This window comes from Scyliorhinus torazame, chromosome 3, assembly GCF_047496885.1.
Source record: "Scyliorhinus torazame isolate Kashiwa2021f chromosome 3, sScyTor2.1, whole genome shotgun sequence".
Classification (NCBI taxonomy): domain Eukaryota; kingdom Metazoa; phylum Chordata; class Chondrichthyes; order Carcharhiniformes; family Scyliorhinidae; genus Scyliorhinus; species Scyliorhinus torazame.
Genome location: NC_092709.1, coordinates 97,650,868 through 98,227,583, shown reverse-complemented (window position 1 = coordinate 98,227,583; position 576,716 = coordinate 97,650,868). Strand labels below are relative to the sequence as shown.

General features: G+C 49.2%; 2 protein-coding genes across 13 annotated transcripts; both read left to right on the top strand.

Annotated features, from left to right (window-relative positions):
• The first annotated feature begins 131,632 nt into the window (after window positions 1–131,632).
• Window positions 131,633–432,790, top strand: trim2a (tripartite motif containing 2a). Of its 12 annotated transcripts, none has more exons than XM_072496025.1 (12): window positions 131,633–131,747; window positions 340,633–340,811; window positions 356,090–356,327; window positions 361,539–361,690; window positions 387,984–388,164; window positions 397,280–398,012; window positions 403,289–403,392; window positions 404,251–404,418; window positions 407,747–407,927; window positions 415,412–415,482; window positions 430,096–430,236; window positions 430,445–432,790. In XM_072496025.1, the coding sequence occupies exons 2-12, from the start codon at window positions 340,678–340,680 to the stop codon at window positions 430,595–430,597; spliced, it is 2,256 nt and encodes a 751-aa protein (XP_072352126.1). In that variant the 5' UTR covers window positions 131,633–131,747; window positions 340,633–340,677; the 3' UTR covers window positions 430,598–432,790. The 12 variants fall into 12 exon arrangements, with proteins under 12 accessions (XP_072352126.1, XP_072352128.1, XP_072352120.1 ...); XM_072496027.1 differs by lacking the exon at window positions 131,633–131,747 and adding an exon at window positions 132,026–132,046; XM_072496019.1 differs by lacking the exon at window positions 131,633–131,747 and adding an exon at window positions 132,179–132,329.
• Window positions 432,791–454,173: 21,383 nt separating this feature from the next.
• On the top strand, window positions 454,174–537,443 carry mnd1 (meiotic nuclear divisions 1 homolog (S. cerevisiae)). The gene is made up of 8 exons (XM_072496017.1): window positions 454,174–454,268; window positions 456,109–456,174; window positions 465,197–465,254; window positions 484,616–484,764; window positions 499,190–499,264; window positions 530,069–530,183; window positions 536,188–536,232; window positions 536,333–537,443. Exons 1-8 carry the CDS (start codon window positions 454,176–454,178, stop codon window positions 536,437–536,439), a joined length of 708 nt encoding a protein of 235 aa, XP_072352118.1. The 5' UTR covers window positions 454,174–454,175; the 3' UTR covers window positions 536,440–537,443.
• The last annotated feature ends 39,273 nt before the right edge of the window (window positions 537,444–576,716 follow it).

The window sequence follows — 576,716 nt, the reverse complement described above, 5'->3', positions numbered from 1 at the left end:
TGGTTGTTTAATGAAATAGGCTTGCAATCATTTGTCCACTGTATGCGGGTTAAGACACACTGTGGCTTCGCAACAGAATTGGCAACTCTGGTGGGATATCGACTAGAAGTGACTTTGTTGCTCCGATATCGAATCCCACAAACCTAATATTCCTGGAGATTTAGCCTGAGCCCGAATTAAGATGGCAAATGCCCCACGTTACGGCCAGGATTTCAAGTAAATAGCAGGAAGTGGAAGGTCTATATTGAAAGTTATTTAAAAAATCAGAACCCGCAGGTGCATACTTCGTATTGGACAAATCACTGATTTCAAGATGTGTACTAATTGCATGCACAACTAACGGGGAGGATAAGGTGAATTCTGCTTGTTTGCTTCTAAATTCAGAGAGATTAGGACCAGAACATAGCCCATAAGCCGAACCCGCAGTCCAGTCGACTCCCTGTTGCTCTTTTTAACCTTAGTCTATTTGCTCTGTTTAGGTCACCTTTGCTCATGAGTCGGCAGGTATCTTTATGATACCGCCACGTGGTTCAAGTTCAGGTTATGATTAATAACACAGCACACCGCTTAGTAAGGATTAAAACAACGGTCATTTATTATATACAACAAGCAATATTAATATCCTAATACTACTTTCTATATAATAAACCTATCACTACTGGCCAATACTTAACTTAGGAAGAGCCCACCAGGTCAGGGAAACGAATGGCTTGTCCAATCAAATCTGGCCCGTGGGATTCAAAAGGCTGCTACAAGTCGGTGGCTAGGTGTCTCTACCGGATAGCGATCGTTGAATTCAAACTTACACTTGCCGGTGGCTGGTCTTGCGAAGGTCTCGAGCAGGCGAAGAGGAGAGAGAGCGAGATCTGAACTTGGACCTTCACTTTTATAGGGCCCAGGGGCTTCCCGCCTCCCGGGGCGGCCCTTGACCCTGAGTCCCAAGTGATTGGATTCTGTCCCCAATCTCTGGGGTCGATGTGTCCAATGGTGAGGCGATTCCTCGATCGGGGGGTGGTCGCTCGCCTGTCTTTGTTTCGGCCACTGCAGGCGCCGACAGGTCTGGCCCGGTATTCAATTGCTAATATGTTGCAATTGTTCCTGGGGATAGCCGATTTAACTGTGGATGTCTGAATAGATTGGCTGCAAACAGTCCTGAATGCAACTGTGAATACCTGTGTTGATGGGCTGTTGATAGCCCTGAGTATCGATCTGGGCTACCTTCCCAGAGCCGAATATGCAAAACTGTCTGCAGCTGCCTTCTTGTGTCTTCTTGGCTGCTTTTCCCAGCAGTCTTTCGGGTTAGCCGTTTTAAACTGGGTTTTGGCCAGATTAATCGGAACGCAGCCATTTTACATGGCTACATTCCCGCCTTGTGATCCTAACGCGAAGCGTGAAGGATCACATGAATTTTGTCCTCTTCGTTTCCCAACTGGGGGGGCACCTCCCACATGGCCACTACTTTGACCCTAGCTATGCACAAAAATTTACCTAAACAATTCTTGAGGGCGCTATGTCAGGCAGGGGCATGTGTCTGGAAAAAAATAAACTGGGAACCTCTAATTTTACCTAAGCAATTCTTCAAACTTACAGTCTTATCTCTCTATACAATGATAATTACAACATTTAATATATTCTTTCCTGGCTTGGCAGTCAAGCTCAGGATCATACATTTCCACACATTCTCTTTTTTTTATTTACAGGAAAAATCAAACAAACCGCCAGTGCATGTTTTATTATTCATATGTCGCGGGGGTCTGGGGTCTGGTCATAACCGAATATCGGGGATCGGATCCGATATACCGGGGTTCGAGCGCGGTACGCTCTCCTTTTCCACTTGCGGAGGCGCATGGTCTGTACTGCACAGCTGAGTATAGCCAATGCTAACAGTGCCTCAATGATGTACGATAGAGAGTACCAAGTTATGAACTTGGCACACCAGGATAATGCAGCGTGGTTGGTGACTGGGCCCTCGGTACTACGGGGCAGTGAAGCGTTAACGGCAGGGGGGTTTGGAGTAATGGGGTCCGCGTTCCCGCGCAACCAAAGATCCATAATAAGCATGTTGAGCACGAAGAAAGGAGTCCTCATGGCTGTCTTCTTTCTTTCCTTTTCCTGTTGTTGCTGGTTTCGTCCGGACTTGGAGCTTCTGGAGTTCTGTAAGACAAGCGTAGTGTGTGTAAATACTTCGGTTTAATATCTGGTGTGTTAGTGTGTCTGTCCTTGGGGCCAATTAAACCCTTATAATTGGTCACAGTATGTGACTCTCCCCCCATTTTTTTTCCAAAACAAATGTTTGGACACGGCACACTTCCCAATGGTGGACCAGTGCTAACTTTATCATCCAAATGCTCTAGGATGTAAATAGCATGTGGCAGCAACCCAAAGGTTGCCTAAATAAAATAAAACGTTTTTTGAAAGAAAAGTTCGAATGAGGTGCGTATGGGCCGCGACGGGTACGATTTGGGTGGAGTCCCCGGGTAGAACGGCTACCAATACCGTATCTTCCCTACCCGAGCGTTTTTGACCAACGGGGGGGTCCCCAGGCAGGGCGGGCCTCACGCCGTTTCTCCACTGCCTGAGCGACCAAAGAACGGACAAAAATGTAGTCGTCATGGTGGGGTTACTGTTCTGATTCTACCATCAAATCAGAAGAGTAGCTACGATCAGGTGTCTGAGGCAAGTCCTCAGAGGTTTCTGCAGAATGGGCGTGTGGCGGTGGTGGGTGTCTGAGGTAAGTCCTCAGAGGTATCGGCAGAATGGGCGTGTGGCCGCGGTGGGTGTCAGTGGGAAAAGTTAAAAGTTCAGGTGAATGGGTGTGGGGCGGTGAGAGAATTCTCCTGTAGGACGAACAACATTTAACAAACAGACAGACAACATAAAATATTCTGCAGGTTCCATCAGAAAGGACAACACTTTTCACCAAGTGTCTCCTTTAAATCATCATGTGGACACCTCAGTTCTCGGTCGCTACGGGCTCTGCCTTTTTCTTATCGAGAGCGCCAGTCTGTTGGGCTCTCTGTGGTTTCTTAGGACCATTGCATTCTCTAGCAAAATGTCCCAATTGTCCGCAATTGTAGCACTCTTGCGGCTTGGCTGGGGGGCTGTTCTTTTTCTCGTTTACCCAGGCCGGGTTGTGGAGAGTGGTTCTTGCTGCCTGCACGTCTGCGGCGGCTTGGTTTTCCTCAGGTGTTCTAGTGGCTGATTTACCGTGAGCCACTTGTTCCCAAACGCGGGACAATCTCTTGACCACCCACTTCTCATCATGAGCCTCCTCCGAGGGGTCATAATTGCTACAGGCATTCTGTCCTGCTTCCGTGGCATGGGAGATAAGGGTGCGGGTCCACTTGGCCATATTGTCTGGGGACAAATGGGCACGATCTACGTTGCCGAAAACGGCTTCAAAATGAATCCACAAGTGTCCTGCGAACGCTGTGGGGTGTTCAGACTTTTTCTGTCTGCATTTATTCAGACCGTCTACGGGGTTGCCCCGGTTGTACCCGATCGCATCCAGGATCGCGATATGCATTTCTGCAAGGGTGCCTCCTCCTACATTCTGTGGGTCGGGAAGGGCTGCTACGACCGATGGGTCTAAGCTGAGGACCGTGAGCTTTACCTGCTCTTTCTCATCCAGGCCGTACATGGTCGCCTGGTGTTTGACGGTGGCAAAGAAATGGTGTGGGTCTGAAGCGGGGAGGAACGGTGTGATTTTGGCACACGCGTCCCGTAATTGGGTCACTGTGAGGGGGTGGAATATAAGACCTGCGCCTCGTCTGCTGTGGCGGTGCAGTGGGTTGTTACAGGGTTCATGGGAGCCTGTATTATCTGTTGTGTGGGGGGTGGGGGTGCTTTCCTCCTTTGGGGTTTTCCCTGCGCACATGCTCCCTGAACATATCTCTGCGCTGTCTCTTGCAATTCTTCCCAATCAGAGCCGTCTTCCTGTTCTAAACTTTCCCCAAAGGTTTCTTGAAATCCCTTTTGGACAGAAAGCAGTGCTTTCAAGTCTGCAACCTGCTTTCGGCACTTTGCATGGTCTAAAGTACCCTGCCTTTGTTCCGTTGTTGTGGCGTGGAGCGCTCTCAAGGCTGCCTTGAGATCACTGCATTGTTTCTGGGGCTTCTCTAACTGGTTTTCTGTTTCTTTCTTTAGCAGGACTGCACGCTGCAGGTCCTGATAGGCCTTCTCATACTGTGACTGGAAACTACTCAAGTGCGCCAGACAAGATTGGTGACCCCGTTTGGCGTCAGCCACCTCTTCGTCTTTTGCTGCTAATTTCCCTTTCAATTCCTGGTTCTCTTTCTCAATTTCGCATATATCAGTTTTACTTATCCGATGTATGCCTTCTATTTCCTTGCGGAGCGTCCTGGTGACCTCCTCTGTGCCTCGCAATTGTGCCAGACAGGACACAATTGCTATCGGCTTGCGCGCTTTTGCTAAACTCTTTCTGTGGATCTCACTCAGGTTCTCCCACCAAGTATGCCCTATACTTCCGGGACCTGAGTCTTCGTTATTACAGAAATCCTTCCACACGGGCCATCCTTTGCCCTGCAGAATTTTGCGGATTTCCACTTCCCAAATGGGACACTGTCCCGCTCCTACGCTGCTGACTGGTGCGACAGCAAAATCTTCGGGGTTCATGAGGCGCTGCACCGCTTGCATTGCCTGCATGGCTCTCTCTTATCTGCTCGTTATGTTCGAATTTGGAACAGGGGGCTAAGGTGGTGTGGTAGATGCGGGTACGGCTTGCGCTAATTTCCGAAATACCAACTGCCGATAGTTTTGACGCAACAAAAAAATCTATCAGTTTTGCCTTATAACCCTGTTAGTTACGCATGCATATGCACACTTCTGAATTGTGAATTATTAACCAGAACCGCTTGAACACTTGTGGGTTTTTTTTTGTTTCCAATTGGATTCTAATTCAAAATGTTGGGGTTCTCCCGGAGTGGGTTTCTACTTCTAAGTCGGGTCCCGTCAGGATATCGCCAATTATGTTGCTCTTTTTAACCTTAGTCTATTTGCTCTGTTTAGGTCACCTTTGCTCATGAGTCGGCAGGTATCTTTATGATACCGCCACGTGGTTCAAGTTCAGGTTATGATTAATAACACAGCACACCACTTAGTAAGGATTAAAACAACGGTCATTTATTATAAACAACAAGCAATATTAATATCCTAATACTACTTTCTATATAATAAACCTATCACTACTGGCCAATACTTAACTTAGGAAGAGCCCACCAGGTCAGGGAAACGAATGGCTTGTCCAATCAAATCTGGCCCGTGGGATTCAAAAGGCTGCTACAAGTCGGTGGCTAGGTGTCTCTACCGGATAGCGATCGTTGGATTCAAACTTACACTTGCCGGTGGCTGGTCTTGCGAAGGTCTCGAGCAGGCGAAGAGGAGAGAGAGCGAGATCTGAACTTGGACCTTCACTTTTATAGGGCCCAGGGGTTTCCCGCCTCCCGGGGCGGCCCTTGACCCTGAGTCGCAAGTGATTGGATTCTGTCCCCAATCTCTGGGGTCGATGTGTCCAATGGTGAGGCAATTCCTCGATCGGGGGGGTGGTCGCTCACCTGTCTTTGTTTCGGCCACTGTAGGCGCCGACAGGTCTGGCCCGGTATTCAATTGCTAATATGTTGCAATTGTTCCCGGGGATAGCCGATTTAATTGTGGATGTCTGAATAGATTGGCTGCAAACAGTCCTGAATGCAACTGCAAATACCTGGGTTGATGGGCTGTTGATAGCCCTGAGTATCGATCTGGGCTACCTTCCCAGAGCCGAATATGCAAAACTGTCTGCAGCTGCCTGCTTGTGTCTTCTTGGCTGCTTTTCCCAGCAGTCTTTCGGGTTAGCCGTTTTAAACTGGGTTTTGGCCAGATTAATTGGAACGCAGCCATTTGACATGGCTACACCCCTACCCCTTGTATCCAAAATGTCAGCGCATCGCTCAGAAGTTGGGAAGAGTCCCATGTGGGAGCATAAGATTTGAGAGTATATTAAGAGAAAAGGGCAGAATTTTGCACAGATACAGGTCCCGGAGAGATAAGACAAACCTATTGGGAGGATCTGACAAAAGTGCAGGGAAAGCGAGCAGCCAAATATGAAAAGATGATAGTTGCAGTGAGCTGCTTGGCGCAACTAATAGAAGCCAAGCTGCTCATAAAGATCATCCGCGAGGAATCGGAAACAGCAAAGCAGTTGCAGGCGAAGGAGAAAGAGATTAAACTGTTAAAAGAGAAATGGGAGGAAGATATTCAAAAGCTGGACGAGGAAAAGGAGAAAGAAATAAAGAAACTAAAAGAGGAAAGGGTGGAAGAGGTTAGGAAATTAAAGGCAGGACAGGAGGAGGAGATAAAGAAATTAAAGGAACAACAGCAAGAAAAATTAGAACAGATGAAAACTGATAAAGACAGGGAAATAAATGACCTGAAGCGAATGAACCACACTAACCTGGTACATTTGGGTAGCTTCCAGGTGGCAGCACGGTAGCACAGTGGTTAGTATAGTTGCTTCACAGCTCCAGGGTCCCAGGTTCAATTCCCAGCTTGGGTCACTGTGTGGAGTCTGCACGTTCTCCCCGTGTCTTCGTGGGTTTCCTCCGGGTGCTCCGGTTTCCTTCCATAGTAAAAGGATGTGCAGGTTAGGTAGATTGGCCATGATAAAATTCCCCTTATTGTCCAAAAAGGTTAGGTGGGGTAACTGGGTTATGGGGATAGGGTGGAGGCATGGGCTTAAGTGGGGTGCTCTTTTCAAGGGCCAGTGCAGACTCGAGAGGCCGAATGGCCTCCTTCTGCACTGTAAATTCTGTGAAACCCAATGAAAGAAAGTCTACCAAGACATCCAATGCGCTGTCTTGGTAAGAGATGAAGCTGAACACAAGGTGGACTTCATCATTACCCTTTGTTCAAAACTGTTTAATGTGTACCTTTGGGACAGAGGAGGAAGAGAGGGCAGATTGGGCAGAGTTACAGGAGAACGCCAAAATGTACGTTATGAGAATCAAGAGTTGGGAACCGCCACCATCACCCCCACAGGAAGCCATGCCTACCGAGCTACCACCCTCCCCAGAGCAAACCATACCCATTGCACCCCCAGATCCACCCCACCAAAATCCTAGCCCAGCAGATCTTCACACGATGGGGTCTTCCCCGCAGCATAGAGTTCGAAGAAGAGACAGACTACACCGGGGGACATAATGCAAAATGTCATGGTAATGTTCGGCATTAAACAAAACTTTCACATCGCTTACCATCCACAATCCAGTGGAATCGTAAAGCAAATGAATCGGACACTAAAAGCCATCATTCAAAAAACAGACCAACAAAATAACACCACCTGGGATACAGTGCTTCCTGTTGCCCTCATGATAATCCACAATACAGTTTCCAGCTCTCCTGGATCCCCCCCCCCAACCCCCCCCCCCAACCCCCCCCCCCCCCCCCCCCCCCCCCAACCCCACCCCCCACCCCCAAACAGGCCGACCTGTGAATCATAGAATTTACAGTGCAGAAAGAGGCCATCCAGCCCATCGGGTCAACACCTGCCCCTGAAAGAGCGCCACACTTAAGCCCACACCTCCACCCTATCCCCGTAACCCAGCAACCCCACCTAACATTTGGACACTACGGGAAAATTTAGCGTGACCAATCCACGTGTAGAATATTTGTTATAACTCGATCTCGCCAACCCCGCTCACACAGCCCTCACCCACACAAACTCTGTCCAGCAGATCACTGAAAATATTAAAGCGCCCCAATTAGCTGCGGCTGTCCGACTAAGCGCTAGGAAAAAGCAGAGTAAAGCCTGCTTTGATTAAACAGGTACACACGGTAGAACACACTGTTGGACAGCAAGTAATGATTTCCCTATATAGCCCCAGCTCTTCTTGTCCCCTAAGTTTGCAGGCCCATACACCGTAGCCGATAAAATAAGTCCCTCTGTCTACAAAATCTTGTAATACTAATAGCTTATTGTCACAAGTAGGCTTCAATGAAGTTACTGTGAAAAGCCCCTAGTCGCCGCATTCCGGCACCTGTTCGGGGAGGCCGGTATGAGAATTGAACCCGCGCTGCTGGCCTTGTTGTGCATTACAAGCCAGCTGTTTAGCCCACTGTGCTAAATCAGCCCCTGCTAACAGGAAGGCTGGGTGGTTTCACATCAACCAGCTCAAAGCATATGGAGTCCAAAGCAACCACTTCCACCACCTTGCGGTAGCGATGGGAGAAGATGATACCCCTATCACCACCCCACCACGGGCCAACTCCTAGATCACGAACCCACCACAACCAAAAGCCCTTTCAATGCCCAAAGCGCCCCTACATACATGAACCGACCAGGAGATGCCTAGCGACCTGTGCACCCTGGAAGACTGGCGCGACCTACATGATATCCTTGACTCACCCGTCAGCATAAGTCCTACGAGCCCCCGACATGACAGCCACGGCCTCACCAAACGACACCGGACCATCTTTTTAAAAAAATATATATATTTTATTAAAGTTTTCAAACACAATTTTTCCACCGTACAAATCAACATAAAAGATAACACAATAACTAATAAGTAACATTATTTAGATAAAATAGTGAACTGGCAACGTAACAAAAAATAGTGCTCCCCCCCCCCCCCCCCCCTGGGCTGCTGCTGCTGACGATCTATTTTCCCTTAACGTTCCGCGAGATAGTCAAGGAACGGTTGCCACCACCTAGAGAATCCCTGAACCGATTCTCTCAACGCAAACTTCATCCGTTCCAGTTTTATGAACCCTGCCATGTTGTTTATCCAGGCCTCCACGCCGGGGGGTTTCGCTTCCTTCCACATAAGTAGGATCCTTCGCCGGGCTACCAGGGACGCAAAGGCCACAATATCGGCCTCTTTCGCCTCCTGCACTCCCGGCTCTTCCGCTGCCCCAAATATAGCTAACCCCCAGCCTGGCTTGACCCGGACCTTCACCACCTTTGAGATCACCTTTGCTAGTCCCCTCCAGTACTCATCCAGTGCCGGACACGACCAAAACATGTGTGTGTGGTTCGCCGGGCTTCCCAAGCACCTTCCGCACCTGTCCTCCACTCCGAAGAACCTGCTCAGCCTTGCTCTCGTCATATGTGCTCTGTGTAGAACCTTGAATTGTATCAGGCTAAGCCTGGCGCACGAGGAAGAGGAATTTACCCTACTTAGGGCATCCGCCCACAGATCCTCCTCAATCTCCTCCCCCAGCTCTTCTTCCCATTTTCCCTTCAGCTCCTCTACCAGCGCCTCCCCCTCGTCTCTCATCTCCTGATATATTTCGGACACTTTGCCCTCCCCGACCCATACCCCGGAAATCACTCTATCCTGGATCCCCTGTGTCGGGAGCAGCGGAAATTCCCTCACCTGTTGCCTCGTAAACGCCCTCACTTGCATATATCTAAAGATATTCCCTGGGGGCAACTCATACTTTTCCTCCAGCGCTCCCAGGCTCGCAAACTCCCCGTCAATAAACAAATCTCTCAATCTCCTAATTCCTGCCCGATGCCAGCTCTGGAACCCTCCGGCCATCCTTCCTGGGACAAACCTATGGTTATTCCTGATCGGGGACCACACCAAGGCACCCGTCACCCCCCTATGTCGCCTCCACTGCCCCCAGATCCTTAAGGTTGCCACCACCACTGGGTTCGTGGTATACCTTTTCGGGGAGAGCGGTAGCGGCGCCATCATCAGCGCCTTTAGGCTCGTTCCTTTACAGGACGCCATCTCCAGCCTCTTCCACGCCGCACCCTCTCCCTCCCTCATCCACTTACAAACCATCGCCACATTGGTGGCCCAGTAATAATCGTCCAGATTCGGCAACGCCAGTCCCCCTCTATCCCTGCTGCGCTGCAGGAACCCCCTCTTTACCCTCAGGGTCTTCCCTGCCCACACAAAACTCATAACCCTCCTATCTATTTTCTTAAAAAAGGCCTTAGTAATCAAAATAGGGAGACATTAAAACACAAAAAGAAACCTTGGGAGGACCATCATCTTGACCGCCTGCACTCTGCCCGCCAGTGAGAGCGGCAGCATATCCCACCTCTTGAAATCCTCCTCCATCTGCTCCACCAGCCACTTCAGATTGAGTTTGTGTAGAGTTCCCCAGCTCTTGGCTACCTGAATCCCCAAATATCGGAAGCTCCTTTCCCTCTCCTTAACGGCAGGCCATCTATCCCTCTTCCCTGATCCCCGGGGTGTACTACGAAAAGCTCACTCTTCCCCATATTAAGCCTGTATCCTGAAAAATCTCCAAACTCCCTCAATATCTGCATAACCTCTGTCATCCCCTCCACAGGATCTGCCACATATAGCAGTAGGTCATCTGCGTAGAGTGACACTCGGTGTTCCTCTCCCCCTCTAACCACCCCCCTCCATTTCCTAGAGTCTCTCAACGCTATGGCCAGTGGTTTAATTGCCAGCGCGAACAGTAATGGGGAGAGGGGGCACCCCTGCCTTGTTCCCCTATGTAACCGAAAATACTCCAATCTCTGCCGATTTGTGACTACACTTGCCACTGGGGCCCCATAGAGGAGTTTGACCCAACTGACAAATCCCTCCCCGAACCCAAACCTCCTCAACACCTCCCATAAATACTCCCACTCTACCCTATCGAATGCCTTCTCTGCATCCATCGCTGCCACTATCTCTGCCTCCCCCTCCGCTGGGGGCATCATTATCACCCCCAACAGCCGTCATACGTTGACATTCAATTGTCTTCCCCCTTACAAACCCTGTCTGGTCTTCATGCACCACCCCCGGGACACAATCCTCGATCCTCGTCGCTAGCACTTTTGCCAGCAACTTGGCGTCTACATTCAGGAGTGAGATAGGCCTATATGACCCGCATTGTAGCGGATCTTTATCTCGCTTCAGGATTAATGATATTGTCGCCTCCGACATTGTCGGGGGTAGAGTCCCCCCTTCTCTGGCCTCGTTAAAGGTTCTTGCCAGCAGCGGGGCCAACAAGTCCACATATTTCCTATAAAATTCCACCGGGAACCTGTCTGGTCCTGTGCGGCGGCTCTTAAACGTGATACTGATGCCATCGGAGGAGGGAGAGGCGGAGATAGTGGCAGCTATTGACGCGGAGAAGGCCTTTGACCGAGTAGAGTGGGAGTACCCCTGGGAAGTGCTGCGTAGGTTTGGGTTCGGGTGAGGGTTTATCAGTTGGGTTAAGCTCCTTTGCAGAGCCCCGGTGGCGAGTGTAGTGACGAACCGGCAGAGGTCGGAGTACGTTCGGCTGTACCGAGGTGTTGATCTCCTATTTTCTTTCTCTGTCAGTCTGGCCTCAATAAAAGTTGAGACGGATTCGCACGTAAACAGAAGTTATTTATTTAGCTTGCAAGCTTTATCATCTTACAGAATGTAACAGGACGTCCTGCCTCTTACACTCCAGAAAACGACTGAACTAACAGACAAAGGAATCTCTGCAAAATCAGTTCAAATGGTATCAAGTTTCACATACTCGACGGACATAGGTCAGCCTAGGTCCCTCCTGACCTGTTTAATCCATTCTGATTGGCTCACTTCCAATCCCTTTCTCTGGCCCCTATCAATGCATCCTCACTCTTATAGACACACCTCTTCCTGCTTTTTCCATGCGGTCCCAAATTCCTTTGTCCCTAACTGCAAAAATCAAAGTGGCTTATTTCTACATTACATTAACTAGTATCTCTAAAGTAACTATTTTATATCACATTCGTCATTCCCTCCTTTTATCATTCCATGATAACCGAACTATCCAATCTATAGCTACGGTTCCTCATCTAAAAAGATTCGTCGCTGCATTTCCAATTCCTGTCTTAGCCCCCCTTCATCTGCTTCACCCTCATGGATTTTAACAGTTAAATTTTTTTGGCCGGTGATTGGGGTGGTGATCTGATCCAGTGCACCCCGCATTCTACCCATCACACATTTAAGGATGGCCAGGCCCACAAAGATGCAGCCGATAGCTACCACTAGATACATGGCCATATTTATCAACCAGTCCTTCCATCCCCCAAATCCCCAGTTACCCCAAGAGCCAGGATCCTGCATCCCGTCCAAGTGATCCCGTATGCGATCCATAAATTTAGTGATGTTAGCGGTCAAGTCTTGAACACCCATAATACACTTGCCCTGTACTATGGCGCATACCCCACCCTCACGGGCCAGAAGATAGTCAAGAGCATACCGGTTCTGCATTGCAAACAACCGTAGCTGAGACAACTCCTTAGTTATTGCCCCGAGGGCTCCCAAGGTTTACTACCCGTGTTTTCCTCAGTTTGGCCTTTAACTAACTTAAGTGTATCTCCCGGTAACCTACGTTCTAGCTGTACTTCCCTTCTCATACGCCCCGTCCTCTCTCTAGTCCCTTTCACTTCCTCATAGCCTCTTCCTACGCTCTTCTGACAGCCTGATATTACCTTTCTTGCACCACTCTTAACACATCCAAAATCGAATTTACATGTATTCCAAAAACAAGGCAATGTCCATATAATGTTCCCTTCCCATCGCCGGGACCGGTGCAGCTGCTTCATGACTCCCGCATTCTCCTTAACTTTGATGACCTTCCATGAGTCGATACCATGTCCTCGTAGATGGGGGCAGTGAAGAACATCACCTGTGCACAGGTGATGTATCCTTGTAGATTGGTTGGGGCTACACAGATACATAATATTCCCCTTTTCCATGTCCATCGCCAATAACACGCCAAGCGAAGTGAGGCCAAATATCAGACAGACGATGCGTAGCCACTCCATCATGCTCCACACCTGTAAAATAGCACTGGAGAAGGGAGGCAGGTTAGTATCCGACCTTTTACAGTAGTGGAGATGGACTCAATGTACAGTGATGTAGGTGCACCCAAGCACTTCGCCCCTCCACTTTAACTGCTGTGGGGGTGGCAAGGAGAACTTGGAAGGGCCCGTCCCATCGCGGCTCCGACCCCTTCCTAGTCCAATTTTGACCATTACATAACTACCGGGCTGGACTGAAAGTGAGCTAGGTACTGGGGGCAATGGCTGGTGAGCCGCGCGGACCTGGCCATGGAGTTCCTTGAGCACTTGCGTAAGGGCCAGAACATAGGTGGTCATTTCCTCAGTCATCTGATGAAACTGAACCCGTCTGGGAACCTGCAGGCTCCAAGGAGTTCTAAGAGGCCTGCCATAAAGAATCTCGGCGGGAGAAAGCCGGACCGGTCCCGCAGGTGTAACCCGCAGCTGGAAGAGGGCAACGGGGAGCAACTTAAGCCATGTCAGTCCCGTGTCTGCTCTTAATTTAGCCAATTTAGTTTTGAGGGTCTGATTGTGTCTTTCAACCAACCCGGCCGCCTGCGGTCTGTAAGCACAGTGTAACTGCTGGCGTATGCCCAACTGGGAGCAGAACTCCTTGTTAATTTGTCCAATAAAATGAGGCCCATTATCAGAACTTAACTGAGCTGGTATACCGTACCGGGGAATGATTTCCCTCATCAAGACTTTAACCACAGTAGCAGCTTTACTATAGATAGTCGGATACGCCTCAACCCATCTGCTGAACACATCCACAATGACCAAAACATATTTATAACATTGACACCTTTCCAACTCAATGTAATCCATTTGGAGCGTCTCAAAGGGACCACTGGGCAACGGGGTTTGCCCCTTCCCACAAGGGATACCTTTTCCGGTGTTATATTGCTGACAAATCAAACACCGATTACTGATACTTTGGGCCAACCCCTGCATTTTAGGGTGCCACCAAGTGTCCAGCAACAAATCACTAGTCCCCCGAGCCCCACAATGAGTTGCAAAGTGTACACATTCGATGACCCATAAAGCCAGCACATCAGACATACAAGTCTGATGTGCAGGCGTGGTCCATAAAGAGGAAACAGAATCATATGTACAACCTAACCGTTTCCACATTTGTTTATCACTCTCAGGAGCGTCCTCCTGTAACCTTATGACGTCTTGGATGGTTGGCATTGGCTTGTCAGAAGCAGACACATTCATAGTAGATCGTTTAGTCTGACTTAACATTTTAGGCACCATCACTTGCTGAATTTGCGCGGCTGTGCACGCTGCACGATCTGCTCGTTCATTACCAACGTCAACTGGGGTTGTACCATTCGTGTGGGCAGCGCATTTAATAACGGAAATCTGCGCTGGCAGAAGGAGGGCCTGCAGTAGGTCATTAACTAAACCCCGGTGGGATATTTGACCACACATAATCATGTCAGGTTGTTCTGACGAAATGTCACTCAAATCGCCCCTTATTGTGGTAGTTTCCTGAATCAAGGCTAACCAGTCGTGGCCAGGTGCGTCTTCATGGATAGGGGGACCACTAAGAAAACAGGCTGGATTGATAGTGGTACAGTATTTAAATGTCAGACGTGGATTGTTCAAAAGGTATATCTCATACCTATTCTGACGAGCTGCGGTAAGATGCTGACCATTCGCCCCATATCCCTGGCATGGTACCGGTCATGGACCTGACGTGTAATATGAGGGCTTACCGAAGCTGACTGTGGCCATAAATGTGGTGATATTGTAACAAAATCGGCTGTACCTTCTTTTCCCGTGACTGTGGCTGTAACCTTGACTGGCCATTCGGTCTCAAGTAATGGCCGGTATTTGTCCTCCAACTCCCTGTTTCGTCCAGTTCTGTCATAGGCCAGGGTAACGTGATGCAGTGATAGTGGCTGTTCAATGTCTAACGTCCACCACTGGGGGGTGATAGAAATATAGCACTGTTGTCTCATCCTCCATGATGTAACCGTTACCCCCTCATCTCCGCATTCTAGCTGTAGCTGGAAGATACACAGTAAATCTCGGCCAACAAGTTACAGTCCAATCCAGTAGTCACTACAAACTGATGATCTGCAGACTTATTCTCGTAAGTGACTGTCACAGGTTCAGAAATAGGATACTCACACACCTGTCCTTGGAACCCTGACAATTGCTGCGTGTGGTCGGATAATGGTAATTTAAGTGCTGATTGCACAGAAGACATGGCTGCCCCGTCCTCTTCTTCCAGTAGACCAATGGCCCCTCAGAGGGGGCTGCGGTTGTAGAGCTGTTGATTCGTTCGGTGGGCCATAAAAAAGGGGGTGAGGGTCCCTTTGGGTGGGTTTGGTATCCTCCTCTTCGCTGATCCACCCACCCAAAGTCACTATATTGGGGCTCCTGCTGGTAAACTACCATTTCTGCCGCTTGTTGGGGTCGTAGATCATCCTTTTTCATTACATACTCAGTCTTAACCTTTGTAACTGAGCCTCCTTCTGGGCCTACACCCTCCTTCCAGTAAAATCTGACTGCCCTTGCCATCTGGGAAGGGTCGTTCTCCGTCCAATTCATGTTATTACATTTCACAGCAGTAACCACAGAAGGTGGTAGGCAATGCATTAACATAGCACAGTATTGAGGGGAATTCTGACCATTTTGATACAACAAATCGCCTGACTGCCCCCGGTAGATTTCATTAAAACGCCCCAGAAATTCCTCTGGGTCTTCATTCTTCTTAGGTTTTAGGTCTAAGATAACAGAAAGATTTATGGGCCTTTGAAATGTGCTATTCAATGCATTTAAGATCTGTGTCCTTCTATCGTCGTCTAACGCATAGGCCTGCTGGAGTGCGGCATGACTAGCATAATTCAGGTGGTTAAGACAAGTGCGGTACTCTGCTGGGGTTAAAATCTGCTGAACTAGGGCCCAGAGGTCCCTTGAATCAGCTTGATAAATTGAGATAGTAGTTCTCAATGAATCCACAAAGGCAGCAGGAGATTTTTTTCTATCTGGGATTGTAGTCATAATAGCCATCATCTCACTGGGTGTCCATGGGAAGTAAACGTCTATTGTGGGGTTTGCCGCCGCCGTCCCTGGATCGGGGTTTCTCATCTTCCTAATCGGTAACTGTCTCTGAATGTCACCAGGGGGCACTCTAGGTATTTCCCCTGGTTGTTCCAAGACTTCAACGTCTCTCCCTGTCACTAGGGGGAGTTCTTTCTCTTCAACCGAAGTTGTTTCAGCTTTCTTTGTTCCCAACTCTTGTGATTTCTCCTTAGTTTGGGGAGACTGAGGTGATATGCTTAATTGTTTCTGGTGAGCTTCAAGCCCCTCTCTTGCTGTCCGAGATCTTGTCCTAGAGCTAACTGGGCTTGTGGGACAAAGTTCCTTTTGCTCTTTCGGTTGTGAAGTTGGTAAAACAGGACCCACACTATCACCCAAAAGGGCTTGAGTTTCTGGCATATTTGAAATCTGGGGAGCAATGACTGGGTATATTATTGTACTCTGGTGGTTCTGGAATGAGCGCAGACCATGCTATGGGTGCAGACGGAACTTTTACTGACTTTTCCAAATTATTGAATTTTTCTTCTTCTGTCAATTCAAGGCCAGCCATTAAACTACGTAGCTCATCTCTTGTGTGACCCGTGTCCTTCCTCTACTTGCGCTTTTTTTAAAAACTTAAAAATGTTTGAAAATTCAAATTGGATTACTGCAACTTGCAAGCTCAGCTCTGATCTCAACTCAGAACTAAATTTACAATTTGCTTAACACAAACTTGTACAACATTTACAACTTAATTATTTCTTTATCTTAACAATTTTTCTTTTAACAAGTTTTTTTCTTTTACATACACATAAGTATTAGCAAAATCAACTATAATTTCCAGATTTACACTTTTTAAAATGGTGTCCATGATCTTCTTTAAGTTTCTATTAATCTCCAGATAAAGTGAGATAAACCTTATTTCAAGTAAGTAAAACTTAAGATTCTGGCAATTTCAATCAATTGCTTTCGAAAATAATAACTTTTATCAAAGAGGTGGAGAAACCCACTGGTTTCCTTTAATTAATTCAAAACGTAACTTTGCTGGAGTTCACTGACTCAAAGGAAAGGTATCCGATTACACTGCAGACTGTTATCTCAAGGCCTGAGTGAGAAGCACTGTCTGTTTTCAACTCCGCCTGCTGCTGTTAACCCTTTGAGAGACTTCTGCTTCAACCTCACAATCTCAACTAGACCTCGGAACTTTACAGTCCAAGGAGACAATTTTAGCTTAATCAACTATATATTTAAAACACTCACACATAGAGTTGAACCATCTTCAGATTTAAAAACAGTTATACTGGACTGAACCCCCATTTATTTAAGTCACATCAGCCTCTGAACCCCGATAATAGACTGAACCTTTATTATTTAAAGTCACATCAGCCTCTGAACCCCAATAATAGACTGAACCTTTATTATTTAAAGTCACATCAGCCTCTGAACCCCAATAATAGACTGAACCTTTATTATTTAAAGTCACATCAGCCTCTGAACCCCAATAATAGACTGAACCTTTATTATTTAAAGTCACATCAGCCTCTGAACCCCAATAATAGACTGAACCTTTATTATTTAAAGTCACATCAGCCCAAAACCCTAACCCAAGCCGAAACAACAATATGAAATCCCATCAATTAAAGTGCTAATCCCCAGACTGACCTGTGATTTCGTCGAGGCGGTCTTTCTGTGCCAACCGCGAGTGACCAGACTAATCAGACAATAGGAAGAGGGGAACAATCAATGCTGGTCGTTTTCCATTTCTACATTGAGGGCCCTTTGTTCCCGTCCTCCTGTTCATAATCAGTCTAATTCTGATTTCGCAGTTGGAACAGGATCGCCCAGAGAAATCCCGGTTTTCGGCACCAAATGTTGATCTCCTATTTTCTTTCTCTGTCAGTCTGGCCTCAATAAAAGTTGAGACGGATTCGCACGTAAACAGAAGTTATTTATTTAGCTTGCAAGCTTTATCATCTTACAGAATGTAACAGGACGTCCTGCCTCTTACACTCCAGAAAACGACTGAACTAACAGACAAAGGAATCTCTGCAAAATCAGTTCAAATGGTATCAAGTTTCACATACTCGACGGACATAGGTCAGCCTAGGTCCCTCCTGACCTGTTTAATCCATTCTGATTGGCTCACTTCCAATCCCTTTCTCTGGCCCCTATCAATGCATCCTCACTCTTATAGACACACCTCTTCCTGCTTTTTCCATGCGGTCCCAAATTCCTTTGTCCCTAACTGCAAAAATCAAAGTGGCTTATTTCTACATTACATTAACTAGTATCTCTAAAGTAACTATTTTATATCACATTCGTCAGGGACGAGGCAGGGGTGCCCCCTGTCCCCCCTGTTGTTTGCATTGGCGATCGAACCCTTGGCCATGTCATTGAGGGAGTCTAGGAAATGGAGGGGGGTGGTCCGAGGGGGAGAAGAGCATCGGGTGTCGCTTTATGCGGATGACCTGTTGCTGTATGTGGCGGATTCAGTGGAGGGGATGGTGGAGGTCATGCAGACTCTCAGGGAGTTTGGGGATTTTTCGGGCTATAAGCTCAATGTAGGGAAGAGTGAGCTTTTTGTAATACAGGCAGGGAACCAAGAAAGGGGGATAGGGGATCTACCGCTGAGGAGGGTGGAGGGGAGCTTTCGATACCTGGGGATCCAGATAGCCAGGAGTTGGGGGGCCCTACATAAACTGAATCTGACGAGGTTGGTGGAGCAGATGGAGGAGGACTTCAAAAGATGGGACATGTTACCGCTCTCGCTAGCGGGTAGAGTGCAGTCGGTCAAAATGGTGGTCCTTCCGAGGTTTCTTTTTGTGCTTCAGTGCCTTCCCATCGTGATCACCAAGGCCTTTTTTAAGAGAGTAGGCAGGAGTATTATGGGGTTTGTGTGGGCGAATAGGACCCCGAGGGTAAGGAGAGGGTTTCTGGAACGCAGTAGGGACAGAGGAGGGTTGGCGCTGCCAAACCTAGGGAGCTACTACTGGGCAGCAAATGTGGCGATGATCCGCAAGTGGGTGATGGAGGGAGAGGGGGCGGCATGGAAGAGGGTGGAGATGGCGTCCTGTAAAGGAACGAGCCTGGGGGCGTTGGTGACGGCACCGCTGCCGCTCTCGCCGACAAGGTACACCACGAGCCCGGTGGTGGCGGCAACGCTAAGGATCTGGGGCCAGTGGAGACGGCACAGGGGTGCAATGGGAGCCTCGGTGTGGTCCCCGATCAGGGGTAACCACCGGTTTGTCCTGGGGAGGATGGATGGGGGGTTTCAGAGCTGGCATCGGGCGGGGATTAGAAGAATGGGGGACCTGTTCATTGATGGGACGTTTGCGAGCCTAAGGGCACTGGAGGAGAAGTTTGAGATACCCCCGGGAAATGCTTTTAGATACATGCAGGTGAGGGCGTTTGTGAGGTGACAGGTGAGGGAATTCCCGTTGCTCCGGCACAAGAAATTCAAGATAGGGTGATCTCGGGTGTATGGGTCGGGGAGGGCAAGGTGTCGGCAATATACCAGGAGATGAAAGAAGAGGGGGAAGCGCTGGTAGAGGAGCTGAAGGGTAAATGGGAGGAGGAGCTGGGGAGGAGATTGAGGAGGGGTTATGGGCTGATGCCCTAGGTAGGGTTAATTCCTCCTCCTCGTGTGCCAGGCTTAGCCTGATACAGTTTAAGGTGGTTCACAGAGCGCACTTGACGGGGGCGAGGTTGAATAGGTTCTTTGGGGTAGAGGACAGATGTGGAAGGTGCTCAGGGAGCCCGGCGAACCATGTCCATATGTTTTGGTCATGCCCGGCACTGGAGGGGTTCTGGAGAGGAGTGGCGGGAGCAATATCTCAGGTGATGAAAGTCCGGGTCAAGCCAAGCTGGGGGCTAGCAATATTTGGAGTAGTGGACGAGCCGGGAGTGCAGGAGGCGAAAGAGGCCGGCATTCTGGCCTTTGCGTCCCTAGTAGCCCGGCGAAGGATCTTGCTAATGTGGAAAGAGGTGAAGCCCCCCAGCATGGAGGCCTGGATAAACGACATGGCTGGGTTCATTAAGCTGGAGAGGATAACGTTTGCCTTGAGAGGGTCTGCGCAGGGGTTCTACATGCGGTGGCAACCGTTCCTAGACTATCTCGCGGAGCGTCAGAGGAAGGTCGGTCAGCAGCAGCAACCCGGTGGGGGGGGGGGAACGTCCTGTTTGGGGGGTGTTGGGGGAGGGGGGAAGGGGGGCTGGCCTGGGGGGGTGGATGAGCAAGAGAAAACATGAAGGATTTAGGAAACTGGGATGTGCGGGAGAGAGCCAGTGTACAAAGCTATGTAACATATCGTTACCATGTATATATCTTGCTCTGTGCGATTTCTTGCTATTTTGTTACGGGGGGGGGGGGGGGGGGGGTTATTGTTTGTAAGGGTGAAAAATTGTGTTAAAAAACTTTAATAAATATATATTTTTTTAAAAAAACATTCACTCCCGAGTCATCCTCTTCCTGGACAAGGGATTGTTCCCGGTGACTTGTTAGGATAGCAGATGAGGACACAGACCTTGCAGCTACCGCTACAAACCCCACTGTATAGTGTAATGAACAGGCACGTGTTTGGAAACCCAGTGACAAAACAAGGATGGGGCACGGTGCAACACGTGATTCTGCGGATGGGTCTCTCTTGGGTGCGTGACAAAATGTTATGTGGAGTGCTGAAAATTGAGGTGTCCAGATGATGTGATTTGGCCTACTTATGAACAAATGCAAGGTACCAGAATTTCTGATGGAACCCGCCGTACAGCCACCACAATCTGTGGCCTGCATGCTACATTTTAATATCATAGAGGCGGTGTACTAAATTCTAAACTCTTAAAGGCGGTCTGCTAAATTTTACTCTTCATACCGGTTCTATCTTCTACCCACATTTAACTTCTTCACCATGGCTATTCCTTCCTGGTTTTACTGTACTTTCTTTGAGGACTGGGTGGAGCCCGCTTCCCTGTTGTTAGTCCAGAAAAATGGAATGAATAATTCCTGTCTGCGAAAACATGCCTTTCTTTCTCTCCACAAATTCCTCGCAAATCTACATTACGCATAGTGTAAATGTCCCCACACTGTTCCTCGCAAATCTATATTAATTAGAGTGTCAATGTCAATTCCGGCATTCCTCACCTTCCTGATCTGCCAAAGCTCCCTAGAGCAATGCAATATGTCTCTTCACAGCTCCTGACTTACCATCGGGTCTACACCACCTATCTGGAAGGGCTTCTTAATCACCCACATCACACCGTGCCGTAATCTCCCCACACATCAGGTTGGTTGTGGGATGAAAAACGTATTATTCTACTGTGCCATATGACACATGCCACAGACCAGGGCCACGCCACTTGTGTTTTTTCTGTTTCTCTTCCTTTCTTCTTCAGTCACAAATGACCGACTCCACCTGTTATTTACACCCAAGGCCCATTGTGATTGCTGCTAAAAATAAAACAGGCGGCCCTGATTTTTCGGCCTGTTAAAATCTAATTGCTCCCAGGACAAAACAAATATATATAAAAAACAGACCGCCCTAATTTGCCGGTCAGTTAAAAATAAGGTCGTTTTACAAGCCTCGACCAGTGCTTGGTTGTGATTTTTCCAACAAAAAAAGTTAAAGACAGTATAAAGCAGACATTAAGCAAAGATAACAACAGAAATTATGCTTGTTCTCCTCAGGACACCAACAAAATGCAACCTGGAATCTACCTCATATTCATCATCATCGGAATCAACACTCAGGACATCCAAAACAATATGAACTTTTTATACCCTGGATACCTCTGGTTTGCCCCACCTGACACGAGGGAATGTGAGGATGGTGTACTATGGATACACCCCAATTAAAGTATAATGTTTGGGTGCAATAATCAGGGGCTTATTTACAAAAAGCTAAAGGGTAGTTCAGATGAGTGCTATCTGAGTGTCACTATAGCAGGGGATTGGTGGGGATTTTCAAACAATTGGGTCTCCTGAAATTGGATGTCTTGCTAATAGCCCTCAAAAAGGATTGATAGAAGGGAATTTTGCCCTATATGAAATCAGGACAGGACCAAAGCCAACACTAGACACATCCCACTCCATTTGGCCTGAAGCCACCCCGGACCACAAAACGGATTAATACTAAAACACATAGGGAAAATACTGTATGACAACTTTCACCACGATATTGGTACCTGTGGTGGTGGATATAGCTGGGACCCAACTGCCAGAGTGGTGCTCTCCCCAATTCAAAAGACTGTACCTCCACTTGACTCGTAAACCATTAGGATGGAAGGTAGGAATGGATGAGAGACAGGAAAGAGTCAAGAGGGGATTAATAAATAACGCAGCCACAGCATACAGGGCAGGGGTATCAACGATCAACTCCCTTGATTTGGCAAATCTGGATAACAAACTCCTGACCCGACAGGCACTAAATTCCATCAATGAGGACAATTAGCAGGGTGCTGAAGGGGAACTGACCGGGAAAGCAGCCAGCAACCACATAGTAGCTGTATTGGAGGGACATGCTCGGATCATCAATCAAATTATCCAGGAAAAATTGGCAGATAATGACCAGACACAGAGCCGGACTCTCTGTAGTGCATATGGACAGTGTGTGATAGAGCAGCTAAGTGAAAATCTAGAGCAGATACACAGGGTACAGGTTCCATCTTGGATTAGTGATGAGCAGCTGGAACATTTATTCACAGGGAACAAACACCCCAATTATCTGGCTTTCAGATGTGTCGGTTGACCAAAGTGTGGTTCAACGATGATCATAGAGGGACTCCAGGGAAAGCTCTAGGGATGATATTAGGGCTTTCCATAATCACTGACCACCGGGTTGGACTGAGGGTTTTTGAAGTAGACAATATAGGGACCATTCATTCGGATATTTAGATAGGGCATGACGACACTCGACCGTACGCAGTAGAGAAAGAAGGGAGGTTCATAGGCACTACTCTGGACAGATGTCAGCAAACTGACAAAATAACTGTACCCAGTTTACTTGAATGAGCATTGTTATAACCTGCCTGTTTACCATTGGCTGGGGACTAATGACAATCCCACAATCCTGTGGAAGTATGAGCTTCCCCAATGAGGAGGGGGCGGAGAAATCATTAGCAGACTCCCTGTATAAATAAAGCTGGCCAGTTTGGAACCAGCAGGAAGGATTGCTGCTTGCTGCTGCTGTTGTGTGTATATAAATGTTATTTCTTTGTATCCTTGAAACTCGTGCTGGATTCTTCATGGCCCTCACAAAGAGCATGCACTATGTGGCTTCAGAACAAACACTAATTTAAATTGCACCATAGAAGCTCGCAGCCTGGACACAGACATAACTTGGGTAGCTTACAGGGGAGCAGGAGAATATTGCCTGACCACCTCCCTGAAACAATATCAGTATGGCACAACACATTGCGACATTACAAACCACAGATTCTGCATTAAACCTGACATACAGCCAGGGTCAACCTCATCCAAATAATCAACATAAGAGGCAAAGGGTGGATGTAAATGCCACTGATGAGGTCCGACAGAACCTGGGGGAATATGAGGAATACGATATAGATCTAAAACCCCTACCAGAAGAATTATACCGGATTCGGCTAAAATTGGCTACTGCACACAAAGCATTTACCAAAGTAATCCAACAAACTCGGCAAGTAAAAAGGCAAATCAAAGAATTTAAAGCCACCACTTGGTGAGATGATTTTTGGAACTGGAGCTCAAACATACAAATACCCCCATTGGTTCACCTCATATCGCACCTGGCTGTAATCCTGATCCTGTTCACTTTAATATATCTCATCCTCACAGTGCAATTCCGCAGATGGAAAGCAAAGGTTACACAGCAACAGAATATGGGACCCATCCTTGCCGGACGGTCCCCTCTAATTATGTAGAAATAAAGAAACCTTCAGGACTCCTATTTTGCACTAATGTATAAATACTATGCATGTACCTCAGACCCATGAATGTATGATGCCATCTGTAATGTATTTCATAGATACCTTTTCATTTGTGTGTATGTAATTTTTTTAATTTTAGTATTAGTAGAATTGTAAATACGCTATTGAACATATTGTGTAAATGTACTAGACTTTGCTTGACTGATGAGTGACAGGGGTGGCTGGGCAGGTATTAGTCCTGAGTCTGTGATCCACCACGCTTCGCGTTCAGGATCAAGAGGAGGGATATGTGGCCATCTAAGATGGTGTCATGCAAGGGATGCTGGGAGAAGTGGCCAAGTTCGAGGACTTGCAGTTGCAGGCTACAGATCAAATAAACGCTATAGCTGCAGCCCAGACTCCAGCAATATACAGAAAAAAGGCCATCCCAGGAACAATAGAACTGTCCTGTCAATCACACTTATTTACCAGACACAGCAGCACTTAAACTCCTTATTTGGAAGGGCCTACATGCTTCCAACACTTGTAGACATGGCCACTGAGTGCCCACCTCAAAGTCGATGTGGCAGCCCCTAATTGGACTTGATCCATCAGGGTGATCGAGCCCATATCATTTGATTGACGATGACCCAGAGATCGCCCACAAAAGGGCGTGAAATCCAAGCAGGTTAAAAGGTGCTGCACCACCTTAGAATCACTCTGTACAGCAGCAACCAAACAACGGTGACATTCACTGGCCGACAAGGGAGACCATCACCCAATCAACAGAAGGAAGACCAGAGCCAGGAACAGACAAGACCAAGGACCAAAATCGAGGACTGCAAGACTTAGGATAACAGATAAAGGCCAATATCTGTCCGGTACTTGTCAGTCACTCTGAAAGTTAAGTTAAGGTCTTGTATGAACTTGCTCTGTAGTATAACTTATGTTGTGTGTGATTGTATAACCTTAACATTGAGTGCATGTGAATAAATATTGATTGTTTAATGAAACAGACTTGCAGTCATTTGTCCACCGTTTACGGGTTAAGACACACTGTGGTTTAGCAACACTGCTTCTTAAAAATTGGCTTCACAGCCATCAGCAAAGGGGCATCAAATGATGACATGCCACCTAAATGGATTGTTTGCTCTTGTGTCCATCCTCTCCCATAGATAGAAGAATGTCAACATCACAAATGTTCCCTGACAGACATTATTGAACTAACTGAACAGAAACCATTTTAAGGTCATAAACAAAATGTTCACCAGCAGTCCACCTTGCTCCTTCCCTTGTGCTGGTGTCACCATCTTCATTTCCCTGAAGCTTGTTCTCCCTCACTATTGATCACCCTTATTCAAGTTTTAAAATCAATTTCTTCAAAGTATTATGTAGACCAACTTAAATTTTTTGCTGATATAATATGCAATGTGTAGAATAAGAATTCTTATGGTTATGTATTTAATCAATTTACTTTTCAGTTTTTAATTAATTCTTGATCTAGTTTGTATTAAGACCATAAGACATAGGAGCAGAATTAGGCCACTTGGCCCATCGAGTCTGCTCCGTCATTCAATCATGGCTGATATTTTCTCATCCCCATTCTCCTGCCTTCTCCCCATAACCCCAGATCCCCTTATTAATCAAGAACCTATTTATCTCTCTCTTAAAGAGACTCAGTGATTTGGCCTCCACAGCCTTCTGCGGCAATTGTTCCACAGATTCACCACCCTCTGGTTGAAGAAATTCCTCCTCATCTCTGTTTTAAAGGATCGTCCCTTTAATCTGAGATTGTGTCCTCTAGATTTTCCTACAAGTGGAAACATCCTCTCCACGTCCACTCTATCCAGGCCTCACAGTATCTTGTACGTTTCAATAAGATCCCCTTTCATCCTTCTAAACTCCCAACGAGGACAGACCCAGAGTCCTCAAACGTTCCTCATACGACAAGTTCTTCATTCCAGGGATCATTCTTGTGAACCTCCTCTGGACCCTTTCGAAGGACAGCACATCCTTCCTTAGATATGGGGCCCAAAACTGCTCACAATACTCCAAATGGGGTCTGACCAGAGCCTTATACAGCCTCAGAAGTACATCCCTGGTCTTGTATTCTAGCCCTCTTGACATGAATGCTAACATTGCATTTGCCTTCTTAACTACCGACTGAACCTGCACATTAACCTTAAGAGAATCGTGAACAAGGACTCCCAAGTCCCTTTGTGCTTCTGCTTTCCGAAGCATTTCCACATTTAGAATCTGAGGTTCTGTTGTATTGCTACAAGTCAGACTTTCTTAATGCTAACATTGCATTTGCCTTTTTAACTGCCGACTGAACCTGCACATTAACCTTTATGTTAAATATTTACAAACGGATTTAACCCTGCACACTTATTACGCTGTGATGATAGCATATCAATGTTTTTTTCAGCTCACAGATTCAGAGCGAGAAACAAGGGGCTGTTTAGCACTGGGCTAAATCGCTGGCTTTGAAAGCAGACCAAGGCAGGACAGCAGCACGGTTCAATTCCCGTAACAGCCTCCCCGAACAGGTGCCGCCGGAATGTGGTGACCAGGGGCTTTTCACAGTAACTTCATTGAAGCCGACTTGTGACAATAAGCGATTTTCATTTCATTTCAAGGGAGAGTGAGAAGGAGCATGAAACAGAGTGCACAAAGGCGTGAGAATGAAAGAGCGAGAAAGAGAGAGGGAGACAGATTGAGAGAGCAAGACTCAAGGCCTCAGCCTCTGTGAACAGAACGTCTTGCTCACAGCCTGAACCTCTGTGACCGCTCCCTCATGGTCTCTGTTTCTGTGATGGCTCCACTCACAGACTCAGCGTCTGTCACCACTCGACTCAGGGCCACGGCCTCTGTGACGGTGCCGCTCGCATCCTCCGCTTGCATTCAAGCACTACTCACAACATTGGGGCACATTTCAACGGAAAATACCAATGCCCAGATTTGGGCACGTTTAGCAGGGTGTTTCTCGCTGGCTGCTGCTCCAGGAACCATCCCTCTATTCAATCACACTTTTCCGTGTTTTTTTGGCTTCATTGTGTTTCTTTCTAACGAGGACATACTTGAGTCATTTCCTGCAGCAAGCCCAGCAGGAAAGGCTTCTCACAGATCAAGGCGCCATTTTGTGTGGGGGCCCCTATCTTTCCCCAGCCTTTCACCGCCCCGCTTCCCCCCCCCCCCCATTTTTCCGACCTCCCTCCACCCACCAATGATCCCTGGCAATGCAACATGGCACCTGGGCACCCAGTCTAGTCTCCCAGGCACTGGCACCCTAGCAGTATCCCCTGCAAGCCTTTCAGTGCCTGGGTGCTAGATGGGGTGCCACCCTGTTGTGTCCCTGGCTTCCCAGGGGTCACTAATGGCTTGGGACCCTCCCCCCCCCCCCAGGTGCCTTTATGACTAGTCCACATTTGTGAAAACCAGTATGGAATCCCAAGCACGACCGTTCGGTCCCGGGTGCCGGCAGAATCCCACCAAATGGCTCATTTAAATATGCAGATCTGGATCACGCCCAGTGAGAGTGTGATCCAAATCACGACGTCCCACGAGATTTTGTTCAATCTCGAGAGGCATTTTAAGCATCACAACACCAAGTCGGGCGCAAGGAGGCCGTTAAATCCTGCCCTTGACCTCAGAGTCCATTCTGCCCACAGAATCGCCTTGTGTAAGGCCATAGAGATTGAAGAGAGGAACAGAAAAGGATGTGTATGATAGTTATTAGGTGGATCACACAATTGAGAATCAGCCTGGACATAGAATGTTCAGAGTGGAAGCGAGATAACAAATAAGAGAAACAAAAAGTCTCTGGGTGTAGACTGCCAGCTGGCATAATCAAGGAATAAGAAAAGCTTCAGTGTGTACATCAGAAGTGACAGGGTGGTAAAAGTAGGAGTGGGCCTGATTATGGACCTGAAAGGGAATTTAGGCAGGCAGCATGGCTGAGGTATTGAATGAGTAACAAGGCATTTATCTTTACCACAGAACTCGATGTCCAAGTCACGGAAAAAGGAGGTAGTCGAGACAATGGTGGGTTAAAAAATTACAGTGAGGTATTGGTTAGGCAAGCTGTACTTATAACTGCTAAGTTACCAGGATCAGATGAGACACATTTAAGGATAGTGAGTTTATATTAACTACAGAGGAGGAACAGAGCACAGCAGGAGAACAGCAGTTGTTACAGAGATAAGGAGGGTTGAGGGACTGGATGAAGTTGCTGAGATCAGGAGTGTTGTAGGGGTCGACAAGGTTACAGAGATATGGTCATAGAGCTGGAAGAGATTGCAGAGATCAGGACTGTTGTAGGGGTAGACAAGGATACAGAGATAGAGATGGTGGTCAGGGCTAAGACATTTTCACAAATAGGGAAACGTATGGATAGCAGGAGGCCGCAGGCATAGGGAGGGCTGTGGGACTGGAACTTTGACAGAGAGAGGGAAGGTTGGAGGGGCTGTATGATGTTCAAAGGTTAGGCTGGGCTGTAACACATGTAGGAGATTTCAAAGATAGGAAGCGTTGCAGGGTTGGGAGGAAGCTACAGAGATAGAGAGCATTCTAGGGGCTGGACGATGTTACAGAGACAGGGAGAGTATATGGTTGGGAGAAGGTTCAGACATGGAGTGATAGTAAGAGACTCAGGATAGTTACTGGGATGAGAGGGTTTTATGGATGTTGGGGATTTCAGACAAAGAGGAGAATTTGTAGGCAATTGAGATGCAGCAATAGAGCGTATTTATGTAGGCTGGAGAAAATTACAGCACTGCGTTGTGGAGGCAGAAAGGATTTTGCAGAAGATAGAGAAGGGTTAGGGTTAGGATTAGGGTTAGGAGGGACTGGAGGAGGTTACAGAGTTGATGAGGAATGCTGGCTCTGTATGATGTTACAGTGAGGGGAGGGTCACAAAAGATGAAGATAGGGACAGTTGAAGATTTTGGAGACTTAGCAAGACATGGTGATTGCGACATAAGGCAGCTTGTTCAGGCTTGACAGAGGGAGGGGAGACTTCCGGGTGCGGCTATGCAGAGCTAGGTCGCATATTCGGTAGCTCCCGCTTGGAACAGACTTTTGGGCTATTTTACAGGGCCCCCACGGCATTTGTTTGACATTTCCCGGTGTGGCAGGAAGACTGCAACATTCCCCTGTCAGTGTCCCCCTGAAATGTTATGTCTTTTGGCTACCAGACCCGGCAGAAACAGTAAAAGATTTGGCTGCAACAGGATAAATAGGGCCTCTTCCAGCATGCAGGCGGGGGAAGGGCAAGCTTAAAGCTGCAAACTGACCTGAGGGCCTTTATCAAAGTTGAATTCTAACAGCAGAGGGAACAACTGTGAAAAGATCTCACCAAGGCCACTGAAGAAGCGGGGACGAGGCTTCCGGTGGTGGCCATGGAGGAGTAGCTCACGCATTCGGCAGCTCCCGTCTGGAACGGACTCTTAGACCTTTTTTCAGGAGTTTCCACAGACATTTTGGGGCAGATTGGTGAAGCGAACACTGCCAAAAGGATTCCCTCTCGAGACTTCCGGTTGCGGCTATGCGGAGCTAAGTCGCACATTCGGCGGCTCCCGTAAAAATGGACTTTTGGGCTCTTTTCTGGCCCCCAAGGGCACTTTTCCGACGTTTCCCGGTGTGGGAAGGAGTTAATAATAGTTCCCCGTCAGTATATGGCTTTAACTAGGAGCGGGGTGACAGAGGGAGGGGCGCACGTTTTCTGACAGAAGGAGGAGTGCAAGTTTTGAGAATCGGGAGGACATTCAGAACACCCACACCGCCACATGCCATTACTCCATTTTTCATCAGAGGACCCAGCTGCACTTCCTTGCTAGTCAAGACTGGGATGTGATTGGATATATTTAATTGTGGTGTTGAACCATCAAGGTGAGGCTTTGCCCAATCCACTGTTAAGTGGTAATCTGATTGTGAAGGTCATTGGTCTCGATACACTCAATGGCCGGCTCTGACTGATTCTCCCCCAAATAGCTACTCTTTACAAGGAAGCAGACACATGGCAAATGCCTGACACATTATGACACTCATGTCTTACACAGACTCCTCCATTCATCCTGAGAGGTATGCACCTCCACTTGAAATGCTGTCAACAGCACACACATTTCTCATTGCTGCTTTGCAAGATACTTTCTCGTTGTTGAAAACTGAGACTCAGGGAGGCATTCTCTGTCCCGCGCATGCCCCCGCCAGCAGCAGGATTCTCCGTCTCGCCAGCCAATGGGGTTTCACATTGTGGGCAGCACCACAACGTTGGGAAATTCCAAGGCGTGGGTGCACTGCCGGCGCAATGGAGAATCCTGACAGCAGAGAATCCCGTTTCTGGATCCAGTTGAACTTGGTGTTATGGGTCAGGGTTTAGAGAATCCCAAAGTGTATCATGGAGTTCACCTGACCCACAACTTTTAATAGATTGTGGTATGGGGAGCACACGGCTCACTCTACAGGTGTGGTACAGCAGACATGGACCAGTGGTTTGTAAAACAAAACAATGTTTATTCTATGAACTCAAGTTAACCTTTCCAAAACAAACAGTGAACATCTTAGCAACCAGTAAATCAAATACACCCCCCAAAGAATACAACACTAAGTAATCTGTATGCTGTCCTTTTAACATCCAAAAGACTTAACAAACCTCCAAACAGGAGCACATCAGGGTTTACATTCAAGACTGAAAACATTTATACTTCTTCTGAATTCACCAAATGATTAAGATAGTCTTTGGATGGCAGACTTCAGATGCAGCTCCCTGAAAAGCACAGACACACCCAAGCTCTTCTCAAACTGAAACTAAAAAAAAAAGCAGAAGTGGAGCTCAGCTCCACCCACACTCTGACATCACTCCAGTAACATGAGCAGCTCCATTTCTTAAAGGTACATTTCTTAAACACCCATTTCTTAAAGGGTACTCTCACGTGACACCTCCCACCCCCACCCCAAGGAAAATAAAAACCCCATCAACTTCAAGATGGTTTCATTTTTCACCTTTTCACCATCCTTTAAGAAATGCACACAGAAAATATACTTTTTGTTTAAAAAAAAACAACACACACAAACAGGTGTAATAATATAGTCCATTTTTTCCCCCATTCTTCCTCCAACTGAAATTCGTCTCGATTGACAGTCGCTTTGAACAAGAAGTTCTCTGCACGTTCCTTCCATTTCTCTATGCCTCGGCATTTCTCTTTAAAGTCAGATAATTTAGTTCAATCTGATCATAGAGTCCCTTGTAATTCTTCAACACAGGAGCATTGTGGTTATCACAGTTTTCAGGCAGTCAAATACCTGTTGAAAGTTCGCTGTCCATTGAAATTTTCGCCGTTTCTTCAGCAAGTCCATCAGTGGAGCAATCATGCTATAAAACTTTTTCACAAATGTTCAATCAGATCCACTCATGCCAAGAAATCGCATTAGTTCCCTTTGTCGAGGGTATCGAAAACTCCACAAGGAAAGTGACTTGGGCTTTTCCAAGTTCACTTTTGGCTAGGTTTATCACCAAACCCGCCTCCTGAAGTCGATCGAATAACTCCATCAGATGTTTTAAATGGTCTTTCCATGTCTGGCTGTAAATGACTAGATCGTCGATGTATACCGCACAATTGGGTAATCCTGAAACAACTTTGTTAGTTAACCGTTGAAATGTGGCTGGTGCATTTTTCATGCCAAATGGCATAACATATATACAATCTGGAGTCACAAAAGCTGAAATCTCCTTCGCCCTTTCGGATAAAGGTACCTGCCAGTAACCTTTAAGTAAATCCAATTTGGAAATAAAAGCAGACTGTTCCACTTTCTCAATGCAATCCTCCAAACATGGGATAGGATAATAGTCCGTTCTTGTAACTGCATTAACCTTTCTATAGTCCATACACAACCGTTGGCTACCGTCTGGTTTAGGTACCATTACTATGGGTGAGCTCCATTGGCTGCAACCCACTTCAATTATGCCATTTTTAAGCATACTCTCAATCTCTTTGTTAACCTGTGCCAATTTTAAAGGGTTAAGTCTGTATGGATGTTGTTTGATTGGAACAGCATTTCCCACATCTACATCATATATAGCCATTTTAGTACTTCCCAATTTATCTCTACAAACTTGCCTACATGATATCAATAACTCTTTCAGGTCAGTTAGTTTTTCCTCTGGAAGATAACTCAACAATTTATCCCAATTTTTAAGAACATCCTCATTTTCCAATTTAATTTGAGGTATGTCAAATTCACAGTCACCTGGATTTGGTTTGTCACTTTGAGTTAAAACCTCCTCCTTTTTCCCTCCTTCCCTTTCAAAGTACCTTTTAAGCATATTCACATGACACACTCGGTGAGTCTTCCTTCTATCTGGTGTTTTTACCACATAATTCATCTAACTTCATTTCCTTTCAATCTGATAAGGTCCACAAAACCTTGCTTTTACAGGTTCACCTACCATTGGTAACAATACTAAAACTTTATCTCCACTGCCAAAACTACGAACTTTGGATTTCTTGTCCGCGACCCGTTTCATCACATTTTGTGCAACTTTCATATGTTGTCTACCCAATTCACCTGCTCTATTTAATCGTTCCCTAAAATTTGACACGTAATCCAATAATGTAAGTTCTGATTTCTCTCTCACCAATTTTTCCTTAATCAATTTAAGTGGTCCTCTTACCTCATGACCAAAAATTAGTTCAAAAGTGTCATGATATCCACATCAGCATATCATGGTGCAATCACACACACACTGATGGACAGGTAGTTGGACCAACCAGCACACACATAACATCGCAGCCAATCACCAGTGAGAGCACACGCACTATAAAACAGGGAACACCACAGTTCCCGCTCATTCTACCAGGAGATAGCTCAGAGCACAGAGCTCACAGCATGCCACTCAGACATAGACCATGTGCTGAGTGCCTCACCAAGATAGTGATAGGGCTGGGTCCACAGGTTAGCTGGTGAAGCACGAACCTAAGCCAGCAGTTAGTAGTTGTCATTGTTTAAGACAATAAAACAGAGTTGCACCATCTACAGCCGTGTTGGATCATTTGTGCATCGGAAAACCCAACACGACAAAAAGGACTAAATTTGGTTGACTCATTCGGTGCATCCCTAATTGCAAACAGTACGAATGGAATTCCTTTATCCCAATTCTCTGGATAATCTTGACAATCGTGATCGCGCAGTTGACTCATGGTCTCAGCTGTCGGGAACCCGGCGTGACAGCTGCGGACTGTGTCCAGCGCCGCCAACAGTGGAGCAGGAGCCGTGTTCTCTTGTGAGTGGGGGGGGGGAGGGGGGAGTAGACCACCCTGGATGGGCTGACACCATTGGCTGGAGGTTCTGCGAGAGAATGAACACCTGGTCAGTGGGAGGGATGGGTCATTCTGTATGGCTTTAACAACTCATTTGACAGGACTCTGGGTGGGGTCCGGTGGATCCTTACCTCTCTGGCGTGCGCTGACCTCTGCGTTGGTGAATGCTTTGCCCTCGGCACACCCATAACCTCTAGGGCCAATTCCTCAAATGAGGTGAGGATTCTGGGCCCACTCGATGGTTATGGGATAACTTCTCCTGTGGGGACACAGAGAGGCCATCGTTAGCTGCACATGTGGGCAGCACGGTAGCCTTGTGGATAGCACAATTGCTTCACAGCTCCAGGGTCCCAGGTCGATTCCGGCTTGGGTCACTGTCTGTGCGGAGTCTGCACGTCCTCCCCGTGTGTGCGTGGGTTTCCTCTGGGTGCTCCGGTTTCCTCCCACAGTCCAAAGATGTGCAGCTTAGGTGGATTGGCCATGCTAAATTGCCCTTAGTGTCCAAAATTGCCCTTAGTGTTGGGTGGGGTTGCTGGGTTATGGGGATAGGGTGGAGGTGTTGACCTTGGGTGGGGTGCTCTTTCCAAGAGCCGGTGCAGACTCGATGGGCCGAATGGCCTCCTTCTGCACTGTAAATTCTATGATGTGGTTCACTGTGAGGGGAGGAAGAATTGGGGAGGGGAAGGAACAGTTGCAGGGATAGAAGGATTGGGGGGAAGGAAGGGTTGGGGGGTATCACATGGGGTGGGAATGTTTTGGGCAGAGTGTTCATCCCAGGCAGCACTGGCTGCCCTATGACTCACCGTCTGGCACCCTCGGAGGAACAGGACATCACTCCTAGCCTCCACTGCATCTAACAGCCTCCCCAGGTCTGCATCTCCAAACCTTGGGGCTGGATGTCTCAGCACCATGACTGTGAGCTGATTGGGGTTGGCTGTGTGAATGATGTTGAAGAGCTGCTCGACGTTGTTAGCGGGGGGCTGACGAATGGGGGGCTAACGAACGCGGTCCCGGCGAATCAGCTGGCGCGCCGTGATTTGCAGCGTGAAACCAGTGGGGTTTCAAGCGGATCGATTAACGTTACATTGCGGAGACGGCCTCGCCGTGTCGGGCGCCGGGAAATTGCATCAATTGGCGCTCGCTACTAGATTTAGAAATCTTTCCAGTGAATCACAACCTAAGTGTCATTTTGGCCGCGTTTGGCGGGGGGTCCCGCTGACTTTTTTCGGTGAGATCCAGATTGGTTTTTATCCACAGTTGGGATGCAATTTAACAGCCGCGTCACGCTTGAGTGCAAGCGCGACCCGGCCGTTTGATCACGGTAGAGGCTAAAATCAGGAAACACACTGGCCGCCGATTGGTTCGCTGTCTAACCGTCCCGTCCCCATTGGTGGGAACTGAATCCCACGGCGGTGCGGTGAGAAACCAATTGAGACAAATCTCAATCTCAATAATGGGAAGGAGCCCTATTGAACTGCCTTCGATGATCTAACTGGCTCCCCAGCAAGCGGTCAAATGGGCACCTTTTAGTACATCTTTTTGAAATTGTGAAGCTTGCGCAATGGCTACTGAGGGGAACCGAGGAGGTGAGTAGCCATCTTGGGATTTGGGCAATCAGGCCGGGGGCACCTGTGCTCGGGGGGGGGGGGGGGGGGGGGGGGGGGGGGGGTGGTGGGGGGGTGTTGTGTGCATATCCAATAAAGAGGCAACTCCAGCTGCAGCTTGTCCGCCCCACCGAACACCTGTATGACAGCCCGTCCGTGGAATTGTGAAGGTCACTGTAACCCCCACTGACCGTGGTGGCCACTGGCTGCACAGCTGAAGGACGTCGCCAATGGGGAATTAATAATATTTATTATTGTCGCAAGTAGACATACATTAACAGTGCAAGAAGTTACTGTGAAACGCTCCTCGTCACCACACTCCGGCGCCTGTTTGGGTACACAGAGAGAATTCAGAATGTCCAAATTACCTAACAGCACATTTTACGGAACCTGGGACCCTGCCGCTGTGAAGCAACAGTGCTAACCACTGTGCTATCGTGCCGCCCTAATGTAATGTAATGTCAACTAATGTGGCCGTAGGGGCCGCACGGTAGCATTGTGGATAGCACAATTGCTTCACAGCTCCAGGGTCCCAGGTTTGATTCCGGCTTGGGTCACTGTCTGTGCGGAGTCTGCACATCCTCCCCGTGTGTGCGTGGGTTTCCTCCGGGTGCTCCGGTTTCCTCCCACAGTCCAAAGATGTGCAGGTTAGATGGATTGGCTATGATAAATTGCCCTTAGTGTCCAAAATTGCCCTTAGTGTTGAGTGGGGTTACTGGGTTATGGGGATAGGGTGGAGGTGTTGACCTTGGGTGGGGTGCTCTTTCCAAGAGCCGGTGCAGACTCGATGGGCCAAATGGCCTCCTTCTGCACTGTAAAATTCTATGATAATCTATGATCTTCAATTGGCTAAGTGGGATTTGTGTTCAGGACCTGCCTTGACAATTTTCCATTTCGTTACACTGATGCCAGAGTTGTAGCTGTACTGGAACAGCTTGGCTAGGGACATGGTAAATTCCACTGCACAAGTCTTCATTACTACTGGCGGAATATTATCAAACCAATATCCTTTGCAAAAACCTGTGCCTTCAACTGCTTCACTCTACCTAACAGCATTGAGGCTGTACCTATATAGATGCACTGCAGTGATTCAAGAAGGCAGCTCACTGCTACCTTCTCAAAGGGCAATAAGTGATTGGCAATGAATGCTGGCCTAGCCTGTGCAGCCATATCCTATGAATGAATAATATAGAAGTATTGGTCTCCTTATTTACAGAAGGTCATAAATGTGTCAGAAGCCGTTCAGAGAAAGTTCACCAGATTAAAACTTGGATTGTGTGGGTTATATTATGAGGAAAGATTGGACAGTTTAGATTTTCTTTTAGAAAATATTTTATTGAGGCATTTATAATTTTAACAATTTTAAACATAAAATTACAACAAAAACAATAACACAACAATATAACCATCAAACCCCCGGAGTACAAAGTACAACCCCCAGCCAACATGGCTTACACAAACAATGCCACCTTCCCCAACCATCCCTCTGTTAGTTCTGCTATCCTTACTCGTCTCTCCAATGCCTCCCCTTCACCCCCCCCCCCCCCCGCTCCCTTCCCCCCTGCTGACAGCTTAGTTTTTCTCGAAGAAGTCGATGAACGGCTGCCACCTCCGAGCAAACCCCTGCAACGAACCCCTCAAGGCAAATTAAATTTTTTCCAGTCTGAGGAACCCCCGCCATGTCGTTAACCCACACCCCTGACTTCGGGGGCTCCGAGTCTCTCCAACCTAGTAAGATCCAGGGAGGCAAAGGCCAGGACGTTGGCCTCTCTCACCACCTGGGCTCCCGGGTCTTCCGATACACCAAAGATCGCCACCTCTGCACTCGGCACCACCCTCATTTTTAAGATCTCTGACATGACGTCTGCAAACCCCTGCCAGAAATCCCTTAGCCTCGGACATGGTGCGCAGGATCCCCCCCCCCCCCCCCCCCCCACAGCACCCGCACCTATATCCTCCACTTCCTCAAAGGACCTGCTCATCCGGATCACAGTCATGTGTGCCCTGTAGACCACCTTAAACTGTATCAGGCTGAGCCTGGCGCACAACGAGGATGCATTAACTCTCCTTAGGGCCTCCTCCCATAACCCGGCCTCCAACTCCTCGTCCAGCTCTTCCCACTTTCTTTTCACCTCCCCTGTCAGGGCTCCCTCCCACTCCAGGATCTCCTTCTATATCTCTAAGACCTTCCCCTCCCCTACTCCTATTCTCGACACCACCTTATCCTGTAGACCCTGGGGCGACAAGTGCGGGAAGTTCGAAACCTGAGGCAGTCTGCACAAAATCCCTCACCTGCAGATACTGGAACCCATTCCCCTCCTCCTCCAGCTCCTCCAGGCTTGGAAAACCCTCATCAATAAAAAGATCCCCAAATCTTTCGATCCCAACCCGCTGCCACCTCCGAAACCACCCGTCCACCACAAGAGCCAGTGCCCCCTCTCCCCTCCAGCACCTTTTTTACCTGCGAGGTACTACCCGCCCAAACAAATCCCGAGATCTCTGCATTCACTTTTTTGAAGAACGCCTTGGGCGTAAAAATTGGGAGGCTCTGAGAAACAAGCAAAAATCTCGGGAGGACCGTCATCTTAACTGTCTGAACCCGACCCGCCAATGACAACGGGAGCGCATCCCACCTCCGAAAGTCCCCCTCATCTGATCTACCAACCGACCCACATTCAGCTTATGCAGCTGCTCCCACTCCCGCGCCACATGGATACCCAAATACCGAAATCTCCCTCCCACTACCTTGAACGGCATCTCACCCAATTTCTTCTCCTGCCCCCCTCGCTTGGATCGCAAAGACCTCACTCTTACCCATACTCACCCCCACCCTCAACCCCCACTACCCTCACAGCTACACCACCCTCACCCCACCCTCCCCCCACACAACCCTCACCCTAACTCCCACACCACCCTCACACCGCCCTCACCCCACCCACACGCTCACCCTCACCAGCCCCACTCTCCTCCCCCCCATCCCCTTCGCCCCTCCACTTCCCTTCGGCCCGCAGTATAATCATGCATCTTGTCTTGTATCTTGCAGGACCTGCTGGAGATGTGGCGGGCCTACCTGGTGTCCCCTGCCCCCCCAGCCACAGCTGGGGTGCCCTCTGGAGGACCCAGGACACCCCAGAGCTTGGGTTAGAGGATGACAGTGATTTCCTGTCACAGTTGTCTCCAACACTCTCTACCATCCCAGAGACACTCACCTCGGTTGGGCACTTTAGTGAAGAGGCTCCTGGGACAATATCTGGTGCACACCACACAGCTGATCCGGTAGAGCAGGTGGAGGTAGGAACTCCCGAGAGGGCGGACAGTTGGAGGGCGGGCCGACCCGAGGAACTAGTTGCCACCCAGACAGGTTTTGGGCTTCTGGAAGAGACAGTCCCATCGATTGTAGAGATGCAGACGCAGAGCCAGGGTCTACATGAGGGGTTGACGGCGAGCATCCAGCACCTGCAGATGCAGTTGAAGGAGTCCAATCACATGCAGCAGCAGGAGGTGGTGCTGACCATGCATGCCACCCAGGCTAACACCGCACAGATGGAGGCATTGGGGCCGAGGCTTTTAGCTATTGATCAGCATGCCCAAAGCCTGGGGCATTCTGTGCAGGCGTTGGCCAAGGCCCAATCACAGCAGGCTATGGCTGGGAACATCAGTGGCATTGCCCAGGCGCTGGCTAACGTGGCGCAGACACAGAGGGAGGTGGCGCAGCCTCAGGCGGAGATGGTCCACTCCCTGTGCTCCATAGCCACAAGCATGCAAAACCTGGTCGAGACCAGAGCAGGCCTTCAGGACTGGCAATGTTAAACGTCAGGGGAGCCTCAGGGGATAGTTCCGCTTGAACCCATGGAGTAGCCCGGGGGCCATCGGGCACCCTGAGGGAGGAGTAGGTGATGGGGCCTGAGTGGCGACTCTCGCATGGGAGATGCTGGAACACCGCAGCACCTCAGACCCGCCCACCCCCCACCACCACCACCACCACCACCCCCCTCCCTCACGCATCTGGTGGGCAGTGGGCAGAATAGGGTGGCACCACACCACCCAGGACACCCGAGCAGCAGCCAGGCCCATCCAGGCCGGGTTGCCCCAGAAGATGCCCGCCAAGGGGGACCAAAGTCGCAGGGCAGGGTCACAGCAGGCTGCCTCCATTCCTACTGTACTGTCTGGGAATTCATCTAGACATAGCATTGGGGCCTGAAATGCCAGAAAAGTAGGCCCCAGTTAAGTTGGCATGGGTGCAGGGCACAGTTCAGTTATAGGGACAAGGGCACAAACCTGTATATATTTGTTCACAATAAACACCTGTTATCACTGTTCGAGCCTGCCTCGGTGGCTCTGTGTGAGGGGTGGGCTGGTCTGGGCTGGCCAGGGTACATGGTGAAATGGGCAGACGTTGGCAGGGGGGATCCTTGTGGACGGCCCTTGCTCCCCCCCCCCCCCCCCCCCCCCCCCATGACTGTTCCCACCACCCTAGGGATCCGATGGGACTGTGTGATGGAATGGCCAGTTCGCATGCAGGGGTCACCCAGGTGGACAGGAGTCAGACGTCGCCATGCGATGTGGAGCACCAGAGCTCATCACAGAGCAGGTTGTCATCACCCTCCATCCCATGGACCAGACCCGCTGTCTAATATGCCAATTCTAATATTTACTTGAATGAGTTATGCTTTAAAAAATATATATCTGCTTTATTAATCAATTTAAAGTTTGCCACCAGAGGGCAACATGTTCAGTTTTATTGCTATTTTCACATGGGTTTCACTGATGACCTGGTGATGTACAGTGCAATGGGGCTGCTGTGAATGTTAGTGTGTCTGCTCCCTGTGAGGTAGATGTGTATAAAAGCTCAGGAGACCCGAGAAGGTAAGTCCAAATGACAGTTTATTTTCAGTTAAAGGAAAAGCCCGCAACGCCACACGCAGCACAAAGATCCCAACCGGGGCTACCGATCACGCCAGTCCCAATCCAGGCCGTCTTTTACGAGGTGATTTCTATGAGCCCTAGCTGATGGGCCTCTCCCCATTAACGGGGGAGCTCGTATTCCACGAGCTCCATAGGGAGATCAATTGGATCATCCCTGTGGGTCTCGTGAGGGTTATTACAGTATGACATTGTAGTGGATGATGTACAGCAGCCATTCCACATAGGGCAGTTCAGAAAGTACCTGTCACCTGTGTTTTAGCTGGCAAAGGATAGACATTGAGATAGAAAGAAGGGTCTTAATTACAGTTCCGCCATCTATTGGTTAAGAAAATGAGCAGGAAAGATCACTTAAAGCAGGCTGCAAGTTACACATCAATACATTTTTCATTTAAGGTTCAAACCACGTCCAACTCTTGTCATTTTAATTTGAATGAGTAACCTCTTTATCACTGTAACCCCCTCCAGTCCTATAATGCTTTGAGAACTCCCTGTTCTTCTGACTCTGTTGTGTTATGGGTTCATTTGGTATCTTACTGATGAGACTTTGAGACTTTTATCTTTAAACATGAACCACTTATTGGCAATCCTTAACTGTGTACGTATCATAGTTACTGCCATACATCTCGCTGCTCCCATGTAGGTTACTTCGAGGCTGTTCTCTGAGTCTATTACCACGTGACTCTATACATCATACATGGACGGTACTATTCTTCAGTCCCATGTTAACTCTTGCTCCGCCGTGCACCTTTACATGACAAGGGCATGCAGGCACACATAACATTCTAGTCTCTGGTGCCTTCCCAATCCTCTCACCCCTCTATTAGAGGCTTTACTTTCAGCTGTTTAGGCCCCTACTCTAGATTTCATTCCCTAAACCTCTCTGTCTTACCAGCTATCTCTCCTCCTTTAAGAATCTCCTTAGAACACAACCCTTTGGCCAAACCTATCCTAACACCTCATTTGTTGGCTCAGGCTCCATTTTGTGCCTAATTTTATGCTTCTGCAAAGTGCCTTGGGACTTATTCCCATGTTGATGCCATTGAGTTGAGTCTAAATTGTGGCTGACTGACCAGTGGAGCTGCCCACCATTCTGGTCATTTGAATCAGATAGTTGCAGGTTCAAACTTAATCTAGAGATCTGAGCTTGTAATGTAGATGGACACTTCCGCACAGTATTGCAGGAGCCCTACACTGTCAGAAATGCTCTGGGCAGGGCAGCATTGTGGTGCAGTGGTTAGCACTGCTGCCTCACGGCGCCAAGGTCCCAGGTTCAATCCCGGCTCTGAGTCACTGTCCGTGTGGAGTTTGCACATTTTCCCCGTGTTTGCTTGGGTTTCGCCCCACAACCCAAAGATGTGCAGGCTAGGTGGATTGGCCACGCTAAAATGCCCCTTAATTGGAAAAAATGAATTGGGTAGTCTAAATTTATTTTTAAAAAGAAATACCCTGGGTTGGATTCTCGTAGCCCAATGGCAAAATCGTAATCGGTGATCAGGCGAAGAATGGATTGTGACTCGGGGCAGGCGCAGGTTTGACGCTGGTCCTCCATTCCCCGCCCATTCCAAACCGGAGTCATTGTGCTGTGCATCAAGCGCCATTTCAACACCATTGGCGCTTCATCGGCCAGCCCACCCGCAATGCTTCGCCCCCGATGGACCAAGTTCCCGATGGCGCAGGCCACGTGTGGTCCCAGCGGTCGGGAACTCAGCATGTCGGCTGCAGACAGTGTCCAGCCGCCGCCACACTTGTCCAGGATCCGTGCCGCTGGGCCTTCTGTTAGGGCTGGGGATTGATGGGGGCTGGCCGGGGGTGGGCTGTAAAGTCGCAGTTGGTGGGTTAGGGTTCGAGCATGGCCGGTGCCATGTTTTACGGCCCGACCGGTGCAGGTCGTCAGCCCTGCACATGCGCGGCCCAAGACCCAGCCATTCTCTGACCATTTTCGATGTGATCCACAGGAATTTCATGCTGTGCCTGTGCTATCCCCTCACTGGTACGGGAATCGGTGAGGGGTTCGTGCCGATTTTCCTGTTGTGAAGCTCCCGCAGATTCTCTGTTCGTGCTGGTTCTTAGCCTCAGAAATGGAGAATCCAGCCCCCTATATTTCAAGTGAGACTTTAAGCCAAGGCCCCATCTGGCTTTTCACTACTACTGGAAGAAGAGCAAAACAGTTTTGCCAGTATCCTGGCCATGAGTGCAGAGATCAAAAAATAATTTCTTATCCATTGATTATTTTAATAACCTGCAATGTGACATGCATGTGGTTCATCCAGCTGGGGATGATTGTTCCCTTGTCCTGATTGGACTAGGAATTAACCAGTATTTGTGTAATAGGTCGGCCTCTATAGTAGCCGACAGAAAGGAGTAAGGACCCGGTAATGTGTAATTGGCCCTATGTATGTGCAGCTTTAAAGCTGAATAAATGTCTCCCTGTGACCTCGCCGAACTCCCCTTGGCGTTACTATAATTCTGATGAATATGTAAATTGGGGGGCATGCATCCACTGCTGCTGAGCCAGGCTCACTCTTGACAGCATTCACCTGAAAAACATATAGATTGGAAAGAGCAAATTTTACAGGTATCCAAGTGTGATCACCAAGTATGATTAGTAGTGTTATAGGAGCTTTGCATTAATAGGAGTGCTTAAAATTACAAAGGGTTGAGATAGTGTTAATTTAAAAAAATATATATTTTATTCTCCTTTTTCACATTTTCACCCAAATTTACACCCAACAATAAACAATAATCAGTAACGAATGCAATGTCAATCCCCATATCCATAACAACAACCCCATCCTCCCACCAAACCCCAAACATTAGTCCGCATGTTAACATAAACAAATGACAAAAAGGAATCAGGGATCACCCATAGTCACCATTAACACATACGGTCCCCCTCCCCTCAACCCTCCCGGCCCCCAACCCCCCTAATGTTTGATATGATCCAATTCTTGAAAGTGCACAATGAATAACGCCCATGAATTGTAGAACCCCTCCATCCTTCCCCTCAGTTCAAATTTGACCTTTTCAAGCGTCAGGAATTCCAGCAGGTCCCCCCGCCACGCCAGGGCACAGGGTGGAGAGGTTGATCTCCACCCTAACAGGATCTGCCATTGGGCGATCAACGAGGCGAAGGCTACAACATCTGCCCCCGTGCCCGTTTCCAACCCCGGCTGGCCGACACCCCGAATATGGCCTCCCAAGGGCCCGGGTCCAATTTCACGTGCACCACTTTACAGATTACCCTAAACACCTCCTTCCAGTAATGCTCCAGCTTTGGACAGGACCAAAACATATGAACGTGATTAGCGGGGCCCTCCCCGCAACGTTCACACACTTCTTCTACCCCCTCAAACAGCCGGCACATCATCGCCCTTGTAAGGTGTGCTCTATACACCACCTTCAGCTGTAAAAGCCCCAACCTCGCGCACGAGGTGGAGGAATTCACCCTCCGGAGCACCTCACACCAGAACCCCTCCTCCATACCCTCTCCCAACTCTTCCTCCCACTTTGCCTTGATCCCTTCTCGCGGCGCCTTCTCCTCCTCCAAAATAGCTCCGTAAACCGCTGACCCTACCCCCTTCTCCAGTCCCCCTGTCGTCAGCACCTCCTCCAGCAATGTGGAAGCCGGCTCTACTGGGAAGCTCTGTATCTCCTTTCTGGCAAAGTCTCAAACCTGCTTGTATCTAAATATTTCCCCCTGCTCCAGCCCATACTTTGCTCCCAGCTCCTTCAATCCCGCAAAACAACCACCAAGAAATAAATCTTTTAGTGTCCTAATTCCTTTCACCTCTCATCTCCGAAAATTTCCATCCCACTACCCTGACTCAAATCTATGGTTCCCCCGAATCGACACTTCCCTTGACCCTGCCCCCAAACTGAAGTGCTGTCGAAACTGCCTCCAAATTCTCAATGAAGCTATTACCACCGGATTCCCTGAGTATCTCCTCGGGGCCGTCGGGAGCGGCGCTGTCGCTAGAGCCTTCAATCCTGACCCCCCCTACCCAAACTCTCCTCCATTCTGACCCATTGGGAGAGATAGGGTGAATTAAGCGAAACTGTTTCCAATGGCTGAATGATTGACATAGCGTAAGCAGGTAAGGTGCAGTGATATGGGGTGAATTTTAGGCAGGAATTCCAACGAAAGGTCAGAAGACAAGTGGTGAGGATGACACAAGGAGTCCCCAGAGGGATATATACAGGTTACGTGAGTGGGCAAAATCTTGGCAGATGGAATATAATGTAGGAAAATGTGAAGTTATACACTTTCGTAGGAAGGATAAAGGAGCTCAATATTACCCACACTTAGGGCGTGATTTACCGGCCGCGTCCTGCAGGAATTGGGATGGGCGTGGTCGGTAGATCCCGCAAGAGGCCACTTCCGGGATTACCAATGGTCGTTATGTTCAACGAGATCTAATGAGATCTAATGAGATCTCACGAGACATCACGATCTGGATCCCGCCCACAATGGGTGGGATCCAGATTTGTAAAGTTAAGTGAGCTTAACAGCTCACGTAACTATGCTGATGCCAGATCTAAATGGCACCCAGGATCTATCGGCCTCGCCGAGGAGATCCCAGCCGACCGCACTTGGGGGTGTCTTCCAGGCGATCAGAGACCACAGGGTGCTGGGCTCTGGGCAGGTTGGAACCCTGGAACTGCTGATGCCACCCAGGCACCATGGCACTGCCAGCCTGACACCCTAGAAGTGTCACCTGGGCTCCCTGGCAGTGCCAGGTTGGCACATGGTGGCACTACCAAGGAGGTCAGGTGGCATTGCCGGATTGGCAGAGGCACTGCCAGGGTGCAGGACTGGCAGTGCCATGGTGCCCAGGTGGCATTTTGCCCACATCAGGGATCAGGCCGGGTGTGCCCTGCAGGTATGAGGTGGACTGAATGACCCCCCCCACCCCCACCCCCCCCCAGCAGGTGAGTTGGACATGAGGGGGGCGGGGGTCCAGTGGTCATGTCAGGGGGTTGAGAGATCGGAGCGCCATTTAAAAATGCGCCCCGATCTCTTCCAACATTTAGGAGCCCTGTTCGATAGAGGGGTCATTCCACCGCTACAAGCGCTGGGAACAACACCGCTATTCCCGCCCAGAACGGAACTCTGTTGTGGTTTGTTAGCTCGCGCCCTTAGTCATTGTTTGGGGTTTGGGGAGTTTGTCCCCAGACGAGCCATTTTTTCAGCAGTGGCAAGCTGAATGTGCCGGCAAGACCTGATCCTCAGAGAGCGGAGCACCATTTTGAAAGGGGGCCCCAATCTCTGAGTGAGCTTGAGGGCCCCCCATACCTCCCACCCATGGACATGCTCCCCCCCCCGCCCCCCCTCAGACATGGCCATCACCCCCCTCAACAGCCAAGTTAGCACATCCTATTATGGGGTCGCTGAGGGCCCACCACCTTTCAGCAACCCCCCCCCACTTCACCCCCCGCAATCTTCATAACCCTCCTTCAACCCTCACAACCTTCATATACCCACCTCGCGGGCATGGCTCCGACCCTTGGCGGTGCCAACCTGGCACCCAGCACTACCATCCTTGCTTCCGGGCATTGCCCATAGCACCCTGCTAGGGCCGATCTGACATGCTGGCAGTATCAGGTTGGCACTACCAGAGTTCCTAGGTGCCAGGGGGACTGCCAGGGCAATGCCCTGCCTTGTCCCCGACCACATGGGATATTCCACTGGCCTCCAAGACCCACGGAGTGGCCGCCACGCCTCGTCTCCGCTTGTGGTGACCAGTACTAATCGGAGCCTGGGTGAGGCTTCACTGGTGCAGCCGGTGACTCCCGGAAGTTGCAAGAATGCAACCTCAGGTAGGATGTGCATATTTAAATGAGCCGTATGGATCATTTAAACATGCTTATCTGGATCACGCCCAGAGAGGGCATGATCTAGGTCGCGTCAGGTGGCTTAGATCGGGTGACTATCTTGCGGTTTTATGCCCGGCACAAAACCTAATTTGGGCCTCTTCCACGATGCACCCGACGCAAGGAGATCAGCGCTGGGCGCAATGCGGTGGCAAAATCATGACTTACATTTCCAAAAGTTTGGTGTTTTAGTCCAAATATCTAATCAGACTCCTCACGGTCAGAAAAATAATCAACAAATGGTGAAACCTGAATAATAATTCAGCACAAAATGGCACAATTCTTCCATGATCCCCCTAATGAGTTCAAAGGCGGTTGGGATTAAGGGGGTGAGGGGTATAGAATTCGGCAGGAGCACAAAAATCATTTCATGTCAGCATGAATTTACCGCAGCATCTTTCGCTGGTGCCCATCAGCAAACCTGCTGGAGGTTGGTGCAAAACTAATTTGCATCTCGCTAATGAAGAGCAGATGATGACCTGACCACACTCTTGCCCCCATGCCCGATTTTCCATGATACCAGTGGGAAAATACACCAGCCCAAAACACATCTGGAACACTGTGGTGTGCAGATGTTGGGACTCATCTGAGCAGTACCTGGAGCTGCCTCTGGAGTTGAGGATGGAGGTCGCCAGCAATCCTGGGCCCAGATGGCCACAGCAGTGGGTAGGAGGAGCATCTATCAGGTGGATAGTCCAAATTCGGTGTCATTGAGGAGGTTCATCTTCCAACAACAGAATGTTCCTGGAGATTCATCTTCTTCTTCAGAAGCTCCATCTTCTGGCCTCAGAATGCTCCCGGAGATCCATTTTCATTTTCAGGCGAAGAAGAGCCACTTTCATTCTTCAGTCATGGGTCAGTGATGTCGAATGCCTTTTCAATATACCACCCAGATACTTCAATGGACTACCCACCATCATACCTGCCCCATCACAGAATACCAGCGCAAAACACTCAGTTGCATAATTAATGAGGTCGGCACTGAAAGATATGGCAGGGTTTCCCGCTGGCCACTAGGCAGGAAACACACCATGTTCCTGCCCTCACCATGGGACTTTGTCCCAGTTGTGAGAATTCCACCCAGTACCTTTGAAATGCGAAGGACAATTATGTGTGGACGATAAATGCTCGCCCAGCCATTGATGCCCACATCCCATGAAAACAAATGCAAGGAGAGGAGTTAATAATAATAATCTTTTATTGTCACAAGTATGAATTTACTGTGAAAAGCCCCTGTCGCCACATTCTGGCACCTGGTCGGGTAAGCTGGAATTGAACCCGCCCTGCTGGCCTTGTTCTGCAGCACAAACCAGCTGTCTAGTCCACTGAGCTAATAAGGATTCATGAAGAAAGTGTCATGATATACACCAGTATATCATGGTGCAGATACACACACTGATGGACACACAGCGGGACCAATCAACACACACAACACCGCAGCCAATCACCAGTTAGAGCACACGCACTATAAAGACAGGGGCCATCAGAGTTTCCGCTTATTCGAGCTGCAGCCTCCTAGTAGGACAGAGCTCACAGCCTGCAGCACAGATCTTCACCATGTGCTGAGTGCATAGACTGGTTAGGACAAGGCATAGGTCTTTAGTTCAATCTAATATTGTGTTAACCCACAGTGAAAGTATGTTAAACAGTTTCTGATTTAATAAAATAGTGTTGCACTATTTTAAGTGTTGGTGACCTGTATGTGTTCCACGGATCCAGAGCACCCAACACATCATGATACCAGGAGTTGAGGGATATTAGAATTTCTTGGACCTAACTGCAAGTGATCTGCCTTCCACCAGCATACCGTCATCCTGCAAAATGGACAGCATCTGCCCGCCGTCGCCGCTCCGCATTGCCGGTAACCTAGGGGCCAACTGGAAGATATTCAAACAACGCTTCCAACTCTACCTTGAAGCCACAGACCGGGAGGATGCCTCGGACACCAGGAAGATCGCTCTCTTCCTATCCACTGCCGGGGACCATGCCATCCACATTTTCAATTCTCTCACCTTTGCGGATGATGAAGATAAAACAAAGTTCAAGACGGTCCTCCTCAAGTTGACACTCACTGCAGCATAGAAGTGAATGAAAGTTTCGAGCGCTATGTATTCCAACAGCGTTTGCAGGGTAAGGATGAACCCTTCCAGTCCTTTCTCCCCCATCTCCGCATCCTTGCGCAGTCCTGTAGCTATGGGCCCACCTCCGACTCGATGATACGCGACCAGATCATTTTCAGAGTTCAGTCGGACCCCCTACACCAGAAGCTCCTCGGGGTAAAGCAGCTCACCCTAGCGACCGCCATCGAGACCTGCGTGCTACACGAACACGCCACAAGTCGGGATTCCCACATCCAAGCGGCTGAAACGGCACGGCAAGGTCCCCACAAGGAGGAACGGGCCCACGCAATCGAGCAACTCCAGGGCCTCAGCCTGGATGAGGGCGGCCATTTCACGTGCTTTTCGCGGACTCCCGCGCTTGTGCGCACCAAACAAGGGGACGGCGACGTCGGCGAACGTAATGCGCAGGCGCGCACCACGTATGACCGCACCGCGCATGCGCGGTGGCGCAGCGAACGTACTGACGCTCAGACGTATGGCAACTGTGGCTCCGCCCATTCAAAGTGGCAATGCCCTGCCAAATCCCGACAATGCCTGAGATGTGGCAAACCTGGACACTATGCTGCCTAATGCGGAGCAGCTCAGCCTGCCAACTCACATCGCTCCGGCCAGCCTCGCAGGAATGTCTGGGCCATTCAACTATGGTCACCGAGTCCGATGTGGACCTACTACCCGATATTGACACCAACGACCTGAAGTCACCCTTTCGAGTTGGTATCGTTACAAAAAACAGGGTATCCCCGAAACAAAGAATCCAGCCTCTATCAGTATACAGCATCGATCCAGACGATGAGTGGTGTGCCACCCTGACGGTCAACCGGTCCCAAATACAATTCCGCCTGGACACTGGTGACTCCGCCAATCTCATTGCGCGGTCTGACCTCCAAAGCCTTTGTGTCAAATCAGCCATCCTTCCATCAGCCTGCCAGCTATTAGGTTACAATGGCAATGCCATTGATACCAGCAGCTCGTGCCAACTTGAAGGGACGCACAGGTCACGCAAAGCCATCCTTCCCTTTGAAATCGTGGGCTCCACGAAAGCCTCCCTGCTTGGCGCTCAGGCATGCAAGCTGTTGAACCTAGTTCAGAGAGTTCACTCTCTCTCTCCTGATGACACATCTGCCTTTCAGGACACCGACTTCAGGGCGCAACTCGACACCATTATCAACCAGCACCACGACGTCTTCGAGGGCATGGGCACGCTCCCGTACACCTACAAGATTTTATTAAAACAGAATGCCACGCCTGTGATGTGCGCACCTCGCAGGGTCCCAGCACCCCTTAAGGACCACCTCAAGCAGCAGCTGCAGGACCTCCAGAACCAAGGAGTGATTTCCAAAGTCACGGAACCAACCGACTGGGTCAGTTCCATGGTATGTGTAAAAAAAGCCTTCCGGCGAATTGAGAATTTGCATTGATCCCAAGGATCTAAATCGCAATATCATGAGGGAGCATTATCCAATTCCCAAGCGCGAAGAGCTCACATGTGAGATGGCTCGCGCCAAGCTCTTCACCAAATTCGACGCCGCAAAAGGATTCTGGCAAATCCAGCTTGATAAATCCAGCAGGAAACTTTGCACATTTAATACCCCCTTTGGCAGGTATTGTTACAACAGGTTGCCGTTTGGGATCATATCTGCTTCAGAAGTGTTCCATAGGATTATGGAACAAATGATGGAAAGCATTGAAGGTGTTCGCATCTATGTCGACAACATAATTATTTGGTCCACCACCCCGCAGGAGCATGTTAGTTGCCTCCAGCGCGTATTCAAACGTATCCGTGAGCGTGGCCTCCGCCTCAACAGGGCCAAATGCACTTTTGGTCAGACAGAACTCAAGTTCCTCGGGGACCACATCCGGGTGTGCAGCCGGTTGCGGACAAGGGAGCTGCTATCACAGCTATGAAAACACCAGAGGACAAGAAGGCGGTCCTCCGATTTCTGGGCATGGTAATTTTTTTAGGGAAGTTCATCCCTAACCTCGCCTCTCATACCATGACTCTCAGGGGCCTGGTCCGGAAGACGACAGACTTCCAATGGCTCCCTGCCCACGAGCGCGAATGGAGAGAACTCAAAACAAAACTGACCATGGCCCCGGTCTTAGCTTTCTTTGATCCAGCAAAGGAGACCAAAATTTCGAGCGATGCCAGCCAATCCGGCATTGGGGCAGTGCTCCTTCAACGTGATGAGGCCTCATCATGGGCCCCCGTTGCATATGCGTCACGCGCCATGACCCCCACGGAGCAGCGCTACGCACAGATAGAAAAGGAGTGCCTGGGCCTTCTGACCGGTGTGGTTAAGTTTCACGATTATGTCTACGGACTTCTTCAATTCACCGTCGAGACCGACCATCGCCCGCTGGTCAATATAATACAGAAAGACTTGAACGACATGACGCCTCGCCTCCAGCGTATTCTGCTCAAGCTCTGGCGATACGACATCCAGCTGGTATACACCCCAGGCAAAGACCTCATCATTGCTGACGCTCTCTCCAGGGCAGTCAACATTCCATGTGACCCAGCGGGATTTGTCTGCCAGGTTGATGCCCATGTGGCAATCGCGGCCTCCAATCTACCTGCCATGGATGAACGCCTCATCCAAATTCGCCGCGAGACAGCGGCTGACCCCTTGCTACAGCGTGTCATGTGCCACCTAACGGACGGGTGGCTCAAGGGCCAATGCCCTCAGTTCTATAATATCAGAGATGCTCTGGCGGTAGTAGATGAGGTTCTTCTAAAACTGGACCGCATTGTCATCCCGCATAGCATGCGCCAACTTGTCCTGGAACAACTACACGAGGGCCACCTTGGCGTGGAAAAGTGCCGCCGATGGGCCCGAGAGGCAGTGTACTGGCCCGGCATTAATGAGGACATAGCCAACACAGTGCTCAACTGCCCCACTTGTCAGCACTTCCAGCCGGCCCAACCACGTGAGACCCTGCAGCCCCATGAGTTGGTCACGTCACCATGGACCAAGGTGGGCATCGACCTGTTCCACGCGTTGGGTAGAGACTATGTCCTGATCGTGGACTACTTTTCGAATTACCCGGAGGTGATACGGTTGCACAACATCACCTCGTCCGCAGTCATTCGGGCCTGTAAGGAAACATTTGCACGACACGGCATCCCGCTCACGGTTATGTCGGACAATGGCCCCTGCTTCGCCAGCCAGGAATGGTCCAACTTTGCCAGGCGGTACAATTTTGCCCATGTGACATCCAGTCCCCTGTACCCCCAATCCAACAGCAAAGCGGAGAAGGGAGTAAATATAGTCAATCGGCTCCTCTGCATGGCTGCCGATTCTGGGTCCGATTTCTACCTCGTCTTGCTGGCCTATCGCTCCGCCCCACTGTCCACTGGCCTGTTGCCAGCCCAGTTGCTCATGGGTCGCACCCTGAGGACGATAGTGCCGTCCATTCATGTCCCAGACCTCGACCACGTTCCGGTCCTTCGCCGGATGCAGCTGTCTCGTGCACAGCACAAGGCGGCTCATGACTCCCGTGCAGCTGATCTCCCTGCTCTGGCTCCAGATGACAACGTCCGCATCTATCTTCTGGATGGTGGCTGGTCTGCGACCGCTGTTGTCCTTCGGCAGGTGGCCCCCTGCTCGTTCCTGGTTCGACTACCGGATTGCTCCATTCGGCGCCGCAATAGACGCGCCCTTCGTCTCGTTCCACGCTCGCTACGTGATCCTCCTCTGTCGCCTCGCCCTCCTACCGACCCTCCCACAGACTATGCAGAAATCCCTGTCACTCTGCATCCCCCTGACTCTGACGCAGTCCAGCCCGCTCCTGAACCGGCGGCTCTCGACCCACCCTTGAGGCGGTCAACCAGAATTCATCGCCCACCTCAGAAACTTAATTTATAAACTTTGCGGACTTATAGACTCTCTGAATTGTTTTGTTGCTTTGTTTGATCGTTTACCTGGTTTGTATATAGTGTTGATCTCGTTATTCTTGTTGCATACTGCTTCTCTGCACCAGGCACCTTCCCATGCAAATAGCTTAGTTCTCATGTACGTAGTCCTGTAAATATGTCTTTGCACCCCACACGTAGTTAGGAACATTCTCACCATACACTATTTATTGCCACACATATACATTCTTTTATAAAAGGGGGGATGTCATAATATACACCAGTCATGGTGCAGATACACACACACTGATGGACACACAGCGGGACCAATCAACACACACAACACCGCAGCCAATCACCAGTTAGAGCACACGCACTATAAAGACAGGGGGCATGAGAGTTCCCGTTCATTCTAGCTGTAGCCTCCTAGTAGGACAGAGCTCACAGCCTGCAGCACAGATCTTCACCATGTGCTGAGTGCATAGACTGGTTAGGACAAGGCATAGGTCTTTAGTTCAATCTAATATCGTGTTAACCCACAGTGAAAGTATGTTCAACAGTTTCTGATTCAATAAAATAGTGTTGCACTATTTTAAGTGTTGGTGACCTGCATGTGTTCCACGGATCCAGAGCAGCCAACACATCAGAAAGGACTCCAGGTGTAGTTTTAGGTGGAAGTGATGGTCATATGCAAAGTGTGGCGTGCAGAAGATGTTTCATGCTTATCAAGACTTTTCAAGCTGCAAGAAAGGTCCTTTATCAGTTATGTCTCCTGTTTATGAGAGTGAAGCTCCCTCTGCTGTTTTGAATGATTCTTACATTTTCCGTAGACTGCGGTTGAAATACATCAGTGCACTATCCAAGGACGGAGATTTTCCTTTTGTTTATGTTGATTTGATTTTTTTTCCTTAAATGGGATGTGGGTGTCGCTGGCAAGGCCAGCATTTATTGTCCATCCCTAATTGCCCTTGAGAGACGCTAAGAGTCACCTGGAGGCCAGACCAGGCAGATTTCATTCCCTAAAGGGCATTGGTGAACCAAATGGGTTTTTACATTAATTGGTGATCGGCACCACGATCACCATTACTGAAACTAGCTTTCAATTCCAGGTTATTGATGAGGTGAATTTAAATTCCACCAGTTGCCATGATCAGATTTGAACTCATGTCCTTGGAGCATTAGCCTGGCTTCTGGATTACTAGCTTGGTTACATTACCACTCACACCACCATCTCCTTCTCACCCAGGGGGTATATAACCCAGGGGTGAGGAGGATACAGGTTTAGACTGTGTGTCACTCTCTGACCAGTGTTTTGCAGCCAGATATTGAACTCATTTAAACAACATCAGTAGAGAACTTCTGTTTCTTCCACAGGTTATATTATTGCTGTATCTAGGAAGCATGCAGACTCAGAGTGGCCCCAGTTGCACTGAAGAACGTAACTGATTCTGTAATTATAAGTCAATAAATAATTTTAGAAGCATTTGCATTGTGCTCACACTTATCGGATCTTTGCAACTTAATGTGTCATTGCCGATGGGCGCTCTAACATTGTTCCAAATTAAAATTCTAATGGGGGGGTTTCTGTCCCCCCGATTCTGCGGGATCAACCAGACTCACTTTGTGAATGCACTCCAGGGTTTCCCTTTGTTTGGGAGTCATCCAAGATGGCCATGGTCACCGTACTCACCATGAGGCCAGGCTCTGGGCTGGCCGCCCCCTCACTCGTACCTCCTGGCACTAGCTTTCCCGCTAGTGTGGTGGCCCCCCCCTCCTTGGTTCGGTCTCGGCCTACCCTTCGCCCGCTACTTTTCTTCCCCCTCTTCCTCCTCCTCCTCCTCTCCTGCGCTCTGCTGCACTCATCCCCTCCTTTCTGTATTTTAGCTCTCAAGTTCAGAGCGAGGGGGTACAGTCCCCCTAATTGTCTTTTAGTGTTAGTCTCTCCGGGTGACCATTTTATCGTTGCTCCTGATGCTGCCTTCCCTGCCCGTTCTCTCAGACAAATTCGTCTGCACCCACAGGGGCTGTAAAGTCGTGTTCCCTGCCCTGGAAAGTGACCCATAATTTGGCTAGGTACAGTGTCCCAAACTTCAACCCACGTTTGAACACAGCCGCTTTTGCTCTGTTAAATTCCGCCCGGCGCTTGGCCAGGTCTGCCCCAATGTCCTGGCATATCATAATCTGGTGTCCCTCCCAGTTGCAGGCCTTTGCTGGCCCAGAGCAGGATTCTTTCCCGGTTTTGGTACCAGTGCATCTTGCCGATTATTGCCCTCAGCTGTTCCCTGGTCCTGGGTTTCAGCCAGAGTGACCCATGGGCTCACTGGCGGGTTGGGAAGCTGTCCCTTCCTTCCAGGTTTCCCAGCATCTGGGCCATGTAGTCTGTGGGGTTCCTGCCTTTGGTTTCCTCCGGCCACTAGCCTCAGATTGTGGCGCCGCAACCGGTTCTCCTGGTCTCCTTTCTTCCCCTTTAGGTTCACCTATGTTGCCACCAACCTCACCACCTCCATCTCCAGGGCAACAATCTCTTCAATGGTGTTGCCCTGGACCTCTAGTTGCCTCTCAGCCTTGTCCAGAGCCACCTACATGGCGGCCAGTGCTTCCGTGACCTCCACCTTCACCGCTGCCTTTATGTAGACCTCAATGTCCTCTTTGAGCTCCCTTAGCTCGCTGGTGAGGAACTTCTTCCAGCTCCGTGTGTGGCTTGTTGTTCCCTCGCTTTCGGGGGTGCCTGAGTTTCTTCACCTCGTGGGTTTGCCTTCCTGTTTGCTCACTTCTCCTAGCTTCTGCTGATTTTAGCCTCTTTTCGGCCTGTGGAGCTGCTGGTGTTGGGCATTGCTCTTCATATTTCAATTGGAGAGGGTGAAGGGTTGCTTTTTTCCTGGTTCTGGCTTTTTTGACTAAAAGTGCCTCATTTTGAATTCTTCGGAGGAGAGCCACCTTCCGTGCGCCCGCTCAGCACATCCCCTTCACTGGAAATCACTGAACATGCTCAAGACAGAAATCTATAGATACTAATGACATTAAGGGATATGAGGAAAGCGGGGTAAAATGGCATAGGTAGATGATCAACCATGATGTGTTTGAATGGTGGGGCATGGCTCGATTGGCCGAATGGCCTACTCCTTATGTTCCTGTTTTCCAAAAGATATGTGATAGAATGGAATAGAAGGTTATTATGAAGTGTTGAGATGACGTAAAGTTGGAAGTAGCCCCTATGGAGCACAATCATGGTCATGATGGGCCAAACAGCCTATTACTGCTATAGATACTTCATAATTCTATGAAATGTCTCATTGGCTCAATGACGGCTTGAAATAGTCCTGTCTGGACCTTTCCAGGATTGAATTATCTTCCTGTAAATCCCCAATCTTGAATGAGCATCAAGAAGGTATTAACATGGCTAACCTAACCAGGGGTTCCCAGGCATCAGTGGTTGCTCTCATCCTCTATATGTTGCTCAGGATTAAGATGAAATCTAGGTCAACCCTAAGAGACTTGTGACCTCTTTAGCATGTGGTGCCTAGTGATTGAGAATGGTTTAAGTCTTAGTGTCACTGTGTGTGTCGCTGTGTGTGGAATGCACTAAAAGCACTTAATGGTCAGAAAAAGCCTTCAGCTCAGCCAATCTTAATATTTTCACCGGTCTTGTGCAATTAGGGCTTTCCCTTTGGCTGATGGTTAATATTTTATTCACAATTCCTAGGACATAGGTCAGGATGTGACATGCTTTATCAGTCAGACTTTGACAGTTGACCGGGCACTTGGAGAGTTATCACTTGGGTCACTATCTGCAGCTACATGTGAGGTGAGTGTCTACGTTCCACTTTCTGTTTGCTTTTGTTGCTTTTGTTGCTCAGATTGACTCTTGAAGATTGATTTCTCTTCAAGCACCCTGCTACAGGTCCTTGTAATGTTTGCTGGATCATTACCTCTAGTGGGGTAATTAGCTCTGCTAGGAACATTTTAACCACTGAGGTGAGAGCTGAAAAATAAGGTACGGAGGCAGATTACTGCCATCCTCTGAGATACTGTTTCCATTAAGTTTTTAGACTAATTGCTTGCAATATTGGTTTTCTCTAGATATTGGGGCCTTAATGATCTGCCTGCACTCTTCCTGCTCCAACCATGTATATCCAATGCTTTAGGGATGTATGCACTGCTTAACAATATATTAGGTAACTGTCAAAGTATCAAACCACGACAATAACAGGCAGCAAGCTGACTAGAATGTGAAGAAGAGAAAGTGAATAAGTAGGAAACAGATTAATAATAATAATCTTTATTAGTGTCGCAAGTAGGCTTACATGAACATTGCAATTAAGTTACTGTGAAAAGCCCCTAGTCGCCACACTCCGGCGCCTGTTCGGGGACACAGAGGGAGAATTCAGAATGTCCAAATTACCTAGCAGCACGTCTTTCGGGACTTGTGGGAACAAACTGGAGCATCCGGAGGAAACCCACGCAGACACGGGGAGAAGGTGCAGACTCCGCACAGACAGTGACCCAAGCGGGAATCGAACCTGGCATCCTGGTGCTGTGAAGCCACAGATCTAACCACCGTACTGCCCGGAGAGCAAATAGGCAAAGGGAAGGTTCGAATCAATGAATGAGAGATGAAATGAGTTACATGTTTGGGGATTTCCGATCAATTTTCTGTGGAAGGTCTGGGTATGATTTGTATTGAAGTGTTAAATTGAGTTGACAGAGTAAATTCATGCTGCAGCAGGAGGCAGCAGGGAGGATGAGGTGTATACTAAAACCAGCTACGTGGGTCTATGGAGAGTTGCCGGTCTTCATATCAAAGAGGGGAAACAGGCAGGCCCATTGTGTCAAAATTGGCCGTTTTGAAAGCAACTATGAATAGTTGACAGATGCTCCATTCAGAGGGCTAGTGGCATCATCGATTGTTAACACAACCATTGGTCAGGGAAAGGATTGAAGTTCAAACCTTCAAATTCTTGTCCAGAAAGAGAGACAGATGTTTTGATTCTGCTTATAAATTCTACTGGAATAGCTAAGCGACAGAGGAGTCAGCTTTCAATAATGAGCCAACCAGACTCCGAGCGTGCCTTGGTCTGATCAATGGAAAGGTTCACTCAAATAAGATTGGCTTTGAAATTTGCAAACATCATGGCATTTTGGGGGAGGGTTAGTAGTGGTGTTGCATCTCTGCTTGAAATGACAGCAGGAGATTGGGAGAACCGAATGGGCTTTCAGGGCCAGTATTATTCAATGCCCCAATAAGAACAGTGTGGTGGGTTTTATCATGTTGTTTGTTGTGAAGAAGTGGAATTAAAAGGGAAGGTGAAACTTCCGGTAAAGTCTTGATTTCTGCAAAATAAAGCAACAAACTTTTTCTGCAATACTTTGTCAACATGTAAATTGATGATGTAGTTCATGTGGAAAAGATGTCATTACATTATAAAAATGTCACTTCACATGATGCCTCGATGTTCTGAACACTTAGCCTCATAACCTAACCTAACCCATATCCCTGGGCACTAAGGGACGATTTAGCACAGCCAATCCACTTAACCCATTGAGGTCAGGTCGATTGGCTTTGCAACATCACCCCTTCTTTGAACTGTGGGAGAAAACCAGAGTACCTGGATGATGCGACCATCAATTCACACAAGACGGAGAGTTGAAGTGAACAGAGGTTTTAATCAGCTAGAACTGTGCCTGCCTGCGACTGCTCTGTACTGAGTGCCGCCTACAGGCTGCAGCTCTATATACCTCCCCCAAGGGGGCAGAGCCCACAAGGGCATCAACATAATACAATACAATGTAATGCAATTACAATGGTGAATGGTAGCAGTAATACATTCACCACATTCACCCCCTGTTAAAACTTGAAGTCCAGCGGAGGTGAAGTGGGCTCACAGATCGAGTCTGTCCAGCGCCTTGATCGTTCTCTGCGATCGCCTGAGCTCTGGTATCGCTGCAGGCATGGGTGTTGAACTCGTTGTTGCAAGCACAGGTGTTGGGCTTGTTGACTCCGGGAGCGTCTCTTCTGGAGCTTCATCACTCTAGGTTGGCGATGGGGTGAGGGGGGTTGTAGGCCATGTAGGAGCGGGGGCGGTATTCGGTGTAGGGTGGGGGGGGTAGGTGATGGTCGCAGGGGAACCGGTGGGTGCCAGATCCCGGAGGGAGATTATATCTTGTCGGCCGTCGTGGTGCGCCACGTAGGCATACTGGGGGTTGGCGTGAAGGAGCTGGACCCTCTCAACCAGGGGGTCGGACTTATGGCTCCTCACGTGCTTTCAGAGGAGGACAGGCCCCGGTGTTGTCAGCCAGGACGGAAGCGAGACCCCGGAGGTGGATACCCTGGGTAAAACAAATAGGCGGTCATGAGGGGTCTCCTTCGTGGCTGTGCAGAGGAGTGAACAATGGAGTGGAGCGCGTCGGGGAGGACCTCCTGCCAGCGGGAAACTGGAAGACACCGAGACCGTAGGGCCAGAAGGACGGCCTTCCTTACCGTCGCATTCTCCCTCTCCACCTGTCCGTTTCCCCAGGGGTTTGTAGCTGGTAGTCCTGCTCGAGGCAATGCCCTTACCGAGCAGGTACTGACGCATCTCATCGCTCATAAACGAGGAGCCCCGGTCACTGTGGATGTAAGTGGGGAAACTGAACAGGATGAAGATACTATGCAGGGCCTTAATGACAGTGGCTGCGGTCATGTCGGGGCATGGGGTGGCAAAAGGGAACGGGAATATTCATCAACGACATTAGGAAAATACGCGTTGCAATCAGTAGAGGGGAGGGGCCCTTTGAAATTGATGCTGAGGCACTCAAAGGGCCGGGATGCCTTCACCAGGTGGGCCTTGTCCGGACGATAGAAGTGCCACTTACACTCCGCGCAGACTTCGCAGTCCCTGGTCATGGCCCTGACCTCCTCGGTGGAGTAGGGCAGGTTGTGGGCCTTGATGAAGTGGAGAAGCTGGGTGACCCCCGGGTGGCAGAGGTCGTTGTGGATGGCCCGGAGTCGGTCATCTTGCGCGCTTGCGCATGTGCCGCGGGACAGGGCATCGGGGGGCCTTGTTGAGCTTCCCTGGACGATACACAATATCGTAATTATAGGTGGAGAGTTCGATCCTCCACCTCAAGATTTTATCATTCTTGATCATGCCCCGCTGTGTATTGTCGAACATGAAGGTTACCGACCGTTGGTCGGTGACGAGGGTGAACCTCCTACCAGCCAGGTAGTGCCTCGAATGCCGCACAACTTCCACAATGGCTTGAGCTTCTTTTTCGACTGAGGAGTGTCGAATCTCAGAGGCGTTGAGGGTACGGGAAAAAAAGGCTATGGGCCAGCCTGCCTGATTAATTGTAGCGGCCAGGGCGACATCTGACGCGTCGCTCTCCACCTGGAAGGGGATGGACTCATCCACCGTGGCTTTGGTAATGTATGCCTTGATGCGGCTGAAGGCCAGGCGGGCCTCAGTCGTCAGGGGGAAGATGGTGGCTTGGATAAGTGGGCGGGCTTTGTCCGCATAGTTGGAGACCCACTGGGCATAATATGAAAAGAACCCGAGGGGGAGGGGGAGTTGCAGGAGGGGGCGCATGCGGTCGGGGTCGGGCCCTAGGACTCCGTTTTCCACGACATAGCCGAGGATGGCCAGTCGGGTTGTGCGGAAAACGCATTTCTCCTTGTTGTAGGTGAGATTGAGGGCTTGGGCGGTTTGAAGAAACTTCTGAAGGTTGGCGTCGTGGTCCTGCTGATCATGGCCGCAGACGGTGACGTTGTCCAAGTTCGGAAATGTGGCCCGCAGTCCGTACTGGTCCACCATTCGGTCATCGTTCTTTGAACGTACGAGACGCCGTTGGTGACGCCGAAGGTAGGGTTAAAGGTGGCTGTCCCCATGGGCAGCACAAGGCTGATGACGCGTCCGAAGGGGGCGGTACCAGCAGGCGTGCAGCCACACTGCGGGGTCGGCGGACCTGTGAGTCTGAAAGTCGGGCCTGTGATTTAGGAGCTTTGGATCTGGCCAGGCAAACTTTGGCAAAGTGTCCTTTCTTGCCGCAGTCGCTACAGGTCATGTTCCGAGCCGGGCAACGCTGCCTGAGATGCTGGTTCTGGCCGCAGAAATAGCAGGGCAGGCCCCCAGGTTGGGCAGGCAGCCGCGCGGCACAGGCCTGGGGCACCCTCTGGTCGGGTGTCCACGAGGGGATCGCGTGGTCGGAGGGGAAAGCGTTGAGGCTCTGGAAAGCTACCTCTAAGGAGGTGGATAGTTTTACCGTCTCGTCTAGGTCGAGGGCGCCCTTTTCGAGCAGGCGCTGTCTGACGTAGTTGGATCGTACTCCAGCCACTTCGGTGACCCGGATGGCGAGTTCCATGTGCTGCGAGGCTGTGACGTCCTTGTAGTTGCAGTTTCGAGCGAGTACCTTCAGATCGCGTACGTATTTCTCCAGTGATTCCCTGGGGAGTTGACGACGAGTGGTGAGGACATGCCGCGCGAACACTTTGTTCACCGGCCTCACGTCAGCCTTTTCAGGATCGCGACCGCGTCTGCGTACGTGGTCGCTTCCTCGATCTGCACGGAGATTCTGTGGCTCACCCGGGCGTGGAGGAGGCTCAGTTTCTGTTCCTCGGTGACGGTGGGCGAGGAGGAGGCGGCGAGGTTGGCCTCAAAACAGCGGAGCCAGTGCGAAAAAATCCCTTTGGCTTCAGCTGCCTGTGGTTCGAGTTCCAGTCGATCTGGTTTGAGGGCTGCTTCCATAGCGATATTGTAGCTGATTAAATTGATGCGACCATCAATTCACACGAGATGGAGAGTTGAAGTGAACAGTGGTTTTAATCAGCTAGAACTGTGCTTGCCTGCGACTGCTCTATACTGAGTGCTGCCTACAGGCTGCAGCTCTATATACCTCCCCTGAGGGGGCGGAGGCACAGGCAGAGTACAATACAATGTAATGCAATTACAATGGTGAATGGTAGCAGCAATACATTCACCACACTGGATAAAACCCACGCAGACATGGGAAGAATGTACAGACTCCACACAGACAGTGACCCAAGGCCAGAATTGAACCCGGGTCCCTGGCGCTGTGAGGCAGCAGTGCTAACCACTGTGTCACCCTGCTGCCCTCTGTATGTTTTATGCTAACTTCAACATACAACAGCACAAAATATTCTGCTCTTTAGTGACTTTCCAGAGTCTCGCTATAAAAGTAAAGTTAATATCAGTTTGTAACCTTCCTGAAGCTACTCAGTGGCAATGGTGAGTATTACTGCGACAAAAGATTAGAGAGTTACACAATAATGGAGAGTTAAGAGGTCTTTGACTGCTGGACAAAGTTCTCAAAAGACAAATCAACCACAAAGAAATTGTAAAGCTCTAAAGAAATAGCATGCTGGGAATACTGTTGTCACTGGGTTACACTGTGAGGTTGGCTGTGAGTGTCCTATTGTTCCATTATGCTTTCAACTGAATGGCTAGCTCTTGGATTTAGCAACTAATATCAGCTGCTATTCACTTCAGGGCATAAGGTTCAAATTGAGGCCAAAGGTCAAAGTTGAATGTCTTCTTTTAATTGTTTCTTCTCAAGGTTCTGGTTGGTTCCCATAATGTTTGTGAGTCTCAGTTTAAACCTGTCATGAGCATAAAAACACTTCACATCCAACAGGAGTAGCAGCCTAAGAATCTTACAGCGAAGAACAGGAAATAAAATGTGGTAATACACATGGATTGTGGAACGTGTGTTACATATAAGTCTGTGTGTTTGTTTATGTATGTATATAGATGTGTGTGTATGTGCACTTGTTTCTAATTACTTTGTGAGGACGTAGTACCAGAAATGCAGCAACATTAGGATTATAGATGTGTGGAGACTTGTTAAGAGATTCTGCAATTCATCAGCAGATCCCAAACAATGAAGCTGAAGGGATTTTATGATACAACCTTTGTTTCTTAGTATTGACTGTCATGGTTGAATTTTGCAGCAAAACTAACCAGTGAACCTATACTGTTATTAAAGTGTCAACCAGATAGCCACTTCTAGCAATCACACATGTGTAGTTAAATGCAGAAATAAGAAAATTACTGTCTGAGTTACCCTATTCCTTCAGAAGCTGCGCTACATCAAAATCTTGCTGAGAGACATGGCATTGAAATACATGGACCAGCGTGAAGTTAGATATACTTAGATACTTACGTGTATTTAGAAATCCACTAAACAAGCCAGAGAAAGTTAGGACTTGTCTACTGCAATGTAGGTAACATTTAAACACTGTGATAAGTCCTATCTAATTACGTATTAATCTAATTAATAATCTAATTAATTATTTATTTTACTGCCAAGCAACCTCTCAGACACTGAGAACTAACTTTTGCAAGTGTGAAGTCTCATTCATTCAGACTTTAATTATTGTTGAAAGTTTATGCAAAAGTTAAAAAATTTACAACCATTTAAAATGTTTTTTTCCATTTATTTTTTCTCTATCTCGGCGGGATCCTCCATTCTGCCGGCAGTGCACCCACGCCCACGAGTTTCCCGACGGCGTTGGGTGGCCACAATGGGAAACCCCATTGGCCGGCTGCGGGAACGGAGAATCCTGCTGCCGGCGGGGAACAAAATAAAGAGAGGGAAAGAAACAATGTGATAAAGAGATATAGGGAGGGATTCTCTGGTCCGTTAGCCACGTTACCCGGGGGGGGCAGTGACGGGGAACGTGGCTAGCAGATCGGAGAATCCCACTCTATATCTCTTTATCGCATTGTTTCTGCTATGCTAAATTGTCCCTTAATGTCCAAAACAAATGTGCAGTTTAGATTAAGGGGTTAATGGGATAGGGTGGGGGAGTGAGCTTGAGTGAAGTACTCTTTCAGAGGGTTGATGCAGACTTAAAAAAAAAACATTTTATTAGGATATTTGTAGTTTTTATAGTAGTAACGATAACAGCAATATAAACATAGCACATAAATCCCTATCACGTTCTTTGCATCCCCAACAATAAAACAATAACCTAACCCCCACCCTAGATTTTTGTTTCTGCTGACGTTTTAATTTTCCCCGAGAAAGTCGAGGAACGGCTGCCACCTCCGGACGAACCCTAACATTGACCCTCTTAGGGCGAACTTTATTTTCTCGAGACTGAGAAACCCAGCCATGTCACTAACCCAGGTCTCTAATTTCGGGGGCTTCGAGTCCATCCACATTAACAGAATCCGTCTCCAGGTACCAGGGAGTCAAAGGCCAAAACGTCAGCCTCTCTCGCCCCCTGGACTCCCGGCTCTTCCCACACTCCAAAGATCGCCACCTCTGGACTCTGCACCACCTGTGTTTTAAGTACCGTGGACATAGCCTTAGCAAAACCCTGCCAAAACCCTCTAAGCTTCAGGCATGCCCAAAACATGTGGACATGATTTGCTGGACCTTCCGCGCACCTGTCCTCTACCCCAAAAAACTTGCTCATCCGGGCCACCGTTCATGTGTGCCCAGTGGACTAACTTATTTGTACCAGGCTAAGCCTGGCACATGATGAGGATGTGTTAATCTTGCTTAAGGCATCCGCCCACAGACCCGCCTCTATCTCTCCCCCTAGCTCATCTTCCCACTTGCCCTTTAGTTCCTCTATCTGAGTTTCCTCTGACTCCATAAGCTCTTCGTAGGTTTCTGATACCTTCCCCTCTCCCCCCCCATGTTCTGGAAACTACCCTGTCCTGTATCCCCTGTGGTGGCAGGAGCGGGACGTCGGAACCTGCCTTCTCAGAAAATCCCGTATCTGCAGATATCGAAACGCATTCCCTGCTGGCAGTTCAAATTTCTCTTCCAAATCCTTCAAGCTTGGGAAGCTCCCGTCTATAAAGAGATCTCCCATCCTCTCAATTCTTACTCTCTGCCATCTCTGAAACCCTCCATCCAGCCTTCCCGGCACAAACCGATGGTTGTTGTAAATCGGGGCCCAGACCGATGCTCCCTCCGCTCTCCTATATTTCCTCCACTGCCCCTCAGAGCTGCCACTACCACTGGGCTTGTGGAGTACAGGGCCGGCGAGAACGGCAGAGGTGCCGTTATCAGTGCCCCCAAACTTGTATTCTTACACGATGCCGCCTCTACTCGCTCCCACACCGATCCCCACCCCCCTCCCCCATTACCCACTTCCTAATCATGGCTATATTAGTCGCCCAGTAGTAGTTACAAATGTTCGACAGCGACAACCCACCCTCCCCTCGACTGCGCTCCAGCAACACTTTCTTCACTCGTGGGGTTTTACCCGCCCACACAAAGCTCGAAATCACCTTATTTCCCCGTTTAAAAAAGGCCCTCAGGATAAAGATGGGGAGACACTGAAAGATAAACAGAAATCTGGGGAGGTCCATCATTTTCACGGTCTGTACCCTCCCCGCCAGTAATAGCGGAAGCATGTCCCATTTCATTTGCTCTACAAGCCGGGACAAGTTTATCTTGTGCAATGTCTCCCATTCCCGGGCCACCTGATTCCCAGATAGCGAAAGCTCCTTCCTACCATTCTAAACGGCAGCTCTCCCAGTCTTCTCTCCTGCCCCTCGCCTGGATCACGAACATCTCGCTGTTCCCCATATTCAATTTATACCCCGAAAACATGCCAAATTCCCATAAGATCCGCATAATCTCTCCCATCCTCTCTAACAGGTCCGAAATGTACAGGAGCAGGTCATCCGGGTAAAGCAAGACCCTATGCTCCATCCCCGCCCCTCCGGACCAGCCCTTTCCAGTTCCTGGAAGCTCTTAATGCCATAGCCAATGGCTCTATGGCCAGAGCAAACAACAGTGTGGAGAGGGGACACCTTGCCTTGTCCCTTGGTGCAGTTTAAAATAGCCCAACGTCAGCCGATTCGTTCGGACGCATGCTACTGGTGCCTGTTACAGCAACCGCACCCAATCAATGAAGCTTTGTCCAAACCCGAACCTTCCCAGCACCTCCCATAAATAATTCCACTCCACCCGATCAAAGGCCTTCTCTACATCCTTCGCAACCACCACCTCCCCCCCTCTGAGGGCATCATGAAAACATTTAAGAGCCTTCTAACATTGGCCGTGAGTTGCCTGCCCTTTACAAATCCTGTCTGGTCTCCCCTATCACCTCCAGAACACAGTCCTCTATCCTTGTGGCCAGTATCTTAGCCAGCAGTTTGGCGTCCACATTCAATAGGGAGATCGGCCTGTATGACTGTGGTGGTATGTATTAGGGGTCATGTGGGACTGTGAAGCCGTGATGCTATTGGCTGACAGATCCCGGGTCCTGGTTGGCTGCTGACTCCTGGCTCCGCCCTAAAGGCGGAGTATAAGAACCCGAGCTTCTCCCCGCCGCTTCATTCTGTTGCTGAACTGCTGGGGACAAGTCTCGCTTAATAAAGCCTGAATCGACTTCATCACTTCTCGTCTCTCTCGTAAGTCATTGTGCGCTACAATTTATTAAGCGAGCTTAAAAGACTATGGAGCTCCGGATCGCCCCGGAATGCCTGCGGATCAGCCCCCACGCAGCGAACTCGGCAGCAGTATTTAAGCACTGGCAAGCATGTTTTGAAGGCTACCTCCGAACGGCCCCCGGCCGGATCACAGAAGACCAGAAAATGCAGGTCCTGCATTCGAGGGTAAGCCCGGAAATTTACCCTCTCATAGAAGACGCAGAGGATTTCCCGACGGCACTCGCATTACTGAAGGGCATCTACGTTTGCCCCGTGAACCAGGTCTACGCACGCTACCAACTCGCAACGAGACGGCAAAGTCCCGGAGAATCGCTAGAAGAATTCTACGCCGCGCTGCTAATTTTGGGACGGGGCTGCAGCTGCCCGCCGGTGAACGCGATCGAACACACGGACATGCTAATTCGCGATGCTTTTGTGGCAGGTATGAACTCTCCCCAAATCCGCCAAAGACTTTTAGAAAGAGAGTCGCTAGGACTCTCAGAGGCACGGGCCCTTGCAGCTTCCCTAGATGTGGCCTCGCAAAACGCCCGCGCCTACGGCCCCGACCGCGCGGCAGCCCCTTGGGCTCCGTGGACCCCCGTCGCGACAAACCCCCCCCCTTGCAGGCTTGCGCGGTTAAAGCGCCAGACCATCCCGGGGGGGCCCGCTGCTATTTCTGCGGGCAAGCGAAACACCCCCGGCAGCGCTGCCCGGCCCGCGCAGCTATTTGTAAAAGCTGCGGCAAGAAGGGCCATTACGCGGCAGTGTGCCGGTCCCGGGGGGTCGCCGCAATCCCCGGAGAAGAACGAGCCCAGCATATCCCAAACGCTCCCCAACCCCCCCCAGCGCCCCATGTGCCGCCATTTTGGGTCCCGGGCACCACGAGGGGAGGATGGGCGCCGCCATCTTGGACCCCCCAGCCACGTGCGATTCATGGGGGCGGCCATTTTGTCCACCCACGACCACGTGCGATCCATGGGGGCGGCCATTTTGTCCACCCCCGGCCGCGTGCGATTCATGGACGCCACCATCTTGGTTGACAACAAAGGACCCCAGCATCGACGGCTCCATGGGGTCCAAAGAAGACGCCGCGACACTACTACCACGACTGGCTTCGGTGACTCTGGATCAATCACAGCCCCGGACGCTCCAGACGACGACAACAACGGTGCTGATCAACGGACACGAGACACCATGCCTGATCGACTCCGGGAGCACTGAAAGTTTTATTCACCCAGACACGGTAAGACGCTGTTTTCTGACCATCCATCCAAGCACGCAAAAGATTTCCCTAGCTGCAGGATCCCACTCCGTAGAGATCAAAGGGTTCTGCATCGCGAACCTAACGGTGCAAGGGAGGGAGTTTAAGAACTACAGGCTCTACGTCCTTCCCCAACTCTGCGCGCCCACATTACTGGGATTAGATTTCCAGTGTAACCTGCAGAGCCTAACATTTCAATTCGGCGGCCCAATACCCCCACTCACTATCTGCGGCCTCGCAACTCTCAAGGTTGAACCGTCGTCCCTGTTTGCAAACCTCACCCCGGATTGCAAACCCGTCGCCACTAGGAGCAGACGGTACAGCGCCCAGGACCGGATATTTATTCGGTCTGAAGTCCAGCGGTTGCTGAAGGAAGGCATAATCCAGTCCAGCAATAGTCCCTGGAGAGCCCAGGTGGTAGTAGTAAAGACCGGGGAGAAGCAAAGGATGGTCGTAGACTATAGTCAGACCATCAACAGGTACACACAGCTAGATGCGTACCCTCTCCCCCGCATATCCGACACGGTAAATCGGATTGCCCAGTATAAGGTTTTCTCCACCGTGGACCTCAAGTCCGCCTACCACCAGCTCCCCATCCGCCCAGGTGACCGCAAGTACACAACCTTCGAGGCAGACGGGCGTCTATACCACTTCCTAAGGGTCCCATTTGGTGTCACAAATGGGGTCTCGGTCTTCCAACGGGAGATGGACCGAATGGTTGACCAGCACGGGTTGCAGGCCACGTTCCCGTATCTCGACAACGTAACCATCTGCGGCCACGATCGGCAGGACCACGACGCCAACCTCCAAAAATTCCTCCAGACCGCTAACGCCCTGAACCTCACATACAACGAGGAAAAGTGCGTTTTTAGCACAAACCGGTTGGCCATCCTGGGATACGTAGTGCTCAATGGGATAATAGGCCCCGACCCCGAACGCATGCGCCCCCTTATGGAATTTCCCCTCCCCCACTGCTCCAAAGCCCTGAAACGTTGCCTGGGTTTCTTTTCATATTACGCCCAGTGGGTCCACCAGTATGCAGACAAGGCCCGCCCGCTAATACAGCCCACTACCTTCCCCCTGTCGACAGAGGCTCGCCAGGCCTTCAGCCGCATCAAAGCGGATATCGCAAAGGCCACGATGCGCGCCATCGACGAGTCCCTCCCCTTCCAGGTCGAGAGCGACGCATCCGATGTAGCTCTGGCGGCCACCCTTAACCAAGCGGGCAGACCCGTGGCCTTTTTCTCCCGGACCCTCCACACCTCAGAAATCCGCCACTCCTCAGTGGAAAAGGAAGCCCAAGCCATAGTGGAAGCTGTGCGACATTGGAGGCATTACCTGGCTGGCAGGAGATTCACTCTCCTCACCGACCAACAGTCGGTAGCCTTCATGTTCGATAATGCACAGCGGGGCAAAATTAAAATTGACAAGATCTTAAGGTGGAGGATCGAGCTCTCCACCTTCAACTATGAGATCTTGTACCGTCCCGGAAAGCTGAACGAGCCGTCCGATGCCCTATCCCGCGGCACATGTGCCAACGCACAAATAGACCGCCTCCAAGCCCTCCACGAGGACCTCTGCCACCCGGGGGTCACTCGATTCTACCATTTCGTAAAGTCCCGCAGCCTCCCCTACTCTGTGGAGGAGGTCCGTACAGTCACCAGGAACTGCCACATCTGCGCAGAGTGAAAACCGCACTTTTTCAGGCCGGATAGAGCGCACCTGATCAAGGCTTCCCGTCCCTTTGAACGCCTCAGTTTGGATTTCAAAGGGCCCCTCCCCTCCACTGACCGCAACGCATACTTCCTGAACGTGGTGGACGAGTACTCTCGTTTCCCCTTCGCCATCCCCTGCCCCGACATGACAGCGGCCACAGTCATTAAAGCCCTTGGCACCATATTCACACTGTTCGGTTGCCCCGCGTATATCCATAGCGACAGGGGGTCCTCCTTCATGAGTGATGAGCTGCGCCAGTTCCTGCTCAGCAAGGGCATAGCCTCGAGCAGGACGACCAGCTACAACCCCCGGGGGAACGGGCAAGTAGAGAGGGAGAACGGCACAGTCTGGAAGATCGTCCTCCTGGCCCTACGGTCTAGGGATCTCCCAGTTTCCCGGTGGCAGGAGGCCCTCCCGGATGCTCTCCACTCCATCCATTCGCTGCTGTGTACCACCACTAACCAAACACCTCATGAGCGCCTCCTTGTCTTCCCCAGGAAGTCCTCCTCTGGAACGTCGCTGCCGACCTGGCTGGCGGCCCCAGGACCCATCTTGCTCCGGAAACATGTGCGGGCGCACAAATTGGACGCGTTGGTCGAGAGGGTTCACCTTCTCCACGCGAACCCGCAGTACGCCTACGTGGCTTACCCCGACGGCCAACAGGACACGGTCTCCCTGCGGGACCTGGCGCCCGTCGGCAACACACACACCCCCCCGACACCGATCATCCCCTCCCTGCCACCGGCGCACCCCGCGACCGGCCCCTTCCCGGGGGAATCGGTCCTCCTCCCGTGCCCGCCCAGGAGTAAAACAGGAACAAACACCGAAACGCTCCCGGAGATGACAACGCCTGAACAAGCACCTGCACCACCACCGGGGCTGAGGCGATCAATGAGGAAGACCAGACCGCCCGCTCGACCCGTGGCATCCGCGTGACACCAAGAATGTTGTTGTATTGTAACAAAAAAAATGTTTTTCTTGCTAATATTGTAAATAGTTTCACGAACTTGTACATAGCCCAGTGTAGGGCTAAAACTGTAGTAACATGTCCGAAATTTTCCTTCCAGGGCCAGCCTTGTAAGCCCCTACCACCATGCGAACCACCACCCCGCCGGGTTCCTTTTTAACAAGGGGTGAATGTGGTGGTATGTATTAGGGGTCATGTGGGACTGTGAAGCCGTGATGCTATTGGCTGACAGATCCCGGGTCCTGGTTGGCTGCTGACTCCTGGCTCCGCCCTGAAGGCAGAGTATAAGAACCCGAGCTTCTCCCCGCCGCTTCATTCTGTTGCTGAACTGCTGGGGACAAGTCTCGCTTAATAAAGCCTGAATCGACTTCATCACTTCTCGTCTCTCTCGTAAGTCATTGTGCGCTACAATGACCCGCATTGCTCAGGGTCCATCTCCTGCTTCAGAATCAATGAGATTGAGGCCTGCGGCATTGTTGGCGAAAGGACTCCACTCTCCCTTGCCTCATTAAATGGCCTCACCAGCAGTGGGGCCAATATCTCCCAGAACTTCTTGTAGAATTCCACCGGGTAGCAGTCCGGCCCCGGGACCTTGCCCAACTGCATGACCTCCAGCCCCTTCATTATTTCCTCAATTTCAATTGGGGCTCCCAGCCCTTCCGCCAGTTCTTCTCTCCATCCTTGGGAACCTCAGCTGACCCAAGAACTGCCTTATCCCCTCCACCCCAGCGGGGGTTCCGACTCATATAACTTGCTACAAAAGTCTTTAAACACCTCATTCACCCCCACTGGGTCCAGGACCGCATTCCCACCTCTGTTCTTTATTCTCCCTATCTCCCTGGCCACCTCCCTTTTCCTCAGTTGGTGTGCTAGCATTCGACTGGCCTTTTCCCCATACTCATACACTGCTCCCCTTGCCTTCCTCAGTTGTTCCACTGCCTTCCCTGTAGATAACAGCCCAACTCCATCTGTGACCTCCGTCGCTCCTTCAGTAGCCCTGCATCCGGGGCTTCTGAATATCTCCTATCCACCTGGAGTATCTCCCCAACCAACCTATCTCTCTCTGCTCGTTCCACCTTTTCTCTATGGGCCCGCATCAAAATTAACTCCCCTCTAACCACTGCCTTCAGAGCTTCCCACACTGTTGCTTCCGAGAAGTGTGATGCAGACTTGATGGGCCAAATAACCTCCTTCTGCACTGTAGGGATTCTATGATTCTATGATACATGCTCCAAAAGCCTCTAAACATCTGCTGCCTTGCTGTCAGTCAGTACGACCAGCTGATCTGATGTTCTAATTACAAACTTGAACCATGCAGTGCGATCAATGTATTCGCTTCTCAGTCATCAGAGAAGATGTATTTGGCTGCAGGAGGGGCTCAGCACTCACATTACTTAAAGGATCTACCATCAATTTGTGGGTGAGGTACTTTTGAGGTATTGTTCATCAGGCTAAGTTTGTGGAAATACTGTGCTGTATTTTTGAAAGTTGTGGTAGTCACCACTGTTTGTATAATACTTGTATTAGAGGTAATACGGTAAGGCTCCTGTACTACAGGTACGGGGGTAGATCCCTGCCTGCTGGTTCCACCCAGTAGGCGGAGTATAAATGTGTGTGCACACCGAGCTGCTACCATTTCTGGCAGCAGCTGCAGGAGGCAACACATCTCTGCTTAATAAAGCCTTGATTACTCTCTACTCTCGTCACCTAGTAATTAATAGTGCATCAAAGGTTTGTTTTGGGAATGGCTGCTGATAATCATGGAGGACAGAGGAATAGAGGCTGTGATTCCAGTGTCTCTGTCTGTAGCATGACCATGAGATGGTGCAGAGGCTGCAGAGTGGGGGGAGGATGAGGGATCCCTACAGAAGGTCCCTTCTACTAAGGATTTTTTGGGACCATTTGCCTACCTACACCTGACTCAGCAGCAGAGCCTGAGGAGGTTCAGGTCTAAAAAAAGAAGTGGTCACTGAAGTGTGCCAATCTGCACTTCCCACCTGGGTGGAGACATTTTGGCCAATTGCTGTGAAGGGCATCATTGCCCTAAGCCTTTTTGCATCCAGGTCCTTCCAAGTGAGAGTGGTGACATCTCCAATATCCCCCAGGTGGCGCAGTAGCATGCTGATAATGTTACTAGGCCATAAGTTCAGAGGCTTGGACTAATGACCCACAGACATGGGTTCAAATCCCATCACGGCCCCAGGGGAAAGCATATTTAGTAATTAAATTAATCTGTAATGAAAAGCTAGCCTTAGTAATGGTCCCAGCAATTCAGTATCCCTTGCCATGCAAATGTTGTTTTCAAGGAATATGTGGGATTTCCAAGGGAATCTTGTTATCAGGCCACCGGCTCAAAATGGCGGCCCAATAGCGATGTCCCGTGGCTGGCCACACCCCCTGCATTACAAAACAGCCTCCCACCCCCCACACCATCCCCACCACATTGCAATTCAGTTTCCCACCCCCGGATTTTCTTGGTTTCCCCCTTTCCCCCAAGTACGCAGCCGGGTTTACGAAAAGTGAGAGGACACGTGGCCCATGCCTTCGGAAAGTCGGCCCCTTCAGGGGTGCAGCATCGGGGGAGGTCCTCAGGTGATGTTCTGAGGCTATCCTGACAGCGTGAGGCGTACTCCTCGAGTACGCCGTTTTTGAGGGGGCGGAGCATCGGAAAAACGGAGCCACCCCAGATTTCGGCGTAAAAATGGATTCTCCGGCTGATCGCCGAACGCGATCCTGCCCTAGGAATCCTGCAACGAGCAACTCACCTCCTGACTCCTCAAAGCCTGCCCACCATCTGCAAGGTACAAGTCTGGAGTGTGACGGAATACTCTCATCTTCTCTGGGTGAGTGCAGCTATAACATCAATCAAGTAGTTCAACACCATCCAGAACATCTGGGAAGATCTGGAACCTATTTATTCCACATGAGGAAAGTACATCATGTTCTCGCTTAGGAGTGTTATGGGCGAGGCATTTTCAGAACCCCAAAATGTATCATGGAGTTCAACCCTTTAATGTATTTGTTGCTTTTCCTAGCACACGGCCTTTTTCCCTAGGTGTGGGATTACAATTATGGACACGTGGGTTTTTAAACACAAAACACTGTTTATTCCATGAACTCAACTTAACATCTTAAATAAACATTGGATTTCTTAACACCCCTTACTTCAAAGATAACTCAGAAAATATTGCAACAGTAAATAATTCCTTAAAATGTTCCTTCAAACTTCCAAGAGACTTAACACCTTTAAACAAAATCACATCAGGTTAAAGGTTTTACTATTATGAGTTTAAATCACACAAATGATCCAGAGATGGTCTTTTATGGCAGACATCACAGCAAATCCAGCTCACTGCAAAACACAGACACTCACAAGCTCTTTTCAAAACTGCGAAACACAGACACACACCAGCGGCGACATTCTCCGACCCCCCGCCGGTTGGCGGGCCCCCCCGCTCGATTCTCCGGCCCGGATGGGCCGAAGTCCCGCCGATAAATTGCCTGTCCCGCCGGCGTAAATTAAATCACCTACCTTACTGGCGGGACAAGGCGGCGTGGGCGGGCTCCGGGGTCCTGGGGGGGGGGGCGCGGGGTGATCTGACCCCGGGGGGTGCCCCCACGGTGGCCTGGCCCGCGATCGGGGCCCACCGATCCGCGGGCGGGCCTGTGCCGTGGGGGCACTCTTTCCCTTCCGCCTCCGCCACGATCTCCACCATGGCGGAGGTGGAAGAGACTCCCTCCACTGCGCATGCGTGGGAAACTGTCAGCGGCCGCTGACGCTCCCGCGCATGTGCCGCCCGGAGATGTCATTTCTGCGCCAGCTGGCGGGGCAACAAAGGCCGTTTCCGCCAGCTGGCGGGGCGGAAATTCCTCCAGCGTCGGCCTAGCCCCTCAATGTTGGGGCTCGGCCCCCAAAGATGCGGAGCATTCCGCACCTTTGGGGCGGCGCGATGCCCGTCTGATTGGCGCCGTTTTGGGCGCCAGTCGGCGCACACCGTGCCGTTTCCGGAGAATTTCGCCCCAGCTCTTTTCAAAACTGAAACTAAAAAATCTGCAAAACGAAACTGCAAAGTGGCTGACCTGCCCTCAGCCCCACCCACTCTCTGACATCACTGTTTTCTTAAAGGTACATTGCTTAAACATCCATGTCTTAAAAGTACTCTCACATGACAGGAGGGACGAGCGGGATGAAAGGGTACAGAGTTTCACTAAGAGAATAGGATTCCCAATGGTGCAGGGCACCATTGGCTGCATGCACCTGTGTCTACCAGATCGCCATGACAACTGGAAGAGGTACAAGAACTGTATGGGATTCCATTTCACAAACATGACGTTGGGGTGCGACCATGCCACGATGACTATGTTGGTGAATGCCTGCTACCCTGGCAGCAACCACAGTGCACTCATTCTGTGCTAGTCAACCCTATCCATTGTTTTCGAGTCTCCTAGAGGAACCAAGGTTACCTCCTCTATAGAGGGCTGATGACGTCCAACTCCCAACCCCCTCCCCCTCAAGCAGACTGCATCACTTCAGTATGAGAATCAGCAGTCGGGACAGGCTGACTGAGAGAGCAGCTGCAAGGACATTGGTGGAGTGGCAGTAGTGGAAGCATAAATGCTGTCATCCTGGGAGAAGACAGAATGTTCATTCTCCAAGGAGACAGTGCCATTCCTACAGGCCCTCCACAATCAAAGTCGGCCAGATTACTGGGCTTCTGTGAGAATCTGTACACCCTCCGAACATTGGGATCCACAGGCACCATGGCAGCAGTTTGAGTCAGCGTGGTAGCAAGCATGGATCCCATTGGCTCCACCCCAGCGTCCACTGTAGTACTGTGATTTTGGTGGCTTCTCTCTGTGCAACAATTCAAGTTGAGACAGTGGGCATTAGACACCTGATCATGTTTATGTTTGCTAGTGCTGCCCCTGTGGAAAGGATGAGCTCCAAGCTCTGCGCGATGCCCTGTGTCACATAGGAGCTGGCCTCCTCCATGTTCCTGGACAGTGACAGAATGCTGCCTAGCTGGCCAGCCACTGCAATAAGTACCTCAGTGTTCAGCATTTGTCACGTTGAAATCATTATCTGAGTCCCTGAGCAGAACTCAGGTGCTTCTTCACTGAAGTGGCACATGACTATCTTTTCCCCCTGATATGGCTGCAGCCCAGTCATGCCGATTAGCTCACTATGTGCAGATCCCAACGCTGTCCGTCCAAGCTACGGGCAGTGCCAGTATCTGAGCTGGTGGCTGCGAGTGTCAGATCAAGTGGTGGGGCTTCCAAAAAAAAAACATAATCTTTATTGTCACAAGTAAATTGCCCCTTAATAATATTATTTCTGAAGCAGGAGACAGTGGGGTGTGGGTTCAAGACTGGCATCAATGGATAGCTTGTGTGACTGAGCTGGAGGATCTGAAGGTTAAGCCTGAGTGCCAGCGAATACTCCCAGGTGATTGGTGGGCATGTGATACTTGAACAGTATGAGAGACAGTTGGTTGGGTGAGTAAGAGATGAGACGTGAAGATGCATTCACTAACCTTGAGGTCATTGAATTTTTTGCTGCCTGGTCCTGGGGGCCACACTCAAGTGATTGACCTTCCCTTCCACCATTCCCTTTTGAGGGTCTTGCTTTGAGGATGTGCTGGGCCCCCACAGATACTTGGCCTCTTCTGTCCCTCTCGAATTCTAATGCATCTGTGAACCTGCGGTCCCTCGCCCTGGCCTGGTGTGCCATATTGCAGATTCAGAGTTGCCCCCATATCTATCAGCAACAGCCCTCTGTTTTCCAGTGCAGTTTGCCTTTTAGAGGAATAGACTGTTTTTAGGAGCTGGAGTCCAGCTGCAACACTTGGAACCTCACACGTTCTTGGGCCCCCTGTTGAGTATGCAGCCAGTCAGGAGAGGGAGATGTGCAGGACCACATGCTCCAACCATTTAAAAGAAGAGGTAGCACTAAATTTATATGCTGCCTAACTATATGACAATAGGGCATGTCTCAAATCATGGTCTTTGCACCCAGAACATAATAATAATAATCTTTATTAGTGTCACGAGTAGGCTTACATTAACACTGCAATGAAGTTATTGTGAAAACCCCCTAGTCATCACACTCCAGTGCCTGCTCGAATTCAGTATGTCCAATTCACCTACCAAGCACATCTTTTGGGATTTGTGGGAGAAAACCACAGCATTCAGAGGAAACCTACGCAGACACGGGGAGAACGTGCAGACTCCGCACAGACAGTGGCCCAAGCCCGGGATCGAACTGTGAAGCAACAGTACTAACCACTGTGACACCGTGTCACCCTCGTGCAAATCAATTTTTTATCCTGTATGTATCAGTAAGGATTCTTGAATCTGCTTGGTTAAGGAGAGGCACACTTGCTTGCCCTGTTCATATATCCCCTCTAGAGGGCACCATGCTTTTTCACACACTAATTTACAGGAGGTTTTGGTGCAAAATCCCGTAAAACATCCTTGGCCAAGTGTAAGCATAATGAACAGCTGGTGCATTAGTTTAGTGCTGGAAATTTGGGCCATTTTTGTCTTGTTAGTGGGACAACTAAATTAAACTCAATATGAAACTGAAACCTCATTCTTCATAATCCCTAGAGCTCTTCAGTACCATCTATTCAAATAGAATTTTAATAAGGATTATTGCCTTCTGGGAATCCACATGAAATATAAATAGCCTTTTAGCAATGTCAGAGATATTTAAAATATCTTATTATAGAACAGACTGCAAGCAAGGTTAAAACAAGCCTCAGATTGTAAGTTTGAAGGAAATAATGCAGGAGAATACACCGCTCTGACCACCTGGTCCATCTGGTTTGACCCAAAGATTGAAAAATGTTAGACATCATTCAGTTCCTCAGAAGTTACAGTAACTTTTTCCACCACATATTAACCTGTAGCCACTTAAAATGGCCAACTCCCGATTCAAAATGGCGAACGGCAAAGGTTGATGGGAAAGTCAGCAAACAGGACAAAGACGAGCAGCTGCAGGTTGGCTGTGTATTTACCTCTGGAAAGGCCAGACAAGATCGATACCAGCAACCATCAGAATAAGAAAACAACAGCCATCTGCATACTAATGAGCAATCCCCGGGAACAATAAGCAACATTTAGACACACAAAGCAAAACCAGACTCTTCGGCGCCAGCAGAAGCCTACACAAAAGGAGGTGAACGAGCACCTCAAGACCGCCCATCGATCAGGGAACCGCTCCAGCATTGGAGAAAATCGAACCAAGCGATTGGGACAAAGTCCAATCACTTGGAACCAGGTACAGGGTCCGCCCCGAAAGGCGCCCCTGGGAACTATAAGAATTGAGTCCCAAGTTCAAATCGCTCTCTTCTCCAGCTCTTCATTCTTCAGCAGCTCCTCTTCAGCTCTTCGTCCGGCCCGGGTCACCCAGCAACAACGAACCAACCTTGACCGTGACCAGGAGCAGTGAAGATCGAATCTGTAAGTCTTACTTCAACACTCGCTACGAGATAGGCGCTCCTAGCTACCAATCTGCACCAACTTAGAATCCCGCAGGCTCAGAACCCGAACGAAAGGCCATTTGTTTCCCTGACCTGGTGGGCCAGTTCCAAGTTAAGTATAGGCCTGTTAGTTGTAGAAGTAGCTTAGACGTAGAATTTGTGCATGAGTAGCGATTATTGTGTATCATAAATGTGCTTTAATAAATCTTACTAATCGGTGTATTGGGTTATTGATCATTACTCGGACTTGAACCACGTGGCGGTATCAGAAAGATACCTGGCGACTCAAGAGCAAAGGTGATAAAACAGAGCAATTGAACTAAGGCAAAGTTAGCAACATATTATTTGGCGACATCCTGACGGGACCCGGTCTGGAAGTGGAAAACCACTCCGGGAGAACCCAAGAATTTGAAATAGAGATCCAATTGGAAACAGAAAACCACAAGTGTTCAAGTACTTCTGATCAATACTCATAATTCGGAAGTATGTGTATGCATGCGTAACTAACAGGGCGATAAGGTAAAACTGATAGATTTTTTGTTGCGACAAAACTGTCGGAAGTTTGTATATCGGAAAGCAGCGAAAGCCGTACCCGTATGTACAGCACCGCCTTAATACCCTGTCCCAAATTTGAAGAGCAGCATTCGGATAGGAAAGATGGCAATGCAGGCAATGCAGCGCCTCATGAACCCAGAGGAATTTGCGGTCGCAGTGACCAGGAGCAGTAGACTGGGACAATGTCTCATTTGGGAGGAAGAGATCAGGAAATATCTCAAAGGGAAAGGATGGCCCCTTTGGAATGAATTCTGTGACAACGAGGAATCAGGTCCCGGGAGTATAGGACATACTTGGTGGGAGAACCTGAGAGAGATCCACAAAAAGAGCTTAGGGAAAGCTCGCAAGCCGATGGCAATCGTGTCCTGCTTGGCACAATTGCGAGGCACAGAGGAGGTTGTCAGGACGCTCAGGAAAGAAGTAGAGGGCATACATCGAATGAGTAAGGTCGATGTAAGCGAGGTAGAAAAGGAGAATTTAGAATTGAGAAGGAAATTGGCAGCAAAAGATGGAGAGGTGGATGATGCCAAAAGGGCTCACCAGTCCTGTCTGGCGCACTTCAGCAGCTTCCAGTCTCAATATGAAAAGGCCTATCAGGACACGCAACGTGCAGTCCTGGTACGTGAAGAAATGGAAAAGCAGGTAGAAGCATTACAGAGACAGTGTAGCGATCTAAAGGCAGCATTAAGAGCACACCATGCTGCCACCACAGAGCAAGGACAAAGCACGTTAGATCACGCAAAGTGCCAGAAGCAGATTGCAGAGCTGCAATCGCTGCTTTCAGTTCAGAAAGGTTTCCAGGAAACCTTTGGAGAAGAATTAGATCAGGATGACGGCCCTGATTGGGAAGAATTGAATGAAACAGCGCAGAGATATGTTCAGGGAACATGTGCGCAGGGAAAGCCACAAAAAAGGAAAGCGCCCCAACAAACACACAGCAGATAGTTCAAGCTCCAATGAACCCAGTAACCACCCACCACACAGCCACATCGGACGATGCGGAATTTCTATACTCCACCCCCTTAACAGTGATCCACTTTGCAGCAGTCTTTGGAGACTTAGACCGTGCCCATTTGTCCCCAGACAACATGGCCAAATGGACCCGCACCCTTATCTCCCATGCCACAGAAACAGGACAGAAAGCCTGCGCGAGTTATGATCCCTCAGAGGAGGCCCATAATGAGAAGACCATAAGACCATAAGACATAGGAGCGGAAGTAAGGCCATTCGGCCCATCGAGTCCACTCCACCATTCAATCATGGCTGATTTCAACTCCATTTACCCGCTCTCTCTCCATAGCCCTTAATTCCTCGAGAAATCAAGAATTTATCAACTTCTGTCTTAAAGACACTCAACGTCCCGGCCTCCACCGCCCTCTGTGGCAATGAATTCCACAGACCCACCACTCTTTGGCTGAAGAAATTTCTCCTCATCTCTGTTCTAAAGTGACTCCCTTTTATTCTAAGGCTGTGCCCCCGGGTCCTAGTCTCCCCTGCTAATGGAAACAACTTCCCTACATCCACCCTATCTAAGCCATTCATTATCTTGTAAATTTCTATTAGAAGTGGGTAGTGAAAAGATTGTCCCGCGCTTGGGAGCAATCTATACAAAACAAACCCGCAGTCAAGAATCCCGAGGAAAAGCAGGCCGGAGCAGATATGCAGGCAGTAAAAACACACCAGAACCCCGCATGGGTGAATGAGGGAAAGAACAGCCCCCCCACCTAAGTCACAGGAGTGTTACAACTGCGGACAGTTGGGACACTTCGCAAGAGAGTGCAATGCACCTAAAAAGCCACAGAGAGCCCAGCAGACGGGCACTCTGAGTAAGAAAAAGACAGAGCCCATTCATAACGTTAGCGCCCGTTCAGATCAGACGGACTTGACCGGAACGGACTGACGGTGTACGGGCTCCCCCAGTTGGGTCTGCGACACCCTTTGGGATAGGTCCGGACGACCGGTAGTTGCAGCGAAAATTCGGGGCTAGCCCATCGAATTTCTCTGGGGCACAGGAGGGTCCCGCACCACAATAAATTCCTCCACCCTGTTTCCAAAAGACACGTGGCCCACTACAGCCACTATCACCCTCAGCGGCTTTACAGGCCACTCACAGCGGGGACACATCACAGCCCCTGTACCCATTCAAATCGGTAACATCACCACCAAGCACCCCGTGGTTTTAGTTGACCTGCCCCACACAGCAGAAAAACATTCTGGGAATCGATTTCATGAATTCCCATAATCTTTCATTCGATCCAGTCAACCAGTGTGTCTGGAAGATATCAAAATCCGCAAGAGCCCCGCAACGCTCAACATAGGAGAGTAACACGAACAAATTTAGCGCAGTAGGCAAATTTTGGTTCAACCCGACCACGCTTAGTACGGACAAGCAGGTTAGGGCAGTTCTGCAAAAGAACAGGGCAGCATTCGCGACCCACAAGCACGACTGTGGACGGATGACTGGCTCCGTACAAATAACAGGACCTGACCCTAGACCCCAGAAACAGTACGGATTTCCCCAAGAGGCAGAGGGAGAAATCTCCAAGGTAATAGAAAGCTTATTAGAGCAGGGCGCACTTAGATCAGTAGCCTCCACTAATAATGCCCCGATTTGGCCAGTGAGAAAGCCTGATGGATCATGGCGACTGACCATCGATTACCGGGAACTCAACAAAATCACCCCCGCAGCAGCCCCCACAGTAGCAACAAGTCCCGAGACCATGCTCAAGCAGGGACTCAATTCCCGATTCTTTACGGTTTTGGATGTCAGTAATGGATTCTGGTCCATTCCATTGGCAAAGGCGTGCCAGTACAAATTTGCCTTCACCTTTAAAGCACAGCAGTACACGTGGACATGCCTGCCACAAGGATTCCACAACTCCCCCTCCATTTTCCACCGACAGCTGGCAAATGGTTTAGCCCAATTCTCTCACCCCGAATGTCTGGTTCAGTATGTAGACAACCTACCAATGCAGACAGACACCAAGGAAGAGCACATTGAGCTTCTGTCCGAACTCCTGGAACTCTTACCTTACACTCAATCGGTTGTAAAGTCAACCCAAAAAAGGCCCAGATTTTGGAAGATAAAGTGATATATTTGGGAACAATTATCACACATGGTAAACGCGAGATCGAGCATAAAAGGATTGACTCGATTGCTAAATTGCCCCTTCCCCAGAACGTTTCAGCCCCCCCGGTCGTTTTTAGGACTGGTTGGATACTGCCGAAACTACATTGACGGTTTCGCCAGCAAGGCAGCGCCCCTCTCAGACCTCCTAAAGAAAGGAGCCCCCTGGGAATGGCTTCCGCAGCATACGGATGCTGTGGACTCTTTAAAACAGGCACTCATAGCAGCCCCCGCACTACAAGTTCCAGACCCGCTTTCCCCTTACGCCATAGAGGTAGCGACCACAGACCGCACCCTTTTGGCCGTGCTCCTCCAGGAACGGCACGACCAGTTAAGGCCCATAGCTTACGCCTCCAGAATTTTAGATGCTGTGGTGCAGGGATTTTCAGCCTGTGAGAGGCACCTGCTCGCAGTATTTTGGGCAGTGCAGTATTTTTCATACATTACCGGACTGAACCCCATTACAATTCTCACCGAACACACCCCCACCCAACTTTTACTGGACGGACGACTCAAGGACGGTACAGTAAGCCAGATTAGAGCAGCCAGATGGACCCTTCTCTTGCAGGGACGGGACATCACTGTTAAAAGGACAAAGACTCACACCTTTTTAGCAGACAACTTACAGTACTCCGGAACCCCCCATGAATGTGAAATTATCTCGCCACACCACAACACAGGTCCCTTTATCGCGAAAACACCCCCCAGAAAGATAGGTAGATCAAACCAGAGCCCCCAGCACACAGACACGTGTGAGCCCATAAAGATCCATGTGGATAGATCTTCCACAGTCTTGGATGGGAAGCGCATAACAGGTTGCGATATATATGTTGAGGACGCGCAGGGACGCGCCCTTGAAGAAATATTGTTAAAACTTCCAGGCCACTTAGGCGCGCAGGCAGCAGAGCTCGCGGCCATCGCGTATATAGTGGAACACCCAGATTCCTTCCCCAGCCCAGCAGACATAAACTCGGACAGCCTCTATGTCTGCAACAGCCTCACGGAATTCCTGCCCCTGTGGAAAGCAAGAGGATTTGTTTCCGCAGACGGAAGACCCCTCCCCTCAGCCCCATTGCTCTGTCACATTTTAGAGCGAGCCCAGAACAGGACTTTTGGGATAATCAAAGTCCGCAGTCACCATCGTTCCTCCCCCCCATGAAATGTGAAAGCCGACGCACTGGCTAAAGCAGGTTCCAGGCATGGATACTTTTGGACACCCCCCGAAAGCGCTCCAGTGAGTGCAGTTCAGGTCTCACAGACAAAGATCGAGGATCTAGTGGAGGCCCAGAAGCAGGACAGCAATCTCAGGGAGATTGTGAAAGGAAACTATCCAGCTCCCTATGAGAGGTTCAAAAATGCACTGACCACACATGACGGTGTGGTGTTAAAAGACACCCTTTATGTGGTTCCTGAACTGGACCGGAATCAACTGATTTGTTTGTTCCATGACGGTCATGGACATCAGGGAATCGATCCCACTACAGCCCATCTCAAGCAGCTTTGTTGGTGGCTGAATTTAAAGGAAGATGTAAACCATTACATCGAGAATTGTCTTATCTGTGCCCAGAATAATCCGGACAGATATGCCAAAAAGGCTCAACTCAGCCACACCCGACCCGTTAATCGCCCCTGGACTAACCTCCAGATTGATTTTATAGGACCATTGCCCCCTTGCAGGAATGGCTATAAATATGTACTTGTGGTAATTGACACATTTACGAAATGGGTGGAAGCATTCCCAGCCCGCACAAGCACTGCAAAAACCACAGCCAAGATTTTGACCCACCACATCTTTACAAGATGGGGACTCCCCCGCAGCATTGAATCAGACCAAGGTTCCCATTTTACGGGACGTGTCATGCAGAACGACCTCACGATATTTGGCATCACCCAAAAATTCCACATAGCATACCACCCACAGTCGAGTGGTATCGTGGAGCGCATGAATCAGACCCTAAAATCCACCCTCAGAAAAATGGTCCAGCAAAACAACACCACTTGGGGCTCAGTCCTCCCTTTTGCGCTGATGTTTTTGAGAAACATAATTTCTACTTCCATAGGTTACACCCCACACACTCTCATGACCGGATGCCCCATGAAAGGCACAGAATATTTGTTAGGTTTGGACTTGACCAGCCCCGAAGTGACGGCCCTCACACACGAGAAAACAGTAGAGCAATTAGTTGAAAATGTTAAAACGGCTCAGCTAGCAGCCGCAGTAAAATTGGGCACCAGAAAGAAACAGAGCAAGGCTTGTTTCGACAAGACAGTGCATGCGACTGAGTACAGTATAGGACAGCAAGTTATACTCTCTGTATATAACCCCAGCACATTCCTGTCCTCAAAATACTCAGGTCCGTATTCCATTGCGGACAAAGTAAGCCCTTCCGTTTATAAAATAAAGTACCCCAATGGTAAGACTGTTCCCCGGGAACAATAAGCAACATTTAGACACACAAAGCAAAACCAGGCTCTTCGGCGCCAGCAGAAGCCTACACAAAAGGAGGTGAACGAGCACCTCAAGACCGCCCATCGATCAGGAAACCGCTCCAGCATTGGAGAAAATCGAACCAAGCGATTGGGACAAATTCCAATCACTTGGGACCAGGTACAGAAAGGCGGGAAGCCCCTGGGTACTATAAGAATTGAGCCCCAAGTTCAAATCGCTCTCTTCTCCAACTCTTCACTCTTCAGCAGCTCCTCTTCAGCTCTTCGTCCTGCCCGGGTCACCCAGCAACAACGAACCAACATTGACCGTGACCAGGAGCAGCGAAGATCGAACCTGTAAGTCTTACTTCAACGCTCGCTACGAGATAGGCGCTCCTAGCTACCAATCTGTACCAACTTAGAATCCCGCAGGCTCAGAACCCGAATGAAAGGCCATTTGTTTCCCTGACCTGGTGGGCCAGTTCCAAGTTAAGGCCTGTTAGTTGTAGAAGTAGCTTAGACGTAGAATTTGTGCATGAGGATAACTCTGTGGATAGGATGTACAATGATATTTCTACCAAGCAGATGTGGTGCCTGCACAACAACGTACAGAATACTTCATGTACTTTGACTCAGGAATAAATGCCCAAACATCCAACACCAGGCGGAAAATGTGGTGTTCTTTGTGGTTCAGATCCTAGGATGGTTGGAATAGTGTTCCCAAAGACCACAACTAGTATTAAACAAAGCTAAAGATTTATTTACACTACTTAATTGAATTCGACCTCTTACTTCTATATAATAAACAATTGACAATAAATGTACAATTTACACTCATCTACCGCTAATCTCTACACTAATACAATAACTATGATTTGCTCTCATTCACACTAGCTTTCCTACAGTCTTTCTCCTAGCCTTCTCAACACTCTCCCAGAAGGCCTAGCATCGATGCTTTATATAGTTCTGCATCTAGCTCCGTCTGGTGGTTAATTTGGACATAACATTAACCCTTACAGTTCTGCACATTTCTCATAATGTCACAGAAAACAGGGTTGGTGAAGTCCACTAGTGCCCGCTGCTCAATCTTTCTTGTCGGAGTGAGGCCTGATCAATTTTGAGGCCTGGGCCTCAATTATATGTCTTGTGTTAGCTGTGGACACCAAGTGGGTTCAAGAGGGAGTGGCAGCTCAAGTGGCTTACAGCGGGAGCCTGAGGTGTGGAAGTGACCTTGGGGCAGGTGTCTGGGTGTATGGCACTGGCCTAAAGTTTTTCTTTGTTGACCTTCTGAGCTGATCCAAGAAAACATTTCCTGAATTTGTTCCTGAGAGGCCCCCACCATTTAAGGATCTTTGGTTGTGCTCCTCACCACATGGTGCGAATGAGTTGAGAATGGGCAGCATGGTAGCACAGTGGATAGCACTGTTGCTTCACAGCTCCAGGGTCCGAGGTTCGATTCCCGGCTTGGGTCGCTGTCTGTGTGGAGTCTGCACGTACTCCCTGTGTCTGCGTGGGTTTCCTACGGGTGCTCCAGTTTCCTCCCACAAGTCCCGAAAGATGTGCTGTTAGGTAATTTGGACATTCTGAATTCTCGCTCTGTGTACCCGAACAGGTGGCGGAATGTGGTGACTAGGGGCAGTAACTTCATTGCAGTGTTAATGTAAGCCTACTTATGACAGAAAAGATTATTATTATTAGATACGGAAAGAGATGATTGGAAACAATAGTGTTGGCATTTCCCTATCCTACAACGAACAGTGTAAATATTGATATTTTCCTCACCATTGGTATTTTTAAAAAAATTTCATGGGATGTAGATATGACTAGTCAAGCTGACATTTGTTGCCTATTACTAATGACTCGAACCTCCTGTTGTTCTCCGCACACTAATGCTGTAAGTGACCTCTAATCACAATTAATAGAATAATTGCCATTTTAATTATAACAAGTAATTCAAGTATTACTGTTTTCCTCACACTGATTCAAGTAAGAAGATATTAGGACGTATGCCAAAATGTTTGGTCAAAGAATGTTTTACAGAGGCTCTGAAAGGGGGGAGACAGATTTAGAGGCAGAGACTTTTAGGGAATGAATTCTAGAGCATTGGAATACCTGTGCCCAGACATAACCAAGGAATGGATGAGGATTTCAGCCGCAGATGAGCTGAAGAAGGGGTGGAGGTGAAGGTAGGTGCTCTTGGTTGACGGCGAGGATCAACTCAGGGTCAAAGAGGACAATAAGGTTACAAATAGTCTGCTTCAGCCTCAGACAGTAGTTAAGGAGCAGGTTTAGAGTTGGCGGCTCAGTAAACAATGTAGTAGGAGATTGAAGACAATGTGGAAAAAGCTGAGTGACAAATCAGAGGCAGTGGACGGGTTGAGTGAGATGATGGGGAAAGATGTTTGTCGATGTGGTCAGTGTACATGTGGAATTTAACATAAGGCTTGATTTTATTAGGCGATATAGTCCCTGCATTCCCCTCCCCCCAGCTAAACATTTGGTAGGGAAGCCCTCCCATGATCCTGATGACTTCCCTGCAGCAATTTAACGCTATGAACAGCATTAATGCATTAATTCTGTCCTATTCTTGGACGGAAGTCCCGTCTTAAAGAGCTGTCAGCCAATCAGTTGGCTGGCAGCTCTGGAGGCTCAGCAGAGCCAGCCAGGAACAGTGGCCACTGCTGGAATTACAAGCAGTACAACATGCCGAGGAGCCAGATAAACACATGAGGCTGGATTCTCCATTATTGAGACTATGGGTTGGATTCTCCAAAAATGGGGCTATGTCCCCACGCCAGCATCGAAATTCTGGTGTTTCCATCTGGATTTTCCTAAGGAAGTCCAGAGTGATTCTCCTCCCTGCAACGGGGCTGGCAGGGCCCCGGAGTGCTTCTCGCAGCTCTGGCTGCGGATATGGGGCCCTGCACTTCCGCATGGCGACGGCCTGTGGAGGTCGCCCCGGGATCGCGCGCGCCCGCAGATCGGTGCTGCCCAATCGCTTGCCTGGCTGTCCATGAGGCCCCCACTGGTGAAGGACCCCTCCGCCCCCCACCAGGGCGGCCACAGACTGAGTCCGCAGCTGCCACCCGAGGTTCCCGACGACCGATAAGTGGTTAGAATCACGCAGTCGGGAACTCGGCCAGTTACCCTCTGTTAATGGCCCCCTACCCACGCTGAGTAGACCGCCCGGGCGCGATTTGCGGGCGATTCCCTGGGGACTGGAAGCGCTTCTGCAGCGCTGGCCACGATTCCCGCGCGTACACCCATTCTCCGCCCCCACGCCAACACGATTTTGGCGCGGAGGCTCGGAGAATCCAGCCCCATGTCCCCACGCCGGCATGAAAAGGTGGAGTTTTACTCCTGAGAACCCTGGATCGAGGGACACGAATTCCCAATCCTGCAGGGAACGAGCAGGGAGCCGGAGTAAATCTTGCAGCTTTTGCTGCAGATACGGGACCCCGCACCTCCGGATCAGAGGCCGCGCATGGGCACGGCGGCGGTCTCCAGCAGCCGGGCCGTGCTCCATGGCGTACTCGGACCGTGGAACTGGACCCGAAAATTGAGACCCCCGATCGGCCGCGCGCCCGACCCTCAAAGCCCGCACAATCATTCCCCGGCCACCTATGAGGACCACCCTGGTCTCCGATCGGCCCGCCCCCGACCAGGGCGGCCGCAGATTGAGTCCGCAGCTGCCACACAAGTATCCCGACCGGCAATACCAGCTTAGTTCCACACCATCGGGAACTCCACCAGTTGGGGGTGGAGGATGTCAGAGTGGGCCTCTCGCAATGGCCTCCGGCGGCGCTGGTTTCTCCCCGGTGATGCCGCTTTTCGGTGCCCGGAGAATTGCCAAACTGGTGGCAGTCCCGATTATGCTGTCAGACTGGTTTCTCAGCCCCGGCTGTGATTTCGGCGTTGGGGTGCGGAGAATCCAGCCCAGTGTTAGGGTCTCACCAAGGCCTGTCCACCTGACCCAGCAAGGGAGGCTGGGAGGGCTGGGTACATGAGGCCAGCGGGAGGATTAAAGGGCGAGAAAGCTTTGGGGAGGGGAGGGTGTCTCCAATGGGCCTCTGGGCATGCAAAGGAAGACTTCCCCCACCAATGTGCCTGAAACCAACCTGTGCAGCTAAAGCTGCCAGACTTCTGCCATGATGTGGGTCTCCCCAAACTGTGGGTAAAACACCAGCGGTTGCAGGATGAGGTCCTTAAGTGATCACCCTCAATTGGTTCAAGGATGAGCACCTCAGTAAAATTTCAGACAGGTTGAGGCTGGGTGGGTAGGTTGGAAAGGCCACTTGCTGGATTTTAACCTCTGCCCACCTTCCCACCCCTCATCCCCCCCACAACCTGTCGTCAAACCGTGTGTAGTGATCTGTGTATATCAATATACATGACCAATATATGTAATGCTAATACAGGCAATTGAACACTAGAGAGCTCACTATCAGGATCCGCTCTTTCTCAGAGAGTGTGTTTCAGGAGTGCAGAGAGAACAGACATAGTAAAGCTAGAGAGAGAAGAAGTTATTAGTTTTCAAAGCATTGTATTGCATAATTTTTAATTAGTTATCTCTACAATTGTTTCTTTATTTCACTAGTTGAGTATTAAGTAAAAAGAACTCACAATATTTATTTATATTACTCAATAAATTAGTTTATCATTACAAGACGACTACTGCTCATTTCAACAACTCGGCTGGTTCAAAAGTGTAATAAATGTATTACATAAGGTAATATAACATGGTACCAGGGTATTTTAGGCTTTTAAAAAAGACTAGTAAAGAAATTTGAACAGAAAAGAAGAAAAATTGGAATCAACTATTCGACTGGAGAAGTCATCACAACTTCGGAATACTCGACAAAAACAGTATCGATGGACCAAGTGCAAGCTCCAAGACACCTAAAGACCACTGGTAATCTGAATTTAAACGGGAAGTTGTTTAAACAACAATTTCAACTCCATCTGGATGCTAGTGATTTAAACGTTGTGTCTGATGCAAGATGAATCGCTTTGCTTCTGTCCCTAGCAGGACAGCAAGCAATTGAAATATATAATTCGTTTAATTTTGCTGCTACTGAAGATTAGTCGAAGTTTGAACAAATTGTCGCGAAGTTTGATGACCATTGCAAGATGCAAACTAATTAAATTTTAGAATGATTCAGGTTTCATAAGCGTGTTCAAAAAGTTGGTGAACCGGTAAATAATTTCAGTACAGATCTCAAACTCTTAGCTCACACAAGGAACTATGCAGATCTTCATGATTCTCTTCTAAGAGATCAAATTGTTTATGGAATTACTGATGATACTGTGCGAGAAGCTTTAATTGGGCAAAATGATTTAACGTTGAAAACCACGATCTAGAAATGTATCTCCAGTGAACAGACTAAAAGTCAGTATTTAGAATTTTATCCCAAGGAAAAAGGCGCGAAAGTATTCCACGAGGTAGAAAAAATAAAAGTGGTGTCGCAGGCAGCACTGAAAACTGTTCGGAACGGAAGCTACCCAGCGCACGCCTTCTCAAGCTCGGGACATGCGCACTACGCACAAAAATGCGAGACGTCGCAAAAGAGGTCTGCGCATGCGCGAACGTCAAAAATACGTCACGCCGACAACATGATGACATGTCATAGGTGTGGCAACGCCCACTTAAAGGGACACTGCTCTGCTTTTGGAAAACGCTGCCTGGGATGTTTCAAGGTAAACCATTATGCTTCTCAGTATCAATCGTCTGCAAATTATCCTCCTCCTGCACATAAAAAGAATTACAATGTGAGAGCTGTTGACAAAGATGAACAAATCAACACTCAACAAGATTTCACACAAGATGATGAATACTTTCTGCGTTGGAGTAGTTGAGGCATCTACACAGACAACTCTGCAAGCAAACAAACTGAATCTCCAAGCAACACAAAAAGTTCGACATGAAAATAAAAAGAATCTTCAAGCAACAAAAGATCAAGAAGTCAACGTCGTCAGCAACGAATGGATGACTACTATACGTATTAATAATGTTCCAATCTCATTCAAATTAGACACTGATGCTTCAGCGAATCTTCTTAATTCCAAAGATCTGTCTATGATTAAAAGTCACCATGACATAATTCCTCCAGAGTGTTCTTTAAAAGATTATAATGCCAATCCAATTTTCCCACATGGATCGTGTTAGTTAAGTGCCACCAATCGGGACATTCACAAACAAATCAGATTCGAGATCGTGGATGACAATCGTTCTTCACCATTGTGTGCTCAAGCTTGTAAGGATTTGCAGCTCATTCAGAGAATTTTCCTCAATACTTGTGGATCAGCTACACTTACAGAAGACATCCAGCGACTTTTACAGGAATACCCTGATGTATTTCAAGGCATGGCTGCACTACTATAAGATACTTTTGAAAAATGATGCCAAGCATGTGATACATCCACCCAGACGTGTACCTGCTCCTCTCAGAGACAGATTGAAGGCTGAACTAACAAGATTGCAATCACAAGGAATAATATCAAAGGTAATACAACCAACTGACTGGGTTAGCTCCCTAGTCTGTGTCAAAAAACCAACATTACAATCTGTATGGGTCCAAAAGATCTCAATCGTAACATTAGAAGAGAAAAAAACCCATTACCAAAGCGTGGGGAAATCACATCAGAAATGGCCAATGCCAGAATGTTTACCAAACTTGATGCTTCGCAAGGTTTTTGGCAGATGCAGCTTGATGACTCCAGCAAGCTCCTCTGTACCTTCAACACACCTTTCGGAAGGTATTGTTTCAACAGAATGCCCTTTGGAATTATTTCTGCTTCAGAAATTTTTCATCATACAATGGAACAAATGACGGGAAATCTAGAAGGTGTTTGTGTTTATGTCGATGATAAAATCATACTGTGGAGTGAGAATGAAACATGAGTCATAGCCACAGAAACCCAGAATTCAACAACTTCAAATGATTAGCTCTACCCCACCTCGACCCATATAGGGTTAGGGAGATAGGGTTGAAGTGAGGACTTAAGTGGGTTGGTACAGACTCGATGGGCCGAATGGCCTCCTTCTGCACTGTATGTTCTATTTTCTATATGTATTGCGTAAGGCAACATAACACCGTGCAGAAGCATAAAGTGCAGAACATATGTTTTGGGAAATTGTCGCTGAGGGGTTTCAGGTAGATGGGAAATAGAGGGGAGTTAAGGATGGAAGAAAGATGAACTCACAATTGGCTCAGTTGGCTGAATGGCTGGATCAGATTGGTGGCAACTGCACAGTTTTTGATCCCCATTCTGGCAGGAGTGGATGTTGGGCCTGTCTCCTTAGCCTACCCGTGGTGGAGGTCATGTCGCTGTGGGTCAGAACAACTCCTTACACAACCTGTGGTGGGAGTCATAATGCTGTGGGTCAGACCTACCTCTTTAACCTACCCAGAGTGTAGAATGTGGCGCAGTGGGTAAGACCTACCCCCTTACCCTACCCAGAGCGGAGATTGTGGCACTGTGGGTCAGACCTACCTCCTTCCCGTGCCCATGGTAGAGGTTGTGGTGCGATATATCAAACCTACCTCCTTGCCCTGCCTGTGGTGGAGATCGTGGCGCTGTAGGTCAGATCTGCTTCCTTGCCCTACCCGTTATGGGTGTCATGACACTGTGAGTCAGACCTGCCTTTGGGCCTGAAACTGAAGAAGGAGAAGAAGAAGAATTTTGATCTGATGGTCGGACAGGATTCAAAGTTTAATCTCACCAGTTTGCTCCTCCTGTTGTAGCAAGATTATTTCAATTTTGAGGTATTTATTAAAAAGCATACTTGCCCAAAAGGATTGTTCCACAAAGAGATAGTGTTGAACATTATTCACGGGTGCGGTGTATACCTTATGTCATGATATACATCAACACACACAACACCGCAGCCAATCACCAGTTAGAGCACACTCACTATAAAGACAGGGGGCATCAGATTTCCCGCTCATTCGGGATGCAGCCTCCTACAAGGACAGAGCTTACAGCTTACAGCACAGGTCCTCACCATGTGCTGAGTGCATAGACTGGTTCGGACAGGCATAGGTCTTTAGTTTAATCTAACATCGTGTTAACCCACAGTGAAAGTATGTTCAACAGTTTCTACCTTAATAAAATAGTGTTGTACTATTTTAAGTGTTGGTGGCCTGTATGTGTTCCACGGATCCAGAGCACCCAACACATCACCTTACATCAGTGATTTGTAAATAATTAATCAGGGCACAGAGCCTGCAATGACATTTCTGTCACATAACTAAGGATAAACCATGCTTTACAGCTTTATGTGCATTGTGGTTATTATGTAAAAGAAACAATCTCTCCGCAGAATCTGAATTTTATCCATTAGGCTACTGAGGTTCAGAAAATACATTTTTTTTAAATAAACAATTTTATTGAAGCATTTTGGCATAGTAAACAGCAACAGTACAGAACAGTGTGCACAGAACAATCAACATAGTGCAAAAACCAGCTCCCATCCCACAAGGACCCGCCTAACTAACCCCCTAATTTACGTTGCCCTAAACCCGCCCCCCTCTGCTGACGATTAATTTTCCGCGAAGAAGTCGATAAATGGTTGCCACCTCCAGGCGAACCCTGACAGTGACCCTCTCAGGGCGAACTTAATTTTCTCCAGACCGAGGAAGCTCATCATGTCCGATAGCCAGGCTTACGACTTTGGGGGCTTTGAGTCCCTTCATGCCAGCAGTATTTGTCGCCGGGCTACCAGGGAAGCAAACGCCAGAACGACGGCCTCGCTCTCCTCCTGGACTCCTGGGTCCTCCGAAAGTCCCAAAATTGCCACCTCTGGACTCAGCACCACCCTTGTTTTCAGTACCCGGGACATAACGTCCACAAATCCCTGCCAGTACCCCCTGAGTTTTGGAGATGCCCAGAACATGTGGACATGGTTCGCTGGTCCTCCCGCACATCTGGCGCACCTGTCCTCCAGTCCAAAGAATTTACTCATCCGGGCCACTGTCATGTGGGCCCGGTGGACGACCTTGAATTGAACCAGGCTGAGCCTAGCGCATGTTGCAGTCGCGTTAACCCTGCTCAACGCCTCCGCCCATAAACCCTCTTCTATCTCACCATCGATTTCCTCTTCCCACTTAAGCTTCAGCTCCTCGGTCAGCGTCTCCACTGCCCCCATAAGTTCTTCATATATATCCGAGACCCTCCCCTCCCCCACCCATCCACTGGACACTACCCTGTCCTGGATTCCCCTAAGTGTCAGGCGTGGGAAGGATGGAATCTGTCTGCGTAGAAAGTCCCGCACCTGCAAGTACCTGAAATCATTCCCTCTCGCCAGCCCAAATTTCTCCTCTACAGCCCTCATGCTCAGGAAGCTGCTTTCTAAGAACAGATCCCCCATCCTCTCAATCCCAGCCCTCCACCATGCTCGGAACCCACCGTCCATATTCCCCAGGGCAAACCAGTGATTGTCGCAAATTGGGAACCAAACCGATGCCCTCACTTCCCTCACATGCCTCCTCCATTGGCCCCATATCCGCAAAGTCGCCACCACTATCGGGCTGGTGGAGTACCGTGCCGGCGGGAGGGCAGGGGCACCGTAACCAGGGCTGCCAAACTGGTGCCCCTGCACGAAGCGGCCTCCATCCGCCCCCAAACCGACCCCGCACCCACCATCCACTTCCTTATCATAACTATGTTGGCCGTCCAGTAGTAATTACTAAAGTTTGGCAGCGCCAGCCCCCCTTCCCCCCGGTTCCTCCCGAGCATCACCCTCTTCACCCGCGGGGACTTTATCCCGCCCACACAAATCCCATAATCATTTTATTGACCTTCTTAAAAAAGGACCGCGGAATGAAAATGGGGAGACACTGGAATACGAACAGGAATCTCGGGAGGATCGTCATTTTAATCGCCTGCACTCTCCCCGCTAATGTCAGTGGGAGCGCATCCCACCTCCGGAACTCGACCCTCATTTGCTCCACCAACCGGGATAAGTTCAACTTGGGCAACCGACCCCAGTCCCACGCTGTCATGATATCCACATTAACATATCATGGTGCAATCACACACACACGCTGATGAACAGGTAGTTGGACCAACCAACACACACACAACATCGCAGCCTTCTCCCTGTCTGTGGCTTCTAGGAAGAGTTGGAAGCGCTGTTTAAACAGCTTCCAGTTGACGCCAAGATTTCCAGTGATCCGGAGCGGCTGCGGCAGGCTGATGGTATCCATGGCGCGGGTTTCTGAAGAGGTGCAGGTAGGTCTCACAGTCGCTGGCGAGTTTCCAGGCCTGGTAGCATGTCGTGTTGGGTGTTCCGATACACAAACGAACCAACACGGTTGTAGATGGTACAACTCTGTTTTATTGTTCGGTACAATAATAACTGTTAACTTATGGCTGTGGTTCGTACTTCACCAGCTAACCTGTGGACCCAGCCTTTGCACTATCTTGGTGGGGCACTCAGCACATGGTGTATGTCTGAGTGGCACACTATGAGCTCTGTGCTCTGAGCTATCTCCTGGTAGAATGAGCGGGAACTGTGGTGTTCCCTGTTTTATAGGGCTTCAAGCAGCAGCTGCAAGACCTCCAGGATCAGGGCGTCATTTCTAAGGTCACTGAACCCACCGACTGGGTTAGTTCCATGGTCTGTGTCAAAAAACCGTCAGCGGAACTTCGCATTTCCATCGACCCCAAAGATTTGAACACTAACATCATGAGGGAACACTACCCTATACCTAAACGAGAAGAGCTCATCAGCGAAATGGCTCACGCCAAGCTTTTCACGAAGCTGGATGCCTCCAAGGGGTGTTGGCAAATACAGCTGGACGCGTCCACTCGAAGGTTGTGCACATTTAACACCCCGTTCGGTCACTACTGTTACAACCGGATGCCCTTTGGCATCATCTCCGCCTCGGAAGTGTTCTACCACATAATGGAGCAAATGATGGAGGGCATCGAGGGGGTGCAAGTGTACGTTAATGATATCATTATTTGTCCACAACTCCTCAGGGGCACATCGATCGCCTCAAGCGGGTGTTCCACAGGATCCACGAGCATGGTCTCCGACTCAATAGAGCCAAGAAAGCACAACAGCGCCTATACTTCCTCAGGAAACTAAGGAAATTCGGCATTTCCACATTAACCCTTACCAACTTTTACAGATGCACCATAGAAAGCATCCTATCGGGCTGCATCACTGCCTGGTATGGCAACTGCTCAGCCCAGGACCGCAAGAAACTTCAGAGAGTCGTGAACACCGCCCAGTCCATCACACGAACCTGCCTCCCATCCATTGACTCCATCTACTCCTCCCGCTGCCTGGGGAAAGCGGACAGCATAATCAAAGATCCTTCCCACCCGGCTTACTCACTCTTCCAACTTCTTCCATCGGGCAGGAGATACAGAAGTCTGAGAACATGCACAAACAGACTCAAAAACAGCTTCTTCCCCACTGTCACCAGACTCCTAAATGACCCTCTTCTGGACTGACCTCATTAACACTACGTCCTGTATGCTTCATCCGATGCCAGTACTTATGTAGTTACATTGTATATGTTGTGTTGCCCTATTATGTATTTTCTTTTATTCCCTTTTCTTCTCATGTACTTAATGATCTGTTGAGCTGCTCGCAGAAAAATACTTTTCACTGTACCTCGGTACACGTGACAATAAGCAAATCCAATCCAATCCAAATGCTCGTTCGGTCAAGCAGAAATAAAGTTCCTTGGCGACCATATTTCGCAGTTCGGTGTGCGGCCAGATGCAGACAAGGTGGCGGCGATCAACGCCGTGAAGACCCCGGAGGACCAGAAAGCGGTCCTCCGCTTCCTAGGGATGGTCAATTTCCTTGAGAAGTTTATCCCCAACCTTGCATCACACACCACAGCTCTCCGCAATCTTGTCAAAAAAACTACGGACTTTCAGTGGCTCCCCGCTCATGAGCAAGAGTGGCGTGAGCTCAGAGCGCAACTCACCAAGGCCCCGGTACTGGCATTTTTCGACTCCGCCAAGGAGACCAAGATCTCCACCGACGCGAGCCAGGCTGGCATTGGGGCAGTACTCCTCCAGCGAGACGAATCCTCCTCCTGGGCCCCAGTCGCATATGCCTCTAGACCCATGACGCCTACTGAGCAATGATACGCTCAAATTGAAAAATAATGCCTGGGCCTCCTCGCAGGGATTGACAAATTCCATGATTACGTGTATGGACTCCCCAAATTCACGGTCGAGACAGACCACAGGCCATTGGTTCACATCATCCAAAAAGACCTCAATGATATGACGCCATGGCTACAACGTATCCTCCTCAAACTCCGCTGCTACGATTTCGACCTGGTCTACACCCCGGGCAAAGAGCTCATTGTGGCCGACGCACTCTCTAGATCCATCACCACGCCGTGTGAGCAGTCGGACTTTGTCTGTCAGATAGACGCTCACGTGAAGTTTTGTGCATCCAACTTTCCGGCCACTGATGAAAGGGTCGTGGAAATTCGTCAGGAGACGGCCAGGGGTCCTTTACTCTAGCGGGTAATGCAACATCTCACGGATGGTTGGCAAAAGGGGCAGTGCCTCCAGTTTTATAATATAAAGGATGATCTAGTGGTAGTGGACGGCATACTAATGAAGCTGGACAGGATAGTAATCCCACAGAGCATGCGAGAGCTGGTCCTCGGCTAAATCCACGAGGGTCACCTGGGGGTCGAAAAGTGTCGCCGTCGAGCCCGAGAGGCAGCATATTGGCCAGGCATCAGTCAGGATATCGCCAACATGGTCCTCAGTTGCCCAACGTGTCAAAGGTTCCAGCCGGCTCAGCCCAAAGAGACTCTACAGCCGCATGAACTGGTGTCCTCCCTGTGGTCCAAATTTGGTATTGACCTCTTTCATGCAAAGGGCCGAGACAATGTCCTCCTCGTGGACTACTTTTCCAACTACCCCGAGGTGGTCAGACTGACTGACCTCACATCAACAACAGTTATCAAGGCATGCAAAGAGACCTTTGCCCGTCATGGCATTCCACTTACAGTTATGACTGATAATGGCCCTTGTTTCTTCAGCCAGGAGTGGACGGACTTTGCCCAGCTGCACGTCACTTCAAGCTCCCACTACCCCCAGTCGAATGGGAAGGCTGAAAAGGGGGTCCACATTGTTAAAAGACAGTTATGCAAAGCTGCTGACTCGGGTTTGGATTTTAACCTGGCGCTGTTAGCCTATCGGGCGACTCCTTTGTCCGCTGGCCTGTCCCCTGCACAGCTGCTGATGAACCGCACACTACGGACGACAGTGCCGGCTATCCACATCCCAGAACTTGACAATTTTCCAGTCCTGCAGAGGATGCAACAGCCTCGGGCTCAATGCAAGAAGGCGTACGACGCCCACGCCACAGATCTCCCTGCTCTGGCTCCTGCTGACCGGGTTCGTGTTCAGCTACCTGACGGTGGCTGGTTTGCCACGGCTGTGGTGGTTAAGCAAGTGGCCCCGAGATCGTTCCTCATTCGCATGCATGATGGCTCCTTTCTTCGGCGTAATAGGCGGGCACTGCAGCTACTTCCACGCCCACCACCTGAATGTGATGTCCCGCCTCGCATGCTGGTTCCCCAGGACGCAGGCCACCGATTTGCCAGTTCTTTTACCAATCTCTACATTGGAGGCAGTTCCGCCCGTTCAAGTGCAGCCGGCCCCTGACCCACCCTTGAGGTGGTCAACCAGAACTCGTCGCCCGCCACAGAGACTGAATTTATAGACTGAATGTTGCATTACCTTGTGATCCGTTTACACATCTGTACATATTGTTTTGTTCTAATTTGTTATCTGCCCTTTATCTGCACTAGACACCTTCCCATGTGAATATGTTAACATACTTTGTATATAGTCAGGCTCCTGTACACACACACACTCACTATTTATTGACTCACACACATTTTTATTAAGAAGAAAAAAGAAATAGGGGGAGATGTCATAATATACACACAGATATATGGTGGTGCACAGACAGGCAGTGATTGACACACAGGATGACCAGTGAACACACAGAACACAGCAGCCAATCACCAGACAGGACACGATCACTATAAAGCCAGAGGGCACTAGTTTTGCTGCTCTCTTGGGATCCAGCCTCTGAGACAGTCAGAGCCCATGAGCAGCAAATAGAACATACACCATGTGGTAGTAAGATAGTCTGGTCAGGTTAGCCTCAGGTCTCCAGTCAAGTCAGCATAGTGTCAACCCACAGTTAAAGTATGTATGATAGTTAAGAGTACAATAAAATCGAGTTGCATTTCTTCAAGTGTTGGAAGCCTGTCTCTCTCACTGCTGCAGCAAACGCAGTCCTCGCAGATCCGGCATACCCAACACATCACACAGTTCAACATGGAAGGGATTAATGGATGTGAGATGAGATGAAGAATTTTATTTACACCTTGACCTGACAAATATTACTCAATGTCTTCAGAGAAGTCACTGAGCTGTGGGAGAGAGGCATTTGTGTATGTTAGTGTGACTATTTCAAGATCAATTTTGCAGCCTCATCAGAGATTGGATTATGGAACATTGTCAACCTTTGGAAATTGGAACTTTGGCCATCGAGTTTGGAAACAAACAATGATAAAATGTTAACTCATGCCTACCATCATGTGATGGATATAGAATCTTAGAATCATTGAATCTTACAGCACAGACACAGAACATTCAACCCATCAATTCTGGGTCTGTGTTTTGAGAAAGCGTACCCTTTTATTCCCACAGTCCAATTTTTTGTCATCATGTGAAAATTAATCCTCTTTAAGTACATATCCAATTTATTTATGAAAGTTATTATGGGGTGTGCTTTCAACAACCTTTCTGGTAGATCTCTTTCTCCCACGCTCTCTCTCTCTGTAAAAAAATGTCTCTTAATTTAAATTCTCATTCCTTTGCCAAATACCAACTGACTTGTTAGAGCAAACAGTTTCTCCCTACTTGCTGTATCAAAACCCCTCACCATTTTTAACACCCTTATCTGGTCTCCTCATAGCCTTCCCTGCTATAGTCAGAACAATCCCAGCTTTTCTATTACTCCTACCACCACGTCACCATTTTTCACCGGACTCTCTAACCTTGCCTTACATAGTGGCACACTACTGCTGTCACCACTAATTCAACAAATGACCACCTTTTCTGGAAATACTCCTTCCAAACTACATATCTCCTTATCTCTCACCATTAAAGATTGACATGGTCCTGTATTCCTTGAGATCTTAATCTCCTATCTACTCCACCTTGTACGCATGAGTAAACCATACCCCACAAATCTTTAAAAAGATCTGGCACCTGTTTATCCACCAACCTCGGAACAGGCTGTAAACTCTGTTTCGCCACGTCACTGGGACAATGGTTTTTCTCCCCACATTAATAAACTCCACTGGTTTATCCTGTTTTACCAAGTTTGTCTTTCCAGTATTTTTCTTGAGCCACTGCGACTTCACATGTCCAACTTTATTACAATGAAAACGCTCAAGTTTCCTTTGCTGGGGAATCTAGAATACGAGTACAATCTCAAGATAAGGGACTAATCATTTAGGACTGAGATTAGAAGACATTTTGCGGACGGCATGGTGGCACAATGGTTAGCACTGCTGCTTCACACGCCAGGGACCCAGGTTCGATTCCAACCTCGGGTGACTGTGTGGAGTTTGTACTTTCTCCCTGTGTCTGCATAGGTTTCCTCCGAGTACTCCGGTTTCCTCCCACAGTCCAAAGATCTGCCAGTTACGTGGATTGGCCTTGCTAAATTGGCCCTAGGCGGGGTTAGGGCAATCGTGTGGGGTTTGGGCATAGAGAGGGTGCTGTTTCAGAGGGCTGGTGCAGACTTGATGGGCCGAATGGTCTCCTTTTGCACTGTAGGATATGATTAAATGAATACATTTAACAAATTTTCCCATTTGCATGATCAAAATTTTCTTTTTTTTTTAATAAACATTTTATTGAGGTACTTTTGGTATTGTGACAACAACACAATAAACAATGTACATGAAACTATAAACATAGTGCAAAAGCCATCTCCCTTCCTTACAGGTCCCACCTTTATTAACCTCCTACTATAAGCTAAACTAACCCCCCCCCCGCTTCTGCTGACGATTAATTTTCCGCGAAGAAGTCGACGAATGGTTGGCACCTCCAGGCGAACCCTAACAGTGACCCTCTCAAGGCGAACTTGATTTTCTCCAAACAGAGAAAGCTAGCCATGTCCGATAGCCAGGTCTCCGACTTCAGGGGCTTTGAGTCTCTCCAAGCTAATAGTATCCGTCCCGGGCCTTCCAACACCCCAAAAATCACCACCTCTAGACTCAGTGCCACCCTTGTTTTTAACACCGTTGACATGACATCTGCAAACCCCTGCCAACGTCCCCTAAGCTTTGGACATGCCCAGAACATGTGGACATGGTCCGCTGGTCCTCCCGCACATTTTGAACACCTGTCTTCCACCCCAAAGAATCTGCTCATCCGGGCCACTGTCATATGAGCCCGATGAACGACCATAAATTGTATCAGGCTGAGCCTGGCACATGTTGCGAACGCGTTGACTCTACTCAACGCGTCTGCCCACAGACCATCCTCTATCTCTCCTCCCAGCTCCTCCTCCCACTTGTGCTTCAGCTCCTCGGTCTGCGTCTCCTCTGACCCCATAAGTTCCTTGTAAATGTCGGAGTCGCTCCCCTCCCCCACCCACCCTCTGGAAACTACCCTGTCCTGAATCCCCCTTAGCGGTAGTAGCGGGAAGGTTGACACCTGTTTATGTAGGAAGTCCCGCACCTGCAGATACCTGAATTCATTTCCCCTCGCCAACCCAAACTTCTCCTCCAGCGCCCTCATACTCGGAAAGCTCCCCTCTATAAACAAATCCCTTATCCTCTCAATCCCTGCTCTCCGCCATATCCGGAACCCCCCATCCATAATCCCCACGGCAAACCGGTGATTATTACAGATGCTTTTCTGCATCCTTTGCGATCACTACCTCCACCTCCCTACCTTCCGGGGGCATCATGATCGCATTTAGCAACCTTCTTACATTGGCCACCAACTGCCTGCCCTTAACAAACCCCGTCTGGTCCTCCCCAAAAACGTCCGGAACACAATCCTCAATCCTGGAGGACAAAATTTTAGCCAGCAATTTAGCATCCACATTCAACAGGGATATCGGCCTGTAGGACCCACACAGCTCCGGGTTCTTGTCCCGCTTCAGAATCAGCAAAATCGTGGCCTGTGACATCGTCGGGGGCAGCACCCGTCTTTCCCTTGCCTCATTGAACATCCTCATCAACACCGTCCCCGATATCCCAGAGAATTTTTTATAGACCTCCACTGGGTACCCGTCCGGCCCCAGGGCTTTACCCCACTGCATGGCCTTCAGACCCTCCACTATCTCTTCCAACCCGATTGGGGCCCCCAGCCCTTCTACCAGCTCCCCATCCACCTTTGGGAAATTCAGCCCCTCGAAGAAGTGCCTCATCCCCTCCGGCCCCGTAGGGCGTTCCTACCTACAGCCTACTGTAGAAATCCCTAAACGCCTTATTCACCTCTGCTGAATCTCCAACCAGGTTCCCATCTCCATCATTTACTTTCCCTAAATCCCTGGCTGCCTCCCTCTTTCTAAGCTGCTGTGCAAGCATTCTGCTGGCCTTCTCTCTATGCTCATAGATCGCCCACCTCGCCTTTCTCAGCTGCTCCACCGCCCTCCCTGTGGTTAACAAGCCGAACTCCGCCTGTAGCCTCTGCCGTTCCCTTAAAAGCCCTGCCTCTGGGGTCTCCGCATACGTCCTATCGATCTGTAGTATCTCCTTTACCAGTCCATCTGTCTCTGCCCTGTCCACCTTCTCCCTATGGGCCCGTATCGAGATCAGCTCCCCTCTGACCACCGCCTTCAGTGCTTCCCAGACCACCGCTGCTGAAATTTCCCCCGTGTCGTTGACCTGCAGGTAGTTCTGAATACATTTCCTCAGTCGCTCGCACACCCCTTCGTCAGTCAAAAGTCCCACATCTAACCTCCAGTGCGGGCGCTGGTTACTGTCCTTACTAACCTGTAGGTCAACCCAGTGCGGAGCATGGTCTGAGATTGTGATCGCCGAGTACCCCGTGTTCACCACCCGACAGTAAGGCCTTGCTCAAAATAAAGGAATCAATCCGGGAGTACACTTTATGCACGTATGAGTAGAAGGAGAACTCCTTCATCCTCGGCTGCCCAAATCTCCATGGGTCCACCCCCCCATCTGCTCCATGAACCCTTTTAGTTCCTTTGCCATTGCTGGCACCCTGCCCGTTTTCGAGCTTGACCGGTCCAAGCCGGGTCAATAATTGTGTTGAAGTCCCCTCCTATGACCAACCTGTGAGTCCAGGTCCGGTATCTTCCCCAGCATCCTCTTTATAAACTCCACATCATCCCAATTTGGCGCATACACATTTACTAATACCACCTGCACCCCCTCCAGTTTCCCACTGACCATAATGTACCGACCTCCCACATGCAAAACTATTCTACCCGCCTCAAACACCACCCGTGTATTGATCAGGATCACAACCCCTCTAGTCTTTAAGTCTAGTCCCGAGTGAAAGACCTGACTGACCCAGCCTTTCCTCAATCTAATCTGGTCAGTTACTCTAAGGTGCGTCTCCTGCAACATTACTATGTCCGCCTTCAGTCCCTTAAGATACGCGAACACACGTGCCCTCGTCCCTCCCTCGTCAGCAGAACATTTACCCCCTCCTGCCCCTAGTAACAACACTCTGTAACCCAACCCCTTTAATAAACCGAACATATGCACCCCCCCATACTGCGCTTCCATGAGCTAGCGCACCCAGCTAGCTTGGTAGCCCCATCCCTGGTGCCGGATAGTCTCCCACCTGTTGTTCCCTCCCCCCTGCTCATACAAACATACCCCAACATCAAACAATCCCCACACAATTGCCTGACAGAAAAACACCAAGATCTACACACCTCCATCCCCCAACAGTGCAAATGAAAACCTTAACTCACTCAGCTCTACTGCTGGTCCCAAATCAATGCAAAAGGCATTACAAACAGCTTCCACAAAATGAAAAATGAGAAACTTTTTTTTTAAAGAACAGAAAAAAAACAAGAACGTTGCAGTAAAGTTCAAAAATTCTCAGTCCACCACCAGTCCTTTCCTTTTCGCGAAGTCCAGCGTTTCCTCAGGCAACTCGAAATAAAAGTGCTGTTCCTCGTGCGTGACCAAGAGACGGGCCGGATACAACAGTCCGAACTTCACCTTTTTCTTAAAAAGGACCGACCTAATCTGGTTGAAGCCTGCTCTTCTCCTGGCCACCTCCACACTCAGGTCTTGATAGACCCGCAGGATACTATTGTCCCACTTACAGCTCCGTGTTTGCTTGGCCCACAGTAGAATGCGCTCCTTATCCAAGTACCTGTGGAATCTCACCACCATTGCCCTTGGGGTTTCCCATTCGTGGCTTCCTCGCTAGTGCTCTGTGAGCCCTGTCCACCTCCAAGGGCCGGGAGAATGCTTCTCAAACATGTCTGCGATGTATGCCCCAGCGTCCGCTCCTTCGGACCCCTCCGGGAGCCCAACGATTCTCAAGTTCTGCCGGCGGGACCTATTCTCTAGGTCCTCCACCTTCTCCAGGAGCTTCTTCTGCTGGTCTCCCAGCATCCCCACCTCCATCTCCACCGCAGTTTGATGTTCCTCCTGCTCAGCCAGCGCCTTCTCTACCTTCTGGATCGCCTGATCTTGGGCGTCCAATCTAAGCTCCAGCCGCTCAATTGACTCTTTTATTGGGTCCAAGCAGTCCCGTTTCTGCTTAGCAAAGCCTTCCTGAATAACTTGCATCAGCTGCTCCGTTGACCGCTGGGTTGACAAACCAGAGGTCCGGTCCTCCGCCATGCTGTCTCCCGCTGCAGCTTCAGCCCAAGCCTTCTCGGTCTTTCTGTTTCTGCGTTTACGAACACTTCTAGTCCTCCTCTCCATGCACCGATGTGGGAATTCAGTACACAATTGCCTCTGTCATCAGTTTTACAGTTCAAGTCCGGTAGAAAATCGGGAGAAAAGGTCCAAAAGTCCGACCCGGGCGAGAGCCACCAAATGTGCGACTTACTCCTTCATAGCCGCCACCGGAAGTCATCGCATGGTCAAAACTTTCTAAAGTCTTACAGTTTCAAGGACTCTTTTGTATATTGTACTCAATTTATTCAGGTTTCTAAGGCTGCTGCATTTATTTAATCTACTTTCCTCCCTGTTTCATCAAATATTGAATTATATCAGTCAGAATTTCTGTGGGCTCTAATAGTTTCTATTAGAAAGGATAGTTTCTATCCTTTGCGCAAGTGGATATTTGCTTATCGTAACATTACGTTGGTCTGACAGCACAAGTTGCTTTGTCTTTGAAGGCTAGGATGATTGATCTGGAGGGTTCCAACTAAGTGGGAAACAGGCGGTAGGGGGGATCAGCTCTCCGTTTTATACCCCACCCAACATTGCTATCTATTGGAAAGTCAGACTGGACATAAAGTGGAGTGCGAATCCACTGTTGCCCTTTTCCACTCAGCAGCATCAGTTTACATAGACTTGCAGGAGCTTTCTTTGACTATTTCTTAAGTCATTCAATCTCATTGTCACGGTTTCTTTACTTGCCCTGTTTTTGACAGTATTCCTCCCTACTTCCTCTTCTCTTCAACGCATTGACTCCCTGTTGTCTGCAGTTCCGAGGTGAGAAAGTGGAACGTTGGCAAGCTATTCAACTGGAGGAGATCTCACACTGAACTCAAGCCTATCTGAACCCAATTTCCAGCCAGAATCACTGAGAGTTTAGTAGTTGATTTCTCCATCCCTAACCCATTGGATGAACCCCGAACACCAATGCAGATTAATTTAAAAGGCATGCTGGATGGGTCTGGAATACCATGCCTGAGAGTTCTGTGGAGGTAGATTCAATCGTGGTTTTCTGGGGGGAATTGGCTTATTTTTGAAGATAAAAGATTTGCAAAGCTGTGGGGATAAAGTAATAAAGAGGGACCAGTGCTGCTGCCATGATTCCTGTTTATTTTTCAATGCCTGCTGATTTTCCTGCCAAAAGGCATTTTTTAGAGAGATTGAAGGGATGATTACCTCGTTCATACGGGGAGGGAAGGTGGCCAGAATTAAAAAGGTGCTGCTGCAGAGAGGAAGGCAGGCGGGGGGTTTGGGCCTTCCGAACCTGATGTATTATTACTGGGTGGCGAATGTGGAGAAGGTACGGAGCTGGGTCAGAGGGGTTGACACCCAATGGGTCAGAATGGAGGAGAGTTTGGGTAGGGGGTCGGGATTGAAGGCGCTAGCGACAGCGCCGCTCCCGACGGCCCCGGGGAGATACTCAGGGAGTCCGGTAGTAATAGCTTCATTGAGAATTTGGAGGCAGTTTCGACAGCACTGCAGTTTGGGGGCAGGGTCAAGGGAAGTGTCGATTCGGGGGAACCATAGATTTGAGCCAGGGACGTGGGATGGAAATTTGCGGAGGTGGGCGAATAAAGGAATTAGGACACTAAAAGATTTATTTCTTGGGGGTCGGTTTGCAGGATTGAAGGAGCTGGGAGCGAAGTATGGGCTGGAGCAGGGGGAAATATTTAGATACATGCAGGTTCGACACTTTGCCAGAAAGGAGATACAGAACTTCCCAGTAGAGCCGGCTTCCACATTGCTGGAGGAGGTGCTGACGACAGGGGGACTGGAGAAGGGGGTATTATCGGTGGTTTACGGAGCTATTTTGGAGGAGGAGAAAGCGCCGTGAGAAGGGATCAAAGCAAAGTGGGAGGTGGGTATGGAGGAGGGGTTCTGGTGTGAGTTGCTCCAGAGGGTGATTGCCTCCACCTCGTGCGCGAGGTTGGAGCTGATACAGCTGAAGGGGGTGTATAGAGCACATCTCACGTGGGCGAGGATGAGCCGATTCTTTGAGGGGGTAGAAATGTGTGTGAACGTTGCGGGGGAGGGGGGCCGCAAACCACGTTCATATGTTTAGGTCCTGTCCAAAGCTAGAAGATTACTGGAAGGAGGTGTTTAGGGTAATTTCTAAAGTGGAGCACGTGAAACTGGGCCCGGGCCCTCGGGAGGCCATATTCGGGGTGTCGGACTAGCCGGGGTTGGAAACGGGCGCGGAGGCAGATGTTGTAGCCTTTGCCTCGTTGATCGCCCGGGTGTTAGGTGGAGATCAACCGCTGCACCCTGTGCCCTGGTGTGGCGGGGGGACCTGCTGGAATTCTTGACGCTTGAAAAGGTCAAATTTGAACTGAGGGGAAGGATGGAGGGGTCCTACAATTCATGGGCGTTATTCATTATGCACTTACAAGAATTGGATCACATCGAACATTAGGGGGGGGGGGGTGCTAGGATGGTTGGAGGGAGGGGGGCGGTGTGTGTTAATGGTGACTATGGGCGATTCCTGAATCCTTTTTGTCATTTGTTTACGTTAACATGTGGGCTAATGTTTGGGGGTTTGGTGGGAGGATGGGATCGTTGTTATTGATATGGGGATTGACATTGCATTTGTTACTGATTATTGTTTATTATTGGGTGTAAATTTGGGAGAAAATGTGAAAAAGGAGGAGAATAAAAAAATATTGTTTTTAAGAAAGAGGGAACAGTGGAGATGCTCTCAGGGAGAACAGCAAGGACCCGACCCCTCTGTCTTTGAATCTGTGATTCAGCACAGGAGCTGAAACAAGAGCCAGCAATTTCCTTCAAGCTACTCTCCATCATGATAACTTTGCCAGAGATATAACAGAAGTTCTATTTCACTGATCGGACAGGATTTCTCCTGCACATCAGCTGAAATTACAGTCGGAAGAATGGCACCAGCTCACGGGAAAGTCCCTACATCTGTGGCTGAGTTCATAATGTTTCAAAAACAATTTTGCACAGAGTTTGTGCCTTTAAGATACAGTGGGCTGTGTCGCTGAACCACTGTAACATTCGGGGCCTAATATTTGCACTGGTGCGTGAAACATTCGCTCCATGCAGAACTTTTATTGTGGACAATGTCATCACTGTGCATGGGATGCCTTATCTGTAACGATGCAGGAGATGTGGCAGATGATAGTCAAATAACCATAGAAGCCCTACAGTGCATAAGGAGGTGATTCGGCCCATCCAGTTTGCACTGACCCTCTGGAAGAGCAGCCTAAACTCGATCCACTCCCCCGCCCTATCCCCGTAACCCCATCTAACTTTTAGACACTGAGGGGCTGTTTAGCATGACTGGTCCACCTAACCTGCACATCTTTGGACTGTGGGAGGAAATCGGTGTCAACACTTAATGCTGAATTCTCCGATTTTGCGGCTATGTCCAGAGGAAGCGTCTGGTCTTACGACCAAAAAGTCAGCGTCTCCCCCCCCCCCCCCCCCCCCCCCCCACCCCGCAACGATGCTCCGCCCGGTTGGGGCCTAGCAGTCACGCCACGTAAAGCCCCCAGCTTTACCTCCAGATACAGAGGCAGAATGGCTGGGTCCTTGGCTGCGCATGTGCACGGTGGCAACCTGCGGCGGCCACGCTGTACAACATGGCGCTGGTCGCCCACAGATCAGGCCTACCAGATAGTGCCCCCCGTAACCCCCCTCGCCACCCCCGGACCACCCTCCCACCAGCCCCCCCAGCCCCCGCCGAAGCCCCCCCTGCCAAAGGAACGGATCCCCCCTCGACTGTGGCAGTGCTGGACACAGTCCGTAGCCGCCACGCCAGGTTCACGAAAGTTGGGAGGACATGTGTCCCATGCTGTCGAGAAATCGGCCCATCGGAAGCAGAGCATCACGGAGGCCCTGGAGAATACAAGGTTGGGCCCGCTAATGATATGCAAATGGTGTTTACTGTATGTGCTTTCCAGAACGCATTGGTGTCACTGTTGAGGAGACACAGAATTGTCATTTGTCATCAAATCGACGCCCACTGCGATTTTAGTTTTGAAACCTATTCTTTTTTTTAAAAAATATTTTATTGAAAATTTTAGGTCAACCAACACAGTACATTGTGCATCCTTTACACAATATTATAACAACACAAATAACAATGACCTATTTTATAAACAGAAAATGAATAAATAATAAATAACAAACATGAAAACTAACCCTAATTGGCAACTGCCTTATCACAAGTAACACTCTCCAAAAATATAATTTAACAGTCCAATATATAATTATCTGTAGCAACGACCTATACATATTATACAGTATGTATTAACAACCCTGAGAGTCCTTCTGGTTCCTCCTCCCCCCCCTCCCCCCCTCCCCCCCCCCTCCCCCCCGATCCTGGGCTGCTGCTGCTGCCTTCTTTTTTCCATTCCATCTATCTTTCTGCGAGGTATTCGACGAACGGTTGCCACCGCCTGGTGAACCCTTGAGCCGACCCCCTTAGAACGAACTTAATCCGCTCTAGCTTTATAAACCCTGCCATGTCATTTATCCAGGTCTCCACCCCCGGGGGCTTGGCTTCTTTCCACATTAGCAATATCCTGCGCCGGGCTACTAGGGACGCAAAGGCCAAAACATCGGCCTCTCTCGCCTCCTGCACTCCCGGCTCTTGTGCAACCCCAAATATAGCCAACCCCCAGCTTGGTTCGACCCGGACCCCCACTACTTTTGAAAGCACCTATGTCACCCCCATCCAAAACCCCTGTAGTGCCGGGCATGACCAAAACATATGGGTATGATTCGCTGGGCTTCTCGAGCACCTCGCACACCTATCCTCCACCCCAAAAAATTTACTGAGCCGTGCTCCAGTCATATGCGCCCTGTGTAATACCTTAAACTGAATCAGGCTTAGCCTGGCACACGAGGACGACAAGTTTACCCTGCTTAGGGCATCTGCCCACCGCCCCTCCTCGATCTCCTCCCCCAGCTCTTCTTCCCATTTCCCTTTTAGTTCATCTACCATAGTCTCCCCTTCGTCCCTCATTTCCCTATATATATCTGACACCTTACCATCCCCCACCCATGTCTTTGAGATCACTCTGTCCTGCACCTCTTGTGTCGGGAGCTGCGGGAATTCCCTCACCTGCTGCCTCGCAAAAGCCCTCAGTTGCATATACCTGAATGCATTCCCTTGGGGCAACCCATATTTCTCGGTCAGCGCTCCCAGACTCGCGAACTTCCCATCCACAAACAGATCTTTCAGTTGCGTTATTCCTGCTCTTTGCCACATTCCATATCCCCCATCCATTCCCCCCGGGGCAAACCTATGGTTGTTTCTTATCGGGGACCCCCCCAAGGCGCCAGTCTTTCCCCTATGCCGTCTCCACTGTCCCCAAATCTTCAGTGTAGCCACCACCACCGGGCTTGTGGTGTAGTTCCTCGGTGAGAACGGCAATGGGGCTGTCACCATAGCCTGTAGGATAGTCCCCCTACAGGACGCCCTCTCTAATCTCTTCCACGCCGCTCCCTCCTCCTCTCCCATCCACTTACTCACCATTGAAATATTAGCGGCCCAATAATACTCACTTAGACTCGGTAGTGCCAGCCCCCCCTATCCCTGCTACGCTGTAAGAATCCCTTCCTCACTCTCGGGGTCTTCCCGGCCCACACAAAACCCATGATGCTCTTTTCAATCCTTTTAAAAAAAGCCTTCGTGATCACCACCGGGAGGCACTGAAACACAAAGAGGAATCTCGGGAGGACCACCATCTTAACCGCCTGCACCCTCCCTGCCAGTGACAGGGATACCATATCCCATCTCTTGAAATCCTCCTCCATTTGTTCCACCAACCGCGTTAAATTTAACCTATGCAATGTGCCCCAATTCTTGGCTATCTGGATCCCCAGGTAACGAAAGTCCCTTGTTACCTTCCTCAACGGTAGGTCCTCTATTTCTCTACTCTGCTCCCCTGGATGCACCACAAACAACTCACTTTTCCCCATGTTCAATTTATACCCTGAAAAATCCCCAAACTCCCCAAGTATCCGCATTATTTCTGGCATCCCCTCCGCCGGGTCTGCCACATATAGTAACAAATCGTCCGCATACAAAGATACCCGGTGTTCTTCTCCCCCTCTAAGTACTCCCCTCCACTTCTTGGAACCCCTCAACGCAATCGCCAGGGGCTCAATCGCCAGTGCAAACAATAATGGGGACAGAGGGCATCCCTGCCTTGTCCCTCTATGGAGCCGAAAATATGCAGATCCCCGTCCATTCGTGACCACGCTCGCCATCGGGGCCCTATACAACAGCTGCACCCATCTAACATACCCCTCTCCAAAACCAAATCTCCTCAACACCTCCCACAAATAATCCCACTCCACTCTATCAAATGCTTTCTCGGCATCCATCGCCACTACTATCTCCGTTTCCCCCTCTGGTGGGGGCATCATCATTACCCCTAACAGCCTCTGTATATTCGTGTTCAGCTGTCTCCCCTTCACAAACCCAGTTTGGTCCTCGTGGACCACCCCCGGGACACATTCCTCTATTCTCATTGCCATTACCTTGGCCAGGACCTTGGCATCTACATTTAGGAGGGAAATAGGTCTATAGGACCCGCATTGTAGCGGGTCCTTTTCCTTCTTTAAGAGAAGCGATATCGTTGCTTCAGACATAGTCGGGGGCAGTTGTCCCCTTTCCTTTGCCTCATTAAAGGTCCTCGTCAGTACCGGGGCGAGCAAGTCCACATATTTTCTATAGAATTCGACTGGGAATCCATCCGGTCCCGGGGCCTTTCCCACCTGCATGCTCCTAATTCCTTTCACCACTTCTTCTACCTCGATCTGTGCTCCCAGTCCCACCCTTTCCTGCTCTTCCACCTTGGGAAATTCCAGCCGATCCAGAAAGCCCATCATTCTCTCCCTCCCATCCGGGGGTTGAGCTTCGTATAATTTTTTATAAAATGTCTTGAACACTCCATTCACTCTCTCCGCTCCCCGCTCCATCTCTCCTTCCTCATCCCTCACTCCCCCTATTTCCCTCGCTGCTCCCCTTTTCCTCAATTGGTGTGCCAGCAACCTGCTCGCCTTCTCCCCATATTCGTACTGTACACCCTGTGCCTTCCTCCATTGTGCCTCTGCAGTGCCCGTAGTCAGCAAGCCAAATTCTACATGTAGCCTTTGCCTTTCCCTGTACAGTCCCTCCTCCGGTGCTTCCGCATATTGTCTGTCCACCCTCAAAAGTTCTTGCAGCAACCGCTCCCGTTCCTTACTCTCCTGCTTCCCTTTATGTGCCCTTATTGATATCAGCTCCCCTCTAACCACCGCCTTCAGCGCCTCCCAGACCACTCCCACTTGGACCTCCCCATTATCATTGAGTTCCAAGTACTTTTCAATGCACCCCCTCACCCTTAGACACACCCCCTCATCTGCCATTAGTCCCATGTCCATTCTCCAGGGTGGGCGCCCTCCTGTTTCCTCCCCTATCTCCAAGTCTACCCAGTGTGGAGCGTGATCCAAAATGGCTATAGCCGTATACTCCGTTCCCCTCACCTTCGGGATCAACGCCCTTCCCAGCACAAAAAAGTCTATTCGCGAGTAGACTTTATGGACATAGGAGAAAAACGAGAACTCCTTACTCCTAGGTCTGCTAAATCTCCACGGGTCTACACCTCCCATCTGCTCCATAAAATCTTTAAGTACCTTGGCTGCTGCCGGCCTCCTTCCAGTCCTGGACTTCGACCTATCCAGCCCTGGTTCCAACACCGTATTAAAATCTCCCCCCATTATCAGCTTTCCCATCTCTAGGTCCGGAATGCGTCCTAGCATCCGCCTCATAAAATTGGCATCATCCCAGTTCGGGGCATATACGTTTACCAAAACCACCGTCTCCCCCTGTAGTTTGCCACTCACCATCACGTATCTGCCCCCTTTATCCGCCACTATAGTCTTTGCCTCGAACATTACCCGCTTCCCCACTAATATAGCCACCCCCCTGTTATTCGTATCTAGCCCCGAATGGAACACCTGCCCCACCCATCCTTTGCGTAGCCTAACCTGGTCTATCAGTTTCAGGTGCGTTTCCTGTAACATAACCACATCTGCCTTAAGTTTCTTAAGGTTTGCGAGTACCCGTGCCCTCTTTATCGGCCCGTTCAGCCCTCTCACGTTCCACGTGATCAGCCGGGTTGGGGGGGCTTCCTACCTCCCCCTTGTCGATTAGCCATCCCCTTTTTCCAGCTCCTCACCCGGTTCCCACGCAGCTGTATCTCCCCCAGGCGGTGCCCCCCCGCCCATCCCCTCCCATACCAGCTCCCCCCTCTCCCCAGCAGCAGGATCCCAGTAATTCCCCCCTCCCACCCCCCCCGCTAGATCCCCCACTAGCGTAATTACTCCCCCCATGTTGCTCCCAGAAGTCAGCAAACTCTGGCCGACCTCGGCTTCCCCCCGTGACCTCGGCTCGCACCGTGCGACGCCCCCTCCTTCCTGCTTCTCTATTCCCGCCATGAGTATCATAGCGCGGGAACCAAGCCCGCGCTTCTCCCTTGGCCCCGCCCCCAATGGCCAACGCCCCATCTCCTCCACCTCCCCTCCTCCCCCCATCACCACCTGTGGAAGAGAGAAAAGTTACCACATCGCATGAATAGTACATAAAACTCCTCTTTCCCCCCTTTTTAACCACCCTCTTCGCCCCCCACATTCGCCCCACCACTTTGTTCAAACGTTCTTTTTAATAACCCGCTCATTCCAGTTTTTCTTCCACAATAAAAGTCCACGCTTCATCCGCCGTCTCAAAGTAGTGGTGCCTCCCTCGATATGTGACCCACAGTCTTGCCGGTTGCAGCATTCCAAATTTTATCTTCTTTTTATGAAGCACCGCCTTGGCCCGATTAAAGCTCGCCCTCCTTCTCGCCACCTCCGCACTCCAGTCTTGATAAACGCGGATCACCGCGTTCTCCCATTTACTGCTCCGAGTTTTCTTCGCCCATCTAAGGACCATTTCTCTATCCTTAAAACAGAGGAATCTCACCACTATGGCTCTGGGAATTTCTCCTGCTCTCGGTCCTCGCGCCATCACTCGGTATGCTCCCTCCACCTCCAACGGACCCGCCGGGGCCTCCGCTCCCATTAACGAGTGCAGCATCGTGCTCACATATGCCCCGACGTCCGCTCCCTCCGCACCTTCAGGAAGACCAAGAATCCTCAGGTTGTTCCTCCTTGCGTTGTTCTCCAGTGCCTCCAACCTTTCCACACATCGTTTCTGATGTGCCTCATGCATATCCGTCTTCACCACCAGGCCCTGTATGTCATCCTCATTCTCGGCTGCCTTTGCCTTCACGACCCGAAGCTCCCGCTCCTGGGTCTTTTGTTCCTCCTTTAGCCCTTCGATCGCCTGTAGTATCGGGGCCAACAGCTCTTTCTTCATTTCCTTTTTGAGCTCTTCCACACAGCATTTCAAGAACTCTTGTTGTTCAGGGCCCCATGTTAAACTGCCACCTTCCGACGCCATCTTGGTTTTTGCTTGCCTTCCTTGCCGCTGTTCTAAAGGATCCACTGCAATCCGGCCACTTTCTCCTCCTTTTTTCATCCGTATCCAGGGGAGATTCCCTTCTGGTTTACCGCACAGTGTTTTTAGCCGTCAAAATTGCCGTTGGGGCTCCTATCAAGAGCCCAAAAGTCCGTTTCACCGGGAGCTGCCGAAACGTGCGACTCAGCTGGTCATCGCCGCACCCGGAAGTGTTTTGAAACCTATTCGCCGTCAAATCGCATTTCACGATTTCAACGTCAGCCAATGGAGACTCCCACCCTTGGAAATTTATAATAATAATAGTAAGTGTCACAAGCAGGCTGACATTATCACTGCAATGAAGTTACTGTGAAAATCCCCTAGTCGCCAACTCCGACGCAGTTCAGGTACACTGAGGTAGAATTCAGGATGCCCAATTCACCTAACAAGCACATCTTTCGGGACTTGTGGGAGGAATCAGGAGCACCCAGAGGAAACCCATGCAGACTTAGGGAGAACGTGCAGCGTCAACACAGACAGTGACCCAAGCCGGGAATCGAACCTGGGACCCTGGAGCTGTGAAGCAACAGTGCTAACCACTGTGCTACCGTGCAAATGCATGGGTTACAGTATCTTTGACTGCAGTAGTCGTGTTTTTAAAATAATCTTGCTTTGCAAGACTAGAAAGCTTTTAGGAGCCAGAGGTGAAATTGACCATCTGGGCTAATGCACTGTTGTTAGACTAGGGGGAGTCCCTGGGGAGTTAATGCATTTTCAGCCTGGGGAGTTAATTTGTTTTCTGCTTGGGGAGTTGATGTCATTGCTGAGTGGAGCTACCGTATTCAGACATTTTGAGAAAGCTTTTGAGTTGAGCTCTGATCTGGGTAACACTGTGTCCACATGTGTCTTTTGCTCTCACAGTAGGATAGTTTTTAAAAACATGAATAGTATTCAAAGCAGTGCAGACTTATCTGAGGACATGGGGTAAGCTGAAATAAACCAGTCAAAACAGCTTTTCGAAGACATCTAGCCAGTCTACAGGGGTTCTAACAGGAGCCAAATCTATTTTGGAAAGCAAGTATTACTCTGTTCCATGGGGATGTAAGATAGATTGAGTGCTGTGTGTTTTTTTTCTTTCTTGGTGTCTAATTGGGAATAGAAGTAGTATTTAAGGGTATTCTATTTACTGTGTTTAGTAGTAATGTTTAAGGGGTAATTGTAAGCTATATTCCGATGTGAGGTTAAAGAGTACAAAACTGTGTTAATAATAACGTTTTGTTTTAAAATGCCAATTCCCTATTTCTTTGTGCAATGTTTCTGAAGCAAAGTATTTTTTCCTAACAGTCTTATGAAATAAAATAAGTGCCAGAAGCCTACAGATGAAAATTTAGAAATCTAAGTAAAAAAACAGGTCAGAAAGAATTAAACATAATACTTTCGATAGATGGCTATAAAACATTAAAAATAGACCAAAAGTATGATGCTCTTAGGGAAAAGATTATTTTGGAGGAATTTAAAGATTTAGTGAGAACTCATGTGGAAGAACAAAGAGTTAAAACTGCTAGACTGGCAGCAGAAATGGCAGATGATTTTGAATTAGTTCACAAAGCAAAGTCTGGTTTTTGACATCAATTTCATTCTGTGAAGGATAGAAACTGGGGAAATGAGAAACTCACAGGTGGTCAATGCAAAGGAGGTTTATTTGGTGATGTTAAGGAGAGTTTGCACAGAGTAAAAGGAAAAACTATGATAGTGGAAGAGAGATAAGAAAAATTAAGGGTGGGATTCGTGGACTTCCACGACAGCAAAACTGGCACTGCACCTGGACCAATTCAGCTACTGTTAAGGGGTTAGCACCAGCGCCATGTGGAACACAATCGATTCCAATGAGAAATGGTTCTGGGTTCGCTGGATTCATGATTGACACTCAGGAGGCTGACAAGCTGCAACCGCATATACACACTTCACTCCCCACACATACCATCCCAGCCAACAAGATGACAGACATGTTAGCAAGGTGCCTACCCTCATGCCCAACTTGGTCCGCCGGCCTACATGAAGGCCCTGGTTTGCACTGTGGGCTCTGCCCCCGCATGTTCCCCCTCCTCCTCTCTGCACCCCTGGCCCTGTCGGTGGCCAGAACCATGGGGACCTCTGGCACTGGTGCCCATCCCTGCTGCCAGGGGTACCGTCGGCTAGCACTGCCCTTGCCAGTGGTATGTTCCCCCTGTCGGGGGAACTGTGGACGTTGAAATTGGGCAGGCCGCGTGATGCCCCGCCTGTGGGTGGTGGCCAGTTGGAGGGCGGTGATATGGCAAAGGGTGGGGTGCAGGGGTGGGTGCACACATACGGCCGGTGTCACTCTGCAGAACCAAGGCCAAGGTGGGTCGTCAGTGGGGTGCACAGCAAGGTGGCTGCATTGCAGGCCACGGCAATGTCAGTCCATGCCAGGGCCGCCCCAGTCCCATGGGGGGTCACCCTGGTTGCACAACCCATTCCCCATCACTGTGCCCCCCCCCCCCCCCCCAGCTCTGGCAGGGTCCCCCACCCCCAGCCTACCCAGCCAGTGTCAGGACTGGCAGCCCATAGTGTTGCCTCTCTCTGTCCTACCTTCCCTCTCTCTCCCTCATCAACCATGCCGGCAGTTTCACGATTTTTAAAAGCTCAAATGAACCTCACCGTCGGGCATTTGCCCCAGTGTCGGTGGAGAATCATGGAGGCTCCGGAGAATACCAGGTCCGGCACGCTAATGATATGCCAACGACATTTACTGCATGTGTGTTCTGGAAAGCATTGATGCCGCTGTCTGGGTGGCGGAGAATTGGGATATCGGGTGAAAATGGTGCCCACCACGATTTTGGTGCGCAATTGATTCTCCGCCCAAATGCGTTCCCCATGCCAGCGTCGGCCGATGGAGAACCCCGCCATAAGTGTTTCATTGTAATAAAGTTGGACTCATGAAGTCGCAGTGTTGGTGGCTTAAGAAAAGTACTGGGAAGACAAACTTGGTAAAACAGGATAATCCAATGAGGTTTATTAAAGTGGGAAGATAACCTTTGTCCCAGTGAAGGGGTGTAACAGAGAGTACAGCCTGTTCAGAGGTTGGTGGACAAACAGGTGCCAGGGCTTTCGAAGGATGTTGTTTGTGAGGGTAAGTTTTACTCGTGTGTATAAGATGGAGTAGATAAGGAGATTAAAATCTTAAGGAATACAGGAGCAAGTCAATCTTTTATGATGAGAGATAAGGATATATATAGTTTGGAAAGAGAATTGCCAGATAAATTGGTAAAATGTGGAATTCGTGGTGAGATCAGTAATGTGCCACTATGTAAGGTAAGGTTAGCGTGTCCAGTGAAAAAGTGGTGAAGTGGTGGTAGGAGTAATAGAAAAATTACCTGTGCCAGGAAAACAATTTATCCTGGGTGATGATATAGCTGGATCACAGGCGGGAGTGATGCCTACTGTGGTTGAAAAGCCAGTGGAAAATCAGACAACTGAGGTGAACCAAGAAGTATATCTTGGAGTGTTTTTTGATTGTGTGGTGACAATACCACAAAGCCACAGATTGAGACAGGAGGAAGAGAACTTGAGGAGTATCCATATGGAGGCTGAGGTCTTTCAAAATCAAATAAAATATTAGTGTTTCGGTCAAGTATCCTAGCCACTGTTGAGGTCTGGTCTGGGATAGTAATAATATAATATTAGCCGACAGTGAGTTGTGATGTTGCAAGTATGCTTGTTCCACTTACTCTAAGCAAAACACAGTGGTCTCACATAAAGGGGAGTCTATCACAGTTCTTCTCTCATTGCCTTTCTGTCACAGCTCTGTGACACTCATCCCACAGCCAACACGTTTCATTTCCCACTGGTTGATGCTAAAGATACGTGCTGTACCCTAGTCTCACGACATTATCATCCTCTGTTCCAACAATGTTTTCATTCTGAGTGCAGCCATCCTTACTGCAAAGTCACACTGGTTGCCTTAAGACTGGGAATTAATACACAAACACCTGCTCATGGAGTTTCATATAGCACAGGAGGAGACCATTTAGCCAATACCACTGTGCTGGCTGTAGTAATAGAGCTGTCCAATTAGGCCCTCTCCTCCATTCTTTCCCCTAGGCCCAGCAACATTTCTGTTTTTTACCCTATGTATACAATTCCTTTCGAAATTTAACATTGAACCTGCTTCTGTATTGAACCATAATGAATGAGTCATTTGTCTCATGCACCACAGCACTGCTGCTGTCTGTGCAACCATACACATGATAGTAACTCTATAGAGAGGAGGAAATAACAGGGAGGAAACCAGGAAAATATTGATTTTCTAAATGTTCTTGTATTGCTTCCTAGAAAATGTGAATGGGATTGTATTTTTGGAATGTTTGACAGGATTTGTTCCAAAGCTGCATGTATCAATGGTAGGAACCTCAAAGTGTCCTCACTCATTTCAGTTAGGCTTTCTGCACTACTAAGCCAGACTGTCATGGGGGGGTGGTGAAGTTAATTTAGTTTATATGGTGGATCTGTGCTGGGTTCACAGTAAGTAGGATCAGTAAGTTTACAGATGACCGGGTGGTTAACAATGAGGTTGAGTGTCGGTTTACAGGAAGATATGGATGGTCAAATGGGCAGATACGTGACAGATGGAGGTTAACCCTGGAAAGTGTGAGGTGATACACTTTGGGAGGAGTAATTTGACAAGGAAGCATTCAATGAACAGTATGACACTAAGAAGTTCTGAGGGACAAAGAGACCTAGACGTGTTTGTCCATAGATCACTGAAGGTAGGAGGGCAGGTTAATAAGGTGATGAAAAAGGCATATGGGACACTTGCTTTTAACAATCGAGGCATGGATTACAAAAACAGGGAGGGCATGTTGGAGTTGTATAGAACTTTGGTGAGGCACAGCTAGAGTACTGTGTGCAGTTCTGGTCGCCACATTATAGGAAAGATGTGATTGCACTGGAGGGAGTGCAGAGGAGATTCACCAGGATATTGCCTAGGATGGAACATTTCAGTTATGAAGAGTGGTTGGATAGGCTGGGATTGTTTTGGTTGGAGCAGAAAAGAATAACAGGTGACCTCATCGAGGTATACAAGATTATGAGGGGCAAGGACAGGTCTATAGAAAGCATCTGTTCCCCTTAGTTGAAGGGTTAGTCACAATGGGACACAAGATCAAGGTGAGGGGCAGGAGGTTTAGGTGGCGATTTGAGGAAAAGCTTTTTTACCCAGAGAGTGGTGATGGTCTGGAATGCACTGCCTGGGAAGGTGGTAGAGGCAGGTTGCCTCACATCCTTTAAAAAATACCTGGATGAGCACTTGGCACATGCTGACATTCAAGGCTATGGGCGAAGTGGCAGCAAAAGGGATTAGGTAGGTAGGTCAAGTGTTTTCCATATGTCAGTGCAGACTCGATGGGTCAAAGAATCTCTGGACTATATTATTTCTGTGAATGCAATTGAAGGAGTGTTTTTTTTGTCTGTCCACATGGTTGTCCTCATTATTAATTGAATGGAATCACATTTATGTCAATCTGGGTCAGTTGTATCAGGTACACACGGCTCTGCTTGGTCCAGTTTAATAGCGAGAGGTTCCATTCTTATCTGCCTGTTCATAGCCAGAGTATCACTTGTAATGCCTTCTCTTCCTGCTTCTGCACTATTACCTCAGGTATCCTCCAAGGATCTATCCTGGCCCTCACTTTGTTCTCAACTACATGTTGCCCCATGGCAACATCATCCAAAAGCACAGCATAGGTTTCCACAAGCATGTTGGAAACACCCAGCTCTGCCTCACCACTACCTCTTTCCACTCCTCCACTATCTCTAAATTATCAGACTGCTTATCCGATATCCAGTACTGGAAGAGCACCACTTTCTTCCAATTAAGTAGGGTAAGACTAAGCCATCATTTTCGGTCCCCACTTCAAACACTGTTACCTAGCTACCCACTCTATCTCTCTCCATGCCAACAGTCTGAGGTTGAACCAAGCTGTTTGCCACCGTGGTGTCATATTTGATCGCAAGATGAGCTCATATCTACACCATTAATTACTAAGATCGCCTACTTCTACCTCTGCAATATCGCCTCATTTTGTTGTTACCTCAGCTCAGAAGATGCTGAAACCCTTATTCATGCCTTTACTACCTCCAGACTTGACTATTCCCCGGCAGACCTTGCTGGTTTCCCACATTCTATCCTTTCTAACTTTGAAGTCATCCAAAACGTTGTTGCCTGTGTCCTTACTCGCACCAAGTCCCATTCCTCTATCACCCCTGTGCTCACTGACTTACACTGGCTGCCAGTCAAGCAATGTCTTGATTTAAAATGCTTATCCTTCTTTTCAAAACGCTCCGTAGCCTTGTCTCTCCCTATCTCTGTAATCCTCTCCAATCTGATAACCCTCAGAGATATCCGTGCTGATCTAATTTTGGGGTGCGATTTATTGGCCTTGTCGTGCCCGACTTGGTGATGCAACGAGGCCATTGAATCTTGTGAGAGATTTGCGATGCTCTAGACGTTTCGCCAGTGCAGGAAAGGATATAAGTGCCGTCTGGATGGAGCGTTCTCTGTTGAGGCCTAAAATAACGTCAAAGTGCAGTTGCATAGCGCAGTGTTTTCGGCGGAGCAGGTGCTGAGAAACACCCCACTCAATGCGCCTGTTTTTGTCCCTGATGCACAATCAATACTCTTGAGACAAAGAGGAGTCGTATCTAATCGGCTTTAATCAGCTAGAACTGTACCCAGCAGTGATGATACAGAAAGTGAAGGCTGCTGGGACGGCATCGGTTCTTATACCCCGCTTCTCAGGGCGGGGCTATGTACATTAGCCAATGGTAGACCCCTCGGTCTAGCCAATGGTCATTCACCTCTCAGGTACTGCAATACCTGGTATTACCACATTCACCCCCTGTTAAAAAGAACCCAGCGGGGTGATGGCCAGCTATTACTGTCGCCTTGTGTATGGTAGGACCAGGTATGGAGGTACCATGATGTCGAGGGTAACGGAAGAAGAGTCTATGGTGCAGCAATCAGACGATCGGGTGGCCTGGTCGTCCTTCTGGAGCGTCTGAGTTTCGGCGACGATCCTGGTGGGGGCCCCGGCGGTTGTGACTCCGGGAACATGGTGTCTTCCTCCCAGGCAGCTTCGTCACCCCTAGGCGGCGCTGTTGAGGCAAAAAGTGGGCAGGGGGAGGGGCGCCTGTAGGGGGCGGCGGTGCCTGTTCGGCGCTGGGTAGGGGCTCCGGCGGCAATACTGACCCTCTGGTCAGGTGCTGCGGTGGGGGGGGGGGGCAATGGTGCGGGCGCGCGTGGGGCTCCGGCGGGCGCCAGGTCCCAAAGGGAGACCGTGTCTTGGCGGCCGTCGGGGAACGCTACGTAGGCGTACTGGGGGTTGGCATGCAACAGGTGGACCCTCTCGACCAACGGGTCCGACTTGTGCGCCCTCACATGTTTCCGCAGCAGGACGGGTCCGGGTGTCGATAGCCAGGTGGGGAAAACAAGGAGATGTTCGTGAGGTGTCTGGTTTGTGGTAGTACCGCAATGGAGCGACCGAATGGAGTGAAGGGCCACTGGGAGGACTTCTTGCCAGCGGGAGACTGGGAGATTCCTGGACCGAAGGGCCAGCAGGATGGTCTTCCAGACCGTTCCGTTCTCCCTTTCTACCTGCCCGTTTCCCCGGGGGTTGTAACTGGTCGTCCTGCTCGAGGCGATGCCCTTGCTGAGCAGGAACTGACGCAGTTCATCGCTCATAAAAGAGGACCCCCTATCACTGTGAATGTATGCGGGGAAACCGAACAGTGTAAAAGTACTTTGGAGGGCCTTGATGACGGTGGTCGTGGTCATGTCCGGGCAGGGGATGGCGAATGGGAAGCGGGAGTACTCGTCAATCACGTTAAGGAAGTACGTGTTGCGGTCGGTGGAGGGGAGGGGGCCTTTGAAGTCCATGCTGAGGCGTTCAAAGGGATGGGAAGCCTTTGCCAGGTGCGCTCTCTTTGGCCGGTAGAAGTGCAGTTTGCACTCCGCGCAGATTTGGCAGTCCCTGGTGGCTGTCCTGACCTCCTCGATGGAGTAAGGCAGGTTTCGGGTCTTAACGAAATGGAAGAACCGAGTGACCCCCGGGTGGCAGAGGTCCTCGTGGAGGGCTCGGAGGTGGTCTACTTGTGTGGTGGCACAAGTGCCGCGGGACAGGGCATCAGGAGGCTCGTTCAGCTTCCCCGGACGGTACAAGATCTCGTAATTGTAGGTGGAGAGTTCGATCCTCCACCGCAAGATCTTGTCGTTCTTAATCTTGCCCTGCTGCGCATTATCGAACATGAAGGCCACCGACCGTTGGTCCGTGAGGAGAGTGAATCTCCTGCCGGCCAGGTAATGCCTCCAGTGTCGCACAGCTTCTACAATGGCCTGGGCCTCCTTTTCAACCGAGGAGTGGTGAATTTCGGAAGCATGGAGAGTGCGGGAGAAGAAAGCCACGGGCCTGCCCGCTTGGTTGAGGGTGGCCGCCAGAGCTACGTCGGACGCGTCGCTCTCGACCTGGAAGGGGAGGGACTCGTCGATGGCGCGCATCGTGGCTTTTGCGATGTCCGCTTTGATGCGGTAGAAGGCCTGGCGGGCCTCCGTCGACAGGGGGAAGGTTGTGGACTGGATCAGTGGTCGAGCCTTGTCTGCGTAATTAGGGACCCATAATGCATAATAGCTAAAGAAGCCGAGGCAGCGCTTTAGGGCCTTGGGGCAGTGAGGGAGGGGGAACTCTAGGGTTCCGGGTCGGTGTTCAGGGTCGGTGCCTATGACTCCATTTCGCACTACGTAGCCTAGGATGGCTAGACGGTCGGTGCTAAACACGCATTTCTCCTTATTGTAGGTCAGATTAAGGATTTTCGCGGTCTGGAGAAAGTTTCAGAGGTTGGTGTCGTGGTCCTGCTGGTCGTGGCCGCAGATGGTGACGTTATCGAGATACGGGAACGTTGCGCGTAAGCCGTACCGGTCAACCATTCGGTCCATCTCACGCTGGAAGACCGAGACCCCGTTCGTGACACCGAAGGGAACCCTTAAAAAGTGGTAGAGCCGCCCATCTGCTTCGAAGGCAGTGTACTGGCGGTCCCCATGACGGAGGGGTAGCTGGTGGTAGGCGGACTCGAGATCCACTGTGGAGAAGACCTTGTATTGCGCAATCTTGTTTACCAGGTGGGCTATACGGGAGAGAGGGTACGCGTCCAGCTGCATAAACCGGTTGATGGTCTGGCTATAGTCGATGACCATCCTATGTTTCTCCCCGGTCTTTAGCACCACTACTTGAGCCCTCCAGGGGCTGTTGCTTGCTTCGATAACCCCTTCCTTCAGCAGCCTTTGGACCTCGGACCTGATGAAGGTCCGGTCCTGGGCACTGTACCGTCTGCTCCTGGTGGCGACGGGTTTGCAATCCGGGGTGAGGTTCGCGAACAGGGAAGGCGGGTCGACCTTAAGGGTCGCGAGGCCGCAAACAGTAAGGGGGGGGGTATAGGGCCTCCAAATTTAAAAGTCAGGTTTTGTAGGGGGCACTGGAAATCCAGCCCGAGAAGGGTGGCTGCGCAGAGGTGCGGCAGCACGTACAGGCGGAAATTGAGAATTCCCTGCATTGGACGGTGAGGTTCGCGAGGCAGAACCCCTTTATCTGCACCGCGTGTGACCCGGAGGCCAGGGAGATCCTTTGTTTGACGGGATGGGTGACCAGAGAACAGCGCCTTAACGTGTCGGGGTGGACAAAGCTTTCCGTGCTCCCGGAGTCGATCAGGCAGGACGTCATGTGGCCGTTGATGGCGATCATTGTGGTGGCCTTCGCTAGCGTCCGGGGCCGACTCTGATCCAGGGTAACGGAGGCCAGCTGCAGCAAGGAGGAGTTCTGGTCGGGCAGCGCGTAGTCAGCCGTGCTGGGGGCTTGAGGCCCCATCCAAGATGGCACTGGCCATGGGTCGTACATGGAGTCCGGGGACGGGGATTCCGAAGATGGCGGCGGTGAGGGACAAAATGGCGGCGCCCACCCATCCAGCGTGGTTGCCGGGGGGCAAAATAGCTGCGGCCGCGGGTCGCCCGCTGCCTGGAGAGACGAAGGCTGCGGTGGGCTTTGGACGGCCGGGACCTGCAAAAAGGACTGCGATGGGCCTTGGGCTGGCGGGACCTGAAAAAAGGACTGCGGTGGGCCTTGGGCTGCCGGGACCTGAAAGAACGGATGCGGTGGGCCTTGAACAGCCGGGACCTGGAAGAAAGGCTGTTGATAGTCGCTGGAGACCGCGGCCACAGCGCGGGCCAGGCAGACCGTGGCATAGTGGCCTTCCTTGCCGCACCCTTTGCAGGTGACGGTGCATGCAAGGCAGCGCGCGCGCGGGTGATTCGCCTGGCCGCAGAAGAAGCAGTGTTGGGCGGCGGCGTTAACGGGCCGTCTTGCCGTGCAGGCCTGCGGAGTTAGCGGGTAAGTCTGCTGGGTTAGCGGGTAAGTCTGAGGGGCTGCCGCAGCGGAGTGCCACGCAGCCCAGGGGGGCGCCATGCGCGCGGGGGCATAAGCGAGTGCGTTCTTGTACGCAACGACCATGGACCCTGCCAGGGCCTGTGCCTCAGTGAGACCCAGTGTGTCCATCTCGAGGAGCCTTCAGTGGATGTCGGGGGAAGCCATACCTGCCACGAAAGCGTCCCGAATTAAAAGTTCCGTGTGCTCGTTCCCGTCACTGCTGGGCAGCCGCAGTTTTGGCCCAGCACTATCAGTGACTAGTAGAAGTCTTCGAGTGTCTCATCTGGGCTCTGCCGTCTCGTTGCCAGCAGGTGACGGGCGTAGACCTGGTTCAGTGGATGGATGTAATGTCCTTCTAGCAGCTCCATAGCTGCAGCATAGTTCGCCGCCCCTTAGATCAGGGGGTAGATCGCCCTGCTGACCTGCGAGCGTAGGAGGTGTATCTTCTGCCTTTCCGTGGGGGTGTCAGCAGCCGTTTCGAGGTAGCTCTCAAAACACGCCATCCAATGCTTAAAAATAGCAGCGGAGTTTCCCGCGTGGGGGCTGAGCTAAAGGCACGCCGGCTTGATGCGGAGATCCATCCTTCAAAAGTGATTAAATTGATGCACAATCAATACTCTCGAGACAAAGGGGAGTCATATCTAATCGGCTTTAATCAGCTAGAACTGTACCCAGCAGCGATGATACAGAAAGTGAAGGCTGCTGGGACGGCATCGGTTCTTATACCCCGCCTCTCAGGGCGGGGCTATGTACATTATCCAATGGTAGACTCCTCGGTCGAGCCAATGGTCATTCACCTCTCAGGTACTGCAATACCTGGTATTACCACAGTCCCGTTGAATCGCGCCCCTGGCCTCTTAAGTAGTTCTGATTTTAATCGCTCCATCATTCATGACCATGCCTTCAGCTGCCTCGGCATTACATTTTGGAATTCTCTCCCTCCACCTCGCTTCTTCCCTTTCTTTTCTTGCGATGCTTCATAAAATTGAATTCTTTGACAAGGCTTTTGCTTCTCTGCCTTAATAATGCCTTACGTGGCTCAATCTTTCATTTTGCTTTTAACAGTCCTGTGATGTGACTCGGAACGATTAATTACCTTAAAGCGGCCTTATAAATATAGTTTGTTGTTGTGTTCCACACATAGAACCACACCTTGTCGTAAACCATTGGTGCATAACCCCTGATTTCCCACTTGTGAACATGGCCCCTGTGCACCTGCAGTAACCTCCCATGTGCCTGTAATATCCTGCATGGGAATTACGGGGCGGGAATAATTATCTCCCCCCCGTGGTCCTCACGGAGTACGAGCTCCCCGCTGAGGGGCAGGAAACTCAATTTAGCATTGTATAAAAGGTCAGCTAATAAAGCACTAACCAGAGAGAGAGACCTAGTAGGGATCTGCCGGGTAGTGTTTACACTATATTATAAATAAATCAAAGTTCTTTATTTTCCTCACTGTGGATTCCCCTGTCCTTGATGTGCCCATCAGCTCCCCGGTGGGAGCAGAAAGTCAGGGAATCAGGCCTCTAATGTATCATATGGTGCTGATTTGAACAAACTAACCTGCATTTATAAGCCATGTTCTTCGTTCCCAAGATATGCCAAAATGCTTCACAGCTCATGAATTGCTTCGGCATGTAGTCACTATTGTAATGTTGGCAAACACAGCACTTAGTTTGTGCACGTCAAGGATCCACAATTAACAATGAGATAAATTACAAGAATCTGTTTTTGTGACATTGGTTGAGGGATGAATGTTGGACAAGACATAGAGAAAGCTCCCCTGCTCTTCTTCAAATAATGCTCTGGGATCTTTCACATCAACCTGAACAAATAGGGGCCTTAGATAAATGTTTGATTTAAAAGACAGATTTTTGATTAATACAGATATATTACTCTCTTAATTACCATTTTAATTAATTAATCCATTCTTGGAGCAGTATCTTACAAATATTTATTGCGAACCTAATGTCTCTTGAGAAGATTTGTGCCATTAACACATTATCTCCAAACTACACTACGTGAGCATCAGTCAAACTCTGATGTGTTCATGTGCAGGCCCTATGCCCATTATTTAAAGGGGAATTGACCCATTTATTTTAAAAGAGTGGACTAGATGATTGCGTTAAAGAAACTTAAATATCTGCGGCCTATTTCTTTACATGTGCAAAATAGGATTTGTGCAGAGACGATTATTTTGCTGAGGGTAAACATTCTGTTTCCTTTTGTTGACGACCCTTTGACCAATCATGATCAAGAAAAGTGATAGCGTGGCCTGATTCTAGACTTTATTCCAACATCGTTCTGAAACTGTTTGGCTGGAGGTGTCGGGGCATAGAATATGGGGCCGGAGGGAAAGCCCTCTGATTTTCTCCTTTGGAAAGCGAATAGAGTGTCTCGGCTGGGAAAAGAGTAAACTTCAAACTAAAATTTAAAAAAAAGATGGAAGAAAAATAGCAAACAAGTGGGAAAAAACGTAAGAGACAAGCACAGGCAAAATGTTTATTTTCTTGTATCTTTTATGCAACTGTGTGCTTTAGGGGTTTCATTTACCATTATTCCTGATATTTAAATATATTTTACTGTAATCAGTATTACATGGAAACTGAAAAATGAACAATATCACTTCGCCCAGAAACAAAGAGGTTTCTCAGAACCTGTCCTGCAATTTCTATAAATCTTGCCATGGACTTCTATACATCTTATCAGTCCTCTCTACGAGCAAAAGGAATAGGATAGCATTGTGTTGATGGGTATCAGAATGAGAGGCTGGGAGAAAGGGTAGAGGTGAGGGATATACTCAAATCTAGGGGGTAGCTATTTCGAACTGATGGCAAAAGGATGTGAAAAGCTCTCAGTTGTGTGAAAAACAAATGCTTTTCGTTTGCTTTTGACCTGAGACATCATTCAGGGGCGAAATTCTCCGTAATCGGCGCGATGTCCGCCGACCGGCGCCAAAAACGGCGCAAATCAGTCCGGCATCGCGCCGCCCCAAAGGTGCGGAATCCTCCGCATCTTGACTGGCCGAGCTCTAACCTTGAGCTAGGCCCGAGTCGGACTGATTTCCGCCCCGCCAGCTGGCGGGAAAGGCCTTTGGTGCCCCGCCAGGTGTCACGGAAATGACATTGCAGGGCGGCGCATGCGCAGGAGCGTCAGCGGCCACTCACGGCATCCCCGCACTTGCGCAGTGGAGGGGGTCTCTTCCGCCTCCACCATGGTGGAGACCTTGGCAAAGGCGGAAGGAAAAGAGTGCCCCCACGTCAGAGGCCCGCCCACGGATCGGTGGGCCCCGATCGCGGGCCAGGCCACCGTGGGGACACCCCCCCGGGGCCAGTTCGCCCCACCCCCCCCCCACGACCCCGGAGCCCGCCGGCGCCGCCTTGTCCCGCCGGTAAGGTAGGTGGTTCAATCCACACCGGCGGGACAGGCATTCTAGCAGCGGGACTTCGGCCCATCCGGACCGGAGAATCGCCAGGGGTGGGCCCGCCAACCGGCGCGTCGCGATTTGTGCCGAATCTCCGGTGCCGGAGAATTCGGCAACCGGCGGGGGCGGGATTCACGCCAGCCCCCGGCGATTCTCTGACCCGTACTGTAAAGTAGGCACCAAACTTAGACGTTAGTTCAATACGTTTTATTGAACTTCTGGAGCAGTGCACACAGCTGGCTGTGGGTTGACACTCTACTGATCTAAGTGTGCTAACTATAACTAACTAGACCAGACTAGCTCTGAGCCACGTGTAGAAGGTGCTGACTGATATATACACCCGGACTGTCACTACAGTTGTCACCAGTGGAAAGAGGCAGAGTGCTGATGCCTCGTGTGTTTTATAGTGAGAAACCACCCTTTAGTGTTCTGCCTCGTGATTGGTTGTGTTCTGTCCTGTGTGTTGATTGGCTGTACTGGGTGTCTGTCACTGCCTGTCTGTATCTCATTATGTGCATGAGTGCATATCATGACATCCCCCCTTTTAAAAAAAAAATTGTCGGTTGCTTAGAGCATATGCGACTGTATGTACATGTATAACTATTTACATCAAATGGCGAGTGAATGAATATGTACATGAAAGGTGTCTAGCGTGCATATACAGAACAATATTTACAAGATAAATGTCTATAAGTCCAATCTTTGGGGCTGGCGTCGGATCCTTGTCGACTGCCTGAGAGGTGGAGGTGGGGACGACGGAGCCTTGACAGGCGGGATTGCTGCCAGATTGGTGGCCTCGTGGTGCGAGGTATCCGGAGGAGGCATAACAACACCTGGAATTGTGAGATTTGGTGGTGGGCAGGCAAGTTTGCGTAGTGCCCTTCTGTTGCGCCTGACAATGGAGCCATCAGCCATATGAACTACAAACGATCTGGGAGCAGCCTGTCGAACAACAACTGCTGGAGCTGACCAGCCTCCATCAGGTAGCTTGATCCGAACAGCATCCTCCGGAGATAGCACATGCAAATCGGTAGCATGAGCATCGGACGTCAACTTTTGCCGGTTCCGGAGTTGCTGCACCTTTTACAGCACTGGGAGGTGATCCAGGTCTGGTACGTGTATGGCCGGAACAGTCGTCCGCAGGTCTCTATTCATGAGGAGTTGTGCCGGAGACATACCGGTGGACAGAGGGGTTGCCCTGTACGCCAACAGCGCAAGGTTGAAGTCAGAAGCAGAGTCCGCAGCCTTGCAGAGCAGTTGCTTCACTATATGGACCCCTTTCTCGACCTTCCCGTTGGACTGCGGGTAGTGTGGGCTTGAGGTAATGTGGTTGAATTGGTACGACTTGGCAAAATTGGACCACTCTTGGCTGTGGAAGCAGGGACCATTGTCACTCATGACAGTGAGTGGAATACCATGCCTGGCAAATGTCTCCTTGCAGGCCTTGATGACTGTCCTTGATGTGAGGTCTGGCAGCTTCACAACTTCCGGGTAATTTGAGAAGTAATCTATGATGAGCACATAGTCACGCCCATTGGCGTGAAAAAGGTCGATTCCCACCTTGGACCACGGAGAGGTCACGATCTCGTGTTGCTGGAGTGTTTCTTTCGCCTGAGCAGGCTGGAAACGCTGGCAGGTCGCACAATTGAGGACCATGTTGGATATGTCCTGGTTGATTCCAGGCCAATAGACAGCCTGCTGGGCCCTGCGCCTACACTTTTCGACACCTAGGTGTCCCTCGTGGATTTGTTTGAGCACTAAGCTCTGCAGACTGTGAGGAATAACGATACGATCTAGCTTGAGGAGGATCCCCTCGATGACTGTCAGGTCGTCCTTGACATTAAAGAACTGAGGGCATTGCCCTTTTTGCCAACCATTTGCGAGGTGGTGCATTACAGGCTGCAGAAGAGGGCCCTTGGCAGTCTCTTCTCGAATGTTGATCACTCTTTCATCTGAGGCCGGGAGGTTGCTGGCACACAGCTGCACCTGCGCCTCAATCTGGCGGATGAAGTCAACCTGTTCACAGGGCGAGGTGATGGAGCGGGACAGGGCAGCCGCAATTATTAGCTCCTTGCCTGGTGTGTATACTAACTCAAAATCGTACCTGCGGAGTCGAAGGAGAATGTACTGAAGCCTGGGCGTCATGTCATTCAAGTCCTTATGAATGATATGGACCAAGGGTCTGTGGTCAGTCTCCACTGTAAATGTTGGTAGACCGTAGACGTAGTCATGGAACTTTACAATGCTGGTTAGGAGGCCCAGGCACTCTTTTTCTATCTGAGCATACCTCTGTTCAGTAGGAGTCATGGCCCTTGATGCATAAGCCACTGGAGCCCAGGACGAGGAGTCATCCTTCTGGAGGAGCACCGCACCTGGTTTGCGTCCGTGGAGAATTATGTCTCCCTGTCCGGGTCAAAAAACGCTAGTACCGGAGCAGTGGTGAGCTCTGCCTTTAGTTCGAGCCACTCTGCTTGATGTGTGGGTAGCCACTGGAATGCAGTGGACTTCTTCGCCAGATGCCTGAGAGCTGTGGTGTGTGATGCCAGGTTGGGAATCAACTTTCCCAAGACGTTTACCATACCGAGGAAGCGTAGTACCGCCTTCTTGTCTTCCGGGGTCTTCATGGCGTTAATGGCCTTGACTTTGTCCGAATCTGGTTGCACACCCTGCTGGGATATCTGGTCGCCCAAGAACTTGATGGATGACATGCCAAAGGAGCTCTTGGCCTTGTTCAACTTGAGGCCGTTTGCATGGACACGTCAAAAGACTTGTTTGAGACGAGATATGTGTTCCTCGGGGGTCGTGGACCATATGATTACATCATCTACGTAGACACGCACACCCTCAATGCCCTCCATCATCTGCTCCATGATCCTGTGGAAGATATCAGAGGCTGAAACAATGCCGAACGGCATACGGTTAGAACAGTACCTGCCAAATGGTGTGGTGAACGTGCAGAGCTTCCTGCTGGACTCGTCCAGTTGTATCTGCCAGAAACCACGCGATGCATCTAGCTTCGTGAAGAATTTGGCGTGTGCCATCTCACTGGTCAGTTCCTCCCGCTTCGGGATCGGGTAGTGTTCCCGCATTATGTTCCGGTTAAGATCTTTGGGATCTATGCATATCCGCAACTCTCCTGAGGTCTTTTTCGCTCAGACCATCGAGCTGACCCAGTCAGTCGGTTCCGTCACTTTAGAGATTATGCCCTGGTCTTGGAGCTCCTGTAGCTGCGCCTTTAAACGTTCCTTCAGAGGAGCCGGCACCTGGCGTGGTGCATGGATTACAGGCGTGGCATCAGGCCTGAGTAAGATCTTGCAGCAGTATGGCAGAGTGCCCATTCCACTAAACACATCCGGGTATTGCGCCAGGATGTCATCAATGTTAGTCTGAAGATCCACATTGGAAGAAGACATGGCATGGACTCGCTGTACGTGGTTGAGTAGCTGGCATGCGTGGGCACCAAGCAGGGATGCCTTGTCAGGCTTGATGATTTCGAATCGCAGTGTGGCATTGATGGTCTTGTTGGAGACAAACAGGTGACAAGATCCTAATGCAGTTATGACATTGCCATTATAATCAAGGAGCTGGCAGGCTGGCGGAAGAATTTTGTGTTGCTTTTTAATGCGGTAAAAATCAGCTCGAGAGATGAGATTGGCTGAAGCACCAGTGTCCAGCTTGAACTGGATGCTGCATTGATTAATCTGTATGACAGCACGCCATTCGTCCGCAGAATCCACATTGAGGATAGATAGGCGCCTTGCTGAACTTGAGGAGGCATATTCACATGTAGTGATGATGCCCACACGATAAGGGGACTCCAGGCAGTCGTGCTCTGGATCCGTAGTGCTACCAGGATCAGAATCCAGTAGACCTTGCTGTACACATCGAACGCGTTTGCGTTGGAATTGGGATCGCTGACCCTTGACCGGCGGTGCAGACCTGCACAAGGCTGCATAATGTCCAGGCTTCCCGCAATTTAAACATCGCCTGCCTTTTGCAGGGCATTGCCGCTTTAAGTGGGCGGTTCCGCAGTTCGGGCACGTCATGACGTTGACGTCGTTACGCTCAGTGCGTCGTCGCACATGCACATTGCGGTCAGCCGACGTTCGCACTTGCGCAGTTTGGTCTTCGGCCGCTTTGTTCTCCCGTTCGTGTTGCGCGTGCATGGGGCCCCGAGAAAAGTGCGCAAAATGGCCGCCTTCATCGATACTGAGGCGCTGCATCCGGGTGATGGCCTGTACACTGTCTGCCTCGTGGGAGGCAAGTTGTTCCTGTTCTGCCAATTTGAAACGGGAGTACTGATTTCTCGCCTGTTCATGCATTTTACACGTCTCGATTGCGACTGGCAGGGTCATGTGCTTAATTTTGAGGATTGCTCCCGCAAAGAGTCGGAGTGGACCCCAAACACGATCTGATCCCTGATGATGGAATCAGCGGGGTCACCATAGTTGCAGGACTGCGCTACTATACAGAGATGAGTTATAAAGGATTGGAAAGGTTCATCCTTACCCTGAAAGCATTGCTGGAAGACATAGCGCTCGAAGCTCTCGTTCGTTTCGACTTCACAGTGACTGTCGAATTTAGCTAAAACGGTCTAATATTTGGTCTTGTCCTCGCCGTCGGCAAAAGTGAGCGAGTTGAAAATTTGAATGGCCTGGTCCCCCGCAGTTGATAGGAGCAAAGTGATTTTTCTGGCATCGGACGCATCCTCGAGGCCCAAGGCCTCAATGTAGAGAAGGAACCTCTGCTTGAAGACCCGCCAGTTGGCGTCGAGATTGCCGGAGATCCGTAGCTGTGGAGGGGCCTGGAGCTTCTCCACGCCGCTGGAAGGCACTCGCTGGTCATCACTGAATCACTCGAGGTAAACCACTTAGATAAAGTAGACTACTGGTACCATGTCGTGTTATTCACCCTGGGGTAACACGGACAGCAACTGGATGCAGTTGTACTGTAAAGTAGACAACAAACTTAGACGTTAGTTCAATACGTTTTATTGAACTTCTGGAGCAGTGCACACTGCTTGCTGTGGGTTGACACTCTACTAATCTAAGTGTGCTAACTATAACTAACTAGACCAGACTAGCTCTGAGCCACATGTAGAAGGTGCTAACTGATATATACACCCTGACTGTCACTACAGTTGTCACCAGTGGAAAGAGGCAGAGTGCTGATGCCTCATGTGTTTTATAGTCGGAAACCCCCCTCTAGTGTTCTGCCTGGTGATTGGTTGTGAACTGTCCTGTGTGTTGATTGGCTGTACTGGGTGTCTGTCACTGCCTGTCTGAATCTCATTATGTGCATGAGTGCATATCATGACAATTGGTTTCCATCTTACCAGGACTAAACCCTTTTTTTTAAAAATCAACAACTTAATTGTGGAATAAGACAAAATGCTTTTTTTTCATGAATTTGTAATGGAAAGATTTTCCTGTTTGGCAGAACTGAAATCTTTACTATAGGATTCCTAATGCTTGTCAGGTCAGGAATGTTACCTTCTGTTGATAGATGTTTTTCCTCATTACAGAGATTTACAGCAGTTTACTGGGAGTTAAACATGCTGCAAATACCATAGTGATGCAGTATACAATATCTTACAATATTGCAATGGGAGCATTTTGAATGCTATTCTGCAACCTATCCAATTCTTGGTGCCAAACATATTTTGTATGCAAGGTCAGTCATTCTTGGAGAGAGAAATCATCGATATAATTATGTACTGTTTGCCCGATGTACATCGTCTGTGACCCCGAGAGCTTTTTTCTTCAACCTATGATGTTTAGAATTCAGATCAGAGGTAGCTACATAGCGATGTTATCCCTACTCTTTGTTAAACTAAGCAGGTACATTTCCCACATTATCCTTCTTTAAAGGAAAAGAAAATGCTCTTGTAGGAAGGCCTTTTCTGCTAAATGGATACACGTATAATTGCCATGGAAACAGCCTAACGGAGAAGCAACTAGCTCCCATAGTTTCTATGACAACTGCTTTGAAGAGACAGGTTCTTCAGCAGGAAATGAGGCGAATATTAATAAGTCATTTTTTTAAGCTATGTTATTGCGGCATTATCCATCCTTGGTTGTGTAAGCCCTTCTGCACATAAACAGTTGTGTTGGAGGACAGTCAATTACCAGGCCCTTATTGGAAATGGGCCAAGCCAACCGACTTGCAAATGTCAGACATTAGTAAGTGATTTTCATCAATATAAAAATGAACTGCCGATCTCTGCTTGATGCCAGTTTGCATGTTGCAATATTTATTCAATAGTTAGAGATGTAGTTAAAGATGTAAGAGGTTATTCATGAAGGTCCTGCCTTCTCAACCTTGCTCCTAGCTGAGGTGTGGTGATCCTCAGGTTTAATTACCACCAGTCAGCTCTTCCCCTCAAAGGGCAAAGCGGCCTATGGTCATCTGGGACTATGGTGACTTAAAAAAACAGATGTATTGGCACACGTTGAATTGATTTGACTTCTTGCTTCACCAGGTAACCACCTTATATCTTCTTTACGAATGTAGGTAATTCCATTTTCATTATCTCTGCCCCCTCCCTCTTTCAAGAAGCATCAAGACGCAGATAATAAAGCTGGCAGCTGCTCCTCGATACACATGGGGACCGAGCATATGGAAAACAGTAGATTACAGGAAGCAGCTTTGTTATGCTCTCGTGCTGAAAGCCAGATTTACAACCCTCTCTCTCTTTCCTTTTTTTCCTTTTGTAATAGCTTTTGCTGGAACAATGCACAACTTTCACTAGTACATTTCTAAATGTAAGTACACTGGACTATATTGTGCATTCAGACTGAAAATGCTTTTGGGGGGTGGGATCCCGCGCAGTTCGGTTTGGCCAGGCAGATATTTTGCAGTGAGATCATGGAAAAATAGATTGGCAAATGAGCTGTGAACGGGTTATGTAGAATGTGGTGGGCGACTAGAAATGTGCAGTATTCTTATAAAGTTGAAAACTGACAGAAGGCAACTGGATTTTAAGTGTTTCTGAGAGTCTGGGCCACTCTTTAATGCTACAAACACAGTTGGTATTTGAACCATGCTGTCCTTCTTCACCGATCAGTAGGAGACTGCAGAGCGCTGAGAGGAATGAAGCAGTCAGGTCTGACAAAGATCATTACAGCAGAAAGGAGTTAACAAAACAAAGGGGTGGTGTCAGCTAATATTAGAAAATTAAGATTTTATTGAGGGAAAAAAAGGTCTTTCAGCCAGTGTGTGGCTTTTAGTTTGGCTAGCACAGTACAACAATAAAGATGATTGGTAAGACGTGATTTGAATAAGTGATCAGCAGCTCTCTGCTTTGCTCAGAGAAAGGGATGCAGAGGAGGCTGCGGATAGACAGAGGCTTGGTCCATGCTGGTTAGAGGATGGGGTTAGTAGGTGCTTCCATTTTTATTGCGTTACTTTTCCTGACGAGAGACACCTTTCAGTCGCGCTAATGACTGAGATGCTGCTGCCCTGTGTCACATAGGGTCAAACAGCCGTGAGCAAAAGCGCTTACATCAAAGCAGATCCAGATCATCATTTAAAATCTGTCACAACAGATGGGTGAGGTTTGTGCATTGCTGTATAATCCATACTGATAGCACACGGTTAGTGCTGATGCTCATTTCCTTCATGTTCATTGATGTTTGTTTGGAAATATTGTCATGCAATACAATGGTAAGAGGCTTTACATAAAGCTGAGCAAATTACGCTTAATGAAATGATATTAGATGCTACGGCACAGACTATCTGAAATGTGAGATCTTTTTCTTTACTAAATTAACTGGCATATTCCTGTTGTACAGTCTTTGCATAGTAAAATGTTTTTATTGTAAAATAATGTTATTGAAACTGGATCGTTTTTATCATAGTTTGTGAAAATTTTACCAATCTTAGAAAAATGATTTGATGACGTCTACCTTCAATCTTGAAGCTCTTTAGATGATTTTTACTCTGTCTCTAGTATCATGATATATGTAATATATAGTCGTATATTTTACTCCTTTATCTTCCGAAACATTTTATTTAACTAATGCTCTCAAATTTGAGATTATAAAATCTCAATCGTTGCTGTGTTACAAAACTGATGTTGCATTATGGCAAATTGGTCAGCCCGGTGCAGTTTCCATCTTTCTCCGGTTATTTGGGAATTGGTCAGCCGGGTGCAGTTTCCATCTTTCTCCAGTATTTTTGTAAGATTATTGGGCATTCAAAGTGCCTTGATTTTGATCGCCCTGTTGGTCTCTCTCAGCTTAGCTTTCTGGTGGCTGAAGATGGGCAGGTGCGAACCGCTTCCAAGCTTCCACCTGAATTGGCCATTGGAAGATGTGCAAGAGTGGACTGATGATGTTTCCTGGTCTCTGCATTCTCTGTGGGTAGTCCTGTAGTGTAGAGAACCAAATTGCATCCAACCTTTCAAACCTGGAGCCCGCTATTCAATGCTGATGTGCTATAATCCATAAAGATGTAGGATTTCAGTGCAAAGCATTCTGAGCTTGATTGTGACACTCTGGTAACAGTTATTTATTTTCCTTCAAATTTTCCCCTTCCCTCAGTGTTGTTACCTGTAACTGTGCGGAGTCTGCACGTTCTCCCTGTGTCTGCGTGGGTTTCCTCCGGGTGCTCCGGCTTCCTCCCACAGTCCAAAAGATGTGCAGGGGTAGGTGGATTGACCATGCTAAATTGCCCTTAGGTTAGGTGGGGTTACGGGTTATGAGGATAGTGTGGAGGTGTGGGCTTAAGTGGGGTGCTCTTTCCAAGAGCTGGTGCAGACTCGGTGGGCCGAATGGCCTCCTTCTGCAGTGTACATTCTATGATCTATGAACCATGTCTCTTCCTCTTCAAGTAGGAAGATAGAATTATTTTCTGGTGGGGTTGCAAGTATCTGAAATGATATGGTTTTTTTTTTCATATTTTACCTCATGAGGTGAAAAAAAAACTGTGCATGTGCAAACCTGCTGATTACCCAATTATTTTTTTTCTGTGCTCCTGATTAATATGGTGGTACATTGTACTGTCTGGTTCAGCATTAGTTCAGCCACGTCAGAAGGGGAAACTGAATATTTGGAAATGACTGGTACTGATCTGAACTGGAGTTACATTTTAAGTTTATAAGACTAGTTCGGGCCAGTACCAGGAAATTCCAGGTTTTACTGATCTTTGACTGGGTAACGCATTCTCTGACTGGCAACTCCTCTGAGCGTGTTGTCGATTAGACTGTTTGGTCAGCTGACAATGGCAATCGTCCCCTGGTTAGTTACGATCCCATCAGTATTTCCTTCCCTTTATTAAGGAGGGCCACCTCACCACCACACGGGCCTCTCTCTAGTGGTCTAATTGGGGAGGTGATGGCGTGGTCGTTCTGTCACTCGACTAGTAAACCACAGACCCAGAATAATGCTCTGGAGCTCTAGGTTCAAATCCCGCAACTGTAGATGGTGAAATTTGAATTCAATAAAAAAAATCTGGAATTAAAAGTCTAATGATGACCATGAAACCATTGTCGATTGGCGCAAAAAAACATCTGGTTCTCTCATGTCCTTTAGGGAAGGAAATCTGCCATCCTTACCCGGTCTGGCCTACATGTGACTCCACACCAATAGCAATGTGGTTGACTCTTAACTGTCCCCCCAAGGGCAATTAGGGAAGGTCAATAAGTGCTGGCCCAGCCTGCGTCGCCCACATAAGATTCATTGTTTGGCTCTCCAATGGCACCCACTCACGTTTTTCAGCTGCCTCATTGAAGTGAACTTTTATGAAATGTGAAGGAAAAGATGACAATTGACTGACACAGACGGTGCAGAAGTTAGGTCATGTCATTTCTCTTCTACCATCTGGTACCGCACAAACTAAATTTCAGTCCTGCGCCTAATCTCCTGTCCAATCAGCATCTCAAACTCTCCACCACCAAACCATCTATTTCCATCCCCATGTCCTCTTGAATCTGTTATTTTTTTAATACCTTCAAATGTTACACTTTTTCTGCCAATTTCCCCCCTTCCTTCTTTCCTGCAGTAATTGAACTCCTCGCTGAAGCATGAGGCTTGGCCACAGCTCGACTTTGGCAGCTGGGTTGAAAGTCTGCTCACTCTCTGATGGCTCATAAAGGTCACAAGTAAAATTAGGCAGTAGGATTATGTATCTTCCACCCAATTCCCAGTGCTTGAAAGGTCACACCGCACCAAACTGCTCATAATTCAGCCCTAATCAGACTTAGTGCAAAATCATGTATGGAGACCAGAGATAGTCTACGCCAATAAAATACCCTGTGAGGATGAATTGATCAGGATAATCTAGATGGAACTCTTGTAGTGCAGCCAACCTGTGTTACACCTGACTATGCAGGCAGTGCTAAGGAGGATCACTAACCCCACAGAGCAGGGAAACCATACGTTTCACAAACACTTGTGGGCTGGCTATTAGGTCAAGGACAATGAGCATCTGAGAGGAGGGAGTGCAAGAGATCAAGGGTGAAGAGGTGATCGAGAGGAGTGCGATTGCAGGGAACAGTAGATGATGGTCGAAGGAGCAGATGGTGGTCGGCGGGGGGGGGGAGGGGGGCTGTCGGGTGTTGGTCGGCCATAAAGTCTGATCTCAGGAGAGGTGAGTTTGCTGGTAGCTTGTTGGGTCGAGAGGAAACACTCCCCACAGTATTGGATTCAGCCCACCTTGCCTCCTATCACCTGCTGAGTTTCCCGAGGTCAGGGAAACTGCCCGACAGGAGTTAAAAAGACAATCATTGTTCCACTGGAGACCGGCCGCTTCGGCCTCCTGTGGGATGATTGTGATTCTGCCCCTCATCACATCTTGGGTCAAAGTGTTTTTTTTCCTCCTGTTTTAGATTTTTAACCACCCTCCCAAATTAAACTTACCCGTTTTGAGGATTACAAAAATACTGAATAAATTCATAAAATAAGGCAGGATAAAGAGATTTATTTTTAAAAACATTGGATCAAACCAATATTTCTAGTAGCATTTTTCTATTAACAATTACTTTGAAGAAATACCCCCCCCCCCCCCCCCCCCCCCCGGCCCATCTCCCTACAGCAATGTAATCTTTCACCCAAGTTAGCTTCGCTGCTCAATCTGACTTGAAAGATGGTCTCTGTGGGTTTGTCATTTTTCAGATATCCTGGTATAGGTCCATGAAAACCATTTGTACAGACACACACTGGGAAAGAGGGCAGCAGCTCATTCCTTTGTGGTGATATTGGGGTTTAGGTAACTGTTAATGATTTGTCTATTGGATTCTCTGATGATGCCAAACATACTGCTGCAGCCTGTTTTGATCGAGTGGATCAGGGTCACTGTGTTGTTTTGCAGGATCAAGTGAACCAGTCATTTTCTTTTTTCAAACAACTTCCTCTTTGTCTTGACACAGGACTTAATCTCTGCATGCCCCCATTACCCTTTTTTACTTTGTTGGTTTGCACCTGGGAGTAGTCAGCAACATAAATTTAGGGTCAAAAAAGACATGTGTCAAAATACAGCTGTGATGAACGGTTACTGTAATACTGTACCCTTGTCATCATGTAAGGTGATGTCCCCTTTAAGACCGGGCTTGGAACCCTGGGGGACTCCGCCTCCAGCTCCGCCCATCTGGGAGCTGTATATAAGGGGCTGCCTTGTGGGCGGCACCTTTTCGCACACGTCTCGGCACCAGGCTAGTTCTTAGCTTATTAAAGCCTTCTTTACCGTTTACACTCTTAGCGTTGTTATTGAGGGTACAACAATTTAATAAGCAAAACTACATCAGGATGGACGCAGGCCTAAAACCAGAGAAACTCAACCTGGAAGCACGGACACCGGAGACAAAGGAAATTTTTTAATACTGGCTCCGATGCTTCGAGGCCTACCTGGACTCCTCAGAGACTCCCATCCAGGGGCCACGCAAGCTGCGCCTACTCCACGCCCGGGTAAGTCACAGAACCTCCGCCACGCTCGAAAAGGCGACGACTTATGAAGAGGCGTTCGAGTTACTCCGCAAGCAGTGCGTCAAACACATCAACGAGGTGCACGCCAGGCATCTACTCTCTACCTGCCGGCAGCGTCGGGGGAATCGCTAGACGAATTCGTCGAAAAACTCACTGCGCTTGCCAGGGACTGTGACCATCAGGATGTGACAGGGGAAACCCATATGAACTTGCACATCAGAGACGCTTTCGTGTCCGGCATCCGCTCGACCTACATCCGGCAGTGGCTACTCGAAAACGGGGCAAAAAGACCTCCAGGACACGCTAACATTCGCCTCCTCGCTGGAGGTGGCCCGACATAATTTGGTTACGTACCCCGCGGACTCTGCGAGCCCCCCTCGGACTTCCTTAGACTCAGCCACATTACAGGCCTGCACCGCGCGGCGACCCGCTCATCATGGGGGCACACTGTGCTACTTCTGCAGGCAGGGCCAGCATCCACGCCCACGCTGCCCAGCCCGCTCCACGATCTGCAGCGACTGCGGGAAGAAAGGGTATTTTGCAAGGGTCTGCCTGGCCAGGCCCAGGGGCCAGAAGAACAAAGAACAGCCGGCCCGAAAATCAGGCTCTCAGGCCTGCAAGCCTCGCAATGTGGCTGCGCACCGACCCGACATGCCCCCTTCTGTTGCGTCATCAGCCTCATGCGAATCATGGGAGCGGCCATCTTGTCGGCGGCCATCTTCTCGACCCGACACGTGCAACCGACGGCGGTGGCCGTTTTACGAGTCCGAATCGGCTGAGGACTCGGACTACCCGCGAGTGGGAGCGATCACCCTCGACCAACTCGGCCAAAACATCTGCAAAACTCGATGATGAAGGTTCAAGTCAACAGGCGCGACACTGCATGCCTCTTCGACTCGGGGAGCACGGAGAGCTTTCTCCATCCAGAAACGGAAGTCTACCTCCAGGGTCTCGCTTCCACCTTGGCTGACGGCTCCGGGACCTGTTCTTCTCCGGAGGCGCACGAGGAGCCATAAAACGGCCCCCCTGGTCGAGAAGGTCCAATTACAACAGACCAACCCCAGTTACACCTACGTCGAGTACCCCGACGGCAGGCAAGATACGATTTCCCTCCGGGACCTGGCACCCGCTGGTTCCCCCACTACTGACGCCCCTTCCAGCACCTCTCCCCTGCAGGACCCGGCACCCCCTACAACACACCCCCTCCCGGCCCCACTCCCCGTTGGTGAGCACCTACCACGCGCCCCCTAGCGCCCCCCCCTCTACACACCCCGCTGGCACTGGCACCGCTACCCCCGGCCCCACCTATTCCCCCTGCGCCCCGTTCCCCTACCCCGACTCGGACCAAGGCTCCGACCGCCGTGCTCCCGGACGTACCCTCAACTAAGACGTCCATGTCCGCCGCACCACCACCCGAGCTGAGGAGGTCGATAAGGACGATCTTGCCACTGAGACGAATGGACTTATGATGGCACTTCACCCCCGCCGGACTCTTTTTAAACACGGGGTGAATGTGATGAACGGTTACTGTAATACTGTACCCTTGTCATCATGTAAGATGATGTCCCCTTTAAGACCGGGCTTGGAACCCTGGGGGACTCCGCCTCTGGCTCCGCCCATCTGGGAGCCGTATATAAGGGGCCGCCTTGTGGGCGGCACCTCTGTTCACACACGTCTCGGCACCAGGCTAGTTCTTAGCTTATTAAAGCCTTCTTTACCGTTTACATTCTAAGCGTCGTTAATGAGGATACAGCAACAGCTTTTTGAGTTGAGTTACTGGTGTGATATGGCCAATTTAAGAAATGCAAAGCTCAAGCCTATGGTTGAATTCTAGGCTTGATCTCCTGAACATGTTGGACGAACTGATCACGTTAGAGACAAGGGTGGGAAAATTACAATTGGCATCAACTGCTCTGAGATAAAGAAGGAGAACAAAATCAACGATTCAGTGCCTGCAAAGTGCACATGGAGGAACATTAGGTGATGACAGGATTGAACCTAATTGAACCTAGGATATCACGCACGACTCAACGGCCATGCTGTACTGGAAAAGCAGCTTGCCGTAGTGCTGCGTGGCCAATGAAGCCAGGAGACCCCGCTCCCGGGATCTACCCGCTCGCCACGCCTCGCGAGATCCAATGCGATCTCACGAGACATTGCGATGTAAATCCTGGCCATTGTGGGCGGGATCACCTTTTGGCAAATCTGCATATTAGAGCGAGGCAGTTAGCTTCACTCTAATGTGTAGATTCCCAAGGTACCTGAGGATTGAGGATTCATCCCCTTCGCCTCAGAGATCTCGGGTGAGCGCCATTCAGTACTGGCCCCCACAAACGGGGGCCAGACGAAACGGCACCTGGGGTTGGGAGGTCCCCAGGTACATGGCCTTTGGACAGGGTGTTGCCCTGGCAGTGTCAGCTTGGCACCCTGCAAGCCAGTGCGCAATTGGACTGGGGGTGGGTGTTGGAGGGGGCAAGGGGTGCAGTAATGCGCTCTGGCTGGGGGGAGATCGGGGATTGTTATGCCCAATTGGCAAATGGGTTAAACCTGGTTGAGCGCCCTGTCAACCACGAGCGGTGGGGTGGAACCCTCGGTTAAGGAGGAAAGCAGACATGTCAGAAGCACCAATTTCGAAGGTGGCATCATCAGAACAGATGTGGCGGAGATGGAAAAACTGGGAGAATGGGATGGAGTCCTCAAAATAGCAGGGTATGAGGAGCTGTGGCCAAGGTAGCTGTGGGAATCGGTGGGTTTGTAATGAATATTGGTGGTCAATCCATCACTGGAAATGGAGACAGGAAGAGAGGGGAAGTGCCGGAACATGTGACGGTGAGAGAAGGGCGGAAATTAGAAACAAAATCGATTCCAGTTCCAGACAAGAGCAAGATGCAGCACCAATACAGTCATTGATGTAACGGTAAAAGAGCTGTGGGAGAGGGCCTGAGTAGGACTGGAACAAGAAGTGTTCCACATAACCAACAAAAGGTCAAAGGCAAAACTGGGGTATACACGCGTTTTATTTGCAGGAAGTGAGACAAGGTAAAGGAGAAATTATTTAGTGACAGAACAAGTTAAGCCAGGCAGAGGCGAGTGGTGGTGGATAGGGAATATTTAGTCCTCTGCTCAGTGAAGAGCCCTGACACCCTATTGGTGGGGGATTGAGATGTGGAGGGATTGGATGTCCATAGTGAAGAGGAGGCAGTTAGGGCCAGGAAAAAGAAAGTTGTTGATGTGATGTAGGGCATCAGAGGAATCATGAATGTAGGTGGGAAGAGACTGGACAAAGGGAAACAGGATGGAGTGAAGATAGGAAAAATTAGTTCAGTGCGGCAGGAACTGGCTGATATGATGGATCTACCAGGTCAGTACAGTTAGTGGATGTTGGGAAGGAGATAGAAGCAGGCTTTATAGGCTTGGGGAACTACAGTGTTGGGGACTGTGAGGGAAGATCTCCAGAGGCAATGAGGTCAGTAACAGTCCTGGAACTAATGAAACAATGGCTTGATGCCCAGTGGTGGGGTCATGGTCCAGGGAGAGGTAGGAGGAAGAGTCTGAGAGTTTGCACGCAGCCTCTGTGGGGTAAAGGTCAGTTCGTCAGATAACAACAGCCCCACTCTTGTCAGCAGGTTTGATCATAAGGTCTGGGTTGGTCCTAAGAGAACGGAATCCTGCAAGTTCAGAAGGCAACAGATTAGAGAGGGTGAGAGGGACAGGGAAATTGAGACAGCCGATGTTGCACCGACAGTTCTCAATGAAAAGATCAAGAGCAGGGAGGAGGCCAGGAGGCTCCAGGTAGAAGGAGAATGCTGCAGGTGGGTGAATAGATCCATTGAACAGGGGAAAGGTTGCTGTCCAAAGAAGTGAGCAAGGAAACATAAATAAATAAAGAATGTTGGAATGAATGGAGAGGCAGAGAATTAAAACTTGAGTATTAGAGTATGAGAGTATATTGAGTATTACCATGTAGAAATGGATCCCATGCTTTCAGACAATATTGTTCCCATTTTACTGGGAAAAGTACAGGTGTCTTATAAAGGAAGCAATTTTGGAATGCCAAGTAAAACTACGGGAAGGGTAGCACAGTGGCACAGTGGCTAGCCCTGCTGCCTCATGGCACCAGGGACCCGGGTTCGATCCCAGCCCCGGGTCACTGTCCATGTGGAGATTGCACTTTCTCTCCATGTCTGCATGGGTTTCACCCCCACAACCCAAAGATGTACAGGGTAGGTGGATTGGCCACGCTAAATTGCCCCTTAATTGGAAAAAAAAGAATTGGGCACTTTAATTTTTTTTTAACTATGGGAAAAATGTCCGTGTGAAACGCAATTATGCCGTAAGTCATGGGTACAAATTTATCAAATTTGGCACTTGAGTATAGTACATACTATTTAGAAAATATTTGATAAGATCCCCAGCAGCGGACTTGTGATTGAATTTAAGGAAATTCCAATAACTTCAAAAAGTAGAAGATGCTGGATACACTCAGCTGGTCTGGCAGCTTCTATGGGGCGAGAAACAGAGTTAGTGTTTCAAGTCGGTATGACCGTTCGACAGAAGTTGATTTGTTCATTAAACTGTCATAGATTGAAACTTAATCACAGTTTTCCTTGTAAATGTGAAAATTATTTTTGTTCATGGTAAACAGCAAAGTGTATTATTACAATCTCTTTTCAAAAAGAGACTTAGATATAAGGTGGATGATTACTAAGAAAATTGTTCTCGCCAAAGACATTAAACAACAATAACATTTTTAATTTTGAAAAAAGAATATTTCACACCAATTTTGTTGGAAAGTTGTTGATCATTGTTTGCCTGACCAGAAAAAATTTAAAATTGGAGGGCACAATTTACTGGTCTCGTCGCCCCCGACTTGGTGTCGCGACGAGGCTGTTGAATCTCGCGAGAGGGCTCTCACGTGATTCACGACGTTCGAGACGTCTTGCAAGATTCAACCAAAATTGGTACGACGTCACGATCTGGATCTCGCCCACGCTGCGGAGGGGATTGCCATGTGTGTGGGGATGACATTGCCCATGGGTAGGGGGATACCTGGGGGATTCTGAAGCTCACTTTGCGATCGGGGCTCCCTTTCAAAATGGTGGCTAATCTCTGAGGAGCCCGTCTCACTAGCGAGTTCAGCTCCTCAGTGATTAAAACATTTCTAAGTGTGGGCTCAACCTGGAAGAAACTCCCCGAGGCCTAAAGAAATGATTGTGGACGCGATTTAACTAAAAAAAAATCCAGAGTTCATTTTGGGAGGAATCGAGAGCATCGGGAACGACCCCACTATCTAGTGGCAGTCTGTTCTTTTTTCAACGCCTCACTTAGCTGCATATCATGCACTGAGGAACTCCACCCCCGATGCGACCCCTGGACCCACTCATTGCCCCAACTGACCTGTTGTGGGGTCCTTGAGCCACTCCGCACCCAATCACATATGGGGAGGGCATCCCAGGCACTGCCAGCCTGACACCCTGGCAATGTCCCTGCCAGTCTGGGAGTGCCATCTGGGCACCCTGGCAGTGCCAGGGTGGCACCTGTGGCCACTGCCAGGGTGCCAGGCTGTTAGTGCAAAGATGGCACCAGCAGTGACAGGGTGCCACCCTGCCTAGAGGCTGACAATCCGGGGGCCTCCGATTGTCAGGGTGACCCCCCTATTCCCTCCAAGTGCTGTTCTGCCTGGTCGCCATTTGTGAGGATCAGTGCTGAACGGCGCCTGGCCAGAGTTTCCTCGGTGAGGCTGATTGATGCCGGGAAGCCGTTTGATCTGGCAGTAGCATAGCTTAGTGAGCTTTTAAGGTCTTGTGGCTATGCGAGTCTGGGTTCGCGGCATCTCATGAGATCTGGTTGGATCTCGCGAGGCGGAATGACCATCAGGAATCCCGGGTGAGTAGGGGCAGCACGGTAGCATTGTGGATGGCACAATTGCTTCACAGCTCCAGGGTCCCAGGTTCAATTCCGACTTGGGTCACTGTCTGTCCGGAGTCTGCACATCCTCCCTGTGTGTGCGTGGGATTCCTCCGGGTGCTCCGGTTTCCTCCCACAGTCCAAAGATGTGCAGGTTAGGTGGATTGGCCATGATAAATTGCCCTTAGTGTCCAAAATTGCCCTTGGTGTTGGGTGGGGTTACTGAGTTATGGGAACTGGGTGGAGGTGTTGACCTTGGGTAGGGTGCTCTTTCCAAGAGCCGGTGCAGACTCGATGGGCAGAATGGCATCCTTCTGCACTGTAAATTCTATGAAATCGGTGGGAAACACACTGCCAAACCTTCCCAAAATGACACTTGGAAATGTTTTGGTTAAATCTTGCCTATGTATCAAATACAGGCAGCAAGTTAGGTTTTTGAATCAGAATTCAGTAAGGCAATCAGGCAATAGGATGCAAGGAGGTTGCAGTGTTGGAGAGAATAATCAGAAATAATTTTAGTTGAGATTTGCCTCACCTGTGACTGTGGGGAAGCAGAGCGTTTTCCTTATTTTGTATCATTACACAAAGAAAGGTTTTATTGATTGAACTACTTTACAGGCAGATATAGGTCAGTGTTATCAACTCTTGTAACAATGCAAGATGCTCAATGGGCTCACAGGAGTCTTTGCCAACGCTGAAACATATCTACGGCCAAACTGAATTTGTAAGAAAACTGCCTGGTGGCAAATGTCACTACAAATAACATATGTGAAGATAAATTCAAGTAGGTGGACTGACAAATTCTCAATGTTAGCATGAACACACTCGGCATGTTGGGGCTATTTCCAGTAGACAAAACATGTAGGGCAGGGTAGGACATGATCAATTTTGGTTCTAATTATAATTCTCTCGGATTTCAACCTCAGAGTGTGGATTGGAGTCACTGTAGACCAGACTAGGTAGAGGTGGGACCTTCCTTTTCCTGAACAGCAAGAGAACCAGTTAAGTTTTTACAACAACCAAACAGTTTATATTGCACCGAAAGAATAGATTTTTAGTGTATCTAATTTTACAACTTACCATGCTGGGATTTGAACTCCTGACCTAGGAAAAGTGTAAGCCATTCAACCACTCAAACCTGTTCAGACAATGCATGTTTTCTATTATCTGACTCGGTTCTGTATCTCATGATACCCTTACCTATCAAAAGTCTACCAATCTCAGTTTTAAAATTTTCAATTGACCCAGCACCCACAGACATTTGGGGAGGCTGGGGGGGGGGGGCGGGGGGGGGCTATGGGTAGGAATGCTTGTCTTCGCCATGCTCCTTGCGGAATACGAGTTCCGCTGCTAGGAGCGGGCTATCCCAATTATCTAGGGTATATAAGGTCGGCAAGTAAGGCACCAACCACAGAGATACTCGGTAGAGTCCACCGGGGAGTGTAAATATACTGGGCTGGATTCTCCGTCGCGCCACTTTTCAGCCTCGACCCGCCGGCGGGATTCTCCGTTATGCCGGCCGGTCAATGGGTTTCTCATTGTGGGGCAGCCCCACACCGTCGGGAACCCCTGGGCGGCGGCAAAACAGAGAATCCCGCCCACTGTTTGTAAATAAAACCTTGTTCTTATTTATACTCGGCTGGACCCCGCGTCCTTATTTAACACCACTTTTCATTTTCAAATGCTTCCTGATTCACTCCTAAAGGGCCTAGCTATAATTAAATTATATAATTAGCTTTTTCTTTGAAAATATTTTCATTGAAGTTTTCAATTTATAAAACACAGAATAAACAAATCCATACAAATGAAATACCATTTACAAAACCATTTGAAAAGAAAACGGCAGCCATAACTTCCCCCCCCCCCCACCCCCCCGCCGATCCACTGACTCTGACCAGTTCCGAAACATAAAAGGTAAAGGTAATCACCTCCCGCCATCCAGGGCCAGGACCCACCTAAGACAACCACTAACCCCGTCGCTAAGATGAGACCGTGGCAAATGCGGAAGGAAAAGAGTGCCCCCACGGTACAGGCCCGCCCGCAGATCGGTGGGCCCCGATCGTGGGCCAGGCCATCGTGGGGGCACCCCCCGGGGCCAGATCGCCCCGCGCCCCCCCCCACCCCCAGGACCCCGGAGCCCGCCCGCGCCGCCTTGTCCCGCCGGTAAGGTAGGTGGTTTAATCCACGCCGGCGGGACAGGCATTCTAGCAGCGGGACTTCGGCCCATCCGGGCCGGAGAATCGCCGGGGGGGAGCCCGCTAACCGGCGCGGCGCGATTCCCGCCCCTGCCGAATCTCCGGTGCCGGAGAATTCGGCTACTGGCGGGGGCGGGATTCACGCCAGCCCCCGGCGATTCTCCGACCCGGCGGGGGGGTCGGAGAATCTCGCCCCACATTCCAGCTCCACCCACACAATGACATCACTGCAGCCATTTGATAAAACACACTTTTCTTAAAGGGTCTTTCACATGACACTACCCTCAGTCATCAGGCGCCAGTCAGTCTAAAAATTGAGGCTGGGCAGGAAAATGCCATTAAAGTGGCCACTTAAGGGCCTTCGTTGGGCAAGGGCAGGTTTCACAGCCAAAGCCCTCCCCTCCCAACCATAAAATCATGTCCAGATCAGGGCAGGCGGCATCTTGGCGGGGATGCAGTTCATGCTATTTTACACCCCCCACTGCTCCAGAACTTACCAGGTTCTGAGGGAGGGGGCTTAAAATCCTTGCTCTGGGATTCCAGGAACAGCCAAGGTTTTGGGGTCTCAAGTCAGGGAGGGTAAGGGTGGCCTGGAGTGTGTGGGGTGTTAGTGCAGAGGCTGGGGTGGTAGGGGGAGTAGGCAAGTCCTGCAGTTACCTGACCTTAAATGGTGGGCAACCGATATTAAAAAGGGGCTGATGATGATGCCCCCCCCCCCTTTTCCCACCTGAGGCCTGAATCTGATTTACATTTGGGCTTCCCCCATAGCCAGGAATTCCTCCACCCAGGCTGAAATTAAGGTTGGGTGTGAAACGGCCCTTGAGTGTTCAATGTGGGGGGGGGGGGGGGGATCCCACCATGGCAGATAGTGAAGTTGGACTGGAATTAAAAGTCTAATAATGATCATGAAACCATTGCCAATATTTATAAAAACTCATTTGGTTTACTACTACCCTTTAAGGAAGGAAACCTGCTGTCCTTACCTGGCCTGGCCTAGATGTGACTCTAGACCCACAGCAATGTGGTTGACTCTTGGATGCGCTCTGAGATAGGTAGCACAGTGATTAGCACTGTTGCTTCACAGCGCTAGGGTCCCAGGTTCGATTCCTGGCTTGGGTCACTGTCTGTGCGGAGTCTGCACGTTCTCCCTGTATCTGTGTAGCTTTCCTCCGGGTGCTCCGGTTTCATCCCACAAGTCCCGGAAGACTTGCTGTTAGGTGAATTGGACATCCTGAATTCTCCCTCTGTGTACCCGAACAGGCGCCGGAATGTGGCAGTTAGGGGCTTTTCATGGTTACGTCATTGCAGGGTTCATGTAAGCCCACTTGTGACAATAAAGATTATTAATTTAAAAAGTGGCCTAGCAAGCCACTCAGTTATCATAATCACTGGAAAGTCTGTAAAGAATGAAATTGGACAGAGCTAGGCACTGGAAACAACAACGGCAAACTCAGCCCCGTTGAGCCTGCAAAGTCCCCCTGACTAACATCTGGGAGCTTATAACAAAATTGGGAGAACTGTCTCATAGACTAGTCAAGCAACAGCCTGACATAGTCATATGCACAGCATCATACATTACAGACAATCTCAGACACCAGCATCACTACCCATGGATATCCTGTCCCACCAGCAGGACAAACCCAGCAGAGGTGGCTGCACAGTAGTATTCAGTTAGAAGGAGTTGCCCTGAGAATGCTCAACATCAATTCCAAACTCTCATGATTGGGAGAATGAGAGAGACCATGCAGAGCAGGACAAGTTTCTAGAAGAAGGACGAGAGGGAGGGAGAAGGGCACTCAGCTGAAGGCCATATGCATTGAGAGTTTTTAGGAAGCAATGCTCTCACTTCAATGAGGACAACACATGAGATGATTTTGCTACACAAGAGGTTGTGACTGTAATTTGCTAATTGCTGTAGACAAATCCTCAATCTGAAAGTAGAGTAAGTACCAGGGTTCCCTTGGTCTTTTAGTTTTCATATATCTGAATCAATCCAGGTTGCTACTGGAGATATAAGTACACTCTATGATGGGGTGGGAATTAGAGGGGGGGGGGGGGTATTAGAGGGAAAATTGACTTCTTACACTGGGATTAGAGGAAAGAAAATTTACTGACATTGGGGGTAGGGTGGGGTGTGAGAAATTAGTGGGGAGAATGCCTCTGCACACAGAGGACGTGGAGGTTCATGGGAAAAGGTTCTCCTCTATCCGAGGAAGTGGAATGATTAGAGGGGAGAACACCTCCTCATATTGGAGTGGTGTCTCCTTATATTGGGGTGGTGGAGTTGGAGGGAGCGTTGCTCCCCCACACTGGGTTGGTGGAGTTGGGGTTGGGGGGGGGCGGTGGTGTCTTCTCACACTGGGATGGGGATTTGGGGTTAGGAGGCGAGTGTCTCCTCACACTGGGGTGGGGAAATCTGGGGTTGGGGGTGAGTGTCTCCTCACACTAAGGTGGGGGATTTGGGGCTAGGGGATTTTTGAGTGTGTCCTCACACTGGGGTGGGGGATTTGGGGCTAGGGGAGTTTTGAGTGTGTCCTCACACTGGGGTGGGGGATTTGGGGCTAGGGGATTTGAGTATCTCCTCACACTGGGGTGTGGATTTAGGGTTGGGGGGGGCGATTGCCTCCTCACACGGAGGTGGGGGATTTAGGGTTGGGGGGGGCGATTGCCTCCTCACACTGGGGTGGGGGAATTTAGGGTTGGGGGGAGCGATTGTCTCCGCACACTGGGGTGGGGGATTTAGGGTTGGGGGGGGCGATTGCCTCCTCACACGGAGGTGGGGGATTTAGGGTTGGGGGGGCGATTGCCTCCTCACACTGAGGTGGGGGATTTAGGGTTGGGGGGGGCGATTGCCTCCTCACACAGAGGTGGGGGATTTAGGGTTGGGGGGACGATTGTCTCCGCAGACTGGGGTGGGGGATTTAGGGTTGGGGGGAGCGATTGTCTCCTCAGACTGGGGTGGGGGATTTAGGGTTGGGGGGGCGATTGTCTCGTCACACTGGGGTGGGGGATTTAGGGTTGGGGGGAGCGATTGTCTCCTCACACTGGGGTGGGGGATTTAGAGTTGGGGGGGCAATTGTCTCCTCACACTAGGATGGGGAAATGTAGGGGCGGGAGCAAAGGTGAGGGGTTTGCTTCATCAATGTTTATATTATTTGGTTCACTGTTGTAATTTGTGTACTATTTGTATTTATTGGGTATAAAATGATAAGAGTTTAATAAATATATTTTCAAAACAAAGGAAATTGTCTCCTTACACAGGGATGTTAGTGGGGAGAGTGTACCTGTGAACTGGAGGACAGACTAGAGGTGAATTGTGCCCTATGAGAAGGAATGGACCCTCTGGGAGGGAAGGAGACTTTTGGCAGCTTGTAAGGGAGTGATAGTTTGCTCACTATGGTAAACATTGATGCACTCAAATTTCACTGATCTTTCCTGTTTTGAAGGATTATCAATTGGGAAATTAAAGCAGTGTTTGGACTGATCCCGAATGCACCATTTCTAGTGTACAGCATTTACCTCGGTAACATATTTCCAAATCCTCCCTGAAATGGTGCCTGGCAGTGGAGAAGGGGGTTGCCTGTGCCATTGATTTGCATTTTTAAAAAAGTAACTACTATGCAAGTGGAAAAAAAACAATATTAAAAAATAAAATATTTCACAAAATGCATCTCTCCCACTCAAACAGACTGCATGCAAACAAATCTTTCAATTGCCAATGGACTTACTTGGTTTCCAGGTAATTGCTGCTTAGCACCATTGCCAATGCAGTTTTTACCTCGCAAAAATATCTGATTTCGGTCATCATAACACAGCTGCATTTTATAATGATGAAGAAATTATCACAAATTACGAAAGAATATGAAGAGTAGATTGTCCTCATTGTGGGTTTGGCACCCACTTCACTTGTTACAATGTCCCTCAGTGTACTGACATATATTCATGGCAAGCTCTAGACATTATTAGCACCCTCTATAGGTCGTCTGCCTCAGAGAGAAAAACCCCAGTGCTGCTGCAGCAAGTGAAATACACAAGGCAGCCATTTTGTCTCTGTAACAATGTGGTTCAATGTAATGCTTGAGACCACAGGGGCGTCATTCTCCGACCCCCCAGCGGGTCGGAGAATGGCCGTTGGCAGCCGTGAATCCTGCCCCCGCCGGTTGCCGAAGTCTCCGAAGGGAGAAAAGTCGGCGGGGCGTTAATGGCGCCGCTGACGTCGGAGAATGGCACGGGTCTGCGCAAGGCAGCCGATTTTGGGCCTGCCGATATTCTCCCTTCCGGATGGGCCGAAGTCCCGTCGACGTGATGACCGTTCACGTCGACGTAAATCAAACCTCCTTTTCATCGGCGTGAACCTGTGCTCCAGGTTCACGCCGACCAGCGTGGAGGTGAGTGACGGCCTGGGGGGTTGGCCGCTGGGCAGGCGATGGCGTGGCCGCAGTCTGAATGTGTGGGGAGAGGTGTGTCTCGGGTTGTGTGTGTGTGTGTGCGGCGGGGGGGTGGTTAGAGTGGGCTGGGCTCCAGGGGAGTGCCGGGAGGGGGGTCCGTGCCGGGGAGGAGGATGGGGGGTCCGTGCCGGGGAGGAGGTTGGGGTCCGTGCCGGGGAGGAGGATGGGGGGGTCAGTGCCGGGGAGGAGGATGGGGGGGTCCGTGCCGGGGAGGGGGATGGGGGGTCCGTGCCGGGGAGGGGGATGGGGGGTCCGTGCCGGGGAGGGGGATGGGGGGGGGTCCGTGCCGGGGAGGAGGATGGGGGGGTCCGTGCCGGGGAGGGGGATGGGGGGTCTGGGCCGGGGAGGGGGATGGGGGGGTCTGTGCCGGGGGGGAGGTTGGGGTCCGTGCCGGGGAGGGGGATGGGGGGGTCCGTGCCGGGGAGGATGTTGGGGGGGGGTCCGTGCCGGGGAGGGGGATGGGGGGTCCGTGCCGGGGAGGAGGTTGGGGTCCATGCCGGGGAGGGGGATGGGGGGTCCGTGCCGGGGAGGAGGTTGGGGTCCGTGCCGGGAGGGGGATGGGGGGGGTCCGTGCCGGGGAGGGGGGGGTGCGAGGGCAAGTGAGTTGGTCCACCTGGCCAGGTGCCAGCCTCCAACAGTTGGACCCATGCGGTCCATGCCACCTGGCTGGGGGGAGGAGGGGGTATGGGCAATGATGACATGTCGTCGTTCCCCCCCCCCACCCCCTCCCAACCAGGCCGTCATGTTTTCCGATCATCCAGCGATGTTGGCCGCCGTGGCGGCAGCCGCTAATGTCCATGTTGCCCTGGATGAGGAGGAGGAGCGTGCCAGAGAGGCGGCGCAGGCTGCCGCAGAGGGGCAGGCGGCAGCCGCCCAGGCTGGAGGGACACCTGACCGACAGGACGAGGAGGGGGAGGAGGACGTCGCGGCCCCACGGCAACGGAGGCACCCAAGGGCGCCCCGTGTGTACCGGCCCCGGCAGTCATGCCAGGACCTCACGGACCGGGAATGCAGGAGGAGACTCCGGATGAGGCGGGAAACATCTGCCACCTGCTGGCACACCTGTCACTGGCTGGGGACACCCTCTCCCCGTGTCCGTCAAGGTTACGGTGTCCCTGAACGTTTATGCAACGGGGTCATTCCAGGCACCGAGTGGGAACCTGTCCGGCATATCGCAGACATCGGTGCATCGGTGCATCCGGGCAGTGATAGATGCCCTATATGCCATGGCGCACCGCTACATCCGCTTCCCTGTGGACCGGGCCAGCCAAGATGCCCGGGCCGTGGGCTTCTCTGCCGTGGCCGGGTTCCCCATGGTCCAGGGCGCGATTGATGGGATGCACGTCGCCGTGCGGCCACCTGCAGATAACAGGGCCATGTTCACCAATAGGAAGGGGACCTATTCGATGAACGTACAGGTGGTCTGCGACCACCGCATGATGATCCTGCAAGTCTGCGCCCGTTACCCAGGCAGTGTACACGACTCATACGTGTTGTCGCGGTCATCCATCCCCAGCATGTACGAGGGACGCCATCCCCGGCTGAGGGGCTGGTTGCTGGGCGACAGGGGCTACCCATTGCGATCGTGGCTGATGACGCCTATACGGAGGCCACGCAATGAGGTGGAGAACCGCTACAATGATGCCCATGTAGCGACAAGGGGAGTGATAGAGAGGTGCTTTGGCGTGCTAAAGATGCGTTTCAGGTGCCTGGACCTCTCTGGGGGCGCCCTCCAGTATCGGTCAGATAGGGTCGGCCGCATCATTGTGGTATGCTGCGTCCTGCACAACATAGCCCAGCAGAGGGGCGATGTGCCGCAGGCAGGGGAGGGCGGAGTGGAGGAGCAGCAGGAAGAGGCGCAGTCCTCCCCAGATGAGGGGGATGGGGGTAATGGTCAGGGCAGATGGGGTAGACACAGGCGGGTGGCTGTCCACCGTTACCGGCTGGCCCAGTGGGCACGGGACAGACTGATAGCCGCCCGCTTCACTGACTAGATGGGCGTGGGAATCGGGTAGTATGGCCACAGACCGCACACCATGGCAACAGCCGACCACCCACACCCCCCACCCATCCACCCACCCAGCACCCTCACCGCCCTTCCCAACCCCACCCACCCCACCCGCATGCACACCACCCCCCCCCATTGCCGATCCACCTGCGGCACAACGGGCCGGGCTCACACAGTTGCGGGTGGACGCGTGTCTATTGCAGGCCATGGAGGATGATGACAACCCGCCCTGCGGTGAGCTCCTGGCTCCACATTGTTGGACTATGTCTGACCCATGGCCACAGTACCACCATCCACCCGGACCATCCCTGCATGCGGCTGTGACATTGCAGCGCACGGTCCCGTCCTCTGCCCGGGGGGATGTTGATGGCGGCCCAGGGGGAAGGGGGCAGACTCACTTGGGGCTGACACCCCCGCACGCTTTGGACAGAGCACAAAGGCAGCTTCTGTAGGTGTAACATTGACTTTAATAACCAAACGAGTTCATGCACGTGCCCTAGCCCCTAAAACTCATCTGTGCCCTGCACCCATGCCAACTTACTCAGTGTCTAATTGTTTGGCCTTACGGGCCCTTTGACTACGTCTACGTGGTTCCCCAGACGGTACAGCAGAACTGGAGGTGGACTCCTGTGATTCCTGCCCTCTGACACTGGATCCCGTTGGCGGCCGTTTCCTGGGGCGTCCTGGCCTAGATGGGCCAGGCTGCGGCCCGGGCGACTGGGATGGCGAGCTGCCAGCCTGTCCTGCCCGTTGCCCACCCGATGCACCTGGGACGGAAGGGGGGGAGTCCGAGGTGTCGCGGTGTTCCGGGACCTCCCCTACAGGGGGAGCCGGGACGGACCACACCACCTCCTTCTCCCTCGGGGTGCCCGATGGCCCCCAGGCCTCTACATGGGTGGGGGATGCGAACGGACTGGCCATCCGACGCCCCCCCGACATCTGGCGCTGCCAGTCCTGGAGGCCCGTGCTGGTATCGACAGGGGTCTGCAGGTTTGCAGCCATGGAGCCCAGGGGGTTGGCAAACCCTGTCTGTGACAGTGCGACGCCAGCTCGCACATGGCCACTGGCGCCGATGCCCTCAGTGATGGCCTGCAGAGACTGGGCCATGGCCTGCAGAGACTGGGCCATGACCTGCTGAGACTGGGCTATGGTGTTGAGCGCCTCTGCCATCTGGCGCTGGCACTGGCTCATGGCCTCCTGTGAGAGGGCAGCCATGTCCTGGGCCACAGATGCCGGCTGCACGGAAAGCCCCAGGGCTCGCAAACCGTTCCCCACGTCTGACACCGTCGCACCCATTGCCTCCACCGCGGACGTCACCCGTGCGGTGTCGGCCTGGGTGGCACGCATGACCGGCACCACTTCCAGCTCCTGGACGCAGGTGGACTCCTCCACCTGCGACTGCAGCCGCCGCAAGTCGGCCGTCACCCTCTTCTCTCGTCCCAGGTTCGGTGGTTGCATCGGATCTATGTGTGGGTGTGGAAACTCCAGGAACCCGGGATCCATCTGGGCGACAGATGGTCGCTTGGGCTGGGCTGCACTCCGACCGCCCGGCCCCTCTGCTGCTCCTACCTCCACCTGCTGTACCGGGACGGCTGTGTTGTGCGCACCAGTGAGTGTACCAGACGCCTCATCACTAAAGTGCCCAACCGAGGTGAGTGTTTCTGCGATGGTGGAGGGTGTTGGTGACAGCAGTGGCGTTGTGTCGTGCTCTTCGTCCCACTCTGAGTCCATGCCACTTTGGGGTGGGGGTTCGTCTCCACCCATCCACTCTGAGTCACTGTCCGGTATTTCGTCTTCCTAGGTAGTGCTGTGCCGGGTAGGGGTGTCCTGGGCAGTGCTGTCCCGGGTAGTGGTGTCCTAGGTAGTGGTGTCCTGGGTAGTGGTGTCCTGGGTAGTGGTGTCCTGGGTAGTGGTGTCCTGGCTCGGATGTGACGGGGGCCTGTGGCTGCCCCCCTCGTTGCTGGGTGGTCGCTCCCGCACGTGATGGGGGTGTCATCTCCCTGTTGCTCCAGGTCTCTCCGTCTCCCGTGGTGTGCGAGGGGCATCCTGAGGGCGTCGCATGCCGGAGGGTGCGGGTCTCTCCGTCTCCCGTGATCTCCGAGGGGCATCCTGCGGGCGTCGCATGCTGGAGGGTCCGGGTCTCTCTGTCTCCCGTGGCCTCCGAGGGGCATCCTGCGGGCGTCGCATGCTGGAGGGTCCGGGTCTCTCTGTCTCCCGCGGCCTCCGAGGGGCATCCTGCGGGCGTCGCATGCTGGAGGGTTCGGGTCTCTCCGTCTCCTGTGGTCTCCGAGGGGCATCCTGCGGGCGTCGCATGCTGGAGGGTCCGGGTCTCTCCGTCTCCCGTGGTCTCCGAGGGGCATCCTGCGGGCGTCGCATGCTGGAGGGTGCGGGTCTCTCCGTCTCCCGTGGTCTCCGAGGGGCATCCTGCGGGCGGTCTGCATCTGCGGGGATGGGTGCCTGGACGTTTGGTCCTGCGATACACAATGAAGCATGCATGGTTAGACACGCAGACAGTGATATGGGGGAGGGGGATATAGGGGAGGGGGGATATGGGGACGGGCTGTCGGTGGCTCACTTGCTAGTACGCCCCCGACCTCTGCATCAGCAACCTCCCGGTCCTCAGGTCCGCCAGCCAGTTCCAGGGCCCTTTCCTCGTGTTCGGTCAGTGGCCTCTCATCAGCGGGGCCTCCTCCAGTCCTCACATGCTCCCTATTGTTGTGTGCGCGCTTCTCCTGTGGGGGTGGGGGGGGAGGGGGGATGGGTGGGGGTGGTGGCAGGGGTAAAAGGCAACACTGTTAGGCAGGTATATGAATGCACGCCATCGGTTGCGCGTGCATTGCAGAGGTTAAGGTTAGGGCTGGATTCACTTGGGGATATGGGGGAGGGGGGGATATGGGGGAGGGGGGGATATGGGGAGGGGGGATATGGGGGAGGGGGGATATGGGGGAGGGGGGATATGGGGAGGGGGGATATGGGGAGGGGGATATGGGGGAGGGGGGGATATGGGGGAGGGGGATATGGGGGATATGGGGGAGGGGGGGATATGGGGAGGGGGGATATGGGGGAGGCTCACCCTGCCTGCTCTGACGAGGTCGTTCATCTTCTTGTGGCACTGGGTGCCTGTCCGTGGTGTCAGGGCCACAGCGGTGACGGCCTCTGCCACTTCCCTCCACAGACGCCGGCTGTGGCGTGAGGCAACTCTGCGGCTGTGCCCGGGATACAGGGCGTCCCTCCTCTGCTCCACTGCGTCCAGGAGCGCCTCCACATCCTGTGACTCGAACCTCGGGGCTGAGCGGCGGCCAGCCATCCAGTCGGGTGTTGCGGTCGGTTGTTGCGGTCGGGTGGGGGGGAGCAGCGCGGCCTTATGAGCCGTCACGCTGTGCGGTGCGTATGACGCTGCACGGCGTGAACCACGTGCGCAAGCGCGGATCCCGTCACGTCGCTGCTAGCCCATTTCGGGCCGGAGACTTTCGACCCATTTTTCCAACGTGACGCAAGTCGGATTTGCGCCGTTTTTTGCGCCGATCGGCGGACTTTGCGCCGATAACGGAGAATTTCGCCCCTGCTTCTTCGAGGCACTGCACTCACAAATTTAAAGGCTTGTTAGTTAAGGATTTATTACTGCCTGTAATCTGGCAAACTGCAATCTAATTTTGTGGGCCTGAGTAGAGAGAGCCCACAAGGTATGATCCGCAAATCCATGTGGAAAGGGTCTTATTGAGTGACACCTCACCCTCTATCCCCAGCCCTGCTGATCAAAGGATGTCTTCAGAAATCTGGCATATATTCTATTTGAAGGTGTGTGGGCTGACCCACATTCTCTACTTTCTTCTTCAAGAGGAAACAATATCCAAAGGCAAAGCTGCCTCAACTCAATCCCTCGGAGTACCTGCTGAAAATCATTAGCCTGGCACCTCAGAAACACTGTCATTGTAGGACAAGTATTAAGCTGTTGTTGGAAGGGCATACGTGTCAGCTTCGCCCACCAGGGAGTCGTATATAAGGTGACACCCTGTAGGCGGCACTCAGTAAGCACACGTCTCTGTAGCTAGCTAGTTCTCTGCTTATTAAAGCCTTCATTTACCATTCCACACTCTCGTGTGGTTATTGAGGGCACTACAATTTAACAAGCAGAGAACGTTAGGATGGACGCCGGTCTCAAGCCAAAAAAGCTCAACCTGGAAGCACGGACACCGGAGGCCAAATAAATTTTTAAGTACTGGCTCCGCTGCTTCGAGGCCTACCTGGAATCCTCGGAAACTCCTGTCCTAGGGCCTCGCAAGCTGCGCCTACTCCACGCCTGAGTGAGCCATAGAATCTCCGCCATGATCGAGAAGGCTACGACGAGGCGATCGAGATCCTGCAAAAGCGTTTTGTCAAACCCATAAATGAGGTACATTAACGGCACCTGCTCTTTACCTGCCTGCAGCGCTCAGGGGAAACGCTGGACGAGTACGTGGAAAAGCTCACCGCGCTCGCCAGGAACTGTAATCATCAGGACGTGACGGCGGAAGTCCACATGAACCTGCACATCCGAGACGCGTTCTTGTCCGGCATCCGTTCCACCTATATCAGGCAACGACTCCTCGAAAATGGAGCTAAAGACCTTCAGGACACGGTAACGCTCGCCACCTCACTGGAAGTGGCCCGCCACAACCTAGTACCCCGCGGACCCTGCGATCCCCCTCGGACTTCCCCAGACTCGGCCACGCTACGGGCCTGCGCCACGCGGCGACCCGCCCAGACCGGGGGCACACAGTGCTATTTCTGTGGGCAGGGCCATCATCCACGTCAACGCTGCCCAGTCCGCTCCGCCATCTGCAGCGACTGCGGAAAGAAAGGGCATTTCGCGAGGGTCTGCCTGGCCAGCCCCAAGGCCCAGAAACAGAAAACTTACCAGGCCCGAAAATTGAGCTCACATGCCCGCAGGCCCCACAACGTGGCTGCGCACCGGCTGGACGTGCCCCTTTCTGACGCTTCCTCGGCCTTGTGCGAGTCATGGGGGCGGCCATCTTGGCGGCGGCCATCTTCTAGACCCGACACGTGCGTCCGACGGCGGTGGCCATTTTGTGAATCCGACTCAGCTGAGGACTCGGACTACCCGCAATTGGGAGCGATCACCCTCGACAAATCGCGGCCAAAGCACCTGAGGAACTCCATGATGCAAGTCCAGATCAACGGGCGCGATACACCCTGCCTCTACGACTCCAGGAACATGGAGAGCTTTGTCCACCCAGAAACGGTAAGGCGCTGCTCCTTGCGCACCTATCCTGCTTCCCAAACCATAGTCCTCGCCTCCGGGTACCACTCGGTCCAAATCAAGGGATATTGTATTGCGAATCTCGCGATCTAGGGCGCCGAATACGCTCGTTTCAAGCTCGATATCCTCCCTCATCTCTGCGCCGCCCCTGCTGCTCGGTCTGGATTTCCAATGCAGCCACCGAAGCCTGACCCTGAAGTTCGGCAGACCCTTGCCCCCCCCTCACGGTATGCAGCCTTGCAACACTGAAAGTTGCACCCCCCTCACTATTCGCGAACCTCACCCCCGACTGTAAGCCCGTCGCCACCAGGAGCCGGCGGTAGTGCCCAAGATATGACTTTTATCAAGTCAGAGGTCCAGCGTTTACTGAAAGAGGGGGTCATCGAGGCTAGCAACAGCCCCTGGAGAGCACAAGTGGTGGTAGTACGGTGCGGGGAACAGAAACGGATGGTCGTGGACTACAGCCAGACCATAAACCGCTTCACGCAGCTCGATGCGTACTCCCTTCCCCGCATAGCAGAGATGGTCAATCGGATCGCTCAATACCACGTATTCTCCACTGTCGACCTAAAATCCGCCTACCACCAGCTCCCTATACGACCGAAAGACCACCGCTATACTGCTTTCGAAGCAGCCAGCCGGCTTTTTCACTTCCTCAGAATCCCCTTCGGCGTCACAAATGGGGTCTCCGTCTTCCAGAGGGCGATGGACCAAATGGCGGACCAGAACGGCCTGCAGGCTACTAATCAGCAGGACCATGACGCAAACCTTAAAAGGTTCCTCCAGACCGCCCGGGCTCTCAACCTGACCTACAACAAGGAAAAATGCATTTTCCACACAACCCGACTAGCCATCCTCAGCTACATTGTGGAAAACGGGGTCTAGGTCCCTCCCCCGACCGCATGTGCCCCCTTCAGGAACTCCCCCTCCCCCGTAACCTCAAGGCCCTCAAACGGTGCTTGGGGCCTTTCTCCTATTACGCCCAGTGGGTCCCCAGATATGTGGACAAGCCCGCCCACTCATAAAGACCACGACATTTCCCCTGACGGCTGAGGCCCAGTCGGCCTTCAGTCGCAACAAGGCCGACATCATCAAGGCCGCTATGCACGCGGTGGATGAAACTATCCCTTTCCAGGTAGAGAGCGATGCGTCAGACATCGCCCTGGCTGCTACCCTCAACCAGGCAGGCAGGCCTGTAGCATTCTTCTCCCAGACCCTCACCGCCTCCGAGATTTGGCACTCTGCAGTCGAAAAGGAGGCACAAGCCATTGTGGAGGCTATGCGGCACTGGAGGCACTACCTCACTGGTAGGAGGTTCACCCTCGTTACCGACCAACGGTCGGTAGCCTTCATGTTTGATAACGCACAACGGGGCAAAATTAAAAATGATAAAATCTTGAGGTGGAGGATCGAACTCTCCACCTACGTGTACGATATTAAGTATCGTCCAGGGGAGCTCAACGAGCCCCCAGATGCCCTGTCCCACGGCACGTGCGCCAACGTGCAGGAGGACCGCCTGCGGGCTATCCACAATGACGTCTGTCACCCGGGGGTTACCCGGCTCGCCCACTTTATCAAGTCCCCAACCTACCTTACTCAACCAAGGAGGTCAAGGCCATGACCAGGGCTTGCCAGATCTGCACAGAGTGCAAACCGCACTTCTACCGGCCAGACAAGGCTCGCCTTGTAAAGGCATCGGGGCCCTTTGAGCGACTAAGCGTGGACTTCAAAGGCCCCCTCCCGTCCATCAACCGCAATACCTGTGGTGATGTGCATCACTGTAAATACACAAGGGGTTAATGTAAATACACGTAGACTAGATAGATACTAGAGGGAGCACCAGAAACATGACACACAGACATTCAACCAATAGGTCAGTAAGATAGGACACGACCAATGGCAGTCACGATACACACAGAGGTGACACTACCACAGGAGGGCATTACACTAACCCATATAAAAGGACACAGCACACATGATCTTCCTCTTTCCAGTGGAGTCACTTAGTGAGTACACAGGGCTGATTGATCACATCGCACCCACCACGTGGATTGTAGCAGACTGGTTCGTCAGTCTGAGTAGCTATTGCAGGTTAACAGGAGTGTCGAATCCAAGTAGGAGAATTGTTAATAGTTTAATAAATGTTTTAAAGCTATCTCCAAGTCTGAACCTTCCTTTGTCAGAGTGCACATCAAGGAAGCAATTTATGCTATGTCAAGAGCATAACAAAACATGGTACCAGTGAGTGAACTGTTTAAATCCATATAGTTACAACTCAGCAGACAGTGATAACCAGCAACAGCACCCAGGCAAGATGATGTTCGAGATTCCGGTTCCACAGCAGCTCAGGTACCAAGGCAATCTCAGTGCAAACTGGCGTGCGTAAAGGCAGAGATTTGAGATCTACCTGGTAGCGTCTGACCTAGATGGCGTGGCGGATGCAGAGAAAATAAAGCTTCTACTCACCATCGTGGGTCCAAGAGTATCTGAAATCTTCCAGACCTTCAAGTACTCAAAGCAGCATCAAGGAGCCAAAACTGACTCAGGTGAAACAGACCAGACTCCAGACAGGGAGACTCGACAAGCCAAAGCTGATTCAAGTAAGCCGGACATGACTCCAGACGGGGAGCGCCGCGAACTCAGTGACGGCACGCTCAAGGAGACAGCAGATGCCACAAAGCACGCTGACACGAGTAACTGTGTGAAGGACTCGTATTATCCACAGAGGGTGGTGCTTGAGCGCAGCAAACACGACAACAAAACCAACCAACACAAAAACCACATCAAAGACAATAACAAGATGCGTACCAAAGGCAACAACGTCGACAGCAAGCACAACAAAAACAACAACAATGGAACTACGACTGGTACGACATGGTCCAACTCTGCAAATGAGGGACACTGTTACTGCTCAGCTCAGTACAATGACATACCATGGCAGGACGATGCATCTTACCAATTCACGTTTGCTAACTCTACAAACAGGCAACCCAGCTTTCAAGATAGATGCCATCAAGAATTGCTACCATAAGCATAAAAAAAAGAAACAGACTCCAAATCAGTCAATGAAGTGATTTGAACACTTGAACACCTCCTGGTGACCAAACACCAGGACACTGACGACATTCACAAGGAAATGGCAACGTCACCATTGACACTTCTATACCAGACCATATAAATTCATGAACTATTGGACTCACAACTTTTATTTTGTATTGTCTTATCCTCAAAGTCATCGCAACTATGATTTGGTCTTGTATAATATTGTATAGTCATCACAGTCATCATAACTTGTACATAGCATCACTCATCTACCTGTTTTTGTTCAATTTTCTTTAACACTGTACAGAAAATATGTAACACGAAAAAAGGGGGGATGTGGTGGTATGCATCACAGTAAATACACAATGGGTTAATGTAAATACACATAAACAAGATAGACACTAGAGGGAGCACCAGAGACATGACACACAGACATTCAACCAATAGGTCAGTAAGATAGGACACGACCAATGCACAGTCACGATACACACAGAGGCGACAATACCACAGGAGGGCATTACACTAACCCATATAAAAGGACACAGCACACATGATCTTCCTCTTTCCAGTGGGGACACTTAGTGAGTACACAGGGTTGATTGAACACATCACACCCACCACGTGAATTGTAGCAGACTGGTTCGTCAGTCTGAGTAGCTATAGCAGGATTAACAGGAAAGTCGAATCCAAGTAGGAGAATTGTTAATAGTTTAATAAACGTGTTAAAGCTATCTCCAAGTCTGAACCTTCCTTTGTCAGAGGAAGCAGTTTATGCTATGTCAAGAGCATAACAAAACAATACCTACCTCCTAACCGTCATCGAAGGGTTCTCCCTCTTCACCATTCCCTGTCCCAACATGACCTTGGCCACCATGATAAAGGCACTGCACAGCATCTTCATCCTGTTTGGTTTCCCCGCTTATATCCACAGCGACCGGGGTACATTGTTCATGAGCGATGAGCTGCGTCAGTATCTGCTCAGCAAGGGCATGGCCTCGAGCAGAACGACCAGTTATAACCCGCGGAGAAACGGGCAGGTGGAGAGGGAGAACGCAACAGTTTGGAAGACTGTCCTTCTGGCCCTACGGTCGAGAAGTCTCCCAATCACCCGCTGGCAGGAGGCCCTACCCGAGGCCCTCCACTCCATTAGGTCGCTCCTCTGCACGGCCACGAATGATACCCCTCACAACCGCTTGTTTAAGTGCACCTCTGGGATCTCGCTTCCACCTTGGCTGACGACTCCGGGACCTGTTCTTCTCCGGAGGCACGCGAGGAGCCATAAAACGGATCTCCTGGTCGAAAGGTCCGACTGCTACATGCGAACCCCCGATAAGCCTACCCCGATATGCCCCCCCCCCTCGTGGTTTCCCTACGGGACCTGGCACCCGCTGGTTCCCCCACTGATGCCCCACCCTGGGCCCCCACTCTGTCGGTAGACACCGACCGTGCCCTCCCCCTAGCACCTCCCCCTCCACACTCCCCGCCGGCACCGGCACCGCTACCCCCAGCCCCAGCTATTCCTCCAGCCATTCCCCCTGCCCCCCGACCCAGACAAAAGCTCCGACCACTGTGCTCCCGGATGTACCCTCACCAAAGACATCCGTGCCCGCCGCACCACCACCTGAGCTGAGAAGGTCGATGAGGACGATCATGTCGCCGAAAAGAATAGACATGTAACTCCACTTCACCCCTGACGGACTTTGTGTTTTTTTTTAAACAGAGGGTGAATGTGATGAATGGTTACTGTACCCTTAACACCATGTAGGTGATGCCCCTTTAAGACCGGGTTTGGAACCCTGGGGTCTCCGCCTCCGGCTCTGCCCACCAGGGAGCCATATACAATGTGACGCCCTGTCGGCGGCACTCAGTGAGTACTCATCTCTGTAGCTGGCTAGTTCTCTGCTTATTAAAGCCTTCATTTACCATTCCACACTCTCGTGTCGTTATTGAGGGTACTACACACTGATAGGATGTTTGCAGAATAATGTGGAGTAAGGTGGAGGAATGCCTGTGAAGGATTAACATACTTATCTTTAAATGGCAGCCCTGAATGTTGCCGAGGAGGAGTCTCCACAGGAGACTGCAATGGATTTGTTGCCAACAGGATTCATGCAATAACCTCATATTTGAGGTTTCTCTTTTGAAGTGTGACTGTGGTTGTTCTACAGTTCAGTTCAAACACTGCTTAAAGCAATCAAGTAGGTCCACAACGAAGATTGAGTGCCAGTGTGCAGGGGTTGCAAGCCATTTAGTATCCCTGTGGTAAACCTTTTCACAGTAACTTCATTGCAATGTTAATGTAAGCCTACTTGTGACAATAAAGATTATATTACATTACATGGATAGATTGGAGGTATGGGCTTAAACAGGGTGTACTTTCCAAGGGCCGGTGCAGACTCGATGGGCCGAATGGCCTCCTTCTGCACTGTAAATTCTATGAAATAAAACCCCATTGGTTCCCCTCGCCCGACCAGAGCCATAAAATTAAAATAATATCTGGTAAAAAATAACACTTCAAAGCAATTTAAAGTTCTTACAGATTCTTTAAAATACTTTGAGAAATTTTAAAGAAGCTTTAAAAGACTTTCTGGATACTTTACACAAAATTGCAAAAAAACAAGAATAATTAAAGACAATTTTATACAATAAATATCAAAAAACATAATTAATGGGTCCCGTGACCTTCAAGTATGTCTGACCGCAGACAGTTTCTGACGTATAATTTCCTGTGATTTTCTCTGCTGTTGGCAATGGCTAGGTGGTGCCTGAAAGACATGTGGTCCCATATCAAACCCCATCCACCTGTTGTTATTTAGGTCCTCCAGTGCCAGGATACAGCAAGCAAGATGTCCACTCCTAACAGGGCCGGAAGAAAAAGCACCTGGAGAGTTGTTATGGCGGAGACCTGATTCCATCTGATTTTCTTCTTTTTTGGTCAAAAATGAAAGGCCAAATAGATAAAAATCAAAACTTATATAGTCCTCATGTGTAATCAGCTGATGGGTTGGACTGACCAAAGTATTAGTGACCTGAGGGCATTTAAAAAAGACAAACACTTTTTTGTAAGATTGGGGCAGGAGCCAAGGAGAGGATATGCAGACATATTCAACTAAATAAGAGTCAGAATTGAGCGTGGTTTATAATCATCTGGATTCTGGGACTGGATTAAAACGTTGACAATGCAAGAGTATTTATTATTTCCATAATAATTACAACCCATGAAGTTCTGAGAATACTTTATTTAGCTGTGGATTTTAGCTTTTTGGTACCAGTGACTGTTTTGGTGAATATTGATGATCTGAAATAATATTCACACTGAGATTAATGACTGTAAAAATGCAGCAATTGTTAATCGACAATTGATTTGATTTGACAATAAATCAAATCAAATCAAATCAATCATTGGTTACTGGTAGATGCTGCAGTTAGTATTTGCTGTGTTTCTGTTTTGTTGCATAGATGATAATATTATTGATTATTGGCTACCATAATGGCTCAGTTTGTATATGCATTAAATAGTATAGAACAGCATCATGTAGGTGAGGCTGGTCCATGTTTCCTTGAGCTAAGGAGGGGATAGTCAGCCAGGACTCATGGTCCTCCCCACAGCCAAATAATTGACTGTATGCTTGGCTGAGAGTCCAGGCAACCATTACACTTATTGAAAAAGCTGCGCCCCAGGGAAAACATTGCTTGATTGACAGCTCTGACTCTCTGATCTCTGCTGTCAATTTCACAATGTTTGCTTACACAACATTAAGTGGTTTCAAGGCCGTGTGTTTTTGTAATTGGTAAGGTCTGAATGTTTGACAATTTTATTAGATACAACTAGTGGAAAATTATGAGTACATTACATTTTTAAAGTTTTCTTTACACATTGTACTGTCGCTATAGGATTCGTCGGTTCCAAACAGTGTATAACAGATCAATGGAGACGAAAGTCCATAGCTTGGCGTTTGAGGTGGGAGGAGTGGGGGAGATGGTATGAGGTGTCATGCGGGTTGGGCGAGTGGAAGGGCATGAGGTGGCATGGATGGGGAGTGTTTGGAAGGTAAGAGGGTGTGAGGACTAAAGGCTGGACAGCCTTTGTCTTTTATTTTAATTCGGGCAAAGTTCCCGCAGCACTGAGGTGGTCCTTTTAAACAGCCCACCTTTCCGGCACATTCTGCAGAGGCGGAGAGGCTGAATTTGCCTGACCCCCCCTTGCTACCCAATTCGAAGATGAAAACCCAGGCCATAGTAACCATTTCACAAAAAAACGGCTCTGATGTTGCTGTAGCTTCAGTTAAAATATTTTAATAAACTATTCCGAATCAGGTTTTGCTGTGTGCTGAACAGCAGGAAGCTTGACAATCACAAAACAAGTCAGAGTAGCGAGCATTCTGGCTTTACTTATGGTTCCCGTGCACATATCCCGGTATCTCAGAGATCACATAAGTGATCCTACTAATTCAGGAAGCACACAATCCATCTTAGATGCCTTGACCTAAAGGGCAGGAACAATCAAATTTGCCTCCTCTGAGATCAGAAATGGTATTTGCAAACACGTGGTCCGAATCCATCCTCAAATTGCAAATATTGGACTTGGAAATGTAGAGATCGGAGTAGACCCATTTAACCCCCTGAGCCTGATTTACCATTCCATTACGGTTGTATGTAACTGAACCCCATTTACATACCTTTGGGCCATACCTCTTCATACTGTTGTCTCATTAAAAAAAAACATTTGTCCCAGTCTTGAAAATTTCAATTAACCCAGCATCCACAATCTTTTTGGGTGTGACTTCCAGATTTTCATCTTTTGTGTCAAAAAGTGCTTTCGAATCTCACTAAATGTTTTATTTTTAAGATAACAAAGCCTCATTGAGATAAAACACATAAAGCTTTACAAGCTACATTACTGGGGGTGGGTGCAGGGGATTCAGTTCCTTTGTATGAAGTAATAATGGCTCTCTTTAATTTAATAATTTTCAGGGCAGTCCATGGCGCAGTGGTTCACACTGCTGCCTCACGGCGTCGAGGACCCTGGTTAAATCCCGGCCCCGGGTCACTCTCCGTGTACAGTTTGCACATTCTCCCTGTGTCTGCATGGGTCTCACCCCCACAAACCCAAAGATGTGCAAGATAGGTGGATTGACCACACGCAACTGTCCCTGAAATGGAAAAAAAAGAATTGGGTGCTTTAACTTTATAAAAATAACATTTGTAAGCAAAATCTTGGAATCCATGTTTGAAAGTAACATTGGTAAGTAGATGCAGACAACTGGAAGTTGCCCTCCAAGCCACTCACCAGTCTGCTTTGGAACAATATATCGCCGTTCTTTCACTGTCACTGGATCAAAATCCTGGAATCCTCTGCTAATGGCACTGTGGGCGACCCACAGCACTGTAGGCATAGCTGAAGAGCAGCTGTTTAAGAAGGTGGCTAACCACCACCTTCTCAAGGTCATAGGGGTGAGGGACAAATGGTGGAGCCTTATCAACAAAGTTCACATACCACAAAAGAATAAAAAGAAGCAATTAAGCCATGCATGGTTTAAACATTAATGACCAACATGGATTTGTTAAAGGCAGGTTTTAATAAGGGCAGAGGGAGTCCACACCGAGTAGGAATAAAGAACTTTGGTTTATTTACAGTTATATACAACTCCCAGTAGATCCCTATCGGGTCTGTCCACAGTCTGTGCCGTACTGGCCAACCTTTTATACACAGCTGCATGGAGTTCCCCCGCCCCTCAGCAGGGGAAGTTCATACTCCGCGAGAACCATGGGAAGATAATCATTCCCACCCATAGGTCCCATTCAGGCTATGACACAGGTCATATCTGACAAATTTAACTGAGTTTTTTAAATAAGGAATGGCTGGACAGATAACTGCAAAATGCAGTAGCTCCAGTTTATATGGATTGTCTGAAAACGTTTGTAAAACATTTCGCAAGAGGTTTGCAAGAAAACAGGTGATGGCATAAGAGGAAAGTAGCAGCATAGATAGAAAATTGATTGATGGACAGAAAATAAAGGGCGTCATTCTCCGACCCCCCAGAGGGTGGGAGAATGGCCGTTGGCCGCCGTGAATCCCGCCCCCGCCCCCGCCGAAGTCTCCGAAGGGAGAAAAGTCGGCGGGGCGTTAATGGCGCCGCTGCCGCGGAGAATGTCACGGGTCTGCGCAAGGCAGCCGATTTTCGGCCTGCCGATATTCTCCCTTCCGGATGGGCCGAAGTCCCGTCGATGTGATGACCGTTCACGTCGACGTGAATCAAACCTCCTTTTCATCGGCGTGACCCGGTGCTCCAGGCTCACGCCGACCAGCGTGGAGGTGAGTGACGGCCTGGGGGGTTGGCTCTGGGCAGGAAATGGCGTGGCCGCAGACTGATTGCGTGAGGAGAGGTGTGTCTCGGCTTGTGTGTGTGTGTGTGTGTGCGGCGGGGGGGGGGTGGTTAGAGTAGGCTGGGCTCTAGGGGAGTGCCGGGAGGGGGTCCGTGCCGGGGTGGAGGTTGGGGGGGGGGTCCGTGCCGGGATGGAGGTTGGGGGTTGGGGGGGGTCCGTGCTGGGGTGGAGGTTGGGGGTTGGGGGGGGTCCGTGCTGGGGTGGAGGTTGGGGGTTGGGGGGGGTCCGTGCTGGGGTGGACGTTGGGGGGGTCCGTGCCGGGGTGGAGGTTGGGGGGGGTCCGTGCTGGGGTGGAGGTTGGGGGTTGGGGGGGGTCCGTGCTGGGGTGAAGGTTGGGGGGGGGGTCCGTGCCGGGTGGAGGTTGGGGGGGGTCCGTGCTGGGGTGGAGGTTGGGGGTTGGGGGGGGTCCGTGCTGGGGTGGAGGTTGGGGAGGGGGTCCATGCCGGGGTGGAGGTTGGGGGGGGGGGTCCGTGCTGGGGTGGAGGTTGGGGGGGGGGTCCGTGATGGGAGGGCAAGTGAGTTGGTCCACCTGGCCAGGTGCCAGCCTCCAACAGTTGGACCCATGCGGTCCATGCCACCTGGCTGGGGGGAGGAGGGGATATGGGCAATGATGACATGTCGTCGTTCCCCTCCCCCCCACCAGGCCGTCATGTTTTCAGATCATCCAGCAATGTTGGCCGCCGTGGTGGCAGCCGCTCATGTCTATGTTGCCCTGGATGAGGAGGAGGAGGAGCGTGCCAGAGAGGCGGCGCTGGCTGCCGCAGAGGGGCAGGCGGCAGCCGCCCAGGCTGGAGGGACACCTGACCGACAGGACGAGGAGGGGGAGGAGGACGTCGCAGCCCCACGGCAACGGAGGCACCCGAGGGCGCCCCGTGTGTACCGGCCCCGGCAGTCATACCAGGACCTCACGGACCGGGAATGCAGGAGGAGACTCCGGATGAGGCGGGAAACCGTGGCACACATCTGCCACCTGCTGGCACACCTGTCACCGCGTGGCACTGGCGGGGGACACCCTCTCCCCGTGTCCGTCAAGGTTACGGTGGCCCTGAACTTTTATGCGACGGGGTCATTCCAGGCACCGAGTGGGGACCTGTCCGTCATATCGCAGACATCGGTGCACCGGTGCATCCGGGCAGTGACAGATGCCCTTTATGCCATGGCGCACCGCTACATCCGCTTCCCCGTGGACCGGGCCAGCCAAGATGCCCGGGCCGTGGGCTTCTCTGCCGTGGCCGGGTTCCCCATGGTCCAGGGCGCGATCGATGGGATGCACGTCGCCGTGCGGCCACCTGCAGATAACAGGGCCGTGTTCACTAATAGGAAGGGGACCTATTCGATGAACGTACAGGTGGTCTGCGACCACCGCATGATGATCCTGCGGCCGTCTGCGCCCGTCACCCAGGCAGTGTACACGACTCATTTGTGTTGTCGCGGTCATCCATCCCCGGCACGTACGAGGGACGCCATCCCCGGCTGAGGGGCTGGTTGCTGGGCGACAGGGGCTACCCATTGCGATCGTGGCTGATGACGCCTATACGGAGGCCACGCAATGAGACGGAGAACCGCTACAATGATGCCCATGTAGCGACAAGGGGAGTGATCGAGAGGTGCTTTGGCGTGCTGAAGATGCGTTTCAGGTGCCTGGACCTCTCTGGGGGCGCCCTCCAGTATCGGTCAGATAGGGTCGGCCGCATCATTGTGGTGTGCTGCGTCCTGCACAACATAGCCCAGCAGAGGGGCGATGTGCCGCAGGCAGAGGAGGGCGGAGTGGAGGAGCAGCAGGAAGAGGCACAGTCCTCCCCAGATGAGGGGGATGGGGGCAATGGTCAGGGCAGACGGGGTAGACCCAGGCGGGTGGCTGTCCACCGTTACCGGCTGGCCCAGCGGGCACAGGACAGACTGATAGACGCCCGCTTCACTGACTAGATGGGCGTGGGAATCGGGTAGTATGGCCACAGACCGCACACCATGGCAACAGCTGACCACCCACACCCCCCACCCATCCACCCACCCAGCACCCTCACCCCCCTCCCCAACCCCACCCACCCCACCCGCATGCACACCACCCCCCCCCCCCCCCCCCCCTTGCCGATCCACCGGCGGCACAACGGGCCGGGCTCACACAGTTGCGGGTGGACGCGTGTCTATCGCAGGCCATGGAGGATGATGACAACCCGCCCTGCGATGAGCTCCTGGCTCTACATCGTTGGACTATGTCTGACCCATGGCCACAGTACCACCATCCACCCGGACCATCCCTGCATGCGGCTGTGACACTGCAGCACACGGTCCCGTCCTCTGCCCGGGGGATGTTGATGGCGGCCCAGGGGGAAGGGGGCAGACTCACCTGGGGCTGAGGTAAGACCACCCCTCACACACACACTTGCGCTCAACGTACATGACACGCCCGCACGCTTTGGACAGAGCACAAAGGCAGCTTCGGTGGGTGTAACATTGACTTTAATAACCAAAGGAGTTCATGCACGTGCCCTAGCCCCTAAAACTCATCTGTGCCCTGCACCCGTGCCAACTTACTCAGTGTCTAATTGTTTGGCCTTACGGGCCCTTTGACTACGTCTACGTGGTTCCCCAGACGGTACAGCAGAACTGGAGGTGGACTCCTGTGATTCCTGCCCTCTGACACTGGATCCCTTTGGCGGCCGTTTCCTGGGGCGTCCTGGCCTAGATGGGCCAGGCTGCGGCCCGGGCGACTGGGATGGCGAGCTGCCAGCCTGTCCTGCCCGTTGCCCACCCGATGCACCTGGGACGGAAGGGGGGGAGTCCTAGGTGTCGCGGTGTACCGGGACCTCCCCTACAGAGGGAGCCGGGACGGACCACACCACCTCCTCCTCCCTCGGGGTGCCCGATGGCCCCCAGGCCTCTACATGGGTGGGGGATGCGAACGGACTGGCCATCCGACGCCCCCCCCGACATCTGGCGCTGCCAGTCCTGGAGGCCCGTGCTGGTATCGACAGGGGTCTGCAGGTTTGCAGCCATGGAGCCCAGGGGGTTGGCAAACCCTGTCTGTGACAGTGCGACGCCGGCTCGCACATGGCCACTGGCGCCGATGCCCTCAGTGATGGCCTGCTGAGACTGGGCCATGGCCTGCAGAGACTGGGCCATGGCCTGCTGAGACTGGGCCATGGCCTGCTGAGACTGGGCCATGGCCTGCAGAGACTGGGCTATGGCGTTGAGCGCCTCTGCCATCTGGCGCTGGCACTGGCTCATGGCCTCCTGTGAGAGGGCAGCCATTTCCTGGGCCACAGACGCCGCCTGCACGGAAGGCCCCAGGCCTCGCAAACCGTTCCCCATGTCTGACACCGTCGCAACCATTGCCTCCATCGCGGACGCCACCCGTGCGGTGTCAGCCTGGGTGGCACGCATGACCGGGACTACTCCCAGCTCCTGGACGCGGGTGGACTCCTGCACCTGCGACCGCAGCCGCCGCAAGCCGCCCGTCACCCTCTTCGCTCGTCTCCGGGTCGGTGGTTGCATCGGATCTATGTGTGGGTGTGGTAACTCCAGGAACCCGGGATCCATCTGGGCGGCAGATGTTCGCTTGGCCTGGGCTGCCCTCCGACCGCCCGGTCCCTCTGCTGCTCCTACCTCCACCTGCTGTACCGGGACGGCTGTGTTGTGCGCACCAGTGAGTGTACCAGACGCCTCATCACTAAAGTGCCCAACCGTGGTGAGTGTTTCTGCGATGGTGGAGGGTGTTGGTGACAGCAGTGGCGTTGTGTCGTGCTCTTCGTCCCACTCTGAGTCCATGGCACTTTGGGGTGGGGGTTCGTCTCCACCCATCCACTCTGAGTCACTGTCCGGTATTTCGTCTTCCTGGGTAGTGCTGTCCCGGGTAGTGCTGTCCCGGGTAGGGGTGTCCTGGGTAGTGGTGTCCTGGGTAGTGGTGTCCTGGGTAGTGGTGTCCTGGGTAGTGGTGTCCTGGCTCGGATGTGACGGGGGCCTGTGGCTGCCCCCCTCATCGCTGGGTGGTCGCTCCCGCACGTGACGGGGGTGACGTCTCCCTGTTGCTCCAGGTCTCTCCGTCTCCCGTGGTGTGCGAGGGGCATCCTGCGGGCGTCGCATGCTGGAGGGTCCAGGTCTCTCCATCTCTCGTGGTCTCCGAGGGGCATCCTGCGGGCGTCGCATGCTGGAGGGTCCGGGTCTCTCCGTCTCCCGTGGTCTCCGAGGGGCATCCTGCGGGCGTCGCATGCTGGAGGGTGCGGGTCTCTCCGTCTCCCGTGGTCTCCGAGGGGCATCCTGCGGGCGTCGCATGCTGGAGGGTGCGGGTCTCTCCGTCTCCCGTGGTCTCCGAGGGGCATCCTGCGGGCGTCGCATGCTGGAGGGTTCGGGTCTCTCCGTCTCCTGTGGTCTCCGAGGGGCATCCTGCGGGCGGTGTGCATCTGCGGGGATGGGTGCCTGGACGTTTGGTCCTGCGATACACAATGAAGCATGCATGGTTAGACATCAGGCAGTGATCAGGTGATACGGGGGAGGGGGATATAGGGGAGGGGGGATATGGGGACGGGCTGTCGGTGGCTCACTTGCTGGTGGGCCCCCGACCTCTGCATCAGCAACCTCCCGGTCCTCAGGTCCGCCAGCCAGTTCCAGGGCCCTTTCCTCGTGTTCGGTCAGTGGCCTCTCATCAGCGGGCCCTCCTCCAGTCCTCACATGCTCCCTATTGTTGTGTGCGCGCTTCTCCTGTGGGGGGGGGTGGTGGCAGGGGTAAAAGGCAACAGTGTTAGGCAGGTATATGAATGCACGCCATCGGTTGCGCGTGCATTGCAGAGGTTAAGGTTAGGGCTGGATTCACTTGGGGATATGGGGGATATGGGGGAGGGGGGATATGGGGGAGGGGGGATATGGGGGATATGGGGGAGGGGGATATGGGGAGGGGGATGTGGGGGATATGGGGGAGGGGGGATATGGGGGATATGGGGGAGGGGGGATATGGGGGAGGGGGGATGTGGGGGATATGGGGAGGGGGGATATGGGGGATATGGGGGAGGGGGGATATGGGGGATATGGGGGAGGGGGGATATGGGGGAGGGGGGGATAAAGGGGAGGCTCACCCTGCCTGCTCTGACGAGGTTGTTCACCTTCTTGTGGCACTGGGTGCCTGTCCGTGGTGTCAGGGCCACAGCGGTGACGGCCTCTGCCACTTCCCTCCACAGACGCCGGCTGTGGCGTGGGGCAACTCTGCGGCCGTGCCCGGGATACAGGGCGTCCCTCCTCTGCTCCACCGCGTCCAGGAGCACATCCACATCGCGTGACTCGAACCTCGGGGCTGAGCGACGGCCAGCCATCCAGTCGGGTGTTGCGGTCGGGTGTTGCGGTCGGGTGGGGGGGAGCTGCGCGGCCTTATGAGCCGTCGCGCCGTGCAGCGCGTATGACGCTGCACGGCGTGAACTACTGCGCCAGTGCGGATCCCGTTACGTCGCTGCTAGCCCATTTCGGGCCGGAGACTATCGACCCATTTTTATGACGTGACGCAAGTGGGATTTGCGCCTTTTTTGCGCCGATCGGCGGACTTTCCGCCGATAACGAGAATTTCGCCCAAAGTATTTTTAAAATAAATTTAGAGTACCTAATTCTCTTTTTTTTCCAATTAAGGGGCAATTTAGCATGGCCCCTAAGTCGTGCGTGACGAGGCCGTTAAATTGTGACCATGATCTTGACATTTCTGGCACAACAAACTAAGAGTTTGGTTACAATAATTTAGGGCAGGTCTGCAGAATGGACAGACTTATGCAATTTAATGCAGATAAATGTGGAGGAATACATTTTGGGAGGGAAATCATGGAATGGGAACATGCACATAACATAAAAATGCTGTAGTGTGCGAATAAGAAGAGAAAGCTAGGAAATTAAATCCATAATTTTCCGAAAGTGGAAAACTATATCCTATGATTGGAAACTAAGTGATTACTAGATATCAATTCAAATTGATGGCTATGACTGTGAGCAAAGAGATGAGGAGAAATTTCTTTACGTAGAGTTTTTGCCAGCATGGATGCTTTGCCATGGGAAACAGTTAAGGCAGCGGCCATTGCATGTTGCCTCCTACAAAGAGAAACTGGATAAATATTTGAAGACGAGGGAGATGCCAGTTAGGGGAGAGCACGAGGCAATGGCATTAGTTTTGGATTGCTTGAGGAAAAAGGCAGTACAGACACAAAGGCCCGAATTGTCCCCTTCTGAGGTGCAAGCTTTTATTGTTGGAAAATGGGGGGCACGGGCCCTTGGTTTACTCGTTTGAAGTATTTTCGTTTGAAGTGAGAACTGCCACTGAATTCACTGGCTCTGTTTCTGGCTGCTGTACGGCAGCTGCCGAGAATGTAAATGAGAGAGAGGGTTCCCTGTGGCCGGGAGCGCCCAATACCAGCCTTTTCCCATTGACCTGCTTTGAATTCTGCTGGCTGCAAATGCAAGATAAACCAGTATGAACAATCATTTATAAATGACCATCAAGAGAGCTGTATCAAGCTGTGCCTTGGTGTATAAATCCCAGGATCTGTAAGGGTGAATTCTAATGCCTTTGATATGCTATGCAGAGGAGCATAGATGCTGTGGAAGGGCTTTTTGTCAGTTCCCTCTGGACTGCCAGTGTCTCACAAATCCATTTCTTTAAAATTTGATCAGGAGACCAAGGCAAAATAAATATCGAATGAGTAAATCTTCACAGTCCCGTAATTCCCAAGGCATCTATAATTGAAGTGGTTGTACAGGTGCAGACAGCCTGTCTTGGGTTTGCAGACGGCATGCTAATTTAGTTGAAGTAGAATGTGGAAAAATCAATTTGTCATTCCTGATGCTAGTTTCACACAGGTGATACACCCACACTTTATTGCAAGCCCTCTTCCTGTTATTTGTGAACATGGGCAAAATTCTCCACCCCGTGACGCCACAAAAGCGAACGGCGATTGGGCTGAGAATTGGGCACCTGGCTAAAATCAAGTCCTCTTCTGGTGCCAAATTGGGTGCAATGCTCCGGTCCCTCACTGGTGGCAGTAACGAGCTGATGCTCTGCGCTGGTTGTGGTATTTGCATTCATTTAAATGTGATAAGCAGGTTTGGCCCACTCAGGCTGCCATTGCTGCAGTATTTGTTTCAAATGCACCCATTTAGGACACGTTACAGGACCCTTGCTGCTCACTGTGTCCTGTAAATATTCACAGAGACTCTGGTCATTTGGGAACCAACCCAGGCCACACCTCTGGAAACCCTCATACCCCAGTTAACACATAAACGGGATGGGCGCAGCCAAGCTCAATCAGTGGCACATGAATTGCTGTCACTCCTCAATGCACTCATCAGGAGCACAGCCCCACTGCAGGGGAAGCCGGGGAATAACAGAGCTCACCCCAAACAAAGGACACATGCACCGTGGCGTTTGACACCCTACCTAGCACACTATCCCTCTCAGGACAGAGGCCTCACCAGTGACACAATCAACTAGCCCTCTCCACATTACCATCAGCTATCTCCAAGCCTTGCCTGTCCACAGTGTTCCTGTTCCCATCCATCCTATGGATCCAATGGTGGCTTTGTAACTTTTAAAATGTTTTGTCATTTATAAACTGTAAGGGCTATAAATGGTAGTAACATAGAACATAGAACATAGAACATTACAGCGCAGTACAGGCCCTTCAGCCCTCGATGTTGCGCCGACCTGTGAAACCACTCTAAAACCCATCTATACTATTCCCTTATCGCCCATATATCTATCCAATGACCATTTGAATGCCCTTAGTGTTGGCGAGTCCACTACTGTTGCAGGCAGGGCATTCCATGCCCTTACTACTCTCTGAGTAAAGAACCTACCTCTGACATCTGTCTTATATCTATCTCCTCTCAATTTAAAGCTATGTCCCCATCACCATCCAAGGAAAAAGGCTCTCATTTTCCACCCTATCCAATCCTCTGGTCATCTTGTATGCCTCAATTAAGTCACTTCTTAACCTTCTTCTCTCTAACGAAAACAACCTCAAGTCCCTCAGCCTTTCCTCATAAGATCTTCCTTCCATAACAAGCAACATTCTGGTAAATCTCCTCTGCACCCTTTCCAATGCTTCCACATCCTTCCTATAATGCGGCAACCAGAATTGCACGCAATACTCCAAATGCGGCCGCACCAGAGTTTTGTACAGCTGCAACATGGCCTCATGGCTCCGAAACTCAATCCCTCTAAAAACTAACACACCGTACGCCTTCTTTAAAAAAAAAAAATGTTTTATTGAAGTTTTCACAAAATATCAACAACAAAATGAAAAAGGAACCCAATAGGAACCCCCCCCCCCCCCCATCCCTACTCCACTCCAGGATCACACTTTTCACCCTCGGAGTCCCTCACGCCCACACAAACCCTGTTATGCTCCTGTTGACCCGCCTAAAGAAGGCCTTCGGGATAAGAATGGGGAGGCATTGGAACAGGAACAAAAACCTTGGGAGCACCGTCATCTTAACTGACTGCACCCTACCCGCCAGGGACAGTGGCAACGCGTCCCACCTCTTAAACTCCTCCTCCATTTGCTCCACCAGCCTCGTGACATTAAGTCTATGCAGGGCCCCCCAGCTCCTGGCCACCTGGACCCCCAAATACCTGAAGCTCCTCTCCGCCCTTTTTAGTGGGAGCTCGCCAATCCCCCTCTCCTGGTCCCCTGGGTGAACCACGAACAACTCGCTCTTCCCCATGTTGAGCTTGTATCCTGAGAAATCCCCGAACTCTCTGAGGATCCTCATTACCTCCGGCATTCCCCCCACCGGGTCCGCCACATATAGCAGCAAGTCGTCCGCATAGAGCAACTCCCTATGCTCCTCCCCACCCCGCACCAACCCCTTCCAGTTCCTCGACTCCCTCAGTGCCATAGCCAGGGGTTCAATCGCCAGTGCGAAGAGCAGGGGGGACAGGGGACACCCCTGCCTCATCCCTCGATGCAACCGAAAGTACTCAGACCTCCTCTTGTCCGTGGCCACACTCGCCATCGGGACCTCGTACAACAGCCTAACCCACCTGACAAACCCCTCCCCAAACCCGAACCTCTTCAGCACCTCCCACAATTACCCCCACTCTACCCTATCGAAGGTCTTCTCAGTGTCCATCGCCACCACTATCTCCGCCTCCCCCTCCCTCACCGGCATCATAATAACGTTCAGGAGCCTCCGCACATTCACGTTCAACTGCCTCCCCTTCACGAATCCCGTCTGGTCTTCATGGATCACCTGCGGCACCCAGTCCTCAATCCTCGTGGCTAAGACCATCGCCAGCACCTTGGCATCTACGTTTAACAACAAAATCGGCCTGTAAGACCCACACTGCAGGGGATCCTTGTCCCGCTTCAGGATCAAGGAGATCAGTGCCCAGGACATCGTTGGGGGCAAAGCCCCCTCCTCCCTTGCCTCATTGAAGATCCTAACCAGCAACGGGCCCAACAGGTCCAAATATTTTTTGTAGAATTCGACCGGGAAACAGTCCGGCCCCGGTACCTTTCCCGCCTGCATGCTCCCTATCCCTTTGGCCAGCTCCTCCAGCCCAATCGGGGCCCCTAATCCCACCACCAGTCCCTCCTCCACCTTCAGGAACCTCAATTGGTACAAAAAGTGGCCCATCCCTCCCTCCTCCAGTGGGGGCTCAGATCGATACAGTTCCTCATAAAAGTCCCTGAAGACCCCATTGATGCCAACCCCACTCCGCACCACACTCCCTCCCCTATCCTTAACCTCCCTGATCTCCCTAGCTGCGTCCCGCTTCTGAAGCTGATGCGCCAGCATCCGACTTGCCTTTTCCCCATATTCATAAATCGCCCCCTGGGTCTTCCTCCACTGCGCCTTTGCCTTCCTCGTGGTCAACAGGTCGAATTCGGCCTGGAGGCTACGCCTCTCCCTCAACAGTCCCTCCGCAGGCATCTCCACATACCTCCTGTCTACCCTCACCATCTCCCCCACCAGCCTCTCTCTCTCTCTCTCTGCTCTCTCCTCTCCTTGTGGGCCCGAATGGAGATCAGCTCTCCTCTAACTACCGACTTCAGCCCCTCCCAGACCATCCCCACTCGGACCTCCCCATTATCGTTGGCCTCTAGGTATCTCTCTATGCTTCCCGGACCCGCTCACTCACCTTCTCGTCCGCCATCAGCCCCACCTCCAAGCGCCACAACGGGCGCTGGTCCCTCTCCTCCCCCAGCTCTAGGTCCACCCAATGCGGGGCGTGATCCGAAATGGCTATCGCCGAGTACTCGGTATCCTCTACTCTCACTATCAGCGCCCTGCTCATAATAAAAAAGTCGAACCAGGAATAGGCCTTATGAACATGTGAGAAGAATGAAAATTCCCTAGCCCCCGGCCTTGCAAATCTCCAAGGGTCCACCCCTCCCATCTGGTCCATAAACCCCCTCAGCACTTTAGCTGCCGCCGGCTTCCTACCCGTCCTAGACCTGGAGCGGTCCAGTGCCGGGTCCAACACCGTGTTAAAGTCCCCCCCCACCCCATTATCAGGCCCCCCACTTCCAAGTCCGGGATCCGACCCAACAGGCGATGCATAAAACCCACATCGTCCCAGTTTGGGGCATACACATTGACCAGTACCACCCTCTCCCCTTGCAGCTTACCACTTACCATTACGTACCTGCTGCCATTGTCCGTCACAATGCTCGACGCCTCGATCGACACCCTCTTTCCCACCAAGATCGCCACCGCCCCGATTTTTGGCATCTAGCCCCGAGTGAAACACCTGACCTACCCACCCTTTCCTCAATCTTACCTGGTCTGCCACCTTCAGGTGTGTCTCCTGGAGCATGACCACATCCGCCTTCAGCCCCCTTACGTTCCAGGTTATCAGCCGGATCAGGGGGCTACCCGCCCCTCTCCCCCGCCGACTAGCCATAACCCCTCCTCGGCCAGCCACGTGCCCGCACCCCACACCCGGCCCGTTCCCCACGGCGTCAGACCCCCTTCCCAACCCCCTCTACTCGCTCCAGCTCCCCCTTGATAATACCAGCAGCAACCCGGTCCACCCCCCCCCCCCCCCCCCCCACCCCCCACCCCCCAGCTAGGAACACTCCTAGCTGCTTTCCTCCTCCCCATTGCACTCCCGCAAGACAGCTGACTCCTGATGACCCCGGCCGCTACCCGCCTCTCCTTCGACTCCTCCCATTGTGGGACATCCCCTCCTCCTCCATTACCCATCAGCAGGCTCTCATCCTCCCCCTTCCATCCCAAGCGCGGGAAACAACCCTCGCTTCCCTGCCCCGGCCCCGCCCCCTACTGCCTTCAGCGCGGGAAAAAGCCCACGCTTTCCACCTGCCCGGCCCCGCCACCTCTGACGCAGCTCCTTTTACAGGCCCAGTCCCCACACCTCCGATTCGGGCCTCCCCCTCCCCCAGGCCCCTTCCCCCCTACTGGCCATCCACCCGCACTCCATTTACTTGCCCCCCTCCAAGAGCCCACCCGACAGACCCAAGCAAAACAGTGCCCAACCCGCCCTAACCACCCACACCGAATCAAAAAGAAACAAGAGCAAAGAACCCCCCCACAAAGTGTAACACACCAACAGCAATCCCCGACCACCCATCCCGACCCTCAGTTTGTGTCCAGCTTCTCGGCCTGAACAAAGGCCCACGCCTCCTCAGGGGACTCAAAATAATGGTGCCGGTCCTTGTAGGTGACCCACAGTCGCGCCGGCTGCAGCATGCCAAACTTCACCCCCTTCCTGTGCAGCACCGCCTTCGCCCGGTTGTACCCGGCCCTCTTCTTCGCCACCTCCGCGCTCCAGTCCTGATATATTCAAACCTCCCTGTTCTCCCACCTGCTGCTTCTCTCTTTCTTGGCCCACCTGAGTACGCACTCCCAATCAGCGAACTGATGAAACTGCAGCATCACCGCCCGCGGCGGCTCGTTAGCCTTGGGCCTCCTCGCCAGCACTCTATGGGCCTCTTCCAGCTCCAGGGGCCCCTGGAAGGACCCCGCTCCCATCAGCGAGTTTAACATGGTGGCCACATAGGTCCCCATGTCCGATCCCTCCTGCCCCTCCGGGAGGCCCAGGATCCACAGATTCTTCCCCCTCAACCGATTCTCCATCTCCTCGCACCGTTCCTACCATTTCTTGTGGAGCACCTCGTGCGCCGCCACCTTTACCGCTAGGCCCAAGATCACGTCCTCATTATTGGAGATCTTTGGTCGGACCTCGCGGATCGCCACCCCCTGGGCCATCTGGGTCTCCAGCAGCTTATCGATAGAAGCCTTCATTGGCTCCAGCAGGTCCGCTTTGAGCTCCCTGAAGCGGCGCTGGATAACCTCCTGCTGCTCCTGCGCCCACTGCATCCACGCTGCCTGGTCCCCGCCCGCCGCCATCGTGCTTTTCTTCCCTCGCACTTTTGTTGGGTTCACCGCCACTTTTTTAGTCGCCCCGCTCCTGGTCCAAGCCAGACACTATCGGGGGAATGTTGCAGTCTTCTTCCCACACCGGGAAATGTTGTAAAAATATCGTTGGGGGCCCTGAAAAGAGCCCAAAAGTCCGTCCCAAGCGGGAGCTGCCGAACGTGCGACTTAGCTCTGCATAGCTGCAACCGGAAGTCCCCCCACCGTACGCCTTCTTAACAACCCTCTCAACCTGGGTGGCAACTTTCAGGGATCTATGCACATGGACACCGAGGTCTCTCTGCTTATCCACACTGCCAAGAATCTTACCATTAGCCCAGTACTCTGTCTTCCTGTTATTCCTTCCAAAATGAATCACCTCACACTTTTCTGCATTAACCTCCATTTGCCACCTCTCAGCCCAGCGCTGCAGCTTATCTATGTCCCTCTGTAACATCCTTCCGCACTGTCCACAACTCCACCGACTTTAGTGTCATCTGCAAATTAACTCACCCATCCTTCTACGCCATCCTCCACGTCATTTATAAAAATGACAAACAGCAAGGACAAGGAAAGAAGGGCCATAGGGAATTAGATTTAATGTAATATCAAGCATCTTCCAAAGGTTTAATTTAAAGGGGTAAGTCATGGCAGGAGATATCAAAGCCTTGATTTGCTGCTCTTGATCCATGTGGGAAGCCGGGAACATTTCCAGTGCCTGGGACCAGTATGTGTGTCGGAAGTATCTCCAGTTACAGCTCCTGGAAGCTCGAGTTTCAGACTTGGAGCGGTGGCTGGAGACACAGTGGAACATCTGCAGGGCGGAGAGTGTTGTGGACAGCACATATATCGCAGGTTCAGACTCCACAGGCAGGAAGGGGAGAGCTAGGCAAGCAATGCAGGAATCTCCTCTGGCCATTCCCCTGCAAAACAAAAATGTTGCTTTGGATACTGTTGAGGGGAATAACTTCTCAGGGAAAGCAGCAATAGCCAAATTTGTTGCACTACGGTTGGTTCTGCTGCAGAGGGGAGGAGTAAAAGGTGGGGCAATAGTTATAGGGGATTAATAATAATAATCTTTTATTGCCACAAATCGGTTTACATTAACACTGCAATGAAGTTACTGTGAAAAACCCCTAGTCGGCACATTCTGGCGCCTGTTTGGGTACACAGAGGGAGAATTCAGAGGGCGGGATTCTCCTGCAATTGGCGGGGCGGCCCGTACCAGCGCCAAGAGCGGTGCGAACCACTCCGGCGTCGGGCCGCCCGGAAGTTGCAGAATCCTCCACACTTCTGGGGGCTAGGCCAGCACTGGAGCGGTTGGCACCGCGCCAACCGGTGCCGAAGGGCCGCCGCCGGCCGGCATGAGTTGGCGCATGCGCGGGACTGCCAGCGTGCTCTGGCGCATGCGCAGAACCGCCCGTGTGTTTCCTGCGAATGCGCAGCGGGTTTCTTCTCGCTGGTTTAGCACAGGGCTAAATTGCTGGCTTTTAAAGCAGACATTGGCAGGCCAGCAGCGCAGGTTCAATTCCCGTACCAGCCTCCCCGAGCAGGTGCCGGAATGTGGCGACTCGGGGCGATTCACAGTAACTTCATTTGAAGCCTACTTGTGACAATAAGCGATTTTCATTTCATTTTATTTTTCATTTCATTACTAGAATGGTTGGTGAGGGTTTAAACTACAATGACAGGGGGATGGGGACTTATGCAAGGAATCAGAGGAGGATGATACAAGGACGAAACAAAAGACAGAAAGGGGAATATGAAAAGTGATAGGAAGAGAAATCAAGGGCCAGATTCAAACAGAGCCAGAGTAAAAAATGTTGGGAGCGAGAGAAATAATGTTAAAAAGACAAACTTAAAAGTTTTGTGCCTTAACGTGCGGAGCATTCGCAATAAAGCAGATGAACTCATCGTGCAAATAGACGTAAATGGGTACGATATCATTGTGATTACGGAGACATGGCTGCAGGGTGACCAGGGATGGGAACTGAATGTCCAGGGGTATTCAGTATTTAGGAAGGATAGGCAAAAAAGAAAGGTTGGTGGAGTGGCACTGCTGGTTAAAGAGGAAATTAACGGGGCAGCACGGTGGCGCAGTGGTTAGCACTGCCACCTCACGGCGCCAAGGACCCGGGTTCGATCCCGGCTCCGAGTCACTACCCATGAGGAGTTTGCACATTTTCCCCGTGTCTATGTGGGTCTCACCCCAACATGCGCAGAGTCCACACAGACAGTGACCCAAGCTGGGATTAAAACCCGGAGTATCTGGCGATGTGAAGCAACAGTGCTAACCACTGTGTTACCGTGCTGCCCAATATGGCAACATAGCGGACAATAGGGGACAAAGAACTGGCTGAGCAACTAAACACATACTTTGGTTCTGTCTTCACAAATAAGGATACAAATCAAATCCCAGAAACCTTGGGACACGCAGCATTTAGTGAGAGGGAGAAACTTTTATTTTTAGTGTACCCAATTATTTTTTCCAATTAAGGGGCAATTTAACTTGGCCAATCCACTTATCCTGCACATCTTTGGGTTGTGGGGGTGAAACCCACACAGACATGTGTAAGCTCCACGCAGACATGTGTAAAAGAATATGCAAACTCCACACAGATAGTGACCGGGATCGAACCCGGGTCCTCGCCGCCGTAGGCAGCAGTGCTAACCACTGCACCACCATACCACCCTAGTGAGAGGAGGGACTGAAGGAGATCAATATTAGTAGAGAAATGGTGTTGGGGAAATTGTTGCAATTCAAGGCTGATAAATTCCCAGGGCCTGATCATCTACATCCCAAAATACTTAAGGAAGTGGCTCTAGAAATAATGGATGTATTGGTGGTCATCTTCCAGGATTTTATGGACTCTGGAAGAGTTCCTGCAGATTGGGGGTAGCTAATGTAACTTCACAATTTAAAAAGAGAGGTAGAGAGAATTATAGGGATTATAGAGCAGTAAGCCTGACTTCGGTAGTGAGTAAAATTCTAGAATCAATTATCAAAGATTTTATAGCAGAGCACCTCGAAAACAGTGGCAGAATCAGATAGAGTCAACATAGATTTATGAAAGGGAAATAACTTACGATTGTGTCTGTTCCTTGTCTGTTTAATTGTTTGGTTAAAAACTGTATTCTGTGGCAAACTGATTTAAAATGGTTTCCCTTCTTGCATGGAGCAATCTTGTGCTGATACAGCAAAACATCTGACAGTGTCTCTTTTAAGACTCCCATGACAATGCAATCGCTAATTAATTTGTCTTTCAGGGCACTGTATTCACAATGCTTTGCTATTCAATCCTTAGTAAAGAATTCTATGCTCTCTCCTGATCTTTGGATGCTTCTATTAATTTTTGCACACACTATATGGTGTTTTTTTAAAAGAGTAAAGTATCACAGGCTTTAATACTTACATCATACGATGCTGTGTCTTCATTTATACCCTGCCTGACCATTACATCCACTGCACTGCTGCCTGTGGTACGTAGTAAGGTACTGACCTGCTCCATGCTCGTCTTTTCTGCTAGTTCCAATGTTATTCTGTACCTGGTGAACTTGTATGCCAGTTCTGCCACTTCTCAGCTTGATCTAGGTCTTCCATGTTTCCAAAGCGTTCTTGTAAAGGTAGGACTTTGCCCATCTCTTCTTTTTTACTGTTGCTCCATCTGGAGTACAGTTGAAGATTTTCCAATGGTGTCCTTGTCATGCAGTTGTTTCCCTCGTTGTTCATAAATTTCATAGAATATACAGTGCAGAAGGAGGCCATTCGGCCCATAAAGTCTGCACCGGCCCTTGGAAAGAGCACCCTACCTACGCCCACACCTCCACCCTATCCCTGTAACCCAGTAACCCCACCTAACCTCCCTTCCAGTCTCTGGACTGTTCACTGATTGCACCTTTCATTTTGTTTAACTGTTGCCACCATCTGTTATTATTGGTTTTCCAGCCGTCCTGTCACTGCCAAGCTCAGTCTTATCCAATTTAAGGTGGTGCATGGAGCCCACATGACATTGTCCAGGATGAGTCGGTTCTTTCCGGGGGTGGAGGATAGGTGTGGGTGGTGTGCGGTGGGGCGGCGAACCATGTACATATGCTTTGATCATGTCTGAGGTTGAGGGACTTTTGCAAGGGATTTTCAGGCGGACTTTGAAACATTTTGAGTGTAGAGATAGCTCCGAGTCCAGAGGTGGCGGTATTTGGCGTGTTGGAGGATCCAGGAGTACAGGTGGGGAGATCGGCCGACGTCTTGGCCTCTGTCTCCCTGATAGCCCGGAGATGGATTATACTTCTTTGGCGGGACTCAGAGCCGCCAAAGGTGGGGGTATGGGTGAGAGATTTGGCAGAGTTGCTGCATTTGGAAAAAATTAAGTTTGCCATTCGAGGGGTGTAGGAGGGGTTCACCTTGAGGTGGAAGCTGTTTATCAATTTTTTTAAAGAGTATTGAGTTGCAGGGAAGGGTTGTTAAGCTGGAAAAAGGAGGCGGGTAACGGGGTGGCAGCGAGATGAGTGGGGCTGTTGCTGGGGAAGATGCGGGGAGAGCGGTTTTCTTACCTGTTGCCATGGTTGGCTTTTGTATTTCTGTTGATTGTATATGTTTAAAATGTCTTAAAAACAATATTAGTTTTCCTCTGGTAAGTTGTAGACATGGGGCGGGATTCTCTGACGCCCCGCCGGGTCGGAGAATCACCGGGGGGCTGGCGTAATCCTGCCCCCGCCGGTTGCCGAATTCTCCAGCGCCGGGGATTTGGCAGGAGTGGGAATCGCGCCGCACCGGTCACGAGCTCACCACCCCCGGCGACTCTCCGGCCCGCGATGGGCTGAAGTCCCGCTGCTGGAATGCCTAGTCCCGCCGGCGAGGATCAAACCATCTCTCTTCCCGGCGGGATTAGGCAGCGCGGGCGGGCTCCAGGGTCCTGGGGGGGGGGGGGGGGTCGCAGGACGATCTGGCCCCGGGGGTGCCCCCACGGTGGCCTGGCCCGCGATCAGGGCTCACCAATCCGTGGGCGGGCCTGTGCCATGGGGGCACTCTTTTCCCTCCGCTTCGGCCACAGTCTTCACCATGGCCGACGCGGAAGAGACACCCCCCCTGCGCATGCGCAGGGATGACGTCAGCAGCCGCTGACACTCCCGCGCATGCGTGGACTTCCACTGCCCGGCGAAGTCCTTTCAGCCCCGGCTGGCGTGGCTCCAAAGCCTTTCCCGCTGGCGTGCGGCGTGCCAACCACTCCGGTGCGGGGCTAGCCCCTCAAGGTGAGGGCTTGGCCCCTAAAGGTGCGGAGAAATCCGCACCTTTGAGGCGGCCCAACGCCAGAGTGGTTCACACCACTCCATCCCGCCTGGAACCCCCCGCCCCGCCGGGTAAGGGAGAATCCTGCCCCAGGTCAAATGGCCATACTGGTCGCAAATTTATCCGGCCTGATTCATAACCGGATAGAAATGACATGCACCTGGTGAGCGCCACTTCACTCGTGATCCCGAGGTATGTTTGCCTACCTTTCGTAGCGCTGTGTTCACGGTTGCTCTGTCCAAACTGTGGAGTGGGGATTCAGGAGTGGGAAGTGTGTCAGGGCCAAGGCTTACCATGTGAGACCAGTGGGAAGGTGGGAGGGTTATTGAAAGGGGTGGAGGGTAAAAGCTTGACTGAGGGGAGAAATGAGTGGGGAAGAGAGCGCAGAGACACATGGCTGGGGAGAGTGGGGGATTTAGTCGGGTCCAAAGAGCATAGTCAGTCCTAGGGTCTAAGCTGGCCTGGTAGTAATACCTCAGCAGCTCCATTTTCCGAGCTGATCCAATGACAGTACAAAAACAAGCTCTGAAAAATATTGCCAGAGGAGGGCTGACAGGCTTTTGGGGGGAGTCAAGTACTGTACTTGTGGATCGTTTGAAGAGGTACCCTACTTTTTTGCTTTTGCAAATGGAGAGTAAGGCACAGCTCAGATATGTTTGAAACAGTCAAATGCCAATTCAGGCAAAGTGATATCTTAACTAATGTTGTGCATTCTTGCAAGAATATAAACCCGAGTGGGGCCATTGTAGAATTGGCTTCCGAAGACCCCTTGTCTCTCTGGTGGGAAATCCCGAATGTCAGGAGGAGCAAACTGAAAAGGGGCCATGGGCATCAGCCTCATGACCTAAGACCTCAACACATTGAAGCTGGCAGATTAAGATTTTGAAGGCTGCCTCCCCCAAAAAAACTCTCACAACATGAGTGCAAGTTGGGGCTGCTGTGTAATTTAAAGGGAACAGTCTAACAGTGCCCCGAATGAGGCTTCTCTCACCTGGCTTGGCCCCCAGTCAGATCCAAGCTCTGTGTCAAAGCCCCAACATGCTTTTGTCATTTGGTGAGGAATTGTTGGAGGTTAGGTCCCCTACCAGTGATTGAGATGGCTGTGATAGCATTCCCAGAGACTAAGTAGGGATGTAAGGCTGGAAGGCTACTACACAAGATAGGAGCTCATAGTGTTAGAGGTAATATTGTAACATGGATGGTGGATTGACTGATTAACAGGAAGCAGCGAGTGGTGATAAGGGGGACTTTCTCAGGCTGGAGGGCAGTAACCAGTAGAGTGCCACAGGGATCAGTGCTGGGACCACAATATATATTAATGATTTTGAGGAAGGTACAGTGCACTGTGACCATAATTGTGAATGATACAAAGGTGGGAGGGAAGGCAGGGTGTAAGGAGGATGTAAATAGTTTACAGAAAGATATTGACAGGTTAAGTGAGTGGGCAGAAAACCGGCAAATAGAATTCAAGGTGGGAAAATGTGAGATTGTTCATTTCGGAAGAAAGAATGAGAAGGCAGATTATTACTTAGAATGGAGAGACTGCAGAAAGGGACTTGCGGGTGCTTGTTCATGAAATCCAGGAAGCTAGGATACAGGTGCAGAAGGTACTAGGGAAGGCAAATGGAATGCTGGCTTTTAATTCAAGAGGTGCTGCTGCAACTGTACAAGGTACTAGTGAGGCCACATTTAGAATACTGTGTACAGTTTGGTCTCCTTACTTAAGGAAAGATATATTATCATTGGAGGCAGTACAGAAGAGGATCTTGGGCATGGAGGGACTGCCATATGAGGAAAGCTTGGACAGGTTGTGTTTATACTCCTTTGGAGTTCAGAACAATGAGAGGTGATATGTTTAAAACATATCAGAGGCGGGATTCTCCGTGAATCGGCACGATCGCCCGAACCCGGCGCCAAAAACGGCATGAATCACTCCGGCGTCGGGCCCCCCGAAAGGTCGCAAATTCTCCGGCCCGGAATGGGCTAGTAACGGCATGATGCCATTCGCGACAGCGTCACCCGTCACGGACGTGCGGCGTCACTGCACAAATAACATCCCCCCCCCGGGAATCTGGCTAAATGGCCGCCCGCCGCGCTGCGCCAAGTGAGACTCCCCCCCGCTGCCTGCACCCCTTCACCCATATCCCCCCTTTCCCCATATCCCCCTTCCCCCATATCCCCCCCTTCCCCATATCCCCCTCCCTCATATCCTGCTTCCCCCATATCCCCCCTTCCCCATATCCCCCTCCCTCATATCCCGCTTCCCCCATATCCCCCCTTCCCCCATATCACCCTTCCCCCATATCCCCCCTTTCCCCATATCCCCCTTCCCCCATATCCCTCCTTCCCCCATATCCCCCCATATCCCCCCTTCCCCCATATCCCCCTTCCCCCATATCCCTCCTTCCCCCATATCCCCCCATATCCCCCTTCCCCCATATCCCCCTTCCCCCATATCCCCCCATATCCCCCCTTCCCCCATATCCCCCCTTCCCCATATCCCCCTCCCTCATATCCCGCTTCCCCCATATCCCCCCTTCCCCATATCCCCCTCCCTCATATCCCGCTTCCCCCATATCCCCCCTTCCCCCATATCACCCCTTCCCCCATATGGTGAAAGGGGGATAGGGGGTAAGGAGGGATATGGGGGAAGGGGGGATGTCGGGGAAGGGGGATATGGGGGAAGGGGTGATGTGGGGGAAGGGGGGATATGGGGAAAGGGGGATATGGGGAAAGGGGGATATGGGGGAAGGGGGGATTTGGGGGGATATGGGGGAAGGGGATATGTGGAAGGGGGATAAGGGGGAAGGTGGGATATGGGGAAGGGGATATGGGGGAAGGGGATAGGGAGAAGGGGATATGCGGGAAGGGAAGGGGGGGATATGGGGAAGGGGATATCGGGGAAGGGGGATATGGGGAAGGGGGATATGGGGGAAGGGGACGTATGGGGGAATGGGGATATGGGGGCATATGGGGAAGGGGTTTATGGGGGAAGGGGGATATGGGGGAAGGGGGGACATGGGGGAATGGGGATATGGGGGCATAAGGGGAAGGGGTTTATGGGGGATATGCAGGCCATCGCTGAGGGCATCGGCGCCATTGCCCAGATGCTGGCCGGCGTCGCCCAGACACAGACAGGGATGGCCAACTCCCTGAGCTCCATGGCTGCAAACTTGCAGACTCTTGCTGATACCAGGGTGGGCCTCCAGGACTGGCAGCGCCAGGTGTCGGGGGGGGGTCGGGTGCTCGGTCCGTTCGCATCCCCGACCCATGTAGAGGCCCGGGGGCCATCGGGCACCCCGTGGGAGGACGAGGTGCTGGGGCTCGTTCCGGGTCCCCCTGTAGGGAAGGTCCCGGAACACCGCGACACCTTGGATTCCCCCGGAGGTCCACCTCCAGTTCTGCTGTACCGTCTGGGGAACCACCTAGACGTAATCATAGGGCTCATAAGGCCAAATAATTAGACACTGAGTAAGTTGGCACGGGTGCAGGGCACAGATTAGTTCTGGGGCTAGGGCATGTGTATGAACTATTGATGCACGATCAATCACTACTGAAGCGAGATTGTAGTCCAATTGAAGGCTTTAATGAACAAGTAGTTACCCCAGCAGCTCCGGTACAGAATGACTGCTGTGGGTGAAACACAGATTCTTATGCTCCGCCTGCTGGGCGGAACCAGCAGGCAGGTTCTACCACTCATACTACAGTGTAAGGTACATCCCACCTAGGTACCGCGATACCCCTAATATAGCCTACCACAACTATTTGTTATTAAAATCACTTTCACGCCTACAGAAGCTGCCTTTGTGCTCTGTCCGATGCGTGTGGTGTGAGGTGAGCGCCAGTGGGTGATAGAACGTTGGCCTCAGGTGAGTGTGCCCCCCCTCCCCCCGAATCGCCCTCGCCAACCCCCCGGGCAGACAACAGGACCGTGCGCTGCAGTGTCACGGCCGCATGCAGGGATGGTCCGGGTGGAGGGTGGTACTGTGGCCATGGGTCAGACATTGTCTAACGATGTAGAGCCCAGAGCTCATCGCAGGGCGGGTTGTCAGCATCCTCCATGGCCGCTTCCACCGGTGTGGTGTGAGCCCGGCCGGTTGTGCCGCAGGTGGATGTGCAATGGAGGGGTGGTGTACATGCGGGTGGGGTGTGGGTGGTTGGTGTTGGGTCGGCGGCGTGAGGGTGGTTGGTGTTGGGTGGGTGGGGTGAGGGTGGTTGGTGTTGGGTGGGTGGGGTGAGGGTGGTTGGTGTTGAGTGGGTGGGGTGAGGGTGGTTGGTATTTGGTGGGTGGGGTAAGGGTGGTAGGCTGGTGTCGTGGTGTGCAGTCTGTGCCCATACTCGGCGATTCCTGCGCCCCCCTCGTCCGTGAACCGGGCGGCTATCAGCCTGTCCCGTGCCCGCTGGTCCAGCCGGAAATGGTGGGCAGCCTCTCGTCTATGTCCAGCCCGTCTGTCCTGACCACTGCCCCCATCCTCCTCATCTGGGGAGGTCTGCGCCTCGTCTTGTTGTTCCTCTCCTTCCCCCTCCTCTGTCTGCTGCACATCGCCCCTCTGCTGGGCTATGATGTGCAGGACGCAGCACACCACAATGATACGGCCGACCCTGTCTGACGGGTACTGGAGGGCCCCCCCAGAGCAGTCCAGGCACCTGAAGCGCATCTTTAGCAGCCTAAAGCACCTCTCTATCACATCCCTGGTCGCTGCATGGGCATTGTTGTAGCGGTTCTCCGCGTCGGTCTGTGGCCTCCGTATAGGCGTTATCAGCCTCGACCGCAACAGGTAACCCCTGTCGCCCAGCAACCAGCCCCCAGCCGGGGAGGGGGGGGGGGGGGGGGTCGTCCCTCGAACATGGTGGGGATGAAAGATTGCGCCAATATGAATGGGTCATGTACACTGCCCGGGTACCGGGCGCAGGATCATCACGCGGTGGTCACAGACCACCTGAATGGTCATGGAATAGGTCCCCTTCCTAATCGTGAACACGGCCCTGTTATCCGCAGGTGGCTGCACGGCGACGTGCATCCTATCGATCGCCCCCTGGACTATGGGCATCCTGGCCGTCGCAGCAAAGCCCGCTGCCCCGGCATCCTGGCTGGCCCAGTCCACAGGGAACTGGATGAAGCGGTCCGCAATGGCATATAAGGCGTCTGTAACTGCACGGGTGCACCGGGGCACCGATGCCTCCGAGATGCCGGACAGGTCCCCACTCGGCGCCTGGAATGACCCCGTGGGATAGATGATCAGGGCCACCGTAACCTTGATGGCCACGGGGAGAGGCTGTCCTACCCCAGTGCCACGCGGTGCCAGGTGTGCCATTAGGTGGCAGATGTGTGCCACGGTAACCCGGCTCATCCGGAGTCTTCTCCTGCATGCCCGGTCCGTGAGGTCCTGGAACGACGAGTGGGGCTGGTACACACGGGGCCTCATCGGGCGTCTCCGTCGCCGTGGCACCACCACCACTTCCTCCTCCTCCTCTTCCTGTTGTGCGGGCGGCCCTCCAGCCTGGGCAGCTGCCACCTGCCACCCTGCAGCACGTTACTCTGCGGCAGCCTCCGCCGCCTCCCTGGCACGATCCTGCTCCAGCTCCCCCAGGGCAACAAGTAGGAGTGCGGCTCCCGCCATGGCGGCCAACATCGCTGGGTGATGACCACACATAACGGCCTGCAGGGGGTGGGGGGGATAGACGACGTGTCACCATTGCCCCCCCGCAGCCAGGTGCCATGGGATGCATGGTCGCGACTGTTGCCAGCTGGCACATGGCCAGGCGGACACCCCCACCCTCCACGGCACGCACCTTCCCCAACCCCCCCCCACCCTCCTCCCCAGCACGCAACCTCCCCAACCCCCCCCTCTCCACCCCATCGAGGAACCTCTCCATCACTCCCCCTCCCCGGCTACCCCATCCCCAACACCCCCCCCACCCCTCCTTCCCGGCACGCACCCTCTCCCCCAGCCTCGCACCAGCCCCTCCCCCCTCTCCCGCCGCCCCTCCCCCAGCCGCTCCCTCACCCAGTCCCCCTGCCCCCTCCCTCCCCTGCAGCCCCTCCCTCCCCTCAGCCCCTCCCTCCCAGGCCCTCCCGCCCCCCAGCCCATCCCTCCGCCCAGCCCCTCCCGCCCCCCAGCCCCTCCCTCCCCTGCCCCTCCCCCTGCCCCTCCCCCATGCCCCTCCCTCCCCCTTACCTCCCCCTGTGGCCCCTCCCTCCCCAGCACCTCCCTCCCCCAGCCCCTCCCTCCCCCACAGCCCCTCCCCCCAACCCCTCCTCCGCAGCCCTTCCCTCCTTCCCAGCCTATCCCTCCCCCCCCAGCCTATCCCTCCCCCAGCCCCTCCCTCCCGCCAGCACTTACCTCCCCCCCCAGCCCCTCCCTCCCCCCCAGCCCCTGCCCCTCCGGCACGCACACTCCAACGACTCCTGCGAACCCGCCCCACCACCTCCCGCAATGCCGTAACTTCTCCGGCGGCAAACATCGCTGGGTGATGACCAAACATAATGGCCTGCAGGGGGTGGGAGGGATAGATGACATGTCACCATCGCCCATTTCCCCCCCCCGCCCCCCCCCCCTCCCCCCGCCGCAGCCATGTGCCATGGGCTGCATGGTCGCGACTGTTGCCAGCTAGCACACAGCCAGGCAGAAACCAACCACCCCCCCCGGCATGCACCCTCCCCAATCCCCCCCCTCTCCACCCCGGCACACACCCGCCCCAGCAGCCCCCCCTTCCCCGTCATGCATCCTCCTCAACAACCCCCACTCCTCCTCCCAGGCACGCACCCTCCTCAACCACCCCCCACCCCCCCCTCCCCGGCACGCACCCTCCCCAACGCCCCCCGCCCCCCTCCACACCGGCACTCACCCTCCCCAACCAACCCCCCCTCCTCCTCCCTGGCACGCTCCCTCCCCAACCCCAGTCCCCCCCTCGTCCTCCCCGGCACGCACCCTCCCCAACCGCCCCCCCCTCCTCCCCGGCACGCACCCTCCCCGCCCCCCCCCCCCCCCCCTCTAAGCCCTGGCACGCACCCTCCCCAACACCTCCCCTCCCCGGCACGCACCCTCCCCAACCACCCCGCTCTGCTCCCCGGCATGCACCCTCTCCAACCCCCCCCCCCCCTTCGCCCCGGCACGCACCCTCCACAACCCCCCCCCACTCCCCGGCACACACCCTCCCCAACCCCCCCCGCCTCTCCTCCCTGGCATGCACCCTCTCCAACCCCCCCCCACCTCTGCTCCCCGGCACGCACCCTCTCCATCACCAACCCTCTCCAACCCTCCCCCCCTCCCAGCCACATGCAGGAGAGCCTCATGGAAGGAGCAGGCACACTACCTTCAGCTTGGCAATCAGGCAACCATGGAGGAGAAGACAATCATCACCAGGGGCCAGTGGGGCCCCCTCAAGATCCAGAAGCTGAGGCTGAGAGACCTATTGAGCAGAGGCTTTTGGCAAGACCAAGGGTGTATGGAGGACACCTCACATGCCTCAATGTTGCAGCGACAGGAGGCTATCTGTGATGAACGGTTACTGCCTTATCATCATGTAAGGTGATGTCCCCTTTAAGACCAGGCTTGGAACCCTGGGGACTCCGCCTCTGGTTCCGCCCATCTGGGGGCCATACATAAAGGCCTGCCTCATGGTCTGTATAGCAGTCAGCTCTCGTCCAAATCTGTAGCATAGTTATTAGCCTAATAAAGCCTTCTTTACAGTTTAATCTCTAAGCATCATTATTGAGGGTACCTCAATTTATTAGGCTAAACTAGATTCAGGATGGACGCAGGCCTAAAACCAGAGAAGCTCAATCTGGAAGCACGAACGCCGGAGGCAAAGGAAATTTTTAAATACTGGCTGCGGTGCTTCGAGGCCTACCTGGACTCCGCAGAGACTCCCATCCTGGGGCCACGCAAGCTGCGTCTACTCCACGCCCGGGTGAGTCACAGAATCTCCGCCATGCTCGAAAAGGCGACGATTTATGAGGAAGCGATTGAGTTGCTCCGCAAGCGGTTTGTCAAACCCGTCAATGAGGTGCACGCCCGGCATCTGCTCTCTACCTGCCGGCAACGCTCGGGGGAATCGCTCGACGATTTTGTTGAGAAACTCACCGCGCTGGCCAGGGACTGTGACCATCAGGATGTGACAGGGGAAGTCCATATGAACCTGCACATCAGAGATTCTTTCGTGTCCGGCATCCGCTCGACCTACATCCGGCAGCGACTGCTCGAAAATGGGGCAAAAGACCTCCAGGAGACGCTAACGCTCGCCTCCTCGCTGGAGGTGGCCCGACATAACTTGGGTACGTACCCCGTGGACTCTGCCAGCCCCACCCGGACTTCCTCAGACTCGCCCGTATTACAGGCCTGCGCCATGCGGCGACCCGCTCACCATGGGGGCACACCTTGCTACTTCTGTGGGCAGGGCCAGCACCCACGCCCACGCTGCCCAGCCCGCTCCGCGATCTGCAGCGACTGCGGGAAGAAAGGGCACTTTGCGAGGGTCTGCCTGGCCAGACCCAGGGGCCAGAAAAACAAAGAACAGCCGGCCCGAAAATCAGGCTCTCAGGCCCGCAGGCCTCGCAATGCTGCTGCGCACCGACCCGACACGTCCTCTTCTGATGCGTCATCAGCCTCGTGCGAATCATGGGAGCGGCCATCTGGTCGGCGGCCATCTTCTCGACCCGACACGTGCGACCAACGGCAGCGGCCATTTTACGACTCCGACTACCCGCGACTGGGTGCGATCACCCTCGATCAAACTCGGCCAAAACACCTGCAGAAGTCCATGATGCAGGTCCAGGTCAACAGGCACGACACTGCATGCCTCTTCGACTCCGGGAGCACGGAGAGCTTTATCCACTCCGAAACGGTAAGGCGCTGCTCCCTACGCACCCATCCCACATCCCAAACCATAGCCCACGCATCTGGATCCCACTCGGTACAAATCACGGGGTACTGTATTGCGGATCTCTCGATCCAGGGTGCCAAATACACCCGTTTCAAATTTTATATCCTCCCTCACCTCTGTGCCCCCCTGCTGCTCGGACTGGATTTCCAGTGCAGCCACCGAAGCCTGACACTGAAGTTCGGCGGACCCTTGCCCCCCCTCACAGTGTGTTGCCTTGCGACACTGAAAGTCGCACCCCCTTCGCTATTCGCTAACCTCACTCCCGACTGTAAGCCCGTCGCCACCAGGAGCCGGCGCTACAGTGCCCAAGATATGGCTTTTATCAAGTCAGAGGTCCAGCGTTTACTGGGAGAGGAGGTCATCGAGGCTAGCAACAGCCCTTGGAGAGCGCAAGTGGTGGTAGTCCGGTCCGGGGAGAAGAAACGGATGGTCGTGGATTATAGCCAGACCATAAACCGATTCACGCAGCTTGATGCGTACCCCCTTCCTCGCATCGTGGAAATGGTAAATCGGATCGCCCAATACCGAGTCTTTTCCACGGTCGACCTCAAATCTGCCTACCACCAGCTCCCCATCCGACCAAAAGACCGCCTCTATACTGCCTTCGAAGCAGCCGGCCGGCTCTTCCACTTCCTCAGTGTCCCCTTTGGTGTCACAAATGGGGTCTCCGTCTTTCAAAGGGCGATGGACCAAATGGTGGACCAGTACGGTTTGCGGGCTACATACCCGTACTTGGACAATGTCACCATCTGCGGACATGATCAGCATGACCATGACGCTAACCTCAAAAAGTTTCTCCAGACCGCCCGAGCCCTTAACCTGACCTATAACGAGGGCAAATGCATTTTCCACACCACCCGGCTGGCCATCCTCGGCTATGTCGTGGAAGACGGGGTCCTAGGTCCGGACCCCGACCGCATGCGCCCCCTTAAGGAACTCCCTCTCCCCCGCAGCCTCAAGGCCCTCAAACGGTGCTTGGGGCTTTTCTCCTATTACGCCCAGTGGGTCCCCAAGTATGCGGACAAAGCCCGCCCACTCCTAAAGACCACCACTTTTCCCCTCTCGGCTGAGGCTCAATTGGCCTTCAACCGCATCAAGGCCGACATCATCAAGGCCGCCATGCACGCGGTGGACGAAACCATCCCTTTCCAGGTAGAGAGCGATGCATCAGACATCGCCCTGGCTGCTACCCTCAATCAAGGAGGCAGACCAGTAGCGTTCTTCTCCCGAACCCTCACCGCCTCCGAGATTCGACACTCTGCAGTCGAAAAGGAGGCACAAGCCATTGTGGAGGCTGTGCGGTGCTGGAGACACTACCTCGCCGGTAGGAGGTTTACCCTCGTCACCGACCAACAGTCGGTCGCCTATATGTTCGATAACACGCAATGGGGCAAAATAAAAAACGATAAAATTTTGAGGTGGAGGATCGAACTCTCCACCTACTCGTACGATATCAAGTATCGTCCAGGGGAGCTCAACGAGCCCCCAGATGCCCTGTCCCGCGGCACATGCGCCAACGCGCAGGAGGACCGCCTGCAAGCCATCCACAATGACCTCTGCCACCCGGGGGTTACCCGGCTCGTCCATTTCATCAAGTCCCGCAACCTACCTTACTCAACCAAGGAGGTCAAGGCTATGGTCAGGGCCTGCCAGGTCTGTGCGGAGTGCAAACCGCACTTCTATCGGCCAGACAAGGTTCGGCTCGTGAAGGCCTCGGGCCCCTTTGAGCGACTGAGCGTGGACTTCAAGGGGCCCCTCCCGTCCACCAACCGTTATGCCTATTTCCTCACCGTGATCGATGAGTTCTCCCGTTTCCCATTCGCCATTCCCTGCACCGACATGACCTCAGCCACGGTGATTAAGGCACTGCACAGCATCTTCACCCTGTTCGGTTTCCCTGCTTATATCCACAGCGACCGGGGTACATCGTTCATGAGCGATGAACTGCGTCGGTATCTGCTCAGCAAAGGCATCGCCTCGAGCAGAACGACCAGCTATAACCCACGGGGAAACGGGCAGGTGGAGAGGGAGAACGCGACCGTGTGGAAGGCTGTCCTTCTGGCCGTGCGGTCGAGAAATCTCCCAACCACCCGCTGGCAGGAGGTCCTACCCGATGCCCTACACTCCATTAGGTCACTCCTCTGCACGGCCACAAATGAGACCCCTCATGAGCGATTATTTCTCTTCCCCAGGAAGTCTACCTCCGGGGTCTCGCTTCCACCTTGGCTGACGGCTCCGGGACCTGTTCTTCTCCGGAGGCACGCGAGGAGCCATAAAACGGACCCCCTAGTTGAAAAGGTCCGACTGCTCCACGCCAACCCCAGTTACGCCGACGTGGAGTACTCCGACGGCAGGCAAGATACGGTTTCCCTCCGGGATCTGGCGCCCGCTGGATCCTCCACCACAGACGCCCCTTCCCGCGCCGCTCCCCTGCAGGACCCGTCGCCCCCTACAACACACCCCCTTCCGGCCCTACCACCCGTTGGTGAGCTCCTACCGTGCGCCCCCCCTTTACACACCCCGCCGGCGCCGGCTCCGCTACCCCCGGCCCTGCCTTGTTCCTCTGCCCCGACCCGGACCGAAGCTCCGACCGCTGTGCTCCCGGATGTGCCCTCAACCGGGACGTCCGTGCCCGCCGCACCACCGCCCGAACTGAGGAGATCGAGGAGGACGATCCGGCCGCCGAGACGGATGGACCTATGATGGCACTTCACCCCCGCCGGACTCCTTTTTAAACAGGGGGTGAATGTGATGAACGGTTACTGCCTTATCATCATGTAAGGTGATGTCCCCTTTAAGACCAGGCTTGGAACCCTGGGGACTCCGCCTCTGGCTCCGCCCATCTGGGAGCCATACATAAAGGCCTGCCTCATGGTCTGTATAGCAGTCAGCTCTCGTCCAAATCTGTAGCATAGTTATTAGCCTAATAAAGCCTTCTTTACAGTTTAATCTCTAAGCATCATTATTGAGGGTACCTCACTATCCCTTTCCAGTGCCTCCAAAAGTGACAACCACTCTGGCCTTCATCACGAGTGGCTCGTTCCAGGGCTCCACCGGGGACATCTGCAGAATCTCTCATGTACCTGCTCACAAATGCATTCACAAGGTTACGGATGCTCTATTTAGCAATATCCAGTTCTCTCAAGATGAAGCCAGCCAGGCTGCCAGAGCAGTGGAATTTGCAGCTATCTCCGGATTCCTATCCACTGCATTCGTGTTTTTAAGAGCCCACGGGAACAGCCATTATAATCTACCAACAGGAAAGGATTCCATTCTCTCACTGTGCAGCTGCTCTGCAACCATCAGAAGCAGATAATGCAAGTCTGTGCATGATATCCTGAGAGGTCACATGACTCTTGCACCTTGAGTCACTCGCAGGTCACTCTCAAGGACAGTTAGGGATGGACAATAAATGCTGGCCTAACCAGCGACTTCCACATTCTATGAACAAATGAACAGAAAAAGATGCCACAGATCTTCGCGAGCCCTCAGTGCATCCGGGATTGGCTCCTCTGAGACAAAAGCTACACACAAAGGACAAGGTTGATGCTGCCCCTTCGTTAACCACGAAGCGCCTCAGAGAAGAGCTATAATGCTGTTCATTCTGCAACACGCTCATTGCTTCGGCAGAACATTGGCATCTTGAAGTTGCATTTCTGACCTCTGGGCAGGTCAGGAGGCATGCATGAGTACTTTCCCCAACCTGGTGCTCCATAGGGCGGGCTGGGGGGGGAGTGCTTCCAGAGGGAGAGATGGAGCAGCTACACATTTCCTCTGATGTTGAGGGCGTTAAGAGGGCTGAGCTCAATGAGGGTGAGGAATCTGAGGTTCCAGAGGAGGAGGCCAAGACCATAACAAGCGTGTGATGTGGCACGTATGCACGTGACATGCTTATATTCACCAGGTTCCAGGAGGATGATGATGACGAGCTGATATGCAAATAGGAATCAGGAGCAGGAGTAGGCCATTCGGCCCCTCGAGTCTTCTCTGCATTGAATAAGATCATGGCTGATCTAATTTTAACCTCAACTTCACATTCCTGTTTACCCCTGATAATCTTTCATCTGCTTGCTTATCAAGGATCTATCTAGCTCTGCCATAACAAGTTTCCTCATGTCGGTCTTAAATAGCCGATCCCTTATTTTTAAACAATGAGCCCTAGTTCTAGATTCTTTCACAAGAGGAAGTATCCTTCCCACATCTGCCCTGTCAATACCCCTCAGGTTCTTGTATATTTCAATTAAATCACCTCTTACTCTTCTAAACTCGAGTGGATACAAGCCTAGCCTGACCAGCATTTCCTCATAAGACAACTCGCCCATTCCAGGTATTAATCTAGTAAACCTTCCCTGAAATATTTCCAACATTTTCCCTTAAATAAGGGGACCAATATTGTACACAATACCCCAGATGCGGTCTCATCAATGCCCTGAAAAACTGAAGCATTACCTCCCTACTCTTGTATTCAATTCCGCTTGCAATAAATGATATTTTATTAGCTTTCCTAATTTCTTGCTGCGCCTGCATACTAACCTTTTGCAATTCATGCACTAGGACATCCAGATCCTTCTGGATCCCAGAGCTCTACAATCTCTCACCATTTAGATAATAAGCTTATTTTCCAATCTTCCTGCCGAAATGGACAACCTCACATTTTCCCACATTATACTCCATTTGGCAGATGTTTGCCCGCTCACTTATCCGATCTATTTCCTTTTGCAGCCTCCTTATGCCCTCTTCACAACTTACTTTCTTCCCTATCATCAGCAAATTTAGCAACCATACGATCAGTCCCTTCATTCAAATAATTAGGGGCTGGTTTAGCTCACTGGGCTAAATCGCTGGCTTTGAAAGCAGACCAAGGCAGGCCAGCAGCACGGTTCAATTCCCGTACCACCCTCCCTGAACAGGCGCCGGAATGTGGCGACTAGTGGCTTTTCACAGTAACTTCATTGAAGCCTACTCGTGACAATAAGCGATTTTCATTTCATTCATTCATTTCATTTCATTTCAAATCATTTATATAAATTGTAAAGAGTTGAGGCCCAACACTGATCCCTGTTCAACACCACTCGTCACATCCTGTCAACAAGAAAAAGACCCATTTATGCCTACTCTCCGTTTTTGTTAGCTGGCCATGTTCTATCCATGTTGTCATAGGAGTGTCCCTTTAAGAAATGTTTTGTCTTATCACATGGCTTCAGTGATGTCTTTGTGTGGGTGGAGCTGGGCTGTGGCTGTGGGTTTTTACTTTTGTTTTTGATTGGGCTTGTTTTGGTGGCTCTGAGTTTTTTGCTTTTATTTTCACTTCTGGCTGCTGTATTCAGCCAGACAAGTATCTTGGAGTGTTTATCTGCATTTTAAAAGCTGTTTCCAGATTACTTGATAACTTGAAAATAAATAATTGCTTTCTGGAAGGAATTTAAACCTGCTGTTTTGAAAAGGAAACAAGAGTGTAGACCAGGTCTTGAGTGCTGTGTGCTGGGCCACACCTTTGAAAAGGGTTTTCTGGTTTATGGGATATTGTTATTAAATTGGAACAGCTTAAGGGGGAAATTTATTAAGGGTTATACATAGAGTACTGCAACTGACTGGGGTATTTATGTTGGTAGTTGATAAAAATGCTTACTGTGTGTGTTTATAAAAATATTAACTAAATTTGTAGAATAAACTTTCATTGAAAGTGCTTCAGGCCTCTGTTGAATAACACCTCAAAGGCAGGCCTTTGTGCTCATCGTAACCAAAATCAATAAACAGTTGTAGGTCAGGTGAACTCCATGATACACTTTGGAGTTTTCTAAACTCTGGCCCATAACAATGTCAATAGGTTAGCCCCTGCACTATGTGCTTTTACATTCCGCAGTGACCTTTGATTACTGTTAGGCAGCCGTACATCACTCCCACAAGTGACTCCTTGCCATTATCAGTCTTCATCTCTACCCAAACCGCTTCTATATCCTGGTTTCCTGAACTTAGGTCATCCCTCTCTATTGTGCAAATATTGTATTTAATTAACAGAACCACCCCTCTATCTTTTCCGAACTTGCTATCCTTCCTAAAAGTCAGATACCCTTCAATATTCAGTCCCGATCTATGCCATCCTGCAGCCATGTCTCTGTAATGGCTATTAGACCGTACTTATTCATCTCTATTTGCACTATCAGTTCATCTGTTTTGTTTTGAATGCTATGTGTATTTTGTTTAAGTTTTGCATTAAGTTTTGTCCTTTTATTATTTTTGTAACCTTATTGTTGATTTATCCTTAGACGTGTACTCTCTGTTCCTTCCTGTCACGGTCTGTTTATCATTTCCCATATTAATACCTTCCTCTGTTCCCTTGTCTCTACTCTTTGATATACCAGATCTGCCCCCACTATTTAATTAAAAACCTTCCCTACTTCCCTCCTAGCCCCTTTACTCCCCGAGCATCTTTCACCCGTGCGCTCCATGCTGGGTCCCCCTTAACCCCTTGGTTGTGATCCTAACCTGGTCAACACAACACATCCATCTCTCAGGACTGGCAATCTTGCCTCACAATGTCCTCATCCTTGGAAGGTACAGCGATCTCAGGAGCATGGGTCTTTCTGTAATGGGATAATAATTGCAAAAGTGCATTTTGTGAGCAGAGTTGAGACAGTGTAGCCTCTTCAAGCATCTTGCCAGCATTCCACTGCCTAAAGCAGCCTGGAAGAGGCTGCAATCCTCAGTGGCAATATGCCTGCAGTGTAGCAAGATACCTCTAGGAGGACAATCATCACTCAGTGGTTCTCGCCTTCCTGTACCAGCCTCCCCGGACAGGCGCCGGAATGTGGCGACTCGGGGCTTTTCACAGTAACTTCATTGAAGCCTACTTGTGACAATAAGCGATTTTCATTTCATTTTCATTTCATTTTCATTCATTTCATTTCATTTTCATGTCTGAGGTTGATTCTGAAACCATACTGCAGTATCGCCGAACAGCCAAATGCACAGGCAAAACAAGTATTCAGGCCTCCTCATTAGACTCATTCCACAGCATTCGACATTTCTTCATGTGAGGCTGAACTTCAGCTCATCTTTTAGTGGACCGCGAAAGCTTCACGAGCAGCAAAGTCTGATATCTGTCAAGCGCTCAGGACCATGCCTCTGTCTGGAGTCTCCCAGTGTCCCATGCTGTCTAGCCGTGGTATTTGTGGGCCCAAAAGGCAATACTGACACCCCATTTGGATCTTAAGGATTTCAACTGTTGAAATAAAGATCACACAGGTGTCTCAGAGACTCACATTGATCCCAGTTGAAACTTCCAAATTGTTGTCTGGCGGGACTGGTGCAGGTCGTCAACTGTGCGTATGCGCGGCCCAGGACCCGGCCATTCTCTGGCTGATTTCTGCGCAATCTGCGGGTGTTTCACGTGGCGACGGTGCTAGCCCCTCACCAGAACCGGAATCGGTGAGGGGTTTGCACGGGTTTCCAGTTGTAAAACACCACAGGTCCCACGTTGGCGGCGGCATTAGCTGCAGAAACGGAAAATTCCGCCCATAATAATTACAGAATGAGACAGTTCTTATGTACAGTTTACATGTTCCCCTTTCATCGGCCATGCCACCACCATTTCTCCCCTCCTCCCCCCCTCCTCCCACTGTTGTTAATCGGCTCCAACTTGGGCCCTTTTCTGCCATGGGTGTTGTAGTCTTTCTTCCATTTTGTAGTTGTTGCTGTTGCCTCTATGGCTTTGTTAGAGGGGGCTTTCTGCACCCCCCCTCGCTCTTTTCCCCTGACCCCTCCTGATATTTCCCAGGGCTCCTTCCATGTTGCCCCCCCCCCTTGTTCCTATTGTTCTGTGTGATCCTGTCTGCCCTCATGGGTCCCCCACACCCCTCCCTTCCAATCCACTATTGGCCTTGAACAGGTCTTGAAACAGATTGTTGAAGAGCCCCCACGCTTTATGGAAGCCCTCGTCCGACCCTCAGCTGGTGTATTTGATCTTTTCCAGGTGGAGAAATTCCGACACATCTGCCAGCTGTGGGTGGCGCTGCTGATTGCCAGCCAAGCAGGATTCTCCGGCGTGCAGTTAAGGGAGCAAAGCAAGGGCATCAGCCCTCTTCCCCATAGGTAGTTCTAGCTGGTCCGACACCCTGAAGACTGCCACTCTTGCGCATGGCTCCACCCTAAACCCGACAACCTTGGACATCGTCTCGAAGAAGGTTGTCCAAATTCGACAAGTCTGGGGCAGGCCCAGAACACGTGGACATGGTTTGCCAGGTCTCCCTGGCACCGTTCACATTTCCGGGAAGAACCTGTTCATTCGGGTTCTGGTTAGGTGCGCTCTGTGCACCACTTTAAACTGTATGAGGCTTAGCCTTGTGCAGGAGGAGGTGGAGTTTGTCCTACTTAGTGCTTCACTCCAGAATCCCCATCCTACTTCCGTCCCTACTTCGTCCTCCCATTTCTGTCTTGGTCCGTCGAATGGTGCTCTCGCCCTCTCTAAAAGTTGTCCGTACATGTCCATCATAGTTCCCATTCTCCAGACTGTCCCAGTCCAGCAGGTCCTCCAGCATTGTGTTTCTCGGGGCCCTAGGGTACCTCATCAGCTCCTTGCAGAGAAAGTTTTCAATTTGTAAATGTCGGAGCTCCTGTGCATTCGGTAGCTCCAGTCTTTCTGTTAGCTCGTCTTTGTTTGCGAGTCTGTCCCCTATGTAAAAGTCCCTGATCGCTAGCGTCCCCCTGTCCTGTCTCCACTTCTTAAAAGTGGCGTCTAGCATGGCTGGTGGGTATTTGCGGTTACCGCAGATGGGGGGCCATGGTGGACATCTCGGTTAAGCCGAAATGTTGTCTCATCTGGTTCCACGTTTTTAACGTAGCTACCACCATTGGGCTGGGCGTGTGCTTTGCCGGGGGGAATGGGAGCGCTGCCATGACGCAGAGTGTCGTTCCCTTACAGGAGGACTCCTCCAGCTCACCCATTCCATACTCTGTTCCCTTACCCATCCTCTCACTCTCTCGGCTGTGGCTGCCCAGTGGTAGTATTGCAAGTTCAGAAGAGCCAGGCGCCCATGTTTCTTCTCTTCTGCAGTGTAGTCTTGGGGATTCTTGGATTCTTCCCCCACACAAACGCCATGATCATTTTGCCTATTCCTTGGAAAAAGGCCTTGAAAATGAAGATTAGTATGGATCTAAACAGGAATAGGAACCTTGGCAGTACGCTCATCTTTATCGTCTGCACCCTCCCTGCGAGGGAGAGCGGGAGTGCATCTCATCTCTGTTGGTCCATTTTAACTTCTTCCGCCAGACTGGCCAGATTCCACTTGTGGATCCGTGTCCAGTCATGGGCTATCTGGATCCCCAATTTGCTTTGGGCTAGTTTGAATGGTAGACCCTCCAGCTCCGTCCCGCCCCCATTCGGATTCACCGGGTCGATTGACCATCTCAGAACTGGAAGACATAGACTAGCGTGACACTAGCCAGACTTTCTGGCTCAGTGTTGCATCCTCCCATGTCCAAGTCAGACATCTGGGGCCTCTGCACACAATTTCTAGATTGTAATTTTAATCATCTAGAAGGAATCACGCAACTCATCATCTATCAGCAAGATTCAAGCTCTAAATCATAGCAATTGGAAGGTGAGGACTACTACATAGAAACATACTTAGAAAATAGAAGCAGGAGGAGGCCATTTGGCCCTTCGAACCTGTTCCACCATTCATTATGATCATGGCTAATCATCAAGTTTAATACCCTGATCCCACCTTCCTCCAAGAGCTATATCTAGTTCCTTCTTGAAATTACACGTTTTAGCCTCAACTACTTTCTGTGGCAGTGAATTCCACAGATTCACCACTCTCTGGGTGAAGAATGTTCTCCTCACCTCAGTCCTAAAAGTAAGAAGTCTTACAACACCAGGTTAAAGTCCAACAGGTTTGGTTAGAGTCACTAGCTTTCGGAGCTCTGCTCCTTCATCAGGTGAGTGAGCTGCGCTCCGAAAACTAGTGATTCGAAACAAACCTGGTGGACTTTAACCTGGTGTTGTAAGGCTTCTTACTGTGCTCACCGTAGTCCAACACCAGGATCTCCACATCAGTCCTAAAAGATTTACCGCTTATCCTCAAACTATGACCACTAAGGCCCATCGGTGGCCTCGCCCTTTCCTACCTCTGTAAACGACTTTAGTTCTGCAAGCCTCTGAGATCTCCTTGCACATCCTTTTGTGCAAATTGCCTTAATTTCTCTCATTAGTAGTTGTGCCTTCAGTGACCAAGGCCCTCAGCTATGGAATTCCCTCCTTAAAGCAACTCAGTCACCCTCTCCTCCTTCATGCTGGTCCTTCAAACCTATCTTTTTTGACAAGCCTTTGTCACCTCTGAGTATTCTTACCATGGCTTAGTGCTGAGCATTGGACCATAAGACAACAAGATGTAGGAACAGAAGTAGGCCATTTGTTCTTGTTTCATAACAGTCCTGTGAAGCACATTGGGGTTTTGTGCTCTGTTAAATGTAAGGTGCTCTGTTAAGGACAGCACGGTGACGCAGTGGTTAGCACTGCTGTCTCACGGCGCTGAGGTCCCAGGTTCGATCCCGGCTCTGGGTCAATGTCCGTGTGGAATTTGCACATTCTCCCCGGCTTGCGTGGGTTTCGCCCCCACAACCCAAAGATGTGCAAGGTAGGTGGATTGAATACACTAAATTGCCCCTTAATTGGAAAAAATGAATTCTCTAAATTCATGAAAAAAAAATGTGCCAGATAAATAAAAGCTTATTATTGCTCTGATAAATGAAGAGAGCTGCTAGCCTGAAATTCTTCAATAGCTGCAGCTATAACTCATTCTCTGTCAGAACCTCAGAAGCGTAGAACTCGTAACCTCCCTTCCAATTACTAACTACAGGCTTTTAAATCCCACGATTGACGTCATCCAACCACTATTTTCTTGTTTGTCTCCTCTTCTCTCCACTTGGTATCCCTTGTTCTATGGTCCATGGCCCTCCACCTACATTTTTCAATGTGTCATTCTGGCTCAGGGTCGGAGACGCAATCTTCTGGGCAAAATGTTCAAACTGAGTTGGTTGGCAATCTTCTGTCTGGATGAATAATCAATGCTGAACATTAATATGTGAAGCTAGCTCCACAGTCTTCCCCACTGAGCATCACTCCATTAACTGTACGAATGTTAGCGGTTCATCTCCTGTTTTAGATGGAGACTAAGATGAGGTCCCTGATGTGTTGGCTGTTCTGGATCACATACAGGTCACCAACACTTGAAATAGTGCAACACTATTTTATTGAATGATTAACTATTTAAACATACTCAAACAGTGGGTTAATATGATACTAGCTTGAACTAAAGACCTTTGCCTTGTCCTAACCAGTCGATGCACTCAGCACATGGTGAATATCTGTGTTGCAGGTTGTGAGCTCTGTGCTCCTAGCTAGCTGCTACTCGAATGAGCGGGAACTCTGATGCCCCCTGTCTTTATAGTGCGTGTGCTCTCACTGGTAATTGGCTGCGGTGTTGTGTATGTTGATTGGTCCCACTGTGTGTCCATCAGTGTGTGTCGGCACCATGATATACTGGTGTATATTATGACGGTCCCCGGTGTATACTCCACCCCCCCCGGGTCCCTCTCCCCCCCTCTCCCCCCCTCTCCCCCCTCTCCCCCCTCTCTCCCCCCCTCTCTCTCCCCCCTCTCTCTCCCCACCCTCTTCCCCCTCCTCTCCCCACCCTCCTCTCCCCACCCTCTTCCTTCCCCCTTCTCGCCCCACCCTCTTCCCCCCTCCTCTCCCCACCCTCTTCCCCCCCTCCTCTCCCCACCCTTTTCCCCCCCTCCTCTCCCCACCCTCTTCCCCCCTCCTCTCCCCACCCTCTTCTCCCCCTCCTCTCCCCACCCTCTTCTCCCCCTCCTCTCCCCACCCTCTTCTCCCCCTCCTCTCCCCACCCTCTTCCCCCCTCCTCTCCCCACCCTCTTCCCCCCCACCCTCTTCCCCCCTCCTCTCCCCACCCTCTTCCCCCCTCCTCTCCCCACCCTCTTCCCCCCTCCTCTCCCCACCCTCTTCCCCCCTCCTCTCCCCACCCTCTTCCTCCCCCTCCTCTCCCCCCCTCCTCTCCCCCCTCCTCTCCCCACCCTCTCCCCCCTCCTCTCCCCCTCCTCTCCCCCCTCCTCTTCCCCCCTCCTCTCCCCCCCTCCTCTCCCCCCTCCTCTCCCCCCCTCCTCTCCCCCCCTCCTCTCCCCCCTCCTCTCCCCCTCCTCTCCCCACCCTCTCCCCTCCCCACCCTCTCCCCCATCCTCTCCCCACCCTCTCCCCTCCCCACCCTCTCCCCCATCCTCTCCCCCCTCCTCTCCCCACCCTCTCCCCCCTCCTCTTCCCCCCCTCCTCTCTCCCCCCTCCTCTCTCCCCCCTCCTCTCTCCCCCCTCCTCTCTCCCCCCTCCTCTCTCCCCCCTCCTCTCTCCCCCCTCCTCTCTCCCCCCTCCTCCTCCTCTCCCCCCCTCCTCCTCCTCTCCCCCCCTCCTCCTCCTCTCCCCCCCGCTTTCCCCCCCTCCTCTCCCCCCTCCTCTCCCCCCCTCCTCTCCCCCCCTCTTACCCCCTCCTCTCCCCACCCTCTTCTCCCCCCTTCCTCTCCCCACCCTCTTCTCCCCCCCCTCTCCCCACCCTCTCCCCCCCTCTTCCCACCCTCTTCCCCCCTCCTCTCCCCTCCCTCTTCCCTCCCCTCCTCTCCCCACCCTCTTCCCCCCCTCCTCTCCCCACCCTCTTCCCCCCTCCTCTCCCCTCCCTCTTCCCCCCCCCCCTCCTCTCCCACATCCCCAGAAAAAACAGATATTTTGGAAAATGGCACTAGAACAAAGAGCAGGGGGTTGTGCTTTATGTCTGGTGCATTGAGCGCTGCACTGCTGCCTACGGCGCTCAGGTGTATACTCACCCCCCCCCCCCGGGGTCCCTCTCCCCCCCCCCCTCCCCCCCTACCCCCTCTCCCCCCTCCTCTCTCCCCCCCTCCTCTCTCCCCCCCTCCTCTCTCCCCTCTCCCCCTCCTCTCCCCCCTCCTCTCTCCCCCCCTCCTCTCTCCCCCCCTCCTCTCTCCCCTCTCCCCCTCCTCTCCCCCCCTCCTCTTCCCCCCTCCTCACCCCACCCTCTTCCCCCCTCCTCTCCCCACCCTATTCCCACCCTTCCTCTCCCCACCCTCTTCTCCCCCCCCTCTCCCCACCCTCTTCCCCCCCCTCTCCCCACCCTCTCCCCCCCTCTTCCCACCCTCTTCCCCCCTCCTCTCCCCTCCCTCTTCCCTCCCCTCCTCTCCCCACCCTCTTCCCCCCCTCCTCTCCCCACCCTCTTCCCCCCTCCTCTCCCCTCCCTCTTCCCCCCCCCCCCCTCCTCTCCCACATCCCCAGAAAAAACAGATATTTTGGAAAATGGCACTAGAACAAAGAGCAGGGGTTGTGCTTTATGTCTGGTGCATTGAGCGCTGCACTGCTGCCTACGGCGCTCAGGTGTATACTCACCCCCCCCCCCCCGGGGTCCCTCTCCCCCCCCCTCCCCCCCTACCCCCTCTCCCCCCTCCTCTCTCCCCCCCTCCTCTCTCCCCTCTCCCCCTCCTCTCCCCCCTCCTCTCTCCCCCCCTCCTCTCTCCCCCCCTCCTCTCTCCCCTCTCCCCCTCCTCTCCCCCCCTCCTCTTCCCCCCTCCTCACCCCACCCTCTTCCCCCCTCCTCTCCCCACCCTCTTCCCCCCCCCCCTCCTCTCCCCACCCTCTTCCCCCCCCCCCTCCTCTCCCCACATCCCCAGGAAAAAACAGATATTTTGGAAAATGGCACTAGAACAAAGAGCAGGGGGTTGTGCTTTATGTCTGGTGCATTGAGCGCTGCACTGCTGCCTACGGCGCTCAGGTGTATACTCCCCCCCCCCCCGGGGTCCCTCTCCCCCCCTCCCCCCCGGGGTCCCTCTCCCCCCCTCCCCCCCCTCTCCCCCCCTCCTCTCTCCCCCCCTCCTCTCTCCCCCCTCCTCTCTCCCCCCCTCCTCTCTCCCCCCCTCCTCTCTCCCCCCCTCCTCTCTCCCCCCCTCCTCTCTCCCCCCTCCTCTCTCCCCCCTCCTCTCTCCCCCTCCTCTCCCCCTCCCCCTCCTCTCTCCCTCTCCTTTCCCCCCTCCTCTCCCCACCCTCTCCCCACCCTCTCCCCCTCCTCTCCCCACCCTCTTCCCCCCCTCCTCTCCCAACCCTCTTCCCCCCTCCTCTCCCCACCCTCTTCCCCCCCCCCTCTTCCCCCCCTCCTCTCCCCACCCTCTTCCCCTCCCTCCTCTCCCCACCCTCTTCCCCCCCTCCTCTCCCCACCCTCTTCCCCCCCTCTTCCCCCCCTCCTCTCCCCCCTCTCCCCCCCTCCCCCTCCCCCTCCTCTCTCCCCCCTCCTCTCCCCCCTCCTCTCCCCCCCCTCCTCTCCCCCCCTCCTCTCCCCCCCTCCTCTCCCCCCCTCCTCTCCCCCCCCTCCTCTCCCCCCCTCCTCTCCCCCCCTCCTCTCCCCCCCTCCTCTCCCCCCTCTCCCCCTCCTCTCCCCCCTCCTGTCCTCACCCTCTCCCCCCCTCCTCTCCCCACCCTCTTCCCCCCCTCCTCTCCCCACCCTCTTCCCCCCTCCTCTCCCCCCTCTTCCCCCTCCTACCCCCTCCCCCTCCCCTCCTCTCCCCCCTCCCCTCCTCTCCCCCCCTCTCTCCCCCCCTCCTCTCCCCTCGCCTCCCCCCTCCTCTCCCCACCCTCTTCCCCCCTCCTCTCCCCACCCTCTTCCCCCCTCCTCTCCCCCCTCCTCCCCCCTCCCCTCCCCCTCCCCACCCCCTCCCCGCCCCTCTCCCCCCTCCTCTCCCCCCCCTCCTCTCCCCCCCCTCCTCTCCCCCCTCTCCCCCCCTCTCCCCCTCCTCTCCCCCCTCTCCCCCTCTCCTCTCCCCCTTCCTCTCCCCCCTCCTCTCCCCCTCCTCTTCCCCCCTCCTCTTCCCCCCCTCCTCTTCCCCCCCCTCCCCTTCCCCCCCTCCTCTTCCCCCCCTCTCCCCCCCTCTTCCTCTCCCCCCTCTTCCTCTCCCCCCCTCTTCCTCTCCCCCCCTTCCCCCCCTCCTCTCCCTCCTCTCCCCACCCTCTCCCCCCCTCCTCTTCCCCCCCTCCTCTTCCCCCCCTCCTCTTCCCCCCCTCCTCTTCCCCCCCTCCTCTTCCCCCCCTCCTCTTCCCCTCCTCCTCTTCCCCTCCTCCTCTTCCCCACCCTCTCCCCACCCTCTTCCCCCCCTCCTCTCCCCACCCTCCTCTCCCCACCCTCCTCTCCCCACCCTCTTCCCCCCCTCCTCTCCCCACCCTCTTCCCCCCTCCTCTCCCCACCCTCTTCCCCCCCCTCCTCTCCCCACCCTCTTCCCCCCCCTCCTCTCCCCACCCTCTTCCCCCCCCTCCTCTCCCCACCCTCCTCTCCCCACCCTCTTCCCCCCCTCCTCTCCCCACCCTCTTCCCCCCTCCTCTCCCCACGCTCTTCCCCCCCTCCTCTCCCCACCCTCTTCCCCCCCTTCCTCTCCCCACCCTTTCCCCCCCTCCTCTCCCCCCCCTCTTCCCCCCCTCCTCTCCCCCTCCTCTTCCCCCCCTCCTCTCCCCCTCCTCTTCCCCCCCCTCCTCTCCCCCTCCCCCCTCCTCTTCCCTCCCCCCCTCCTCTCCCCACATCCCCAGGAAAAAACAGATATTTTGGAAAATGGCACTCGAACAAAGAGCAGGGGGTTGTGCTTTATGTCTGGTGCATTGAGCGCTGCACTGCTGCCTACGGCGCTCAGGATCCAGGTTTGACCCCGGCCCTGGGTCACTGACCGTGTGGAGTTTGTACATTCTCCCCGTGTCTGCGTGGGTCTCACCCCCACAACCCAAAGATGAGCAGGTTTGGTGGATTGGCCACGATAAATTGCCCCTTTTAAAAAAAAACTCTGGTGAATGTTAAATGGACACGACATGGGTAGGTTTCCATACAGCTGTCTCAGACCCTCGTAGAGGTTGACAATATCCAAAATGAATCAATTTTTCGAGGTTGCATAATGACAAGACTGCCCAGGCGAGTTGCAATCATTGATTGAAAGGCTAATTTTAAAAACCTTATTAAATGCTAATCGTCTCTAAATGGATGCATTATTTTTGAAACTCACATTTTGGCTTGGTTTTATGTTGCTCGCTGCACAATTAAACTGAAGAGACAAGAAAGGAATAATGGAGCGTACATGAGGCCAGAATGAGAGTGGATTAGCAATTAACAACAACAACAAAAACACTATTATCTGATCAAAGCTGTATGAGGAACCATTGAAAGGAAGCCGGGATTAGCATGAGAATAGGCAGGCAGTGGTGAGGTGCACTCATGCTTCCATGAGTAGCCGACACAACTGATAATTCCACAAGCTCATTAAATTTTAATGAGTGCTTTAACCCTCAATTGGCAATAAGCAGCTGGGCTTTCACCTGGTGCCACGGCTAAGCACCTGCCTTCTTTCGACGATTTTATTTAAGGAGCCTCCACCCAAGCTGGGAATCAAACCTGGGACCCTGGCACTGTGAAGCAAGAGTGCTAACCACTGTGCTACCATGCCGTTAATTGGGAATGTTATAGGAGAGACTGAGTAGACTGGGACAATACTCATTGGGATTTAGAAGAATTAGGGGGATCATATTTTTTGTGAGGGCCACGAAGATCAGCAACTTCCTTGCTGCACACTCCTTCCTGCTGTTTCCAAACTGGCCAGCTTTATTTATACTTGGAGTTTACTAATGATTTCTCCGCCCCCCTCATTGGGGAAGCTCATACTCCCATAGGATTGTGGGATTGTCATTAGTCCCCAGCCAATGGTAAGCAGGCAGGTTATAACATCCCTCCCCACCCCCCCCCCCCCCCAAAGTCCAAGGAATCCACCGAAGACCCTGGCGAAGGAGGGCGTCGGACTCGTTTTGCCGCAGGCCGGACACCATTTGCACGCGACGCTGGATCAGGCTGCGTGTAACGAGACGGAGACCGGCGCTTCCGTGATTTGAATTTGGGGCAGCACGGTAGCATTGTGGATAGCACAATTGCTTCACAGCTCCAGGGTCCCAGGTTCGATTCCGGCTTGGGTCACTGTCTGTGCGGAGTCTGCACATCCTCCCCGTGTGTGCGTGGGTTTCCTCCGGGTGCTCCGGTTTCCTCCCACAGTCCAAAGATGTGCAGGTTAGGTGGATTGGCCATGATAAATTGCCCTTAGTGTCCAAAATTGCCCTTAGTATTGGGTGGGGTTGCTGGGTTATGGGGATAGGGTGGAGGTGTTGACCTTGGGTAGGGTGCTCTTTCCAAGAGCCGGTGCGGACTCGCTGGGCCGAATGGCCTCCTTCTGCACTGTAAATTCTATGATAATCTATGATGAACGACGCAACGGTTGTACATCCACGGTCTGTGGACCCGAGGATTCCCCCTCTGATGCATCCTGTGTCTCCACCTCGGAGTCAGAGTCTGCTGCCTCCGTCATGTCAGCGTCTCTATCTCCATTCGGTTCTGTAATGACCTGCGCAGGCTTCGAGTGAGGCACCAGTGGAAGATTGTGAGGACTACCTTCCCTTGTCTCTGGTCTCTGCGGCTGTAGAAATGAGCTCCGGGGGCGGGGAATCTTTTGAGGGGATAGTCTTCTGGACCGAACGTGGTCTACATGTTTGCGCTGGAGACGACCCTGGGCTTGCACCTGGTAAAATATAGGGCCCGTTTGACGAAAGATTACACCAGGAACCCACTGGGCACCACCAGCAAAATTCCGAACGAATACTGGGTCACCAGGCACAAACTGCCGAATCGGCCGATGCCGAGAAAATCCCTGTCCCTGCTGTTCTTGTGTGCGGCATACTTTTGCGCCAATGTCCGGGAAAACTATACTAAGGCGGGTGCGAAGTCTCCGGCCCATTAGGAGTTCTGCAGGAGCTACCCCAGTCACCGCATGGGGGGTGGTCCTGTACGTAAACAAAAAGCGAGCCAGTCTCGTGTCCATTGATCCGGAAGACTGCTTCTTTAGGCCTCTTTTGAATGTCTGCACTGCGCGCTCTGCCAACCTATTTGAAGCCGGGTGGTAAGGGGCAGTGCGGATATGGCGTATCCCGTTCATCTTCGTGAACCTCGCAAACTCCTCACTCGTGAATGGAGTGCCGTTATCCGTGACCAGCACCTCGGGGAGACCATGCATACTAAACGACAAACGCATCTTTTCAATTGTTGCGCCGGACGTTGTCCCCTGCATCTTATGCACCTCTAGCCATTTAGACTGGGCGTCAATTAATAGAAGGAACATGGATCCTTGAAAAGGGCCTGCGAAATCTGCATGCAAGCGTGCCCAAGGCCGCCCTGGCCATTCCCAGTGATGTAGGGGTGCGGCCAGCGGAAGCTTCTGATGCTCCTGGCAAATGCAGCAGTTTTGGGCCACCTTCTCAATATCGGTGTCGAGGCCTGGCCACCAGACATAACTCCGGGCCAACATTTTCATTTTGGTCACACCTGGATGTCCATTGTGCAAGTCTGTTAGTATCAGCTCCTGGCCTTTTTCCGGGACAATCACACGCGTCCGCCACAAGAGGATGCCGTCTTCCACGCTGAATTCTGACAGCTTGGAGGAACTCGCCTGGGAGCTGTCTATGCTGCCCACCATACAGGACTATGTGCCGAACCTTTGACAGGACTGGCTCCATCTGGGTCCACTCACGGATCTGTGATGCCGTGACAGGCAAGGTGTCCATAAAATTTAGGGTTGCAACCACCTCACCGGTCGTGGGGGTCAACATGGGGCCGGTCGATAAAGGCAATCGACTCAGTGCGTCGGCATTTGCTATCTGCGTACCTGGTTTGTGCTCCAGAGAATACTCGTATGCAGCAAGCAACAAAGCCCAGCGCTGGATCAGTGCGGAAGCAATGGGTGGTATTGGCTTATCCTCTCGGAAAAGTCCCAGCAGAGGCTTATGATCAGTCATGATAATGAAGTGGCAACGGTTAGACAAGGTCTAACCATAGTCACAGTACTCCGCAATCCTGCGTAGCCTGGATAGAAAATCGGCAAGGGATTCTCCAGGGGTCCTCTCAGCAGTATTAAACTGGTAACGCTGGACTATCGTGGACGGGGTTGGGTTAAAATGTTGCCCCACTATATTCACAAGTTCATCAAACATTTTGGTGTCTGGCGCAGCTGGGTACGTAAGGCTCCTAATCAGCCCAAACGTATGTAGGCCGCAGGCGGTGAGCAATATGACCACCTGGCGCTCGTTTTCGGTGATATTGTTTGCCGGAAATAATAACGCATCCGTTGTGTGTACTGGTTCCAGCTTTCCAGCGCAGCATCAAAAACATCCAAACGTCCGTACAGAGGCATGGTATAATAGAAAACAACTTCCAACCTGTATCCAACAAAAATCCAGGGAGGTGGCTTCAGCAGTGTAGACAGCTATTCACTTTAACCCTCGTCGCCAGTTTTGTGAGGGCCACGAAGAATCCAGCACGAGTTTTAAGGATATAAAGTAATAACATTTATTTACAATAACATATATATATAACAGCAGCAGCAACTTCCCTTGCTGCACACTCCTTCCTGCTGTTTCCAAACTGGCCAGCTTTATTTATACTTGGAGTTTACTAATGGTTTCTCCTCCCCCCTCATTGGGGAAGCTCACACTCCCACAGGATTGTGGGATTGTCATTAGTGCCCAGTCAATGGTAAGCAGGCAGGTTATAACAATATTGCAACATATAAAATTATGAAAGGAATAGATAAGATTGAAGCAGAGAGGTTGTTTCCACTGGCGGGTGAAACTGGAACTAGGGGGCATAGCCCCAAAATAAGCGGGAGCAGATTTAGGACTGAGTTGAGGAGGAACTTCTTCACCCAAAGGGTTGTGAATCTGTGGAATTCCTGCTCAGTGAAGCAGTTGAAGCTACCTTGTTGAATGTTTATAAGGCAAAGGTAGATAGATTTTTGAACAGTACAGAAATTAAGGGTTATGGTGAGCGGGTGGGTAAGTGGAGCTGAGTCCACAAAAGGATCAGCTAGTTCTTATGTTCTTTAATGTTCAACTAATGTTCACCCAAATTCCCCTTTACTTCCCAGAAAAGGAGACTTGTGTGGGAGAGGAGGGAGGTGAAGTTAATCAACACATTTCAGAAATACTGGATAAAAGTACCAAAGTCTGGAATGACAATCAGTCAGCAAGCACATGAAAGATGGGTTGATTCTTCAGGACTCCTTACTAAAGCCCAGGCGCTAGAGCTGTGTTTTCTACTTTACAGATTGCTGACTTCTCTCTTTATCTCTTTCCAACTATCCGTTGGCTGCTCTGTATAAGAAAATGAAATGGGTACTTTTGAGCTTAATTTGATAGAAAACTCTTGGAACTGAGACATTTCCAAAAGTCTGTTTGTTATTTGTCTGTGTCAAGAGCACAACCATCTAGGCATTACAAAATTCAAAGGGCTCAACAGCCTCACATTCAAAACTGACATTTTTAAAAGGAATATTCTAGAATGGAGGCTGACAAGGAAATTATTGCACACCTATGCACGTTATGCAAAAAAAGTGGACCATCACACTTATGGCAAAGAGACTGATAATTTTTGTTCAGTTGAATTTATGTCTAAAGGAAAAGTTGTTCAAAAGAAAAAAAGCTTGTGCGATACAACTGGTGAAAAATCTAACAAATTTACTTTCAATGGGAAAATCCTATTATTTTTAGCCAGCATGGGATAATGGCCACTTGTTCACCACACTGCACAAAGCACACCAGCATCTTGAGCTGGCGGGCATTGTCTCATTGACTGTGGATTGCCTTTTGATGCCCTTTTTAATTGAAATGAGATGTTAAAACAAAGGACAACTTTTCCAGCTGCAGCTGTTAGCTGTATTAAAGCTTACGGTGCATCAGACTTGGGAGCTGGGGTGAGGGAGGGACTTACTGCTGACAATGAATAAAGCCCGTTGGTCTGCACTGATCTCGCTGATATTGTGGACCAACCTCAGTAGAGCCTCTGGGTGGAACCTCAGCATCGCTATTGATGTGGGTCGAGTGAGACACAAATATCTTACCCACTGTGCTGTGGTAGGTAACATTTATTTATGCAGAGCAATGTGTCTCTGAACAGTGTGGGATAAATATGCAAATTTCTGTTTCTATGCCCTTCTGGCATGCTGACATTCAGCATCTCCGTCTTTGTTCCAGACCCATTTAGGAAGGAAGCTAAACACAATCTACTGATAATTAAAGAGGCAGTGTCTTTGTGAAAACATATACTGGAAACCTTGGGGAGAGGGAGAGCGACCTGAGTCGTTTTCGTCACAACCACATCCCTCACAATGACATGAATCATGTCTTGCTTTTGCGAGCAATCGGAGAAAGGATTTTCAAACAGCTTTTCAAGAAGATAGTGCTCCTTTAAAGGGATGTTTATTCTCCACTGGGAGCACCCCATCATGTTTTTTTTATAAGGGGAAAGTTATTGTGAGTGCCTTGCCTCACTTAAGATAGGGCTACTGTTTATATATTATTTATTTTAATGGCGCAGAAAAAGAGCCAATGCTTTAACACCCTGGCTAAGCCACCACTAAACAATTTTATTAATTGTGTTGTGTGTAGACGTTTACAAGCCATTGATGTCAAAGGTCATTGTAGTACATGAATGCTTTGAGTGCTCTTTTCTCTGATCCTGACCTAGTGCTTGCCTCATCCTGCACCTCCACTAATGTGATATTGTGGGGAAGGATGGGGAAAATATCTAACTTCATGTGTGTTTTGGTGGTTGCTCCACTTCTAATCAGTGCGACATTCAGGTCCGAATATTAACTTGTCCTGCTGCAGAAACGGGGTTGGAGGTACCACCACAAAACGTGTACAATCCCATGGGGCCCCAGTCGGAAGATCTAAGCGGATGCAGATTAAGTAGGTAGCGTTTATTATCATTAGGTAGTAAAATGGAGGGGCCCAAAACCGGACCACACAATGCAAATGCGGCTCTTTATCCATGCTGACCACTTTAATTTTCCAATTTCTGTGGAGGAAAACAATTTGGAGAATTTAAATTCCTGCAAATATCTTACCCTCGGCTAATTTCAGTCAGTGTACAATGTGATTCCAATTCAACCAAAGATCGAATTCATGCTGCACACAATGGCCACATCACAGTCACGGGATTTTGCCATAATCTTATCCCAGTGTTCCTGCCTGCTTTATCTGAAAAGAGGTGGAGACACTAGGAGGAGATTGTATTCTTTCTTCAAAAAGAGAGTGTAATTAGGATCTCAGTTCACAGTTGGGTCCTCACTTTTGAATTTCTTTTAAAGAGGTTGCTTTGTGACAACAGCAACACAATCCCTGCAACACCCCCCCCGCCCCCCCCCCAACCCCCGGCCTTTCCCACATTTTCCTGCTGTTAGTATTTGGATTTCAATGCAGCCTCTCAGCATTTTCATAGTGGCACCCTTCAGGGGCTGGAAAGAATTTCCTCAACTTGATTAGAGCCCCACTGTTACACAGGGTGTTGTAGAAATCAAGGAGCGAATTGTTTGGCTTTCATCCTATAAGTTACAATCAGTATTTGCAGACTGGGGGCCGGTTTAGCTCAGTTGACTAGACAGCTGGTTTATGCTGCAGAGGTCAGCAGTGCGGGTTCAATTCCCGTACCGGCTGAGGTTATTCCTGAAGGCCACGCCTGAGGTGTGGTGATCCTCAGGTCAAATCACCACCAGTCAGTTCTCCCCCTCAAAGGGGAAAGTAGCCTATAGTCACCGGGAACTATTGCGACTTTACATTTGCCTTTATTTGCAGGCACGTGATTGTGATCAGGTGACTGCCCATTTACACCACTGTAAAAGATGAGTTCATTACACTTGGATGCAGATTTCTAATTCGGATCCTTTGCTGTTTTTCTGACTGCTTGAGGATCTTCCTTCAGGGCCAGAGCAGCATAAGAGCCATGCCACAAATTTATATTCCCCTTTTGCGAATTTGCGATGTCATAGAATTAGTTTCTCAATTAATGACTCTTGCTTAAGGGAGTTCAGTTCTTAGACCAATTAAAGGAACTGGAAGTATTCTCCCTAGAACAGAAAAAGTTAAGGGGAGATTTAAGTAAGATGATCAACATTATGGGCGGGATTTGTATTCACACCGGTGGGATATTCCAGTCCCCCAGCGGGAAATCCCGTTGACGAACGGGGGACCCGAAAATCCCGCTGGCGGGCTGTGTCCACTGCTGAAAAACATGTGGTGGGTTGTTTGATAAGTTCCGCCCTATAAATCTTTTTTAAAAATATATATTTATTCAAATTTTTCAACAAAATTTCAACGAAACCCCCCCCCAACAAGAAGGAAAAAAACAAGAACACAACAAGCAGAAATTATACATTGGATTTCCCCCATATACAATAACCCCCCATATAATATTTAAAATCACAAATAGGGAGAAAAAAAAACCTTCACCCAAACGCCACCCCAAAAGAACCCCCCCCCCCCCACTGCCCCTGGCTGCTGCTGACCTCCTCCTAATGCTCCGCGAGACAGTCTAGGAACGGTTGCCACCACCTGAGGAATCCTTGCACAGACCCTCGCAAGGCAAACTTTATCCTCTCCAGCTTGATGAACCCTGCCATGTCATTGATCCAAGCTTCCACACTCGGGGGCTTCGCATCTTTCCATAGTAGCAAAAACCTCCGCCGGGCTACCAGGGACGCAAAGGCCAGAATACAGGCCTCTTTCGCCTCCTGCACTCCCGGCTCATCCGATACCCCAAATAATGCTAATCCCCAGCTCGGCTTGACCCGGGCTTTCACCACCTTGGACATAGTCCTCGCAAAACCCCTCCAAAACCCATCCAGCACCGGGCACGACCAGAACATATGGACGTGATTAGCTGGGCTCCCCGAGCACCTCCCACATCTGTCCTCCACCCCAACGAACCCACTCAACCTCGCCCCTGTCATATGCACTCTGTGAGTAACTTTGAACTGTATTAGGCTGAGCCTTGCACAAGAGGAGGCAGAATGAACCCTACTCAGGGCATCAGCCCACAGACCCTCATCTATCTCCTCCCCAAGCTCCTCCTCCCACTTGCCCTTTAACTCCTCCACCGAGGCCTCCTCCTCTTCCTTCAGCTCCTAGTAAATCGCCGAAACCTTGCCTTCTCCAACCCATACACCCGAAATCACCCTGTCCTGAATCCAATGTGCCGGAAGCAGCGGGAATTCCCTCACCTGCCGCCTCATAAACGCCCTCACTGGCATGTACCTGAAAGCGTTTCCCGGGGGTTGCCCAAACTTCTCCTCCAGCGCCCCGAGGCTCGCAAACGTCCCATCGATGAACAGGTACCCCATTCTTCTAATCACTGCCCGATGCCAGCTCCGAAATCCCCCATCCATCCTTCGCGGGACGAACCGATGGTTCTCCCGAATCGGGGACCAAACAGAGGCTCCCACCTCGCCCCTGTGTCGCCTCCACTGCCCCCAGATCTTCAGCGTCGCCGCCACCACTGGAGTCGTGGTGTACCTTGTCGGCGAGAGCGGCAGCGGTGCCATCACCAGCGCCCTCAGGCTCGTGCCCAGGGCGTCATCTCTAGCCTCTTCCACGCCGCCCCCTCTCCCTCCATTACCCACTTACGGATTATCGCCACATTGGCTGCCCAGTAATAGCCACACACATTCGGCAGCGCCAGCCCCCCCTATCAACTGCTACACTCCAGAAACACTCTCTTCACCCTCAGGGTCTTATTCGCCCACACAAATCCCATGATGCTCCTACTTACCCGTTTGAAAAAGGCCTTGGGGATCAAAATGGGAAGGGACTGGAACACAAAGAGAAACCTCGGGAGGACCATCATTTTGACCGACTGCACCCTACCCGCTAGTGAGAGTGGCAGTATATCCCATCTTTTAAAATCCTCCTCCATCTGCTCCACCAACCGCGTCAAATTGAGCTTGTGCAGGGCCCCCCAACTCCTAGCTACTTGGATCCCGAGGTACCGAAAGCTCCTTTCCGCCCTCTTCAGCGGTAGCTCGTCTATCCCCCTTCCCTAGTCCCCTGAATGCACCACAAAGAGCTCACTCTTCCCTACGTTGAGTTTATACCCCGAAAAGTCCCCAAACTCCCTCAGGAGCCACATGACTTCAGCCATCCCCTCCACTGGATCCGCAACATACAACAACAGGTCATTGGCATACAACAACACCCGGTGTTCCTCTCCCCCCCCCCCCCCCCACCCCCCCGGACCAATCCCCTCCATTTCCCTCAGTGCCATGGCCAGCGGCTCAATTGCCAGTGCAAACAGCAAGGGGGATAAGGGGCACCCCTGCCTCATCCCACGGTACAGCCGAAAGTACTCCGACCTCCGCCGGTTCGTAGCCACACTCGCCACCGGGGCTCTATATAGCAGCCTGACCCAACTGATGAACCCCTCCCCGAACCCAACCCTCCGCAACACTTCCCAAAGATACTCCCACTCCACTCGATCAAAGGCCTTCTCCGCGTCCATAGCTGCCACTACCTCCGCTTCCCCCTCCACCGAGGGCATCATAATCACATTGAGGAGCCTCCGCACATTTGTATTTAGCTGCCTACCCTTCACAAATCCCGTCTGGTCCTCATGAATCACCCCAGGGACACAGTCCTCAATTCTCGTAGCCAGCACCTTCACCAGCAACTTAGCGTCAACATTGAGGAGCGAGATCGGTCTAAACGACCCACATTGCAATGGATCCTTGTCCCGCTTCAAGATCAAAGAAATCAGCGCCCTGGACATTGTCGGTGGCAAGGTCCCCCCTCCCTCGCCTGATTAAAAGTCCTCACTAGCAACGGGCCCAGCAGGTCCACATATTTCCTGTAGAGTTCAACCGGGAACCCATCCGGCCCCGGGGCCTTCCACGCCTGCATGCTCCCCAATCCTTTAACCAGCTCCTCCAGCCCAATCGGCGCCCCTAAACCAGCCACCTCCTCCTCCTCCACCCTCGGGAACCTCAGCTGACCCTATAAATCTTTTTTGACCACCTGGGAATTATGGGAGGAGAGGCTGCAGAAGGAAAGTAGAGTATAGGTAGAAGATCAGCCATGATCTTATCGGATAGGAGAGCACGCTGGAGGGGCAGAATGGCCTTCTCCTTCCATATCTTCAGATGTATTTCAATAGAGTAAATAAAGAGGAAGTGTTTTATTGTAATGGCGGGTCAGTAACAAGAGGGCATAGATTCAAGATAAATAAGGATCATGGGGAAGATGAGGAGATTGAACAGGATTTTCTCTTCCCCAGAGTAAGTGCCAGGAAAATGTCATTTTCCCTACTGGCCACAATAGCAGGTTTTTGTGCCGGATTGTCTGCCTCCTGCCTCATTACATATTCATCAAAAGGAAACATGCCGTATCACCAGCGGGCAGCCTGTGATTCACCTGCCCCACCATAACATCAGTGCTTTATTGCACTGAGCGCCATATTTAAACTGCACCCGCACATACATCTTCCAAGGCCTGAAACCCAAGATTTCTGCAAGATTGCCCACAAGGGGAAGAAACATTCAGCCCCAAAGTTAACCGATGTCTCATTGGAACATCTGCTTGGCACAGCTGAGGTCCGCCAAGACCTTCTGTACCCCCGGCATGGCCCAAGGAGGACCACAAAGATAACTGACGTGGCTTGGGAGGAGGTATTTGTGGCAGTGAGTGTCAGCTCCATCCAGAAGAGATTGGTCATACAGTGTAGAAACCATATGAATGAACCCATCCACACAGTCAGGGTAAGTCAACCGTCTCATAACTAGCTCATCCTCCAGACTGCAAGACTGTGAGTGCAATGTGATGTTTTGTATTTTGATGCCACACACTAAATATCTCTACTCTCTTTCATTGGCTCCTCTGCCAAGCACACTTGGGCCACCAAGAGCTGCCCCTCATCCCCATCCCCTTGACACCTCAGATGATGAACCTGGGGATGAAGACCTATCACAGTGTCCACCACACACTCCACCAGGACACACACCTCCATGGGTCACGGATCTAGTGTAGTCTCGGGGTTACAATCTGGTGGACGCCAGTCTGAGGCAGGGCATCCGAGGTCGTCAGCACTCAGAGGACTGCTGGAGGCCACGATTCTGCTGAGTCTGAGTCAGATGGCAAGCCTGCGGACTTGATCTTAAGGCAGACGTTGGAGCTGCCGTGAAAGACAATGGAATATCCGGCAAAGTTATCAGATGCACTCCACAAATTGCAGTGTATGATGGAGGAGCCGGCATGCCATGGCATTGACAGGAGGGCGGCTGCCATGAAGACCTTTGTCCAGAATTTAAGTCCAGGAACAGGACCCCATCATTGTAGGCATTAATGGAATTTATCAGTGGCTATATGAGAGGGGGTCAGGGGACCTTGATCTCCCTCCCTGTGCCCCTTCACCTCAAGGATCAGCTGGTCAGCTAGGGGCCCTCAGGCACCCATAGGGATGGGGACCAGCAGCCGGACGCCTGGGGCCATCTACCTAGATGACTCTGGGTGTGTCCAGCCGATTCCAATCCCCTTTGCCTCTGACCTCAGCAACTCCAGCTCTACAGACTGAGAAGGGTGAACCTGCCTCACAGCAGGTCTGCCAAAGCAAACCGCAACCCTCCAAGTCTCTGCTGTCCAGAGGACCACTAAAGTCAACACAGACAACAGTGCGTAGAAGTCAGCAGGCTCCATCCACCTCCACTGTGAATGTCGAGAAAGCATTAAGACATAACAGCAGTATAAGGAAGATCAAGAAATAGTAGAAGCAACAGTAGCAAGTGTGTTCACCACATGTATAATACTTTCCACCTATGTAAATAAAATTGCACACATTAAACATCTCTTCTTGTGTATACCTCCGCTGCAGGTTGAGTTGTGTGGTGGTCTATCAGGGGTTACACCATGTTCCCTCCCCCCATTTATCACTGATCTCGAATCATATGCCTCAGCTCCCTGTTGTGTGAAGGCATCTCATCACAGTAAGTGTCCCATCTCAGTCCCCCTCCAAGTAAAAAATGCTTGTGCGAGACAGCTTGTTGACCAACGTTGTGGGTATAAGTGATGTTAATTTCTGGTTGTGTAGAATGGAGGTTCATGTAATCCCCAACTCATCTGCATTGTGGTAGGTTAGGGTGCACTGTACAAGGAGAGATGTAGATGTGCAAGGAGAAGAATAATCTTTTCTTTATCTCCATGTACTGTCTGTCATCCCTGAGGGGCTACAATCTAAAAGGTCATACTCAGAGGTCATACGCACACCTGTCCGCTTTGTGATAATCTGGGCAACATTAAATGCAGCCTCCATTTTCTTCATGTTCTCCTCTTTGTTGGATTGTTGACATAAAAACATGAGTTATCAGCAGTCTCCAAAGGTTCTTTTTCTGTTTCTGACTAGAGAGTGACTATTAGTCAATGCAATCGTGACCATGGCTATGAACACACTCAGTGTCACAGTTTCCTACCCCCATCCCCTACCCTGCCCCACCTCAGTAAACCCACTGCCATGAGATGGACCTGGTCAGGTGCTTGGATGGCTATCATTTATTCATAGAACATAGAACATACAGTGCAGAAGGAGGCCATTCGGCCCATCGAGTCTGCACCAACACACCTAAGCCCTCACTTCCACCCTATCCCCGTAACCCAATAACCCGATCTAATCTATTTGGACACTAAGGGCAATTTATCATGGCCAATCCACCTAACCTGCACGTCTTTGGACTGTGGGAGGAAACCGGAGCACCCAGAGTAAACCCACGCAGACACGGGGAGAACGTGCAGACTCCGCACAGACAGTGACCCAGCGGGGAATCAAACCTGGGACCCTGGCGCTGTGAAGCCACATTGCTATCCACTTGTGCTACCATGCTGCCCAATATACCAGCTTACACATTACTCATTCAGCGGACTGAAGAACTACATCCTTTGCAATACATGAAGGCAGATGCTCTGTGAGGACATGAGATTCTCTTTGAGGGCCTCAGATTCCACCCTCTGAACCTGGAGGCTATGAGATTCTGAGGTGTTTCCAAAGGCTTCCCCTGCTTGTACAAGTGCCCACTTGTTTTTGCAGTCTCTCCCACATAGGGGAATAACCATGATTGTTGTAAAGTGTTGCTGCACAGAGGTCGATAATTTGAACTATTTGGAATTAATCTCACAAGAATGCACTTTTACATTGATGGTTTATTATTGTCACTGTTATAACAATGATGCTCCCATCATGTCTCAGCTGTGTAATTCTTCTCATTTGGGAATACAGATTCCAGATGGGTGCCCCTTCTGTTGGCTTCCCAGTGCGATGAGGCACTCCTCCCAGAAGCACTAACAGCTCTCCCTGGCAGCGTTGTTTTTAGTTTCATTTTACACTCCTCCATTGCATCAGGTTCCAAGATGGTCCTCAAGCTTTATTATCAGACCAGCTTCAACCCTCCCTGTACGACCTTGGAAGTCCCTCCCATCGCCCAGCAACAGCATAACGTCCAGGCTTTCCTCCCTCCTAGCACTCTCAGTCCTCCCCCTGTAATACTTGATCCCATTTTAATTGTGATTGATATTCCTGTGTTACCCCCGAGTCATTAAGGTGGATGTTCCTGTGACCCATATAGACCTCACCCCTCCCCATCCTGAGGCCTACTGTAGCATGAGACCAACGAGTGCCCATCCCTACACTGCCTGTTCCCAATCTACAGGCAGCAGATGCCTCCCCTGACTGACTGTGACACCTGCAGCTGACCATGCCCTCTGTGCAATAGACTGGGCACTACTGACAGTGGACGACATGCCCCCAGCCCTCACCCCCCGGACTGGGACAGTCTTTTCAAGCTCAAATAATCAGCAGTCTTGCCGTTCTGACTGGGATTCCCTTGGGACTGCTGTCCTTGACTCTCTTTACTATCTGGCCACAACATTTCTTTGCCCTAATCTTCCAAAGTGGTATTTGCAGAATGCATGCAAAGTTCTGGTACATCACACACCAATTTGGAGAGGGTGTTAGCACACTTGGAGAGAGCGTCTTCCTGACCAAGTGGTTTATGTAGAATTCTTGAAGTCTGGGCAAAGTCTTCAGTAACTACTACACTGCTGCCTGTAGACTTGAGAAAGAACTCTGCAAACCACCAAACTCTTCAATCAGCAACTAATTGGAAAGTGAATGATGATTCCTTTAAATAACACTGTTGCGGTCCTTCTTGTTGCTGAAAACATATTTAGCTGTGTGAGGTTGTGAAAGAAAGTCAGTTGTATAGCTGAGCTCCATAATCGTAGACTGGCATCAAAACAGCATTACATGCTAATCGCGAAGTGCCTACTCTGCATATTGCTGGCAGACGCTTCCATGCTGCTCAATTTTCCTACCCGAACTGCTAATTTATCATCTTTATTGTCACAAGTAGACTTACATTAACACTGCAATGAAGTTACTGTGAATGCCCCCAGTCACCACATTCCGGCGCCAGTTCGGGTACACAGAGGAAGAATTCAGAATGTCCAAATTACCTAACAGCACGTCTTTTGGGACTTGTGGGAGGAAACTGGAGCACCCAGAGGAAACCCACACAGACACAGGGAGAACATGCAGACTCCACACAGTCAGTGACCCAAGCCGGGAATCGAACCTGGGACTCTGGAGCTGTGAAGCAACAGTGCTACCAACTGTGCTACCGTGCTGCATAGCGATTGCAACTTCTAAAGCCTTCTATAGGTTTAAATTGCTTTCTATTAACAACCTTTTTTAGGTAACTTTGCTTCTTAACTCACACACTAGTCTGTCTCTAATGGTGTTGTTCAAGGCATCTCCAGATTCACAGTATTCAGCTAATTTATTCAAAGTCGTGCAATTGATTCATCCTCTTGTTGGATACGTTTATGGAACCTGAGCCTCTCGGCGATGACCAATGGTTTAGGTGAGAAGTGACGCTGCAATATCAATATCTCCACAATCTCATCATTGGTTTACAAGCCTGTTTTTTTGGGCTTCACCAGACTTCGCAGGAGGATGAATGTGCACCCCCCCCCCACCCCCTCCCCATTGTACTCAGAAAAGTTGGGGCGACAATATCTGCTACAATTTTGTTCGTTTGGACAAAATGATTTAATATTTCAGAATATGAACTCCACTGCTCAGTGTTCTCATCATACAGTCCCATGACACCAACATTTCCCGACATTTTTATTCTGGAAAAGGCTTGCATAAGGATGTGCCATGAGGTTTTTGGCACGACCTTGCTTTTCTTTTCAGACAAGGTACCCCTGAGCTCAGCCTGTTTCCTTCCGGGTTTTGGAACACTCCCACCTCTAAACTATTGTCGCAGGGTACTTGCTACTGACAGTACTTCCTGTGCTGTTCCAGATCTTTCCGGGCAGAGCATGTGGCAATCTTCTTTTTGATGTTGCTTCCTCCGAAATCTAGGTTTAAATTTTGGTTCCTTCTATGGCTGTTCCCGATACTTGGCACCTCTCCATCTCCAGATTTGGTGCAGCAAGATATTTAGCTTCTTAATCCTTTTCAGATGTCTGCACACGGATTGACAATTTTTCTATTTTTTATTTACTTCTCCGGGAGTCTGCCAGCATCTGTCCACCTCGGTGCCAGTTTTCTATGTGTTATTTTTTAAAGGGTAGGTTTGCAGACCCCAAAGGTACAGAAACAAAGAGGTTTATTGGAAATGTGTTTACTCTACATTCTGTAAAGATAGACTGCCCGTTTGCCCACGCAAACGGCCGATGATGTCATCAATACATGATGTGATCAGACTCTTAAAGTGACCTTGTTCCAACTAGGAACACACATGAATACACAACAGTCTAAACTTACAAATGATGAAAGGCAAGTTAGACTGCAGTGTCCATAGAAACCATACCTCAGCATGAAACAACTGTCTTCAAAAGGGGAAAAGAATAACATTTGAGGAAAATGCTGCACAGTTCTCTAATTTTACTTTGTGGATATGCTTCCAACTATCTTTGGTATTCCAAGGCTGTAAGGCATGAAGTAGGAAAGTATTGTTACATGATGCACCCCGCTCAGTTGGCTGCACAGTTTGTTTGTGATGCAGAGCGAGGCCAACAGCACGGGTTCAATTCCCATACCGGCTGAGATTATTCATGAAGGCCTCGCCTTCTCAACCTTGCCCCTTTCCTGACGTGTGGCGATTCACAGGTTAAATCACCACCAGTTAGCTCTCCCCCTCAAAGGAGAAAGCAGTCTATGGTCATCTGGGACTATGGCGCCTTTACTTTACTCCAAATTAACCATTTGCAAGTTCTTGTATTTAACGCGCTAATCATACAACAACTGTTCGCTCTGTAAAGCCTGCTTCTGACATTCAGGTCAATGATGAAAATATATAATCAGGTTATTTCAGCAAATGGGATTCTAAATGTTCAATGTGGAAAATTGATTGTAACATTTACTTGAAGGACATTTTTGGTAAAAATCAATAGAAAGGTATTTTTCTTGAAATATTTGAGAAAAAATCAATTACCCAAAGTGCAAACTCAAAATGACGATTCTGGGATTCAACATCCCCAATAAATGAGCCAAAGCCTGCAGAAGAAGTAGGAGAGAGGATAGGTTAACTGAAAGGATAGGAACATCTAACAAAATCTCTAACAGAAGTTGGGCTAGTTTCTCAGTATGCCAATTTTTCACCTTGAATAACACTGAGAATGACATAGGCAGAAGCAGGCATTTGGCCTAACAGGTCTCTGCCAGTGTTCCTGCTCCAAAAGAGCCTCCATCTTAATGTTTACATCTAACAATATCAGCGTAGCTTTCTATTTCTTCCTCGCTCATTTGTTTATCTTGATTCCCTTTAAATTAATCTAATCTATTTGACTCAACTTCTTGTAGCAGTGACGTGGAGATGCCGGTGTTGGACTGGGGTGAGCACAGTAAGAAGTCTTACAACACCAGGTTAAAGTCCAACAGGTTTGTTTCAAATCATTAACTTTCAGATTACTGCTCCTTCCGAAAGCTAGTGATTTGAAACAAACCTGTTGGACTTTAACCTGGTGTTGTAAGACTTCTTACTGTTCTTATAGCAGGTTTCACATTCTAATTCTCCAGAATTTTCAATTGAACTTATTGGTGGATATCTTACATTTGCTCTCTCCAGATGTTACTGCAGCGAGTTCTTTTGAATCTTTGAAAGTCTGGTGGAGTGATGAAGAATGACACCGCAAGCTACTTGTCCAGAGAGTATCCTGAATAAAGTAGCAATGTGACACTGAGAAAACCAATAAAAAGTGACTTTTGGTCTTTTTATTAAATGGGTGTAAAGGTACTTACAGTTGCCCAACAGAAATAATGTTTTTTTTTCATAAATTTAGAGTACCCAATTCATTTTTTCCAATTAAGGGGCAATTTAACATGGCCAATCCACCTAACCTGCACATCTTTGGGTTGTGGGGACGAAACCGACGCAAACACGGGGAAAATGTGCAAACTCCACACGGACAGTGACCCAGAGCCCGGATCGAACCTTAGACCTCGGCGCCTTGAGGCAGTAGGGCTAACCCACTGCGCCAGTCACTGCTGCCCCACATCAGAAATAATGTTGATGTAAACAGAAGTGTGATCACGGTAGCACAGTGGTTAGCACTGTTGCTTCACAGCGCCAGGGTCCCGGGTTCAATTCCTGCTTGGGTCACTGTCTGTGCGGAGTCTGCACGTTCTCCCCGTGTCTACGTGGGTTTCCTCTGGGTGCTCCAGTTTCCTCCCACAAGTCCCGAAAGACGTGCTGTTAGATGAATTGGACACTCTGAATTCTCCCTCTGTGTACCCATAGTGTGGCAACTAGGGGCTTTTCACAGTAACTTCATTGCAGTATTAATGTAAGCCTACTTGTGACAATAAAAAAGATTATTGTTATTATTATTATTTAACTTGGACTGTGAAATAAAGAAGGATATCAATATAATAAGATCTGAGATTAGGCGTGAGAGTAGGAATTGTTTCTCTAAAAAAGGCTTCTGGCAAATCCAATTAATGCTTTGTTGATTAATTTCTTTGTAAAATAATGAGTCAAGAATTGTTGAATGTGGTTAAAGTAAATATAGATAGAGGTTACCAAGTTAAAAAGTAAACCTTTTCTTAAGAGGCTTGGCTGAGGCCTGTGGCTCAAAACATGTCCAAGGTTGAAAAGAAAATGGAGTTGAATTTTCCTGGGTGTTTTCTCAGCTACCAGAATCTCAACAGAAACCTTGTTATGTTGGCAGAGAGGGAGAGGCCTAGAGTAAATCCCACCTTCAATATTAATCAGAAAGTAGGGATGCCGTTACGTTCTAGTACGTTGCAATGACTGAGTCAGTGCACCAAAGAACATCTAGTTCAGGGGCAGCAAGATGGCACAGTGGTTAGCATTGCTGCCTCACGGCGCCGAGGTCCCAGGTTCGATCCCGGCTCTGGGTCACTGTCCGTGTGGAGTTTGCACATTCTCCCCGTGTTTGCGTGGGTTTCGCCCCCACAACTCAAAGATGCGCAGGGTAGGTCAATTGGCCATGCTAACTTGGAAAAAATGAATTGGGTACTCTAAATTTTTTTTAAAAGAACATCTAGTTCGTGACTGGTTAAGATTTACAATAACGTGGGTAGAAAACAATACTAATACTACTAACGAACTGTGAACTGTTAACAACTGGAATACGAGAGCTAATACTAAACACGACTATCCATGACGACTCCTCACCCAGACACCCCGAGGTTGCAGTGTCACGTGATGTGGTTCTACTGCCACCTGCTGGTTGGAGGTCTAACATATTAACACACAGAATTGCTTATGCATATCATCATAGATACCAAGTGTGTTATAAATGCCTGTAATTGTAGGATGGAGTGAGGCCCACGGGAAGGAATAGTTGCAGTCTTGAGGGGTTGAAAAGAGAATAAATTAGGCAACTGTGCAATGTGTCTTGATTATGGAGAGTTCTTGAACTGCTGAATTTGGAAATTTTATACCACTGAAAGCAATGTGGCTGTAGCAGCTACTGTAATTCTGACAGTAACTGTATTTTTTCACTGTTTGGGTATGTGGTGGCTTCTTTTCACCCTAGCTACTATTTCCCTCAACTTGGTAATTAAACCACAGTTATTTTTGAAATGGTGATAACTTATTTTTGTAAACACCGAGGCATTTATTCCTTGTTTCCCTGTACACCAATTATTTTAAAATATTTTTATTCAATTTTCGGATATTCTAACATTTTAAACACACAATACAACAAAGAAAAAACAACACAAACCCCCCCAAACCCCCAGCCCCTGTAACCTCAACCAAACACCCACGTTTGCCCCCTCTTAACAGCTGATGGTAACCAGCTCCTTGAAATGTAGCACAAACAAACCAGGGGCGTCATTCTCCGACCGCCCCGCCGGGTCGGAGAATGGCCGTTGGCCGCCATGAATCCCGCCCCCGCCCCCGCCGAAGTCTCCGGTACTGGAGATTGGGCGGGGGCGGGAATCGGGCCGTGCCGGTTGGCGGGACCCCCCACTCAATTCTCCGGCCTGGATGGGCTGAAGTCCCGCCCAGAAACTGCCTGTCCCGCCGGCGTAAATTAAACCTGGTATTTACCGGCGGGACCAGGCGGCGTGGGCGGGCTTCAGAGTCCTGGGGGGGGCGCGGGGCGATCTAACCCCGGGGGGTGCCCCCACAGTGGCCTGGCCCGCGATCGGGGCCCACCGATCCGCGGGCGGGCCTGTGCCGTGGGGGCACTCTTGCCCTTCCGCCTCCGCCACGGTCTCCACCATGGCGGAGGCGGAAGTGACTCTCCCCACTGCACATGCGCGGGAAACTGTCAGCGGCCACTGACGCTCCCGCGCATGCGCCGGGAAACTGTCAGCGGCAGCTCACGCTCCCGCGCCGCATTTTCGCGCCAGCTGGCGGGGCAACAAACGCCATTTCCGCCAGCTGGCGGGGCGGAAATCCCTCCGGCGTCGGCCTAGCCCCTCAATGTTGGGGCTCGGCCCCCAAAGATGCGGAGCCCGTCTGATTGGCGCCGATTTGGATGCCAGTCGGCGGACAACGCGCCGTTGGGGGAGAATTTTGCCCCCCATCTCTTACGTAACCCCTCACTTTCCCCCTTCAAAGCAAATTTCATCTTTTCCAGATACAAAAACTCCATTAGATCCCCCAGCCACACCGAGGCACAGGGCAGAGAAGCTGGCCTCCACCCTAACTGGACCCGCCTGTGAGCGATCAACGAGGCAAAGGCTAAAACATCCGCCCCACTCCTGTCTGCAGCTCCGGCAAGTCCGTCACCCCAAATATGCCCCCCCCAGGGGGCTGGGCCCCAAATCCATGTGCAAGATCACCAAAATAGTGCTGAAGAACGACCTCCAAAATTACTCCAGCTTAGGGCAGGACCAGAACATAGGCACATGATGGACTGGGCCCCGCCCACATCATTGACAAATATCCTCCACCTCCTCAAACAGCCGGCTCATCCTCGACTTTGTCAGGTGCGCTATATGTACTACCTTTAGCTGCATCACCTCCAGCCTCACGCACAAGGTTGAAGCATCCACCCTCCACAGCACTTCACACTACAACACCTCCTCCAGCGCCATCCCCAACTCCTCCTCCCACTTGGCCTTAAGCCCCCTCCAGAGATGCTATATCCTTCTCCAAAATCCTCCCATAGATTGCCGAAAAGACCCTCCCCCCCCCCACACCAGCCAATCACCAACAGAAGCTCTTCCAACAATGAAGAGGGCGATGCCACGGCAAAAGTCGGAAAAACAATTTTCGTGAAATCCCGCACTTATGTACACATTTTTTGGTGGATAAACTTAGTATACCCAATTCATTTTCTCCAATTAAGGGGCAATTTAGCGTGGCCAATCCACCTCACCTGCACATCTTTGGGTTGTGGGGCCGAAACCCACGCAAACACGGGGAGAATGTGCAAACTCCACACGGACAGTGACCCAGAGCCGGGATCAAACCTGGGACCTCGGCGCCGTGAGGCAACAATACTAATCACTGTGCCACCGTGCTGCCCTTCATCTGCGTACACATGAAATCCTCCTCCCGCAGGATCTCAAACTTCTCCCCCAACTCTTCCAAACTTGCAAACCGCTCCTCTAGAAATAGGTCCTTCATTTTCATCATCCCTCGCTCCTCCCATCCCTGAAACCGAGCATCCATCTTCAGTGGCTCAAATCCATGGTTCCCTCAGATCGGCATCAACTTCGACCCCACCCCGACCTAAGGTGCTGCCAAAATTGCCTCAATATTTTCAATGTGGTTACCACCACCGGACTCCCCAAATACTTTCCTGAGGCAAACGGGAGCGGTGCCGATGCCAGCACCCGCAACCCCTATCCTTATAAGAGCCTGCCTCCATCCTCACACACTAAGCCTCCGGATCCCTGCTCCAGCCCCGCACCTTCTCTGTGTCCGCCTTGTGCACCTGCTCCAGTGCCACCACCAACTCCCCTGCCCCATTCCGAACCTGAATAATCTCTCTCACAGCTGCCTGATGATTATCTCATCCCTTATTACCACCTTCAACGATTCCCATACCACTGACCGCGAAACCTCCCCGTTCCTATTGAACCCCACACAATCCTCAATCACCTTTCCCAGCATTGCACAAAAATTTGGGTCTGCCAACAGCCCCACATCCAGTCTCTATGCAGGCCCCTGTACCGGCCCCTTCTCTAGGACACAACCACCCAATGTGTAGCATGGTTCCAGATAACAATCGCCGAGTATTCTGCTTACCTCACCCCGGCCAACAGCGCCTTCCCCATAATAAAAAAGTAAATCCTTGAATACACATTGTGAACTGGCAAAAAGAAGGAATACTCCCTGAATGCGAGGAAGCTCTCGCTCTCTTCACTGGTCCCCCAGCCCTCATATGTTCCACGTTACCAAACGGATCGGGGGTCTCTCAACCCCCCCTGCCCCTCCAGTCACTCATAACCACTACTTCTGGCCCTGCCCAACAGGCAGGACTCAGCCCGACCCTCTAGTCACCCCATCAGGCACCTCCCCCTCCCCCTCCCCTTCCCAGAAACTCCCAGCCAATTCTCAGGCCCATCAAAACCTGTTCATACGGGTTCCAATGACCGTCGGTGCTCTTCCCACCTCGCTCCCATTCACTAGCCAACTTACATTTGCTAGCAAGGTGGCCCCTGCCAGAACCCCCTCCCCCAATATCAAAAAGAAAATTAACACAAAGGCCCCCCACCTTCCAAATCCCCAATACCATAATCCCTCAAACCAAGAGGAAACAAATCCCAACAAATTACCCCAAACTCCCAAACCCCTCCCCTCCCAAATACAACCTAAAAAGATAAAAACCAACAAAGTCCAAACTCAATTCAGTCCCAGGCCTTCAGCTTTCACGAACACCTCCACCTCCTCGGCTTTCTTAAAGTAGTAGTCTCTGAAGTTATATGTGACCTTCAGCTTCGCCGGGTAGACCACCCCAAACCTCACGTTGCTTTTATACAATGCCGCCTTCACCTCACCAAAGGCCACCCGCCTTATTGCCAGCTCCACCGTGAGATCCTGGTATATACGAATACAACCGCCTTCCCACCTCATCTCTCGATTCAGCTTCACCCATCTCAACACCTTTTCCTTTACCTGGTCGAAAGCAGACTATATCAGCTCTTGGTGGTTCATTCGCCTTTGTTTTCGGCCAGAGTGACCAAGGCGCCCTGCCCAGCTCGTAGAGGGAAAGGTCCTCCTCGTCACCCAACAACTTGGTGAACATCTCCGCAAAGTACTCCGTCAGCCTCCGGCTCTCCAGCCCCTCAGCAAGTCCCAACATCCTCAGATTTTGCCTTTGTGACCTGTTCTCCAGGTCCTCCACTTTGGCTCTCAGCCCTTTGTTACTCTCCATCACTCTCCGCAGCTCCCCACCCATCGAGGTGAACTGGTCGCTGTACTGCGACAATGCCTCCTCCACCCCCTTCAACACGTCTCCTTGCTCCCCCACCTCCATCGACGTATTTGCAAAACCTCCTATATCGGGGCAAGAGTCTCATCCACCCACTGCTTGAGCGAGGCTATCATCTCCTTTCGATGCCTGTCCAAGTGCTTGGAAAACAGCTGCATAAACAACCCCGCCATCACTTTGGCCAGTTTATCCACTGCAATGGGTGCAGCCCCACCCGGTAAGCTCGCTCCCGTCAACTTTCCTCCCACTGAACTCCCCACCGAGCGCGCTGACGGACTATTGCTCGCACCCTTTCTTCCTGGATACCTTTCCTGGGATTTCAACATCCTTTGGTTGCCACAATCAGTCAGATAAAATTCGCCCCAAAATCTGGGTGAAAAGGGCCAAAAAACGAAAGTTCTAGCAGGAGCCACCCAATGTGTGACCTCCACCAACACATCGCCACTAGAAGTCTTTCCTGGACACCAATATTAAGTATATTTTTAGATGGAGAAACGTGGAAGAAATTTTCCTTGTGAGGCAAAATGGATTGTATAGACTCTGAAATGGAACAAGCTGTACAATGTCGATGGTCCAAAAGGCCTCTCCCATCCTATAATGTTTTATTACATATGCAGTTTTATGAAGAATTGTGAATGTCAAGCATTATTTCGAAATATCTAACACGTATGGAAAGCATTGTGGAGCACAGTAAATTCGTTTTTTAAATTTCACTACAATAATCAGATCATTGAATGGGATAATAATCTCGATTCACACAGTAAAAAGATATAATTTATTTCGACCAGAGATGTACAGAATCCTCCTACAAGAGGATTTGTCTGCTTTTTTTCACAGCAGACAATTCATTAGTGAGAATACTGAGAGGGCACTTTGTGTTTGTTTAGCTGGACTGAATCTGTGACTAAGCAGCTGGCAGGCTTCCCACTGAACAATGGCATCTCCTCTGTTCAGCAGTTCACAATGGTTTATTAGCTTATCCAGCATATCCCAGTTGTTTTCACCGAGTTTGCTTTGAAAGTCCAAAGGAACAAAGCATCCAGTAACAGCCGAATTGTTCAGCGACACCATCTGCTACGGATAGAATTGAAGCTTTGGTAAGTGAAGCACAGCCCTGTTCCATTTGATTGAACTACGGAGGGATTTTAACTCCTTCTGCCTGGTGGAAACTAGACATGACTTGGCGCTAGCTTTCTCCCACCGTCTTACTTCTACTGACTTCAAAGGGGCTGAGGCACTTACCTCACTCAGGCAGGAGCCTTGTGAATACATTCAAGTTGGATTTCAATAATGTAAGATAGAACTCCAGAACCATTTTGTGGCCTATTGAGCAGAAGTTTTCACGGTGGACACTCCAACCAGCTGGATCTGTCAACCAAAAAGCTGAGGTCCTCAAAGGTATGTGGATAAAATATTTTGGCCAGGGGAGCAGGAATGGTGGAAAGATCTTGCAGCATGAAAGCTTTGTGTAGTGGCAGCCTTTGCCTCAATAAGAGGAGCCATCTTTGATCCAGTTGTTGTCTGCAGGACATTGTGCAGGAGGGGACTCAATTCTGTGGCAGCCTGGCTTGTGAAATGGGCGTAGCCCAGGTCTCTTTTACCAGCTTGGTTGCAGACTCTGAGATAGTGGCAGATGTGGTCCAAATACCTTGGGGGGTGGGGGGATCATTCCATCTGCATTTGTTGGCTCATCACAAACTCCCAATCTCAATACTACAGCATGTTCAGAGCCCCTAAGGAATACCTCCTTTTGTAAAGTCAAAGCCATCAGAAACTAAGGATAATGATCAAACTTATTGTTGGGGTGAAAGCTTTTGTCCCCCAGGGTGGTCGTTAAAACTTTGCTAAAACCTTGCTCGAGGTGTATAATTTGGAAGCCTAAACTTTAACATTATGTTTTAACATTTAATTGCTGGTCGAATGGCCTCATTAACCTTGCACACATCATGCTTCATCATATTGGGTGTTCTATAATTGTTCACGTGACCTCAGCTGGGGTGGCAGTAACATCTACTGTAATCCTGACAATGGCCATATGCTTGCCTCATTGTCTCGGATTTGGTAATGACAAAACTGTTAACATTTGTTATCACTTTTTCACTGAACTTCGCAGCAACTTCGGGACCTGAATTCCCTGTTTGTTCACGGTGGTGGGATTCTCCGGTCATGTTGCAGTGAATGGAGTTCTGGCTGAGTGCCAAGTTCTCCATTCTCACTGGCAGCGATGGCGGGAGAACTCAGATTGGAGAATCCTGGCCTGGGAGTCCTCACATGCACAGCATAATGCAGAAATCAAGAAAATACTGTTGATGATTCCAGAGGGTGTGCTAATGGGGTTCCTCCTAGTGTGCAATCCCTAAATCAGTGAATTGATGAAAACTTCCATTAATGCTGCTAGTCTCAATGTAAACACCCTTGTAAAAGTTACAACTTGTTCGCTGAGTTATTAATGATGTACTAATTTCATAACTACTTATGAAACAACCTCACTGGCTCTGAAAGCTAATTTTATATTTGTACAATAACAAATGCGTTTATAATGATTTAAAATTCTGCATTTTAAAATTATTATTGAACAGTTTCTCTTGATGTTTTAGTTCCTATCCTAATCCAATCATGATTCATATATTTCACTGTCACTACAGGAGTTCCTCTGCAACTAGTGTCCTAGGCCCAAAATTATTCAGCTGCTCTCTCATTGAGCTTCCCCTATCGTCGGGTCAGAAATGGGATGTTCACTGATGATTGCACAATGTTCAGTGTCATTTGCAACGTCTCCAGTGTTTTACAGTCCATGCCCACTTCCAGCAAGGCCTGGATAATAACATGGATGTAGTGGATTGCTCGAGTTCAAGAAATTGATTCACCATCACCTTTTCAAGGATAGTAAGGAAAGGGCAACACATGCTGGCCTAGCCAGCGATGCCCACATCCCAAGAATAAACAAATAAAAAATCTAGGAATTACACAAATGGTTCCCAAGTAACTGGCCAGTAACTTCTGTTCAGTTCACTACCAGGATGTGTTCAGGAGATGCCACGGGAGACTCCTATTAATCCTTTATTTTGTCTCATATTGAATTATTTCCAACATTTAAAAATAAGTGACAATAACAACAACTAGCTTTTATACGGCACCTTTAACACAGTAAAATATCTCAAGATGCTTCTCTGGAGCATTCTGACACTGAGACACTGAAGGAGATATGAAAATAGGTAGGTCAAATAAGGTAATATTAAGGAGTGTCTTAAAGGAGATTCGAACGGTTGTGATGTGGAGAGATGTAGGGAGGGAATTCCAGAATTTAGAGCAGCTGCAGATATGTCCACGAATGGTTAAGCAATCCATGCTCACTGACCTCTCTTGGCCCCCAGTCTAGTAACACATAGATTTACATTTCTAATCCCTCTTTTCAAATCCTTTAATGGTCTCACTCCTCCTTTTCTCTGTAACCTCCTGCAGCCCTACAGCCCACCGAGACATCTGCACTCCTCCAATCCAATTTCGGATGGGTGTACAGGACTTGGTGTGAGTTAGGATGTGGGAAGCAGAAATTGGGATTAGCTCAGTTTGCAGAACGTGCAAGGTGGAAGGCCATCCAGGAAAGCATTGGATAAGGGTTTCATCCGCAGGCTAGCTGAGGTAGCGGTGGAGATGAGACATATTATGGAGCTAGAAATAGGTAGACTTGGTGGTGGTAAGGATATGGAATTGGAGGCTCAGCTCAGGGTCAAGTTGAACAGCAAGGTTGTGAACAATCCGATTCCGCATCAGACAGTGACCAGGTAAAGGAAGGAGTCGGTAGCTGGGGAATGGAATTTGTGGCAAGAGCTGGAGACAATGGCTTCCGTATTCCCAGGCTTCAAAGAAATTTTATACTCATCCAATATTGAATGTTGGACACGCAGCGTGACAAACCAGAGGCAGTAATATGTATCGAACAAGGATAGTGGTGTGTTTTAAACAATAAATAAGCTCGACACAGATTCCTGTGGCTTCTATTATGCTTGTAACATTGGCTTCCCTCTTTCCCATTATTCTTTCACCTTTTCTCCCTGAAAGTGAATTTCAATGGGTGATTGTCCCCTTCTGACACTACATTTTTAATGTGTTGGCAGGCTGTCTGATCATGAGAGAAGCACCACAGCCGAGCCTTTCTTATCTCTCGACTTGATTATTCAAGTCCCACTCCAGGACTTGAGCACAAAAGTCAAGGCTGCCACTCAAGTGCATTACCATGCCAAGGGAGTGCTGCACTGTTGAAAGCATCATCCTTCAATGGAGGCATTAAACTGAGACTCTGCCTGCCCCTGCAGGTGAATGTAAAATATCCCATGGTAATATTTTGAAGAAGATAAGGGAAATCTTGGTCAATATTTATTCCGCGTTCAATATAACAAAAACAACGGGAGGATTCTCTGTTCCCCGATGCCGATTTCGTAATCGCCGATTGGTCGGAGAATCCCTTTTGACTCCGAAATCGAGGGCGCTGCCTTTTTGACGCAGGTTTTGTATGCTCTGCCCCCTCCAAAATGGCATCATCGTTGGGATGGCATTAGGGCGTCACCTGAAGGCTCTCCCCCGATGCTCCACCCCCGATGGGTTGAGTTCCCGACCGCACGATTGACGTGTGGTCTCCGCGGTCGGGAACCCGGCATGGCGGCTGCGGACTGTGTCCAGTGCCGCCACAGTTGGGCGGGAGCCATGCTGCTGGCCGGGGGCGGGGGGAGGGGGGCTTCCATGAGGGCTGGTGGAGGGGGTGGCCAGAGGGGGCACTTTCTGGCAGGTTGGGACTGCGCACGCTGGTGCCATATTTTATAGCGCGACCACTGCAGGTCGTCGCCGTTTGCATGCGTGGCCACGGACCTGGCCGTTCTCCAGCCATTTATATCGCTGGAGCTGGGAGTTTTACGCGGTGTGGCTGCTAGACCCTCACCGGTCGCAGGATTGGTGAGTGGGCGCCATCGATTTTTTTCATGGAAAACGCCACAGATCCTGGGCACTTCGGCTCAAAATTGGAGAATCCAGCCCAACTTACCTGGTTGTTATCACTTTACTGTTTGTGGGAGGATTGCTGTGCACAAATTTGCAACAATAAAACAATGACTACATTTCAAAAGTACTTCATTAGCTTGCGGTGAACCTGCACTACAGGTTCACCTGGGCCCCTGCATGCCAGCTCCGCCCAGGAGCTGGGTTATAAATATGCGTGGCCTTCAGCTCGCAGCCATTTCGTCAGCTGCTGTAGGAGGCCACACTTCAGATACTAATAAAGCCTCAGTTTGAATTCAACTTCGTCTCCAGCCAAATTGATCGTGCCTCAATTTATTAGTATCTGATTCAGAAGATGGACCTCCGGATTAAACCAGATCGACTGCAGCTTGATCCACACACAAGCGACGCCAGAAAGGACTTTCAGCACTGGCTAGCTTGTTTTGAAGCGTATATCAACGCGGCGCCGACCCCTATTCCAGAGGCTCAGAAGATTCAAATATTGTACTCCAGACTCAACTCTAAAATCTCCCCGCTGATCCAGGATGCGCCCAATTACGCTGACTCTATGACTCGACTCAAAGAGAGTTATAAGCAGAAGACGAACACGCTCTTCGCCAGACACGCGCTCGCAACGCGTACTCAACTACCTGGTGAGTCAATCGAGGACTTCTGGAGGGCCCTAATCCCACTAGTTCGGGACTGTGACTGCCAGGACGTTACAGCTAAGGAGCACTCAGATCTCCTTATGAAGGACACTTTTGTAACTGGGATTGGGTCCGATGTTATGTATAATCTCATAGAATTATCTCATAGAATTTACAGTGCAGAAGGAGGCCATTCGGTCCATCGAGTCTGCACCGGCTCTTGGAAAGAGCACCCCACCCAAGGTCAACACCTCCACCCTATCCCCATAACCCAGTAACCCCACCCAACACCAAGGGCAATTTTGGACACTTAAGGGCAATTTATCATGGCCAATCCACCTAACCTGCACATCTTTGGACTGTGGGAGGAAACCGGAGCACCCGGAGGAACCCCACGCACACACGGGGAGGATGTGCAGACTCCGCACAGACAGTGACTCAAGCCGGAATCGAACCTGGGACCCTGGAGCTGTGAAGCAAGTGTGCTATCCACAATGCTACCGTGCTGCCCTGGTTCCACGGTTATCAGGCAGCGACTCCTAGAAGGGGCCACGCGCGACCTCGCAGTGACTAAAACACTAGCGTTTTCCATGACGGTCGCCCTGCGCAATGTACAGTCCTACACCCCCAACCGCGTGGCCCACTCCTCCTACGCTTCATGGGCCCCACAGGCAGCCTCCCCAGTGGGGGCGCTACCCACCCAGTACGCCTGCGCTACGCGTCAGCCGGTGATCTCCGGGGGGCCCCGAGGCTATTTTTGCGGTCAACAAAGACACCCCCGCCAACGCTGCCTGGCCCGCGCTGCCCTTTGTAAGACCTGAGGGAAGAAGGGCCACTACACAGCGGAGTGCCAGGCCTGCTCAGCGGCAACGGTCGCCCCCACCCCTCCCGGTCACGGACAATGGGCGCCGCTATCCTCCCCTCCTCCCCAGGCCATGTGCGAGCAATGGGTGCCGCCATCTTCTCCCCCACACAACATGTGTGTTTCATGGGCGCCGCCATCTTGCTCCACCCCCGCAATGTGCGTTCCATGGGCGCCGCCATTTTGTGACCCCCCAGGACCTCCAGGCGCCGCCATCATGTCCACTCTGCAGCACACGGAGACCAATGGCGTTTCAGGACCCCGACGCAGCAGCCGCCTCGCTACCCGACGATCAACCACGACTCGCATCCATGGTAATCGACCAGTCCAGACCACACACTCTGACCAACGCATCCACCAGCGTGAAAGTCTACGGCCACGTGACCTGCCTACTGGACTCCGGGAGCACCGAGAGCTTTGTACATCCAAATACGGTAAGGCGCTGCTCCCTTAAGGTACACCATAGCAATCAAAATATCTCCCTGGCCTCCGGATCCCATCGCGTAGCGATCCGGGGGTACTGTACGGTCACGCTCACAGTCCAAGGCATAGAGTTCCATGGTTTTCGCCTCTACGTCCTCCCTAACCTCTGCGCTGCACTTATCCTTGGCCTGGATTTTCAGTGCAACCTCCAGAGCCTGACCCTTAAATTCGGCGGACCCTTACCACCCCTCACTGTGTGCGGCCGCGTGACCTTAAAGGTTGATCCTCCTTCCCTCTTTGCCAATCTAACTCCAGATTGCAAACCCGTCGCCACCAGGAGCAGACGGTACAGCGCCCAGGACAGGACCTTCATCAGGTCCGAGGTCCAGCGGCTGCTTCAGGAGGGAGTCATCGAGGCCAGCAACAGCCCCTGGAGAGCTCAAGTGGTAGTGGTTAAGTCTGGGGAGAAAAATCGAATGGTCGTGGACTACAGCCAGACCATCAACAGGTACACGCAGCTCGACGCGTACCCCCTCCCACGCATATCTGACATGGTTAACCAGATTGCACAATACCGGGTCTTCTCAACGGTGGACCTGAAATCCTCTTACCACCAGCTCCCATCCGTAAATCGGACCGGCCATACACCGCCTTCGAGGCAGACGGCCGGCTATATCACTTCCTTAGGGTCTCTTTCGGCGTCACCAATGGGGTTTCGGTCTTCCAAAGTGAGATGGACCGAATGGTCGACTGGTACGGCTTGCGGGCCACGTTTCCTTACCTAGACAATGTGACCATCTGCGGCCATGATCAGCAGGACCACGACGCCAACCTCGCTAAATTTCTCCGCACCGCCACTCTCCTCAACCTCACGTACAACAAGGAGAAGTGTGTGTTCCGTACAAACCGCTTAGCCATCCTCGGCTACGTGGTCCAGAACGGAGTTCTGGGGTCCGATCCCGACTGCATGCGCCCCCTCATGGAGCTTTCCCTCCACACTGCCCCAAGGCCCTCAAACGCTGCCTGGGGTTCTTCTCTTATTATGCTCAGTGGGTCCCAAACTATGCGGACAAGGCCCACTCATACAGTCCACTAATTTCTCCCTGACGGCAGAGGCCCAAAAGGCCTTCGCCCGGATCAGAGCTGATATTGCCAAGGCCACAATGCACGCTGTAGACGAAACACTTCCTTTCCAAGTAGAAAGCGACGCATCGGACGTCGCCCTTGCCGCCACCCTCAACCAGGCAGGCAGGCCCGTGGCATTCTTTACCCGCACCCTCCATGTCTCTGAAATTCGGCACTCATCCGTCGAAAAGGAGGCCCAGGCTATTGTTGAGGCTGTGCGACATTGGAGGCATTACCTGGCCGACAGGAGATTCACTCTCCTCACTGACCAACGGTCGGTTGCCTTCATGTTCAACAACACGCAGCGGGGCAAGATCAAAAATGACAAAATCTTGTGGTGGAGAATCTCGACCTATAACTACGAGATTAAGTATCGCCCTAGCAAACTCAACGAGCCCCCAGATGCCCTATCCTGAGGTACATGTGCCAGCGCACAGGTAGACCAACTCCAGACCCTGCACGACAACCTTTGTCACCCAGGGGTCACTCAGTTGTACCACTTCATTAAGGCACAGAATTTGCCCTACTCTGTCGAGGAAGTAAGGACGATCACCAAGGACTGCCAGGTCTGTGCGGAGTGCAAACCGCACTTCTACCGGCTGGACCACACACACCTGGTGAAGGCCTCCCGCCCCTTTGAACGCCTCAGTGTGGATTTCAAAGGCCCCCTCCCCTCCTCTGACCGACACACGTATTTCCTCAGTGTGATCGATGAATACTCCCATTTTCCCTTCGCCATCCCATGCCCCGACATGATGTCTGCCACCGTCATTCAAGCCCTTAATTCTATCTTCACTCAGTTCGGCTTCCCCGCCTACATCCACAGTGACAGGGAATCCTCATTCATGAGTGATGAGCTACGCCAGTTCCTGCTCAGCTGGGGTATCGCCTCCAGCAGAACGACGAGCTACAACCCCCGGGGAAATGGACAGGTAGAAAGGGAGAATGGGACGGTATGGAGGGCCGTCCAGCTGGCCCTACGGTTCAGAAATCTCTCGGCCTCCCGAGGTCCTCCCTGATGCACTACATTCCATTCGCTCATTACTTTGCACTCTACTAACAGTACACCGCATGAATGCCTTTTTGCCTTCCCCAGGAAGTCCACATCCGGGGTATCATTCCCAACTTGGCTCACAGCTCCGGGAACCCTGCTTCTCCGTAAACATGTGCGGCTCCACAAAGCGGACCCGTTGGTGGAAAGGGTGCACCTGCTTCACGCAAACCCACAGTACGCCTACGTGGCGTTCCCTGACGGCCGCCAGGATACTGTCTCCCTCAGGGACCTGGCACGAGCAGGTTCCACCCCCACACCACCCCCGTCGCCCCCCTCCCTTCCCCCACCGCCCCCATCACCCACCCTAGGACCGTCTGTCCTCCCCCTGCCCACCTCCGTTGATGAAGAGGATTTTGGCACGCTCCCAGAGTCAACTTTGACCACGACAGCACCAACATCGCCGGCTCCACTTCGTCGATCCCAGAGGACGATCAAGGTGCCGGACCGGCTGAACCTCTGACCGGCCCACCGGATGACTAGAGATATATTTTTTTTCACTGTTCTGTAAATATTAAAGATTGCGAATTGTATATAGTTATCCACCACCCCCGCCGGACTCAATTTTAACAGGGGGCGAATGTGGTAAACCACTGTGTTCCTATATTCAGGGTTGTACGGTAGAACCTGCACTACAGGTTCACCTGGGCCCCTGCATGCCAGCTCTGCCCAGGAGCCGGGTTATAAATATGTGTGGCCTTCAGCTAGCAGCCATTTCGTCAGCTGCTGTAGGAGGCAACACTTCAGATACTAATAAAGCCTCAGTTTGAATTCAACTTGGCCACCAGCGAAATTGATCGGGCCTCATAGCTAAAGGGTGTTTTGGGGTCTGTTGTAATCCTGAAAAGTGCTATATAAATGCAGTCTTTGTTTTCTTTCATTCCAGTGCACTCCTGGCCAGCCTCCCACATTCTATCCTCCATAAACTCAAGGTCATCCAAAGCTCTGCTGCCTGTGTCCTTGTTCACCCCGTGCTTGCTCCTGGGCAAACAACCTCACAATTTAAAAATTCTCTTCTTTGGTTTCAAATCCCTTCATAGCCTCCCTCGTCATCTCTGTCATCTCCTCCAGCCTCACAGTCCTCTGAGATATCTGCACTCACCAAATTCTGGCCTCTTGAGCATCATTGACTGCCTTTAGCTGCCCGGATCCTAGAATCCCCTCCCTAACCCGTTCCACCTCTCTAAACCTCTTTCCTCCTAAAACCCCTTTGACCAACCTTTTTGTCGCCTGCCCTAATATCGCTTTATGTGGCTCGCCTCTGTGTCGCATTCTGCTTTATAATTCTCGTGTTCAGTGGATAATGATTATGTGAAAGGCACGTTATAAATATGAGTTGTTTTGTTGTTGAGTCTCATCCCGCCCTCGCTGCTCTTTCTCACCAGAGGTCACTGGTTAATGGTCAAGAGCGGGAAGCCGGGGTAATTCACCTCTCTCTGACCCAGATTAACGGAGACGAGAGATCTTTTTGTATCAATATAGCTCTGCTAGTCATTCATTGCCTCAATCATAATAATAGTAGTGAACTAGCTCTTAATATGTGGCCAGAGCCGCCCTACAGTAAATCCTGAATAGAGGAGAATAGTATTGGCCATCTGTCCATCTTCATGCAATAACAGCAGCTTTATTAAAAGCATGTGGTGGTGTTCTCGCAGAGATGTGTTCTTGGAATCGGTATCACCCTTTCATTATTCCTGTTTACACAAAGATTGTCAAGGTCCAGCCTTAATAACAAACTGCGAGATCATAAATTCTGCGCGGTATTAACCGTTGGTCATTATTAATGACGTTACATCAATCTCGATCCCCCCACCCGGGCGTAGTCTTGGGCGCAGCGGATTATCGCTAACATTGCTCGGAAATGGCTGACTGAAACAGGGGGATTGGCGCAGGATGAAGCCGCTGCCCGTCCACCACCTCCTCCTCCCGGGCTGTGCATTGCTCCATATCGTGTGGTGCAGGAAACCCGGGGAACACCCCGTTGAGAAGGCAGCTCACAATCACCTCCCCCCCCTCCCTCTTCCTGAGAGCTGGCTGTGAGGATTCAGATTTCTTTATTGCTGACGCGCAGGGGTTTTATGTATTGATGTATTTTGGGAAGTTTTGCTGTGCGATGTTATTGCTCCAGCCTCGGCCCGGCCGCTGAGCTGCTGCCGGGTGGTGTGTGAAGTGGACTGCCGCCCGCGGGCTCTGCCGTCGCCGCTCAGGCTCCACCTCCTCTGCCCACAACACCAGCTGGGAGGCAGCGACAGGGCAGAGCTCGAGCGGCCCCAGTCATTGGCTGAGTGCAGCCCGGCTGGGCGAGCGAGTGTCGGCCTCCCCGGCTCTGCCTGCCCGTGCAGCCTCTCACTCTGGGCTCAGCGCTCTGACATCTGCGCCGCCTGATGGAAAGTCTCTGAGTACCCGAGCACAAGGAGGGGTTCCCACCCACTGAAGACTATCGTTGCGCTGTGTAGTACATGGGGAGAAAAAAAACAATCATGCTGGACCTGTGAGTAAAGGAGCATTTTGCTGATGGCTGAGATGCTGGTGGAGCTTTAATTTCACATTCGGTTTTGGCGCTGGATGAATGCTGACTATGTCGTGCTGAGCACATTTCTAATCTGACCCTTCAACAAAAACCGGGTTGCCTGCTGTATCTTTTTTTGATTTAAAAAAAAAAGTTTCAGCGACGCCTGGTATGAATAAAAAACCAGCAATTTAACCATGAGAACAGGTCAGGTACAGTGCTCAATGTACAATTAAACAAACCATTGCCCCATTATCTTGGCAATATAATTTGTCATTATTTGCTGACGACTTGTTTTCATGTTTAATAATGTTTATCTTTTATTTTTTTTACTGTTGACATCACGGAACTGTTATATAAATTTGCTATTTTAGCTAATCTAAATTTATCATTTAGAATAACTGGACGTTTTCGCTAAAATATGCTAACATTAGAGCCAATTCTAATTGCCAGCTATTCAGACTTTTCTGTCAAGAGCTGGAGATGCTGAGAGGCTGTTTTCCTAAAAGAGTCTAGAACACAGGGTCATAGTCTAGGATAGTTTAGGACTGAAAGGAAGAGAAATTGGATCACTGAGGTTGTGAACCTTTGGCATTTTTTCTACAACAGGGGGCTGCAGATGATCAGATGATAAGTATATTAAACAGTAATCTTATTGAATAGCAGGAGGGCGCACGAAGGGCTGGTGGCATAGCTGTCTCACAGCGCCAGGGACCTTGGGTGACTGTCGGTGTAGAGTTTGCACGTTCTCCTCGTGCCTGCGTGGATTTCCTCAGGAAGCTCCGGTTTCTTCCCACAGTCCAAAGATGTGCAGGTTAGATTACAGGGATGGGGTGGGGTAGTGGACCTGGGTAGAGTGCTCTTTCAGAGGTTTGGTGCAGACCTGATGGGCCAAATGGCCTCCTTCAGTACTGTAGGGATTCTATGATTCTACGAATGGCATGCTCCTGTTTCTTACATTGTAGCCACAGCTATGATAAATGGTACATGGTATCTGTTAATTGGTGCATACTGGAGACGACTCCATTGTTCACCTTCACTGAACCCATCTGGAAACTTTTTCACAAAGTTTCTTAAGCCCCCAATGGTCTGATTCTTTGGATGCAAGTAAGAAAACTACACAATGATCTGATATGATGATGCAATCTGTACACGCTCACCTCCCAGCTTTGTGATTGAGAAGCTATTGTTACTGGAATGATTTTAGGCTGCCTCTAGAGAAATATAAATGATTGAGTCCCAAATTATGTATTTATCTGCTGTAGTTGGGAGGGAGTGAATTAGTTTAATGCTAAACTTGAAGCTAGCTTGTTTGTATGTATGTAAAATGTTTAGAAATGCAGTTGCAACAGTTACATTTTCAACAATCCATACATTTTTGCAGTGAGTCAAAGGGGTCAATATTCAAACCACCTTATTTAAACGCATGAACATTTTATAACCAATGTATGAATACAGTGAAGTCCTGCAGCATTCCCATTGTCCGAGCAGTAGTTGGGAGCTTGGAATGTTGGAACAGTATTTGCTATGTGTTCCATGAGACAAGTGTCGAGCATGATTTGTGCATAGGTTTGAATAATTGAATGTTCTGAATGGTAAGGTATTGACCAAAATGCAAATAGATATGGAGACCTTCAAAAAGGGAATGGTTTGGTTACAGACAGGACAGATTCCCAGGAGGGGGAATGGAAGGGCTAATGGTCCCCAGATGACTAAAGAAGCTGAGCTTAAGATGAGACAGAAAAAGGAGGTTAATGGCAATTGTAATGTTCATAATACAGTGGAGAACCAAGTTGAATATAGAATGTACAGAAGAGATCTATAAAAGGGAATAGAGAAGCTATGAGAATAGATTAACAGCTAGCATAAAGAGGAATCCAAGAGTCTTTTCAAACACAAATAATAACAGAGTGGGGCTGAATAGGGACCTAAAAGGAGATCATCTTGTGGAGTAGAGGGCAGAGCATAGGTTTTGATTTTTTTAAATGTTAAAGGTATATAGGGAACAGGTGGGGTGGTGGATTTGAGACCAGGAAGAGATCAGCCATGATCTGATTGAATGGTGGAGAAGGCTCCAAGGGCTGATTGCCTACTTCTGCTTCCTATGTTCCAATGTATGTCCTAACCTCTCCAATCTATCTACATAACTGAAGTTCCTCATCCCCGAACAGGCTCCGGAATGTGGTAACTAGGGGCTTTTCACAGTAACATCATTGAAGCCTACTTGTGAAAATAAGCAATTATTATTATTATGTTATTATATATTATTATAGAGATGTTCCATCTCTCTTTACTAGAGAAGAGGATGCTGCTAATGTATTTTTCAAATTAAATTTAGAGTACCCAATTATTTTTTTCCAATTAAGGGGCAATTTAGCGTACCCAATTCACCTACCCTGCACATCTTTGGGTTGTGGGGGTGAGACCAACGCAGACATGGGGAGAAAGTGCAAACTCCATGCGGACAGTGACCCGGGGCCGGGATCGAAACTGGGTCCTCGGTGCCGTGATGCCACAGTGCTAACCACTGTGCCGGGATGCTGCCAAAGTAGCAGTAAAGGAGGAGGCAATAGTGAACTTGGATAGGATAAGAATAGATAAAGAAGAGGTACTTAAAGGAGCGGCAGTCCACAAAGCAGAAAAGTCACCCGGTCTGCATGGAATGCATCTGAGGGAAGCAAGGGTGGAAATTATGGACACTCTGGCCACAATCCTCCTTGAATATAGGGGTGATGCCAGAGGTCCGGAAAGCTGCAAATGTTACATCACTGTCTCAGAAAAGGAGAGATCAGTAAATCTGGTGATTACAGGTCAGACAGTCTAAGATCAGTGGTGGGGAAACATTTGGAGATGGTATTCTAAGCCAAAATTAATTGGCATTTGGAAAAGTATGAGCTAAAAATTAGGAAGTCAGCATGGATTTATTAGAGGCAAATCGTGTTTGGGTAACTTGAATGAGTTCTTTTAAAAAGTAACAGTCTCCAAATGAACAATTCACTTAATGCCATTCTCCCATCTTCCCATTCTTTTTCAGATAACAACCTAATTTCCTTTTAAATGCTTCAGTTGCACCTGCCTCCACCACTCTCTCAGCCAGTGCATTCCAGACCTTTACCGCTCATTTCTGTGGGAAAAAATGTGCTCATATCCCTTTTGCTTCTTTTACCAATTACTTTAAATCTGTGCTTCTCATTCTCGTGTGGAATAGTTTCTCCCCATCTACGCTCTGAAGATGTCTCATGATTTTGAATAACTATCAAATCTCCTCTCAGCCTTCTCTACTCCAAGGGCGGCACGGTGGAACAGTTGTCAGCACTGCTTCCTTACAGCTCCAGGGACCTGGGTTTCATTCCGACCTTGGATGACTGTGTGGAATTTGCAATTTCTCCCCATGTCTGCATGGGTTTCCTCCAGGTGCTCCGGTTTCCTCCCACAGTCCAAAGATGTGCAGGTTAGGTGGATTGGCCATAATAAAATTGCACCCCCCCCAAAAAAAAAATTAGCTGGGGTTACAGGGATTGGAGCGGGGGATTGGGTCTAGGTAGGGTGCTGTATCGGAGCAAGGGCCAGTGCAGACTCGATGGCCCCCTTCTGCACTGTAGGAATCCTATGATTCTGTGAAACTAGTCCTAACCTCTCCAATCTATCTACATAACTGAAGTTCCTCTCTCTGCAACCATTCTTTTAAATCTTTGCGGCTCGCTACCTGATGCTTTCATATCCTTCCTAAAATATGGCACTCAGTACTCTAGCTGAGGCTGAAGTAGTGTCTTATACGTTACGAAGGAAACATGGAAGAGGATAGTAACAGATTTTAGGAGGATATAGGCAGATTTCTGAAATGGGCAGACACAGAGCAACTGAAATCTAAATGTAGCAAAGTGTGAAGGATGAGGAGAAGCAATATGAAATAAATGATATAATTTTAAGGAAGATGCAGGAACATAGAAATCTGGGGGTTTATGTATACTGTGGCAGGAAAAAAGACTAATATAATATCCTTAGCTTTAATAATAGAAGAATAGACTACAAAATCAAGGAAATTCGTCCATGTGGAGTTTGTGCATTCTCCCCATGTCTGCATGGGTTTCGGCCCCACAATTCAAAAAGATGTGCAGGCTAGGTGGATTGGCCACGCTAAATTGCCCCTTAATAGCAAAAAAGAATTGGATATTCTAAATTTATTTAAGAAAGCAAGGAAATTATATCACTTTTATCAAGCACTGTTTAACACTCAGGTGGAGTATTGTGTACAGCACAATGCTGGACATCACACTTTGGGAAGAATGTCATGGCCATGGAGAGGATTTATGAGACTGGACAATAGATTTACTGGAATGGTACCGGAGATTTCAGTTATGTAGAAATTGGGAGAAGCTGGGCTTGTTTTTGTTAGAGCAAAGAAGGTTAAGAAGAGATCCTGAATGCACTGCCCGAAAGGTTGCTATGTGCAGATTGACTATTAATATTCAAAAGGCAGTTAGATGAAAACTTGAGTAGAAAAGACATACCGGACTGTGGGGAATTGCTAGGGGAGCAGGATTAATTGGATAGCTTTACCAAAGAACAGGCGCAGGCATGATGGATTGAATGGCCTCCTTCCATGCTGGTTTTATTTTATATTCTATGATATACCAAAAGTGGCTCAATGAGAACAATACCATGATTTGTAATGAGACAAGATTGTTTAATGATCTCATAGTTAGGGATCCTCTCGGAAGGAGCGATCACAATATGGTGGAATTTAAAATACAGATGGAGGGTGAGAAGGTAAAATCAAACACTGGTATTCTGTGCTGAAACAAAGGAGATTACAATGGGATGCGAGAAGAGCTGGCTAAGGTAGAATGGGAGCAAAGACTTTATGGTGAAACAGTTGAGGAACAGTGGAGAACCTTCCAAGCGATTTTTCACAGTGCTCAGCCAAATTTTTACCCCAACAAAATGGAAGGACGGTAGAAAGAGGGAAAATCGACCGTGGATATCTAAGGAAATAAGGGAGAGTATCAAATTGAAGGAAAAAGCATACAGAGTGGCAAAAATTAGTGGGAGACTAGAGGATTGGTAAATCTTTAGAGGGCAACAGAAAGCTACTAAAAATGCTACAAAGAAGAGTAAGATAGATTATGAGAGTAAACTTGCTCAGAATATAAAAACAGATAGTAAAAGTTTCTACAAATATATAAAACAAAAAAGAGTGGCTAAGGCAAATATTGGTCCTTTAGAGGCTGAGATTTAATAATGGGAGATGAGGAAATGGCTGAGGAACTGAACAGGTTTTTGGGGTCAGTCTTCACAGTGCAAGACACAAATAACATGCCAGTGACTGATAGAAATGAGGCTATGACAGGTGAGGACCTTGAGACGATTGTTATCACTAAGGAGGTAGTGATGGGCAAGCTAATGGGGGCTAAAGGTAGACAAGTCTCCTGGCCCTGATGGAATGCATCCCAGGGTACTAAAAGAGATGGCTAGGGAAATTGCAAATGCACTCGCGATAATTTACCAAAATTCACTAGATTCTGGGGTGGTCTGGGGTAGGCAGGAAGCGGGTAATTATAGGAAAGTTAGATTAACTTTGGTAGTAGGGAAGATGCTGGAATCTATCATCAAGGAAGAAATAGCGAGGTATCTGGATGGAAATTGTCCCATTGGACAGATGCAGCATGGGTTCATAAAGGGCAGGTCGTGCCTAACTAATTTGGTGGAATTTTTTGAGAACATTACCAGTGCAGTAGATAAAGGGGAGCCAATGGATGTGGTATATGGATTTCAAGAAAGTTTTTGACAAGGTGCCACACAAAAGGTTGCTCCATAAGATAAAGATGCATGGCATTAAGGGGCAGCACGGTAGCATGGTGGTTAGCACAATTGCTTCACAGCTCCAGGGTCCCAGGTTCGATTCCGGCTTGGGTCACTGTCTGTGCGGAGTTTGCACGTTCTCCCCGTGTGTGCGTGGGTTTCCTCCGGGTTCTCCGGTTTCCTCCCACAGTCCAAAGATGTGCGGGTTAGGTGGATTGGCCATGCTAAATTGCCCATAGTGTCCAAAATTGCCCGTAGGGTGGGGTTACTGGGTTATGGGCATTAGGTGGGGTTACTGGGTTATGGGGATAGGGTGGAGGTTTGGACCTTCGGTAGGGTGCTCTTTCCAAGAGCCGGTGCAGACTCGATGGGCCGAATGGCCTCCTTCTGCACTGTAAATTCTATGTCTATGTCTATTAAGGGTAAAGTAGTAGCACGGATAGAGGATTGGTTAATTAATATATAGCAAAGAGTGGTATTAATGGGTGTTTCTCTGGTTGGCAATCGGTAGCTAGTGGTGTCCCTCAGGGATCAGTGTTGGGCCCACAATTGTTCACAATTTACATAGATGATTTGGAATTGGGGACCAAGTGCAATGTGTCCAAGTTTGCAGATGACACTAAGATGAGTGGTAAAGCAAAAAGTGTAGAGGATACTGGAAGTCTGCAGAGGGATTTAGATAATTTAAGTGAATGGGCTAGGGTCTGGCAGATGGAATACAATGTTGACAAATGTGAGGTTATCCATTTTGGTAGGAATAACAGCAAAAGGGATTATTATTTAAATGATAAAATATTAAAACATTCTGCTGTGCAGAGGGACCTGGGTGTCCTAGTGCATGAGTCGCAAAAAGTTGGTTTACAGGTGCAGCAGGTGGTTAAGAAGGCGAATGGAGTTTTGTCCTTCATTGCTAGAGGAGTTTAAGACTACGGAGATTATGCTGCAACTGTATAAGCTATTAGTGAGGCCACACCTGGAGTATTGTGTTCAGTTTTGGCCTCCTTACCTGAGAAAGGATGTACTGGTGCTGGAGGGTGTGCAGAGGAGATTCACTAGGTTAATCCCAGAGTTGAGGGGGTTGGATTAGGAGGAGAGGTTGAGTAGACTGGGACTGTACTCGTTGGAATTTAGAAGGATGCGGGGAGATCTTATAGAAACATAAAATTATGAAGGGACTAGATAGGATAGATGCGGGCAGGTTGTTTCCACTGGCGGGTGAAAGCAGAACTAGGGGGCATAGCCTCAAAATAAGGGGAAGTAAATTTAGGACTGAGTTTAGGAGGAATGTCTTCTCCCAAAGGGTTGTGAATCTATGGAATTCTCTGCCCAGTGAAGCAGTTGAGGCTCCTTCATTAAATGTTTTCAAGATAAAAATAGATAGTTTTTTGAAGAATAAAGGAATAAAGGGTTATGATGTTCAGGTGGGAAAGTGGAGCTGAGTCCACAAAAGATCAGCCATGATCTCATTGAATGGCTAGTTCTTATGTTCTTATTTGGAGGAACAAATGCAAAAGACAGACTTGCATTTATATGGTCCTTTTTTACAATATCAACTCATTTGTACAGTTTTTGCAGAACACTGTACCTTGCTTTGAAAATTCTTGTGATTAATCCAGTTATTTCTCGCTGGCACTGTAGTTTAATGGGCATTCTTCAGTGACCTTTTTTAACCACAGAAATTTCAAATAGATTTCATTATACCCAATTCAGTAGATCAATGCAAGATTGTCATGGGCAGGACAAGCGATATTGTGTTCTGTCTATTCCTCCTGTATCCGCAGGCTATCTTGGGAATGCTGCTCTGCTCATCCCTCTTTGGCTGAGCAGATTCCTTAGAGCCAGCATGGCTTCCTTTTTTGAGTCTTGTAAAGGCCCTAAAGATATAAAGGTGCAAAGACAATCAATCCCAAAGGATCCTCTCTGGTTAATCCATTAGCATCTTGGACATTGGACCCAACTCTGGTTAGGGACTGGTTTAGCACAGTGGGCTAAACAGCTGGCTTGTAAAGCAGGACAAGGCCAGCAGCGCGGGTTCAATTCCCGTATCGGCCTCCCTGAACAGGCGCCGGAATGTGGCGACTAGGGGCTTTCCACAGTAACTTCATTTGAAGCCTACTTGTGACAATAAGCGATTTTCATTTCATTTTCATTTCACCCCCTGCAACTGGCATTAGAGGTCTGTGCCTGAATTTTTAATTGGCAACACAAAGTAGACATTCCATGTTGTGCCTATAGATGCAGGGATCACCCACTCCAAACTTAGTGACCCATCGCCAAGATTACAGCTGGGACAAACAGTCTGGATAGTTGGTGGAATGCAGGCCCACCCCATCGCACCTCTGGCAGGTGCAGCAAGAATTGAGGATTTTGAGAGTATTTCCATTATGGATTCCAAAACAAACCGGGACAACCAACAGTATCCTAAGGAATATGTCACTGAATGAATGATCAGGGCAAATAAAGAAAAAGGATATTCCAGATTAGTATAGATCCTTACTAAATTTGAAAATCGGAAAGCAAGAGATTATAATGTAGACTGATTACAATGCAATAGAAAACCATTGTTTTAATATTATAGTGATAAGTAAAGGGCGGGATTCACCCACCAACCGGCTGCGTGTTTTTCGGCGGTGGCCTGCCAGCAGGATTTTCTGGTCCCGCTATTGTCAACGGAATTTCCCGTTGACTGCACCCTCGTCACCGGGAAACCCATGTGCCGTCGGTGGGACTGGAACATCTCACTGGTGTGAACAGCCAATAAATTCCACCCAATATCTAGTTGTACAAAATGACTGCTCAGACCCACATTTGTCAGTGTAGCAACTGTAGTGTCGTGTGACTCTAAGGTATAAATATAAATGCCGGAAATACTCAGCAGGTCAGGCTGCATCTGGGGAAAGAAAAACATGAGTTAATGACCTGGATTTTCACCAAGTCGGGTTGACTCGGGAGCCCTTTAAAAATAGCTATGAAGGCTTCTCAACTTGCACTCATCAGGACAGGTTGCAAGATAAATCAACAAAAAGGGAACAGCGGTTGAGATGTGAGTGCTGATTAGTTAGCAAGTGGATTCTGGTAGAGGTATTACCATGGAGAATGCAGCAGAGAACTATTAACTGTCAAGCTTTTGTTCAAATTCAAAACATGCAAGTCAACTCTGGTCAAGTCATTGCCATGAGGAATGAACCAGGGAATGGCTGTCCCCCCAGCTTTTTTTTTAGGTGGAAAAGGGTGCAATGTGTGGATATGCTCCTTCTGTCACTAAAGAACAGGGTCCTGTGTATGAATATATTATGGCTTCTAGCATGCATAATTGAGCCACACTAAATGCTTGACTGATGATCTTAAATTAGTTTTCAGTGTAATACTTAACGCAATTAAGATTGTTTAGCAACTGTTGTCCAATCGTGGAATTACATCTAATGTTGGACACTATGTTTTGAGTTTTGCAAGCAGGTTCTGGATGGGACAGTCAATACTTTGCGTGCTGCGAACAGTCAAAGAGACATGCTGTTTGATATGATTCACTGGTCATTGGGACATACAGTCTACCTACCTGGGATCACACTGGCACTTAAATTCAGCCTAAGAGTCCAGACAGCTATTAGAACAGGGGAACACCTTCTCCCACAGAGGAAATATTGTTTGATTGACAGCTCAGATTCTGTGACCTCTGAGGTTAATTCCATAATTTATTTTGCCCAAGTTAAATGATTTCAAAGGTTTGTGGTTTTTAGGAGCTGTTTTTTTAATTAGCCAAGAGGGTGGGTGGGGAGTAGCGGATAGCCTGGATGGGGCATGGGTACTGTTTGGAGGATAAAGGATGTGTGAGGGGTGAGATATGGAGGGCCTTTAAAAAAAATCTAGGACAATATCCAAAGCACCAAGGCGGGGCTTGTAAACAGCCCACCTCCATACCTGGCAATTCCTGTGGCTGCCTTTGCACATCTTCCCAGGTCGGCTGGATTGACTCCAGCTTGTAACTACCCCCTAACAATGGAGAACCACAGATTTGCGGACTCTTTCTCCTGAGGTGGGTGGGCCAAGCCGGGAATTTTCCTGACTCCCTCTACTCGCTTCCAGGATGAAAACCCAGGCTACCACTTCAGGTTGAACATCTGAACTAGTGACTCTCTTCCTTGGAGGAGGGTAGCAAACAGAGGCCGAGCTTTGGCGGTGGAAATTCAGAAGGAGATCAACTGTCTGCACTAGACTCGGTAATTCAAAGCTTGGACCAGGCTAATTTGCCGTATTCTAAGTCATGGCTGATAATCGATGAACCAGCCTAGCTCATAAATGATACTTTTAAGTGAAGACCTCTCTGTGTGTTCAGATTCTTACCGCTGGGCCTTAGGGAACTCACTTGCAGGGTTACTAAATAGGCAGAGTAATCCTGGTTGATAAAGCAGGGGAAACTAACCATTGTACTGTTGTAGCTGGTTGAATTTCACAGTAGCTCTTTGCACACTTCAGCAATCTGAAGGCTTAGACACCCCTGCCAGTGCATTGGTTTCTGAACATACTTGAGTGGATTGTCCTCATGGGGCATGTGTACACACTCCACATTGGGGCGAACATGAATTCTTCATGTCTCGATTTCTTTGGTTTGAAGAGTATTAAACGTGGTGATAAGGATCCCTGCATTTGCCAGATACTGGATCCAATAATGCAATGAGAGTTCTCAAATAACAAATATGAACAGATATTCACAGGTTCACATCACTGTCTAGTCACATGGTCCATGTATTGGAATATCTTGCTCCTTTGTGTACATACTGTGAAAGCGCAATGTATTCAGGGGAAGGTAATGTGGTCAATATTTCATCTGAACAACAGTCTAGCCTGAATGTTTGTTTCAATGAAAGGCTTTCTCAGCTCTCCACTCTTGTTGCAAAAATTGTCCACGCAGCATTGCCAATGTTAAAAATCCATTTTCTTGGTTTCTGTTTTTTAAAAAGCAATTTTTTTCCTGCACAGCATTAAGATCTCCATTTTGTTGTAATCTTTTCATGAGTTCTTTGTTCGCACAGAGCTGGCTTGTTGTGACCTTGTAGTAATTGTATAACAAGGAAAACAAATCACACAGACCCGAATAAAAGGTTTATGCTGCCCTGGGAGGGCCTTTGTTCATGCCGAAACATTGTGCCCTGGTTCAAAGTGGCACAAGTGACTTCCCAGGTAATTTAGTTGAGCTTTGAATGTTTGGAAACTGGTACATACTCTGAGTGGTGGTGGTGTCAGCAGTTGGATAAGGGTGGCGAGGAGGAGACTGTTAACACAGCAATGCCTTGTTCAGCAGTTTACAAAATGTAGTGCGACAAACCAGCCTTTTGTGCCACTGTGGTTCAGCTATGAGAAGCTCTGGCATACTAATTATATAAAATTTTGAATTATTTTAAACAAAAACTAACTGAACATGGAAGTGTGAGCTGGTGTTTGTGTCCAGGTAGGTCGGTCACTCCGAGAAAGAAGATGAATAATTTCCTCCTCCTTGTGGTATGTGTGCCACATCTTTAAACCTCTGCTGGAAGTGGCAGCGATATGGACGGTTGCATCTTTTATACTGCATTCCAGGAGTAAAATGGCCCCTGTCTGTGCTGCTTTCTGTGCCAGTAAAGAGCCAAAAGTAGGACATTTGTCTTTGTGTGTACCCGTGTTTGTAGCAGAACTCGCAGCAATTCACCACTGACTTCAGAGCACCAATCCAGCAGATTTAAACTGACGGACTTGTGCCTTCTGCTGTGGATGGATGAGTTTCAGGATCATAATAGCAAAAAGGCTAATGTCTGAAAATAGGACAGGCTGCACTCATTATGGAGTGTAGTGTCTAAGGTAGTTCCTGCTAGATAAGCAGTGTAACCCTTGTATAAATAGTACCTATCACTTACACCAATACTGTGCAAACCCCTCATTATAGAATCCCTACAGTACAGAAGGAGGCCATTTGTGTACTGTGGGAGGAATCCAGAGCATCCGGAGGAAACCCACGCAGACACGGGAAGACTGTGCAAACTCTACACAGACTGTCACCCAAGATCAGAATCAAACCCGGGTCCCTGGCACTGTGAGGCAGCAGTGCTAATGTATAGATATTGGCGCAAAATCTCGCAATAGTCAAAAAACTAGAATCTCGCTGGTGAGATCTTGGCCAGAAATCTTTGGTCGTTGCGATTTCGTATTCCCGCCGGTGGCACACCCACGCCCGCAGGTTTCCCAGCAGCATGGGGTGGTTACAATGGGAAATCCCTTTGACAAGCGGTGGGAAGATAGAATCCCGCAGCCAGCGAATGGCACATGTCGAAGAAACACGTGGCTGGGTGTGGTGAATATTATTGCTAACCATTGTATTACATTACATTGTATTGTATTACGTTGATGCCCTTGTGGGCTGTGCCTATGGCTCCGCCCCCTCGTGGGAGGTATATAGATCTGGAACCTGTAGGCAGCACTCAGTACAGAGCAGGCACAGGCAGGCACAGTTCTAGCTGATTAAAACCACTGTTCACTTCAACTCTCCGTCTCGTGTGAATTGATGGTCGCATCAATTTAATCAGCTAAAATATCGCTATGGAAGCAGCCCTCAAACCTGATCGACTGGAACTCGATCCACAGGCAGCTGAAGCCAAAGGAATTTTTTCGCACTGGCTCCGCTGTTTTGAGGCCAACCTCGCCGCCTCCTCCTCGCCCACCGTCACCGAGGAACAGAAACTGAGTCTCCTCCACGCCCGGGTGAGCCACAGAATCTCCGTGCAGATCGAGGAAGCGACCACGTACGCAGACGCGGTCGCGATCCTGAAAAGGCAGTACGTGAGGCCGGTGAACGAAGTATTCGTGCGGCATCTCCTCACCACTCACCGCCAACGCCCCGGGGAATCGCTGGAGAAATACCTACGCGATCTGAAGGTACTCGCTCGAAACTGCAACTACAAGGACGTCACGGCCTTGCAGCATATGGAACTCGCCATCCGGGACACCTACGTGGCTGGAGTCCGGTCCAACTACATCAGACAGCGCTTGCTCGAAAAGGGCGCCCTCGACCTAGAAGAGACGGTAAAACTATCCACCTCCTTAGAAGTAGCTTTTCAGAGCCTCAACGCTTTCCCCTCCGACCACGCGATCCCCTCGTGGACACCCGACCAGAGGGTGCCCCAGGCCTGTGCCGCGCAGCTGCCCGCCCAACCCGGGGGGCTGCCCTGCTATTTCTGCGGCCAGCACCAGCACCTCGGGCAGCGCTGCCCGGCTCGGAACGCGGCCTGTAGCAACTGTGGCAAGAAAGGACACTGTGCCAAAGTCTGCCTGGCCAGATCCAAAGCTCCTAAATCACAGGCCCGACTTTCAGACTCACAGGCCCGCAGACCCCGCAGTGTGGCTGAGTGCCTGCTGGTACCGCCCCCTTCAGATGCGTCATCAGCCTCGTGCTGTCCGTGGGGGCAGCCATCTTTAACCCTGCCCGACACGTGCGACTCATGGGGGCCGCCATGTTGGCCGCCATCTTCAACACCGCCCGACACGTGTGACCGTCGGGGGCCGCCATCTTGGCCGCCCCATCTTCAATGCCACCTGACACGTGTGACCGTCGGGGGCCGCCATCTTGGCCGCCCCATCTTCAATGCCACCTGACACGTGCGACCGACGGTGGCAGCCATCTTGGGACCACCCCACCACCTCCGACCACGCCGCCTACCCGCAGCTCGGCGCAGTCACCCTCGACCAGTCATGGCCCAAGCACCTCAGGAACTCGATGATGACCATCCGGATCAATGGGCACGAAACGCCCTGCCTGTTTGACTCTGGGAGCACGGAGAGCTTCGTACATCCAGACACGGTAAGGCGCTGTTCTCTCCAAATTTCCCCCGCATTCCAAACAATCTCCCTCGCTTCCGGATCGCACTCAGTGCAGATCCGGGGGTACACCGTCGCGAACCTCACGATACAGGGCGCCGAGTACGCCAATTTTAACGGTATGTCCTCCCCGATCTCTGCGCTCCTCTCCTGTTGGGACTGGACTTCCAGTGCAACCTCAGGGGCCTGACCCTGAAGATCGGCGGGTCCCTACCCCGTCTCACCGTATGTAGCCTCGCGAACCTTAAGGTCGCCCCTCCCCGCTCTTCGCGAACCTCACCACCGACTGTAAACCCGTCGGCACCAGGAGCAGGCGGTACAGTGCTCAGGAGTGGGTGGAGTCCGGTAGCAAGTCAGAGGTCCAGCGGCCTTTGAGGGAGGGGGTCATCGAGGCCAGTAATAGCTCCTGGAGAGCCCAAGTGGTGGTCGTCAAGACCGGGGAAAAGAACCGGATAGTTGTAGACTACAGCCAAACCATAAACCGGTACACGCAACTCGATGCGTACCCCCTTCCCCGGATAGCGGACATGGTGAATCAGATTGCACACTACCGGGGGCTCTCCACGGTGGATCTGAAGTCCGCATAGCACCAGCTTCCAATCCGCCCGGAAGATCGCCACTACACGGCCTTTGAGGCAGACGGCCGCCTCTTCCACTTCCTCCGGGTCCCCTTCGGCGTCACCAACATGGTCTTCCAAAGAACGATGGACCGAATGGTGGACCAGTACATGCTGCGGGCCACATTTCCGTACTTGGACAATGCCACCATCTGTGGCCATGATCAGCAGGACCACTAAGCCAGCCTTCAGACCGCCCAAGCCCTCAATCTCACCTATAACAAGAAGAAATGCGTTTTCCGCACAAACCGACTGGCCATCCTCGGCTATGTCGTGGAAAACGGAGTCCTCGGGCCCGACCCCGACCGCATGCGCCCCCTCCTGCAACTCACCCTCCCCCACTGTCCCAAGACCCTGAAAAGATGCCTTGGGTTCTTTTTGTATTATGCCCAGTGGGTCCCCAACTATGCGGACAAAGCCCGCCCGCTTATCAAAGCCACCATCTTTCCCCTGACGACTGAGGCCTGCCTGGCCTTCAGACACATTACCAAAGCCCGATGCACATGGTGGACGAGTCCATCCCCTTCCAGGTGGAGAGCAACGCGTCAGAGGTCGCCCTGGCCGCTACCCTTAACCAGGCAGGCAGGCCCGTAGCCTTTTTTCCCGTACCCTCAACGCCTCCGAGATTCAACACTCCTCAGTCGAAAAAGAAGCTCAAGCCATTGTGGAAGTTGTGCGGCATTCGAGGCACTACCTGGCTGGTAGGAGGTTCACCCTCGTCACCGACCAACGATCGGTAGCCTTTATGTTCAACAATACATAGCTGGGCAAGATCAAGAATAATAAAATCTTTAGGTGGAGGATCGAACTCTCCACCTGTAACTATGATATTGTGTATCGTCCAGGGAAGCTCAATGAGCCCCCAGATGCCCTATCCCGCGGCACATGTGCCAGCCCGCAAGATAACCGACTCCGGGCCATCCACAATAACCTCTGTCACCCGGGGGTCACCCGGCTTCTCCATTTCATCAAGGCCAGCAACCTGCCCTACTCCACCGAGGAGGTCAGAGCCATGACCAGGGACTGCGAAGTCTGCGCGGAGTGTAAGCCGCACTTATCAACCAGAAGGTGAAGGCATCCCGGCCCTTTGAGCGCCTCAGCATCAATTTCAAAGGGCCCCTCCCCTCTACTGACCGCAACGTGTATTTTCTTAACATCATTAACGAGCACTCCCGTTCCCCTTTGCCATCCCATGCCCCGACATGACCGCGGCCACTGTCATTAAGGCCCTGCATAGTATCTTCATCCTGTTCAGTTTCCCCACTTACATCCACAGTGACCGGGGCTCCTCGTTTATGAGCGACAAGCTGCGTCAGTACCTGCTCGGTAAGGGCATTGCCTCGAGCAGGACTACCAGCTACAAACCCCTAGGGAAACGGACAGGTAGAGAGGGAGAACGTGACAGTATGGAAGGCCGTCATTCTGGCCCTATGGTCTAGGAGTCTCCCAGTTTCCCGCTGGCAGGAGGTCATCCCCAACGTGCTCAACTCCATTAGGTCACTCCTTTGAACAGCCACGAACGATCCCCTTATGACTGCCTAGTTGTCTTCCCCAGGAAGTTCACCTCCGGGGTCTCGCTTCCGTCCTGGCTGACGACACCGGGGTCTGTCCTCCTCTGAAGGCACGTGAGGAGCCATAAGTCTGACCCTCTGGTTGAGAGGGTCCAACTCCTTCATGCCAACCCCCAGTATGCCTACGTGGCGCACCACGACGGCTGACAAGATACAGTCTCCCTCCGGGACCTGGCACCCTGCGACCATCACCTACCCCCCCCACCCTACACCGAACACCGCCCACGCCCCTACATGGCATACACCCCCTCTCCCCATCGCCGACCTACAGGGATGAAGCTCCAGAAGGCACACTCCCGAAGTCAACGAGCTCAACACCTGTGCTCGCAACAACGAGTTCAACACCCATGACCGCAGCGAAACCAGAGCTCAGGCAATCGCAGCGAACGATCAAGGCGCCGGACAGACTCGATCTGTGATCCCACTTCACCCCCCGCTGGACTTCAATTTTTAACAGGGGGTGAATGTGGTGAATGTATTACTGCTACCATTCACCACTGTATTACATTACATTATATTGTATTATGTTGACGCCCTTGTGGGCTCCGCCTATGGCCCCGCCCCCTTGGGGGAGGTATATAGATCTGGAACCTGTAGGCGGCACTCAGTACAGAGCAGTCGCAGGCAATAACAGTTCTAGCTGATTAAAACCTCTGTTCACTTCAACTCTCCGTCTCGTGTGAATTGATGGTCGCATCACTGGGGGACCGGAGAATGCCCCTCTTGTTGTGCATTTGTCCCCGCCCGCACCATTGATGTAGCGTGGGGGCAGGATTAATGGTGGGCAGCACAGTAACATAATGGTTAGCACAGTTGCTTCACAGCTCCAGGGTCCCGGGTTGATTCCCGGCTGGGTCACTGTCTGTGCGGAGTCTGCACGTTCTTCCCGTGTCTGCGTGGGTTTCTTCCGGGTGCTCTGGTTTCCTCCCACTGTCCAAAGATGTGCGGGTTCGGTAGATTGGCCATGCTAAATTGTCCTTAGTGTCCAAAAAAGGTTAAGTGGGGGTTACTGGGTTACGGGGATAGGGTAGATACATGGGCTTGAATAGGGTGCTCTTTGTAGGGTTGGTGCAGACTCATTGGGCCGAATGGTCTCCTTCTGCACTGTAAATTCTATGATTCTAATGTGTAATTATAGGGCTTCCCTGCCATATTGCCCTCCACATTAGGATCTCTCCCCAGTAGGTTTTCAAAAGTGGACTCCACGCAAAGGGAACCTGCCGGAAGCGGACTGGTTAAGTACAGCCCCAGAGGAGAGGGACATGCCCTGGTGTTGCCCCGGCACTACCCCCAGTGTCCTCTGGGAATTCCATGGGGGAGGGGTTCCCTCTGTCCATTGGGGGGAATTCCTCTTTTTATCACTGGCGATTCGAGTGCCGTTAAAAAGGGTGCCTTGATATTAGGAATCCCGATGTTGCTGGCTTATTCCTATCCCGCCTCGTCAGCGTGGCGGTGTGAGCCATATCTCCTCCATTTTGTTTGTTCCGAGTGCTGCACAAGGGGCTGGTTTAGCACACTGGGCTAAATCGCTGGCTTTGAAAACAGACCAAGGCAGGCCAGCAGCACGGTTCAATTCCCGTACCAGCCTCCCCGAACAGGCGTCGGAATGTGGCGACTAGGGGCTTTTCACAGTAACTTCATTGAAGCCTACTTGTGACAATAAGCGATTTTCATTTCATTTCAATATGGCGAGAAAAGCTGTCTGGGCGTCGGGTGAGGTGTACGTTACTTTCCTCGGGCGAAATTCTCCCCAAAGGGCACAATGTCCGCCGACTGGCGCCCAAATCGGCGCCAATCAGACGGGCATCGCGCCGCCTCAAAGGTGCGGAATGCTCCGCATCTTTGGGGGCCGAGCCCCAATATTGAGGGGCTAGGCTGGCGCCGGAGGGATTTCCGCCCCGCCAGCTGGCGGAAACGGCCTTTGTTGCCCCGCCAGCTGGCGCGGAAATGACATGTCGGGGCGGCGCATGCGCGGGAGCGTCAGCAGCCGCTGACAGTTTCCCGCGCATGCGCAGTGGGGAGAGTCTCTTCCGCCTCCGCCATGGTGGAGACCGTTGCGGAGGCGGAAGGGAAAGAGTGCCCCCACGGCACAGGCCCGCCCGCGGATCGGTGGGCCCCGATCGTGGGCCAGGCCACTGTGGGGGCACCCCCCGGGGTCAGATCGCCCCGCGCCCCCCCCAGGACCCCGGAGCCCGCCCACGCCGCCTTGTCCCGCCGGTAAATAGGTACTCTAATTTACGCCGGCGGGACAGGCAATTTATCGGCGGGACTTCGGTCCATCCGGGCCGGAGAATCGAGCGGGGGGGGGGGGCCCGCCAACCGGCGTAGCCCGATTCCCGCCGAATATCCGGTACCGGAGACTTCGGCAACCGGCGGGGGCGGGATTCACGGCGGCCAACGGCCATTCTCCGACCCGCTGGGGGGTCGGAGAATGACGCCCCTCATCTGAGCCAGCACTTAGATGAAAAAAGGGAAATTCTGCCCAATACGGCTGTGAATAACTAAAGAAAAGAGGGAAAGAAAATGATTTTAAAGGGAAAAAGAACAGTCAAAGATCAGCGTTCCTAAAAGGTTTTTTGACGGAAGAAAGCAGATGACATGGTGGGTGCTAAAGAAGGGGGCTCAGAGGGCAGGATCATATTTACTGGGAAAGGTTTGTTGGGGCTGAAACAGAGAAATCAGGGAATAAAGATTAGTTGGCTTTAGACAGTGCTCTAAGTGATAAATAGAAGAAGATATGGGGATGGGTAGGGGCAAGGCATTGAGAGATTTGAAGGCAAGGAAGAAAATCTCTGAAACCCAATTCTCTGGTACATAGTGAGGTTGAAAATCTTCAACTTCTCCATCATAACTCAGGGGGTGTGAGTGCAGCAGAAGAGCCAGAATGATAGGTGGCTATCTGCTAGGTATGACCTGTGCTGGGCTTTGTAAAGAAGCTGGAACTTTCATCAGCCCCTTAAGGCCAGTGATGTCGAGGGGTTGCGTCTCCGCCAACTTGCGATCCCCAGGACCTTGACCTCACAGGGACTTTGATGAGGCATTTTCAGCCTCCTCCAAGCTAGTTGAGAGGTTTGCCTTGTCCCTCCTGGACCTCTGAAGATATAAGCCTAAATAAAATATATTTTTGTTTAATGAGGTCCTTTTACAAAAAGGACAGCAACAGGCTCAATCTACTGTTACTGAAGAAGGAAGGGGTGGATCGCTGGCATTATCCCCCTGGCCTGTGCATCAAGGTTTTATTTTGTAGCATCCCGTGTGTCTGAGAAGTCCATAGTGGCACAGATTTCTGCTCTCAATTTTAAGTGGACCTCCCTCTGACCCCACAAAGAATCGCAGTCAGTGGAAGAGGTTGTGTGCTGCCTCAGGGAATCGCTAGGCAAATTACAACAGAAGCTTATAGCATGCTTCAGGTAGTCAAGTGAGTGTGCAATCCCCATGCTAACCATACACTACAAATATTAACTTAACATTTAATACTGACCACTTGCGTGCTATTTAATACACAGTCTAGTATGTCGCTGACATTCCATCTGTATTTTGTAACAACTAAATGATTATTACTGTTTAATTGTCAATGATGCCACTACTATAAACCCTTGGAACGATTTCCCTCAGCAGTTACTATGCATCGTTGTCAAGATTGGAAAGCTCTCTGACAGATGCCATATCACCCACAAAATAAATAATTTCAGCAATAGCGCTATCATTTTGCTTGTATGTTCTTCATATTTTGCTGCTCTTATTGGCACTAAGACACTAAATATATTGGAAAAACATTGACTGTCGGGGGGCTATGAGATTTCCTGACCTTTCTCTCTGTCTTTCCCCATCATTGTCACATTGTGCTCATGACTTGAAATAACTGTGTAGTATGGAACAACAGTTCAGCAGTGAGTTGGAAGAGACACTGCAGTATACATGCAGTGCTCTCAGAAACCACGAGCAAACTACAGTACAGGGTTGGGCACTCCGAAGACATGTATTTTAAAACATTTTCTGGGTCAGTGATAATATAGTATGTCACTAAAGGCCTATCTTCCAGTGCTGTCATTGATATAAAGGGCGTCATTCTCCGACCCCCCGCCGGGTCGGAGAATGGCCGTTGGCCGCCGTGAATCCTGCCCCCGCCGAAGTCTCCGGTACCGGAGATTGGGCGGGGGCGAGAATCGGGCCGCGCCGGTTGGCGGGACCCCCCGCTCAATTCTCCGGCCCGCATGGGCCGAAGTCCCGCCCAGAAATTGCCTGTCCCGCCGGCGTAAATCAAAGCTGGTATTTACCGGCGGGACCAGGCGGCGTGGGCGGGCTCCAGGGTCCTTGGGGGGGGGGGGGGCGCGGGGCAATCTGACCCCGGGGGGTGCCCCCACGGTGGCCTGGCCTGCAATCGGAGCCCACTGATCCGCGGGCGGGCCTGTGCCGTGGGGGCACTCTTTCCCATCCGCCACGGCCTCCACCATGGCGGAGGCGGAAGAGACTCCCCCCACTGCGCATGTGCGGGAAACTGTCGGGGGCCGCTGACGCTCCCGCGCATGTGCCGTATTTCCGCGCCAGCTGGCGGGGCAACAAATGCCATTTCCGCCAGCAGGCGGGGCGGAAATCCCTCCGGCGTCAGCCTAGCCCCTCAATGTTGGGGCTCGGCCCCCAAAGATGCGGAGTATTCCGCACCTTTGGGCCGGCGCGATGCCCGTCTGATTGGCGCCGTTTTTGGCGCCAGTCGGCGGACATCGCGCCGTTGGGGGAGAATTTCGCCCAAGTTTTCGGAAGAGCTTATTATTGTTTTGTTCATGTTCTTTGGTGCTGCACATTTGAGTCTTAAGATATCATTTTTAGGGGCAGCACGGTGGCGCAGTGGTTAGCACTGCTGCTTCACGGCGCTGAGGTACCAGGTTCGATCCCGGCTCTGGGTCACTGTCCGTGTGCAGTTTGCACATTCTCCCCATGTTTGCTTGGGTTTCGCCCCCACAACCCGAAAAGATGTTCAGGGTGGATGGATTGGCCATGCTAAATTGCTCCTTAATTGGAAAAAATGAATTGGGCATTCTAAATTTAAAAAAAAAGTTTAAAAAAAAGATGTCGGGTGGGATTCTCCCGGATCTGCGCGATGGCCTGACGCCGGCGTAGAAAACGGCGCAAACCACTCCGGCATTGGACCGACCGGAAGTTGTGGAATTCTCTGCACTTCCGGGGGCTAGGCCGGCGCCTTGGGGTTGGCGCCGCACCAGCCGGCAGCGAAGGGACTGCGCAAGGTAGCGCATGCGCAGAACCTCTGCGTGGTTCAGCGCATGCGCAGACCGTCCGGCGTATTCTAGCACAGGCGCAGGGGGGGGGTGTCTCCTCCGCGCCGGCCATGGCAGAGCCCTGAGCGGAAGGAAGGAGTGCCCCCACGGCACAGGCCCGCCCGCAGATCATTGGCCCCGATCGTGGGCCAGGCCACCGTGGCCACCGCCCCCCCCCCCCTCCCCCTGGCCTGGGGTCGGATCACCCCACGCCCCCCCCCCCCCCCCCACCCCGAGGACCGCGCCAGAGAATACGACAACCGGCGGCGGGGCGGGATTCGCGCCCCGGGGATTCTCCGACCCGGCGGGGGGGGGGTCGGAGAATCCCGCCTGTCATTTTCATCTTGACAATGTGGCAGTAAGCTGGTAGACTTGATCTGTTTGTTCGAGAACCTGCCCTATTTTTTTCCATTGAAACGGATGGAACTGGAATCAGGCCGATTCTAAATCGGCCAGCCGCTGTACTCCTCCCATCACTGCTTCAACAATGGTGAGAATCCCTCCCCTCGGTGTTAAACCAGCAGTAAAATCTCCTCCTCCAGCTTCATCACTTTGAGCCGTTTACTAACCATAATCCTCTGAGTAAGCGAGTCCATGTGCAGAAAGGAATAGACTTCAAATATCCAGTTCAGAGTAAGAACCCACTTTTTTAAGGACGAGCTGCAGTTTTATTTTTAAATATCAATGGTATCCCATCCGCATGTCCACGTGTGCAAATGATTACATGTGACTTTACAATTCACATGTTGTAGGCACTACACTGTTGGTGCGTGTGCTAATCGTTCAGGTATAATGGTGTCTGCCAAAACCCAGTTAAAGTAAACATCCATGTTTCCCACGGAGAGCTTCCAGTCTCTCTGCTTTTCCCTGCTGCTCTTCTTGGTTTCATTCCTCCTTTTCTTTCAAGCCCAGTTATCTTTGTCTGTTGGTTTCCAGCCCTCCCCCGTGTACTGTCGGTAATAATAACCCTCACACTCTAGTTGGAAATAATTGAGCCTCAATAACATAAGGTAAATTTTCCAGTTGCTTGCTGCTGGCACAGAGACTTGCATTTTCTGCTCAGGTTTTTGGGATCTTCACCGGTTTACCTTCACCCTCTATCAAACCTACCTGAGGCTTGTTGCCAGTGAGGTAGCTCATTGGCCCAAATTGATGCTCCTATTGATGGTGAGCCAGCTCTGCAGACCTGATTGGTTTCCATAGCTCACTGGAAATACATTGATGAGGCATGAGGCTCAACGTTGGTCAAATCCCAGGCCACCAACTTTGCTCCCAAGTGCTCCAACTATTCTGTATCACAAAATTAATTTCTAACCCAATAGATGGCCATGAGTCATGGACCGTGAAACAACAAATGAAGGGGCCGGGGTCCAGTGGGCTGGGGGGGGAAGGGGCCGGGGTCCAGTGGGGGGGAATCGGCACGGAGGAAATGTCATGTACATTGTAACCAGCATATTTATCCTTATCGAATGTATAGTATCGTGTATAAAATGTAAAAATTAAATAAAAACATTTTAAAAAAAAATTGGGCTAGATATTCCAGATAGAGTAGTGGAGAGAAAAACATTGGAATCATTCAAGAAGCACCTAAATATTAGGAAAGGGCAACTAGGTTTCCAGGGAAGTTCGAGTCTGATGGCTTCCTTTAGCTACGCTTATTGTTCTAGGAGTGAGGAAAGTAAAAAAGAGAGAAACAGAAATTCGTGAGAACAAGGAAGGAAATGGGGGGAAAAGGACAAAAAGCAGAAAGTTAAAATGGGAGAATAATTTGAAGGGTCTGGAGGGGAGAATATTCAAAAACCACGGGTCAAATCTTTTCAAACTGTGCAATAAATGATTTCTTTGGCTGCAATGATTCATATTGGGAAATAGGTAAATAAATTAACTAATATTGTATGTTGCTCCATGTCTGTACTTTTTCAAACGGACGATGATTCAATGTGATGGAAAGGTTTACATTTGGGAATTAATTGTAAACTGTGTATTCAGTCCAGGAGAACCCTGCCAGACAAATTCAATTTGAATTGGTACATTGAGTTGTAGCTAGACGTTTCATAGTTAATCTAATCAGCAAATAGCTGTCCATCAAAAATGCCAACATTTATTCATAAAGTCAAATGAAATGGTATGCTACCTCAGAAATCAGGACCAGTAAAATAATGCTATAATGGAGGTTCTCCATTAAATTAATTAATTTTCCGATCTGCTTATTTGCTTTCTTCAATATTTCCAGCCTGTATTTTAGTTAGACGACCGTAACAAAGCCTGACTGGACTTGATCCCAATGCAGTACTTGAGAGGATAGTTGGCTCCATCAAAATCAATCATGGTTGAGGAAGAACCATGATGCAGCTTTCTAATCAGCACATCAAATGGGACTGAAGAACTGATTTCCAGAGAGGAGACTAATCTATGATTCTGTGATTCTAGTCCAGATGACTAACATAAATAGTTTCGTCAAATTACTGTAAAATTACATGGGTAAACTTTTTTTTCTTTGTAATCCAAAATTTTTACACTTCAAATTTTAGTTAATTTTCACTGAGTGAAAGAGATAGAAGAAATAAGAAATATGTATGCGTCTTCATATTGTTTGAAATTCAGTAATGTAATTTAATGCTGTGAAAATGTGAAAGATTAATGCATCAGTTAATTCATGTATCTTATCAAATTCAATGAATTTTAACAAGAAACTATTGGGCGGGATTCTCCGATCGCCGACGCCGAAATTACGTTTGGCGATCAGCCGGAGAAACATGATGTCACCTGAGGCCCTCCCTCGATGCTCCACACCCGATGGGTCAAGTCTCCGATGGCGTCGGTCGCATGTCCCCTCACTTTTTGGGGACCTCGCATGGCTCTGCGGACTGTGTCCAGCGCCGCCAGTCGGGGGGGGGACCGTTCCGCTGGCAGGGGGGGCTTTGGCGGGGGCTGAGCGTCTGGTGGGGGGTGGCAAGGAGGTTACAGGGGGCAGTTTTTGGCAGGCCGGGTCCACTCGCGGGCGGCGCCATGTTGTACGGCGAGGCCTATGCAGACACGGGAAGAACGTGAAACTCCACACAGACAGTGACCCAAGCCGGGAATCGAACCCGTGACCCTGGCGCTGAGAAGCATCAGTGCTAACCATTATGCTACCGTGCCTCCCATTACATTTTCCCAACAGCGGATCTCAGGCTAACAGGTCTGTAGTTCTCCGTTGTGTCTCTCCTTTCTTAAATAGTGGGATTATATTTGCCACCTTCCAATCTGCAGGAACCGTTCCAGAGTCTATAGATTTTGAAAGATGACCCCCTATTGCAACACGTTTTGAACACGTTGGGATGCAGTCAACACTGGCTTGTATTGTGGAAGGCAAAAATAGACGTTTCGAGAATCTTTCACTGTTACAGTTTCCTCACTCTAAAGTGGCACAGTGTTGGGCCCCGATCTTTGGTCTTGTGTCCTTCGGGATGTGAAGTATTTACTTTCATCAGATGTCTCTTCATAGTCATCATTCGTAATCTCCTCATCTGAGCTGTTGATGACCTTTTGAGTTAAATTTTGACAATAGGCATGTTTAAGAATTATCGGTGGATAAAGGATGAGATAGATGGTGTCTTCTGTGTTCCTGGGGAAAAACTTAATAGTCTATTAAATTTGTCTAATGCACTGTAAATTCTATGATAATCGATGATAATCATATGGAATATCCTATTAAGGGGCATCTTGACAAATACATGAATAGGATGGAAATAGAGCGATATGGACCCCGGAAGTGTAGAAGATTTTAGTTTAAACGGGCAGCATGGTCGGCGCAGGCTTGGAGGGCCGAAGGGCCTGTTGCTGTGCTGTACCTTTCTTTGTTCTTTGTTCTTCGACACAAGCTCAAATTTGTGAATGGTGAGTCGGGAATGCAGAAAATGAGAAGTTGCCACAATATTTTAAATTGTTGACTTCAATCATTCATATACTGAGTTTTTTACTACTGTAAGACTTTTTCAGTAAACCAAATGCTAAAAATTATTTATTTGTACTGTAACAGCTTCCAGACTTGAACACATAATCAAGGCTGGCACTTCAATATAGCATGTAAGTATAGCAGTGTTTCATTGTCAAAGATGCTGTCCTTTGGATGAAATGGCGAATTGAGGTCTTGTCGCAGGTGGACGAAAAGTTCCTGAGGTGTTATTCACAGCAGAACAGGAGAGTTCTCCACCTGTCCTGACCAAACCTATTCCTCACCCAACATTACTGAAGCATTGGGCGAAATTCTCCATTTGGAAGACTATTGCACGTGATTGCTCTCAACTGAGAAAGCGATTCCAAATCCTTCGCCATACAAATTTATGCATGGCGAGGATTGCGAAGGATCCCTAGGAAATTCTGCTATTGGGCCAATGCGAGTGGACTATTGCACCTGATTGTGCTCAAATGAGGAAGCAATTCCTAATCCTTCACCATTCAAATTTTGAGTGGGCGGCCAGATAGCGAAGTCCCGCGGCTGGCCACCCGCCCTCCCCGCTGCGCAAATCAGCTCCCCCGAGACCCCCTTAAATAAAGGCCCCCCCCCCACAGAGACTCCCTAAATAAAAGGGCCCCCAACAGAGACACCTCAGAAAAGAGACCCCTGTCAGGAAGCCACCCCCCAAAAAAGAGACCCCTGTCAGGAAACATCACTATCTGGAAGTTAGAGAGAAGTCCAGACAGAAGCAGTGAAAAACATTTCTACTTTAACACTCACCTGGGCACACATCTGCTGGGTCAGACACAGGAAGCACCATGTGTCAGTTCCTGGAAAGAAAAAAACCAGGCAGCTATGTTTAAACGTCCTCAGATCAGTGTTCAGATTGGAGTCCAGTTACTAGTGGGGTACCACACGGATCTGTTTTGGGGCCACTGCTGTTTGTAATTTTTATAAATGACCTGGAGGAGGGCGTAAAAGGATGGGTGAGTAAATTTGCAGATGACAGTAAAGTCGGTGGAGTTGTGGACAGTGCGGACGGATGTTACAAGTTACAGAGGGACATAGATAAGCTGCAGCGCTGGGCTGAGAGGTGGCAAATGGAGTTTAATGCAGAAAAGTGTGAGGTGATTCATTTTGGAAGGAATAACAGGAAGACAGAGTACTGGGTTAATGGTAAGATTCTTGGCAGTGTGGATGAGCAGCGAGATCTCGGTGTTCATGCACATAGATCCCTGAAAGTTGCCACTCAGGTTGAGAGGGTTGTTAAGAAGGCGTACGGTGTGTTAGCTTTTATTGGTAGAGGGATTGAGTTTCGGAACCATGAGGTCATGTTGCAGCTGTACAAAACTCTGGTGCGGCCGCATTTGGAGTATTGCATGCAATTCTGGTCGCCGTATTATAGGAAGGATGTGGAAGCATTGGAAAGGGTGCAGAGGAGATTTACCAGAATGTTGCCTGGTATGGAGGGAAGATCTTATGAGGAAAGGCTGAGGGACTTGAGGCTGTTTTCATTAGAGAGAAGAAGGTTAAGAGCTGACTTAATTGAGGCATACAAGATGATCAGAGGATTGGATAGGGTGGACAGTGAGAGCCTTGTATGGTAATGTCTAGCACGAGGGGACATAGCTTTAAATTGAGGGGAGATAGATATAAGACAGATGTCAGAGGTAGGTTCTTTACTCAGAGAGTAGTAAGGGCGTGGAATGCCCTGCCTGCAACAGTAGTGGACTCGCCAAGACTAAGGGCATTCAAATGGTCATTGGATAGACATATGGACGATGGGCTTTAGAGTGGTTTCACAGGTCGGCGCAACATCGAGGGCCGAAGGGCCTGTACTGCGCTGTAATGTTCTATGTTCTATGATCTATTGCAATGTTATAAACATCAAGCTTTGATTGACAGGTCGTGGACCACTTCAATGTTAATTGCTGTCAATTTCCAACTGACCTCTTCAAAATCACTCTCGCATGAAGGGAGGTGATTGGAAAGCATTTGGTGAGGCGATGGTATAGTGGTATTGATGCTGAACTAGTAATCCAGAGACCCAGGATAATGATCTGTTGACCTGGGTTCGAATCCCACCGCTGCATGTGATGGAATTTAAACTCAATAAAATATCTGGAATTAAAAGATGACCATGAAACCATTGTCGATTGTCATCAAAACTCATCTGGTTCACTAAGGTCCTTTTAGGGAAGGAAATCTGCCATCCGTACCTGGTCTGGCCTACATGTGACTCCAGACCCACAGCAATGTGATTTACTCTTAAACCATCCTTTGAAATGGCCTAGAAGCCACTCAGTTGTATTCAACCGCTATGAAAACACAAAAATGGAATGAAACTGGGCGGACCACCGGGCATCGTACCAGGCACCGGAAACAAAATGGCAGACCCAGCCCTGCTGACCCTGCAGAGCCCTCTTTACTAACATCTGGGGCTTTGTGCCAAAGTTGGGAGAGCTGTCTCACAGGCTAGTTAAACAACAGACTGATGTGGTCATACTCATAGAATCATACCTTACAGACAATGTCCCAGACACAGCTATCACCATTCCTGGCTATGTCCTGTCTCATTGGTAGGACAGACCCAACAGAGGCATTGGCAGTGGTATACAGTCAGGCAAGAGTTTCCCTGGGAGTCCTCAACGTCAACTCTCACCCATGAAGTCTCATGGCTTCAGGTTAAACATGGGCAAGGAAACCGCCTGCTTATTACCACATACCGGCCACCATCAACTGATGAATCATTACTCTTCCATGTTGAACACCACTTGGAGGAAGCACTGAAGGCTGCAAGGGCGCAGAATATGCTCTGGGTGGGGGACTTCAACGTCCATCACCAAGAGTGACTGGGTAGTACCACCACAGACCGAGCTGGCCGGGTCCTGAAGGACATAGCTGCTGGACTGGGACTGCAGCAGGTGGAGAGGGAACCAACAAGAGTGGAAAACATACTTGACTTGATCCTCACCAGCCTGCCTGCTGCAGCTACATCTGTCCATGACAGCATCGGCAGGAGTGACCACCGCACAGTCCTGGTGGAGACAAAGTCCTGTCTTCATATTGAGGATGCCCTCCATTGTGCTGTGTGGTACATCCACATGCTAAATGAGATAGACTTCGAACAGATCTAGCAACTCAAGACTGGGCATCCATGAGGCGGTGTGGGCCATCAGCAGCAGCAGAATTGTATTCACCCCAATCTGCAACCTCATGGCCCAGCATATCCCCCACTCTACCATTACCACCAAGCCAGGGGATCAACCCTGGTTCAATGAAGGGTGCAGGACAGCTTGCCAGGAGGAACATCAGGCAGACCAAAAAATGAGGTATCAACCTGGTGAAGCTACACCACAGGACTACCTGTGTGCCAAACAGCATAAACAGCAAGTAATAGACAGAGCTAAGCGATTCCACAACAAACGCATCAGATCTAAGCCCTGCAGTCCTGCCACATCCAGCCATGAATGGTGGTGGACTATTAAACAACTCACTAGAGGAGGAGGCTCCACAAATATCACCGTCCTCAATGATGGAGGAGCCCAGCACATATGTGCAAAAGACAAGGCTGAGGCGTTATCGGAAAATCAGATCTGGAAGACTTCACAAATGTTGCTGCAGCATGTGAACACATTTGCCTCCATGACTAATAGTAGCAAAGATGTTAAGAACATAAGAACTAGGAACAGGAGTAGGCCATCTGGCCCCTCGAGCCTGCTCTGCCATTTAATGAGATCATGGCTGATCTTTGTGGACTCAGCTCCACTCTCCGGCCCGTACACCATAATCCCCGAATCCCTTTATTCTTTAGAAAGGCATCTATCTTTTTCTTAAAAACGTTTAAAGAAGGAGCCTCAACTGCTTCACTGGGCAAGGAATTCCAGAGATTCACAACCCTTTGGGTGAAGAAGTTCCTCCTACACTCCGTCCTAAATCTACCTCCCCTTATTTTGAGGCTATGCCCCCTAGTTCTGCTTTCCCCGACCAGTGGAAACAACCTGCCCGCATCTATCCTATCTATTCCCTTCATAATTTTATATGTTTCAATAAGATCCCCCCCGCATCCTTCTAAACTCCAATGAGTACAGTCCCAGTCTACTCAACCTCTCGTCATAATCTAATCCCCTCAACTCTGGGATCAACCTAGTGAATCTCCTCTGCACTCCCTCCAGTGCCAATATGTCCTTTCTCAGGTAAGGAGACCAAAACTGAACACAATACTCCAGATGCGGCCTCACCAACACCCTATACAATTGCAGCATAACCTCCCTAGTCTTGAACTCCATCCCTCTAGCAATGAAAGACAACACTCGATTAGCCTTCTTAATCACCTGTTGCACCTGCACACCAACTTTTTGCGACTCGTGCACCAGCACACCCAGGTCCCTCTGCACAGCCGCATGTTTTAACATCTTACCGTTTAAATAATAATCCATTCTGCTGTTATTCCTCCCAAAATGGATAGCCTCACACTTGGCAACATTGAATTCCATCTGCCAGACCCTAGCCCATTCACCTAACCTATCCAAATCCTTCTGCAGACTTCCGGTATCCCCTGCACTTTTTGCTTTACCACTCATCTTAGTGTCGTCTGCAAACTTTGACACATTGCACTTGGTCCCCAACTTCAAAATATAACCTGTTGGTTATAAATAAGTGAAGTTTTTATCTTCACGCAATTTTTGCACACATTTTCCACTCACTCACCATCATGAAGTATAACAGCCGAGAAAGGAAGGCAATGAAATGGATTCGACTGGATTCCTGACTATAGAACCTTGATTACAAATTTCCTCATTCTTTCCTGGATCTCGGCTATCTAATCCTTGAATTAATTCCGCTGCATGGCAATGACAATGGAGAATGGAGACGTGGAACTTGACCAATTAACCTGCTTTTCTGTTGCTGTGCTGTCATCCCAAAATATAACCTGATGAGGAGTGGTGATACTGACTGTATTGGCACCTGGGAGGCTGTGGATGGCCCGGTTGGTGGGAGGAAGCATCTCCATCTCAGCCTCCCATCACTGAACTAAATTGGACCTTGGGCTTTCATCAGGAATCTTCTGGGAGCTGCTGCTTCCTTCAACAGTGGCTCCTTTTATTTGTGAGTCATGAAGAATGAAGTCTAATCAGGACAAGAAGACTCAGAAGATGTGCTGGTCTTCTCACCTAGAACATTAAAGCAATTAGTCACTGTAATATTGTGTGGTAAGTGACTGCTTGGATGTTTCACTGTTTGAGATAATTTGATCTCACAGTTTGAAGTTGTTGATTCACTTTCTGCAATTTCCGGCATTTCCTATCACACTGGAAATGGAAGTATTTGTGAACAGTGACAGCTCCAGGTATCCTAACATCTTTTTGTTGCGGTTAATGACCATTGTGGTGCAAAGAAAATATGTGTGACTCTTTGTAGCACCATCGATCACACACGAGGCGAGACGTAGAGAACTTCAATCGAGGCTTGATTGAGCAGACTTGTTCAGACTTGTTCCCCAGCAGCTCAGTCCCAGAATGCAGCTGCGGGGAGCAAACCGGGTTCTTATACCCCGCCTATCTGGGTGGAGCCCAGTAGGCGGCAGATCCAATCGGGACCCAACATCTGTCCTCCAATAGCTCCTCGGCATTCATGGTGTACCGTATTACCCCTAATACATACCACCACATTCTCCCCTTGTTAAAAAGGAACCCGGCGGGGTGGTGGGTGGTGGGTGGTAGGGGTTTACAGGGTCGGTGCCTTAACCATTGAGCTATATACAACCATGCCGCTTTTACTGGGCCACTGAATTATTCACATTTTACCCGATTAGCAGCGTTAACTATTTACAACAATGCCGCTTTACTGGGCCACTGAATTATTCACATTTGACCCGATTAGCAGCGTTAACTATTTACAACAATGCCGCTTTACTGGGCCACTGAATTACATACATCTTAAGTCGACTCGATGAGTCGAGATGGTGCTCTGGTCGCCCTCTCCGATCGTCGCAGCCAGGGTGGTGGTGGTGGTGGTGGTGGTGCTGGCTCGGGTCTGGTCGACTCTGGGAGCATCGCGCTGTCCCTCTCTGTTTCCTTACTCCTGGGCGGGCCTGGGAGGAGAACCGATTCCCCCGGGAAGAGGGTGGCTATGGGGTACACCGGCGGGAGTGAGGGGGTGGTGATTGGTGTTGGGGGGGGTGTGGAGAGCTCCGGCGGGCGCCAGGTCCCGCAGAGACACCGTGTCCTGTCGGCCGTCTGGGTACGCCACGTAGGCGTACTGCGGGTTGGCGTGGAGTAGGTGTACCTTTTCCACCAGTGGGTCTGATTTGTGCGCCCGCACATGTTTCCGGAGTAGGATGGGTCCCGGGGCAGCCAGCCAGGTCGGAAGTAACGTTCCAAAAGAGGACTTCCTAGGGAAGACAAGGAGGCGCTCGTGAGGCGTTTGGTTCGTGGTGGTGCACAGCAGGGACCGGATAGAATGAAGGGCATCCGGGAGTACTTCCTGCCAGCGGGAAGTTGGGAGACTCCTAGACCGTAGGGCCAGTAGGACGGTCTTCCAGACCGTTCCGTTCTCCCTCTCTACCTGCCTGTTCCCCGGGGGTTGTAGCTGGTCGTCCTGCTCGAGGCTATGCCCTTGCTGAGCAGGAATTGACGCAGCTCGTCACTCATGAAGGAGGACCCCCCTATCGCTATGGATGTAGGCGGGGAAACCGAACAGGGTAAAGATGGTGCAGAGGGCTTTAATGACCGTGGCCGCGGTCATGTTGGGGCAGGAGATGGCGAAGGGGAAACGGGAGTATTCGTCAACGACGTTAAGAAAGTACGTGTTGCGATCGGTGGAGGGGAGGGGGCCTTTGAAATCCAGACTGAGGCGTGCAAAGGGACGGGAAGCCTTTATCAGGTGCGCACCATCCGGCCTGAAAAAATGCGGTTTGCATTCTGCGCAGATTTGGCAGATCCTGGTGACTGTTCGGACCTCCTCGACGGAGTACGGGAGGTTGCGGGCCTTTATAAAGTGGTAGAAGCGAGTGAACCCCGGGTGGCAGAGGTCCTCGTGGAGGGCTTGGAGGCGGTCTATTTGTGCGTTGGCACATGTGCCGCGAGATAGGGCATCGGACGGCTCGTTCAGCTTTCCGGGACGGTACAAGATCTCATAGTTGTAGGTGGAGAGTTCGATCCTCCACCGCAGGATCTTGTCGTTCTTTATCTTACCCCGCTGTGCATTATCGAACATGAAGGCTACCGACCGTTGGTCAGTGAGGAGAGTGAATCTCCTACCGGCCAGGTAATGCCTCCAATGTCGCACAGCTTCCACTATGCCTTGGGCCTCCTTTTCTACTGAGGAGTGGCGAATTTCTGAAGCGTGGAGGGTCCGGGAGAAAAAGGCCACGGGTCTGCCCGCTTGGTTGAGAGTGGCCGCCAGAGCTACATCGGATGCGTCGCTCTCGATTTGGAAGGGGAGGGACTCGTCGATGGCGCGCATCGTGGCCTTTGCGATATCCGCTTTGATGCGGCTGAAGGCCTGGCGGGCCTCTGTCGACAGGGGAAAAGTAGTGGACTGGATTAGTGGGCGGGCCTTGTCTGCGTACTGGGGGACCCACTGGGCGTAATAAGAAAAGAAGCCCAGGCAGCGTTTCAGGGCTTTGGCACAGTGGGGAAGAGGGAACTCCATGAGGGGGCGCAAGCGTTCAGGGTCGGGGCCTATCACTCCATTACGCACTACGTAGCCCAAGATGGCTAGTCGGTCGGTGCTAAACACGCATTTTTCCTCGTTGTAGGTGAGGTTGAGGGCGTTAGCGGTCTGGAGGAATTTGCGGAGGTTGGCGTCGTGGTCCTGCTGGTCATGGCCGCAGATGGTGACGTTGTCGAGGTACGGGAACGTGGCCCGTAAACCGTGCTGGTCAACCATTCGGCCCATCTCCCGTTGGAAGACCGAGACTCCGTTCGTGACGCCGAATGGAACCCTTAAGAAATGGTATAGCCGCCCGTCTGCTTCGAAGGCAGTGTACTTGCGGTCACCGGGGCGAATGGGGAGCTGGTGGTAGGCGGACTTAAGGTCCACAGTGGAGAAGACCTTGTACTGTGCAATCCGATTGACCATGTCGGATATGCGGGGAAGAGGGACGCATCTAGCTGCGTGTACCTGTTGATGGTCTGACTGTAGTCTACGACCATCCTCTGCTTCTCCCCTGTCTTCACTGCTACCACCTGAGCTCTCCAGGGACTATTGCTGGCCTGGATTATGCCTTCCTTCAGCAGCCGCTGGACTTCGGACCTGATAAACGTCCGGTCCTGGATGCTGTACCGTCTGCTCCTATTGGTGACGGGTTTGCAATCTGGGGTGAGGTTCGCAAACAAGGAGGGCGGTTCGACCTTGAGTGTCGCGAGGCCGCAGGTAGTCAGTGGGGGTATAGGGCCGCCAAATTTAAATGTTAAGCTCTGGAGGTTGCATTGGAAGTCCAACCCCAGGAGAGTGGGAGCGCAGAGATGGGGGAGGACATACAGCCGGTAATTTTTGAACTCTCTCCCCTGCACCGTTAGGTTTGCGATGCAGAACCCTTTGATTGCAACGGAGTGGGACCCCGCCGCCAGGAAAATGTTTTGGGTGCTTGGCCGAATTACAAGGGAACACCGTCTTACCGTGTCCGGATGAATAAAACTCTCCGTGCTCCCTGAGTCGATCAAACACGGCGTCTCGTGCCCGTTCACCAGCACCTTTGTCGTTGTCGTCTGGAGCGTCCGGGGCCACGACTGGTCGAGGGTCACCGATGCCAAACGTGGTTGGTGCATCAGATCGTTGTCTTCAGGCAGTATGGAGCCGTCCACGCTGGGGTCCTTGCCTGTCAGCCAAGATGGCGGCGTCCATGGACCGCACGCTGCCGGGGGTGGACAAAATGGCCGCTCCCATGGGTCGCACGTGGCCAGGGGTGGACAAAATGGCCACTCCCATGGATTGCACGCGGCCCATGGGTAGGAAGATGGCGGCGCCCGTCCCCCCCTCGTGGTATCCGGGGTCCAAAATGGCGGCACCCGTTGGCCGCCCATGGGTCACTGGGGGGGTTGAGCCCGTGGTCCCGATTCTTCCCCGGAGATAGCGGCGACTCCACGGGACTGGCACACCGCTGTGTAGTGCCCTTTTTTGCCGCAGCTTTTGCAGGTGGCCGAGCGGGCCGGGCAGCGCTGGCGGGGGTGTTTCGGCTGCCCGCAAAAGTAGCAGCGGGGCCCCCCGGGTGGTCTGGGATTCTGGCCGCGCACACTTGCGGAGTGATGGGGGGTGCCGGGGGGTCGGTCGCGGCGGGGGTCCACGGAGCCCAAGGGGCTGTAGTGCGGTCGGGGGCATTGGCGCGGGGGTTTTGGGAGGCCACGTCGAGGGAGGCTGCAAGGGCCCGTGCCTCTGTGAGTCCGAGAGAGTCTTTCTCTAAAAGTCTCTGGCGAATTTGCGACGATGCCAAACCTGCTACGTAAGCGTCTCTGATCAGGAGGTCCGTATGTTCATTCGCCGTTACCGCTGGGCTGTCGCAGTTTCTTCCCAGGATCATCAGCGCATTGAAGAATTCGTCCAGCGATTCCCCGGGGATTTGTTGTCTCGTCGCGAGCTGGTAGCGTGCGTAGACCTGGTTGACGGGCCTGATTGCCGCTGGGAATTCTTCCGCGTCCTCGATGAGTGCGTAGATTTCGGGACTCACTCTGGAATGCAGGACCTGCATCTTCTGGTCTTCCGTTGGTCTGCCGTGGGCCGTTCGGAGGTACCCCTCAAAGCACGCCAGCCAGTGTTTAAACGCGGATGTTGCGTTTGCTGCGTGGGGGCTGATTAACAGGCACTCCGGGGGCGAGCCGGAGCTCCATTTTCCTTTTTTTTAAAGTCTGCTCAATAAATTGTAGCACCATCGATCACACACGAGGTGAGACGTAAAGAACTTCAATCGAGGCTTTATTGAGCAGACTTGTTCAGACTTGTTCCCCAGCAGCTCAGTCCCAGAATGCAGCTGCGGGGAGCAAACCGGGTTCTTATACCCCGTCTATCTGGGTGGGACCCAGCATCTGTCCTCCAATAGCTCCTCGGCATTCATGGTGTACCGTATTACCCCTAATACATACCACCACACTATTGTGTACTCCTTTTACTGTGCAAGTAATTCAACTTTGACGAGGTGCAGGAACATTTTGTGGCACAATTTTGCTACCTGCATAACTTGTCACAGCATTGATTAGATTCCTGTTGGTGCAGTAAATCTGGGTAATTTACATTCGTATCTACATTTAGATAAAAGAAATGGATCGCATATGCACCATTAAACAGCTTGGTGGTACATGCAGTGCCTAAAGCTGTAAAACTGCCCAAGGTGCTTTGATGCCTAGCAGCTTGAAAATTCGCCCCCACATCCTCGGATGTGAAATCATATTATAGCTGTTCATTACCACGAAATGCATAACATATTTCAGGACTTGTTTAAAGCAGATTAGTGGGTTAATTAGAAGCTAACATCACTGTGTGGTATGAAGAACGAGGAGTTTCTGTAGTCACTGTACTCTTTGATACATTTAAGGAAGAATCTACTTCAATGTGCCAAATAACCTACTGAACATGCAATAAAATTCACGATTCTAACAAAACAATGGGAATTGAACAAAAATCTTGAAATTATTGCACTAATATCTTTATTATAATAGCCGGCAAAGGAATTTTATATCAATACATTCATTACCCCATCACAAAGCATGATTTCACCTCCTTAGATTTAGAATCAAGATCCTAAGCAATGTTCACAATGCTCAGTGCAATAAAGGTAGGTGGTTTAATGTCACATTGCAACTAGAGACAAAACATTTTCGATGGTGAGGGGATTTTAACCTAACCACTCTACAGAAACTGGCTTTGTGGACAGTTAAAATGCTCTGCGTTACTTGTTGGATCCTAAGATGTTTGATTTTGACCTGCGCTCTTGAGCAGGTGCATGAGGCTGGAAGCTGACGGGGTCCTTCTATAAATGAACTATGTTCATTGGCCTGATCATCAACCAGATGCTGAGACATTCTAACTCAAGGCTGCAGCATTCCTGCTGGATTGAAAAGCATCAAGACGTGAAGAGACAGGTAAGTTTTTTTTTCCTTTCCTGTGTGAGACCAGGAGGAGTGGACATGCTGCTCCAGGCACTGCAAGGAATGTTTAGGCTGCCCATGTCTTGGATGCTCCCATTGTTTCTTCAGCACTATCCCTGAACTCCCTTTTTCCCAGACTACCTGTAGGCCAGGACACCACCATGAGATTACACATGCTTCCCGCCCACTTTCTTCTCTGAGCAGGATCCTTCTCGAAATATACTTTAGGTGGGTGCCTTCATCACCTGCTGAAACAGGTTATAGGGTGGGAGTGCACAGTGGCATGGAACTTAAGTTTAGTGGTTGGAATTTCCATGGCCTTGAACTGTGGAAAACTGACTCCCACTGGGAGTTAAAATCAACCTCATAAATCACTCTCCTGTAAAACTCTTGAGTCCATTCTGTTAGCTTCACTCTCCAAGTGAATGGTTCAACGAGCTGAAGAGGGAACGTCTGCCAAGAGGCTATTTCTATCTACAGTTTGTGGAAGTCCTGATCGGGCACAACCCTCTCTACCTTCTATAGCATTTTCCTGAATATGAGGTAATGTATTACTAATTGGCACCACTGAACTGACTAAGCAGCCTAGCTATTTAATGTTTTGGATTCCAAATAACTCTCAATCTCCCCAAGGGGCTCCAGGGTTAGCATCACAACACAGCTGGGCCTGAGTACGTCGTGTCCCGTGATTCATCTGCACAGAGGTGTCGCCCTGACTTGTCTTTTGTGTGCTGTCCAGCTCCACATAATCAGTAAGCTGTAAGTTTAGTTAGACGTGAACTACTCTGTATTTAGGGGCTCATCAAGACTGTCCCCTGCCGTATATTCTGAAGTGAGTCTTGTCACTTTAACAGCAAGTTAACTCAGACTCAGCCTCACATAGTCCACAAAGACTCAACTTGGTTCAAATCTTCCAGCAGTGATGAGTTTAAAAAAAACTTCCAACTTCATACTCTTTGGAAAAATCTGAAAAGTAGAAGCACCTCTCAAATGGTTCTATTTGAAATTACTATGAATACGAAAGAAGCTGAAATACCACTGCTTGCTTTATTTTTCTACGGCACATGGTTTTTAAAAAGTCTTCCAGGAATAGGTAAGGTATCTTTTAATACACGATTAAGTAAATTAATAAGATCTTAACATTTCCTTCTCTGCCTTAAATATAATTTACCACAAATATGCATTTAAATATGAACAAGAAACTATCCACATGTACAAGTTTATACATGCACATACATACTGTGCATCCCTATATCAATTCCTGCCTTGTGATAACTCAGACAATATTAGCTGTTCGGTATGTTGGGAAATGCACTTAAGATATGTCAAAACTACGTTTGGAACAAGAGGAAGATTTTTCTCTGCTATCAAAATTGGAAACCTCTGTATGAAATGCCAATTTAATTACACATAGAACACAGAGGAAATCTTTACTCTGGGTTCGCACTAATGTGCTTGGAATAAGAAGGAATTGATCCAATTGCAATTCCTTTGAATGAAAGTCTCTCTTCAATTTGTGGGAGACGTGCCTGAGCTTACACAAGGTGTGATTAATGATTTGGTGATGTGAGATGAGTCGATCCTTCAAGGCCTGTCCCATTATATTGGCAGATTTATGCTCCAGTCAATTCTACAGCAGGTATTAAAACAGAAATTGGTCAAAAAGTGAATGCAAGAGAAATTCAGCTTCCACCTAAAACGGGTGCCTACTTCAAATGCCATCACCAAAATGCGGGCAGGAAAGAGACATCATGCTGCAGCTCCTGGGCCAGGGGTAGGAAACCCACCAGCTCCCACAATAAGCTGATGGCAGGTGGGGCTTGGGGAGGACAGCAATCCTGTAGGGGCGGGGAGGGGGGTTGGTGGCGGTGGTGAAAGTGTGGGGTGGGGTGGAGGGGATGAGGAGCCTCAAGTGCAGCAGCAAAACACAGGGGCCGGGATTCTCCGATCCCACGCCGGGTTGGAGAAGCGCCAGGGGGGTGGCGCGAGAATCGTGCCACGCCGCACCGACGCAGGGCTGCCGATTTTCTGGCGACCGGAGAATCAGCGCCAATCGTGGCCGCGGGGTCGCCGCCATGCTGGTCACCCCCCCCCCCCCCCCAAGCGATTCTCTGTGCCTTGACGGGCCAAGTGCCCGCCGAGTTCGGCTGAGTCCCGCCGGCGTGGGTTACGTATGGTCCTACCCGGCAGGACCTTGGATATCTGGCTGCAGGGGCCGTCCTGGTGGGGGGCGCGGGGTCCGACTCCGAGGGGGGGGGGGGGGCTCCACGGTGGCCAGGCGCGCGATCGGGGCCTACCGATCGGCCGGCTGGCGAATTCCGGGGGGGGGGGGCTATGTTCCTCCGCGTGGGCCCCTGTAGGGCTCCGCCATATTGCCCGGGCCATTTCAGAGAATCCCGACCACGAGCTTCTTTGTGGCCCTGAGGAACATGAGTTTTACCAAATTGAGACTAGGCAGAAAATGAGCCTTTTAAGGATGCTGGTTATCTTGCTCAATACCTGGAACTAGGTGGATAATTTACAGGACAGGCTGCCCATTTGGAACTGAATTCTGTATTTATGGATCCCAGTTGCTGAAAGCCTTTTTCATGTTGGGTGCCTGGAATCATCTGAGAAAGTGTGGTGCCTGGCACACCTTTGGATGAGTACAGACAGAGTGGAATCCAATATTAAATTTGGCAGCTTAAAGCCCATTTTACTTCCACAAAGAAGGCAGCCAGAAATTGAATTTATCCCGTGTATTTGAAATTCCTGACTGTGACTCTTGTGTTACTTCCTTGCGTTTCAGAGATAAGTGCACTAACTACAAAAACATAAGTAATCCGTGGAACACACTCCCCAACTCACAGCTTGACAAATTTCCCCCGCTTTTCACCCTCCCCACCCCTGCTGCGACGGACAACTCCTCAAACGTGGCTACGAACAGTCCCCATCGTGCCTCAAAGCCCTCCGCTGAACCCCTCAGTTCAAACTTAATTTTCTCAAACCGGAGGAAGTCGTATAGGTTCCCCAGACAGGCTGCCACCCCCGGCAGCGTATTCGACCGCCATTCCAGTAAAATTCTTTGCTGGGACATCAGAGAGGCGAAGGTCAAGACATCGGTCTTCCTCCCCTCCATCATCTCCGGCTTTTCCTATATCCCAAGAATTACCACCATAGGGTCTGGCCTGTTCTCCTCCCCCACAATCTATGCTAACGCCCCGAACACTCCCGCCCAGTATCTCTCTAGCTTCTACCTACAGTTTCGCCAAACTTGATCTGCCATCGATAGAGAGCTGCCTTGCCCTGTTGAACCCAGCATGCCTTTTTGCCAGCTCCGCCCCTATGTCCTGGTATATCAGACCTTGTTTCCCTCCCATTAACAGTTCCATTTCTCCCTAGCCCATCGCAGGATCCTTTTCTTCTCCACTAATTTGTGGAGCCTTACAATCACCGTCCGCGGCAGCTCCACCGCTCTTGGCTTCTGCCTTAGAGACCTGTGCGCTCTGTCCACTTCTGGGGCCTTGTCCGGCACCCCACCGCCACCAGCCCTGTCAGCATCCTTGAGACGTATCTCATGGCACTCCTGCCTTCCACACCTTCGGGCAGGCCAACAAAACGCAGGTTCTGCCTTTTAGACCTGTTCTCCTGCTCATCCACCTTTGCCCTTCACAACTTGTAAAGGTCCCCCAGAAGCCCTACCTCTGTCTCCAGTGCCACCACCCGATCACTGTGGTCCGACATCACCCGTTCCATCTCCCTGATCTGCGATCCCTGTGCCTCGCAACCTTTTCCGTTAAGCCTTCCAGGGATGCAACTGCTCCTTTCATGGCCTTTGGTCTTCCTGCATCTCCTTTCTTTGTTGCCGAAACTCCTCTCGAATAAAAGTCATCAACTACCCCTTCCCCCTTTGCCATCTTTCCAATTGCTGCTGCACCATGGGTCTCTTCCAGTTCCTTGGCCAGGTCATTCACCTTCTTTTGCCGGGTCTTGACATGCCACCCCCCAGGGGGAATTTCTCCTCTACTCCTTCAACTACACTTTCCCGTCAAAATTCTCCTGTTTTCGGGTAAATAGAGCTCAATTCTGTGCGTCACTCCATTGTCACCACTGGAAGTCGAGAAGTGCCACTAACATTTTTATGATAGCGCAAGTCACTGTCTTCTAATGTTACTGTAGATGCTAGCCAATTGTCTCTGGCAGTAAAGGGATAATATTATTCTACTGGCCCTGTGTCTTTGATGTAAACTTTAAACCAGCAGAAACAAAACATCTCTGATCTCTGTTTTCATAACACTTTTTAATGTGAACTGACTTGAGCCCAGAATTGTATCCAAACTGGAAATTGGCACAAAGGTCAGTGGTACAAGTGAATGATGCAAGATTTCTTCTGTAATGGAAAATGCCACGTTGTTCTGAGCCAAACTAAAGAACATTTTTGGTTCTGCCTTACTAAATTAACCCAATTGCGAGTGCCTCGACTTTCCGACTGGAATTCTTTTCATTCTTCTCGATGGGCACAAATGTCAGTGTTTGACATCTTTATCAACAACTTAACATGCACATCCAAATTACAATCATCAAGAAATTAATAAATTCAACCTGGGCTGCAAACACTCACTTTCATCAAAGGTAATCCCACAAGTGACTAGAGCTTTTCTGCAATTATGCTCTGTGTCAGTAAATAGAGGAACTACTTGTTCATTTATAACATCAGTTATTTTCAGTTTACTAAAGCCTCATTTATAATTTGCCAGATTTTGCTTCTTTCAGATTTCCTCAGGGCTACATATAATTCAGTGAACAATAACAAAGGCTGTGGCTTTGTGTAGTGTGTACTTAGTGGACAAAATCAAAGATAATCAGTGCTTGTGAGGATGTTTTCCTCTGTTACCTGCAGTGATAAGTGGCAAAACACGAACTGATTCAAATTGGATTTGCTTTGTTGTTGGGAGAAAGGGAGACTGTTTTAAATTTGTTCTTATTTTCACTGTTCAGATCAATTCAGAAATTGCTCAGTTACAATGGGTGGGATTCTTCGGCTGCACCCCCCCCCCCCCCGGTGACCGGAAATTCCTGCCTGGGGTCAACGGACTTTTACATGGTCCCCGTCCCATCCGTAGCGATCTTGTAGCGGGCGCGGCCAAAGAATCCAGCCTTTCTTCAACAGAAATATTGGAATTCAAGATGTGTGCTATTCGGAAAAAGGGAGGTGGTGGCGTATTGTCGCTGGACGAGTAATCCATAGACCCAGGGGAATGATCTGTGGACCCGGGTTTGAATCCCACCATGGCAAGTGCTGGAATTTAAATGCAATAAGATATCTGGAATTAAAGTCTAATGATGACCAGGAAACCATTGTTAATGTCGTAAAAATCCATCTGGTTCACTAATGTCCTTCAGGGGAGGAAATCTGCCGTCCTTACCCGACTGGCCTATATTGACTCCAAACCGGGAATTTAGCATGGCCTATCCACCTACCTTGCACATCTTTTTGGGTTGTGGGGGTGAGACACGGGGAGAATGTGCAAACTCCACATGGACAGTGACCCGGGGCAGGGATTGAACTCAGGTCCTCAGCGCTGTGAGGCAGCAGTGCTAACCACTGCGCCTCCACACTGCCCAACTGAGACATTTTTGAATGCAGTTGAACAAGTTCATAACTAACTTCACGACACCATTTTCAATCATAAAGAATCCAACATTGTTTAGATGAGCTCAAGTCCAAAACCTGGGCTTTGACAAAGTTCTCAAACCAAATTCAAATTCTGGTCCAATATTACCTAACTCTGATAATATGAAATTGCTCACTTTGGTGCAGCCATCAACCAATTATTAAGACTTCTTAAAGAAAGCAACATCAGGGGCAGTACGGCTGTGCAATGGTTAACACTGCGGTCTCATGGCTCCGAGGTCCCAGGTTCAATCCCGGCCTCGGGTCACTGTCCGTGTGGAGTTTCACATTATTCCCATGTCTGCATGGGTCTCACCCCACAACTCAAAAGATGTGAAGGGTATGTGGATTGGCCCCTTAGTGTCCAACGGTTAGGTTCTTTCAAGGGCCAGTGTAGATTCGATGGGCTGAATGGCCTCCTTCTGCACTTTAAATTCTATGTGGGTTGGCCACACTAAATTGCCCAATGATTGGAAAAATTTAAAAAAGAAAGATGGAAGAATGAGTAAGGTGGTAAAAGACATGTCAGAGAATTGAAGAATTCATGATGTTGCATTGTCGGATTGGAATTTAAAAATGAACATTGGCGCATAATTATGAGTGACAGAACTACTCAAGTAGGAACTCAAGCACAGAGCCTTCTGAATTCTGAACATTCCATTGCAGAAGCTCTGCTCCATAGTAAATTAGCAACAGTGATGCATTGCCATCCTTGGTGAAATCAGCTGGGGATTCCACTTTAGATCAAAAGTGAATGGCCCTATGTTGAAAGGTACATATGTGAATCAGAAGACCCCATTTAGCTATTCTATACTGGCGAATGGCCTTCTAACATCCACCATCTACAGTGACACACTTTTGTTTTGGATTTGGGTGTCAATCCAATGATTTGCTAGGCCATTTCAGAGGGCAGTTAAGAATCACATGTAGGCCAGAGCAGGATAGGTTTTTCTTCCCTAAAGGACAGAGCCAGGTGGTGACTGAACTAGGTGGGTTTTTATATCAATCAACAATGGTTTCATGGTCACCTCTCGACTTTAAATTCCACATTTTTATTGCATTCAAATTTGAACCCAAGTCCCCAGAGCATTGCCTCAGGGTCTCTGGATTATTAATCCAATGATTATACCACGAGACCACTACCTCCCCTTCGGAAATCTTCAAGGAGAGTTGCTGCAAGCTGAAGACTGTTACACTAGAAGAAAGCACAGTCTTCCTGAGCAGAGGGATAGAAATCATTTGATTCTACAAATTACCACTAGGTAAAGGCATGATGAGAAGCGTTTGCACTATTTTAATAACATCCTGTAGGATTTTCTCTTGTCTCAGTATTGTATCGTATGGTACATTTTCAGAGTCTTTGGCTGCCAGCCTGCCATTCTTAATTTTCTGATGCATATTGTGGTCTGGTGTAGATTCCAAAAACCTATCCTTGGAACTTCAGTCTCGCAAAATTGTTCCGTTTTTCATGAAGCACGTGTTTTTAAAATTTTTTATTCTTTCTTTCTGCCAGCCAAAATACTGGCTTTGAGGCCACTGTCAATAATTGCGCAGTGGAATTACATTATAGTCATGCAGGGTAATATCACTCAGATTTTTCTTCTTGCCTGGGGAGGTTCCTAAGGTGCACAGCTAATTCAGAAATGTATACAGTGGGGAATACAAACACAAATCTGCATTCTAGTTTTAACTGCAATAATATCTTCGTTGACGCAAAGTAGTGTGACACTTACCATTTAAATTGAATTTATTGGAACCTACTTGCGACTGGTTTGACAATGTGAGTCTACAGTTATTCTACCATCTTTGCACCGACGCTGTGCACATATTGGGCAGAGTTCTCCCATGTCCCCGCCAGTAGGATCAATGGCAGGCAGGCTGGCAGGGGAGGAGGGCATGGAATTATGTGAGAGGCTCAAATATCAGTATCACCCTGGCATGAATTTACAGCAGAATTTTCCGATGTTGCCTGCCATGGTGCACCGGCTGGATGCCAACATAAAACTGATTTGCATCCTGATAATTGGATGTAAATGAAGACTAGAATCTTGCCCTCCTGCCTGATTTTCTGTTAAGCAAATGGGAAAACACGCCAGTGCAGAACACGTTTGGATTAACGTGGCGTGCAAAGATTGGGGCTTACCTAAAAGAGGGCCTGGGGCTGCCTTGAGGGGTAAGAATGGATTCCACCAGCACCCCTGGACCAGGAGTATCACAGCAGTAGGTGGGGGAAGCATCTTTCAGGTGGATCTTCCAGCTTCAGTGTCTTTGAGGAGGTCCGTCTTCCGACATCAGATTATTCTTTCTTCAGGAGGTCCATCTTCTTTATTTAATGCTGGGTCAGTGGTCAGTGATGTCCAGCGCCTTTTCAACACGGAATCCGGGTATGACAGTCTGATGTGTGCCATCAAGCCCACCCTGATACGGCAGATAGCAAAATCCCCCAGGTGCATAAACGCGGGGACGGAAGATATGGCGTGGTTTCCTGATGGCATCCGCAGCGGTGAACACTCCTTGCTCCCTCCACTACCACAGGACAGAGTCCCGGATAAGAGAATTTTGCCCATTGTGTCACATTAACACAAACTGGGCTGTAACTGAGCCATTCTTGATATTAGTGGATGACCGATAAATTACTGTAATTTTTATTTTTGACGAGCGTGCTGTTCGCAAAACATGACTTTGTTGTATAATTTTCTCCTTTCCCCATGATTAAAAAATAGGTGTTTTCGACTATAGCAAGTCGAGTGGCACGGTAGCACAGTGATTAGCACAGTTGCTTCAAAATTCCAGGGTCCCAGGTTCAATTCACGGCAATGTCTGTGCGGAGTCTGCACGTTCTCCCCGTGTCTGCGTGAGTTTCCTCCGGGTGCTCTGGTTCCCTCCCACAGACCGAAGATGTGCAGGTTAGGTGGATTGGCCATGCTAAATTGCTCTTAGGTTAGGTGGGGTTACTGGGCTACGCGGATGTGTGGGCTTAAGTGGGGTGCTCTTTCCAAGAGCCAGTGCAGACTCAATGGGCCGAATGGCCTCCTTCTGCACTGTAAATTCTATGATTTCATGACTCCTCCAGAATCTTGCTTGTTACAGAGAGAAAAAATCCTTCTGCAAAGACAGATCAAATTACGCTCAGAGAAGATGAATGTTTTTTAAACAATCATCATATCTGAGGTTAATTTCTGAATTTGAAAACTCTTTTGGTGGTCTGGCCTTATTATCGGACTTCCTCGTATTTTCAAGCTTTTCTATTTTTTTGTGGTGGCTACAAAGAAAGAGTGAAATTATTTTGATAACTTTCTTAAATAGTAGAGAAAAACATTCTTACACTTAGTCACAACTAGCACACACCACTAGATACAATTACCATTCCTAAAATACACCCTGTGTGCTGAAAATTGCAGCACTTGTGATGACCACATTCGCATAGAAGATGTTCATACCCTTCCTGTCTATTTTATGCATTCTGCTGTAATGTGCTGCTTTTAAAATGTCTCCAACCTATCAGCGGATGACTGATAATCTTTCACTCTCACTTGTTATTGTAACATTTAATATAAGCAACCAGATTCTAAATCAAACCATACAGTTTGTGTGCTAGGTTTATTCAGCACGCATTAACAACAGTTTGCCTTTGCTTAAGATTGAATGCCTTTGGAAAGTAAACAGGTTTGTAGGCTTTATTCTGATTCCCTGAGCCTCAGGACATGATTCAGTGGCCTTGTTGCGCTCGAGCGTGAGCAGTGTGGACTCTCCCATGGTGCTTTTGGGCTGAGATCCTCCCATAGTGCATTCAGGCTGATGGGAGAGGGGGGGGTCGGGAAACGCTTTAATTGACATCCGATTTCTTGCTACACTGGGGAGTCCCGGCGAGCGGAGCTCCCTACTGTACAAGATGAGACTCTCGGCTGTGCATTTCCCATTGAGGATCCTTATATAACGCGAGTCGCGTTGAATAACCAGATGTTTCTCGGCACTGCCAGGAAACACACAGCTAAACGTGCTCACTATGGGACTTTGTTTCCATTTGGTTGAATCGAGCCCATTGTCCTTTCACCTTTGAGCTCTTGGTTTGAATTGCTGCTGGTCATAAGGGTACAACGTGAAATGTGTTTTGGAAGTCTTAATTCAGTTTCTATAGTTTGTACAATTTGCATCAGAATTGCACTCTTCTGAGATTGGGAGATGAAGCTTGCTGCATTATAATTATCCAGTATCAACTGTAGTCCATAGTGTGCCTGAAAGTATTCCATAGTTTTGTCAGATGCAAATTAAGGACAAGTTTCATTCTCCGATTTTCAGTCCACTTTCAGAATGCAGACAGGTGTTTAGCCTCTCTTCTGCTGGAACCGGATCTAAGCATTAATTCATAGATTCTTGTTGAAGGATGCCAATTGGCATGGTTTAACGGATTACACAAGCACTGTCCGAGCCCAGAACCTTCTCAAAATTCAAAATAAATATCCATTAGATAGATATGGCCTTCTGTTTAAATGAAACGTGGAAACCCAAGCTGTTGCCTATAATTTGGAGAACATTGCAAACTGGGTGAAGGGAAGGATCTCTTAAGTCTCGGGACTCATTAAAAAAAAAATTTAGAGTACCCAATTCTTTTTTTTTTCCAATTAAAGAGCAATTTAGTGTGGCCAATCCACCTAGCCTGCATTGCCGGGATTCTGCGAAATGGAGGCAGAGTGTCCGTGTGTCGTCTGCGCCATCGAAACGCGATGGCGCGAAATGGGCGTGGGCACTACTGATTCTGGCCCCCATAGGGGGCCAGCACGGCGCTGGAGCGGTTCACGCCGCTCCAGCCTCCTGCCCGGCGCCAACTGGGTGCCACGCCAACCCACGCATGCGCAGTGGTGCCACGCCAACCCACGCATGTGCAGTGGTGCCACGCCAACCCACGCATGCGCAGTGGTGCCACGCCAACCCACGCATGCGCAGTGGTGCCACGCCAACCCACGCATGCGCAGTGGTGCCACGCCAACCCACGCATGCGCAGTGGTGCCACGCCAACCCACGCATGCGCAGTGGTGCCACGCCAACCCACGCATGCGCAGTGGTGCCACGCCAACCCACGCATGCGCAGTGGTGCCACGCCAACCCACGCATGCGCAGTGGTGCCGCGGGACTTTCACAATGAGCCGGCCCCGACGCAACATGGCGAGGGGGTTCAGGGGCCGGTCGCATAACAAAAAAGGGGCCGGGGCTGGAGAGGTCGGCCCGCTGATCGCGTGCCGGCGGCGTGGTGCGGTTGCGGCGATTCTCCGGCCCGGCGCGGAGCTCGGAGAATCCTTCCCCATATCTTTGGCTTGTGGGGGTGAAACCCACACAGACATGGGGAGAATGTGCAAACTCCACACGGACAGTGACCCGGGGCTGGGATCGAACCGGATTCTTGGCGACCAGAGGTAAGCAGTGCTAACTACTGCCCATCATGCCACCGTACAGCTCGGGGCTCATTTGTTTGAAATTTGGTCTCCTGTGTATATCTCAGTTTATTTGTAGGTGATTTAGATTATGGTTAATATAGAAATATCATCCTATCAGTATTTTAATTGTAGAAAAGGCTGGTAAATGTCTCTTATTGTGGCTTCACAATCATAACAATATTGAAATGGGTGTAATAATGTGAAATGTAAATAAATCTTTAGACTTATAGCTTTCATGTACTTTTATGGTCACATTTGTAATCTATCAGATGTATGACCTCAGGAGCATGTGTTATAGACCCATTCTCTTCATCCTATCCTGCCTTTGAAGTATGTGTAAATGGGAGTGAGTTCTAAATAGATTATATAGATTCCAAATTAATGATAGAATCAGAAATGGCAACGGTCTTCGAAAATAGAAGAAATGGAAAGGCAGTTTATTTATTTTAAATGTTGTTAATTGTTCAAAGCACTCACATTTGATATAGTTTGTTGCGTTATAGCTCACAGTCTGCCTTCAGCATAATCTGCAGTTTAGACTCGGGAAGGACACTTTCTTGTTGTTCTCTCACAAGTGCCATTTGGCAAGGATATTGCCTGTTTTTTGATACCAACTGATTGATATCCTTGTGAGCTGAGCAGCTCAAAGAAAGCCTTGATTTCAGATATGCCTGAGCCTCACTGTAGTTTCAATGTTCCAATTGTTTGGGGTGATAGTGACCGGGTTCCTTTTGCCATTAAAATGTCAGTACCACAGTACAGAAAGTACCAATTCACTACAAACAAAACCCAGAAACTGAAAACATCTCAATCACGGTCTTTGCTCACTAATTCTTGAGACTGCATTCAATGCCTCATTTTTACTCGTTTTTTAAGCCTTATGGGCAGAGACTCTTAAATCCCCATAGTTACTTTGAGTTGTATATTGTGATTAGAAAATGCACATTGTAAATAATGTTCCTTGCTACATGTGTGCGTGGTGTATGATTATACATGCACATAAAAAGGAGCACGAGGTGAATAAAATGGTCGCTCTGCATGATATTTAAATGTTCTATCCGATGGATGCAGTTGTATAAATCCAGACCATTGTCCTGCACAAAGAACTAAGTGTCATTCACCTTCAGGATAATGGCTGCTTGTTCAGTGCTGCCACTGGGCCCTTTTTTTTGCAAACGCAAATTGGTTATTTCTGCGGTGCTGGTAAACAAATCAACACTTATTCATCATGTAAAGAGATGGAGCTGATTTTTAAAATACATTTAGAGTACCCAATCCTTTTTTTTCCAATTAAGGTTCAATTTAAAATGGCCGAGCCACCTACCCTGCACATCTGGGTTGTGGGGGTGAGACCCACGCATATGTGTGGAGAATGTGCAAAGCTCACACGGACTGTGACCCTGGGCCGAGGTTGAACCCGGGTCCTCAGCGCCGTGAGGCAGCTGAGGACTGCACCACTGTGCTGCCCTTCCAGCTGATTTTTATATAAGTTTAATTTAAATTTAAGACAAGAAGAAACTACCACTGATACTTGGCACGGAGAACAATGTTTGAACCAAGTATATTTACCGTTATGTACACAAAAAGAGAAGGGAATATGCACAAAAAACAAAACAACAACAACAACACAAAAAAAGTTAGAATAAAAGAACTGGTAGGGTATTATGTGCTAGCTCAACAACAGCAGCTCTGTACAATTGCCAATATTGTTTTTAGCACATAGGTATCTTCTTGGGGGGGGGGGGGGGGGGGGCGGGGTTACATATACATTTGGGCACCGGGGAAACAATTACAGAACAATTACAGAATGGATCTGGTGTCGGTGTTATCGCTTGCTTCTCCCAGACAGTTTTCGCTGCCGTTGTCGTCTCGCGATCACCTCCGCTTCAGCCGTTTGTTCCGTCTTTCGCCCAGATTTTCCTTGTTCTCTGCTCCTGTAGATGCCAAGTTTGTTATTGTTTCCCATGCCCTCCTTCCAGCTGTCATTCCCTTGCCTCCCCCCCCCCCCCACCTCACTGGTTCCCCTCTATTGTAACCCCCCCCCCCCGTTCCCCCCTCCGGTCTATCCCTCCCTTCCCCGCCTTGGCTACTTTCCCCTGTTTCTTGGCTACCTGACTATTCTTCCGCTTGTTCGTTGGCCACAAACAGGTCCCGGAACAGTTGGGTGAATGGCTCCCACGTTCTGTGGAAGCCGTCGTCTGACCCTCGGATGGCGAATTTGATTTTCTCCATTTGGAGAGATTCTGAGAGGTCGGACAGCCAGTCTGCAGCTTTGGGCGGTACTGCTGACCGCCAGCCGAACAGGATTCTACGGCAGGTGATCAGGGAGGCAAAGACAAGGGCGTCCGCCCTCCTCCCCAGGAATAGATCTGGCTGGTCTGAAACCCCGAAGACCGCCACTTTCGGGCATGGCTCCACCCTCATCCCCACCACTTTGGACATTGCCTCGAAGAAGGCTGTCCAGTACCCTGCAAGTATGGGGCAAGACCAGAACATGTGGGCGTGGTTGGCCGAGCCTTCTTGGCACCGTTCACATCTATCCTCCACCTCCGGGAAGAACCTACTCATACGGGTTCGAGTTAAGTGGGCTCTATGTACCACTTTTAGTTGCGTCAGGCTGAGCCTTGGTACGTGGAGGTGGAGTTGACCCTATGCAGTGCTTCGCTCCAGGTCTTCAATCCCCAGGTCTTCCTCCCATTTCTTTCTTGTTGCGTCCAGTACGGTGTCGGCCCTTTCTACCAGTCGGTCATACATGTCACTACAGTTCCCTTTATCTAGGATGTTGACGTCTACTAACGTTTCCAGTAATGTCTGTCGTGGCGGTTGTGGATACGTCCTTGTCTCCTTTCGTAGGAAGTTTTTGAGTTGCTGGTACCTTAGCCCTTTCCTCCTGGCTAGCTGGAATTTCTCTGTCAATTCGTTCATTGTTGCGATCCTGCCGTCCGTGTATAGGTCCCTGACTGTCAGTGTCCCTCCGTCCTGTCCCCACTTTTTAAAGGTGGCGTCAGTTAGCGCTGGTGTGAACCTATGGTTGTTGCAGATGGGAGCTTTGTCCGACATTTTGGGCAGGTCAAATTGCTGCCTTATTTGGTTCCAGGACTGGAGGGTGGCTCTCACCACCGGGCTGCTGGAGTGTTTTTTGGGTGGGGATGGGAGTGCCGCCGTGGCGAGGGCCCAGATGGAGGTCCCCTTGCAGGAGGCCTCTTCCGCGCGCATCCACTTGGCTTCTGGCTCCTTGATCCATCCCCTTATTCGCTCGGCTGTCGCCGCCCAGTGGTAGAATTGTTGGTTTGGGAAGGCTAGCCCCCCCCGGATTTTGCTTTTTGTTAATTCTTTGGGATCCTAGCATTCTCCCCCCCCCTCCCCCAACTCCCCATACAGACGCCATGATTAGTTTGTCTAGTGCTTTGAAAAAGGCCTTGGGGATGTAGATTGGGATGGATCTAAATAGGAAGAGGTATCTGGGCAGCATGTTCCTTTTGATTGTCTGTACTCTCCCCGCGAGGGAGAGTGGGAGTGTGTTCCATCTTTGCAGGTCCTTTTTTACTTCCTCCGTCAGACTGGTGAGGTTCCATTTGTGGATTTCTTTTCAGTCATGGGCTATTTGGATCCCCAAGTAGCAGAATTTGTGTCGGGCTTGTTTAAACAGCAGTCTCGTTAGTGCTGCCCCCCCCACTCCTTGTGGGTGTACCGGGAAGATCTCGCTTTTGCTCATGTCGAGTTTGTAGCCCGAGAAGGCGCCAAACTCTTTCAGGAGCGCGATGATTCCGTCCATGCTGCTTTGTGTGTGCGAAATGTAGAGGAGCAGGTCATCTGCATAGAGTGAGACTCTGTGCTCTCTGCCGCCCTTTGGATCCCCCTCCAGCTTTTTGCTGCTCTGAGCGCTATTGCTAATGGCTCGATCGCGAGAGCGAACAGCAGCGGGGACAGTGGACATCCTTGTCTGGTGCCCCTGTGCAGCTGGAAGTATCGGGAGTTTGTGTTGTTGGTCCGTACGCTCGCCATGGGAGCGTTGTATAGGAGCTTTACCCAGGAGGTGAACCCTGTTCCAAGCCCGAAACGCTCCAGTACCTCTGAGGTATTTCCATTCGACCCTGTCGAAGGCCTTTTCTGCGTCCAGGGAGACGATCACCTCTGGTATTCTCTCCTCGGATGGGGTCATTATCACGTTTAGCAGGCGCCTGATGTTCGAGGTTAGCTGTCTACCTTTGGCGAAACCCGTCTGGTCCTCTGCGACCACCTCTGGTACGCAGTCTTCTAGCCTTTTGGCTGGGATTTTGGCCAGTATTTTGACATCTGCATTCAGCAGTGAGATGGGTCTGTATGACCCACATTCCGTTGGGTCTTTGTCTTTCTTAGGTATCAGCGAGATTGAGGTCTGTGCTAGCGTAGGTGGCAGTGTGCCCCTCGCTAGCGAGTCTGTGAACATCTCCTGCAGGTGCGGGGCCAGTGCTGTCACAAATGTTTTGTAGAAGTCCGCCGGGAACCCATCTGGTCCCGGCGCCATCCCCGCCTGCATGGAGCTAATGCTGTCCATGATCTCTCCCAGTTCTAGTGGTGCTTCCAGGCCCCGTTTTCTGCCCTCCCCCATGACTGGCATGATGGACAACAATGTTTGACAGTTATCATGCAAACACAACTGAAACATATCCTTGTATTTAAATACCATTGCCTGATTTTACAATCAGTACACAGTAATAATGGCAGCCATCCAATTTCTAGTATAACTGTAAATGTGCTTTCAAATACAAGATACAATGTTGTTGGTCCACCATTTTATAATTTTATTTAAAACTAGCGATTTTGACTGCGACACTTAGGTGGTCGATTATTAACTCAATTTCAAAATATTAGTTCCAAGGTTACAATTGTTAACAAGAGCCAGCATTTTTTGGTCAGTAGGGAAGAAATAACGCTTGTTGTTCATCTTGCAGACATCTGTCCATATCTATCTTGTCTGGTTTTAGAACCAAGACTTTCAGTGACCAGGCACACGATCCAGTGTGGCACCCTCTACACTACAGGGTATCAGGTCAAGAAACCGTGTGGTTCTTCAATCAATCGGGACTGAATAACCCTCACTGAGCTCCACAGAGACCAAACCAGCAAGTATAAAGTAGGAAATATAAATTAGATTTAGATTATGTTCAGGAAGTGAAAGATCAGAAAAAATACGATGAAAGAGACAGAAAAAGTTTTTTAAAATTATGTAAAAAAAAACAACAACACAGTTTTCTCCTGGGGCAATTGGATTCCACACTAAAAAAAACATTTTTTTTTCAGGGCTAGAGGGGTTGTTCAGTTACAGGTATCACACCATACTTTCTACTGACTGCATCAGCCCTAATTGTTTCAACTATCTTTAGTATGGAACTATATGGCAAGTATCCTAAGTTCACACCATTGCATTATTTCAATGCCAAGTCTATCAACCAGGTCAGCCTGTGGAGAAGGAAGGCATCTCTGACTGCAGTTTCTAGATTTCGGAGGTTAACTGCACAAGTGTGATGTCAGAGTTTCCCATCCAATTTGCCCCATAATAACAATGAGCACTGATATCCTCACCATTATTATTATAGCAAACTCTGGGTCATGTAATTTACCCTGAGCAATATAATGTATGATCTTTTGTCTCTTTAGTTAAATCATAATACAGATATTCCTCAGCATTCCTTGTTTCCTAAAACCAGCGTGCTAAACAAAAAGGGAATAAATGGAAATTACTTTCCTGTAAGAAAGCATGTAATAGCGTGGGTTAAGTTCTTGAATATAATCATTTGAAATGATCTATGATCTGTAATTTTCACATTAAAATCTTAACGGCTGCCTTGAACTTAACTAGCCCACTATTTACTAACTTACTACTGACCACCCACTTGCCACCCCCTCACCACTGCCCTCTCTTGACCTCACTTCCTCCTGCTCTTTAATTCCCACATGCCATCCCTCTGTAAAACTCCTGCTTGCTTTCCCCTCACCTCTCCTCAACTGAGCTCTTGCTTACATGGAGGGTTTTGAGAACAGTGCCGAGTAAGGCAAAGATCAGGAAGCAGCGTCAGGGGGTTGAGAGAGGGAAGAGGCGAGAGGATGGACAGTGGGAGGAAATTATGGGGTGGGGAGAGAATGAGGGCATCAGAAGAGAGAAACATTGAGAGGAACGGTGAGTGGGAGGGAATGAGAGGGGCAGGAATGGAGAGTGAATTCTGCGCTCTCAACATTATTCTGAACCCCATGCTAGCTGTCTAGCCAACTGAGCTCCCAAGAAGGTGGTAATTTGTTTAAAATTAATGCATTGGGTTTGAATATTAATCTTCACACAAGTCTAATGTTGGTTGACAGTAGGAGATATTAAATCAGAATTAACAAACAAAATGGTGAACTTTGGTAACTGACAACATAAATACAATCATTTAAAATGTTCTATGATAGTTAATGCGGTTAATGCTGGGGCAACACTCACAGGTTAGAATTCTTCCTTATCCATACCAGTGCATGGGTCATTTCTTCAATGATGTTAAGTTGGACATAACACTTGATTGCAAGGCCATGCAGCACAGGACGATAATTTTGCAAACTTTGTTTATGGACACCACAAGCTTTCAATGCACAGAATCAGTGAAACTATCAATATTTCACAGGTTTTCTGCCTGATCGTAAATGGACTCTGCTGACTTATCGGGCTGATGGAGGGAGCACAAAGCTTGGTACCAAGTCATATCTGCATGATATCTCACTTTATCCTGCTTTAGTAAACAAGACACATAATGTAAGGTCAGGTTGAGGGAGATCTGTACCGACCGTTGATATTTCACTAATTCTGCTTAAATAAACAATCTATTGTGCCTTGACCGATCTCATTTAGTATTTGGCTACAATTTTCCTAATATAACTTTGTTCATTATGAACTTTATGCTACTACTGTACAGATTACATTTGTCTAATTACAATGCTGTGATCCACCCCCAAATTATTGTCTGACTTAATGAAACTTCATGGCCGGGATTCTCCGAGCCCGCGACGAGTCGGAGAATCGGCGGGGGCGTGGGAAATTCCCACCACGCCGCGCCAACGGCGAGCTGATGATTCTCCGGTGACTGGAGAATCGGCGCCAATCGCGCCCACGCAGTCGCCGCGGCACCATCGGGGGCCACTGAAATAAGCCCCTGTGGCGATTCTCTGCGGGCGACGGGCTGAACTCCCACTGAGTCCTGCCATCGTGGTTCAAACCTGGTACCACAAGCTGATGTCCTGGTTGGGGGGGGGGGGGCCTCCACAGAGTCCAGGCCCGCGATCGGAGGCTTCCGATCGGCGGGCGGCCGCGATCTGGAGTGGGCCTTCCTCCTTCCGCGCGAGCCCGCTGTTAGGTCCCCGGCATGTTGCTCTGCACGGCGCGGAGACGGCAACCACGCACATGCGCGGACCCGCGCCGGCCGTGCACGGTGCCTTTTGGCGGCGAAGCAGTGCGCAGCACTCCGGCGCCGTGCTAGCCCCCTAAAACATGGTGAATTGCTGGGCCAGGAGGCCCGTTGACGCCGCTGTACACCACCCCGGTGTTAACGCCGACGTCAACATTTGGCCAGGATTTCGGAGAATCCCGGCCCATATTACCGTTGAATTGATATGGTTGCTGGCAGCACCCTAATTGTTTCCAATGTAATTTTGCACTCAATGTCACTTTGTTGATAAAATTAATGATAGTTAAAGTATATAATTTGGGCACTGTGGTTCACAGAATGAACTCTCGGCTGCATTGAATGGTATCAATTTCATCAGTGTGCACAGATAGCTCCACTGATGACACATGTATTCCTTGCATTTGTAAGTATTCATAAAGATTGTTTTGTATTTCATATTTGCACCATCAAAATTTCAAAGTCATGGGGCAGGATTCTCCGTTAGCCAATGCCGAAATAGGGAAAAGTGCTGATTTGACGCCAAATCGCAATGCCCCAGCACCTTGACAGTGGCGTCAATGCGTTCCGGAACGCAAGTACATTAGACACTGTTTGCATATCAGGCCAGTTTCAGGATTTTTAGAAGCACAAGTGAACCACGCCATTGGGAACTTGGCCCATCGGAGGCAGAGAACCGTGGAGGCCCCGGGGAATACTGGATCGGGCCCCTAATGAATGAAATGAATGAATGAAATGAATGAAAATCGCTTATTGTCACAAGTAGGCTTCAAATGAAGTTACTGTGAAAAGCCACTAGTCGCCACATTCCGGCGCCTGTTCGGGGAGGCTGTTACGGGAATCGAACCGTGCTGCTGGCCTGCCTTGGTCTGCTTTCAATGCACAGGGCTAAATCGCTGGCTTTGAAAGCAGACCAAGGCAAGCCAGCAGCACGGTTCGATTCTCGTAACAGCCTCCCTGAACAGGCGCTGGAATGTGGCGACGAGGGACTTTTCACAGTAACTTCATTTGAAGCCTACTTGTGACAATAAGCGATTTTCATTAATTTCATTCATTCATTTCATTCATTAGCGTGCCCGATCCAGTATTCCCCGGGGCCTCCACGGTTCTCTGCCTCCGATGGGCCAAGTTCCCAATGGCGTGGTTCACTTGTGCTTCTAAAAATCCTGAAACTGGCCTGGCAGCTGCTGAGGGAGAGAGAGGGGCTGCGGAAAGTGTAAACATCGCCAGAGTTTGCTGACAGTTGTGCCGCTGGCCAGGGGGCTTCTGCTAGGGTCAGGGGGTGTAGTAGGAGGTGGCCAGGCGGTTGGCTGTGGGGTCGGGGTGAACGGACACAGAACACCATTGCCGCAGTCGGCAAGGCAGCCATGCAGCTGCGCACACTGCTAACAGCCCACTTTGAACTTAGGGCCACGGGTCGTATAGGTGCCACTCAGGGCACCCACCTCAGGTGCCCTCTGGCCCCAGCTGACCTACCAGCTGTATGGGTGTGCTCCAGCATAACCAGTGCCATCTTGTTGGCATGTGTACATTCCGGGGGATTGTAATGTGTATTGCGGCTGCAGCTTGTCAGCCTCCCGAGTGTCAATCACGGACTGGCAAATCCCGCACCGTTTTTCATTGGAATTGATTGTGTTCCACGTGGCACCGGTGCTAGCCCCTTAATAGTAGCAGAATCGATCCAGGTTCGGCGGCAGTTTTTCTGTTGTGAAAGTCTACGAATTCTGCATTGGCATCAACAGAAATGGAAAATCCCGCCCCTCATTGTTGACTTCAATTTTGATGCTTTCCCAGCCATTAAGCATTCTGTGTCTCTGAGGGTAGACAAGTGGCTCCCAGGCTCCTGTAAATGTTGCACGAGAGCTAACTGCTGACAGGGGTATGTATCAGAGACCTGGAACAACTCGCTGACATTTACCTCTCCCTCTTGGGCTTGGTAGCCTGACTGCAATTAGGAACTCAACACGTTAAGGGCTATGGAATTAATACATTTCTTAAAGTTTTGATGTTGCAAGAAGTGTCGAATCCCTGAAATATGACAAAAGCACATTACTCATGAAATGTTGTGGAGTTGAAAGTATGATCTGTCTAATTCTCCTTTTGTTCATGCAATTCAAATAAAAATATTGTGACACTTGAAAAGTTAACATTTAGTTCATGTAAACATCTCTCGCAAAGATTGAAGTTGCTGTGAACTTTGGTTACTTTTTTTATAGTACTCCTTTTGCAATTTGTAAGAATAATAATTACAGACACAGAAATCTGATCTTTTCCAGTGGTAATTGCAAGGGGGTAGGAATTATGTCAAGTTTAGATGAACATGTTACAGTCAAAGCGAACAGCTGGTAAGAGCCTTTCTTTGTAGTTACTGCAGATGGCTGAACTGCTAGAGAGAGATCATGGGAAACACTGCAATTTAATGTGGAAAGCGTGAAAGATAACTTAATTACTATTCTCCTTGATTATTTCTGTGGAAGATAACTGCTTTCATTGAGAAAGTGAGACAGGGTTGTACAGCTGTCATGAATTTTGGTCCAATTTTAAAATGGCCGCCACCTTCATTGACAATTTGGAAAATGTCAAAAGAGGAAAATGAATCATGCAGCATTTTTGTCACAAGCTAAAATGATCTGTTAGAACATGAGAACATATGAAATAAGAAAGGGGAACTGGAGATGGCCATCGGGCCCTTCGAGCCTGCTCTGTCTTTCTACAAGATCATGGCTGATTCTCCACCTCAACGCCATCCTCATACACTCCTTCCATATCCCTTAATTTCCTCAGTACCCAAAAATCTATTGACCTGTGTCTTCAATATATTCCATGACAGAGCATCCACAGCTCTCTGTGGCACCACAATTTGAAAGATTCACAAGAAATTCTCCTTATCTCATCCGAAATGGCTAAGCCTTTACCCTAAGGCAGTGCCCCCCCCCCCCCCCCCATGTTCTAGTCTCCCCAGCCTGGGAAAACACTTTTTCAGCATCTGTTCTGTTAAGCCTCCTAACTGTCATAATATACACCAGTATATCATGGTGCAGATACACACACACTGATGGACACACAGCGGGACCAATCAACACACACAACACCGCAGCCAATCACCAGTTAGGGCACACTCACTGTAAAGACAGAGGACATCAGAGTTCCCGCTCATTCGGGATGCAGCCTCCTACAAGGACAGAGTTTACAGTTTACAGCACAGATCCTCACCATGTGCTGAGTGCATAGACTGGTTCGGACAGGCAAAGGTCTTTAGAGTAATCTAACATTGTGTGAACCCACAGTGAAAGTATGTTCAACAGTTTCTAACATAATAAAATAGTGTTGCACTATTTTAAGTGCTGGTGGCCTGTATGTGTTCCACGAATCCAGAGCACCTAACACATCACTAACTAGATCATCCCTTATTTTCCTAAACTCAAGGGAATCTAGGCCTAGTTTTCTCAACCTCTTCTGACAGGACAATGCCCTCATAAAAGGAACTGATCCTGTGAACCTTCGTTGCACTGTCTTGTATGTCTTTCCTCAGTTAAGAAGACCAAGACTGCACACACAACTCCAGGTTTGGTCTCACCAATGTCCTGCATAATTGTAGTAAGACTTCTTCACTCTTGTATTCCAAAAAAGCTAACATACCATTTGCTTTCCTCGATAGATGGTTTATTGAAAAATCATCATGATGGCAGTTGCCAAATTGTGATGACAATACTAATGAAATATGTAATTATAAATCATAACTTATGGACAATCATTAAACTAAACAAGGTATAAAAAGGATTGCACAATTATGAATTCTTCTGTACACTAATAATTATAATACATTGCAAAATGCAGGTCGCCTTAATTTACATAATAAAAATGAAATGTTTGCACTCTGCATTTTGTACTGATGTCCACAGATAATTTGTTGTCAGGTTGAATTCATTAAATTCTCCATCATTTAAAAACTATTTCTGAGTGTTATAAAGTGGGGGTTGGACTGTCTTGTCGTCCAATTTTTCTATGTCTTATTTGTGGAATAGTGGGGGCGATTCTCCGATATTGAGGCCAAGTGTTCGCGCCGTCGTGAACGCCGCCGCGTTTCACGACGGCGCAAACAGGGCCCGGACACGACCTATTCTGGCCCCCACAGGGGGCCAGCACGGTGCTGGAGCGGTTCATGCCGCTCCAGCGTCCTAGCGCCGCGCCAACCCACGCATGCGCAGTTGGTGCCGCGCCATCCTGCGCATGCGCGGGGAACGTCTTACGCACGCCGGCCCCTCACCAACATGGAGCCGGTGTTCTGGGGCCGCGCGCGGAAGGAGGTAGGCCCGGGGGGGGGAGAGGCCAGCCCGCCAATCGGTGGGCCCCGATCGCGGGCCAGACCCCATCGGAGGCCATCCCGGCGAAGGAGCCCCCCCCCCCACATGCTGCCCCCTCAGCGTTCCCGCAGAGTTCCCGCCGGCAGCGACCAGGGGTGGACGGCGCCAGCGGGAACCTTTCGTGCCGTAGCGGCCGCTCGGCCCATCCGGCTGGAGAATTGTCGCTCGCCGGTTCTCCGAGCGGCCCAGTGCGAAACGCGCGCCGCTGGTTTCCAGGGGGGTGGGAGAATTGCGTGCGGGGGTCGGGTGGCGTGACACGATTCGGGCGGCGCCCCGGCGATTCTCCCTCCCGGCGTTGGGGGGGGGGGAGAATAGTGCCCCGCGTGCGGGGGCCGCGGCGGCATGGTGCGATTCGCACGCCGTCCCGGCGATTCCCCCACCCGGCGTGGGGGGGAGAATAGCGCCCAGTACCTTTTCACCTTAGTTCCACCACACATTTATAAGAGATAGTGGCTATGGGAGGTGGAATTCAGGAGTTTTCTAGCAGAGCCCAGACAGAGCTTTATCAGCTTTTCAACAAGGGAATACTTATTGAGTTGTTTGATTGTGTCATGTTACCTCGGAACAGTTTCAATGCTTGCTTCTGAGCTCTGTCAAACTTCTTAATATACACTTTGGTAAGTCCAGTGTACCAAACAGGGATTGTGTATTCAACCACGGATCTTGCATAACTATCAAACACAGTAAATACGTGTTTTAATGTAGCATCCTAGTAGTTTAATGTACGGTTTTTGTGCAGTCTCAGCATCGTCAAATTGATGAGAGGAGGATCAGGACAGTTGCCGATGAAATACAATTCCATAGCTAGGCACTTTTAGGGGTTCAGTCTCATGTGATTTGTGGTTGCCCATTCACGCAACAAAGTGACTGCCCAATGCATGTGAGATGCAGCAGGCATGGTGATATCAAAACAGGCATGGTTTATTTTTAAAACATTTTTCCAATTAAGGGGCAATTTAGTGTGGCCAATCCACCTACCCTGCACGTCTTTTGGTTCTGGGGGTGAGACCCACGCAGATACGGGGAGAATGTACAAACTCCTCAGGGACAGTGACCCGGGGCCGGGATCGAACCCGGATCCTCAGTGGCGTGAGGCAGCAGTGCTAACCACTGTGCCACCGTGCCGCCCTTAAAACAGGCATTGTTTATGATGGGCAAGAATATATCTGGGCCTAATTTGGTTCCTTGTGGGACCCCAACATGTTATCCACCTAGAAGTACTCGATAAAAACATCGTTATCAATTGTTGAGAAAGTACGAGACCCAGTGTGCAGATCACGGCTATATTGCGGGTAATTGTTGATCGCAATGTTATGATGTGGGCAGCATGGTAGCACAGTGGTTAGCTCAGTTGCGTCACAGCTCCGGATCCCAGGTTCGATTCCCGGCTTGGGTCACTGAGCAGAGTCTGCACGTTCTCTCCGTGTCTGTATGGGTTTCCTCCGGGTGCTCTGGTTTCCTCCCACAGTCCAAAGATGTGTAGGTTAGGTGGATGGGCGTGATAAATTGCCCTTAGTGTCCAAAAAAAAAGGTTGAGTGGGGTTACTGGGTTACAGGGATAGGGTGGAGGTGTGGGCTTAAGTAGGATGCTCTTTCCAAGGGCCGGTCCAGACTTAATGGGCCAAATGACTTCCTTCTGCACTATAAACTCGATGATTCTATGATCTACATAGAAATCATAGAATCCCTGCAGTGCAGAAGGAGGCCATTCGACCCATCGACTCTACACCGACCCTTTGAACAAGCACTTCATCCATATACCACTCCCGTCCACCCAGTCCTACACCCGCAAGCCCTAACCTGAACACCCCTGGACACTAAGGGGCAATTTATCATGGCCAATCCACTTAACCCATACATCTTTGGGAGGAAACTGGAGCACCTGGAGGAATCCCAGGCAGACACAGGGAAAACGAACAAACTCCACACATTCACCCAAGGTTGGAATTGAACCCGGGTCCCTGGCGCTGTGAAGCAGCAGTGCTACCCACTGTGCCACCATGCTGCCCCATGGTCAAACACTTAGCCAAAATCAGTTATTACTGCTGTAGTTGATGCTTTCTTTATTGTCAGCCTTAACATACAGTTGATTGAGAAGATCCATGAGGCAATGGACCGTGGATGATCCCCTTCTATCACCAAACTGCTGATGGCCAAAATGTTTCACCATATTTTTCATTGTTCACTTTGCAATGAAACTTTCAGATAATTTGGCAAAATGATCGGTGAGAGAAATGGAGTGCATTTTTCCACAGTAGCTGGGGTTGACTTTGGCACAGGGTGGCAATTGCACCTTTCCATGATCAGGGAATCATCCAATGTGATATGATTGTTGAGAATATGTGAATTCTCTTATCAGTCGCACGGGCTGCCATCAGGTCCTCCCGTTTGTGATGTTTATGTCTTTCAGTTTGTGGTAAACCTTTCATAGTTGCATTATTGGGAAACATTTTGGGGATGGCATAGAAGCTGATAATTTGTTCATAGAGAGAGAGATAGGATAGCATGAGGAATAGATTCAAAATGGCCATTGATACGATTGGCGATACCCAGATGGTTATCGCTGTTAACATTGGGTGCATTCACCAGGATTAGATGAGGGATGCCAGACATCATCAAACATATCCCTCTATACAATCAAGCATTGGATTCGCTCACAGTAATGGTCCCGTTTCACGTTTATAATTGTGTAGTTTACCTCGTTTCACCAATGTCTGTACAGACTGGTGTTTTCATGGTGATAGCCAGGTTGCCATTTGCAAATCCTCAATTTGATACAAATTCCTAATTGTTTGCTGCAAATTATCTTTGTGATTCATATACAAGGACACCAAAATCCCTCTGAATACCTATATTTAGCAGTTTCTTGCTATTTCGATAAAATCTGCTTTTTAATTCTTCCAACTAATGTGGATCATTCACACTTCCCCATATTATACTCCATCTGCCACCTTCTGCTCATTCATTTAATCTCTTTCTATTTAAACATAGAACATAGAAAATACAGCACAGAACAGGCCCTTCGGCCCACGATGTTGTGCCGAACCTTTGTCCTAGATTAATCATAGATTATCATTGAATTTACAGTGCAGAAGGAGGCCATTCGGCCCTTTGAGTCTGCACCGGCTCTTGGAAAGAGCACCATACCCAAACTCAACACCTCCACCCAACACCAAGGGCAATTTGGACATTAAGGGCAATTTATCATTGGCCAATTCACCTAACCCGCACATCTTTGGACTGTGGGAGGAAACCGGAGCACCCGGAGGAAACCCACGCAGACATGGGGAGGACGTGCAGACTCCGCACAGACAATGACCCAAGCCGGAATCGAACCTGGGACCATGGAGCTGTGAAGCAATTGCGTTATCCACAATGCTACCGTGCTGCCCTTAAGAACAAATAAATCTACACTCTATCATTTTACCGTCATCCATGTACCTATCCAATAGCTGCTTGAAGGTCCCTAATGTTTCCGACTCAACTACTTCCACAGGCAGTGCATTCCATGCCCCCACTACTCTCTGGGTAAAGAACCTACCTCTGATATCCCTCCTATATCTTCCACCTTTCACCTTAAATTTATGTCCCCTTGTAATGGTGTGTTCCACCCGGGGAAAAAGTCTCTGACTGTCTACTCTATCTATTCCCCTGATCATCTTATTTCTTTGTAATCTCTTTGTGTCGTCCTCACTGCTTACTTTCCCACCTTCCATGGTATTGTAAGGAAACATGAATATAATATACTTGGTACCCCAGGGGAGGTCTTACACTTTTGGAGGCCCTGCGCACTCCATCTTTGCGGGGGCCCCAATTCACGCCCCCAATGGTGTTGAGCCCCACCCTCAATGCTATTGAACCCCACCCCATTGATGTTAAGCCCTGCCCAATGATGTAAAGCCCCACCCCGAATGACATCAATGCCCATTGGCCCCGCCCATCTTCAGCTCATACGTTGCAAGGCACACAAACCCAAAATCTCGCCCTTACTGTCCAGCCGGTTGCAGCCAAATCCAGCCCTCTCATTCTCAGCCCTGCTGTCTGGCTGGCCTCTGGCTCTGGTCAAGTCACCCCCCCCCCCCCCCCCCCCCGCCCGCAGGTCGCTACTCCACGGTTTCCCGAAATATTATGTTGGTGCTTGCCGAGCCTCTTCGCACCCCCTGACTGCTGCTCCGCTTTCGCTCTGGTGGCCAGGCCTCGAGCCTTGACCATCGATGACCATGTGGGCTCCTGGCTGGCTGCCTGGCTGCTGCTGCTGGCTAACTGGCTTGACCTCTACTCTCTCTTGCCCTCCCCACTGCTGCGCTGCTCACCTCTAGGCTCTCGCCTGGATGACCGGGCCTCGAGTCGAGTCTCGACGACTGAGCGTGCTCCTGGCTGGTTACCTGACTGCTGCTGCTGGCATCTGGATTGGTGGCCTCTGTTCTTTTTGGCTGATTGCCCAGCTGCCTCCTCAGCCCTGGCATGGAGGTCAAAGCGTCACCCCACTACCCCCCTCGACGGCTGTTGGCCAGTGCCGCCTCCTTGCTGCGCTGAAGGCTTTTCAGCAGATGTGGACTTACACTGCTGGGGGCACACACAACCACCTCTCAGTATGCTCCCCCCCCCCCCCCCCCACCACATTTGCCAGGGTCTCGCCCAGCAGTGCTGTGTTTCAGTGTAAGTCCACCTCTGGGTCTCCCGCCCCCCCACCTCACCCCCAACCTCTCTCCCCCGCCCCCAAATATAAGTCTTTTGGCAGGATATTTTGGATATTGGGGTTTCCCACCCCGCGACTAAGGAGCTGGCAGGAAACTCATCCCCGCCGATACCAGCTGCCCCACAGCCATTTAACGTTCTGCAGGACATTAGTTGATTAAGAATAGGACATTCGCCCCATTTGAGGAGCAGGCCCCACTTTAGAGAGCTGCCAGGCAATTGGATGATTGGCAGTTCAGTAGTCCCAGTAGCGCCGGGTTCGAGTAATGACCTTTGCTGGGACTACAGCCAGTCCCCGAAGAAGAGGCACTAATGAAGATCGGAATGGAATAGATCTGATTTATCAAAAGGGCCTGGCTGGCAGGCCTGAGCGAGAAGAGTGAGGCGAGTTGGGCGGGGGAACAAGTGAGAAGTCTATAGGGTATGATTTGGGGGGGGGGGGGGGGGGGGAAGGAAATCCGATGAACACAGGGGGACCCTCAAAAGAAGTGCCTCTTATTTCTCAACACCAGTTTGCGCAGTTAAAGCTGGCACGTTACTCGCTTGACATGGGCCTCCCTCTGCCGCAGATAAAATGGTGGCGGGCAGCTTGAGGTACTAAAGTGGCCATTGATTGGTTATTTAAGGGCCTCAAGAAGCCCAAGGGTGCCTGCGCCTCCAAAGACCCTTGTAAAATGAGAGGCATGGTGGGAAGGCTGTGCACTACATTTAATGAGCACCCTTCCTTCAAATCCACTGGTGAAAAAGCATAAAAGTCAGTCCAATTATGTTGATTGTAAATATCTGTGGCCCAAACAATGATCCTATGGCACTACATCTTGCATCCTGGAAATGACCTATTTATTCCTCCTCAAACAGAACTAAATTATTCACAAACTCAATATAAAATTCATCATATTATGATCATATCTTACCCAGAGGATCCGTTATAATGAGATTAGGAGTGAACCCTGTCTCAATACTGAATACTGGCCGCAATCGAACTAAATGAGGACAAAGCGGCTTGAGCCACGTGTTTCCCGGCGCTCGTAGCGGCGAGAAAACCAACGCTAACAAACGACACTCACGTTAGATAATGCCCTCAGCAAGGAATGCCCGGCCGAGGCCGCACATTGCCCATTTAGTGCACTGAGGACCTCCGCTTGCCAGCACTCATCAGTGAAACCAGAGGTCTCTGGAGCCCCTGAAGTGATCCCCAAGCACTCTCCCCCCAAGCCCCAACGTACTATGGGAAGGTCCCCGACCCCTCCAGAACCCCTGGCAGAAAATGCCAGCATTCCACCTTTGCAGTGCCAGTCTGGCACCCTGGCAGTGCTCCTGCCAACTGACATTGCCAGGGTGTCACCAGCAGTGCCAGAGTACCACCCTGCCAAAAGGGTATGCACCTGGGGGCCTCCAATGCCCTTGGCGACCCCCACATGTGCCATTCCATCTGATCCCCATTTGTGGAGACCAGTATTAAATAGCACTCACCTCAGGTCTCCAAGGCGAAGGAGATGGATCCCAATGTATCAAGTACCTCGGTAACCTGCATATTAAAGTGAGACTAGCTGTCTTGCTTTAACATTTAGATTTGCTAAAAAGTGATCCCGCCTACAATGGGCGTGATTTACATCGCAACGGCCCACGAGGCATTGCGAGCCGGATAGATCCCGCGAGCGAGGTCTCCCAGTTTCTATTGGCCATGTTGCTCTGTGGTGAGCTGCCGTTCGGGCACAACATGGCTGTAAAATCGCGGCCACTAAATCTAAAATAACCTGTTATCTAGCTATTGACCGGGTGCTCCGGTTTCCTCTCACAAGTCCTGAAAGACGTGCTTTTTGGATAATTTTGACATTCTGAATTCTCCCTAAGTGTACCCGAACAGGCGCCGGAATAAGAACAGAAGAACTAGGAGCAGGAGTAGGCCATCTGGCCCCTCGAGCTTGCTCCGCCATTCAATGAGATCATGGCTGATCTTTTGTGGACTCAGCTCCACTTTCCGTCCCGAACACCATAATCCTTAATCCCTTTATTCTTCAAAAAACTATCTATCTTTATCTTAAAAACATTTAATGAAGGAGCCTCAACTGCTTCACTGGGCAAGGAATTCACAATCCTTTGGGCGAAGAAGTTCCTCCTAAACTCAGCCCTAAATCTACTTCCCCTTATTTTGAGGCTATGCCCCCTAGTTCTGCTTTCACCCGCCAGTGGAAACAACCTGCCCACATTTATCCTATCTATTCCCTTCATAATCTTATATGTTTCTATAAGATTCCCCCGCATCCTTCTGAATTCCAACGAGTACAGTCCCAGTCTACTCAACCTATCCTCGTAATCCAACCCCTACAGCTCTGGGATTAACCTAGTGAATCTCCTCTGCACACCCTCCAGCACCAGTATGTCCTTTTTCAGGTAAGGAGACCAAAACTGAACACAATACTCGCAAGTATGGCCTCACTAACACCTTATACAATTGCAGCATAACCTCCCTAGTCTTAAACTCCATCCCTCTAACAATGAAGGACAAAACTCCATTTGCCTTCTTAATCACCTGTTGCACCTGTAAACCAACGTTTTGCGACTCATGCACTAGCACACCCAGGTCTCTCTGCATGGCAGCATGTTTTAATATTTTATCGTTTAAATAATAATCCCTTTTGCTGTTATTCCTACCAAAACGGATAACCTCACATTTGTCAACATTGTATTCCATCTGCCAGATTCTAGCCCATTCACTTAACCTATCCAAATCCCTCTGCAGACTTCCGGTATCCTCTGCACTTTTTGCTTTGCCACTCATCTTAGTGTTGTCTGCAAACTTGGACACATTGCACCTGGTCCCCAACTCCAAATCATCTATGTAAATTGTGAATAATTGTGAGCCCAACACTGATCCCTGAGGGACACCACTAGCTACTGATTGCCAACCAGAGAAACACCCATTAATCCCCACACTTTGCTTTCTATTAATTAACCAATCCTCTATCCATGCTACTACTTTACCTTCAATGCCATGCATCTTTATCTTTTGCAGCAACCTTTTGTGTGGCACCTTGTCAAAAGCTTTCTGGAAATCCAGATATACCACATCCATTGGCTCCCCGTTATCTACCGCACTGGTAATGTCCTCAAAAAATTCCACTAAATTTGTTAGGCACGAGCTGCCCTTTATGAACCCATGCTGCGTCTGCCCAATGGGACAAGTTCCATCCAGATACCTCGCTATTTCTTCCTTGATGATATATTCCAGCATCTTCCCTACTACCGAAGTTAAGCTAACTGGCCTATAATTACCCGCTTTCTGCCTACCTCCTTTTTTAAACAGTGGTGTCACGTTTGCTAATTTCCAATCCGTGAATGTGGTGACTGGGGACCTTTCACAGTCACTTCATTGCAGTGTTAATGTAAGCCAACTTGTGACAATAAAGATTATTATTATTATTATTATTATTGGCCTGTTCTCAACTGATCATTGAGTTATTATAACACAGAAAGAGATCATTTGGCCCATTGAGTCCTCTTTGTAGAGGAATGTAGTCAATTCAAGTCCCCTCTCTATTCTCATAGCCCTGCGAGTTTATCTCCCTCAAATACCAGAGCAAATTCCTTTGCTTTCCACACACTTTTAGGCTGCGTGTTCCAGGTTATTACCACTCACAGCATAAAAGATGTTCTTCCACACATGTCCCCTGTATTTCTTGCCCAGAACCATAAATCAGTGTTCCTTAATCCTTGTACCAGCAGCTCATGGGAACAATTTTTCATTGTCAACCTTGTCTAAACCTGTCATACTCTTGTACTCCTCCATCGATCTCACCTGAATCTCCTTTGTTCCAAGGAGAACCCTAACTTCTCCAAAATAACCTTGTAGATAATTCCCTCACCCCTAGAACCATTGTGGTAAATCCCCTCTGCAGCCCCTAAAGGACCTTAACATCTTTCCTAAACTGTGGTGACAGAACTGGGCTGTTGACTTAGAAACTCCTTGTACTCATTGTCCAAGCTACTTTTGTCAATTTGGTTTGCCCTATCGAAATGAGGGATTGAAGTCCCTCAATTACTCTATTACTCTTGTTATATGGGCGGCACGGTGGCTCAGTGGTTAGCATTCCTGCCTTACGGCACCGAGGTCCCAGGTTCGATCCTGGCTCTGGGTCACTGTCCGTGTGGAGTTTGCACATTCTCCCCGTGTTTGCGTGGGTTTCGCCCCCACAGTCCAAAGATGTGCAGGTTAGGTGGATTGGCCTCGCTAAATTGCCCCTTAATTGGAAAAATGAATTCGGTACTTTAAATTTATTAAAAAAACTCTTGTTGCATCCTGCTCTAATTCCCTGATTCATATTCAGTTGTTAGGAAGCCTATAGACTCCCCCAAGTGTTTTCAAACCTTTGTTATTTCTTAGTTCCACCCATTGCACTGTCCTATGTTCTATGTTCTATTACTGATTCTACATCCTGCTTTTCTAAGCCAAATTTGTTTCTCATCAGTGCCTTTGTCTCAAATTTTGTTATCGAAACTACCCCATCTCTTTTTCCATTTTGCCTATCTTTTCTAACTGTGTTGTACCGTGAAATATTTAGTTCCCAACTTTGATCATTCTGCAACCACATCTCAGTATTGGCTGCTATATCGAACCCATTTAGCTCCTCTGTATGCGTCTCCTCCACCCCCATTAATTCTTTGTAGATGTCCGAGATGCTCCCCTCCCCCACCCATCCCCTAGACACTACCCTATCTTTAATCCCTCTTTGTGCGCAGAAAGTCCCGCACCTATAGATATCTGAAATCATTCCCTGCTGTCAGCCCAAACTTCTCCTCCTGCGCCCTTAAGCTAGGAAAGCTCCCTTCCAGAAACAGGTACCCCATCTTCTCAATCCCCACCTTTTGCCATACCCGAAATCCCTCATCTAAGCTCCCCGGAGTGAACCGATGATTGTTGCATATTGGGGACCATACCGACGCCCTCACTGCACCAACATACCTCCTCCACTGACCCCAGATCCTCAGGGCCGCCACCACCACGGGACTGGTGGAATATCTCGCCGGCGAGAACGGCAATGGTGCTGTTATCAACGCCCCTAACCTGGTGCCCTTGCATGAGGTTGCTTCCATCCGCTCCCAAGCCTCCCCGCCCCCACCACCCACTTCCTTATCATCGCAATATTGGCCGCCCAGTAATAATTACTAAATTTTGGCAGGGAAGCTCCCCCTCCCCCCGATTCCTCTCAAGCATCACCTTTTTCATCCGTGGGGACTTACCCGCCCAAACAAAGCCCAAAATAATTTTGTTGATCCTCTTAAAAAAAGACCGCGGTATGAAAATCGGGAGGCATTGGAACACAAATAAAAATCTCGGCAATATCGTCATCTAAACCGACTGCACCCTCCCCGTCAGTGATAGCGGGAGCGCATCCCATCTCCGAAACTCACCCCTCATCTGCTCAACCAGCCGGGACAAGTTCAACTTGTGTAATCGGCCCCAGTCGCACGCCACTTGTATCCCCAGATATCTAAAGCAGTCCCTCACTAACCTGAATGGTAGCTCCCCCAGCCGACCTTCCTGGCCTCTTGCCTGGACTACATACATCTCACTCTTCGTCATATTCAGTTTGTATCCCGAAAACCGGCCAAATTCCCCCAGAATCATCATAATCTCCCTAGAAGCTCTCAGAGCAATTGCCAGTGGCTCTATAGCCAGCGCAAACAGTAGTGGGGAGAGGGGACATCCCTGTCTTGTCCCCCGGTACCACCTAAATTAGTCTGAGGTCGTCTTGTTTGTCCTCACACTAGCTTCCGGAGCCTGGTACAGCAGCCTGACCCAGTCGATAAAGCCCCTACCAAACTCAAACAGTCTCAACACCTCACATAAATAGTCCCACTCTACCCGGTCAAACGCCTTCTCTGCATGCATGGCCACAACTACCTCTATTTCCCTACCCTCCAGGGGCATCATAATCACGTTAAGCAACCTTCTAATATTGGCCACCAACTGCCTACCCTTGACAAATCCGGTTGGCCCTCCATAATCACCTCCGGCACACAATCTTCAATCCTGGAGGCCAACACCTTGGCCAGCAACTTAGCGTCCACATTGAGCAGCGAGATAGGTCTGTAGGACCCACACAGCTCCGGCTTTTTGTCCCGCTTCAATATTAACGAAATGGTGGCCTGTGACATCGTTGGGGGCAGCACCCCTCTATCCCTCGCCTCGTTAAAAACCTTAACCAGCAACGGCCCTAATATCCCCGAAGATTTCTTGCAAAATTCTACCGAGAACCCATCTGGCCCCGGAGCTTTGCCCGACTGCATCGCCTTCAAGCCCTCAGAAATTTCTTCGGCCCTAATCGGAGCCCCCAACTAACCCACCAGCTCCCTGCCCACCTTTGGGAAAGTCAGCCCGTCCAAAAAGCGTTTCGTCCCCGAGGGGGGCTCCGAGCGGTAAAGGCCACTATAAAAGTCCATGATAGCCCTATTTAGCCCGGCCGAATCCCCTACCAGGTTCCCAACCCCGTCGACCACCTTATCGATTCCCCTGGCCGCCTCCCTCTTCCTCAACTGCTGAGCCAGCATTCTGCTGGCCTTCTCCCCATATTCATACAGCGGCCCCCTCACTTTCTAAGCTGCTCCACTGCCTTGCCCGTGGACAGTACCCCAAACTCCGCCTGCAGCCTCCGACGCTCCCTTAACAGTTCCACCCCTGGGGTCACTGCATACCTCCCATCTATCCATAGGATCTCCTTGATCAGTCGGTCCGTCTCTGCCCTATCCGTCCTGTCTCTATGAGCTCGGATTGAAATCAACTCCCCTCTCACCACTGCCTTCAGCGCCTCCCAGACACTCTGTGTACATGCGAGTAGAAAGAAAACTCCCTAGCCGTCGGCTGTCTAAACCTCCATGGGTCGATACCCCCATCTGCTCCATGAACCCTATCAACACCTTTGCCATCGCTGACACCTTTCCCGTTCTCGAGCACGACCGGCCTAGGCCGGGGTCGATAACCGTATTAAAATCCCCTCCCATCACCAGCTTGTGTGAGTCCAGATCCGGTATCTTCCCCAGCACACTCTTGATGAATTCAACATCGGCCCAGTTCGGCGCATAGACATTAACCAATACCACCTTCCTCCCCTCCATCTTACCGCTCACCATGACATAATGGCTCCCCCCGTCCGAAACAATACTGCCCTGCCTGAAATTGCACCCGCTTATTAATTAAAATCGCCACCCCTCTCGTCTTAGTATCCAGCCCCGATTGGAAGACCTGACTGACCCAACCCTTCCTCAGCCTAACTTGATCCCCCACTTTCAGGTGCGTCTCTTGCAGCATCACCACGTCCGCCTTTAGAGCGCTCAGGTGCGCGAACACACAGGCCCTCTTGACAGGCCCATTCAGCCCTCTAACATTCCAGGTGATCAGCCTGGTTGGGGGGCACTGCGCCCCCCCCCCGGACGATCAGCCATCCCCCTTTCTGGGCCCGCCCCCCGCCCATGCGTCGCACCGCCAACTGCCCGCCTCCAGGCAGCCCCCGACCTCCTCTCCATCCCCAGACCCAAGTCCCTCCCTCGTCAGCAGAATAGTTCCCCCCCTCCCCCCCAGCAACATCACTCTATAGCCCAACCCCTGCCCTGTATTGAACCAGTATACACCCCCCATTGTGCTTCCGTGGACTAGCTCGCCCAGCTAGCCTAGTGGCCCTCGCCTCCGGCGCCACATAGTCTCCCACCTATTGTTCCCTACTCCCCTCCCCCCCCACCCCACCCATCGAAATCACTTCCCTCATCAAAGCAAGACTGAACAATCTCCTAATTACCAAAGGAGACAGCCCAAGACAGACAGAGAACCCAACAGCACACCCCTCAAAAGCACCCACCAACCACCCCCATCAAAACACCCCAAAAAAAACAACAACGACCGAATATCTTTTACTCCCCCGTCTTCACCCAAACTTCAAAGACAAACAAAAAAAGATAGCGATGAGGACTGTCAGAGGATACAGCAAGATTTAGATTGTTTGGAGACTTGGGCGGAGAGATGGCAGATGGCGTTTAATCCGGACAAATGTGAAGTAATGCATTTTGGAAGGTCTAATGCAGGTAGGGAATATACAGTGAATGGTAGAACCCTCAAGAGTATTGAAAGTCAGAGAGATCTAGGTGTACAGGTCCACAGGTCACTGAAAGGGGCAACACAGGTGGAGAAGGTAGTCAAGAAGGCATATGGCATGCTTGCCTTCATTGGCCGGGGCGTTGAGTATAAGAATTGGCAAGTCATGTTGCAGCTGTATAGAACCTTAGTTAGGCCACACTTGTTCAATTAGTGTTCAATTCTGGTCGCCACACTACCAGAAGGATGTGGAGGCTTTAGAGAGGGTGCAGAAGAGATTTACCAGAATGTTGCCTGGTATGAAGGGCATTAGCTATGAGGAGCGGTTGAATAAACTCGGTTTGTTCTCACTGGAACGACGAGGTTGAGGGGTGACCTGATAGAGGTCTACAAAATTATGAGGGGCATAGAGAGTGGATAGTCAGAGGCTTTTCCCCAGGGTAGAGGGGTCAATTACTAGGGGGCATAGGTTTAAGGTGCGAGGCGCAAGGTTTAGAGTAGATGTACGAGGCAAGTTTTTTTACACAGAGGGTAGTGGGTGCCTGGAACTCGCTACCGGAGGAGGTGGTGGAAGCAGGGACGATAATGACATTTAAGGGGCATCTTGACAAATACATGAATAGGATGGGAATAGAGGGATACGGACCCAGGAAGTGTAGAAGATTGTAGATTAGTCAGGGAGCATGGTCGGCACAGGCTTGGAGGGCCGAAGGGCCTGTTCCTGTGCTGTACTTTTCTTTGTTCTTTGTTCAGGACAACAATCAAACCACATATACATCGTTCAAAAAAGAAAAAAGAGAAAGACGCTGCCGCTTAAGTCCGAAAAAGTCCTCAGTTCTGCGCCAGACCCTTCTTCTTGGCAAAGTCCATCGCCTCTTCGGGCCATTCAAAGTAGTGGTGCTGGCCTTCATGGGTGACCCAGAGGTGCGCCGGGTAGAGGAGCCCAAATTTCACTTTCCTCTTAAACAGGATCGCCTTCACTTGCCTGAAGCCTGCCCTCCTTCTGGCCACCCCCACACTCAGGTCCTGATAGACACTCAGTATACTATTGTCCCACTTGCAGCTCCCGGTACGTTTGGCCCACTGGAGAACACACTCTTTATCCAGAATCTGTGGAAACGCACCACCATCGCCCTTGGGGGGTCCCCGGCTGGGGCTTCCTCGGCTTCACCCTGTACGCCCTGTCCACCTCCAGCGGCCGGAGAAAAGCCCCCTCCCCCAGAAGCTTCTGGAACATATTTACCACAAAAATGTCCGCATCAGCCCCCTCAGCCCCTTCGGGGAGACTGACTATTCTCAAATTCTGTTGGCGGGCATTGTTCTCCAGCTCTTCCACTTTTTCTAACAGCCTCTTCTGCTGATCCTTCAGCATCCCCACCTCCAGCTCGTCCTGGTCCGCCAGCGCTTTCTCCAGCTTCTGGGTTGTCCGATCCTGGGCATCCAGCCTACGTTCCATCCGATCAATCGACTCCTTTATTGGGTCGAGACAATCTTGTTTTTGTCTGGCGAAGCCCTCTTGAAGGTCCTGCATCAGCTCCTCCATCGATGGCTGGGCCGTCGCAGCAGGGGTCCGAACCTCGGCCATGTTAACTTCAGCAGCCACTTCTATCCAGTCCTTGCTTATCTTTCTGTTTCTTCCCTTACGGTCCCTTGGGGTTCTCCGTTCCATGCACCACAGTGTGGATCCAGTACTTAAATGTCCGCACTTTCCAAATCAAGACTCAAAACCATGAAAAAGTCAGGGAAAAAGTTCCAAAAGCCCAGCCAGAGCGGGAGCCACCAAGTATGCGACCTACTCCCTCATAGCTGCCACCGGAAGTCTAATTTTAACTTCTTACTATTTTCCCAGATGTGGCCTTAGTCGCTAATGCCCTTACTGTGTTCTTTCAAATAGTGATTTAGGAACTCAGGGGCGAAATTCTCCGGTATCGGCGCGATGTCCGCCACCAAAAATGGCGCTAATCAGTCCGGCATCGCGCCGCCCCAAAGGTGCGGAATCCTCCGCATCTTGGGGGGCCGAGCCCTAACCTTGAGGGGCTAGGCCCGCGCCGGACTGATTTCCGCCCCGCCAGCTGGCGGAAAAGGCCTTTGGTGCCCCGCCAGCTGGCGCGGAAATGACATTGCCGGGCGGCGGCGGGAGCGTTAGCGGCCGCTCAAGACATCCCCGCGCACGTGCTGTGGAGGGAGTCTCTTCCGCCTCCGCCATGGTGGAGACTGTGGCGAAGGCAGAAGGAAAAGAGTGCCCCCATGGCACAGGCCCATCCGCGGATCGGTGGGCCTCGATCGCGGGCCAGGCCACCGTGGGTGCACCCCCCGGGGCCAGATCGCCCCGCGCCCCCCCCCCCCCCCCCCCAGGACCCCGGAGCCCGCACGCGCCGCTTTGTCCCGCCGGTAAGTGAGGTGGTTTAATCCATGCCGGCGGGACAGGCATTCTAGCAGCGGTACTTCGGCCCATCCGGCACTGGAGATTCGGTGGGGGCGGGAATCGCGCTGCGACGGTTGGCGGGCCCCCCCCCCGCGATTCACCGGCCCGGATGGGCCAAAGTCCCGCTGCTAGAATGCCTGTCCCGCCGGCGTGGATTAAACCACCTCCCTTACCGGCGGGACATGGCGGCGCGGGCGGGCTCCGGGGTCCTGGAGGGGGCGCGGGGCGATCAGGCCCCGGGGGGTGCCCCCACGGTGACCTGGTTCGCGATCGGGCCCCACCGATCCGCGGGCGGGCCTGTGCCGTGGGGGCACTCTTTTCCTTCTGCCTTCGCCACGGTCTCCACCATGGCGGGGACGGAAGAGACTCCCTCCACAGCACATGCGTGGGGTTGCTGTGAGCGGCCACTAAAGCTCCCGCGCATTCGCCGACCGGCAATGTCATTTCCGCGCCAGCTGGCGGGGCACCAAAGGCCTTTTCCGCCAGCTGGCGGGGCGGAAATCAGTCCGGCGCGGGCCTAGCCCCTCAAGGTTAGGGCTCGGCCCCCCAAGATGCGGAGGACTCTGCACCTTTGGGGCGGCGCGATGCCGGACTGATTTGCGCCGTTTTTGGCGCCGGTCGGCGGACAGCGCGCCGATACCAGAGAATTTCGCCCCAGAACTTCATTTGAGATGGCAGGAATGTCGGTTAATATCTCATCTGGAAGACAGCTCCTCTGACAGTGCAGCATTCCCTCAGTACTAGATTGAAATGTCAGCATAGATTACGAGTTCAAGTCTTTGGAGTGGGGCTTGAACAAGGAACCTTCCGACTCTAGCCAGGGTGCTGCCACTGAATCATGGCTGACAATGTACTGATTTTGAGCACCAACGTACTCTGCCACTGCTCCACTACTTCAAAGATTTTGATGTGTTCAACTGTAAAGGTTTTGTTGACATGGAATCTCATAATGAATGCTTGACTGAGCACCATACCTGACTGATAGATTCAGCTCAGCAGGTGTTGTTGATTAAGCTGTCAAGGGAACTGTGAGCTTTGTTTTGATTGACAGTTTTATGAGCTCCTCAGAAGATTGTTTGTTGAAGAGGTTTATGAATGCCTGTTTATATATTTTGACAATTTTATGACCAATAAATACGATTTCATTTTTCTTTCTCTGGCCCTCTGGTCCTGCCACAGCACACCCCCGCCTGTTGGTTTCCCGGCAGCATGGGGTGGCTTCAATGGGAATTCTCATTGACAGCGGCAGGAACAAAGAATCCAGCGAATGGCATGCCATCGAGAAATACGCAGCTGGGAGGCAACACTGCTTTGTCTCCTAGTATCCTCTTTGTAATGGCGTACAGTGCTGGTCTGTGTCTGACGTTCTTTGGTTAATCCAAAGGGAGTATTCCTCCCTTATGGGAGTTTCTCCTCTTAATCTGGGTGGACAGTGTGCAGTTGCAGGTCCCAATTTGGTCTGTTGGATTGTGGGGAGTTTTCCTTGTTGTGTCAGGGAGTGGGGGGGGGGGGGGGATTAGCCTTCTCCCAGAACTCCCAGTTGATGGGTGGCTTGCCGATACTTCTTCTTCTCCTCGGTGGTGGGATCCCCTCAGTTTCTCCTCAGTTAAGACTTTTATAGAATTGATAGGGCTAGTGAGGAGTGGGGACAGTTGGATGTTGAGTCTTGGCATGTACTCGATATCCTGGGGGTACTGACTCCTATGTATAAGTGTATATATCCTGACGATAATCTAAATCTATTGTGTGAATATTTGCTGGTCCTCTCTCATAAATACATGGAATGCTTTTTACAAAATTTAGAGTACCCAATTCATTTTTTGCAATTAAGGGGCAATTTAGTGTGACCACTCCACCTACCCTGCACATCTTTGGGTTGTGGGGGCAAAACCCACGCAAACACGGGGCGAATGTACAAACTCCACACGGACAGTGACTCAGGGCCAGGATCGACCCTGGACCTCGGCACCAGGAGGCAGCTGTGCTAATCACTGCGCCACCGTGCTGCCCCCATAAATATGTGGAATGATGATCGTTCTGTACTGTGCCTTAGTTTGGGTTTTGGTTGTGTTTTGTGGCATATGTAAAATATCCTTTTCGTTCTGGTGTTCTTGGGAATTTTTTTTTCTCTGTAGTTTTTATTTTTGTTATTGTGGGGTTAACGAATCCGTGATTGGCTCTTGCAAGGGTACAGATATCCGAGAGGAGGCCGTTACACCATGTTATTGGTCCTCTGGTGATGTTGGAATTGAGGGAGATATGTTCTGGTGCGTGTCCGAACATGACACAAAGATCTTATCCTGAATTCACATGGTCAATGCGAGCAATCGCCTGGGAAGGTGTGTGCCATTTTACCAAGTTTTCATGGCCTTATCCTTCTCTCCCTTCTTCTCTGGTAATGCATAGAGAGGCGCTGAGGAGAGTATAGTGATTGTATTGAGCTGACTGCATTGTTGTTCTTCTGTCCTCCTCTGTATGTACGTTGAGGCAATTTTGTATGCTGTACCATTCCTGTGGGACGTTTTGTGTTATTTGATAAAATGGAAAAACTTCAAAAAAAATACTTGAAAAAATCAATTCAATAATGATGTTTTTTTTTTGCCCTTCAGCTTTTCACAGTTCCAGATCGTATTTTAGAGAGTAATCCACTACATCAGAAAATTTAATCAATTTGGGCATAATCCCAGATATAACAACCACTTTGTCACTTGGAGATTAGTTGTTTCCTGTACCATCTGTGTAAATAGATAAGTATATCTGTATATAAGCAGACTTTCATAGCTGTATTTTAATATTCACAAAGCCAGCATCCAAAATAGAAAGTTCATATTTATACCTGCCACCACCCCCCCCTTTTTTAAAGTCTTTCTTCTGTAATGAACCGTTCCCGAGTAAAAAGAGCATGATGTTGCCATTTTTTAAGCCTCTGCCTATCGCACTCTTGCGATAGGATTTCTGTGCAAGTAACAAAGGATAATACTCTCCTTCATTACAATTTTATTTTATTTTCCTCCTTGTGGGGAAGATATTGCTATCCCCCAGCTCCCCACCAAGCACACTGCTGAGTTCAAAGCCAAGGGTCAATTTCAAGTGTGAAAAGCACTTGCAATCCCAAGTTGCAGACCTTTTAAAAGCAATTTAGAGTACTCAAATTATTTTTTTCCAATGAAGGGGCAATTCAGCATGGCCAATCCACCTACCATGCACATCTTTGGGTTGTGGGGGTGAAACCCACGCAGACACGAGGAGAATGTGCAAACTCCACACGGACAGTGACCCGGGGCCGGGATTCGAACCCTGGTCCTCAGCGCCGTAGGCAGCAATGCTAACCACTGTGCCACCGTGCTGCCTCCAAGTTTCAGACCTAAGCCATTTTATCTCCTGTACCTCATTTTAATGCCACTGATTGATTCATTTGTGAAATGAGCATAGAGAAATCATCAAGAGACAGAACTCCAGGTAAAGATGCGCAGGTTAGGTGGATTGGCCATGATATATTGCCCTTAGTGTCCAAAATTGCCCTCAGTGTTGGGTGGGGTTACTGGGTTATGGGGATAGGGTGGAGGTGTTGACCTTGGGTAGGGTGCTCTTTCCAAGAGCTGGTGAATACTCGATGGGCCGAATGGCCTTCTTCCGCACTGTAAATTCTATGAAATGGCGGTGCTGGGGTTTTCGGAAGGTCCCAGGGTAGGAAAGGAGAGAGGGGAGCAGGGGTGGGGATTGTGAATCAGGGGAGGCTACAACTTTACTTGTGGATCCCGGGGGAGTGGCTAATCTGATAACTGGCAGTTTTCCACTGATATTGGAAGTTGCACTCATCGTTAGAATCACAATACAGCAAGAGTACTGGATCTCGCCAGTATCCGGAGAGAAATTTCAAGCTCTTTATCTATCACTTCCTTTTTTGTAGAAAGACATATTTATATATATTTTTTGAATTATTGCTAAATTTGTAACTCCATCCGCCTGGATAAAAATAGCCAGGTCTGTTCTCTGTCAACTTTGGATTTGTCTTGCTTCCCCAGTGATTGATGCAAATCGGGCCGCCACATCTAGATCCATCCTGTTCTCCAAATTGTAAGAGGAAATGTTTGTTTTCAAATATTAAAGCAGCAAACTAAAGGAATTAGTATCAATATATTCAGCATTTACAAAAAAAAATTTCAATAAAACATATTTTAAAAAAAATATATATTCAGCATTTACATGCTAATATTACACTATAGTGGAAAGACCTGCTTCTGCTATGAATTCATATTACTGTAAAAATAGTTAAGTTATTTTTTTAAAGTCTGATTCAAGCTGAAAAATGAAGAGCATGAATAACGTGTTAATCATTCAAGGGTTATGGGCTTTGCTGGCTAGGCCAGCATTTATTGCCAATCCCTAATGTTATAACCCACACAGGTCTTATGGGTGAGAATGATTAACTACCCCATGGACCTTGCAGCACACGAGCACCCCTGAAAATGGGGCGAGGGACCTCTAAGAATGTCTGTCTATGCATAAATAGTCGGATGGGAAGTCACTGACGAAGGAAGACCCAGTAGGGAAATACCGCAGCTATACATAATGGTACTTGTAAATTAAGTAAATTTTTGTTCCTACAAAACTTGTTGCAGACTCTTCGTGGCCTTACAAAACTGGCGATGAGGAGAAAAAACTGGATAGCTACTGATGCTGCTGAACCACCTCCCAGTCTCTATCCAATACAGATTGGAAATTTTCTTTCATTGTGCTCTTTTCGGACGTTTGGATGTGTTTGATGCCGCCCTGGAAGATTGGAATCCGTATGCACAGAGGATGCATAACTTTTTCCGGGCCAACAATATCACAGAGACTGACCGCCAGGTAGTCATATTGATCACTGTTTGTGGTGCGTACACATTCAGAGTGATAAGGAGCCTTGCATACCCAGCAGCCCCAGACACTAAAACTTATGTTGAGTTTGTAGCCTTAATAGACCAGTACTTTAATCTGACCCCGTCTGTCAAAACACAGTGGTACTGTTTTAACACCACGGAAAGGATCCCAGGTGAGTCCATCGTGGATTTTTGTTGTGGTCACGGAAAATTGCGAAATTCTGAGATTACAGCACGATCCTATCTGAATTGCTGCGCAACCACCTGTTTTGCGGCATTAACAAGGCGAATCTCAGAAGAAACTGCTAGCCTAACATTTCCCGACCCTGCAGCAAGACATTCAGATTGTGGCTGTCCTGGGAAAGTGCGGAGTGAGGGGTGCAGTAGATACAGGGGATGGAGGTGAATGGCCTGGAATGTGCCCCCTCCCGCTGAGGGGCCCCCCTCCAAACCAGCACCCTGCCCTAGGCCGAGCAGCATACAGGCCCGACACGTTGGCCAAAGGAAGAGCCATGCCAGCGAGAGACATCCCCGGAATCCGTAGACAGGGAGCCTGGTTGTTATGGGACTTATAGTCACTGGCCCCGATGTGAGTGCAGGCTGCATGCGACCCAACGGTCCAGACCCCCCGGTAAAGGTAGATATCAGCCCAAGGTCTGGACTTTCGATTTGGATGAACCGGAAGAGGAGGGTTACTGACCCATTACGATCCTGCCAAGCCTTTGCTCGTCACATGCAATGCTTCCACGTACGGGATTGGGGCCATTCTGTCTCACCAGATGGAGAACGGAGGGGAACATCCGATTGCTTTTGCTCCCTACATTGGCCGCAGCAGAACAAAAGTATGCACAGATCTAGACGGAAGGCCTGATGGTGGTCTTTGTGATAAATTTTCATCAATATGGCTACGACTGCCACTATTATTAAGCATCATAAACCTTTGCTCGGACTTTTCAAGGAGAATAAGGCGATTCCACACATTGCCTACAGGCGATCCAGCGCTTGGATCTGTTATTAGCCACCTATCAATATTCTTTTAAACATAGGCCGGGGACTCAAATCACGAATGTCGACGCACTTAGCCATATGCCTTTACCGAGCTGCCCCTCATCAACTCTCATGAAGGTCGAGGTAGTCGCAACTTTGAATTTCATGGACTCCTTGCCTGTCATGGCACCCCGGATCCGTGAATGAACCCAGGCAGATCCGATTCCATCAAAAATTCGGCATGTGGTGCTATACAGCGGACAGCGATGAGTTACCGGCATTTTCGTCCAAGCTGTCCGGGTTCAGCTGGAAAATGGTATCCGCGTATCGTCATCCCGGACAGAGATCAGGAGTTGATCTTGAAGGACCTCCAAAACGGACATCCAGACCTGTCCAAGATGAAAATGCTGACACAAAGTTATGTATGCTGGCCAGATTTTGACTCAGTCATTGGGAAAATGGTCCAACGATACTCTGTTTGCCAAGAGCATCATGGAATCATAGAATTTACAGTGCAGAAGGAGGCCATTCGGCTCATCGAGTCTTGCAAAGAGCACCCTACCCAAGGTCAACACCTCCACCCTATCCCCATAACCCAGTAACCCCACCCAACACTAAGGGCAATTTTGGACACTAAGTGCAATTTATTATGGCCAATCCACCTAACGTGGCTCCCACCCGGCTGCACCCCTGCATCATTGGGAATGGCCTTGGCCTTGGACGCCTGCTGACTTTGCCGGTCCGTTTCAAAGATCCATGTTCCTCTTGTTGAATGACGCCCAATCGAAGAGGCTGGAGGTGCACAGGACGGCAGCAACCACATCCCGGACACAGCATCCCTGAAGTACTTGTCACAAATAATTGGCACTCAGTGAGGAGTTGGCCAGGTTTCTGAAGGCAAATGGGGTTTGGCATATTTGTACCGTCCCATAGCACCCGGCTTCTAATGGCCTGCGGAGACTGCGGTCCAAATGTTTAAGTGGGGCAGTAAGAAAATGTCTTCTGGGTCGATGGACACTAGGCTGGCTCATTTCTTGTTTTGCTACAAGACTCCACTGCATGCAGCAACAGCAGTGGTCTCCGCTGAATTGCTGATGGGTGGAGACTTTGTACCCGCCTTAGTATGATTTTGCCAGACATTGGCGCAAAAGTGTGCCATAACCAGGAGCATTGCCCCATTCAACATCGACCGTCCAGGCACTTTGTACAAGATGACTCGGTGTTTATTTGAAACTTTGCTGACAGCGCCCAGTGGGTCTCCAGCATTATCCTCCACCAAACAAGGTTGGTTTCTTACCAGATGCAAGCCCAAGGTCGGATCATGCAAAAACATCTTGATCACATTTGGTCTAGGCGACCACTTCGTCGAGAACTTCCTCATCCTCGGTAACTTCTCAAACCACATTTTCTCGCTGATCAGGCTATGGCGGAGCCCCAAGGGAGTCAAGATGCCGGAATAACTGAGGTTGCGACTCAGACTCAGAGATGGGAATGCAGGAAGCCTCCGATGGAGAGCTTGTGGAAACGCAGCCTCAGGAATTGCAGCCACCGAGATGTTGGAGTCGGAAACGGCATTCACCTTTGAGATACACACCACCCGACCTGGCACCTCGGGTGCACGACGCCCAGCCGGACATCAAGAAAGTCTGCCTCCTTCACCACGGTCTCCGGAGGATTCTTTGGACTTTGGCCGGGGAGGGCGGTTATAACCCGCATGGGTCTTACGGGGTGCGAATGAGTAACTACTCCGTGTCCTTGCAGAATACAGGCTTCCCCCAATAAGGGACAGGGAACCTCTAACAATGTCTGGCTATGTATAAATAGAGTTGGCCAGTAAGGCACCGACAAAGGAAGACCCAGTAGGGAACTACTGAGCTGTACATAATAGTTGTTGTAAATAAACTACGTTTTTTGTTCCCACAAAACTCAGTGTGGACTCTTCTTGGCCTTATAAAACCTAATTGCCTTGAGAAGGTGGTGATGAGCTACCTTCTTGAACCTTTGCAGTCCATATGGTGTAGATACACCCACAGTGTTGTTAGGGAGGGAGTTCCAGGATTTTGATCCAGTGACAGTGAAGGAACAAAATGGGCAGGATTCTCCATTGGCTGATGCCGAACTCACGAAACGTGATTGGGCAGAGTATAGGTTCCAGTGCCAAAATCGCAGCAGGCACCGATTTGACGCAAAATCGCAATTCTCCATCACCTCGACAGCAGCGTCAATGCGGTCTGGAACGCAGGTACTGTAAACACCATTTGCATGACATTAGCGGGCCTGACCTGGTATTCTCCGGGGCCTCCGCAATGCTCCACCACCGATGGGCCGAGTTCCTGACGGCACGGTTCACATCTGGGGCGAAATTCTCCCCCAACGGCGTGATGTCCGCTGACTGGCACCAAAAACGGCGCCAATCAGACGGGCATCGCGCCGCCCCAAAGGTGCGGAATGCTCCGCATCTTTGGGGGCCGAGCCCCAACATTGAGGGGCTAGGCCGGCGCCGGAGGGATTTCCGCCCCGCCAGCTGGCGGAAATGGCGTTTGTTGCCCCGCCAGCTGGCGGAAATGGCGTTTGGCGCAAATGCGGCGCATGCGCGGGAGCGTCAGCGGCCGCCGACAGTTTCCCGCGCATGCGCAGTGGGGAGAGTCTCTTCTGCCTCCGCCATGGTGGAGGCCGTGGCGGAAGGGAAAGAGTGCACCCACGGAACAGGCCCGCCCGTGGATCGGTGGGCCCCGATCGCGGGCCAGGCCACCGTGGGGGCACCCCCCGGGGTCAGATCGCCCCGCGCCCCCCCCCCCCCAGGACCCCGGAGCCCGCCCACGCCACCTGGTCCCGCCGGTAAATACCAGCTTTGATTTACGCCGGCGGGACAGGCAATTTCTGGGCGGGACTTCGGCCATCTGGGCCGGAGAATTGAGCGGGGGGTCCCGCCAACCGGCGCAGCCCGATTCCCGCCCCCGCCCAATCTCCGGTACCGGAGACTTCGGCGGGGGCGGGGGCGGGATTCACGGCGGCCAACGGCCATTCTCCGACCCGGCGGGGAGTCGGAGAATGACACCTCTGGTTTTAAACAACAACACCTCCTCCACAATAGTTCTCAATGCCGGAGTCCCGCAAGGCTGCGTACTTAGCCTCCTACTATACTCCCTGTACACACACGACTGCGTGGCAAAATTTGGTTCCAACTCCATCTACAAGTTTGCTGATGATACGACCATAGTGGGCCGGATCTCGAACAACGACGAGTCAGAATACAGGAGGGAGATAGCGAACCTAGTGGAGTGGTGCAGCGACAACAATCTATCCCTCGATGCCAGCAAAACTAAAGAGCTGGTCATTGACTTCAGGAAGCAAAGTACTGTACACACCCCTGTCAGCATCAACGGGGCCGAGGTGAAGATGGTTAGCAGTTTCAAATTCCTAGGGGTGCACATCTCCAAAAATCTGTCCTGGTCCACCCACTTCGACGCAACCACCAAGAAAGCACAACGGCGCCTATACTTCCTCAGGAAACTAAGGACATTCGGCATGTCCACATTGGCTCTTACCAACCTTTACAGATGCACCATAGAAAACATCCTATCTGGCTGCATCACAGCCTGGTATGGCAACTGCTCGGCCCAAGAAACTTCAGAGAGTCGTGAACACAGCCCAGTCCATCACACAAACATGCCTCCCATCCATTGACTCCATCTACACCTCCCGCTGCCTGGGGAAAGCGGGCAGCATAATCAAAGACCCCTCCCACCCGCCTAACTCACTCTTCCAACTTCTTCCATCGGGCAGGAGATACCAAAGTCTGAGAACACGCACGAACAGACTCAGAAACAGCTTCTTCCCCACTGAAACCAGACTCCTAAACGGCCCTCTTATGGACTGACCTCATTAACACTACACCCCTGTATGCTTCACCTGATGCCGGTGTTTATGTAGTTACATTGTGTACCTTTTGTTACCCTATTATATATTTTATTTCCTTTTCTTTTCATGTACTTAATGATCTGTTGAGCTGCTCGCAGAAAAATACTTTTCACTGTACCTCGGTACATGTGACAATAAACAAATCCAAATCCAAAAGATCTGGGGTGAAATTCTCCTACCCGCCCCGCCACATTTCTGCCCCGACCGGCTGGCGGGAGTCTCCGTAACACCGGCCGGTCAATGGGGTTTCCCATTGTGGGGCAGCCCCACGCCGTCGGGAAACCCCCGGGCGCCGGCAAAACGGAGACTCCCGCCGGCGGAGAATGACGCCCATGAAACTCGCATCGTGGCTGCTGAGGGAGAGAGAGGGGTTACGGAAAGTGTCCAACGCCGCCATAGTTTGCTGACCGGTGTGCCAGTGGGCGGGGGCCTTCTGCCAGGGCCGGGGGGTGAGTAGTGGGGGGGTGACTAAGAGGTGGGCTGTGGGGTCGGGATGGATGGGCACGGAACACCATTGCCGTAGCCGGCAAGGCAGCCATGCAGCTGCGCACACCGCTAACAGACCGCTGTGAACTTAGGGCCATAGGTCGTATGGGTGTCCCCCCAGGCAACCCCCATAGGTGCCCACTGGCCCCAGCTGACCCATCAGCCGTATGGACGCGCTCCAGCACAACCAGTGCCAACTTGCAGAGTGGGATTAGTGTGTGTGGGGAGTGTAATGTGTATGTGCGGTTGCAGCTTGTCAGCCTCCCGAGTGTCAATCACGGACCAGGCAAACCCCGCACCGTTTTTCATTGGTATCGATTGTGTTCCACGTGCCGCCGGTGCTAGCCCCTTCACAGTTGCTGAATCGTTCCAGGTTTGGTGCCCGTTTTGCTGTTGTGAATTCTGCCCCAGCGTCAACACTCCGCCTCAGAAACGGAGAATCCAGCCCAATATATTTCAAATTCAGGATGGAGTGGGACTTGGAGGGGAGCTTCCAGGTGATGGTTCCCATGTATCTGCTGCCCTTGTCGTTCTAGATGGTAGTTGTCCTGGGTTTGGAAGATGTTGTCGAATGAGCCTCTGAGTTACTGCAGGGCATTTTGTAGATGGTACACACTTTGGGGAGTCAGGTGGTGAGTTACTCGCCGCAGGATTCGTAGTCTCTGACCTGCTCTTGTAGCCACCGTATTTATATGGCTCGTCCAGTTCAGTTTCTGGCCAATGGTAACCCCTTGGATGTTGATACTTGGGGATTCAGCAGTGGTAATGCCATTGAATGTCGAGGGATGATGGGTTAGTGTGGTGGCTCGAGACATACACTGGAGGCTTCCTGTAATAAACAAAATGGTTTATTGATGAAAGACAAAGGCAGTTAGATATCAGGCACAGAACACTATCCAACAGGTCTTTGCACTTCAGGTCCCTGGTCCACACTGCCCAGGGTCCTGCTCCCAGGGCCACGCGCAAACAGCCGATTGGCTGGCGTTTGCGCGCTCCCGCGCGATTGGCACTAAAATGGACACGTGGTCCGTGGAGCCCATCCCGTTAAAGGGGTCACGCTACCACAGGTAGATTCTCTCTTGCTAGAGGTGGTCATTGCCTGGCACGAGTATTACTTGCCACTTGTCAGCCTAAGCCTGGATATTGTCCATGTTTTGCTTCATTTGGGCATAGATTCCTTCTGTCAGAGGAGTCACGAACGGTGCTGAACATAGTGCAATCATCAACGAACATCCCCACTTCTGACCTTATGATGGAAAGAAGGTCATTGATGAAGCAGCTGAAGATGGTTGGGTTTAAGACACCACCCTGAGGAACCCCTGCAGGCATGTACTGGAGCTGAGATAACTGATCTCCAACAACCACAACCAACTTCCTTTCTGCTAGGTATGACTCCAACCAGTGGATCGTTTTCCTCTTGATTCCCATCAACTCCAGATATGTTTGGGCTCCTTGATACCATACTTTGTCATATACTGCCTTGATGTTGTGAAATACATAATAAACTATTTCTTAGTGAAGGACGTGAGTCTGCAGAGATCAAATGATGGAGGTAGCTAGAACAAGAATGCGCTTTCTGTAAACTACAATAACACCCAAGGGCAGGTGGGGAGGTAAGTATGCAAATGAAGGATTGAAAATACTCATTTTCTATTGGTCCATTTACCCTCTTTTCTATTGGCTAGAATTACTGTCCTTTCGTTGGTTTGAAATAAAAGTTTAACTGTGATATTATTGGTGTGTTGACATGCAAATGAAGGATTTGACTGCAACTGTAAACCTATTGGTTGAAAAAGCTGTTTCTGTTTCTCTGGACTCAGACAGAGCAATGCAGTGTGCTCCACTGAGTTACTCTTCTTGTGCACAAGTCAATAAAGATTGATCAAAGAGTACTCCCATGTATACCTTGCAGTCATTCCAACAGTAATTGGATGTTCCACCAAGATGACTAATCCCCGGAGTGCTCGGATATGGGTCATAGCGTAGTGCCTCACTCGTCAACAACTAGTGCACCTGCCTGCATTTTCCTCCATTGCCACGCCAGAGCAATGTTGCCATTCTTAACGTGACTGTGGGGTATAGAAAGTACTTACCGAGGAAAAGGGATGAAAAATCACTGGTGCGATCCAACAGCCATACTGCGCTGGAAAAGAAAACTAAATGAAACGGCACTCTTGGAGGTCTCCCAGGGGATTGGAGGCCCCAGCTGCATACCCTTTGGACAGAGTGGTGCCCTGGCACTGCTGATGCTGTGTGGCACCCTGGCAGTGTCAGCCTGACATCCTGGCAGTGCCACCTGGATGCAAGCCTGGCACTGCCAAGGTGCCTGGGTGGCTTTGCCAGCGACTATGGGTGGTGCCAGGTTGGCACTGCCAGGGTGGCAAGCTGGCATTTTTTGTGCATGTGCCCTGTGTGGGGGGGTGGCGGGGGGGGGGGGGGGGGGGTGGGGGGTGGAACCCTCCCATAGGTGCATTTGGGCTAGAGGGGAGGTAGGGGATCACTTTGGGGGCCTTGGAGATCGGGACGCCATTTTTAAATGGCATCCCAATTTCTCGCACAGCTCCCCACTGTAAAAAACGGGGCTATATGCGGCCTCAGCCGCTCGTCCCCGGTTAATGCCCCTTGTACAATGCGAGTCGCGTTGACTAGCCATGTGTTTCTTGGCACTGTGAATGCTGGGAAACACGCGGCTAAACTCGCTTGCTATGGGACTTTGTTCCCAACTGGGTAAATCGCGCCCCAAGTCTGTTGATCAGTGTTCATGTGTACCACCCAGTGGCTGGTTACAGTGCACCAAAGGTAGAGGCCGGAGAACAAATGGTCTCAATCAGAGGATATCCAGAAGCTTTAAAAAGCCCACAGGTTTACAAAAATGTGTATTACACAATTTAAGGTCCAACAGAGCACAATTAGTTGCTCTTAATAAACCCACAAACTCTGTGAAATGCACGCAATAGCCACACACTCATCCCCTCATCTTAAAGGTAGTTGTTAAAAAAGGCATTAAAAAGCCACAATAAATCCCTTCGAAATGGTAAATAGAGATGTAATTCCAGGAATATAAACATGAAAAATGCATTCTTAATGTGTTGTAATTGTTGATTTGTTGCTACACATATTTGGGAGGCCTAATAGGAATCCTAATGGAGATTTCCATAATCCATAGCGGTCTATCACTTTGCATTAATTTGAAGTGGGTCCAATTTTAATTTTGAAAATTGCCTGAGTGTAACCAGTACCAGATGGGAGTCTGGTATTGATTTTGAATGGTATGCATATTTTGGAAATAATTAAAAATAAAGAATGGAACACTGGATAGAGTCACTTGTCTTTCCGAACGAATCAGTATTGTCTGGTGATGTGGCCTCACAGCGAAGCCTTTCCCAACAAGCATGGAAGTTGCCCTGGCAACAGTCTGTCGGAGCTGAGCCACAAAGATCAGAGACTGTTCTATGTGACTGATAGACCACAGGGAATGCAAACAGTTTTGATGTGCACAGTAACTAGTGGTAGGGGCAGGAAGAAGAATTTTAACAGAGGATATGAAGTTGTGTGATGAAGGGAAATGAAAGAATGATGGATCCGAGCAGTGCGTTGGAGGCTTTCAATGGTATCAATCGAAGGAGTTGTAAAGCAGCTGAAGTCTGTTCTTTTTATGTTTGAGGGGGAATTAGAGAGAAAGGATTGGAACGGAGTGGAATCCTTTTGTCAGATATTGTGGGGGAGGGTGCAATACAGAGAGGAGGTATGGTAACGTGAGAGAGAAAATATATTGACCCACCACAGGCAGACATCTCAATAATTTTGTGCTTATTCAAATTGTTAATTATTGAAGCATCATAAAAATGACAATCCTACCAGAGACTTGTCCGAATGAACCAATGTTGTGGTAATTTTACATAATATACATGAGTGCAAGTTCAATGCCAGTTCTTTCTCCACAGCTGCCACATTAACACTTTTTCCTCTTGATCCGTTAAACAGGAATTTCAATCCAGGAAGGAGACATGCGAATGTGTGTACTCTATTTTATTATTAACAGTTTTACAAGAATTCACATTGACAGATTTGTTTGTCATGGGGGTGTATATTTTCAAATATTATTGAGAAGAACCCTTATTTCAAAGTGTTTACACAGACATTTTGGCTTCACAAAACCAGTCATACCAGCAAGAAAACCAAAAGGAAATAATCCTATTGAATGACAGAGCAGGCTCGAGGGGCCCAATGGCCTACTTCTGCTGCATATGTAGATAAATCTAAAAAAATAAAGGAGGGAATATTCTGAAAGAAAACATTAGTTTCAGAAATGGGGCGGGGGGCCACGGTAGGATGGAGTGGCGTGAACCACTCCGGCATCGGGCCGCAATCCGCACCTTTAGGGGCCAAGCCCTCACCTTTAGGGGCCAGGCCTGCGCCGGAGTGGTTGCCATCCCGCCGGCTGGCGTGGAAGGCCTTTGGCGCCATGCTGAAGGGACTCCGCCGGCCAGCGGAAGTCCGCGCATACGCGGGAGCATCAGCAGCTGCTGACATCATCCCCGCGCATGCGCGGGGGGGGGGGTCACCTCCGCGTTGGCCATCGCGGAGACCTACATGGCTGACGCGGAGTGGAAAGAGTGCCCCCCACGGCACAGGCCCGCCCGTGGATCGGTGGGCCCCGATCGCGGGCCAGGCCACCATGGGGGCACCCCCCGAGGCCAGATTGCCCTGCGCCCCCCCCCCCCCCCAGGACCCCGGAGCCCGCTCGCGCCGCCTGGTCCCGCCGGTAAGGGAGGTGGTTTAATTCACGCCGGCAGGACCGTCATTACAGCAGTGTGACTTCGGCCCATCGCGGGCCGGAGAATTGCCAGGGAGGGGGGGGCCCACCTACCGGCACGGCATGATTCCCGCCCCCGCCGAATCTCCGGTGCCGGAGCATTCGTCAGCCGGCAGCGGTGGGATTCACGCCGCCCCCCCGGCGCCGGGTCGGAGAATCCCGCCCCAGGTTTGAATAAACTGTGTAGAAATCAAAGAGCTAGCTCTAAAAGTTAAAGTTCATCATAATATTAATAGTCACATTTGGTTATCACAAAGATTTCTTAAAGAGACGAACAGACTTAGAATAGATGTCAAAATTCAACTGCGTTTGCAGGTTGGTAGTGAGGTGCTTTAACTAGAAACATAGGGCGGTACGGTGGTGCATTGCTGCCTCATGGCACTGAGGACCCGGGTTCGATCCCGCCCCCGGATCACTGTCTGTATGGAATTTGCACCTTCCCCCATGTCTGCGTGGGTCTCACCCCACAACGCAAACATGTGCAGAGTAGGTGGATAGGCCATGCTAAATTGCCCCTTAATTGGAAAAAAATGTTTTTAAAAATAATTTAAACATTTTTTTTAAAAAAAATATCTGCGTGGGTCTCTCCCCCACAACCCAAAAAGATGTGCAGGGTAGGTGAATTGGCTATGCTAAATTGCCCCTTAATTGGAAAAAAAAAAGAATTGGGTACACTAAAATTTAAAAAACACAGAAAAATTAGAATACAAAATAGGATAGGCATTGTGGAAGAGTGGTTTGGCACATTGAGCTGTTCATAATACAAGCCGATTAGGATTTAAAATAGGTCACAATAGCACATTATCCATTAAAAGCAATGGATAATCTTGTCTGTTTGTGGCAGCCGTAAAACAAATAATAAAAATAGCACAACCCTGTTGTTCACTTGAACTCATTGCTTTGTGAGATATTTACTTAGATATTCAGTTGTAGATTGCCAGAATTACCACAGCAACTATGCCCGTAAGGGCTTCACTTGCTCATCCCACAATAGTATCCCACTGATCTAATTCAGTGACTGTGGGCCTTTAAGAATGCTGATTGATGATTTACAGCAAAGCAGCAAATCTCATCGCAACTGACTGCTGCATCCCGATCCCAGCGTCCTTTGCGCGATTTGCTGCAGTCTCCGAGCACTGAGCAAGAAATAGGCACTAAATAAAGATTGATTTTGTTTAAATTCTGCTGGGTCGTCCCCAGCCAGTGAAACACTACTCGTCACTGACCTATAAATGTTGCTGCTATAGCAGATAATAGGGTCGCCACTTTTCTGTTTCCATTGTTTTTCCCCCCTTCTCTGTTCTCTACATGGAGCATCATTACGTGCAGCAAGACATGTCTTTGCTCTAAGAATGGCAGTACTATGGTAGGATTATACTTCAGATAGTAAACTGCATGTTATTGCCTGAAAAAGATTAAATTCCACAATGGCTAGAAGCAAGATCCTCAGACTAACAGCTATCTAAAAGAGGACAGTTACAAGTCTTACCAAATTGTTGATGAATGCAGAGTATTGATCTCTTCCTTGAATGACAGGCGTTTCTGTGAGATTATGGTTAGGTTTGAACTACTATTGGTGAATCAATCAATCACAGCTGGCTACCCAGCACAGTTCCTGCATATTATTTTGCACGGAGGGAGGCCAGAAAGAGGTAGCTGGGAATGGAGAGCAGCTCGGTGTGTTTCTATATCTGGTTCTGAATCAGCTTCTGAAGCAATTTATTTGTCTTGTAATATTCGGAAATAGATTTGTTTTACTTTACGTCTCAAGTGTTAAATGTGACCCTCATTGTGGTTATTTAATTTCTTCACCACATAATACTCAATATGCTGCCAATTCCTATACTTCAGCGCAGCCTCAGTAATAATTCCTTACTAAACCCCTTCCATTGGTATGGATAGTCTTTAGCAGATAATTCCAAATCAGCGTGAGACTGGAGGCAGATGCACATGTTGGCTACTTTCACTTTCTAGTTGCCAGTGTCAAGAGGCTGATGAAGGGCCAGCAGGTGAAATACGATCACAATGAATTTAATATCACCTACATTTAAAAAAAATCCAGAAACTCTTTTAAATGCTGGCTTCCATAGAAAGCAACAAAATCCTTGCATTAAAAAGAACTGTAATAAGAACATAATAATGTGAAAATAATTTATTAACTTGATTACAAAATATCACTGAACAAAATATCAAGATGCATTGGAAGGAATTGAAATATAAAAGTATTAGGCTCCTCCCCCCCAAAAGAGGCAGAAGAATATTTTCCTTCACCTTCTAATTCTAGCAAAAAGAAGAAGCAAGCAGGAAATGATTTTATAATCATGGCTAAGATTGGGGAGTGGGAGAAAATACAGCAATTAGCCCCTTTGAGGCACAAAATATTTGTTGGACTATTTTGGTTCAATGGCCAGAGTTGGAAGTAAGTGGTGCAAAACAGGACAGCACAGTTAACTTCCACTCTCAAACTACCCAAAGAAGAAAGAAAGTAATTGCATGTATATAGAGTTTGTCAGAACCGTAGGCCACCACAAAGTTCTTCACAGTCAATTAAGTATTTTTTAAAAGTTGTGATGTCAAGAAATTTATCAGCCGATGTGCGCGCAGCGAGGTCCCACGGACATAAATGAGATAAATATCCAGGAGGTGTTGCTTGAGGAATAAATGTTGACCAGGGATCAGTAGGACCCTTCTATCGTTCTTCAAAAAGTATAAAGTTTACATCCACCTGAAGTTGCAAACAGGACCTTTGGTTTATTGCATTGCCTGAAAGATGGCATCTCTGGTAGTGTAGCATTACTTAAGGCAGGGGTTCCAAAATGTGGGTTATGACCCCCAGTAAAGTTGTGGGATGTGATTTTGGGGCTGCGAGTTCTGAGGCAGATCTTGTCAGATTTATGTGGGTTAATGTGTATAAACCTCTGCAACTACATTCACAATTGAACAAAAGAAATGGGCAGGATTCTGCGGGAATCGGCGGGGCGGGCAGCTCCGGCGCGAAGGAGTGGCGTGAACCACTCTGGCGTCGGGCCGCCCCGAAGGGGCAGAATCCTCCGCACCTTCAGGGGCGAGGCAGGCGCCGGAGTGGTTTGCGGAAGGGGCTTGGCACTACACCAACCGGCGCCGAAGGTCTTCCGCCGGCTGGCGCGAGTTGGCGCATGCGTGGGAGCGTCAGCGTGTGCTGGCATCATACCAGCGCATGCGCGGGGGGGGGTTCATCTCCGTGTCGGCCATCACGGAGGCTGACCGCAGCCGACGTGGAGGAATAGAATGCCACCATGGCACAGGCCCACTCGCGGATCGGTTGGCCCCTCCCGGGGCCAGATCCCCCCCCCTCCCCCCGAAGACCCCGGAGGCTGCCTGCAGAGCCAGGTCCCGCCGGTAAGTACCTACTCTAATTTACGCCGGCGGGACCGGCTGTAAATGGGCGGCCACCCGGCCCATCGCGGGCCGGAGAATCGCCGGGGGTCGCTGCCAGCGGCCGCCATCCGGCGGGCCGCGATTCCTGCTCCCGCTATATCCCCAGCGCCGGAGAATTCGGCAGCCGGCGGGGGCGGGATTCACGCCGCCCCCCCCACCGATTCTCCGACCCGGCGGGGGGCTCGGAGAATCCCACCCCGTGTCCTTTTGAAGAACATGGGGCGCAATTCTCCCATCGGGAGTCTAAGTGCCGACGCCGGAGTGAAAACCGGAGTGTTTCACTCCGGCGTCGGAGCCCGCGCCCAGCCCCCTATTCTTCCGCCCCCCGGGGGGCTAGGAGCGGCGTCACGTCATTTACGCAGTTGCGCGGTTGCCGTCCTCCCCGAGGCTGCGCTGCAAAAAGATGTCGGATGGATCTTGCGGGTGGCGGAGGAAAGGAGGTCTTCTTTCAGAAAGGCCGGCCCGCCGATCGGTGGGCACCGATCACGGGCCAGACACCATTTGAGGCAATCTCCCGGTGCAGGAACCCACCTCCCCCCCCCACAGGCCGCCCCCCCCCCCCCTGCGTTCCCGCCGGCAGCGACCTCGGGCGAGATTCTCTGACCCCCCGCAGGGTCGGAGAATCGCCGGGGGCTGGCGTGAATCCCGCCCCCGCTGGTTGCCGAATTCTCCAGCACCAGATATTCGGCGGGGGCGGGAATTGCGTCGCGCCAGCTGGCGGGACTCCCCCCCCCCCCCCCCCCCCCCCCCCCCCCCCGCCCCCGCGATTCTCCGGCCCGGATGGGCCGAAGTCCCACCGCTAAAATGCCTGTCCCGCCGGCGTAGATTAAATCACCTACCTTACCGGCGGGACAAGGCGGCGCGGGCGGGCTCTGGGGTCCTGGGTGGGGCGCGGGGCGATCTGGCCCCGGGGGGTGCCCCCACGGTGGCCTGGCCCGCGATCGGGGCCCACCCATCCGCGGGAGGGCCAGTGCCGTGGGGGCACTCTTTTCCATGGTGGAGACCGTGGCGAAGGCGGAAGAGAATCCCTCCACTGCGCCTGCGCGGGAATGCCGTCAGCGGCCGCTACGCTCCCGCGCATGCGCCGCCCGGAGATGTCATTTCCGCGCCAGCTGGCGGGGCACCAAAGGCCTTTTCCGCCAGCTGGCGGGGCAGAAATCCGTCCGGCACCGACCTAGCTCCTTAAGGTTGGGGCTCGGCCCCCAAAGATGCGAAGCATTCCGCACCTTTGGGGCGGCGCGATGCCCGACTGATTTGCGCCATTTTGGGTGCCAGTCGGCGGACATCGCGCCGATACCGGAGAATTTCGCCCCAGGTGTGGGCGGCGCCGGCGGGAACCCGTCTTGTTGGGCAGGCCGCTCTGCCCATCCGGGCCGGAGAATCGCTGCTCACCCGCTGCAAACGGCAAGCGGCGATTCTCCGAGCGGCCAGCCGTAATTCTCGCCGCACGGGTTTGTGGGGGTGGGAGAATCGCGTGCGGGTGTCGGGGCGGCGTGGCGGGACACGCGCGGTGCCCTGGCGATTCTCCCACCCGGCGTGGGGGAGAATTCCACCCAGAATTCTTTTGAACAGCAGAATTGACAGAAATTAATGTGTGCAGAATAATTTATTCTATCACTGAGCAGAACCGCTACTGAATTCCTGTACCATACATGAGAGCTCCGGGCCGAAGTTGAAGCAAGTCTCTTTTTGATAAAATAAAAGTAGAGAATTCTGGAAATGGCAGCAGGTCAGGTTGCATCTGTAGAGATAGGAACAAAGTTAACATTTCAAGTCAATAACCTTTCTCAAGTTCAAGGGAAAGTTAAAGAATCCCGACAGTGCAGAAGAAGGCCATTTGGCCCATCGAGTCTGAGCTGACCCTCTGAAAGAGCACCCTAACCTAGGCCCACTTCCCTGCCCTATTCCCGTAACCCGGTCTAAACTTGTGACACTAAGGGGCAATTTAGCATGACCAATCCACCTCATCTGCGAATCCTTGAACTGTCCGGAGAAAACCCATCCAGACAGGCGGAGAATGCGCAAAGTCCACAATCGCCTAAGGTCGGAATTGAACCCGGGTCATGGCGCTGTGAGGAAGCAGTGCTAACCACTGTGCCGCCCCATGTTAAAGGATGTTGAAGGTTTTGGAAAGGGGTGGGTCCGACAAGAACAAAAGGAATGTCTGTTATACAGGGTCAATGGAAATGGTGAAAGGACAAGAAATTAAACAAATGATGTGCCTAGAGCAGGTGTGCTACTGCCCAAAAGCGAAAATAAGAGAAACAAAATGAAGGTATAAAATTATTGAACCCAATGTTGAATCCAGAATGTTGTAAAGTGCCTCATTGAAAGATGAGATGCTGTTCCTCAAGCTTGCGTTCAGCTTCACTAGAATAGTACAGCAGGCCAAGGACAGAGATGTCAATGTGAGAGCATGGTGTAGACTTAAAATGACAGGCCACTGGAAGCTAGGGGTTATTCTTTTAAAAAAAAAAAAAATTTGAGTACACAATTTAGCGTGACCAATCCACCTACCCTGCACATCTTTGGGTTGTGGGGGTGAAACCCACTCAAACACAGGGAGAATGTGCAAACTCCACACGGACAGTGACCCAGAGCCGGGATCGAACCTGGGACCTCGGCGCCGTGAGGCAACAGGGCTAACCCACTGCGCCACCGTGCTGCCTTGCTAGGGGATATTCTTGTAGACTGAACAAAGTTGTTGCACAACAGTCATCCAATTTGCTTTTGTCTCCACAATGTTCAGGAGACCGTATTGTGAATAGCAAATACAGCAGACTAAGTTGAAAGAATTATTTTGCTTCTTCTGGAAGAGGTGTTTGGGACCATGGATGGTTAGAAGAGAAGAGGTAACAAGGCAGGTGTTACATCTATATTTACATGGAAAGATGCTAGGCAACACGGTGGCACAGTAGTTAGCACTGCTGCCTCTCAGTGCCAAGGACCCGGGTTCAATCCCTGCCCCGGCTGTCCGTGTGGAGTTTGCACATTCTTCCCGTGTCTGCGTGTGTCTCACCCCCACAACCCCCCAAAAAATGTGCAGAGTAGGCCAGGCTAAATTACCCCTGAATTGGAAAAAAATGAATTGGGTACTCTAAATTTTTTTTAAAATACGGAAAGATGCTGTGGGAATGGGATGTTGGTGGTGATTGAGGACTGGAAGAGGGTACCATGGAGAGGATGGTCCCTGGAATGCTGAAAGATGAGTGGAGGAGCAGGTGTTGGTGGTGGCATCTTGCTGGAGGTGGTGGAAATGGCAGAAAATGATCAGTGTGAATATGGTGGCTGATGAGATGGAAAGTGTGAGGAAGGAGAACCCTATTGTGATTCTGAGATGGAGGGGAAGGGATGAGAACAGAAGTACGGGAAATTTGATAGACACCGCCAAGGGCCCTATTAATCACACTGCAGTGACCAGGGGATAGAATCCTCAGTTGAGGAAAAAAGAAAACATATCAGAAGACTTGTTGTAGAAGATTGTGCCATTCTAACAGGTGCAACGGAGATGGAGCAACTGCAAGAATGGAATGGAGTTCTTACAGTGTGAGGAATCATAGTTGAGGGAGTCAGTGGACTAATAATGAATATTCATTGATACATCATCACCAGAAATGAAATGGAGACAGAGAAGTTAAGGAAGGGAAGAGTTGAGATGGACCATGTGACACTGAAGAGGGGTGGAAACTGGAAGCAAAGTTGACAACATTGATGTTTCATATAATATTGGAGCTATCAAAGGACAACCCGGTGTCTAACCTAATAAACAAACTCATTGGGCCAAATGATCTTTTATTCTCCAGTCTTATATAGACTTAAATGAAACTGTGTCATATTCTATACGATTCAGAATAATAGCTTACTATTTGCTACATACAGTGTTAAATTCAGCATTAAATTCTGATGGCATATCACTCAGTTTCTCGGATATTTATATCACTTTTAACAGCACTTTGGTGAGCTGCTAGTTGTGATCGACTGACAACTGTGACTCACTTACTTTCTCTCTCCTTGGTTAATCTATTACACACTGTGGCATGTCAGACAATTGTCTCAAAAAATCCATTAACATCGTTATAAATTTTATCTGTTGGATAGAAGATTTAATTTGGCTTGAAGTTGTGACAAGATTTGTAAACAAACGAACTAAGCTGCAAATTAACTTGGTTTTGTTTTTGAGTTAATTTCTATTGTATTCTTATCCCTTTCTTTCAGTGTGCTGGGTGAGGGCAAACTGGACCCATATGTCAGTGCATTAGGATGGCCAGTGACGGCTCGAACATTACCAGTCCTGTGGTACGCCAGATTGACAAACAGTTTCTGATCTGCAGCATCTGCCTGGATCGTTACAAAATTCCTAAAGTCCTTCCTTGTCTACACACCTTTTGTGAGAGGTAGGTAACCTCCTTCCTAACTTAGCCAAAACAGTTCCTTAAAGGCTCTGCTTCTTTACATTTTGCATTACACTGAAACAATTCAAGAGAGTAATGGGCTGTTTTGAAACTGCAGTGTCCCTTTTTGTAGGTGAATATTATTTGTGTAAAAATGATCAAAATCAGTCCATTTAGGCATTTGCTTTCTATGATTGTTGCTTGTGGAGTCTTTACTGAGGCAATAGCACAAAACATCTTTACTGGATCAATTAACTAGATGAATGTAAAGCAGTGTTCAGGGTAATGAAAGCTTCCTCTTCATTTCATGAATGAACCTTGTGACCCTTGAATCTCTTGTTTCCTCCATTTAACTGGTTCAATACAAGGTGTTGGGTATCTGTCTGGAGTCTGAGTTCCAGGAAAAAAGGATGTGACTAAACATATCCTTTTTCACATTTCTGCTAACATCAACATGGATTTATTGATAACGAAGACTGGGTCAATTTCTTGTGAGTACTTCATTCACAAGAAGAGATTTTATTTAACAGCATGCGTTCCAGTGATCTGTACAATGTTCACTGGCTTTCTCAATGCTAAAGCTCCTCAACACCATCAAAATGTTAATATCTTTGCTGAACTGTGAATTGCAGAGTTGTTGCTGGTGATGCTCCTCTAGCAGTCTTGTATCCACCCCAGTGACAGACTGTTGCTGAAAGACTGGAATAAAGACACCTTGTAGAATTGCCATAAGATTTAATGAGTTGCATTATAATTTGCATTTATTATAAAGCTGTATTTTATTTCAAAAGGCCAAGTTTTCAAATCTGGACATTGTCAAAATGATAAAGTGTAGCTCAGAAATGCTTTTAATAATATTATTGAAATATGGTGGTGCTTGATGACAGGATTATTGCCTTCTCAGTTAAATAAAATGGACTCCCTGTTGCCACGATCTATTCCATAGTCTTATAGCAATATGTTTTCAAGGCCAATGTTAGACTGAATATTTCAGGAACAATTAGAGGTTTAACCAAAAATTGTGCTTCTGGAACGGGCAGAATGGCCTCTTTCTGCACTGTAGGGATTCTATGAGAAGTGTGAGTGACCTATAACTACAATGACTGCAGCAAGGGAACAAAACCGGGTCTTGCAACAAATTGAGAGGTGACTTTACAGAGATGCATAAGATCATAAATAATGTAGGAAAGGTAAAAATGGAAAGCACTGCAAAGTAAACTGTAGCAGGAAGACAAGTGTGAACTACTGAAAGGCAAATTGGGATCTGGGGCGAAATTCTCCCCCAACGGCGCGATGTCCGCCGACTGGCGACCAAATCGGTGCCAATCAGATGGGCATCGCGCCGCCCCAAAGGGACGGAATGCTCCGCATCTTTGGGGGCCGAACCCCAACATTGAGGGGCTAGGCCGGCGCCGGAGGGGTTTCCGCCCCGCCAGCTGGCGGAAATGGCGTTTGTTGCCTGCCAGCTGGCGGAAATGGCGTTTGTTGCCCCGCCAGCTGGCGCGGAAATGCGGCGCATGCGCGGGAGCGTCAGCGGCCGCTGAAAGTTTCCCGCGCATGCGCAGTGGAGGGAGTCTCTTCCGCCACGCCGCCTTGTCCCGCCGTTCAAAAGGTGGTTTCATCCACGCCGGCGGAACTTCGGCCCACCCGGGCCGGAGAATCCAGCGGGGGGGCCCGCCAACCGACGCGGCCCGATTCCCGCCCCCGCCGAATATCCGGTACTGGAGACATCAGCAACCGACGGTGGCGGGATTCACGGCAGCCCCCGGTGATTCTCCAACCCGGCGGGGGGTCGGAGAATGACGCCCCTGTTTCAGCACAAGCAGCAATGACTGTTAGCTGAATAAATGATATTACATTTGAGAGTGATAGATTATTGCTAGCCAAGGTTTTTAAGGTGTATGGATCAGGATAAGAACAGATCAGACAGGATCTCATTGAATGGCGGGTGGGACAGTTTCAGGAGCTGAATGGCCTCATCCCATTCCTATCTTCAGCTTGTAAAATGTGTGTACTTCCTGTCTGCCTCTTTAGAAAACCACCTGAAAAATGGACCTGCACTTCACACAACAGTGAAGTACGGATAGTGTTACTCACCTAGAGACCCTGCTTATTATTAATAATAATATTTATTATTGTCACAAGTAGGCTTACATTAACACAGCAATGAGGTTACTGTGAAAATCCCCTAGTCGCCACATTCCGGCGCCTGTTCGGGGACACCGAGGGAGAATTCAGAATGTCTAATTCACCTAACAGCACGTCTTTCAGGACTTGTGGGAGGAAACTCACCTGAGATTCATGATCTCATAGTTAGGGATCCTGTCGGAAGGAGCGATCACAATATGGTGGAATTTAAAATACAGATGGAGGGTGAGAAGGTAAAATCAAGCACTAGTGTTTTGTGCTTTATCAAAGGAGATTACAATGGGATGAGAGAAGAACTAGCTAAGGTAGACTGGGAGCAAAGACTTTATAGTGAAACAGTTGAGAAACAGTGGAGAACCTTCCAAATGATTTTTCATAGTGCTCAGCAAAGGTTTATACCAACAAAAAGGAAGGGCGGTAAAAAGAGGGAAAATCGACCGTGGATATCTAAGGAAATAAGGGAGAGTATCAAATTGAAGGAAAAAACATACAAAGTAGCAAAGATCAGTGGGAGACTAGGGGACTGGGAAATCTTTAGGGGGCAACAGAAAGCTACTAAAAAAGCCACAAAGAAGAGTAAGATAGATTATGAGAGTAAACTTGCTCAGAATATAAAAACAGATCGTAAAAGCTTGTACAAATACATAAAACAAAAAAAGAGTGGCGAAGGTAAATATTGGTCCTTTAGAGGATGAGAAGGGAGATTTAGTAATGGGAGATGAGGAAATGGCTGAGGAACTGAACAGGTTTTTTGGGTCGGTCTTCACAGTGGAAGACACAAAAACATGCCAGTGACTGATGGAAATGAGGCTATGACAGGTGAGGACCTTGAGAGGATTGTTATCACCAAGGAGTAGTGATGGGCAAGCTAATGGGGCTAAAGGTAGACAAGTCTCCTGGACCTGATGGAATGCATCCCAGAGTGCTAAAAGAGATGGCTAGGGAAATTGCAAATGCACTAGTGATAATTTACCAAAATTCACTAGACTCTGGGGTGGTCCCAGCGGATTGGAAATTAGCAAACGTGACACCACTGTTTAAAAAAGGAGGTAGGCAGAAAGCGGGTAATTATAGGCCAGTGAGCTTAACTTCGGTAGTAGGGAAGATGCTGGAATCTATCATCAAGGAAGAAATAGCGAGGCATCTGGATGGAAATTGTCCCATTGGACAGACGCAGCATGGGTTCATAAAGGGCAGGTCGTGCCTAACTAATTTAGTGGAATTTTTTGAGGACATTAACAGTGCGGTAGATAACGGGGAGCCAATGGATGTGGTATATCTGGATTTCCAGAAAGCATTTGACAAGGTGCCACACAAAAGGATGTTGCATAAGATAAAGATGCATGGCATTAAGGGGAAAGTAGTAGCATGGATAGAGGATTGGTTAATTAATAGAAAGCAAAGAGTGGGGATTAATGGGTGTTTCTCTGGTTGGCAATCGGTAGCTAGTGGTGTCCCTCCGGGATCAGTGTTGGGCCCACGATTGTTCACAATTTATATAGATGATTTGGAGTTGGGGACCAAGGGCAATGTGTCCAAGTTTGCAGACAACACTAAGATGAGTGGTAAAGCAAAAAGGGCAGAGGATACTGGAAGTCTGCAGAGGGATTTGGATAGGTTAAGTGAATGGGCTAGAATCTGGCAGATGGAATACAATGTTGACAAATGTGAGGTTATCCATTTTGGTAGGAATAACAGCAAAAGGGATTATTTAAATGATAAAATATTAAAACATGCTGCCATGCAGAGAGACCTGGGTGTGCTAGTGCATGAGTCGCAAAAAGTTGTTTTTTAGGTGCAACAGGTGATTAAGAAGGCAAATGGAATTTTGTCCTTCATTGCTAGAGGGATGGAGTTTAAGACTAGGGAGGTTCTGCTGCAATTGTATAAGGTGTTAGTGAGGCCACACCTGGAGTATTGTGTTCAGTTTTGGTCTCCTTACTTGAGAAAGGACGTATTGGCACTGGAGGGTGTGCAGAGGAGATTCACTAGGTTAATCCCAGAGCTGAAGGGGTTGGATTACGAGGAGAGGTTGAGTAGACTGGGACTGTACTCGTTGGAATTTAGAAGGATGAGGGGGGATCTTATAGAAACATATAAGATTATGAAGGGAATAGATAGGATAGATGCGGGCAGGTTGTTTCCACTGGCGGGTGAAAGCAGAACTAGGGGGCATAGCCTCAAAATAAGGGGAAGTAGATTTAGGACTGAGTTTAGGAGGAACTTCTTCACCCAAAGGGGAATTCCTTGCCCACTGAAGCAGTAGAGGCTCCTTCATTCAATGTTTTTCAGATAAAGATAGATAGTTTTTTGAAGAATAAAGGGATTAAGGGTTATGGTGTTCGGGCCGGAAAGTGGAGCTGAGTCCACAAAAGATCAGCCATGATCTCATTGAATGGTGGAGCAGGCTCGAGGGGCCAGATGGCCTACTCCTGCTCCTAGTTCTTATGTTCTAAACCGGAGCACCCGGAGGAAACCCACACAGACACGGGGACAACTTGCAGACTCCGCACAGACAGTGACCCAAGCCAGGAATCCAACCCGGGGCCCCAACGCTGTGAAGCAACAGTGCTAACCACTGTGCTACCTGTAGATAATTAAAAAAATTATATATATATTTTATTCAAGATTTTTGGCCAAACAGAACAGTACGTAGTGTTTCTTTTACACAACAATAAAGCAATATAAATACCCGTGGCCAGTTTTAAACAAATAAATAAATAATATATAAACAAAAACAAAAACAGAACTGAATGGCAACTGCCTTGTCCAAAATAAATACTCTCCAAAAATACAATCCAACAATCCAATATACAATTACATATACCAAATACCTATACATATTATACATATACAATAACATCTCTGAGAGTCCGTTCGATTCCTCCCCCCCCCCCACTGCTTCCCCCACCCCCCCTCCCCACTGGGTTGCTGCTGTTGTCTACTTCTTTTCCATTCCCTCTATCTTCCTGTGAGGTAATCGACGAACGGTTGCCACCGCCTGGTGAACCCCTGAGCCGAACCCCTTAACACAAACTTAATCCGTTCTAACTTTAGAAACCCTGCCATGTCGTTTATCCAGGTCTCCACACCCGGGGTTTGGCTTCCTTCCACATTAACAATATCCTGCGCCGGGCTACTAGGGACGCAAAGGCCAACACGTCAGCCTCTCTCGCCTCCTGCACTCCCGGCTCTTCTGCAACCCCAAATATAGCCAACCCCCAGCTTGGTTCGACCCGGACCCCCACCACCTTCAAAAGCACCTTTGCCACCCCCACCCAGAACCCCTGTAGTGCCGGGCATAACCAGAACATGTGGGTGTGGTTCACTGGGCCTCTCGAGCATCTCGCACACCTATCCTCTACCCCAAAAAATTTACTGAGCCGTGCTCCAGTCATATGCACCCTGTGTAACACCTTAAATTGTATCAGGCTTAGCCTGGCACACGGGGACGATGAGTTTACCCTACGTAGGGCATAGCCCACAGCCCCTCCTCAATCTCCTCCCCCAGCTCCCCTTCCTACTTCCCTTTCAGCTCATCCACCATGATCTCCCCCCTCGGCCCTCATTTCCCTGTATATGTCCGACACCTTACCATCCCCCACCCATGTCTCTGAGATCACTCTATCCTGCACCTCCTGCATCGGGAGCTGCGGGAATTCCCTCACCTGTTGCCTCGCGAAAGCCCTCAATTGCATGTACCGAAATGCATTCCCTTGGGGCAACCCATATTTTTCCGTCAGCGCTCCCAGACTCGCAAACGTCCCATCTACGAACAGATCTCTCAGTTGTACTACCCCAGCTCTTTGCCATGCTCCAAATCCCCCATCCATTCTCCCCGGAACGAACCTATGATTGTTTCTTATCGGGGACTGCACCGAAGCTCCCGTCCTTCCCCTATGCCGTCTCCACTGCCCCCAAATTTTCAATGTAGCCACCACCACCGGGCTTGTGGTGTATTTCTTTGGTGAGAACGGCAACGGCGCCGTCACCATTGCTTGTAGGCTAGTCCCCCTGCAGGACGCCCTCTCCAATCTCTTCCACGCCGCTCCCTCCCCCTCTCCCATCCACTTACACACCATTGAAACATTGGCGGCCCAGTAGTACTCACCTAGGCTCGGTAATGCCAGCCCCCCCCTGTCCCTACTACGCTGCAAGAATCCCCTCCTCACTCTCGGGGTCTTCCCAGCCCACACAAAACTCATAATACTCTTCTCGATTCTTTTGAAAAAAGCCTTCGTGATCACCACCGGGAGGCACTGAAACACAAAAAGGAATCTCGGGAGGACCACCATTTTAACCGCCTGCACCCTACCTGCCAATGACAGGGACACCGTGTCCCATCTCTTAAAGTCCTCCTCCATCTGTTCCACCAACCGCGTTAAGTTAAGCCTGTGTAATGTACCCCAATTCTTGGCTATCTGGATCCCGAAGTACCGGAAGTCCCTTGTTACCTTCCTCAACGGTAAATCCTCTATCTCTCTGCTCTGCTCCCCTGGATGCACCACAAACAACTCACTTTTCCCCATGTTCAGTTTGTACCCTGAAAAATCCCCAAACTCCCCAAGTATCCGCATTATCTCTGGCATCCCCTCCGCCAGGTCCGCCATATATAGCAACAAATCATCCGCATACAGAGATATGTTCTTCTCCCCCCCTAAGCACTCCCCTCCACTTCCTGGAACCCCTCAATGCTATGGCCAGGGGTTCAATCGCCAGTGCAAACAATAACGGGGACAGAGGACACCCCTGCCTCGTCCCTCTATGGAGCCGAAAATAGTCAGACCCCCGTCCATTCGTGACCACGCTCGCCATCGGGGCCCTATACAGCAACTGTACCCACCTGATATACCCATCCCCAAAACCAAATCTCCTCAGCACCTCCCACAAATAATCCCACTCCACTCTATCGAATGCTTTCTCGGCATCCATCGCCACCACTATCTCCGCTTCCCCCTCTGGTGGGGGCATCATCATTACCCCTAGCAGCCTCCGTATATTTGTATTCAGCTGTCTCCCCTTCACAAACCCAATTTGGTCCTCATGAACCACCCCCGGGACACAATGCTCTATCCTCATTGCCATTACCTTGGCCAGAATCTTAGCGTCCACATTCAGGAGGGAAATGGGCCTGTAGGACCCGCATTGCAGCGGGTCTTTTTCCTTCTTTAGGAGGAGTGATATCGTTGCCTCTGACATAGGTCGGGGGCAACTGCCCCCTTTCCCTCGCCTCATTAAAGGTTTTCATCAGTAGCGGGGCCAGCAAGTCCATATATTTCCTATAGAATTCAACTGGGAATCCGTCTGGTCCCGGGGCCTTCCCTGCCTGCATACTCCCAATCCCTTTCACCACCTTCTCCGTCTCAATCTGTGCTCCCAGTCCCACCCTCTCCTGCTCCTCCACCTTGGGAAATTCCGGCTGATCCAGAAAGCACATCATTCTCTCCTTCCCATCCGGGGGCTGAGCTTCATATAATCTTTCGTAAAATGCCTTGAACACTCCATTCACTCTCTCCTCTCCCCGCTCCATCTCTCCCTCCTCATCTCTCACCCCCCCCTATCTCACTCGCTGCTCCCCTTTTCCTCAGATGGTGGGCCAGCAACCTGCTCGCCTTCTCCCCATATTCGTACTGTACACCCTGTGCCTTCCTCCATTGTGCCTATGCATTACCCGTAGTCAACAAGTCAAATTCTACATGTAGCCTTTGCCTTTCCCTGTATAGTCCCTCCTCCGGTGCGTCCGTGTATTGTCTGTCCACCCTCAGCAGTTCTTTCAACAACCGCTCCCTTTCCCTACCCTCCTGCTTTCCTTTATGTGCCCTAATAGATATCAGCTCCCCTCTAACCACTGCCTTCAGCGCCTCCCAGACCACTCCCACCTGTACCTCCCCATTATCATTGAGTTCCAAGTACCTTTCAATACACCCCCTCACCCTTTAGCACACCCCCTCATCTGCCAATAATCCCATGTCCATTCTCCAGGGTGGACGCTGTTGTTTTTCTTCCCCTATCTCCAGGTCCACCCAATGTGGAGCATGATCCGAAATGGCTATAGCCGTGTACTCCGTCCCCGTCACCTTTGGGATCAGTGCCCTTCCCAGAACAAAAAAGTCTATCCGTGAATAAACTTTGTGGACATTGGAGAAAAACGAAAACTCCTTACTCCTAGGTCTACTAAATCTCCAGGGGTCTACTCCTCCCATCTGCTCCATAAAGTCCTTAAGCACCCTAGCTGCAGCCGGCCTCCTTCCGGTCCTGGACCTCGATCTGTCCAGCCCTGGGTCCAGCACCGTATTAAAATCTCCACCCATTATCAACTTCCCCACTTCTAGGTCCGGGATTCGTCCTAACATACGCCTCATAAAGTTGGCATCATCCCAGTTCGGGGCATACACGTTCACTAATACCACCGCCTCCCCTTGCAATTTACCACTCACCATCACGTATCTGCCCCCACTATCCGCCACTATAGTCTTTGCCTCAAACTTTACCTGCTTCCCCACTAGTATGGCCACCCCCCTGTTTTTTGCGCCTAGCCCCGAATGAAACACCTCCCCGACCCATCCTTTGCGTAGTCTGACCTGGTCTATCAGCTTCAGATGCGTCTCCTGAAGCATAACCACATCTGCCTTAAGTTTCTTTAGGTGTGCGAGTACCCGTGCCCTCTTAATCGGCCCATTCAGCCCTCTCACATTCCACGTGATCAACTGGGTTGGGGGGCTCTTTACCCCCCCCCCCCCTTGACGACTAGCCATCTCCTTTTCCAATCCAGCTCCTCACCCGGTTCCCACATAGCCGTATCTCCCCCAAGCGGCGCCCCCCCGCCCCGACCACCCCCCCCCCCATACCAGCTCCCCCTTCTCCCCAGCAGCAGCAACCCAGTTACACCCCCCCCCCGCTAGATCCCAAACTAGCGTAATTGCACCCCCCATGTTGCTCCCAGAAGTCAGCAAACTCTGGCCGACCTCGGCTTCCCCCCGTGACCTCGGCTCACACTGTGCAAGGCCCCCTCCTTCCTGCTTCCCTGTTCCCGCCGTGATTACCATAGCGCGGGAACAAAGCCCGCGCTTCCCTTTTGGCCCCGCCCCCAATGGCCAGCGTCCTGTAGATAATTTCTAAGGGCTCAGATAATTTTTGTATATATGTAGCTAAAAGGTTAACATTGTATGTAATTCTTAATATGATGTGATAACTTATCACCACTGTTTCCTCTAATTTTCCTTCACTGTGTATGACCCAAGTGTATGTGCTCATCTTAAAACTAATAATAATAATAGCTTATTGTCACAAGTAGGCTTCAATGAAGTTACTGTGAAAAGCCCCAAATGCTGCTTGTGTGTGATCTGTTTGTCTGCATTGTGGCACATCCCACAGCTGAGAAGGAATGTTGGATATTACCACAGCTTATATTTCTACAGCTCACTTCACAGGAGCATTAGAAAACGACAAATGACACTGAGCCATATAACGAGTTATGAGGTCAGATAACCAAAGGTTTGGTCAAAGGCAGGTCTTAAGAAGTGTAAGAACGTGAGTTCGAGAGAGGGAAAGGAATTCAAAGCTTGGGGCCTAGTCATCTGAAGGCATGGCCACCAAACATTGTGGAAGCACAGTGCCAGAATTAGAGGAGTGCAGATCTCTCAGAGGGTTATGGGGCTGCAGGAGATTACAGAGATAGGGAGGGGCAAAGTCATGGAGGGATTTGAAAACAAGGATGAGAATTTTAAAATCACGACATTGCTTGGCCAGGTACCCCAATGTAGGTCAGCAAGCACAGGGTGACAGGAGAACGGGACTTGCTAACATGGGCAGAGTTTTGAATGACCTCATGTTTACAGAGGGTAGACTGCAGGAAACCAGACAGGAGTGCATTGGAGTAATAGTGCTTAGTGGTAACAAAGGCATGATTGAGGATTCAACAGGAGATGAACTGATACGGGTGAAGTGGAGCAATGTTATGGAGCTGGAATAGGTGGTCTTAGTGATGGCATGAGTAGGAGGTCAGATGATAATTGGGGATCAAATATTATACCAAGATTGCAAACAAATGGGTTTAATTTCAGACTGTTGCCAGAATGAGGGATGAAGTCACATTACTTGAATTAACAAAGGAAAATGATTTCAAAAATATTATTAGCAGGGCAACTGTTTCACAATAATAAAGTTAAATTCCTATTTTTGTTGCCAAGGATTCTGGAGATTTTACTAATTTGGGTTTACACTCAAATATATTTTGCTGTTTTATTAACTTCCCCTGATCTTGTGGTAATTGAATGTATCAAATGTCAGTTTTACTGCACAGAATTATGGAGGTTTATTAGTGTTTTTGACAATGGATTTGACTGTGATTCAGTCAATTTTTCCACTAACACTGTACACTTGTAATTAGTCATTAGTCATATATTCCCTACGCATTCATTTTATTATTATTTAAACCTGAAGAATAATAGATTAATTTGTTGGAAGAAATATTGGGACTTTACGATATTGTACTCGGATTTAATTTTATCGAGTACAGGCTGCCTCAAGAGGCCCTGCTCCAGGATCTGCCGTTTGGTAAATTGCACAAAGCTAAAAATTGATTTAAAAACAACAAGGCAATTAACAAAAGAGGGACTTATGCACTGATTTGCAATTGATTAAATTTATTATCTACAGTAGTATCAGTAAAGCTAATTTTGACTGAGCAGGATTGCATTAGCAGGCTAAAAGCACATTGACATCTTTTTGCTTCAAACTGGTGTTATTACATTTTACAAGGCAATCTGAAATGAAATGCTGTTATATTTTATTTCTATTTAATTTTAACTGCCAAGAACGCAGAACAATTGCCTCTGCTTTGAACTCTTGTACGCTAGGGATCAAAGAACTTTGTGCTACATGAGCCAGGAAGAAACAATTCCTAATTGTGAGTAGGGATCAGCAGAGATCTAAATTCCAAACTCAAACTAGGTCAGTTCACATTGCGTCAGCTAATCCTTGAATCCTGTCATCAGAGTACTGTTGGGCATTTTTATAGTCAAGGACAGTCTCAAGATATCGATCAGTGATTAGCTTTTTGTTTCTTTTAAACAACTCAATCAAGAGTCGAATATTTGAAATGAATGTTTTCTGTAATGTTCAGTTTGATAAATACTCTACTGAACTCATCAATTGACCTTTTTCCATTTAGTGGAGGAGTACGATCTGCAGGATGGTCACTCTGGCTGCCTGCCTCTCCTGTCCATTCCAGGTTGACCCAGAAGAGGGTGTCCATCAGTACTTTTGAGGCATTCTGCCACCTGTGGGCACTGCAAGAAATTTCTAATAGACGCTCAGAATAACATAAGTTTTCTGTTTCTTCCATGTTTCAATTTTTAACAATTAATTACACCTTCCTAAAACACGGGGGCACACTAGGGGAGGCGGTGGAGTAGTGGTATTACTGCACTAGTAATCCAGAGAACAAGGGTAATGATCAGGGGACCTGGGTTCGAATCCTTAAATGACAGGTGGTGGTACTTAAACTCAGTACAATATCTGGAATTTAAAGTCTAATGATGACCACGAATCCATTGTCGTAAAAAAGCATCTCGTCCACAAATGCCCTTTAGGGAAGGAAATACCCTCCTTACTTTGACAAAGGATCATCTGGACTCGGAACGTTAGCTCTTTTCTCTCCGTACAGATGCTGCCAGACCTGCTGAGATTTTCCAGCATTTTCCCGTTGGTTTCAGATTCCAGCATCAGCAGTAATTTGCTTTTGCCCTCCTTACATGGTCTGGCCTACATGTGACTCCAGACCCACAGCAATGTGGTTGACTCTTAACTGCCTCTGAAATGGCCTAGTAAGCCACTCAATTGTATTTAACCGCTACGAAAACACAAAAAAGGAATGAAACTGGAAGGACCAAACGGCATTGACCCAGGCACCAGAAACAACAACGGCAAACCCAGCCCTGTCAACCCTGCAAAGTCCTCCTCACTAACATCTGGGAGATTGTGCCAAAGTTAGGAGAGTTGTCTCACAGATAGTCAATCAACAGCCTGACATAGTCATACTCACAGAATCATACCTTACAGACAATGTCCCAGGCACCACTATCCCCATTCCTGGGCATGTCCTGTCTCACAGGACAGAGGTGGTAGCACAGTAGTATACAGTCGGGAGGGACTTTCCCTGGGAACCCTCAACATTGACTCTCGATCCCATGAAGTCTCATGGCTTCAGGTTAAATGTGGACAAAGAAACCTCCTGTTGATTACCACGTGCCTGCCATCATCAGCTGATGAATTAGTACTCCATGTTGAACATCACTTGGAGCAAACACAAGAGGGTGGCAAGGGCACAGAATATACTCTGGGTGGGGGACTTAGTGTCCATTGCCAAGAGTGGCTGGGTAGTACTACCACAGACAGAGCTGGCCAGGTCCTAAAGGACATAGCTGCTAGGCAGGGGCTGCAGCAGGTGGTGAGGGAACCCAAAAGAGGGAAAAACATACTTGACCTCATCCTCACCAACCTGCCTGCTACAGATGCATCTGTCCATGACAGTATCAATAGAAGTAACCACCGCACAGTCCTAGTGGAGTCAAAGTCCGTCTTCACATTGAGGATACCCTCCATCATGTTGTGTGGCACTATCACCCTGCTAAATGGGATAGACTTTGAACAGATCTAGCAACTCTACTGCGCATCCACAAGGTGCTGTAGGTCATCAGCTGCAGAATTGTGCTCAACCACAATCTGCAACCTCGTGGCCTGGCATATCCCCCACTCTACCAATACCACCAATGAAGCAGTGCAGGAGAGCGTTCCAGGAGCAACATCAGGCATACCGAAAAATGACACGTCAACCTGGGTGAAGCTACAACACATGACTTGTGTCACAAAAAATGACTTGTGTGCTAAACAGCAAGTAATAGGCAGACACAAAAACAGAAAATACTGGACCATCTCAGCAGGTCAGACAGCATCTGTGGAGAGAGAAGGGAGCTAACATTTCAAGTCAGGATGACTCTTTGTCAAAGCAATAGACAGTTTGTCAAAGCAATAGGCAGGCTAAGCGATTCCACAATGAAAACATTAGATCTAAGCTCTGCAGTCCTGCCACATCCAGCCATGAATGGTGATGGACAATTAAATAACTCATTGGGGAGAGGTTTCCACAAATATCCCCATCCTCAATGATGGAGGAGCCCAGCACATCTGTGCAAAAGTCAAGGCTGAAGCATTCGCAACAATCTTCAGCCAGAAGTGCCAAGTGGATGACCCATTTCGGTCTCCTCCGGGGGTCCCAAGCATCATAGATGCCAGTCTTCAGCCAATACAATTCACTCTACATGATATCAAGAAATGGCTGAAGGCACTAGATACTGCAAAGACCAGGGGCTCTGACACTCTTCCGTCAATAATACTGAAGACTTGTTTCCAGAACTTACCGCACCCCTAGCCAAACTGTTCCAGTACAGCTACAACACTGGCATCTACCCAGCAATGTGGAAAATTGCCAGGTGTATCCTATACACAAGAAACAGGACAAATCCAACCCAGCCAATTACCACCTTATCAGTCTACTACCCATCAGCAAAGTGATGGAAGGAGTCATCAACAGTGCTATCAGGTGGCACTTATGCAGCAATACCCTGCTCACAGACACTCAGTTTGCATTCCGCCAGGGTCATTCAGCTCTTGACCTCATTTCAGCTTTGGTTCAAACATGGACAGAAGAGCGGAATGCCATAGGAGAGGTGAGAGTGACTTCCCTTGACATCACGGCAGCACTTGACTGAGTATGGCATCAAGGAGCCCTAGCAAAACTGGAGTCAATGGGAACCAGGGGGGAACCTCTCTGCTGGTTGGAGTCATACCTGGCACAAAAGAAAGTGGTTGTGGTACTTGGAGGACAGTATCCAGGCTTGGGCTGACAACTGGCAAGTTCCATTCATGCTTTACAAGTACCAGCAATGATTATCAGGACTGTAACGGAACACTCTCCACTTGCTTGGATGAATGAAGCTCCACACCGTCCAGGACAAAGCAGCGTGCTTGATTGCTACCCCTCCCACAAACATTCAAACCCTCCACCACTGAGGAACAGTGGCAGCTGTGTGTACCATCTAGAAGATGCACTGCAGGAACCCACCAATGTTCATTAGGCAGCATCTTCCAAACTCATGACCACTACGATCTAGAAGGACAAGAGCAGGTTCCCCTCCAAGTCACTCACCACCCCGATTTGTAGATATATCACAGTTCCTTCACTGTCGCTGGGGCAAAGATCCTGCAACTCCCTCATGAACAGCACTGTGGGTGTACCTACACCTCCGCGACTGCAGCGGTTCAAGAGGGCAGATCACCACCACCTTCTGAAGGGCAACTAGGGATGGGCAAGAAATGCTGGCCTAACCACGTCCCCTAAATTAATTTTTAAAAACATGCAAATTTATGTCTCTCTCGATGACATTGGAGAAACCCATAGATCAGTTGCATGGTTGATTGTCAATATGCTGATTAGTTTTATTCTAAGCTTGTGTGTGTTAAATTAGACCACATTTTAGACTGTTGTATTATTGGTGCTCCTTAAAAAGAGTACTTGTATTGCTGATTATCTGTCAGGTGACACTGGATAATTCAATTAAAATAGGCCATTTAGTTATGTGTCTTGGAGCCAGCTGTTGCATATAATTCTTTCCAGGGAAAATGGACTTTGCTCACAGTTGTCACTATCTGCAGATTTGAGAAAGGAGCAAAGATTTTTGATAAATATCTATTAGTAGCAGAAAGCTACTGGTCAGGTTAAAATTGATGATCAAGTTATTATAAAATAAAAGGAATGTTACTGGTTTAAACTGGTTCTTCATAAGATCTTCCTTGTGCCTGGCTTTTCTTGTTTATTACGATTAGTGGTTGAATGTGTATGATTATACTTGGGATCCCATAATTGGTTTAATTGCAAAACTATTATCATTATTTGAAGAATTAATTTTGAGTAAGAGTGAGTTGACATTCCAATGTAGCTTTCTGTGTCAATGTAATGTGTTTTTAGTATCTTTATAATTTTGAAAGTGAAGTTCCTCTCCAATGTCAATATTAATTTTAAAAATTCTATTAAGGGAGTCAAATGACTTTTGATTGTTTCTCTTCCTTATCAGGTGCCTGCAAAACTACATTCCAGCCTACAGTTTAACTCTTTCCTGCCCAATCTGCCGTCAGACTTCTATCTTGCCTGAAAAGGGAGTTTCTGCATTACAGAATAACTTCTTCATTACAAACCTAATGGATGTTCTTCAGCGGACTCCAGACAACAACTGTGAGGACTCCTCCATTCTGGAGACCGTCACAGCAGTAGCAGCAGGGAAACCCCTTTCCTGCCCAAATCATGATGGAAATGTAAGTTAGTTTTGGCATTTAAGTGTGATTCGACTCTGCTACAACTTTAATCAGTTGGAGGGTTCTTTATTATCCTTGTCGGTCTTGGTGATCATAATTGGATTTTACAAATAAGTTCCACCCACTGCAAGTTGAGTGGATTGTTCAATAAATTATACTAGATTAGTACGTTTGCTTCACTTCTCTGTCGAGATCACTTACTTTAGAACTTGCAATACCTTATTCCCACTGTACTCAAACAACATTTTTAAAAATCAAGCATGTGAGGCTATAAATCATGTTACGACTATGAAGCATATTGTCAGAGAATTGTCCCATACTTTCCTCACTGTCTAGTTTTCCCTGAAAAGGCTATTTCATTTCCAAAATATCCTTATTTCCGATATTTAGATGTAGCGAGAATCAAACACAAACTTTCCCCTGTTCTCCCCAGCTGCCCATGCGCACTTTCTTTTCGCAGAGATTTCCAGACCGTGATTAGGTGTTGTAATCTTGGCCTCTGTTCTTTACCCCTTTGACTTGGTGGAATTTTATAGCACTCGTGTTTATCCCCATGGCGTAAACAACCCGCATCATGCTGAATACCCTATCTTGATCGCAGAAGTTAATCGCACCCTGAACGTGAGAAGGAGAATTAGCAGAGCAGTTTATTTCCATTTGCTTGGTTCCATTCTTATAGAATCATAGAATCCCTAAGGAGGCCATTCAGCCCATCAAGTCTGCACCGACCCTCCAAAGGAGCACTCCACCCATGTCCACTAACTGTCCACTCTGCCCTGTCCTCATAACCCCGTAACCTAACCTACACATCCCTGGATGCCAAGGAGCAATTGATCATGACCAATTCAGCTAACCTGGACATCTTTGGACTGTGGGAGGAAGCCCACACAGACTCTGGGAGAACGTACAAACTCCACACAGACCGTCACCCAAGGCTGGAATTAAGCTGTGGCCCTGGCGCTTCGCGGCAGCAGTGCTAACCTCTGTGCCCACAATATCTATATTGTTGTAACCGTAGTATCACTACTTTCTTCATTCTTTCATGGGATGTGGACGTCACTGGCAAGGCCAACATTTGTTGCCCACCCTGAATTACCTTTGAACTGAATGGCTTGCTATACCATTGCAAGAGGGCAGTTAAGAGTCAAGCATATTGCTGTGGCTCTGGAGTCCCATGTAGGCCAGACCAGATAAAGATGACCGATTTCCTTACCTTAAGAGCATGAGTGAATCAGATGAGTTTTTACAACAATTGATGCTAGTTTCATGGCCTCCATTAGTGAGACTAGCTTTTAATTTCAGATTTATTAATTGAATTCAAATTCCACCAGCTGCCAATGCCCATGCCCTCAGAGCATTAACTTGGGCCTCTGATTACTAGTCCAGTAATATTACCACTACATCACCAACTCCCCTGAAATGCCTTACAATGCCTTCTCTTCCTGCTCTGTTACCTTTGGCAATCTCAAGAAATTATTTTTATTCTGCTCCTATTCTTGTTTATGCGCGGTGCCTTGGTGACATCACCTGAAAACACAATGTAATTTTTCACAGCTATATGACACCCAGCTCGACCTCACCAGCACCTCTCTAGTCTTTTCCACTGTTGCTAAATTATTAGACTGTTTCTTTAACATCCAGTACTGAATGAGCAGAAATTTAATCCAATTAAATATTGGGATGATTAAAGCCTTTGTTTGGTCCCTATTACTAGCTCTTCCCTAGTTATCGATTCCTTCCTGTTCCCTGCCTGAGGCAAAACCAGCCTTGGTGTCATATTTCCCGTCAAGAGGAGCTTCCAACTGCACATTCTCACTGTTGCGGAGACCGCCACTATTTCCACCTCTGTACATACGAGCATAACAAATTGGGTGCAGTAGTAGACCATTCAGCCCTGAAGCCTGCTCCACCATTTTGATAAGATCATGGTTGGTTTGATTAAGGCCTCTGCTTTCCTGTCTATTCCCTATACCTGCTGGTTCCCCTGTCAGGCAAGAATCTATCAAACCCAGCCTTAAAAATATTCAATAATGACCCAGTCTCCACTGCTCATTATGAAGAGAATTCCTCTCATTTTTCTAAACTCCAATAGATACAGGCCCAAACTGTCAAAAGTTTCTTCTTCATAAATAACTCCTTCATTGGGAATCAGTAAAGTGAACCTTCTCTGCACTACTTCCAATGTAACTCAATATTTCCTTGAGTAAGGAGACCAAACCTTTCCGTGGTACTCGAGACGTGGCTGCCCTGTGCAACTGTAGTAAAACTTCCCTACTTTTATATTCTGTTTCCCTTGCAATAAATTCTGACATTATATTTGCCTTCTAATTATTTGCTGTACCTGCATAATGTGCTTCATGTACCAGGACATCTAGATCCTGTACTGCAGAGTTCTGCAATCTCTCGCCTATTAAAATATTATGCTGCTTTTCTTTTCTTCCTGCTAAAATGGACAAGTTCACATTTTCCCACATTATTATTCCAGATGCCAAACTTTTGCCCACTCACTTAACGTGTCTATATCCCTTTGCAGACTCCTGGGGCGAGATTCTCCGACCCCCCCACCGGGTCGGAAAATCCCCGGGGGGGGTGGCGTGAATCCTGCTGCTTATCTTTTAAGTATTCAGATAATTTAGTAACCATACATTCAACCCCTTCATCCAAGTCATTGAAAGATTGTAAATAGTTGAGGCCCCAGCATTGATCCTCGTGGCACTCCACTCCACTGGTTACATCGTGCCAACCCAAAAAAGTCCAATTTATCCCTACTCTCTATTTTACATAGGTTTACATAGAATTTACAATGCAGAAGGAGGCCATTCGGCCCATCGAGTCTGCACCGGCTCTTGGAAAGAGCACCTACCCAAGGTCAATGCCTCCACCCTATCCCCATAACCCAGAAACCCCATCCAACACCAAGGGCAATTTTGGACACTTAAGGGCAATTTATCATGGCCAATCCACCTAACCTGCACATCTTTGGACTGTGGGAGGAAACCGGAGCACCCGGAGGAAACCCATGCACACACTGGGAGGATGTGCAGACTCCGCACAGACAGTGACCCAAGCCAGAATCGAACCTGGGACCCTGGAGCTGTGAAGGAGCAACATTTTCTATGTTGCCCGAACGCCATGTGCTCATATTTTGTTCAGTAACCTTGTGCAATGCCTTCTGGAAATCAAATTCCACCACATCCACAGGTTCACCTTTATCTGTGTTGCTTGTACTTCCACAAAGAAATCTAGTAGGTTAGGCAAACATAATGGGCTGGATTCTCCGGTCGCATTCGGCGAACGGACGGAGAATCCGTGTTCATGATCAAATCGGGGGGGGGGGGGTGCTTTCCCAATGCTCCGCCCCCTCCAAAGCGGTGTTCTCGGAGTACACCGCCCCACCTATCGACGGCCTCCGGACAATGCCTGAGGACCGCCTCGCGATACTCCGTCCTCGACCGGCCGAGTTCCCGAAGTTGTGGGTCACGTGTGGTCTCATCCGTCGGGAACTCGGCGTGGCGGCTGCGGACTCAGTCCAGCGTCGCCACAGTCAGGGGAGGGCCGATCCGGGGTCAGGGGCGGACATTATTCCGGGCTGGGCCCACTGGGCGTGCGAGCTGGCCGAAAAAGGGGGACTACTTCGCGGGCCGCCACCGTCTGCATGCCCAGCCACGGACCCAGCAATTCTCCGGGCGTATCGGCAGCTAGTACCGGGTGCTCTACACTGCCATCCTGCTAGCCCTCAGCAAAACGGGGAATCGGAATATGGCGAATCGGTGGCCGCTTTGCGCCAGTTTTTCTGGCGTAAAACACCACCATTCCCACACCGGCATGGGGCATAGCCCCAGAATCAGAGAATCCAGCCCATTGTCTCTTGCACAAAACCGTGTCGACTCTGCCTGTTGCTATGCTATAACCTCCTTAATAATAGACTATAGCATTTTTCAAAGGCAGATGTAAGTTCCTGTTTTCTGTATTCCTTGTTTCCCTGAATAGAGGAGCTACAAATTGGAAGGGACCTTTCAAGAATATAGGGAATTTTGGAAAATTAAAAACTATGCATCTGTCATGTCTGAAGCCACTTATCTTAAGCCCAAGGATGAAGTCCATGTGAAACTGGGGATTTCTGAGCCTTTCACCTCAATGTCCTTGCCCTGGTGATCGTAATTGGTTTAAGTTCCTCCCTCCCTTACACCTCCTGGTTCATAATTATTTATATGTGTGGGCCTTCTACAATTCAGACAAACACAAAAGATCGACACTGGCTCTAGGTTAACCTGCCTTGATTTTGAAATTCTCATCCATGGTTTCAAATTTCTCCATGGTCTTGTCCTTCCCTATCTCTGTAATCTCCAGCCGCATAAACCGTTTGAGATATCTGTACTCATCTAATTCTAGTTTTTTTCCACACAATGAATAACCTTGTAGAGAGTTGAAAACCTTGAAGCCACTTAAAGGTCTTTCTGATTGGATGATTTAAATGGCCTACAATGGTCTTTTACACCCATAATTAACAGGGAATAATATGCCTTATTGAAAAATCCTCTCCCCTTTCTCAAAAATATTTAATGCATTTTTTTCACTGTGCCTCGACCTTTGACTTGCTACCTACACAGTGACTGTTTCTGTCTGAAATCGGACAGAGACTCGATCACTTTACATTCAACTGAGGAAGGAGCAGTGCTCCGAAAGCTAGTGATTTGAAACAAACCTGTTGGACTTTAACCTGGTGTTGTAAGACTTCTTACTTTACTCACCATGAGAGAAATTATCTTTGATTAATTTACATTTATTAGAAACTTCTTGTCACTTGTGATTGGTGGGTGGGATAAGAGAACAGAAATGCAGGCAGGTGATATTGTTGGTAAACAGATAAAGGAAAATGGTGAGATTTATTCTTGGCTCCATTGTAGCTCCAAGGAACTTGTGGTTCCTTTTCATAACGATATGGACCATTGGGTATTTATCTTTCCTTAGATCAATAATGGGTGTTACAATGTCAAACAATTATTTTGCCTAACAATGGTTAATCTATTAAGGTGATTCTAGAAATATACAATTTTTGTTTGAGTTTCCAGCAGGAGTTTGAAGGGACTGTGAATGTAGACATTCTTAAGTTAGTGACCAAATATGTATGTTTGCAACAAAATCAAGTGCTTTGGAAAGTGTACAATAATCATTGTTTTCTCCTCCAATTCTATTACTGTCTTTCTCCAGGTGATGGAGTTTTACTGCCAATCCTGTGAGACAGCAATGTGTCATGAATGTACAGAAGGTGAACATGCCGAGCACCCAACTGTTCCCCTCAAAGATGTGGTAGAGCAACACAAAGCTTCCCTGCAGACTCAACTGGAGGCTGTCAAACAGAGGTAATTGTACTAAAACCATTAAATGCTGGATAAACTCAGCAGGTCTGGCAGCATCTGTGGAGAAAGAAACCGAATCCGAGCTGTTGTTTCTCCCTCCACAGATGTTGCCAGACCTGCTGAAATTATCCAACATTTTCTGTTTATATTTCAGATTTCTACGATCCGCAGTATTTTGCTTTTATTAGAGATAATTGTACTATGGGTGTGCAACAACAACCTGCCTAATTTGATTACTGCGATATTAGGGTAGGATGTGGTAAGTGTTGACTAGGCTTGTGAGCCAGTTGGGGTTAACAAATTCCTTTAACACGAGCTCAGGTTATCTAAGATAAGTTTGTAAATCTTGCTACTTGCCATGCACAGGAGAAGATTTTGGAACGCTAAAAAACAGCACCTGACACAGGAGGAGATACTCCCAGACATGGGGGAGGAGAGAGAAGAAATTAGGGCTGTGGCGTGGGCCAGCTCCTGTTGGGGCAGCACGGTAGTACAGTGGCTAGCACTGTGGCTTCACAGCGCCAGGGTCCCAGGTTCGATTCCCCACTGGGTCACTGTCTGTGAGGAGTCTGCACGTTCTCCCCGTGTCTGCGTGGGTTTCCTCCGGGTGCTCCGGTTTCCTCCCACAATCCAAAGATGTGCAGGTTAGGTGGATTGGCCATGCTAAATTGCCCTTAGTGTCCAAAAAGGTTAGGAGGGGTTATTGGGTTACGGGGTTAGGGTGGAAATGAGGTCTTAAGTGGGTCAGTGGAGACTCGATGGGCCGAATGGCCTCCTTCTGCACTATGTTCTATGGATGCATTGATAAGCAAAACCCCAATATTAGAGGCCTTTTTACAACAGTTGTAGTTGGTGGAGCAGCCTCTCGCCACTAGTTCGCTGGGGCTGGGATCTTCGGAACTAAAGATGGGCCCTTGGCCCAAACTAATCACCGGACGGTTTTATTCCCCTTCCCTCTTACGAGGTCCGACTCTCTCCAGTTTTCAATCTCGTGTTGAGGTGCTCTCATTTTCCCTGATCTGCCTCAGCAATGCTGTTGTACATTTGTCCCTTTTAGCTCCCCATAGAACCTTACTCTAGTAATGTATGCAAGGAATTGATGCAATGCAATGTAGAGCAGGAAATGGAGAGGCAGCAGGTATGAGAGAGAACACTCCGTCAACTGAGCACTTGGGATGCTTATTTGGTCCCGATGCGGCTTCTGGTATAAATATTCTCTATTCTAGTTTGTTTGATATAACTGAAGTGTTCACAGAGAAAGAAATGCCCCTCGGATACATGAGTGGAAATGATGCCTTTTCTTATTTGTGTGTTGTCCTCAATCCCCATCATGTGTGATAAATGATACTAAGTTGCTGCAATTCACAAAGCTGGGAATTTTGTAGCGGAAATCAATTGAATTTCACTTAACGTTCAGTGCTGACAAACACGCCCTCTCCTGGAATTATGAAGGGAAACTGAATGAAATAAACAGAGAACTGCTGCATCACGGCGCTGAGGACCCGGGGTCGGGATCGAACTCTGTCTGTGGAGTTTGCACATTCTTCCCGAGTCTGGGTGGGTCTCACCCCTACAGCCCAAAAAAGATGCGCAGTGTAGGTGAATTGGCCGCACTAAATTTGCCCTTGATTGTGAAAAAAATAATTGAGTACGCTAAATGTATTAATAAATAAATAAACAGAAATGTTGAACATGCTCAGCACCTGAAATATATATATTTTTAAATTTAAAGTACCCAATTATTTTTTCCAATTAGGGGGCAATTTAGCGTGGCCAATCCATCTACCTTGCATATCTTTGGGTTATGGGGGTGAGACCCACGCAGACACTGGGAGAATGTGCAAACTCCACATGGACGGTAAACCGGGGCCAGGATCGAACCCGGGCCCTCAGCGCCGTGAGGCAGCAGTGCTAACCACTGCGTCATTGTGCCACCCCAGCACCTGAAATAAATGTTTGGTGGTCGAATACCTGAAGCAGTAACCAGTCTTTCTTTATCCAGTGCTCAATTGTTTCCTCCATTTCCATTGGCTGTGTGTATTGTCCACAAGGCAGGTTTAGGCTAGAATCAATTACCAAGGAAGGCGAGAGAAATGCCTTCATTGTAATTGTACATTTCAATCTCAAACTGGTTCCAAAATTTCCAAGTCCAGATTGGCACTCAATTGGAGACCTATTACCTCATCGTGGCTGGGATTCTCCGAGCCTCCACGCTGAAATGGGGCTCGGAGCGGAGAATGGGGCCTCAGACCGGCAAACCGGTCGGACGCCAGGACGTGCTTCTCTGGCGACCGGAGAATCGGCGGCAGTCGCGCGCGCGGTCAGCGGCCATTGAAAGAGGCCCCCACGGTGATTCTCTGCGGTCGACTGGCCGTGTTCCCGCCGGCGTGGTTCATGTATGGTTCCACCCAGCGGGAGCTCGGCGTCGCGGCTGCGGTGGCCGTCCAGGTGGGGGGCAGGGGGGGGTCAGTCTCCATGACGGCCAGGCCCACGATCGGAGGCCACCGATCGGCGGGCGCGCGCGATCTGAGGGGGGCCAACCTTCTTCCGCACCGGCCCGTATGTGGCTCCGCCATGTTGCGCGACACCGGCGCGGAAACGGCCCCACCGAGGGCTCGAGGCCAGCAGTGCAGGGCCGCATACGGCTGCTGGAGCAGCGCGGAGCACTCCAGCGGCCTGCTGGCCCCCTGTGGACTACAGAATCGCTGGGCCAAGAGGCCCGTTGACGCCGGCATGAAACACTCCGGTGTTTACGCCGGCGTCAACACTTAGCTGCGTTTGGAGAGAATCCCGGCCCATGTTCCTGACTTAATGCTGCCAATGGTGTTGAAACAAGAGATCAATATGTTCCATTGTTAAACATGACCAAATTCATTCAGTTGTCAATTCTTAAACATGGTCTCAATTGTAGTTCACAGGAACATTGGGTGGGATTCTCCGACCCCCCCCCGCCGGGTCGGAGAATCGCCGGGGGGGGGGGGGGGTGTGGCGGGGGTGGTGTGAATCCCGCCCCTGCCGGTTGCCGAATTCCCCGGCACCGGATATTTGACAGGGGTGGGAATCGCGCTGCGCCCGTTGGCGGGCCCCCCCCGGCAATTCTCCGGCCCGCGATGGGCCGAAGTCCCGCTGCTGGAATGCCTGCCCCGCCGGCGAGAATCAAACCACCTCTCTTACCGGCGGGACAAGGCGGCGCGGGCGGGCTCCGGGGTCCTGGGGTGCCCCCACGGTGGCCTGGCCCGCGATCGGGGCCCACCGATCCGCGGGCGGGCCTGTGCCCTGGGGGCACTCTTTTCCTTCCGCCTTCGCCATGGTCTTCACTATGGCGGAGGCGGAAGAGACCCCCTCCACTGCGCATGCGTGGGGATGCCGTGAGCGGCCACTGACGCTCCCGTGCATGCGCCGCACGGCAAAGTCATTTCTGCGCCAGCTGGCGGGGCACCAAAGGCCTTTCCCGCCAGCTGGCGGGGCGGAAATCAGTCCAGCGTGGGCCTAGCCCCTCAAGGTGAGGGCTCGGCCCCTCAAGATGCGGAGAATTCCGCACCTTTGGGGCGGTGCGATGCCGGACTGATTCACGCTGTTTTTGGCGCCGGTCGGCAGACATCGCGCCGATTGCGGAGAATCCCGCCCATTGTGTTCTCTGCTGTGAACAAAGAATGGACTGTTTATAAGGGCAGTTGATATGGGAGAATAGTGTACATGGTTGCCCCTTTACAGTTAAACAATGAATAGAAATGTGAAATGAAGGTTTTAGTGGCTATGGCATTGCCTGCTTTTGTATGCATATGTCTTTTGTGGATACAACTGAATTCAGTACTGGCTGGAGTGTTTATTTGTTGATAGAATTTTGAAGAAGTAGAAAGTTTGCTGATTGTCTACCCTTCAGCAATAATTCATTCAGTTTTGCTAGTTTACACTCTCACATTTCTGATGGGATAGAGATAAAAGATGGGCATTGCATAGAAGTTACAGTACAAGCTCAGGCCGTTCATCCCAACTGATCTGTGCTGGTATTTAAGTTTCACATCAGTTTCCTCCCACAGTACTTCATCTAACCCTAACCCTATTGGGCAATGAGTTTGAGACTCCCACCATCCTTTGGTGAAGAGGTTTTTCTTCACATCCCCTTAAACCGTAAGTCTATACTCCCTGGTCATTCCTCCCTCCACCGGTGACTGTCCTATTTTTATGGTCCCTGGTTTCAGATACCATCATAAAGTAAACACCTTAGGGCAGCATGGTGGCACGCAGTGGTTAGCACTGCGGCCTCATGGTGCCGAGGTCCCAGGTTCGATCCTGGCTCTGGGTCATTGTCATGTGGAATTTGCACATTCTAGCGTGTTTGCGTGGGTCTCACCCCAACAACCTAAAAGATGTGCAGGGTGGGTGGATTGGCCACGCTAGATTGCCCCTTAATTGAATATTCTAAATTTTTAAAAAAGTAAACCCCTTTTCTATCTACCCCATCAACCCCCTTCATGCTTTTATAGATCTCCACTAAGTCACTCCTCAGCCGTTTCCTTTTATAGAGTAAAGAGCTCCAGTTTATTCAAGTGATTTCCTTATAACTATAACCTCTTGGTTCTGGCATCACCTTGTTAAATCTTTTATTTTCCTTCTTCAGTGTTTCAATATTGTTTTTTTGTAATATGCTGACCAGAACTGTACAGAATGCTGTTGGATGAAGGGACAGATGTATTGGAGCCAATTTTCCTGACGTTACAAAAATAGGTAGAAAGCAAGCTGTGAGGAGCATTGAAAGAGATATAGATAGGTTATGTGAGTGGCAAAAGTTTGGCAGATGGAATATAGTGTGGGAAAATGTGAAGTTGCCCACTTTAGCAGGAATATTAGAAAAGCAAAATGTTTAAATGGAGAGAGATTACAGAATGCTATGATACAAAAGCATTCTTTTGAACAGGTAGACGAGGGTAGAGCAGTTGATGTGGTGTATATGGATTTCAGCAAAGCATTTGATAAGGTTCCCCACGGTAGGCTATTGCAAAAAATACGGAGGCTGGGGATTGAGGGTGATTTAGAGATGTGGATCAGAAATTGGCTAGCTGAAAGAAGACAGAGGGTGGTGGTTGATGGGAAATGTTCAGAATGGAGTACAGTCACAAGTGGAGTACCACAAGGATCTGTTCTGGGGCCGTTGCTGTTTGTCATATTTATCAATGACCTAGAGGAAGGCGCAGAAGGGTGGGTGAGTAAATTTGCAGACGATACTAAAGTCGGTGGTGTTGTCGATAGTGTGGAAGGATGTAGCAGGTTACAGAGGGATATAGATGAGCTGCAGAGCTGGGCTGAGAAGTGGCAAATGGAGTTTAATGTAGAGAAGTGTGAGGTGATTCACTTTGGAAGGAATAACAGGAATGCGGAATATTTGGCTAATGGTAAAGTTCTTGAAAGTGTGGATGAGCAGAGGGATCTAGGTGTCCATGTACATAGATCCCTGAAAGTTGCCACCCAGGTTGATAGGGTTGTGAAGAAGGCCTATGGAGTGTTGGCCTTTATTGGTAGAGGGATTGAGTTCCGGAGTTGGGAGGTCATGTTGCAGCTGTACAGAACTCTGGTACGGCCGCATTTGGAGTATTGCGTACAGTTCTGGTCACTGCATTATAGGAAGGACGTGGAGGCTTTGGAGTGGGTGCAGAGGAGATTTACCAGGATGTTGCCTGGTATGGAGGGAAAATCTTATGAGGAAAGGCTGATGGACTTGAGGTTGTTTTCGTTGGAGAGAAGAAGGTTAAGAGGAGACTTAATAGAGGCATACAAAATGATCAGGGGGTTGGATAGGGTGGACAGTGAGAGCCTTCTCCCGCGGATGGATATGGCTGGCACGAGGGGACATAACTTTAAACTGAGGGGTAATAGATATAGGACAGAGGTCAGAGGTAGGTTCTTTACGCAAAGAGTAGTGAGGCCGTGGAATGCCCTACCTGCTACAGTAGTGAACTCGCCAACATTGAGGGCATTTAAAAGTTTATTGGATAAACATATGGATGATAATGGCATAGTGTAGGTTAGATGGCTTTTGTTTCGGTGCAACATCGTGGGCCGAAGGGCCTGTACTGCGCTGTATTGTTCTATGTTCTATGTTCTATAAAAGAAATTGGGTGTCATTGTACGTGAGTCACAAATTAGTACAATAAAATAATTAGGAATATGAAAGTGGGAAGGTTTGTTATACCTGTACCGGGCATTGGTGAGGCTACATCTGGAGTTTAGGGTACAGTTCTGGTGTCCTTCTAGAGAGATATATTTATATTGGAAGTTGGTCAGAGAAAGTTCACTAGGCTGATTCCTGACATGAAGGTGTTGCCTTATGAGGGCAGGTTGGACCTGTAATTGATGGAATTCAGAAGAATGAGAGATTTATTTCCATCCATCCAAACTGGGTTTTAACCCTATTCTAATGTCTGGACTGTATTTTAACTTCCTACATCATAAAATGTATTTGCATTTAGTGATGATCAATTTATGAATTGCTCTGACAGCAGTGGATTATATTGATGTAATTTATTTTAATTAGTCTGGTTCATCGTCTGAACAAATTTGAATGACACACTTGATGCTATATCTACTGTAATTAAAATATTCAACCCTGGCAGTTTGATAGATGACATGAGTCTCACTCAGCAGAAAGTAGTGATAATCCTATTGGATATATTGATTTTGCTTTTTAACTGAAATGGAAAAAAGGGTTGATAAGTAATTGCCCTTTTTGGGCCTGGCACTGTCACTATATTATAAATGTTACCCTTAAGGGCTGGATTTTTCTCGTGGGAGCACATTTTGCAAGTCAAGCAATTTTGAGGCCAACGAACTGAACTTCGAACTGATGTGAGACTATGTCTGGGGTTTTTGTCTTTTCCCACAGTGTAGTTAGCGAGCTGCAAATCGGTGTCAGATGAGTGTCAGCTGAGGTAGGCTGGAGATGAGGCCTCCCTGTGTTTTCGGCAGTCACAGCAGCCCGGCTCCTAACATTGTTGTTTAAAGGCTGCCTACACTTGATCTCTCACCTCCCGCCCCCATGCACTTCCCTGAATGAGGCTCCATGCTATATAAAAGTCTCGGGAATTATGGACCAGTTAGTCCAGCATCTGTTAGATCAATAATTAAGGATAGGTTACTGAACACCCCTCTGAGAGAGCAGGCCTGGATCTGTAAAAGGTAGGCCAGGCATGACAGATCTGATTGAATTTTCTTTTTTGAAAAGATGATTAAAGTAGGGAACAAGGAAATGTCTGTGGATATTGTTGCTAACCTTTGGTTGGCTCTTAATTCGTAATTTGCTCTGTTTGTTTAACCTTTGCTCTAGAGTCGCCAGGTATCTTTATGATACCGCCACGAGGTCGAAGTAATGATCAATAACTCAACACACCAATTAGTAAGATTCAAATCAAAACACATTTATTATGCACAGTAAATCACTACTCATGCATAAACTCTACTTTCTAGGCTATTTCTATCACTAAAAGGCCTATACTTGGCTTCGGACTGGCCCACCAGGTCAGGGGAACAAATGGCCTTTCGTTCAGGTCCTGAGTCTGCAGGATTCAAAAGCTGGTATGGACTAGTAGCTAGGAGTGCCTATCTCGTAGCGAGCGTTGACTTGAGACTTACTTGCTTGGAGGCAGCTTGGGCAGTTCACTCTCAAGGGTTGATTTGCTGAGTGACCCTGCCAAGAAGGACGATTTGAACTTGGGGGCTTTACTTTATAGTCCCCAGGGGCTTCCCGCCCTTCGGCGCGGACCCCGTACCTGGTTCCAAGTGATTGGACTACTTTCCGATCACTTGGATCGATTTCTCCAATGCTGGAGCGGTTCCAGGTGTCCGTTGGCCTTCCTTTGTCTTGGCTCTTGCTGGCGCCGAGGAGTCTGGCTTGGCTTTGTTTACCTTTACTGTTGCCATTGTGCCTGGGGATCGCACATTATTATGTAGATGGCTGCTACATTACTATGCAGATGGCTGCTGGTTTCGGTGCTGTCTGGTTGTTTTGCAGGTTCCAATATACATGATCTCTGTATTTGCTAGTCTTTGCCTGTGTTGGCTGAATTTCCCTTCAGCCTTTGCGGTTCTCCATTTTAAGTCGGGAAGTGCCAACTCAGGTGGCTACACCCCCTCCTTCTGATCCTAACACGAAGCGTGAAGGATCACATAACTGCATTGTCTTCATTCCCTGACCCGGCGAGCACTCTTCTATGGCCTCTACACTGACCATAACTATGCAAGAAAAATTTTAACTAACAATTTCTAAGTGCCGCTATGTCAAAACAGGGACATGCATTACAAAATAAAAAAACTGTACCTCTAACTGTCCTCAATAAACTACACTCACTCAAACATTCAATCATACTAACTTCCTAAACAATACAAACAAAATCACGGCAGCATTATCACATTTTTCCTGGCTTGGCAGTCAAGCTCAGGATTGTACAATCGCTCATGAAACACATTTCTTTATTCACAAAAGGAACGCAAACGAATGTCCTTCATTATAGATCGCGGGGGTCGGGGGTCTGGTCATAACCAAAAATAGGGGATCTTATTCTATATACCGGGGTGCGAGCACGGTAGGCTCTCCTTCTCCATTTCCTCATGCGGATAGTCTGCACGATGCTGCAGAGTATCGGCAACACGAATAGGGATTCTATTAAATAGGACAGGGAATACCAGGTTATAAACCTGTCACACCAAGATGGTGTGGTGTCGCTTGTGACTGGGCTCTGGGTGCTATGGGGAAGTGAATCATTAACAGCGGGGGGGGGGGGTTGGGGTCAGGGGGTTCGCGTTCGCACGCAACCAAATGTTCATTAGGGTGATGAGCAACATGGAGGATGTCCTCATGGTTCTTTTTCCTTCTCTTCTCTTCGCTGGAGCTTCTGGAGTTCTGTGGGATCAAGCAGATCTATCTTGGTTTAATATCTCGTCTGTTAGTATGTCTGTCCTTTTGTGCCAATTCTACCTTTACAATTTGTCACCATGTGTGACTCCCTCATTTTTTTTTTTTTTAACCGAATATTCAGGACAAGACACACTTTAAAAATACTGAACCAGTGCGAGCCGTCTCGCAGGCTGTGCGATTTACCATCCAAATGTTTGAGGATGTAAATAGCATAGGGATGGCAACTTGAGGGTCGCCTGAAACAAACAACTTTTTGAACCAAAAAGTGCCGAAATGAGGTGCATATGGGCCGCGACGGGTAAGATTTGGATGGAATCCCCGGGTAGGACGGCGACCAATGCCGTGTCTCTCCTACCCGAGCGTAGCTGACCAGAGGGGGGGTTCCCAGGCAGGGCGGGTCCCAAGCCGTTTCTCCACTGCCTGAGCAACCGACAAGAATGGGCAAAAATGTAGTCATCGTGAGGGGTTGCCGTACTGGTTTTACCTTTAAACCTGAAGGACAGTTATGAACGGTTTGTTTTTCTGTCGACAGACGAGTTCCTCTGAACTGGCGTCTGGGACAAACTAGTTTCTCTGACTGCCAGTGGGCGTCAGAAGGGTGGCGGCGTGGGGCCGGGATTTTTTTTTTCCGATCTTACAAACAACATTTAACAATACCACTACAAACAACGTTAAACATGCTGCAGGTTCCATCAGAAAGGACACCGTTTTCTCCCAAGCGGTTCCTTTTTAAAACATCATCTGGACACCTCAGTTATCGGTTGCGAACAGGGTCGCAAAGGGGTTCTCGCTTTGGGAGTCAGACTCAAAGTCGTCATCTTCTCCCGGGTGCCATACTCTGGAATGTATCAGGGCTGATAGGGCTGCATGGTGCGATTTGGGGTCCATCTTGTTGTTCCGGGCGAGCCTGTATGAGTTGTCGCGGTGCCAAAAGGTGGCGTCTAGTTCTGTGGGGACGGAATCGGGGTCGTAATCGTAGGGCGGTGGTCTTTGGTGGGGCATATTGAGGAATGTGATAAGGAAGGGATCACTCGAATTGTGGTCAGATTCGCTGGGTGTGGGTCCTGTTGCCTGGGGATCGTAGGGAGGCGTGCTGTGGCTGTTGTCAGTGCCACAGTCGCTGTCGCTACTGCTGCAGTCTGTGGGCGTTCCGGGGAGGAGTCTAGAGGTCGGGGGTGGAGTCGAAGGTGAGTCCGTGGATGTGGTGGGTGTGTTGGGGGGGTAGGGATACGTTGGCTGTGGGCGGGGTGTGGTCTGCTGCGTCGAGCATGACGTGGTGTGCATGGTTGGACTGTGGGCCATATGCCTTAAGCTGGTTAATATGGAACCATGCAGTCTTTCCGTTGGGGTACTTAATTTTATACATGGAGGGGCTTACTTTGTCCGCAATGGAGTACGGACCCGAGTACTTCGGTGACAGGAATGTGCTGGGGTTGTATATGGTGCGCATGACTTGCTGTCCTACACTGAACTCAGTCGCATGCACTGTCTTATCGAAACAGGCCTTGCTCTGTTTCTTTCGTGTGTCTAATCGTACCGCGGCTGCTAGCTGAGCCGTTTTAACATTTTCGATTAATTGCTTTACTGCGTTCTCGTGTGTGAGGGCCGTCACTTCGGGGCTGGTCAAGTCCAAGCCTAATAAAAATTCTGTGCCTTTCATGCGGCGTCCGGTCATGAGTGTGTGGGGTGTAACCTGTGGATGTTGAGACAGTATTTATCAAAAACATCAGTGCAAAAGGGAGGACTGAATCCCAAGTGGTGTTGTTCTGTTGGACCATTTTTCTGAGGGTTGATTTTAGGGTCCCATTCATGTGCTCCACGATACCACTTGACTGGGGCTGGCATGCGATGTGGAATTTTTGGGTAATGCCAAATATCGTGAGGACGTTCTTCATGACATGTCCCGTAAAATGGGAACCTTGGGCGGATTCAGTGCTGCGGGGGAGTCCTCATCTCGTAAAGATGTGGTGGGTTAAGATCTTGGCTGTGGTCTTTGCCGTGTTCGTTCTGGATGGGAATGCCTCTACCCATTTTGTAAACTTGTCTATCACAACAAGTACATACTTATAACCATTCCTGCACGGGGGCAATGGTCCTATGAAATCAAATCTGGAGGTTAGTCCAGGGGCCATTAACGGGGCGGGTGTGACTAAGTTGAGCTTTCTTTGCGTACCTGTCCGGATTGTTCTGGGCACAGATAAGGCAATTCTCAACGTAGTATGTTACGTCTTCTTTTAAACTTGGCCACCACCAGAGCTGCCTGAGGTGGGCTGTAGTGGAATCAATTCCCTGATGGGGAGGAACGGTGGTGACTGCGAACTTCAACAATTCCAAATGTCCTGTTCTGTGCTTTTTCTAAAATGTGGCGGAGCAATGGGGCTGAAGGGAAGGGTTTTCCGTCTGCGGAAACAAATCCTCTTGCTTTACACGCGTAGGAATTCTGTAAGGCTGTTGCAGACATAGAGGCTGTCTGAGTATATGTCTGCTGGGCTGGGGAAGGAATCTGGGTGATCCACAATGTACGCCACGGCTGCTAGTTCTGCCGCCTGCGCACCTAAGTGGCCTGGTAGCTTTAGTGATATTTCTTCTAGGGCGCGTCCCTGCGCGTCCTCAACATATATGCCGCATCCTGTAATGTGCTTCCCTTCTAATACTGTGGAAGAACCTTCCACATACATTCTTAAAGGTTCACACGTGTCTGTGTGCTGGGGGCTCTGGGGTGAACTACCTATCTTACTGGGGGTTGTTTTTGCAATAAAGGGGCCTGTGTTGTGGTGCGGTGAGATGATTTCACATTCATTGGGGGGGGGGGTGCCTGGGTACTGAAGGTTATTGGCTAAGAAAGTGTGGGTCTTGGTCCTTATTACAGTGATATCCCGTCCCTGCAAAAGAAGGGTCTATCTAGCTGCTCTAGTCTGACTAACTGTACCATCCTTGAGTCGTCCGTCAAGTAAAAGTTGGGTGGGGGTGTGTTCTGTGAGGATTGTGATGGGATTTAGTCCGGTTATGTAAGAAAAATACTGAACTGCCCAGAAAACTGCGAGCAGGTGCCTTTCACAGGCCGAAAATCCCTGCTCCACAGGACCTAAAGGTCTGGAGGCATAAGCCACGGGTCTTAACTGTTCGTGCCGTTCCTGGAGGAGCATGGCCGAAAGGGTGCGGTCGGTGCTAGCTATCTCTATAGTGTAAGGGGAATGTGGGTCTGGAACTTGTAGTGCGGGGGCTGCAATGAGGGCTCTTTTCAAAGCATCCACAGCATCCGTATGCTGCAGAAGCCATTCCCAAGGGGTTCATTTCTTGAGGAGTTCCGAGAGGGATGCTGCCTTGCTGGCGAAACCGTCAATATTGTTTCTGCAGTAGCCAACCAGTCCTAAAAACGACCGGAGGGCTGAAACATTCAGGGGAAGGGGCAATTTGGCAATCGAGTCAATTCTTTTGTGCTCGATCTCGCGTTTACCGTTCGTGATAATTGTACCCAAATATATCACTTTGTTTTCCAAAATCTGGGCCTTTTTGGGGTTTACTTTGCAGCCAATTTTCTGTAGGAGTTCCAGGAGTTCGGCCAGAAGTTCGATGTGCTCTGCCTCGGTGTCTGTCTGCATTGATAGGTCGTCCACATACTGGACCAGATATTTGGGGCGAGAAAATTTCGATAGTCCATTTGCCAGCTGTCGGTGGAAAATGGAGGGGGAGTTGTGGAATCCTTGTGGAAGGCATGTCCACGTGGACTGCTGATTTTAAAAAGTGAAGGCAAATTTGTATTGGCATGCTTTTTCCAATGGAATGGATCAGAATCTATTACTGACGTCCAAAACCGTAAAGTATTGTGAGTTGAGTCCCTGTTTGAGCATGGTCTCGGGGCCTGTGGCTACCGTGGGGGCTGCTGCGGGGCTGACTTTGTTGAGTTCCCGGTAATCGATGGTCAGTCGCCATGATCCATCGGGCTTTCTCACTGGCCAAATCAGGGCATTATTAGTGGAGGCTACTGATCTGAGTACGCCCTGCTCTAATAGGCTGTCGATAACTTTTGCGATTTCTCCCTCTGCCTCTTGGGGAAATCCGTATTGCTTTGGGGGTCTAGGGTCAGGTCCTGTGATTTGAACGGAACCAGTCATCCGGCCACAGTCGTGTTTGTGGGTCGCGAATGCTGCTTCTGCAGAAGTGCCCTAACCTGCCTGTCCGTGCTAATTGTGGTCGGGTCAAACCAAAATTCGCCGACTGCACTAATCTTATTGGCATATTCGCCTATTGTGAGCGTTGCGGGGGCTCTTGCGGATTTTGCCATTTTCCAAACACATTGGTTGACTGGATCAAAGGATAGGTTGTGGGAATTCATAAAATCTATGCCTAAAATGTGTTCTGCTGTGTGGGGTAGATCGACTAAAACTATGGGGTGCTTGATGGTGATGTTACCGATTTGAATGGGTACAGGGGCTGTGATGTGTCCCTGCTGTGAGTGGCCTGTAAAGCCGCTGAGGGTGATGGTGGCTGTAGTGGGCCACGTGTCTTTTTGAAACAGGGTAGAGGAATTTATTGTGGTGCGGGATTCTCCTGTGTCCCAGAGAAATCTGATGGGCTGGCCCCGTATCTTTGTTGCAACTACTGGTCGGCCGGACCTATCCTAAATTGTGTCGCAGACCCAAGTGGGGGAGCCCGAACACCGTCAGTCCATTCCGTTCAGGTCCGTCTGGTCTGAACGGGTGCCTATACTATGTATGGGCTCTGTCCTATTATTCAGAGTGCCTGCCTGCTGGCTTTCGTGGGGCATTGCATTCTCTTGCAAAGTGTCCTAACTGTCCACAGTTGTAACACTTCTGTGGCTTTTGTGGCGGGCTGTTCCTGCCTTCATTTACCCATGCGGGGTTCTGGTGTGCCTTAACTGTGTGTATGTCTGCGTCTGCCTGCTGTTCTTCGGGATTTTTGTTTGTGGGTTTGTTTTGAACAGATTGCGCCCAGGCGCGGGACAATCTTTTTACAACCCATTTCTCATTATGAACCTCCTCTGAGGGATCATAATTGGCACAAGCTTTTTGTCCTGTTTCTGTGGCATGGGAGATAAGGGCGCGGGTCCATTTGGCCATGTTGTCTGGGGACAAATGGGCGCGGTCTAAGTCTCCAAAAACTGCGAAATGGATCCACAACCGTCCAGCAAACGCTGTGGGGTGCTCGGTTTTCTTTTGCCTGCACTTATTGACGCCTTCTACGGGGTCACCCCTGTTATACCCGATCGCGTCTAGGATCGCGGTATGCATCTCTGCAAGGGTGCCTCCTCCTACGTTCTGTGGGTCGGGAAGGGCTGCTACGACTGAAGGGTCTAAACTCAAAACTGTGAGCATTACTTGCTCTCGCTCATCCAGGCCGTACAGGGTAGCCTGCTGTTTTACTCTGGCAAAGAAGTGGTGGGGGTCTGAGGTGGGGAGGAACGGTTTGATTTTATCGCACGCGTCCCGTAATTGGGTCACTGTTAAGGGGGTGGTGTACAGAAATTCCGTGTCGTCCGATGTGGCTGTGCGGTGGGTGGTGACTGGGTTCATTGGAGCCTGAACTATCTGCTCTGTGGGGGGTTGGGGCGCTTTTCTCTTCTGGGGCTTTCCCTGCGCACATGTTCCCTGAACATATCTCTGCGCTGTTGCACTCCATTCTTCCCAATCAGGGCCGTCCTCCTCATCTAACTGGGATTCAAAGGCTTCCTGGAATCCTTTTTGAACTGAAAGCAGAGATTGCAGTTCTGCAATCTGCTTCCGGCACTTTGCGTGATCTAGTGAGCTTTGTCTTTGCTCCGTGGTGGTAGTATGGAGTGCTCTTAATGCTGCCTTCAGGTTGCTACACTGCCTTTGCAATGCCTCTACCTGTTTCTCTGATTCTTCTCTTACCAGGACTGCACGTTGCGTGTCCTGATAGGCCTTTTCATACTGGGTCTGGAAGCTGCTTAGGTGCGCCAGACGAGACTGGTGTGCCAGCTTGGCATCATTCCCCTCTCCTTCCTTTGCTGCTAACTTCCTTCTTAATTCTAGGTTCTCTTTCTCTATCTCACTTACATCGACCTTGCTCAATCGATGTACTCCTTCTATCTCTTTACGGAGCATCCGAACGACCTCCTCTGTGCCTCGCAATTGTGCCATTCAGGACACAATTGCCATCGGCTTGCGAGCTTTTCCCAAGCTTTTCTTCTGGATTTCGCTCGGGTTCTCCCACCAAGTATGTCCTATACTCCCGGGACCTGTTTCCTCATTTTCACAGAATTCGCTCCAAAGGTGCCATCCTTTCCCTTTGAGGTACTTTCTGATTTCCTCTTCCCAAACGGGACACTGTCCTACTCTGCTGCTGGTCGCTGCGACCACGAATCCTTTGGGGTTCATGAGGCGTTGCATTGCCATCTTTCCTCTCTAAATACTTCTCTTAAAATTTGGAACAAGGGGTATTAAGGCGGTGCTGTAATTACGGGTACGGCTTTCGCTATTTTCCGGAATACAAACTCCCGACAGTTTTGTCGCAACAAAAATCTATCAGTTTACCTAATCGCCCTGTTAGTTACGCATGCATTAACATACTTCCGAATTATGAGGATTGATCAGAACTGCTTGAACACATGTGGTTTTTCTGTTCCCAATTGGATTTCTAATTCAAATTTCGGGTTCTCCCGGAGTGGTTAAGCCACTTCTAGATCGGATCCCACCAGAGTCGCCAGTAATATGTTGCTAACTTTTGGTTGGCTCTTAATTCATAATTTGCTCTGTTTGTTTAACCTTTGCTCTAGAGACGCCAGGTATCTTTATGATACCGCCACGAGGTTCAAGTTCAAGTACTGATTAATAACTCAGCACACCAATGAGTAAGATTCAAATCAAAACACATTTATTTTACACAGTAAATCACTACTCATGCATAAACTCTACTTTCTTTCCCGGTGTGGGAAGTAGGCTGCAACATTCCCCCGACAGTGTCCCCCAGGAATGGTATGTCTCTTGGATGCCAGACACGGCAGAAACAGTAAAAGATTTGGCTGCAACTGCAGGATAAACAGGGCCTCTTCCAGCATGCAGGCGGGGGAAGGGCAAGCTTAAAGCTGCAAGCTGACCTGAGGGCCTGTATCAAAGGTGAATTCTAGCAGCAGAGGGAACAACTGTGAAAAGATCTCATCAAGGCCACTGAAGGGACTTCCGGTTGCGGTGATGCCTAGCTAGCCGCACGTTTCGGCGGCTCCAGCTCCGACGGACCTTCGGGCTCTTTTAAGAGCCCCAACGGGGAATTTTTCGACGACGCAACCCGGTGTGGGGTGTGTGAGAAGGGAGTCCCCCCCCCCAAACGAAGGAGGAAAAAACCGGCGGCGGCGGCTGCAGCGCGAGGAATCGTCGACCAAAGGGTCAGAAAGAGAGAAGTACAAGATGGCGGCGGAGAAAGCGCAGGCGACGTGGGGGCCTGAGCAGGATGAAATTGTGAGACGGTGCGTGGAGCTGCTGAAGAGGGAGGTGCTGACACCGATGCTACAGGCAATTGAGGGGCTCAAGGAGACACTAAAGACCCAGGAGACAGAGCTCCGCGTGGTGGAGCAGAAGGTGACAGATATTGAGGACGAGATCCTGGGCCTGGCGGTTAAGACTCAGACGCACGAGGCACTTCATAAAAAGTGTACTGAAAGGATCGAGGCCCTAGAAAACGGAGCGCGAAGGAAGAACCTTCGGATACTGGGTCTCCCTGAGGGTGTGGAAGGAGTGGACTGTGGAGCCTATGCAAGTACGATGCTGAGCTCACTGATGGGTGCTGAGGCCCCTACGGGCCCCTTGGAGGTGGAGTGGGCAAATCTGATTCCGGCGAGAAGACCAAAAGCGGGAGAACCACCCAGGGCGATAATCGTGCGATTTTACTGCCTTAAGGACAGAGAAGAGGTCCTGAGATGGGCTAAAAAGGTGCGGAGTAGCAGATGGGAGAATGCAGTGGTAAGGATCTACCAGGATTGGAGTGCGGAGCTGGCGAGAAGAAGGGCGAGCTTCAACCGAGCCAAAGAGGTGTTGCATAAAAGGAAGGTGAAGTTCGGGATGCTGCAGCCGGCAAGTCTATGGGTCACGTATCAGGAGAGACACCATTATTTCAAGACGGCGGAGGAAGCATGGACCTTCATCAAAGAAGAGAAATTGGATCGGAACTGAGGGACTGATGCTGCAGGAAATGTTATTGTTAATGTTATGGTTGAAGTTAATTGAGAAGTAAATTGGGAAGGGGGGAGACATTGGGGAAATGTGGGCGCCGGTGAGGGGGGAAAGACGGGACATAGTTGGAGAATGGGGAAGGGGAGGGGGAGGGGAAAGGGAGCTGCGCCATAAGAGGCGGGTCAGGTAAAGGGATGTTCCTGCGCCAGAAAGAATAAGGCGGGAAGACAGGCGCAAGGCGGATGGGAGTTCCCCACACCGGGGGGGGTCGAGGAGTGAGCAGGAGTAGCCGGGGTCAGTTGAAGTCAGCTGACTTACGGAAGTAATATGGGGGGAGCAATCACGCTAGAAAGAGATCTAGCGGGCGGGGGGGGGGACAACTGGGTTGCTGCTGCGGAAATCCAAAAGGAAATGGCTAAAGAGTGGGTGGACGGGGATGGAATGCGACGCTGGGGGAGCGAGCGGGAGCGCGGAGGCGGGATATGGGACTGGCCTAGAGAAGGTAATGGCTAGTCGACACGGGAGGGGGGCAGGTAGCCCCCTAGTGAGGCTGATCACGTGGAACGTGAGAGGCCTGAACGGACCGATAAAAAGGGCCCGAGTGCTCGCGCATTTGAAAGGACTAAGGGCAGACGTGGTTATGCTCCAAGAGACGCACCTAAAGGTGGCGGACCAAGTTAGGTTAAGGAAAGGATGGGTAGGACAGGTGTTCCACTCAGGACTGGACGCAAAGAATAGAGGGGTGGCCATTTTGGTGGGGAAACGGGTAGCATTTGAAGCAAAGAACATCGTAGCAGATAGCGGAGGTAGATATGTAATGGTGAGTGGCAGGCTGGAGGGAATGGAGGTCGTGTTGGTTAATGTGTATGCCCCAAACTGGGATGATGCGGGATTTATGAGACGGATGCTGGGGCGTATACCGGACCTGGAGGTAGGAAACTTGATATTAGGAGGGGACTTTAATACGGTGCTGGACCCGGGGCTAGATAGATCCAGCTCAAGGACCGGAAGAAGGCCGGCAGCGGCCAAGGTACTTAAGGGGTTTATGGACCAAATGGGGGGAGTGGATCCATGGCGATTTCTTAGACCTAGGGCTAGGGAGTTTTCCTTCTTCTCCCATGTCCATAAAGTGTACTCCCGGATAGATTTTTTTGTTTTGGGAAGGTCGTTGATCTCTAGGGTGGAAGAAGCTGAATACTCAACCATAGCGGTTTCAGATCATGCCCCACACTGTGTGGACCTGGAATTAGGAGAGGAAAGGGAGCAGAGAACACTCTGGCGATTAGATGTGGGACTGATGGCGGATGAGGGAGTGTGTGCAAGAGTGCGGGGGTGTATTCAGAGATACCTGGAGGTCAATGACGACGGCGAGGTCCCTGTGGGAGTGGTATGGAAAGCACTAAAAGCGGTGGTCAGAGGAGAGCTGATCTCCATTGGGGCCCACAAAAGGAAAACAGAGGCCAAGGAAAGGGAAAGATTACTGGGGGAGATTTTAAGGGTGGAGAGGGAATTTGCAGAGACCCCGGAGGAGGAATTGTACAGGGAGAGGAGACGACTCCAGACGGAATTTGACCTTCTGACCACCAGAAAGGCGGAGGTACTGTGGAGGAAGGCACAGGGGAGGAGGTATGAATATGGGGAAAAGGCTAGTCGCCTGTTGGCTCATTAATTGCGAAAGAGGGCAGCAGCGAGGGAGATAGGAGGAATTAGAGACGAAAGGGGAGACACTAAGCGAAGGGCAGGAAAGATAAATGAGGTGTTCAAGACCTTCTATGAGGAACTGTATAGGTCTCAACCCCCAGAGGGAGAGGACGGGATGCGGCAGTTCCTGGACCAATTGAGGTTCCCAAAAGTGGAGGAGCGGGGGGTGGTAGGCCTGGGGGCACCGATTGGGGTGGACGAGGTTATTAAGGGACTGGGAAGCATGCAAGCAGGGAAGGCCCCGGGACCAGACGGGTTCCCGGTGGAATATTACAGAAAATATGTGGACTTGTTGGCCCCGTTGATGGTGAGGACGTTCAACGAGGCCAGGGAAGGGGGGACTCTACCCCCGACGATGTCGGAGGCGACGATATCGTTAATTTTGAAGAGGGATAAAGATCCGTTGCAGTGCGGGTCTTATAGACCCATTTCATTATTGAACGTGGACGCCAAATTGTTGGCAAAGGTACTGGCATCGAGGATAGAGGACTGTGTCCCGGGGGTGGTGCACGAAGACCAGACAGGGTTCGTAAAAGGGAGACAACTGAATGTTAATGTGCGACGACTATTAGGGGTGATAATGATGCCCCCAGTGGAGGGGGAGGCAGAGATAGTAGCGGCAATGGACGCAGAGAAGGCATTTGAAAGGGTGGAGTGGGAGTATTTATGGGAAGTGTTAAAGAGGTTTGGGTTTGGGAACGGGTTTATTAGCTGGGTTAGACTTCTTTATGGGGCTCCAACGGCAAGCATAGTTACAGGTCGACATAGATCGGAGTATTTCCGACTATATAGTATTTCCACCGGGAACCCGTCTGGTCCCGGGGCCTTCCCCGCTGTCTCCATTGTTGTTCGCGTTGGCAATTGAACCTCTGGCCATGGCGTTGAGAGACTCCAGGAAATGGAGAGGGGTGATTAGAGGGGGAGAAGAACACCGAGTCTCGTTATACGCGGATGACCTATTGTTATACGTGTCGGACCCAGCGGGGGGGATGATAGAGGTTATGCGAATTTTGAGGGGGTTCGGGGATTTCTCGGGGTATAGGCTAAACATGGGGAAGAGTGAATTATTTGTGATACATCCAGGGGACCAGAGTAGAGAGATAGAAGGCTTGCCTCTAAGGAAAGTGGAAAGAAACTTCCGATACCTGGGGATTCAGATCGCTAGGAGCTGGGGAACCTTGCACAGACTTAATCTGACACGCTTGGTAGAACAAATGGAGGAGGACTTCAAGAGGTGGGACATGCAGCCTCTATCGCTGGCGGGCAGGGTGCAAGCAATTAAGATGATGGTTCTCCCGAGGTTCTTATTCGTATTTCAATGTCTCCCTATACTAATCACCAAGACCTTTTTTTAATAAAATAGACAGGAGCATCACGAGCTTCGTGTGGGCAGGGAAAGTTCCGAGAGTAAGGAGGGGGTTCCTTCAGCGTAGTAGGGACAGAGGAGGATTGGCACTACCGAACTTGGGCGATTACTATTGGGCCGCCAATGTGGCAATGATACGTAAATGGATGATGGAGGGTGAGGGAGCGGCGTGGAAAAGACTGGAGAGAAAGTCCTGTAAAGGGACGAGTTTAGAGGCGCTGGTGACGGCGCCGCTACCGATCTCACCTAAAAAGTACACCACGAACCCGGTAGTGGCAGCAACATTGAATATCTGGGGACAGTGGAGGCGACAGAGAGGGGTGCAGGGAGCCCTGGTGGGGTCCCCAATCAGGAACAACCATAGGTTCGCCCCAGGAAGAATGGATGGAGGATTTCAGAGCTGGTACCAGTTGGGATTAGGAGGGTGGGAGATTTATTTATAGATGGGACTTTTGCGAGCTTGGGAGCATTGGAGGAAAAGTATAAGTTGCCCCGGGGAAATTTCTTGAGATATATGCAGGTGAGGGCGTTTACTAGACAACAGGGGAGGGAATTTCCATTGCTCCCGACACAGGGGATACAGGACAGGGTGCTTTCAGGGGTGTGGGTCGGAGAGGGCAAGGTGTCAGAGATTTACCGAGAGATGAGGGAAGAGGGGGAGGAGTCGGTGGGCGAACTAAAAGGAAAGTGGGAAGAAGAACTAGGGGAGGAGATAGAGGAGGGTATGTGGGCTAATGCCCTAAGCAGGGTAAATTCCTCTTCCTCATGTGCCAGGCTTAGCCTGATTCAATTTAAGGTGCTACATAGAGCACACATAACGGGAGCAAGATTGAGCAGGTTCTTTGGAGTGGAGGACAAATGTGGGAGGTGTGGCGGGAGCCCGGCAAACCACGCACATATGTTTTGGGTGTGCCCGGCACTGGAAGGGTATTGGAAGGGAGTGACGGGAGTGATTTCGCGGGTGGTGAAGGCCCGGGTCAAACCAGGCTGGGGGTTAGCTCTATTTGGAGTTGCGGAAGAGCCGGGAGTGCAGGAGGCGAAAGAGGCCGACGTTGTGGCCTTTGCGTCCCTAGTAGCCCGGCCCAGGATCCTACTCATGTAGAAGGAGGTGAAACCCCCCGGACTGGAGGCCTGGGTAAATGATATGGCGGGGTTCATTAAACTGGAGCAGATAAAGTTTGCCCTGAGAGGATCAGCTCAAGGGTTCACCAGGCGGTGGCAGCCATTTCTCGACTACCTAAGGGAACGTTAGAGGGAAGACAGATGACCAGCAGCAGCAACCCAGGGGGAAGGGGGGAGGGGTTAGTTTAGTTTGGTCAAAGATAATGGGGTTTTGTTACTTGTGTATTGTTAAAAATTTCTGTATTATTGTTGCGTTTGCTTTGTAAGAGGGGAAAAATTGTTGTTTGGGAAAAAAAATTTCAATAAAACATATTTTTTTTTTAAAAAAAAGAAAAACAAATGGCCTTTCGTTCAGGTCCTGAGTCTGCAGGATTCAAAAGCTGGTATGGACTTGTAGCTAGGAGCGCCTATCTCGTAGCGAGCGTTGACTTGAGACTTACTTGCTTGGAGGCAGCTTAGGCAGTTCACTCTCAAGGGTTGATTTGCTGCTGAGTGACCCTGCCAAGAAGGACGATTTGAACTTGGGGGCTTTACTTTATAGTCCCCAGGGGCTTCCCACCCTTCGGGGCGGACCCCGTACCTGGTTCCAAGTGATTGGACTACTTTCCGATCACTTGGATCGATTTCTCCAATGCTGGAGCGGTCCTAAGTGTCTGTTGGCCTTCCTTTGTCTTGGCTCCTGCTGGCGCCGAGGAGTCTGGCTTGGCTTTGTTTACCTTTACTGTTGACATTGTGCCTGGGGATCGCACATTACTATGTAGATGGCTGCTACATTTCTATGCAGATGGCTGCTGGTTTCGGTGCTGTCTGGTTGTTTTGCAGGTTCCAACATAGATGATTTCTGTATTTGCTAGTCTTTGCCTGTGTTGGCTGAATTTCTCTTCATTCCATTTTAAGACGGGAAGTGGCCAACTCAGGTGGCTACAATGTTATTTATATGGATTTCTGGCATTTGATCCAGTCCCTCCTCCGAGATGTTAGCTAACATTGAAGCTATGGAATTGAAGACAATTTCTTAACCTGGTTAGGATTTTGACTGCAAGGAAGGAAACATTAGGATTAATGAGTATGTACTTTAATTGGCAGTACATGATTACTGATGTCCCACAAAAATCCATGTTGGAGTTGCAATTATTCACCAGTTTATTAATTTTGTGATTGGATAAAAAGCCACATAAAATTTGCTGATGACAGATGGGAGGCATTATAAAAAGGATAGATGAAGCATAACATTGCAAAATGATAATGGATTATGTCAGCCGGCTGCGACCAGCTTTCAGAACGCCGGCCTTTGTGCGCGTGCGCGTCCCCTCAGCAGTGCGCAGGCCCGGAGCCCAGCGGGGCAGAATGCCTCCTGTCATCAGCGCACTGACCCAGGAGCATTTTGTTTTTCATCACTGGCGTCTTCCTGCCTGAAGCGGTGGCAGAGAGCAGGACATGTGCCTCGTACACTGATCTCCTGTGTTCTGGGCACGAGAAAGATTCCTCCATTTTGCAGCTGCCATCAGCACCTCCAGTGAACAACCCATGAAAACAGGAACAAAGCAGCATAAAGATGAATATTTAAAAAAAAATTTTTAGAGTACCCAATTTTTTTTTCCAATTAAGGGGCAATTTAGCGTGGCCAATCCACCTACCCTTCACATCTTTGGGTTGTGGGGGTGAAACTCACGCAAACACGGGGAGAATGTGCAAACTCCACACGGACAGTGACCCAGAGCCGGGATTGAACCTGGGACCTTGGCGCTGCGAGGCACAGTGCTAACCATTGTGCCACCGTGCTGCCTTATAAAGATGAATACTTGAGATGTGGGTTATTAATTGTGCCACTGCAAATCACGATTCAAAGTTCACGTGTGTTATATCCAGGAAAGCACTGGAAAATGAAAGTTTAAAACTCTCAACTTCAAAGGCATTTGACGACTAAGTATGGCGAGTTCAAGGACAAACCTCTTTTTTTTTTTTCAACGGATGCAGTGAGATCTTAAATCATCAGCTGAAGTCATTATCAGAAATGGAGCATTGAATAGTAAAGCAAGGGAGATCGTGAGAACCAAGCAGGCTCACCTGTCACAGTAAGTGAAATTGGTGGGTCATGAAGGTTGGCTGGCGTGGGTTACTAAGGATGGCTGTTTGGTAATGATGGGTCCCGGGCAAAAACGTTTGAAAAATACTGGATTATGTGAATGGAGAAAACCGTGGAAAATGGAATTTAGTGTGGGCAGAGGTGAGGTTCTTCATTTTGGACCAGAAAAGGATCGAACAGAGTACGATCTACATGGTAAAAAGCCAGAAACTGTGGAGGTCCAAGTACATAAGAGTATTAAAATGTCATTAACGGTACAAAAATAATCAAAAATACTAATGGAATGCTGACCTTATTATCTAGAGGAAAGCCCACAGTGAGTTAGAAGTCATGCTTAGCTGTACAAAAACTTAGCTATACTACACGTGGAATACTGTGAGCTGTTCTGGACATCGCATGTATTGGTTTTTATTAGGACCTATATACACCTGAATATTGTTGAAAAGAGAGACATGTCTTCCACTCATCAGGACAAGCTCAAGAATGCCATTTCTGATCACAACAGTAACATTGTAGTATAAAGACTATCGATTGGTTGGCAAGTCAACTCTGGTTAAGGCATTGCCATGGGGAAAGCAATGACGAACTATAGGCTCCCCAAGCTCCTGGGTAATTCAAGAAAGGTGCATAGGCCTTGGCCAATCAATGTCGACTTGCCACCCAATCAGCATTCTTCTCCTGTATTATAAATTGTTATGCAGTTGCAAGAAGTTGTTGTCCAACTTACTCTTTGATACCAGTGAGCATTTTTTTCCAATTCGATCAGGGGTGGAATCCCCCCCCCCCCCCCCCACCACACCGGGTGGGAGAATCGCCCGGGGGCCATGCGAGTCCTGCCACGCTGACCCGACGCCCGCACACTATTCTGCCACCCCCCAAACTGGCGCGGTGAGAATCACGGCTGGCCGCTGGGAGACTGGGAGAATCGCCGCTTGCCGTTGGTAACGGGTGAGCGGCGAGTCTCCAGCCCGGATGGGAAGAGCGACCTGCCCAACACGGCAGGTTCCCACCGGCGCCGTCCACACCTGGTCGCTGCCGGCGGGAACAGCGCAGGAACGCTGGGGGGCCGCCTGTGGGGAGGGGGAGGAGGGGGGTTCCTGCACCGGGGGGGGGCTCAAAAGGGGTCCGGCCCGCGATCGGTGCCCATCAATCGGCAGGCCGGCTTCTCTGAAGGAGGACCTCCTTTCCTCCGCTGCCCCGCAAGATCCATCCGACATCTTCTTGCGGGGCGGCCGCGGGGAGGACGGCAACCGCGCATGCGTGGGTGATGTCATTTACGCGGCGCCGGTCGCGTCATTTATGCGGCGCCGCTTTTACACGGCGCCCAGGCCTGGCGCGCACAAATGACGCGGCGCCGCTCCTAGCCCCCCGGGGGCGGGAGAATAGGGGGCTGGGAGCGGGCTCCGACGCCGGAGTGAAACACTCCGGTTTTCACTCCGGTGTCGGGACTTAGTCTCCCGATGGGAGAATTGCGCCCATGAGGTGGGTTTCTCCTTCCCCCTGCACCTGTCTTCTGGTGCAGCACGGCCCCGCCGGCTGCGGGATCCTCCAATCGGCCAATGGGGTTCCCCATTGTGGGAATTCCCACACTGGCGAGAAATCCGCATCATGAGTGCGCTGCCGGCGAAACGGGAGGATCCCGCCAACTGAAAATCCAGCCCTTGATTTCAAAACTTTTATTAGGTAGATTGTCAAAAAATTGACTGTACAGAGTAACAATTATAATTCCAAGCATACTCACTTTATTGAACTTCAGATACCTTTTTGAGTAAGAAAAACAATAATCCATGCATTACTATCCCATTTTAGTGCATGCATTAACTTGGTCAGCCCCTGATTCCAGCTGTCGTAGAGCTTTGAGTAAATTAATTTCCCTGTCTAGGCTGCAACGGCCCTGCCCAGACCTATTGCTGCTGACGAGGCGGGTGGGTTGAGATGAATAGATCATCCAAAATAATATAATTAGGATGTTTGTCAGAAGCTGGTCTAGATCTTTTTTTTGGGGGGGGGGGGGGGGGGGGGACGGCGACGGGGGGGGGGGGGCAGTACTGATAATGAATTTAACTGACATTTTCACACCCATTCCTCTGTCCCAGCAGCTGCAGTATTGTTTCTTTGTGGGCGGATTTTAAAAAGACCCAAAATGTGACAAACATTGCAAGCAAGAATCCACTGCGTTCAACATCAATTATGCTGAAAACCACATTTCTGACCTTGTCTTTGGCTTATTTCATTTTATGATATAAAATATTTATTTGATTTCTCTTATGACTAGCATCTTTTGAACTGTACATGTTTGCAGCACAGATGAAGGCTGTTCAGCTTTCTGTGTCTGTTATCCACCTTATCTCCTCACTGAGGTACACGAAGGATTTTCCCTCATTATGTATGCAGTCTGTGAACAAAGCCTCCTCAAAAGGATCCTTGTGTTCTAAACTGTGATAGAACTCTTTAACATTAGATCTCCTCATTCCCCCCGACTCTATCTTTCCTCAGTAATTACATTCTCAGTTTGCCTGAAGCCAATCCAAATCTGTTAGAACTACAATGTCGTACCCTCCATAGTTTGTGGTTGTAATTTTCTAAATCTGCTTTGAATGCTTTTAGAGTTCACAAACATGCCATTCAATCCTGACTACCTTTTTGTCAATGTTTAACTCGTCCTCCTTCTGACTGTTTCTTTGTAACTTTCCTATTTATTTCTCTTGGTTTCTTTTTCTAACCTCCATCTCCTCCCTCCTTTTTCATTCTTTTCTGTTTTCTGTTGTTTTCTTGCTGCTCCCTGCCATAATTTACAGTGTCTCACATTAGTTACTCTTCCAGTGAGGATGACGGACCCACTCTATTGCCTGCAACTCGAAGGTTGCTAATGGCTCACAATTCATTCTGTTAAAAATTTACAAAAGAAAACTGGCGAGCAAAGTCATGAAAAGAATTCACAGAAATAACATTTTGTCTTTTCACAGGTTGCCCGAGTTGGACTCCGCTCTTAGTTTCCTGTCTGAAATCTTGCAGGATTTGACCAATGAGAAAGTAAGCATTGAAGAAGAAATCCATGCTACTTTTGATGAGCTCCAGAAGACTTTAAATGTACGAAAGAGTGTTCTGCTAATGGAACTAGAGGTTACATATGGAGTTAAACAAAAAGTAAGAGAATTTTAGTTTTTACCAAATTAATGTTTGAGTGACTATACAACTGCTTAAGTAGATTAATTAATTCATAATTAGTATTTCTCATTCCTGGTTTATATGAAGTAAAATAACTGTACGAAGGTGAGTATGGTTATGGTGGTCTGATTGACTATGTAAAAAAAAATTTTTAATAGTTTTATTCTCCATTTTCACATTTTCTTCAAAATTTACACCCTACCAACAAACAGTAAACAGTAACGAATACAATGTCACTCCCCTTATTAACAACAACGATCCCCCCCCCCCCCCCCCAAACAACAGCCCGCATGACAATATAAGCATCAAATAAAACAAAACCTCCCAAGAAAAAAAAAAGGAATCAGGAATCGCCTATGGTCAGGGCAGCACGGTGGCACAGTGGGCTAGCACTGCTGCCTCATGGCGCCGAGGTCCCAGATTCGATCCCGGCTCTGGGTCACTGTCCGTGTGAAGTTGGCGCATTCCCCCTGTGTTTGCGTGGGTTTCGCCCTCACAACCCAAAGATGTGCAGAGTAGGTGAATTTGCCATACTAAATTGCCCCTTAATTGGGAAAAAAAATGAATTGGGTACTCTAAAATGTATTTGAAAAAAGGAATCGCCTATGGTCACCATTGACATATATAGTCCACCCCCCCCCCCCCCCCCCCAATATTCAATGCCATCCAATTCCTGAAAGCGTACTGTGAATGACACCCATGAATTGTAGAACCCTACCCCATCACACACCGATTTCTCCCCTCCACTTCCTCTTGTAAACTCCTCCCCCAACCTCTGTTCCTTCCCCCAACTTTTCACCCCGGCTAGACTCACCGAAACCTGTTCTACCAGCCCCTCCCCCCACCTCATTCCCATTCACTGGCCGGCTTAAACCGGCCAGCGTGAAGGCCCGGGTATCCTTCCCCCATGGCCGGTCCCAGGTAAACCAAGAAATCCCCTTTAGCACACAACCCCATCATACACACCCAAGCCCCAAAGAACCATCATTGCAAATGAAAGTCCCAACTCTTCCCTTGTCCAAATATACAGCGTCCACTCATTTAGTACATGCACCAACACTCAGTGAAAATATAAAGTTACATGAGGCTACATCGGTACAAGACCCGCTCTCAGTACCATTTCTCAATTCAGCCACAGTCCTGCCTTTGCAAACCCCTCCGCCGCTTCTGCCGTCCCAAAATAAAAGTCCTTGGATTGTAGGTCACCCTCAACTTAGCTGGACACACTATGCCGCACTGCACCTTGCTGATGTACAGTGCCTTCTTCACCCGGATGAAGGTTGCCCGCCTCCTCGCCAGCTCCACCGTAAAGTCCTGATATATGCATACACTAGCTCCAGCTCACTGCACCACCCGCTTCTGCTTTGCCCAGCATAGGACCTTCTCCTTCACGCTGTGCCTACGGAAACAAACCGTTTCTACTCTTGGCGGCTCACTCGCCTTTGGTATAGGCCTCTGCGACCTATGAGCCCGATCCAGTTCATATCGAGAGGGATTGTCCCCCCTCCCCCAATAGCTCCGATCGTGGCAAAATACTTGGTCGGTCTCGGGCCTTCCACCCCTTCGTGCAGACCCACAATCCTCAGATTCTGCCGCCTGGATCTGTTTTCCAGGTGTTCCATTTTGGTTCGCAGACCCTTGTTGGTCTCTATCACCCTCCACAGCTCCTTCCCCATCGAGGTGAGTTGATCACTGTGCTGCGATAATGCCTCTTCCACTTCCTTCAGTGTCTCACCTTGCTCCCGCACCTCTGCTGCGCTTGATACCGCCGCCCTCACCGGGGCAATCGCCTCCTCCACCAGCACTTTCACTAATGCCCCCATCTCCTTCTTCATCGCTTCCATGTGCTTTGTGAACTGTTTTTCAAGTTCCACGGCATTACCTTGGCCATTTCTTCTGCCGTGAGCAATGCGGCCTCGCCTGCTGCCTCAGCCTCCGCTTTCCTTACAGTTCCCTCGCTGACTTTTCCACTCGCCGGTGGACGTTCATTAACCCCCTTTTTCATGTTTTTTTTCCAAACTTGGACATTTCCCCTCACTGTGCCTTCTTATAACTTTTTCAGCCTCCGTTTATCTGGGACTGGGCATTAAAACCCCAAAAATTCTATTCCCCAGCGGGAGCCCTCCAGTGTGCGGCTGCCTCCCGCCCACCATCACCGGAAATCCCCGACTATGTAAAATTAGCACAATTATCACTTGGTACAATGGCAACTTTTGCAGAAAGCAGCATGTTTCAGTAGCACCGGGATAGTTGTTATGCAGAGGACGTAGCAAGAACAAAGGACATGCCCTGATTAATCATGGCAGTTAAGAGTATAAAGAATAGCTGGCTTGCAAATTGAGAATATTTGATAACAAAGCCTCTAACCTTTTGTTTATTTGGAATTGTTAGCTTGCTCTCTCAATCTCTCTTCCCCCTCCTTCTTTTCTAAATTTGTTTCATCCTTGCTGGAGTATGTTTTCTGAGGTGCAGTCACTCTCTATTTCCAATTCATGATTACTCATCGGGAGTCTACACATTAAATATCAACATGCTGTACAACTACAGAGAGTGCCATGACTGAGCCAAACCTTGCTCTTGGCCAAAGTTATTTCAATTAAAGGGGACAGACACTCTGCCACCATCCTGGCTGAGATCAGCTAACATTGTACAGATTGGGAATTGAATCTAGCTCAGCTCTTTGCAGGAGGCTCAGATTTTTGTAGTTTCCATGAACATTCAAAATAGGGAAAAAGATTTAACTATTCTGGTGCAGACTTAACAAAAATACAGTTAAATTCTACTTCATTAGTCTCCACTTGGAATGGAAATATATTGGTCCAGAAAATATATTCAAGAAAGGGTAAGGTTCTTCACATTAATGAAAGACTTGAGGGTTGAATAGAAATTGAATGTCAATTTAAATGATTTGTGATGTTCTATTGCTTTTGTTGTTATGCCAATGTTTTAACCTCACTGTCTTGTTCAAGGTTCCAAATGCTGGGCTGCATTATTAGGGGCTGGTTTAGCACAGGGCTAAATCGCAGGCCAGCAGCACGGTTCAATTCCCGTACCAGCCTCCCGAACAGGCGCCGCAATGTGGCGACTAGGGGCTTTTCACAGTAACTTCATTTGAAGCCTACTTGTGACAATAAGCGATTTTCATTTCATTTCACTGTACTTTGGATTGCAAATGTTTTTAACGGGACATTAATAAGGAGTTTTATAAGTGTACAGATTGTTTTATTTGGAACTGAAATCAACATGGTATGGAGACGGACAGTTTTCCATGAGTCATGTTCAATCAAAATGTATTTCCCCCTTTATGATTTCTGTCATTAATCCAGCACTTGAGGAAAGCATGTGATGTTGTAACAGCTTACAGAACCAGCTCGGGTCATCGTAATAATTTTTTAAGAGAAAACAAATTGACCTAGATGTTGACTTTTGCCACCACTCCCATGATTGTACCTTGCGATGGGAGAACAAGAATACCTAACTTAACATTGCAAGTATGAATAATTAGGCACAAGATAGGACAGCTTTGTCTGCGTGAAATACATAATTTAGCAGTTGTCGAACTACAGTTTTGGGGGAGGTTTTCTAATATTGACCTACTGCTGAGGATTCCCTCCACTAACTTACAAAAAGCTGTTTGTTATTCAAATAGAAACATAAACATAATCAATTGTATATAGTGCTGTCTCAGATGTCCATTAATCTGACCTCTTTGCCTTCTTCGAGTCCCTGTGGGAAAATCTATGCAATAATTCATGAAACCAGAGTTTTTAGTGACGATTAATAGTCAGCAACTTTTATGTATTTAAAAGAGCACCCTACCCAGGCTCACTCTCCTGCCCTATCCCCGTAACCTCCTCTAACCTGTTGACACGAAGGGGCAATTTTAGCATGGCCAAGCCACCTAACATGCACAACTTTGGACTGTGGGAGGAAACCAGAGCACCCGGAGGAAACACACGCAAACAGTGGGAGAATATGCAAACTCCATACAGTCCATAAGACGTAGGAGCAGAATTAGTCCATTCAGCCCATCGAGTCGCTCCACCATTCAATCATGGATTTGGTTTAATAAATTTAGAGCACCCAATTCTTTTTTCCAATTAAGGGGTAATTTAGCATGGCCAATCCACCTAACCTCATCTTTGGGTTTGTGGGGGTGAAACCCACACAGACACAGGGAGAATGTGCAAAGTCCACATGGGCAGTGACCCAGGCAGGGATTCGAACCCGAGTCCTCAGTGCTATAGACAGCAGTGCTAACCACTGTGCCGCCCAGTCCCCATTTAATCATGGATGATGTGTTTCTCATTCCCATTCTCCTGCCTTCTCGCCATAACCCCTCATCCCCCTATTAATCAAGACCCTATCTATCTCTGTCTTAAAAGCACTCAGTGACTTGGCCTCCACAGCCTTCTGCGGCAGTGAGTTCCGCAGATTCACCAGCCTGCGCATATCAATTTTAAAGGATGATCCCTTCAGACTGAAGCTGTGCCCACAGGTTCTAGTATTTCCTACTAATGCAAACGTCCTCTCCACATCCACTCTATCCAGGCCTCTCAATATCCTGTAAGTTTCAATAAGATCCCCCCTCATCCTTCTAAACTCCAAAGAGTACAGTCCCAGAGTTCTTGTCCGCTCCTCATATGACGAGCAGTCCCCCAAGGTCAGAATCAAAGCCCTGACCTGGGCGCTGTGAGTCAGCAATGCTAACTACTGTCCCACCGTGCTGCACTGATGAAACAAAACTTGGAAATGTAAAGGTTAGTAGCAAACCTCAGGAGGAAATGGACAAATGAAATGTAATGCAGAGAAGTGTGAATCCTAAAATGAGACAGCATTGAAGGAGGACATTAGATCCATCAAGCTTGTTCCAGCTCTTTACTAGCCCTATCCAATTGGTTCCACTCATTAACTTTCCCCATAGCCATATAATTTTTCCCCTGTAAATGGAATGATGCATTTTGGTATCAAGAATAAGAAATAAACATAGAAATATTCGTAGAAAATATAAGCAGGAGGAGGCCATTTGGCCCTTCGAAATTGCTCCACCATTCATTATGATCATGGCTGATTATTAAGTTCAATACCCTGATCCTGCCTTCATCGACATATCCCTTGATCCCTTTAGCCCCAAGAGTTGCATCAATATATATTTTTTTTAAATAAAAAAATTTGAGTATCCAATTCTTTTTTTCTAATTAAGGGGCAGTTTACCAAGGCCAATCCACCTACCCTGCACATCTTTGGCTTGTGGCAGTGAGATCCATGCCGACATGGGAAGAATATGCAAACTCCATATGGACAGTGACCTGGGGCCGGGATCGAACCTGGGTCCTCGGCGCCATGAGGCAGCAGTGCTAACCACTGTGCCACCGTGCCACCCCTTCAAGGGAGAAAACTGCAGGGAAAGATCATTAGTTAGACAGCTGGCAAAAGTACAGTGGATCATAAGGCTTCCTTCTGTGCTGTATCATTATATGATTTGGTGATTTGTATCTTGGGAGTCTTGCAGGAATCCATCTTTGGCCCACATACATTTTGCCTTGGAGATGTTCATCCAATTCCATGAAATTGGATTTTCGCATTGGGCTCAGGAAAACGGAGGTTGGGCCATTTCTCAACTGAGGAAACAGCCTGTCATAACATGCCGCATTTCCATCATCTGCAGACGTTTGGGTTTCCTGGTTCCTGAGGCAACATTTGAAGAGTGTTGGTGCCAAGGCGTACTGGTTAGACAGCCTACCTCTGTTTGCTAAGACACCAGCCCAGCTTTCAAAACTGGCCTCTAGTTCTACCACACTCGCTCATCCTCCATGTCTGTCATGTATCCTCTGGAGCCATGATAAAGCACATTTTTAGAAATGGACATGAAAATGTACACCTCTAGTAAATCTAGTAGAACTATTTCTCAAAAACACAACCATTCACATTGGGGACAGAACCATACACCCGATTGGGGAAAAAACTGAAATCTCCACTGGCTATTCGGTTGTAAGTATGAAAGTAAATATTTTTTAATATAAATTTAAGAGTACCCAATTATTTTTTCCAATTAAGGGGCAATTTTGCGTGATCAATCAACCTACCCTGCACATCGTTGGGCTGTGGGGGTGAGACCCACGTAGACACTGGGAGAATATGCAAACTCCACATGGTCAGTGACCCGGATTGAACCTGGGTCCTCAGCGCCGTGAGATAGCAGTGTTAACCACTGCGCCACCTAGCTGCCCTTATAAAAATATATTTGATCCGTAACTACATCAACATCAGATAGTCCTTTCATAATCTCTTAAAATGTCAATCATACTGTGTACATAATCCGCTGCATGAAATGTGGACTGTCAACTTTTGAAATTCAGCCGTAACCTCCATAATGGACTCTGGTGTCAAAAAACCATTCGCACGTGTGCAATGGAATCCATTGAAACTGGAAAACAGATTGATAAGTTGTTTTTTCTAAATTACACCAGATGACCTGTCAATAAAAAGAAGTCCAGGAGCAGGTGGCTACTTTTCTTTAGGTGAAAGCTGCAAACCTTTTTCTCGGGTGATTTAAAGTCCCGTGGGCATTAATCTCTTCAAATCATGGCACTAAGTGCTCAAGCACTGTTTTCTTCAGTTTGTTTTTTTAATAAACATTTTACTGAGGTATTTTTGGTATTGTAACAACAACAAAATAAAGAATGTACATGAAACTACAAACATAGTGCAAAAGCCGTCTCCTTTCCTTACAGGTCCCACCTTTATTAACCCCCTACTCTAAGCTAAACTAACCCCACCCCCTTCTGACGATTAATTTTCCTGAAGAAGTCGACGAACGGTTGTCACCTTCGGACGAACCCTAACAGTGACCCTCTCAAGGCGAACTTGTATTTCTCCAAACAGAGAAAGCTAGCCATGTCCAATAGCCAGGTCTCCGACTTCGGGGGTTGAGTCCCTCCAAGCTAATAGTATCCGTCTCCGGGCTACCAGGGAAGCAAAGGCTAGAACGTCTGCCTCTTTCTCTTCCTGACACCCTGAAAATCGCCACCTCTGGACTCAGCGCCACCCTTGTATTTAACACCGTGGACATGACATCTGCTATCCCCTGCCAAAATCCCCTAAGCTTCAGACATGTCCAGAACATGTGCACATTTTGCACACCTGTCTTCCACCCCAAAGAATCTGTTTGGTTTTCTTCAGTTTTGAATGAATAATATCACTTCTCAATAAGAAAATGACTCTCATGCATCTCAACATTTCCACTGTAGGTGCATTCCTGAAAAGTGCAACTTAAAATGTTTAAATATTAATCAAATCAGATTTTCCCATTTCCGGTACAGTATCTTGATTCCAGCTCTCTGAAAGCTGGTGATGTCAAAATTGGACTTTTTAAACGCTTTCATCTCCTGACTTTCCCTTCCTGACAACAGCTTTGGTCTAACTGTACAACTGGGAAATTCCTTGGAGCTGCTTCCACTGCACCAACACATTATTGAAACTCTCATAATTTGATATTTCACCCAGGATCTATTAGTCTAAACACCTTCAATTAACCTGTGGTTTCTGGGCTGCTTTATTTGACCCAGTCAATGCTAAATGCTGGTGTTCGTTGACCAGGCTCCTTATTATTGATCAATACTCCAATTTGCAATATAAACCTACTTGTAAGAAAGCATTCAATGCTTCTGAGACTAAATCCATTGATCAACTTTGGCCCAGACTTGAGTATGTTTATCTGGCCATGATGGGCTGGTCCTGTTGGGCTTCTTGCATTCAGTTACTCAAAGCATTTCTGTGCAATTCGGCTCCAGGTTGTGCCCTGGGCCACAGAGCTTCCAGATGAAATGAGACGCCAGCGTTTTGCATTAATATAAGGTTGGCAACCGAACACAGCCCCTCCCCTCACAGGCTGACCCACCAATGGGGAATTTTCTCTAATCTCTTCCCCTTCTGCAGCCTTTGACTAATGAGTCTGGGGTGCTCTGGCCTTCTGAAGCTCAGTCTCTCCCAAGACTCTTTGAGGACTTGTCCGACTCCTCTCCTTGCGCCCGTCTCATGACGTGCTGCTCCCTCCTTGACCATCTCTCCATACCCCTACATGAACTCCAGTTTCTCCAATGACCATAAACACTCTCCTGAACTTACTACTGCTCCAATCACCGATTTCTTCACTCCTGAGCTAATTTTCCTCCAATCACAGCTGCATTTTTCCCCACTCTCCAGCCAGTTGCATTTTTACTTTTTGAGTTTGATGCTAAGTTCTCCTATGTGAGCTTGCTGTTTACACAATACACAGTATTTGGGTGGCACTGTGGTTAGCACTGTTACTTCTCAGTGCCAGGGACCTGGATTCGATTCCTGGCTTGGGTCACTGTCTGTGCAGAGTCTGCACGTTCTTCCCGTGTCTGTGTGGATTTCCTCCGGGTGCTCTGGTTTCCTCCCACAGTCCAAAGATGTGCAGGTTAGGTGGATTGGCCATGTTAAATTGCCCTTAGTGTCCAAAAAAGTTAGATGGGGTTGCTGGGTTAAGTAGGGTGTTCTTTCCAAGGGCCAGTGCAGACTTGATGGGCTAGGCCTCCTTCTGCACTGTAGATTCTATGATGATAGTCCAGGTTGCTGAACGGCTGCATTCCTGGACACCTGAGAGGGAACATTGTGGTGTTATATAAAAATGTTCTTTAAGTCAACAGTATGAATAACACATTCACACTTATAATGCCAATAAAATAGGCTATAATTAGTTTGAAGCATGACACAAAATCTCATCTTTATAATCTTGCCTTAATGGAAGATGGAATGGTGCTTGGGTAATATGTTAGTGTTTTGATGTTCTCAAATTTTAGTTTTATGTGAATCCAGATTTATAATTATCTTTGCCAGTTGTATTGCCTCCTTAGTTCTGAACAACACTTTTTCTCACCTAATTGATCCATTAACTATTAATTAGCCATCATGCTTTGCCTGAATGTTTTGGTGGAGGGAGTTGAAAGCTCTTGTTTTGTAGGTTGTACTCTACTTCACTGAAAGGAATGTAACTTGTTGAGATTTTTGAGCAGATCTTTACATTCTGAAATAAAAGATATGTATAAATATTTCAATTTTTTTGTTACAGGTTCTCCAAGCACAACTGGATGCATTACTGCAGGGTCAAGAAAGCATCAGGAGTAGTTGCAACTTCACTGAACAAGCCCTAAACCATGGGACCGAAACAGAAGTCCTTTTGGTGAAGAAGCAAATGGGCGATAGGTTGAATGAACTAGCTGTTCAAGAATTTCCTTTACAGCCTCACGAAAATGATCAGCTGGAGTTTGTGGTGGAAACCGAAGGGCTGAAGAAGTCCATTCATAATTTAGGTACCATAATCACCACAAATGCAGTGGCTTATGAGACTGTCGCGACAGGCGAGGGTTTGAGACAGTGTGTGATTGGCCATCCTACATCTGTTACTATAACAACAAAGGACAAAGATGGAGAACTTGTGAAAACTGGAAATGCGTGCCTTAGCGCTGAAATTGCATCTCCTGATGGTAGTGTGGTCGATGGGGAGATACTTGACAATAAGAACGGTACCTATGACTTCCTCTATACCATTCAGAAAGAGCAGAAAGAGGGTGACTTTACACTCACACTCAGACTTTATGATCAGCATATTAAAGGAAGTCCATTTAAGTTGAGGGTTGTCAAGCCCACTGATCTCTCGCCAACATCGGATGGAGTCAAAAGACGTGTGAAGTCACCTGGCAGTGGACATGTTAAACAGAAGGCTGTGAAACGGCCAGCTAGCATGTATAGCACTGGAAAAAGAAAAGAGAATCCAATTGAAGATGACTTGATCTTTAGAGTTGGTATGTGGATTTATTTTCAAAACTTTTTCTCTTTGATCTCTGCACCATTTTCCCTGCCCCTCCACAGTGCAGCCTCATGACAGCGTTGAACAGCACCAGTTTGCAATCAGCCAATATACCCGAGGCGTCTCCCTGAGACTTGGTTGAAAGGGGGGCCTTGGGCCTCATCTGCATGAATACAGCATGCTGTAGACACCGGTCAGATGTCCTGGTGCAGCTTGCTGCCCGGGCCCGAGGGAATTGTACCAAGCTGTCCTATAGGTAGCTCTTGACACTATGGAAACTAATTACTTTTATTGAGTATTTTTTGAAGACCCAGAACACCAAGCGGTACATGCAAGGTGCATAGTCCCTCGTGTAAATTAACAGTTTCGTTTCCGGGTCCTGCAACAGACATTAAACCCTGGTTTACATTTCCAAAGTGCCTTGTGGCTGCCCTGTACACTCAGCTGTCAATGTGGCTGTCAGTGCATTTCCAATAGGAGAGACCAAGCTCAAGAGTTTGTAATCTGAAATGGGTTCCCCAGCTGTTTTTAACTCTAAAATGCAGACACAATGGGAAGAATTTCATGGACCCCACAACCACCTCCTCTCTCCTTACCAACGCTGGCTTATTTGCAGGTGGGGGGAGCGCATTGTGAAATTCAGTGCATGGCTACCCAGCGCTTTCCAGCCCAGTCCTTGAGTTGGCCCACATAATAGGGTGGATGGGTATGGTTTCAGCCAGCCCACCCACCCTTCAGCATACTGACCATTTAACTGACCAATTAATGGGCAGTTAAGGGCCTCATTCTGCCTCCGCTGCCATAAATGACATGAGGAAGGGTTGGGAAAGAGTTACCTGGAGGAGACGTCCTGGCACCTGGCAGGTAACCCAGCCACCTGGACTCTCACTCCTTGCTTCAGAGAAAGTGCCAATCCCCCTCACTATACTGTCCCCTACTACCACCACATTCTTATGTACTCATCTCACTTGAATGGCTTCTTTTATCACAGTGCCATCACCGGTCAGCACATCCACCTGACAGCCCCACTCTCATCCAAACAACGAGTTACCTGGGTGCATTTCATAGAATTTACAATGCAGAAGGAGGCCATTCGGCCCATCGAGCCTGCACTGGCTCTTGGAAAGAGCACCCTACCCAAGCCCACACCTCCAGCCTATCCCCTTAACCCAGTAACCCCACCCAACACTGAGGACAATTTTGGACACTAAGGGCAATTTAGCATGGTCAATCCACCTAACCTGCACATCTTTGGACTGTGGGAGGAAACCGGAGCACCCGGAGGAAACCCACGCAGACACTGGGAGGATGTGCAGACTCCGCACAGACAGTGACCCAAGCCGGGAATCGAACCTGGGACCCTGGAGCTGTGAAGCGATTTATTTTTCAAGAGGCGATCATACCCCTTAGGATAGAATTGTCTGGTTTGGAAAGTGAGCAGAGACATGAGGGTGTGATTAAAGCTGAGGCAGGTAAGGGAATCCAGAGGGCAGGTGTGTCAGCCACTGCAATTGTCCAACAGGTTTAAGGTTTGTTCAGCTTGTTTGGATCTGGGAACTATACATTCAGGGGTATGTGATTGTTCATAAGGACAGGCAGAAAGAAAAGAATAGTGGGGCAGCTTCATCAGTATGGGATGGAATAAGTACGATAGCAAGAATTAAGTACCATAGCAAGAAATAATCTTGGATCAGAAGATGTAGAATCCAAATGGGTGGAGGTAAAAAATAACAAAGGGAAGACACTGGTGGGAGTAGTCTATAAGCCCCCTAACAGTAGCTATACTGCAGGATGGGAAATAAATCAGGAGATAATAAGGGAATGTAAAAAAGGTAGTACTTTAATCATGGGTGACTTTACTCTTCATGTGGATTGAGAAAATCAAATTGGCAGAGGTAGCCATGAGGAAGAATTCATAGTGTATTTGCTATAGTTTCCTAGAACAATATGTTGTGGATCCAACCAGGATTCAGGCTATTTTGGATCTGGTAATGTATAATGGGGTAGGTTTAATACGCAATCTCAGAGTGAAAGATCCCCAAGGAAACAGTGATCATAACGTGGTAGAATTCAGCATTCAATATGAAAGTAAGAAACTTGGGTCAGAAACAACTGTGTTGCACTTAAATAAGGGTAATTATAAAGGAATGAGGGTAGAATTGGATGGAGTGGACTGGGAAAGTTAGTTGATCAGCAATGGCAGATGTCTATGAAAATAGTTCAGGATTCACAGAAAAGACAGTGAGGAAGAAGGATTTTAGGAAGGAAAGAAATCAACCATGAAGTTGAGGATAGTATTAAACTAAAGGAAAAACGTATAATATGGCATTAATGGTAAACTGGGAGGATTGGGAAAGATTTAAAAACCAACAAAAGATGACAAAAAAGGGAGAAAATAAACTATGGCAAATAAGATAAAAACGGACAGCAAGAGCTTCTTTAAATATATTAGAAGGAAGAGAGAGGCCGAAGTGAACATAGACCCCTTAGATAATGAGACTGGGGAAATAATAATGGGGAACCAGGAAATGGTAGAGGAGTTAAACTTACACCTTGTGTCAGTCTTCACAATGGAAGACACAAATAACATTCCAAAAATTCTAAATAATCAAGGGGCAGAAGTGGGGGAGGAAATAAATACAATAACAATCACGAGGGAAAATGTACTAGGGAAACTAATGGGGCTAAAGGCCTATAAGTCACCTGGACCAGGTGAGTCCAGTCCTGGGTTGCATCCCAGGATATTAAAGGAAATAGCTACAGAGATAGTGGGTGCACTGGTAGTAATCTTTCAAGAATCCTTAAATTCTGGAAAATTCCCAGAGGATTGGATAACTGCCAATGTAACACCCTTATCAAAAAGGGAGGGAGACAAAGAAACAGGTAACTATAGGCTAGTTAGCTTAACTTGTATCTCTGGGAAAATATTAAAGTCCATTCTAAAGGATGTAATAACAGAGCAGTAGAAATGCATAATGCGATCAAGCAGAGTCAGCATGGCTCCATGAAGGGAAATCATGCCTGCCAACTTTATTAGAATTCTTTGAGGCGGTACGAGTAGGATAGATAAAGAGGGACCAGTAGACGTAATCTACATGGATTTTGAAATGCGCTTGATAAGGTACCGCACAAAAGGCTACTTAATAAAATAAGAGCCCATGGTGTTGGGGGCAGTATGGATATTAGCATGGATAGAAGATTGGCTGAATGATAGAAGATAGAGAGTTGGAATAAGATGGGCATGTTCAGGATGGCAACCTGTAGTTAATGGAGTGTCACAGGGATCAGTGCTGGGGCCACAATTATTTGCAATATATATGAATGACTTGGACGAGGGAAATTAATGTACTATTGCCAAGTTTGTGGATGACACAAAAATGTGGGAAGGCAAGTAATGAGGATGATATAAAGGACACGATTCAACGGGACAAAAACAGAGTCCTGTTTCGGGTGCATTGAGCGGGGTATTTCTTGTCACCTGCAGCGCTGATAAAGACCAACTCGTGAATCGGGGCGTCATTTTTAAAGGCCACCCGATCTTTCGGCCCCACCGCAGCCTCCAGACCCCCCCCCCCCCCCCCCCCCCCCCTCCCCACTGCACCCAACTTGCCTCTTATGGGATTCTTGAGCACCGCTCTCACCCCATCTCTTATGGGCATGGCACCCTGACAGTACCCTGCCAGCCTGGCAGTGCCACCTGGGCACCCTGGTAGTGTCAGGGTGGCACTATGAGGGTGAACAGGTGGCGGTGCCAGGCTGGCAGTGCTAAAGTGCATGGGTAACAGTGAGAATGCCAGGGTACCAGCTGCCCAGAGGCCGACCACCCGGGGGTCTCCAATGGACTGGGAGACCGCCCGAGGTGCCGTTATGCCTGGTCCACGTTTGTGTGGATTAGCACTGAATGGTGCCCTGGCGAGACCTCCAAGATGAGGCCGTTAGGTCCTGGGTCCTAGGAGAATCTGATGCAGCCATATTTAAATGAGCCGAATGTCTCATTGGGAGAGATCCAGATCATGACATATCACAAGATTACATTGAATCTCGTGAGACGATTCAAGCGTCTTGTATCGAGAGAGAGAGAGGCCTTGTTGTGTCACCAAGTTGGTCCCTTTATCGAAGAAAATATATACTGACATTGGCGGCAGTCCAGAGAAGGATCACTAGGCTGATCCGTGGTATGGAGGGATTTTCTTTGAGGAGCGGTTGAGTAGGTTGGGCCTGTACTCATTGGAGTTTAGAAAAATGCGAGGCAACCTTATTGAGACATGTAGGATTCTCATGGGGCTTGGCAAGCTAGATGCTGAGAGGTTGTTTCCCCTTCTGGGAGAGTCCAGGACCAGGGAGCATAATCTGAGTAAGGGGTCACCCATTTAAGACCGAGATGAGGAGGAATTTTTCTGAGGGCAGTGAATCTGTGGAATTCTTTACCCGCGGAGAGCTGTAGAGGTTGGGTCGTTAGGTATGCTCAAGGCTGAGATAGACCGATTAAAAATCAGTAAGGGAATAAAGGGTTATGGGGATAAGGCAAGAAAGTGGAGTTAAGGATTATTATGTTCAACCATGATCTCATTGAATGGCTAGCAGGGTCCATGGGCCGAATGGCCTACTTCTACATCTCTTGGAGCCTAAATCTGCTTCTATTCCGTCAGTTCTTATTCTTACAGATGCGAGCAAAGTACGCATTCTGACCAAATCCCAAGATATTGTTTTGTTCTGCTACATATCTAGAGATTGCCACTTTGGCTATGATCTGACTGTTTTAAAAAAAATTTTAAAAAAATCTGTGCAATGCAATGTTAAGTTTAAGTTGAATAAATCTCTCTTCTAACAAGTAGCTATGGTTACAACCAGTATAACATAATACAAGAAATACCAGTATAATTCATGAAAGCAGATTTGAGTCAATATTTTAAAATCAGTTAAAATCAGTCATAGTGTATCAAATATAGCCCCTGAAGCTTCAGTGGGAATTTTCCTTTGGAGTTGTTCATGCCTGCTTTGGTAAGTTCCATCAAAGGAAATTTGGATGTAAATTTTCATTGTGCTGTTGGCAAAGTGGGAGCTGCTCCAAGGAGTTTTTCTGAACGTGTATTGCTCTCTGTACAGCTGTAGGAAGTAATAAATGTGGAAACACTAACTGTGTTTCTCTGATTTATTTGACTGTTTTTCTCCCATAAGCATTCTGGTAGAAATGATGCTGACTTAATATGTTCACACCTTTGCCTTTCCAAATAAAGGTGTGCACACTTAGCAAGTTTGATTTTATTGCAGGAACTAAAGGAAGGAATAAAGGAGAATTCACTAATTTGCAGGGAGTGGCAACGTCCACCAGTGGAAAGATCATGATTGCAGACAGTAACAATCAATGTGTACAGGTGAGGGTATATTGCAAAAAAAATCCATACCTGTATTAAGTGACCTGCCCCACTCTTGTGTTGCTGTTATGACTAGGGGATTTTCACAGTACCTTCAATGCAGTGTTAACGTAAGCCTACTTGTGACATTAATAAAGAGTATTATTATTATTCAATAGTTGCATCAATATCTTTTTCTGAACTGCTAAATGACTTTCATAACCTTTCCTGTACAACATTCTCAGTAATTGCACCTTGCATCTCCATACATTCTTCGCTCTCTCCAGGCACCTACTTGAACCGCTGCAGTCCATGTGGTGTAGGTACACCCACAGTGCTGTTAGGAAGGGAGTTCCAGGGTTTTGACCCAACGACAGTTGAGGAACTGCGATATATATCCAAGTCCGGATGGTGTGTAGTTTGGAGTGGTAGTGTTCCAATACAACTGCTTGGTAGATTGCTGCTGTGCACTTTGAATATGCGAGACCATCCATAGTCTCTCCTAGTGAAAGTCATCTGCCTTTCACTAGTCATATGCAATCACTGGAATAGTCCTGTGGAGGAGCAATAGGCCAGGCAAAGGCATCCCCAAGACGGTGCTAAGGGGAAACACAGGGTGAATAGACCAGGTTTGCATGTATTATTCAGTGTTGTTAGATAACGTTGTTTTGACATTTGTATTATTTCATAATTTTGGCCAAAGTTACTAGTCCACAGGATTACTAATCTAATGACGGTGGCACAGACTAACATTCTGCATTCTTCAAGCAGCCTGACTGATTCTACTTAAATAATTATTTCTTGTCATGCTTTGTCATTCATAAACATTTTGATTCATAACTTCAACATTATACAAGATGTAATAAACTTGTGTTCTAGATTTTCTCAAATGACGGACAATTTAAAAACCGGTTTGGTGTTCGCGGCCGATCTCCTGGGCAGTTGCAGCGTCCAACAGGAGTAGCTGTACACCCGAATGGTGACATCATTATAGCCGATTATGATAACAAGTGGGTGAGCATTTTTTCACCGGATGGGAAATTCAAGGTGAGCAGGTAGTCTTTGTAGTAAGCCAATGAATTAACTGAGTTTATGTGCAAGCTTACATTTAAATATGGTCAACATTTTTGTCAAAAATTCTTGTTCGTTGTTCATTAATCTACACTTTAAAAAAAGCAATGAATCTCACTGAACCCATCAATCAATGCAATTCCTGTACGAACTGTATACAATGTTTTTTTAAAATCAGGGGCGTCATTCTCCGACCCCCCGCCGGGTCGGAGAATGGCCGTTGGCCGCCGTGAATCCCGCCCCCGCCGAAGTCTCCGCTCCCGGTTGGCGGGACCCCCCGTTGGATTCTCCGGCCCGAATGGGCCGAAGTCCCGCCCAGGAATTGCCTGTCCCACCGACGTAAATCAAACCTGGTATTTACCGGCGGGACCAGGCGGCGTGGGCGGGCTCCGGGGTCCTGGGGGGGGGGCGCGGGGCGATCTGACCCCGGGGGGTGCCCCCACGGTGGCCTGGCCCGCGATCGGGGCCCACCGATCCGCGGGCGGGCCTGTGCCGTGGGGGCACTCTTTCCCTTCCGCCTCCGCCACGGCCTCCACCATGGCGGAAGAGACTCTCCCCACTGCGCATGCGCGGGAAGCTGACAGCGGCCGCTGACGCTCCCACGCATGCGCTGGGAAACTGACAGCGGCCGCTGACGCTCCTGCGCATGCGCCGCATTTCCGCGCCAGCTGGCGGGGAAACAAACGCCATTTCCGCCAGCTGGCGTCGGCCTAGCCCCTCAATGTTGGGGCTAGGCCGCCAAAGATGCGGAGCCTTCCGCACCTTTGGGCCGGCCTGATGCCCGTCTGATTGGCGCCGGCTTTAGCGCCAGTCGGCGGACATTCCGCCGTTGGGGGAGAATTTCGCCCCAGAGTTACAAAGCCAGAGCTCAGTGTGGACAGGGACAAACCCCCTAAACCAGCTTCTTGCCTGCTACAAAAATCAATTTACATTGAATCCAATTCATGGTCCAAACAGGAGAGACATACCACATCCAGGCATTACACCTGACTTTTTGCTCATCTTAACCAAAAGGCCGAAAAGCGATCAATGTTATCGTAACTTCATTGTCAGATTGCTGCCTTACTTGGAATTTTCCACACCCCTACTCTGTTCTGCGGTTCCAGGGACACCCAAGGGAGAGGTCAGGTGCCCTTTGGGATTTTTAAAAGTAGGCATGCATGTGTGTAAAAAGTGGATATAACCACAGGGAGCTGCCAAGGTAACTACCAAACTAATTGGAGCTGTTAAGGCATTTAAATCTCCAGGCCTTAATGTTCAAAACAACATTCTAGAATTTGAAAAAATAATCAGTTTGCTTTTTCACTGTTGACATAAGCCTGAGGGTTATAATTATAGGATTTGTGCTGCATGACTGATTTTACAACATGTCAATATCACGCTGGGTGCCTGTCAGTTTACAGCTTGATTGACAGTTCCAGATGGTTATAAAGACTTTTTAGGCTATGAATACCAATGTTTGTTTTTATAAGGAGTTAAGGACTTGATGAATTTTTAAAATAAATAAATTTTGCGTACACAATTCTTTTTTTTTTTCCAATTAAGGGGTAATTTAGCATGGCCAATTCACCTACCCTGCACATCTAAGCACTTGAATGAAATGCTGTTTTTGTAAGGGATTATGTATTTGAAGGAATTTCAATGTATTTAATGGGTTTTCAAGATTGTTTGTATGTGAAAATAAAGCTTGCAATAGACACTTCGAACATTATTTGATTTAATCTTAGCATGGGTCCTGAGGTCTGCCCATGGTGGATACTGGGTGAGTGGGCATGAAGGGTGTAATAGCAAAGGGTGATGGGTTGGCATGAGGGTTGGGTAGAGGGCCATAGGATGGCATAGGGGCTATAAGGGGCCTTGGGATGTGGGTAGGGAAACATACATTAATGAAGGGCCATGGAGTTGGGTAGAGGGGAATGGGTTGTCATAGATGTGGCATTGGGAGTGCGTGGAGATAGGATTGAGGATGGCAGGGATGTCTTTTGTATTGTTTTTTTTACAGCTTGGACCAAGTCCCAGAGAACCGAGGCCTGCCTTTCGTACACCCTATCTAAGTTCCCAGCAGCCCCTGTGGCTGCCTCTGATCTGTTTCCAGGGGCAGCGCACCCAACTGCCATTAATTCTCACTTCCCACCCCACTCCCGAATGAGAATTAATCAATTTGGGGACTAACCTTCTCACGAGTTGGGTTTAAAGAGCCGGGAATTGTCCCGACTCTGCGCTCCTGATTCAGAAGTGAAAATTCAGGCCTTCGTCTTCTGATAATCCATGATTTTAATTTGGATTTATTGTATTTGGAAGAAAAATCTTTTCTGCACAATTCCCCAATCGAGATTCTGAACTGGTGAACCTTTTACAACTTCCTGGGGCGGGATTCTCCGGCTGCGTCCGCCTGGCGACCAGAGAATCCCGCCCGAGGTCAATGGACTTCTCCAATGTCCGTGACTTGCCCGAGACATTCTTGCAGCAGCCGGGGCGGAAGAATCCAGCCAATGGTCTTAAAACTGTTTTTTCCAACCATTGTTTTCCTCCATTTTCCCTCCCCGTTTTAAAAAAGAAATAAAGGTAAGTTACTCTGAGATCAGCCGGGGCTCTTGTCTCGGAGTCAGAAGGTTCTAGTTGAAGTACCACTCCAGAGATTTTAGCTCAAAAATCTAGGCTGACACCCCAGTGTAGTATTGAGAGAGATCTGCACTATCAACTTTTGCATGAGATATTAAACCAAGAGCTTGTATGTATGCTCTCTCAGGTGGATGTCAAAGATCATGGTGGAACTATTTTGAAGATGGAGGGAAGTTATCTCTGGTGTGCTGGCCAAAATCTATCCCTTAATCAACATCACAATAAAGAGTTTATTTGGTTATTATTCCCTTGCTGTCTATTGAAACTTGCTGTGCACAAATTAACTGCCCATTCCCTCCATTACAACAATGACTAACTTCCAAGAGTACTTCATTGGTGATGAAACACGGTTGCCTAAGACACTATATAATTTCAGCATTTAGCAACTTTTTATGCAGCAAGTTGTGGAATGCACAATTTCAAAAGGTGGTGGAAGCATATTCGATAGAAACCTTTAAGTGCTTGAAAAAGAGAAATTTGCAAAGTAATTTGATAGTTCTTTCAAAGAGCTGACATGGGCAGAGTGGGCTGAATGGCTCCATTTTGAACTGTGATGCTTTGATTCGAATATGAACATAAAATACTTTCCCCACATAATATGCTTAAAACGAGGAGGGGGGGAATGGAGACTAAAAAACGTAAAACTACTTTTAAAATGATTGCATTCTATTCTCTCTGACAGACCAAGCTAGGCTCTGGGAAACTTTTGGGACCAAAGGGTGTAGCAGTGGATCGGAATGGTCATATAATTGTGGTGGACAACAAGGCTTGCTGCGTCTTTATTTTCCAGCCTAATGGGAAGCTGGTGACAAAATTTGGTAATCGAGGAAACAGTGACAAGCAGTTTGCAGGTACACTTGATGGTAATACTTGAACCCCCTTTCTTGCCTCTTCTGCACACATTGCATGAAGACTTAGCATGGTCAAATCTTGTTGCATAAATTAAACGCATGCTTGTTCTTGTCCTGAACACGATGATAACTGCATGATTCCTGCCAAATGTACTTGATCAATTGTCATCTATATAAGAAAAATAAATCCAAAAAAGATACGTTAACTTAAAGCTTGCCAAAAATTCAGAAAATTGTGTCCTGGAGCGCAAATCACGGGGAAAATAGGTGAAACAGGCTCCTATTTAATGAATCTACTTATATTTTGTGTCTTATTTTAAAATGAATTTGGCAAAGAGTAAAATCTTTTTTTTCTTAGAAACCTGTTATGACCTTCTAGAAGGAGGTTGTGCTTCCTATCAAGGAACTTTCCATTTCTGTAACTAGTGCATGCCTCTATATTACTGCTGAAATTGCAAACGTTCGACATGGGAAACTCTGGAAATGATAATGGCATCTGTATGCGCTGTGCCATCAGTTCAGTAATCTCTTAAAGAGTGTAAAGTGTCCAGATGGTGGAATGGAATTTTTCCTTCTATTTCATGTGGTGGCCCCGTTTGGCATCTTTATTTTTATAACAGCAATCGGCATCTTAAGTGGTGTTGCATTTTACCAACAAGTGCTTAAATTTATTACAGATCCATCTATTTTAATATTTTTACTCTTTTAAAAAAAAAAAAAACTGCCTCCATAATCGTTTCTTTAAAAAAAAATTTAGAGTACCCAATTCTTTTTTTTTCCAATTAAGGGACAATTTAGCATGGCCAATCCATATCTTTGGGTTGTGGGGGTGAGACCCACACAGACACGTGGAGAATGTGCAAACTCCACACAGACAGTGACCCGGGGCTGGGATCGAACCCTGGTCCTCAGTGCCGTGAGGCAGCAATGCTAGCCACCGTGCCACCTTCCCGCCCTTCCAATATCATTACTAACACAATCCTCTACCGTCCTATGTCTGGATCTCTCTCTCTTTTCATTGTCTGAATGTTTCCCATGTGCTTTGTACATATTTATGCGTCGATGTTGTGGTGTCAATAGCTGATATGATTGTTTGTTTTTGGATATTAAATTACAAGGTGCATACCATGATTCAGGGGGGCATTCTCCAACCAGTTACCAAATGCTCAATTATTCTCGACACTCCCTCCCAACAAAAAATCTTACGAGCATTTCCTTTTGTAAAGATTCTAATATTAATCGCTGGGAACTTTCAGCAATTGAACTTTTAATTTCAAATATTGACCTGAAACCATACATTGCTAATTCATGGTATGTTTTTTTTACTTGATGATGACAGTTGCCTGAACTTTTTTTCTGCACTTTTCAACAGTTGCCTAGTTACTCTGTTTGGTACTAGATGATGTCAAACCTCCTGAATAAGTACGTTGTGATTGCTGGGGAAGAACCTAGTGATCATATAGCAGAGGGCTATTAAGAATAACTGATACCTCTCGGAAGAGAATTGAGCAGCAATCCTAGGATCAGTGTCAGTTAAGCTTGAGCTTTGGTTTGGTTTGTTAATATGAACATTGGCTTAATTTAGGTTTTTGCTTTCCAAGTGCACAGAGGGGTGACTTTTTCTTCACTTCCCTTTCCCAAAAATGGTTTCATTATTTAGGTTTGGTTTGAAGGTTAAGCTATCAGGAGAGCGAAGTACTTGCTGCCTGATTTATGACAGTATTTGAATAACTTCTAGAGAGGAAAATTAATTTGATCCACGTAATACCACAGGATCTAATACTCTTCAAAGAATCTGTAGAATCCCTACAGTGCAGGAGGCCATTTGGCCTATCGGGTCCGCACCGACCCTCTGAAAGAGCACCCTACCCAGGCCCTTATCCCCGCACAATTATCATGGCCAATCCAGCTAACTTGCACATCTGTGGACTGTGGTAGGAAACCGGAGCACCCAGTGGAAAGCCACGCACATACTGGAAGAATGTCCAAACTCCACAGTCAACCAAGGCTGGACTCAAACTCTGGTTCCTTGCACTGTGAGGCAGCAGTGCTAACCGCTGTGCCACTGTGCTGCCCAACTAATTCTGACATTTTGCTGTTTCCTTTTTAAAAAAAATTTTTAAGGCATTGATACAAACAACAAATACAAGTAAGAGCAGAAGCAAAATTGTACAACGTCATAAATAAGATGCCCCCCACCCCTCACTCCTTCCCCTCCTCCCGTCCTGCCTTCCCCATTTTAGCCCCCTTATAAAAGAAGCCGCCTCCATCTGACCCCTCCCCCAATACCCATTTCCTAACCATAGCAATGTTAACAGTGTAGTAGTAATTCATTATATTCGGCAACACCAACCCTCCACTTCATTGTCCACATTCCAAAAACGTCCTCTTGACTCGTGGGATCTTCCCTGTCCACACAAACCCCGAGATCAACGCATTGACCTTTTTAAAAACTGAGTTCGGAACGAAGAAAGGGAAGTTCTGAAATACAAACAATAACCTTGGCAGCACCGTCATCTTCACTGTCTGCACCCATCCTGCCAACGGCTGTGGCAGCACACCCCCTTCTTAAAATCCCCCCCATCTGCTCCACCAACCAAGCCAAGTTCAACTTATGCAACTGCGCCCAGCCCCACGCCACCTGAATGCCCAAGTACCTAAAACCCGTCCCCACCACCTTGAACGGCAGCTCCCCAACCTCCTCTCCTGCCCCCTGTTTTTAATTGGGAACATCTCGCTCTTTCCCATGTTTAACTTGTATTCCGAAAACTGGCCAAAGTTCTCCAAAACTCCCTTAATGCTGCCAATGTCCCCCAATGGGTCCGAAATATATATACAAGTCGTCTGCATACAGCCAAACTCTGTGCTCGACCACCACCCCCACAATCCCTTTCCAACTCCTCAACGCTCTAAGTGCCATTGCCAATGGCTCTATCACCAAGGCAAAAAGCAACGGGAAGAGCCGGAGCCCCTGCCTTGTCCAACGGTGCAACCCGAAATATCCCAAATTCACTTGGTTTGTGTGCACACCCGCTACTGGTGCCTTTTACAGCAACCGGACCCAATCCACAAACCCCTGCCCAAACCCAAACCGTCTCAACACCTCCCACAAATATTCCCACTCCACCCAGTTGAAAGCTTTCTCTGCATCCACCACCACTTCCTTGCCTTCCGGGGCATCATAATCATATGAAGTAACCTCGCCACATTTGCCGACAACTGTCTCCCCTTCACAAACCCTGTTTGATCCTCACTTATCACCCCCAGGACGATGTCCTTGATTCGCGAAGCCAACACCTTCACCAGCAACTTGGCATCCACATTTAACAATTATAATCGGACGGGAGGGTCCATACTGCTCTGGATCCTCATCATTCTTCAGTATCAGGGAGATGGATGCCTGCGATCATGTTGGGGGGAGCTACCCCCTCTCCCTAGACTCCGTTATATGCCCTCACCAGCAGCGGCCCCAGATCTCCCCCCCCCCCCCCCAAAAAGTTTTTATATAAAACTCCTAGAACATGCCATTCACCACCACCGGGTCCAGTACCACCCTTTCCGTCCCGCCCTTCACTCCTCCAATCTCCCTCGCTTCCTCCTGTTTCCTAAGTTGGTGGGCCAGCATCCTACTCGCCTTTTCCCTGTACTCCTACAATGTCCCCCTGTCCTTTCGGAATTGCCCTACTGCCTTCCCCGCAGACACCAGCCCAAACTCCATCTGGAGCCTCTGCCTCTCCTTCAAAATCTGAGCCTCCTATCCATCCTCAGAATCTCTTCCACCAACCTTGCCATCTTTGCTCGTCCCATCTTTTCCCCGTGGCCCAAATGGAAATAAATAAACTGCCCCCACCCCACAACCACTGCCTTGAGTGCTTCCCACAGCATGGCGGCTTTGACCTCCCCCATATCACTTGAGGTCCACATATCCCCGGATGGCAGCCCTCACCCGCTCGCACACCTCATCTGCCAACCCCACATCCAGCCACCACTGCGGGTGCTGCCCCCCCGGTCCACTTGCAAATCCACGCAGTGCGTAGTCTGAAACCACCGAATACTCCGAGTCAACCGCCTTCAGACTCCTCAGGTGCACAAACACACATGACCGTTTGACCGACCCATTCAGCTCCCTCGCGTTCCACATGACCAGCCTGATTGGGGGGCTCCCGCCCCCTTCCCCTGTCGATCAACCATATCCCTTTTTGGGCCAGTCCGTGGCCCATGAAACGCAATCCTCCAGGCCCACCCTCGGATGTCCACCGTCATCGCTCCCTTTCCCGCTGCTCCACAACAACGACGCCCTTGTCAGCAGCTCCCCTCCCCTGCACCAACCACCTGACTGCCCCCACTGTGCTCCCGTTAACTAGCCTGCCCAGCTAGCCTGGCAGTTCCCGCCCAAAGCCTCCTGGCCCCCACTTATTCCCCCCCCCCCTCGTTCGCACACCCTCAAGAAACAAAGAAATAAAGAAACAGAAAAAAGGTGCACTCGCCCTTAATGCTCCTCAAGTACACCGCCACCAGCCCAACAAAACATTTCAAAGGAGAAAAGGCTCTCCAACAACCACCAAAAGAAACCATATCCTTAAAAGTTCAATGTCCTCCTTTTCCTGCCAGTCCATTGTCCTTCAAAAATTCCATCACCTCCTCTGGCGTACCAAAATAATATTCCCGATTCTGTAAAGTCACCCAGAGGCGGGCCGGGTACAGCAGCCTAAACTTCACCCCCTTCTTGAAGTGGGCAACCTTGACCTGGTTAAACCCTGCTTCCTCTATGCCAATTCTGTGTCCAAGTCCTGGTACACCCAGAGCTCATTCCCTTCCAAGGTGTACCTCCTCGCCTGCCTCGCCCATTGCAGAATTTTCTCCTTGTCCAGGAAATGGTGCAACTGCACCACCATCGCCCTCAACGGCTCGCCCGCCTGTGGCCTCCTCATTAGCTCCCTGTGCGCTCGGTCGACCTCCAGAGGCCGGTCAAAGGCCTCCTCCCCCATCAACATTTCCAACATCTTTGCCACATATGTGCTGGCATCCGCTCCTTCAATGCCTTTGGGCATCCGCAAGTTTTGTCTTCTGAAGCAGTTCTCCAGATCCTCCACCTTCTCCTTCAGCCGCTTTTGGGTCTCCCGCATCACTCCCATCTAGGCCACCAATGAGGTTAGCTGCCCCTTGTGCTCCCCCATCGCCTCCTCCACTTTCTGGATCGCCTGGCCCTGGGACTCCAGTTTCTGCTCCACACGGTCAATCCCTGCTTAAAGCGCTCTACCGCCCTGACTAGGTCCTCCTGGGCTTCTCTTCTCTGCTGGCTGAACTTTTAATTTAAGAAGTCCACCAGCTGCTTCGTTGACCACTGGGCAGGCAGGACAGGCTCTTTAGCCTCCGCCATCTTGACCTGTGGCGCATGTAGATTCTCCTGCTCCACCAGCTCCCTTCTTCTTGACCCACTTCTAGTCCGTAGATCAATCCACCAGCCACACCAGAGGAGTTACACTTTCTCCTGGTTATCCTACACCTTTTTCCATTCAAGCGTCCAACCAAGGTACGGGAAAAGGTCCAATAAAAATCCACCTTGAGCGAGAGCTACCAAATGTGTGACCACTCACTCCATGGCCGCCACCGGAAGTCCCAGTTTCCTCAAGATATTACCAGATTTACCAATTTTTGTGTCCAATTGTCAACCATTTCTTGGAAACTGCACAGAGGTTTCAACCCCATGGCGGTGATAACATTAGACCTTTCACTGATTGTGAAACTTTATTAAAAAAAACAAATGTTCACCTCACATTTGTAATTTTTCAATTCCTTTGATGTTGCAGTTGCCCTTTTTGCACAAGGTACATCTATTCTGCAGAGCTCTTGACAGGCTTGCTATTTCCCAGTCAGCAGATACAGTCATTGGGATGCTAAATGCCTGTTCAATAATTCATGAGCTAAAAAGGTTTCATGAAATGTAGAAGAGAAAGGTGTCGGGCAGAAACTATACCAATCCACGTCAATGATACAGGCAAAAGCTGAAGAGAAAAGTTACTTGTTTATGGACTTCTTTTGGAAGTGCTACTTGCTCTTTCCAACCAACTGACGCGTCCTACTTTTCTTTCATTAATCCAAGTAGATGGACCTGGGTTACCAACTGACACTGTTCGAGGTCTTTGTAGAACTGCAGAAATTACCTTCACAGAACAAAACTATCCGGCATTTAGTGTCCATACCAGCTTTGCTAGAATAATGCAAAAATAATCTCAATCCTTTGGTTTTTCCCCTCTGGGCCACATATTTATTTTTACGTGTCTCAAATATTTATCCACTACCCCTTTTTGATTCAGCAATAGGTAAGGATTTAAATTTCTTTCCCAAATAAAGGGGCCATTCATTTTGGAATTGAGTTTGTTTAAATGCAAATTGTTGGAAATGCAGCTTTAGATGCTCCATGCAGATTTTATAGAATAGGACACTCCAGGTCCAAGATCATTTTAGCTTTCATCTGGTTATCAATGATTTGCCGACACCTATAGGGGACGATTCTCCGAGCCCCGCGCCAGCCGGAGAATCGCTGCAACCGCGCCCCGACGCCGGCGCGCGATTCTCAGAGGTGCGGAGAATCGACGCCATTTGCGCCGGCACATTTGGCGCGGCGCCGGCCCCTGGAATCGGTGGGGCCGCCGATTCTCCGGCCCGTATGGGCCGAGCGGCCACGCGGATATGACCGGTCCCGCCAGCGCCGTTCACCCCTGGTTGCTGCCGGCGGTCAGGGGGCGGCCTGTGGGGGGGGGGGCTCCTTCACCGGGGGATGGGGGGGGGGCCTCTGATGGGGTCTGGCCTGCGATGGGGCCCACCGATCGGCAGGCTGGCCTCTTTTCCCCCCCCCCCCACCCCCCCCGCCCCAGGCCTACTTCCCTGTGCGGCTAGCCCCTGAACACCGACGCCATGTTGAGTCGGGGCCAGGGGGGGCTCCTTCACCGGGGGGGGGGGGGGGGCCTCTGATGGGGTCTGGCCTGCGATTGGGGCCCACCGATCAGCAGGCCGGCCCCTTTCCCCCCCCCCCCCCCCGGCCTACTTCCCTGTGCGGCTAGCCCCTGAACACCGACGCCATGTTGAGTCGGGGCCGGGGGGGGGCTCCTTCACCGGGGGGGGGGCCTCTGATGGGGTCTGTCCTGCGATTGGGGCCCACCGATCAGCAGGCCGGCCTCTTCCCCCCCCCCCCCCCCCCCCCCGGGAAAGGAGGCTGGAGCGGCATGAACCGCTCCAGCGCCGTGCTGGCCCCCTGTGAGGGACAAAATAGGTCATACCCGGGCCCGGTTCGCGCCGTCGTGAAACGTGACCGCGTTCACGATGGCGCGAACACTTGGGCTCCATTTGGGAGAGTGTTTCAAACAATGTAATATGTGGTTCGTGTAGGAATACATTTTGTGTTCAGAAGTCAAACCCATTGTTCAATGTTTTCAAAGAAAGTTGTTCTTAAAAACATATTGACATTATGTTAATTTTCTGCCTTTCTGTTTCAGGTCCTCATTTTGCAGCAGTCAACAACAATAATGAAATCATTGTTACTGATTTTCATAATCATTCCGTTAAGGTATTGAAAACTTTACATGTCGGTAATCTATTGGACAAACCTTTTATTTAGGATAATCAAATGCAGCAAGCTGTAGGATAACCAAAGGTAGGAAGTTGAACATGCTCTTCTCTAGGGAAGGGGCTGTACTGGACCTGGTATTGGGGAATGAGCCTGGCCAGGTGGTAGAAGTTTCAGTAGGGGAGCATTTCGGGAACAGTGACCACAATTCAGTAAGTTTTAAAGTGCTGGTGGACAAGGATAAGAGTGGTCCTCGGGTGAATGTGCTAAATTGGGGGAAGGCTAATTATAACAATATTAGGTGGGAACTGAAGAACCTAGGTTGGGGGCGGATGTTTGAGGGTAAATCAACATCTGACATGTGGGAGGCTTTCAAGTGTCAGTTGAAAGGAATTCAGGACCGGCATGTTCCTGTGAGGAAGAAGGATAAATACGGCAATTTTCGGAAACCTTGGAATACGAGAGATATTGTAGGCCTCGTCAAAAAGAAAAAGGAGGCATTTTTCAGGGCTAAAAGGCTGGGAACAGACTAAGTCGGTGTGGAATATAAGGAAAGCAGGAAGGAACTTAAGCAAGGAGTCAGGAGGGCTAGAAGGGGTCACGAAAAGTCATTGGCAAATAGGGTTAAGGAAAATCCCAAGGCTTTTTGCACGTACATAAAAAGCAAGAGGGTAGCCAGGGAAAGGGTTGGCCCACTGAAGGATTGGCAAGGGAATCTGTGTGGAGCCAGAGGAAATGGGTGAGGTACTAAATGAATACTTTGCATCAGTATTCACCAAAGAGCTGTTTAAAGAGCTAAATCGCTGGCTTTGAAAGCAGGCCAGCAGCACGGTTCAATTCCCGTATCAGCCTCCCCGAACAGGCGCCAGAATGTGGCGACTAGGGGCTTTTCACAGTAACTTCATTTGAAGCCTACTTGTGACTAGCGATTTTCATTTAATTTAATTTCATTTCAAGGGAAGGAATTGGTAGATGTTGAGTCTGGAGAAGGGTGTCTAGATAGCCTGGGTCACATTGAGATCCAAAAAGACGAGGTGTTGGGCGTCTTGAAAAATATTTTTTTTTAAAATATATATTTTATTCAGAATTTTTTGGCCAAACAAAACAATACAAAGGTTTTCCTTTTTACAACAAGAAAACAGTATAAATAACAGTGGCCGTTTTAACAAATAAATAAATAACACATAAACTAAATGGCAACTGCCATATCAAAAATAATAACACTCCAAAAATAAAATCAAGCAATCCAATAAACATAACCTGGTACAAATATCTATACACAAACATCCCTGAGGACCCGCCCGGGCCCCCCCCCCCCCCCCCCCCCCCCGGGTTGCTGCTGCTACCTTCCCATTTCCTTTATCGTTCTGCGAGGTAGTCAATGAACGGTTGCCACCGCCTGGTGAACCCTTGAGCCGAACCCCTTAGTGCGAACTTTTAGTTTTATAAACCCTGCCATGTCATTTATCCAGGTCTCCACGCCCGGGGGTTTGGCTTCCTTCCACATAAGCAATATCCTTCGCCGGGCTACTCGGGACGCAAAGGCCAAGACATCAGCCTCTTTCGCCTCCTGCACTCCCGGCTCTTCTACAACCCCAAATATAGCCAACCCCCAGCCTGGCTCGACCCGGACCCCCACCACCTTCGAAAGCACCTTTGTCACCCCCACCCAGAACCCCTGCAGTGCCGGACATGACCAAAACATGTGGGTGTGGTTTGCTGGGCTTCTCGAGCATCTCCCACACCTATCCTCTACCCCGAAAAATTTACTGAGCCTTGCTCCGGTCATATGCGCCCTGTGTAAAACCTTGAATTGTATCAGGCTTAGCCTGGCGCACGAGGACGACGAGTTTACCCTACGTAGGGCATCAGCCCACAGCCCCTCCTCAATCTCTTCCCCCAGCTCTTCTTCCCATTTCCCCTTCAGCTCATCCACCATGATCTCCCCCTTGTCCCTCATTTCCCTGTATATATCCGACACCCTACCATCCCCCACCCATGTCCCTGAGATCACTCTATCTTGAATCTCCTGCATCGGGAGCTGCGGGAATTCCCTCACCTGCTGACTCGCAAAAGCCCTCAGTTGCATGTATCGAAATTCATTCCCTTGGGGCAACCCATATTTTTCCGTCAGCGCTCCCAGACTCGCAAACGTCCCGTCTATGAACAGATCTCTCAGTTGCACAGCCCCAGCTCTCTGCCATGCTCCAAATCCCCCATCCATTCTCCCTGGGACAAACCTATGGTTATTTCTTATCGGGGACCGCACCGAGGCTCCCGTCCTTCACCTATGTCGTCTCCACTGCCCCCAAATTTTTAGTGTTGCCACCACCACTGGACTTGTGGTGTATTTCTTTGGGGAGAACGGCAACGGCGCCGTCACCATTGCTTGTAGGCTGGTTCCCTTGCAGGATGCCATCTCCAATCTCTTCCACGCCTCTCCCTCCCCTTCTCCCATCCACTTACACACCATTGAGATATTGGCGGCCCAGTAGTATTCACTTAGGCTCGGTAGTGCCAGCCCCCCCCTATCCCTGCTACGCTGCAAGAACCCCCTCCTCACTCTCAGGGTCTTCCCGGCCCACACAAAACTCATGACACTTTTCTCAATTCGCTTGAAAAAAGCCTTCGTAACCATCACCGGAAGGCACTGAAATACAAAGAGGAATCTCGGGAGGACTACCATTTTGACCGCCTGCACCCTACCCACCAGTGACAGGGGCACCATGTCCCATCTATTAAAATCCTCCTCCATCTGTTCCATCAATCGTGTTAGATTAAGCCTATGTAAGGTTCCCCAACTCCTGGCTCTCTGAATCCCTAAGTACCGGAAATCTCTTGTTACCTTCCTCAGCGGTAAGTCATCTATTCCCCAGCTCTGCTCCCCCGGATGCACCACAAACAACTCACTCTTACCCATATTCAATTTGTACCCCGAAAATTCCCCAAACTCCCTGAGTGTCTGCATTATCTCAGGCATCCCCTCCACTGGGTCCGCAACATACAGCAATAAATCATCTGCATACAAGGATACCCAGTGTTCTTCTCCTCCCCTGAGTACTCCCCTCCACTTCCTGGAGCCCCTCAGTGCTATGGCCAGGGGCTCAATCGCCAATGCAAACAGTAACGGAGACAGGGGACACCCCTGCCTCGTCCCTCTATGAAGACGGAGGTAATCAGACCTCTGTCTGTTCGTGACCACGCTCGCCACCGGGGCCCTATACAGCAGCTGTACCCATCCGATATACCCTTCTCCAAAACCAAATCTCCTCAGCACCTCCCACAGATAATCCCACTCCACTCTGTCGAATGCTTTCTCGGCGTCCATCGCCACCACTATCGCCGCCTCCCCCTCTGGTGGGGGCATCATCATTACCCCTAGCAACCTCCGTATGTTCGTGTTCAGCTGTCTCCCCTTAACGAACCCAGTTTGATCCTCGTGGACCACCCCCGGGACACAGTCCTCTATCCTCGTCGCCATCACCTTGGCCAGGAGCTTAGCATCTACATTTAAAAGGGAAATGGGCCTGTAGGACCCACACTGCAGCGGGTCTTTTTCCTTCTTCAAAAGGAGCGATATCGTTGCCTCCGACATAGTCGGGGGCAACTGCCCCCTTTCCCTGGCCTCATTAAAGGTTCTCGTCAAAAGCGGGGCCAGTAGGTCCATATACTTCCTATAAAATTCCACCGGGAATCCGTCCGGTCCCGGGGCCTTCCCCGCCTGCATGCCCCCAATCCCTTTTACCACCTCCTCCATCTCAATCTGTGCTCCCAGTCCCGCCCTCTCCTGCTCCTCTACCTTATGGAATTCCAGCTGATCCAAGAAACACATCATTCCCTCCTTCCCTTCCGGGGGCTGAGCCTTATATAACCCCTCATAAAATGCCTTGAACACCCCGCTCACTCTCTCCGCTCCCCGTTCCATCTCTCCCTCCTCATCTCTCACCCCACCTATCTCCCTCGCTGCTCCCGTCTTCCTCAATTGGTGGGCCAATAGCCGACTCGCCTTCTCTCCATACTCATACTGTACACCCTGTGCCCTCCTCCACTGTGCCTCTGCCTTACCCGTGGTCAGCAGGTCAAATTCCACATGTAGCCTTTGTCTTTCCCTGTACAGCCCCTCCTCCGGTGCCTCCGCATATTGCCTGTCCACCCTCAAAAGTTCTTTCAGCAATCGCTCCCTTTCTTTACCCTCTTGCTTCCCTTTATGTGCCCTTATGAATATCAGTTCCCCTCTAACCACCGCCTTCAACGCCTCCCAGACCACTCCCACCTGAACCTCTCCATTGTCATTAAGCTCCAAGTACGTTTCGATGCACCCCCTCACCCTTAAACATACCCCCTCATCCGCCAATAAGCCCATATCCATTCTCCAGAGTGGGTGCTGTTCTTTTTCCTCTCCTACCTCCAGGTCTACCCAATGTGGAGCGTGGTCCGAAACAGCTATGGCCGTATATTCCGTCCCTGTCACCTTCGGAATCAGTGCCCTTCCCAAGACAAAAAAGTCTATCCGTGAGTATACTTTGTGGACATAGGAGAAAAATGAGAACTCCTTACTCCTAGGCCTACTAAATCTCCAGGGGTCTACCCCTCCCATCTGCTTCATGAAGTCCTTGAGCACCCTGGCCGCTGCCGGCCTCCTCCCGGTCCTGGACCTCGACCGGTCCAGCCCTGGATCAAGCACCGTATTGAAGTCTCCCCCCATTACCAACTTTCCCGCCTCCAGGTCCGGGATACGTCCCAACATACGCCTCTTAAAATTTGCATCATCCCAGTTCTGGGCGTATACGTTCACCAGAACCACCGCCTCCCCTTGCAATCTGCCACTCACCATCACGTATCTACCCCCACTATCCGCCACTATGGTCTTTGCCTCAAACAGTACCCGTTTCCCCACTAAGATAGCCACCCCCCTGTTCTTCGCATCTAAACCCGAATGAAACACCTGCCCCACCCATCCTTTACGTAGTCTGACCTGGTCTATCAGTTTCAGATGCGTCTCCTGCAACATAACCACATCTGCCTTTAATTTCTTTAGGTGTGCGAGTACCCGTGCCCTTTTAATCGGCCCGTTCAGCCCTCTCACGTTCCACGTGATCAGCCGGGTTGGGGGGCTCTTTACCCCCCCCCCCCTTGTCGACTAGCCATCCCCTTTTTTACCCCAGCTCCTCACCCGGTTCCCACGTACCCGTGTATCCCCCCGACGACACCCTCCCGCCTCGACCACCCGTCCCATAACAGCTCCCCCTTCTCCTTAGCAGCAGCAACCCAGTTAACCCCCCCCCCCTCCGCTAGATCCCCCTGTAGCGTAGTTGCACCCCCCATGTTGCTCCCAGAAGTCAGCGAACTCTGGCTGACCTCGGCTTCCCCCCTTGTCCTCGGCCCCCACTGTGCGAGGCCCCCTCCTTCCTGCGTCCCTGTTCCCGCCATAATTACCATAGCGCGGGAACAAAGCCCACGTTGCCCACCCGGCCCCGCCCCTAATGGCCGGCGCCCACAGTTCCTCATCCTCTTTCCCCCCCCCCCCCCCCAACATGGGGGAGAGAGAAAAGTTACAGGATCGCAAGATTAACAAATTGAAAAATCATCCCCCCCCTTTTTCCTCGCCCCACATAATCACCCCACCACTTTGTCCCAAAAGTTCTTTCTCTCGCCAGACTATTCCAGCTTCTCGTCCACAATGAATGTCCACGCCTCTTCTGCCGTCTCAAAGTAGTGGTGCTTCCCTTGGTGTGTGACCCACAATCTCGCCGGTTGCAACATTCCAAACTGGATCTTCTTTTTGTGAAGCACCGCCTTAGCCCGATTAAAACTTGCCCTCCTTCTCGCCACCTCCGCACTCCAATCCTGGTATACGCGGATCACCGCGTTCTCCCACCTACAGCTCCGAGTTTTCTTCGCCCATCTGAGTACCGTCTCTCTGTCATTGTAGCGGAGAAACCTCACCACTATAGCTCGAGGTATTTCTCCAGCCTTCGGTCTTCGCGCCAAAACTCAATAAGCTCCCTCCAACTCCAAAGGGCCCGTCGGGGCCTCCGATCCCATTAGCGAGTGAAGCATCGTGCTCACATATGCCCCGACGTCCGCCCCTTCTGCGCCTTCGGGAAGACTCAGAACTCTTAGATTCTTCCTCCTCGAGTTATTCTCCAGTACTTCCAACCTTCCCACACACCTTTTGTGCTGTGCCTCGAGCGTCTCTGTCTTCACCACCAGACCCTGTATTTCGTCTTCATTTTCAGCAGCCTTTGCCTTCACGACCCGAAGCTCCAGCTCTTGGGTCTTCTGCTCCTCCTTTAGCCCTTCAATCGCCTGTAATATCGGGGCCAACAGCTCCTTCTTCAACTCCTTTTTCAGCTCTTCCACACAGCGCCGCAGGAACTCTTGTTGGTCCGGGCCCCATAACAAACGGCCACCTTCCGACGCCATCTTGCTTTGAGCTTGCCTTCCTTGCCGCTGCTCCAGAGGATCCTCCGCAATCCGGCCGCTATCCTCTCCCTTATCCATACGTGTCCGGGGGGATTCCCTTCTGGTTTACCGCAGTGTTTTTGGCCGTTTAAATTGCCGTTGGGGCTCCTATTAAGAGCCCAAAAGTCCGTTCCAACGGGAGCTGCCGAAACGTGCGACTTAGCTGGTCATCGCCGCACCCAGAAGTCCGTCTTGAAAAATATTAAGGTAGATAAGTCCCCAGGGCCTGATGGGATCTACCCCAGAATACTGAAGGAGGCTAGAGAGGAAATTGCTGAGGCCTTGACAGAAATCGTTGGATCCTCACTGTCTTCAGGTGATGTCCCAGAGGACTGGAGAATAGCCAATGTTGTTCCTCTGTTTCAGAAGGGTAGCAAGGATAATCCAGGGAACTACAGGCCGGTGAGCCTTACTTCAGTGGTATGGAAATTACTGGAGAGAATTCTTCGAGACAGTATCTACTCCCATTTGGAAGCAAATTGACGTATTAGTGAGAGGCAGCATGGTTTTGTGAAGGGGAGGTCGTGTCTCACTAACTTGATAGAGTTTTTCGAGGAGGTCACAAAGATGATTGATGCAGGTAGGGCAGTGGGTGTTGTCTATATGGACTTCAGTAAGGCCTTTGACAAGGTCCCTCATGGTAGACTAGTACAAAAGGTGAAGTCACACGGGATCAGGGGTGAGCTGGCAAGGTGGATACAGAACTGGCTAGGTCATAGAAGGCAGAGAGTAGCAATGGAAGGATGCTTTTCTAATTGGAGGGCTGTGACTAGTGGTGTTCCGCAGGGATCAGTGCTGGGACCTTTGCTGTTTGTAGTATATATAAATGATTTTGAGGAAATGTAACTGGTCTGATTAGTAAGTTTGCAGACGACACAAAGGTTGGTGGAATTGCGGATAGCGATGAGGACTGTCAGAGGATACAGCAGGATTTAGATTGTTTGGAGACTTGGGCGGAGAGATGGCAGATGGAGTTTAATCTGGACAAATGTGAGGTAATGCATTTTGGAAGGTCTAATGCAGGTAGGGAATATACAGTGAATGGTAGAACCCTCAAGATTATTGAAATTCAGGGAGGTCTATGTGTACAGATCCATAGGTCACTGAAAGGGGCAACACAGGTGGAGAAGGTAGTCAAGAAGGCATACGGCATGCTTGCCTTCATTGGTCGGGGCATTGAGTATAAGAATTGGCAAGTCATGTTGCAGCTGTATAGAAGCTTAGTTAGGCCACACTTGGAGTACAGTGTTCAATTCTGGTCGCCACACTACCAGAAGGATGTGGAGGCTTTAGAGAGGGTGCAGAAGAGATTTACCAGAATGTTGCCTGGTATGGAGGGCATTAGCTATGAGGAGCGGTTGAATGAACTCGGTTTGTTCTCACTGGAACGACGGAGGTTGAGGGGCGACCTGATAGAGGTCTACAAAATTATGAGGGGCATAGACAGAGTGGATAATCAGAGGCTTTTCCCCAGGGTAGAGGGGTCAATTATTAGAGGGCATAGGTTTAAGGTGCGAGGGGCAAGGTTTTTTACACAGAGGGTAATGGATGCCTGGAACTCGCTACCGGAGGAGGTGGCGGAAGCAGGGACGATAGTGACATTTAAGGGGCACCTTGACAAATGCATGAATAGGATGGGAATAGAGGGATACGGACCCAGGAAGTGTAGAAGATTGTAGTTTAGTCGGGCAGCATGGTCGGCACGGGCTTGGCGGGCCGAAGGGCCTGTTCCTGTGCTGTATTTTTCTTTGTTCTTTGTATTCCAGTTTTTTTACAAAGTGAAGATTTCATTGGGTTGAAGGGTGAGCATTGGTCTGAACTGGAAATTGGCTGTTTTGGGGCTAAATTAACCTTCTGAGAATTTTTATGCAGATTGAGGTGATGGATATGCTAACTTTTTAAAAAATAAATGCTTTATTAAAGTTTTTCCAATCAGCGTTTTTACATAACAAAAATAGAAATACAGATGGTAATAAAAAATAACAATAAGCATGGTCCAATGCTTACAATAAAACTAATTACAAAACAGAATTTTTTTTTTTAAACAGAACAAGGTGGGTTTTGTCTCCATCCCCAACTCACATTATATCAACAGTACCCCCCCCCCCCTCCCCCCGGATGCTGCTGCTGACACTTACTGCTCCCCTAGAAAGTCAAGGAAAGGTTGCCACCGCCGGGAGAACCCCATCAAGGATCCTCTCAAGGCAACCTTTATTCGCTCCAGGCTGAGGAACCCCACTAATCCAGGTCTCCACACTCGGGGGTTTCGAGTCCCTCCTCATTAACAGAATCCGTCTCCGGGCTACCAGGGAGGCAAAGGCCAGTACCTCGGCCTCTTTCGCTTCCTGCACTCCCGGATCCTCCGACACCCCAAATATCGCTACCGTTGGACTCGCCTTCACCCGAGCATCCAAAGCCCTAGACATCACCCTGGTAAACCCCTGCCAGAATCCTTTAAGCGCCGGGCATGCCCAAAACATATGGGCATGATTCGCCGGACTCCCTGCGCACCTCAGGCACCTGACCTCCACCCCAAAAAACCTACTCATTCTTGCCGCCATTATATGCGCCCGATGCACCACCTTAAACTGGATTAAGCCGAGCCTGGCACATGATGAGGAGGAGTTCACCCTGCCCAGGGCATCGGCCCACAGGCCCTCATCCAGCTCCTCCTCCCACTTATCCTTCAACTCCCCCACTGAGGCTTTCTCTACCTCCTGCAGCTCCTGATATATGTCTGACACCTTCCCCTCCCTTACCAAGATGCCAGACACCACCCTATCCTGGATCCTGCATGGGGGCAGCAGCGGGAATGTCCCCACCTGTTTTTTAAGGAAGCCCCGAACCTGAAGGTACCTGAACGCATTCCCCGGGGGCAGGCCGAACCTATCCTCCAGTGCCTGCATGCTGGGGAAAGCCCCGTCTATAAACAGGTCCCCCGATATGCTAAAATTTTGAACCTCAGTCACACCTTAATCCCAACATACCTTAATCCCAATTTCAATGCACATCTATTTTAGTTTTAAATTTCTATTTCTCATATTAACCATCTTCAGACGCTGAGAGATTTCTAACTTGTACTGCGTTAAAGGGCAATGTAACTGTGCACCCACAGATACCAGGAAAGAATAAGGACGGTCCTCATTTATTACACATGGGATTCTTACAGTTAACAGAAAGAAAGGGGAAGCATTTAATTTCACCATTAAGGGCTTGTTTGAATCCTGCATCCCAAGATGAAAGGACAATGTGTTGTCCAATTTGCTTATCCTATCCCCTTCCAGCTTAATTCTTAGCCAATTTAGATTTAGGGCACAGCTTCCTGTGTCTTGTTTTGTCGCTTAGATATGTTGTATTTTAATCATTGGGGATAGTACCACTGTACTTGTCTTCTGTCATGTGTTGTGACTTATTTATGGGGAGGTTGGAGTTTACACATTCTCCCCGTGTCTGCGTGGGTCTCGCCCCCACAACCCAAGGATGTGCAGGTTAGGTGGATTTGCCATGCTAAATTACCCCTTAATTGGAAAAAAATAATTGGGTACTCTAAATTTATGGGGAGGTTACATTTAAGTGTATCTTCAGTAATTGACTGTTGTATCTATAATGCGGCAATATTACAGTTCAGGGTGAGATGAGAGGTGGGATTCTCGGGTTCCCCCAGCCACGTGTTTTACGGCGACGCGTTGTTCGCAGGGTGCCAGAAAACCCGCAGGCGGGGGTGCACTGCTGGCAGGCAAAGAGAATCCCAAACACTGGAGTACTCTGCTTGATATTTTTAGCATGCAATAATCATGGGTATCAATTTATCATGCATTCACGACGAGATCTTCCGGCTGTTCACGCCAACGGAATCTTCTGGTCCCGCCAACCGTGTATCCCCACGGGGGTTTCCTGGTGGTGTGGGGTGGATTCAATGGGAAATCACATTGACAGGGATGGGACCAGAAGATCTGGCCAACGGCGGGCCGCCTCCAACCGCCAAGAAACACGCCGTGGGAGGCCAGGGAATCTCGCCCAGAGTATCAGATTTTCAGCTCTAATTCGGCAAGCCAGTGTCACACACTGGTAATGCAACAAAGCTTTTATTATATACCACATTTAACAAAACATATCTCAAGGCGCTACTTGTATAACTCAATTTGACTCTGAAATACAAGAGACAATGGGGCATATGACCAAAATCATGGCCAAAAGAGTACATTTTAAAGAGCATCTTTAAAAAGGAGAGCGGGAGAGAGATGGAAAAGTTTAGGGAGGGATTCCAGAACTTGGGCATAGGCAACTGAAAGCATGGCAACCAATAGCAAAGTGACTAAAATTGGGGTTGCTCTTGACCAGAAGTAGTAGAGCACAGATATCTAGGAGGGTTGTGGGACTGGAGAGATTAGAAATAGGGAGGGACGAGGCCAGAAATGGATTTGATAATGAGTATTCTAAAATAGTGGCATTACTTAATTGGGAGCCGATAAATGACTGCGAGCACTGAGGTGATGGGTGAATGGGATTCAGGCCTAAATTTTCACGTAGATGGAGAGGGTCCTCATCTTAGTTGAAATGGCAGTGGAAGCCCAAATCCAGAAGTTCCACCCCTGAACCCCACCCCCATCATTTCCGTGCTGGGAAGGGTGGGTGAGGGGGAATGGGAAAGGGGTAGGTTGCACTTTGCATATCCCTGGTTCACAAAGGCAACTGTGCATGTTAAAGTGAAGCTGTCTTCAATCAGATACATTTTTTACAAATGGGGTGTTCAAAATTTAGCATGTGCATTTTAGACCTATGTGGATAATGTCTAACGTTAGTAGAATCTTGGGAGAGGTAGGGTACCCGTTTGGAGAGGTATGGCACCTTTTTGGATATTGTCCTGTGACATTTTTGGGAGAGGTGAGGTGTCCTTTGTGGGAGGTAAAATGCCCTTTGGGATGTTATAAGTGGACATGAATATGTGTAAAGTATGAATAAAATCACTGGATTGTCAAGCTCATTGGAGCTGTCAAGGCATTTAAATCTCCTGCTTTTTAAATATTTTAAAGAAAATTACAGTGTTTTTAAAAAAAAAATAGTACTTGCTATTTCACTCTCATTATAGGATTACTGCTGCATGACTGATTTCACAGCCTATCATTATCAAAGTGGAGTGCCTGTCAGTTCACAATCTGATTGACAGCTCCAAGTGCTTATAAAGTCTTTGAAGTGGAACTATGAATACAAATGCTTGTTGTCAGAAGGGATTAAGTGGTTAAAGGAATTTAAATGCAGTAATTCATTTTTCAATCAATTAGTTTTTTTTAATTTAAATTGTGAATTCATCAATAGCTAGTTAGAACTTTGGCGCTATTCAGCAGCCTTGTTGCATCCGGCTTGGTGTTGGGAGGAAGCCATTAAATCTCGCGAGACGCCTCATACGAGATTCGCGACATTCAAAATGTCTTGTGATCTGGATCTCACTGGGCGAGATCCAGGTGAGCATATTTAAATGATCCATTGGGCTCATTTAAATATCCGTTCGTCTGATTCACGCGGGGCCTGGGATTCACCGGCATCCCCCAGTGAGGCCTTAACCGGGTGCTTGTTGGTACTGGTTTACAAAGTCGTGAACCAGTTGTGATGGCACCTGGGGCAGGGGTCTCGCTGGGGAGGTGAGGCCCCCGGTTGTTCGGGGGGGGGGGGGGTGGCTTTGGCCATTAGAGGTGGGGTGAGGAAGGGGCAGCTTGAAGACCCAGGAAGAGGTACATTGGGTGAAGTGGTTATGGTGACTATTATACATATGAATTCATTACAGATTTGGTTTTTTTGTTAAATGAGGTTAGAATCACAAACCTTCTGAATGTGTGTGTGACAAAGTTCCCAAGGATTTTCTCTAGTTTTGAAAGCTCAATGATATGTCAGGCAAGCATTTAAAGTTTTATTTTATAAATTTAGAGTACCCAATTCTTTTTTTCCAATTAAGGGGCAATTTAGCGTGGCCAATCCATCTACGTTGCACATCTTTGGGTTGTGGGGGTGAGACCCACGCAGACATGGGGAGAATGTGCAACCTCCACACAGACTGTGACCCGGGCTGGGATCGAACCCAGGTTCTCGGCGCCGTGAGGCAACATTGCTAACCACTGTGCCACCCTAGGCAAGCATTTAAAGTTATTAATAATTCAACTTAGCTGATCTGTTCAAATATTGAAGATCCTGGATTTTCTGTTCCTGTTTTGATCTGTTCATCGTTGACTATAAGCTCCTTATGCCAGGTTTATTTTGGTCGAGTTGCAATAGGTTCATTCCAGTAATTTTGAATAGTCTGGCATCTGCTCTTCTGGCCTTATGTTGTCTGTCGTATCATGGTGCTGACACTTGTCTGATATTGAGGGGAAATTAAATACTTGTATATTGGCATTGCATTAAAAGAAGTTTATATTCTTCCATTGCAGCAGCATATTGCAAAACAATGCTATTGAGAGTAAAAATTGCATTTTATGCACATTTACATTTTGTTAGTGCAATACTTAAATCATGGTTAAAGTTACATATACTTGAGTTAATACTTACTTATAGTGAAATATATTTTTGGGAGCGGAATCCAAGGAAATAATTACCGTTTTTGTTGTTATGGTTTTGAACTGCATTTGTCTTTCAGTGACTAGTTCACTGCATGAATTAAGGATTTGTGTGCATAGACAAAAAAAATGCTACACAGGATTTTAACTATTTAATTCAACACCAAGGGCATGATTTTTTTCTTTGGAGGTGGGATTCAGGAGCAGGACCAATTCCATATTGAGTTCCCGCCTCCATTTCCAGTGTGCCGTAAAGTGTGATTTGAGAGGGGCCTGCTGCCCACTTTGACCGGTAAGTGGAGGTGGGACACCAGGGCAATTGACCACAATCTGGCCCGAATCAGAAGCCAATGCTATGGCTGCCATCTGTATGTGATCTTAAAACGAGGATCTTCATCTTCCAATAGCTGGGAACAGGAATAGTTTAGGGAAAGTTGGTTAGTAAAATTATATTACTGCTCAGTAAATAATCTCTTGTCCAAGTTGTCACTTTTTTTTTGCATTAAATAAAACTTCCAGCTCTGTGCCCCTGTTGACGCCAGGTGGCAGCTGGTCAGCTTCAGAGAGATCAGAACAGCCGCCTCCCCATGAAAAACCTTGGAGATCAGACGGTGACTTTTTAATGGGCTCCCTAATGAATTCAGTCTGCACTTTACTTGCTCACTCGTCCCACCCATTCCCAAACTCTATCCTTGTCCTCAGGAAAGTCATCAGAGGTGGAAATGGAGGCAGTAGACTTGCAGGCATGGCATTATTTTTGCCCATCTGGCTCCACTGTGTCCTGGGGCGCGATTCTCCGACCCCCCACTGGGTCGGAGAATCGCTGGGGGCCAACGTGAACCCCGCCCCCGCCGTGTCCTGAATTCTCCGCCACCAGAGATTCGGCGGGAATCGCGCCACGCCGGTCGGCGGAAATCGCGCCGGTCGGCGGGCACACCCCTGGCGACTCTCCGGTCCACGATGGCCGAAATACCGCCGGTGTCAACCCACGCCAGCCGGCGTGGATTGAACCACCTTTCGAACGGCGGGACAAGGCGGCGGGGTCGGGCTCCGGGGTCCTGGGGGGGGGCGCGGGGTGATCTGGCCCTGGGGGGGGGGGGGGGGGGGGGGGGGGGTGGCCTGGCCCGCGATCGGGGCTCACCGATCCGCGGGCGGGCCTGTGCTGTGGGGGCACTCTTTTCCTTCCGCCTTCGCCATGGTCTTCACTATGGCGGAGGCGGAAGAGACCCCCTCCACTGCGCATGTGCAGGGATGCCGTGAGCAGCCGCTGACGCTCCCGCGCATGCGTCGCACGGCAAAGTAATTTCCGCGCCAGCTGGCGGGGCGCCAAAGGCCTTTCCCGCCAGCCAGCGGGGCGGAAATCAGTCCGGCGCGGGCCTAGGCCCTCCAGGTGAGGGCTCGGCCCCTCAAGATGCGGAGAACTCCGCACCTTTGGGGCGGCGCAATGCCGGACTGATTCGCGCCGGTCGGTGGACATCGCGCTGATTGCGGAGAATCCCGCCCCTGATTCGGAATGAGAAATCCCTACCGTAGCTTAAAAGCTTTCAAGATTAACGGTATACTTTTTAATATGTGCAACATACTCACATTTTATGCATAGGTGTTTAACACAGATGGCGAGTTTGTATTAAAATTTGGATCGAATGGAGAAGGAAATGGCCAGTTTAATGCTCCAACAGGAGTGGCAGTGGATTCCAATGGAAATATTATAGTTGCTGACTGGGGAAACAGTCGCATACAGGTAATAAAAAATATAGTTTTAATAACAAAAAAAGTTTATTTTTCAGCTAATTGATGCTAGGTAAATGATTGGTAAATGCAGAGATTGAACAAATATTATTATAAGTATTAATAACAATTTTCTGTAACTTTGGGTATATAGAAAAATTAAATTGATCTTTACTCGTAAGTTTTAGTTTCAATTCTGGTTTATTTCTATTTTAATACAGGTGTTTGATGGAAGTGGATCATTCCTCTCTTATATTAACACTTCAGCTGATCCTCTGTATGGTCCTCAAGGTTTGGCATTGACCTCGGATGGTCATGTGGTAGTAGCTGACTCTGGAAATCACTGCTTTAAAGTTTATCGCTATTTGCAGTAACAGTTGATCTTTGGATCTGCAAAACTAATTGGAGAACTGGATACAGATGAGTTCTTGTGTTAACTCACTTCAGTTTACCTTTAGGATGGGAGTCGCCTGTTTGAAGATTGTTTTTATTTGGCGCCCTCGTCCTGTCCCAGTTTATTTAAGTAAACTATACATGTGGAAGAATATGTGCAGCTTTATACTCAAGGATTTCCTCTACCCTCCCTAGCGCTGTGTGTTCCACCTTCACAGGAATTAAACAGTGTTATCATAAAACTAATAAATTAAATAGACAATTGCACATCTGGACCTGCAGATACAAATAATGGAGCATGTAGCTAGCTGCTCATGAATTTAGGAATAAAACGTACGTGCATATTATTAAACAGAAACTGCATTCATTCTGTATTGAAGAGCTTTCACATCAAATATCCAGATATATATGTGTGTGTGTGTCTGTATATCTTGAGTAGTGGTTGCAAATGAGTAAATGGCAGAAAGCAGGAGAAAGAGGTGTTCTGGGTGACCTTCATAAGTAAATTCAGCACTTGATTTTATGCTTATGGATGCCTCTCTGAATCATAAATTGAATGACTGCCGCTGCCCTTGTTCACTGTTACATTTTTATTTTTTATAACCTATAAATATATTCTCTCTAACTAGGTCTTGCAATTAAACCGACTTATTTTAGTACAGAGGGTAAATCGTTGGAAGTCTGTAGTGAATGCATTAAGTAATTTCCTTACACTGACAGTTGCATCACATTAATGCGGACATTCCATTATATACCCCAACTAGCTATCATTATACTAATTCCAGAATAATGCCACGTGTTTTGCACCAGGGTGTAACAGTACTGTGCAATTCTACAGCAAATTCATGAGGGAATTGACAGCCAACTATATATTGTGCTTGAGATCTTTTAGAATAATGGCATCAAATATAGGTATCTGGTTGTTTAATCAAGATTCCCAGTTTTAACCAAAGTCCATGATGCATGCTATGTGCCACTCTGTTAGCTGTGCAATCTGTCATTCTTGATATAAAACAAAAAGTTTGAAAGAAATAAAACATTAATATTAGCCTTGAGTTATTTAATGTGTCCTAAATTAAACCGGACAGCAGTATAATTCTGCAGAGCAAAAGGATACAAAGTGAAAGTACATGTACACATTTATTAAGATAAATTTCTACTGCCGCTATTTATTGAATTTGCTAGGTTTGGTGTATGATTTGCTAGTTCTTCCTACAGTTTACTCAGGTAATTAGTTTGCATCTATTTATCATTATTCTAATTTGTGCTAAGATTGGATAATTGGAAAAAATTTGTCAATCTTTTGAAGTGCACTAAAATATTGAAAGTTGAGAGCTGATTTACATTCAACATAAATATAGTCTCTTTTATCTGTGGCTGCTGTTTTAGGGCTATTTAATTGCTGTTGTGCACATTTTTTTTCATGAGGGGATGGGGAGTGCAGGAGGGTGAGGAGAAATGAAAGTTTAATGTAAATGGTTAGTATTGTGTGTAGATTAGTAAAGTAACCCTTTATTTGGACCAGTAAGTAATAATGCTCTCCTGAGCAGGGGATAAAGAACAAAGTGCTGCACTAGGCTGTAAATTTAACATTATTTTGTCTGTAAAAATGCTGATCAAAACTATTTATATTTTATCTTAATGTATTAACAAATGCCTTTGTTGCCAAATGTTTGGGAAATTGTTTGGGAAAATATGTTCAAAACAATATAAAGTGATGCTGAAGGTGGTCTGTTGAATAGCTGAAGCTTGGATGTGGTGTGTATAAATGTAAGTCCTCTTTTGCTCCTCTTTTGTTATACTTCAAAGAATGGAGTTGGCGACTCCTTCCTCCCGCTCCCTTCCCCCACATATCACTGAAGTTCGCATGGCGTGTAACAGCATGGCCTTAACAGGTGTACTCTTCTTCTTCTTCTTCTGTCAGAAATCATACAAAAAAATGAGTTTCCACAAGAAAAGTTTGGGGATTATGTGTGTGAAACAAAACTGGAATTCAGTTTATCAACTTGGGCATTTTTTTCGTTGTAAATTCCATGTTGAATGCTTCTGCTAATATTTGAGGAATAATTTATGCATTATTTGAATGTTACAAACATTCCATCATTGTGATTCAGTTGAAAATAACTTGTTTTGTGTACAGCACATGGGGAAGAATAAAAATGTCATGTACTCAAGATGTCCATATTCTGTGATTTTTTAAAAATACCTATTACATGTTTCCAAAATAAAAAGTTTGACTTCAGGTGTGCTCCTATCCTGACATTCACATAATACCTTTCACCTACAAGACATTCTAAAGTACTTCAGATACAAAGAAGTCCTTTTGAAACATAGGGCTGGATTATAATGTTCCTGATGGGGTCCTGCCCACCAGTGAAAAACCAGGTTCACTTTTGTGGGGGAGGCCCAACCAAATTAAGTACTGGTCAGGCATTCAATTGGTGAATACTGAGCCTGCCTCAGGATTTACGACTCTGACGGTGGAAATCCCACCTGCTAAGTGGTGGCCTTTCCTGTTAATCCTCTCAAGGACTTCATCAGAGAACCTTGACTCCGGTAAGTCAGGGTAGGATGGGGCTGCAGGAGTGCAAGAGATGGGGTGGGGGAGGGAAGGGCTTTCAGTGGCTCAGCCTCTTCCCAAATTTGGGGGTCTCCAGCACAGAATGCCTGACAACGAGGGAATCTGTTTTCTGCTGCTCCCCCTTCCAGGTCAGATCTGCCAGCAGTATTTGGGTGTGACAGGAAAGCCATGCTCATTTCATTCCTTGAGCAATCACTTAATTTCAGTCAGTTCAGGGATAAATGGTGCCTATTGGCTCACTAATGAGCCTAGTTGACATCCTGCTGCATGCGGGCAAGTTTTCCACATCAGCTCTTCCCCTCATATGACGTAACTGGGACATTTTCCCACTTCCTGGAGACTGATGCATGGCCCTTCCTGCGATTTGGACCCAACTGCTATGTTTCTCGTTGTGATGGGCTAGATTTAATTCTGGCTACAGTCACTGTTGTTTGATGACAAATCTGTCTACCATTTTGCACACAGCAAGGAGATAATAAACCAGATAATCCAATCCAAGAACAAAATCCTGCTGATGCTGGAAGTATGAAATAAAAATGAAAAATGCTGGAAAATAATCTGAAAAGAGAGGAAGACATTTCCGTCAATAATCTTTCATCCAAACCCCTTTCTGCCTATTTCCACCTGGACAATATTACTGAAATTTTCTCTGCTCATCTGCCACTGCGACTCTCATCCATGCCTTTGTTTCCTCTGGAGTGGACTATCCCAACGCACTCCTGCCTGATGTCCCATATTCTAGCCTCCAGATTTGAGATCACCCAAAGCCCTGCTGTCCATGTCGCAACCGTGCTTACTGGCCTACATTGGCTCGTTCCCAGTAATTGTCCCATTTTGGGTGCGTTTAGTGGGGTGTTTCTTGACGCCTGCAGCGCTGAAAACCCCGCTATCAAACGGGACTCTTTTTGGGCCTCTATGCGGAACACCCCGCCAAGGCCGCACTTACCCTAATTTTGTGCCAGGGACCCGGGTTTGATTCCCGGCTTGGGTCACTGTCTGTGCGGAGTCTGCACGTTCTCCCTGTGTCTGCGTGGGTTTCCTCCGGCTGCTCCGATTTCCTCCCACAAGTCCTGAAAGACATGCCGTTAGGTGAATTGGACATTCTGAATTTTCCCTCCGTGTACCCGAACAGGTGTCTGAGTGTGTGGCTATTGCAGTGTTAACGTAAGCCTACTTGTGACACTAATAAAGATTATTATTCTTGCACTGATGAGCTACCGCGGCCTCCAGACACCCCCCCCCCCCCCCCCCAATGACCCAATTTACCTGTTAGAGGAGGTCCTCAAGCCCCCCCACCTCAACTCACTTAAATATGCAACTCTGGATCCCGCCCAGTGAGGGCAAGATCCAGATCACATCTCGAGCGTCATAGATCCCTCGAGAGGCCTCTCGCGAGATTTAACAGTCGGACATGACAAAGCAGTTCGATTGGGCCCAACGTCTTTATTTTAAAATTCTCATCCTTGTTTTCCAATGTCTCCATGGTCTCGCCCCTCCCTATCTCAGTAATCCCTTCTGTGAGATTTCTGTGCTCCTTTAATTCTGATCTCTTGTGCATTCCCAAATTTAATTGCTCCACCATTGGTAGTCGTACCTTTTAATGACTTAGGTTCCTAGCTCTGCAATTCCCTCCCTACATCTCTCCACCTCTCAAACTCACTTTCCTCCTTAAGATCTACCTCTGACCAAACTTTTGATCATCTGACCTCGTATATCCTTATATGGCTCAGTGTCACACTTTTGTTTTATAATGTTCTTGTGAAGTGCTTTGGGATGTTGCATTACGTTAAAGGTGCTTTATAAATATCAGTTTTTTATATTTTGCGCAATACACTATTTGGTCAGATCAAGTTTCCTTTTTGTGTTTCAAAAAGACCATTTCCTTATCATGTTTGAACAAGATAAAGATAGATAGTTTTTTGAAGAATAAAGGAATAAAGGGTTATGGTGTTCGGGCGGGAAAGTGGAGATGAGTCCACAATTAGTAATGATGCTCTTTCGAGTCGCCAGGTATCAAATGATACCATCACAAGGCTTTACCGGATATCGATCAAAGGACCACACAACCAGTTAGTCAGTTCAAGTTCAAAGATGGTTTATTTACACACAAGGATTACTTCGACATGCAACACAAAACACTACAAGTTAAACTGCACCTAACAACAACTACAATAACCTACACTTAACTTCAGGCAACCGGCTCTATGCAGATGGACAAGGCCTTGTCGGATCTTGCGTGGCTGGGTGGAAGAAGAGGCTGTTTCTGCTGGGCTCATCCATCTGGTAGCAATTGTTGGTCTTGAACTTGTCTGTCTGGTCGTTATGCTGCACTTGGGTTGGCATAGGCAGGACCCAAGAGAGACCGAGCACATGGCTGTGCCTCTTATCCCTCCGGGATTTCACGCTCTTTGGGGCAAAACTTGGACATAATAATTCAACAGGCTTTGATCACTGCCTTCGATTTTGGCCAATAAAGGGGCGGGTACCTTGATGGCTGGGCGTGTCCTTAGCGGTCATTGACCTTGGCTGTTTGGGCTCCCTGAGTAAAGGGAGTGGCGCCGATTAATCTGTATCTGTATCAGTTACCTGAGTACAGTCCTTTTGTTCTGGGGAAATGGGCCATTAGAATGCAAATGAGTGGGGGTTTCGATCGGGTCTGGCTATCTGAGTTGCAAATATACACACAAGCTCTGAGTCTGTCTGAGTCCTGGGTTGGCCATAATGCCCATGGTCCTTTGCAGGTGGCCATCTGAGATGGCTACATCCCGTCCTCTTGATCCTGAACGCGAAGCGTGGTGGATCACACTGTTGATCCCTTATCCATTCCTGGTGCGCCGGTTACCATTGGTCAAGGACAGGTACAACACTACTCTGTCCTATGTTTTTTGGAGCATTTACCTAACATTTTTATAAACACATCATACATTCACAATTTCTAACATCACTATTAAACATTTCACTGTTACACATTTAACTTAATCGCACAAGAGGACATCTAACTATCACTATCTAAGCTACTCTCATGCTGCTGGCAAATATCAAAAGAACTTATGTACAATACAAAATTTCAAAACAGCAGCATCACATTTCTACTTAATCTATCAAAGTTACAGAGGTATACGGTCTTTATTGTTATCAGCGATTACAGTGTTGAGTTGGGTGAATTCCAAAGAAGGGGACTCGGAGTGTATATATCGGGGAGCGGGAGGCTCTTTTTCGCCATTTGTGGAGTAGTAAGTATCTGGATGACACTGCAGATTATTGCAATTACCAGAAGGGCCTCTACTGTGTATGAAAGGGGGTACAGTGGAGACAGTTAGTGAGAACAGACACAGGGTTGATTCAATATTACACCCACCACGTGGATTGCAGCAACTGGTTAGTCAGTCTGGGTAGCTATAGTAGGATTAGCAGTAGTGTCGAACCCGAGAAATAGAAGTGTAAATAGTTTAATAAACATGTTGAAGTTATCTCCACGTCTGAACCTTCCTTTGTCAAGTGCACCACCAGGAAGCTGCTTATGTTACACCTGCAATATACCAAATCAAACCGGTGTAGGCAAAAGAAAGGAGAGCATCCTACTTCATTTGAAGGTCCCCTTTGGGTCCATTTTAAAGCAGTATTTGGAGATTTGAACTGCGCACACTTAAATGAGGACGACACAACGAAATGGGCCCCCACCTTAGTCTCCCACACAGGTCAAAAGGCTTGTGTGAATTACGACCCCGCAGATGCCACACACAATGAAGTTTGGGTTTTAAAGTGACTCTCCAGAGCTTGGGAACAATCCCTACATAGGAAGGCAGATCAGGAGAAGGCAGAGGTGAACAGTGAACAATCAGGACCCAGCATGGGTAAATGAGGGCAGACATGAAGGACAGCACCCCAGAGTACAGGCACCACGAGGTTGCTATAATTGTGGACACATGGGACATTATGCCCGCGAATGCCGACAAAACCCCCCGACCCAGCAATGCCACCAACAACCAGGCCCCCCACCTAGGAACAATGTTAGGCCCATACATAGTATTAGCACCTGTTCAGATAATTCAGCAATCAACACCACAGATTGACGGTGTTCGGACTCCCCAACTTGGGTCTGCGACACACTCTGGGACTAATCAGGCAGACCAGTAGTCACAGGCACAGTCCGGGGACATCCAGTAGAGTTTCTTTGGGACACAGGAGGGTCCCGCACCACTTTAAACTCCTCCACAATGTTTCAGCGCGACAAATGGACCACCACAGACGCCATCACCCTTAGTGGATTTACCGGACATGTACAGCAGGGATATGTTACAGCCCCCGTAGATATTCAGATAGGAACCATAAGCACCAGACACCCCGTTGCTTTAGTCGACTTGCCCCAAACAGCCGAGCACATTTGAGGAATCAATTTTATGAGCTCCCATAACCTTTCCTTTGACCCCGTGAATAGATGTGTATGGAAAATGGCCAAAACAGCGAGAGCCTCTGCTACGCTCAGAATAGCGGACTACGAGCATAGGATTTGCTCAGTAGGAGACTATTGGTTTGGTCCGCAAACAATTAGTACAGACCAGACAATTAGAGAGGTCCTCAGAAAACACAACACAAACACGATTGTGGGAAGATCCCTGGCATTGTCACAATTTTGGGTACCGATCCCAAGCCCCAGAAGCAGTACACTTTCCCACAGCAAGCCGAGGGTGAGATTTCAAAAGTCATCAATAGCTTATTAGATCAAGGAGTAATTCGGCCGGTGGCCTCAACAATGCCTCAATTTGGCCCGTGAAAAAACCCAATGGTTCTTGGCGACTGACAATCGACTACCGAGAGCTCAACAAGGTCACCCCTTTAGCAGCCCCCACCGTTGCCACGAGTCCCGAGACCATGCTCAAGCAGGGAGTACAGGCAAAGTACTACACAGTGCTGGACATCAGCAATGGCTTTTGGTCCATCCCGCTCGACAAGTCCTGTCAATATAAGTTTGCGTTCACATTTCAAGGGCAACAGTATACGTGGACATGCCTCCCACAAGGTTTCCGCAACTCCCCCTCCATTTTCCCCACCGACAATTGGCCAACGGACTTTCCACATTTTCCCGACCCGAATGCCTTATACAGTATGTGAACGACTTATTCCTACAGACGGACACAAAGGAAGAGCATGTAAAGCTTCTTTCGGAATTACAGAGTCTTTTACAATCAATTGGATGCAAGGTCAACCCCCAAAAAGCCCAGATCCTAAAAGAAAAGGTCCTTTATTTAGGCACCATTATCACCCACAGGAAGAGAGAGAGCGAATTGAGTCCATTGTTAAATTGCCCCTGCCCCACAATGTCACTGCACTCCGGTCATTCTTAGGATTAGTTGGATATTGTAGGAACCATATAGATGGTTTTGCCACAAAAGCAGCCCCACTCTCAGAGCTCCTTAAAAAGAAAGCCCCATGGGAATGGCTTCCTCAGCACACAGACGCCATCGATGAATTAAAACGTGCCCTAGGCACAGCTCCCGCTTTGCAAGTTCCAGACCCACACTCTCCCTATGCCATAGAAGTAGCAACCACCGACCGAACCATATCAGCAGTACTCCTACAGGAAAGACATGACAGCTTAGGACCCGTAGCCTATGCCTCACAAATTTTGGATCCCGTAGAGCAAGGATTTACAGCCTGCGAACGGCACTTGCTTGCAGTCTTTTGGGCAGTACAGTATTTTGCATACATCACAGGCCTTAACCCAGTGACGATTTTAACTGAGCACACCCCAACGCAGCTACTGTTAGATGGTAGGTTAAAGGACGGTATAGTCAGCCAGATCCAAGCAGCTCGCTGGACACTGCTGTTACAAGGAAGGGACATTACAGTCAAACGTACAAGGACCCACACATTTCTAGCAGACAATCTTCAGTATGCAGGGACCCCACATGAGTGCCAGATTATTGCAGCCCAACACCACACAGGACCCTTTATTCCAAGATCACTACACCATGTGCAGGTAGTAAAACACAGAATTCACAAACCATAGGCAACGCCTTAAATATTTATGGAGACGGTTCCTCCACCATTGAAAATGGAAAGAGAATAACTGGTTGTGGCATTTATTTAGAAGATGCACAGGGACGCGCATTGGAGGAAATATCTTTAAAATTGCCCGGCCACCTAGGATCACAAGCAGCCGAATTAGCAGCTACAGTATATGTAGTGCAGCATCCAGATTCCTTTCCAACCCCCGCAGACATACATTCAGACAGTTTATATGTGTGCAATACCTTGACAGAATTCCTGCCCCTGTGGGAATCTCGAGGATTCATATCCGCTGATGGTAAACCCCTAATCTCAGCCCCATTGTTGAAACATATTCTTAAGACAGCCAAAGACTGCATGTATGGTATAATCAAAGTGAGAAGCCATCATCGTTCCTACCCACCCGGTAACGTAAAGGCAGACGCCTTAGCTAAGTCAGGATCACACCACGGTCACTTTTGGCAACCCCCCGAAAGTGAACCGATACACGCAGTCCAGGTTTCTCAGACCAATATCGAGGATCTATCCCAGGCCCAAAAGGCAGACGACACTCTCAAACAAGTTTTAGACGGTAACTTCCCAGCCCCCTACGACAAATGCAAGGACTCACTGACGGTACAGGACGGTATAGTTTTGAAAAATGGAATTTATGTGGTCCCCACCCAGGACAGAAACCAGATAATTTACCGGTTTCATGACGGACACGGACATGAGGGGATGGACAATACCATTGCCCATTTAAAACTTTTTGTGTTGGTGGCCTGATTTAAAAGCAGATGTCACACATTATGTTGAGAATTGTTTAATCTGTGCACAGAACAATCCTGAAAGGTACTCCAAGAAAGGACAATTGAGACACACCTGACCTGTTAATGGCTATTGGACAAAATTGCAATTCGACTACATTGGCCCCCTCCCCCTTGCAGAAATGGATTCAAATACGTATTTGTGGTAATCGACTCCGTTACAAAATGGATAGAAGCATTTCCCTCCCGGACAAACACGGCAAAGGCCACAGCTAAGATTTTGACCCAACAGATATTTACATGCTGGGGACACCCCCGCCATATTGAGTCAGACCAAGGTTCCCATTTCACCAGCAGAGTAATGCAAAACATTCTAACGATTTTCGGAATCAAACAAAAGTTCCACAGAGCATATCACCCCCAATCCAGCGGCATTGTTGAACGCATGAACCGCACTTTAAAAGCAACCATCAGAAAAATAGTGCAACAAAATAACACCACATGGGACACAGTTCTCCCATTCGCCCTTATGATTATTCGGAACACAGTATCCAGTTCCACAGGTTTCACTCTCATGGGGGACACTCTCATGACCGGATGGCCCATGAAAGGAATTGAATATTTATTAGGTCTCGATTTGGCAAGCCCCACAGTCACCGCCCTCACCCTCGAGAAAGCAGTCCAGCAAGTCACAGAAAAGCTCGCTGCAGCTGTCCGACTAGACGCTAGAAGGAAGCAGAGTAAAGCCTCCTTTAACAAAACTGTCCACCCCGTAGAGTACACAATCGGTCAGCAAGTAATGGTTTCCCTTTACAATCCCAGTTCTTTCCTCTCCCCCAAATGTGCAGGGCCCTACTCCATTTCGGACAAAGTAAGCCCCTCTGTGTACAAGATAACGTACCCCAATGGTTGGTTCCATATCAACCAGCTCAGAGTCTATGGAACCCAATGTAGCCACTCCCACCACATCTCCCTAGCAATATCAGACAATTCCGCCCCGCCTATCGACAACCTAGTCCATCCCTCCCCCAGCCCTGACAGCACGTCCACGCCCACAGACCCAACCTTGTCTCCGCCCACAGGTACGACCTTCCACCTAGAGCTTGACTCCGACGACAGCGCCAGCCTCCCCAAATTGACCACGATCACTGACCACTGGTACACCTTCCCCGGCCCCAGTCACTCCAGCCCCAGGTACCACGACCAAGACATGTTTGGCCCCCTATACCCCCTTCCACAGCCACAGCCACCACCACCGCATGACAACAGTAACTTGCCCTTCACTGCCATCGCCCCTACGCCTCATGACAAATAAACCCCTTTTTGGCACCGCAACAACTCTTGTAGATTGGTAAGGCATATCGATTCGGATCCCACGACGGCCCACGCAGCCACGGTACAAAAAATGACAGTCACGAGTTTGGCAACCGGGAGATAATTCAGATTCTGACTCCCGTTACGGTAATCCTTTTACGACGCTCTTTGGTACAGAACCCGGAGGTGTCATGGGGCTGGTTTAGCACACTGGGCTAAATCGCTGGCTTTTAAAGCAGACCAAGGCAGGCCAGCAGCACGGTTCAATTCCCGTACCAGCCTCCCCGAACAGGTGCCGGAATGTGGTGACTAGGGGCTTTTCACAGTAACTTCATTTGAAGCCTGCTTGTGACAATAAGCGATTTTCATAAGAAAAAGACGCCGCATAAGAATTTTGGTGTCCTACTTTCTGATGGAGCCTTTTTATTTTCCTTCTTTCTTTCTTCTTGTTATATGGTTTTAATTAATGTCGGCCTGACACCCAATTTCTTGATACAGTCAGTTACTCTTCCGACGTCATTTACTGACCAATGGTCATTAAAGGAACAATTGTTGGATCTCACATGTGTTACAAATTCTTTCCGCTCAGTCACCCAGGTAGGGTGTAACGGCACTGATCCCCGCACTGCCTGAGGACCCCAAATGCATCCGGTCAGTTAAGATCAGGTAATGGAACAATGGCACTGATCACCACCCTACCCGGGGATTCCACCCATTCTTGCCCTGCCGCGGCCCACACGCACCTCATGTTCCCGTCACTTTGAGTACTCTGGAATGGTTCTTTACACTTTTCACTGTCTTTGGCAGGTCTTAGTTTTCCCTTCTCTACTCTTATTGCGTGAAACTAGAACCTTGCATCTGATAGGAATATGCCGTCTGGCCAGGCTGGGATGCAGCAAATCTGTAACTAAGGCATCCAGTCTGTAGTGCAGATTGCGCTTGCGGTAGTCCTCCTTCAGTCTTGATTCCATTAGTGGGCAATCCGTAGTGCTGGCCTGTTTAAGAATATGCTGCATAGACTGCTGGCTGCTGCATGCCTGAATACTGGGTTTGTCCAGCATGAGCTGTCATTGGCTGTACACTGGTGTGGAAAAAATGTGTGGATATAGCTGTGGTGAATATTGGTGTATTCCTCTTGGACTGTAGCCGCTGCTTGTTATTACTGACCCAGTGTAATTGTTGAGTGATCCATCTGTTGCGGCACTCCCTGTCTGGAGTAAAGTCCGGTTTACGTGAATCCGAGTCGGCGTTTGGTTGCTCCCCATCTGGAGACTGGTCTGTTTTAACTGAGTCAGTGTTGGTTTGTTGATGCTCCCTGTCCGGAGTCTTAGCAGGTTCACTGGAGTCAGCTGAGATTTCTGGAAGCTGCACGTTTGGAGTCGGAACATGCAGGAATGCATTGACTTGTGGAGAGGTTCGAGCGAATGAGATTGGAAATAACGTGGTGTCACCGGAGTCACCAGTGGTCTCACAGTGATCGTCGAGTGCCTCTGTACACACTAGCTGAGGTCTGTCACTTTGCACATCTTGCATGGGAAGTGGGATTATGTCGTCACTCGTCTCACATACCGTGGGTAGAGCCTCAGTAGCTGCTTGTTGTTCACTTGGGTTTGGTAAATTGTCAGAGTCTTCATCTGATGTGGGTGGACTCTCATTGTCTTGCGGTTGTCCTTCATTTAGGCTTGGACTGTCATTGTCGCTTTGTTCTTCACTGTAGCATGATAGACCGTCATGGTTGTCCTGCTGTGCACTGGAGCGTTATAGACTGTCATAGTCTTCTTGCTGTTTACTTGAGCATGGCAGACTTGCATCGTCTGCCGCTAGTTGGTCAGAGGAGGTTGCTGGACCCTCATGGTCTTGTTCCTGCAAGGACTGCGCGTCGGAGTTTTGCGTTGCTTCTATCGTGGAGGCTGTCCACGAGCTCGCTGCGGAGGCTTGTGACGCTGGAGTCACTTCTTGTTCATGCAAGGACTGCACTCTGGAGTTGTGTTTCTGCAATTGTGGAGTCTGTCCACGAGCTTGCTGTGGAGGCTTGTGACACTGGAGTCACTTCTTGTTCATGCAAGGGCTGCGCCCTGGAGTCCTGCGTTTCTTCAATTGTGGAGTCTGTCCACGAGCTCGCTGTGGAGGCTTGTGACACTGGAGTCACTTCTTGTTCATGCAAGGACTGCGGTGTGGAGTCTTGCGTGTCTTCTTTTGTGGAGTTGGGAACCCTGAGCGGTGCGTGGACCACGCTCGGTGTGGCAGCAGGCCGCTCTCTGTGGGCTTGTACCGCTCTCTGGCTCTTGGTTTCAGGCTGCAGCATCATCTTGCACTCACGAGTTGGGATGTCATATCTGCTGGGCTGAAGATCCTCAAATCCGAAGAACGAATCCACATCTGCGTCGGATTCAATACGGGGGTCGCCAATGTGCAACACGTCTAGTTGCGGTTCGGATTTGGTACTGGGGTAGCCTCCCAAGGTGAAGGTTCGTCCGAGTCGTAGTCTTCTAGGACCATATCATCACTGTTTGCGTCGGAGCTGGCATTGGGCTCGCGAGGTCCAGAGAAAATGTAAAGGTCGGTATCGAACTATTCAAGGTTGAATCATCGGTTTGGGCGTAGGTAACTGCTTGTTGCAGGGTACTTTGGAGGTTAATTTCATTCCCTGGTTCAATTTGAGGCATTGTGCTGTCATTCCAGGTGAAGGAAGGTTGTTTTACAGCTTTAAAAGATTTTTTCTTTGATTTGGGACATTTCCCCTTTAAATGGGCGTGGTCCGGGGCCGCTGACGTCATGGCGCGTGTGACGTAGTGCGTAGGAAGCGATTGCTGGTTTAGCACACTGGGCTAAATCGCTGGCTCTTAAAGCAGACCAAGACAGGCCAGCAGCACGGTTCGATTCCCGTACCAGCCTCCCCGAACAGGCGCCGGAATGTGGCGACTAGGGGCTTTTCACAGTAACTTCATTGAAGCCTACTCGTGACAAGCGATTTTCATTTCATTTCATTTTCCTTTACTGATGGCCGTTTTCGCAATCGAGCATGCGCGGCGTCTCGCGCATGTGCAAACGGACCTTCCCGTTCTGCGCGCTTCTCGCGCAACTGCACAAGTGCAGTCCCTTTAGAAAGATGGCCGCCGACCAAAATCGTTCTCTGCTCTGGGATCTCGGCCTCGAGGTGAGTACTGGCGCTTCTCTAACCTTTTCTTGCTGGTTGGAGTGTGTTTTCCTCACAGTATTGGCCAAATTTGTCCAGGACTGCCTGGAAGTTGCTCCTGTTTTGCTCCTTGGAGAACTTGAACTTTTTAAAGATTTCTTCTGCTCTGGCACCGGCGATGGTGAGGAGAAGCTCTGTTTTTTCAGGATCAGCCACTTCTTCTAGTTCGCCTGCCACCAGGAAGATTTCAAACTTTTGCCGGAATGCCCGCCAGTTTTCACGGAGATCGCCGTGGCACTGGAGCTGCTGCGGAACCGGGATCTCGAACATTTTGCCTGGGTATCGTTGCTGGTTGTCACTGTGCACTGGGGTATTGCTATCTGGATTGAAACAGTTCAGTCCTGGTACCATGATTTGTTATGTTGTAGGTGTAACAGAAGCAGCTTCCTTGTGGTGCACTTGACAAAGGAAGGCTCAGACGTGGAGATAACTTCAACATGTTTATTAAACTATTTACACTTCTATTACTCGGGTTCGACACTACTGCTAATCCTACTATAGCTACCCAGACTGACTAATCAGCTGCTGCAATCCAGGTGGTGCGTGTAATATTGAATCATCCCTGTGTCTGTTCTCACTGACTGTCTCCACTGGAAAGAGGCAGATCATGTGTGTGGTGTCCTTTATATATGGATTGGTGTAATGCCCCCCTGTGGTCGTGTCACCTCCTTGTGTATCGTGGATGTCCATTGGTCGTCTCCTATCTAACTGATCTATTGGCTGAGTGTGTATGTGTGATGTTTCTGGTGCTCCCTCTAGTGTCTAGTTAGCCTACATGCATTTACATTGATGCGCATCACCACACGGTTTAAATCTTCTACTACGTCTCCCTTGTTGTACCCGATCGCATCTAAAATGGCCGATTTCATCTCCTGAAGGGTTCCTCCTCCTACATTCTGGGGTTCTGGTAAAGCTGAGCTGACGGACTGGTCAAGGCTCATTACCATAAGTTTAACTTCCTCCTTTTCGTCTAGACCGTACATAACCTTTTGCTGGCGTACTCTCTCAAAGAAATTATGCGGGTCTACGGTGGGTTCAAATGGATCAATTTTGGCGCAGGCATCTCTCAATTGGGTGATGGATAATGGGGTGGTGTAAACGCAATCGGGCTCCTCCCGATCCGATGACGTGCGCTGTGTGGTGACCGGATTCATGGGGGTGTATGCTGCCTGTACAGTCGGTGGTACGGGTGCTTTCCTTTTTGGGGCATGAGGGGCTCTATTGTGATTTTCGGTATTCTCTACATATCTGTGGGCGGTTTCATTTAGTTCTTGCCAATTGGGGCCATTCTCCTCATCTAAATTTTGTCCAAAGGTATCTCTAAATCCGTTTTGCACTGACAGCAGTGATTGTAACTTCGCTATTTGTTGTCTACAGTTTGTGTGGTCTACTGTGCTTTGTCTTTGTTTTGTAGTGGAGCTATAGAGTGCTCGTAGAGCCTTCTTTAAATCTGCACATTGTCTTGTTAACTGTGCTACCTGCTGTACTGTCGCTTCTCGTACCAAAATTGCACGCTGTGTATCTTGATAGGCTTTATCGTACTGGGTCTGAAAGCTGCTAAGGTGAACTAAACAAGATTGATGTGCCCGTTTGACATCAGCCATCTCTTTATCTTTAGCTGCCAACTGTTCCCGGAGTTGCTCATTAATCTTTTCACATTCACTATAGTTTTCCTAATTCTTCTCCTCTTTCTCAACTAGCTGTCTGCGGAGCGTCCTCACGACCTCCTCTGTGCCTCGCAACTGTGCCAAACAGGACACTATTGCCATCGGCTTACAAACTTTTGCTGCGCTTTTCTTATGTACCTCGGTTAGGTTGTCCCACCAGGTTTGTCCTATGCTTCCTGGACCTGACTCATCATTTGAACAAAACTTGGACCAAAGTGGCCATCCTTTCCCCTTTAAATACTTTCTCAATTCCTCTTCCCATATGGGGCACTGCTCTGCTCTGTTGGTCGCTGCGACCCCGGGTTCCTGCGGGTTCATTAAACGTTCCATCGCTTTTGTGGCCGTTGCTACTATTATCTCGTTTTCCCTACCGTTAATCTGTTTTCCTACCGTTAATTTGGGACAGGGGAATAAGGCGGTGATTCGAACAGCGGATATGGCCTAGGCTATTTTCCGGTTCACAATCTAATGAGTTTACCTTATATCCCTGTACGCATGCAAGTTTTTAAAATATATATATTTTATTCAAAATTTTTGGCCAACCATAACAGTACATTGTGTATCTTTTACACAGTAATATAACAATATAAATAACAATGGCCAGTTATTTAAACAAGAAATAAATAATATATAAACAACATCTCTCTCCAGCAGCAGCAACCCAGTAAATCCCCCCTCCCACCCCCCCCCCCCCCCGCTAGATCCCCCACTAGCGTAGTTACACCCCCCATGTTGCTCCCAGAAGTCAGCAAACTCTGGCCGACCTCGGCTTCCCCCCGTGACCTCGGCTCGCACCGTGCGACGCCCCCTCCTTCCTGCTTCCCTATTCCCGCCATAATTATCACAGCGCGGGAACAAAGCCCGCGCTTCCCTTTTGGCCCCGCCCCCAATGGCCAACGCCCCCAGCTCCTCCACCTCCCTTCCTCCCTCCCCCACAACCTGTGGAAGAGAGAAAAGTTACCGGGTCGCAGGATTAACAACATAAAAATCATCTCTCCTCTCTTTTTCCCCCCTCTTCGCCCCCCATATTCGTCCCACCACTTTGTCTCAAACGTTCTTTTTTAATAACCCGCTTATTCCAATTTCTCTTCAACAATAAATGTCCACGCCTCATCCGCCGTATCAAAGTAGTGGTGCTTCCCTTGATATGTGACCCACAGTCTTGCCGGCTGCAGCATTCCAAATTTGATCTTCTTTTTATGAAGCACCGCCTTGGCCCAATTAAAGCTCGCCATCCTTCTCGCCACCTCTGCACTCCAGTCTTGATATACGCGGATCACCGCGTTCTCCCACCTACTGCTCCGAGTTTTCTTTGCCCATCTGAGGACCATCTCTCTGTCCTTAAAACGGAGGAATCTCACCACTATGGCTCTGGGAATTTCTCCTGCTCACGGTCCTCGCGCCATCACTCGGTATGCTCCCTCCACCTCCAACGGACCCGTCGGGGCCTCCGCTCCCATTAACGAGTGCAGCATCGTGCTCACATATGCCCCGACGTCCGCCCCTTCTGCACCTTCAGGAAGACCAAGAATCCTTAAATTCTTCCTCCTCGCATTATTCTCCAGCACCTCCAACCTTTCCACACATCGTTTATGGTGTGCCTCGTGCATCTCCGTCTTCACCACCAGGCCCTGTATATCGTCCTCGTTCTCGGCAGCCTTTGCCTTCACGACCCGAAGCTCCCGCTCCTGGGTCTTTTGCTCATCTTTTAGCCCTTCAATCGCCTGTAATATAGGGGCCAACAGCTCCTTCTTCATCTCCTTTTTAAGCTCTTCCACGCAGCGTTTCATAAACTCGTGTTGTTCAGGGCCCCATATTAAACTGCCACCTTCTGACGCTATCTTGGTTTTTGCTTGCCTTCCTTGCCGCTGCTCTAGAGGATCCACCGCAATCCGGCCACTTTCCTCTCCTTTTTCCATCCGTATCCAGGGGGGATTCCCTTCTGGTTTACCGCACAGTACTTTTAGCCGTTAAAATTGCCGTTGGGGCTCTTATTAAGAGCCCAAAAGTCCGTTCCACCGGGAGCTGCCGAAACGTGCGACTTAGCTGGTCATCGCCGCACCCGGAAGTGTACGCATGCAAGTTAATACACACTTCTGAATCTTGGTGATTTGATCGAAACAGGCCTTACACTTGTGGTTCTTTCACTTTTTCTCGCAATTGGATTTCAAAGTTTTGTGTGTTCTCTCGGAGTGACAAAATCACTTCTAATTCGAGCCCCGTCAGATGTCGCCAATAATGTTGCTCTTTTCGGCACCAATAATGCTGCCAATTAATAATGATGCTCTTTCGAGTCGCCAGGTATCAAATGATACCACCACAAGGCTTTACCGGATATCGCACCGCCAGGTCCTGCCGGTAAGGACCTACTCTAATTCACGCCGGGAGGACAGTCCCAAAAAACGGGTGGCCACTCGGCCCATCGCGGGCCGGAGAATCTCCAGGGGGCCGCTTTGAGCGATTCCCACCCCTGCCAAATCCCCAGCGCCGGATAATTCGGCAGCCAGCGGGGGCGGGATTCACGCTGCCCCCCGGCGATTCTCCGACCCAGCGGGGGTCGGAGAATCCCGCCCGGTTTATTTACACACAACCAGTTAGTCAGTTCAAGTTCAAAGATGGTGGGCGGGATTCTCCCCTACCCGACTGGGCGGGGGGCCCGGCGCCAAGGAGTGGCGTGAACCACTCCGGCGATCCTCCGCACCTTCAAGGACTAGGCCGGCCCCGGAGGGTTTGCGCCACGCCGGCCGGCGGGGAAGGGGCTTGGCGCCCCCCCCCCACCCATCGAGGACCCGGGAGGCTGCTCGCGCCGCCAGGTCCCGCTGGTAAGGACCTACTCTAATTTACGCTGGCGGGATAGGCAAAACACGGGCGGCCACTCGGCCCATCGCGGGCCGGAGAATCGCCGGGGGAGGGCCGCTGCGAGCGGCCGCCGACCAACACGGTGCAATTCCCGCCCCTGCCAAATCCCCAGCGCCGGAGAATTTGGCAGCCGGCGGGGGCGGGATTCACGCCGCCCCCCGGCGATTCTCTGACCCGGCGGTGGGTCGGAGAATTCCGCCCTGTTTATTTACACACAAGGATTACTTTGACATGCAACACAAAATACTCCAAGTTAAACTACGCCTAACAACTACAATAACCTATACTTAACTTCAGGGCAACGGGCTCTATACAGATGGACAAGGCCTTTGTCCGGATCTTGCATGGCTGGGTGGAAGATGTGGCTGTTTCTGCTGGGCTCATCCGTCTGGTAGCGATCGTTGGTCTTGAACTTGTCTGGTCGTTATGCTGCACTTGGGTTGGCATAGGCCGGATCCAAGAGAGACCGAGCACATGGCTGTGTCTCTTCTTATCCCTCTGGGATTTTGTGCTCTTTGGGGCGGTCCTTAACTTGGATCCAATAATTCGACAGGCTTCGATCACTGCCTTCGATTTTGGCCAATAAAGGGGCGGGTGCCTTGATGGTTGGGCGTGTCCTGAGCGGTCATTGACCTTGGCTGTTTGGTCTCCTTGAGTAAAGGGACGGGCGCCGATTAATCTGTATCTGTATCGGTTACCTGAGTACAGTCCTTCGTTCTGGGGAAATGGGCCATTAGAATGCAAACGAGTGGGGGTTTCGAACGTGTCTGGCTATCTGAGTTGCAAATACACACACAAGCTCTGATTCTGTCTGAGTCCTGGGTTGGCCATAATTCCCATGGTCCTTTGCAGGTGGCCATCTGAGATGGCTACATATTTCACCTGCATTGTGACCCTTGTTTGTTGGCCTCGGTGTGATTTTGTTTTATTGTTAATGGGAAGTGTATTGCCAAACCCTTGCTGTTAGTTTGGTTGAGCATGAATGAATGACCTCCTTTGAATGAGTCCAAGATGAGATTGAATAAGAATCCAAGTTGAGTACACTGAAATCTGTTGCAAAATGCACCATCCCTTTGTCCTGTCACATGGAAGCGGCAACTCAGAGATGGCTAGCTCAGGTTTTTGTTTAATAATGGCAGTTATATTTGTTACTATAAATGGAAACAAATCTTCACGGTTGATGCCATTTGATTTACCAATGTCACTTTTTTGTATCTTGCCTTAAAATGCACCAAGTACAAGGATATTTTTGAAATCAGAATATTTATTTTTCTTTAAAGACTTCAATAGGAGGTTTTTGTAATATATATTTCCTTTTTAAAAAAATGTAGAGTACCCAATTATTTTCTTCTCATTCAGGGGCAATTTAGTGTGGCCAATCCACCTAACCTGCACATCTTTGGGTTGTAGGGGTGAAACCCATGCAGACACGGGGAGAATGTGCATACTCCACACGGACAGTGACCCAGGGCCGGGATCGAAGCTGGGTCCTCGGTGCCGTGAGGCAACAGTGTTAACCACTGTACTACTGTGCCGACCGTAATATATATTTACTTCTGGTTTTCGTAATTTGAACCTTTTCAAGCCTCTTATTTTAATTAATCCACATTAAGAAGGATTTTTAAAAAGTTGAGAATTCAGAGAATCCTGTATTAGGAAGGAAAAAATGACCAGGGATTCTGCTCCTAAATGACTCCACAGAAATTTGAATTGAGTAGATGGCAAGTGAAGATAGGTTTGAGTTTGATTTTGATAGTCACACATAGAATAGTGAATTCTGAAGACCTTGAAGACTCCATCAGATGAAAAAACCAATGAGCAAGGTACCTGAGGCCTCTTCTCCACAATTTAGCAGCAGATAAAGGAGTGTCAACTGTAAAGACCTGGAGCTGACTACCATATACAGGTGTGTGGTGCGAGGGAAGGACAAAGAGTTTGATGCTGCTTGCTTCCAAATAAAGCACAGGTGGGCTCAGTACTGCACCTGTCAAGTACACCACAGGTTGCTTGGTAAATTAGCTAATGATGGGCAGCAAAATGCTGGTGTAATTAGCTCTGCTAACTGCTCTCTTTTGCAGAAATCTTGCACATGAAACTGAAATCTTGTACCCTCCTATTTATGATGTGTGATGTATACTATAGAGAAAGGTGGGGGGGGGGGGGGGGAATTAATTTTGTATGTGCACAAAGATCCCATTAATTAAAGGCTGCATGCAACATTTGGACTGCCAAACTAACTTGCTGACAAAACAAGAATACACTCAAATGGAGGGCTCCAATAACTAGCTCAGAGAAATAAGAAAACAGGGATGGGAAAGTTTCAACTTTAACTCAACTGGCTGTGATGTGGCATTCCCCGCCTCATGGGGAATTAAATACAACCATCAGAGGGAAGAAGGAAATAAGCAAGAAGGTGGAAAACTGATGAATGCAATGTTCTGTGCCAGCTGAAAAGGCTATCTATCCTCATCCCACGTTCTAGCTCTTGGTAGATTACAGCACCTCAAGTACTTCTACATGCTACGAGGGTTTCTGCCTCCACCAGCCTTTCAGGCAGTGAGTTCCAGAAAACCACCGGTCTCTGGATGAAATAATTTCTCCACTCCCCTCTAATTTTTCTACCAATTACTTTCGGCGGCGGCATGGTAGCACGGTGGATAGCACTGTTGCTTCACAGCGGCAGGATCCAGGTTCAATTCCCGGCTTGAGTCACTATCTGTGCGGAGTCTGCATGTTCTCCCCGTGTCTGTGTGGGTTTCCTCCAGGTGCTCCGGTTTCCTCCCACAAGTCCCGAAAGACGTGCTATTAGGTGAATTGGACATTCTGAATTCTCCCTCAGTGTACAGGCGCCGGAGTGTGACGACTAGGGCATTTTCACAGTAACTTCATTGCAGTGTTAATATAAGCCTATTTGTGACAATAATAAAGGTTATTATTATTTACATCTATGCTTCTTGGTTACTGATCCCTCTGCTAATGGAAATAGGTAGTCATCAATTTGGGCCCCCATTAATTTTATGCACCTCACGTAATTCTTTTCTCAGCTGCCTCTACTCCAAAGAAAACAACCCCACCTACCTAATCTTCCTCATAGCTAAAATTCTCAATTTCTGACAATATCTTCCTCTGTTTACTCTCAAACATGACCACATTCTTCCTGTAATGCAATGAACTGAATTGTATGCTGTACTCCAGCTATCGCCATTATATGAGTGTTTTTTCCAACATAAGCTCCCTGCTCTTATATGCGTCTGCTAATAAAGGAATATATTTCATCTGCCTGCTTAACCACCTTATCTGCCTGCTTTGTTACCTTGAAGGATCTGTAACATGCACTCCAAGGTTCCTTTGTCCCTTCGCACTTAGTTTCTTACTGATTTGTATTCCCTTGCCTACCTTGCCCTCCTCAAATGCATTACCTCACACATATCTGGATTGAGTTTAGTTCACCACTTTTCTGCCCAGTTGATCAGTCCAATAATGTTGTTGCAGTCTCGAGCTTTCTCCTTCACTCAATCAGTTTTTGTACAACCTGAAATCTTCTTAATCATGCCTCTACATGTAATCATGTATACCTTTGAAAGCAAGGGACCTAGTGCTGAACTCTGCAGAACTGCACTGGAAACAGTCTTCCAGTCACATTCATATCTGTCATCTATTACCATTTGCTTCCTGCCACTGAGCCAGTTTTGGATCCAAATTTTTTCTTAAATTCCAGGGGCTCCTACATTCCTAACCAGTTAGCCAAGTGAGACCTTATCAAAGGCATTGCTAGACTACTGTCATTGACCCTTCTTATTACTTCCTCAAAAAATCAATCAATCAAATTAGTTGGACATAACTCTCCTGAACAAGTCCAAGTTGCCTGTCCTTGATTAATCCATGCATTTTTAAATGATAATTTATACTGTCCCTTCCCCCCCCCCCCCCCCCCCCCCGGCCAATAGTTTGCCCTCCACTGAAATAAGGCTGACTGGCCTATAATTACTCTGTCTATCCCTAACTCCCTTTCTAAACACTGCAATGTTAGTTGCCTCCAGTCCTCTGGTACCACTCCTGCAGCCACGATTACTTTCAAAGATGCCAAACCTTTTCGGATTTATTTCTCGCTATATTTAAATCATGCAATATTTTAAATTCCTTTTCAACTACAATGTGTCACCCGGCTCCCTCCCCGCTTTTGTGAAAACAGACGCAAAGTATTCATTTAAGGACCATGCACATATCACCTGCCTCTACACAAATTATCTTTTTGGTCCTTACTCATTCCTTATCCTCTTTGGTTTTCTTTGTATTTTAATGACAATATTTTTTTCATGTTCTGTCCTTGCTTTCTTAATTCCCTTTTCAACTTTATCCCTGATTTTCTACAGGCTTTCTGCGGTATTGAACTCTTAATATCTGACATATGCTTCCCTTTTTTTGCCTTATCCTACTCTGTGTGATCATAGAATACCTACAGTGCTGGAGGCCATTTGGCCAATTGAGTCTGCACCAACCCTCTGAAAGAGCACCCTACCCAGACCCTACTCCCACGTAACCTAACCTGTACATCCCTGGACACTAAGGGGCAATTTATCACGGCCAATCCATCTAACCAGCACATCATTGGACTGTGGGAGGAAATCGGAGCACCTGGAGGAAACCCACACAGACACGGGGGGGAGTGTGCAAACTCCACACAGACAATGACCCGAGGTCAGAATCGAACAGGCCCCTGGCGCTGTGATGCAGCAGTGCTAACCACTTTGCCACCGTGCCGTGACATTCCCCTAGGGGCTTTAGATTTAAGAGTTCAACACTGTTTTCTTTCAGGAACATATTGCTTCAGGACCCTCTCCCTCTCCTCCTCGAATAACTCTCACTGCTCTGACATTGCTTTAGCTTCAAGTAGTTGTTTTACGTCAGTTGACCTTTCTCCAGTTTAAAACTTTTACTCTTGGTCTTCTTTGTCATTTTCCAATAACTATGCTTAATCTAACTGAGTTGTGATCACTAACACCGTAATGCTGTCCCTGATATCCCTTCCATCACCCCAGCTTATTTCCTCCTTTCTCCTGAATTCCGTGCCCTCTATGCGAGGCCGCTGTCTCCAGTCGGCAGTGCTGAGTGAGATCTTTTGCTGAGCGTCGGGAAAGCCGGCGGGGTCCTCTCTTGCCCCTGGAAGTCTTTCCTTAGCAGATTCGCATGGGATGCTGGGTGGCCGGAAGGCGCCAAGATTCGAGCTTTGCGGCTGGTCGCCCTGGAGACGGCGGAGAGTTTGGGCTTCCTGATAACATGGTGGGTGTGAATCTTCCCTGTAACCCGGCCGAGGGGGGAAAAGCAGCCGGTCATCATGTCTGGAGCAGCCTCCTGTCTTGGCTTAGTGTACATCTCTCTCAAGCCTCCCAATGTTCAAACCCTCATCGCTTGCCTGCTCCAAAATCCCAAAGAACTGACTTGGCTGCTTCGTACATTTTCACCGCATTATCCCAGCGAATTAAAATTATAAATGTAAAATCTTCTGACCCTACTTCATCTCCCTCCCTCACTACATGTCAGAGTCAGCTGCAGCCTTAATCCAGATCACAGTCTATTTTCCTGCCTCTTCTATCGCCCTTTTGGATGTGTTTTACTCGGTTGACTACCATATGTCTCCTCTCCATCATACAGCCCGTGACCATTTCACTAATATCTTGATTTCACTAATACCGTGATTTCAGCAGTGGCTTTTCCTCCTCTTCCTGCACTATAACTTCCAGCGTGCCAAGAGAGTTTACTTGAATTCCTCCTCCCCTTCCATGTCTACAGCTTGCCCTGCCTCTCTCTCTGTACCTTGTGTTCAATATCAGTTGACGACCCTTTTTGTCATCCCTGAACCTGATTTCTCGAATGCCTTCCTCAGTGGCCTCCAACATTTTGAAACTCGGCCGTGAATCTCATGTGCTGCACAATTCACTCCTCATTTTTTCTGTCCTCTGAGATGTGCAGTGTTGTGTGCTCCACGCCCCCCAACAGTATAAGTCTGACCCTACTTCCAGTTCTCTCTACTTTTGACAAAGAGTCATCCAGACACAACGTTAGCTCCCTTCCCCACATGCTGTCAGACCTGCTGTGATTGTCCAGCATTTTCTGTTTGTGTGCAGTGACTCATCACTTGAAAAGGACAATGACTGGGGTCCACCATTGCCTATTTTAACTATTAGGTGGTGCAAACTCCTGCTCCTTCTCTCCAATGGCTTGAATTGTTAATTGGTGGGGAGACAAAATCCTGTGGCCAAACCTGGGAATTGCTCTAAGGAAATTTCTTGCTGATGTTCAAAGGCATTTGAAAAAAACTTTATGAGACTTGTTGCTTGTGATGCCTCACTATTTATACCTCTTTTGAAAAAAACCTACATAATTCAATGTTAAGCGCACAGAATTGTGTGTGACCAAAAGATACAATTTTTATGCATTGGGCCAGTCTGACTTGCTTCCCCAATCTGGTGTATTCTTAATTGCAGATACATTTGCTGTCTACATATCCTGGATCTTACAATAAAGACTAAGTAACTAAAGTCACCATAGTCCCAGATGATCATAGGCTGTTTTCCCCTTTGTGGGAAGGAGCTGACAGGTGGTGATTTAACTTGAGAATCACCACACCTCAGGCGAGGGTAAGGCTGAGAAGGCGAGACCTTCAAGAATAACATCAGCCAGTTTGGGAATTGAACAAGCACTGCTGGCCTCGCTCTGCATCACAAACCAACTGAACTAAACCGACCCCCAGATTAAGAAGCACGAAGGAGAAGCCTCAAAAATAGAATACATGGGATTAAGCTAAATCCAGGAAATGATCATAGAATAAAACTGCCCTATGTACAAATGAATGTACCATTCATGGCATTTGTGTTTAAAGTCTTCATCGGTAAGATGATGAACTAAAATCCCCGAGCATTCATTCACCACCTAATCCTTTTGTAGTGTACATTTCTTCCACTGAGTCCAAAATAGTGATCTTGGCAGAATTACTGGACCGACTTTATAATTTAAAACAAAATGGCAGAAGCTGCATAATTACTGATTTGAAATGCTTTGCATATTGTAACTATCAAGTAAGCTTACAGTAACTTTTTTATGTTGATCCTTGAATTCTTAGTCTAAAAAGAAGGGACTGAGCATTGAAGAGAAGCGAACTCGTATGATGGAAATATTTTTTGAAACGGTGAGTCTTGAAAATTCCTACTGTAAAGTTGAAATACTTCAGTGTTTGTTTCATAGATTGATCAACACATTGCATGTGAAGTAACAGAAGCATGTAATTAAATGTTTATTTTGCACTTAATTAGTTTTTTTCAAAATAATTGACTGTTGGACTTAAGTAGACAAATGGGAACAATCAGGTTGTATACTTGACTTTAGAATGACACTCAAACCTGAATGAAGCCATTGTGTCTGCTGCTCTTCGATTTTCTGCACCAACAACAATGTGTTGTTGCATCTTTAAAGTCGTAAAAAGCCCCAAGGTGTTTCATAAGAGTGTTATCAAATACAATTTAGCAGTGAGCCTTTAAGGAAATATTAGGAAAGGTATCCAAAGTTTGGCTGAAAACCTAGGAGATTAGAGGACGAAAGGGATATGGGAGGTGTAAGGAGTAACTTACAGAACCTAAGCAGTGGGAGGCCTTGTTGGCAATAATAATTAAAACCAGAAATGTGCAAGGGGCCAAAATTGGAGGGACGCAGAGATTTCAGAGGGCTCTGGAGTTGCAAGTCGTTGCACAGATTGGAAAGGGGAGGCAATGAAAGAGATTTTAAAATCTTGGTATTACTGGACTGGGATGTAGGCTACCAAGCTCAAGGCTGGGTGAATGGACTGAGTGCGTGTTAGGATACTCATAACATATGAAATGGGAGCAGGAGTGAGCCATTCAATTCCTGAGAACCTGCTCTGCCTTTTTAATAAAATTATGGCAGATCTGATGATGCCACATTCCTGCCTTCTATGTAGATCAAAAATGTGTTTAACTTGTAAGGCCTACCAAGAAGAGAGATTCAACTTTGGTGGTAGCACAGCAGTAAATAAAGTAACCCATATTTCAAGGGAAGTGGGGATCATGCATGTTAGCCGTTCATTGCACTTACACTTGCCAACAGGTGTATTGTGGGTTTTTGGACTGGAGCTTGTGCCAATAAGAGAGCAATAACATCACAGTGCCCTCTGCAGGAGATGTGTGTGAACAGGATAAGTAACTGTATGTCTCCTCAAGCAAACAGATTGAAGAACAACTAAGACAAAATTAGAAAGTGAATGATAGGATAATTATTTCAATGTCAAACCATGCAAGAAAGATGGAAATAAGATGCAGAAAGGAAAAGTGAAACAAAAATACTTTAACATTTCTAACATTAATTAAAATCTGAATCTATGAGAATCCATATCTCTCAAGTTGATTTTCAATGTCTGAGCAGTTGCTTTGAAGTAATTAAGATTTATCACATTGGTAAAAATCCACAAGTCCACCCTCTTGTCGTGCCCACAGAACCTGGACAATGAGTGAAAAAGGGATAATCAAACCAGGTTAAAGTACAGTGGTACTCCTTGTGTCTTGGAAAACTTCAGTTAGAGGGAAAGCCTGTTAGGAACCCTAGAAATACTCAGCAGACCGGGCTCTGGCAAACAAGTCCTCACTGGTAGAACAGATGGAGGAAGTTGTGCCACCTGGAATATCTGAATGGCTTTTCTGACGGACAAAGGCTGCAGCAGAATGAAACCTTTGTCTTGGTTTCCTTGCCATTGGATCAAGGATTCATTCTGTTGAGACATGTAGAAGCTGCTGTGCAAGTTTAACCACACTAAAACATGTTGCACGTTGTTGTCTTTCTCTTCAAGCACATCTCCCAAGTCCTTCAGTGACTAGCAGTGGGTGACAGGAGTAGGATTGTGTTGTCAGGAAGCTTTTAGGCATAATCTGCAACAGAGGTGGCAGTTACAAGATGTTCGCCTAACACTTGGATGAGGTAGAGGTGCCTTTCAACAACTGTAACGGTTACTAATCAGCCCTTTTGAGGACCCATTCTACTCCTTCCTTATTGGGGAGGGGGCTAGAAAAGGTGCCCTAAACATAGTCTTCCTCACCTCTCCCGACTGGATTGCCATGTTCAGAGGATCACCTTGTGCAGTAGAAACACACAAAAGACAAATGTAGTAAAATTTGCAACCTGGAACATCATGGACACCATTACCCTGTTCCACCAGAAGATCAAGTACTTAACATCATGACAATACCCATAGTCCAAGCATTGACACCTGATCGATTACATCTTCACCCGTGCCCAAAATCTCAAAGGAGTCGACACCACCAGAGCAATGACGGGCTGATAACTGCTGGACCGATCATCAACTTAATCATTCAGTTATATCCATCAAGTTACCTCCCAAATGATGGGTGCGATGGAAGAGATGTTCACGAAAGGTCAACCTTAAAATTCTGAAGGATCCAATCAAAAGAGATGATTTTGAGGGGAAAAACTTTCAAACTTCAATCACAAACTGAAGAAGAGTGTCCACAGTGGATTGGATTGGTGTTAAGTCAAATATCACCAATGCCTGTAAAGACTCAATTTGATTTTCTGCCAGGAAGCTGGTTTAGCACAGGGCTAAATAGCTGGCTTTTAAAGCAGACCAAGGCAGGCCAGCAGCGCGGGTTCAATTCCCATACCAGCCTCCCCGAACAGGCGTCGGAATGTGGCGACTAGGGGCTTTTCACAGTAACTTCATTTGAAGCCTACTTGTGACAATAAGCAATTTTCATTTCATTTCAGGAAGCATCAGGATTGATTTGATGAAAATGATCGGAATATAACAAACTGATCTCAAACATTAAACTTTCTGTACCTGGCAAAATAACCTGAACTCAAAGCAACAGAACCTGTTTGAAGAACAAGTAACGGCTGAGTTACAAAGGTGCACCCATAACATGCAGAACATGTGGGCAGACAAGGAAAAGAAAATTCAAATCTCACTGATGTGAATGATATCTGTGGCTGCTTCACTGCCACAAAGATAATGTATAGCCCAAATACTCAAGAACCAGCTCCTCTGAGGTTCAAGGATAGGGTCAGATCTGATCAAGGAAAGGGAAGCGGCCAATGCCTGTTGAGGGAACACTTTGAAGAGCTTTCATTTCAAGAATCGATTGTTGATCAGATGTTTTCAACACCATTCCACAACACCCAGTCAGAGACAAACACGGAACTCTGCCTATGAAAGTGATGAAAGCCATTACACAAATAATGAACACAAAGCAGCAGGACATAGTTGAATCCCCGCTGAAATGTTTAAGCGCAAAGGAGGGGAACTAAGATTAGAGTTCCATGCCCCTCCTGCAGATCTGGAATGAAGAGGAAGTCTGGAGTGATCTCAAGTGACGCCATGATTATGATAATTTTCGAGAAAGGAGGCAAATCCAACTGTGGAAATTACAGAGGCATCACCCTGCTTTACATTGCATGAAAGATCATTACAAGATTCAAATTCTCAATCGACTTATTGCACTTGCTTGTAGAACTACTCCACGAATCTCAGTGTGGCTTTAGGCCATCAAGAAGCAGAGCCGACATGACTTTTTCAGCTTGCCAAGAACAAGAAAAATGTCAACTTCGCTACAGAGCTTTCTTTGACTTAACAAAGGCCTTTGACTCTAATCGTGAGACACTCTGGAAAATTCTGCTGAAGTATGCATGTCCTCCAGAAATCATTAAAATCCGTGGGTTGGGGACTCTTGAGTGAAGCACAGAACAGGGCCAACTCCACCTCCTCCTGCACAAGGCTCAGCCTCTTGCAGAAGGGGCTGTTTAGCACAGGGCTAAATCGCTGGCTTTGAAGGCAGGCCAGCAGCACGGTTCGATTCCCGTAACAGCCTCCCCGAACAGGCTCCGGAATGTGGCGACTAGGGGCTTTTCACAGTAACTTCATTTGAAGCCTACTTGTGACAATAAGCGATTTTCATTTCAAAGTGGTGCACAGAGCACACATAACCAGAACCCAAATGAACAGGTTCTTCCTGGAGGAACAGAGGGATCTTGGGGTCCACGTCCATCGATCCCTCAAAGTTGCCACCCAGGTTGATCGGGTTGTGAAGCAGGCGTATGGTGTGTTGGCTTTCATTAACAGGGGGATTGAGTTTGAGAGCCGCGGGGTTTTGCTGCAGCTTTATAAAACTCTAGTTAGACTACACTTGGAATATTGTGTCCAATTCTGGTCGCCTCATTATAGGAAGGATGTGGATGCTTTGGAGCGGGTACAGAGGAGATTTACCAGGATGCTGCCTGGACTGGAGGGCATGTCTTATGAAGAAAGGTTGAGGGAGCTAGGGCTTTTTTCACTAGAGCGAAGAAGGCAGAGAGGTGACTTGATAGAGGTGTACAAGGTGATGAGAGGCATGGATAGAGTGGATAGCCAGAGACTTTTCCCCAGGGTGGAAATGGCTGTCACGAGGGGACATAATTTTAAGGTGATTGGAGGAAGGTATAGGGGAGATGTCAGAGGTCGGTTCTTTACATAGAGTGGTGGGTGTGTGGAATGCACTGCCAGCAGAGGTGGTGGAGTCAGAGTCATTAGGGACATTTAAGCGACTCTTAGACAGGCACATGGACAGCAGTAAATTGAAGGGGTGTAGGTTAGGTTGATCTTAGATTAGGATAAATGGTCGGCACAACATCGTGGGCTGAAGGGCCTGTACTGTGCTGTACTGTTCTATGTTCCCGGAGGTGGAGGACAAATGTGAACGGTGCCAGAGAGGCTCGGCCAACCACACACACATGTTCTGGGCCTGCCCCAAACTTTCTGGGTTCTGGCAGCCTTTTCTGATGCAGTGTCCAAGGTTGTGGGAGTGAGGGTGGAGCCGTGCCCAAAACTGGCAATCTTCGGGGTATCCGAGCAGCCAGAGCTACACATCGGGAAGAGGGCCGACGCCCTAGCTTTTGCTTCCCTAATTGCAGGCCGGAGAATCCTGCTCGACTGGCGATCAGCAGCACCACCTACAGTTGCAGGTTGGCAGGCAGACCTGGCAGAATTTTTCAACTTGGAGAAGATAAAATACACCATCCGAGGGTCGGAGGAAGGCTTCCTCAAAGCATGGGGCAATGGGCAGCACGGTAGCACAGTGGTTAGCACTGTCGTTTCACAGCTCCAGCCAGTGTCCCAGGTTCGATTCCCGGCTTGGGTCACTGTCTGTGCGGAGTCTGCATGTTCTCCCTGTGTCTGCGTGGGTTTCCTCCGGGTGCTCCGGTTTCCTTCCACAAGTCCCAAAAGAGAGCTTTTAGGTGCTGTTAGGTGAATTGGACATTCTGAATTCTCCCTCTGTGGACCCGAACTGGCGCCGGAATGTGGCGACTAGGGGCTTTTCACAGTAACTTCATTGCAACGTTAATGTAAGCCTACTTGTGACAATATAAATTATTATTATTTGTCAGCCTGTTCCAAGACCTGTTTGAAGCCAACAATAACTAGAAAGGAAGAAACTAGATTAGACAAAGACTGACAGGAATACACAACTCTGGGGAGGGTGGGGGGGGGGGGGGAACCTGAAGGAAATGAAGGGAACACCAGAGGGGGAGGGGGTGGAAGCCCCCCACCCACTAGGCAGACACGGCAGAAAACACAAAGGAAAGAGGGGGGGAAGGGAGAGAGCAGAAGCCATAGGGGGCACCCCCCTCGAGAGAACAGGTATGATATCAAGGGTGGGCTAGGGGGTGGGGGGGGGGGGAGAGGAGAATAGCGCACCAAGACAGATGGTAACAAAATGTAAATATATATATAAAAGATTCTCATGAACTGTGTATACCAAACACGAAATGCAACTGTATATGAAATTGAAAATGCTAATAAAAATGTTTTTTTTTAAAAATCATTTACACTCCTTCGCTTGCTTCACAATGATATATAAGCGATGATCCTTAACAATGGATCCATTTCCCCCCCCCTTTGAGGTTAAGACGGGGATCAAACAAGGTTGTGTCATGGCCCTTTTCAAAAATATTCCTTGCTGTCATGCTTCAACTAACTAGAGACAAGCTCCTTGCTGGAGTGTAGCTTATTTATCAAATGGACAGGACATATTTAAAAAATGTATATTTTTATTGGAATTTTGCATTTAATATCAAAACTTTGCAGGACAATATAAAAACAATAATAGTAGCCAAAACGAAAACAACACCAACACAGGTATCACACGTTGCCACCACGTCTGTAACAGTAGTCCCAGCACTATCATTTCCTACATTATTTACATTAGTGTGTATTGTACAGTTTTTTTAAAAGGTGTTCTTATTGGGACATTTTACGTTTGAAAACAATTATACACAACTTTATATACATATTTACAATTGCTGCCAGGACTTTCAACTTTGTTTATGATTACTTTTGTTTTGCTGAGGTGGGTGGGGGGGGGAGAGACCTATTCCCCACCTTGAGTTCTCAAGGGTGGTTATGATGGTCCACCTCCCCGGTTTCACACGTGTGGGAGGGATCCGTGTCCCCTCCTACAACTGGTCTTCCAGTCCATTTCTTTTTTTGCTATACGTAAGCTCTCTTTCATTCAGGAGGTGCTCCCTGTACCCCCCCAATCCTACCCCACCCCTTTCTTTTGCCCCCCCCCCCCCAAGTTAGTTGCTGGTTGCGAACAGGTCTGCGAAAAGGTTTGTGAACTTCTTCCACGTGTCTAACACCCTAATCAAGTATTTTATTATTTCCAGTTTCAGGAACTCAGCCAGGTCTGAGCCACTCCGAGGCCCTGGGTGGCCCTGCTGACTTCCAGTCTCGCAGAAGTCTCCGCCTGGCCATCAGTGAGGATAAGGCCATGGTGTCCGCCACCTTCCCTGTCCAGAGCTCTGGATGCTCTGACGCCCCAAAGACTGCCACAGATGGACACGGCTCCATCTCAGCCCCCACAACCCTGGACTTGGCTTCTAAAAAGGTCACCCAGAACTCCCTGTGTCTGGGGCAGGACCAGAACATGTGGCTGTGTTTGGCTGGGCACCCCTAACACCGCCTTCACTTATCCTCCACCTCCAGGAAGATTCCGCTCATGCATGTCTTAGTAAGGTGCGCTCTGGGCACAATCTTGAGCTGCATTACTCTTAGCCTGGTGCAAGAGGCAGTGGAGTTAATCCTGTGCAGCACCTCGATCCAGGGTCCTCCCCCTACCTTCATGCCCAGCTCCTCCTCCCATTTCCATCTGGTCTCATCCAATTAGGTCCTGACCTTTTCTATGAGCCGTCCGTAGATGCCACCACATTTGTCGTCCCCTAACCAGTCCAGCCCTACCATTGTGTCCAGAAATGTGTGTCCGGATCTCTGGGGCCTTATTGCTACTAAAGTGAAGGTTGTGCTGCTTGAGGTAGATGCAAACAGGGTGACCCTCTGTGCCACTCCATAGTTGAGTATCTTACCATTATTGTTGTTGGATTTACCAACATGCATGGAAGCTGCAGGTAACCCTGCAGTTCCACAACTGGCTGTCTAATGGCCCAGGCTCTGTGAAGGCTATTTCCCACCAACAGTGTGTCACATTTGAGTGCCAGGGCTGACAGATATGATTTATGCTGTCTTGGAAGATGTCCCCACTCTTCAAAAATTGTCTGTCCACCCTGGCATATCTTCTTTCCTATGCCCGTTTCTATTGTAATACCCATTGGTACCAATAACGGTGCTGATTGAAGGAACATTGAACAATTGGTTTGATTCTCATAAACCTAGATTGCAGCAGTTTCTATTTAAAAAATTGAACTAGTCAAATTGTCACCCAAAGATTATTTTTCTGTGTGATTTGTAGGCTACTAGCACAGTTGATTCCCTAGCAACCCTGGTAACCCAAGGAGAATCTTATGTTTCAATAGAATCGCATCTTATCGACGCAGGTCGATAGAGTGGTCAAAAGAAGGCATACAGCATGCTTGCCTTCATCGGACGGGGTATTGAGTACAAGAGTTGGCAGGTCATGTTACAGTTGTATAGGACTTTGGTTAGGCCACATTTGGAATACTGCATGCAGTTCTGGTCGCCACATTACCAGAAGGATGTGGATGCTTTAGAGAGGGTGCAGAGGAGGTTCACCAGGATGTTGCCTGGTATGGAGGGCTATGAAGAAAGGTTGAGTAGATTAGGATTGTTTTCGTTGGAAAGAAGTAGGTTGAGGGGGGACCTGATTGAGGTCTACAAAATTATGCGAGGTATAGACAGGGTGGATAGCAAGACGTTTTTTCCAAGAGTGGGGGTGTCAATTACAAGGGGTCACGATTTCAAGGTGAGAGGGGGAAAGTTTAAGGGAGATGTGCGTGGAATGTTTTTTACACAGAGGGTGGTGGGTGCCTGGAACGCTTTGCCAGCGGAGGTGGTAGAGGCGGGCATGATAGCATCATTTAAGATGCATCTAGACAGATATATGAACGGGCGGGGAACAGAGGGAAGTAGATCCTTGGAAAATAGGCGACAGGTTTAGATAAAGGATCTGGATCGGCACAGGCTGGGAGGACTGAAGGGCCTGTTCCTGTGCTGTAATTTTCTTTGTTCTTCTTATTCTTCTAAACTCCACTGAGTGAGTGGCACAGTGCTGGAAGAACGTTTTCACTCGGACAGTGGTGGGAATCTGGAACTCGCTGCCTGAAAGGGTGGTAGAGGTAAAACCCTCAACATTTAAGATAAGCACATAAGATAGCATATGAGGCTACGAGCTGGAAAATGGGATTAGAATAGATTGATGTTTAATGGCCAGCCAAGACTCGATGGACCGAAAAGTCTCTTTCTGTGCTGTAAAACTGTGGCTCTAAGACTCAAGGGAATTGGATAAGCACCTGAAGAGAGAATATTTGCAGGACTACAGGGAGGGGGTGAGGTGTGGGACTTGCTATATTGCTCTAGCAGAGAGTTGGAATGGTCTTGGTGGCCAAAGTGATTTCCTACGCTGTAACATTTTTGTCACGTTTACTAAAGATTTGTTGCTTTCCCATGTGTTCCTTTGCTTTACATATTAATGAAAATTTGAATTACATATGAATTTTTGTTGAAATTTAGTATATTTGAAATTCAACTTCGTTTTGTTTCCTTGATGTTTTTGTGTTTTCTTCAATACCTATGTCTCTGTAGATGGAAGAATAAAATGGATGGTCAGATTTCATCTAGTGCTGTAAATTTTAGAAAATTCTGAATCTGTTGATGCTTGACTTATTAAATTGTCTGTTCTTAGAAAGATGTGTTTCAGCTCAAAGATTTGGAGAAGATTGCCCCGAAAGAGAAAGGGATCAGTAGGTATCAATTTTATTGTCACTATTCTCTGCTCTTGTCTGCGAGGTTACAGTATTTGGAACTAGTTATGGCTCAGTTTATTTTTGCACATTTAATCATGCACAAATTACATAATGGATAGTTGGCATCAGTTGACAATAACATTGGCGTCATTTAGGAATGTATGTAACAGTTATATTTAAGAAGTTAAACCAGTATCCCTCTCAACTGGAGTGGATTGGGTAACACAGTTGGTAAACAGACTGTCCTTTCACCTCCAGAATTGGATTCATTGCATCTCACACTGATTGGATTAAAATGTTTCTATGTTAGCACGAGGGCATGTTGTGGAAAATTTCAAACTATTTTAAACTATCCACAACCTGGTACAAATTAACCATCAGAATAATTTATCTGATTCATAATCCTGCCAAATTGGCACCCACTGTTCCTAGGCAACATAATCTTTATTATTGTCACAAGTGGGCTTACATTAACACTGCAATGAAGTTACTGTGAAAATCCCCGAGTCGCCTGTTTGGGTACACTGTGGGAGAATTCAGAATGTCCAATTCACCTGACAGCAAGTCTTTCAGGACTTCTGGGAGGTAACCGGAGCACCCGGAGAAAACCCACGCAGACACGGGGAGAATGTGCAGACTCCGCACAGACAGTGACCCAAGCCAGGAATTGAACCTGGATGCTGGCGCTGTGAAGCAACAGTGCTAACCACTGCTACCGTGCCACCCTTGTGCTACTGTGCCGTCCTTATGTAGACAAGAGGCAATTTAAATTGATGATGCTGCATTTACAGTTGCCGCTAAGACTTGGGGCAGCATGGTGGCGCAGTGGTTAGCATTGCTGACGCACGACGCCGAGGATCCGGGTTCGACCCTGGCCCCGAGTCACTGTTCGTGTGGAGTTTGCACATTCTCCCCGTGTCTGCGTGGGTCTCATCCACACAACCCAAAACGATGTGCAGGGTAGGTGAATTGGCCACGCTAAGTTGCCCTTTAATAATTGGAAAAACAGAATTGGGTACTCAAAATTTATTTAAAGGAAAGACTTTATCACTGAGCCGTTTTCTTGTTGAAACTACTTCCCTTCTGCCTTTATATCACTCTAAACATCTAAAGAGTTGTCATTCCCTCTCCCCTTATAGCCAGAACATAAGAACTAGGAGCAGGAGTGAGCAATTCAGCCCCTCAAGCCTGCTCTGCCATTCAATGCGATCTTGGCTGATCTCACCTCGGCCCCTGCTCCACTTTCCTGTACCTTCTCCATAACCCTTCAACCCATTACTAATTAAAAATCTGTCGATCTGCTCCTTAAATTTACTCAATTTACTGGCACTCTGGGATAGTTAATTCCACTAATTCACGACTCTTTGAGAGAAGTAATTTCTTCTCATCTTTGTTTTAAATCTGCTACTCCTGATCCTAAAACTATGACCGCTCGTTTAAAATTGCCCCACAAGAGGAAGCATCCGCTCTATGTCTACTTTGTCAATACCGTTTATCATCTTATATATCTCAATTAGATCCCCCCTCATTCTTCTAAACTGGAGAATATAGGCCAAAACTACTCAATCTCTCTCCATATGACATCTCTGGAATCAATCTAGTGAACCTCCTCTGAACTGCCTCCAATGTAACTACTTCCCTCCTCAAATAAGGGGACCAAAACTGTACACAATTCTCCAGGTGTGATCTCACCAATACCTTGTACAATTGCAACAGACGTCCCTACTTTTATACTTTATTTCTTTAGCTAGAAATGCCAAAATTCCATTTTTGTTTCTTTGTGTCTTGGAAGAGAAGGAGTACCAACCTATATTAGCAAAGGCTACTCTTTGCACTCGATCATGAATCAGTGTCTCTGAGGGTTCCACTTTCCAAAGATATTATATTATTATTATATGCCGGATGTTGAGAGTGGACTTTGAGCCCACCTCTTCCATATGTACTACTCTCCCAGTGACCGTTAAGGTCACAGGTGTTATTAACGTCTGTCCCAACTTGTTGTTAGACTGTCGCTAGGAACATCGACGTAATTGAAGGAACTGTTGGTGCACAGTTAGTAATGGTGCAATTGAATCCCTACAGTGCAGAAGAAGGCTATTCAACCCATCGAGTCTGCACCAACTCTGAAAGAGCACTCTACCTAGGTCCACTCCCCCGCCCTATTGCGGTAATCCTGTGCACTGATCATGGCTAACCCACCTAACCTGTACATCTTTGGACACTAAGGGGTAATTTAGCACAGCCAATCCACCTAACTTACATATCTTTGGACCGTGGGAGGAAACCAGAGCAGGTGTTGGTGAATGTATATGCACCAAATTGGGACGATGTAGGGTTTAAGAGGAGGTTGCTGGCGGTGATCCCGGACTTGGCAACGCACCAGTTGATCATAGAAGAAGATGTTGATTGTGTTCTGGAGCCGAGGGTGGACAGGTCGAGCCCCAGATCAATGGGAAGAATATGAATGACAAAGGGGCTGGGCGACTTCTTGGAAAAGGTGGGTAAGATGGACTCATGGCACTTTAAGAACCCAGGGGAAAGTGAGTACTCATTTTTTCTCACATGTTTGCAGAGTATACTCCAGAATCGACTTGTGAGTTGGGGTGGAGGGGACAGTGAACGCGGGGATCGTAATTTCGGACCATGCACCCCACTGGCTGGAGATTCAGCTTAGATCAGGCCGGGAGCAGAAGCCGGGTGGAGGCTTGATTCGGAGTTGTTGGAAGATAAAGGGTTCTGTCTGATAAGGTGTGGTCGGCGATTAAAGACTATGTAGAATTGAGCCAGAACGGGGTGGTGTCAGTGGCCACGTTTTGGGAGGCACTGAAGGCGGTGGTCCGAGGGGAGATTATCTCGTTCAAGGCTCATGAGGATAGGAAAAGGAGGGAGGAGTATGGCCGCTTAATGAACAAGATAGTCAAAGTAGATAGGGAGTATTTGAGGGCGCCCACCACAGTGGGATTAGTGAGGGAAAAGGTTGCAGGGGTAATTTGATCGGTCGACGACGGGGAGGACGGTGGGCCAACTGCGCGGGGCAAGGGGGGTGCAGTACGTGTGTGGAGAGAAGGCAAGCCGAATGCTAGCACATCAACTATGGAGGCAGGCTGCGTCCAGGGAAATATTACAGATACGGACAGAGACAGGGGAGATGGTGCCGGAGCTAGGGAGGATAAATGAAACGTTTAGAGAGTTGCTATAAGGAGCTGTACAAGGCGGACCCGGGGGGTGAAGAAGGGGACATGGAGAAGTTTTTGGATGGGATGTATTTCTGCAGTTGGAGGAAGAGAAGAGGCAGGCATGAGAGGAGTCTCTGGCGCTGAGGGAGGCCTTGGACAGTATAGGGGGTGTGAAGTCAGGAAAGGCTCCGGGGCCCGATGGTTACCCGGCGGAATTTTATAAGGAGCTTGCGGTTGAACTGGTACCGCATCTGTTGGGGGTGTTTAGTGAGGCGTTGGAGAAGGGGGAGCTGGCAGAGACGATGACACAGGCAACAATCACATTGATATCAAACATAGAACATACAGTGCAGAAGGAGGCCATTCGATCCATCGAGTCTGCACCGACCCGCTTAAGCTCTCACTTCCACCCTATCCCCGTAACCCAATAACCCCTCCTAACCTTTTTTGGACACTAAGGGAAATTTAGAGGACGGAAGGAAGACTGATGTTGTAGCCTTCACTTCGGTGAAAGACTTTACTGGTATGGCGGTCGGCAACTTCACCGGGGATGGCGGCCTGGCTGGGAGACGTATACAACTTTCTCAGTTTGGAAAAGATTAAATATGAATTGAGGGGTTCAGCGGAGGGCTTTGAGGCATGGTGGGGGATGTTCGTGGCCATGTTTGAGGAGTTGTTCGAAAATGAAATGAAAATCGCTTATTGTCACAAGTAGGCTTCAAATGAAGTTACTGTGAAAATCCCCTAATTGCCACGTCCCGGCGCCTGTTCGGGGAGGCTGGTACGGGAGGCTGTTCGTCTTGGGGAGGGAGTGAAAATGGGGAAAAGTTTTTGTACAAACTGTATAATTGTGTGTTCCCCAGACTGTTTATTTTTTGTAACCGTTTGAATACGTTTGTAATAAAATATATTTAAAAAAAATATTTGGATGGCTTCTTGTTACTCAAGGCTGTCCTGTGCAGCCATCTAGAGGATGACACCTGTGTGTGCTCCTAAGATTGCAGCTGAGCAGCAATTATGTTCAAGCTGAACGTTATTGATCTGGGGACATCTTGCAGTATGGTGGTTAGTGGTCAGCTACGTTCTGCACATTGTTGGCTTACAAAGGAGTCTCCATAAGGAAAGTGCAACAAAGACATTTTAAAAACAATTTGGATGCAAAAAACATTGCAGTTTGCAAAATATATTCTGATATTGGTGGCCTTCTATTGTTTACTGTATCTACTACCCATTGCATGAATAGTCCCGTGTACATCTTTCCCCTCCTTGCCACAAATATGCCATCACCTACCTATAAGACCCCCTGTATGAGCATCAACTCTCACAGCCCCCAATCATGCCATGTATATACAAACATACATATGAGAGGGGGGGGGATTGTGATGAGTGTGGGAGCGAATTTTGGACACTCAAGATGTAGAAGGCAAATGGAGTTGTGTCCTTCATTGCTAGAGGGATGGAGTTTAAGACTAGGGAGGTTATGCTGAAATTGTATAAGGTGTTAGTGAGGCCACACCTGGAGTATTGTGTTCAGTTTTGGTCTCCTTACCTGAGAAAGGACATACTGGCGCTGGAGGGTGTGCAGAGGAGATTCACTAGGTTAATCTCAGCGCTGAAGGGGTTGGATTATGAGGAGAGGTTGAATAGACTGGGACTGTACTCGGAATTTAGAAGGATGAGGGGGGATCTTATAGAAACATATATAAAATTATGAAGGGAATAGATAGGATAGATGTGGGTAGGTTGTTTCCACTGGCGGGTGAAAACAGAACTAGGGGGCATAGCCTCAAAATAAGGGGAAGTAGATTTAGGATTGAGTTTAGGAGGAACTTCTTCAACCAAAGGGTTGTGAATCTATGGAATTCTTTGCCCAGTGAAGCAGTTGAGGCTCCTTCATTAAATGTTTTTAAGATAAAGATAAATAGTTTTTTGAAGAATAAAGGGATTAAGGGTTATGGTGTTCAGGCTGGAAAGTGGAGCTGAGTCCACAAAAGATCAGCCATAATCTCATTGAATGGCGGAGCAGGCTCGCGGGGCCAGATGGCCTACTCCTGCTCCTAGTTCTTATGTTCTTATGTAGAGGCGCAGCAAGGTAATGGGTGGATGGTTGCTGTGGAGTTGGGTGGTAGGGTTAGTTAAGTCCTCACTGAGATTGAGGTTAGCCCCCCAGTTAGAGTTAATCGTATTGGGTTTTTATTTTGAATTTAAGACTCACTTGTGGTGAGGAATGTCCCCTTAGAACTATTGTATTGTGAATTTTTAATGTTTTTTGTTGTGTTTGAGTTTGTATGATGTTGACTAAATCCTGCAATGGTACAGACAGGTTTCTTACCGAGAAAAGGAAGGCTGTTACGGTATCTCTGGTGTGATTAGAGATGGGGGGTAGGTATGTTTTGATGCACACCGATAATCCTATCCTATATTTATCCTTAACAATCCTATTTTTATTCTGAGCAAGACAACCATGTGTCTTGACTCTTCTACTTCCCCAGTGGGAAAAATTCTGATTTCTGCGGAACCTAAACAGTTAATTAGCAAGTTTTATGATATCATGTGTTCCTGGGTTGATATATTGGGTATCTTGCAGTCTTGGGAAAGAGACTTGGCAACTAATATTGTGAGAGGTCTTGGGTAGTACATGGGATTATGCCAATAAAATTAGATATGCAATAGAATGAAGAAGACTCAATTCAAGATATTGCATTGCTTGCATATCACACCAAGTTTGAGGCACAGGTTTGATCCTGCTATGTGCCTGATAGTTGAGGCTGCTTAACACTGCGTACGGACCTATGTTAAGATCCAATCCTATTGGTCTGATGTAGTTAATGAAATTGAGAGGGTATTTGGCAGAGCCGAAGAACTTGATCCTTTGTTCCTAATTCTGGGTTGTCCAGATGGGTGAATTGTTGACGCTAATGACAAAAGGCTGTACAACATCCCGTCTTTTGTAGCTCAAAAAATATCCTCCTGGATCAGTGGCTTTTTTGTTTTAAATATTTTTTATTCTCCTTTTTCACATTTTCTCCAAAAAACCCACCAACAATAAACAATAATCAGTACAAATATGTCAATCCCCATATCAATAACAACGATCCCAACCTCCCATGAAACTCCAAACATTAGCCCACATGTTCACACAAACAAATGACAAAAAGGAATTAGGGATCACCCATAGTCGCCATTAACGCTCACAGCTCCCCTTCCCCCAACCCTCCCACACACCCGCCCCAACTAATGTTCGATGTTATCCAGTTCTTGAAAGTGCAGAATGAATAATGCCCATGAATTGTAGAACCCCTCCATCCTTCGTCTCAGTTCAAACTTAACCTTCTCAAGAGTCAAGAATTCCAACAGGTCCCCTTGCCACGCCAGGGCACTGGGTGGAGAGGTTGCTCTCCAACCTATCAGGATCCTCCTTCGGGTGATCAACGAGGCGAAGGCTACAACATCTGCCTCCGCACCCATTTCCAACCCTGGCTGGTCCGACACCCCGAATATGGCCTCCCGGGGGCCCGGGTCCAGTTTCACGTGCACCACTTTAGAAATTATCCCAAAAACCTCTTTCCAGTAATCCTCTTGCTGTGGACAGGACCAAAACATATGAACGTGATTAGCGGGGCCCTCCCCGCAACGTTCACACACATCTTCTACTCCTTCAAGGAATCGGATACTTCGTTTCCAGCTCTTTCAATCCTGCAAACCAACCCCTAAGAAACAAATCTTTTAGTGTCTTAATCCCATTTCCGAAAATTTCCATCCCACTTCCCTGGCTCAAATCTGTGATTCCCCCGAATCGGCATTTCCCTTGACCCTGCCCCCAACCCGAAGTGTTGGTGAAACTGCCTCCAAATTCTCAATGAAGCTATTATTACCGGACTCCCTGAGTATTTCCCCGGGGCCATCGGGAGCGGCGCAGTTGCTAGTGCTTTCAATCCCGACCCCCTGCACAAACTGTCCTCCATTCTGACCCACTGGGAATCAACCCCTCTGATCCAGCTCCACACCATCTCCACATTCGCCCAGTAGTAATACATCAGGTTCGGAAGACCCAAACCCCATGCCTGCCTTCCCCTCTGTAGCAGCACCTTTCTAACTGGCCACCTTCCCTCCCCATATGAACGAAGTAATCCTTCCCTCAATCTCTTTTTAAAAAATCCTTTCGCAGGAAAATCGGCAGACATTCAAAAATAAACAGAAATCGCGGCAACACGTTCATTTTAACCGCCTGTACCCGACCCGCCAGTGACAGAGGGAGACCATCTCACCTTGCCAGATCAGCTTTCCCTCTCCCCACCAAACTAGAAATGTTGTACCTGCGGAGCCCCCCCCCCCTGCTTACTCCCGGGCAACCTGCACCCCCAGGTACCTAAAGTGAGTCCCTGCCCCAAGGAATGACCTGCCCCCCCTCCGGCCGTGACACCACAAAATACTCACTCTTGTCTAGATTTAGTTTGTACCCCGAGAAAGACCCAAACACTCGAAGCAACTCCAATATTCCCCCTGTTGACACACTCGGTTCCGACACGTATAACCGCAAGTCATCGGCACATAAAGACACCCTATGCTCTATCCCCCCGCACTATTCCTTTCCATACTCCCGAACATGTTAATGCGATGGCCAACGGCTCAATCGCGAGTGCAAACAGCAGGGGGGATATAGGACATCCCTGCCTAGTCCCACAGTGGAGAGAAAAGTATCTCGAACTGATGTTGTTTGTGCGGACACTCGCCCTTGGTTCCTTATATAGTAGCTTTACCCAGTTCACAAATCTTGGTCCAATCCCAAACCACTCCAGAACTGCGATCAAGTACCGCCATTCTACCCGGTCAAATGCATTCTCAGCGTCCAATGCCACAACCACCTCTGTTTCCTTCCTCTCCGCCGGTGCCATAACGACGTTCAATACCCTTCTAACGTTTGAAAAGAGCTGCCTCCCTCTCACGTACCCATTCTGATCCTCCCCTATCACCTTCGGGAGGTACTCCTCCAGCCTATCCGTCAGTTCCTTCGCCAATACTTTTGCGTTTACATTCAGAAGCGATATGGGCCTATACGACCCACACTCCGTCGGATCCTTATCTTTTTTTAGCAACAGGGAAATCGATGCCTGCCCCAAAGTTTGTGGCAACACCCCCTTCCCTATCGCCTCTTCAAACATCCCCACCATCAGGGGTGCCAGCTTATCCCTGAATTTTTTATAATATTCCACCGGAAACCCATCCGGCCCTGCCACCTTCCGACACTGCATCCTCCCAATCGCAATCTTTATCTCCTGCTCCACTATCTCTCCTAATGTAGCCCTGTCCCCCTCCCCTAACCGCTGGTATTCCAACCCATCTAGAAATTCCTGCCTCTCCCAGTCTCCCCCAGGTGGCTCTCACCTGTTCAATTGAGCGGCTGGAGCTTAGACTGGACGCCCAAGATCAGGCGATCCAGAAGGTAGAGAAGGCGCTGGCTGAGCAGGAGGAACATCAAACTGCGGTGGAGTTGGAGGTGGGGATGCTGAGAGACCAGCAGAATTAGCTCCTGGAAAAGGTGGAGGACCTAGAGAATAGGTCCCGCCGGCAGAACTTGAGAATCGTTGGGCTCCCAGAGGGGTCCGAAGGAGCGGACGCTGGGGCATACATCGCAGATATGTTTGAGAAACTGCTGGGGGATGGGGCATTCTCTGGACCTTTGGAGGTGGACAGGGCTCACAGAGCACTAGCGAGGAAGCCGCGAACGGGAGACCCCCCCCCCCCCCCCCCCCCCCCCCCCCCCCCCCCGAGGGCAATAGTGGTGAGATTCCACAGGTACTTTGACAAGGAGCGTATTCTACAGTGGGCCAAGCAGACACGGAGCTGTAAGTGGGACAATAGTATCCTGCGGGTCTACCAAGACCTGAGTGTGGAGGTGGCCAGGAGAAGAGCAGGCTTCAACCAGATTAAGAAAAAGGTGAAGTTCGGACTGTTGTATCCGGCCCGTCTCTGGGTCATGTACGAGGAACAGCACTTTTATTTTGTGTCGTCTGAGGACGCGCTGGACTTCGTGAAAAGGAAAGGACTGGTGGTGGACTGAGAACTTTTGAACTTTGCTGCAACATTCATGTTTTTTTTTTCTTTTTGTTTCTCGGTTCTTTTAAAAAAAAGTTTCTCGTTTTTTGTCTTGTGGAAGCTGTTTGTAATGCCATCTGTATTGATTTGGGACCAGTGGCAGAGCTGAGTGAGTTAAGATTTTCATTTGCACTGTTGGGGGATGGAGGTGTGCTTGTTTAGATTTTGGTGTTTTTCTGTTGGGCAATTGTGTGGGGATTGTTTGATGTTGGAGTATGTTTGTATGAGCGGGGGAGAGGGTGGGCTGGGAACAATAGGTGGAAGACTATCCGGCGCCAGGGATGGAGGCCACCAAGCCAGCTCTGCAGGCTAGCTCATGGAAGTGCAGTGGGGGGGGGGGGGGTGCATATGTTCGGATTATCAAAGGGGATGGGTTACAGAGTGTTGTTACGAGGGGGGGGAATGTTCTGCTGACGAGGGAGGGACTTGGGCCAAGGGACAGAGAGGAGGTTGGGGGCGGAGGCTGCCTGGAGGCGGGGCGGTGGAGGCGCGGAGCATGGGCTAGAGGCAGGCCCAAAAAAGGGGATGGCTGATCGGCGAGGAGGGGGGGGGGCGCAATGAGCCCTACAACTGGAATGTTCGAGGGTTAAATGGGCCGGTCAAGAGGGCACATGTGTTCGTGCATCTTAGGGGACTGAAGGCGGACGTGGTAATGTTGCAGGAGACTCACCTTAGAGTAACTGACCAGATTAGATTGAGGAAAGGCTGGGTCAGTCAGGTCTTTCACTCGGGACTGGATTCAAAGACTAGAGGGGTCGCGATCCTGATCAATAAGCGGGTGGTGTTTGAGGCGGGTAGAATAGTTTTGGATGTGGGAGGTCAGTACATTATGGTCAGTGGGAAACTGGAGGGGGTGCAGCTGGTATTAGTAAATGTGTATGCGCCAAATTGGGATGATGTGGAGATAATAAAGAGGATGCTGGGGAAGATACCAGACCTGGACTCAGGTTCGTCATGGGAAGGGACCCTGGCTTGGACCTATCAAGCTCGAAAACGGGCAGGGTGCCAGCAATGGAAAAGGTGCTAAAAGGGTTCATGGAGTAGATTGGGGGGGGGGGGCTCCATGGAGATCTGGGCAGCCGAGGGTGAAGGAGTTCTCCTTCTCCTCACACGTGCATAAAGTGTACTCCCGGATCGATTTCTTCATTTTGAGCAGGGCCTTACTGTCGGGTGGTGGACACGGGGTACTCGGCGATCACAATCTCAGACCATGCTCCGCACTGGGCTGACCTGCAGGTTAGTAAAGACAGTAACTAGCGCCCGCACTGGAGGTTAGATGTGGGACTTTTGGCTGACGAAGGGGTGTGCGAGCGACTGAGGAAATGTACTCAGAACTACCTGCAGGTCAACGATATGGGGGAAATTTCAGCAGCGATGGTCTGGGAAGCACTGAATGTGGTGGTCAGAGGGGAGTTGATCTCGCTACGGGTCCATAGGGAGAAAGTGGACAGGGCTAGCTTTCTCTGTTTGGAGAAAATCAAGGTCGCCTTGAGAGGGTCACTGTTAGGGTTCGCCAGGAGGTGGCAACCGTTCGTCGACTTCTTCGCGGAAAATTAATCGTCAGCAGAAGTGGGGGGGGGTTAGTTTAGCTTAGAGTAGGGGGTTAATGAAGGTGGGACCTGTAAGGGAGGGAGATGGCTTTTGCACTATGTTTATAGTTTCATGTACATTGTTTATTGTGTTGTTATAATCCCAAAAATACCTCAATAAAATGTTTGTTGAAAAAAAAAGAAAAGCAAAGGCAAGGAGGTCGGCCCTCTTCCCCATGAATAGTTCTGGCACGTCCGATACCCCGAAGACTGCCACTTTTGGGCACCCTCACCCACAACCTTGGACATTGCCTCGAAGAAGGCTATCTAGAACCCAACAAGTCTGGGGAATACCCAGAACATGGTTGGCTGGGCCTTGCTGGCACTGTTCACATTTTCCCTCTACCTCCGGAAAGAACCTGCTCATTCTGGTTCTTGTCAGGTACGCTCTGTGCACACTTTCAGCTGCATAAGGCACATGAGGAGGTGGAGTTGGCCCTGCAATGCTTCGCTCCAGAGTCCCCACCCTATTCCTGTCCCTAGCTCTTCCTCACATTTTTCCGAAGTTTCATCCAATGGGGCGTGCGTCCTTCCTAAGAGTTGTCTGTACAGGTCTCCACAGTTTCCCCTCCCCAGAGTGTCCATGTCCAGTAACTCCTCTAGCATTGTGCTTTTCGGGGTTCGTGGGTATGCTGTTGTCTCGTTGTGGAGACAGTTTTTAACCTGTAGATGTCGCAGTTCATTCCCGTTTGGTAGTTCCAGTCTCTCCGTCAGCTCCCCTGAGGTCGCTAGTCCATCAACCGTGTAAAAGTCCCTAACTGTCAGTGTCCCCCCTGCTCTGTCTCCACCTGTTGAAGGTGGTTGGTGTTGAGCATGGCTGTTGCAAACCTATGGTTGCTGTAGATGCAGGCCATGATGGGCCCACCGATCAGACTGAAATGCTGCCTCATCTGATTCCAAGTTCTCAGGGTTGCTACCACCGCTGGACTTGTTGAGTGTTTTGCTGGCGGGGATGGGAGTGCTGCAGTGGCGAGAGCCCAGCGGGTCATCTCTGTACAGGAGGACTCCTCCATCCTCACCCTTCCATGTTTGGGACCTATACCTATCCCCTCACTCTTTCTGCCATGGTGCCCAGTGGTATAATCCCCCCCCCCCCCCCCGCAACACGCGCACACGCACACAAACGCCATATACATCTTATCAATTGAATGGAAAAATGCCTTGAGGATGTAGCGGGTATCCCTGTCTTGTGCCTCTGTGCAGCTGGACGTATTCAGAACTGGTGACATTGGTCCGTATGCTTGCCTTGGGGATGTTGTATGGGAGTTTCACCCATGAAGTGAACTCTGTCCCTAGTCTAAACCACTCTAGTACCTCAATGAGGTATTTCCACTCGACTCTCTTGAAGGCCTGTTTACAGTTAGCTGTCTACCCTTAACAAAGCTCGTCTGGTCTTCTGCGACCACTCTGGTATGTAGTTCTCCAGCCGCTTAGCCAGGACTTTTGGGAGTATTTTCGCGTCCACATTGAGCAGCGAAATGGGTCTGTATGATCTGCACTCCGTTGGGTATTTATCCTTTTTATGCATCAGCGATAGAGTGACCTGTGTTAGTGTTGGGGGCAGGGTAGCGAGGTGTTGGAGGCAGGGTGTCTCTCACTAACGAGTCTGTGAACATTTCCCACAGGTGCGGCGGGGTCAGTGCCGTTGTAAATATGTTGTAGATGTCCGCTGGGTCCCGGAGCCTTCCCCGCCTGCATGGAGTTGTTGCTCTCCATGACCTGTCCCAGTCCTAGTGGTACTTCCAGCCCCCCCTGTTTATCGTCCCCCATGACTAGCATGTCTAGTCCATTGAGGGACCATTTCATCCCCGAGTCCCCGTCAGGGGGTTCGGAGGTGTACAGTCACTAGTAGAAGGCCTTGAATGCTTTGTTGACCTTTTTTGGTTTGGCTACTAGTCTGCCTCTGTTATCATTTATCTGGGTTATTTCCCTCTTGACTGCCTGCTTTCTCAGCTGGCGAGCGAGCAGGCAACTAGCCTTGACTCCATGCTCATAAAAGAACAAAGAACAAAGAAAAGTACAGCACAGGAACAGGCCCTTCGCCCCTCCAAGCCTGCGTCAACCATGCTGTCCATCTAAACTAAAATCTTCTACACTTCTGGGGTCCGTATCCCTCTAGGTCCCCTGTGTCTGGTGGAGTTGGTACATACTTTCCTGGTGGCTAACAAGTTAAAGTCCATTTGTAGCTTTTTCCTCCGCCAGAAGCTCTACGGTTGAGGCCTCGGAGTACTTTCTGTCGACTTCCAGGATGGAGTCTATCAGTTGTTGCCTAGCCGACCTCGCTTCCCTGTATCCGGTTGTTAGTGATGTACTCGGAAGAGATGCTTTCAACGAGTAAAAGCCATCTTGTATAAAAACGGAGTCAAACCTGATGTATTAATACTGGGCAACCTGATGTATTATTACTAGGCAGCAAATGTGGAGAAGGTACAGAGCAGGGTCAGAGGGGTTGACTCCCAATGGGTCAGAATGGAGGAGAGTTTGGGTAGGGGGTTGGGATTGAAGGCACTAGCGACAGCGCCGCTCCCGACGGCCCCAGGAGATACTCAGGGAGTCCGGTAGTAACAGCTTTGTTGAGAATTTGGAGGCAGTTTCGACAGCACTAGGCCTGGCGGTAAAGGTGGAGGCGCACGAGGCGCTCCACAAGAAATGGCAGGAGCGGTTCGAGGAGATGGAGAATCGGTCGAGGCGGAAGAATCTGCGGATTCTGGGCCTCCCGGAGGGGCTGGAGGGACCTGTTGGGCCTGCTGTCAGTTAGGACCTTCAATGAGGCAAGGGAGGGGGGGCTTTGCACCCGATGATGTCCCGGGCACTGATCTCCTTGATCCTGAAGTGGGACAAGGATCCCCTGCAATGTGGGTCTTGCAGACCGATTTCCTTGCTAAATGTAGATGCCAAGGTGCTGGCGAAGGTCTTAGCCACGAGGATTGAGGATTGTGTGCCGCAGATAATCCATGAAGACCAGATGGGGTTTGTGAAGGGGAGACAGTTGAACGTGAATGTGCGGAGGCTTTTGAACGTTATCATGAGGCCGGCGAGGGAGGGGGAGGCGGAGATAGTGGTGGCGATGGACGCTGAGAAAGCCTTCGACAGGGTAGAGTGGGGGTACCTGTGGGAGGTGAAGAGGTTCGGGTTGGGGAGGGGTTTGTCAGGTGGGTTAGGCTGTTGTATGAGGTCCCGATGGCGAGCGTGGCCACAAACAGGAGGAGGTCTGAGTACTTTCGGTTGCATCGAGGGACGAGGCAGGGGTGTCCCCTGTCCCCCCCTGCTCTTCACACTGGCGATTGAACCCCTGGCTATGGCACTGAGGGGGTTAAGGAACTGGAGGGGGTTGGTGCGGGGTGGGGAGGAGCTTTATGCGGACGACCTGTTGCTGCATGTGGCGGACCCGTGGGAGGAATGCGGGAGGTAATGAGGATTCTTAGGGAATTCGGGGACTTTTCGGGGTACAAGCTCAATATGGGGAAGAGCGAGCTGTTCGTAGTTCATCCAGGGGACCAGGAGAGAGGGATTGGCGAGCTCCCACTAAAAAGGGTGGAGAGGAGCTTCAGGTATTTGGGGGTCCAGGTGGCCAGGAGCTGGGGGGGCCCTGCATAGGCTTAACTTTACAAGGCTGGTGGAGCAAATGGAGGAGGAGTTCAAGAGGTGGGACGCGTTGCCGCTGTCCTTGGCGGGTAGGGTGCAGTCAATCAAAATGACGGTGCTCCCAAGGTTTTTGTTCCTGTTCCAGTGCCTCCCCGTGTTTATCCCGAAGGCTTTTTTCAGGCTGGTTAACAGGAGTATAATGGGGTTTGTGTTGGCGCGAGGGACTCCGAGGGTGAGAAGGGTGTTCCTGGGGCGGAGTAAAGATAGGGGGGGACTGGCGCTGCCCATCCTCTGTGGGTACTACTGGGCCGCCAATGCGACGATGGTGCGCAAGTGGGTGATGGAGGGGGAGCGGACTGCATGGCAGAGGCTGGAGACGGCGTCTTGTGTGGGTACGAGTCTGGGGGCAATGGCGCCGCTGCCGCTCCCTCCAAGGAGGTATACCACGAGCCCGGTGGTGGTGGCTGCCCTCAAAATTTGGGGGCAGTGGAGGCGGCATGGGGGGGAAGTTGGGGCCTCGGCGTGGACCCCAATACGGGGGAACCACCGGTTCGCCCCAGGAAGAACAGGTGGAGGGTTTTCGGGGTGGCACAGGGCAGGGATACGAAAGTTGGGGGACCTGTTTGTGGACGGGATGTTCGCGAGCCTGGGGAGCTGGAGGAGAAGTACGGGCTCCCCCCGGGGAACACCTTCAGGTACTTACAGGTAAGGGCGTTTGCCAGACAGCAGGTGGTGGAATTCCCGCGGCTACTGCCACACACAGTACAGGACAGGGTGCTCTCGTGGGAAGGGGGGGGGGGGGGGGGAGTGGGGAAGATCTCGGAAACTTACCAGGTGATGCAGGAGGAGGAGGAGGCCTTGGTGGTGGAGGTAAAAGGTAAGTGGGAGGAGGAGTTGGGAGAGGAAATTGAGGAAGGGACGTGGGCAGATGCCCTGGGGAGGGTGAACTCTTCCTCATCGTGCGCGAGGCTCAGCCTCATACAGTTTAAGGTGCTGCACAGGGCACACGTGACCGGGACAAGGATGAGCCGGTTCTTTGGGGGGGGAGGACAGGTGTGTTAGGTGCTCAGGGAGCCCAGCAAATCACATCCATATGTTCTGGGCATGCCCAGCGCTGGAGGAATTTTGGAAGGGCGTAGCGAGGACAGTGTCGAGGGTGGTAGGATCCAGGGTTAAACCGGGCTGGGGGCTTGCAATATTTGGGGTGGCAGAGGAGCCGGGAGTGCAGGAGGCGAAAGAGGCCGGTATTCTGGCCTTTCCGTCCCTGGTAGCCCGGCGAAGGATTCTCCTTCAGTGGAAAGATGCAAGGCCCCCAAGCGTGGAGTCCTAGATCAGCGATATGGCAGGGTTCATTAAATTGGAGAGGGTGAAATTCGCCTTGTGAGGGTCGGTACAAGGGTTCTTTAGGCGGTGGCAACCGTTCTTAGACTTTCTGGCAGAACGATAGACATTGGTCAATGACAGCAGCAGCTCGGGGGGGGGGGGGGGGGGGGGTTACTTTATTATTGTTTTGTTATTTACACTGACTGGTCTGAGGGGGTGTATATACCTGTTGTGTTAAGTCGGGGTGTAAATGTTAATTTATTATTCATGTACAGGGGGGGAGGGGTATGGGGGGTTGCTTTTCTAGATTGTGTTTTGTACTTAATCCTGTTGGGTTCTTTATTTTTCTCATTTTGTTATTGATATTTTATGAAAACCTTTAATAAAAATTATTTTTTATTAAAAAAAAAGAAAAGGTCAAATTTGAACTGAGGGGAAGGATGCAGGGATTCTACAATTCATGGGCGTTATTATGCACTTTTGAGAATTGGATCACATTGAACATTGGGGGGGAGGGGGGGACTCTATGTGTTAATGGTGACTATTGGTGATTCCTGATTCCTCTTTGTCATTTGTTTATGTTAACATGCGGGCTAATGTTTGGGGGTTTGGTGGGAGGATGGGATCGTTATTATTGATATGGGGATTGACATTGCATTCGTTACTGATTATTGTTTATTGTTGGGTGTAAATTTGTAAGAAAATGTGAAAAAGGAGGAGAATAAAAAAATATATATTTTTAAAAAGTTAGATTTTTGGAGTCAGATTCGGAATAGTCTACCCAGCTCACATTCGGGTGACCTGTGGGGAAAATTAAAAGCCCCCATCCATCCTAGGAGAATCTTGAACTGGAGTTCACTGTCTAAAAATAAGCGGTTATCCATTTCAGTTAGAGCTGAGAGAATATTCTCTCTGAGGGTCATGGGTCTTTGGAACTCTCTTCCTCAAAAGGTGGTAGAAGTAGGTTCTGAATATTTTTAAGGCAGAGGTAGTTAGATGCTTGGTAAGCAAGGTGGTGAAAGGATATCGGGAGTAGGAGGGACAGTGGAGTCAAGGTTAAAATCAGATCAGCCATGACCTTATCGAATGGTGGAGGAGATTACCCCGTCCCCCACACCTCAACAACGCCATATTGAAACAGTAAAAAATAATACAGTGAACTCCAGTTCTAGATTCTCCCTCAAGAGGAAACATGCTTTCCGCATGCACTTTATCAAGACCCCTCGGGATCTTATATGTCTCAATCGAGTCACCTTATCTAAATGCTAACGGATACAAGCCTAGCTCGTCCAACCTCTCCTTATAAGACAACCCTCCCACTTCAGGTCTGAGTTGAGTAAACGTTCTTTGAACTGCGTCCAATGCATTCATACCCTTTCTTAAATAAGGAGACCAATACTGTATTCAGTACTCCAGATTGGGCTCACTAGTGCCCTGTGTAACTGATGCATACCCTCTTTACTTTATATTCAATTTTCCTCATAATAAACAATAACATTCTCTTAGCTTTCCTAATTACTTGCTGTACCTTTTACGATTCATGCACTAGGACACCCAGACCCCTCTGCAGTCTCTCACTATTTACATAATATGCTTCTTTTCTATTTTCCTGCCAAAATGGACAATTTCACATTTTTCCACATTGTATACTATTTGCCAGATCTTTGCACACTCATTTAACCTGTCTTTATCCCTTTGTAGTCTCATCATGTCCACAACTTACTTTCCTACCTATCTTTTGTCATAATCAAATTTAGGAACCATACATTTGGTCCCATCATCCAAGTGTTTATCCCTGTTACACACCACTCGTTACATCTTGCCAACCAGAAAATGACCCATTTATGCCTGCTCCGTGATTTGTGTTAGCTAGCCACTATCCATGGCACCATGTTACTGACTACACCATGAGCTTTTATTTTCGGCAATAATCTTTGATGTAGCTCCTTGTCGAATATTATATTATGTAAACATTTAGATGTGACTCAGCCCACTGTTTACATCTTTCATTACTATAATCATAAAGCGAGCATTTTAGCAGTTTCTTTCATGTCATCAGGACATCGCCAAATGTTTTGCAGTACATTTGAAATGTAGTTGTTCTAATATTGTCATGGGAGTATCCCTTTAAGAAATGTTTTGTCTTATCACATGGCTTCAGTGATGTCACTGTGTGGGTGGAGCTGGGCTGTGGCTCTGAGTTTTACTTTCGCTTCGGTTTGGTGCTGTTTTGTGGCTCTGAGTTTTTGCATTCGTTTTCATATTTGGCTGCTGGACTCAGGCAGAGAAGTCTTGTCTTGTCTTTCTCTCTCTGCATTTTAAAAGCTGTTTCCAGATTACTTGATAACTTGAAAAGAAATAATTGTTTTCTGGAAGAAATTCAAACCTGCTGTTTTGGAAAGGACATAAGAGCATCTAAATCGGGTCTTGAGTAATGTGTGCTGGGCCACGCCTTTAAAAAGGGTTTTCTGGTTTCTGGACCTTGTTATTAAAATGGAACAGTTTAAGGGGGAAATTTATTAAGGGTTATATATAAAGTATTGTAGCTGTGTGGGGTATTTATGTTTGTAGTTGATAAAAATGCTTCCTGTGTGTGTTTATAAAAATGTTAACTAAATTCGGAGAATAAACTTTGTTTTTGATTAAAAGTGCTTAAGGCCTCTGCTGAATAACACCTGAAAGGCAGGCCCTTGCACTCCTTATAACCAAAATTTAATAAACAGTTGTAGGTCAGGTGAACTCCATGATATTCTTTGGAGTTTTCTAAACCCTGGCCCATAACAATATAGAGAAGTATGACAACCAGTTGGTGCACAACAAGGTCCTGCAAATTGCAATGCAAAAGATACAACGAACAGTACAGCACAGGAGCAGGCCTTTCAAGCCTATGCCGATCATGATGCCTGTCTAAACTAAAACCTTCTGCACTTCCGGGGTCTGTATCCCTCTATTCCCATCCTATTCATGTATTTGTCAAGGTGCCTCTTGAACGTCGCTATCGTAATTGCTTTTTAATATTAATTACTATTAATCTGGTTGATGGATAAATGTTGTCCAGGATTCATGAAGAACTCATTTGCTTTTCTGCAACTAGTACCACAAGATCTTGAATTGACAGGCAGGGCTCGCCCAAATGTCAGAACCTTTGAAAACATGTGGCCCGAGATAGAGCTGCACTGGGGCTTGAATGCTTTACCTTCTGACTCAGAGATCAGTGCGGCACCATTGAGCCAGGGCTGACACTATGGGCGATAATTGGTTCCTCTGAGAGGAAAAGCAGTGTTTGCTCTTTAAATGCATCAGAGCTCATTTGTGCAGCAGCACAGGAACGTTGCCTAACTTCATAAGTTCAATCGCACCCTACCACAAGTTAATCATATTCCCAGCTGCCCCAGCACAATGTTGAACGGCTAGTGATGTCAATGAAGCACCGTAAGCTTTTGTTTCTGGCTAGCCATAATTTAGAGATGCTGGTGAAAATCTTGTCATACAGCTGAAGCCGTTCTGTCTTACACTAATCATGCTTAATTTTCAGTTGCTTTATTCTGAGTGGCAAGTGCAAGCTGCTGATACGTTTTTACTATTTTAGCCTCCATGTCAGTGAAGGAAGTACTACAGAGTCTAGTAGATGATGGAATGGTGGACACCGATCGAATTGGAACTTCTAACTACTTCTGGGCATTTCCAAGTAAAGCTCTTCATATCAGGACAAAGAAACTGGAGCAATTGGAGAGTCAGGTAAATGTTGTAGTGTCAGAGATGATCAAATTATTTGGTTCATCTGTATTGAATCTCAGATGAATATTTAAGTAAAATGATTATTCAGGGGGCGGCACGGTCGTGCACTGGTTAGCACTGCTGCCTCACGGTGCCAAGGACGCGGGTTCAATCCCAGCCCCGGGTCACTGTCCGTGTGGAGTTTGCACATTCTTCCCGTGTTTGCGTCGGTCTCACCCCCACAACCCAAAGATGTTTAGGGCAGGTGAATTTGCCGAGCTAAATTCCCCCTTAATTGGAAAAAAATAATTGGGTACTTTTAAGTTTTTTAAAAGCTGAACTTTAATTTGTTTGTCTGTTTGCAAACAGCTTGCCCATGTGCAGTGATACCAATTTATGAATACATATTATAGAAAACTGTGGGAATGAGGAAAGGATATTCAGTCTTATCCAACTTGATTTTATCTCGAATTTTCAGATTGGCCTAACCATTTTTTCCTTTTTTAAACTCCAATTTCCTGGTTCTACTTTGAAACTTAATGCATTGGTCAAATTTGCTATTTTAAAAAAATCCATTCAACAGATGTGGGTTTTGCTGGCTAGGCCAGCATTCATTGTCCATCCTTAATTGCCTGAGAAGGTAATGGTGAGCTCTCTTCTTGAACCGTTGCAGTACATATGGTGTAGGTGCACCCATGGTGATGTTCGGGAGGGAGTTCCAGGATTTTGACCCAGCGACAGTGAAAGAACAGCGATATAGTTTCAAGTCAGGATGGCGAGTGACTTAGAGGGGAACTCACAGGTGGTGGTGTCGCCATGTATCTGCTACACTTATCCTTCTAGATAGTAGTGGTCATGAGTTTGGAGGGTGCTGTCTCAGGAGCCTGGGTGAGTTCCTGCAGTGTATCTTGTAGATATTTTCCACTCTGCTGCTGCTATACATTGCTGGTGGAAGGAGTGAATGTTTGTGGAAGGGATGCCAATCAAGTAGGCTGCTTTGTCCTGGATGGTGTCAAGCTTTATGACTGTTGGTGCTTCACTTATCCGGCATGGAGAGTATACCTTGCCGATTATGGACAGGCTTTGGGGAGTCAGGAGGTGAGTGACTCACCGCAGGATTCCTAGCCTCTGACCTGCACTTATTGCCACAATATTTATATGGCTTGTCCAGTTGAGTTTTTGGTCAATGGTAACCCTCAGGATGTTGATACTGGGGGATTCAGTGATGGTAATGTCATTGAATGTTAAGGGGCAATGGTAAAAAAATCTCTCTAGTTACTATGGTAATTGTCAGGCATGTGGGGTACGAATGTTACTTGCCACTTGTCAGCCCAAGCCTGGATAACTGGATATTGTCCAGGGGCACGGTTCAGCAAACATAGATCAAAGTCCATTCGGGTGCATTTGATGTTTATAAAAATTACTGTTAGTTTCACAGCTGACTACTTAAAGTCACTCAAGCTTGAAGGGAGATGAATGGAACAATGCTGACAGCTGCATGTGCCTAGAAGCTGTCAATTACAGCCTAGTAAAATCAATATCAAAGAGAAATGAATGAATGGCTTGCAGATCAACAAACTGAGAGGGTGTAAACCCAGCTGACTGGTTTTCTCTTTCAAGTGTTCTTTGTTCTATAGTGTACATGGGCTTTAGAGTGGTTTCACAGGTCGGCGCAACATCGAGGGCCGAAGGTCCTATACTGCGCTGTAATGTTCTATATAGGTGCTGCTTCCTCTGCCTGAGCCAGCAGGTGTATTACACAAATGAGTTTGAAAGCAGAGATTTTTTTCACTGCCTGTCTGTCTGTCTGGACTGCTCTCTTGCTTCCAGGCAGGGGTCTCTCTTCTGGGAGGTCTCTCTATTTAGGTGGCCTCTGGGAGGTCTCTCTAATTAGGGGTGTCTGGAAGGAGTCTCTTTATCTCGGGGATCGTTTTTGGGGGGGGGGGGGGGGGGGGGGGGGGGGGGATGAGGTTTCTTTATTTAGGAAGTCTCGGGCGGTGTCTCGTTATTTAGGTGGTCTCTGGGGCGGGTCTCATTAATTAGGGGGCTCTCGTGGGGGGGTTCTGCTGGGGGTGGAGTGGGCAGTTCTTGCATTGTGTGTGTGTGGGGGGGGGGCCCTCTGATGGACTTTGGGAGCAATTCACTTAAAGAGTTAGCCCTTTGATCCACCGCGTCAGGTGCACACTTGTCAAGACTTGCACCAATTCTCACCCGACCCAGCACATTAATAGGATGCAAATGGTTCTTTTTTTAAAAAATATATATTTTATTCAAATTTTTCGGTCAAACAAAGACAATACAAAATTTTCCCCTTTTGCAGCTTTAAAGCAATATAAATAATGATGATGACCGCTTTTTTTTAAGAATAAATAATATATTAACTAGACGGCAACTGCCAGCAACAAAAATAATAACTAGCCAATATCCAAAATAATAAAGTCACAAAAACCAATATAAATAACTCATATACAAACATCTGTACAAAACCCCTGAGGGCCCGGATGGGCCCTCCCCTCCCCCCCGGGTTGCTGCTGCTACCTTTCCCATTTCCCTTATCGTTCTGCGAGATAGTCGAGGAACGGTTGCCACCGTCTGGTGAACCCTTGAGCCGAACCTCTTAGTGCGTATTTTATCCGCTCCAGTTTTATAAACCCCGCCATGTCATTTATCCAGGCCTCCACGCCTGGGGGTTTAGCTTCTTTCCACATAAGTAATATCCTTCGCCGGGCTACTAGGGACGCAAAGGCTAAAACATCAGCCTCTCTCGCCTCCTGCACTCCCGGCTCGTCCGCAACCCCAAATATCGCCAACCCCCAGCCTGGCTCGACCCGGACCCCCACCACCCTTGAAAGCACATTCGCCACCCTCACCCAGAACCCATGCAGTACCGGGCATGACCAAAACATGTGGGTGTGATTCGCTGGGCTTCCCGCGCATCGCCCGCACCTTTCCTCCACTCCAAAAAATCTACTTAACCTTGCTCCAGTCATGTGCGCCTTATGTAGAACCTTGAATTGTATCAGGCTGAGCCTGGCGCATGAGGACAAAAAGTTTACCCTACTTAAGGCATCTGCCCACAGCCCCTCCTCAATCTCTTCCCCTAGCTCCTCTTCCCATTTTCCCTTCAGCTCCTCCACCATGTTCTCCCCCTCGTCTCTCATTTCCCTGTATATATCCGACACCCTACCATCCCCCACCCATGCCTCCAAAATCACTCTGTCCTGAATCTCTTGCGCCGGGAGCCACGGAAATTCCCTCACCTGTTGCCTCGCAAAAGCCCTCAGTTGCGTAGATCGAAATGCATTCCCCGGTGGCAACCCATATTTTTCTGTCAGTGCTCCCAGACTCGCAAACGTCCCGCCTAGGAACAAATCCTTCAATTTCACAATCCCTGCTCTCTGCCAAGCTTTAAATCCCCATCTATCTTCCCCGGGACGAACCTGTGGTTGTTCCTTATCGGGGACCTCATCGGGGCACCCGTCACTCCCTTATGCCGTCTCCACTGCCCCCAAATTTTCAGCGTTGCCACCACCACTGGACTTGTGGTGTATTTCTTCGGGGAGAACGGTAAAGGCGCCGTCGCTAATGCTTTTAGGCTGGATCCCCTACAGGACGCCATCTCTAGTCTTTTCCACGCCACTCCCTCCCCTTCCCCCATCCACTTGCATACCATTGATATGTTTGCGGCCCAATAATAGTCACTTAAACTCGGCAGTGCCAGTCCCCCCCTATCCCTACTATGCTGCAGGATCCCCCTCTTCACTCTTGGGGTCTTCCCAGCCCACACAAAACTCATAATGCTCTTATCCACTTTCTTGAAAAAGGCCTTTGTAATCATCACAGGGAGGCACTGGAACACAAAAGGAAACCGCGGAAGGACCACCATTTTAACCGCCTGCACCCTACCCGCCAGTGACAGGGGCGCCATGTCCCATCTCCTAAAGTCCTCTTCCATCTGCTCCACCAATCTTACTAAATTAAGCTTATGCAAGGTTCCCCAGTTCCTGGCCAGCTGGATCCCCAGGTACCGAAAATCCCTTGTTACTCTCCTCAACGGCAAATCATCTATTCCCCTGCCCTGTTCCCCAGGGTGCATCACAAACAGCTCACTCTTCCCCATATTCAATTTATATCCTGAAAATTCCCCAAACTCCCTGAGTGTCTGCATTATCTCGGGCATCCCCTCCACTGGGTCCGCGACATTCAACAACAAATCATCTGCATATAGTGACACCCGGTGCTCTTCTCCTCCCCTAAGTACTCCCCTCCACTTCCTAGAGCCCCTCAGCGCTATGGCCAGTGGCTCAATTGCCAACGCAAACAGTAACGGGGACAGAGGACATCCCTGTCTTGTCCCTCTGTATAGACGGAAGTGGTCAGATCTCTGCCTATTTGTAATCACACTTGCCACCGGGGCCCTATATAGAAGCTGAACCCATCCAATAAACCCCTCTCCAAATCCAAAGCTCCTCAACACTTCCCACAGGTAATCCCACTCCACTATATCAAATGCTTTCTCTGCATCCATCGCCACCACTATCTCCGCCTCCCCCTCCGGCGGGGGCATCATCATCACCCCTAGCAGCCCCCGTATGTTAGTGTTCAATTGTCTCCCCTTAACAAACCCCGTTTGATCCTCGTGAACCACCCCCGGGACACAATCCTCCATCCTCGTCGCCATCACCTTGGCCAGAAGCTTGGCATCTACATTCAGGAGGGAGATAGGCCTGTAAGACCCGCACTGCAGCGGGTCTTTGTCCCTTTTCAAGAGCAGCGATATCGTCGCCTCTGACATCGTCGGGGGCAACGCCCCCCTTTCCTTGGCCTCGTTAAAGGTTCTCGTCAGAAGCGGGGCCAGCAGGCCCACGTATTTCCTATAAAATTCCACCGGGAACCCATCCGGTCCCGGGGCCTTCCCTGCCTGCATGCTCCCAATCCCTTTTACCACCTCCACCTCAATCTGTGCTCCCAGTCCTGTCCTCTCCTGCTCCTCAACCTTCGGGAATTCCAACTGGTCTAGGAAGTGCATCATTCCCTCCTTCCCTTCTGGGGGCTGAGCCTTATACAGCCTCTCATAAAATGCCTTAAACACCCCGTTCACCCTCTCCGCTCCCCGTTCCATCTCACCCTCCTCGTCCCTAACCCCTCCAATCTCCCTCGCCGCCCCCCTCTTCCTCAGTTGTTGGGCCAGTAACCGGCTCGCCTTCTCTCCGTACTCATACTGCACTCCCTGTGCCTTCCTCCATTGTGCTTCCGCCTTGCCCGTGGTCAACAAATCAAATTCCGTGTGCAACCTTCATCTTTCCCTGTCTAGTCCTTCATCCGGGCCCACCGCATACTGCCTATCCACCCTCAAAATTTCTCTCAACAATCTCTCCCTCTCTTTGCTCTCTTGTTTCCCCTTATGGGCCCTTATGGAAATCAGTTCCCCTCTGACCACCGCCTTCAGTGCTTCCCAGACCACTCCCACGTGAACCTCTCCATCGTCATTAATCTCCAGATACCTTTCGATACATCTCCTTACCCTTACACACACCCCCTCGTCCGCCAACAATCCCATATCTAATCTCCACAGTGGGTGCTGTTCCTTTTCCTCTCCTACTTCCAGATCTACCCAATGTGGGGCATGGTCCGAAATGGCTATAGCCGAGTACTCCGTCCCGGCCACCTTCGGGATCAGCGCCCTTCCCAGGACAAAGAAGTCTATCCGAGAATACACCTTGTGGACATGGGAGAAGAAGGAGAACTCTTTACTCCTAGGCCTAGTAAATCTCCAGGGATCCACTCCTCCCATCTGCTCCATGTAGTCCTTGAGCACCTTGGCCGCTGCCGGCCTCCTCCTGGTCCTAGACCTGGACCGGTCCAGCCCTGGATCCAGCACCGTATTGAAGTCTCCCCCCATTACCAACTTTCCCGCCTCCAGGTCCGGGATACGCCCCAGAATACGCTTCATGAAGTTGGCATCCTAGTTCGGGGCATATACGTTCACCAGAACCACCGCCTCACCTTGCAATCTGCCACTCACCATCACGTATCTACCCCCACTGTCCGCCACTATGGTCCACGCCTCAAACAATACCCGTTTCCCCACTAATATTGCCACCCCTCTATTTTTCGCATCCAAGCCCGAGTGAAATACCTGTCCCACCCATCCTTTTCGTAATCTGACCTGATCCGCCAGTTTCAGATGCGTCTCCTGCAGCATGACCACATCTGCCTTTAATTTCTTTAGGTGCGCAAGTACCCTTGCCCTCTTAATCGGCCCATTCAGCCCTCTCACGTTCCACGTGATCAACCGGGTTGGGGGGCTCTTTACCCGCCCCCCTCGTCGACTAGCCATCCCCTTTTTTAGACCAGCTCCTCACCCGGTTCCCACACACTCACTTGTCCCCCCAACGGTGTCCTCCCGTCCCGACCACACCATCCCGTAGCAGCTCCCCCTTCCCCTTAACAGCAGCAACCCAGTTACCCCCCCCCCCCCCCCGCTAGATCTCCCTCTAGCGTGATTGCTCCCCCCATGTTGCTTCCAGAAGTCAGCAAAATCTGGCTGACGTCGGCTTCCCCCGTTTATCCTCAGCCTCCCATTGTGTAAGGCTCCCTCCTTCCTGCGCCCCCTTTTCCCGCTACAATTACCATAGCGCGGGAGCAAAGCCCGCGCTTCCCACTCGGCCCCGCCCCTAATGGCGGAGCTCCCTCTCTCCTTCTCCCTCTCCTTCCCCACCGGCGCCCACAGTTCACCATACCTTCCCCCCCCCCCATCGAGGGGAAAGAGAAAATGTTCCCCCCCTTTCCGATTCCCAGTCCCATGCAATCACACCACTACTTTATTACAAAAGTTCTTTCTCTCTCCAGTCTAGTCCAGCTTCTCCTCTTCAATGAATGTCCACGCCTCTTCTGCCGTCTCGAAGTAGTGGTGGTTCCCTTGATGTGTAACCCACAGTCTCGCCGGCTGCAGCATACCAAATTTAACTTTCTTTCTATGGAGCACCGCCTTGGCCCGATTGAAACTCGCCCTCCTTCTCGCCACCTCCGCACTCCAATCCTGGTACACGCGGATCACCGCGTTCTCCCACCTTCAGCTCCGTGTCTTTTTCGCCCATCTCGGGACCATCTCCCTGTCTTTATAGCGGTGAAACCTCACCACTATAGCTCGAGGTATTTCTCCCGCCTTCGGTCTTCTCGCAAGGACTCGATATGCTCCCTCCACTTCCAAGGGGCCCGTCGGGGCCTCCGGTCCCATTAAGGAATGAAGCATCGTGTTCACATATGCCCCGACGTCCGCTCCCTCTGCACCTTCGGGAAGACCCAAAACTCTTAGGTTCTTCCTCCTCGAGCTATTTTCCAGGGCTTCCAGCCTCTCCATACACCTCTTATGCAGTGCCTCGTGTGTCTCTGTCTTCACCACCAGGCCCTGTATTTCGTCCTCATTTTCGGCAGCCTTTGCTTTCACGCCACGAAGCTCCAATTCTTGGGTCCTCTGCGCCTCCTTTAGCCCCTCAATCGCCTGCGGCATCGGGGCCAGCACCTCCTTCTTTAGCTCCTCAACACATCTCCGAAGGAACTCTTGCTGTTCCGGGCCCCATACCAAACGGCCTCCCTCCGCCGCCATCTTGCTTCGTGCTTCCCTTCCTTGCCGCTGCTCCAGAGGATCCTCTGCAATCCGGCCACTATTATCTCCTTTCTCCATGTACACCCGGGGGGATTCCCTTCTGTTTCACCGCACAATGGGTTTAGCCGTCAAAAATTGCCGTTGAGGCTCCCAATAAGAGCCCAAAAGTCGCCGCACCCGGAAGTCCGATGCAAATGGTTCTTAATTATCCATTTGCATACTCCTGCTGGCACATGCGTGAATCTCAATCCCGACGCCAGGGGAGGCCCGGAGGGTGCGTTACGGTGGCACAGTGGCTAGCACTGCTACCTGACAGTGCCGAGGTCCCAGGTTCGATCCTGCCCCTGGGTCACTGTCCGCGTGGAGTTTGCATATTCTCCCCGTGTCTGTATGGGTCTCAACCCCACAACCCAAAGATGTGCAGGGTAGGTGGATTGGCCACTCTAAATTTCCCCTTAATTGGGAAAAAGAAGAATTGGGTACTCTGAATTTAAAAACATAGAAAAATAAAAAAACGGGGGGAGGACCGGAGCATCAGAAACCGATCCCATTTTTTCCCCGACGCTGGATTCTCTGCCCAAATCGTCCTACCAGTGTCGAGAAGCAGAGACTCCAGCCTATTGTGTTTAAACTTAAGCAAGTACGTCATAGGATTTGAGTAGAATTGGGAGTAATTAATGGGAGGAGCCAGGTCTGTACCAGGTCTCTAGCAGGCAATTTAGTTTAGTGTTTCTGGAAGCTGTGAGCTGAACAATAGCTGTTACAGATGGTTGATAGATTCAGTATCAATCTGACAGGCAGGGTCCTGCAGGGTGTTTACTGAAAGGATCTCTCTCGCTCTTTCTCTCTCTCTCTCTATTCAAGCAGTCTATAAAAAGATCTCTCTATCCAAAGATAAGCAAGTAATCCTGTATTTGCTAACTTTATTTAAAAATGGGTTTTGATCTGTGATGGATTTTGCTTGATTAGAGATTAAGAAGGTAGCATTTAGGAGTTAAAGTGATTCATTTTATTGTTAAGTGTTGTTTAACTGGTAATTGTAAGCTATATTTCTGTGATGATAATGTAGTTTGATACTGTGTTAATAAGAAAGTTTGTTTAAATATACCATATCCCTATTTGTGTGTGGAATCACTCCTGCAGCGAAGTATCCTCGCTCACAGTTCTACAAAAAATGGTTCGGGGTCCTGTCCTGTACCCTAGAAAATGTTGGGATCTGGTCCGGTATCGTAATATCATCGATGAAGCAGCTGAAGATGGCCGGGCATAGGACACTCCTGAGGAACATGTGCAACAATATCCTGGAGCTGGGACCATTACCATCCAACCAGCACAATCATCTTCCTCTGTGCCAACCAATGGAGATTTTTCCCCGTGATTTCCATTGACTCCAGTTTTGTTAGGGCTCTGGGGTGCCACACCTGGCCAGATGCGGCTTTGATATCAAGGCCAGTTACTCACTCCCACCTCTGGAGTCCAGCTCTTTTATCCATGTTGGAACCAAGGATGTAATGACGTCAAGTGCTGAGTGGCCCTGGCGGAATCCAAACTAAGCATCCAGGAGCAGGTTATTGCTAAGAAAGTGCCACTTGATAATACTGTTGTTGACCCCTTCCATCACTTTATTGATGATCAAGAGGAGGCTGATGGGGCAGAAATAGGCAGAGTTAGATTGGTCTTGCTTTTGTGGCCCTTCAACACCCTTCATTGAACCAGGATTTGTTCCCTGGCTTGGTGGTAATAATAGAATGGGGGATATACAAGGCCATGATATTACAAATTATAGTTGAGTACAATTCTGCTGCTGCTGACTGCTCACAGTGCCTCATGGATGCCCAGTTTTGAGTTGCCAGATCTGTTTGTAGTCTATCCCTTTTAGCTTGGCAGTAGTGCTACGCAACACGATGGAGGTAATCCTCAATGGGAAGACAGGACTTTGTCTTCACCCGGCCTGTGCAGTGGTCACTATCATGGGCAGATGCATCTGCGGCAGGCAGGTGGGAGAGAATGAGGTCAAGTATGTTTTTCCCTCTTGTTTTTTTCCCCATGATATCAAGAAACAGCTGAAGGCACTGGATACTGCAAAGACCATTGGCCCTGGCAGTATTCCAGCAATAGTACTTGAGACTTGTGCCCCAGAACTTGCCACGCCCCCTAGCCAAACTGTTCCATTACAGCTACAACACTGGCAGCTACCCAGAAATGTGGGAAAATTGCCAAGGTATGTCCTGCCCACAAAAAGCAGGGCAAATCCAACTCTGCCTATTTCCGCCCCATCGGTCTACTCTCGATCATTAATAAAGTGATGGAAGGGGTCATCAGCAGTACTATCAAGAGGGACGCTCAACAGTAACCAGCTCCTGATGCTCAGTTTGGGCTCCACCAGGGCCACTCAGCTCCTGATCTCATTATAGCCTTGGCTCAAACATAGGCAAAATTGCTGAACTCCAGAGGTGAGGTGTGTATGACTGCCCTTGATATCAAAGCCACATTTGATGGAGTGTGGCATCACAAAGTCCTAGCTAAACTGATGTCAATGGGAATCAAGGGAAAACTCTTTGTTGGTTGGAGTCACACCTGGCACGAAGAAAGATGGTCGTGGTTGTTGGAGGTCAGTTATCTCAGCTCCAGGACATCACTGCAGGAATTCCTCAGGCGATTGTCCAAGGCCTAACCATCTTCAGCTACTTCATCAATGACCATCCTTCAAGCATAAGGTCAGAAGTGAGGATGTTCGCTGACGATTGCACAATTTTCAGCATCATTCGCGACTCCTCTGATACCGAAACAGTCCGTGTTCAAATGCAACAAGTCCTGGACGATAGCCAGGCAAGTAATATTCGTGCCACACAACTGACAGGCAATGGCCATCTCCATTAAAAGATACTAACCACATCCCCATGACATTCAGTGACATTACCATCACTGATTCCCCCACTATCAACATCCTGCTTTGTTTTGAATTGACCAGAAACTAAACTGGGCCAGCCATATCAATATTGTGGCTGCCAGAGCAATCAGAGGCTGGGAATGTAATGGAGAGTACTTCACCTCCTGACTCTCCAAAACTTGTCCACCATCTTCAAGACTCAAGTCAAGAGAGTGCTGGAATACTCTCCACTTGCCTGGATGCATGCAGCCCCAGCAGCAAGAAGCTCGACATGATCTCAGACAAAGCAGCCCACTTGATTCGCACCCTGTCCACCATCTTAAACATTTACTCCCTCCACCACCGACGCACAGTGGCAGCAGTGAGTACCATACCATTTACAAGATTCACTGCAACAACTCACTAATGTTCCTTTGGCAGTATCTGGCAAATCCATGACTACTGACACCTAGAAGAACAAGGGCAACAGATGCGTGGGAATACCACCTCCTGCAAGTTCCCCGCCAATTCATACACCACCCTGACTTGGAACCATTTTGCCGTTTCTTCGCTTTGCTGGGTCAAAATCCAGGAACTCCCTCACCAACATCACTGTGGGGTGTGGGTGTACCTACACCACATGGACTGCAAAAAGGCCGCTCACCACCACCTTCTTAACGGCAATTAGGGACAGGTACTAAATACTGGCCTCATAAATTAAATGAAAATGTCATAAATCATCTTGACTGGGAACTATATCACCAAGCCTTCACTGTCACTGGGTTAAAGTCCTGGAGTTGTCTTCCTAACCACACTGTAGGAGCTCTGACAACACGTGGACTACAGCAGCTCAAGACAGCCGCTTGCCACCACCGTCCCGAGGACAATTGGGGATGTGCAATCAAGGCTGGCCTAGCCGGTGACAGTTGCATCCCATGAATGAATAAATAAATATATTATGACATTTATTGGTGTACTCGATATTCTGCATGATCGATTAATTTTTCAGTTCACCAGTGTGCAGTCTTCCAGCATATATTGAGTTGTTGGCCTCGACTCTTCCTCTGCTCTGTTTTGAATTTCTTCGAAGCATTTCATATTTTTATTTGAAACACTTCCCATTGTATATCAACATGGTTACCATTGACCAGAAACCTAACTGGACTAGCCATATAAATACTGTGGCTACAAGAGCAGGTCAGAGGCTAGGAATTCTGCGGCGAGTAACTCATCTCCTGACTCCCCAAAGCCTGTCCACCACCTATGAGGCATAAGTCAAGAGAGTGATAGAATGCTCCCCACTTGCCTGGATGAGTGCAGCTCCAACAACACTCAATAAGCTCAACACCATCCAGGACAAAGCAGCCGACTTGATTGGTCGCCACACTCCGGCCCCTGTTCAGGTACACTGAGGGAGAATTCAGAATGTCCAAATTACCTGACAGCACGTCTTTCGGGACTTGTGGGAGGAAACCGGAGCACCCAGAAGAAACCCACGCAGACACGGGGAGAACGTGCAGACTCCCCACACAGACAGTGACCCAAGCCGGGAATTGAACCTGGGATCCTGGCGCTGTGAAGCAACAGTGCTACCCACTGTGCTACCATGCCGCCAGGCAGCGCACCACCGCCTTCTCAAGGGCAATTAGGGATGGGCAACAAACATTGGCTTAACCAGCGAAGCCGACATCCTGTAAAAATTACTTTTCAAAAATCTGAATATCTTTGGTTAATGAGGGCTTTTCTGTCACATTCTTTTGCGATTAACTATGGGCAACAATCCCAAAATGACATGTACAGGAAAGGTTTCATTTCTTGATGCAGAACTGGTAAACTACAATGCATTTGCAGTGAATCAAAATGCTAAAGACCAGCAGCAGGTTTTCTGACACTGGGGACTTTCAGCCTTTGCACTTCAGATGTCACTGCATGCCAGTGTTCGTGGCCTGTTAGTTTTGGGCACTATTCTTATTTGCTTGGGAATGAACTGGGTGTGTTTGAAAATTTCTTGTAACTTTTAACTCAGGACATGCTGCAGTTTAGTGATAGAATTTCCCACCACGAGGTGTCGTATGATGATGGATTGTAATCTGTGACACCCAGTGGTGGCAAGTTGATGAATATCAACACTGACAGCGGTAAAACCTGTTTTAAAGAGAAGTACACAAAAATATTATTTTCTAATACTGTCATTTTGGCTTGAGATGGAATGAGGTTTTTTTAAAACTTAGAATTTGGTAATGTGTTGTATAATTCCTTATAAGAGACTATTTTTTCTGATTGAACACCATTACAGTGATGGTGTGTGTTCTTTAAAGTGAAGTTAATGAATGAGGATGTATTAATGCAGTATGCCTTCAGGGTGTACTCTTAGCTGTGGTGCTGGAGTGCTTGGCTGAGACAAGGAGTGGAAACCAATTGGTGTGGTCAACTTGCATACTTTCTGTTAAGTAGAGCACAATTGTAAAGGCCTAGTATCTTGGTTCCAAAATAATATATATGAGTGGGGAGCCATTAAGATTACATTTTTGAAGCTAGATATAATTCTGTCTCTGCACACATGTATGGTTTATTATTGGTTTGTTGATTTACAGGCAATTAATAAAGTACACACAAGATATTTGCTACATTAACTTTCTATTCTGTGCCTTTGTAAGGGACATCAGTAATTTTGCTAAGATAAATGTAATATCTAAAATAAAGTTGATGATCTAAAACATTTTTAACTCGTGTTCAACATATAAAACCATAATTAGTTTTTAAAAAAAAGTTTACAACTTTTTAGTGTGATAGAGCCATTTCCATTTCATTGTGTTGATGGTGCAGTTGTAATGTAACTACAGCCTAAATTTGATGTAGAAATAAACATCGATTTCAGGGGATCATTCAATCTTACTCGAGCTTTCCCCATTGAATACTGTATTCTGCTTTGGAGGTAGCATTGTTATTTATAAATACTTTTTTTAATTGCAAGGGAAGTTTTCTATAGTTGACACCAGTCTGTGTGTTGAGATAGGGGGCGGGATTCTCTGGTCGCCGACGCCGAAATTACATTCGAGATCAGCCGGAGAATCCCCGTTTGTGAAGAAATCTGGGGGTGGGGTTCTGCTTTCACGATGTCCCGCCCCCTCCAAAGCGGCGTATTCTTGGAGCATCAGGATGTTGCCTGATGCCCTCCCCCGACCGGCCGAATTCCCGACGGCGTGGGTCTCTCATGCTACATTTTGTCGGGAACTCGGCGTGGCAGCTGGGAGTTTGGCAGGGGCTGGGCCGCCACAGTCAGGGGAGAGCTGATCTGCGGGCAGCGGAGAGTTTGGCAGGGGCTGGGGGCATTGTTGGGGGGTGGTCCGGGGGTCGGGAGCCTGGCCAAAGGGTGGCACTATTTGGCAGGCTGGGTCTGTATGCAGCCGGCGCCATGTTGCATGGCGCGGCCACTGCAGGCCGGCACCATGCGCATGCGCATCCATGGACCCGGCAATTCTCCGGCGTATTGGCAGCTAGAGCCAGGTGCTCCACGCTGCCTGCCTGCTAGCCCCCCACCAAACAGAGGATCGGTTGCTGTTTTATGCTGATTTTTCAGTCGTAAAATGCCACCGTTCCCAGCCGGCGTCAGGACATGGTCTGAAAATCGGAGAATGCAGCCCAGGAATTGCCTTTGCTCTGGAGGATGTTCCTGGAGTAAAGAATGGTTTTGAAAGATGCATGATAATGCCCAATGTTGGCAAGATCCAGTGTTTGATGCATAAACTTGTATGCCTGATTCAGTCAATTCTGTCCCTTTTGAATAATATTCTTTGGCACAGATTCCATTTTGCCTCATCGTGCTTCTGAAACTCATAATGTTATATAAAGCAAGCAATCGATTATATCTGTAAAGCTTGTGAATCTTGAATTCTACATTTATGTATAAACTCATATTACTTTCTAAAATTGCTTTCTGAATTTTATTTCCCCTTTTCCCTTCGCAGGTCAATCAAGGAACCCAAAAGAAACAAAGTTTACAGCAAAGTATTGAGAAAGCCAAAGTGGGACGCCAGAATACAGTAAGAATTTTTATGTTGGAACTTGGGTCTATCTGGGCAAAAATGACGAGATTGGTAAATGTGGGTTTTCTTAATTGGATATACTTATTTTGAACAATAAAAAACTACTTGAATACTTATTTGAGAATTTATAGCTTGGCATTATTATAACAAGTTTAAAATGTCTATTTTTTGGAAGGACTGCCTTGTATCTCCGTATCAGAGAGATTGCATATCTTGCTTAATATGTTATTGTCGTGTTCAAACCAAATTGACTAAGAAATATCACAGATGACATTGACGTGCTGTTTCGCACTGGTAACAGCACCGAAGACCGTCATTTCTGCTCTTTAGATGGTGAGCTTTGTTTTGCAGGTTCTATCGGGAAAACCATCAGGTCATTTCTATGCCACTGTGCACCTCTTGACAGGCAGTGCTGTGTAATTGGGAAGGTTCCTTTTGCGTTATCTATCTATCCTAATTCAGTAGGGTAGAACTAAGGCCTTCTATAATATTTGTTCAGTAAATAGCAACTTTGTCAGGTAGTTAACAAGTGGGACAAATGGAAGATTCTGAAAATATCATTTCATGTATAAACATTGCACCAAAGTTGTTGGTCAAACTAAGAGTAATTCAATAGAGTTTAAAGATTCTTTATTTTGTGCTTGACCTCTAAACCTGCAGGTTTTTCATTTTGCTTCTGATTTTATTAATAAAGTTTTATAGTTGTAGTTAAGGTATACAGTCTCCAATTGTTTGTCTGTTGGAATAGTCCATCGTCACTGTTTCCAGTGTTGATATTGACACTAAATGGGGTTAACTGTTTGACGAGGCACTGTGCCTCCCCAATTACTTCACATACATGATCGCCTATGGTTTCATATGAAGTGTGCCCTACCTGCTTAAATGGGCCTTTTGGCTGGATGCACGTAATACTCTAGAGAGCCCCTTAACTGTAATTGTGGGCACAGGATAGTTATTTACTCTTAGCCCCATACCACCTAGAATTGTGAAAGTGTTGCTGGAACAAGAAGCTAACCAGGATTTCCACAGTTTTGAAAGGTAGTTTGTGCTTGCTCTGTGTTTGCAATTTTGATTGGAAAATTGCTGTCATGCATATTCGACTGATTGGAACCTTAATGACAAGAATATTCTAATACTCGCAGTGCGTTGGTAATTGAAAAGAGCACTGAAATACTGAATTGATATAACCGTACTTTATTTTCAGCATCTAATTAAAATCATGTATAAATACAGTTTTAGTAGGCCTACACTGAATTAGTTTCTTAGGAAAATTTAATGTGCTGTAAAATCCACCCTGTTAAAGTTGGTTGTAAAAATTATCTATACTTAAGTTTGCCTCTGGTAGTTACCTGGACAAATGTTATGATGTATATGTATGAAGTTTTAGAAATATATATTTCCCAATGGTTTACATAAGGTTTTTGATATTTGTGCTTTGTCCTGCGTGTATTATTGTACATCTTACAGACTTGTATTCTTCTTGAGTTCTCTACCCAAAGCAAGTCCAACCCACAGCACTGTAATCTCCACCACAGGTAGGGCAAGGATGTAGGTTCCGAATCTACCCCAGCTGGAACTCTATGCTGTTGGCACCAATCTGATCGACACTGGCTGTCCAACCAACTGAGCTAACTCGCCCCCAAGGACTCTTTGAGTTGTTGTGACTACATGCATGTTGTAGCCTGGAGCTATGGCTAGTGATAGTAGAGGCTCCAATTTCTTTCCAACACATGGCTGACCAGAAATGTCCCCCACTCTTACCACTGCCATTGGCACAAGTTGGAAGAATTTGAAAGTAGTCACTCAAAATGTTTGCTGCATCACAAACGCATTTTCCATGGCCATCAAGTCCTGGAGTGGAGACTTGAACCTGGAGCTTCTGGCTCAGAGGCAGGTATGCTACCCTTAGAAAACCCCCAATAACGAAACTCTTCCTTCTTTGTACATCGGAGCAGTTCAATGTGATTGATTTCAAGTGCTTGGTTTGGTATGGGAAACTTATTATGCGATGAACCACAGATACAAATTCCCGTTGTACCATGTTGCTAATTTTTGCCTTAGTTTAATTGCGCTGTATTATCACCTTTGCTCTTGAGTCGCCAGGTATCTTTCTGATACCGCCACGTGGTTCAAGTCCGAGTAATGATCAATAATCCAATACACCGCTTAGTAAGATTTAAATCAAAGCACATTTATTATATACAGTGATCACTACTCCTGCATAAATTCTGCGTCTACTTCCTACAACTAACAGGCCAATACTTAACTTGGAACTGGCCCACCAGGTCAGGGAAACGAATGGCCTTTCGTTCGGGTTCTGAGCCTGCGGGATTCGAAGTTGGTGCAGATTGGTAGCTAGGAGTACCTATCTCGTAGCGAGGGTTGAAGTAAGACTTACTAGATATCAGCGGTGGCTGGACCGGTCACTGTCAAGGGTTGGTTCGTGTTGCTGAGTGACCCGGTCAAGAAGAACGATTTGAACTTGGACTCTATTCTTATAGTCCCCAGGGGCTTCCCGCCTTTCGGGGTGGACCCTGTACCTGGTTCCAGGTTATTGGACTTTGTCCCAATCACTTGGTTCGATTTTCTCTAATGCTGGAGCGATTCCTTGATCGAGGGGCAGTCTTGAGGTGGTCGTTCACCTTCCTTTGTGTAGGCTTCTGCTGGCGCCGACGAGTCTGGGGTGGCTTTATGTGTCTAAATGTTGCTCATTGTTCCCGGGGATTGCTCATTAATATGCAGATGGCTGGTGTTTTGTTGTGCTGATGGTTACTGGTATCGATCTTGTCTGGCCTTCCCAGAGGTGAATATACAGTCAACCTGCAGCTGCTCGTTTGTGTCCTGTTGGCTGACTTTTCCATCAGCCTTTGCCGTTCGCCATTCTAAATCGGGAGTTAGCCATTTTAACTGGCTACCTTCCCTCCTTGTGATCCTAACGCGAAGTGTGAAGGATCACATAACTATGTTGCTTTCCATTCCCTGACCTGGGCGGGGACACTTCCTTCATGGCCTCTGCACTGACCATAGCTATGCAAAAGCATTTTTAACTAACAATTCTAAGGGCGCTATGTCAGACAGGGACATGCATTACAAAACAATAAACTGGGAACCTCTAACCTATTCTTAATATACTACACTCACTTAATAATTTCATTATACTACCTTCCTCAATCATACAACAAAATCATAGCATTTCATACACAGTCTTTCCTGGCTTGGCAGTCAAGCTCAGGATCATACAATTTGCTCATGAAAAGTTCTTTACATTTCTTTATTTACAATAAACGCAAGTGAATGTACTTTATTACAGATCGCGGGGGTCTGGTCGTATCCAAACATAGGGGATCTGATCCAATATACCGGGGTTCGAGCGCGGTAGGCTCTCCTTCTCCATTTCAGTAGACGCATAGTCTGCACAATGCAGCAGAGTATCGCTAATGCTAGTAAAGTTGCTATTACATAGGACAGAGAGTACCAGGTTATAAACTTGGCACACCAAGATGCTGTGGTGTCGCTGGTGACTGGGCTCTGGGTACTGCGGGGAAGTGAAACATTAACGGCTGGGGGGCTTGAAGTCATGGGGTTCGCGTTCATGCGCAACCAAATGTCCAAAATCATGAGGGTGATCCACGTGAAGGAAGTCCTCATGGCTCTTCTCTTTCCTTTTCTTTCTTCTCTTCTCCGGTCCTGGATCTTCTGGAGTTCTGTGGAAACAAGCATAGTGTCTTTGTTTAATATCTTTGTTTAATATCTTGTACGCTAGTGTGTCTGTCCTTTGGTGCCAATTATTCCCTTTATAATTGGTCACTATGTGTGACTCCCTCATTTTATTTTCTTCCAAAAAACAAATTTTAGGAGAAGACACACGTCCCAATGATGAACGAGTGTGAGCCGTCTCGCAAACTGTGCAATTTACCATCCAAATTTTTCAGGATGTAAATAGCAAATGGTCGGCAACCTAAAGGTTACCGAAAGAAAACAAAACTTTTTGAACTGAAAAAATGCCAAAATGAGGTGCGTATGGGCCGCGACGGGTAAGAGTTGGATGGAGTCCCTGGGTAGGATGGCTACCAATGCCGTATCTCTCCTACCCGAGCGTAGTTGACCAGAGGGGGGCGTTCCCAGGCAGGGCGGGTCCCAAGCCGTTTCTCCACTGCCTGAGCAACCGACAAGAACGGGCAGAAATGTAGTCATCGTGGTGGGGCTGCCGTAGTGGTTCTTTCCTTTGAACCAAAAGGGCAGTTATGAGCGGGCGTCTGGTTCCTTAACCAGTCTCTGCAGACAAGTCCTCAGAGGTTTCTGTGTCTTTCTGCGGAACTAGTGTCAGGCAATGGTGAGTCTCTGTAGGCAAGTCCTCAGAGGTTTCGGCCGAAAAATTTTTTTCCTGTCCGACAAACAACATTTAATAAACGTATAAACAACATAAAACATTTTGCAGGTTCCATCAGAAAGGACACCACTTCTCCCAAGCGGTTCCATTAAAACATCATCTGGATACCTCAGTTCTCAGTTGCGAACAGGGTCGCAAAGGGGTTCTCGGTTTGGGAGTCAGACCCAAGGTTGTCCTCTTCTCCTGGGTGCCAAACTCTGGAGTGGATCAGGGCTGAAAGGGCTGCATGGTGTGAGTTGGGGTTGCTCTCGTCGTTGCGGACGAGTCGGAACGAGTTATCTCGGTGCCAGTAATTGGTGTCTAGCTGTGTGGGGACGGAATCGGGGTCGTCAGTGTGGTTTGGTGGATCGTAGTCGGAATCGCTGGGTGTGGGGCCTGTTGCAGGGGGATAGTAGGGAGGCGTGCTGTCGTCCGAATCAGTCGCTGTCTCTGCTGCTGCAGTCTGTGGGCGTTCCGGGGCGGAGTGTATATTTTGGGGGTGGAGTCGAGGTTGAGTCCGTGGCTGGGCTGGACGTGTTGGGGGTTGGTAGGGTTACGTTGGCTGTGGGCGGGGCGTGGTGTGCTGCGTCGAGCATGACGTGGTGTGCGTGGTTCGACTATGTTACATATGCCTTCAGCTGGTTTATATGAAACCACGCAGTCTTACCATTGGGGTACTTTATTTTATAAACGGAAGGGCTTACTTTGTCCGCAATGGAATACGGACCCGAGTATTTTGGGGACAGGAATGTGCTGGGGTTATATACAGAGAGCATAACTTGCTGTCCTAGACTGTACTCAGTCGCATGCACTGTCTTGTCGAAACAAGCCTTGCTCTGTTTCTTTCTGGTGCCCAATTTTACTGCGGCTGCTAGCTGAGCCGTTTTAACATTTGCAACTAATTTCTCCACTGCTTTCTCGTGTGTGAGGGCCGTCACTTCGGGGCTGGTCAAGTCTAAACCTAACAAATATTCTGTGCTTTTCATGGGGCGTCTGGTCATGAGGGTGTGTGGGGTGTAACCTGTGGAAGTAGAAATTGTGTTACGCAAAAACATCAGCGCAAAAGGGAGAACTGAGTCCCAAGTGGTGTTGTTCTGCTGGACCATTTTTCTGAGGGTGGATTTTAGGGTCCGATTCATGCGCTCCATGATACCACTCGACTGTGGGTGGTATGCTATGTGGAATTTTTGGATGATGCCAAATATCGTGGCATTGTAGAAGATTGTAGTTTAGTCGGGCAGTATGGTCGGCACGGGCTTGGAGGGCCGAAGGGCCTGTTCCTGTGCTGTACATTTCTTTGTTCTTTGTTCTTTGACGTTCTGCATGACACGTCCCATAAAGTGGGAGCCTTGGTCGGATTCAATGCTGCGGGGGAGTCCCCATCTTGTAAAGATGTGGTGGGTCAAAATCTTGGCTGTGGTTTTTGCAGTGTTTGTGCGGGCTGGGAATGCTCCCACCCATTTTGTAAATGTGTCAATTACCACAAATACATATTTATAGCCATTCCTGCAAGGGGGCAATGGTCCTATAAAATCGAGCTGGAGGTTAGTCCAGGGGCCGTTAACGGGACGGGTGTGGCTGAGTTGAGCCTTTTTGGCATATCTGTCCGGATTATTCTGGGCACAGATAAGACAATTCTCGATGTAATGGTTTACATCTTCCTTTAAATTCGGCCACCAACAAAGCTGCTTGAGATGGGCTGTAGTGGGATCGATCGCCTGATGTCCATGACCGTCATGGAACAAACAAATCAGTTGATTCCTGTCCTGTTCAGGAACCACATAAAGGGTGTCTTTTAACACCACACCGTCATGTGTGGTCAGTGCATTTCTAAACCTCTCATAGAGTGCTGGATATTTTCCTTTTACAATCTCCTTGAGGTTGCTGTCCTGTTTCTGGGCCTCCACTAGATCCTCGATCTTTGTCTGTGAGACCTGAACTGCACTCACTGGTGCGCTTTCGGGGGGTGTCCAAAAGTATCCGTGCCTGGAACCTGCTTTAGCCAGTGCGTCGGCTTTCACATTTCCAGGGGGGGAGGAACGATGGTGACTGCGGACTTTGATTATCCCAAAAGCCCTGTTCTGGGCTCCTTCTAAAATGTGACGGAGCAATGGGGCTGAGGGGAGGGGTTTTCCGTCTGCGGAAACAAATCCTCTTGCTTTCCACAGGGGCAGAAATTCCGTGAGGCTGTTGCAGACATAGAAGCTGTCCGAGTATATGTCTGCTGGGCTGGGGAAGGAATCTGCGTGTTCAACTATAAATGCGATGGCCGCGAGCTCTGCTGCCTGCGCGCCTAAGTGTCCGGGTAGTTTTAACAATATTTCCTCGAGGGCACGTCCCAGTGCGTCCTCGACATAGATACCGCAACCTGTTATGCGCTTCCCATCCAAGACTGTGGAAGATCCATCCACATAGATCTTTATGGGTTCACACGTGTCCGTGTGCTGGGGGCTCTGGTTTGAACTATCTATCTTTCTGGGGGGTGTTTTAGCGATAAAGGGGCCTGTGTTGTGGTGTGGAGAGATAATTTCGCATTCATGGGGGGTTCCGGGGTACTGTAGGTTGTCGGCTAAAAAGGTGTGCGTCTTTGTCCTTATAACAGTGATGTCCCGTCCCTGCAAGAGAAGGGTCCATCTCGCTGCTCGAATCTGAATAACTGTACCGTCCTTGAGTCGTCCGTCCAGTAAAAGTTGGGTGGGGGTGTGTTCGGTGAGAATTGTGATGGGGTTCAGTCCGGTAATATATGAAAAATACTGGACTGCCCAGAATACTGCGAGCAGGTGCCTCTCACAGGCTGAAAATCCCTGCTCCACAGCATCTGAAAGTCTGGAGGCGTAAACCACGGGCCTTAACTGGTTGTGCCGTTCCTGAAGGAGCACGGCTGAAAGGGTGCAGTCTGTGGTCGCTACCTCTATGGCGTAAGGGGAAAGCGGGTCTGGAACTTGTAGTGCGGGGGCTGCGATGAGTGCCTGTTTTAAAGAGTCCACAGCATCCGTATGATGCGGAAGCCATTCCCAGGGGGCTCCTTTCTTTAGGAGGTCTGAGAGGGGCGCTGCCTTGCTGGCGAAACTGTCAATGTGGTTTCGGCAGTGGCCAACCAGTCCTAAAAATGACCGGAGGGCTGAAACGTTCTGGGGAAGGGGCAATTTAGCAATCGAGTCAATCCTTTTATGCTCGATCTCGCGTTTACCATGTGTGATAATTGTTCCCAAATATATCACTTTATCTTCCAAAATCTGGGCCTTTTTGGGGGTTGGCTTTACAACCGATTGAGTGTAATAGTTCCAGGAGTTCGGACAGAAGCTCAGTGTGCTCTTCCTTGGTGTCTGTTTGCAGTAGTAGGTCGTCTACATACTGTACCAGACATTCGGGGCGAGAACATTTGGCGAAACCATTTGCCAGCTGTCGGTGGAAAATGGAGGGGGAGTTGTGGAAGCCTTGTGGCAGGCATATCCACGTGTACTGCTGTGCTTTAAAGGTGAAGGCAAATTTGTACTGGCACGCCTTTGCCAATGGAATGGACCAGAATCCATTACTGACATCCAAAACCGTGAAGTATCGGGAATTGAGTCCCTGCTTGAGCATGGTCTCGGGACTTTTTTTTTTAATTAAATATTTTATTAAAAATTTTTGGTCAACCAACACAGTACATTGTGCATCCTTTACACAATATTATAACAACACAAATAACAATGACCTATTTTATAAACAAAAAATGAATAAATAATAAATAACAAAGATGAAAACTAGCCCTAATTGGCAACTGCCTTGTCACAAGTAACACTCTCCAAAAATATAATTTAACAGTCCAATATATAATTATCTGTAGCAACGACCTATACATACTATACAGTATATATTAACAACCCTGAGAGTCCTTCTGGTTCCTCCTCCCCCCGCGCCCCCCCCGCGCCCCCCCCCCCCCCCCCCCCCCCGATCCTGGGCTGCTGCTGCTGCCTTCTTTTTCCCATTCCGTCTATCTTTCTGCGAGGTATTCGACGAACGGTTGCCACCGCCTGGTGAACCCTTGAGCCGACCCCCTTAGGACGAACTTAATCCGCTCTAGCTTTATAAACCCTGCCATGTCATTTATCCAGGTCTCCACCCCCGGGGGCTTGGCTTCTTTCCACGTTAGCAATATCCTGCGCCGGGCTACTAGTGACGTAAAGGCCAAAACATCGGCCTCTCTCGCCTCCTGCACTCCCGGCTTTTGTGCAACCCCAAATCTCGCCAACCCCCAGCTTGGTTCGACCCGGACTCCTACTACTTTTGAAAGCACCTTTGTCACCCCCATCCAAAACCTCTATAGTGCCGGGCATGACCAAAACATATGGGTATGATTCGCTGGGCTTCTCGAGCACCTCGCACACCTATCCTCCACCCCAAAAAATTTACTGAGCCGTGCTCCAGTCATATGTGCCCTGTGTAATACCTTAAACTGAATCAGGCTTAGCCTGGCACACGAGGACGACGAGTTTACCCTGCTTAGGGCATCTGCCCACAGCCCCTCCTCGATCTCCTCCCCCAGCTCTTCTTCCCATTTCCCTTTTAGTTCATCTACCATAGTCTCCCCTTCGTCCCTCATTTCCCTATATATATCTGACACCTTACCATCCCCCACCCATGTCTTTGAGATCACCTCTTGTGTCGGGAGCTGCGGGAATTCCCTCACCTGTTGCCTCGCAAAAGCCCTCAGTTGCATATACCTGAATGCATTCCCTTGGGGCAACCCATATTTCTCGGTCAGCGCTCCCAGACTCGCGAACTTCCCATCCACAAACAGATCTTTCAGTTGCGTTATTCCTGCTCTTTGCCACATTCCATATCCCCCATCCATTCCCCCCGGGGCAAACCTATGGTTGTTTCTTATCGGGGACCCCCCCAAGGCTCCAGTCTTTCCCCTATGCCGTCTCCACTGTCCCCAAATCGTCAGTGTAGCCACCACCACCGGGCTTGTGGTGTAGTTCCTCGGTGAGAACGGCAATGGGGCTGTCACCATAGCCTGTAGGCTAGTCCCCCTACAGGACGCCCTCTCTAATCTCTTCCACGCCGCTCCCTCCTCCTCTCCCATCCACTTACTCACCATTGAAATATTAGCGGCCCAATAATACTCACTTAGGCTCGGTAGTGCCAGCCCCCCCCTATCCCTGCTACGCTGTAAGAATCCCTTCCTCACTCTCGGGGTCTTCCCGGCCCACACAAAACCCATGATGCTCTTTTCAATCCTTTTAAAAAAAGCCTTCGTGATCACCACCGGGAGGCACTGAAACACAAAGAGAAATCTCGGGAGGACCACCATCTAAACCGCCTGCACCCTCCCTGCCATTGACAGGGATACCATATCCCATCTCTTGAAATCCTCCTCCATCTGTTCCACCAACCGCGTTAAATTTAACCTATGCAATGTGCCCCAATTCTTAGCTATCTGGATCCCCAGGTAACGAAAGTCCCTTGTTACCTTCCTCAACGGTAGGTCCTCTATTTCTCTACTCTGCTCCCCTGGATGCACCACAAACAACTCACTTTTCCCCATGTTCAATTTATACCCTGAAAAATCCCCAAACTCCCCAAGTATCCGCATTATTTCTGGCATCCCCTCCGCCGGGTCCGCCACGTATAGTAGCAAATCGTCCGCATACAAAGATACCCGGTGCTCTTCTCCTCCCCTAAGTACTCCCCTCCACTTCTTGGAACCCCTCAACGCTATCGCCAGGGGCTCAATCGCCAGTGCAAACAATAATGGGGACAGAGGGCATCCCTGCCTTGTCCCTCTATGGAGCCGAAAATATGCAGATCCCCGTCCATTCGTGACCACGCTCGCCACTGGGGCCCTATACAACAGCTGCACCCATCTAACATACCCCTCTCCAAAACCAAATCTCCTCAACACCTCCCACAAATAATCCCACTCCACTCTATCAAATGCTTTCTCGGCATCCATCGCCACTACTATCTCCGTTTCTCCCTCTGGTGGGGCCATCATCATTACCCCTAACAACCTCCGTATATTCGTGTTCAGCTGTCTCCCCTTCACAAACCCAGTTTGGTCCTCGTGGACCACCCCCGGGACACATTCCTCTATTCTCATTGCCATTACCTTGGCCAGGACCTTGGCATCTACATTTAGGAGGGAAATAGGTCTATAGGACCCGCATTGTAGCGGGTCCTTTTCCTTCTTTAAGAGAAGCGATATCGTTGCTTCAGACATAGTTGGGGGCAGTTGTCCCCTTTCCTTTGCCTCATTAAAGGTCCTCGTCAGTACCGGGGCGTGCAAGTCCACATATTTTCTACAGAATTCGACTGGGAATCCATCCGGTCCCGGGGCCTTTCCCGCCTGCATGCTCCTAATTCCTTTCACCACTTCTTCTACCTCGATCTGTGCTCCCAGTCCCACCCTTTCCTGCTCTTCCACCTTGGGAAATTCCAGCCGATCCAAGAAGCCCATCATTCTCTCCCTCCCATCCGGGGGTTGAGCTTCATATAATTTTTTATAAAATGTCTTGAACACTCCATTCACTCTCTCCGCTCCCCGCTCCATCTCTCCTTCCTCATCCCTCACTCCCCCTATTTCCCTCGCTGCTCCCCTTTTCCTCAATTGGTGTGCCAGCAACCTGCTCGCCTTCTCCCCATATTCGTACTGTACACCCTGTGCCTTCCTCCATTGTGCCTCTGCAGTGCCTGTAGTCAGCAAGTCAAATTCTACATGTAGCCTTTGCCTTTCCCTGTACAGTCCCGCCTCCGGTGCTTCCGCATATTGTCTGTCCACCCTCAAAAGTTCTTGCAGCAACCGCTCCCGTTCCTTACTCTCCTGCTTCCCTTTATGTGCCCTTATTGATATCAGCTCCCCTCTAACCACCGCCTTCAACGCCTCCCAGACCACTCCCACCTGGACCTCCCCATTATCATTGAGTTCCAAGTACTTTTCAATGCACCCCCTCACCCTTAGACACACCCCCTCATCTGCCATTAGTCCCATGTCCATTCTCCAGGGTGGGCGCCCTCCTGTTTCCTCCCCTATCTCCAAGTCCACCCAGTGTGGAGCGTGATCCGAAATGGCTATAGCCGTATACTCCGTTCCCCTCACCTTCGGGATCAATGCCCTACCCAGCACAAAAAAGTCTATTCGCGAGTAGACTTTATGGACATAGGAGAAAAACGAGAACTCCTTACTCCTAGGTCTGCTAAATCTCCACGGGTCTACACCTCCCATCTGCTCCATAAAATCTTTAAGTACCTTGGCTGCTGCCGGCCTCCTTCCAGTCCTGGACTTCGACCTATCCAGCCCTGGTTCCAACACCGTATTAAAATCTCCCCCCATTATCAGCTTTCCCATCTCTAGGTCCGGAATGCGTCCTCGCATCCGCCTCATAAAATTGGCATCATCCCAGTTCGGGGCATATACGTTTACCAAAACCACCGTCTCCCCCTGTAGTTTGCCACTCACCATCACGTATCTGCCCCCGTTATCCGCCACTATAGTCTTTGCCTCGAACATTACCCGCTTCCCCACTAATATAGCCACCCCCCTGTTTTTCGCATCTAGCCCCGAATGGAACACCTGCCCCACCCATCCTTTGCGTAGCCTAACCTGGTCTATCAGTTTCAGGTGCGTTTCCTGTAACATAACCACATCTGCCTTAAGTTTCTTAAGGTGTGCGAGTACCCGTGCCCTCTTTATCGGCCCGTTCAGCCCTCTCACGTTCCACGTAATCAGCCGACTTGGGGGGCTTCCTACCCCCCCCCCCCCTTGTCGATTAGCCATCCCCTTTTTCCAGCTCCTCACCCGGTTCCCACGCAACTGTATCTCCCCCAGGCGGTGCCCCCCCGCCCATCCTCTCCCATACCAGCTCCCCCCTCTCCCCAGCAGCAGCAACCCAGTAATTCCCCCCTCCCACCCCCCCCGCTAGATCCCCCGCTAGCGTAATTACCCCCCCCATGTTGCTCCCAGAAGTCAGCAAACTCTGGCTGACCTCGGCTTCCCCCCGTGACCTCGGCTCGCACCGTGCGACGCCCCCTCCTTCCTGCTTCTCTATTCCCGCCATGATTATCATAGCGCGGGAACCAAGCCCGCGCTTCTCCCTTGGCCCCGCCCCCAATGGCCAACGCCCCATCTCCTCCACCTCCCCTCCTCCCCCCATCACCACCTGTGGGAGAGAGAAAAGTTACCACATCGCAGGATTAGTACATCAAACCCCTCTTTGCCCCCCACATTCGCCCCACCACTTTGTTCGAACGTTCTTTTTCATAACCCGCTCATTCCAGTTTTTCTTCCACAATAAAAGTCCACGCTGTGGTGTTGGGTGTTCTGACACACAGATGAGCCAACACAGTTGCATATGGTACAACGCTTCTTTATTTAAACTTACTATTTACAGTTTGGTCTTTGCACTCTGCACGTGGGGGGTTCCCTGCTTGTGGTGTTTTAACAGCTCTTTCTTGTTCCCTTCTCCCCAGACCTACTGACCACCAGGTGTCGTGCTCGTGCTTTTTATATGGTTGGTGTTCTTGTCTGTGATTGGTTGTGGTGTTGTGTACTCTGATTTGCCTGTTAGTGTGTCCATCATGATGTGTGTGTTTGAATATCATGACATCCCCCCTTTTTACAAAGATATGTGCCTACGTGGTGATAAATATGATCGTGTCATGAGTGCATCTAGGAGTGTGTGTGTGTCGTGTGCAGCATGTGCATATGACGGAACTATGTACATGGGGCGATGTCGGGTGCGTCACATGAGCCAAGTTGTACCATAACATGACATAAATGCGAACGAGAGAAGAAGAAAAAAAAAACTTGAACAGTTGTCCAGTCAGACGACCTCTGGAACGATAAACAACAACAGGTTATCATGTAAAATTGTGCAACTTGTTAAACATATGAACGGTATTATAAGTCCAGTCTAATGGGCTTGCGACGAGTTCGGGTTGACCGTCAGGGTGGCACACCACTCATCGGCTGGATTGATGGCATTGACCTTGTTGACATCAATGACGGAAACTCGGAAGGCATCCTGGTCATCTGCATCACTTAACTGGAAGTCTTGATGCGTGGGCTGGACGGTCCTGACTCGTCTGCGAGGTTGTCGAGGATGCGCCGGATCCATGGGTTGAGCCGAATGACAGTGGGCTGCGTAGTGGCCCATCGTGGCACATCTGTGGCACTGTCGGTTTTTTGCAGGACATTGCCCTTTTAAATGTAGAGCTCCACAATTGCCGCACGTCATGACGTCACGGCGTTCGTTGCGCCACTGCGCATGCGCAGTGCGATCTTGTGGTGGGCGCGCCTGCGCAGTGCGTCCCTCGTTGTGGCCGTTATTTTTGGCGCGCACCTGCGCGGGAGACCGCGAAAAGCGCGGGAAGCGGCCGCTGTCGTCCGGGCCGTGGGTCGGGAAGTAATCGACGGCCTGGATGCGTTCGGCGTCGTGGGCGGCCTGGCTTGCCGATTCGACGGCTGGGGACCCCCTCCGTGCCAACTCGGACGCCTGAAATCGGGCAAAACGGCAGGTAGCATTTTCGTGGAGGACACAGGCTTCCACAGCAGACGCTAAGGTGAGGCTTTTTATTTTAAGAAGCTGCTGGCGTAGGCCACTAGAGGCAACGCCAAAAACAATCTGGTCCCTGATCATGGACTCTGTGGTGGTGCCGTAACCGCAGGACTGCGCTAGAATCCGGAGGTGCGTCAAAAAGGGTTGAAAAAGCTCCTCCTTACCTTGCAGGCGTTGCTGAAAGAGGTATCTTTCAAAACTTTCATTTACTTCAACTTGAAAGTGCTGGTCCAGTTTGAGGATGACCGTGTCATATTTGGCTTGGTTTTCGCCTTCTTCAAACACCAGTGAGTTGAAAACGTCGGTTGCGTGCGGACCTGCGTAGAAGAGGAGCATTGCAATCTTCGAATCATCCGAGACATTCTGTTTTTCGGTGGCACGGATGTACAGGTCAAATCGCTGCCTGTAGAGCTTCCAGTTGGTACCTAGGTTCCCCGTGACTTGCATCGGCTGCGGTTTGCCGGTGTGGTCCATGTCCAGAATGGCAGGTTAGTAGGCAGGTATCGATCCACTCCTGTACCATGTGGTGTTGGGTGTTCTGACACACAGATGAGCCAACACAGTTGCATATGGTACAACGCTTCTTTATTTAAACTTACTATTTACAGTTTGGTCTTTGCACTCTGCACGTGGGGGGTTCCCTGCTTGTGGTGTTTTAACAGCTCTTTCTTGTTCCCTTCTCCCCAGACCTACTGACCACCAGGTGTCGTGCTCGTGCTTTTTATATGGTTGGTGTTCTTGTCTGTGATTGGTTGTGGTGTTGTGTACTCTGATTTGCCTGTTAGTGTGTCCATCATGATGTGTGTGTTTGAATATCATGACACACGCTTCATCCGCCGTCTCAAAGTAGTGGTGCCTCCCTCGATATGTGACCCACAGTCTTGCCGGTTGCAGCATTCCAAATTTTATCTTTTTATGAAGCACCGCCTTGGCCCGATTAAAGCTCGCCCTCCTTCTCGCCACCTCCGCACTCCAGTCTTGATAAACGCGGATCACCGCGTTCTCCCATTTACTGCTCCGAGTTTTCTTCGCCCATCTAAGGACCATTTCTCTATCCTTAAAACGGAGGAATCTCACCACTATGGCTCTGGGAATTTCTCCTGCTCTCGGTCCTCGCGCCATCACTCGGTATGCTCCCTCCACCTCCAACGGACCCGCCGGGGCCTCCGCTCCCATTAACGAGTGCAGCATCGTGCTCACATATGCCCCGACGTCCGCTCCCTCCACACCTTCAGGAAGACCAAGAATCCTCAGGTTGTTCCTCCTTGCGTTGTTTTCCAGTGCCTCCAACCTTTCCACACATCGTTTCTGATGTGCCTCCTGCGTCTCCGTCTTCACCACCAGGCCCTGTCTATCGTCCTCATTCTCGGCTGCCTTTGCCTTCACGACCCGAAGCTCCCGCTCCTGGGTCTTTTGTTCCTCCTTTAGCCCTTCGATCGCCTGTAGTATCGGGGCCAACAGCTATTTCTTCATTTCCTTTTTGATCTCTTCCACACAGCATTTCAAGAACTCTTGTTGTTCAGGGCCCCATGTTAAACTGCCACCTTCCGACGCCATCTTGGTTTTTGCTTGCCTTCCTTGCCGCTGTTCTAAAGGATCCACTGCAATCTGGCCACTATCTCCTCCTTTTTCCATCCGTATCCAGGGGGGATTCCCTTCTGGTTTACCGCACAGTGTTTTTAGCCGTCAAAATTGCCGTTGGGGCTCCTATCAAGAGCCCAAAAGTCCGTTTCACAGGGAGCTGCCGAAACGTGCGACTCAGCTGGTCATCGTCGCACCCGGAAGTCTGGTCTCGGGACTTGTTGCTACTGTGGGGGCTGCTGCGGGGATGACTTTGTTGAGTTCCCGGTAATCGATGGTCAGTCGCCATGATCCATCGGGCTTTCTCACTGGCCAAATCGGGGCATTATTAGTGGAGGCTACTGATCTAAGTACGCCCTGCTCTAATAAGCTTTCTATTACTTTTGAGATTTCTCCCTCTGCCTCTTGGGGAAATCGGTACTGTTTTTGGGGTCTAGGGTCAGGTCCTGTTACTTGTACGGAGCCAGTCATCCGTCCACAGTCGTGCTTGTGGGTCGCGAATGCTGCCCTGCTCTTTTGCAGAACTGCCCTAACCTGCTTGTCCGTACTAAGCATGGTCGGGTTGAACCAAAATTCGCCTACTGCGCTAATTTTGTTCATGTACTCTCCTATGTTGAGCGTTGCGGGGGCTCTTGCGGATTTTGCCATCTTCCAGACACACTGGTTGACTGGATCGAATGAAAGATTATGGGAATTGATGAAATCAATTCCCAGAATGTGTTCTGCTGTGTGGGGCAGGTCAACTAAAACTACGGGGTGCTTGGTGGTGATGTTACCGATTTGAATGGGTGCAGGGGCTGTGATGTGTCCCTGCTGTGAGTGGCCTGTAAAGCCGCTGAGGGTGATAGTGGCTGTAGTGGGCCACGTGTCTTTTTGGAACAGGGTGGAGGACTTTATTGTGGTGCGGGACCCTCCTGTGTCCCAGAGAAATTCGATGGGCTGTCCCCGAATTTTTGCTGCAACGACCGGTCGCCCGGACCTATCCCAAAGGGTGTCGCAGACCCAACTGGGGGAGCCCGTACACCGTCAGTCCGTTCCGGTCAAGTCTGCAGGAAAGGATGTCCCGAAGCGTGGTACATTGGCGAGACCATGCAGACGCTGCGACAACGAATGAACGGGCATCGTGCGACAATCACCAAACAGGAATGTTCCCTTCCAGTCGGGGAACACTTCAGCAGTCAAGGGCATTCAGCCTCTGATCTCCGGGTAAGCGTTCTCCAAGGCGGCCTCCAGGACGCGCGACAACGCAGAAACGCCGAGCAGAAGCTTATACCCAAGTTCCGCACACATGAGTGCGGCCTCAACCGGGACCTGGGATTCATGTCGCATTACATTCATCCCCCACCATTTGGCCTGCAAAATCCTACCAACTGTCCTGGCTTGACACAATTCACACCTCTTTAACCTGGGGTTACCCCATCTCTGGATCTGTAAAGATTTAATCACCTGCTAATGCTCGCATTCGAAGCATTGTCTGGCATCTTTGAATCTGTCTATATATATATGTTTCTGGAACATACCTCTTCATTCACCTGAGGAAGGAGCAGCGCTCCGAAAGCTAGTGACATCGAAACAAACCTGTTGGACTTTAACCTAGTGTTGTAAAACTTCTTAAATGAATTAGTAATCACTTTATGATTACTAATATGAAATGCTACATGAAAAGGGTGTACAAATAATGCTTTTAAGGAAACTAGATATCAGTGAGATGGGTGTGTCTGCTTGTCACTGCAGAGTCTGTTTATCCTTGATCTGATGTTTGACAATGACGCTCGTAAATCATTTAATACAAACGCAAACATTTCTTGCTTTTTCAATGAAAAGTGGATGGATTTACAGAATATGGTCTTCAAAATACCTCTCAAAATCCCATACAATCAAATTTTGATTACTCTTATAAAGCAGTGACCCTGCAGAACATTTGGAGCCAAACTGAAGGAATGTTTGAGACCAGTTTGACGGCTTTGTGTGTTTTGTTGAGTGACAGTAAAGTAGGCTGCGGACTCTTGTAACATTTACCATATCACTTCGCACAGGCCTTTTAACCAATTAGCTCAATGTCTTGAGCAATGGCAGTCACTTCTGAATGGCTCATTGGCAGGAAGATGCAATCCAAGCCTTGCTGATGGTGCCCTGGGCGGTCACCTTATCTGTTATGATCTCCTTTAAACCTAAATTTCTGTGATCTAATGAGGCTTCCAAATGGGTGCGGTAAATGTACTTACTGCACATACCTTCCCTTATTTTCATCTGCACCCTGTCATGTTTAAATGGATTTCATCAAGGACAGAGTATATTAGTTTGTCTATCAAATAAACGGTTTGAGTTTCCAGGGCTGCTCAAGATAGTCTGCTTGCCCAACCTATACATGGAATGGCTTATAGCTGTTTGGTGTGTAACATTTCAAATACAAGAAAGCATTTTGTGTCCCAGTAAAGCCAATCAAAAACATTCAGTGCTCAAGTTTACTGTAGTCAAAACAGATGTAGCATACATCTTTGACAAAAATGGTGACAACATGACGTACAACACTTCTGACATTGCTGATGGAGAAAAGTAAGTGAATATTTTTGTTTAAATTCCTCCCCTTCAAGTACAAAGTTAATTGTGTTCTCTTAAATACCTGGATAATGCTATATTCATGTGGCAGGAATCATAGCCTAGAACTAAGACTCAGATCACTGGAAGATTTCAATTTTCTGAGGATAACATCTAGAAATAGTGGATAATGCAATGAAGTTTTAAGACCATATTCAAAGGAATATGTTCCATTGCTGAAATTTATTTGTAATACATAACGTTTGGATTTTGTCAAGTCTTAATCTTTGGAAGTCTCGCTTCACTGGCATATTGGAACATGTTTATTAAATTATTGCAAAATGGTATTTTCAAGAACTTTTTGGCATGTCACGAGGAAGCTGCAAGATCTGCAAGCATGTTGTAACAGGTAATGAATTGGCAGGTAAACAAGTATGGTTTGGCTGTATTTAAAGCTACACAGTGCACTCTCTTTGCTAAGTTCTTGAATTTTATTGACAATATGTGCTTAGAAGAAGTAGCCTCAAAATTTACAATTAAGTTTTTTTTGTAATAATTGAGTCAAATTAACTTGTAGACTCTTAACGCAAAAAGAAACCACTGTGGATGCTGGAAACCTAAAATTAAAATAGAAAATGCCATAAATACTCAGCAGGTCAGGCATCATCTGTGGACAGAGACCCAGAATTAACATTTCAGGACCTGTTTGCTGACCTACACTGGTTTCGGGTTAAGTACTACCTCCATATTAAAATACTCATTCTTCTTTTCAAATGCCTTGATGGCCTGGCCTCTCCTTATTTACATAATCTCCTTTAGCCCGCCAGCTGTCCAAGATATCTGCACTCCTCTAATTTAAGAACATAAGAACAGGAGTAGGCAATCAGTCTCTCGTGCCTGCTCTGCCATTCAGCCAAATCATGCTGATCGTTGACCTCAATGCCATTTTCCTGCACTATCCCCTCATCCCTTGGTGTCTAGTATCGAGAAATCTATCGATCTCTGTCTTGAACATGATCAATGTCTGAGTTCCCAAGGCCCATTGGGGTAGAGAATTACAAAGATTCGCTACTCTCTGAGTGAAGAAATTCCTCCTCTTCTCAGTCCTAATTGATCAGATTTGGTGCCTTTTACCATCTTTAGGTTGGGAAATCAGGTCCGACTGGGTAATAATAAAAATCACTAATTGTCACAAGTAGGCTTCAATGAAGTTGCTGCGAAAAGCCCCTAGTCGCCACATTCCAGCTCCTGTTCGAGGAGGCTGGTACGGGAATTGAACCCGTACTGCTGGTCTTGTTCTGCATTACAAGCCAGCTGTTTAGCCCACTGTGCTAAAGGGCAGCACATGAACAGTTAGACTTTTTTATGTTCTTTAAGCCGGAAACCGGCCCTGCGCACATGTGCAGAAGGAAAGAAAGCAGAGAAGTGAAACACTGCAAGATTGGAATGGCCAGGTGACCTAAACTGGAGCGCCATGTGGGTGGAGGTGGGGGGTCAGAGTGTGATGGCGTAGTGGTAATGTTACTGGATGAGTGATCCAGAGGCACAGGCTAATGTTCCAGGGACACGGGTTAAAATCCCTCCATGGCAGCTGGTGGAATTTGAATTCCATTAATAAATATGGAATGAAAAGCTAGTCTCAGTAATGGGGGGCATTAAACTGTAATCAATTGTTGTAAAAACAATTGGTTTACAAATGTCCTGTGCAGAAGGAAATCTGCCACCTTTACCTGGTTTAGCCTGACTCCAGACACACAGCAATGTGGCTGACTCTTAATTGCCTTCTGCAATGGCATAGTCAGCCCTCAGTTCAAGGGCAAGAAATACCTACTTAAATGCAACAAATGTTGGTCTTGCCAACAACACCTATATCCCATGAAAGACTAACAAAGAAAAATTGCACAGTAAGAAGTCTGACAACACCAGGTTAAAGTCCAACAGGTTTGTTTCGATGTCACTAGCTTTCGGAGCGCTGCTCCTTCCTCAGGTGAATGAAGAGGTCTGTTCCAGAAACACATATATAGACAAATTCAAAGATGCCAAACAATGCTAGGAATGCGAGCATTAGCAGGTGATTAAATCTTTACAGATCCAGAGATGGGGTAACCCCAGGTTAAAGAGGTGTGAATTGTCTCAAGCCAGGACAGTTGGTAGGATTTCGCAGGCCAGATGGTGGGGGATGAATGTAATGTGACATGAATCCAAGGTCCCGGTTGAGGCCGCACTCATGTGTACGGAACTTGGCTATAAGTTTCTGCTCGGCGATTCTGCGTTGTCGCGTGTCCTGGAGGCCGCCTTGGAGAACGCTTACCCGGAGATCAGAGGCTGAATGCCCTTGACTGCTGAAGTGTTCCCCGACTGGAAGGGAACATTCCTGCCTGGTGATTGTTGCGCGATGTCCGTTCATTCGTTGTCGCAGCGTCTGCATGGTCTCGCCAATGTACCACGCTTCGGGACATCCTTTCCTGCAGCGTATGAGGTAGACAATGTTGGCCGAGTCGCACGAGTATGTACCGCGTACCTGGTGTTCTCACGTGTAATAGTGGTATCCATGTCGATGATCTGGCACGTCTTGCAGAGATTACCATGACAGGGTTGTGTGGTGTCGTGGTCACTGTTCTGAAGACTGGGTAGTTTGCTGCAAACAATGGTTCGTTTGAGGTTGCGCGGTTGTTTGAAGGCAAGTAGTGGGGGTGTGGGGATGACCTTGGCAAGATGTTCATCGTCATCAATGACGTGTTGAAGGCTGTGAAGAAGATGACGTAGATTCTCCGCTCCGGGGAAGTACTGGACGACGAAGGGTATTCTGTCGGTTGTGTCCCATGTTTGTCTTCTGAGGAGGTCGGTCCGGTTTTTCGCTGTGGCACGTTGGAACTGTCGATCGATGAGTCGAGTGCCATATCCCGTTCGTACGAGGGCATCTTTCAACGTCTGTAGATGTCTGTTACGCTCCTCCTCGTCTGAGCAGATCCTGTGTATACGGAGCGCTTGTCCATAGGGGATGGCTTCTTTAATGTGTTTAGGGTGGAAGCTGGAGAAGTGGAGCATCATGAGGTTATCCGTGGGTTTGCGGTAAAGCGAAGTGCTGAGGTGACCGTCCTTGATGGAGACGAGTGTGTCCAAGAATGCAACTGATTTTGGAGAGTAGTCCATGGTGAGTCTGATGGTTGGATGGAACTTATTAATGTCATTGTGTAGTCGTTTCAGTGATTCTTCGCCGTGGGTCCAAAGGAAAAAAATGTCATCGATGTATCTGGTGTATAACATCGGTTGAAGGTCCTGTGCGGTGAGTAGGTCCTGTTCAAACTTGTGCATGAAGATGTTGGCGTATTGGGGTGCGAATTTGGTCCCCATGGCTGTTCCGTGCGTCTGGATGAAGAACTTGTTGTCGAAGGTGAAGACGTTGTGATCCAGAATGAAGTGGATGAGCTGCAGAATTGCGTCTGGAGATTGGCAGTTGTCGGTGTTGAGTACTGAGGCTGTTGCAGCAATGCCGTCGTCATGGGGGATGCTGGTGTAGAGTGCCGAGACGTCCATTGTGACGAGGAATGTTCCTGGTTCAACTGGTCCATGGGTGCTGAGTTTCTGTAGGAAGTCCGTCGTGTCGCGACAGAAGCTGGGTGTACCTTGTACGATGGGTTTCAAGATGCCCTCGATGTAGCCAGAGAGGTTCTCACACAGGGTCCCATTGCCTGAAACGATAGGGCGGCCTGGTGTGTTGGCCTTATGTATTTTTGGGAGGCAGTAGAGATCTCCAATGCGGGGAGTACATGGGATGAGAGCACGTAGGGTGCTCTGAAGATCTGGATCCAAGGTCTTGATCAGTCTGTTAAGTTGGCGGATGTGTTCCTTGGTCGGATCTGCAGGTAACTGTCTGTAGTGTTCTTGGTTGTTCAGTTGTCGGTATACTTCTTTGCAGTAGTCCGTTCTGTTCAGTACGACAGTGGCCCCCCCTTTGTCTGCTGGTTTGATGACGATGCTGTGGTTGGTCTTGAGAGCGCGGATGGCATTGCGTTGTGCTTGGGTGACGTTCGGGGTTGTCTTGCGAATGCGACTGATGAATCTGGCATTGACGCGACTCCTGACGGCTTGAGCATACATGTCGAGTCTAGGGCAGCGGCCTTCCGGAGGGGTCCAATTCGACTCTTTCCTCTTCGGTTGCCGCACCGCAGATCTTTCGGTCTGCTGTTCCGGTTCATTGGTAGTCTGCTTGGGTTCGCTGTTGGCCTCTTGGGGTCTGTGGAAGAATTCCCGGAGCCTCATTCGCCTGATGAATTCCTCCGTGTCTGCCGCGAGACTGATGGGGTCCATTTTGGTGGTGGTGCAGAAATTGAGCCCTCTGCTGAGGACTTCGATTTCGTCTGGTTGAAGGGTGTAGTCCGACAAGTTGACAATGGATTTCCCTGTATTGTTTTCTACTGTGACACCGGGGGTGGCTTGGTTGCTGCCGGTGGTGATAAGTTTCTCAAGCTTTCTGTTCTTGGTGTGCATATAGGTGGCATAGTATCGTTGTCTCATCTGTTTGGCGGTGTTCCACAGCTGGTCTGCTGTATCCTGAGCGCAAATTGAGAATATGGCCTCTATCTTGGTTTGCAAATTGAGAATATGGCCTCTATCTTGGTTGCGCTCAGTTTGCGCTCAGGATGCAGCAGACCAGCTGTGGAACACCGCCAAACAGATGAGACAACGATACTATGCCACCTATATGCACACCAAGAACAGAAAGCTTGAGAAACTTGGCATCACCACCGGCAGCAACCAAGCCACCCCCGGTGTCACAGTAGAAAACAATACAGGGAAATCCATTGTCAACTTGTCGGACTACACCCTTCAACCAGACGAAATCGAAGTCCTCAGCAGAGGGCTCAATTTCTGCACCACCACCAAAATGGACCCCATCAGTCTCGCGGCAGACACGGAGGAATTCATCAGGCGAATGAGGCTCCAGGAATTCTTCCACAGACCCCAAGAGGCCAACAGCGAACCCAAGCAGACTACCAATGAACCGGAACAGCAGACCGAGAGATCTGCGGTGCGGCAACCGAAGAGGAAAGAGTCGAATTGGACCCCTCCGGAAGGCCGCTGCCCTAGACTCGACATGTATGCTCAAGCCGCCAGGAGTCGCGTCAATGCCAGATTCATCAGTCGCATTCGCAAGACAACCCCGAACGTCACCCAAGCACAACGCAATGCCATCCGCGCTCTCAAGACCAACCACAGCATCGTCATCAAACCAGCAGACAAAGGGGGGGCCACTGTCGTACTGAACAGAACGGACTACTGCAAAGAAGTATACCGACAACTGAACAACCAAGAACACTACAGACAGTTACCCGCAGATCCGACCAAGGAACACATCCGCCAACTTAACAGACTGATCAAGACCTTGGATCCAGATCTTCAGAGCACCCTACGTGCTCTCATCCCACGTACTCCCCGCATTGGAGATCTCTAGTGCCTCCCAAAAATACATAAGGCCAACACACCAGGCCGCCCTATCGTTTCAGGCAATGGGACCCTGTGTGAGAACCTCTCTGGCTACATCGAGGGCATCTTGAAACCCATCGTACAAGGTACACCCAGCTTCTTCCTACAGACGGACTTCCTACAGAAACTCAGCACCCATGGACCAGTTGAACCAGGAACATTCCTCGTCACAATGGACGTCTCGGCACTCTACACCAGCATCCCCCATGACGACGGCATTGCTGCAACAGCCTCAGTACTCAACACCGACAACTGCCAATCTCCAGACGCAATTCTGCAACTCATCCACTTCATTCTGGATCACAACGTCTTCACCTTCGACAACAAGTTCTTCATCCAGACGCACGGAACAGCCATGGGGACCAAATTCGCACCCCAATACGCCAACATCTTCATGCACAAGTTTGAACAGGACCTACTCACCGCACAGGACCTCCAACCGACGTTATACACCAGATACATCGATGACATTTTTTTCCTTTGGACCCACGGCGAAGAATCACTGAAACGACTACACAATGACATTAATAAGTTCCATCCAACCATCAGACTCACCATGGACTACTCTCCAAAATCAGTTGCATTCTTGGACACACTCGTCTCCATCAAGGACGGTCACCTCAGCACTTCGCTTTACCGCAAACCCACGGATAACCTCATGATGCTCCACTTCTCCAGCTTCCACCCTAAACACATTAAAGAAGCCATCCCCTATGGACAAGCGCTCCGTATACACAGGATCTGCTCAGACGAGGAGGAGCGTAACAGACATCTACAGACGTTGAAAGATGCCCTCGTACGAACGGGATATGGCACTCGACTCATCGATCGACAGTTCCAACGTGCCACAGCGAAAAACCGGACCGACCTCCTCAGAAGACAAACATGGGACACAACCGACAGAATACCCTTCGTCGTCCAGTACTTCCCCGGAGCGGAGAATCTACGTCATCTTCTTCACAGCCTTCAACACGTCATTGATGACGATGAACATCTTGCCAAGGTCATCCCCACACCCCCACTACTTGCCTTCAAACAACCGCGTAACCTCAAACGAACCATTGTTTGCAGCAAACTACCCAGTCTTCAGAACAGTGACCACGACACCACACAACCCTGTCATGGTAATCTCTGCAAGACGTGCCAGATCATCGACATGGATACCACTATTACACGTGAGAACACCACCCACCAGGTACGCGGTACATACTCGTGCGACTCGGCCAACATTGTCTACCTCATACGCTGCAGGAAAGGATGTCCCGAAGCGTGGTACATTGGCGAGACCATGCAGACGCTGCGACAACGAATGAACGGACATCGCGCAACAATCACCAGGCAGGAATGTTCCCTTCCAGTCGGGGAACACTTCAGCAGTCAAGGGCATTCAGCCTCTGATCTCCGGGTAAGCGTTCTCCAAGGCGGCCTCCAGGACACGCGACAACGCAGAATCGCCGAGCAGAAACTTATAGCCAAGTTCCGCACACATGAGTGCGGCCTCAACCGGGACCTGGGATTCATGTCACATTACATTCATCCCCACCATCTGGCCTGCGAAATCCTACCAACTGTCCTGGCTTGAGACAATTCACACCTCTTTAACCTGGGGTTACCCCATCTCTGGATCTGTAAAGATTTAATCACCTGCTAATGCTCGCATTCCTAGCATTGTTTGGCATCTTTGAATTTGTCTATATATGTGTTTCTGGAACAGACCTCTTCATTCACCTGAGGAAGGAGCAGCGCTCCGAAAGCTAGTGACATCGAAACAAACCTGTTGGACTTTAACCTGATGTTGTCAGACTTCTTACTGTGCTCACCCCAGTCCAACGCCGGCATCTCCACATCAATGAAAAATTGAGAGGAGGTGTCCCACGTAGCAGGGCACTGGGAGGGTGACAGAGAGAAGAACCCAAACCAAGAAGAAGGTTCCAAACCAGGAGGTGAGACAATAAGGGGTCCCAGAAGAAAGTCCCAGGTAGGGACAAAGACAAGGGGCGAGATTCTCCGACCCCCCGCCGGGTAAGAGAATCTCCGGGGTGCGGCGTGAATGCTCCGACACCGGCTGCCGACTTCTCTGGCGGCGTTTTTTGAGCGGGGGCGGGGATCGCACCACGATGGTCGGGGGCCGTTGGCAGCGCCCCCCAACCCCGCAATTCTCCAGGCTCCAGTGGGCCGAGCGGCTATCTGTTTTTGGCCAGTCCATACCGGCGGGACCTGGCTTGGAGGGCGGTTCTCTGGGGGAGGGGGGTGCGCAGGGGGAGGCGCGGGGGGATCTGGCCCCGGGCCCCACCGATCTGCAAGCGGGTCTCTAAGGCTCGGTGATGGCCGGCGGGGAGAAGAAATCCCCTGCGCATGCGCAGGAAACACGTCAGCGGTTCTGCGCATGCGACAGAACATGCTGCCGGTCCTGTGCATGCGCCAACTCGCGCCGGCCGGCGGAGGTCCTTTGGCGCCGGTTGGCGCCGGCCTAGCCCCCGGAAGTGCGGAGGATTCCGCACCTTCCAGGCGGCCCAACACCGGAGGGGTTCACATCACTCTTTGGCGCCGGTACGGGCCAAGGTTCAGAGACAGATCCCGCTGACTTAACATAAATGACAGGGGCAGAGAAAAATGACTCCTATGTTTAAAAAAAAAGAGCTTACAAAGCCGATTTGCAGCAAAGTGGTCTGAAGAGAAGCCCAGAAGAAGCAAGAAGGTGGGCGAAGGTTGGTGACTTGGTGTTATCCTTTTGGAGCGGTGGTGTTCTGCTTGGCACAGCAGAAGATCTGAAAGTGTGCTTCGAAGGTGATGCGTGAGTTTACTTGGAAATCCGGGGAAAGGAGTTTCGGAAGGCGGGATTGAAGCCATGGAGGTAGATCCTTGTGGAAGCTGTCTGAGTGGGAGCAACGTTTGGAGAGTATTCCAAGGTGAAATTTTCAAATGTGGAGATTGGAACCCTCATGAGAAAGACCGTTTCAGTGAGACCGATTGGCTCATGGCGTGACAGGCATCAGGGTGGGTTGTTGAAAAATCCATAGAAAGTGTTTTGGTCGCATCTGTGTGGTGTGTCAGACCACAATTCGCCAATTGGTTATCCTGAATATTACAATATAAGATAGACATGGGCAGGAATTCTCCGGCCTTTTGCTGGCGACGGGTTTCTCCGGTCCCGCTGGCAGCGCACCCCGCCTGCTGATTTCCCAGCAGCGTGGGTGGCTTCAATGGGAAATCCCATTGACAGCGGCAGGAACAGAATCCCGCCGCCAGCGAATGGGGCACCTCCTCCCGCGTCCGGGAAACACGCGGCTGGGCGGCCAGAGAATCTCACCCACAATAAATTGTTTTAACATTTCAAATTTGTATGTGCCTCTGAAGATATAGGTGGTGTAAAGGAATAGTGAATATTTGAATAATTTTCTTGTTTGTGTTGTGATCTTTCCAACCTTTTGTCTGATGTAATATAGTTCATTTTTCATGTTTAATAAATGTTTTATTCTCTGTATTAATAATTCATCAGAAGACCATTGTGAATTCGATTTGCTTTTTGAAAAAATATTTTTATTAAAGGCATTTGACATATGTACATGAAAATCTCAGAAGACCAAACATCAACAGGAACAAAAAACACAGGCCCCCAATACCACAGGCGCCCAGAACATATGAACGTGATTCGTGGCCACCCCACCACCACATACACACACACCGCCAACACCTATCCTCCACCCCTGCAAAGAACCGGCTCATCCTCGCAACTGTCATGTGGGTCAATGGATGGGAGGTGGGTTCGCGTGATGGACTGGTCTGAGTATACGACTCTCTAGTTTCTTACGGTCTTGGGCCGAGCAGTTTCCGTGCCAGGCTGTGATGCAGCCAGATAGGATGCTTTCTATGATGTATCTGTAAAAATTGGCAAAAGTCAATGTGGACATGCCGAATTTCCTTAGTTTCCACTACACTCCGTATGCTTCAACCGATGTCTATGTATTTACATTGTGTATTTATCATATGCCCCATGTTTTTCATGTATGGAATGATCTGCCTAAACTGTACGCAGAACAATACTTTTCACTGTACATCAGTATAGGAGTAAAGGCACTGTCGTGCTTTCTTGCTCGTAGTATTGGTGTGGGTGGACCAGGACAGATTGTTGATGATGTGCACACCTAGGAATTTGAAGTTGTCAACCATCTCCACCTCAGCACCATTGGTGCAGACAGGGGTGTGCACGATACTTCGCTTTCTGAAGTCAAAGACCAGCTCCTTAGTTTTGCTGACATTGAGTGAGAGATTGTTGTCATTACACCATGAAACAAGGTTCTCTATCTCTCTCCTGTACTCTGGCTCATCATTGTTTGAGATCCCACCACTAAAGTCATGTCATCAGCAAACATGTGGATGGAGCTGGACCCAAATTTTGCCACACAGTTGTGTGTGTATAGGGAATATAGTAGGGGGTTAAGCAGACAGCCTTGCGGGGCCCCAGTATTAAGGACTATCATGGAGGAGATGTTTATCCTTACTGATTGTGGTCTATGGGTCAGGAGGTTGAGGATCCAGTTGCAGAGGGAGAAGCAAAGTCCTAAGTTTTGGAGTTTTGATATGAGCTTGGCTGGGATTATGGCGGAGTTTTAGTCAGTGAATAGGAGTCTGATGTAGAAGTCCCTTTCGTCAAGATGCTCCAGGGATGAATGTAGGGCTAGGGAGATAGCATTTGCTGTGGACCGGTTGTGGCAGTATGCGAATTGCAGTGGATCAAGGCATTCTGGGAGTATGGCGTTGATGTGTCTCATGACTAACCTCTCGAAGCGCTTCATAATGATAGATGTCAAGGCCACCAGGCGGTAGTCTTTAAGGCACGTTGCCTGGTTCTTCTTTTGCACCGGTATGATGGTGGCCTTCTTGAAGCAGATGGGAATCTCAGAACAGAGTAAGGAGAGGTTGAAGATGTCCGTGAATACACCCGCTAGTTGGTCCGTGCAAGATCTGAGTGCACAATCAGGACTCCGTCAAGACCCGTTGCTTTCCAAGGATTCACTTTCAAGAAGGCCGATCTGACTTCGGAGGCTGTGATGATAGGTATGGGTGTGGCTGAGGCTGCTGGGGCAGTTGACAACTGAGATTTTGATGGTGGATTGGATGGTTTGTTGGTTTCCTGCTCGATCCCTGAACCCTCCTCCTCTACCCTAGGGAACTACAACATGCCCACCTCATACCTTCCTTCCCAGGCGGAGACTGTGACTCCTGCAGCCTCCTGTAGAAGGCCTCAAATGACCCATACACCCTCTCTGGGTCCAACACCACCTTGTCCCTCTCGCCCCTCACCCTACTAATCTCCCTTGCCTCTACCTGCTTCCTCAACTGATGGGTCAGCATCTTGCTCGCTTTTACGCCGTACTCGTACACTGGCCTCTGTAATTGCCCTCCCGCCTTCCCCGTAGACACCAACCTGAACACCATCTGGAGCCCCTGTCTCTCCTTAACAACCCTTTCTTTGGTGCCACCGAGTACCTCCAATCCACCATCAAAATCTCATTTATGAGCCTTGCTCTCTCCTCCTTCCATCCTCTGCCTACGTGCCCAGATCAAAATAAATTTGCCCCTCACGACCGCCTTAAGTGCCTCCCACAGCATGGAGGCCGAGACCTGCCCTGTGTCATTCCGCTTCACATACCCTCGAATGGCGGCCCTCACCCTCTTGCACATCCCTTCATCCGCCAACAACCCAGCATCCAACCTCCACTGCGGCTGTTGGACCTCCCGCTGTGCCACTCGCAAATCCACCCAGTGCAGCATATGGTAAAAAATCCCGATCGCCGAATACTCCAAATTAGCCACCCCTGCCAGCAGCGTCTTGTCCATCACAAAGAAATCAATCCTGGAGTACGAGAACACCTTTGCCCTTCCAAACCTCCACGGGTCCAACCCCCCACCACTGCCGACACCTTCAATGACTTAGGACTCAACCGGTCCATCCTTGGATCCAGAACCGATTTATTAAGATCCTCCGATGGCATGGGATGGCTACAACGGGAAACCCCATTGGCCGGCAGATGGAACGGAGGATCCCACTGCCGGCGGGGGAGCGTCATGCCGGGAAACAGGGCTGGTGGGACAGAATCCCGCCCAGGATCTATCAAGCCAGTTTTTACGCTGGAATCTGATACACACAGTGATTAGCACTACTGTATCACAACGCCAGGTTTAATTTTGGCCTTGGGTGACTGTGTAGAGTTTTCACATTCTCCTTGTGTCTGTGTGGGTTTCCTCCAGGTATTCGGGTTTCCCCCCACAATCCAAAGATGCTCAGGTTAGATAGATTAGCCATGCTAAATTGCCCCTTTAGTCCAGGGATGTGTAGGTTAGATGGGGTTACAGGGATTGGACAGGGAAGTGAGCTTGCGTGGGGTGCTCTTTCAGATTGTTGGTAAAGACTCATTGGGCCGAATGGCTTCCTGCACTGTAGGGATTCTATGACAAGTCCAGTATTAACATCAGCTAGATCACAACAGACGGGATGTTCGCTTTCTGTGAAAGAAAGCAGCCTTATGATTCAGAGCAAGCTTCATCTCTCAAGTATGTGTTGCACTTGCTTTCAAAGAGAATGTGAATTTGCACATTCTCCCCGTGTCTGCATGGGTCTCATCCCCACAATCCAAAGATGTACAGGGTAGGTGGATTGGCCACACTAAATTGCCCCTTAATTAGATAAAAAAGAATTGGGTACTTTAAATTATAAAAAACATATAAAATAAATAAATGCCAGTGTTGATTATAGTAGTATAAACTCCTCTCAATCCTGATTTTCATTTGGGTTTAACTAGTGACTTTATAAATGCCAGAAGCATCCAGTAGGGGCTAAAGTGCAATTATTGGATTTTGCCTCCACTAAGTAAAAGTGGTATAAAATATTTCAGTGTGGCTAATAATTTGCAGTGCATTCAATAAGAATAACTTTATGTATAGCTTGGTCTTTCATCATTTTCACAGTTAATCACAATATAGTTCTATTGTGTTTCATATGGTTTTGATAGAGCCATTTTGTACCTATTTGTATTTCTGTGCCTAATTTTACACTTTGCATTAAAAAGATACAATTATTTTGTGATGATTGTCTAACAGGAGATTAACCCCAGAGAAGTAACTGCTAAGGGGTAATTTTCCAGAGTTTCCTCTGAACTTGCAGTTGGAGGTTGTAAGAATCAAACAGAAATTTGGAGTGGATAACTTTTAAACTTCCTACGTTACATTATCACTTCATAATTATCCATGTGTAATAGCATTAAATTACATTTTCTAAAACAGGATAAACGTGCAGCTATGTTAGAAGAATTGGAAGGACTTAGAAAACAAAGAAGTCAGTTGAAAGCAGAGTTAGAAAAATATCAAGAATGTGATCCAGAAGTAATTGAAGAAATCCGTGAGTAATCCATCAGTTAAAATAGTTGTCGTTTTCTATCCTGAGGATTTTGCTTTTTTATGCTAGTTTAAACTGAGAAAACAGTTAATTGTAATATAATGCTGAAGTATGATTGAAATTATATTATTGCCTTAAAAGATTATGCTGTATCTTGAATGAGCAGTTTCACTAAGACCACGGATGGTCTTAGTTCCTTTTTTTGGAAAATCTTTTAATTGGCTTTTCTCATATTTATAAACATTACATTTTTCTTCCCCGTGCTAATTTGCTTTATTTTACAGAGAGGTTTGTTTTGTCCTTCAATTGACAAACTGTATGTACATTTTGCTGCCCTCTGGATCGGTCTATGATAACCCCCCCCCCCCTCCCCCCATTGGTTTCAGCACCCTTCCTTTCTTTTGTGGTTTCCCCATTCCCCCCCCCCCCCCCCTCCTTGCTGCTTGTGCCTATCAGGTCCTCTAGTAGTGCGCTTTCTGGGGCCCTGGGGTACCCTACTGTCTCTTTGCAGAGGAAGTTCTTTATTTGGAGGTGTCTCCATTCCTGTCCTCTTGATAGTTTCCACTTCCTCGTCAGTTCATCCAATGTCGCCAGTCTGCACCCTACATAGAAGTCCCTGACCGTCAGTGTGCCCCCGTCCCGCCTCCATCTTTTGAAGGTGGTATCTAGCATGGCTGTGGGGAATCTGTGATTGCCGCAGATGGGGGCCATAAGGGACATTTTGGTTATCCCGAAGTACTGTCTCAACTGGGTCCATGTTCTCAGCGTGGCCGCTACCACTGGAGCTCGTCATGTACCTTGTTGAGGAGGATGGGAGTGCTGCTGTAGCCAGGGCCCGCAGGGTTGTTCCTTTACAGGATGCCTCCTCCATTTGTACCGAATTTGTGTTGGGTTCTTGTAACCATCCCCTCACTTTTTCTGCCGTTGCTGCCCAGTGGTAGTATTGTAGGTTCGGTAGAGCCAGGTTCCCTCTGACTTTCCCTCTTTGCAGTGTCGGTTTCGGAATTCTCGGGTTCGTGCCCCACCACACAAACGCCATGATTAGCCTATGTTTTGGAAAAAGGCCTTTGGGATGAAGATCGGGATGGATCTAATCAGGAAGAGGAACCTTGGCAGTATGTTCACCTTGATCGTCTGCACTCTTCCCGCCAGGGAGAGTGGGAGTGAGCCCCACCGTTGAAGGTCTTTTCTTACTTCCTCCACCAGGCTGGTCAGGATCCACTTGTGGATCTGTGTCCAGTCTCTGGCTATTTGGATCCCCAGGTACCGGAATCTGTTCTGGGCCGTTTTGAATGGGAGCCTCTTCAGCTCTGTCCCTCCCCCTTTTGGGTTCACTGGGATTGTCTTGCTTTTTCCCAGGTTACGTTTGTAGCCCGAGAAGGTTCCAAACTCTTTCAGTATTTGCAGTATTGCCTTCAGTTCCTCCTGTGGCTTTGAGACATAGAGGAGCAGGCCATCTGCATAGAGTGAGACTCTACTCTGTCTCCTCTCCGGATTCCTTTCCAGCTTTTTGCGTCCCGCAGAGCTATCGCCAGGGGTTTGATCGCTAGCGTGAACAAGAGTGGGGACAGGAGGCAGTCCTGTCTTGTTCCTCTCAGTAGCTGGAAGTATTCAGAGCTGGTGGTGTTAGTTCGGACACTCGCTTTGGGAGCGTTGTACAGGAGCCTCACCCAGGCGGTGAATCCCACTCCTAGGTGGTGTACAGTCGCCGGTCGGTCTCGAATGCCCGATTGACCTCCTTCGGCTCTGTTACCAGTCTGCCTTTGCTATCCTTAACCTGCCCTATTTCCCTCGTGGCTGCCTGCTTTCTCAGCTGGTGAGCCAATAGGCCGCCAGCCTTGTCTCCGTGTTCGTAGAAGGTCCCGCTATATTTTTTGGCATATAATGTGGAGCGTGGTCGGAGATAACGATCGCGGAGTAGTCCGTTCCCGATATCCCTAGAAGCACCGATTTCCCCACTGCAAAGAAGTCGATACGGGTGTATACCTTGTGCACTTGCGAAAAGAACGAGAACTCCTTTTCTCCCGGGTGCAGGAACCTCCATGGGTCCACCGCCCCCATCTGTTCCATGAAAGCCCCGAGCTCCCTAGCCATACCAGACGTTTTCCCCATTCTGGGGTTTGATCGGTCGGTCAGTGGGTCCAGCACGCAGTTAAAGTCGCCCCCCATTATCAGTCGGTGTGTGTCAAGGTCGGGGATTTCCGCCATGGTCTACTTTATGAATTCTGAGTCGTCCCAGATGGGAGCGTGCACATTTACCAGTACGACAGGTGCCCCTTCCAGGACACCACTGACCATGACGTACCTTCCCCCTGGGTCCGTAACTGTCTTGGTTCTAGTAAACCTCGTCCTTTTGCTAATTAATATTGCTACCCCCCTAGCCCTCGTCCCGTAGCATGAGTGGTATGTCTGTCCCACCCAGCCCTTCCTTACCAGCAGTCGGTCCTTCTCCCTCAGGTGCGTCTCTTGTAGGTCGATGATGTCTGCTTTTAGGCTTCTTAGGTGGGCGAACACGCTGGATCTTTTCACTGGGCCGTTGAGTCCCCTTACATTCCAGGTAACAATCCTGGTGGGGGGGTTTCTGACCCTCCGGTCCTGTGGGATCACCCATACTTACCTGGTGGACACGCCCCTGCACTCCAGGGTTTCCCTTTGCTCGGGGGCTGTCCAAAATGGCCAGGGTCACCGCTCTCACCATGGGGTCGGGCCCCAGCGCTCAGGGGTTTCCCTATGCCCAGGGGGCACCCAATGTGGCCACCAGCTGTGTACACGCCACACGGGTGCGCCCCTGCGCTCCAGGGTCTCCCTCCGCCCTGATGTCCTCTTGAGTGCCTGTTTACGGCGCCCTCTTGGTTCCTCGCCCTGCTCCCTGCCCGCCGAGGCCTATGTCTGTACTGCTTCACTATCTCACCCTTCTCTTTGCTTCTCTTTTGTTCTGCGTTCTCCCCTAGACTCCTCTCCCCCCCACCCCCAGCCCGTCCCTTTGTTCCCCACTCTGCGTTCTCCCCCCCCCCCCTCCCTTCTGGCCCCCCCTCCCCTCCTTGTGCCAGACGCTCCCCCTCCCCTGAGAGGGGCGCCGCGGCCCTCCTTCCTTCCTGCGCTCCCGTGCTGGCCCTCCTCGCTAGTACAGTGGCCCTCCTCCCAGTATTTGCCCATTTCTGGCCCTGTTTAGCCTTTCTCCCACTGGACCTTGTCTCGCCCTCCTGTTTGCTTTCCTCACCCTCATTTCTCTCGCTCCTCCACCCCCCCCCCCCTTCCCATTGCATTGAGGGAGGAGACAAGCTCTGAGACAAGACAGCACAGTCCCACGCAAGGCATAACACACACGTGCACAGTTCATGAGTCCATAATCCTTGTTTGCGGTCTGTCCACCGCTCTTTGTCCCGGTTTTCCCTTCCTTTTCTGTCCCCATGTCTTTCATTGCGGTTGCGTGTGCTCCGCCCCCAGCTTGTTCGCTCTAACAAACTCATCAGCCGCCGCTGGGGTGTTAAAATACAGCTCTTTCTCCTCAAATGTTACCCAGAGTTTGGTCGGAAATAACATCCCAAATTTTACCTTGCTTTTGTGCAGTGCTGATTTCGCCTTGTTGAATTCGGCCCTTTTTTGGGCCAGGACCGCCCCAATGTCCTGATACACCCTTATAGTCTTCCCTTCCCATGTGCTCTATTTCGTCTGCTGGGCCCACTTTAGGATTAAATAATGGGAGATGAGGAAATGGCTGAGGAACTGAACAGGTTTTTTGGATCAGTCTTCACAGTGGAAGACACAAATAACATGCCAGTGACTTATGGAAATAAGGCTATGACGGTTGCGGATCTTGAGACGATTGTTATCACTAAGGAGGTAGTGATGGGCAAGCTAATGGGGCTAAAGGTAGAGAAGACTCCTGGTCCTGATGGAATGCATCCCAGGGTATTAAAAGAGATGGCTAGGGAAATTGCAAATGCACTAGTGATAATTTACCAAAGTTCACTAGACTCTGGGGTGGCCCTGGCGGATTGGAAATTAGCATACGTGACACCACTGTTTAAAAAAAGGAGATAGGTAGAAAGTGGGTAATTATAGGCCGGTTAGCTTAACTTCGGTAGTAGGGAAGATGCTGGAATCTATCATCAAGGAAGAAATAGCGAGGCATCTGGATGGAAATTGTCCCATTGGACAGATGCAGCATGGGTTCATAAAGGGCAGGTGGTGCCTAACTAATTTAGTGGAATTTTCTGAGGATATTACCAGTGCCTTAGACAACGTGGAGCCAATGTATGTGGTATATCTGGATTTCCAGAAAGCCTTTGACAAGGTGCCACACAAAACGTTGCTGCATAAGATAATGATGGATGACATTAAGGGTAAAGTAGTAGCATGGATAGAGGATTGGTTAATTAATAGAGGAAGCAAAGAGTAGGGATTAATGGGCGTTTCTCTGGTTGGCAATCAGTTGCTAGTGGTGTCCCTCAGGGATCAGTGTTGGGCCCACAATTGTTCACAATTTACATAGATGATTTGGAGTTGGGGACCAAGGGCAATGTGTCCAAGTTTGCAGACGACACTAAGATGAGTGGTAAAGCAAAAAGTGCAGAGGATACTGGAAGTCTGCAGAGGGATTTGGATAGGCTGAGTGAATGGGCTAGGGTCTGGCAGATGGAATACAATGTTGACAAATGTAAGGTTATCCATTTTGATAGGAATAACAGCAAAAGGGATTATTATTTAAATGATAAAATATTAAAACATGCTGCTGTGCAGAGAGTCCTGGGTGTGCTAGTGCATGAGTCGCAAAAAGTTGGTTTACAGGTGCAACCGATGATTAAGAAGGCGAATGGAGTTTTGTCCTTCATTTCGAGAGGGATGGAGTTTAAGACTAGGGAGGTTGTGCTGCAACTGTCTACGGTGTTAGTGAGGCCACACCTAGAGCATTGTGTTCAGTTTTGGTCTCCTTACCAGAAAAAGGATGTACTGGCGCTGGAGGGTGGGCACAGGAGATTCACTAGGTTAATCCCAGAGTTGAGAGGGTTGGATTGCGAGAGGTTGAGTAGACTGGGACTGTACTCGTTGGAATTTAGAAGAATGCGGGGGTATCTTATGGAAATATATACAATTATGAAGGGAATAGATAGGATAGATGCGGAGAGGTTGTTTCCACTGGCGGGTGAAAGCAGAACAATGGGGCATAGCCTCAAAATAAGGGGAAGTAGATTTAGGACTGAGTTTAGGAGGAACTTCTTCACCCAAAGGGTTGTGATTCTATGGAATTCCTTGCCCAGTGAAGCAGTTGAGGCTCCTTCATTAAATGTTTTTAAGATAAAGATAGATAGTTTTTTGAAGAATAAAGGGATTAAGGGTTATGGTGTTTGGGCCGGAAAGTGGAGCTGAGTCCACAAAAGATCGGCCATGATCTCATTGAATGGCGGAGCAGGCTCGAGAGGCCAGAAGGCCTACTTCTACTCCTAGTTCGTATGTTTTTATGTTATATTATTAAATGGTTGTAAGCTGTAGACATTGCTGTGAGGCCAATGGACTCAATTGGGATCGACTGTATTTTTCGTTCAAACACTATCAGTATATTGAATGCAGGATAAATGGTATTTTCTTATCCTGACTTTCCGGCTATGACTTCGGTAGCTATGGAATTAGCCACTTTTTAAATTCGATTTTTTTTAGATTAACCAGCCCATTTTCCTGCAGAGGACCGGAGGAACTAAGTCCAAGTAGGTATTGTTAATCGTTCTGAAGCATGGAGCATGATAATTGCGAGTACTACAGAGCACAGTAGTAAACCAAAAGAAAATTATTTGAATTCTACTTGATGATGGTAACTAGTGTTTTGGGCTTGGTAGCTACAGTGAATAGTTTAAATCTGAATTTAAATTGATGCTACATTATCTAATCTGTTGCAATTTCTCTTGGTGCAGGAGACAAAAAATATATTGGCCTGCATATTCTCCAGTTAGGAAAAATAAATTTGTGATTAAGTAATATGGGCTATTTTGTTTTATTTTTCTATTTATAGGGCAGAATAACAAGGTGTCAAAAGATGCGGTCAATAGATGGACTGGTATGTTACAAAAGACCTGTATCTCATAGTAAAGTTATCCAGTTCTTTTTCATCCATTTCCAGATGTCTCAATGTCTCTAATTTATGTTTGTTTCTCTAGATAATGTATTTGCCATAAAATCCTGGGCTAATAAAAAATTTGGATTTGAACGGAATAAAATTGACAAGGCTTTTGGAATTCCAGAAGATTTTGACTATATTGACTGAAGTATCAGTACAAATTGATCTTGCTTTTTTTGAGTTTGTATCAAACTTTTGTGTTTATTGAAAAATGGTCTGATTTTATCATAAGAAAATTGAACCTTCCACATCTGGCCTATCAGTTTTGTGGAGTTTAATTTGCTTTTGATACTTTGAGTCTTTTATTCTGCTGTTTTGAAGGATTCTATGATTCTAAATCAGCGTTTGCAGCGAAGAATTATCTCACATGGCATCTGCCATTATGAGGATAAATTCTGGCAGGTATTGGCAATTGATGGGGGATTGAGTCCAGCTAAATTAAAGAGCAATTGAATAACGCAGTGTATACCACAAGCCTGCTAATAATAGTGCAGCCTGCATATGAAGTCCCCTCCATAACCTGTTGAAATAGTAATTTTTATTAAACCAGCCCTGATAAATAACAGTTTGTCCTGTACGCCAAGTGACCCATTTTCACGTTCTTACATTGCTGATTTATTTAGTACCATCCCAATCTGAGATTAGTTTATCAATTGAGCCCGTGTTTTATTGCATATTCCTTCCCCACTTTACTGACAAAAGAAAAATGCAGTGCGATTTTATTATCAGATCAGTTTGAATAAAAATCTAAAGCCAAATTACAGCTTAAAAAAAATCTTTTAGCACAATAATTGTCGGCTCTATGGCTATCAAGTGCTTGTTGCTCAAATGTTCCACACACATATTTCTATAGTGTTTTGCTTAATTTTGTAAAGAAGTAATAAAACCTTCACAGGTACAAATATTTGATCCATAATTGAGATTGAAACCAGATTATCTAATGCAACAAAATTGACTGCACTATACTTATGTTGACTAAGTCAGGAAGAAACGGGGAAGAGATAAATATTTTCACTGTGCCAGAAACGTGTTCTATGTACAAATGAATTGCTTTGTAAATCAGAACTTTGTAATATTGTAATAAACTTAGAAACCCAGTCTATTATTTGCTCATTATTATTGAAATAAATACTGAACTGTTTAAGTGCCAAGCGCCTGAAGATAACTTTTGTTCATTATTTTACAGGGAAAGCCACCAGGTTGCTCCACAGCCTAACTGTAGATAAAGCGTTAATTAAATAATAAATTTGAAACCAATTGTTAAAACCTAGAACTGAATGTTGAAGTGTTGCATAGGTATATATAAGTTTAAAATAGTCTTGTGTGTTTATAATAATAATAATCTTTATTGTCACAAGTAGGCTTACAATAACACTGCAATGAAGCTACTGTGAAAAGCCCCTAGTTGCCACATTTCGGCACCTATTCGGGTACACACAGGGGGACTTCAGAATGTCCAAATTACCTAACAGCACGTCTTTCGGGACTTGTGGGAGGAAACCAGAGCACCCGGAGGAAACCCATGCAGACACAGGGAGAAAGTGCAGCCAAGACCTGTTACCAAAGATGTGCAGGTTAGGTGGATTGGCCATGATAAATTGCCCTTAGTGTCCAAAATTGCCCTTAGTGTTGGGTGGGGTTACTGGGTTATGGGGATAGGGTGGAGGTGTTGACCTTGGGTAGGGTGCTCTTTCCAAGAGCCGGTGCAGACTCGATGGGCCGAATGGCCTCCTTCTGCACTGTAAATTCTATGAAACTTGGACGTTGTCATTTGACTCCAGAGTACAAAGCTGGAGTCATATTTCAGGTTGTAACTTCTGCTTCCTAGAAAAGGTGGTCCATTCCTGCTCTTAGGAATTCTTTTTTTAATATTAATAGAGTGCAAGTAACTATTTTGTGTATTTTGTTCCGTTCTGTGTATTTCTCACCTCATCATTCACCCTAGGCCACTGTTCCTTAAGTGCTTCTAGGCTTAATCTACATTTAGACGCAAATCACTGACACCCGGCAAGTCAGTTTTCTTGCATGTTTAATGAAGTAACCGATGGGATAGCTAATTTTCCAATGTGTTTCACAGGATAATCATTTGATTTGGAAAATTATATATTTGCCAAGAGTCCATAGTTCATTAATAGTTTTGTAGGTGGTTCCATGATGTTGATAGTGGGGGAACTCTACAGTGATAATGCCATTGAATGTCAAGGGTGATAGTTAGATTCTGTTGGAGATGGCCATTGCCTGGCACTTATCTGACCTGAATGTTACTTGCCGCTTCGCAGCCCAAACCTGAATTTCCAAGGCGAGTGTTCGAACCAACACCCCAGCTCTGAATACTTCCAGCTACAAAGAGGCACAAGGCAAGGCTGCCTGTTGTCCCCACTCTTGTTCACGCTAGCGATCGAACCCCTGGCGATAGCCCTGCGGGACGTGAAAAGCTGGAAGGGCATCCAGAGAGGAGACAAAGAGCATAGAGTTTCACTCTGTGCGGATGACCTGCTCCTATATGGCTCGAAGCCGCAGGAAGGACTTAAGGCAATCATGCAGATCCTGAAACAGTTTGGAACCTTCTCGGACTACAAACATAACCTGGGCAAAAGTGAGGCATACCCAGTGAACCCAAAGAGGGGAGGGGTAGAGCTGGAAGGGCTCCCGTTTAAAACAGACCAGAACAGATTCCGATACCTGGGAGTCCAAATAGCCAGGAGTTGGACACAAATCCACAAGTCGAGCCTGACCAGCTTGGTGGAGGAAGTAAAAAAGGACCTACAAAGGTGGGGCTCACTCCCACTCTCCCTGGTGGAGAGAGTGCAGACGTACTGCCAAGGTTCCTCTTCCTGTTCAGATCCATAGCAATCTTCATCCCCAAGGCCTTTTTCCAAAACGTAGGCGGCTTAATCATAGTGGTAAGAACCCGAGAATTTCCCAAACTGACACTGCAAAGTAGGAAAATCAAAATTGTCTTGGCAGTACTACCTACAATACTACCACTAGGCAGCAACGGCGGAAAGAGTGAGGGGATGGGTACTCGAACCTGACTCAGTGTACAGATGGAGGAGGCCTCCTGTAAGAGAACATCCCTCCGGGCCCTGACTACAGCAGCACTCCCATCCCCCTCGACAAAATACACAAGCCCAGTGGTAGCGGCCACGTTGAGAATGTGGGCCCAACTGAAACTGCACTTCGGGCTAACTAAGATATCACCCAGGGCCCCCATCTGCGGCAATCACAAATTCCCCCCAGCCATGCTAGACACCACCTTTAGGAAATGGAGATGGGACGGTTAGGACTTTTATGTAGGGCACAGACTGGCGACACTGGACAAACTGACAGAGAAGTGGGAACTGCTGAAAGGACAGGAAATGGGAGACCTGCAAATAAAGCACTTACTCCGCAAAGAGACAGTAGGGTACCCCGAGGCCCCAGAAACCACACTATTAGAGGACCTGATTAGGACAGGCAGCAAAGAAGGGGTACTATGTGGGAAAATGTATGGACAGCTACTGGACAGATCGAACATCACTAGACGAGACCAGACGGAAATGGGAGGATGAACTGGGGACATAGGTGGGATGGGAACTCCGGAGCGAGGCACTGAGCACGGCCAACTCCACCTCCTCCTGCGCAAGGCTAAGCCTAATGCAGCTCAAAGTGGTGCACAGAGCGCACCGAACCAGAGCCCGAATGAGCAGGTTCTTCCCGGAGGTGGAGGACAAATGTGAGCGGTGCCAGAGGGGCCCGGCCAACCACACCCTCATGTTTTGGGCTTGCCCCAAGCTTGCTGGGTTCTGGACAGCCTTCTCCGAACCAATGTCCAAGGTTGTGTGGGGGTGAGGGTGAAGCTGTGCCCAATTGTGGCAATCTTCGGCGTATTGGAGCAGCCAGAGCTACACATGGGGAAGAGGGTCGACGCCCTTGCTTTGGCTTCCCTAATCACACGCCGGAGAATCCTGCTCGGCCTGGATCAGCAGCACCACCCACAGCTGCAGACTGGCTCGCTGACCTTTCGGAATTTCTCCACCTGGAGACGATCAAGTATGCCATCCGAGGGTCGGGAGAAGGCTTCCAAGATGCATGGGGGCAGTTCGTCGGCCTGTTCCAAAACCTGTTTGAGGCCAGCAACAACGAGTAAGGTAGGAAAACCGGAGAGATAGGAAGAAAAAGAGGAAGGACAAGGAGAAAATAAGGATAGGGGGAGACCATAGGAATGCACAACCTGGGCAGGGAGAAGAAGTGGAAAGGCTGGAAAGACACAAAAAGGGAACAACTTGGGAGGGAGGGAGCAAACCGCCCCCCGCCCCCCCCCCCCCCCCCACACACACACACACAATCACAGGGGAAACACAGCCAAAGTTGACGGGGGAAGGAAAGAGAGTGGGGGGTGAGAGAAAGGGGGGGGACAAGAGGCAGAGGGTGCGGGAGGAAACACAAGCCGAGCCAGATGGCGGCAAAATTTACATAGGATAAATTAAGGGAAGGAAAGGACAAACCTTTCTTACAGTAGAATAAATTAACGCGGCAAACAATGTATATAACTATATAAATTTGGAAAATACCAATAACTTTATTAATTTGGAAAATACCAATAAGATTTCAAAAAAAAAGAAAAGGCCTTCAACAGAGTACTTCATAGAGGTACTGGAGCGGTTTGGGCTTGGAACAGGGTTCAATGCCTAGGTGAAACTCCTGTAAACCGCTCCCACAGCGAGCGTACGGACAAACACCACCAGCTCTAAGAACTCCCAGCTACATGAGGCAGGGATGCCCGCTATCCCCGCTGCTGTGCGCGTTAGCGATTGAGACATTAGTGATCACACTCAGGGTGGCAAAGAATTGGAAAGGGATCCAGAAAGGAGGCAGAGAGTACAGAGTCTCGCCCTGTGCAGATAACTTGTTCCTCTACATCTCGGACCCGCGAAACAGCATGGAAAGAATCATGGCGCTCTGGAAAGAGTTTGTAACCTTGTCGGGCTTCAAATTTAACTTTAGCAAAAGCAAGGTCTTCCCAGTGAATCCGCAAGAGGGAGGGGCAGAGCTGGAGAGGTTATCATTAAATTCCGCTACCTGGGGATCCAAATCGCTCATGACTGGACAAGTGGAACCTGACCAGCTTGACGGAAGAGGTTAAAAAGGACCTGCAGTGATGGAACACACTCCCACTCTCCCTGGCGGGAAGGGTGCAGATGATCAAAATGAACCTGCTACCTAAATTCCTCTTCCTGTGTTGATCTATCCTGATCTACATCCCCAAGGCCTTTTTCAACTCACTGGACAAACTGATAATGGCGTTTGTGTGTGGGGGTGGTGGAGGAAGAGTCCAAGGATCCCAGAGAGTACTGCAGAGAACGGGATTCATGGGAGGCCTAGCCCTCCCAAACCTGCAATATTACAACTGGGCAGCGACTGCATATAGAGTAAAGGGGTGGATAAAGGAGCCAGAAGTTGAGTGGGTGCTTATGGAGGAGGGCTCCTGCAGAGGGACGTCCCTCCTAGCCACGGTGGCACTCACATCCCCCCCTAATAAATATTCAACAAACCCAGTGGTGGTAGCAACACTCCAGTCGTGGAACCAACTGCAACAACATTTTGGGCTAACTGAGATGTCCGATAAAGCCCCCATCTGCCACAGCCACAGGTTCACTGTGGGACTCGACGCCGGTGACCATGGATGCCTCCTTCAAAAGGTGAAACAGGACGGGGGGATGCCGACAGTTAGGGACTTATACACCAACAACAGGTTAATAACGCTCGAAGAGCTGACAGAAAGATTTCAGCTGACGGAGGGAAACAAACTACAACTCAAAAACGTCCCATGAAGGGAGACAAGGACGTACCCGAGACCACTACGACAATCACTGCTAGAGGACCTGCTGGATGCGGACATCTTAGGGACAGGGAACTGTGGTGACATGCACGGGCGACTGCTCAGGGGGCAAGACCCAACTGGACGAGACAAGGGAGAAGTGGGAGGAGGACTTGGGGTTTGAAATAGGGTGGGGACGATGACTTCCGGGTGCGGCGATGACCAGCTAAGTCGCACGTTTCGGCACCTCCCGTTTTAACGGACTTTTGGGCTCTTATCGGGAGCTCTAACGGCAATTTTCGAAGGCTAAACCCACTGTGAGGCGACATAGAAGGGAGTCCCCCCGGATGTGAATGGATAGAAGAGATAATAGTGGCCAGATTACGGAGGATCCTCTGGAGCAGCGGCAAAGAAGGGAAGTGAGAAGCAAGATGGCGGCGGAGGGAGGCCAGTTGGTATGGGGCCTGGAACAGCAGGAGTTCCTCCGGCGATGTGTAGAGGAGCTCAAGAAAGAGGTGCTGGCGCCGATGCTGCAGGCGATTGAGGGGTTAAAGGAGGCGCAGAAGACCCAAGAGATGGAGCTCCGTGGAGTGAAGGCAAAAGCTGCCGAAAATGAGGACGAGATACAGGGCTTGGTGGTGAAGACGGAGACTCACGAGGCACTGCATAAGAGGTGTATGGAGAGACTGGAAGCCCTGGAAAATAGCTTGAGGAGGAAGAACTTAAGAATCTTGGGTCTTCCCGAAGGGGCAGAGGGAGCGAACGTTGGGGCGTATGTGAGCACGATGCTCCATACCTTAATGGGAGCTGAGGCCCCGACAGGCCCCCTGGAAGTGGAGGGAGCGTACCGAGTCCTCGTGAGAAGACCAAAGGCAGGCGAAATACCTCGAGCAATAGTGGTGAGGTTCCACCGCTACAAGGACAGGGAGATGGTCCTGAGATGGGCGAAAAAGACACGGAGCAGCAGGTGGGAGAACGCGGTGATCCGCGTGTATCAGGATTGGAGTGCGGAGGTGGCGAGAAGGAGGGCGAGTTTCAATCGGGACAAGGCGGTGCTCCACAAGAGGAAAGTGAAGTTCGGAATGTTGCAGCTGGCAAGACTCTGGGTTACACACCAGGGTAAACACCACTACTTCGAGACGGCAGAAGAGGCGTGGACATTTATCGAAGAGGAGAAGTTGGACTAGATTGGAGAAAGAGTGTTTGAAATGAAGTAGTGAGGTGGGGGCAAGGGACTGTGAATCAGATTGGGGGGGGGGGGGAATTTTTTTATTTTCCCTCGAAGTGGGGGGGACACAAAGAAATGTGGGCGCCGGTGGAGAAGGGGAGGGGGAAGGAGAGAGGGAGCTGCGCCATCAGGGGCGGGGCCGAGAGGGAAGCGCGGGCTTTGTCCCCGCGCTATGGAAATTGTGGCGGGAAAAGTGGGCGCAGGAAGGAGGGGGCCTCACATGATGGGAGGCTAAGGATAAACGGGGGAAGCCGAGGTCAGCCAGAGTTTGCTGACTTCCGGAAGCAATATGGGGGGAGCAACTAAGCTAGAGAGGGATCTAGAGGGGGGGGGGGGGGTTAACTGGGTTGCTGCTGCTAAGGGGAAGGGGGAGCTGTTACGGGACGGGAGGACGCCGTCGGGGGGAAAAGCGGGTGCGTGGGAACCGGGTGAGGAGCTGGTCTAAAAAAGGGGGTGGCTAGTCGACGGGGGGGGGGGGTTAGAGAGCCCCCAACCCGGTTGATCACGTGGAACGTGAGAGGGTTGAACGGGCCGATTAAGAGGGCAAGGGTACTTGTGCACCTAAAGAAGCTAAAGGCAGACGTGGTCATGCTTCAGGAGACGCACCTGAAACTGGCGGATCAGGTCAGATTAAGGAAAGGATGGGTGGGACAGGTATTCCACTCGGGCTTGGATGCGAAAAATAGAGGGGTGGCTATACTGGTGGGGAAACGGGTATTGTTTGAGGCGAAGAACATAGTGGCGGACAGTGGGGGTAGATACGTGATGGTGAGTGGCAGACTGCAAGGTGAGGCGGTGGTGCTGGTGAATGTATATGCCCCGAACTGGGATGACGCGAACTTTATGAAGCGTATGTTGGGGCGCATCCCGGACCCTGGAGATGGGAAAGTTGGTAATGGGGGGGGGACTTCAACACTGTGCTGGACCCAGGGCTGGACCGGTCCAGATCTAGGACTGGGAGGAGGCTGGCAGCGGCCAAGGTGCTTAAGGGCTTTATGGAGCAGATGGGAGGAGTGGATCCCTGGAGATTTACTAGGCCAAGGAGTAAAGAGTTTTCCTTCTTCTCCCATGTCCACAAAGTGTACTCCCGGATAGACTTCTTTGTCCTGGGAAGGGGGCTGATCCCGAAGGTGGCAGGAACGGAGTATTCGGCTATAGCCATTTAAGATCATGCCCCACATTGGGTAGATCTGGAAGTAGGAGAGGAAAAGGAACAGCGCCCACTCTGGAGATTAGATATGGGACTGTTGGCAGACGAGGGGGTATGTGTAAGGGTGAGGGGATGTATTGAAAGGTACCTAGAGATTAATGATGACGGAGAGGTCCAGGTGGGAGTGGTCTGGGAGGCGCTGAAGGTGGTGGTTAGAGGGGAGCTGATCTCCATAAGGGCCCATAAGGGGAAACAAGAGGGTAAAGAAAGGGAGAGATTGTTGAGGGAGATTTTGAGGGTGGATAGGCAATATGCGGAGGCTCCAGATGAAGGGCTATACAGGGAAAGACGGAGATTGCACACGGACTTTGACTTGTTGACCACGGGTAAGGCGGAGGCACAATGGAGGAAGGCACAGGGAGTGCAGTATGAATATGGAGAAAGGCGAGCCGGCTGCTGGCCCAACAACTTAGGAAGAGGGGGGCGGCGAGAGAGATCGGAGGGGTTAGAGACGAGGAGGGAAAGATGGAACGGGGAGCGGAGAGGGTGAACGGGGTGTTTAAGGTATTTTACGAGAGGCTATATAAGGCTCAACCCCCAGAAGGGAAAGAGGGAATGTTGCATTTCCTAGACCAGCTGGAGTTCCCGAAGGTTGAGGAACAGGAGATGACAGGACTGGGAGCGCAGATTGAGGTGGAGGAGGTGGTAAAAGGAATTGGGAACATGCAGGCAGGGAAGGCCCCGGGACCGGATGGGTTCCCGGTGGAGTTCTAAAGGAAATACGTGGACCTGCTGGCCCCACTTCTGACGAGAACCTTTAATGAGGCTAGGGAAAGGGGGACACTACCCCCGACGATGTCGGAGGCGACGATATCGCTGATCCTGAAAAGAGACAAAGACCCGCTGCAGTGCGGGTCATACAGGCCTATTTCCCTCTTGAACGTAGATGGCAAGCTTTTGGCCAAGGTGATGGCGACGAGGATAGAGGACTGTGTCCCTGGGGTGTTGCATGATGATCAAACGGGGTTTGTTAAAGGGAGGCAATTGAATGCTAATATACGGAGGCTGTTGGGGGTGATGATGATGCCCCCACCAGAGGGGGAGGCGGAGATAATGGTGGCGATGGATGCAGAGAAAACATTTGATAGAGTGGAGTGGGACTACCTGTGAGAAGTATTGAGGAGATTTGGATTTGGAGAGGGGTTCATTAGATGGGTTCAGCTCCTGTACAGGGCCCCGGTGGCAAGTGTGATTACAAATAGGCAACGATCTGACCACTTCCGACTGTATAGGGGTACAAGACAGGGATGTCCCCTGTCCCCGTTACTGTTTGCGTTGGCAATTGAGACACTGGTCATAGCGTTGAGGGGCTCCAGGAAGTGGAGGGGGGTACTTAGAGGAGGAGAAGAGCATCGGGTGTCATTATACGCGGATAATTTGTTGTTGTATGTCGCGGACCCAGTGGAGGGGATGCCTGAGATAATGCAGACACTCAGGGAGTTTGGAGAATTTTCAGGATATAAATTGAATATGGGGAAGAGTGAACTGTTTGTGATGCACCCCGGGGAACAGGGCAGGGGAATAGACGATTTACCGTTGAGGAGGGAGACAAGGGCTTTCCGGTATTTGGGAATCCAGGTGGCCAGGAACTGGGGAACCTTGCATAAGCTTAACTTGGCACGACTGGTAGAGCAGATGGAAGAGGACTTTAGGAGGTGGGACATGGTGCCCCTGTCATTGGCGGGCAGGGTGCAGGCGGTTAAAATGGTGGTTCTTCCAAGGTTTCTTTTTGTGTTCCAGTGCCTCCCTGTACTGATTACAAAGGCCTTTTTTAAAAAGGTGGACAAGAGTATTATGAGCTTTGTGTGGGCTGGAAAGACCCCAAGAGTAAAGAGGGGGTTCCCGCAGCGCAGTAGGGACAGAGGGGGACTGGCACTGCCGAGTCTAAGTGATTATTATTGGGCCGCCAACGTGTCAATGATATGTAAGTGGATGAGGGAAGGGGAAGGAGCGGCGTGGAAAAGACTGGAGATGGCGTCCTGTAGGGGAACTAGCTTAAAAGCACCGGCGCCGTTGCCGTTCTCCCCGAAAAAATACACCACAAACCCAGTGGTGGTGGCAACTCTGAAAATTTGGGGGCAGTGGAGACGACATAAGGGAGTGACGGGTGCCTCAGTGTGGTCCCCGATAAGGAACAATCATAGGTTCGTCCCGGGAAGGATAGATTGGGGGTTTAAATCTTGGCAGCGAGCAGGAATTGCAAAATTGAAGGACTTGTTCTTAGACGGGACGTTTGCGAGTCTGGGAGCACTGACAGAAAAATATGGGCTGCCACCTGGGAATGCATTTCGCTATATGCAAGTGAGGGCATTTGTGAGGCAACAGGTGAGGGAATTTCCGCAGCTCCCGGCGCAAGAGATCCAGGACAGAGTGATTTCGGGAGCATGGGTGGGTGATGGCGGGGTGTCAGATATATATAGGGAAATGAGAGACGAGGGGGAGACGATGGTGGAGGAGCTGAAGGGAAAATGGGAGGAGGAGCTGGGGGAAGAGATAGAGGAGGGGCTGTGGGCAGATGCCCTAAGTAGGGTAAACTCTTCGTCCTCGTGTGCCAGGCTCAGCCTGATACAATTCAAGGTTCTACACAGGGCGCATATGACTGGAGCAAGGCTGAGTAGATTTTTTGGAGTGGCGGATAGATGCGGGAAGCCCGGCGAACCACACCCACAGGTTCTGGTCATGTCCGGTATTGCATGGGTTCTGGGTGGGTGTGGCAAAAGTGATTTCGAAGGTGGTGGGGGTCCGAGTCGAACCAGGCTGGGGGTTGGCTATATTTGGGGTTGCAGATGAGCCGGGAGTGCAGGAGGCGAGAGTGGCCGATGTTTTTGCCTTTGCGTCCCTAGTAGCCCGGCGAAGGATTCTACTTGTGTGGAAAGAAGCTAAACCCCCGGGCGTGGAGGCCTGGATAAACGACATGGCAGAGCTCATAAAATTGGAGCGGATAAAGTACGCACTAAGAGGTTCGGCTCAAGGGTTCAGCAGGCGGTGGCAATCGTTCCTCGACTATCTCGCAGAGCGATCAGGGAAAATAGGAAAGGTAGCAGCAGCAGCCCAGGGGGGAGGGGGGGGGGGGGAGGACTCATTTGGGTCCTCATGGGTTTTATGTGTGTGTGATTATATATTAGTTATTTATATTAGATTTTACAAAGTTACTATTTTAGTTACTATTTCTGTTGTTTCTTATTTTGTTGTTGGCAGTTGCCGTTAGCATATTATTTATTTAAAAAACGATCAATGTATATATTATTACAAAGTTGTAAAATGGGAAATTTTTGTTTTAGTTTGATCGAAAAACTTTAATAAAATATTTTTTTTAAAAAAAGAAATAGGGTGGGGACTCTGGAGAGAAGCATTGCACAGGGTCAACTCCACCTCCACATAGCTACCTCCACATGCACAAAGCTAAGCCTAATGCAGCTAAAAATGGTACACAGAGCCCATTTAACCAGAACTCGAATGAGCAGGCTTTTCTCGGACAGGACAGATGCGAACGATGCCAAGGAGGCCCGGCCAACCATGCCCACATATTCTGGTATTGCCCCAGACTTGCTGGGTACCGGACTGCCTTCTTTGAGGCAATGTCCAAAGTGGTGGGGATGAGGGTGGAGGAAAAAGGAACTCAGCCAAGCCAAACAAAAGAACCAGGAGACACCGGTGGCGGGGGCAGGTGCAACAACAAGAACTTGAATCAACGGGAACAAAAGCGAAGGGAAAACCGGTGGGAAGAGAAACATGGGGACCACAATAGCCACGACAAACACTATAAGGTAGGAATAAAAGAAAAGGACGGGGAAATTGTGATGTATTTATGTAAATAGTCAAAACTGATCTAAATGTAAATAGTTCTAGTTTTACTTCTTGTATTCTCTTGTTTAACTCCCATTGTTTGTTCATATTTATATTTGTTTTGTATGCCAACAACTCAATAAAAACATTTTTATAAAAAAAAGAATAGTAGTCACCTGGAACATTGGGACTCAACGGCCCAGTGAAAAGATCCAGAGTCTTTGCTCATCTAAAAAGCCTGAGGGCCGACATAGTCTTCCTCGAGGAGACACACCTGAGGTGGAGGGGGTAAGAAAGAGCTGGATAGGACAGACATACCAAGTGTGCTTCAGTAAGGGAACAAACGGGGTGGCCATAACTGTTGAGTAAAAGGACTTCCTTTACAGCGATGAATACAGTGACGGATCCGGGGGGGATGGTATTTAATGGTCAGCGGTGTCCTGGAAGGGGCACCGGTGGTGCTTGTGAATACATATGCCCCTAACTGGGATGATGCATACTTCATCAAAAAGACCATGACAGAAATCCCTGACCTAGAGTCCCACCAACTCATCATAGGAGGAGACTCCAACTGTGTACAGGACCCAGGACGGACAAATCCAGCCCCAAATCAGGGAAACAATCGGCGATGGCAAGGGAACTGAACACCTTATGAAGCAGATGTAGGGGGGGGGTTGGACCCATGGAGTTTTAACCATCCGAGGAAGAAGGAACTCTCCTCCCAAGTCCACAAAGTATACTCCCGCATTGACGATTTTGTAGTGGGTAAATCGGTGCTTCCAGGGGTGGTAGGGGTGGAATACTCTGCAATAGTAATCTCTGACTAAGCACCACATTACGTGGATAGCAGGTTGGTAACGATCGGGCCTAGCGTCCCCCATGGAGGCTGGACACAACCTTTCTCGCCAGTACGGCGTTTTGCAAGAGATTATCACAAGCCATTGACGGATACATATCCTGCAACCAGAATGGGGCAGTCTCACCCTGAGGCACTGAAGGCGGTCATAAGGGGGGGGAAATAATTGCGTACAAGGCACTCAGAGACAGGAAGGAAAGAGCATCTAGGCAACAGCTGATCGACTCCATATTGGAAGTGGATTGGCGGTACACCATGGCCCTGATCGTGGAATTACTGACAGCGCAACAAGGTACAAATGGAATTTGACCAGCTCTCCACCGAGAAAGCAGTGAACCAACTCCGCCAGACAAGGGGGACCTTTTATGAACATGGAGGCAAGGCCAGCCGCCTGCTGGCTCACCAGCTGAGAAAGGAGGCAGTCACGAGGGAGATAGCGCAGGTGAGGGACAGGAACGATAAGCTAGTCACAGCACCAGATAAGATCAATGAGGCCTTTGCGAACTTTTACCGGGAACTTTACACCTCGAGCCCCCGGAGAGGGACTCGAAGATGAGTCGGTTTCTCGACGGGGCTGGACATACCAGCTGTTGGTAGGTAAAGAGGCAGGGACTGGAAGCACCACTAGAACTGGGGGAGGTCATGGAGAGTATCAACTCCATGTAGTCAGGCAAGGCACCCGGTTCAGACAGATTCCCGGTGGACTTCTATAAAGAATTTGTGACAGAACTGGCCCCGCACCTGCGGAAAATGTTAGATGACTCGCTATCGAGAGGGACCCTGCTGCCCACACTGCAACAGGCCTCGATATCACTGATCCCCCAAAAGACAAAGACCCAATAGCGTGGGGGGCATACAAACCCATCTCACTCCTGAACACTGACACCAGAATCTTGCTAAATGCCCTGGAAAGATGACTAGAGAGTTGTGCGCCAGAGGTTGTGGCGGAAGATCAGACGGGCTTTGTCAAGGACAGACAGCTGATGACGAATATCAGACGCCTGCTGAACATGATTATTACCCACCCACGGTGAATACACCAGAAATGATCATCCCCCTAGGCTATCGACAGAGTCAAATGGAGGTACCTCGTGGAGGTACTGGAACAGTTTGGGTTTGGGTCAGGGTTCACCTCTTGTGTGAAACTACTGTACAGCGCTCCCATGGCAAGCATATGAACGAACACCACCTGCTCTAAATACTTTGGAGGCACAGCGGGATGTCCATTGTCCCCGCTGCTAAATGCACTCGCAATTGTGCCGCTGGCCATCGCTCTCAGATCAGCAAAGGGGTGGAGAGGCATCCAGAGGGAAGACAGGGAGCACAGAATCTCACTCTATGTGGATGACTTGCTCCTCTACGTCTCAAACCCCCTAACCAGCATTGGAGGAATAATGGAACTCCTAAGGGAGTTTGGAGTCTTCTCAGATTGCAAACTTAACCTGAGCAAGAACAAAATCTTCCTTGTGAACCTGCAGGGGGGGAATCATAGCTGAGGAACTTGGCCCAAACCAAATTCCGATACCTGGGGATCCAAACAGCCCATGACTGGACACGGATCCACAAATTAAGTTGAGTCTGGTGGCAGAGGTAAAGAGGGGCCTACAGAGGTGGGACTCACTCCCACTCTCCCTAGCCGGGAGAGTGCAATTAAGATGAACATGCTTCCCAGGTTCCTCTTTCTGTTCAGATCCCTCCCGACCTTCATCCCCAAGGCCTTCTTCACCAAAGTAGACAAATTAATCATGCCGTTTGTGTGAGGTAGGGGAAGAACGTCCTACAGAGAAAGAGGAATATGGGGCGCCTGGCCTTCCGAACCTTTACTGGGCAGCTACCGCGGAGAGTACGGGGAAGGATCAAAGAGCCAGGAGTAGAGTGGGTAAGAACAGTGGAGAGCTCCTGTATGGGGACATCCCTCCAAGCACTGGCCACGGCCCCATTCCCATTCCCCCCAGTCAAGTACTCAAGAAGCCCAGTGGTGGTGGCCATGCTGAGAACATGGAATCAACTCAGGCACCACTTTGGTCCGATCGCAATATCCACCATGGCCCCCATCTGCAAGAACCATAGATTTACCTCTGCGACAAAAGACGCCTCTTATAAAAGATGGAGACAAGACGAAGGAGTACTGACAATTGTGGACCTATATGTAGACAGCAAAGTTGTGACCCTGGGGAACTAAAGGACAAGCTCCAGTTCCCGAAAGGGAACAAGCTCTGATATATGCAAATAAGGAACTTCCTCTACAAGGAGACAGCAATATTCCTCCAGCTTCATCAACCAGGGTACAGGGTAGGCAAGGCAGGGGAGCCAGAGGGGACGAATGGCATGGAAGCACATGGGCGCGACCACATCAACAGCACCAAGGTATGCCTAGATGATTCCATATGCACCTCTAATATGTTTTAATGCCAGGAGGCAACATGTATAAAATCAATACAGCACGGTTATGGGAACCGATCAATGGGGGCCCAAAGTTAAGGGGCCAGTATCTGTATAAATGTTACTCTTGTATACATACCTGTTTATGTTGTTAGTTTTTAATTTTCATATTCCCATTCTGTAGATTACTCTTTATTACTGTGTGATGTTCCTTGCAATGTTATTAGAAATGCAAAACCCCCAAAAATTGTTTGAAGAAGTCTCAGTAGTCTTGTGGAAGATTGGAACAAGTTAAGCATAGGTCACAACAGATGCATGATCCACTTGCCTCAGGAGTCTAAGCTACCAGTAGTCCATGAATGCAAATTATATATGATCTGTAAAATAATATTTAATAGACTGAGTAGTGATGTGTTATAAGGGTGGAGGGTGGTATTGTATGGACTAGGGAGAAGGGAGCATAGATTTACGGTAACGTGCAGGAGATTTAGTGGGGATTTCAGGAAAATCCTTTTCACCCAGAGAGTGATTGGAATCTGGCACTCAATACCTGAAAGGATGGTAGAGGCAGGAACCCTCACAACATTTAAGAAGCATTTAGATGAGCACTTGAAACACCATGGTATACAAGGCTACTGACCAAGTGCTGGAAAGTAGATAGGTGCTTGATGGCCAATTTGGACTCAGTGGCCCGAAGGGCCTCTTTATGTGCTGTAAAACTCTACGACTCTCCTTACACCATGAAGCTGCTACTTTGTGCAGTAACCTTTGATGTGACACCTTGTCAACTCCTTTCTGGAAATTCAAGTACAGTACATCTGCAGGCTCCCCTTTGTCCACAGCACATGTCACGTCTTCAAAGAACTCCAATAAATTAGTCAACCATTATGTCCCTTTCACAAAACCGTCTTGACTCTGCCTGATTGCCTTGAGTTTTTCGAATACTCCTTTATAAACTCCTTAACACCCTCCCCATAACCGATGTCAAGCTTATTGGCCTATAATTTCGTGTTTCCTGCTGCTCTCCCTTGAATAGAGGGGATATATTTGCTACTTTCCAGTATGATGGAACACGTTCCAGAATCTAGGGAGTTCTGTAAAACTAGCACCAATGCATCTGCTACAACATTAGCCACACCTTTTAAGGCCCTAGTATGAAGCCCATCTGGATCCAGAGACTTGTCAGCCCGCAGCTCCATCTGACTGTGCAGTACTGCGTCCCTAGTGATTGTAATTTCATAAATTTCATCTCTCCCTTCTTTCTGATTTACAGCTATTACTGGAATGTTTTCTCTTTCTTTAATGAAGACAGCAACACAATATTTCTTAATTTCATCTGCCATTTCCTTATCTACTATTAGCTCCACATTCTCATTCTCGGGGACCAGTAGCCACTTTACTTACTATTTTTCTTTTTAAATACCCTGTAGAAACTCTTGCTATTGGTTTTTTTACATTTCTAGCTAGTTTCCTTTCATACTCTAATTTCTTTCTCCTGATTAATCTTTCAGTCATTCTCTGCTGTTATATTCTGACCAATTATCTGATCTGCCACTCATCTTTGCACAGTTATATGCTTTCCTTAAATTTGATGCTTTCCTTAACTTCTCTAGTTAATTATGGATAGTGGGTCCTCCCCTGAGAACTTTTCCATTATACTTATTCTGAGTGTTCTGAAATATGCACTGTTGAAAATTTTGCAGATGATACAAAGATGTGCAGAGGGACAGGTCGTATTGAGGAAGCGGGTTAGAACATAGAACATAGAACAATACAGCGCAGTACAGGCCCTTCGGCCCACGATGTTGCACCGAAACAAAAGCCATCTAACCTACACTATGCCATTATCATCCATATGTTTATCCAATAAACTTTTAAATGCCCTCAATGTTGGCGAGTTCACTACTGTAGCAGGTAGGGCATTCCACTGCCTCACTACTCTTTGCGTAAAGAACCTACCTCTGACCTCTGTCCTATATCTATTACCCCTCAGTTTAAAGTTATGTCCCCTCGTGCCAGCCATATCCATCCGCGGGAGAAGGCTCTCACTGTCCACCCTATCCAACCCCCTGATCATTTTGTATGCCTCTATTAAGTCTCCTCTTAACCTTCTTCTCTCCAACGAAAACAACCTCAAGTCCATCAGCCTTTCCTCATAAGATTTTCCCTCCATACCAGGCAACATCCTGGTAAATCTCCTCTGCACCCGCTCCAAAGCCTCCACGTCCTTCCTATAATGCGGTGACCAGAACTGTACGCAATACTCCAAATGCGGCCGTACCAGAGTTCTGTACAGCTGCAACATGACCTCCCGACTCCGGAACTCAATCCCTCTACCAATGAAGGCCAGCTCTCCATAGGCCTTCTTCACAACCCTATCAACCTGGGTGGCAACTTTCAGGGATCTATGTACATGGACACCTAGATCCCTCTGCTCATCCACACTTTCAAGAACTTTACCATTAGCCAAATATTCTGCATTCCTGTTAATCCTTCCAAAGTGAATCACCTCACACTTCTCTACATTAAACTCCATTTGCCACCTCTCAGCCCAGCTCTGCAGCTTATCTATATCCCTCTGTAACCTGCTACATCCTTCCACACTATCGACAACACCACCGACTTTAGTATCGTCTGCAAATTTACTCACCCACCCTTCTGCGCCTTCCTCTAGGTCATTGATAAAAATGACAAACAGCAACGGCTCCAGAACAGATCCTTGTGGTACTCCACTTGTGACTGTACTCCATTCTGAACATATCCCATCAACCACCACCCTCTGTCTTCTTTCAGCTAGCCAATTTCTGATCCACATCTCTAAATCACCCTCAATCCCCAGCCTCCGTATTTTTTGCAATAGCCTACCGTGGGGAACCTTATCAAACGCTTTGCTGAAATCCATATACACCACATCAACTGCTCTACCCTCGTCTACCTGTTCAGTCACCTTCTCAAAGAACTCAATAAGGTTTGTGAGGCATGACCTACCCTTCACAAAGCCATGCTGACTATCCCTGATCATATTATTCCTATCTAGATGATTATAAATCTTGTCTCTTATAATCCCCTCCAAGACTTTACCCACTACAGACGTGAGGCTCACCGGTCTATAGTTGCCGGGGTTGTCTCTGCTCCCCTTTTTGAACAAAGGGACCACATTTGCTGTCCTCCAATCCTCTGGCACTATTCCTGTAGCCAATGATGACATAAAAATCAAAGCCAAAGGTCCAGCAATCTCTTCCCTGGCCTCCCAGAGAATCTTAGGATAAATCCCATCAGGGCCCGGGGACTTATCTATTTTCAGCCTGTCCAGAATTGCCAACACCTCTTCCCTACGTACCTCAATGCCATCTATTCTATTAGCCTGGGGCTCAGCATTCTCCTCCACAACATTATCTTTTTCCTGAGTGAATACTGACGAAAAATATTCATTTAGTATCTCGCCTATCTCTTCAGACTCCACACACAATTTCCCATCCCTGTCCTTGACTGGTCCTACTCTTTCCCTAGTCATTCGCTTATTCCTGACATACCTATAGAAAGCTTTTGGGTTTTCCTTGATCCTTCCTGCCAAATACTTCTCATGTCCCCTCCTTGCTCGTCTTAGATCTCTCTTTAGATCCTTCCTCGCTACCTTGTAACTATCCATCGCCCCAACCGAAACTTCACACTTCATCTTCACATAGGCCTCCTTCTTCCTCTTAACAAGAGATTCCACTTCCTTGGTAAACCACGGTTCCCTCGCTCGACGCCTTCCTCCCTGTCTGACCGGTACATACTTATCAAGAACACGCAGTAGCTGATCCTTGAACAAGCCCCACTTATCCAGTGTGCCCAACACTTGCAGCCTACTTCTCCACCTTATCCCCCCCAAGTCACGTCTAATGGCATCATAATTGCCAGCATTACTCTTGCCCTGCGGTGTATACTTATCCCTTTCCATCATTAACGTAAACGTCACCGAATTGTGGTCACTGTCCCCAAAGTGCTCTCCTACATCCAAATCCAACACCTGGCCTGGTTCATTAACCAAAACCAAATCCAACGTGGCCTCGCCTCTTGTTGGCCTGTCAACATATTGTTTCAGGAAACCCTCCTGCACACACTGTACAAAAAACGACCCATCTATTGTACTCGAACTATATCTTTTCCAGTCAATATTTGGAAAGTTAAAGTCTCCCATAATAACTACCCTGTTACTTTCGCTCATATCCAGAATCATCTTCGCCATCCTTTCCTCTACATCCCTAGAACTATTAGGAGGCCTATAAAAAACTCCCAACAGGGTGACCTCTCCTTTCCTGTTTCTAACTTCAGCCCATACTACCTCGGAAGAAGAGTCCCCATCTAGCATCCTCTCCGCCACCGTAATACTGCTCTTGACTAGCAGCGCCACACCTCCCCCTCTTTTGCCTCCTTCTCTGAGCTTACTAAAACACCTAAACCCCGGAACCTGCAACATCCATTCCTGTCCCTGCTCTATCCATGTCTCCGAAATGGCCACAACATCGAAGTCCCAGATACCAACCCATGCTGCCAGTTCCCCTACCTTGTTTTGTATACTCCTGGCATTGAAGTAGACACACTTCAAACCACCTACCTGAACACTGGCCCCCTCCTGCGACGTCAAATCTATGCTCCTGACCTCTATACTCTCATTCTCCCTTACCCTAAAACTACAATCCAGGTTCCCATGCCCCTGCTGCATTAGTTTAAACCCCCCCAAAGAGCACTAACAAATCTCCCCCCCAGGATATTTGTGCCCCTCAGGTTCAGATGTAGACCATCCTGTCTGTAGAGGTCCCACCTTCCCCAGAAAGAGCCCCAGTTATCCAAAAATCTGAATCCCTCCCACCTGCACCATCCCTGTAGCCTCGTGTTTAAATGCTCTCTCTCCCTATTCTTCATCTCACTATCACGTGGCACGGGCAACAACCCAGAGATAACAACTCTGTTTGTTCTAGTTCTGAGCTTCCATCCTAGCTCCCTGAAAGCCTGCCTGACATCCTTGTCCCCTTTCCTACCTATGTCGTTAGTGCCAATGTGGACCACGACTTGGGGCTGCTTCCCCTCCCCCTAAGGACCCGGAAAACACGATCCGAGACATCACGTACCCTTGCACCTGGGAGGCAACATACCAAACGCGAGTCTCTCACGCTCCCACAAAATCTCCTATCTGTGCCCCTGACTATAGAGTCCCCAATTACTAATGCTCTGCTCCTCTCCCCCCTTCCCTTCTGAGCAACAGGGACAGACTCCGTGCCAGAGGCCCGTACCCCATGGCTTACCCCTGGTAAGTCGTCCCCCCCACAAGTATCCAAAGCGGTATACTTGTTTCTCAGGGGAACGACCGCAGGGGATCCCTGCACTGACTGCTTTTTCCCAGTCCCTCTTACAGTTACCCACCTATCTCCAATCTTTGGTGTAACTAATTCCCTGAAGCTGCTATCTATGACCCCTTCTGCCTCCCGAATGATCCGAAGTTCTTCCAACTCCAGCTCCAGTTCCCTAACTCGGTCTTGGAGGAGCTGGAGATGGCAGCACTTCCTGCAGGTAAAATCAGTATCCTGTAAGTTTCAATGAGATCCCCCCCCTCATCCTGCAGGTTGGGGGGGGAACGTTGCAGAAGGACTTGGACAGGATAGGAGAGTGGGTAAAGAAGTGGCAGACGTAATGCAATGTGGAAAAGTGAGGTTATGCATTTTGGTAGGAAGAATAGAGGCATAGACTATTTTCGCACTGGGAAAAAGTTTAGGAAATAAGCACAAAGGGACTTGGGGTCCGAGTTCAAGATTCTCTAAAAGTTCACGAGCAATGTTAATGTTAGCATTCATGTCGAGAGGGCTATAAAACAAGAGCAAGGATGTACTTCTGAGGCTGTATAAGGCTCTGGTCAGACCCCATTTGGTATATTGTGAGCGGTTTTGGGCCCTGCACCAAGGAAGGATGTGCTGGCCTTGGAAAGAGTCCAGAGGAGGTTCACAAGAATGATCCCTGGAATGAAGAGCTTGTCATATGAGGAGCGGTTGAGGACTCTAGATCTGTACTCGTTGGGGTTTAGAAGGATGAGGGGGGGGATCTCATTGAAACTTACAGGATACTGCAAGGCCTGGATAGAGTGGACATGGAGAGGATGTTTTCACTTGTAGGAAAAACTAGTACCCGAAGGCACGATCCTTTAAAACTGAGTGGAGGAGGGTGGTGAATCTGTGGAGCTCTTTGCCGCAGAAGGCTGTGGAGGCCAAATTACTGAGTGTCTTTAAGACGGAGATAAAGAGATTTTTGATTAATAAGAGGATCTGGGGTTATGGGGAGAAGGCAGGAGAATGGGGGTGAGAAACATATCAGCCATGATTGAATGGCAGAGCAGACCCGGTGGGCTGAATGGTGTAGTTCTGCACCTATGTCTTATGGTTTCAATTGGGTTCTGCGGGAGGCTGCGAGGCGTTTTCTGACAGGTCAGGCTGATATGTGAAATTTACAAATGTTACAAATTAGGGAGAGCAGAGCGACAGGGAGCAGGAGTGAGATCGTGGCAAGGGGGAAACCAGGGCGAGGGCTAGGGTGCAGGGCAAATGGGGATCACTGGTATGTGAGACAGAGGGAGAGTCAAGGGTTTGTCTTTGTGTGGATGTGTGTGTGAGAGCGAGAAAGACAGAGGAGAGTGCGTGAGTGAGGAAGGTGACAGTGGTGCACGTGCAAGACAGGTGAGAGAGTGGTGAGTGCGCACATGCAAGAGTGGTGAGTTCACACACGAGAGAGTAGTGAGTGCGTGCACAAGAATGGTGAGTGCATGAATGAGAGTAATGAGTGCACAGACACGCGCAAGAGAGAAGTGCGTTTGAGCATAAGAGTGGTGAATGTGCGCAGGAGAGAGAATGGTGAGTGCGAGCTTGCAAGAGATGAGAGCCGAGTGCAAGCGCAAGAGGGGTGAGAGTGGCGAGTATGCGTGAGAGAGTGGTGAATGCACGAGAGAGTGGTGATTGAGGTGAGAGGGCGGTGATTGAGGTGAAAGTGGTGACTGTTCATGAGAGGTGATAGAGTGGTGATTGAGGTGAGAGGATGGCGAGTGTGTGCGAGAGAGGTGAGAAAGTGGTGACTGAGGTGAGAGAGTGGTGACTGCGAGAGAGGTGAGAGAGTGGTGATTGAGGTGAGAGGGTGGCAAATGCGTGCGAGAGAGGTGAGAAAGTGGTGACTGAGGTGAGAGAGGTGACTGCGAGAGGTAAGAGTGGTGACTGAGGTGAGAGGATGGCGAGTGTGTGCGAGAGAGGTGAGAAAGTGGTGACTGAGGTGAGAGAGTGGTGACTGCGAGAGAGGTGAGAGAGTGGTGATTGAGGTGAGAGGGTGGCAAATGCGTGCGAGAGAGGTGAGAAAGTGGTGACTGAGGTGAGAGAGGTGACTGCGAGAGGTAAGAGTGGTGACTGAGGTGAGAGGCTGGCGAGTGCGTGCGAGAGGTGAGAAAGTGGTGTTTGAGGTGAGATGGTGGCGAGTGTGTGCGAGAGAGATGAGAGAGTGGTGACTGAGGAGAGAGAGGTGACTGTGAGAGAGGTGAGGGAGTGGTGATTGAGGTGAGAGAGTGGTGACTGCGAGAGAGTGGTGATTGAGGTGAGAGGGTGGCGAGTGCGTGCGAGAGAGGTGAGAAAGTGGTGACTGAGGTGAGAGAGTGATGACTGTGCGAGAGAGGTGAGAGAGTGGTGACTGAGGTGAGAGGGTGGCGAGTGCGCATGCACGAGTGTGTCCCCGACATGAGCATCCAGTTTTATAGCAGCGCCCCTCATTAAAAATGGCTTAACTATTTTTTTTAAATTTAGAGTACTCAATTTTTTTTTTTCCAATTAAGGGGCAATTTAGTATGGCCAATCCACCTACTTTCCACATCTTTGGGTTGTGGGGGTGAAACCCATGCAGACAGAGGGAGAATATGCAAACTTCACACGGACAATGACCCAGGTCGGGGATCAAACCTGGGACCTAGGTGCCGTGATGCAGCAGTGCTTATCACTATGCCATCGTGCTGCCCTGACTTAACTATTTATGAAGATAACTTTTAAACTATAATAAACCTATGCATATAAGAAATAGAAATGACTTCTATAAATTAATTATTTGTGTGTTTTGTACCTATTGCACGAAAACAATCATGTTTTTGTGGTTTAGGGCAGCATGGTGGCGCAAGGTTAGCACTTCTGCCTCACGGCACCGAGGACCCGGGTTCGGTCCTGGCTCTGGGTCACTGTCCGTGTGAAGTTTGCACATTCTCCCCGTGTTTGCGTGGATTTTGCCTCCACAACCCAAAGATGTACAGGACAGGTGGATTGGCCACGCTAAATTGCCCCTAATTGGAACAAAAAAGAATTGGGTACTTTAAATTTATATTTTACAAACATTTTTTTTGTGGTTCAACTCTTCTTCACAATAAAAATGTTTCTCTGGTTCCATCAGTATTCTTAGGTTAAAAAGTTTTGGTGGCTGGAAAAGTTTGGGAAACCCTGCTCTGAGGTTAATACTATCTCTGAATATGACTCAGAATTGCTCAGTCATCTCTGGGTATGGTCACATAGGGGTGATGTTACTGAACTAGTAATCCAGAGGCCAGGACTAATGAGTCAAGGTATGAGTTCAAATCTAACAACACCTACTGGGGGATTTTAAATTCAATTCATTAAGAAATGTAGGATAAAAAACTAGACCTTTACCGAAGTCTGTCGTTCTTATCCGATCTGGCCTATACATGACTCCAGACCCACTGCAATGTATTTGACTCTTTTTTTAAAAAATGTTTTTATTTTCCATTTTCACATTACCCTTCAAAATTTACCCCCCACCCACCGACAGTAAACGGTAACAAATACAAAATCAATCCCCTTAACAATAACAACGATCCCATCCTCCCCAAACAACGGCCCACCTGTCAATATACGCATCCAATAAAACAAACCCTCCCACGGTGGAAACAAAAAACAAAGGAGAAAAAGAAAAAGGAGTCCGGGACCGCCCATGGTCACCATCAACCTATTGAGTCCACTCACCCCCCCCCCCCCTACACTCAACGCCATCCAACCTCTGAAAGAGTACCGTACATGATACCCAAGAGTTGTACCCCCCCCCCCAGTCTCCAACTCCTCCCGTCCACTGCCTCTTGTAAAACTCCTCCCCCAACCTCGTCCCTTCCCCCCAACTTTCCACCCCGGCTAGACCACTCAGACCCTGTTCTGCCAGGCTCCGATGGCCGCAGCCCCTCCCCCCACCTCACTCCCGTTCACTGGCTGGCTTAAACCAGCCAGCGTGGAGGCCCCCGACCAGGTCCCTTTCCCCCTTACCCGGCCCTAGGAAAGCCCAGAAATCCCCTTTTTAGCACACAAACCCCGCATATCCACCGACACCCCAAAGAGCCCTCATTTCGAGTGAAAGTCCCATCACTTCCCTTGTCCAAATATATACAACATTGGCTCCTTTAGTCCATACACCCGCACGCAGTGAAACAAAAAAGAAGAAAATACAGTCATGAGGTTACATCGGCACATGGCCATTTCTCAGTTCTGCCACAGTCCTTCTGCTTTCACAAACTCCTCCACTGCTTCCACCGTTCCAAAATAAAAGTCCTTGAGCTTGTAAGTAACCCTCAGCTTCGCTGGATATACAATGCCGCATTGCACCTTGCTAATGTACAGTGCCCTCTTCACCCGGTTGAAGGCAGCCCGCCTCCTCGCCAGCTCCACCGTAAAGTCCTGGTATACACGTATACCAGCTCCAGCCCACTGCACCACCCGCTTCTGCTTGGCCCAGCTCAGGACCTTCTGCTTCACACTGTACCCACGGAAGCACAGAGTCACTACCCTTGGCAGCTCACTCGCCTTTGGTACAGGCCTCCATGACTGATGAGCCCGATCCAGTTCATATCGGGAGGGATCCTCCCCCTCCCCCAATAGTTTCACCAGCATCGCGGCAAAATACTCAGTCGGCCTCGGTCCTTCAACTCCTTCGGCCAGCCCCACAATCCTCAAATTCTGTCGCCTGGATCTGTTTTCCAGGTCTTCCATTTTTTCTCGCAGATCCTTGTTAATCTCCATCACCTTCCGCATCTCCTTCCCCATCGAGGTAAGTTGATCACCGCGCTGCAATAATGTCTCCTCCACTTACTTCAGCGCCTCCCCTTGCTCCTGCACCTCCGCCACTGCACTCGCCACCGCTGTCGTCACCGGGGAAATCGCCTCCTCCACCAGCACACTCAAAACCTCCCTCATCCCCTTCCTCATTGTCTCCCTGTATCTTGTAAACTGCCTTTCGAATTCCGCAGACATCACCTTAGTTATTTCTTCAGCCATAAGCAATGCGGCCTACCCTGGTGCTCCAGCCTCCATTTCCCTTGGTGACCCCGCAGTGACCTTTCCACTCCCCGACAGACCTTCAGCTGTTTTTTCTACCCGTTTTTTTGCTCACCCTCGACATTCTCCTTTATTGTGCTTTCACTGTGCCTCCTCTGTGCCTTCTCCCTGCTTTTGCCGCCTCTGTGGACCCTGGGACCGGGCTTAAAGCCCCGAAAATGGCATTCCCGAACGGGAGCCCTCCATTGTGCGGCTGCCTCCCGCCCGCCGTCACTGGAAGTCCAATGTATTTGACTCTTAACTGCCCAAGCAAAGCTCTCTGTTCTCGTCAGGACATTGACTCACCATCACCTCGAGGACAATTAGAGATGGATATCATACCCTGGGCCCATCGGCAACTCTCGTATCCACAAACAAATAAAACAACTAGCATGATCAAATTATGCATTTTTAAAGTAACTTATAGAATAGTATGATTGTATATAATAATGCATTCATTATTATACATTTCATTGTATTTATAAGAATAAACAAAATGGGTACGAGGAGCTTAAATTGTATCTAATTTAATCAATTTTAAATTATGTATTCACTTATCTTTAATATCTCGTATATAAATTCAACTTGGGTTATTTTAATTATTGAAACAATATAACATACAATTTGCCGAATTAGTTTAATCTGAATTTATTTGTTTTATTATATACTCGTTTGTGTAAAATATAATGTCTATGTATTACAAGGATTAACGAGTGTTCTTGAGACATGACTTGGAATGTCCCAGGGGCAGGTCAGCATGGTTAGGGATAGAGGAGAAGGTGAGAATGGTCTGGAGGATTTAAACACCAGCAGTTAAAATTGGCTGAGTGAAAGAATTGAAAAATCAAATACCTTAGGAGAAGGGGAGTTGGCCAGTTGGATGAGAGAGGACGGCCTTGGAACTGGGATGTTCTGGGAGGTGGCAGTCAGGGTGGCGAGGAAGAAAGAAAAACTGAAAGAAAGAGTAGGGCACAGACAGAAAATGTAAAAAGTTGGTTCTCAAATGTAAAGTGAAATTTAAAAAGTAAAGTTGATGCAAAAGAAAAATCAGAAAACCATGTGTGAATCGGCCATCTTGTTTCACTTCATTGATTTCACTGAAGTACAAAACAGGCTGCTGATTCACTGTTACCCATCTTTACCCAGAGACAAAGTTATTGCTGGCAGAAAAGTCTCTGAAATCTGCTGTTTAGCACACTGGGCTAAATCGCTGGCTTTGAAAGCAGACCAAGGCAGGCCAGCAGCACAGTTCAATTCCTGTAACAGCCTCCCCGAACAGGCGCTGGAATGTGGCGACTAGGGACTTTTCACAGTAACTTCATTTGAAGCCTACTTGTGACAATAAGCGATTTTCTTTCTTCTTCTTCCTCATGCCGACCAGTGACAGCTCTAGTACCTGCATGGAGGTAGAAAACAAGCTTCTTAACAAGCCTTGGGTTTGGAAGTGGATTCTTGAGTCAAAATGTTCAGTCCTGCGGATTGTAGATCATAGATCTGGCTCTGAATTTTGGGTTTACAGTCAGCAGAAAATATTCATTCTACATGTTGTCGGAGCCCTGTCCACCAGCTAGTTATGGCCATCGAAGGAATGATCATGTTGTGGCTTGTCAGAGTGAGTCTTTTCACTACTTTCCACTATTCTCCAAGAGAGGAGTGTGCTATGTCTTCTGGTCCCCACAAGGTGAAAACAAACAGACTTTAGACTTAAAAATGCTGGAGCTTCACGTGTATTTCTTGTATCTCTCCACGTTGTTGGTACACTGGTATATTGTTACTTTATACATGACTACTGCAGCAAAACGTGGCACCCTGCATGTACATTTCATAACAATTAGTTACTATTTTGTCACAAATAATATCTTTATTTAAAAAAACGCTTTGATATTAATTTAACTGTTCCAAGCATTTCTTTAGTTTTAAAAAAAAGTTAAATTAACAATCGGCATTTATAATTTAACTTATTTTCTTTTCTAAAGATATTATTGACGGTATCGTTTGGGTGTTAGGATGTTGTGCCTCCATCTTGTGGCTTTGCCATTCATCACTCTCAGTGGTAAGTTGGCACACTGTTCAGGTGATAATATGTGTGTTGCTCCTGGTTTGTAGCATGATGTTGCTAACGCGTTATTTGTTGGTGACATTGATGTTGCACCGCTTGTTGGTGATGCTGTTGACATCTCGCTGGTTAGTGATGTGGCTGGTGTTGTTAATTATCGTTCAAGCTCGGGTGTGGGTTGAATATGGATTCTGTTTGTTCTCATTTGCTTACCGGCTTTGGTCTCAATGATGTATGACCTTGGAGTCTCAGCTTCCGTGTCCTTTGCTGGATTCCATGTTTTTGTGATTGGTTTCTAGACAGATAATGTTTTCCTTTCAACAGTTCAGGCAGGTATTTAGCATGCTTGTTCAAATGTTAACCTCCCTGTTGTCACCACTGATGTATATATTAGGTGATTTGTGGTAAGGCCCTGTACTACAGGTACGGGGGTAGTTCCCTGCCTGCTGGCTCCACCCAGTAGGCGGAGTATAAATATGTGTGCTCCCCATACAGCAGCCATTTCGTCAGCTGCTGTAGGAGGCCACACATCTTAGTGTAATAAAGCCTCAGTTGCATTCAACTCTCGTCTTTGTGTAATTGATCGTGCATCACTCCCTCTACCTGTGTGCCAGTGATTTGTTCTCTTACTCCCTCCAAGTTATCAGGAGTAAATATCTTGCTTTACATTGGGGAATGAATCACTGGTTTTACCACTGGATCAATAGTGATGTGAACCTCAATCCCCAAAGTATCCAATCGTCTCATCAAAACGCTCTGGATACGTTTCATCTTCCTGAATTTCCTGCCTTCTGATCAGGGAGCTCTTCTCAATGGGTGTCACCTCCTTCATCTCCTGGTCTACTGAGATCAGCTGCAGTCCTTCACAGCTGCTTAACCCCAGGATTGCTGGAAATCTGTTTCAGTGATGTAGAACATGCAGTTAAGATCTTTTCCTTTGCGTGTCCCTCTGATTTGGACTGCTCCTAGTTGTTGAGTCTCAATTTCACCATATCCTGTTGAAGCATCACATTGCTCAGTTTCAGAGTGCCCTTCCTTTGGTATGCCTATTTTCTTTCACATTTTCAGGAAATGTCTTCTGATATAGCCTGAGCGGGATGATGTTAGTCTGTAAACTTGTATCAAACTTCAGCTTCAGATTTACAGTTCTGGGTTTATTTCTCACCCTCTTCCTGACCTGATTAGCTGTGTCAATTCTCTGGGAATTGCCATATCCAGCCATTTCATGCAGTTGTGTGGTTCCAGTGCATATTGTGTCCTCAAGCTCATTGTCGTCTTCTAGGGTGTGGATGTCCTGTTTCCTTTTACTTCTCATTCTCCCTCTGGCTCTGTCTCTGCTATCTTGTTTACCATCTTCTTTCTTTGTTCTGCACATGTGATTTGGCTTTCTACAAGCTCTCCCCAGATATACAGTCTTAATTAATTCTTATTTCTTCATGAACAAATCACAGAATGTGAACCTGTGGACAATTATTCTTTCACTATAAAATAATAGTTAATGTTCGTGACATAGGCTGTGATAGAAGCGTTACATTTTCCTAACCTTGAAGATACTATGGCAGTGCTATCTCCAAACACAAGTGAATGTAGGTACATGTAATGGATTTTCAAAGCAAATTCACATATATACCTGGACAATCTCTGATATCTTGTGATAGTGACACTAGTGCCAGACAGCAAGGAGTCTCTCTGTTAAGTTTCTGACAAAATGGATGTAGAAGAAATGTAATAAGATTACAGAAAAAGGGAAATATGCAAAAAAAACCTTATTAAAGAAAAGGGAAGTTTTAAAAAAAACAGTTCTCTGTCATCAAAATGACTCTATTTTACTTTGAAACATAAATTAGTTTTGCAAGAATCAAACTACTTTTCAGAAGTTCAAACCGTGAACATATTTTAGTAATATTGTCCATTGCCTTCCTTGAGTTTCCCAGATAAATTAATTATGAGAATGCAAAATACAGAAATAGAAATTCCTTTTGCTCTTTTTCTTTTTGTTTCTAAGAGATTACACTGAGAACAAAGTCTGCTTGTGACGTTTTTAAAACCTTTTCCTTCCTACTATCCCTTAGTGCTGAATTTAGCAGGAAAATACCCATTCATGCAATGCCTTTTGTGTAGGTGACAGAAAGCACATGCCTTATTAACATAGCGCCTTCCACGGGCTCAGGAATTCCCAGCTTTATAACCAATGAAGCTCATTTGGCCAGCTAGCTAGCGTGTGGTTCAGAATAATGACAACTTTGTGGAATTGATTCCTGTTCCATCTGAGATAGACTTGGGACCTGCTCCCTCATCATGAGCGAAAGGCAATGGAAAACCAACAGAAACTGCCAAGAAAACAGCTCTGGATCTTCATCAGACAATGGGGCAAGGACCTGCCTCCAGGCAGAGCACATGTGAGTGAATGAATAACCAATTCACCTGTTGAAATGTCGTCAGAGTTGAGGGATAAATATTGGTCACAATATCAGGGTGAACTCCCCTACTCAATGGAGTGAAACTTAAACCCACACCCTTCTGACTCAAAACAAGAGTGCCATGACTGACACACAGGCTGGGATTTTCCATTCCGGGCCTAAGTCCCATGTCGTGGGTGGGAACCAGGAGTGTTTCCTGCTGCAGAGACTGGTTGGAATCCGTGCCCATATTTAAAAGGCGTCCGGACATCAGTTTCTTTGTCACATACCCACCACTGAAGTGGGGGATGACCTTGCAATCCCAGGGAGCTTTGGCCCTCAAATTCAGCGGTGCCTCCCTCGATGTGCTGCTCAATGCAGTGGAGGCAGGAGGGACGTACCTCAAGAATGAGAGGAGGCTGAGATGTGTGACCACCCCTGCATGGGAAGATGTTTCCAGGTTGGTCAGTCTACCGGAGGACTGCCCTGCAATGTCGGAAACAGATGAGTGACCTCATCTGCGTTGCAAGGGTAAGAGAACCCTCAGCTTCTCATGTTCACCTCACTGAATGGTACAGGGGACATGGGCATCAGTGGCAAAGGCACCATAAGTGTGGCCCATGCATAAAAAAGCTACTCAATATGATACCGTGATGCCTCATGGCTCCATTACAGTCTATCTAGTCTGCAGGTAGAAAGACCACTGTGGGTCCCCATCCCACATAGGCAGCTAAGACCTAGGGGGAAGCAGTGCTGGGCATTGAGGACATCATCAAGCACTGCTCATGAAAGTCTCTTGTGAACCTTGTCTTTTTACCTGTATGGGCTCACCAATCTGGAGGGTGCTGCCCCAGAACCCTTGTGGGCAACCTACAATTCATTAGTCAGATGGCACACAATCCAATCGGTTATTTGTAAGAGAGGAAGCATGAGAATTATCCCTGAAACACAATTGCTTTCAACATCTTATTTCTTTGCACAGGAAAGTTACGGCACAGCCTGTGCAGATGGATAGGTCAGCGGCCTCCACCCTGTAAGGGTAGATGCCTAATGAATAGAATCTACCTAGATTCATGCATTCCTCCATGCAGTCACTCGTTCTCCCCTCTCTCACCAACAGGCGCTAGCAGGAAGAGGGGAAGACCAGAAAAGGAAGCCCTTTCCAGAAGATACTCCAGCCTACACAGAAGACCGAGGACATTGGGGAAGAGGAAGAATGTGCACCTTAGAGCAGTCTCAGCAGTTAATTGCACCCTTCACCAGCACAGTGACACACACCTGGGTTGGTACTAGATCTAGTTCAGGTAGGGCCTCACATTCTGGCAGTCACCACACAGATACATGTCTGTAGCAGGAAGAGACAGGGTTAGCCAAGTTCAACGGCAAATGGTTCCAACCTTTGTGCGCATGACGGTCTACAGAGGGAGGATGGTGAACACCATGGGGATCCTTGTCCTGCACAATGCCGAGTTTCTTTGGAAGATGCACACTGGCCTGAGTTCAATCACTGTAGTATGGGTCACGTCTTGCTTTGGCTTTGTGATAGGTGGAAGGGTTACCTTTATATCACTCCAGGTACCCTTTTTCCTCAAGGAGTCAGGTATGGGCCCTTGGGCACCCAAAGGGAGGAGGAGTGGCTGTTGGACATGGTTGAGACCTTCACTCAGGACTCCCTACCCGCACTCCAACATTAACCTTCCCACCCTCCCGCTCCATACCCCCTGATCCATTCCAGGACCCCTGCGGCATCTTTTTCTCTTACAGCCCCAACCTTCCCCACCCCCCTCTAGACTTCCACACCTGCCCCCTGCTTTATTCCAGCCCCTCCATCTAATCTTCTTCCCCCACCCCCATTAGCATATACCATCGCTGCCCAGGAGTACCTCATAGACCTACATCTCAAAGGTCCTCGCCCTGGAAGCTCCTGCAGCACAAGATTGACGTGTTGATGCTCCACCCACCCACTGCAACACATGCTGTTCCTGGGTCCACAGTTGCTGGAGGCCTTCATCTTCCACTCTCCACAAGTGGCTCCAGGTCTCCTTCCAGGTGAGTCCGGACATGTCCACTCCACGTTGATCCCCGGACATGTTCTGAACTGGTGCGCTATCCCGCTGGTGGCGTGAATGATTGGCAGAGTGGTGATTCCAGTCGGGCCTTTATCTGCATCCCATTAACGGGATGAAAAACACCTTCATGCCGACCTCTGGCAGAATGGAGCACGTTCCTACTGTCATTTCGTGCTGGCGGGAAGCTGATTCTTCAGCTCCTGTCACATTGTCCCACCATCCACCATGAAGCCCGTCGCTGTTGGGACTGGTAACTCCGGGCCACAGTTCCCTATTTCAATTGTACACAATCTGATGTGCAGCCTGAGTTTATACATTTACATTGCCCAGCTTGACTGTCATCTCAGGATGGCCGATGACACAGTTTAAATAATTTTGGCATTTTTTGTTCTTCACTCTGCGCTGCAAAACATCACCAGTGAGGAAGGTGGGGGGACCAATGTAGCATTAACTCTTTTCAGTTTTTTTAAGAACATTCCCTTTACTATACTCTGAGAGGCTGACCTCTTTAAGTTTGGGAAATTGTGTTCTCATTCCTGTCTGACACCACAGTAGGAATATGATTCTTCCAACATAACTAACCTTAAATTTGTTTACTGGGTAGCATGAAGGAAAGGAGACGATGTATTTTATATGAATTTGTCTGCAATGTTTCAATAATTATGTAGCTACATATTCTTTGAAATTCACAATAGGGTCATCAAAAAATAAATGGCTAACTAGCTGCTTTGAAAGTAATTCCAGTCCTATTTCCTTTGCCAATTTTCTTGCCTACTCTCTTTAAGATGGTGACTCATATGAATACAAGAGTAGCGGTTGACCTCCAGTGAATAAAAGTGGTGGTTCTTCATGTATTAAGCTCGGCAGGAAATACTGGAATGCATCAGTTGAGCCTAATCCTGTCTTTTGCCCAGTATGTGCACTTTGCTACAAAGATCACTGAGCAGGAGGAGGCAACTTTGTCTGATATTTAGCTTTTTTAAAAATTCAAACTCCACTTTCATATTTTTAATCACTCTATAACTCCTTTTTCTTGTGTCTTTCATTATTCAATGGTCGCAAATTTCAACTCCGTGTCTCGGCAATTTCAGTACTACACGCAGAGCTTTCACACTAAAATGGCGTCCAGTATATGCCACGTTCCATCTTGGTAAGGATTTTCTGGAAGAATGCAGAGTAGGTAGGTCATGATGTCAGTCAGCATCCTACTCCGATTTGATGCTAGTACTGCCCTTTTAGTCCTCGCTGCTCTAGTCAACAACCTCTCTTCAACACACCCAGTTCGACGTTAGCAGCAGCAAGCACCAACCCCCCACTTCGCCCCAAACAGTGCTATTTCAATGGATCAACAACTTTGTTGCTGACTGCTTTCTGCTGGAAGTGCTGGGCATTTTGAGGAGTTGGTTGCATTTGAAGACAGCATGGAGTGGTGCTCTCCATGGAGAAGGTACTTCTCGGGATTATCAGGGCTCTGCATCGCTTATCACCAGTCATGGGGCTATTGTAGGAGTTCCCCTTCTGTTGCAGCATGATGGGGAGGTGATGCCGAGGCAGCACATTAGAAGACAAGTTGCTTGCCGAGGGCAGAGGCAAAGATTGGATTGGATTTGTTTATTGTCATGTGTACCGAGGTACAGTGAAAAGTATTTTCCTGCGAGCAGCTCAACAGATTATTAAGTACATGAGAAAAAAAGGGAAGAAAAGAAAATACATAATAGGGCAACACAACATATACAATGTAACTACATAAGCACTGGCATCGGATGAAGCACACAGGGTGTAGTGTTAATGAGGTCAGTCCATAAGAGGGTCATTTAGGAGTCTGGTGACAGTGGGGAAGAAGCTGTTTTTGAGTCTGTTCGTGCGTGTTCTCAGACTTCTGTATCTCCTGCCTGATGGAAGAAGTTGGAAGAGTGAGTAAGCCGGGTGGGACAGATCTTTGATTATGCTGCCCGCTTTCCCAGCGGGAGGAGTAGATGGAGTCAATGGATGGGAGGCTCAGAGCAGGAGAGCTTATCCACCTCAAGACTTCCAGATGCACTTTTCTTATCTCCACTAAATTAGAAGCAGTGTGTTCCACATTTGTGATTTACAAAAAAATCTACCACCTCTTGGAACCAGACCTGTAGCGTGGAACAGGCGATATCTCTAACATCTCCCAATGCGCTGTCCATTACTGGATCCGAGAGGTGATAATGGCTCTTCCTGGCAGGAGCGAAGGCTTCATTGTGTTCTCTCTAAACAGAGAGAAGTGGGTAGAGCACACAAGTGCTCTCTTTCCAGGATAGTGAGTTGCCACAGAGTACAGGGTACCATCGGCTGCACACTAGGCTTTGTTGTCACTGAATCTAAATGGTGCGATGTACCGCAGCCACAAAGATTACCATTCATTGAATATGCCATTGCTGCATAATCATGCTCATGCTGGTTGAATATCTGCTATCCTGGCACAATGCATTTATTTTCCACCAGTCCATTGTTCCATTGCTATTTCAACCACCACAGCAAACCAGTGTGTGTCTGCTAAATGTTGAAGGCTATCTGCTCCACACCTGGCTGATGACTCCCCTCCAAACACATCTGGCCGCCAGCACTCAGATAATGCGAACCATGCTGCCACCAGTTCTGTCTCAACCATTCTAGAGAAGCCCTCCGATACTCTCATACGGTCATCATGAGGGCATAACCCTTTCCACCAGGAGTTTGTGAGGGCCTCAGGAGGAGGAAAAAATGAGGAGACAGCCAACAGCTACATCCAAGTCCTGGAGTGCTCTCTGAATTGATTTCAGTTCCCATGAATGTAACCCCAAATCCTGTTGTTCAACAGGCTCACACGTTTCCATCCCTGTTACAGACCCTCGCAGCATCCTCTTGGCCATAATCCCAAAATAATAACCATTTTGTGTTATATTACCTGACAAACCACCCAATATTGCATACAAAACTCAACAAATCACTCATATTCCCTTAGTCCCTGTCTTGTGCTGCTTTTGCCTGTGCTGGTGCTCCTAAACAGTGTTGCAGTGACAGTGGTCTGGACTGGCTTTCTGAAAGACAACAGTAAAAGCACTGGCAGTGTGGCAGTGCTGGGCTGGAGTACGAATGTTGTCATCCTGACAAAGGAGAGTTGGTGTTTGCATCACAGAGAAACTGCCAGTTCTTAAGTCAGCATCTCAGCAATCCGAATCATCTGCTGACAGACAGATAGCTGGATGCTTTGAGACCCTGAAAGTCCCTCTGAACATTGGTGTCCACAACCATAATGGCAACAGTGTGAGCCTGTGCGGGAACGAGCTGAGATCCCTTACCTCAGTCTGAACTTTGACTGTAGCAGTCTGACATTGTGTGTCTGTTACAATGGAAGCTGAGACAACGATTATCAGACGCTGCGTTATGGCCACAAGTGTTCTTGTGGGGCTGAATTTTCCCAGGTCCTAGGAGGCAATGGGGTTGGTGCAATTCAAATAAAGGTCTACGGATCGGTTTTCCTGACTGTTTGCCTCCGTCTGGTTTTTCTAGATGTCGGCTGGATCCGATGCTGGCAACACACAACCGTGACAGGGTGCCAGTTAAGGTTGTTGAATAACCAATTATTATCATCGTTCACATCACACAGCAAGTTTGTTGGTGTCATGCATGCCCCCTGCTGTCAGGGTGGCAAATACGAGGAGGCAGTTTTACAGCACGAGGTTGGAGCTGGTGTGAGCTGAAGGAGTTTTATAATGGTTCCTGGCAGAAAATGTCACGGCTGCTGTCTTTCCATGTTACAGCCTTGCCCGTTGAGTGAGGATTTCCTAGAGACACTATCTCCACTGATCATTATGGGACTATTGCAGTGGCAACGATTCCCTTGATATTGATGGCACCTCTATTACTTCCATCCCAGCTGCTTGACCCTCCGCAGCACTGTAACTGTGACACAGTGAAAGCTATGGGCCCCCCCCCGCCTCCTATGGAAAGAACAGGCTCCAAGCTCTGGGAAAAGCCCTGTATCAAAGTGGCGGCAGACTCCTCCATGCTCCTTGGCAATGATACCAAGCTCTCTGGTTGGCTGGCCATGCTTCAAGTATTTCTGTTTGCTTGCCCATTAGGTTTTTGTTCTGCGCTGTCCCATCAAGCCCTTACCTGAGATCACTGCCGCAGAACCTATCAGCTACCTTCCATCCCGTGGAACTGGCACCCAAATGATCCTTTTCCCCTACCTGGCGCAGCTCACTCATCTGGTGGCTCATCATATGCAGTTCTCACCTTTACAATACTCACTAAAGTCCACACAGCATCTGAGCTGTCAAACAGTAATGATATTTCTTCTTCGCCAGTCACTTCTTCTTCAGCCTTCCACACTGGCTGGCCAGGTGGCTGATCTTGGGTATCTGAAAGCATAAGGGCAAAACCACAGGGTTAAAGTGAAGGGAGGAAAAGCGAGTATGCATGTACCAGGTATAGACTGCACGCCATCACAGATTATGGGATAAGGATGAAATGGGATATAAGAAGATGCATTAGACAGCAACAGACTGGCATCCCTGATGTGTTCAGCCATGCCATTGGCCAATGCCCCATTTGTGGCTGCTCCAATGATTGTCACTTCTCCATGAGGGTAAATACATGCAGCATGCCTTCTTCCTGCTAGATGGACATTACCCTTCTGGTTCTGGGTCACCTTTCCCTCTGACAGAGAGGCAAGTGTGTCAGTGAGTGTGATGTAATACATCTGGGCAATGTACCTGCTGCAATTGAATAGGTGTTATGTGTGTGAGGTGTGGACATGAGGCTTACAGAGGGTGAGGTGAGGCTATGAATGTGAAGCATGAGCTGTGAGTTTCTTTACAGAGTGAAGGAGGTGTGGTGAATGGCGCTGTGAGTGAGGCTCGTGGTTTATTTGCAAGGAAATAGCATGGTGAAGTTACATGCACTGCCCTTGACCACTCATGTGAGATCGTTGAACTTGTGGCGTTGCATCCAGGTCCTCAGGGAAACACTGCAGACATTGACCACAATGGCAGCTCTCCTACCTTCCTTGTATCTACTTGGAAGGTCTCCTGAGAGAAGAAACTTTTCTCCTTCGTTGCACTTTCTGCACCTGGCCTCCAGCGCTGCCATAGACAGCCTTGGGGTGTGTTATCTTGTGACATTTTTCAAGGTTTGTTTTGCTCTTTCACTCTTCCCTCACCACTTCTAGCAACAGTTGCAGTGATAATGCATTTCATCTTTCAGAGGTTTGTCTGACTTTCAATAGTGCAGGCTCACTACAAGTGGTACCGCCACTCAACGGCATGTTCAGCATTGGGCTGCACACCACAATTGTAATTCGCAGAAACAGGAAATACCTGGGCTGCCTGCATCTTTGGAATGGGCTCAGCACAATTCCATGTGAACCCCATGCCAGATTTCAGGGACTATCCAATTTTACCCCCAATTCTTTGTACTTCTCTCAATTCTCTGTCTAATAAGCGACTTCTTTCAAATTCAGTCTTTCCCCTACTACACCCCATTTTTAGAATTGATTGAAAGTACTTGGTCTGCTACCACCAGAACTAGAAATTGTCTGAGTAATAATTCTGGAAATAGTGCAAACGCAAACAGCTGCAAAAAGAAAAGACAACCTTCACTTTTTATTTTACTAACAAGAGGAAGTGGGAGTGACGTGAAAAACCTGTGGTTTTTGAACTAAAAGTTGATTTGCTGAGACCAATATAATCTTTCCACTCAGCGGAGAAAGCGTTGCTTTTGAACTCCAGATACATTTGCAACCTGAGAACGGAGAGCCATTTTCTGGAGATGTATCACTGTACTATATCAGCCAGGCACTGTTTTGCTCCCTGCTCCACTAAGTGTTTTTTGTTACAATAATCAAATTTCCGGTATTTTGTGTATCCACTAGTACTGACAATCTCAGCACAATGGGGAACACTTGTGCAAAAGTTAAAATTTTTCATTAAACTTGTGCTTTGGAGCTGAAAGTCACTTAGTTACATATTGGGAGTGATTCTTCCAAAACGTTTCTCCGTGTGGTAGCGAGCGGGAACTGCCGCGGGCTTCCCGGTGCTCGGCACAGCGCGAGCGTCTCTGCAACACATTAGTTGGTCCACTTAAAGAGGTCCCACGGACTTCACGCCGCAAATGGAGGCTCGCCAGCCAATTCGCCGGGATTGCATTCACCAGCTGCCCTGCTTAGAAGGTTGAGCAGCACTTAAACTGCACTTGGACAGCCAACCCCACTCAGCTCACAGCCATGGCGCCAAAATCGACTGGCCACACGATTCAGGGAAGCAGACCTGGGGAGGCTTTCAGAGGTGGTCGAGGCCAGGAGGGATGTCCTGTTCCCCCGAGGGTCCCGGAGGGTGAGCCACAGGGCAGCCAGTGCCATCTGAGTCGAAATGGCAGCGCCTGTCAGCTTGGGCAACGTGACTAGCGCCCAGTGATGAAAGAAAGTCACGACCTACACCGGACTGCACGGGTGATTTGGCACCCCACCCCCCAATGATCCTGCACCTAGCACTGGCAACGCCCCCGCCCAGTGCCGTGCCCTGGCCCACCCATGCTGCCCCTTCCCCAAACCCCGCCCCAAAACCTTCTCCCCCCACCCCAAATCCCCTCCCCAACCATGCCCCCCACAGAGCCTCCCCTCTCTGTGCAGAACCCCGCACCTGAGTTGTTAATGTCAGAGGAAAGGATTGCAAAGATGATTCTGGATAGGAGCGAAAGCAACAGGGTAGTTGTTATGGGGGACTTTAACTTTCCAAATATTGACTGGAAACGCTATAGTTCGAGTACTTTTGATGGGTCCGTTTTTGCCCAATGTGTGCAGGAGGGTTTCCTGACACAGTATGTAGATAGGCCAACGAGAGGCGAGGCCATATTGGATTTGGTACTGGGTAATGAACCAGGACAGGTGTTAGATTTGGAGGTAGGTGAGCACTTTGGTGATAGTGACCACAATTCGATTGCATTTACTTTAGTGATGGAAAGGGATAGGTATATACCGCAGGGCAAGAGTTATATCTGGGGGAAAGGCAATTATGATGCGATGAGGCGAGACTTAGGATGGAGAGGGTAACTGCAGGGGATGGGCACAATGGAAATGTGGAGCTTGTTCAAGGAACAGCTACTGCGTGTCCTTGATAAGTATGTACCTGTCAGGCAGGGAGGAAGTGGTCGAGCAAGGGAACCGTGGTTTACTAAAGCAGTCGAAACACTTGTCAAGAGGAGGAAGGAGGCTTATGTAAAGATGAGACGTGAAGGTTCAGTTAGGGTGCTCGAGAGTTACAAGTTAGCTAGGAAGGACCTAAAGAGAGAGCTAAGAAGAGCCAGGAGGGGACATGAGAAGTCTTTGGCAGGTAGGATCAAGGATAACCCTAAAGCTTTCTATAGATATGTCAGGAATAAATGAATGACTAGGGTAAGAGTAGGGCCAGTCAAGGACAGTAGTGGGAAGTTGTGCTTGGTGTCCGAGGAGATAGGAGAGGTGCTAAATGAATATTTTTCTTCAGTATTCACACAGGAAGAAGAAAATGTTGTCGAGGAGAATACTGAGATTCAGGCTACTAGACTAGAAGGGCTTGAGGTTCATAAGGAGGAGGTGTTAGCAATGCTGGAAAGTGTGAAAATATATAAGTCCCCTGGGCCGGATGAGATTTATCCTAGGATTCTCTGGGAAGCTAAGGAGGAGATTGCTGAGCCTTTGGCTTTGATCTTTAAGTCATCTTTGTCTACAGGAATCGTGCCAGAAGACTGGAGGATAGCAAATGTTGTCCCCTTGTTCAAGAAGGGGAGTAGAGACAACCCCGGTAACTATAGACCAGTGAGCCTTACTTCTGTTGTGGGCAAAATCTTGGAAAGGTTTACAAGAGATAGGATGTATAATCATCTGGAAAGGAATAATTTGATTAGAGATAGTCAACACGGTTTCGTGAAGGGTAGGTCATGCCTCACAAACCTTATTGAATTCTTTGAGAAGGTGACCAAACAGGTGGATGAGGGTAAAGCAGTTGATGTGGTGTTTCTGGATTTCAGTAAAGTGTTTGATAAGGTTCCCCACGGTAGGCTACTGCAGAAAATATGGAGGCATGGAATTCAGGGTGATTTAGCAGTTTGGATCAGAAATTGGCTAGCTGGAAGAAGACAAAGGGTGGTGGTTGATGGGAAATGTTCAGACTGGAATCCAGTTACTAGTGGTGTGCCACAAGGATCTGTTTTGGGGCCACTGCTGTTAGTCATTTTTATAAATGACCTGGTGGAGGGCGTAGAAAGATGGGTGAGTAAATTTGCAGA

Bases quoted from the DNA above. Each gene is read 5' to 3' on its own strand.
- trim2a (XM_072496025.1), top strand. From the start codon at position 340,678: ATGGCCAGTGACGGCTCGAACATTACCAGTCCTGTGGTACGCCAGATT. The intron at 340,812-356,089 runs GTAGGTAACCTC...CTTCCTTATCAG, and splicing joins CTACACACCTTTTGTGAGAG to GTGCCTGCAAAACTACATTC. The intron at 356,328-361,538 runs GTAAGTTAGTTT...GTCTTTCTCCAG, and splicing joins GCCCAAATCATGATGGAAAT to GTGATGGAGTTTTACTGCCA.
- mnd1 (XM_072496017.1), top strand. From the start codon at position 454,176: ATGGGATGCTGGGTGGCCGGAAGGCGCCAAGATTCGAGCTTTGCGGCT. The intron at 454,269-456,108 runs GTGGGTGTGAAT...TTGAATTCTTAG, and splicing joins TTGGGCTTCCTGATAACATG to TCTAAAAAGAAGGGACTGAG. The intron at 484,765-499,189 runs GTAAATGTTGTA...TTCCCTTCGCAG, and splicing joins TGGAGCAATTGGAGAGTCAG to GTCAATCAAGGAACCCAAAA.